Raw genomic sequence first — 528,256 nt, forward strand, 5'->3', positions numbered from 1 at the left:
ATCCTGTTGAGAGATTGGTTTTCCAACCACTCGGACTTTCTCCAGTTCTCTGTACAAACACATGTTTACATTTGTTTATATTTGTCACTACTGATCATGCCTTCAAGTAGCATAATTTTTTTTTGTTCCCTGATATGAAAAACTGCCACGAAACATCTTTTTGACTGTATGATTTACTCTTTGGATTAAATGAGGTGCAGTCAATTTTTCGTCTACGGCTTTCCGCACGAACTTTGATCAGCAACCTTGATAAATGAACATTTCTCCAGGATTCTCCTATTCTATTTGTTTTTTGTCCAAATGATGTACCTGTTAGATTCACACCATTTAATATTTCGGTTGGTAATGCGCCCTCTGGAGGTTGATTGTGGATTCAGCTTAGAATATTCCGTATTAATATAAATCTGAATTTATCATAGAACACTTATTTCCGTATTACTGAGATCGAATATCATTACCGTGGGGAAATATTTTATAATTTCTGGATTTCTTGTTATTATTTTTCTTCTGTGTGGGAAGTTTCGTTTAACAACTGGTATAGTCTGTGGTTAGGAATGAAATTGTGAAAAGGAGGTTATCGGCGATTTGACATAATTTTGGAGAGAAAGTTTTTTGGAGGAAAATTTGACTGGATTGGAGAATATATGATCTAGAATCATCCTTGTTATAGGCGATTATTTCTTCAATTTGGATAATTCTCTCTTATGTTTATGGTGTTTGGAATATTTCTGGGAAATACGTTTTATACGTGATTATGAGAATTTTCTTCCACAAGGCACATCTCTTGTATTGAAATTTACTCTGAAGATCTGAGAGGTATGATATCATTTCTATATCATGAGCTATTGTCCAAAATTTCTGTTTTATTAGGATTCGCTTCCCGCCGATTAGTTCGAATAAGTGTTGAACTTACAGGAAGAATATCAAGAAGATCATTTTCCCTCGAACAACAACTCAGAGGTATAGATTCCTTTTTATTTTGTGAACAATATCTTATAGTATTTTATTAGGGTTCTAGTGCCGGGATAACGTTGAGAATCCTAGTGCTTGGATACGTTTAGAATCCTAGTGCCTGGTTGGATTGAGAATCCTAGTGCCTGGTTGAATTGAAGAATTCTGGTGACTGGTAACAGTCTGGAATGGTATGGTTTAAGTTTAGGGTTTTTGATTTTCTGGTATATGGTGGTGAATTTCTGGTACAGTTCTGGTGGATGGTATATTCTGATAGATGGTACAGTTCGAGTACATAGTATATTGCTGGCATATGGTGTACCTCGAGTAGATGGTACATTCTACGTATAGAGATCTCACCATTAGATTTGCTGTCAACCTTCAATATTGACTTTGTATCAGGTACCCGGTGCTTGCACTGGCTTTAATGAGTATTGTATTGAGATTTAATTTTGGAAGTAACGATTTAGTGTACTGATAGTAAATCAGTCATTTGAGTAGGAGTTAACGGTTTTATTAATAATTTTCTATCCATTGATAGTTATATTGAAATATATTGAATAAAGGTTGTTTCATGCTTATTATATACTGTCGAAATTGTAAACAGTTTGCGGTGAGGTGCACTTCACTAACTGGCCATTTATTTTAACAACTATAATACTTGTGTATCCCTTCAGGATTTGTAACTGGAATTTATTATTACTTCATTCAACCAGCTATTTTATACCAGCCAGTTATTACAACCACTGTATTTGTATATTCCTTCAGGATCTGTGGTTGAGGTCAATCTTCTAGTTTAACTTGGTTATTTGTCTGGTTTATTATCTGGTGAATTTGGAGTTTGTTGAACTCTGTTTAGATTTAGTTTTGGTACCGAAGTTTTAGATTTAGCCTAAGCCGAGTATAGGCTGATATAAGGATTCTGTTTTCAGGATTAGTTTAGGCATTATAGGTTGTAGGAAGCCCTTCTGGCATTTGTTAGTGTTAGGTAGAGTTTTTGGGAAGCCCTTCTGGCTCTTGGTAAATTAGAGAATTCTTTTTCGTTATTTTTTTCTTTATTACCAACCACTGCAGAAATTTTAATTTTAAATAAACGTTTGACATTGAGTATTTGTTTTATTGCTACTCTGGTAGAGGAGTACGCAATTTGTTCTTAAGACAGGCACATCTCTACCTGACGCCCATTATTATTTTCCACTTTATTTTGAAGAACTCACTCCCGTCTTCACTGAGTGTAGTCGCGAGCCGAATTTTAGCCTTGTGACCGGCTTACTCAAGGTCGACACGTCACAATGAACCTTTTTTATAATAGCCTCCGTTAGAAACTGTGTCTTTTCGTGAACTCACAGAATTTCTGTTGCCATCCAAAAGGCGTCTACAAGTTGTAGAATCGTTAATTTTCACTCCAGATTTTTCTAAATCTTGTTGAAGGTCATAATTTTTCCCTCTGCGGTTCAGCTTAATTTTCTCAAAAGAATTGAGTCATCTTGGGAAGTCGTCTTCCGTTTTAATCCACATTTTTCTTCAATAACCAGTCTCTCCTTTTTCTTTAATAATTTTATTTACAGCTCCCAACATAACGGGAAACTATCTTCCAATATCGCTTAGTGTCATGAATGTGTACTCACCGAGTGTGACTGACCTTTCCCTTTTTTTATGTAACATCTATGATACAATAACTAAATAAAACGAATTATTCCTCTCTAAACCACAAAAACACGTCTAGCTTAGTTACAATAACGGGAAAAATGAACTAGAGTAGCAATAATTTGTTGAAGAATGGTATATGCCAAGAAAGACCTGCCAGTATTATTAAAGCAGTGTTTTCAATTTCAAATATTGAAAAATTCTCTGTGTTCATATTAATTCGCACAATACAATACCTTAATCCATGTGATTTATTTGATAACAAGCGAAAGTGAACTTTATTTATTTATTTAATTTACGTGTGTCAACACTTATGGTTATTTACCCAAAGTAGACAGCCCCCCAAAATTAGTTTCCTTAGAAGACAGGACAAGAAAGTGAAATTTAAAATGTGAAATATTTCTACATAACTTGGAAAAAAAGAACTGTAATTGTAGTGTGGCGGCTTCTCATAAAGCCTACATAGCAACAAAAATAAAAACACAGCACTCAGTGGCCTAGAGGCTAAGACTGTGTTCTCACTCACCGAGATGCAACAAGGTCCTGGGTTCGAGTCCCGGCGGCTCCCGATAATAATAAATTCCCCAAGCGTCTGTGACACGGCACACACAATTATACCAAAGTCACACTGATGAGTCCGGTGTGTGTGCCAGGGACGAAACGCATAAGTAGGTATACGTGAAATCCTACAGTAGCATATCTCAAAAAAGAGATATGGTTGTCAAGAACTTAGGCTAGGTATTTAGAATTCTACAAAAATTAAACAGGAAAATTTGAAAAATCCCGGGCACCTGAACGTCTGTAATTGATTGATTCTTCTTATTCAAGTACCTATCTGCTTCGAATGTTGACAATCATAATTATGTTGGTTGCAGCTCGAAACATTTCTTCTGAGCTTTTTCCAAACCAGGTTCTCAGGTCCGCAACCATGATATTCTTCTCCTTCCAGTTTTTCTCTTACCTACTACTTTCCCTTGAATTATATTCGGCAGTAGGGAGAATCTCTCTTTATTTCTCATAATATGCCCCAGATATGCGAGCTTTCTCCTCTCAACTATACAAACGATTTCCAGGTCTATTCTTATTCTCTCTAGCATTTCTTTATTTTTTATGTAGGCTATCCAAGGTATCCTGAGCATTCTTGTATATTGACACAATTCGAAAGCTTCCAGTAATGTTTTTTCGTGGTGACTTCTGTTAGTGTCCGAGATTCTACGCCATACAGTAATACGGAAAAAACAAAGCATATCAGTTGTCTTTTCTTCGTTTCCAGAGATAAATTGTGGTTTTTGAAGATGGCACTCGATGATAATCGACTGATACGAATGTGAAATTTTTATGGAAATGCGATAAATGCTGTATTAGCATTGACTTATTCTCAAAAATTAATACCATTTCATGCTCAGATTATTGAGAAATCCGCCTGAAAAGTTGTTTGATATGGATTATGCACTATGTATCGCAAGTTTCATACATATAGCAACCTTCAATATCATAACGTAATAATCAACATCAATTGGAGCACAATCGGCCATGTTGAACATGAAACGCAATCCATGCGGATTGTTCTGTCATAATTAATTGGATTTGACACAATTCTACAAGTTTACATAGCATACATTACACAAATAGGCTAATAAAATGGCGCAATTATTGTTGTATTGATGTATCTTTATTTATTACACCGAGTTGAATGTAACAATGCTTCAGCAGAACAAATTCGGGCTTTGAACGCATGTCGAAGCAATTTCACAGACTGTTGGATCCTACCGGTTTTGTAGTTGGCATTCCGACATTTGCATCGTTTATCGTATGATTCTTAATGCGGTTTGGATGTGGAAAGGGTTTGGTATATTCTACGTGGAATTCGATTACCTACTCGATTTGATTGTGTTTTGAACTCGCTTCAATTCCGTGGATACCTTTTTGTCTGGATGGAATTGAGGTATTTTATATGCCTTTGGCAAGTGGGTCTGGATAAACGTTTGGATTTGGGAAACTTAACTCTTTCAATACTATGAATAGTTACAATAGTCGGTTGAACTAGAGTCGAAGTTGATATAGGCTTATGACCTCAAGATTAAATTAGGTATTTTTCAGATATAAATAACACATCTTTTCGTTCAGATATAAATAACTGTTGTTCCTATCTGTGAATTGTCATGCACGGGCTGGTCAGAGAATTTTGACCAACGTTCATTTATCTCTGGTTGAGATGTTCTTTCAATCCCTGGAAGAGCAACTTTTCAGAGATCTGGGAGAATGAATAATTATATAACTTCACAAAGGTGTTATTTGTGAGTTCGGCCCGTCGCTTCTGTGGACAGGTCTTTTTAGTTGAATTTCTTTCCCCAGGGACAGGATTAGTTTTCTGGGTTAATAAAAGTCGATTAAAATTTTAAATCAAATATAATAAACCAAAAAAAAAACCGTATATATTTGACACAACTCAAAAAATTTATGATTCAAAAAAAAATGTCTCAAATATTCTATTATTCAAACAAAAGAAACAAAATAATCAAAATAGTCTACACAACTTTGAATTTGGGAGAATCGGGACTACTCAAATGAATTTATCTTCATCGAACAAGTATTGAAAAAATCATTAAAAAAAAAATAAAATTAAATAACCAAAAGATTGTTAATTTGCCCCTATCCCGCGGTGCTAGGTGAGTAAATAGGCCCTGTCTATACCTAGTTCACACGAGACGTGTAATTCCTTTTTAATAACTCCTCTCCCGATTCGCGCACTCCGAACTTATATTATTCATACCAAAAGAAATTTTAAAACTTTATCCCAAAAAGTCCCTGTTTTTCTATTTCTGGCTTAACTCAAACTTTCTTATGGTTAAAACAATTCCTTTCTCCTCAAATACTTAAAATTCCTTCAACATTCAAATCTACTAAATTTCCTTTCTATTTGACTCAACCTTTTTAAAGATTACTCTGATCTTCAAAAGAAATTCTTTCACTGTCCGGTTTCGCGACCGACGTTTGAGTTCTAAGCCCTTCTTCATTTTTCATTTACAGACCCCACCTTCAACCTTATCTCAAGCTAGATTTTTCTGCTGTCTCAGCTAGAACCATACTTCGGTTTGGCCTAACGAACTTTTTGCTGTGTCTTAGGTGACCAAAACGCATTTACTGAACTTATATGAGCCAAGATTTAGTTTATTTTTTTCTTATCCGTGAAAAATATATCGATTTCACCAACGCAGTGAGACGATAAGTAGGTGATGAAAAGCAATAATCGATAAAGAATATATCCTGCTTCCAAGATAAAATCGGTTACATTCAACGTATTTTTCATTCTGAATAATAATTTCAGTTATTATCAAATTTCAATAATTTCAATGATTTCCAAATTTCCGGTTTACTACAGAATAATAGTAGACTAATATTAACATAGTGTGTTTTAGAAAATCTCTAACTTGACATACTGTTATGGATCAATATTAGTAATTAAATCTTCAATTTCCTTTTATGAATAGATCCAATTTAAAAAAAATATCTCAAAAAACCTTTTGTGTTTATTTTTCGGTTCAAAAATAACAAATTAACAAATAAGAAACAACAGATACAACGAAACTCAACAAAGCTAATATACATAGTGTGCCAACGAAAACTCGATTCTCCGATTTCCGAAAAATGTGGAAAATCGTTCGACCTCGTCTATTACGATACAAAGGGAAACAACTTTTCTGCTCTTCGCATGGACATAACAGCAAACCCCTAACGGGGGTTAAAAATATTTAAGATTATGGGTGCTGAATTCCCATTTAAGTATTATTTTCCAATTACAGATATTGTATTGTGTCCACTTTATCTTTTCTTTTCAAAAAACAATATTTTATCAGCACAAGATATTCTGTGTTTTCCTTCTTTTTTCAAATAACAAAAGTAGCTTTACTCACAACGCAATATCTCACAAACTGATGGTCGGAATGCAGTCAAATTTTTACATGTATCGTTTGAAGGTTGGTACTAACTAAAAATCATATGGATTTAATACTCGCACCCCATCTGTGCATCAGACCGGTGACTTTTCAATTGGCCTAATACACAGAAATTTCAAGTATATTATTGCAAAAGAAATACTCAATGTTTTCGTGAGTGGATATCATTTAGAATTGAAATTTCACGTGTATATACGTGTATAATCATTCCAATTCCTTTATGTGAGTTTGGATAGCATAATCAGGGCCATAAAAAATTCAAGAAGAATATTGGAAAAGAAGTATTCAATTTTTCCATGATAACGCATCTGATGGGTTTGAGATTTTGGATCTATATAATAATAATAATATAGTTTATTCTGAGAAGAAAAATACAGTAATATACATTATTCGTATATGTGTGAGCCTATACGCGACCGAAATTTTCCTACAATAACTCAGCAATTCAACCGGCAAAACAATCAACGCAGAATTACCCCGCCTTCTCGCCCTTGTGTGAAACCAGCTTCAATCTAGTCGAATGCAACTAATTTATTTCGCCACATGTATTCATATACAAACACTTCCTAATACATCTACGGTTACAGCCCAAACCAAACTGGGAAAGCTCCCCTCCTCTGAGCTGAGTACACTCAGAACTAACCATAAGCCAAACGGCGTTCACACATAGATACACGTCACAACAGATGGAAACAAGGCAATAATAAACTAACCTCACATCAAGGGTTTGTCGTCGATGCAAGGGCCTGAGTACGACACTCGTCAGTGCAAAAACGAGCGCGAGCAGCGTGTAATACGCGAGTCAGAACCAGATGCATATAAGTTTATCCGGACGTATTATTTTGATAGGGCCAGATTACCCGACTCAAATGGAGTGGAGATTCCATCTACTTCCGTTCCGATTGTACAAGTATGTGTGTGTAGCTGCTTGAGCTCCAAGTTAGAGCATCCACTCTAAACTGGGGCAATATGTATTTGATAGAGAATTTCAGGTTCCGTTGTAGTCCCGGAATTATGTCAGCTTCAACCCTAATTAATTTCTTTGATTAATTCGCATCCTCCATGATATTACTCCAATTTATGTGAGGGACCGGTTTCAAGATCTGTGTTGTTATGCTCGCAACCTATCGAAATGTCAATGCTGAATAATAGGTTAGCTTTCAAAGATTCAATACTGAGTTTTAGTTTTTTTGATGTCGAACAGCATATTCAATGGACTCAGTACTTAATTGATGGAAATTCATATGAATTTGATAAAAAAAATTATAGTGAATTATTTCATAAGGAGGAGGAGCGGATATTTAATCGGTGAAACTTATCTGTATTAAAAAAAAAATCAACTACCGCATCTTCTCGAAGAAATAACTTTGGATACATGTGGATTAATGTGGCTGCAAAATATTGTTTGTGGTCTCCTAGGTCGCCAGATATGAATAATTCAGATTTTTTCTTCTGTGGTTCAATAAAATAGAAGCTGTGTTGATTGATATTGAAATGGAACTCTGAGAAAGAATTAATGCTGTAGTTGAATAACGGAATGACTCCGGATGCGCACGACTAATGAACCCAAACAACACACACACACACATCTTTAAAACATTTTATAGACAATATCTCATAGATTTTCAGACGATCTATAAAACATCAGAAAGTATAGAAAGCGATCATTTTTGAAAACATGTCATGTTTGTATTCTATCCAGTGGTAAGCAATTCAAACATTCAATTTAACAGTAATAACATATTAACAAAAAAATATCTAAATGGAAAACTAGAAATGAAAATCTCAAAATGAGCTCCCTTTTCATTAAAAAGTCATTTTTTTTCTCATTGTGCCAAGCCGAAAAGAAGTCATATCGAAAAATTCACTTTAAAATCTAACTTTTGGCATATAGCATGCCAAGTTAGTCTGATATAATTGTTTCGTAGAAGAAACGATCAAATTTGCTTGACGAAATTTGAAAAAAAAAATTAATTTTTTTGACCATACCATACACATCTCGGGACAACCTTTGGTCATGTAAGGTAGGCTGATCCGTCTGTAAATCTTCGATTGAAAGGAGAATAACAGAATACCATTATTTATAGCTGTGAACAATGAACAATGACTAAGGTTTAGATTTTGAAGATATTCATAAAACTTCGATATCTCGAAGACTAAGACACTTTTATTGAAATTAAATTTGGATATTCTGGTCGGGCATGACCTAAGATATCAGCCTGCGATGGGTTGACGTCGGTTTACGGAATACCCTGTATATGTTATCAGCAATGTGTATTATCCGGCATTTTATACAATGCCGAGGCAATGATGAAATATTATTCATTCTATAAATTGCCTAAGCATTCTGGAGAATACCTGACATCTAGCAGGTAATGTGATTAAAGTAACATCGCATTGAAGAGGGAATTGTTTTTTGTAATTTTTGTTAGTCTCATTAATTACCTGAAATCAAATTAAATCATGCTAATTTACCCAGAACGATTTCAAGTTATTTATAATATACGGGATTCCGTGGAATTCTGATGAAATTCCGTGGAATTCTTTGAAATTCAATGGGATTCTGTAGGATTCCGTAGAATTACATGGGATTCCTTGGAATTACGTGGGATTCCAAGGAATTTCAAGAGATTCTATAGTTCATAAATAGTACATTTTAAATAAAAAGTGAATATCAAATATTTCATCTTGAATCTGAAAACTTAATATTCAATGAAAATTTTTAAGTACAGTGGTTCCTTATTCTGCTGTAAAAATACTTAACCTCTCATGAAAATTGCTCCTACGACCGAAAATTCTAATTTCAATGTTAATAATTTTGTTGCAGAATGGATTTTCAGATATCTCTCTATTGTTCTGCTACTCCATTGGAGGAAATGAGAAAAAAAACAGGAGAAATTGATGATTTGATCATGAAATAAATTCAATTACATATTAAACATCAAGATTATGTCTGGGGTACCATATAAATTCATCTACTGCTATCTGGAATTTCCAGAAATCTATTTGAAGCTCTTATATTTACGTTTTATTATTCAACAGAATCTGTCAAGAATTGTATCTACTTATTTTCCTCGAGGGATTCTAACAAAGAAAATGTAGAACCTTGTAATTTGGGTAAATTTGATGTTCAGGTTCTGCTGAATGATCTGCATATTCCGAAAATATTTTATCACTTGGTTGTGAGGGGAAAAATCTATAATTTCGTTTTGAACTCAGCAGTCAAGTTGTGGTATTCCCACTTAATGCTATCAACTGACGCTACCTAACGAATTACTCATCACGTGATTTACTGGTATCCTGGAGCCACTCAATACTCTAAGCAGACACAATCACCGAAGTATCATTAGCCAATAGTGTTAAAATGATTTGAGATAAATAAACCGGCAAATCATTCATAAATAAGAAAAATAATAATGTTCCAACTCGGACACTTGAAATCATTGAAGAACTGGTGGTTCTCGGATTGTCAATCATTACATACATAATAAATGTATTTGTGGCCATCTACCGGAGTCCTTCAGCCTAAAAATATATTTTAGCAATTTTGTAAATTTGTATTCATATGAATTGTCCTAAACCCAATATTTGGTCCAACAGGATGAATAAATTATAATTATTTTTAACTTCTACACTACGTCAGTCTAGTAATATACATCTGAAACCAACTTTCATCACTAGAATTTCATCGCTCAAATACCGATTATGCAAGCATTTTAATTTCATGCCAAGAAGGGTTAGAAGGCAGGAAGAATGCAACCTTCCTCAGAGCCACCCTCTTAGGAATTTCGCGCTCCTGGAGTTTTAGGGGCGAGATTTCACCCTGGACCTTTTCCTATTACGACTACATGAATCTTGTTTCACGAGTCAACCCTGCCCTAATCCCTGTCGAATATGGGACCAGGGAAAGGCAGGGAGAGGAGCGTAATCCGACCTGCCCTAACAACGTCGATTCGATGACGCAAAAGACCTGGCCTGGAGGAGAGTCAGCCACTCAGCAAGGACCGTTAAACGAAATTCATAACTGAAGGGGGCTGGGGAGAGAGAGATCAGAAATGTTTTCTAAGCTTTTATGGGTATGATCGTAACAATAGGACTGAAGTACGATGCATTTTCGTATTGTATTACAGATTAAATAAGGCAATATGGAAATTTTGGAGAGGTGGTCTATTTGGTTTAACAGTGGATGGAATTTCTTGTTACTTTTTTATATACATATATATGCATTTCAATTTCATCAGCACTAGTGGAGCTAGCAATTCAATTTTTGTTTCAATGTCACAATTGATTTCCAAAATAAGAGTTTGAATGGATTCCCATAATTACATTTGACTTGTGAATGTTCGAGTCATAGAATTTTATATCAATATTATGATTTAAAATATCAAATTACTTGATTCAAAATAAACATTGAATTCAGTCTTTTGGATGACGGAGTAACAATATTTTATATCAAAATTATAATTTTAACTACTAATTTCGATTGTTGAAGAACTTTACTGGATAAATTATTAAAATCTCACCTCGTTCTATGATCGGCAGCCAATTATTGATACACATGATGTCTGTCAGGGCCGGCGTTAGGAGTGAAACTGTAAAGCGACCGTTTCAGGTGTCTCCATTTGAGGGGCGACAATTCAGCGCAGTTTGCTGGTCGCCTTTCATAATTCATCCTTGATTCTTAGAAACAAAATAAGATTGCTCTGCTCCAATGCGTTTGTCAACACTCCTTGCAATAAAAATCTTCATTCAACACCTCTCAATAACCTATCTATATATAATATACTTTGCCTGTGATGTTCTATATATAGAACCGATATTCAGATTTGGAAAATTCACTCGGAAACCTAGTATTTACCGTACAAATCTGCAAGTCGCTCTGGCTCCAAACGCTGCGAAATATTTGAAGCTTTTAGAAAATAGAATTATTCCGACAGTTCGACAGCTACCAATCGACTTCGATCTTGCCTGGTTTCAACAGGATGGCTGTCCAAGTCACAACGCACGAGGAGTCACATATTATCTCAGGACGACATTTTCTGACCGTGTCATTTTTACAAATGGCACGATCAAATGGCCTCCCAGGTCACCAGATTTATCTCCCAATGATTTTTTTCTTTGGGGATATCTGAAAAATTTGATTCATGGGCATGAAATTGACAGAGCGATAAATCTTGTTGAATTAATCCTAAGTAATCGAACTTTGTGCCCAAATAGCAACTATGCCGAATCTGTTCAGAGAGATGTGATTATCTCTTCATAATAGTTTTTCGCTACTGTTTGGCTCAACAAAGTGGATTATTTGAACATTTAATTCAAATTTGTCGATCTCTCAGTTTTCAGAATTGGTTGTTTTGTTTTTCAATTTTTTATTATGTAGAATTTATTTTATTTTCAAACCAGTTATGGCGAAAAGTAACCTGATTTACACTGAGAAAAAATTTTTTTGCATTTATTGTGGCAAATAAATTCCTCGCTTACACACAACAAAATGAGAGTATTAACATTCAAATCAAACCAATACGGCCTGTCGTCCTACACACCACGTTTGGAGTGCGAATGTTTACTGATCGCGGTTCGCGGACCGTCAAGTCAACACTCCAGAACAACACATCCCCTCTACGCCTGCCAGCGGCCGTTCGCGAAGACCAGATCTTTATTTGATATGGCATCGCACTAATGTTTCGATCCTTCCACTGTTCCATTGGAGCCAGAGCGGCTTGCAGATTTGTAAGCTAAATCCGATATTTCCGAGTAAATTTTCCAAATCTGTAAAGTCAAGTGTAAATGCTAATTATTAAACAGATATTGGGAATTCTACAACCCATAAATATCTTATACATGAAAATCAAAATACTACTCATTCAACAGTTTGTTCTGATAGTGATTGCAATTTCGTTATACACTTTCTAATACGTCGTTCTTTCTTATTTCTTAGATTTATTCACGTAATAAAGTGTTATCTTTATTTTTCAATATTCAGTGAAATAAACTGGGTTAGAAATATTTACGATTTTGTCACCTTTTATTTAAACATATTTGTTGTTTCAATTTATAGATACATTTTTTTATTTGGCCTTGATAAATTCCAAAGATATACATAAACGAAACGTTGGCTAAGTCTAAATTGTCTCATTTTCATGGGTTAACCCTGAAATTTAAAGTTCAATATTAAGTAGAAACGTTTTTTTTTGGAATTAAAAAAAACAACTGAACATACGGTCATCTACCTTTCCGAATATTTTTTAGGGGAACATATATTTCTATATTCAAAATTTCATTATATTCCATTTGATAATGCCAACACGTCACCCCGAACGTTAAATTCTTCTCAAGGATATATGTTGCTTTTTTAGCTCCAGTCTTTCTCAGCTTCTCCACGAAAAAGAATTTTAATTTGTTAGCGAGATTTGACCCGTTTCTGGTATTCCTTTTTCAGTAATGAAGCTCAAGCTGGATACAGTAAGGCAGGATAATCCGCAAAACTTTTGAATTTTTTCAATTGCTTTATCGATTTCCCCCGAAGCAAAAGAGAGATTGGGATGAAATTGCATTTTTATCCCACCATCAGCGTCCAATTTTATGTTCCGTTGATTTTTAGTCGAATCGTGGGGAAGTTTCGACTATGGTTTTTTACTTGGGAATAGAAGGGGAGACAAAATGTGGATTTGGAATATATCGAGGAATGTTCGTGTGAAGAAAAAATATATTTAAATAGGAATTAAATATAATTGAGTACATATTCAATATAAAAATAACTTGATATAACATTTGGATCTATTTAACATCGTATTGAATTATAATTCATCAAAGATATATTCATGATTCCATCTGAATTCTGTTTATAGCATAAGTGGGTTCATGACTATATTCGATGAATATTTCTGATTAAACACATTTAACTCAACGAAGAACTTCAAAAATAAACACAATACATGATTGATGCTCTTTATGTCATCTTCATTAATAACGAATGTTATCAAATAAAAATAATTTCGAATTGTACATTATAATTTTTGTAGAATCTAAAAACAAACGATTATGAGAGCTTTTTTTTATTAAATAAGTCCAGAAACTTCATACCTCGGACATATTACCTGTAATTTTGTCTTTCTGTTTTCATTGATAAATACATGTAGGATCCAGTCTATTGTTCCCTGTAAATAATTGAGATGGTCAACCGGATGCTTAGTCTCTTCAAGTGCCAAGGGCATGACAAATTCAATGAGTTTACAGGGAACGAATGGTTATTGTACATAATGCACAAAGGATGTGTTATTCTTCGGGGTGTCGAAGAAATGTGTCAGGTCGGTGGTAAAACTTAAGAGATTTATTGGGGGGTTGATAAGGTTCGAAGACAATACGGTCATGCCAGATGTGTTTCGTCTTTTTTCTGAAAGGTTCTAGTCCTTCTAGAATATTCGGTTTCCAGGAATCCGCGAAGATCTTTGGGGGCGGTACGGCAAAAGATTTCATTGGACTAGGAGATGGTAGGTACTTTCCCCGAAGGGTGTGGCCAAAACGCGGATATTCGAGACAGGGTAGATCCAATCGACAGAGAGGACAGTTAAGATTAAACCGAAGACGGGTACAGACGATACAGTTTAACTCAAATCAAAGACGAGACAAGTTCGGTCGGTCAACTTAAGACGTAAGACGAAAAGACGGTTCGCGGACTAGATTAAGACGAGTCGCGAACAAGTTAAAGACGAGACGACCGAAAACTTGAAGTACGACGAAGACGTTTCGAGTAATCAAGTAAACGAGAGTTGGAGACGAAATTCAGTACCGTATACCGTATAGTATTAAGAAACTTGTTATTAGGACGTTATTGGGATCTTCTCAATACTGAGTTTTCACTGTATAATTGTGGCTTTGTAAATAGATGTAAATAATTCAAAAGAGTTTCATTATTACTAATCCAACAAAGTCACGGAGAAAAAGACGAAAGGCCAGGTAATCGAATCATACCTCTAGACGATCGATTAACCAAGCCTACATACATTACCAATCAAAATACCTTTATATAGCTTATTAGTTAGATGACGGCTTCAATACACCCCATAGGACCTTTTCCTTGATTTTGTGGAAAAGCCTTCATACCAAACTATCTCAAATGTCTTGATTATAGCAAAAAATACAGATGTATACAATTTTCTCTCACTCAGTGACAGGTTTATCTGGAGCTGTCTTGTAGCATTGTGGATGGTTGAGTGGTGCTGGCTGGACTAAAACGGCTGATCTGGACTCATATTTATTACTATTATACTCCAGGATTTTGGAGGGAATGGATAAGTAATTTATAGGCCTATAGGATGAAACCTTTGAAGTTTTTCTCTAGTTTCGGTATCATAAAAATGTCCGCTGTTTTGAATTGCTTATGCCAATTTTCCCATCCTAATTTAATAAATAATGGATGCCGTACTTTAGATCCCTAACTCTGGAGGATTTGGGGGACTTTGTCGGTGATCAAGTAGAAATCTTGACATATTGGCCCATTATACTGCAAACCATAAGATCATCAGTCTATACAGCTGATTGAATCGGATGGATTGATTTTGCCCTGCCGAAGTAAAGAGGCTTACGTTAGGCGCTTTTCTATTTTCCATAATTCCTGTCTTCCATATTTCCTGTCTTCAATCTCTGGGGAGTGTAATAGGAATATTTGGGTTCTTAAGGGTTGTAACTTTGTTTCATATACATATAGTTTTAATATATGCACAGGATTTCAGGATGTGATAGCTCGTCCAAGCATATAAAAGAAAAAGCTTTCATTAACTTACCCTATAAAATGCACCATTTTCGAGATACAGGGTGTTGAATATGAAAAAAAATTTTTTTTTGCAAATATCGCAAATGTCGTAAGCATTTTTTAGTTTATCAGAAATTAATATTAAATTTTAAAAAAAAGTTAACAGTTCAGACCTTTTCAACATAAAATTTTTTCAAAAACGATCGACTTTAGAGCTTATGACCAAGACTACTTTTCTGTATGGAAAATAGTGACGGTTCAAATGGTAGTCTCAAAAACCTTAATTTTTCCATTAGCGAAGAAGTTGGGGAGAAAAACACCCACTTACCCTTCAAAACCCGTTTTTTTTCTAGTTATTGGTGAGAGAAATCCTAATGCCCACATTATCTGTCGTAATACAGGGTTGTTGTATCGTGTATTTAAATTGTTTGTATTTCCCGGGGTTTTCTTAGGCGCATAGGTTGTTAGTGCGCAAGTTATGTGTGGTCTGGGAGATTTCCGTCTTGATCAATTCAATTCTCGTATGAAGATAGAACGCATATGTTCAGTGATATACATTTTCATATTTCTTTCAATAAAGAATTTAAGCAGTTCCACCGCAATTTATTACTACGTACACAACAGTTGGCGACGAGGATCTACGAATCTACGGTAAATAACAACGGACAATACAGAGAATACCACCGACACGTATAAGAATCATCAATTACGTTCAAACAAGATGTCTGCTCCTACACATTCAATACATACAGTGTTTTCAATCGAAACATACGATGTTTCAAAGAAATTCGACCGTTGGTTAATGCGCTTGGAAAGTGCCTTCGAAGTTTTCCTGGTTCCTAATGAGAAAAAGGCTGCATACTTATTACATTACATGGGACCTGATGCCTACGATGTTCTCTGCGACAAAGTATCACCTGAAAATCCAAATAATATGGAATACAATGACCTAATTAAGGAAATGAAACAACATTACAATCCTGAACCATTAGAAATTGCAGAAAACTTTCGATTCTTACAAAGGAAACAGAATGAAGGGGAAAGTGTTCAACAATACTTAACTACTTTGCAACGTTTAGCTACAACCTGCAAATTTGGTGATTATCTTAAGAAAGCATTGAGAAATCAATTCGTGTTTGGCCTGAGAACACAAAATATTCAAAGTCGTTTGTTGGAAATGAAGGACCTGACTATAGAGAGGGCTCTAGAAGTAGCTATCAGTATGGAAACATCAGCAAGAGATGCGGCACAACTACACAGAAGCAATGTGGCAAGTGCAAGTGTAAACAGTGTTAACTGTGAAAAAGGCAATAATGACCGATTTTCATCTAAAAGGGCTTTTGCAAAGTCTTCATCAAATAATTCCAAAAATGTTAATTTTAAAAATTATTGTTACAGGTGCGGATCTCCCACACATTTTGCAAATAAATGCAAGCACATTACCACTATTTGCTCCAAATGCAAGGTCAAGGGTCATCTGGGAAAGGTTTGTTTCAAAAGTAAAAATACAGAAAGTACAAATCAAATTGAAGAACTATTTTCTATTGAATCCGAACATATCGATTACAGGGAAAAATTTATGGTCAAAATTAAAATTGAAGGTAAAATTTTAATTTTTGAAGTAGACAGTGGAGCTGCTGTAAGTATAATGAGTTATTCTATGTTCAAAAATTTCTTTCCTACTTTACAAATTAAAAAAACTGATTTAAAACTAGTCACTTACTGCAAGAAAGTGTTAGATGTTGTGGGCTATTCAAGGGTGGGTTGCATTTATGAAACTGAAACTCACATTTTGAATTCATACATTGTTAATACCGATCGAAAACCTATTTTAGGCCGTGAGTGGATACGTCAATTGAACATTAAATTACAAAATATTAATCAAATTTCCGTTATGAATACACCTGAAAATATTTTACAAAAATACCCAATAGTTTTGGAAAAATCAATGGGTAAAATTCTTAATATTCAAGCTCGTCTTAAATTGAAAAATAATGCAACACCTGTTTTCATCAGAGCTAGAAAGATTCCATTCGCTTTACAATCCAAAGTGGAAGAAGAATTGTTGAATTTAGAAAAGGAAGGAATTTTAGTAAAAGTCATGCGTTCTGAGTGGGCTACACCCATTGTACCGGTTGTAAAAGCTAATGGGAAAATTCGCATTTGTGGTGATTTCAAAATAACCTTGAATCCAAACCTCATTATAGATGAGTATCCTCTACCTTCCATCGAAAATTTATTTTCCACTATGGCTGGGGGAGATAAGTTCACGAAATTAGATTTACAACAGGCCTATTTACAATTAGAAGTACATCCGGATGATCAAAAATTTTTAACATTAAGTACACCTAAAGGACTTTTTCAATGTACTCGATTAATGTATGGGGTTGCTAGTGCGCCTGCTATTTGGCAACGCCTGATAGAAAATTTGCTGAAAGATATACCCGGTGTCTCAGTATTTTTAGATGACATCAAGATAACAGCCCCTGATGATAATACACATTTCGAGAGACTGGAAAAAGTTTTATGCAGACTTTCAGATCATAATATAAGAATTAATTACGAAAAATGCGAATTTATGAAAGATAAAATAGAATATTGCGGCTATGTTATAGATAGGTCGGGCATACATAAACCGAAAAAGAAAATGGATGCAATCCAAAACGCAAAAATACCTACTAATAAAACTGAAGTCAGGGCTTTTACAGGTTTAATCAATTATTACGGAAGATTTTTAGAAAATCTTAGTTCAAAATTATACCCTATATACAATTTATTAAAAGAAGGTGTAGATTTCAAATGGGACATTAAATGCCAAAGAGCATTCGATACTGTCAAGAAAGAAATTAGTTCCGATCGAGTATTGGCTCATTTCGATCCTCAGTTAACATTAATTTTGGCTACTGATGCCAGTCCCTATGCGGTTGGCGCAGTACTTTCACATGTTTATCCAGATGGTACTGAAAGACCTATTCAATTCGCTTCACAAGTTTTATCGACAGTTCACCAAAAATATTCACAAATTGATAAAGAAGCATATAGCATTATTTTTGGTGTCAAGAAATTCTTTTATTACCTTTATGGTAGACGTTTCACCCTGTATACAGATCATAAGCCTCTTATCCAAATTTTTTCACCATCAAAACATCTTCCAACTTTGTCTACCACAAGAATGCAACATTATGCATTATTTTTGCAAACATTTCAGTACGATATTAAATACAAAAATTCAAAAGAACATTCAAATGCGGACGCTATGTCCAGATTACCTACAAACTCGAAGCAAATTAATATGTACGATGAATCTGATGCATTTGAAATATATCAAATACAAAATTTACCTGTCACTTTCGAAGAATTACGAATTGAGTCTTCGAAAGAGCGCAGTTTTTCCAAATTAATAAAATCTTTACGCCTAGGTAAACAAGTATCCAAAAAGGATCGCTTCAATGTCGAACAATCTGAGTTTTCCTTACAGCAAGGCTGCTTGTTCCGTGGACAAACAGTTGTTATACCACAATCTTTACGTCCAAAAATTTTGAATGAGCTTCACTCAACACATTCTGGTATAATTAAGACGAAACAATTGGCTAGAGGTTACTGTTGGTGGCCTGGAATATCGGTCGATATTGAAAATAAAATTAAAAACTGTTCTGAATGTAATAAATTTAAAAATAATCCCGCTAAATTTCCATTTCATCCATGGGAAAAGACAAGTAAACCATTCGAAAGAGTACATGTTGACTTTGCCGGACCTTTCATGAATCGTTACTTTTTTATTTTAGTTGATTCATATACTCGTTGGCCGGAAATACATGTTGTCAAAAATATGACAGTTCATACTACAATACCTCTACTTCGAAAAATTTTCAGTACTTTTGGTCTACCAGCTGTCTTAGTTAGCGATAATGGACCCACTTTTACGTCCTTTGAATTCAAGAATTTTTTGAGAGAGAATGGAATTTTTCACAAGTTTTCACCTCCATATCATCCTGCTACAAATGGATTAGCAGAACGATATGTTCAGTCTTTCAAGGGTGTTTTAAAAACTCTGGGACAAAATGAGAGAGACATCGAATTGAATTTGTCTAAATTTCTTATTAATTACCGAAAAATGCCTCACACCATTACCGGAGTGAGTCCTTCTTATCTTATGTTTGGTAGGGATATTCGAACAAGACTTGATTTAATTTTGCCTCCAAAAAAATACGAACTAAATATTTCTAAAAATACTGATTTTAGAGTTTTCAGAGAGGGGGAAAGAGTCATGGTTAGGGAATACCTGGGGTTCGATAAATGGCAGTTTGGTACTGTGAGAAAGAAGTTGGGAAGTTTAATTTATTTAATCGAATTGGATGATTCTCGAGTTTGGAAGCGCCATGTCGATCAAATGCGTTCCATGGGTGAGGACACACCTTTGAAAATTAGCAACACACCATCTAACACATTTATTGAGCTTCCTACGATATTGCCTTCAGCGAAAAATAATGACAATGATTATGTTGCTGAAAAGCAAAATACTTTGGACGGAAATGTTGTCCAAAATAAAGAAATTAAACCAGATGGTGTACCACTAAAACCAGAAATTCCAGATGACGCTTGTACCCTAAGGAGATCTACACGATTGCGTAAAGCACCCTCACGATTGGGAATTGAAAATTGTACTTAACTCCTACAGAGGGAGGAATGTTGTATCGTGTATTTAAATTGTTTGTATTTCCCGGGGTTTTCTTAGGCGCATAGGTTGTTAGTGCGCAAGTTATGTGTGGTCTGGGAGATTTCCGTCTTGATCAATTCAATTCTCGTATGAAGATAGAACGCATATGTTCAGTGATATACATTTTCATATTTCTTTCAATAAAGAATTTAAGCAGTTCCACCGCAATTTATTACTACGTACACAACAAGGGTGAAATAAAATTCAGTTCCTTATTGAAAGAGTGATTTGAAATATTCAAGAAGAACGTGATGTCAGAAGTTGATTGTTTTCATCACGGATTCAAAATAGTAAGATATTTATATGTTTATGATATCAGGGCCGTCGCTAGCCAAACTGCCTCCCTAGGCAAAGACCCAATTTGTCGCCTCTACAGAATGCTAAAAACTAAATTCTTATGAATAAATTATGAAATATATTAATTGAATTCAGGCTTCAGATTGTTCTGCTGAATTTGAACTTCATAAAGCACTCGAATATTTCGTTTTTTTTTCTTCGATATGATCAAATAAAACAACCAGATGATGCAGATGAACCATTATTTTCAATTCGAATAAGATTAGTGAATTTGACAAAAAAAAAACATTTGTGATATTGGTTGAGATTCAAAAAAAATTTTCAATTCATTCTTCCAGTAATCTAGTTTCCTTGGAAAAAGTTGATACTGCTGCCCTCCGTTATTTGCTGTCTCTCTAGAGAGGATTCTGCGGTTCCAGGTTCTTCTGCTCAGTTTCGAATTCATAAAAAGCTTCAAGGTTATCGAGCAAAATAATCGGATGAACCATCATTTTAAATTCGAATGCGTCCACTCCCAACACTAATTAATTTGATGTAAAAATGAAAAATATCATAATATAATGGAATGCGGTACAAAATAATGAAACGTCTTATATTTCTTGAGAATTGTAATGAATTTTAAAGGGTGAAATTATATTTTGCTTTATTCTGAGCAATCAATAATATGTATTTATCCTCTAAAATCACATATTTACATGTATGAGTACAAAAAAATATACGAAAGGTATAGGATATAACCAAAATGATCATACAATCAAGTAGCACCTGAGAAGTATTCCTGAAGAAGTAAAAACACTTTGACAATAAAAAATTTTCAACTGACCTATTGAACTTGGGTATATTTTCAATTCTTTTCAATTCCAAGGCAGTGCATTATGGATTTTGATACCCATATATCTTGGTGATTTTTTTGAATATCCTGAATATTGAAGAATTGAAAACATAAATAGTCCAGGAGCCGCCCCAAGTGGCAATAAAATTCGGGAACGTTAAGCAAATCGAACGCTATCAAGTTTATTTATGATTATAATGCGGCACATTTGATTATTTTCAATTATTATTTGTCGGTATTACTTCCTGTTGCTGACCGAATTAAATCTCATTCGGTATTTTCCATTTCTACACATGAGACATTTTTTGATTGAGCTTGAAATGCGGCCCTTGAAATTTGGCGCCCTAGGCGACCGCTTACCCTGCCTACCCCCTAACGACGGCCCTTTATGATATGTTAGGATTAGAAATGACACATACATTTAGAGGCTGAAATTTTCAAATTTTTCTTTGGAATCCTTAATGAACATTTATGAATATTATCTCTGAGGTACGTAAATATTGACATAAAATAGCTTTTGATTCCTTCTGCTAGGCCCTTCTAGGTATCAGATATGAATATCAACATGATGTTAGGAACAAGGAAAGGTCAATATTAATTAGGGAATCAGATTGAGAGGGTTAAAATTATGTTGGCCGCAAAAAGCGATATTAGGTGATCAATATTATCAGAAATAAAATTTTTTTGAATAGAAAAAAATTTTTTGTTATATCATAATCGAAGGATAATTCAAAGGTTGAATGTAGAAAAGGTTTCACAATTGGTAGTGCGGGAAGTGAAGTTTTAAGCGATTTGAACCTTCGATTCAGGTATATTCAGGTCTAGTTCTGCTAGATTAAGGGAATTCGGTCCAAAAATGTTATTTGATTATGCTGTTTGGGTAATTCCATAAATTGCATTGAAACTGAGTATTTTTTCAGGTCCCGTCATATAACTTTTACTCAATAATTCCCGGGTCCAACGTACAGATGATACTGCCAATGTCATACCAGATTCAAATTGAAAATAGAGATAAAACTGTTTTTCATTGAAAAAGCATTAGTTCATTAGTGTTATTCAGACTCCGCTTCCTTGACAGCAATGGTTTGAAGGTGCTCCAAAAAAACAACATTGGCCTAAATGAAGAATGGATTGTCTAGGTTGAAGCCTATTGCGAAATTAAGACGAATATTTTTACACAAAAGTTATTCAAAAGTTAAAGGAGTATAGATGTACATGCATCACTCTTAAAGGTCACTTTGTTGACTAATGAAGTAGAATCTTCAAGAAACAATGATCTGTTTTTACTGTTTAGGCCCAGGACTTATTGAGTGGAGTATGAGGTCTCTGTAGTCTCTATTCGTGACTGGTAATCCGCATTGGGAATCGAAATACCAAAAACAATTTTATTCGAATCTTTGACACCGATTCGGATCTAAAGATGCAAGCAGTATTTTTCTTATCCGAGGATTTCGTCAGGATCAAAACTTCAATGCATTATCCTTACCCATTTCTGAACTTTCAATTCTCAACACCTTCTCCTTCCTATATGTTTTCTTTGACTTATCGGTGAGAAAACAAAGGGTGTGAGTGGAAATGCGTGTTAAAAGGATATAGATCGGATCAAGTAGGCTATATTCTGCTACTTCGAAATAAAATAATAATTCCTACCATAAGAAAACGTGTAACTGTGTACATTGTAGGAGAATTCATGTGTTTTATCTGGAGGAAATATGGAGTTTACCTCCAGCAAATTCAGGGGAGCAAAAATCGAAGTTTCATTTCGTAGGATAGTGAAGAACGGATAAGCTTGTTATAAAACAAATAAATACTCTAAAGGAGTAAGGCACGCAATCAGATTGGTTTGTTTTAGAAAATTAATATTTTTTGGCAACAAATAAGTAGTAGAAAACATGTATTTTTCCCTCGGAAATTCAGTGACTGATTAAAATAGCTGGGAGTTCGAGGCGCAAGCAAAATATGAGTAAAAAGGCCCTAAAAACTTACATTTTGAATAACTGTTATTAGCAGGAATTTAAAATGTGAAATCTGGGAAAGCTACTATGCAGCAAAACAATTGTGAATTTCAGAATTTCAAGGGGAAATGTAATAACTGTCATTTTATTTTTCATTCCAAATTGATTTTCAACAAGTAAAGACCGAGTAGAATAATATATAAAAAATATGAAAAATAATAATTAATTAATATTAATTAATTAATATAATATTATAGTAATATTTGCCATTCAAATAGGTATTCATATAAAAACAATATCGTTAATAAATACCTTGGACCAAGAAAATGCTCACCCTTTGAATTCACTAAATACATTTCACAATCTGCAATTTGTTTGAAGAACAAGATTGATCATGCAATTTGAATTGAGAGTAGCATCGTCTTTGTCTGTATTTATTCACTTAGGACAGAAAAGAATGCTTCATTTGCTTCCAGGATCCAGAAGTATCTGTGAAACAAAAAGCAAATTCTGTAATTATCTGCAAAATCAACCTGGGTTGAAGAAAATGCTTGATCTCATGCCGGTTTTTTGATCTGAGCTAAAGAGATCATAATTTTCGATTGGATTGTCTCATTAGTATTTTTATCATTGACCATTGAGTTCTAATGTCGTCCACATTGTCAGTTGTTTTTTCCTGCACTTTCAGTGCAATGGTCACTGGATAGGCTTTTGAGGCCCTCTGATCTTCGGATCCTAAGCGTGCTCGCTTGCTACGCCTATGAGGTAATCCGCCACTGATGAAATGAGTGTGTAGTATTAGCGGTCAGCTGATTGGACGGAAATAGTAGGTTGACACGCGAAACCCACAAGCCAAACAAAGGATTTCGCTTACTTTCTGTAGAAATGTATATTATACATCATTTTATCCCAACAAATTTCGAACATAAACTACACGTACTTTTTCGAAAATCTACCTCCATTTCAGGGGCAATAAAGTGGGAGTGATGTTCATAACTCACAAATGATCTAGAAAGTTTTAAATGTAATATTAATAACAATTCTCTTGATTTAATCCGTTGATACAAAGTGTTCGTAACAGGAAATAGACAGATACATTGTTTGGAGTTAACGCATCCTGCAAAGTTGAAAATTTCGTATTGAATTTGGTTTCATTATGTTTGATAATATAAATCGAGAATGCTTCAATGAAAAAGTTCCGTCCCTTGCTGTCAAGAATTTCCTGCTCTAGATGTGCAGAATGAATTAATTTTGGAGGTACAGAAATTAAATTATATTGGTACGCAATATTAATATCCTCTTCAACTTTTGTGTATATATCTTCATAGAAGAGATAGGAAAATGTCATTCACACATCTCTTGGATGTTTGGAATATTCAGTTGTCCGGTCTTCGTTGTCTGTCTGACCCTGTTTCCGAATTCCTGATCAAATTATGTCCGGTCATTGATACATGCTATTATAAGGGGGAATATCACCACGTAATTGCTCGGTTCAAAACAAAATGAGGGATATTTCTTGGGAGTTTTTTTTTACTTTTTACATAATTTCTATGAACTATAATCTATATTGTAGTATTTAATTGTTTTGATTTGCGACTGAAGAAAAAATATTTTGTAATTTTTCGTGTTTCGCAAAAGAAATTTTAATTAAATTTGCACTGAAAACTACGGAGCTCAAATATCCGATAACTCTCTTTTTGAATGAATTACATATACACAAAAAAATTCCATATAAATCCGAAAAAAGATTTTCATCGAATTTTTTCCTTCAATATCCCAAATATACGATACATTCTGTCCACCATTCTGCACTTATTTTCTAAAGTTTAGTAAGGGTCGATATGTATTTTTGCAATTATGGGGAAAACAACATTTTATATGCCAATAACTTAGGAACAATTAAAAAAAAACTAAGGATTCCCATTAACAAACAAAATCGGTCATTGACCTTAAGAGGGAACACCATCACGTGGTTGCTCAGTTCAAAACAAAATAAGAGATATTTCTTCTTATAAATCACCGATTTTTCTAGGGTTTTCACATTATTTCCATAAACAATAATCTTCATGGAAGAAAGTGAATATTTTCAATTGGCGAATGAAAACACAAAAATACTGGTGACTTTTCGTTTATGGCAAAAAAGGGATGTTGTTTTTTTGCACAAAGCACTTATATATTTTTAAAATATTCGCGAGAATAATCATAACAGAATAGGTAAAATTATAATTTCGTGAAAGTCAACATACAGTGCTGCCCTCTACTCATTTGCTTCGCAAAAAGAAAGAAATGAAGTGAATATAGAACTTCGTACACCGTACAAAGCTTGGTCATCGGAGTAGTGCCAGAGATAAAATGAATGAGTACCAGAGTTCGACATTTACTCGAATAACGTGTCGGTAATTCTTCTTAACCTTCAAAATTTTAAAATTAGCACTTTTCGTTGAGAATTATTATGAATACGGAGTTCAACCAAAGAGAAATGACCTCGAATCATTCGGTTATTCAAACACAGCCATTTCGAAAACTTACGGGGTTCAGAATCCGAAAAATATAGACATTTGGCAGCCCGTTGTACCTCTCAAAAAGTCCTAACGTTCTCGGTCTCTAAGATATTCATGTGGCGGCTTCTCATAAAGCTCCACATAGCAACAATAAACACCGCACACTGTGGCCTAGAGGTTAAGATTGTAGAATCACTCACCGAGATGCGACAAGGTGCCGGGTTCGAGCCCCGGCGGTTCCCGATAATAATAAAATCCCCAAGCGTCTGTGACACGGCACACACAATTATACCAAAGTCACACTGATGAGTCCGTTGTGTGTGCCAGGGACGAAACGCATAAGTAGGCATATGTGAAATCCTACATTCATTTAGTCTATTCATTGAAGAATTTATTCAAATTTTTCGGGTGCAATTTGGCCTACAAATTCAAAATTTTGAAATATTTGGGAAGAATACCACATGTAATATTTCGAATTCGAAATCAAATGAAATAAATTTTGGAAAAGGAGGAGAGCCCATACGAAATGTATAGGCGACAACATTTCGAAGGCATTACTGTCGACGAGGACGCTTTGGCAGGGGCGAATCCAAGTCATAAAGTATAAATATTCGTTAAAGCATCGGATTGAAAATTGTGAGCAATCGTAATAACTTCGTTCTGAACTTTGTTGATGCTCAAAGTTAAATTAGAAAATATTATGTCGTAAATCAGCTTCGGGTCCACTTTTTGGCAGTTACGTTCTGCCAACAGCCGTTAAACGTTCGCAGTAAAATAATGGGCGCGTTTGAGATTAACTACTGAATCTGGTGATGAACATCTGAGGGAATTGCCCCAGACGAACTTTCTGAATGTCTGGGTGGGTATAAAAGCTTCTGGATTATATGGGTCACATTTTTTGCTCGAGTTAGATGTTCTTTGAAATGTTTGAGAATAAACCTCGACTCATTACGGCGTAATGTGAGTTCTGTTGAAAGAGTTAATTAACGGACTTCGGTGTACCGACAGTACTGGTGTACGAGAGCTGCCTTTTATATTTCGGGATTTGATGACTAAACATCCAAAGCGACGTTACCATCATGAAGAAGGTATCACTTTTTTTTCAGCATAAACGTACTGAAAATATTTCAACCCTTAAACACCGTTGTCCAAAAGAGTAGCGCTTTCATCGTCTTGCGGTCTGCGAGACTTATAAAAAAATTATTAAAATATTGAAAGTATATATTTTTGTAGAGATAACTATATTCAATCGAGATTTGCCTCCAAATAAAAAGATGAACCATGCTGTTTCTCTCTATTCGATTTCAAAATTGTTGAATAAAAATGTTCATAATAATTATAAAAAAATATACAATATGTATTGATTGTTCAATTTCAGTTATTTCTATCAGGATCTCCAAATATAATCCAATTAACTGGATGCATTCATTAAACAACAAAATATTAAGTATTGTCAAACATAGCAATATCAAGAATAACAATAACGAAAATTCATATCAACCTTATAAAAATCGAAAATTGCAAGCAGTGAATTTCTCAAATATTATGCCTGAAGTTTTCACAAGTCTCCTTTTGACAAAATTTGCAGAAATATAATGGCTTTCTTTCAATTCTGCGTGAGTTAATTTAACATGTTTTTCTTTCTAATTTCTCTTACCAACATTTTCTCCACAACTCTCATCTACCCAAAAATTTGATAACTTTGTTCTTCTTCTCCTTGAAGTGGGATACTTTCAAGGTCTGGATCTCCAAACCGTACATTTTTGGATGTGGATCGTATTTCAGTCATTATAAAAGTTTATATTATGCAAATTATTATCTCCAGAGTCCAAATAAGGACTTTATGAGGTCCGTAACCACTTAGAGAACCGAATGATCCGTTTCCCAATGGATCAGTGCACATAGTAGCGCTAGTCCTATAGGAAATGGACAAATGCTTCCGGAATTCCTAATTCTGATATTGTCCTTCAGATGACGAAATGAAGGGTGTTTTTTTTAGAGCTATAGAACTTTAAATTGTAATAAAACAACGATGGATTATTCGACTGACATGAATTTTATTTATCCGCAAGAGAAACTTGTGGCATTACATTTTGAATATGATTTCTGGCATATGACCGCCACGGCTGGCTCGGATGTAGTCCAATTTGGACGTCCAATTTTCGATGACTTCTTCCAACATTTGTGGCAGTATATCGGCAATAACACGGCGAATGTTGTCTTCGAAATGGTCAAGGGTTTGTGGCTTATCCGCATAGACCAATGATTTTACATAGCCCCACAGAAAGTAGTCAAGCGGTGTTAAATCACAAGATCTTGGAGGCCAATTCACAGGTCCAAAACGTGAAATTAGGCGGTCACTAAACGTGTCTTTCAATAAATCGATTGTGGCACGAGCTGTGTGACATGTTGCGCCGTCTTGTTGGAACCACAGCTCCAATTCAAGATCAAGGTTCATCATACATCGTTTAAAATCAAAGTTTATACGGAACCGAAAACTGTCGTGCTGTCACCGAGACCGCTTGTCAATTTCTAAGGCTTCGAAATAATAAACTATGCGATACTTTCGTTTGAAGCGAATAATGTCGATCATGTGGGTTGAGGGTGTTGTAGCGCTGCAGGGGATATCTTAAAAGAGGACGAAAACAGACGTCGATCGCAATTGGCCTGCTGCTGTGGTGACCACACGACGGCTTTTAAGAGTGGATTAAAATTTTCAACTATAGAAAAGAGAGTAATAAAGAAGAAGAGGAAGAGATATTGAAAGCGCGAGATTCGCGAGAGAAATGAATAACAGAGGGAGAGCGAGAGAAAGAGAAATAAACTTCTCCATACAGAAAACATCGAATACTCTATAATCTCTGATGAAGTGGTTAGCAGGAAAATTTTTAAATTCATTAAAATGTTTTTTTTCAGCAGATCGCATAACGAAGAAGTTTCTGTTATTCGAAATCAACAATACAAAATACTTCGTGACTAATTTTATTAAATTAGAATTCCGAACAAACAGGATGAATATAATATCAGGGAAACTACATCAAGTTATTGATAAATCGCAATATAAAATCATGCGATACAAAATGGCGAAGGAGCCGGAACACAAAGATCATGTTAGGACGTTCATTCCTCTGAAAGCTCAATATAATGAAATACAACTTGTGAAATTCAGTCAACTCTTTCAATAATGAGATATTATAAATTTGAAAATTTGTGATGGTGAGTTGAACTTTAAAATTTCGATAAGGGAACCCGTTCAGTTCATCGAGCAAATCATACCAATTGATTTCAGCCCTCCCATGTGTGATTGTTATGATAATTGTTTAGGAATTGATCTTGTTTATACCTCAATGAAGAAAAACATACTGAATGGTCTGAGTTAACTCAAAATTCTGTTATTATAGCTTGCTATATGTCTCCCATTAAATATTATTTTATAAATTTAATATCAAAACTAACAAAGTTTATGTGTTTCGGAAATATCAAAAACATGAGAAGCTTCGTGACTTATTCCATAAAATCTGAATCTTCAACGACCAGAACGAATATCTATCAGGTTAACAAGAACAGGTTATCGATAAATCGCAAAATAGATTAATGGGATACAAAATGGCGAAGGAACAGATATCCAAAGAACTTTTGAGAACGTTCATTCCTCTGTTAGCTCAGTATGATAGAAAAAACTTGTCAACTTCAAGCGAATATTTCAATAGTAAAATATTATAAGTTTAAAAATTTGTAACGATGAATTCAAACATTGGTCCAGATTTTGAGAAAGGAAATACGTTTAGCTCATCAAGGAAATGATACCAATTGGTCCTAGAATTTTGAAAGATCCGTACGAATATATATCAGGTAAACTACAGCAAGTTATAGATACCCAAAGCGCAAAATAAATATGAGTTGCAAAATGGCGAAGGAGCAGGTATACATAAAACACCTAAGGAAGTTCATTCCTCTGAAGCTCAGTATATTGAAATACAACTTGTCAAATTCACTCGAGTATTTCAATAGTAAGATATAGAAATGAAGAGTTTAGAAATTTGTAAGGATGAATTCAAACATTGTTTAAGATTTTGATTAAGGGAACACGTTCAGCTCATCAAGCAAATAATACTAATTGATTTCATCCTTGCCCAGTGTGATTGTTATGATAATAGTTTTGGAATTGATCTCATCAGTGCGCTGATGAAGATAAACATACTGAACGGACTCAGTTAACTATAAGTTCTCTTATAGAGCTTAATATATGCCTCCCATTATTTATTCCTTTTTTTTGCGATTCGAAAACATCGAAAACATGAAATGCTTCGTAACCTTTTTCATAAAATCTAAATCTTCAACTAACAGAATGAATATGTATCAGGTAAGCTACAACAAGTTATTGATAATTCGCAAAATGTATGCATGAGATACAAAATGGCGAAGGAGTCAGTATACAAAAACACCTAAAGATGTTCATTCCTCAGAGAGCCCAGTATAATGAAAAAGAATTGTCAACTTCACTCGAATCTTGCAATAGTAAAATATGTGTAACGATGAATTCAAACATTGTTTAAGGTTTTGATAAAGGGAACATGTTCAGCTCATCAAGCAAATGATACCAATTGATTTCAGCCCTCCCCAGTGGAATTGTTATGATAATAGTTTTGGAATTGATCTTATCAGTGCCTCGATGAAGACGAACATAGGAAACGGTCTGAGTTAACTATATGTCGAAGACAAATATTGATAATTCTGTTTCTAGTTCCAACTTAGACATCTCGACTCCTCTCTAGATGCTGTTTCGAAGTTACTAATTTTTGTTTCATTAGACATCTCTAATGAATGGGGAAAAACTGAGCATATGCATTTATATTTAATTAAAGACATGATATTTGAGTGTGATTAATATCATCATCATATTGCTTTCTGAGATTTTGAATCTTTGTGTGTTTGGGAATTTGCAGTGTTTAATGAATTGAAAAACTTTAATGATGGTTGTAACAGAAAATTCTTTATGAAAAATTTCAAGTGTTTGAAACGAAATAAACGTTTTCCGCCAATTTTTTTTGGACCTCTTCAATGTGTCTTCTCTCTGACTAAATAGTTAATAATTATAAACTTTTTCCTATTACTCGGATTGCATCACTTCATGAAAATCTAAATTTTTTATTCAGTCAGTTCATCTCGAATTTCAGAATTGTCGAAAAAACTGAGGGTGATCATCACTATCTGCTCAGAGTAAAAATATCCAAATTGCAATTACTAATTTTGACTCACATACATCGACTTGACATGAATCATAGAATTCAACATTGCCCACCAATCGTTTGTCACGGCTGACATTTATCAAAACTCAATTGAAACTTCAAAACGATTATACTAAATGTTAAATGAAAAGTGGTAAATATTAACTCTGGAATAAAAAAAAAATATATCATAAATTCAGAAATAAACATAGTTTGAAGTTAATTTCGAAATAAGATATGAAAGGATTCAATTTCATATAGCAATCCACCCAAAACCACATCCTGGTGGCGATTACAATCAAGAATCTCGGAAAAATGAAATAAATAAAGAAAACTACTACACGTACGTATATATTATATCTGTTATGCAGATGAATAAATTTTTACGTGAATTATTTCACTGAAACATACTAATCAATTCCGTTCAATTTTCAAATCTAGAATTACCTGGTAATTCTTGAATATAATGCATAAGAAGTATGCTCTTTTCCTTTCTCTATCGATTAAAAAAAGAACAAACGATCTTCCAGTCATTCAATGGTTTTTCTAAAGAATTCAAAATGATTTATTCAGAGAAACATTGACTTGAGCGGGTTTTCCGAGTAAATAAACAAACATTGTATTGAAACTTGAAAACGTCCATAATTGATGTAGACGATTAATTTCTTCATTTTTATTATCGAGGAAATAACACAAATAAATTCAACAGAAAACGCAGTATTTTTGGAAACAGAAATCAACAACTTTCATTTCAAGGTTAAGAAAGTAGAGGTTTTTCAGGAATGAAACTTATTAAGTAGGTATGATTGAGGTAGAGTTTTGTCCGTCTAATGGATATTCATCAACCAATATTCATAACTAAGATATAACGATGATATAAATTGAATATTTAATATTCCAATTCAAAAACTTGAATTGAAAATCAATCAAATGAAATAAATATAAGACATAAGAATATAATTTGACATCTTCAATTTCATCGACAGGTTACCAATGATTAGCTCTTGTGACTCTTTTAGAGCTATTATGTGGTAATTGGTTCGAATCCTGATGAGGTCCAATATTATTGAGGAATATATCCAAAACATGTGCTTGCAGACTCATGTTGTCAAAGTTCAATTCAATCAATGGTCGATCGAAATTTAATGTGAGTATTTCAAAGCAATCAAATTAAAATTGAATATGGGTATATCAAAGCAAAAGCCTAACGAGCAAATAAAACTGCATCTATCAAATTATTCGAAGAATTGCTTTTGAAATTAAACAGACAGTTCGCAAGCATCGACAAAAATATCATTCCTTTCATTGATAATTGCACGGACAATCCTGAAGATCTCCAAACATATAGTTAAAATTCATTTAACTTGCATTTTTACCTACAAATATGTAGGATCCAGTTTATTGTTCCCTGTAAATAATTGAGATGGTCAACCGGATGCTTGGAGACCTATTAGTTTCTTCAAGTGCCAAGGGCATGACAAATTCAATGAATTTACAGGGAACGAATGGTTATTGTACATAATGCACAAAGGATGTGTTATTCTTCGAGGTGTCGAAGAATGTGTCATGTCGGTTGTAAAACTTAAGAGATTTATTGGGGGGTCGATAAGGTTCGATGACAATACGGTCATGCCAGATGTGTTTCATCTTTTTCTGAGGTTCTAGTCCTTCTAGAATATTCGATTTCCAGGAATCCGCGAAGATCTTTGGGGGCGGTACGGCAAAAGATTTCGTTGGACTAGGAGATGGTACTTTCCCCTAAGGGTGTGGCCAAAACGAAAAGAAGGGATATTCGAAAGAGGGTAGTTCCAATCGGCAGAGAGCACGGTTCAGATTAAACCGAAGACGGGTACAGACAGTTCAGTTTAACTTAAGTCTAAGACGGGAGACAGAATAAGTTCGGTCGGTCAACTTAAGTCATACGACGTAAAGACGGTTCGCGGACTAGATTAAGACGAGTCGCGAACAAATCAAAGACGAGACGACCGAAAACTTGAAGTACGACGAAGACGTGATAAACGAAGACGTTTCGAGTAATTAAACTAGAGTTAAAGAAGAAATTCAGTACCGTAGTGAGAAACTTGTAATTGAGACGTAATAAGGATCTTCTCAATACTGAGTTTGTACTGTATAAGTGTGGCTTTGTAAATAGATGTAAATATTTGAAAAGACTTTAATTATTACAAATCCAACAAAGTCACGGAGAAAAAAAAGAAAGGCCAGGTAATCGAATCATACCTCTAGACGATCGATTAACCAAGCCTACAAATATGACATAAAAAGTACAATAAACATTCGTTCCGAAAAAACTAATATTTCAATGATGGACTGCGTTGATGAAATATCCAATGCGTGGAATATCGACGTAAAATCGGAAATCACTTCTAATTGTCTCAGAAAAGCTGACTTTGGTCAGTATTCTCACTGCATAAATTTGCACAGTGATGGAGTCCAAAAAAAAAAATAACTGACAAAGAAACTGCAACACTCCGAATCGGGGTATCCGGGCGGTCATGTTGAAAGATTCACATGGGTCGCTTCGAAAAAGTTTAAACTAACTCTGACAACATGAGATCAGCCATTATCTTGCTGAAATATTGGATTCTCGAGCTGGTTAAGGTAAGGGAAAATATATGGCTCCATTATTTCCAACGCAGCGCTCTCATATTACCTCGAATATAGACTAAAGGTGACCTGCTTGTATGTGCAATAGCACCCCAAACCATAACGCTAGTGTCCGGTGTACATGACTCTCAACATCGAACTGAGATTCATGTCTTTCTCCGTTCTCTGCACTACTGTAATCGTTGCCGGCGATGCTCAACCGTCAGAGGTAACACAGGATGGGGTCGATAATGCTGCAGTCCCAAAAACCTTATTCGGCGGTAAACCATTCAGAAAGTTACAGGATGGCCTTGTTCTTCTAACCATTCATCAGCAAAAGATCGAGTTTTCGCAAATAAGTCTCTAATGGCCATAAGTCTATGACGTCTCGAACTTTATTTGTAAAATAAACATCGGCTTTAGATCTCCTCGAATAGTAGGTTTTTTGTAAATTTTAAAAAACTTGCAAAAAACGACTACAATATTTAAGTAACAAAAATTGTTTACATGAAAAAACATTCACGATTTTTTTTCCAAATTCAATCATTTACTTCTTATTATCTATCTATGTTTTACCAAAAAAAAAATTAAATTCAAACAGTTCCTTCTGGATGTTGCAGTTTCTTTGTCAGTTAGTATATGAACATCATTTGTCAGGGAATTTAATATCAAAAAACAATTTATATGACCTCCCTTTCCAATTATCCTGGATTGTTTTCTCTAAATAATCGAAATATCCTGATCTTCCATGTTCAAGCTCGATACTTATCCAGAGTGGCATTTGACGGATGCAACGCCTTACTTCTGATCCCGTCAGAATGGCTTATCTCGAACGAACATAACATACCATTAATCAATTTCCTCAGCTTAGTTCATTTACTGCTACGCTTCTGCTATAAGTCCACCGTTGCTGTCTCTGTATAATTTCCAACGTATATAACATCTCGCTCCATTAACCTTGCAAACTGCGGAGCTAATACAGAAACACTTTCACAAGCCAAGACATAGTAACCCAATGTAGGATCGATAAGGGACTCACATAGGTGAGCTAGCAAGTCATAAAACTCAATCCCTTCAACATGTGAACAGACGAGTTATGCTGTTAGAGACGGAGCACACGGGAAGTTCTGAATGTTTTGAATGAATAATTCCGTTAGTGCATGTCCCGGTAGTCAGAAATTCTTTCTCTTCTTTTTCCTTTCAATCACTTGTTGCTGAATATTTTAGTAGCATTCAGTTGGAATGAAATTGTGCACTTAGATGTAAAATGATTAAATCAAGCTTCATGCGAAATTAGATGTTAAGAGGGGTCTATACCGTGTCAGGGATCAGTTCAAAAATTAGTACGCTTCATTTTACATTAGGGATCATCGGTTTATATGAGATTTCATTTATAATATCACAAGAGCATAGACAATGTTCGATTATACACCGAGTAACGAGACTCAGCTCGAGTGGTGTTTTGCGAACTACGTCGAGTGGTATTCCTTACGTTTATATAATGAATAATTTCAATAACCATAACCAAAACGCAGCCTTTTGATAATTCAAGGGCATTTCACTGAACTCGACTTGACAATTTTTTTAGCGAACGTTCAAGAATGTTACTATGGAAATGATCCCAATATGGCAGGAGGCGAAACACCGAAACGAGTATACCAGGTGGTCAAAGGTATATTCACTTATCAATACGACGTAACTATGGGAAATTTACGGATTGTATTTGTTCAGCAGAACATTTTTTATATAATCAGTTATAATATAACAAGAGAATAGACGATATTCGATTATGCACCGATTATCGAGACGAAATTCGCGAAATATCACAAGAACGCACCTCGAGTCGTGTTTCGCGAACTACATCGAGTGAAGAGGTAAGTGTAATCGAAATATACGATTAATTTCAATAACTATAACCAAAGCACTGCATTTCGATAAATCAATGACATTTCACTGAGCTTGATTTTTATTTGTTTGGTGTACGGCCAAGAATGATACTATTGAAATGATCCCAATATGGCAGGAGGTGAAACACCAAAGCGATCATACCACGTGGTCAAGGGTATACTCACTTATCAATATGCCATAACTATTGGAAATTCACGGATTCTATTGGTTCATCAAAACATTAGTTATATAATCAAAGTTATTCATTTTAAATAGTACGTCATCTCATCATAAATTTTTGTGAAAAGGAAAATCATGGTTTTTTTTTTCCTTGAAGAAAAAACATAATAATAATAATAATAATATCCTTTATTTGATCAAATATCAACAGATGTAGATCACGTCAATACATATCAATACATATGAACACTATAATGAAACAAAATCCCTTTCACTTAAAAAATCCTTAACACTATAATAACATTTACTAACCAAAAACATTTTTAATCTTTTTCTTTGAATTGCAATAGGCATGCATTTAAAATTTTGAGGAAATTTATTCCATACTGTGATTATAAAATATACAGCATTCCTTTGTATATAACTAAAATTTGTTTTTTCTCTACTGAGATAATTTTTTCCTCTGGTATTGTATTCATGACTTAACAGTAATTCTTTAAAATCATTGAAGTTGTTGCTTACATACATAACACATTCATAAATAAACAGACTGTACAATGTCAATAAGTTATTACCAATAAATATATTTCTACAGCTCTCATTGTATTTCATTTTGAAGATAGTTCTCAAGCATCTCTTCTGCATTATGAATATTCTCTCAGCCTCAACAGAATTACCCCAGAAAATTATTCCGTACCTGAGCTTGGACTGAACATAGGCATAATAAGCTGTCAGGGCCGCCTCTTCACTAATTGTATTGGTCAATATCCTCAAAGCATAGCAATATCTTGCAATACTTGTAGACAGATTTTCAATTTGTGTTTTCCAACTCAAATCCCTATCGATATATATCCCCAGGAAAGGTACTGCATCCTCTGTCTTGATCGTTTTACCATGGTATGTCAAGCTTATGGCATCTTCATTTCTTTCCCTAAAGACAAGCAATTTTGTTTTGTCGATGTTTATTACCAATTCATTCCTTTTAAACCATTCTTCAAGATTTTTCAAGTCACATTCAAGCTGATCCTTGCATTCAGTCACAGTCTTACGAGACAAAATCATTGACACATCATCAGCAAACATAACCATATCATTGGATGTTACATGAATTAAATCATTGGTATAGATTATATAGAGTAGAGGACCCAATATTGAGCCTTGTGGTACACCTCTCTCAACATGTAAGGGATCTGATATTACCTGTTTGCCATTTTTTCCTCTCTCTGTGGTTCTTTGAGTTCTTCTTGTTAAATATGATCTGAAGAGATCTAGTGCAACTCCTCTTATTCCATATTTTTCCATTTTCTCTAGTAGGATGTTATGATTCACACTGTCAAATGCTTTTGTCAAATCAAGGCAAAGAGCTGCTGTCACTTGATTTTTATTCAATGATTTTATGATGGAATTTAGTGCCTGATACATTGCATTTATTGTAGATTTTCCTTGCCTGAAACCACATTGCTGCTTAACCAAGATGTTATTTATGTCAAAAAAATGTAAGACCTTATCAAAGATTATTCTCTCGAAAATCTTGTTGATATTAGATAATATTGATATAGGGCGATAGTTATCATAGATGTTCTTATTTCCCTTCTTGTGAATTGGTTTAACCAGAGCTTCTTTGAGTGCCTGTGGATATTCACCTCCTTGCAATATTCGATTGATTATATGAGTTAAGGGTTTCACAAGTATTGATGCACAGGTTTTTAATAGGTCAACAGGTATCTCATCATATCCGACTGTTTTCTTGTTTTTTAAGCGCCTTATATAACCTAGCATTTCCTCTTCCAATACTGGCCCCAGAAAAATGCTACTATCGATTGGTCTAACAGTCTCTGTGTCCGTCTTATTGCTCATATCAGGTCTTGGAGCAGACTTCAGAAAGAAAGCGTTCATCTCGTTTAATAAATCTTCCTCTGATTTTTCTGGAAACACCTTGAATAATGATTTGTCTTTATCTCTTTCATTTTTGGTTGTTTTATTTATCAATGTCCAAGTGGCTGTGGTCTTATTCTCAGAATTTGCTATGAATGTCATTTCTGCATTTTTTTTGGATTGTCTAACTACTTGCTTCAATATATTTGAGTATTTTTTGTAGAACTCCTGTGATATTAAACCGTCCAACATTTTTTCATAAAGATCTCTTTTATGTTTACTTGACTTCTTTATTCCCAAAGTGATCCACATCCTTTTGAGTCCTTTTTTTAGGTTGCATTTTTTCAATGGAAATATTTGGTTAATTCTTGACTTCAATGTATCAAAGAAATGTTCATAGGCTCTATTTGGATTCATCTGCAACATAACGTTGTCCCAGGTGCACTCTTGAAGACTATAAAAGAAATCTTGGAGCTTTGATTTTGTGAAGAATCTTTTTTCAATGATCTCTTTCACGTTTTTTTCTATTGGTGTTAAGGTCTCCACTGTTATGTGCTGACCCATATGATCTGTTGAGGCCGATATGAGGTTTTTATTGTTTCTAAATTTGGTTGTATTTATGAATATATTGTCAATTAGAGATTTTGTTGTTTCTGTTATTCTAGTTGGCTTGAAAATTGTTTGTACGTAGTTGAAAGAAGTTAAGAGGTCTAGAAATTCCGCCTTTGAGCAGTCATCATTCAGCAGGTTAATGTTGAAGTCACCACATACTACCACATCATAGTTGGCAAAATTACAATGCACTGCATCAAGCACTTCTTCAAATGTGGTCATAAAGGTTGATAAGTTTCCCAGGCCAGTTCGGTAGATAGACATGACAACCAGCTTTCTTATTTTACTCATGATGCATGATATTTCAATCTCACATTCCACACTCATATCTTTTATGAATGGTACATCCTTAAAATCCTGAAGAGTATCCCTTACCAAAATACATGAACCCCCATGCACAGACGTCACCCTCGAGCAACATGACACAACGTGATAATGTTCTATTTTAAAAAAATGCTCTTCTTCCTTACTGAGCCAGTGCTCAGTCAAACACACAAGGTCTGGGATTTCTTCAAGTGATTCTATAAATATTTCCAGTTCAAGAATTTTATTTCTGACACATTGTATATTTTGATGTATTATATTTATGCTTCCATTCAATTTTCGTTGAGATATCGTCTTATATGGAGAAAATGGTTTAAACTAATGCCTTTTTCCCACTTACTAGGATCCATGATTGTTTCTTTCGATTCAATTGGTACATATAACTTGAAAGAGCTTTTATATGAGTCCTTCCTTGTTTTCATAGCTTCACATTTGATTTCAATTTTAAATATTTCCTTTATGTATTTTTTGAGTTCTTCTGGATTGGTATTTGGTTTCAGACCAGTTATGAATAGGCAGCTCAATTGTTTTGCAGCTAATGAATTAGTTGTTTCTATTACACCTTTTATAGGTTGCGGTCTTTGAAATCGTGGTATATTTTTTTTCCTGCGATATTCTACCTTTTTCCAATCACCGTCATGATCCATTTTCGTTTTATTCATTATATTCACCTCGCATACCTCTTCACTTGTTGCGGAATTGAATGATCTTAATCTTAATCTTCTGTTATTTATTTGTTGTTGTTGAACTCGTTTTTTGAGGTTACTTGTTTTATCTATGTTCTGTGACACCGTCTTATCCGACGTTGACATTGTGCGTGAAGTACTTTCGTTTGACAGAGGTGGTTCTATGCGTACCTGTGGAAGTTCATTTGTAACCATTGTAGGTTTCTTCATCATTCGTAGATTTCTGCAATCATCAGGTACAGTGGTGTTTGCTTGGATATGATGCTTTCCAACCGGTGCTATAGGTGGCGCACCAGTTCCCAAATTAAGTTTTGATTTCATGTCGTTTATTTTTTCTAAGAGCAAAAAATTGTTTTGATGCAGAATTAAGTTCTTGTCCTGTATTTCATGTAACAATTGCTTCAAATACAAGTTTTCCATTTCCAATTTGGAAATTTTAGCATCGCTCACCCAGGTTTCGTGATTATTCACGTCTTCCTTTTCATCAGCATTTGTCTCATCTTGTTGACAGCATATTATCACTGTATCACTTTTGTATATTATATTTTTCATCCTTTTAACACATCCTTCATGGTAAAAAGTATCACAATTCTTGCAAACCAACACTTTACATGGTCTTGAGCAACATTTGAAAAATTTTTTAGTAATCGATTCGCTACAATTCGACATTTCATCGCCATCGCATTTTCTAACGTCTACATCACTCGACGCCATCTTTATATATCAAAGTCTTCCTCACTTCATCGGCTCTTGTTCACAAAATCGATTCATATCATGATATAATTTTATGAAAAAACATTTATTTCTTCATGAATTTTCACATACATACAATTATCACTTCCTTCTTCTGCTATACAGGGTGGGTCAAATTGGACACTTTTGAATAGGAAGTCTTATTTCTCTACTAGATAAAAGAAAACTGAAGCACGTGTCGGAGGGCTTATTTTCATAAGGAACTCATTGTCGAAAACTGAAAACTCCATAGCTAACATCGTTATATAGTTACAGAATGTTTTTCGAAAGTGTTCATTTTCGAAATATTGTTGTCACTTTTTTCTGTCGGAAAATTTACATTTCTTTAAAAACATTTTTGTGGCAACTTTTTACGTTAATCGAATATTTCATGAGATATCACCACTTACTAGTCCAAAAATATAGAATATCCGTTATTTCTCTGGAGACATGTTCCAAGTCTTTAATCATTTCCAAAGGTGAAAGTCCATAAACGTTAGGTCAGGTGACCTAACCGGGCACATGTTGGGAAATTATTTTTAATAGAAATGAAACATATTCAACACAAAAAGTTACAGCAACATCTCTTTCTGTAATCATGGAAATATATGGCATATTTACGCAACCTCAAGTCGGTTTTTGCCCTTTAATAAACGAATGGGCGGCATTCCGAATCCACCCTGCAAATTTCAAGTTTCAAGGTCCTTTGATCAGGCATTGCAACGAAATGATAGATCGGTTGAGAGAAAGAGCGCTCAAAAATCATTCGAAACACCAGCAGTAATAGGTAACAACAAAACAAAGAGACACTTGGATGGATTATATCTTCAACATAAAATATAAGATATTACGTACTTCTATGGGTTGTACGTCATTTGCTCTGATTTGTGTTGCAGATATCATGGCTGACTGCTGTATTTCATATATTTATATAATTGTAAATATTATTAATTTTTATATTTCAATTGAATCACTGCCATTTTTAGAATCCTTTTAGCATAGACCATCAGTTCTTGGATTCTTCAATAACGTCATCTATCCTTTTATTAAAATGGATGTTGAATTTCTTATGTTCCCTAGAGGCACTCAAATCTGCATAAAATAATTACCGTCCTTCCATAATGACTGATATCAAAAACGAGGCCCAGCCCTAGTTGCTCCAACTATTCATTCCTCATTTTAATCTGTTAATTCCGAGTGGCTGCCCCTCGTGTTTCAAGCAATCCAAATTCCGTAAGTAGAACAACCGCCCAACCCCATCTTCCTGCCGAATAATGAAAACTAAACCTTCATTTTCGAACCTTCAATTCAGGCAATCTGGAAAGTTTTCCAGTTATAGCTGTGACGCTGGGGCATAGAGATATAGGAAGTTCCGCGAAAATTGAATTCGGGAACTTTTTTTTTTAAATAAACACAATACCAAACTCACTAAATTCAAGTTGTTCAGATGTCTTTCCGGCCCTACTCCAATTCGGGAAATATACTATTATCTAGGAGGCTAAAGTGCTAAAAGTTTCCTTTCTTTTTGCGTCTTGGAGAATCTAGCAGGCCGACCTCAGAGTCTTGTTCCTGTTGTTTTGTTGGAATGGAAACATTTGGTCTTATGAGTATACAGCTCTATTTTGGTGGTTCGGGTTTAGATTTTTCTTGTTTTGCGTATGATGATTGAAAATTAAAGGCGATAAACTGTTTTGTCAAATACTATTCAGACTTTGTTCAGGCATAGACCTGAAGATGCTCCTCGAGAAAAAACTGAAGAGAAGAATTATTTTTTCTTTTGAGAAAGAAGAACTTTTTGAAAAAAAATAATTATATATCATAGATTTTTTTCTACAGGTTTAAATGGATCTTTGACAGTAATCGATTTGAAAAATAGTAGTTATATCTGCCATTTATTGCCCTAAGCAATTTGTCATCGACCTAAGTTCCTTCAGCCTTTTGAAAGGAGATTTTTATGTAGATTCTTTTATGCACTTTCATATCTTTCATTCGTCAGGTATGTCAACTGGGTATCCTGATATGAGCCGACTAGGTAAATTGTTTGCATTTAGAGTTAGAATAACAGTTCCGAGATTAATACTGGATATTTCAATTACAACAGATCCGATGCAGGTACAATTCCAACATTCGTGTTGTTGGCGTTATGAAAATCATAGAAAATAACAAAAAAAAAATTTTTTAATGTCGAGAAATCCGACTTCAAATTGCGTGTAGATATTAATTTATAATATAGTGACTCAGTCTGCTCACAGATGGCGAAATGGGTTTTCGCGTCACACTTCTTCGGCCCCGGCAGATTAAAGAGGTGGTTGAGTTGCAGCAGGGTCACCTCTCACGATGGTGTGAGAGGGTGAGTCTTGGACAGAGATCGCTGGATAGCGATGAGTCCACCAGCAATCTCGGGACGAAACACCCCTGGGAGAGGGCGCAGCTCTTAACTAAGCTCGCGAAAGACTAGCCAAAACAATATCAAGCTTGACGTGAAACTTCATGAAGACCGTAGCATATTCTAGCAAATTTATGAAATCCTTCAAGAATGCCTATTTTTCGGAGCAAAATACGTTGATCCAGTATTCTGATTCGTGGATATGCAACGAACTTTCCTGCACTGTTTACAGTTCGGAAAAGTTAATTTTCCGGCCTAGTCCATTCAAATTTATTCCTACTGCTTTTTTATATGCACTTCGGAAAGCAGTTGAATTCACGCTTAAAACCAACTAAAATAACAGATATTAGCAGGTAGATATATGAAACAGTTATTATAATTATTTTTGTATGTATATACACTCACCGGCAAAAAAAACTCGGCCCCCTTAAATTTAGCTGAAGTTGGTTGTCCAAGAATTTTCGAAATTTTTCATCAATTTCAGTGGTTTACGCCAAATTGATGAATAATTTTTTTGATATTGAAACAAATTCCAGAAAAAATTACCAAATATTTATTTAGTAATATTTCAATACTGATCGGTAATTTACAATAGAAGAAAAACATTAGTGGCATTTCTGAATATTTCGTATGACCATCCTAAAGCGGAATAGCGGAAACCGCTGAGAAATCGAATTCTTAAGGCGAATAATGCGATCTTGAGGAATTGCGTCATATTCAGTTTGAAACGAAAACTGCCCGGACTCATGTATTCGTTGCTTTTGATTATGATAACAATAAAATTATCGAATGATCCTCTGAAGGTGAACAGTACGGGGGAAAATGAAAATACTCAAATTAACTAATATATGGGTATTCAAAATTGATATAATCACCCAAGTCACAATGTCTTCGATCAAAACCAATAACACAAACAAACTGAAGTAAATTCAATCTTTTGTCAATAACATTTCCAATACCTACCCGAATTCAGCAATTCAAAATATTACTGAGCCCTTACCAACTCAATATCGATTTTCCACAGCCGCTCGGGATGTCTATAACTTCTGAACGCACTTTAGTTATATGCTTTCAACACATGGGAGAAGTGTGCCATTATTATATTTTCAGATTATTCTCTTGGTTATTAAACATGAAACGTTTGGAAGTGAATTCATATTTTCTTGGATTCATTCGACAATAAATTCATGATGATATTTTCAGTAGCACTGGCCATTTCTGGTGGAATCCCGCAAATCTAAAAATCTTCACTATCTATTATAAATATGAAAGATGAGCAGGAATTTAACCGAAATAAGTAATGATTCTGTCATAACGATCAACGAATACATTGTCAAGAACAAGGGCGTAGATCTTTTTTTTCTTGGAAGGGGGGCGAGGAGGGGAGTAATACAAAAAAAAACTTCGTCAACTTCACATTAATGATTTTATGAAGATAAATAATTAGAAAACAATATATACGTATATACAATACAAGTAATATTTTAAAAACAACAACAAATTTTTTTTCCGTGAGAAAATGGTTAATGAATTTATGATCGTAATAAATGGAAAAAACACAAAGCATGACGTGTTATAGCCTAAAAAGTAATGACTCAAATACAATTTTTGGGAAAGGAAAATGAAATTATTTACCCGTAATATAGTTTGTCCAGGGACGTCGATAGAGGGGAGGCAGGGATGCGGTCACCTAGGGCGCTAAAATTCAAGGGCGACATTTCGAGCTTGTTCAACAAAAATCACATGTGTCGAAATTTGAAGAACCGAATGAGATTTAATTCGGTCAGCAACAAGAGAAAGGAATACCGACAAATTTAATTAACATCAAAAACCATCAGAGTTTCATGCCGCCTTATGCTTGATAATCATAAATATTTAGATGTAGCGTAATCCACTCATAGTTCTGTTGACAAGTTATCGATGCTAAAAAAACACATGCACTCATCTGAATCGTCGGCGTTCGCTTTGCTGGACGAATTTTATTGCCATTTGTGGCGGCTTCTGGATCATTTTTCCAATTCATCCGGTTATATATTCAATAATAAAAACAAAAAAATGGAATATTCAAGCGTTTCATGAAGTCGATATTGTTATTACATTATATCGTTTTTCAAATAATCTATTCGATTTAAATTTGAATAAAAAAACATCAAAATAAATTTTTTTCTTCTAAAATACTTCTTATAAGATTTTCAACACTAAATCTATGAATACAAGCACACCAATAACCATTCTTCTTCCACCTCACCCTTCCCGCTCTTTTGCTTATAGAACAAAAAACCTGCAAGGGTGCCGTAGCATTCTGAAGAGTTAGCATTTGTTAGGGCGAAAATTGGGTCTCCGTCTAGGGCGGCAGTATGGCTAGTGACGGTTCTGAGTTTTTATTTTGTGTTTTTTATAATATAATTACCAAGAATTTCCTCTTCATATTCGCAAACCTTCTGATCGCATAACAAATATCGGGTTCAATTTTCTTATGGATGTATAATGAGGCCAAACTGCAAATCTTTCCTGATCTATTGTTTATCTGAGTCAAGTTTTCAACCTCTTCAATGTTGAAAAACTCTTTTCTGAGCTCGCCACACTTTCAAGCATTACAGTGATCAAATATACATAGTCTTGTAAGATTTCACGTATACCTACTTATGCGTTTCGTCCCTGGCACACACACCGGACTCATCAGTGTGACTTTGGTATAATTGTGTGTGCCGTGTCACAGACGCTTGGGGAATTTATTATTATCGGGAGCCGCCGGGACTCGAACCCGGGACCTTGTTGCATCTCGGTGAGTGAGAACACAGTCTTAGCCTCTAGGCCACGGAGTGCTGTGTTTTATTATTGTTGCTATGTGGGCTTTATGAGAAGCCGCCACAGTCTCAACTCTTAAGTATAAAAATTTGGAATGTAACAAAAACTTGAAAAGTTGGGGTAAGTGTATATCAATGACGAATGCAAAAATTACATATGGCAAAACAAGGGGCGACAAAGCGGATAAAGAAAAATAATAAACCTCGGAAGTATACCTTCTCGTAGTGCAATGAAAGTAATCTTCTTTAAGTTCCGATACTGTTGATTGCGATTTTAGTCAAAATAGTATGTGTACCTCGTAGTGAAAACACAGCGTTTTTGTACTCGGTTTAATGCCTTAGCCAACAATTTACGTAGTCGTACATGCAAGTATTGCTCTTACTGCTGTTTAGAACCTGTGATAACCTTTTTGATTTCATCTAGAGCGAATCTCAGATTCACTCATTTCTCATCAAGGCAACAGCCGCCCGCAGCAAGCAGTTTGATATTCGCACCATTTGCATAACCACTTCAAGCTTCTAACGCTCTCGTTCCGAATCGAAGTCTCAACGGATGGTCAAATAAACAAGGTGGAAGCACAGCAGAGGCCTCATAACTATTTCAGCTGATATTTATCCACGATTAGACGCGAAGAGAGGCTGCAAGAAGATGGCGCGCCACCACGCATGCCTACGTCTGGGTTCGAACCTCGTATTCTCTCACAGTGTGCGGTAGCGCGTATAGGCGTTAACATGCCTCGCTGTCAAACCGCTGGCGAGCCCAGAAGATACGCCGGCTGTCATAAGAGCCACCCCAGTGGCAAAGCCCCTCTGCGCTGATCCTCTCAAATTCTAAAAAAAAAAAAAAATAATTAGTAGTTAAGTGTTTTAATGGGTAGGGCATGATTTCTTGGTACTTTTGAGTTTTATCGTTACTGCCCACATGGGCCATTGCTTCGGGAATAAACGGGTTTAAATTGTACATAAAGTGATTAGGGACCAAACTGTTATCGTGTTTCAAGTGTAACCATAGGATTAGGAATTTTTCTGCAACTCCTCATCAAACCATGGCGTTGGCAAATGTAACCCCTCATGCAGCCATGGCTGTTGAAGATTTACTTATGCTCTTCGATAATTCTAATACTTCTAATAGTTCCAATAACACCATTGCCATAGCTCACTATCCCAGTGGTTACGGCCTACCTCAAATAGTGGTAGCCTCAATTTTCGCCACTATTATAATGATTATAGTTGTAGTTGGTAACATGCTCGTAATTATAGCTATAACAACCGAGAAATCCCTCAAGAGTATCCAGAATTGGTTTATCGGTTCCTTAGCGGTCGCTGATTTCTTCCTGGGACTCATAATAATGCCGTTTTCGTTGGCGAATGAACTGATGGGGTACTGGATTTTCGGTACCTGGTGGTGCGATATTCATTCAGCGATGGATGTTTTGTTGAGTACGGCTTCAATTATGAACTTGTGTTTGATATCGTTGGACAGGTATTGGAGCATCACTCAGGCTGTGGAGTACCTCAAGAAGCGGACCCCTGTCAGAGCTATCGTTATGATTGCTGCTGTTTGGATTTTGTCTGCGCTGATCTGCATACCGCCACTTCTTGGATGGAAGGTTGAGAGGACGGCTGAAGAGCAGTACCCTCAGTGTCAGGTAGGAAGGGTTATATTCATACTGCCTAGAATAGGAAGGTATTAATTAAACGAGAAATGTAACTGCTATAACTCTCAATATTGGCCAAGATAAATTTATCGGTAAAGTGGATGAAGGGTCTCTGTGAAACGCCGCAGGTTATTTACAAAGCGAACAAAACTTCTGAGATGGTCGTTCATTTGACTGCGGGAATGGGAATTTCAATAATTCGAAATAGCTTATGTAAACTCTAACAATTTACTTGGACCTATCTTGAAGGAAGTCTATTGGAATTTGAATTTTGACACGATATGATCATTTATTGAATTCCATTTTCAGTCGACTGAGTAGATGAAGTCTGTATTTATTTGAGCCATATAACTCAAATATATCATGAATTATTAGATGTTTAATTTGAAAAATGCAGATCTATTGAAAGAAATGAAAACAATTTATATAAGATATTCTTAAATTTTTTTTTCAGCGTGAAATTTTTAAGATATTTCATTGGAATTAAAAAAAATCCACATTATTCCTTCACACTCCAATAAAATTATTTAGAACTTTCCTTCATATACCTTGAATCTCACATATCAGGAAAAACTGTTGTTATAATGATTTGAACGAAATACCTATTCTATATCCACACCGAGATCCGCACTCTTATTTTAAGACAATTGTACCATCATACCCTGATTTATATGGGTGAATATTACTCAATACTGAAGAAGTTATTCAAAAAATATGGTACGTATGTTTGCCGAATATCAATGCATATTAGTCAATTCATTGGACGATAGATAAATTATTTACTTTCTCCATTGAAGAGCAATAAGTCTTTGTTTTAACTTCCATGAACTCATGAAGTGAAGTTTTTTTTGGAGATTGTTGTCTAATCTTTTAGTATTGATATTGATGAGCGGTTGACAAAAGACCTCGTTAGCCGCAGTTCGGCACTTTGAGAACCAGCCCTTCATAAAATTCTTTTTCGAGATATTATCCACCCATTCGCAGTTAAGTAAACTAGAGCAAATTTTACTTCAAAGATTATTATTTCCAAAGCGAAATACCTCGACATTGAAAAAATAAAGTAATAAATTTACAAAAAAAATAATCAATATCCAACAGTGAGATTCGAACCAGGTGTCATTGAATAAAAAATTTTAATGGAAATTATAAAAATTCTTATCTCTGATACTTCAGGTTCTAATACTTTGTTTTCAGTGAATAATATTATTCACACTGTTATCACATAATACCATAATTGATATTTTCAATTGCATAATTATATGTTAAATTTTTGATTTTTGTGAAAAAATTTTTATTATTGCTTCAAAATATTATAGAATGCATTCTAAAGCTAAAAGTCTAATGCGTTATAATAACCGATTTTGTATCAAATTTCATCCCAATATCATACTTACCGAGAAAATGTTCTAGTGGCTGTGGTCCGGATTATCGTTTATTCGATATCTTTCTATTTTTTTACTCTTACTCTTCGATTTTCGGATTATGTATATTTATAAAAGTAAACTGTGGAAATTTCAAGGGGTGTACATTTTTGATCTTCGAAAGATTTCAAATCATTTTTCAATGATTCACATTATTTTTTCGTGAATGTTAACAATTAATTCCAAGATACACTCGTTAAATTCATGAAATGTTTTATTTTTGCTTGAAAATAATAAAAATGGATAGTACAAAGGTCTGAAAAAAGTCCTAAAATCAATATACGATTCAAGTACTCTTCGATATATCGAATAAATCTCTCCTGAATAACATATTGAATCAATTGTAATAATAATTGAAAACAGAAATTTTCATTATAAAATATTCACGAAAGTGAAGAATCTTAATGGAGACACAAATATACAAATGAAGATTTCCATAGTCATAGCTACCTTCGTTCAAGTAGGTTCTTCTAATTGATCATTTGAAAAGGCCCCCTAAACGGAGTTTCAATAGGAACAATTGTCCCCTTACTCAAAAACGAGCGTTATCTATTCTTATCTTTATTTTCTGGGCTACATTTTGTAGGTTCATACATTGCTTCTTGTGGAATAGATAAAAAATGGAGCTGAAAATCTGTAATGTTGTAATATAAAAAAAGTTTCATGTGCGAAATGCTGCCAATATTAAGAGAGGGAACTTTTATATTCACCAAGATAATGAGTTTCGAAAAAAAAATCATCTAATGTTATCGACTAGTAACTGTTTTCCTGACTATGAAAGACTATAAAAACTTTTTTCTGTGTTCTGTCTGTAGTTCCTACATGAAAAAAAAAATCGATATCTCTTTGATATCAGGGTCAATTTGAGAGACTTATGCAATGTTCCTGAGAAAATATTACTAAGAACTTTTCTTTTAGGTGACCATTGCATAAATAGATTTGTAAGCATTCATTGATTTATAAGCATTCATTGATTTGTGAGCATTCATTGATCTGTAAGCAATCATTGATTTGTAGGCATTCAATTTTCAGTTCTTTGGAACGGCGCGGCGCATTAACCCATCATTTAATTTGGTCAACTTTGTAGTCATAGTTCTCAGTTCTAAGAACGATTATAATAATAATATAATATAATATAATGTTTATTTACTATAAACATAAAAATATAATTTGTAGGATTTGTTTACGGAAATCAAGAAAGAGCCACTGCATGCAGGTGAAATTTTTTGAAATGTCAAAGGTTCCAAAGGGTTGAAAACTGTTGTGAAAAAAAAACGAAGAAGGAAGTCAATAAGCAGAAACGCACAAAGCGCTGCCTTTATTGCTTTTCTTTCTTCAAAACTTTGATGCCGGATCGAAAAGCTTATTATAATCTCACTTTCAATTCAATAGAATAATCTCGAAATTTATTAAATCCACCCCGATAATTTCCCCTGATCCCCTCAATTCACATCTTTCCTAATAACGAAAGAATACTACGAATCGAAAAAATATTGCTGCTCATAGGCATCTCAATTTCCTCCCCGGCGATTCCATTCAAATTTCCGTTAACTTGGAGATGCTCCAGGGGAATATTGTACGAAATATAATATTTACTTTTAATTCCGTCGAAGTATTCGTATCAACTCGTGGGCCGATCCAGCAGGCCATTCAGTTTAATTGAAAAACGATAAAATTGGAGCGATATTGGTCGCAGCGACCTGCGTCTGTTATCAGAACAGGGCGCGAAGATGAAACGGGAGATACAGACCTAATGAAAATTCCCTGCTGATGGGTGTGGCGATATGCTTCCTCTTCTGCCGCTCCTGAAAAGTCAACACTTCAAGTTATTTTTAACTATAACACTATCACCGAAAATCTATTTAAGCATGCGCAATGAACACCTTATGCTAATACCTTCATTAAATATTCGATATGGCAAACTGAATCCCCATATTTTCCCAAAATTGATCAACATCGGATGAGTAGAAAAGGAATTATAGGTATTCGAGGTATTTTACGTTTGTGCTTGAGTAAAGTATACCATAGATGCTAAAAAGCTGAAATTTCAATGAAACTCTACTACTACCTGATCCATACCAATTTTCTTCGGATTCGGAATGACAAAACATGAGATATAGGAACAGTGCTAACTAGCACAATTTTTGGATCATCATGCAGGCTTAAACTGAATGCCCATACCAAATTTTATGAAAATCGGATAATAATTTCAAAAGAAGTCTGTTAGAAAGATATGCGGACATAGACCGACATACTGACACGAAACCAAAACTGGTCGAGAAAGGACTTTAGGACATCAAAACAAACTTGTGGACCGTCGAAGCATGTTTACGAAAGTGATCATATGATGAATTTTACAGACCTTGAGATTTTGCAGGTACAAAACAACATATAAAAGAGATCTTTACTTGAGACCCTCGAAATCCACAATTTTGATAATAATGCTCGTAATCATGTTCACGTTATGACAGATTCCATCGGAATTGACCTTGTTTACCCGTTTGTCACCTATTTCATTGGAAGGACAGAGGGCAGGATCGTCGCGCAAACAGACAGCCAAGTTTAACGTGAGTTTTGTGGATAGGAATTTTATTATTGTATTGACTATTAGACATTGTAATATCAAGAGTTCATTTTCTCCAACTTTAGCATATAAGTGAAGGAGAGAAAACTCCCCTCGACGTCGGCTTTCTCACTCCTCGTTAAGAGGAACATTCAATCAATCCCAGAAATTTAAGTCCGGTCCTTGTGGTGCCCCTGGTTCTCGTTGAATTTCTGGTCCTCTTCCACGCGACCCGCCTATTCTTGAACCTGTCCGTCAACTCCTAGAAATTTTCTCACCGTCCTTCCAGTACCTTAAAGAACAGCTCGTTGCATTATATTACATATGCATGGTCACAGTCCTAGTTGCTTGATATTTCTCTTGAGATTTTTGGGTACTATTCCAGTTTTTGGGATGATAATTGGAATAGTTCTCGTTGATATAATTCCCTACTGGTGCTTCATCTGAAATTTGAGGTCCTTATATTTTGTTTTTTTCTCAACCTCCTTTTGACGCATGTTGTTATTTGGTATTGCTTCGTCGATGAGTATTACTTGTTGTTATGTTTATCGACTAGTAGTATATTGTCTGTTGTGAGCTCGGTTATTATGGACGGTTTCATCAGTCATAACTGTACGATCCCAGTACAGTTTATAGCGTTCGTTTTCCAGGATGGTCACCGGTTGGTACTTGTAGTATGGCACTTTTTCAGAATGAATTAGTTCTAATATAAGGTTGCCAATTCTCGGAGTAGTATCTTTTCCACTGCATCGTGGCGCTCTTTATATTCATTTCCTGCAAACATTCGGCATCCTCCCGTGATATGTTGATTGTCTCAATCGTGGGACACCCATAGCGGCATCGATCGTCAGTAATGGTTCGATCCTTTATAATATGCTTCCAGTAATTTCTGGTTAGATCACTTGATCTTGGATGGCTTAAAGAAAATCTTTCGTTTCTCGATACATCGCACCTGATATGAGCCAATAGTTTGACGCTTCAATGTCGACATGATCCTGGTTCACCTCGTTGAATTGTCACGTTTGCAATTTTTCTGGGATTGTCTGGTAGTTGTTATATGAAAATTGCTCCTTATGCAGTTGTGAAGGTATTGTTTCATCTGCTTCACACAGTATAGACCTCTGATGTATGTAGACCTCTGATGTACTTGCTTGATCTCTGAAGTATTCCCGTAGACCTCCTATCCGCCCAAATGCATGTTCCTTGATGTCCGTCAGACCCCTGCCTCCTTTATTTCTTGGCAGTGTAGTCCTATCAATCCTGCTTTTTACATTTTGCTTATTTACTTTTTTCATCAGCGTTCCCATTTTGCGTTGCATGAAACTAAACCGAATGAGTTAGAATTGAACATGCATATGTATTGATGGCTCTTGTCATGTTCTTGTAGTTGAGGTTTGTTTTTAAAAACTTTTTAGTTCTCCTAACGAACTCAGTAGTTAAGTCTTGCTTCATTCTTTGGTGGTTGATTCGTCGGTTCTGTTTCATTCCAAGGTATTTGTTGTAAAGATCATCCGATTTCATTGCTTTTATTTCCTGTCCATTTGCAAAAGTAATCGGTTCATTTTGAATTTTTCCTCGCACGACGCTACACTGAAAAACTTTTCACTAGTTCGACCATAATTTCTAGGCGGTATTCAAGAGTTTATTATTATTGTTTTCATTATTATTTCACTTGAAATAGTTTTTTAGGATTTACTCACTTTTCGGTAAGCCTCAATGGCTATGTTGTTCTTTCTTTCAATTGATGGTTGTTTTATACAAATCAAAGATCCCTGAAGATAGCTATCAATGAAAATTTTTTCATTGATCTTTGAATTTCATTACCCGATACCTACCACCTTCTACATCCAAATGAAAATTATCATATCAACAGATCCTCAGCTTTCAAAATTAATAGGAATAGGAAAATAACAGACATTGTGACGAAATGATAGAGCGATCGGTTCGTTCGGTGAACGAGCACTCAAAAACGTTAAAATTGAAGCGATATGTGTCGCAGCGTCCCTGGCGTCTGTTATCGGAGCGGCGCTCGAAGAGGAAATGGGAGACTCAGACCTAATGAAAAAATGTCACTTAGGAATCAATGAGTGCGATTGGAGAGCTACTTACCTTTCGACGGAGTTCTTTAAGGTGGGGAGATAAAACTATTGAGAGGACTCCTAGAACAAACAGAGGGCAAACGGCAGTTTATTGGAAAATCGACCCTTCACTTGGAAAGCTAATTTTCTCTCGCATTTTTCTTGATTATCTCATGAAGGAATATGGCGTTTAAGGGTTTTGAGTTGAGAAGTGTGGAGTGAAACCTATTGTCTTTAGTAGTGTTTGGTATTTTAGATAATTTAGTGGAAATATATTGAAACACCTATATACTTATACAGGATATTCAAAAAAGATATGCCAATATTGAAGAGAGTGATTGCCCATATCATTTTATACAAAAAAGTTTCTATAAGCATAAGTCCGCAATCGCTTCATTACCGATCTACAGCGTGTTTGAGTTTTATTGAAAAAAACAGTTAAAATTAGATTTTTCCAAAACGGCTTGAGATATCATAATGAAAATTTAGGCGTGTTAATAGCCATGGGAGACACATAGTTTGCAATACAACACGATGCTTCAGTCGTACCAGTGGCGCCCGCATTGGCCCGTCATAGGCTATTCTTCAAGAAAAAAACAGGATGCCGCTGATTTCTCTGAAAATAAAAATAAAAAAAAAACTTTAAGTTCGTCTTGCAACATGTGTCTCCCACAGCGATAAACACGCCTTAATTTTCATTATGATATCTCAAACCGTTTTGGAAAAATCTTATTTTAACTGTTTTTTTTTTTTTTACTTAAACTTAAACACGCTGTAGATCGGTAATGAAGCGTTTGCGGACCTACACTTATAGTAACTTTTTTTGTATGAAATGACCTGATAGGTAAACGTTTGATTTGGAAATACCCTGTATAATTATGTATATTAATTTACTCGAGCAAATAGCTACGTTTCATACTGAAAATATTGATATTTGTTCTTTTGTTGACAGTAATTCCATTGCTATGTACCTATGTGAAACATCTCCAAAAAAATTCTTCGGTCAATGTCGAAAAAAGCTGTCAGAATTGAAGCAATGAAAACTGTTTGCATGGGTCGCGAGAGCACATTTTTTTGGACTTCACGTCAATGTGTTTCTCTTGTCATAATCAATAGAAGCAATACTTACTCATTGCGAAATGCTAAATAGTATTTTGTGCAACAAGTGGGGGAAGTCCAACTTTTTTCACGAGTGTGGAAGTTTGTGGCACGAGCCTGAAAGGCGAATGCCGCAAACACACGAGTGAGAAAAGGACTTTCTCCATATGTTGCACACTAAACTTTTCCTACAACTGCACAAATTTAAACAGTTCAAGTAATGTACCCTTTTTCAATTCAAAATAGCCTTCGTTGACAGTATCTGATTATTTCTTGTGTTTCCATAAAAATGACTTCTCAAAAGCACAATTTCATTGGTCTACCTAGCGAGGTGTGGGCAAAGTGCCATGTGGAATAATATTTCTCACAGTATCAGCAATACTTAGTTTTGAAATAGAGTAAGCTATGAAGAATACGCTACATTCCTTAGCAGTTATAGGAAAAATTATTATTTTCTATCTGCAAGCAAACTTCTACAAGATGAAATTTTGAATCACAGTAACTCTATTTCTACTTCTTCATTATTCAAATAACAATTGTTTCGCTAGACAGTAGTTTCTTCAGATTTTTGAAGAAGCATTTGTGAAGCTATATTATTGTTATTTAAATAATAAAAAAGAAGAAATAACTCTCATTTAATTTTGAAAGGAATTAATTTCCATCAATAAAATATCGAGTCAATTCGATACGATCAAATGTGTTGTCATGAATAGGTATACTGTTTTTTTATGATTTTTTTCCCCAACTTCTCGGGTTCTGGTCATGCGGTCAAAATCTAATTTGTCATGGAGCTTCTAACTCTTATTTTTTTTTCTAAATGCAAAATCATACTGACGAAAGGGAAAACTGAATTTTTCGGGGAACGACCGCTCGAAATCCTGAACCTTCCATCTATTTTTCTATTCCAATGCAGGGTAAAAAGATATTTGCACACTTTTCAGAATCACATTTTCCTGTGATTGAACGAGCTGAAACTGAAAATCGATTAAAGCATAAAATCGCATCGATGGATATGAAAAGCCAGTAACATGATATTCCTCCCATTTATTGCTCTTCATCAGGACTTTCTGCCAGTATATATGCTGCGCTCAGAAGCTCTAACCGGGGTTATGTGCATTCCAACTGTACTGCAGATCTACTTTATGTCCATGTCGTTAAACAGTTGTAAAAAGAAATGCATTTCCAATCGGGTTCCGGTGGCATCTCTTTAATTCTCCAGATAAAAATAATGGCTATGACGGAAGCATAAAAACCAACTTCATCAACTCCTTCATTTGAATAGAGAACATGAAATTTCAATACGATCATACAACTGGAATTGGCGCTGGCAACGAGGGAAATGAAGAGTCGTTTCCAACAAGGTTATGGTAATTGAAATTTCATATCAGATCACCTTTGACTTTGCATATCGTGAACTGTTCAGGTTCAAATATGCTTTGGAATATTCCTTCCAGTACATATACACCATGAGGCATATTTTGTCATGTTGATCAGTTGCATACTCGATGCCCTATATAAAATAGTCCAGCTGAATATTGCTGTCACTGTCACTCATTCAGATATTGACCGTGCTGCATCCAGGTGCATTCGATATAAAAGATGAATCATTCACATAATGAGTGGATTTCTTAAAACAGTAAAATATTCAAAACTTTTTTTGTCAATGCTTTATATCTCTCTATGAAATAATAATAGAATGGATAATTTTCATGAGACGTATATCCTGATTCCTGATGAATAATTTTGTATGCTCATTGTTTCAGATAGAGTCTATTTTTCAAATTGAAATTGAATCGAATCAAATTTGATAACGAACTATTATGAATTATTTTAATTCAGTCATGCGAGAAGAATTCAAATCACCCTACGTGATTGATAACCTGGCCAATCTTCTTCTTCTGGTTCACTTTGCATGGTGTTTGCAATTTGATATTTTGATAACATTCGATCTAAGAGGTTGCAAATGTAACTATTGATAGATTAATAATCTCTCACAACAGTCCGCAAAAAAAACATATAAATATAGCCATACTAGAAACATAAAACCCTTGTACATCTTCGATTTTCTTAGGATCACTCCAAGAATCGGAATTATCTTGTGGAGCATCTGGATTCATTGATCTTCTAAGATCTTCCACATAATTCATTCTACTTGCTAACGCACACAGTATTGAAAAAATATTTCCTTATCAATTATAATATCTCAATACGTTATTGAATTTCGTCTTCACTCTTCAATTGTTCGAAAAACCAAAAGTGCTGTCAAATATCACGACTGCTGAGTACCGTAGTCTACCTCTAACTTTTAATTCGGTCTTAGAATTGATTCGCGACTCGTCTAATTTTCAATTCGCAACCCGTCTGATTATAAGGCTTGACCGACTCGCGACTTCGTCTCAACTCTAACTCTGATCGCTGACTGGTTACTGCCTTCTTATCTGATTCTACCATCAAGATAGAATACTGAGGAGACGCTATGAGATGTTTTCGTGCTAGAAAAAGTGACCAAGTAAGTCACGAGATGTTGTCTCCTCTCTATTCTATCTCGATGAATTCTATCATGCTTATCTGTTTTCTCCTCCATCTGGGCCACGCCACTAGCATCTCCTCATTATTGTGGCGTGAAATACTAAGAATCATCCTTGTCCAATAAAAAATATTGGACGTACCGCCCACAAGATACTTCGTGGTTTCTAGAATCGATCCGAGAGTGTCCTGCACGTGGTACTTTCATGGCAGAGTGTTACGTATCATGTTAGTTTTCGAGCGTTGTCAAACCTTAATAAATCTAGTAATATTTACAAGAGAAATTGGTTCTATTGTATATCAATTGAAGACGATCTGCCTTCGACATGATTATGTGAACTTCCCTACCATATTTTTTATCGTAAATTATTAACCAATAACTCTGAGATACCCTTCACACTTACTCTCAAGAAAGTTGTACTAATGTAGACGACCAATTTAATGGCATCCAGATTGAATCTAGAGAAGAAGATGATATTTCGAGCGCTTATTGCCTTCATAAGGAACATCAAGCTACTGAACAACAGAAAGGGGGTTTGAAATTAACAAAAAAAAAATGGGAAGTAACAGCTTTAATCTAAATTCCAAATTAAGAACTACAGATAAAATGGTAAATTCCACGATAAGTTTCCAACTCGTAAATTTCCAGAAAACAGATAAGGTTTAAGGGGTGATGAATCTCTAACATGTTACCTATATTCTGGATCATATTGAAGCGTTTTTTGGAGTTGCTTGTACACGTGATAATCATAGATCCCAAACCATCGTCTTTGCCACCAGTATAAAACTGTAATAAATCTCATACTGTGCTTTCGATAAATAGAAGTAATTTTTCCTGAACATTTCATACAAGCATAGAAAAGTGTCGATGTTGTTTTATTAGAAGAACAGTAACTATTCGTGGCGAGACTGGATATTTAACAATTTTATTAGAGCCATAAAATGTCCATTTATCCGAAAAAAAAACATGCTATTCAAGCAATAGAACGAGGGAAATGGGATGTGATTTATAATGTTGTAATAATCTAGATGAGGAGTTCTGATGATACAATCGTCCTGAAATTCGGCTTGAATATACAAATGATTAATTGACATATACAAACAAAATTTCTACGATATGAAATTTTGTCCAAATCTTGAAATTGTTAATGTACTTCTACACACAAAATTTGAATTAGGTCGGATATGTATAACTGAAACTTTTAGTTTCTATAGAGATTCCGCTTGCCTTTTCGCTTGATTCTGGCAAAGCGATCAGAAAGGAATTCTACACGACGATCCAAATGTCTATGTAAATAGGCATATACGCAGAATCTCAAGTCAATTGGACCTGGTGTCACTGAAATACAATTTTTTTTCGATAATCTGTTTTCTCTGGTTTCTGTGACGAGAATGAAAATTCTGGTGATAATGAAATTTCAGTTGAAGCTGTTGCTATTTCTTGAAAAATTTTCTGAATATATCATGACAAAAATATTTTGAACGGTCATATTTACAGATACTCTTGTAGGATAATACATATCAACGAACTGAACCAATTCAAAATCCAAACCTGGTCTGAAAATTTCAAGTTTCTTTTCTATCCGTTCGGAAGTTATCCTATTTTCCTTTGGCGGATGGCCGTTCTAATGACATCCTTAAATTTCACAAATAGTTCGTCAACAATGAGTCGAACTTTAAGGTTGAAGACCAATCACTGAAATTTTATTTGTCAGAATCATTCAATGCATTCTAAATGCAACAAAAAAAATACTCAGAAAAAACACATTAAATATTTTTCAATAGCTTATGTTTGTTAACTGGAAACTCAATATTTCATTGAGAAATCAATACGATATTACACACGGATTAGCATTTAGCAAATGAATTAAACTAGGAACTTATTTGAAGCGATTAAATGAAGTCAAGATATCACCCAAAATCAAAAGGCATAAAAAATGTAAATAAAAAGAAAATTCAAATTCTGCGTTGTTCAAATAGAATACTGCTTCTGATAAGCAACATTTTGTCTACGTGGAAGTAACACAAACAAGGATGTAAGCGAAATCTTGTTAGCAAGTATTTGAACCCTGCACAAAATTCTGTTTAACTAGGGAATAAATCAGGAAGTGAAGGTATTGAATTTGTGCGGTGTAACGTCTGACATTATTACAAAAACGTTATTGTAATTATCTTGATTGGCGAGTAAAGTTCAAAATTTCAATTAACATTCACTTTCCTTGATGAATTTCTGTCAAGTCACTTCATTGTCCGTTTTCTGCACACTCAAAGCCCGAAGAAGAACATTATAAACATGACTGAAGTTAGCAGCTTTTGAACACTCGTTCATTGCTGCGGCAATTGTGCCTTTGGAGATCCTAGAAGATATTCGATTCATTTTTGGCTTTTAATGTTTTACAGAAGATGTTCCACATGATCAACATTCATTTCAATGTAGAAGGTACATCGCCGCAAGAACGAATTACACTATTTCAAAAAGACCTTGTTGTATTAGGATCGTTTGACAGAATAGTTCAATATACGATGTTGCTACTCTTCGACGTTATTCACTGACAATGCATATACTTAACCTCTCAAATTACACCAAAAATAAAAGTGCAAAGGCTTCAAATCGAGCGATCCAGCAGGTCATGGCACTAGGATTCCTCATCTTATCCTCCTTCTGGTGAATGCTTGATCTACATTTTCCCTAACAGCAAGTGTATAAAGTGGTGGGGTTCCATCTTGTATTTACCAAATATTCATTCACTGATTCAAATTACTTATATCTTCAAAGCGACTCATTTGCGGAACCATGTTCATATGATTTTTTCCACTTATTTTGATTTCTCTAATCGGCTACCAAAATATCGAAACTTTTTTTTTGTAACACCCGGTATAAATGCAGAATATCCTACTGATTGGATCTGTAATCACGGAAATATTGATTTCTTTTTTCCAAAATTATTCTCGAATTTCCCATGGTTTTGATGTTGTGATCAGCTTGGAATGTCCCACGGAGCTTGGAATTATATTATTATATCAAGTGTTTTATAGAATTTCAACTCCGTCAGTGTTGTGTTGTTGGCCACAGAAATATTGGGTAATTTTTCGAAATATTTCCTCGAATTTCCAATGGTTGTGGTAACGCGATCATTAAAAAATTCGGGACATTGCTTGAAGCTGTCATATAACCTCTAAATGCACATTATTTTCTGGATCTAATCTGTAGATCTGAAATTAACAAGGAAATTCGAAGAATCATGTCACAGAAACCCTAGTGTGATTAGGCCCATCGACTGCTGCATTCGAGATCCTCATCATCTCCGAAAACGTCAATACTATCGGTCTTTTCGTTCGAGACAGTAGCGTATAGATATAAGTCATCATCTGTCAAAACTTGATAACATTTAAGAGGGAAAACCACCACGTGGCAGCTTAGTTCAAAACGAGATAATAGATATTTCTTTTTACAAATTACTGATGTTCACGGAGTTTCCACATAATCTTTAGGCAATAATTCACATGGAAGAAAAAAAAATTTCAATTTGCGAATGAAAAAGAAAAATTGGTAACTTTTCGTTTTTCGCCAATATTTAAGGAATGCACTTTCTACGAAGTATTTTTCTATTTTCAAAATAAAATAAAATACTAAAAATCATTACAAAAGAGATAAAACTATGATTTGGTGGAAGTCGTCGTACAGTGCTGCCCTCTACTCATTTGCTTCGAAAAAATATGAACTTATATACAACTTCGTACACCCTACAAAGTTTAATCATCGAAGGAGCGCCAAAAGGGAAATGAATGGGTATAAATGACACAAGAAAAACCACGTGATGGTAATGCCTCTAAACTCAATAAGTCCCGGGCCGACACGAAGTTGACATCACCAGCATCATACCATTTTGTTTTCTTCAGTACCAAGCTTCAAAAAATGCTTGGATCGAGATATTGAAGGTTAAGAAGAGGGTTGAGAGAGGCTTCATTGGTGGCACGTTTGCTCATCGCAGATCAAAAGCTATAACTGATCGTTGATTCTTATCGCTACTTGGAGCTGTGTTATAATCACAATTTTTTGCATCGATATGTGATAGTGGATGAAACGTTGATTTATCACTACATTCCTGATCTGTACCGATAAAGTTATTGCCTATTCAGAAAGCAAATCGGAAAGGTACCTATTAAAAAGTTAGAAGAGCGTTGGCAACCATGTTTCACTCTTGAGGGTAACTATGTAGACGAATAATGTCGAATTCCTATGAAAAAATGTGTCTTTACTGCCTACCACCAGGATTTGTTTTTGAGTGACGTTATATCATTCTCCAATCAACATTTGAAGTTGTCCCCGAGTTGTTAGGTGAACGAGCACTCGAAAACCATCTAAGATATCGAGCGGAAATACTATTTATCGAAAAAATAAAAGAACATCGGTGCAGAATATGTAGCGTTCTCTCTAGCCAATTCCAGTGGAAATGGCTCCCTTATTCGTTCTATCCATATTCTTCCTTTCAGACTGTGATAGACTGAGATAAACGACGCGAAGAAGATTGAGTTCAATATATTCCTCGCCATCCGTATGCAATACACAGCATCCAATTCATCATTCAGATTATATTTTTAGCTAACCTTAGGATCGGTACGGCAATAAATCCTCTCGCGGAATTGTATATGCCGGAAGAACCGTACAACATCGCTTCTGATTGTTATCAATGGAACAGAGTGTGACTGAGCAGCATTATCTGTATGTTTTTCTCGATCGAAAAGGGTACGAATTAAGATGATACGGATGTGGAAAGGAGAAAAAAATATGTTTTATGTTCAAAAAGTATAGATTGGTGGTTGATTTATGGGGGTATCTATAGGGGGTTGACTTCGAAGAGAAAATTGTGGTGGCAATAATTCAGCTTTTCGTTATCTTGTCCGGACCATACAGCGGTATGTGTCAGGCATTGTTTAGGTTAGGACGTGACGTTCGTTTTGAATTTTGGTGTAGGTACAGATTTTTTCATTTCTACTACAATGAACATATCTGGTAAAACTTTGTCAGAACTGTTTACAGTTAATTCAATCAAAAAGGGAAATAAAGGGTTGTTCAATAGAAATAATGAAAATTTAATTGACTATAATGGCAACACAGTTCCCTTTGTTTTGACATTTATTATATCATTTGTGGTCAGTAGGTTTCGCCATTTGACCGAGGAAAGATTCAAACTTCACGAACGTTATTTTTTTGTCCTTTATATTCAAACGAGTTGTCTCAGTATCAGATTATATCCATTCATGTAGGCTTGGTTAATCGATCGTCTAGAGGTATGATTCGATTACCTGGCCTTTCGTCTTTTTCTCCGTGACTTTGTTGGATTTGTAATAATGAAACTCTTTTGAATTATTCACATCTATTTACAAAGCCACAATTATACAGTGAAAACTCAGTATTGAGAAGATCCCAATAACGTCCTAACAACAAGTCTCTCACTACTATACGGTATACGGTACTGAATTTCGTCTTTAACTCTCGTTTAATTGATTACTCGAAACGTCTTCGTCGTACTTCAAGTTTTCGGTCGTCTCGTCTTTAACTTGTTCGCGACTCGTCCTAATCTAGTCCGCGAACCGTCTTTTCGTCTTACGTCTTAAGTTGACCGACCGAACTTGTCTCGTCTTTGACTTGAGTTAAACTGTACCGTCTGTACCCGTCTTCGGTTTAATCTTCACTGTCCCCGTCTTCGGCTTAATTTGAACTGTGCTCTCTGTCGATCGGAACTACCCTGTCTCGGTTTGACCACACCCTTAGGGGAAAGTACCTACCATCTCCTAGTCCAATGAAATCTTTTGTCGTACCGCCCCCAAAGATCTTCGCGGTTCCTGGAATCGAATATTCTAGAAGAACTAGGGCCTGAGAAAAAGCATGAAACACATGTGGCATAATCGTCTTGTTCCGAAACTTTTCCCAACCCCATAAATCCCTTAAGTTTTACAATCGACATATGACATTCTTCGACACCCCGAAGACACATCCTTTGTGCATTATGTACAATAACCATTCGTTCCCTGTAAATTCATTGAATTTGTCATGCTCTTGGCACTTGAAGAGACTAATAGGTCTCCAAACATCCTGTTGACCATCTCAATTATTTACAGGGAACAATAAACCGGATCCTACATTCATTTATAGCATTCTTTCTTACTGGTACATTATCGTACCATTTTTCAGTTTCATTTTATCAGTGTCGATTTGGTTTGAAGAACAGTCGTGGTAAGGGTATATTATAGCCCCATTGTGATATCAGTTTGTGAAAAAGATGAACCTGGCTGTATTGTCTTTTACCATTGACAACAACCATTTACTACTTATTCACCTTTTAGAACCACTTTGGCATATTTTATTCGATGCAATTTGTTGGAGAGTCATCGTTATTTTTCTCGATTCAAAAATATCCACCAGACAAGCAACTGTTTCTCCTCTACATCAACGATATGGTAAAATATACTCTTAGATCTTAAGGAGTAATTTCACCCCATAGCAATATTATTTTGTTAACTTGAGACAAATTTAACGAAACTGAAGTAGACTTACGATAACGTGGATGATTGTTGTATTCAGCAATTGTCACTTGTCACGGCAAGCCTATGTTTACCCACCGATAATATTGAGGTGGGTAATTGAAAGCGAATCATAAAAAGTCACTTCTTCGAATAGAGTATTTTTTTCAAAAGTTCTGAAATTCATGAAAATCGAGGGATTTACTTTTAAGAGGGATTACCACCACGTGGTACCTGGATCTTCTGCGATGACCAAACTTTGTACGGTGATCCAAGTTGTACATTTACTACATCTTCGTCCTTTTTTCGAAGCAAATATGTAGAGCGCAGAATTGTATGACGACACGAAATTATAGTTTCACCTTTTTCGTTTCGATTTTTGGTAGGATTTTTTTCACTAATACTCTGAGAATATATCAATGCTGCTTTGTATAGAGTACATAAAATCATCAATTTTTTTGCGAGTAACAGAAAGTTACCAAACATTTTTTTTTATTTTTCATTTGCAAATGAAAAATATTAACTTTCTTTCGTTATTGTTTAAGGTGTAAGCTCCATAAAAATCGGTAATTTGTAAAAAGATATCTCTAATGTCGTTTTGGAATGAGCAATCACGTAGTGGTGTTCCCTCTCACATTAGATTTATATTAACGATTTTTATAATTGATTGATCAATGGAAAATTTGCCTAAATACGGTTGTCATTATAAATTAAGTTTGAAGACGAATTAAAATAGTTGATAGTTATCATTGCTAACTTCATTTTTTCCTACGGCAACGGAAAAGTATTTCATTCTTGACATAGCAATATTTTTTCCTCCAGCGGAGAAAATTAGAACTTTTCGATGATCTTGTCAGTAAAAATATGATGTTGATTATGTACAGGATGTTCTGATTTGTTTTCCGACAAACTGAAATGGGTGATAGATTACATCATTTTAAGCAAAAAAGTTCCTATGAACATGGGTCCGGAAATGCTTCGTTTCCGAGATACAGGGTGTTAAAGTTGAAAAAATAATTCGCGTTTTCCTTAATATGTTTTGACTGCTTCGAAATCCTTTCATGAAATTATTCCTATTCAAATATTAAATTTAAATTCATTTTGAAAATTTCTAAGGCGAAATGCATGCGGATTTTCTATTGCCCACTAATAAGTAGAAGTGGTATGCTATGTAATTGTTGTTTTTAAGTGTTCTGAATATTCTGTTTCCTGAAATATTGCGTTGTTGGGATGCTTTACGAATATTGAGTTTTTATTTTCTTCGAAGGTCTGTAAAATCCTATTTCTCTGTAGAGGATTTCTTCTTTGTATGCTTCGTTCGGGCCTTTGGTAACCAATACCATTTTCCTGTAATTGTTGATAAGCTATCAACTTAGTTAACTATAATTATAATTAATGACATCTGAACCTAACACACTTTGAATCTGTCATTGTGTATAGCCATTTTAAATCTATTGCCGCAACAATTGTTGAATGTAAAACAATCAATCATTCGAAGATGTCATTTGTGCATTCAACAGGACGGTATACATTTCGAACACCTTCTTTAAAAATTATTATGTTATTTTGTTTTGTTCTAAATTGTTACTTTTAAGAAATATTTAATTTAAAATTATTACAAATTTGTTTCTACATATTTTAGAGATTACAAAAATATGGATTTGGCTTTAAATGCGTTTTTCTCTGAAACGATTGCCCTTAGCAACTTAAATGAGTTATACCTTTTTTAACTAGAAAAGTCAGAGGAATCGATTTTTTTTAGTTCAGAATGACGTACAGGGTAGCACAGAAAAGTTGCTACGGTTTAAAGGGGACGAAATGATTGCCAGTGGCGCCCTCTAGAAAATACAACCAAATCGACCACAAATTTGAATTTCTCACCTCAAAAAACCCTATGTACCAACTTTCATGCAATTATTTGGAATCAGTCGAAAGATATTTAAGAAAACGCGAATTATTTTTTCAACTTTAACACCCTGTATCTCGGAAACGAAGCATTTCCGGACCCATGTTCATAGGAACTTTTTTGCTTAAAATGATGTGATCTATCACCCATTTCAGTTTGTCGGAAACAAATCAGAACACCCTGTATATTAAAAAAAGTATATGAACTTACAATAACAACATCAAATTTCGACTAAATAGATCATCGAAAAGTATATAGATCATATAATCAAAAGAAACCGTGCAATATCTTATAATATTTGATGAGCTGAGATAATTTGAATCAGATTGAAGAATTTGAGAGTTATATTCTGAAACTTGAGAGGGTTTGTATTGTTCTGCACATGAAATACCAACAATCCAAAAATGAAAACATCCTTTCATTGATTGATCCCTTAATTGTTCTGAGAGAATCGAAATCTTTGAGGATCAATTGGTCTATTACAAAATTGATTATCAGTAGAATTTGCGAAGATTCTTGTTTGTCATTTATCCCCGTCTTTTCCCTTATCCAATGATATCTAGATTGAAGTTGACAGCCAACTCTGCTACAAGTCTAATCCGCATCCTGTCAGGAAGATGGAGAAGTAACGGTGCTGAAACGGGAAAAACAAAATGACGTGTCATCTTCCACGTAGCTGGTGGATACGTCGAATATCTCACGGCATGGTTTACTTCACCTAATCAATCTTGGTTCCACGGCAATTCACTAATTGGAGGTCGGCTCGCTGCTGCTGGAATTTGAAGAGAGCAATTGTCACATTAGTGGAACTAATGTCTTTTATTGAAGACATATCAACTTCATAATGAAGCATGTTAATTACGTGTATTGTTATGCCCTCAATAATTTAAATTGTTCAAATGAGCCGTCCTAATGGTTTTCTGCTGTTGATCCTTTCCTTGAAAATAGTCTTGGTAAAGGTATCATATCGTTCAAGATGGAATTTTTAACTAGAAAAACCAGAGCCATCTGTGTGCCAGGCTCGGGACTTATCCCGTGACGTGTTATTCTAATGTTCATTTACCACAAGAGACTGCTGTGTAATATTGGGTAAGTGCGGGATTTTCTGAAAAGTTATAGGTCGAGGAGAGTAAAGGAATTCAATTCAATAAATTGCTGACAGTTCGTCTATTTCATAGGCTTATGTCGATTTTTAAAAAGATTGTTTTATGGTAATAACATGGCATTTCAATTAAATGAAAGTTTCTTTTTCTTCAAAACCACTGACCTCAGAAGATCCTTCATCAAATGTGTTTTGAGATTTTTAAAAGTTTTCCTCGTGGAATGATTTTGAGTTCTTTGTAGACTTCGAATCATACTCAACGTTAACTCATAATTAATGAATAATAATGGATAAACCACCTTATATGAAGTCGAACAGTGTGGGACTCAACCTTTTTCACTAAACCTAACCTGAAACTCTTAAGTTTCCAGACAAGTTTTTGCCTAAATAGTCATAAATTGAATACTTTATGACTCTTTTCGACCAAAACTCTATCACGATTTCTGTCTTGTGTTTTTTGTGTATACTTATGTTTTTTATGAAAGTCTCTAAGTCTCTTTTTTTTGATAAATAAAATTGATTATTACTCAATTTCTGTTCTCTTGTAGTTGATCTCTAGATCTTTGATATGATAAGGATACAATCACATCTTCAAATGGGTTGTAGTCAAGTAGCCTTTTCAGATCATCATTTAAATGTTGACTCTCTCTTCGAAAACTCTTCTCGGCTTTTCTCAGGAAATATTTGATAGTGTCCCACTTTAAATGCCTTTGGATTTGTTGGTTTCTAACGAACTGCAATTCTTAAGAGTTTATTTTCTGACACTTTCATCTCATTAATATGGCTTTTGACTACGAATTACAATACATAGCATTCACACTAAACCATCCAGAAGTTAAAGGGATGAACTACCTTACATCACCCAAATTAATATATGAAAACGGTAACCGGAAATTACAAAGTTATCTATTGTCGAATAACAATTTCTATGACAAATTGTAAGAGTCTAACGCAATTTTGAATGAACTGCCAATTTTTTTGCTCGTTATATTCATTGAAAAAACCTCACATCCAGCATCAACATATGAAGGTGCATTGTCAATTTGGGAATTATCTTCAAATGAAAATATATCAGCCAAACCATCAAAAGCATAAAAATAAAATTCCACCTAAGTTCCCCTCTCCAATATCAGACGACATTCAACGTATCAACGCTTGGTCTCATCGATGAATTCCACTAACAAAAAGTCCCCCGAAAAGTTTGACACTTTTAATGGTTTTCCCCATTTTTCCTCTCATTGTTGAGATATACGAATGTTCTCCCTTCCTCGAAGATGAGCGATGCAAAAGACCAGCCTACTCCCCGGGAATATGAATGAGATTATATAACGAGATTTGAGTGAGGAATTTCAATAATGGAATATCTTCCGACGGGATGTCTTGAATTTGATAATTTCAAATGGAATTCTGAAGCCAACAACTGAATCAATAGCTTGAGGAATAACTTCATCGCGACTCTGGAATGTAATAGCAGTTACTGCTATCTTGGTTCTCAGGAGTGATGAGCAAATAGGGTGTCGTCAAACGGTTACCGACGCAACTTCAGCTATTGTTATTTATCATGGACTAGCTATCTAAATGAGATTATTTTCTACTCAGATAAGAATAGATGAAACTTTTTAGTTATTATCGATCACTATTTGTTTTATTTTTGAAGTGAAACTTGCTACTGAGGTTCACAATTTCTATTCACTTCAATACAGGGTGTTCTGCAAGCTCAATGACAAATAATAGTTGTGTTCATTTTGAACATCTTTCGCCCTTGAACCTTGTTCCGATTCGTTTTCCTGACGACTAACAAGAATTCCAAATAACAAGCGTTTCGGAAGTATTATTTTCCACACGCATTGACTTTTGGAAAGTAGTACTTTTCCAAATTCGTGCGGAAAAAAGTCCTGCTATTCACTTTCCGCACGCATATGCACGCGTAAAGTGAATAGCAAGGATTTTTGCGCACGCAATCATTAAAGAGTCGCATCAATCATATGATTTTGGCATGTCTCTATGCGGCAATCATAAAATTCAAACGTTTCTCTATGCGGCTGGGCGCACAAAAAAATGACGTCAGTCGGTATCAAGACAAAAACTCTTCGTGAAAGAGTTTCATTTACGCTAGTGGGGAAAGTCCAACTTTTCTCGCGAGTGTGGAAGTTTGTGGCACGAGCCTGAAAGGCGAGTTCCTCAAAAACACGAGTGAGAAAAGGACTTTCTCCACATGTTGCAAACTATACTTTTCCTACAACTGCACAAATTTCAATAATTCAAGTAATGGACTTGATTCAAATCAAAATGGCCTTCGTTGACAGTATGTGCTAATTTATTGCGTTTCTATAGAAACGACACAAATGCCCAATTTCATTGGTCTACCAAGCGAGGTGTTGGCAAAGTGCCGTGGGCAATACATTGTTTTGGAATTGAGTAAGCTGTGGAGAATACGCTACTTTTCATAGCAGTTGTAGAAAAAAATATTGTTCCTTACTCATGAGGAAAGTGCATTTTCCGCACTCGACAGCTCGACCGAATTCCTCTTCACGTCGTATCTTCAGTATCTTGTGGAAAAGTATCACTTTCCACACTTTTTAGGAAAATAACTATTTTTGAATTGAAAGTAAGATATCTGAAATGAAATAACAGTTAATATGACAACTATAGAATATTGTCGAAGATTAATTCCACAACTTGATACTTAGATTTATTTCGCTTGTCATGTTATCTAACAAGGCTTTTTTTCTCAAAGGACCCTATCAACAAACATCACAATGAACATGTTCGGGCACTGAAAAATTCCTATGCCAAAACAAGATGATTTCAGCAACGTTTTGATGTTGTAATCTATCTTTATAATCAAGATACAGATGTTTTATTGTTTATCTCAATTTCTTCAATTAGCTAAGATAACCATACTATATATTTCCCTGATATTTGGATCGTTTTTTCTCTGCAACAACTTCTGCATACATACATAGCAATTGACTTTATTTTTCAGGTCCGAGCTAGGAAAAATTAATGAATAAGATTGATGATATACAGGGGGTAAATATACCAAAAGTTGTAAAAATATATAGGGTGGTTCGGAATGGGTATGGGTAATTGAAGAAGTTAACAAACTCAATGAAACACTCTGTATTTTGATAATAAAAAGAGATAGACCCTTCAAATATAGGTTATTCTAAATAGCTATAAATTCTTCATGATAATGTATACAAATGAATTGAAATCCATAATATTTACTTGAGACATTTATCTTGCAAATTTCAAGTTTTATCGTTTTAATCTATCAATTATTTTCTGCATTTTCTCTGAAGTCGATTTCCCTGTGTATGTATACTATATGAAGCGAAATAGGCGGTGAATTGTTTCCATTGAATTCGATAAATATTCCATTACTACAGTTTCTCCCAGTCAAATATAATGGAGAAAATGACATACAGATTTTGAGTTGCTAGGTGTACTCGGATAATGCAATTAAGTTTTCATTATTATTTATCGGGTAGATATTATGTCGATGAAATTATATATTTCATCGATTAGCCATCGTGTTTCAGCTCACAGCTAGCGCAGCATCCTATAATAGGATCATGTTACTCAAGTTATTATGGAAATGATTTATTGTAGAAATACCTATAAAGCATCCGCGACTAAGTAAAATACAGTTGGGAGTTGCTACATAGAATGCATTGGAATTCTCGTGCAATCAGAAGTATTTTCTGTCTTTTGAGAGCTCTGACAGAATCCAACATGGATAAAGAACAAGGAATATTTATTTTTGTACCTAGGTTTTTTGGATTACAATAATGTATATGGATAATCGGAAATTTGGAAGAACCCGTTCAGTTTACCAAATCATTCGGATTATATTATAGGAATCATTTCGAATGATATCTAAAATCCGAACGTTATTCGGATTATAAAGGGTGTTTTTTTTTAGAGCTATAGAACTTTAAATAAAACAACGATCGATTATTCGATTGACATGAATTTTATATATCCGCAAGATAATCTTATGGCATTACATTTTATATTATGACTTCTGGCATATGACCGCCACAGCTGGCTCGGATGTAGTTCAATCTGGACGTCCAATTTCCGATGACTTTTTCCAACATTTGTGGCCTTATATCGGCAATAACACGGCGAATGTTGTCTTCCAAATGGTCGAAGGTTTGTGGCTTATCCGCATAGACCAATGACTTTACATAGCCCCACAGAAAGTAGTCTATCGGTGTTTAATCCCAAGATCTTGGAGGCCAATTCACAGGTCCAAAACGTGAAATAAGACGGTCACCAAACGTGTCTTTCAATAAATCGATTGTGGCACGAGCTGTGTGACATATTGCGCCGTCTTGTTGGAACCACAGCACCTGGACATCATGGTTGTTCAATTCAGGAATGAAAAAGCGAGTGAAACAGTTAGTAATCATGGCTCTATATAGGGACCAATGATTCACCAGCCCATAAAGAGCACCAAACAGTCAGTTTTTCTGGATGTAACGGTGTTTCGACATACACTTGAGGATTAGCTTCACTCCAAATGCGGCAGTTTTGTTTGTTGACGTAGCCATTCAACCAGAAGTGCCTTTCATCGCTAAACAAAATTCGCTTATGAAAATCGGGAACAACGGCAATCTCATTTTTCGACGAATCTACGCCTTACTTGATGATCGTTTGGCTTCAATTTTCGAACGAGTTGGATATTGTAAGCACGCAAACAAAGATCCTTCCGCAAAATTTTCCATAAAGTGGATGGACACAGATCCAATTCCTGTGCTCGATGGCGGATAGACTCATTCGGGTCTTCCTCAATGCTACGCTCTACAGCAGCAATAGCTTCTTCTGTACGCACCGTACGGCGTCTCTGGGGATGCGAGTTATGAATAAGGGTAAACGTGGTGCGGAAACATTCCATGGTTAATCCAATTTACTTCTCTGATGAACGATTTTGTCGACGATAAAATGGACGTAGTGCGCGATACGTATTCCGCACAGAACCATCATTTTCGAAATAAAATTGCACTATTTGCGGGCGTTTTTCAGGTGTGAGTCTATTCATGATGAATTGCCAAACCAAACTGAGAATAAATCACTTGACAGCTGTTTAATCGGTCGCCATCTTGAACAGTAATGCCAGCTTAAAGTTATATACCTCGAAAAAAAACACCCGATATAATCATTTCTACAGCGCAAACTCATCTTCTTAAGAAAAATGCTGTACTTCATATAAAAATATGCATTTCTGCCCATCAAAGACATGAATTGAATGATACAATCGGGTCTATAGTGAACACTTTCTGAACAGGTTCATCTTCGTTGTTAGAGCTTCAATTTTCCTCAGTGACATCAGCAATTATCTCATCATCTTTCTAAAACTCTGTGTCTCCATTTTCTTCGTCATCACCTAGTATCCATTATTGGTTTTCTGTTTTCTATTGGATCATAGTACGATTTACTTTGTTCACTAATTCTATTGAATCAGAATCTTGATATAGTTCTTCTCTTGATACTTTCAAAGGAATCAAATCTTGTGCATTTCATTCTTCCGTTCGGATTGCAGAGTTCAAGCTGTTCGAATTATACAAATCATTTTACCAATTGAGCCTTCGGATTATCCGGGGTTCGGATTATCCATACATTACTGTACTTGCGGTGTTTGGTGTTTGCTAATTGCTAGGCCAAAGACGTTGGTAAATGATTTACTAATGCCTGAATCATTTAACGATGTCATATATTGAGTTTCTAAAAACTCAGCTTCAATCCGATAATAAAGTAAACGTTATTTTTCTAAAATTTAAGGGAAATCCGATATTTCAAACTAATAATGAATTGCTGGGAATTCCGAAATCGGGTACGATAAGACTATAAGAAACCAAAAATTTGAGTAGGTACCAGATCAAAGTCTCTCTTCAAATTCTTTCGAACAAAAAAAATGTTCTGCAGGAAAAAATCGACTGTTCTAGAAAAAAATATCACATAGTAGATTTGCAACGGAGAATGGCACATAACGTGTTGTAAACAGTTAATTGGAGTAAACAGAAAGCACGCTCAACAACCAATACGATGGCAACTGTAAAGTAAATCGCACAACGTATAACCAATAAGATAAAAGCTTTAATAGTTGCCACGGAAACGAATAACACCCCGAGTAGTCGATAACTTTTTGACATTTCGTAATTGGGTCGCGATTTGCTTCCAGTTTTTGGATTTGCCTAAGTTTTTATGGACATGAATACGATCGTAGAATAATTATAGAACACAATTCGAGTCATAAGTCAATTACACATATCTACAGTTACGCCACTCTTCGCTTCGCGAATCTCGGCTCGTGCATAATTTTTTTTATTCGTGCGTAATATGCTTCTCACAACTCTTGTTATGTAATATACTATTTTGCCGGACTGTTTCTTTTTCAATCATCTGAGGAATCACTCATTTTTGTTTGTACCTCCAATTTAGTAGCACCCTGTATACCGAAATGGATATGTGGAAGCAGGAAAATCTTGATTTCTTTAAATTTGCAACAATCATTGATTTTTTATAATATGTCAAAATATGTATTCGCATTTTATGTCATTCGAAATAGATATTCGCTAGAAATATGCATTTCATGTGTAAATTTCAGTCCTGGATATACTCAACATCATTCATCATGAACTATGACATAGGTTAAAGATATGAGGGCGATGAAGAGCTGACGTACTCAAGCAGATTGGCTAGAAACTATTGAATAGTCTATTAGGGGGAGCCAGGTGATCACCATAATAATTGTTTCATGCCAAATGCATTATCCTTGGCTTCCGTTCATTAGATATAGTAGCTTGTTGAGTGTAGCATATGTTTTCTATGACATACCTACATACGGTTCTAATAAACAGAGATATCGAGTATAACAGTTTGATAATTAATTATTAGACTTCTGACTTCACCTCAATTATATAAGGTGCATCTAAAAAAATTTCAGATATCGTACGAAACAATATTGATCTAAATAATTGCGAATGCCACATCTCTAATATTTGCTCTATAAATATTTCGAATTCTTTCATCAGAAGCATAAACATAAATGCATGAAAGTAATTTTTGTGTCAGCAGGTATGTTTTAATATTCAGGATTCGTTCAAGAGTTTTGGGTTGTTAATAATTATTCAGTCAATTATTTCATTGAAGATCATGAACCATAGTCGTTAAATTAATAATGAAAATTTTTCCGTCGCCTTCATTCTGAAAAAAATTAAGGAATTCTCGATTTAAAACCATAATATAATATAAAGAACAAATATAATTTGTACAGGGTGATTTATTCGCTCACCGACAAGCATTGCCTTGTGAGAAGTCCTTCAACAAAAAAACGTTATGGGAACAATTTAAATTATTTAAGGAAATGGTTCAGTCATGTCTAATTTATTGATAACAAAGTAAAGTCGTGTCTGATTTATTGATAACAAAGTAAAGTCAGCAGTGTCATCGTGTCCGTGAAATATGCAGCTACTTTTTCGAATATCAAGTTTTTTTCATAACGCGTTAGCAACTATCTGTAACACCAGAATTTTCGTTTGTAGCTCAATCGATTCTGAATCCGAAGAGTATGTAAATATATTGGTTGTTTTGATTACATTTCAAGATATTCCATTCAAAATCAACCTAAGGGAATTCGAATTCTATATTCGGAAAATTTATCCATGTTGTTTATAGTTCTATGAATATTTGATTGTCAAATTTTGAATTTTTCATTGTCGATAACAATCTTAATATTTTAACTTTTCATAGAAGCTTTAAATTTTAGATTTCGTTTCAATCGAGGATGAAAACTTCAAAATTTGATAATCAAATATTCATTGAACGACAGACAACGTGGATATATTTTCCGAACATGAAATCTAAAGTTCCTCAAGTTGATTTTGAATGGAATTGCTTGAAATAAATATAAAACTACCAATATATTTACATATTCGGATTCAGAAAGGTTTGAGCATTCAGAAAATATGGAAAAATATTATGGATGAAGCATATTTGCAAGAAAAAAATTTCCGTTTTCTACAAAACCGGAATTTCAAATGAAGAAACAATTTATGAGAAATAGTTCTCATTTAAGAAAATTAAGAACAATGAATAAACTTCAACATCCCTTATCTCGGAATACGAAGCATTTGCTAACTAAACTTTTATGACAAAATTTCATTATTTTTCATGTGGAATCACCCCCTGTAGTTTGTCGCGCATATTCTCTTATACCCTGTATATAACTACATTTGTGAAAAAAATTCAGATTAGAATTTTTTTATCGAAGTTAAAATTAGTCCATAATACAGTATCGATTAACTGAAAAAATTGTTGTCTATGAGTTCTTTTTTATTTCTTTCAGTATTCACAAATGAGGCACCATTTTGTTGAAAAATTTAGCAATTTCCAAACGTTGTTATATTTTTATATGTTATAATATTATAATAATGATAACTGATCTTTATTGATAACAACTTATCAAAGGGCAATCGACCGAGGTCCTTCAGCCCATGTTATAATATATTTCTGTCAATAAATACGCCTAGTTCATTGGATGATCTATTTGAGTGTGAAGAGGTTTCATTATATTCATTCATTATATTATGTACATATAATTTCATTTCAATATAATAATGATAATTATTGAAATCATGAAAAATTTACCCAAGCAGGAATGAAGTGTAAACATTTTAGCATCTGCTGCTGGATCTTTTGAGTATTTTTATTTCTGAACTCTTGCAACCTGCGAGAAATCCATTTCATTAAGAGAGGTCTTAGGGAAATTCTTAATTACAGGGATATAGGTACGAAGTCACCTCCTACACATAATTTTCTATACCGCATTTCCGTATGTTGCAAGTTAATTGGATATAAAATTTGATGGCATGTTCTAGAAACAAACGTTTTAATAGTTGAACTCATGCTCCACTCGGAACTGCTCATTAGTTGGATATCTCAGAATATTATGAAAACTTGTAGGTACTACGTGGATAACTCAGTGCTAGATTATTATCAAAATGTTTTTATTCAATCATTGCAACAAAAAGCTGAAGAAAACTGTTTTAGTTCAGGAAAAAATGAAACAAGAAGAAGAGTTTAAGAATTATATGCTTTTAATTAGAATACTAAACCCCTTAATTTTAGATTTACAAAGTGTTGATGTTTCAAAAAATGAGAGATTCTTTCTTAATGTATATTTTCCTTGAGAGCATCAAAAGCTATTTTCGAACATTTATTTTAAATTTTTTCAACCTGAGACATTCGTAGAGAATGTGGATTATTTAAATTTGAAAAGATGTAATTCAGTTCACTCAGTTTTTTACGATTGAAAATTTTTAATGAAATATTCATTCATTGTAGGTTGGATTTTATATCTTGGTAATTTTTTTGACAGAAAACGGTTTCTATTGAAAAAAAAGGTTTAAACTGAATTTGCTTATATCCTTTCAACAAGTAAATTGAAAGAAATAATACTAAATAACATGAATAAGGATGGGAATATTATGAATTAGATGTTGAAATCCCACCCAAAAATATCAACGGAGTCGTTCCTACCTCTTTTCTTGAAATCTTTATTTTCAATCCAAGATTTATAACCGTAAGGATCAGCATCTTATTCATACCCCTGATGTATATACGTTCTGATCTGATGAGTTATTTGAGAGTGTATCAATGGATGTATGAGAGTAAATAGTTCAATATAACATAATTCGGTTCATGAAAGTATAGCAATAGTTATTTAAATATAAGAAGACATTATAGGAACAAAAAATCTTGGGAATACCCCATTTTTGAATAAGATGTTGGATACATTTTATAACATTTATAGATTAGACACCTTTTTTCTTGAATATTGTTGATTGATTTTGTTGACATTTGAAGGTCAGTCCGTGGAAATAAAAAAAACGACTATATAAAACAAAGCCGACATGTTTCGCTCCTGATCGTTCTCCACATTTTGTAGTACGAGGTGCATTCATTTAAAAATTTTACGTATTATGACTAGCCCTGATGAAGATTTCGAAAAACAATCGAAAAATTTTACTGTCGTTTCAAGACATGTTTTTTATTGCAGACGTTCAACCTGTCAACAAAATCAATCAAACCTTTTTAATTTCAGTATTTCATTGATGAGTTGTCTACACAACTGTCATGTACTTCTTATAATTTCGGATAACAATACATGGTGTTTCCTGATAATGGTACAACTAATTTTATAGAAACTATCTTTAACACAATCAAAATGAATTATATTATATGAAAGCGAAAGAGTTATCGATTTTTTTCAATCTAATTCACTGTCTTTTTCTTTTGTCAACATAAGTGTAAACGTTTCTTTTATTGCAATAAACCTTTCATTTAATTGATTCAGTCCTTACTTGGTGGAAAATCATATTGATTTGGTAAAAAATAATTGTAAACACTTACTACTTTCCACAGTTACTTTTCCACAGGGTTACTTTGCAATGTAACCCTGATGAAGCCGCTTAGACGGCGAAACAATTGTCGTGAATTATTAAAAACTGTGGAAAGTAGTAAGTGTTTACAATTATTTTTTACCAAATTTAATAAACCTTTCATCCGTATTTCATCAACTGAGAAGGTTGTTTTAAGAACTTCATTTCACGAGATGAAGTGATTAAATTCCGCCATTTCAACATTTGAGTACTCATTCAAACATTTAAGAATGAGCTTCAGGCTTCAGGTCTTCTAAGATACCCTCAATAGGATATTATATGAAGTTCAAGGCATTTTAAAATGTTTTTATCAGTTTGTAGGTCCATTCTGTCAATAAATAACGAAAATGGTAAAAAAAATAAATATCGAAACATTGAAAACAATTGATACCAACAAAATTCCAAAAGTCCAAATTCAAGGATAATAATATGTAGCATTTCGAATCCATCTCAAATCGAAAATAGAATGATTTCAATTGACTCTAATGTTCTTCTTCAAGTACCTATCCGCTTCGAATGTTGGCAATCATATTGGCAATCATAATTTTGTTGGTAGTAGCTCGAAACAATTCTGCTGAGTTTTTCCAAACCAGGTTCTCAGGTTCCGCAACTACGATATTCTTCTTCTTCTGGGTCCCCTCTTACATTTAATGTTAGGACCATCAAAAATGATAACACTTTCATTTGTCGACAATTCTAAGAAAATATAATATTGGAAATGGAGTAAGGAATGAAAGCAATTATATAAAAATGCTGGAAAAGCCTCAAACGGATCAACCTGAGAGGAATCTAAATAGAAAACTCCAATATCTCCTCAATTTGAAAATTTATATTCCTGAGAACTGAACCTAAATCCTAAATTAGAGTTATAAACGAAAATGACAGATTTCTTGAATAATTTCAAGCAAAAAGACTATTAACATGGGCCCACAAAAGTTTCGCTTTCATTATACAGGGTGTTGAAGTTTGATTCATTGAAATGTTTTCATCATAGCATTTTCCCTTCACCTTCACTCAAATCTATACGGGGGTATTTTTTTAAAACAGTGCCTGGTTCTTTCCTTCAGAACTTTTTTTGATTGACTACTGGTTGTTTAGAAAAATGTAGAATAAAAGTTTAATCAAGAACTACACTTTTTGGCTTCTTTCAGTTTTGTCGTATCTGCTGCCAATTTCGAGAAGAAAATTTCAAACCATTTTCTAGTTATCTTCAGGAAATTGCGAATTATTGTTTAAATACAGTTAGTAAGCTGTGATGAATGATTTAGATGAAGTTTCGGTTTTTAATTATCCGATCTATACCGAAGATAAATAAAAATTGAATAAACTGAAATAATCATCTCAAAAAAATAAGACCACAAGAAACATCCTGTATCACGAAAAAAAAACGTTTGCGGTCCCATATATATAGGACTCTTTTGCCTCAAACTCATCTCTCATTTTCCTTTGTACCTCCAATTCACGAACACCCTGTTTATCTTATTATTGCTTTCGAAATTATGAAATATATATAAAATATGATCTTATAAAATATTTCTCCAACTATGCTTATAAATCTCATATTCAAGAGTGGTACATAAATTACAGTGACTCTCGTGAAATATGATACGAGCATGATCATAGCTAATTTCATTATTTATAATGGAATGGAATCCTAAATGCTTCTCACTGAATGAATTATTATAACATGACAATATGGAATATATCATGTCCAAAAACATTGATATTTGTGATGCGTTGTTCTTATATTATATTAAGTATTGGACAGGCTTCGTAAGTGAATAATGGTATACATCCATTTGGATTTTATGGAACAATTCAATTACTTGGGGTTGACTCTTTGCTTGATAAATATGAAATGCGAAAAAAATTCTGAAATTGAATCCTGATGAAATAAATTGTATCGACGTTAGTTTGTCAACTTGTTATCATTCCAGAGATATTTAATTGGCAAACTCAGAATTAAATTTGGTTGAACTCCACATTAATAAATCTGAAAGTGATGAAGTCGAAAAAATATCAAAGTTCTAAGAATTTTTACAAATCTGTGGTGTATTTTTCATACTTATATAGAAAAAGAATGAAAAACAACAAGTTTAGAAAAGCAGAGTTTTACTAAATGAGTGTAGCTTTAGATTACGAGCGAGCGAATAACTCAAAAGCTATATAAGTTTGATGAAACTGTTTTTTTCACGAGGTTTGTTTATACTTTTCTTTCACATTTTGTGTTGTGTAGTGTATCCCTGTGTCGAATTCTCGTAGCTTAGTAACCTGGCACGGTTTGTTTATTTAGAATACATTATTTTAGGCAAAAGCTGCAAAGTCATCTAGTTTATGGTCTACATATTCTATGTTGAAAATTTCCTTACAAATAAATGAAAATGTGGATTAGAAATATTAGTTTATGTCCGAAATTAATTATAATAGCTTAATATTTGAATGCTAACAGAGTCCCGCTCAAGGATATACTTTTTCCGGAATTAACGAATTTTCTGTTAGTTCTGTTAGTCTGTTAGTCTGTTAGTTATGCGTAAATGTAACTTGCCTTTTTGAAACGTGACAATGACACATACAAAGCAAAGAAATCAAAAGTGTCACCATGGAAAACGTTATAATTTTGTCGAAAGAGGCTCCAGATGATAAGTTCTTGTTAATGAATGAATGAATAAAATAAGTTCTTATTAACGAAAGTTGGTACTAATATTGGGTGTTAATGGGCCATGACCGCATGCAGAATTATGCAGCTTGACTGTCAAAGATTTAGAAGGCACTGGGGAAACTTCACATGATACCAAAACCAAGAAGAAACGTATTTACCGTAGGATCAAAGTGCAACTGATATGAAATTTATAAGTATTCACAATTGAGACCCAAACAAGTAAAACACAATAGATGTTTCATTTACTATAATCACAAGCAGTCGGCATCAACATTTTTGCAAAAAATCCTCAAAAAGTTGTAGAAAGCTTAAAACTCCCAGATGCATCCAGTTACACTGGTCATTCCTAGAGGACGTCCCTGCCACCTTCCTCGCTGACAGTGGAGCTGACATTCAAACACTCAAAAGGCATTGAGGATGGTAGTCAACTTGAACATTTCAAAATGTATATCTCATCAGCAAGAACTAGTGGCCACTCAAGATCATTCAGGAATGCAGATGGAGAACCATTGCAGTATTTGGAAAAAAAAAAATAGATTTAAATAATTTTTTTTATGATGAAATTTGAAGAATTGTATTTTTGATATATACAGGGTGAGAACTATTTAGAGGGGCACTACAGGTATATAGAAAACCCTTAGAAATACGGGGTGGCTTAAATCACAAAAAAGTTACGTTATTTAAGGATTAGTGTGTTGGTGTTAACAGATCCAGAATATCTCCAATGATTCCAATTCCAATAAAAAAAGTAAGAATCGATATTTTCTTTCTTCATGTATAACTCATTAGTTTCCGGAGATAACCTCACGAAATTCAGTTTGTATAATCATTATCCAATATAGAGATTCTAATGGTGTCTTCAGAATTTTCTGTTTTCCATTCTTTCAGAGATGCGATAGTCAATTTTTTTCTAATGGACGCCATATTGTTTTTCCTTATGAGGTGATAAGAAAAAGAATTTCGAATTCTACAATGTATCACACTCCACAAAAATATCGAGTTTAGGTACGAAAATTTGAAGAGTTGTTATGTGAAATCATCACTTGACTATCGCGTCTCTGAAACAATAGAATACAGAAGAATCTGAAGACACCATAATCTTTATATTAGATAATGGCTATAAACCAAATTTCGTTATTATCCAAAAACGAATGAGTTATACAGAAAAAAGAAAATCTCGATTTTCAGTTTTTTCAAGATATCTCGGGAACCAATGGAGATATTTCGGATATGTTCACACCAACATACTAATCCCTTAATAACGCAATTTTCTTTTAGTTCAAGGCACCCTTTATTTCTAAGGGTTTTCGATAGTGCCCCTCTAAAAAGTTCTAACCCTGTATATGAATGTTTCCACTAATAGATAAAAAAAATTTGGTCAAACTATGATTTATTGACAGTGGCAGTACTATGAAGTAAAGTGACAGTTCTATGTGATAAAATGCCGCTTTCTTAAACGATTATGAATACAGTAAAATAGCACATTATCACTCAAAATAGACTCACGGCTGCAGGTATGAAGAACAGTGAGTTTATTTTGAGTGAATATGTTCTTTTTGGCTATATTCAAAATCGTTTAAGAAAGTGGCATTTCATCATATAGAACTGTCACTTTACTGCAAAGAATTGTCACTGTCAATAAATCACAGTTTGACAAAATTTGTTCATCCATTATTGAAAACATTCTTAAGAAATCACTATTGTGCATTATGCAGTGACGTAATTTTTTGACATTCGCGGTAAACGGTGTTTATCCTCCTTATCTCTGGGTATCAGGAAATTGGTTGAATAAAGTATTTGTATTTTTCTGGTATTCCTTCAACACATGCACATTTTTCAAATCGGATCCAGACCGTATTTACTCGATCCTTGTAGTAGTTAAAAGGTACGAAGGACTAATACGAACAGTGACCAAACACGGCTCTCAACTCAAGCGGCAACGGTACGGGCGATCGTTCAGGATTACGACTTCAAAGTCTCCCCATCCGTGAATTTCCTGCAGGAGATGCTCGACCCGATTTTATACTGCCCTATATACACCAATCTCCAAATGGGTTAGCTCATTTCATTTATTTGTATATCGATGAGACAGTATTTTAAGCTTCGTATGGATTAGACGGTGCACGTGGTGACGTGCAAGATAAATAGATTAGAGAGTCAAAGTATCCTTGGTAATATATGCAGCAGACCTACTATAATTACTTCTGAATTTAGTTTTGGGAGTGCAGTTTCTTGAACACGACTTTGATGAAATAATATTGCTGTAGCTTCGAAATGGTAAGAAAACAGAGATATCGAAGAAACCACTTAAATTTTTCATAGTTTTGTAAACGGAATCTACATAATATTTTATATTTACACTTTCTAATTTATTCTTACTGAAATATTGAACTTTTTTTTTGTTGATATTCTGCTTGATTGTGTTATAGTTTAATTTAAATATTATATAAAATTTCACTCAGAAAGATGCCCGCCGAACCAGTTAAAATATATTTTCTCTTAAAATTCGAAAACCGTCGACATAGTCACCTATATGTACTTACATGTACTCTATTAGTAATCTGCCTATCTTATACCTCTTTCATAGAAATATTCGCTTTCGAAATAGGCTTCAACCTTCAATAATTTCATCAGTCTAATGAAAAAGTGATTGAAATTAGGCTTTAGCCAAAACGCGACGAAGTGTATTCATATTACAAAAAATTAATTACCCTAATTTTGTATAAATATTTGATATTGTTCTTTTGATTTCTATTTCATTTTGGATAATAAAAATAATAACGAATTCAGCTTGAAACCATCCATATTTGCTTTGATATTCATATCCAATTATTTATTATGGGGTTTATTCAATCCCGTCAATAGTGTTCCAATTATCATTTGATTTGCTTATAAATAAATGATATGCAGCTATTAACATTCAAACTTTGAACGTGGCCAAGTTGATAAACACTACATCAAACAACTGTAATTACAAAAAATTCCCCTAGCTAAATCTGAATGTAATGCAATAATTCGAAAGTGGTATGAAAATTTGCATGAAAAGATGAGGATTAAAATTATAGGAGTTGATGTGAGCTTTTTCAAATATTCAGACCAAGTGGTTTAGTTCCCTTACCAATCATTTCAAATAAAAATCATGTGCTTCAATTCCTAATTTTCAGACGTATCAATTCTGGCAACGTAGCCAATATTCATTTCTATGGTTTTTTTTTAATAGAGTTGCTTATAACAAAACTGCCTTATATTCAGTGACGGCTCGTGCCCTCGAGATGTGGGTCGGCCACACACACACATAGCAGATAGCATTGTCCGAGTACAAAATTTGTAATTCACGTTTGAGTTCATCCTTATCGAAAAAGTTTTTGTAATTATCGATCAAAGATTTGAAAGGTATTTCCGGAAAATTACGAACGTATATATCAAATTTATTAAAATTCACTAGTTCCAAAAAATGAAGTGAAGAAATGTCTTTAAACCTTATTTCAATTTGAGTTATAATTAAATCCAGAATTTCACAAAAAAGCCGTTTCATTGAGGAATTATCCGTGAGCTGAATTTCGGAATCTATTTTACGTTTTCGACGTCTAGCACTCGGTGGCATTACTTCTGGGAGTTTTTCTACTTCTGAATATAAGCGAATGAAATACTCATCTTCTGTGCGAAATTTTTTCAGAGTCGATAATAAAGAAGTGATTCTGGCGTTGCAATAAGTTATATCTGATAACTTATGCTGGATTATAAAAAAAACGGGATCTGTGTATGTAAAAATCAAATTAAAAGAGTGGAGAATGAACAAAAATTCGAAATCATTCAATATTTTCTTCAGACCGGTAGCTTCACGTATTGTAATATCATCCCATTCATCCTAATTGTCGCTGATATGATCAATAACTTCAATTAATTCTTCTCTCTTATCGAATATTGTTTTTACAGCGCGAGATTTGAAATTCCAACGAGTTTCCGAGCTAGAGGGTAATTTTTTTTTTGTAAATTTCGTCTAGAATATTAGTGCGTTTACTTGATTTAGTGAAAAACGACGAAAATCCTGAAAGATTCGAAAAAAAACACGCGACACTCATTGATTTTCTTGGTCGAATCTTGTAACACTAAATTCAATTTATGTGCATAACAGTGCGTGAATAGTGCTTGAGGAGCAATTGTTTTTATTCGAGCTTGTAACCCATTAATTTCCCCCGCCATCACAGCTGCCCCGTCATATGTTTGACCTACTAATTTAGTCGCTAAATTGAAATCTTTAAAATTGTCCAACGAGGTATTGAAAATATCATTCGCGGTTCGGCCTTTACTAACATCGAAAAAACCCCAAAATCGTTCGGATATTTTACCGTCTCGAACGAAGCGGAAAATTACTGACATCTGACAAAAACATTTAACATCCGTTGTCTCGTCTATTTCCCAAGAAAAGCACGCAGAATTATTTATTTCCTCGCGAATTTTCTCCCTCGAAATCTGCGAAGGAGAACTGCGAAGCCATGTGCATGCAATTATCCCCCCTACTGAGGTACGGCAGGCCAATCTTAACGCGAGGCGCGAATTACAGAACTTTTGAAATCAGGATAACTCCGATTGAGTTTGAATGAATTGAATATCTAGAATTATTTTCTATTTCCCGATAATTTTTGGGTCGGCCCGGCCGACCCTGCCGACCCTGACGAGCCGTCACTGCTTATATTTAATTTCACATATATTTTTTATGGACAAGTTACTGGAAAATGGCGCTTTATACGAGAAGAGATGAGGAATTTTCAAAATGATATTTCTCAATGCTTTCAACCAATTTTTCATAAACGAGAAAAGAAAATTTCAAAAGAAGAAAACATTGTTAAATGTTTTCTCTGAATCATTTTATTTCGAAAACCGGATGAATATTAAAAAAAAAACATTTTTCTCAATAACTTTTCAAACCTGTGTTTGTTTATTTTTCCGATGACATATTTGGATAGCTGGTGAAAAATACTGAACCATATTGATAGGTCATTTTTTAATCTTGCTCAAGCAATTTATCCCAAAATTCAATGACCTACTTACGTGGACCACCTTGTTAAAAATTTGAATTGCTGTTATGTTTGTTATGAGGAGAAAAATGTATAATACATTTTAAGTTACCTGGAAGTATAAGAACGATATATCTTTATTCTTATCTGTGACGTTCGAACATTTACATATTCACTTGAGCGGTTGTTTACTATATTATATATACACTTGTTGTGTCTCTCGGCTAGTCCAGCACAGTCACCCACAACACGCAGAAATGATCAGTTTACGTTACAATATTGAAGCCAAGCATCGCCGAGCGAGGTAAGAACTTAGATGAGAACACCTTAGATAGGAACACCGTCTGCTGTAATTTTAAGTTAATTTCCTTCAGGAATCTTCTCCGCTATAAAAATGAAAGATGTATTTGGCAGAAATCGCTCAGTGCCGAACTGACGATTTCATCAGTGATCTCAGGATGAAACAACGCCTTGCCCTCAAAAAATCAGCTTTGGTCGAGTACATCCCGAAAACCATTGTCTTTGAAATATTCAGAATGTAAAAAATAATATATCCAGAATAATTCATATGTGCCTATTTCTTGTTATATAAAATACGTAAATTTATAAATAATTGTTTCGATCAAAGTTTCTGTTGATATCATAATAAAACCATATTTATAAGTCCAAAATAACGTTCAATATTGATATGATACCTCGAACAAATAAATGTTATTTCCTGCGACATTTTTACTGACAATGAAAGGTTGGTTACACAACCATTTCACAACGTTATATTAACGTACCTGTGCCCATTGGGTATAAAATATATTCTGAGTGTGGCGACAAACAAGCGCCCTAAACCTTTCGATTTCAGGCCAATGCCTCATCCAAATTCTCGATCAATGGCGAGGCTCTTCCTGAACTCCTATAACCAAATGGAATTCATCACGACCTTTCACCAATTTTTCGAATTCGCCGCTTGATCAGATCGAAAATAGAAATTTTTCCCGATCCTGAGCAGCGACAGTTTATACCAGTAATAAAATTTGAAATTCAGATAGCTGAGTGGTGGTTCCGAATTCTAATCGGACTTAATTTTAACATATATATGAGATAAGGGCTGGAGTCGTAGAAACCGAGGCCTGTGCGAAGGAATCACGCGGGAATTCAAGAATACCGCTCGCAACGCCAGCTGTGGAGTTAATAGGTGGAGAAAAGTAGGAGAGCAAATTATGGACGGGAACTGGAGGGGTTTCGAAATAAATTAGCGAGATTGAAGGACCTTTTTTATTCTTGCCAACTTCTGGAACAAAGGAGAACTCGAGTGAAATTTCGAGGGGATTAATTAGTCTGATTTGGCTTCGTTCCGTTATCTACATTGTAAAGTTACGAGAAGTGGGGTACCCATCAGCGATTTATGTTTCAGAAATAATTTGATCTGCGATAAGTTTCGGAATGATTGAGGATGTAGGATCTAGCAGACGCACGACTGTAGTTTTATTTTCTTTTCTTTATCGATTCTGATATAGTAGTATATTGTTTTATTTAATTTTTTTGTTCCGTTATCTACATTTTTATGTGACGAGACCAGACCCATCAGCGATTTATTATACTTTTTTGACCATTGAAAACAATCAAATACTTGGTGCTTTTGCAAAAATTCATTCTACTACATACATTCGATCTCATTTCATATCACACATATTTCTCTGGAAATCTGGAATCTTCAAAACCATACCCCGAAAAAAAATATTGAGTACGCCACTGGATTCTACGCAGAATTCTGATTAAGACGTAGTTTTTACCTCGGCATTATTTCTAATAACTTCGGAGATAAAGGAGGGGTCCGAAAAGTATCAATTTCCAAAATCACCCTGTATCTCTAGAACGGAAACAGTTATGCAAAATCTGATTAGACCAATTTGATTTTCACGAAAAAGTAGGACAGGAACGTGAAAACCGCAAGGCTCTATCTTAAATAACAAGCGATAAACCTGGCTGTCTCACCCAAAATGGGATGCACTGTACAGCAGAAATGTCTTGAACATTCTGAACATTGCAAAAATCTTGACAAATTCTGAACAGAGGCGAATTTCGAAGTAGGTACATTAGTATGCGAAAAAGGAAGGTAGAAAGTGGTTACATTTCGAACAGGCAACCTCGGAACATGCCAATCCACTGAGGCTAGCAAGTAAGGGCAATCAATTTGAGAACTTATAATAATATGTAGGAAGAGAATTATCAAGTAAACCCGGCGTACTTCAAGGGAGTTCACCTGAAATGTATTGAATAAATAATCCTGTGGTATGCCACGATACCTGCCATCAATTTTGAAACAAACGCACTTCAGAAATCCAGGTCTTCACACTACACATCCTACATCCATACTCTAGCTTTGACCTCTCAAGCGCCGTAAAAATGAAAAAAAAAGCTTCGAGACACAAATGAGTATTTGGAGTTTCTAAGTATGAAATCGAGAGTCCTCTGAGTCCCTCCGGAACAACGGCACTCACATGTGGCAAAAAGTCAGCTCTTGATCAAATAAAACTCCCAGATCTCTACATTCAGTCACTGTTCAGAACACTGCCTTCAATGTTGTACTGAAAATAAATTTTAGATTTTCCACGACCAAAGGATATCACATTGCACTTTTTTATATTTAATGAAAGCAAGTTTATTCTACACCAATCAATCAGTTTAGCAATGTCACCCTGAAGATCACAAAAATCCTAGATGGAACCAATTCGGCGAAACAACTCACAATCATCAACATACAAAAGAAACAGCAGAGCAAAAATAAATTAAAATCATTCATAAAAAACATAAATAGCCGAGGCCCCAAAGTAGAACCTTGCGGAACTCCAGATGATGCTAAGAACTCACCTGAATCCGGAACACAGAACGAACAATTTTCTATTTGCAAGATAAGATTCCAGAAAAAAGACGAAATTCGTTGTTAAGTCAAAAGAAGGCAACTGTGTCAGAATAACTTCATGGTCCAGCCTGTCAAACGCCTTGGAAAAGTCCGTATATATAACATCCACTTGAGAGGACTCATCCAAAGCAGTGCACAGATTTTGAGTCAAACATGTCAAGTTCGTTACAGTGGACCGACCTCATTTAAAAGTGTGCACCCTCAATTCAAATTTGTATGAACCTGCAGTTTGTGTTCTATAAAGTGAATATTCACAACGTTACAGGGTTTTTTTTATGGAATTATGGTATCGATAAAATTGAATGAAACATGGATGTTCTAATTGATGGTATAATTTCTATTGAAAGAAAAATATTTTCGAAAACTTAATTAGTAAAAATTTACCGCAAATGCTCTTAGTGCTCGCCACAGCGATACAATCGTTCTTCAAAATTATTTCGTACATGCTGTAGCATTTCAGGAGTAATGTTACGACATTCTGCCACAATTCGTACTCTAAAGTTGTTTGAATCTGCAACTATGGTTTTATAAATTTGTGATTTCAAGTGGCCCCAGAGAAAAAATTTAAGCGGTGTTAGATCCGGCGATCGCGCAGGCCACTCCTCTGGGCACACTTTCCCTTGAATATCCATTTTCCTGAGACAACGTAACCGTACGAGTGCAATTAATGTTTTTTCTGCAACTGATCCTGTTACCTCAAATTTATATACAAACAGAATGATAAAAGAAAGATAACCATTTTTATTAGGATGTCGTTCATTTAAATTCCTCGCAGTAGCCCTAGCACAGTCATTGTTCTCGAAATAAATTTTCAACATTTCCTTCCTCTCCTTCAATGTGTTAACTATTTTGTAATTTTTATTAAGAACTTATCTTATCGTTGGTTTTTGCTTCGTCTTCGAACAAAAGATGACCACGGTTTTATCGCTGCATGCAATATAATGCTGAGAAACTGAATAATTTGTGGTAAATTTTTACTAATACTGTTAAAAATATTTTTCTTTCAATAGAAATTATACGATCAATTAGAACATCTCTGTTTCATTTAGTTTTATCGGTACCATAATTCCATAAAAAACACAAAATGAAGGTTCATGTAAAGGAAATGAAAGGAATGCTGAACTTTCAGGAGTGGAGCGCGCCACTGTGGCCGGACCCTGTATAAGTACATTATGTGGTATCATATACAGGGTGAATCTTTGATTTGTACATATATTTCAACCAAAGATTCCAGAGGCCAAAATAATACACGTTTTTCCTATACCTACTACTTTTTCCGATTCGATTTTTATTCTACTAGGTATAGCGGGCATTTTAGATTTGACCGGACCTCGATGGAATTTTATGTTCGGAAAAGATTCAACACATCAATAAAAAACTATTTTCCGAAAATAATTCTCTTCGATTCCATTCCATTTGCGTGATATAACTAAAAATTTCATTTTTTTATGTATTTTCAACAGCCTGAATCTGAAAAAATTGTAAAGGAAAAGAGTGTTCCCTTCGACCTCATGAATCTCATGAATCTTCGGTTGCAATATATGTACAAGTCAAAGTGTCACTCTGTATTTGTATATATCATATATAGAGCTTAATTGAAGTGAAGGAATTCTTCCTCAATCAACTTATCACGAAAGAATTTATTCAACATCGAATCTGAAGTGTAAATGATGCTTACTCTAAGGACAAGTGACTACATAAGAATATAAAACATACAAAATCTCGTAGCCGAAAGATTTATTATATAAACATCATTAGTACCGAATATCATGTTTGAGTGGAATCCATCATCTGTATGATCTTTTCAAGAGGCAAGATCCGATTTATTTCATCGATATAATCTGCTTTTCTAATTTTACGATCATGAATTGAAAACCAATGGAAATGAGCTTGTTTTTAGATACAATCGAGGATACAACTGACGTAAGAACGATGTTTCTCGGTATAGTAAGGCTGGAAAAACTCAAACAAGACGTGGGTTTTTTCACTTGATTGAAACCTCATTCTATGAAATTATTTTTATCATTTGAAAATACTTCCGGAATACAAACGATCCTGTATACATTTGAAATTTTAGACGTAAATATTATGACATTTTTGTTGGATGTGTGCAATGATGTTTCAAAATATCAACTGATTCCCAGAACAATTCTCAACCTCTATATGAACGATTTCTACGATATCTTCTCAATATAAGGGTGAGTAAAAAGTATTTTAGAGATCAGTTTGAAAAAATAATTCACTTTTGGTCGTGAATATAATGAATGACATTAATAAATTCTGTATAGAAGGTCTCGAAATATTCATATAATTGGAAGTCATTTATTGAGATCACAAAATGAAAATGAAAAAAGCAGTGAACACTTGTTCACGGAAATTACAATACTACTGTTAATATACATATGTATAAAGTTTGAGCAACGGTACGTCTTGAATATCAGAGATGGAATTCTGTTAGATTCTTCTTCGCACATCGTTTTGAGGAAGTGGTACATACAGGCTGATTCACCGCGATGGTTTATTAGGAGTTCATGGATAACTGATACCGGAAATAGACTACTACTCCCTTATTTCAAATGACACACTCAATATATTATTGCTTCATTAGATGGCTTTTTTATGACCATTTCATGAATATACCATACCTTGGGTAAAAACTCAACGGTTCATGAGTTAATTGGATGTTCATGAAGAAAATGGTGGCGACGAGGACTTACATATTTCAATATTTCAGTCGATTCTGAGTATAAAAAGAGTGGGGGTTACTCAAGCAAACCCTCTATCTTGATTGTATACTTCAAGAGTTATCGAGGAATAACTTTAAATAAGGAAAAGCATTAATTACCGTATAGAATAGTCTGTGATTCCGCAAATCACAGAAATAAACTAAATTTCGATAGTTGGATAACTAAATTTTATTTTTCTATAACCTAAATAATATATACTTAGAGTAATATATATATATACAGGGTGGCCATTTGAAAAATAAACAGACGAGATTACAGACGAAATAAAGTTTTTCGATAGAAATGCTCGGACAGGTCGATTTCTGTTTCGAGGGGGACAACTTAAGATGTAGGTTACGGACGCATAGCGCTTCAACCCTTGCTGCTACAACCCCCACCCGCAATTTTTGAATAGGAAAGATGGGGTGAGTGATACCTCAATTTAAAGGTATTTTTATACTGATTTCAGCACAGTTATTGTTTTTTCATTTTATGCATTAGTTCTCGAAATATTCATGCGTTAGTTAGTTAGGAAGGAAGCCACAGTCATGGTTGTTTTGAAGCTCAAAATGTCGATTTTTCACAAAACACCACAAGTGCCATGAAAACACCACTTCATTTTCAAATACTTAGTTAAGAATATTTCGAGAACTAATGCATAAAATGAAAAAAACAATTACTGTGCTGAAATCAGTATAAAAATACCTTTCAAATGAGGTATCACTCACCCCATCTTCCCTATTCAAAATTTGGGGGTGAGGGTTGTAGTAGCAAGGGTTGAAGCGCTATGCGTCCGTAACCTACATCTTAAGTTGTCCCCCTCGAAACAGAAATCGACCTGTCCGAGCATTTCTATCGAAAAACTTTATTTCGTCGGTAATCTTGTCTGTTTCGTTTTCAAATGGCCACCCTGTATATATACCTACATCTTTGTGGTCTTCGAGGGCGCATTTGAACTCTTCAACTCTTTCTCATATCTGTCATTACTTTTCTGTTATCACTATATCTTATATCTGCTATTATCGCTCTTCGGTATTCTATTTCGAAGTAACATATTTACGGATCCTCTACTGATGCCCTTTTACGAATTTAACCGAGACATTCTCGATGTGAATCTACTCTGAAAATGTCAATTTTCTAGGTTTTTCCTATTGAGAGCTGTATTGACGCATGTCTGGTAGGCCTCGACGTTAATATAGAATCGAAATTTGAAAATCACGGACATTGGGACGAAATTACGTAGGGGATATATTCTGGGAACGAGATCATAAAAAACACGTCGTAACAGGATTTCCATACCATAACCCAACTCATGTGTTATTCCATAATTATGACTATCGATTCATTTTATCTGAAATACATTGTTCCCATGTCGCAGTGACCTGAAACTTTCCATTATCCTTTCGCTATGAAATTTAATTTGCATCGAAATCACGAATCAGCCAAACCCAATTCCTCACCTGTACAAATTGTTTCATAAACCAGGACAAACAATGGGTAATTGGTTCATTGTACCATCCGGTTGGGATAATATACAGACTTTCCACTAGCTCTATTTTTAGCTGACTAAATATGAACCACTATGCGATATTGCGTCAAAGGATTACTGCCGCTAGACGTGCAAGACAGAAAGTCGATAGATTCGCTCATCTCGTAGGAGATATTCTCCTATGAACAAACAGAATGACGCGATTAAAGCAATGATTCTTCTGTCCGGTTCTGGATATCAATATCCCTTAAGACCGAAGGATAGATCTGTCGAAGTGATGCCCGTAATTCTTTCGAATATATCATTCAATAGTTCCGGATAATGGAAGCTTTGTCCTTGGATACAATTCATGTCCTTTCAGAATAGGGCGGTAAAGTAGATCGTGCGATGCGAGAATATTTTGCGAGCTTGCTCTTTTTTGGATTTCGATTGGTCTTGAATGATTGGTTTCAACCCAGTGATGAAAAATTGAAGGCCAAAATCAATTATGTTTGTCCGACAGTCGCTCCATCATAATATGCAATATTGTTGACATTTTAGGGGTTAGTGCAAGGTCCGAATATCTCGGCTTCGTTCGCTAAATATTAGCAAACTTGCTTGAATGGATCCTCAGTTGTACCCAAACAAATAAAATTGAATTTTTTCAGTGATTGGAAAAATACACATCAGACCCAAATAAAATTTAGAAATTATTCACAAAATATTCAAACGAATGTAAATTCGAATTTTTGTAAAGATTCGTTCATTTGAAGAGCGAAAAAGATTTTTTTTTCGGAAAAAACTATATTCGGAATCTACTCCTAGCTAGAGTTGGTTATCCAAAAATTGAATCATTTGCATAATTTTCACACGGGAAAAAACAATCAGATTGTTTTAAACTGATAACATTCGGACAAAATAATATCTTTCCATATGAAACAAGTTATTTTCGATTTTCTACGTAATGACTTGGAAATGATTATGGCAACTGAGACGATAGACTAAGAATTTTTTTCTCAAAAACTAACGTTTTATCCTCATATAGAAGGTTAGGAGGTAAAACTACAAGTGACCTACAAGTCGTGCTGTTATGATACGCAATTTTATGTAGTTTTCTTCGTTGAAAGCGATTTCATCTATTGTATAATGCGCGTCAAAGTTATGGAACGAATTCATTTTCTCAGAAGAAAAATATTTGGCAACGAAATCCTGGAACAGGTCAATTTTACCAAATTTTTATGCATTTTTGAAGGATTTTTGTTGCATCCTGTGCCATCAACCCTCTAAATTTTTTTTGGAAAGTGGGCCATGTGGTACTTTCTTGGCAAGGTCTTTGTATCTTCTCTACAGGCGTGCAGAAATTTTCAAGAAGAAAATTTTTTTTTTTTCAATGACGAAATAAATTTCCAATGAAATTGAGTTGTTAATGATCTTCTGATAAACGCCCTGTACGTTTTTGGTCTAAAGCGCAAACAGTTTTATAAGGGGTACTTAGAATCTAAAATGAGAAAAGTTTTTTCGGAAAAAACTGTTTCAGTAGAAATATTCAAAAAAATGTCCTCGTCGCCACACTTTTTTTCCATAAGAATCTCATTAACTCGAGAACCGTTGAGTTTTCACTCAAGGTTACGTATATTACTGAGAATCCCATGAAAAAAGCTATTAAATGATGTATTGAAAGACTCGATATGCTTTTTGGAATAAGAGGGTGGTAGTCTGTTTTTACTATAACCGGAAGTTGTAGAAAAAATATTTTAGGTAGAAAGAGCATTGTCTCAAACCTCAATATATGCAAATTTTCATCACAAAATTATGTTTAATTTTCCATAGGCCATCGTGGTGAATCACACTGTATATATTTTTTAATATTATCCGATTTATCATCATTTTAATTTTTTTTTTTAATTTATTTTATTTTATGCCCCTGTGATTGGGTCTCGGCTTGTTGTATACCTTTTAAATGAATGAAAAAAGTTGATACCTTCGTTCAGAAAGAACAGAAATAATGAACTGAATAGTGAGAATAATATGGTTATACAGATATTCATGAACGATCTAACGCTCATATGTGATGAGTAGTTAGGTCAGAAGGTTAGGCAGAAGCGTATTATTATTCTTTTATTTCGAGAAGAGAAGATGATGTAGCAAGAAAAATTTCCTTCATGAAGAGTCGGGATAAAAAACATTTACCCAAACAAAATTCCTTTGTTGGAATATATATAGTGATGTAGATAATATTCATTATAATTGATTCGGTTAGAATTATTTTGTTTCATTTTAAAATGACCGAAATTAAATTTGGTTTAATATGCATATTGACCTCATAGTGGAATATCTCGAATAGTTTATGACTCTAATAGGTTTTGACAGTAGTACAATTGTAAAGTTAGACTAATGTATGTAATATAATATAAATGGATAACGAAGCTTGGTTACCGATGCAACGTGTCAACTGAATTGAATATTATATATAAATATTATTTACATAAACATTGTTTCAACGAGTACTTATAATGTGTGAAATTTATTGTAAATAACCATTATCGATGAATTATTTACCATAAATAGTTTTAATGACGTATTTCGAATTATAAGTAATCAAGGTAACGATATGCTCAACAAAAATGGTTTGAGTTTCGGTAATCGAGAAATCCTTTGCATTTCAGTATATGCGAGACCCCACGTATAACATTAATTCATGAAATCTCGAATGACCCTTAAATGATTGAAGTTAGAGGCATAGTAATGTTTGAAGACTTCCCATTTTTTTCGCCGTAGAATCCAAAGCAATCAATCAATCAAATTTTGTTCACAATTTTTGACATAATATTTGAAACACCCTGTGATAATATAAAAATAATAATAATAACAACATATATTCATCATCAAAGTTTACAGATACATGAATTAAACAAAAAGTACTCCCTCAAATTAAACTATCGATTCATATGAGGGACTAATGACATGAATATACATTTACTATTATATTGATAATATTTATCAAATTCAAAACATGCACGATATTCTTACATCATTCTACTTCTGCAAAGTGAATCGAGTTTGCGATAGGATATTTATAGTAAAAATAATTCACAAAATAGTTCCTTTTAAAAAAAATATTAGGACTAACGAAATTATTTGAGGAATGACTGATTGAGAATGGAATTTTTGATAATATCTAAGAAATGAAATGAAAAAAAAGGTTTTTTCACTTTAAGTAATTCACTCATTACGCACCGAAGATAATTGACTGATAAATCAGATTGAGAAATTATCTTAGGTTCAAAAGTATCGAACATGTCAGAAGTTGAAAATTAATGAACCTGTCCGAGACCAGCTAATATTCAACACGCTTAATAAGGTCCTACAGTAAATAGAGTTCCTCTCTGATATATATTCAGATTCATACTACATTTCCGAAATGTCGTTTTGTTCTTGGGATTTCAATTTGCATATAATATAATATGCATGATAATATATAATAATATATGCATATAATAGAATAATAATGAATAATTAGGAGGGAAAGATGGGAGCTTGATAATAACCTAATTTATTTAAGTGTGTACACTACCTTTCTCACTAAGTTTTTCAGTGCATATTAATTTTGATTTTTTGCTGAAATAGCTAGGTCGATTCCCTCAATTTTTGGAAGAGAAACCTTCGTATAACAGTTAAGAACAAATTCACTGTTTTCTTTTGTGGTAACTAATATGGGGCATCTAATTTTTCCGAAAAAATTGAAAGAGGCCGTTGCTTCCTAATACTTAAATAAGGAGCATAAATGCTGATAGCAACCTAACCTAACCAAACCTAATCTAATATTTAAATAAGAAGCATAAATGCTGATAGCAACAAAAATCCGAGCCGATGACGTTGCTTCTGCACGAATGCCTTTTGTTAAAAGCCTGTAACCTACATTGCATTGTGAATTTCATATAGCAGATATGAAATATGGCCATTACATCATCATTTAATTTAATTGCATCTGAAATAAAGTGATCTGCATGTTATGTAAAAAACCATGTAGTGTTATACTGAACAGTGAGAAGCCGTGGCAGAATCATTTTCCAGTTCAAACTATGCTGGAAGATTTCTCACAACTATGCTGGAAGATTTCTCACATTTATAGATTAACAATATTTTCTATGGAAACATAAAAACTATATTATGTCTTTTTTCGATGTTCCCCGAAGACTAAGAAACTCTCAAATGTAACATTTTTCAATCCAGGCTGTTTTCAAGGTTATTTGACAGTGGATCTTTTGAAATGGGTGACCCTGTATATACTGTTATCGGAGTCCATTTTGAAATATCTCAATTCGACTTAAGAGTTTTAATTTCTATTTTATGAGAGTTTATAAATATTCAGAATCGTAGAAAAAGTTCAATGTGCAACACATGCAAAAACAACTTTTCTTACTCATGTGCTTGTGGCGCTTTTTTCCTTACACATTCGTAAGGAATCACATTCGTAAATAATTGTCATTCGCACTGAAAACAGTGGAAACACGATATATTTCTGTGACTAAAGGCTGCCATTTCCTTCATTAAACGATTCCGAAGATAATGATATGACAGTTTAAAAATCAAATTGCTTTGTGAATAGCAATATTTACATAGAAAGAACCCATGTTTTTTATACCATTTCGCGATATTCCAAGTTTTCCCTCTACTGAAAGTTTGGATCCTACAGTGAATTTCATTCGGATTGTATCCAATTTGCTGTTGAACTGAGAACTTCTAACGCTTTCGAGTTTTTCCGAATCAAGGATTAAATTTGAATAATTCAGATCGCCATTCATCAAGAAATTTTTGCCATATCCCGAGTACGAATATCTAACTACATGCTTTGCTCCATTCGCAGTATATCCAAGATCATGGAAATGTTCAGCTTCATTTACCCCCTCTAGATTCTTTGCGAGAGAGAATTTCCGCAAGATTGGATGTTTATTGAATCCAAGCTGAATCAGGTTCCTTCATTAGGAATTCAGTTCAAATATAATAACTTACATTGAAATGAGAATTTATTTCGATTATTTCTGGTCTGAATTTTTCTAGAGAGATCGCTCTTTTATAATACCTTATTCGCCGAAAAAAGAGTAAATTTCATAAAATGGTTTCATACCAACCAATGAAGAAGAGGGTTAACAATAAAATAAGGAATCTCTAAACTTCCTAGATTTCGGACCAGAATATATTGTTTAACATGTAATACATTGTTTATATGGAATGAATTCATTCAATCATATTGAAGAATAACATCTTAGATCAGATGAACCAGGCGAAATTACCAAACGCTGATTAAGGATTTCCTTAATCAGCGTTTAGTGAATTTGATACTGAATTTGGGTGAATTGAGAAGAACGTGAGAATCAAATATTTTAGAAGCTTTTGCTATGTAGTGTGGAGATTCGTGAATATGGGCGACACTTCAATAGTAAGTGGATAACGGGATTCATGTGCTCTAGTACCATTTTTTTTAGTAAAATACTCTTCACTAGAATTCACCAACATGTCAGAGTACCACTCACAGTTCACTTTGATTATGACGTAGTCTCCTTAGTGTCTACTGATGCCTTTAGATGAGAGCATAACAAACTGAGGTTTCTGGGCGGTGAAGGGGCCTTAAGTAGAGTCTAGGGTATTGTCAGATGATCATTATTTTACTCATTAATACATATTGGTAGAGTTTCATCGTTATTCTGACAAATCAGAGTCGAAGGAATTCGTTGAAGGATTCCCTGGCATCAGTCAACATTCCAACTATCTCGATTGCAAGTCCTGGGTGCATCATGAGGTCATTATTCAAAATCCTAATCACTATAGTGTCTGAAATCCGATAATTGGAAGCTTATTTCCTTGAAGTATATGATGAATATTGCTCGATATATGTTTTCAAGTTTTCCGACGGTGTTAGTCTTGTTACTCATTCCAGCAGTGACAAAAGAGCCTTCTTCAATGAAAGTCGAGATGACCAAACCAAACTGATCTTCCAACTATAGAATAACAAGATACAAAACTACACTACTATTTCTCTGATCTAATTCCACTCAATATTGCATGAAAGGTGGAATCTGAGTTGTTCGATTCCCAATCGCTCTCTGAATAAACCTCCTAGGTATATTATTATTCAAACTACAGAAGTTTCAATGAACTTCTTAATTTTAAGATGAATGGTAATTCTTCTGTGAATTCCACAATGTCCCCCTCTAAACAGGACTAAATAACCCATATATTCCGCTCGAACTATCTTCTACAACCGCATCTAGAAGTTATGGCTTGAACTGCAACAAATTACCAACTTCCATCATCGAAATTTCTACGTATGTTACAATAGTAAGTAACATAAACTTCGCCGTAGCCTGTGGGTCGTAAAAAGTAAAGTAGCAGTTTCTGAGGGGATTTTCAGGTATTATATTTTCTTCTCACCTTTCTTCATGGATAATCCTTAGGAAATATTGTGGGGGTTCTCATACTGATAGAATTCATAGTTGAGGTTGTGTCCGCTGAATATTCTGTGAAAATTATGTAGGAATGAAGAGGAATGATATCACGAGAATCTTCAAGCATAGTATTGAAGTAATGTGAGATTCATTAAGGAAATATGAAGCTGAAGGGAGAACAAAAATCAAACTCTGAAGTCGGGTTCCACAAAACTACCTGGTCGAGCGATCAACTGATTTCTTCGTCATGTTTAACAGGACGATCAACATGGCGATGGGCAACTCGATTAACTCGATTTGCAATCTGAACGAGTCAGCTCGATTTACCTTTGCGTTTATTCGAGTCAACTCGGAACTCGGAAGAAACCATACGATTCGGTAAATCGTGAATCCCCGTTCGTTCCCGTTGCAACTCGAGCTGTGGCTGGCCCGAGTTGGGTTCGATCTTACGAGCTATGATTATACGACGTGAACCGAATCAAGCCATCGTGTTGTTGGGACGCCGAGTTAAACCTTCCTTCACCAAATTGAATTTAATACTGCCATTGAACCGAGTTTCAACGTTCCAACTCGTCGACTCGGATGGACCGAGTTCAACTCGGCGACTGCGGCAGTCGAATTCGACGCGATGAGCCTTCACTCGGTGCGGTGAACGCATCGAGTTATTCGAGTTGGGCCCGGATGCGGCCGACTCGAGTTAACTCGACTTTCAAACCGAGTTGGCCATCGATTCAACTCGAGTAGATCGAGTTAAGAATTATACGACTCGTCCCATCACTAGATCGACAGGTTTCACAAACCTTAACCGATCAATTGATTCCATTGATCAATTTATCAGAGACAACATTCTAAAAAACTTGCATTGAGTCAAATTTGACAGAAAGACTCACATAAAAATGTAGGTTAATGATATATTTTTGTGATTGTGTGTGTAGACATCTTCGAGTAGGATTACAGTTGTAAATTTTTAAATTGAAAAGAGATTTGTCGATTGTTGGTGTTTCTACAATACGGTATAGAAGTTGAATAATGGATTTTCCTACCAAGAAATTCTGCAGAGGAAGAAAGTATTCCTGAAGAAAAAAATGTTATCTCTGATAGAATTGTAAATGTAGATCCCTACCCACACAAACAAATAATTCCCCCCTATTGAAAATGCCGCTCAAATCAATAGTGTTGATCCCAATAATAAGCTTCTCACTTATGCCAAAAAATTGAAAATCAGAAATATTCACGTATGTATTTCGAGGCGGCATAAATAACTGAAAAATTTTAGTATGTCGATTGAAAAAGGAACTACCTGAGTTGAAAAATCTTGGAAAAAATAATTATTTGTATAATTTCTTCTCAATGCGGTGTTTCCCTTCGAAAATAATTTTTTTTCTTCAGCGCAATTTATATCAAAAACATACTTATATCATACTGATATGAAAATATCATCTGAAGCTTGATAATAATTATATGATATCCTATAAATTTATCTCTACAGAGTGAGTCGGGAGGAACAGGCCAAACTCCAGGATCATATTGCACGTGAAAATAATTCAAAAAAACTCATATGTTTCTATACGATTCTCATTTGTTTTCGAGATACCGGTTGTTGAAGTTTGAATACATTTTTGTAATAATTATACGAGTTTATCGAATCTTTATGAATAATTGCTACATATCGGGAAAATAACCATAAAAACTAATAATGGATTTATTCACCACAGCTTACTGATTAAATTTTTCATGACAATTTGGATTTTTCTGAAGATTTCGAGAGAATTGTTCAAAATCGGACAAGATTAATTTGAAAAAATAGTTCACTATCGAATCTCGGTTTTTTCAGTCTTACCAAAGCGTGTTCAATAAATCAAGGGAAGTATTGGGTTCAATCGACACAGAGAAAAATTCCCCTTAATTCACAGTATTCTCGATCTAGAAGAAGCACTGTGATATTGGGGTTAACCATAAATTTTCACAGTGTAACATCTCCAGAGCAAAAAACTCGCTGCCATTTCAGTTTGAACGGAAAACATACTTGCAGGGAGCTTACGCGGCAGAAATTAAAGATAAAAACGAACGGGTATTTATTACTGCGAATGGGATGAAGCATTTCAATATTTTTGCCGATCGAATTGTCTGAACTAGGGCAAACAATTACTTATTAGTTCGTGATATGTGAGAAACTATTTCAAGCTTTGTACAGAACATCGAGTTGATCGAGTAGCCAGACCCAGAACAATAGAAAATTCGAGCATCGAACCCAAATTCGATATTTCAGGGACACTAAACCAAGAGTTAAAATATTCTGTATAGATGTAGAATTGAGGATGATTTAGAACCTTTTGTTTAATTTTTATGTTGGTCGCATCTTCAGAGCAATAGAAAATTCAAAAAGAATATGATGAATAAGTATACTAGTATGTTGAGTAGGTTGCATTTATTAAGTTCATGTGGAATAATAATTCAATATTAGATTAATAAGTGGCAGGACAGTTCCGAGTACTAGCATATAATGAAAAAATATAACCATGAAATTTTGTGTATATCTGATTATTCTCGCACAAATTCTTTCTTCAAGATGTGGTAGATAAAATGGATTACAATAGAAATATGATTTCTTACATTTCACGTAGCCATGAATATCGTCGTTACTGTCATTTAGATAGGATGATTCAGTAAAATAGACTACAATGTTCATGATCTGTTGGTTCGTTCATGATTTTGCTTTATCATGTATATCAACAAAAATATGAGAATAAAAATAAAGTGTTTACTATAGATCTATAGATATAGATTTTTCGATTGATCTACGAAATCAACTGGAACCATTTATGAAATAAATTTGGCTCTGCGCATAGAAAAACCGAATATCAGTGTTCGAATATATTCGTCTAATGTTTTCAATATCAATCTGAGCATTTATCTCAAAAATGTATGCGACAAATGTAATTTCTTTAAGTGGTCTCTAATAACCCGAGTGGATGATGAGACTTGAAAATTTCAAATGGAAAAAAAATTCATTATTTGAATGGACAATTTAAATATAACCTCCACTCCCACTTTTGAGGCACTCGACTATTGAGTATACAGGGTGATTCACCGCGACGGCCAATTAGACGTTCATGGAAAACTAATCATAATTTTGTACTGAAAATTTGAAAGTTGGGTTTGAGGCATAGATCTTTGTCCCTAAAATATTTTCAGATGTCTACAACTTCCAGTTATACCTGAAACAGATTAATACTTCCTCATTTCAAATGACACACCCAGTATATGATTGCAGAAATAGATAACTTTTATGATAAAAATTTCTGCAATATGCCATACCTTGGGTAAAAACTCAACGGTTCATGAGTTAATGAGATTCCTTCGAAAAAAAAATGGTGGCGACAAGGGCTTATAATTTTTTGAATATTTCGGCAGAAAAAGTTTCTGTCGAAAATACCTTTCGTCATTTTCGAACCAGGAAATATGTATCATTATAAGACTGTTTGCGGTTTAAACTGAAAATGTACAGGAATTCATCAAAAGTCAAGATTTCCAATTTAGAACCTATATCTTTATCATTTCAATCAATTCTACCTATGATAAGAGGGAGGTCACTTGAAAAAACCCTCTACCTGAAATGAATACTTCGAGAGTTTTCGAGGGACAAATTTTACTTCACTGGGTATGCTATTTGAAATGAAAAAGTAGTAGCCTGTTTCCAGCAACATTTTTGAGAGAACGATCATTGTCTCGAACCTCAACATCCAAATTTTCAGCAATAAATTACGATTAGTTTTCAATGAAATTTCACTAGGCTATAGCGGTGAATCACCCTGTATAAGTAATGTAGAAACAATAATCAATTCTCAATCTCTCACTTTCGTTGATACAACATATTGAATCAATTATTTGAGCTCATACAAATTTCAAGTCAACAGCTAGATCTTTTCGTTATTTTTTCTTGTTCAATTGAATTTGACGAACTTTTTCAGACCATTCCAGGCTTAAAATTAGAAATTCCATGGAACGACTGCACTAAAATAGGAATTAACCCTTTGACAACTTCGCAAATAAAAACGTCCCTTGAAAATCTATCTCTGTAATCGGGGAGCCTTCAAAGATTACTAGATCGATACTCACTAAACAATTTTCATTTCTCTTCCTTCAGCATTGTAGGACATAATTGGACGAAAGAGATGCATTAGGGGCATTTTGCGCCGACTTCTTCCTAAAAATCATTTACTCTCCTAGTGAGCCCGGAGCCATGGGAATACAGTAGGCCGAACTCCATCTCTGAAGCAGAGAAAAAGTTGCGAAGGAATTCCGATAATTCACTTACCATCCTGGATGTTTGGCCATTCGGCCTGTATAATTCATGACGTCGTTCCGTCAATTTCGGAAATTTCAATTTCGAGTTGCGATTTGGCTAATACGGCGCCATTAGACCCAGCGGAATCGGCTATTTCCAACATTGCTGGCATTGATACTTGCTTCCATTAGAATTTGCGTATGCAGAAGTTCATTGCTTGCTGAATGTGTGAAGAAAAAAACACTGAAAATTTAACGCCATCGCTTATCGATTTTTCTATATCATGGAATTTTCCAAATGATTGGAATGTATTCTAGGAAAGCACAGGGTTATCAGGAGCGGTCTTTTAATTATGCGCCTACTGCTTTCGGACTTCTCATAACTCTATGTGTTTTTAGTTCCTCCAATTTCACTTGAACTATTTCAAAAAAATGCTTATTCTAATGTTCGTTTGATTTGATGCCACTTTTTAAACTCTAGTGGTGTAAATAATATGCTTACTGACAAAGAAACTGCTACACCCAGGAGGAGCTCTTTAAATTTAATTTTTTTTTGTAGAACATAGTTATTATAGCAAGAAGTCAATGATTGAATTTGTAAAAAAAAATCGTGAATTTTTTTCATGTGAACAATTATTGTTACTTCAATATTGTAGTCGTTTTTTAAATTTAACAACGAACCAGCTGTTCGAGGAGATCCAAAGTCAATGTTTAGTTGCTGTTGAAAAGCTTAGAGTATATGTACGCGGAATTTATCGTAAGCTGAGTGAATTTGAAAGAGGTCGAATTAATGATATACGGAAAGCGGAGTCGTCATTTCGAGAAATCGCTAACCGTACGAACAGAAATCCTACTACTGTTATGAGATGTTATCAAGAGTGGTTTGAAAATGGCCAAAATCGAAGAAGAGTAGGCACCGGACATCGAAGAGGCACAAATGAAGTTCAAGATTGCCGTCTGAGACTTATGGCCATTAGAGACCGATTTCTGACAACTCGATCTTCGGCTGATGAGTGGTTAAGAGAACAAGGCCATCCTGTAACTGTCCGAACGGTTTACCGCCCGATAAAGTCTTTTGAACTGCAGTATTATCGACCCCATCTTGTGTTGCCTCTGACAGTTGAGCATTGCCGGCAATGATTACAGTGGTGCAGAGAAAGTCAACATTGGAATGTGGAATGGTATCAGGTTGTATTTTCTGATGAATCTCGATTCTCCTTGGGTTCACATGATGGCCGAAGAAGAGTAAGACGACGTCGGGGAGAAAGACGTGAACCTTAGTTTGATGTTGAGCGTCATGTACACCGGACAGTAGGAGTTATGGTATGGGATGCACATACAAGAAGATCACCTTTAGTATTTCTTGGAGGTAACTTGACAGCGCTGCATTACCTTCAAGAAATAGTGGAGCTATATGTTCTCCCTTACCTTAACCGGTACGAGAATTCATTATTTCAGCAAGATAATGCCCGACCTCATGCTGCCAGAGTTAGTTCAAACTTTTTCGAAGTGACCCATGTGAATATTTTGCCATAGTCGCCCAGATCCGCCTATCTTTTGCCCATAGAGCATGTTTGGGACATCATGGGTAGAAGTCTTGTAAATTTATACCAGCCCACACGATGTTTGGCGGCTCTGAGACATGAAGTACAGGTAGCTTGGGAGAGTATGCTTCAAGAAGAAATAGACCATTTTATTGCGTCAATGCCAAAATGCGTTAGACAAACATAATATTAACAAATTTATTGAAAGAATTGTAAACACTTCGTTTTATGCTCCAAATTTCAATCATTTACTCCTTGCTATACCTTGTTTGTTTTACCAAAAAGAAATTAAAATTTAAACAGCTCCTTCTGTGTGTTACAATTTCTCTGTCAGTCAGTATATATATTTTCGACTGCTTTATTTTGAGTGTATTGAACCACTGAAATCGCTGCATTTGCGTTACGTTAGAACCTCAATACTCAACTCAATTTTCATTATATAACGCATTTTTTTTACCTGAGCAATAACTGGCACTGCTTCTTCTATATAGCATGAAAGTCTTTGTGAAACACTTATTTCGACCAAATACATCAAACACCAGCCGAAAATTGGTATGACATTTCGGATGCGCAATAATTTTCTTCCGAACTTGACGTAAATATCACTTCCGACTTCGGAATTAATTGGGGGAATAGATTTCATCGCTAAATCTTTAGTTTTCTCAACATGTGACAGAATTTTCTAAACGTCATCATTTAAATCATTGATAATCCTCTTTCTCTCTCCCGCATTTAGGTACTCCATGACTGTGGAATCCTTCGTTCAGGTTTGATTGAATTTATTGTAATTTTGTGGCAAATCCGTTTATTCTGCCTTATTTCCGTTTCATACAAATATCAATGATTGAATCACTAAACGATATGTATGTGAATAAGAGAAAATATCCTGTTATAATCGTATAGAAAGCTGATTCCAACACCTGTTTATTCGAAAGAACTCGTTGAAGAATATTTAAGCTTTCAATAACTTCCCAAACCATATATTGAAATTAAAAAATTATTCTATTTCTCCATTTTCATCAGGTGTTATGACTATTCCATAACACTTTTTACACATCTTTAGCTATTTTGCTGTGCTGAAAAGAATGAAAGGGTAGTTTTCAAAACTCAAATTTAATAATTTTTTTCATTTTCAGAATAGTCAGATTTTACAAGTTCAAATGAAATGAACTCTAGTGCAGTCGCACAGTGATTATGATCTATATCTTCAAATTTCTAATCCAGCATCTCCTCAAATTATTTGCCCGCAATTCCATCTAACCAAGAATTCCAATCAAATTATACGTACGTTGCCAAAATATGTCTTCGTGTACCTCCTTCTCACAGCTGCCATGATGGCTCACGTTCCGCGGGATGAAAAATTGGCCCGTGTTCCATTAAATTTTAATGTTTTATTACTGAGATTACCGCCATATCCGCTAACTAGAGATAAGGCATAGTCGGCGCCATGAATGATTCAAATTAAATTTTCATAATTCTGGTTGTCGTGTATGAATGGTCGGGGTAAGTTGTTCTGATTTATGTTTGCCCTTCCATTCATCTCGATGTTTGAGCGTTCAACGGACCAAGCAGCGGTTTCCTTTCATCTGGACCTTTTAGAGTTAGGCAGGCAAATTTTGCCGGTTGAGACGCCATATTGTATTATCTTGCCATTTGAGGCTGCTGAGGATTAAGCAAATTATAAGCAGCATCAACGTGGAAGTTTCATGGTTGCTTCATAAAAGCTATCCTGACGTTTGGATTCACTCCCCCTTTGATGAATGGAATTGTTGATAACAAACTCATGAAAGTCATTAAAATTATGCATGAATGGATCATAATTCACAATAACTATGTAGTAGGCAATTTTTCTCAAGTCTTAACTTTTTGATTGTGTATTTCATTCATTTATTCATTGCATTACTTGAATTCGTTTAAGAAACAATGTAGTTAGACTTGTTATATATCGATCGCCTAAGGTTTGATCAGATAATCTGGTCAAACGTTTTCATCTGGTTGACTTTGCGCGAGGTTGCCACTATTTAATTATGTGCGAATCTATTTACAAAGTCTCCCAATCAATAATTAACAACTTCACAACCTATTCAGGTTCTACTATACATGATAACTATAGGTACGGTTACTGGTAAGGTTTTCTCGGACAGTTGACCGTGGGTGTTGGAGTGGATGTTGGTTTGGTGAATTTGTTTTGAAAGATTGAATGTGGAGGTGTGAAAAACTTCACACTTTTTCATAAAAAGTATTTCACTATTTTTTCTTCGATATGATTGAATTTAACAACCGGATGCTGCAAATTATTTCAAATTCGAATAGATGTTACAGATATTAATGATGCGAAGATGTTCAAGATTCGTAGATTTGATGAAAAAATCATAAGTGGAATTCGTTTAAATAAAAAAAAAAATATATTCAATTCGTTCTTCCATATATCCAGATTTCCCAGAAAAAGTAGATAATGCCGTCCTTCATTATTTGCCGCCCATCTAGAGTGGGCCCTGCAGTTTCAGGTTCCTAGCTCAGTTTCGATTTTGGAAAAGAGTTGAATTTTTTTTTTTTTTTTTCGTTTAAAATTATCGAGAAAACAATCGGATGAAGCGAATGAACCATTATTCAATTCCAATGCGCCCACGCCCAATACTAGATAATTTCATATAAAAAATGAAGAATATTTTAAAATAATGGAATGTGGTATGAAATAATAAAACTTCTTATACTTACTTCTTAAGAAGGATGATTTGGAAGTGATGAAATGGAATTGTTTTCTTATATTTTGCATTCCATTCTGAGGAATCAACATTCTGATTAGAAAATTGAAAAGAAAATAATCCGAACCCCAGGTGGCAATAAAATTCGGCAACGTAAAGGGAAGGCCGACAAGCCTGATGAGTGCATATGTTTTTTTTTAGAGTCAATAACTTATAAACAGCACTATGAGGGGATCACGCCACATCTGGATATTTTTGAGTATTATGTATAATGCTGCACCTTGGATGGTTTTTGATGTTAATTAAATTTGTCGGTATTCCTTCTTGTTGTTGCTGACCGAATTAAATCTAATTTGTTACTTTGTATTGCTACACATGTAATTTTTGTTTATCAAGCTTAAAATGCCTCCTTTAATTTTGTCGCCTTAGGCGACCCTGCCTACCCCCTAGCGACGGCCCTGTCTTTACGGTATCGGGGATGGTGCCAGTAGCGTCCAGAATCAGTACAATATTTCCCAGCATTACTTTTACTCCCAACGTGTGGTTCACTGCATGTTGTTTGCCGCAGCGTTTTCTGTATCTTCCAATAAAACGATATAACATGTAACTCCATCTTTCTTGAATGGACAAAACAGGTTCCATCGTTGATACTAACCAATTTTATGGAGTTCTCAAGTGTTTTTGCAGAAAACCACTAACAAAATCTACTTTGGATATATCTGTGAGATATTACACGTCATTAATAAACTCTACTTTTTTTCTCTTTAGTGCCTAGCTGCAAAATATGCGTGTAGAAATTTTGAAAAGTAGAGTTGAGTCTCGATCGAAATCTTGTCTAATTTCTTGAAGAAAATTAGAGTATTAGAACAATCTATAGTGAATTCAGTTCTTATATTGGTCTTTTAGCACTGCCTGAATCTTGCTTGATGACGTATCCTTGTTCAAATTCATTTGCGTCCGTTTGGCCAGCTTCTCTAGAAACTTAAAATGATTCTCTGTAAACTGAAGACAGAGCTAACCCGATATTTGAGACAAGGTCATCGATTCATTAATATTTACAATGACTACATAAGAAAACCTTTGAATCCATTAATAATGGACAAACTGAAGTTCACTGAAGGCTGGTACAAACGATTGTCATTGCATAATTTATAACCAAGAACAACAATTCTAAACGTCGAAATTCTTGAATACCTTCCTCAATCATAACGTAGTTATAACAAGCAGTAACCCATCCATTAAATCCCTAGCTAATCCATAAGTAATCCCCATACAATGGGAAGATATAGTTGTATACCCCATTTTCATCTTGCTCAATATGAGGGTAATTAAGTGCTTTATTAAAATACGCACCTGCTCTGTAGGATTCGGCCTGTATTTCCACTTGATTATCAGAAAGTTTGGTGTTTCCACGAGCCAGCCTGTTTCATTATTCAAGTGAGCTTAGCATCCCCTAATGAGAGGTTATTGTGATTTGCTGTTCTAGAAAACCACGAATATCGCCCCGTCATAAATTGCTTGATTCTTAATTCATGTGGCAATACAAACGGAATGGTTTGTTGCAGAGAATGTGGAATGTAATCGGAAATATGCTCTCTCTAGTATTGTGCTGCCTCCCTTTTTCTCCTTTTGTTCGTTTACGATTTAATTTCTGTTTTATTGTTGTCTGAGTGCAATATTTGAAAGGGGTTTTCCATAATTAGAATGTAAAGCTGGATTTGTGCAGCGTTAAATTGAGAACTGTTATTATTCCCCGCTAGCAAAATGGGTATGTTTTCGCCGATGATATTTCATTGGTCCTCCTCAACATGAATATAAGAACTTTTGGATGGAGACAATCTATTTCCGGAAATTCACTAGAATGGAGTGATTAAACATGAGAGGAGCACTGTCGCAATATTGTTGACTATGAAAACGCACTTTCGCATGAATGAACGAGCGTTCAAAACTGTCGACTTCACGTTAGTGCTTTCCTCATTTTTATATTCTGCTTGAATTTTCTATAATTCTGAAGCCAATATTCACACCCAGTTTCGCATGGATCTTGAAAATGTTATTATTTACCTAAATGCACATCCAAAAGTTCAACTCGGTTCGATCTGTCGTTACGGGTACATTAGGGTTTTGTTTTTTGATATTCCTCTTGGGTTTTTTTTGGTTCTGGTGCAGTTATCTACATACAATTTGAAGGAAGCTTGAAATAGTTATTTTATATTTACAAGCAAAATCTCAAACCGATTGAATTTTTTTATACCCCATCTGAATTTCCTATGATTCCGAAGATTTTATCAGCTTCAAATATGGATTTTGAAATTGAAATTTATATAGATAACCAGAATCTCAACTACGTCGATTTTGTGGTATTTGACACCACAATTTTTTTTACCTGAGCAAGACTCGGAGTAGGTCTATTTCTCGATCTATCTAAAGCCTTTGACTGTGTAGATCACACCATTTTGCTAGGTAAAATGGAACAATGCGGTATAAGGAATAATCAACTCGAACTGATTAGAAGTTATTTGAGTGGTAGGAGGCAGAAAACAACTTTGAATATTGATGGCACTACATATGTATCTGGTGAGAGACAACTGCTGATGGGAGTGCCTCAGGGCAGTATTCTTGGACCCCTTTTATTCGTTATTTACATCAATGATTTTGCTGGTTTATTTGATTTTACACGAACTCATCTAGTAATGTATGCGGATGATACAAATATTTTGATAAAGAATGCCAATATACCTTCGTCAATCGAATCAACCAAAGAGATTCTGAATTGTGTGAGTCAATGGTTTGCACACAATAAACTAGCATTGAACATCAAGAAAACCGAATGCATAATGTTTTCTCCTAGATCTCGGGATTGCTGCACACAAAGATTACATTATAATGATGTTGAAGTAAAATTTAGCAGTGGTATCAAATTCTTGGGTGTATTGTTGGATGCACAGCTTAAATGGGAGGAACACACAGAATATGTCCTGAAGAGACTGTGCTCGGTCGATTATAGTTTAAAAGTTGTAAAAAAACAAGTAGGTGAAAATATTCTCAAAATTATATATTATGCAAATGCACAATCAATAATGTCATACGGTATTATTTGCTGGGGAAGCACTAACCTAAGATCAATTTTCGTTGTACAAAAAAGAATATTGAGGAATATGTTTGGATTAGCATATAGGGAATCTTGTAGAGGCATATTCAAGAAAAATAATATACTGACTATTTATGGTCTGTATATATTTAGATTACTTTTGTTTTTTGATAAAAACCAACATCTTTATAGTTCCTACAAGAATACAAATAACTCTAGACGACTAGTACCATATTTTTACCCTAAACATTCACTATCGCTAACTGAAAAACATCCAGAGTATGCTGCATTGAAGTTGTTCAATGCTTTACCTAGAGCTTTGCACCTAATAAGTGTACATAAAGAATTTAAAAAGCTAGTGTATAAGTTAATACTTGATTGTGAGCCTTACAATATGGAAGAATTTTTTGATTTTTGTAATAGATAAACTTTTGTTACTCGTTGCATTTTTTATGAATTTATTTTTAAGTTTTTGCAATTTGTTAGTATTTAGTTATGCCTCTTGTGTCAGTTTCTTTGATTCTTCAATAAGCTTATGTATGGAGGTTATTTTTGTATTTTGACCATTTTCGTAACTTTGTCATGTTAATGTGATAATTTGGGAAATAAAGTAGTTATTATTATTATTATTATTATTATTATTCCTCCAGAAGGTTTTCCCATTGTCCCACTACTTGTTGGACCAATGCCTTGTATTGGTAGTCTCCAACCACATAAGGGCTCCGGAAGAACATACGCCAACCTTGATGCCTTTTTTGCAAGTTCATCAGGTTTTTGATTTCCTTCAATAGCAAAATGCCCCAGTACCCATAGTAAAGTTACTTTATTGCCTCTGGCCAATTGCTTTATGACAAAACGTCACTCCCATGCCAATAGAGACCCCTAGTTATATGATTCCAAAAATAAGACGAGAGGGCCAAAGTTTAATTACTGCACTCTCCTCAAAGTTTTTGATATGACTCCACGATGAAATTTGAAATTGATGAAATTGAATCACAAACGTTCGTCGGATTTACCGTCTTGTTCTACCTCATGCAAGATTTCAAAATATACTTTTTTCGGCAACCGTCCGGGAAGTGCTCACTTCCCGGACGCTTTTTCTCTGAGAAAGTAGCATTTCCCGGCCTAGTCCGGAAAGTACGTACTTCCCGGACTAGGCCGGAAAAGAATCATAGAATCCATAGCAACCGAGATAACGGCTGACAGTTCATATGAAATCAGTTGTCAAAAATTTGCATGTTTTTTGATCGCAATCACAATAAAATATGGAAAGCAGCAGCGATCGTGTTATTTTACATGGCTGCCGAAAAAATATTGTACGCAACACGCCCGAAAATGTTTTTTTTTGGACTCACAGACTTCCAGGACTCGCTTACGCTCGTCCTGGAATTTTGTCTATTCGTCCAAAAAAAACCCTATTTTCCGGACTTGTTACGTAAATTACTATTCTATGTCTTTATTTTTAATTTAAGAATGAACGTTTTTTTCAGCCTTTGACAAGACTTTTTATATAATATTTTTATGTGAGAATTCATAAAAAATGAATGTTCATTCGGAAAGTTGAATCATGTATATATTCATTTTTCAATAATGAGTTAATATAATTTTTTTTTCAGTTCAAAAAAACCTAATAAATAAGGATTTTCCACTATGACGAACTATTTTGAATGCATAATAGGGGAAACCTTATATCAATTGGTGTCACTTAGCGTAAAATAGAGCGTACTTATTTTCGAACTGATCGCTGAAACGGTATAGACCCCTCTTAATGATGCGTTGAAAACCGGGTTTGTTAGAATCTCGAAAAAACGGGCGTAGCCTAGTAACACTAGTAAATTCGGCATAGTGGTATCAACTGGTTATGAAAATCTATTGTGGCGGCAGAAAATGGACCTGTAGATTTCAACTGAAAGGAATATTCAAAAGTAAAAGCTTTCCAAAGAAAAGAAACCGGGTTTATTACATTTCCTTCTAATAATGGGAAGAACAGTCTCCCACTACAAAAACTTCGAATCATCCTCCTTCTTTCGGGAACTTTCTTAATATTCCTGATTAATTACTGGCCCAGGCGGAACCCCGAAATGAAATATTTCCGAAATTGCACTTCAGACTGTGGATTACGTGAAATAATAGAGTGCGGGTTGAGCGGTATAAAGGTGGAAATAAAACAATCCTCCAAAATTCCTTTGTTCCTTGCCAATTTAATAATTTACAGCCCCATGTAAATTTAATTACAACTCGGGGGAAATTCTAAGAAAATACAGGGCTGGGAAGGTGCCTAATGGGAATGGCTCATTTGTTTATTTTTCCTGATTGAAATAATTGGTGTGTGCTTTAATTGAATCAAGGTTGAATGGGTTCCTACGTCCGGATGAATGAGCTGAATAGGTGATTGAGGATTTTTAATCTGTAGATTTGTGGTTGGGTCATCCCAATTATGCTTTGATTGATATGAATTGTGAACCGAGATCTTTTTCATGATGAAGAAAGTGAACATAGTTCATTCCAGGATTTCTTGCTGTGGTCTGATCAGTTTTTGACCAACTTTCGGATCACAACTGCAGTTGGCATTTTCCAACATTTCTTGTTCTATATTGTTAGTGTATTCTCAAATTCCCATTTCACATTAGATATCATCTATTGGGATAATTGCACTTTCTACATAGAGCATTGTTTCATAGACTCTGCAGAGAGCCAACTCCGAATTTCGCTGACGTATTTAGTCCTTCCGTTATCATATTTCAAAGTCTATTTGGAACAAAACTGGTAGGATGTTGGTTTTACAAAACTCGTGGATATCCCCACCCTAGAAATTAACTTACTGAACTATTTCTACTAATGGACTCGAAGAACCCACATTGGTCGAGGTTTCTACAGAACAAATTCAGTCAAATCTTTCTGTGAGAAAGTTATTCGACTTAAATTTTTTACTTACTTGTTCATACGTCTAGGCTACGCATCGGCCTATAAATACAATATTCAATTACGAAACAAACAAAACAACGGTTCCGCCATATTTCAGTGCTCCATGTGAAGTACAAGCGATAGGGTAATATAATTCTCACCGTTCAGTATTAGAGAATTTCTAAAGAGGAAGGCTGGGAAAACAAACCAGATTTGAAATGTGGATTTTCCAATGAAGTATACTGCTCCACAAGAGCTAGGGATATCATATTCAATCGTTTTGAAAAGTATGTAATCTTCGAGAAAATCGCTGTAAAATCATTTAAAACTCAATAACAACTTGAATCGATCCAATAAAAATCAGTATGACACATTTCGTCAATCTTTCGCCTTTTTTCTGAAGTTTGGTTCTTTGCATATGCTTCATGAATGTTCTTATTTTGAAATGGAGTCAGTTTATCGACGGCTTCGATTTGAAACGAGTTTTCTGGAAATGCCAAGACGTAAATGATTAACAAACGCTGAGGCTAATAGGGCTCTCGGAATGCTATAGGGTGGCCTAACTCAGGTTGTTTTAGCGGAAAGGCTCCAAGTCAGCCAAAGTGTAATATCTTGACTTTGGAATAGGTTCAGGGAGACAGGTTCCGTGTTGGAAAGACCAAGGCTTGGTGGGCGACGAAAAACAACACCTGCTCAGGATCAGTTCATCACCGTTTCGGCGAGAAGAAACCCTACATCTACGTGTAGAATGCTACGGAATACTCTTGAAAATGCAGATGAGGTCCAAGTTTCCATCGAACCCATCAGACGACGCTTGAGGGAGTTGATTCTAGGTTCTAAACGTCCATTTAGAGGAGCTCCATTAACACGTGACCATAAACCCCAAAGACTGGAATGGTCAAGGCAACATATCAATTGGAACGATCATTGGCGTAGTGTACTTTTCACTGATGAATCCAGATATGGACGATTTTCAGATTATCCAAGAATAAGGGTATGGACAATCCCAAGCATACCCCGTAATCGTCGCTATGTCGAAGAAGTCCATCCATTCCGAGGGGGTAGTATTATGGTATGGGCCGGGATATGTTTCAACAGGCGCACAGATCTACACATTTGTCCTGGGAATATGACCGCCTTACATTATAGGGAGCATGTCATTGACAATGTTGTGCAAAATATTCACGCTGCTATTGGTGAAACTTTTCAATTTGTAGTCGATAACGCTAGACCGCACCGTGCAGCCATAGTTGAGAATCCGCGCGAGGAGCATGGTATTCCACATTTGCCAATACCTCCGCACTCACCAGAGGAGCAGGATAAGCTCCAAAAAAAATTAGATAATCATCAACCTACCCCAGAATCCTTAAATGACCTGAGAGAGCTTCTGCCCCGTTTATGGAACCAAATTCCTCAAGAAATGTTCAACAACCTCGTGTGTAGTATGCAAAGAAGATGTCAAGCTGTTATTGATGCTCGTGGAGGCCATATATTTTATTGATAGTCTTAAAATGCTTGAATTCTCTGAGAATAAAATTTCGTTATTTCACTCGATTTTTCTTAACCACCTTGTATACGCTGCAGACCTACAGACTAAAATTAATTTTATTTCCTGTAACTTGAAATCATATCAATATGAATTTTCATCACAAAAATCTCATTTAAACTATATTTTTTTGCAATTAAAGTCAATATCCCTAACTCATGTGGAGCAGTTTATTTCAAGAAATGCACGACACAACTCCTAATGGGGTAAGGAGCAGTTTATTTAATGGATATAATCATGTTACATCCTGTAAATGTCAGAGTTATTCAATAAATTTATTCATTTATTATTGTTTAGTTGTCTAGACTTTGAAGATATCTATGGTTCTTGGCCGACAACTCTATGGTCTCTATTTCTAAATCGAAGAATTGCTAAAGCATACTTATAACGTAGATGACTGAAATATGAATAATATATTTGGTTATTGATGACAGTTGTAATTTTTATTCCTTTTGTTTTTGATTTCGGATATTTCAATACATTGTTCGAATATATGTTCGATACTGTTTTTTGCTGTTCATTCATGTATATGCATTGCATTCTGGGACGAAGAATCTTCAACTTTCATTTTCTTTCAAAATAGTTCAGTCGTTTACGGCAGCATTTTCATATCGAATTAAGCTAGTGTGAGAATACTATGAAGACGAGATGTCAAAGTGATTTTGTACTCAAGTTCTCATATAAAATTTTCGGGTTTCAATAAAAGTTGGTTTCTTCATCATTAAACGTAAATAAATGTTATTAGTTTTTTATTTCGATTCGTACGTATGTGTTTTGAAAAATGTTTGATCATTGTGTGTTTGTTTTGTTTTGTTTGTTTTGATATAGTTGTCAATTTTGAGATTTAATCAATTTTAATTCAGGCAGATTTTCATCTTGGTTGATCTCAGCAAATGAAAGTATCTATTAGAGAAATAATGAACTTTTCATATATAGATACGCATCAATTCACCGGATAGGTGCTTTGTGCTTGATAATGTGATATTACAGTTCCAAGATTAGTTTTTATACAATGAAGATTGTTGTTTGCTGAGGAAGCACTAAATTTTGATAAATATCAATTAACAAAACGAACACATATTGATTCTTTCGAAGCGTACATATGTATAATAACATTTTGATATTTACTTGACAACACTGATGACTTCCATATGGTACTTCTTTCGAAGATACCTAGTCGTAAATCAGGTCTTTGTTTATGGACAGCTATTGAGAGCTTATTGGATACTATCGGTGTGTGTTTGTAGACCAAGTTTCGATTGTATACATATCAAATATATTGTCTACTATCAGTTCAGTTTCTCAAAGCATGATTTCAAACTTCATTCCTTAATGATTTGACGCGGCTTTTGGCTTCGTATTCACTCAACTCTATTTAATTGAATCAAACTTGAGGAACTCTTGAGAGGTATTGAATATCCTGAGATGTAATGAAGGTATATTTCCAATGGAAGTGTACAATAATACTAGGAGGAAAATTTGAAAGAAATCTTTCTGTTCTTGGATTTTATTTTATTGTACAAATTTTCTTTATGAAAGTTCCTAGGAAAACTCTACTGCTTTTTCAATTTCAGACCAAAAAAACTAAAATGCCGCTACTTCTTGGCTTCCAGGATAGATGACAATTATTTGTAGTCAATACTAGATTCCGTAATTCACACTGATAAATACGAAATGAAGGAAAAAGACCACAGCAGCAACGCAACACATAATCATTTTGAAACCACCATCGCAGATATTCCATAGTCATAAACTCTGCGGAAAAGTGTGTCCAATGTGTACACCAGATGAAAAACACCTTCGTTTTCCCACGAGTAGGAACAGTTTGAGCGTTCTAGGAACGATAAATTCTTCCAGGTGCCATAAAATGAAGCAATTAAGTAGGGGAAATTGTGAACACCTTGCGTGTCGGCAGGAGAACCCTTCAATACGAATTTTCAACAGCCCTCCAGGAATTGTAGGGCGCTTATTTGGTGTTAATTTTTATCGGAAGGCTCCCAGGCAGCTAAGCACCGGTTAAAATAATTGGCTCCGTATTTTGGCGCCACAGGAAGTTTCAACAGGATCGCTTCCCGCAGTGTTTGTCGGCAGGTATTTGAAGAATTCGATGTTTCCTTATGAAACTCGCGAAGTTTGGTCTTTTGAGCATGCGAGTGATGAGAATGCCTGAAGAATTTATTCTTAGAATCTCGAGAAAGTTATAATATTCGCTTCATACTAGACGTTTTCTTTGTTGTTGAGGAATGAGGAATGCAGGCTGAGGGTCGTTTGTATTGATATTATGAAGTGATACCAGTAGTGCTTCTTGAGTTCTAACGGTTGATGAGGAATAGAATATCTCGTTGATAAACTCATTCATTTGATTTTGATGTCTATGGTTTATCCAGAAATGAAGTAAAATTTAAATCAGATATTTTTTTACTCCTGACAATCTTTGAGAGATATAATATGAAACCCACATAAAATTCCATATTGAGTCATTGATTACATTTGATCAATCGCATCACCTACAGAACTAGTTTTCGAGGAGAATACTGTGCAATCTATGGAGTCGGTACAAAAAAATATAAATTCAAATCAGATATCATTTGCTCCGAACAATCAACACATTAAGATATAAAGGCTGTTCCATGAGTGGTAGAAGGACATCCAGGCCTTGTTTTGTGTCTAAGACTGTTTCGGAGATACAGGTAATTCATGATAATTGGTTTGAAATTTCTGATATCTATAAATTGGAAATCAGTAGTGTTTGAATTTTATGGGTTTGTTAATACATACAACCCTTCGAAACGTTTCCTGTAGTTTCAATATTTTCAGGGCAGTAGGTACTCAGAATATTGAGTTTTTATTTGAGACTCAGAAATCTCTATTTTTCACACAATTTAGAGGAATGGCGGTATTGTCATAAAAAAATACATAAATCAGTGTACAGTTACTTTGAATGGTTCACTTCTTTCAAAAGAAAATCAAAGGAAAGCTTTCATGTTTTATGTAATTTATTGTTTGTATGTAATTGTTTTCATTTCTTTCGTGATAATAATGGATATTAACAGCTGAGATTTCGAATTTTTTAGCTTCCTGTTCAACTTCTCTTCATTTTAAATTCTTTGTCACCTACCGAGTTTTGTAACACGCTGCGTGAAATATTGATAAGCAGTATCAACTGTGAATTCTTTTGAACATAGAAATTGAATTTTAAACAAAATGCCGTAACCTTCTCGACAACGTAAACTGTGAGTCTATTTATCATTATTATTCAAATTTGACTTTTGCCAATACGCGTAGGATTTCTCCTCGCCGTCGGCTTCTCACTCCTCGCTAAGAGGAACATTCACTCAATCCCAGATATTCAAAATATCAGAAGGGTAGAGCTCGGTCGTATCCGGTCCTTGTGGTCTCCCTGGTTCTCGTCGAACTTCTGGTCCTCTTACACGTGATCCTTGGACCTGTCCTTCGCTTCCTATGAATTTTCTCACCGTCCTTGCAGTACCTAAAAGAACAGCTTTTTGCTTTATATTACATATATAGTCACTAAGTCCCAGTTGCTTGATATTCCTCTTGAGATTTTTGGGCACTATTCCAGTTGTTGAGATGATAATTGGAATAGTTGTCGTTGATATCATTCCCCACTGACGCTTTATCTGAAATTCAAGGTCCCTATATTTTGAAATTTTTTCGACCTCCTTTTGACGCAGGTTGTTGTTATTTGGTATTGCTACGTCAACGAGTAATGCTGTCTTTTGTTGTTTATCGACTGGTAATATATCTGGTCTATTGTGAGGGACTGTTTTATCAGTCAAAACTGTACGATCCCAGTACAGCTTATCGCGTTCGTTTTCCAGGATGGTCTCCGGTCGGTACTTGTAATATGGCATTTTTTCAGAATGGATAAGTTTAAATATGGTTGCCAATTCTTGGTGTAGTATCTTTCCTACTGCATCGTGTCTCTTTTTATATTCATTTCCTGCAAACATTTGACATCCACCTGTGATATGTTGCATTGTCTCATTTGTTGGACACCCATATCGGCATCGATCGTCAGTAATAGTTCGATCCTTTATGATATGCCTGCAGTAATTTCTAGTGGAGATCACTTGATCTTGGATGGCTAAAAGAAAACCTTCTGTTTCTGGGTACATTGCACCTGATGTGAGCCAATAGTTCGACACTTCAATGTCGACATGATCGTGGTTCACCTCGTTGAAATTCCTTCCATGCAGGGGCTTCTCTCTCCATCTTTCCAGTTTTTCTTGGTTTCTCTGGTGGTTGTAGGAAAATTTCAATATTCAAATTTATTATTATTATTATTATTTGTGTCACAGTAAAAATACTTATAGAAAATTGAATCTTTGAGAAAATTTGCACTTATTCAATGCTGGATAACCTGAATTCATCACTAGGCTAGGGCCAATCACCCAGTCTTCACACCTTGTATATGGACCTTACAAATAGTTCCTCTACGAGCATTGGCATGTTGAAATTTGATCCATTACCTCACTTACATTTCTAGGTCCCAAGTAAAGAGACTCTATGTCTTTGTATACACAGAAACCTCATGCATTAGCATGCTAGCTGATGGTGGTACAATCATTCGAAATATCTGTACTAGTCAGCTCTCATAAAAAAAATACTTTGAAGAAAGTAGTGAACAAATTGTGATCCCTGCAAAAAAAAGATGAAGAAGAAGATACATTGATATTGTGACAAAAGCAACATTATTTCATTTGGTCGTTAAGGTATCGAGTGAAATATTTTAGGTTGTACGTTTGGGTGTAAAACTCATAATAGTGCTAAGTATAATCGAATACCTATCTCATTAAAGAAGATGGGAACAGACACCCTTTACTCGATTTCAGTATAAGTCGATATAAATCACGTGTTGAAGAAATTTACCCACTTTGAAGGACACCTCTGTAAGTTTTCGAAACAATAAATATTCAGAACTTAGACAGTTAAGCGAATGTAAATGCTTCCAACATTCAAAGTCAATGAATCGACTCGTTTTTCATAAACTGAGGTTTGAGTGTTCAGTTGAAAGAAAATTCTTTCGTCTAATTATTCGAGTTGTTAATGAGGAATGAATAATTTCATATTAACCTTGTTTTGATGAAACATTTTATATAAAAAAAAATCAAATACAGGAAAATGACTTGGTTTTTTCTTTTGAAAATAATCTTTTCGATCATTATTACTACTCTAGACGGCCATGACACCGTGAACAGTTCGAAAGTTGAAATCAAAGAAAGATTGGTAAATCGATACTTTAGTTCATACTATATAGAACGGGAATTCGATGCAAAGAGGTTTTTCCTTATATATGATTATATAATAGATTTGCTTTTGTTCTTTTAGTTTTTTTGGAAAGAAGAAAATAACAAATATCTTTCTCGTCCACTGTATTACCTACTGGCCCATAATGATCATCATTATATACTCATATCATATCATTATTGGATATTATGTGGAATACGTATAATAAGGAATAAATGGTCTCATTTCCGAGAAATGTAATTTGATATAAACAATAACAGTGAAACATTTGTTCCATGAAATAGAACATTCTATCGATTCAAAACAAATCTCTTCCTGGCCATACCTAACATTGATAACATGATATTTTTCAATTTACCATTGACAAATTAGTGAGTCCGAAAAACGTCGTTTTTCTTCACTAGATTAATTCAAGAATAAGAGCATATTTGCTTATAGTAATTGTTTCTAAAGATACTTTCACCATGTTCATTGAAATTTTTCAATTTTTATTCAACTAATTGGATTTTATCTACGTTTCTTGCATTGGAATCTACTCTATCGTGACGTTCCTATCTTTGCTAATAGGTACTCATATCTTGATCACTATGAATGAAACAGAAAGGGTTCGGAATATGATCCAGATAATTCCAGGAAAGATTATTCATGTCTCAGAGTGTCACCTACAAAAAAACGACAAGAGCAAATAAAATATCTTGAACCCAAAACCCTTGCCAACAGAAAGCTGTTATGACAAAACCCGAAAATAATGATTCACCAGAAGGCTCCTCAGGTCCCAAATGTCGAAACTGGAGCACCCAAATTGAGTGAATCCCCCCTATTATCGACCAGCAGTCGTGAAAAATTGTTTCCGTTTTTTCCGGACGGCGACCAGGGACGCCATCTGGAACCACCAATAAATTGATAGTGGTTTTCCCCGTTTTCTCTTCCCTGAAAGAATTCCCCATTTTGTTCACACGCCTGGGCCACGCATCGGCCTATAAATACAATATTCAATTACGAAACAAACAAAACAACGGTTCCGCCATATTTCAGTGCTCCATGTGAAGTGCACGCAATAGGGTAACATCATTCTCACCCTACAGTATCAGAGAATTTCAAGAGAGAATGGTTGGGAAAACAAACCCAACTTGAAATGTGAATTTTCATATTCCTCATTTTTCTAGACTCTAAAGTTTTTTATGGTTCTTGGTTGACAATTCTATGGTCGTTATTTTCAAATCGACGACTTGCTAAAGCATGCATTGCCTTATAACGTAGATGACTGAAATACACTGATCAACAATTGCTAGGGATCACTTATGAACTTTTCTTCATTTGTATATTTTTCAAGTTATCTCGTGAATATCTGTACATTATATGTTCTCTAAGGAAAAAGTAAGATGTTTTGAGTTGATTATATCAAAGTCTTCCTCACTTCATTGGCTCTTGTTCACAAAATCGATTATTATCTGTAGTCTGTTACAGGTGGAGTGAAAAGCAATGTGGTATTTGTTATTAAATCTGTGTTTTTCTCTCGTTTAAACACATAAGGTGACAATAATTGAAGAAATGAGAACAATATCAGCTTATCAGTCATGCCGAGAAGACGTTTGGCTCCTGTGCAACTGGACCAAATCATACGGTGGATACAGGAAGGTTTGTCCCAGCGAGAAGTTTCCCTTCGGTTGAATGTTTCGCAAAGTGTCGTGAGTCGGGCTTGGAATAGGTTCATCCAAAACGACTCAGTAGCTTATGTTCATGGGGGAGGTCGGCAGCGCAGTACAACAGCTGCCCAAGATCGTCTTTTGATCCTCAATGCTAGGAGAAATCCCACTTACCCGGCGTCGCGGCTCAATAGTTCACTGAGAGTTGCAACAGAAGTTCTAATTTCGAACCAGACTGTAAGACGACGACTACATGTTCGTGGTTTGAGAGCACGTAGGAGGCTACAACATCTCCGTTTAAATAGGGAACACCGGGTTCATTGACGGCAATGGGCTGAGGAGCACCGCAATTGGACACCTGAAGATTGAAGCCGATGTTTATTTACGGATGAGTCTAGATTTCGTTTGGTCAACTCCGATGGACGTATTCTTGCTTGGAGGAAAGAGGTCGAAGGTATGCTGAACAGTTTATGGTACCCACAACAGCTTTTGGCGGAGGTTCTATATGTGTATGGGGAGGCATTTGTTTGAACCAACGCACAGAGTTGGTTGTTCTGCAGAACACCACCATGACCAGCCAGAGATATCACGATATGATTATTGAGTTTTTATTTAAAGCTTTCGGGCTTTTTATCACAGTTGGTATCTTCATCTTCTTCTTCTTCTTCTTCTTTCTCTTTTCTTAAGACTAAGTCTTGTTTCTTCCACTATTCAGCCTCCTGGGAAACAGATGTCCAGCTTTCGTGCCATCTCTTCGGAGGTCGGCCGGGGGGTCTCCGTGAATTTGGTCTTCCATCCTTTGCCCATTTTGCCCATCGATCTTCCGTCATCCTGTCGACGTGGTCTCTCCAATAACGTCGTCTCGATCTCGTGAATCGGACTACGTCCTGAATGTTCAGATCTTCCCTTATAGCGTCACTCATTATTTGGTCTCTTAAGCTCACTCCTTTGATAGTTCTCAACGTTTTCATCTCAGCTACCCTCATCATGTTTTTTGTTTTTGCTGTATCCGCTCAAGTTTCCACTGCATATGTAAGTATTGGTCTAACGACTGTTTTGTATATGCGGACTTTACTATCGGTAGATATATATTTGTTCTTCCATATGAGGTCCCTGAGGTAGCCAGAGATTCTTGAGGCTTTATTTACTTGTGTTCGTACTTCTTGTTGTAAGTTTTTGGAACTTGTGATCTCGACTCCTAAGTATGTGCATTGCATACATTGGTGAATAGGTTTGTCGTTCACAGCTAATTTACATCTTGTAGGCTCTTTTGCTATGACATATCTTCATCATTGAATGTAAATAAATATAATTGGTATTTGATTTCTATTAGTACATCATATTTGATCATAGTTCTTTTGAAATTCAATTCAATTTATTTGAGATTCCAACCACAATTACAATTCTGTTAGTTGTGTAAATTTTGGGATTCAATTAATTCAAATTCAGAAAGATTATTATCAATCCAGTTGATCTCAGCATTTAAAAGTATCTATTGAAGAAATCATCCACTTTTCATATATAGATTCGCAGCAATTCTCCGGGTAGGTGCTTTGTGCGTAATAATATGAATATAATACATTTTATAGATTAGTTTTTATTCAATGAAGATTGTTGTTTGCTAAAGACGCACTGAATTTTGGTAACTATCAAGGAATCAAACGAACAAATATGGATTTTTCAAAAGCGTACATATAAATAGTAATATTTGGATACTTACTTGACAACGCTGATGACTTCCATATGGTACTTCTTTCGGAGATACCTAGTAAATCAGGTCTTTGTTTTTGAACAGCTATTAAGAGCTTATCGGATACTCTCGGTGTGTGGTATACCAAGAACTGATTGATTCTTATCAAATATATTGTCTACTATCAATTCAGTTCTCAAAGCAGGATTTCACAATTCATTTCAGAATAATTTGACGTGGCTGTTGGCTCCGTATCCACTTAACTTTCTATAATTGAATCAAATTTGTGAATCTGTTGAAAGGTATTGAATATCCTGAGAAGTAATGAAGATACATTTCGAATGTAAGCCTACAATAATTCTAGGAGGAATTCCTGCATGTAGTTCAATAAAAAATTTGGAAAGGTATAATTGACGATTAGACCTGAAAGGTCGGCGTATTGAAAATGAGTAATAGCATACTATTTTGATGGCTAACAGACAATTGCTTAATTCCGGAAAAAGTACCTCCCCGAGCGGGACTTGAACCTGCAACCTCAGAATAATTATTCCTACCTTCTAACCAATCGAGCGATTGAACAATTGTCTGTTAGCTATCAAAATATTATGCTATAACATTTTGATTTCAGACAACAACTAACTTTTCTAATTGAAAATAAGATTCAGAAGAATTATATCCTTCCTTCCCCTCATTTTACATAAAACCTACATGAAAAAGTTAAAAACACGAATCAATCTGTACACTCAAACTTGCCTGTCTCTGAAAACTTCCAGCTTTATTCGCTCTCTTCGGCCACGCATCGATCTATAAATACAATATTCAATTATGAAACAAACAAAGCGACTGTACTGCCATATTTCAGTGCCCCGTATGAATTAAGCGCCGGCTGGGTATGCAGGGAGAGGGCCTCCCGTCTGCGATAGCGAGCGTTTCGCCATCTAAATTCGACCACAGAGGAGCTTTGATGAATTAGCCACAAAGCCATAGTTGAATTTGAGCGGGGAGCATCAGGTGTGAAACGCTGGCGAGTTCGGATGGCCCTTCGACCGCTGCAGTGATGAATGGACCTAGATGTGCGCTATGTGTGTATGTTGTTTCGATGGATTTCCACATGGCGGGCTTCTTTGGAGCTGTTGTGACGCTATTTGGGCTGTTTCTATGGTCTGACGGATGTGGATCTCCGAAACAATACTGAAAGTTTTGGATGTGGGTCTTTCGGGGTTAGATGAAGTTGTGTTTGGTTCTGAAGACATTTATTATCTTGGATGAATTATTTTCATTATTGTGTCAGTCTGTTGAATTTCTTGGTTCAAATGTATGAAATGGAGAGATATTTGTAAAATGCAAAAAATGGAAGAAGCATTGATTTCAAGTCAGGAGCTTGATTTGATGCTTAGTGTTCATTCATTTGAAGGTAGTGACCTTCAAAGCCATCCTGTATATCACACTCTGAAAAACTTGGGCAGTCTAATTTAAGAAGAAGGAAAGAAATTCCATCAGAATTATGGTAGTTCGATATCAAGGACGATGGGATATCCATATGATGTCGATTGCTATTGAAGCCTTCAGCGAAATTATCTCACTTAACTGTTAGAAGGTCATATAAAAGGAATTTGTTGAGATGATGGGTTATTTTTCAATAAATAATTGAATCCATGCGTTTCACTTGTATTTATTGAGAATGATTGAATAAATAATAATAAAACAAATATTCATCCAGTAGATATGTACATTTCACCTGGAAAAAATTCCGGACTCAATGAAACTTCTACAGGTAGTTTGGGGGTACTGTTGGATGATTTTGTCATGTTATCCAACACAAGGAGCCCGTGCTAACTTGAGGAGGGCGGAAGAACACCAAAATTTTCGGACTTTTTTCAGTTTTTTGCTTTTAACTTTTAACTCAATTAGTTTTCGAAGAAAATGTTCATTCTCGAAGTTGTAGATGATTGAATTGCTTACAATTTTGTTTTCAGAAATTTTATTCTAAACCTTATATCAAACGAGATGCAGTCAATGAAAATTAGAGAAATTTTCTCAAAATGTCAAGAATTGGCAAAAAACAAAGGTTTTGAACCTCTTACTAACAATTACCAGCCGTTCTATGGTAATTATAGTAATTACTCATCAATACCTACATATTGAAACATAGGGAGGTGGAGGGGGGAGGTAGCTTTGACTGAAAGCCTATGTTTATGTGAAGAGTAAATATTTTTAATGTTTTTGTGGCATGCTATAACCTTACTGTAAATTCTTATCTAACATGATTATTTTGAACCTCAATAATCAGATCAACTGAGTAAAATCAATGAATAATAACCAAGAAATAATAATAATGATTGTATAAAACCGAGAAAAGTCTGGAAATGTTTAAGTTCTTCGGCCCTCCTCAAGTTAGCACAGGGTCATCGTGTTGGATAACTCGACAGAGTCATCCCCGAACAATCTGTAGAAGTTTCATTAAGTTCAGATTTTTTTCCAGCAGACGCACTTTTTTGCTTTGTCTACTGGACTATAATTTCGACCGACTGTATCTCAATTGATATTAGGTTTACGAAAAAGTTTGTGAAAACAAAATTGTAGAGAATTCAAAGCTTTACAACTTCAAAAATGAACGTTTTGGTCGAAAACTATTAAGTTTAGAGGTTATGAGCAAAAAACTGAAAAAAAAATCCGGAACGTAGAGGTTCTTCGGCCCTCCTCAAGTTAGCACAGGGTCCTCGTGTTGGATAACTTGAAAGAGTCATCCCACAATAACCCCGAACAATCTATGGAAATTTCATTTAGTTCGGAATTTTTTTCCAGCAGACCCACCTTTTTATATTTGTATACTGGAATATATTCAAATCCATGTGTTTTTCTGGCAATAGAAAAAGTGATAACGGGAAAAAAAAATATTTGTTTATTCATTGAATCGCTCACAAACATCATTTCGACAGTAAGAGAGAACTAAAAATATATACATATACATATTATACCTAAAAGTATAAAACATCTAGAACTAAAAACTGGAGCACAACCTTTATGTTTTGGAGACTAGTATTCAACAAATCCATTTGGACTTCATCAAGTATTTGATTAGTTACTATCATAATTTTATGGAAAGGCAATAAACTCATCTACACTGAAAATTTTATTATCGTTCGGAATTCTAAAATGAATCTTTGGTCAAACTTATATATAATAAACTAATTCACATCCTTTCCTTTATTTGAGATGAATTAAAGATATACCACAACCTGTTGTTGTCTCTTTTCGTAAAGGAGATTTAACATCAAAATTATCCAACATTGATTTATATGAAAATAATATAATCTCATGTAAAATTTCTCATTTTTTAAATAATATGTATATATGTAAGACAAAACATACTTGGAATTCTGCAGTCAAAAATCAATGAAGAACAGTGGCCACAAATATATCTGTTGGCATGTTGTTATTTTGAGATTGACAGAACCATTCGGCAAATATTTTCCATGAAATATCATCGGTGAGAAAGGGTATGATCAAGGATTATTTGTATAAATAAAATCGTCCGTGCTATACACAGTTGACAATTCCATAGGAGATTATTGAAATGAGCAATCGATCTGTGATATCTGACCAAACCCACCACACAGATATCACATCGCTCCAGATGAAAATAAATATTTTTTCAGTAATATTCAGTTCCAATCACCGCTCTATTTTGAATAATAACATTTCCATCAACTCATTTCGAAATACAGACTGGTTCAATAAAGTTATCGTTATGTCACTCGACATGTTTATTCCAATAAATATCTTACTCATGTAGTGTTCATTTCCATACGTTAACAGATATTGTACAAATGGAAGTGTTTTTCAATATAAATTTAGTGATATGTGCGAATTCCGAAATTCAATTATTCGAAACGCATCGAATTCAATATATTTAAATCACGAAATGCATGTTGAAATCATATTGCTACTTCATGACAAAATAGTTCCAAATTAATAGAATGGGTTTATGCAGTTGGGCATTGGACTGTACATGCAAGTGTGCGTCCAATCTCAAAATAATAGGTGGGTGACGTGTTCGGTATAGTGTTCAATGCGATTATGGTTTCCTATGTAATGCAGCAAACAGTTCAAAGGGGAAATCTGGAGGATGTAGGGGGTTATTAATTAACACCATGGTTGGGTACGAACGCAATGATATTTTTGTGCTCAGCGACCATACGCAAGCAAACAGACATTTTAATGTCCTATATTTTTCAAATGTTCCGATTAATTTTTCAGTGCACAATCGGAAATAGACTCAGAATTAATTTTCGAGATGTGTAAAAATTTCTTATTTCCAACTGAAATAATCCCCCTCCTTTTTGAAGGGGTATAGGGTCAATGGAAGAGCGACTTTCCACTGACTACAAAAAAAAAATATGTTATAATATTCTTTGGAATGAATGGGGTTCGGCCCATCGCACAAGGAACAGGTCTTGTTGAATTTCATTCTTAGGGACAGGATTAGATTTCTAGGTCAATTAAAATCAATTAATTCTTTAAAATTGAATATAATAAAACAAATACCAAAATCATAAAATTCACCAAATTTTTGTTATTTGACTCAACGGCCAGAAGCTTTATGATACTTACAAATATCTCAAATGATCCAATACTCGAAACAAAAATAAACAAAATGAACAAAATTATCTATTCAACTTTGAATTTGGGAGAATCGGGACTACTCAACAATACTATCTGCAGTGAATAAATTTCTGACTCAACTCGTTCTTTCTTAGAGTCAAAACAATTCCAATTCTTGATTACATGAAGTTCCTTAAATTCTTTCACTAAGTTTCCTTTCTATTTGACTTAACCTTATTAAAAAAGGCTTAGTTGAGTGAATTGAAAGCAATTTCATGTTGAATACTAAATATTTTCACAAAAGAATTATTCCGTTCCAAAATATTAGATCATCATACTGCGTATTTTGATCTTGAAAGACAAATTTAAAAACATAAATCAAATAATTTGACAACTTTGTGTCTAATCCTTCACAATAATATATCTGTATGATATATTCAGTTTATAAAACTGAATATATCATACAGATATATTATTGTGAAGGATTAGACACAAAGTTGTCAAATTATTTGATTTATATTAAATATCCTTCATCAAGAAGACTCATTAAACTTTTAAAATTTAAAAACCACTCAATTTATGTGGCATTAATGATCCATAGATAAATTTGAATTACGTAACGAAGAAACTGCTGAATCATCTAATTATGAGATAATTCGAACCTGTCACGCTGCGTAGAATTTTTAGAATTTTTTAGAAGGTTTTATCAATTTCCGATTTATTATATCACTTTTATTATTGCAATTTTGACAAGAAACATGGAACTAAGTATTTATCATAAAATAAACGAATATTAGACACTTATCACTCGAAATTTTTTCAGTTCAGTGGAATAGTATCGCTGAAGGTTACAACATAGTTTTGATGTTCTCACAGATCTTTCCTCTTGTTTTAGGTGGACTTTGATGCTCCTTCGTAATTCTATGCTTTATGAACACTAAGGGTTTATTTCAGTCTCGTTCATTGATGTTGTGAATTGTAGATCTTTAAGAGGCACATTAAATATATAGCTCTCAAGTTTTTCTGCGCTACTCCCAAGAAATCCAACTGCCATGTACCCAAACAAATTTAATCTCGATTTGAAGCATTCACAAATTGCTTTATCAGCTCCGATTCAAAATGCTAAGATGGAAGTTTTTTTTTCGTTGATCACGTTCAGTTTTCATTGAATCAAGACATCTATGTTGATACAATGTTTTTTCATAGTTGTACCAAGAGAAAAAAATAATGTATGTAATCTATATATCCGCCTTGCAGTCCATGCATGATGTTTATAATTTTTGGATCAACACAAATTGACGAATGATGTTCGTCGTAATATGTTTTTCCAGAACTAGATACTACATCAATTTTTTAAGGTTATTCTTCATGGTAATAGAATAACTAGAAGGAACTGAATTATATTTGTTACCGTTTTGTATCTTTCATTCTGTATCAATTAAATACGATGAATATTCCAGTCAACTTAGTAGTTAACTTTGAAATCTAAGATAACCAGCTAGAAATTCCTATAGAATTGTATATTAACATCGAAAAAGTTGTATCAAAACCTACATATGGTAGAGTCAAAGGTCAAAAAAATCGGTTTTTTGGATTTTTTTCGCAAATATATCGTTTTCTATAGGCCATAGAACATAAAATTCTTCACAACTTTGTTGAGAAAGTTTTTCTTAATGTTGAATCGTTTTCTAAATGAAAGCCGGACAGCGTGTGATTATATCAGGTAAATCAAATTATAAAGGTTCAACGAGTTCACTTGATGAAGGATATTCAAGATAATATCAAAAAATTGACAACTTTGTGTCTTTTCTTCACAATGATATGTCTTCATGATATATTTGGTTTATTTTTGTCTTGGAGTATAATTCCAATTCTGAAAATGACAAAATTAATAATCAACCAAAAAAAAATTCAAAATAACTAAAACTATACAAATTGAGTAAACGGTTAACGAATTGAATAACTGAAATAACATAAAGACAGATGTACGTTTCGGAATTTTTGTATACAATTCTTCCTCATTTACTATTATATTATATTTGATTTTTTCGATCAAATAATAATTCATTCAAAAAACTTTTTTTAATCGTGTAGTTATAGAATTATTGAGGCTTTTCATCAACCTTAGAAGACTCGCTGTTTGGATATACTGTACTAATAACCACGACCTTGTCAACAACAAAAAATATAGCGCACAACTATACACTTCTTTTCAGTTTGGTAAATCTCCATGTAGTAATGAATTATTGTAAATAAAAATAATAATGAAAACGAAATCTAGCTAGTTTCAAATGAATAATTTTTACTCAATTTGAAACCACTTCAATCTACTAATTCATAGTGATGAGAAGTTCATCACGATATCTAGTTGAATAATTAAACGTCTGAGACACAAGTCAAGCGAGAATTATCGGTTTTCTACGACTTCCGCCTCCGACGTTTTCTGCGGTGGCTCGAACGCGTTGAAGCAAGGATCAATCAGGACTTCGTCTAATCCCAGTCCAAACTAAGGCAGTCTAAGGACGATCCATTGATTCCTCTCCTAATAGTCTAATATATAGAATGAAGCCTGCCGAACAGTTTGGCGCAGACGGTTTGTGATGTGGCCGATAGCCTGTCAGGGAACGATATCCCTTTCGAACGGATGCACCTGAAAAATGATGAAATGGACGTTTACATTTCACAATGATATATCTTTATGACATATTTGGTTAATTTTTGTCTTGGAATATAATTCAAATTCAAAAAATGACACAATAAATAATCAACCAAATGAAAATTAAAAATAACTATAACTGTACAAATAGAGTAAACGGTTGACAAAATGGATAACTGAATTAACATAAAGACAGACGTAAGCTGCGGAATTTTCTGCATTTAATAATACAATTTATTCTCATTTTGTTTTCATTAACAATTATCATTCCTTACATTTTTGAAAAATAATATTAAATATGATGTAATACCTTCAATAATAAATCAAAATTATTAATTGGGACTATATTCTTGCCAGTGTCTCTGGAGGGCTTTTCATCAACCTTAGAAGACTTGCTGTTTGAATATACGGTACTAATGATCACGATTTTGACAACAACAAAAAATATAGTGCACAACGATCCACTTCTTTTCAGTTTGGTAAATCACTATGTAGTAGTGCATTATTGTAAATATAAATGATAATAAAAACGAAATCTAGTTATTTTAATTGAATAAATTTTACTCAATTCGAAACCATTTCAATTTAATTCATATAGTGAGGAGAAGTTCATCAGAAATATCTAGTTGAATAATTAAACGTCTGAGACACAAGTCAAGCGAGAATTATCGGTTTTCTACGACTTCCGCCTTCGACGTTTTCTGCGGTGGCTCGAACGCGTTGAAGCAAGGATCAATCAGGACTTCGTCTAATCCCAGTCCAAACTAAGGCAGTCTAAGGACGATCCATTGATTCCCCTCCTAATAGTCTAATATATAGAATGAAGCCTGCCGAACAGTTTGGCGCAGACGGTTTGTGATGTGGCCGATAGCCTGTCAGGGAACGATATCCCTTTCGAACGGATGCACCTGAAAAATGATGAAATGGACGTTTCCATTTATTCGTACGCGGTATAAAATTGATTCGGGCCAGTAGCGCGTAAAGACTGAAGGAGAAATTAAGGTTCTTTTGATTTTGAAATTGGAATAGCGACAGCGGGCTTAGGAAGCCGATGGACGTTTCATCCGACGGTTTCCGATCGAAAAATCAATTACGGGATATATCTCTCGGATTTTCGTTCGGGCTCTTCTACGTTCATTAATGGAAGTTTTTTGTTTTGCTGAAGGTTGTTGCTGGAATGGATGAGATTGATGATCAGTGATTCGTTTCGATAATAGAAATGATTTATATTACAAATCGAATTTTAGTGCATCAGAGTTGTAACTGTTCACCTAATTGTCTTCTTTGCATTATAGTCCGGGAGCCAGTAACAGATATACATGGCCAAGTTCCTCTCCAACGGTAATTAGTAGAATGCATCAGATAATAGTAATAAAAAGCCTTGTGAACGTCAGCTACGACTCGGCTGGGGGGACAGCGGCGGCAGCCCCCCAAACATGAAGAAAAAAATATATATTCAGTCATTTCCTCCCAACTGAAAATTTGTCAAATTGTTGCTCACCCAATATCTAGACGAAAAATAACAATCAGCTGGCTATAGCAAAGTGTATTATACGTCAGCTGGTGCCTCAAACATGACAAAAAAAATTATATTTTCAATGATTTCCTCTCAAACAAAAATTTACCGGATGATAGCTTATATGCAACTATGGATAATTATACAGGGTGTTTCCTAAACATGCGGCAAAAATTCAGGGGGTTGTTCCTTGGACTATTCTAAGAATATTTTGTCCTTTGATGATTTTTGAAAAACCTATTTGTTTCGAAGATATAGGGGAAACAAAATTTCAGATAATAACATTTTATTATGAAAAATTACATGAAAATTCAACTCAACCTACAAAAACTGTTGAAAATGACCACCTCTAGCCAGCATACAAGCATCCAATCTTCTCCTCATTGACTGCCGAACCCTTTCAAAAACACCAGGATCATTTCTTATTAAGTTACACCCAGCAATGATCTGATTTCGCAAGTCTTCCACATTTTCTACTGGAGTGGTATAAACTAATGATTTTTAGTCAAAAAACTGGTCGTTTTTAGTAATTGGAATGTTGTTAAACAAATTTAAAAATAAATTGTACCTACTTAGTAAACACAGTGCGGTACGCATTTTTATTTAAACTATTATTAATTTTAAAAATATGAAAAATGTTGTTCGCCCTGTATCTTCGAAACAAAGAGGTTTTTCAAAAATCATCAAAGGACAAAACATGCTTAAAATAGTCCAAGGAACAACCCCCTGAATTTTTGCCGCATGTTTAGGAAACACCCTGTATAGTTGAAGTCTGAAGTAGATGAACTAGGATTTCTTTCAAAGAATAGAAAAAAAACAAAGGGATTGCTGTTATTTGGATAGAAGCAATAGTGACGTTTTGATGATAAAAATACATCGTTGAACCATAGTTTCATAGTTTTATAACAGAATTCGTTCTGAAATGATATCATCTGAATATTCTCTCTCACCTTTCAAACTTCTCAAACAAAATTCATCTGTATTTTCAGAATGCTCGTCCTGAGGCATTATGTACAAGCCTAAATGTAGGTCACAGAGGACCGAACACAATGTGTATACATATACATTATAAAGAAGCGAGCTGGCTAATGAATCTTGCGAATCCAGCTCGAGTTGGACAAATAAGGATTCATAGGAGGCGGTTACATTTTTCGTTCATTAGGTTTTTATTCGTTTATTATGTGTTAGGTCTTTTACGTCCAAGGAAAAATCGATGTGCTTTCTGGCTTGGATTTTCTTTGTAATTCAGATATTTCAATGGAATGAAAAGAATATTCAGATTTTATATAACTAGGGATTCACGGCTTGACCTGATATTCAAGCTAATTGGCTTGCCTTGACTTGAAATCAAATCAAGCTCATATCAAGTATTTATTTATTAAGTACTTGAATCCTATCAAGCTACTTGATTTGAGCACAGTGCAGTGTCACATCAATAAAAAAAAATCACTATAAATATTGACTAAGTATAAAATATGGAAGAATACAGTTTCTAAATATTGAGAAATCTCCAAGCACTCTTTAATTACATGATTAATTAGGCTTTTAGGTTTTACTAGTTTAACGCTGAGCTAGCAGAAGCCGCGATATCTCCGACAATTTGATAGGAAAAAATGTTTCGATAGGATAATAAATTAGCATAAAATGATGGCCAAAAATAAATCAAAAGTGGTAATGCTAGCTTCCTTATATCTTTGAATATTCCCAAGAGCGAGGCATCGCTGGAAAAGATTTACAAGATAGTATAATCAAATACGGAATTCTTTGAATATGACTGTTGGACGTACTAGATACAAGATACTTTTCGAAATTGGATCTGAAATATAAAATACGTTTCTTATGAAAACGTTTTTTTAATTTTCAGATTCAGAATTTACCAAATCGATTCATGATTATAAATATTTTGGCTTTTTCTTTACTCCTGTGATTATTTCTTCCCTTTAAACTCAGTAATTAAATATATGCGCCTATAGTTTCAAATAACAACATTATATGAATCTAAATAACAATGATTGAATTGATTGGGAATTCAGTAATACGTGAAAATTCTCTGAGAAATAGAGGTCATAAAAAAAACTTTTCTGTTATGTGAAATGAATATCTGAAATTTTGAAATACTGTGCCACTTTAATTTATCGATGAAATTCCAGTTAATTTTTTTTTCACGTAAGAGAATACCCGATATTGCAATATTTTCAACTGAAATTCACACCATCGGTCTTCAATAAGATTCCCTTCGTAGATTTGTAGTTGTTCTCAGCCGACAGCCACCAAATAAGATTTTTGATTTTATTATGTTTGCGTAAATCCTTCTAAAATCACGCATATCCTTAATGAACAATGAATTGATTTTTGCTTGATAAAAATTCCATAGAAATGCGGGAAAACTACTGTAAAAAGTCACACTGACAATTATAGGTGTAACGAGGGTGGGTTCTGGTTGATTAGAAGAAATAAAAAAAAATTGATTAAAAATTTCAAAAAAAAAAATTTTAAGATTCTGCATTTCCAAAGTGGGGGTATACGCTCCCCATGGGTCAAGTCTAGTTACGCCCCTGCTGGCGATCGCTTCAGTCATGTTGGAGCTCGGGGAACCCCCTTATTCTGTCTAAGCGCGCATGAACTTCAAGTAATATCAATTAACTCGATATCAAGTCAAGCAATAACTCAAGTCAAGCAATATCTCAAATAAAGTCGAGTCAATCTCAAGTATGTGAATTTTCACGAGCATGAGTTGCAAGTCAATTAGTTCGTTAAAAAATCGCGCTACTTGGCTTAATTTATTTATTTCAGAAATACGGGATACAAACGGGACAAGCCCATAACAGTATCCACAAAATGAAAAAATATATATTTTTAGTTAACAGCTATTACAGAATAATTATTAAACACATATATAGGTACTAAATTTCTAAGACGAAGAAAAAGCATAGTCAATCGATTCTACACAATCATCTATCGTAGTTCATTTTTAAATATTTTCAAGGAGATATCATAGAGGTTCAAGAATGGAGCATAATAATTATAGATCTTTTGACATCTGACTACAGGCGAGTTCATGCCAATATTTGTTGTTTTGAAACTTATGTTGAACAATTCTTGGCGTCTTGTTGTACGACTACAGACATTGAAATTGAGCAACGATAAGAGTTCTGTTGAATCTATGTGTGAAGAATCCCTAAATAATTTATCTTCGAAAATGCATTGAGGTGAATATTTTCATTAGAGATCAATAATTATTTCAAGTGGACAAAAAGGACAAGTGGATTCAAGATCAGAAGGCAAAGTTCAGTTATTTTATGGATTCGGTCATTACTTGGCGGAAATTCATTATGAATAAAATCAAACTTTGATGTAAAACAGAAGTTTTTTCATGGGTGACACTATAATGATAATAATCATCTTTGCCATATGAACTCCAGGCTTTGAAAAAAATTATCTGTGATTTATTTCAAAGAGATGAATTTTCGATGCAACAAGATTTTCAAACCCATAAACAAGTGAATCGAAAACGTATAAGAACTAGAAGAAGTTCCCCAATCCAAATTTGCGGTACTCTATCAAAATATTTTGGTATATTCCTAATGAAATCCTAAGTTTTTCACAAAATAAGACTTCTTGGAAAATATTCATATTGAGGATGAAATATCCATGATAATTGATTGAACATACACACAAACTTAAATTTGAACAAAAACTACATCCTTCTGTTCGAGAGACTGTAATTAGTTTTGTAGCATAGAGTGTGTGGTGCCTACCTGTTTTATGTGCCTTGTTTCCCTTACTCTTGATATTTTCATTTTATTGTTTTTATGACAATAATTTATGTTTTTATTCGTTGACGCAATCAATTCATACATTGTTTTTTATTTTGTCATTCCTTTTTACTTTTTCATTTTTTGTTTATACTCAGCTGGTCGCACGATTCTCAGACTGAGGACATCCTTTGTGTAGGTTATGTTTCCTTTGTTTTCATTTTCAACTGAGTGGTTGTTATTGCTTTCGCATCCATCGTTGTCAACATTTTCGAACACTTATGTTATGTCTTTTCGCTTTGAAGGTGGAAACAAAGTATTTTCGACGAGTAAGTGGCTGGCATGCTGAGGTTCAGGAATTGTTGTTCAACTCACTCTTTGTTTTGTATTGTTGTACTGAAAATGGCTGTTTAGCCGAAAACGTTCTACCAAATTACTGAATCAAATATTCGAAGTACAAATCATTTCTTTTATTATTATAATGATAATAGCCACCTTTGTCATATAAACTCAAGGATTGGACAAAAATTATGTGTGACTTATTTTGAAGGGAAGAATTTTCGATGCAACAAGATTTTCAAAACCACAAGTGAAACGAGAACGTATAAGAACTAAAAGAAGTTCCTCAAGTCAAATTTGCGGTACTCTATCAAATACTTCTTGACTTTTTCTACTGATATCTTCAGGTTTTCATGCTGATATCCTCGATTACGGAATATCCACCGTGAACCTTGAGACACCATTCGATAATAATCGATAACAATCGAGCAATAAATCCATCACTATCAGAACCGATGATGAACGATGAGCCTTCCTCCCCAATACTTTTCTGCTCTAAAGGCACTAACCCCCCCAAATCAATAGTCACATGTCGAGAACGCTAATCCCCCCCATGAATGATAGTCTACGTCCTGTTCTGACCTGTTCAATTCCGGGGCATTTCCGATGGCCGCCCCGCTAAATAAACAAAGACGTGTCTTACCTATTAATTATTGGGTGTCACCAATAGATCAGACCTAATTAATTAGATTTTGCGATTGATCTGGATGGTAGGGGATACGTGTTAACCTACGTCACTTGTGGACCTTCTTGGAGCACGGATGACAAGGAGGTGGTTTACAATATTGGATGTTTGTTTACCTCGTGCTGACTGCTGGTATGAGACGCTGGAACGTTATTATTGGTTGCATCAGACGTGTTTAGAAAAAAGTATATTTATCGAATTTAAGAACTGTAATTCAAAATTGATCGTTTGTGATTGGTGAAAATTGAGATGAGGGAAATAGTCTTAAGTTATAATATAAGGGACCTTATTTTTCCGAGAAAAATCAAAAAAGCACGTTGCTAAATATTTTCAAACAAGAATCATGAGTGCTGGTGACATAAAAAATACGAGTGTAAGACGAGGATTTCTGAACCTGGACGAATGCTTGAAATTTTACTTAGCATCGTGTTTTTTCGATTTTTTGCACCGGAAAATTGCTCAAATGGTATTTGACGGGACTATTTTATGAGACCATAATTACTTGCTATCAAAGGTATTATAATTTATGGTGACAACGATTCTATGATGTTGCCCCGGGTAAACTCGAAAAAGTGCTGACAGGTGCTGTCATACAGTTTTTTTATCAAGAATCCATTTGTGATTCAAAATTGAGCGTTGTGATTGGTGGAAATTGAGAAGAGGACGAGGAAATAGTTATTTATGCAACAAGTGCAAAAAGTGAATGTTTATTGCACTCGACGCGAAATTGTCCGACGAGTGCAATAAACAATTTTTGCACGAGTTGCAAACAACATTTTTCCTACGTTCATGCAAAAAGCAAAAAATGATTTATTGAGGTGCGGCACTAGGTATAGGAAAATGAAAAGTGCAACTTGAATACTTTATTATTAATATAGATTTGCATTGAAACAGGAACTAATACGTTACGAACAATTTAACCCAATCTTCATTTTTACCTTCCATGTTGAAAGTGAATGAACAATTGGTGACAGCACGTTGAAGTAGAATGACAGATGGGTGCAATAAAAACTTTATTCCGATCATAAATCTACAGGTTGATATATTTTTTGTAACAGTGTCCACTTTTTTATTTCTTCCTTTTTAGTGGAGCATTGGTAATCGAAAAAATATAAAATTTTTTCAACCTCCTACTTAACTTCTTGATTTCTTAAATTTTAGTCGTATCTGCTAAAAGTTATACCTCTCATACGAGAAAAAACGTTAGATTCTGATCGTCATCACATACACTTTATTGAATCGAAAGTTAAAAAAGTCAATATCCTGGTTAACGAACTCGTTTTCATCTTCCTCATATTTATAATTCATTCATTCTCAAAACACGGTCAATATTGTCTATTGAGATCATTTTGCAAGAAGAAACAATCAGGTAAACTCTCTATGTCTCTAAATATCGTTTGTATACGAAAATCATCTATCTCAAGGAGTAATTTGAGTGAAAAATAATATTTAAAACGACATTTGTAAAGAGTACAAATGAAAATTGTCGTGAATTTGATCCCTGAGGAATGCCCGAAGTCGCCTTGTACTAAAATGCATTCATATGCAACTTAGTAATCCCTCGCGTCTTTTCTGATTAGTCAGAAAAGACGCCAGGAAAGAACACGAGCCTAGTAGAAGTTAGTTTAGACTACATCAACCTAATTTCTTGAGTCTATTTAAATATTAATATTGTGTTAGTATAGAGACTTGATACAGTGATACGAGGTCGGACAAAGCCATGCTGATATTCGGAAATTTAATTCGTTCTTTGACTTTTCTGCAATCATTTGTTAATATATGAAGTAGATGAGATGAGTTTGTAGAATTTAGAATTTTAAGAAGAAAAACTGATAGATTTGTGCGGTGAATCTGAATTCTCATCTAACTAGAATTTAATAAATTATGGTCCTTTCTATCTGTATTTAGGGCAAAAGTCTAAGAAAGATGTATGCCTACCTTATTCAAACTTACAGTGATGAATCAATATTATTAGGATCCATCAATAATTGAAATCTGCTGATTATTTTCCGCATTGTAAAATTAATTAACCAAGGACTATAATGAAGTCTAAAATTAACGAATTAGTGAATATTATCAGAGGTCGTGTTCATCGTGTCGAAATTTGTTTGTCTTTCATTCATAATGCTTTTCATTTCGTTGAAAAACGAATAAAGCCTAATTTTTTTATCAACTTGAATTGTTTCACATATTCTCTAGAAAAATACAGTTTTGTTCGCATTTTGACAAAAAAAATACAATAAAATTTTCAATTAATTCCTGGAATTTATAATGATCAAAAACGTTATCTTCTGTACGGTTTTAATGTGAGAAAATGTCGAACATCATCAATGAAACAACAATGGAAAATATTCTGGAAGCTGAATCGATTGAATTAATATATTCTATGAAAGCAAATGAACTTTATTATTATTATTATCACGCCCCAAATTATGATTAAAAAGGTAATAAAGTTACAAAAAATATTATTCAACCTTCAACTATAATACATATATTCAATATTATGGAATACTTGAATGAAATATTTTTGTAATGGATAAATTTTGCAGTTGATGTTCTGTAGATAAATCGGATAATATGTGCAGTGCAGATATAATAAACCCTTTTTTGGGGGTATATGTGTCAATGAAAGAGCGGCTTTCCACTGACTAAAAAAAAAAAGATGTTGTTATTGTGGGGTTCGGCCTGTCGCACTAGGGACAGGTCTTTTTGTTGATTTTCTTTCTTGGATATAGGATTAGATTTTCAGGTTGATTAAAATCAATTTATTCTTTAGAATTAAATATAATAAAACAACAACCAAAATTATAATATTCACAAAGTTTGTATTATTTGACTCAACGGCCAAAAAGTTCAATACAGAAAAATATCTCAAATGATCCACTACTCAACAAAACGAAACAGAATCATTTATTGAACTTTGAATTTGGGAGAATCAGGACTAATCAACAAGACAAAAATAAAAAGACACCCAAAAGATCGTTAAACTGTTACTTGCCCTTATCCCGCGGGGCTAGGTGGATATACCTAGTTTTAATGAAATACTTTTCAACTTTTCACACGAGACGTGTAATTCTCTTTTATTCACTTCACCCCCGAATCACGCACTCAATGCTAATCTATCTTTTTAACAAACAATATTGAAACTTCATCAAAAACCCCTGTTTTCCTTCTGACCTAACTCGTCCTTTCTTAGAGTAAAACAATTTCTTCTTTCTTGAATACTTGAAGTTCCTTGAACTCACTCATTTACTAAATTTTCCTCTTCTTTATTCAACTCAACCATAAAAAAAAATGACTCTGATCTTAAAAAAAAATTGCTTTGCTCTAGTTCCGATTTCGCGACCGCCGTACAACGAGTCCCCAATCGATACTTTTTTCTTCCGTTACTAACGATTCCCTTGAAACCCCGATCGATACTGCCTTATTTTTCTAATTCATTCTCCCAATAGATCTCTCACAGAGGGGCTAAGTTGAGGGATTTAAAAGCAAACTCATGTTATTTACCAAATATTTTTCCAAAGAATTATTCCGTTCAAAAATATTAGATCATCTTAACTGCGTATTAACCTTGGAAGACAAATTTAAAAACCGTGTCAACCATTCAATTTATGTGACATTAATGATCCATCTATTTGAAGTCCGAGACAAAGAAACTGCTGAAAGATCTAATTATGAATTATCAATAATTCGAACCTCTCACACTGCGTAGAATTTGGTTCGATTTTAATTTGGAAGGTTTTACCAATTTCCGATTTATTACACAGAATGAAATGATTCGATGGAAAAATATATGATTTACATTTGTTTTTGATATTCATTTTGCATATCTAATGCAATTTTTGGAGTTTTCATGTCCCATTTCAAATTCGAAACAAGAATTCCCTCATGGTTCAAGGAATTAATGCTATTAGTGGGTTAAAATCATTTCCCAGCTTTCTTGGGTCTAATGCCTCCAGAGTAAACATGAAAGTTAGCCAGATTGGCATGTAATTTTCACGCCGTCAAAGAAATTCATTTATTCGCCCCTTTTATTATTTCCTAGCGTGCTGAATGAGAGTTAAGGTTGCGACATCAGAAAATTGTATATAGTTCCCAACTTTGATTGTCAATAAAGCTGCATTAGAGGAATTATCCGAATTGAACTCGAGAAATAATAATGAATCCGTCCTTGGTGAAAGTTAGGTGTTATTTTCTACGTGAATTGGACGATTGTCAAAATAGAGCAATCTCAACAATTGCTAATTTTGTCCTGATTCGACACCGGAAACCATTAACGACCAAAGTTTCCTTTCTCGTATTCCATTTTGGCGGAGAAATAATCATAGATTCACACAAATTCATTTAAAGTTTCGGAAGGAAATAAAATATAACACTTGAAGAAATAGAAACTTAAATCATTCGACTTCAGGAGAATTTTGCTCGTGATCTCTACTCTATGATTCTCGAAATTTGATAAGGCTAAGCTTTCAATGTAGCAATTATTTCAACGCACAACCGATTGTGCTGAAGAGAAGCTTAGTGTGTTACTTCCTTCAAATATTTTATATTTATAATTTTGTGAAAGAATTCATAGCCGAATACATATTTCTTCGGAATTGGTTGGAGAAAATAAAAGATGAAATATTTTCAATTGGCCTGCTGGATATTTGATTTGCTGTAATATTATCCAAGCTTTTATATTTGGATTTAACGCAGGATAGAACACTGAAGTCTTGCGAAACTTGAGCTCACTATAATACAGTGAGTAACTAACAGAATTTTATATGACATAGTTACTTACTTATAAGATGATTGTGATTCAGTTTAGTATCAATTTATTTATTCATTGAGAAATTGAAATTAATAATCGATGTCAGTCTGATAGAAGATATAATTTTCCAAAAAGTACATCGGATGTACTCTTTGCAACATTGAAAATTCTTGAAAAATAATGATTCAGAAATATTTCTCTTGAAATTTGAAACACTGTGGTACCCAGAATAAAGGAGATAGAACAAACATATGTTATATATTCGAAGTCAGGGGAAAAGGAGCTAGTCGATTAAAGAAAAATATACCTGGTGTTCCATTTGAAAAAATGAAGTTGCTTTCGATATGTGGCCCACTCTGTATATATTTCATTTTGTGAAATCATTCTAGAAAACAATGGTCGATTTCGTGAAACTTCTGTGAGAAACATTTTTTTGTATCTCCTTCAGTAACAATGTTGAAGGGGGGGTCAAGTTATGGTGAAAAACCCGGTACATCATCAAGCAAACGCAACAAGAATCATACTCCTAGGCGATACATAAAACAAATCTGTGAAAATAGGTCCTTGCATCTCAAATAATTCAATACTGTCCAGGATACAGTATATCTAAAGTATTGTTAGTATTGTTCCCAACAGCTACTCGAGTTGAAATATTACACCCTCCTCACACCTGACGAATCTGCTTCATAATTGTTACTTCCAAGAATTCTAACCGAGTGAATCTTGTTGTTTTTTCCCGCCGGCTTCTCGTTTACATCAAAGCCAGTGGCGAACTTGCCGCTCATACTTCATTTAACTTCTCGCACCACAGAAGCCGATAAGACCCCCTCCCCCATTTAATTCGGCCCGCTAAGCACTTTCCACTTTTCGCGAAACTATGGTGTTTGTGTGTGCCCGGGCAAATCCGATCGCAACACCCATTTGCTCGCCACCGCAAACCCGTCGGACATGCTAATGATAATTGAAGTTGCCCGGTCGATTGTCAAAAACAAAAACAAATTGGTTCGGTCAATTTATGCCCCGCGGGGCAAACAAGGACCATAAGTGGTTGTTTGGTTTCATTAGCGAAGAATATAATTTCTGACCGCTTAACGACGTTTCGGCGACTGGCGCGTCGGACGCCGTTGGTGGCTGTGTAATATGATTATGTTAACTAGCCCACCCGGTCCTTTTGTTCCTCCTGTGCTGCTGCTGCGGAATGGAGTGTATGCAGTGACCATGTCCCCGCATATATTATACGTTGGTCGGGTCCGGAGTTTTCGCAGGATCGTGTCTACGACAGGGTTTCCCGAATGTTTTGTACGAAAGTTTTGAGGGGTGTGTAACGATGATGCATTATGTTGTGGAACATTTTTCGTTGAATCAATGTTACTATTTGTGATGTACCCAGCTAAGGTAGGTTCGTTCAATCGTTATACAGTAGAAGGAATGTTTAATTAATACTCTGCAGACTCATCAAAGGGTATTTATTTCTTACGCCACACTCAACTGATCACAGATGATATCTCACATGATGTAATTCAAGAATGTGAGCATCGAATGAATGAATTACAGAATACAACTGTATAAGATTATTATTACTTCTTCATGTATCTAGCGACATGATATTTAAATACATATTTAGTATTTATATTGTATATTCACAACAACCTTGCGAGTTGATAAATACAACACGATCGACAAGGGTAAACATAGTAAATATATTTATATTTTAAGATGGTGTTTGGTTATACGGACCTTGTCGTCTCAAGTATGAAAATATACAGGTTCTTCATACTGATATATACTACATATTAATTACCTCACTGTACCATTGGGTATTGTGGTCCAAGTTAAGAACTTAGTTAAGAAAAACCCTATCAATTAAGCCAGAATTTCTATAGAACTATCAATAACGGGTGTTTTTTTTCGGGGTATATAACTTTAAGTCGACATTGCTGTTCAAGATGGCGACCGATTTAACAGTTGTCAAGTGATTTATTCTCAGTTTGGTTCGGCAATTCATCACAAATAGACTCATGCCTGAACAACGCTTGAAAATAGTGCAAAATGAGATTGGCGTTGTTCCCGATTTTCATAAGCGCACTTCTGGTTGATGTCTACGTCAACAAACGAAACTGCCGCATTTGGAGTTAAGCTAATCCTCAAGTGTATGTCGAACAATCGTTACATCCAGAAAATCAGACTGTTTGGTGCGCTTTATGGGCTGATGGAATCATTGGTCCGTACTTATTCAAAAATGATGATGGCCAGAACGTTAGAGTCAATGGTGATCGGTATAGAGCCATGATTACTAACTTTTTCATTCCTGAATTGAACAAAAATGATGTCCAGGAGCTGTGATTCCAACAAGACGGCGCAACATGTCACACAGCTCGTGCCACAATCGATTTATTGAAAGACACGTTTGGTGACCCCCTAATTTCACGTTTTGGACCTGTGAATTGGCCTCCAAGATCTTGTGATTTAACACCGCTAGACTACTTTCTGTGGGGCTATGTAAAGCCATTGGTCTTTGCGGATAAGCCACAAACCCTTGACCATTTGGAAGACAACATTCGCCGTGTTATAGCCGATATACGGCCACAAATGTTGGAAAAAGTCTTCGAAAATTGGACGTCCAGATTGGTCTACATCCGAGCCAGCTGTGGCGGTCATAGGCCAGAAATCATATTTAAAATGTAATGCCAGAAGATTATCTTGCGGATAAATAAAAAAATGTCAATCCAATAATCCATCGTTGTTTTATTGCAATTTAAAGTTCTATAGCTCTAAAAAAAATACCCTTTAGAAGTGATCCAAAGTTGAATTATTATTCTTTTGATAGGTCGTTCCATGAACAGATGAATTTTTAGAATTTTATAGAAGATAAACTCCTGAAAAAGAAAGTCTATGGGTCCAACTCAATCATATGACTAGTTTCGAGATACAGGGTGTCAGTAAGCGAATTTTATCCCTAACATGAACTATTAAATTAGACATAAGGAAGAAAATGAAAACCTTATTAGTGATACGATATTTCTATAGAACTATCAACGCCTCAACTTTAATACCTTATACTAAATCTAGTATAGTATACAGGGTGATTCACCGAGATGGTCCATTGGACGTTTATGGAAAACTAATCATAATTTTGTGCTGAAAATTTGCATGTTGAAGTTTGAGACGAATATCTTTCTCACTAAAATATTTACAGATCTCTACAACTTCCGGTCATACCGGAAACAGATGACTACTTGCTTATTTCGACTGGCACAACGTTCTACTGTCTCTACGTCTTACGTCTTACCGTTGACTGACCTTAACTAGCTCAAGTCTTAGACCGACTTGACTATCGATTTAGACTGAAACTGACTAACTCACTCCTTTTCTGGCTCTGGACTTCTTTCATCGCCCTGGGCCACAACCATAGCATCATCCCGGATCGGGGGAAACTACCAAGTAACACCCTATTCCAATAAGAATATGGAGCCATGGAATATTCTCAAATGACCAGCACGTGATACGCAGATGTCACATGCTCGTTTTTGAGCTTTTCCAACCTTCAGTATATCTTTCAAGATTTACAATCGATACATTTGATACATCGACATGTCTTCGACACTTCGAAAACTTAACAAACACCCTTCACACAATATCTACAATAGCAATTCGTTCCCTGAAAATCCATTGAAAACGTTATGCCCTCGACGCTTGAAGAAACTAATATTCTAGTGACCATGTTAGTCATTTATAGAGAATAATAATGGGATCCTACGAGTATATAAAGTGACGTAAAAAGAAATCCACTATTGTTGCATGAAAAACAAGTCTTTGATTACCATAGCTAGAATGAAACGATTAAGATCTAATATGCGCCGTTTTGTTCAATAACTTAATGTCATTTTGAAGGTAATATCTTTATGCATCTCTCATTGAGATTTACTTAAGGAGGTTCAGTTTCTCTGCGACCTAATAACCTCTCTTATAGAAGACATCGTTCATATTGGCGATAAATTGAGAAAAAAGCAAAATTGTTTGCTAGATTACCACAGATGGTAATCACTTGGTTCCAGGTCAGGACTATAAGGTGGATACATAAAAACCTCCCAACCATACTCCCGGAGTTTCTGAAGAGTTACTATCGATTTATGAGGTCTGGCGTTGTCCGGAAGGAACACAATTCCTTTAGTATTGGCCACCGCTTCAAACCTGGCTCGATTTTTTTGCGATTCAGCAGCGATTCGCAGATTGTAATTCGGCCCATGAAGTTTTTGCGTTAGCTCGTGTGGTACCCACACATCGAGATCTTATGCAAATGGTTCCAAACGGTTTTTATGCAATCTTCCTGGGTGTGCCATTTGAAATAAGTGAGTCGTAGTCTGTTTCCGGTATAACACGAAGTTCCATAAATCTGGAAATATTTCAGGGAGAAAAATCATTGTCTCAAACCCTAACATGGAAAATTTAAGCACAAAATTATGATTAGTTTTCCATAAACTTCTAATAGGCCATCGTGGTGAATCACCCTGTATAAGAAGGACAATTATTAAGCTTCTGTATATTTTACTCTTGTGCATAAGCAGAGACTGAAAGAGCTGAAATTTCTGTGGAGGTACCTAGTACTCGTTCTAAATATCTCATTATGCGGGTTACTGGATTTTGTGCTTATCCTTCGAGCAATATTTAGAAGTGACCCATCACAATGATACTATTGTCATGGGCTATCCAAATATGTTATCGGAAAAACTATCGAACCGAAGCATGGTAAGTAATTGATGAAAATCCATTTTTCCAAAAAAAAAATTTTTTGCAAATTTGACTGGTTTTCAGAATAAGACGGTCTAGGTACAATTTCTCACCAATTGTTGCATCATTTGAACTTCCTGTTTTCTAGAAAACAGGAAATATTCCCTTGAAAAATATAATTTATAATATTTTCTGAATGCCCAAACCATTCTTTATCCGAATACATAGTGGTAATTTTTTATTTATTTCAAGCAATTCTACTCAAAATCAACAAAAAAATTTAAATTCAATGTTTGGAAAATATATCCATGTTGTCTGTGGTTTAATGAATATTTGATTGTCTAATTTTGAAATTTTCATTCTTGTCTTATTTGGAAATACAGTCAAATTTGCAAAAAAAATGTTTCTTGGAGAAATGGTTTTTCCCCAATAACTTTCCATGCCTCGGTTCGAAAGTTTTTCTGATAACATACTTGGATAGCCCGTGAAAAAACTATCATTGTAATGTTGTGCACAGTTGATATTTATAAAAGTTTAATGAGTCTTCTTGATGAAGGATATTTAATATAAATCAAATAATTTGACAACTTTGTGTCTAATCCTTCACAATAATATATCTGTATGATATATTCAGTTTATTTTTGTCTTGGAATATATTCCAATTCTAAAAATGACAAATTTAATAATCAACCAAAAGAAAAATTCAAAATGACTAAAACTGTACAAATTGAGTAAACGGTTAATAAATTGAACAACTAAATTAACATAAAGACAGACGTACGTTTCGGAATTTTTGTATTTAATAATACAATTTTTCCTCATCAGTGCCTTATAGTTCAACGGAATTATTAAATTTACAAACTTACCACGTGTATATCTACCTCAACAAAATTGCAAGTAAGAAACTACAAACTAACTAAACGTATCGTTTGCTCTGGTGAGGATTCACAGAACAAGCCATTACTTAAGGTAGTCATAAAATTGTAAAAAATTGTATTATTAAATACAAAAATTCCGAAACGTACGTCTGTCTTTATGTTAATTTAGTTGTTCAATTTATTAACCGTTTACTCAATTTGTACAGTTTTAGTCATTTTGAATTTTTCTTTTGGTTGATTATTAAATTTGTCATTTTTAGAATTGGAATATATTCCAAGACAAAAATAAACTGAATATATCATACAGATATATTATTGTGAAGGATTAGACACAAAGTTGTCAAATTATTTGATTTACAGTTGATATTTTAAACAAACTTAACACTACAGTATTATAAAGTTTATTTATGTAATTTTCTGAATAAACTCTCTTATTATTATTATTATTATAATGGGTCACTTTTCAATATTGCTCCAAGAATAAGCCTCTAAATCCCAGTAACCCGATTACGTTGAAACACCCTTTACATCCTCGATAACTTCAATCTTCTAGGTCTTGAATCCATTGTGGAGCCTTGGAATAGACTTTCTCTCTAACGTGGGCCCAAGAAAAAAAAATTAAATTTAAATTTTAAAATTGTAAATTTTTAGTTCAAAAGAACTCGTTGGCCATTTGTGATCTCCTCTTCGAAAAATAAAATGGCGAGAAAACTTTTCTTGGAAGATTGCGATTGTTTCGTTGCTTGTGTGGCTCGTAGCGTCGTCTTGTTGAAAATAAATGTCATTTATATCATGAAAATTATCAATCACAGCTCGGTAATGCAATCCATTCACATCATTTATTCAGATCCAATCATTAACACTAGTGGCTACAGCAGCAACATACTCATTTGTTCTTGAGCAACCCACACGGTTTCGATTCTTCACATCACTTACTTGTTCCACCAGCTCAAACTTCACAATTATCGGCCAAAAAGGTATAGTTTCTCCATTTTAGAAATTAATTTCAACAATTTCAATTCAATTGAAGCATGTGTCTTTTCATTTTTAGTAATGGCATAGTTTTCTCCCCTAAAATGTCATAAAATTACTTAATTATTCATTAATATAATTGTAATTATCGGACTCCATTCGAAATAGATAGTAATTATTAAATTTTTTCGAAATTGATTGTGCTACCGAATTTTTGGTAGGACAACGTACACCAGTTGAACACTCCTGAAAAATAAACAATGTTGTGCCAATATTTTGTTCATCGAATTATTCCATATCCGCATGGAGAATTGCTTGAGCCACCTCCGTTTGCCCTCCACACTCAAATCCCTCTTATCAGTTCTTCGCACTCCACAGTTTGAAAACTGCTGATATAAACTGAATTCAATTCGCCCCATTCTTCGTATAAAATAGCGCGGTTCCACATTTTCCAACCGGCAGTATTTCCATTCGTTCAACGCATTAGTCCGGGTCAGACTGTTCCCTATTTGAAATTCATGTTTACTCTTATTTGTTTTCCATTTGGATTATGGATAATTTCGCCGGAACTGGAGCATAGAACGTCGCTCTAATTAATTCCATACTGTAGTTTTCACGGTATCGGAATTACTTATCAGGAGATAGCGGATATTCAAAGAGTCCCGTGGGGTTTTAGGGAAGCTAGCTACCTAATGAACAGTGCTGTTCGTAGAAACTGTTTTAAAGTAATCGGAATCTACGTTCACACCCAGATCCGGTTATTAGAAGTGATCCAAAGTTGAATTATTATTTATTGATGATAAAAAAGTAAAATAACTTATTTTCGCTTTATAAAGCGGAAATAAGTTATTTTACTTTTTAATCATCAAGATGAATTTCCGACAAGTAAAGACTGAGACAATCAAACACTTGAATTATTATTATTTTTGATAGGTCGTTCCATGATAATGATGAATTTTTCGTATATTATAGATGACCTCCTGAACAAGAAAGTCTATGCGTCCAACTCAATCATATGACTAGTTTCGAGCGAAATTTGTCCCTAACATGAACTATTAAATTGGACATAAGGAAGAAAATGAAAACCTCATTATATTTCACTCAATTCACGGGTTTCTCAATAAAAACGCCCTTTTTGTGTCCCATATTGAATCAAAGTTCTGGATCAACTCAAAATAACAATAAGTGCTCGAATTGATTCTCGGTTGAAATTTTTGTTTGTATATAGGTTGTTCTTTATTTTTAGCTGCAAACACAAATGACAGATTTCTTGGATGATTTTGAGGAAAACAGTCTCATGAACATGGGCCCGGAAACGCATGTTTTCGATATGCAGGGTGTTTCTTATAGTACTACTTTTTTGTGAAGATTGAAGAATCTTAATGAATCATTTCTACAGATCGGTAAAATAAGAGTACAAATGAGATTAACCTAATAATCTATTTCTGAGGAAAAAAAGCGGGAACTATTTACTATTCGAAAAAAAATATTAACCAGTGTATTTTCGAAATTTTGCATATCAAGTTATGAACACTATGATTTGGAATATCTATACAAAATTTCAGTAAAATATTTTGTGAAGTGCCAATGCTATGAGGAAAAAGCTTGAAAAAATATCAACCTTCAACAACTTATAAGGAGGTGTATTATGAGTGGTTGGCCATAGCCTAGTGGTGTATGAAAGTCATACTTTCAGAAAAGTAGCTTGCTGTCTATCCTAAGACTGTTCGTGATATAGGGTTATTCATGAAAATTGACCCAAATTTGTGATATCCATAACTTGGTAAGCATTAGTTCGATTTTGTTTTAATTTCATGGGTTTATTAACCTCATACCACCCTTCAAAACGTTTTATGTTATTTAAATATGTCTAGGGCAGTAAGAAGAGGAGTTTTTTCTTTACACTTTGAAATACTCCTATATATTTTTACACGTTTCAAAGAAATATCGTTATTACCATAGAAAAAACGGAATTCAGTCCAATTAATTCAATTTTTACTTTGACTGCTACACTTTTTCGAAAATAGGTGCAAAAAGAAGAATTTATGTTTTATGTAAATATGGTCCTGCTTTTATTTCTTTCGTCATAAAATTTGATATTCACATCTGAGATTTTGATGTTTATAGTTTTTTGTTCAAATTTTTTCAATCTAAAACCCTCAATATCTACTGGGTGTTGTAAAACGCTGCGTTTGCTCTTTTTTTTGTTATTTCTTTTGAAGAAGTTAAAAATGTAAGAATTGAATTCACTAAACTCAGTTATATATTTTTCGTGCATATAGAGACATTTCTTCAAAATTAAAAAAAAATATATAGATTCCGAAGTATTAAAAAAAAACTTGATGATCTACGTACTAGCCTGGAATTATTGAAATTAAATATAATGTTTTGAAGAGTTGTTCAGGATGAACTAACCCCCTTAAAATTCAAACAAAATCGACCTGCTTATTTCCAAGTTATTGATATCAGAATTTTGGTTCAATTTTCATGAATCACCCGGTATCTCCGAAACTTACAGTATTGCGATTCACAAAAAGCTACTTTTCTGAGAGGCCTATATGGCCTGCATTGACTACTGGCACTAGGCTATGGCCAACCACTCATGTTACACTCTGTATATCGAAAATAAAGCGTCTGCGGGTCCATCTTTGTAGGACTTTCTTCTATAAACAATTGGAGTTTGCTGTTCCATTTGGATTTTTTCTTGCACCTACAATTTAGGAACTGCCTGTAAATCGAATAATCAACCGAATGCTTGTGCCAATTTTCAGTAGTATCATTTTAACAGAAATCCTTTTCTATTTATTGAGGATTCGTTTTAATAAAATACGCTTGGGAAAAATCAAAATTGATTTACCACTTTTCTTGGTTCTTTTTCAATTCAACGTCAGTGACAGCAACTTTACTGTAAGTCTATTCAGATCCTCCAGAAAACCTCCCTTTCAGACAGGGTATCCATTTCCTAGACCCGTGCTACTTCCTCATAATTTAAAACCGTCAAACCACCGAACCCCTCATTAGGAATATAAAATCATCGTAAAAATGACCGAGCCAAGCAATAAAACTCCTCCGGACTTGTTTTCCTGACAGCTACTGTATAATCACGCCCAGTCCGCCGATGCCGTGGCATATTTTATCCGGATCTTCTTCGGTTTTTACAGCGTTGTGCTCTTCATAATCTCTGTAGGTCTCAGGCCATCGCCTCCAGCGCAGTAAAAGCAAAACACTTCTTTTTGCCGGAACTGCGGGGCTGCCACTTCAAGCTTTTCCGTTTGTTTGCGATTCTCTTATTTCCCGAGTCTCCAGGATTATCCACGTTAATTACAAACCAACACAACGTTTCGGGGGCGAATCACTCCGATTTTCGTGCCGTGGTATTATCCAGACGAATCTACTGTAGATTGATTAGAAATAGCGCGTCTATATGTTCTTTGTTCTTTGGACACGCCGGCGAATAGCGTTGAACTTTTGCCCTCGGAGATGGCTGAGTGCAGGTAGTTTGAGGAGCTAGGAGTTGAAATTCGAGATTTCTAATTGGGAGGTACTATTAGACGTCTTTGATGTTGTTTAGACGCTATTCTATGTGTTGAAGAACCATTTTCTGTTCCTTATTTATGTTTATGCATAGCATGCTAATTACCTTTCTTGCATTTCATGCTGTAGAAACGCCAAGACGTTTCATTGGAAGAAAACACTTTCTTATGGTTGTTTTGTATTTGGGGTCAATATTCTATGAACTCGGCGTTGAACTTCTGCTCCCAAAGGTGACTGAGTAAAGAGTAGTCACGATTTGCTTATTTGTGTATGCTATTTTTTTGTTGAAAATTTATGTTTAACTCGTCAGTTTGGTCAACCATTGAAACGCGTTTTTGGTTCATCCTACGACTTTTTATTCATATTCATAACAACAATTACCTTCTGTAGATATAAAATTCAGGTTTGTCTCCAATGATGTTATGTCACATCACATAAATATAATATACTAACGTGCCTCTATAACAACACCTGGCTCCTTCGCCATTTAGAACCGTCATTTCATTTTGATTATTAGTGTCCGAAATCATCTACCCAGATGCTTCGGGTTAGGATAATGAACCACAAGCAGCCAACAGCAGAAATTACAAAGGCTGGTCTACATTGGTGTTACGAGAGTTATGCATACAACTCCAACAGCAGCGCTTGAGGTTATACTTGATCTGCCTCCCTTACACTTACATTAAGGAAATGTAGCCTACTGGAAGCAATAAGAAATGTAGATTGATCAGAAATAGCGCGTCTATATGTTCTTTGTTCTTTGGACACGACGGCGAATAGCGTTGAACTTTTGCCCTCGGAGATGGCTGAGTGCAGGTAGTTTGAGGAGCGAGGAGTTGAAATTCGAGATTTCTAATTGGGAGGTACTATTAGACGTCTTTGATGGTGTTTAGACGCTATTCTATGCGTTGAAGAACCATTTTCTGTTCCTTGTTTATGTTTATGCATAGCATGCTAATTACCTTTCTTGCGTTTCATGCTGTAGAAACGCCAAGACGTTTTATTGGAAGAAATCACTTTCTTATGCTTGTTTTATATTTGGGGTCAATGTTCTACGAACTTGACGTTGAACTTCTGCCCTTAAAGATGAGTAGTCACTATTTGCCAATTTGAATGTGCTATTTTTATGTTGAAATTTTATTTCTTACATGTTTTTTGATTATCCTAGTACTATTTATTCATAACAACAATGTTTTTCTGTAGATATAAAAATCAGTCTGTCTCCAATGATGTTCTGCCACATCAGATTCCTCCTCTCCATAATGTACTGCCTCTATCTATAACACCTGGCTCCTTCGCCATTTAGTGCCATGACTGATGCTTCGGGCTTCGGGTTAGTATAATAAACAGTAACCACAAGCACCGGGCAGTAGAAATCACAAAGGCTGGCCTGTAATGGTGTTACGGGAGCTATGCATACAATTTCCACAACAGCGCTTCTAGTTATACTTGATCTACCTCCCTTACACTTACGTGTAAGGAAATTTAGCCTGCTGGAAGCAATAAAAATATCCCCAATGGTCTGCTTCGATTGAGGAATTGGGTTTTGCATATGAGGGAATTGAATAAATCAGACTCAAACCTTTGGCAAAACCGAGGGCAAAACCATAGGAGGTGATGCCAACTACCATCGACTTCAGAACGCTCTTTGAAACTGTCATTGATAATCGTTTCAGTAGAATAAACTTCGTATATTGTCTCTTCTTCTTCCTCTTTCAATTGTTTATAACCTATTTAATAATCTCTTTCGCCTCAGTCTGGGACTTCTTGAGAGACCGAAGCCCAGCTTTCTGACCATCTCCTTGGTGGCCTAAACAAGGGTCTTCTAGTGTGGGGTTTGTTGTCCCTAGCTATTTTCGGGAGTCTACTGTCTTCCTCTTTCGTCACGTGTTTGTTGCATTCGTAAATCGTATGGACAAAAAGTCCTCCATATTGTATACATATCGATCAAAACCAGAGAAAGGCACAGGTATTGGAATATACGGAACTAAAGGAGGATGTCTAAAACCCTTGGAAGTAAGCCCTCTATTATACAAACCAAGACACTAAATTTCTATACGTACGCTGAACAGTGCCTTGAAAGAACCTCAAAGGGGCGCATGTTTAAATCACTCTGGACAAATAAAGCCACACTAAGTACCTGAAATTCTATAGTTAGGGGGTCTCTGTTGACATGAGAGCGTCGTAGGTATCACTAAAAAGTAGGTCTACTATGGGTACCGGAGGGTGGTTTTGAATAAAATGAAAAAGGCGATTATCTTACGAAAGCATTATTGAGGTTGAAACCTGTTGACCTTGAGTCTTTCCGAGGGTTTGTAAAAGCTCAATATGAGGCAGCGGTCCAACGATGAAAGTTAGACAATAGACTAACCCTATGGGGAAACACTCTTGGTCTAGCTCAGGAAAAAAAATGTGTGGTGCTTTCACCGACTGATACCAGAAAGTTGTCGTGATATATGTTGGATAGTTATTCGAGCGCTTTCCATCATCTGAGAGGTTAATTGGTACTGACGTTACGACAAGCATTCGCCTGTCGATTTCAGGGTAGTGTTCCTGAGAAGAACTGATTGTTTGGTTCTGAAATGAACCGTTTGCGAAACTAGGTCTGTCTTGACTTTACGCAGGATCCTATTTTAGTATTCGTATTGAGGGTATCGTGGTCACAGTCCGTTCACTCTTAACACTATTTGGCGTCAAAATTGGTCAATTTAGTTCTTGAGAAAGACACTAAAAAGATCCATGTTGAAATTTTGGAACCTAGAATAAATTCTGGATCGATAAATAGATGGTAAAGTGACGCTACACATGTCTTCGAAAAATGGATGAAAACGAGTACGGAAGAAATATTGTGTTTCGATCGGAAAATTACTACATAAGCAAAATAATGGCTTGCTTAGTATCTGCCTAATCGAAAACATAGTTAAAAATTGGCACTTATGCAGAATTGTTTTATTACTATTGAATAAAGGAAAGACCAATCTCTGTATTGAAAAGATATTGTCAATTTACAGGAGCGTTGTGATATCTTTCTTTAGAGGGATAATCATCACGTGGTCACATCATCTGTCTATCAGTCAAACTTTGGTACCCATTCATTTACCCTCTGGCGCTCCTGCGCTGACCAAACTTCGAGCCAAACTTTGAACAGTTTACGTTATTCACCTTATCTTCTCCCTTTTTTCGAATAAAATAAGTAGATGGCAGCACTGTACCATGGTCGATTGTTTTTTCCACAAAATTATAGTTTTATTTCTATTCTAATGATTTTCAATAGGTTTTTTTTTCACGAATATTTTCAAAATATTTCGGTTAATTGTACATTGAACATATCATCTTTTTTTGCGAGATACAAAAAGTTACTAACGGTTTTTTTCATTCGCAAATAAGAAATATTTACTTTCTACGATGTAGATTATTTTTTAAGGAAGTTATGTGAACCCTTCATAAAAATCGGTGATATGAAAAAAGAATAATCTCTAATTTCGTTTTGAACTGAAAAGCCACGTGGTGGTGTTCCTCTTGAAGGTTGCTGAAAAAAATTAATTGGAAAAAAATGTGTTTCACTGATTCAGCCGCGACCAGAGTGAAGTGCTTTCTCAATTTAACCTAAGTAATCTATAAAAATATCAGATAAACAAGTATGAAAACAATTGTCTCCTAAAATCAGAAAATGAGATATTAGTATCAGACAAAACGAAACGAAGAAAAAGCGATTCACGATATGATTACAAGTCAGAGGTCAGGGTATTTAATTTTATTCTACAATTTCACTCAACAATCCCTTCGAATACCTACAAGAAACTCCAACTCACCCCTACTCCCCCTCCAAGGCGCAAAATCTCATTTTTTCCACGTACAAACCTGAAATTTCCTCCCTCCCAAAGTCTGAATATCCGTGTAGAGATGACGGCGAGAATTATAATTGTTGCGGTTTTCCTCTCCCGTATTATTCGAAATCGCACAAAACAAAGCTGGGCTTTATTATTCCAACCGTTTGAGTTGTAGATGGAACTGAACTCATTAGCAGAACCTCATCTTTGCCTCTGCAAGCATCAAAAATAAAAAGCACCTCCATGAAATATGAATACGTAATTAGTCGCTCGAACAGCACGGACAGTGACATGAATACGGGAAAAATATTGCACACGTGAGGGGGAAGCTGTAATTGTTGGTAACGTACGGATGGAAACGCAGGTATTTTCCGGTTTGTTAAATCCTCAGGAGTGATATAGATGTGCACGCTTCATTTGGTTGAATTGATGGAGTTGATTTAAATGTAATCGGGGATTAATCTCAGTTTTACGAATTTTACATGCAGAAGTTTACTGTTGGAATCTCTAGACAGCAATGGGTCAAGAGATTGTCCAGCGGCAATTTCATTCACCACTCGTAGAATGTTTTGAATCTACACTGTGTCCGTAAAGTATGGGACTAAACAGACCATTTTAAGAAATAATCCTGAAACACGTCGATTTCTTATTTCAATTTACCGTATTTCAAAATGATAATCTAATATATGTTGGCTTGGTTAATCGATCGTCTAGAGGTATGATTCGATTACCTGGCCTTTCGTCTTTTTCTCCGTGACTTTGTTCGGGTTTGAAATAATTAAACTCATATTTAAATATACATATATTTACAAAGCCACACTTCAGTACAAACAAAGTAGATACTGTACTGAATTTCGTCTTTAACTCGAGTAATAATTACTCGAAGCGTCTTCGAATATCACGTCTTCGTCTTTAATTCAAATTTCGGTCGTCCCGTCTTTAATTCATTCGCGACTTGTCTTTTTCCAATCCGCGAACCGTCTTTTCGTCGTACGTCTTAAGTCTTGACCGACCGAACTTACTCCTAACTTGACTTAGACGTGACTTGAACTCGCTCTCGACTCAGACTTACCCCGTCTACTCTGAATATCGACTTCCCTTCTTCCGGCTTGACCACACCCTTAGGGAAAGTACCATGCCCTAGTCCAATAAGAGTTTTGCCGTACCGCCCACAAAGCTCTTCGCGGATTCCTGGAAATCGAATTTTCTCGAAGGACTAGAACCTGATACACAGATTTGACACATCTGGTACAACCGTCTTGTTTTCGATCTTTTCTAAGATTTACAATCGAGTAATCAACCTGACATGTCTTCGCCATCTCGAAGAATTGACACTTCCTTTCTCATTTATATACAATAGCCATTCGTTCCCTGTAAATTCATTGAAACCGTCATGCCCTCGACACTTGAAGAAACTGATAGGTCTCCAAGCATACCGTTGACCATGTCAATTATTCACTGAAAACACTGACTGGATACTACATATATAGGGTGAATTACTTTCACCGTATCTTTTTCAAATGGAACAGCCCCATTTAGTCTCAATTCACTGATTACTCTGGCTGAGCTGATTACAAAAATGTATCATATGTTGATTCCAAATGGTACAGGGTGGACAAAAATACAATAGTTTTGTGTGTGCTCATAAAGTAACGCGTAACATTCTTTATTAGTTAAATGAACAATATTATCAAAAATACCTTTTGTCTAGCGGCAATTGGTTTGAATGTAACACCCTGTAGTTTGTTACATTTTAAGATTAATAAAAATGAGCTGTTTCCAAACATGTTTGGTACTTGTGGTCTAGCAGACAGAATATGAAAGAAATTATTTCTTATCAATTTAAAATAAACATTGTCGTCTATTTTTTTTGAAATGTCATTATTTGTTTACTAATTTATTGTTGTTCAATGACAGTTCAGTACTACAATATATTTAGTATTCGTGAGTGTTTTGATTATGGCTTATATTTAATTTATTATTTTTGTCCACCCTGTACCGATTGGAATCAACATGTGATACATTTTTGGAATCAGCTCAGCTAGAGTAATCGAAAAATTGAGACAAAATGGGGGTGTTTGATTTATAAAAAAAGAGACGTCATTTCTCGAAAGTAATTCACCCTGTATATTAGATTATTATTTTAAAATACGGTAAATTAAAATCAAAAATCAAAGTGTTTCAGGATTATTCCTTGAAATGGCCTGTTTAGCTAAAAATGAATTTGTTCCATTCTTTACTATAAAACAATGAATGTGTAAGATTGGTGTTATTGAGACTCATTTATCATGTCATTTGACGACAGAATAATGCCACGAATGAATTCAATACACATCAAGAAGTGATTATTGATTTCACGCATAATATTCTGATGATAGCTGAATTGCCACTTTCGATAGGTGAGAAAATTTATTTGGAGGTCTTTACCGTTTGAGCGATCAGTTCAGAAATTAGTATAGCTCTGCTTCGTTTTAAATAGGTCGTTATTGCGAAAAGTCCCAATTTAGTAATTCTTTTGGGATGGAAGAAAACGTTTTAGAAGATTTTTTTATTGAAGAATAAATACAGGGTGTTTCCAAATTAGACGTGAACCTTGAACGACGTGTTAGTATGATTTATTATATTTGATGTCATTTGAGCCATATCAAGTGATAACCAAAATTAAAAGTTTACGAAATATTTCAGTTCTTGTGATTTTCATAATTTCTCACTTTACTTCATTTTTCGTCAATTTTTCCTACGTTGGCCAAATTTGATTGGGATTTTGGATTATTTTCATGGCCAGCGAGAAGTCCTGAAGTGACACCGTTAAAATAGAGGAAGCAGCGAGAAGATTGATATATACCAATTTTCAAATCATAGTTATTCCCGTTCAACATGCAATACAGCCTAGTTTTGCTTTTTTTATACATATCATATCCTTTTCTGATGGAAATAATCCATTATTTAAATCAAACTTGCTCAACGTAGAAAAAATTAGCGCAAAATGAGAGTGAGGTGAGAATATTTTTAAAAAACACAAGAACTCAAATATCTCGGAAACTGTTGATTTTCGTTCAACAATAAATATAGCTCAATCGACAGCAAATGAGTGATATACTAACATCCACATCAAGGCTCACGTCAAATTTGGAAACTCCCTGTTTATGTATAATATAACTTTCCGAACAAACATTCATTTTTTTATGAATTTTCCAAAAAAAATATTACCCAAAAAGTATTATCGAATGCTTGTTGTTCTTCTGAAATAAAAATAAGAACGCAAACATATTTTGAATTCTCACATGTGGTAGAAAAGGACGGTAAATCAGAGTAACGTTTGAGATTGCCTCACTCGTCTTGAAAAATGGTGGGTTCTCGAAAACGTCGAGGAGAGAGAAGTAGTTGAAATTGACAGATCAAGAGTAAAACGTGGTAAAAACCGCTCTCAATAATTTAAGATAAGAAAAATACTACCAAAACGCATCTTCGGCTTGTTGTTGAGAGTTTTTATTGTGATGAGGATTGAGGAAGATATTTCATTGAAAATGGGAAATGATATCAGCTAAATGGCTGCCACCGCTTCCTTTCGTGAAATTTTCCATGACCAATTCACAGATTTGCGGATGTATCTCTCAGGTAACTTCACGAATTCCATCTTTGAGTTCTTTAATGGAGCATTGGAAACCCTATACTTCACGTGGTCCCAAAAAATGAGCTTGAAGTTGTTAAATCGCTCAATCACTGTGGCCAGTTGTGGGCTTACATCATAATTTCAAACCTTATCGTATATACAACTGGACAAACTGGATCCAATTTCTGGACAGATTCGTAATCAGCGAGTGGAATCTTTTTTTTAGAGTTCAATCTCGACTCAAAATTCGAAATAACAAAAACCCGAACAAAGTTACTTACATGCATAACTTTGAGTTAATCTCTGTACCTGTTTTCCTCGATTGAAAACAAGGTTGGATCAGAGAGGATTTCATCTTCTAAAGTCAAAATCATTTAATCCATATAAAACTCATTTTCTTTTAACCTAATAACCCGAAATCCGCAAAAACAAACGGTGCATATCTCCATAAACACGAAATAAATCAACAAAAACGCACAAAATTCGATCCTTGTATCTCAGGGCTTGGAAAAACGAAACTAAGCACAAAAAGGGCTCCATACCGTACAGGATTTAAGGCTAACTCAATTTTATTTTCCATATGCTAACCGCTACAACATGATGTTGCTGGGTAATGAATTGTGACGCAGATGGATTGAGCCCGATAAACTGGTTTTGTGCTGAAGGGTTAAATATTTCGAAATACCGGAGGGCGGTAAGATTGAACTGGCTCCCTTTTACACAGTCAGGTCTTGATTGAGCTAACACCGTTATCAATCATCATCTGGAAGGCTTTACTGGTCGTGCGATTCATTTTGATATATGTAGATCGAAAAAAATCTCCACGATAACTCATAAATAAGAGAGAGCACTAACTCGAATTCAGGACCTTTGGAGCGCTCGTTCATTAATACGTCAATTGTACTTTTTTTATAATACTGATAAAGATGACGACACGGAATTATGCATAATGCAATAGTTGTAGTATTGTTATTTCATATTTACTTGAAGAATCGTAATTCTGTGGGGCTTGTGTTTTATGGTTCTGGTTGAACTATCTACACAAAAATTTGCATGATACTTGATTTTGTCATTCTATATACAGAGTGTCTACTTTTAAAAGGGCCAAACTTCAAGAAGAGACCAAACAAGTTATTTGGAACACAAGTACATGGTTGAAATGTTGATGGTTTTTCTTCAATTTAACATTTTTCTTGATTTCACGAAATACGGTTTTTCCATGAACTTAATCTTACTTCCGTTATCTTTGAAGTCGCATCAAATTTGAAAACTCATCGGCATCAAATTTCTCAAAAGATAACAATTTTTGAGTGACAAAACATCTTATTACGAGCGTAGTAACAAGAAGAATATTTCAATTCCAATGTTTTATCAATGAAAAATTATTGTATATTGCCATGTTTTCTTTCCAGCAAAAAAAAACCTCGTGCTTTCGAATGACACAGTTTTTTCATTTCAATTATGAATCATCTATAATGATTGATTGTCGTTATCAACAATTTTTTGCCGTGTGGAAAGTGATACTTTTCCTCAAAGAACTGCAGTTGATCGGTCAAGCAGTCGAGTGCGGAAAAGGCACTTTCCACATGAGTTAGGAACAATATTTTTCCTACTAGCTCAAATGAAACACTTTCACGGAGAATTTTCATTTTGATACCGACTGCCGTTTTAAGAATAGTATATTCTAAAACAAGTTACAGAATGGGCTCCTATTCCAACACGAATGCGAAGTTAAAGCTCCTTCGTTGCTCGTTTTCGAACGCATGAGTGTTGGAATTGCATTCTGCAACGAGTATTAGACGATATTTTGTCTATTTCAGTCAAGTTTGGTGAAATATTGTCGAAATTCAATGGAAAATTCAGATTATACATCCTAGTGACATTTGTATTGTATCTTGGCAGTTGGTGTGACTGTTACGAAAATTGACAGATTACGGAATATGAATTTGAATCGTTCGTTTTGAATTTTGAAATATTTTATAATTACGCATTAACTTCGTGAATTATTTCTGCCGAAATCGATTTAACACCAACAGAATTAAGAGAAATTGCGAATAATGTCGCAAATTATTTCACTTGATCCAAATTATATCATAAAAATATAACTGAAAACGATGCTGTAATGAGTTCATTACAGTACTGTTTTTAGAACTGTAATGAACTCATTATGATACTGAAATAGAGACATTATATTATTGTGCGCTCAGCCGCAGAGAGAAACGTTTGAATTATGATTGGCGCATAGAGACATGCCAAAATTTTATGATTGATGCGACTCTTTAATATTTGCGTGCGGAAAAGTACAACTTTCCAATCGTCATTCCGTGTGGAAAGTTATACTTTCGAAACACTAGTAGTAAAAAAATATTTCGAAAATTATCTTCACAACATACCACGAGCACTATTTTGTTTCATTCAAATATCGATGTTGAACGCAAACGTCGGAATAATATAAGAGTAACCCCTATCTCAGAAGACATTCCTCCCACGATCCACCATCCAAGCGAATCACCAATATTAAATTTTTCATTCCCGAGAAATCTCCATTTCTCTTCATTGTTACACACTGTGCATCATTTCTACAACCGCCATTACCCTCTTGTTCGAAAATCCCGAACGGGGTAGTTTCCGGAAGTAACGACCAGAGGCGAGGCACAACACGGATTCGTTCCTCAACAGTCTACAGTCCAATATCCCGAAAGAGATACAATTCCAACTAACGGAGCACGGGCACAATACACTCTCCGTAGGAATTTCAATTTCAAAAAGAATTCCTTGAGCACACTATTAACCGACTTTTCATTCTGGTAGTTGCCTGAACGGGCTCAACTTTTCACGATATAATTTCCTTTAATGTCCCCGACTACGGCCGTGATCGTACAATGCCGACCGTTTTTAATCATTGCACGGCTCCGAACGTGCATTTCAAGGAGCTGAAAGCTTTCCCTGTCCGAAATTTTGGGAATATTGCCACTTAGCAAATAAACAAAGAATCCGGGTAATAAAGTTCACCGATTTGGTAGGGACGTTGAAAGTCCATTACCGAACTGCAACAGGGGTAGGGAAGTGAATATTGGAATCATGCCACCCGAGAAAAATACGGGTCGTTTTTTTTCACTGTGTCGGATTGTACGAGGGTTGCCTGAATGTTTTTTGGTTCAACGAGGTGAGAAGGGCGCGTTTTATCCATAATGTTTTCTTGTATAAGGATGGTTTAATATATATAAACACACAATCATTGAAAAATGTATTGTCCTAAGTAGGAAAATCGGGCATAATGAGTTCGGACGCTAGGTTATATTCAAAGGCTCTAAATGGCGAAGGAGCCGGGTTTTGTTATGGACGCATGATAGTGGGTACAGTACCTACATATGTAGGATCCAGTTATTGTTCCCTGTAAATAATTGAGTTGTTCAACCGGATGCTTGGAGACCTATTAGTTTTTTCAAGTGTCGAGGGCATGACACTTTCAATGAATTTACAGGGAACGAATTGTTATTGTACATAAAATGTAAAAAGGATGTGTTATTCTTCGAGGTGTCGCAGATATGCTTAGAGTTGTAAATCTTGAAGAGATTTACTGGGGGGTTGTGAGAGTTCGAAGACAGTACCAGATGTGTCACATCTGTGTATCAGGTTCTAGTCCTTCGAGAATATTCGATTTCCAGGAATCCGCGAAGATCTTTGTGGGCGGTACGGCAAAGGTCTTATTGGACTAGGGGATGATACTTTCCCTAAGGGTGTGGTCAAGCCGAAAGAAGGGAGGTCGATATTCGAGACAGGGTTGTTCAAATCGGCAGAGAGTCAGTTCAAGTGAAGTTTATGTTCGGTCTAACTCGAAGTAAGAGTAAGTTCAGTCGGTTGAAACTCAAGACGTAAGACGAAAAGACGGTTCATCTACTAGATTGAGACGAGTCGCGAACAAATCAAAGACGAGACGACCGAAACCTTGAAGTACGACAAAGACGTGATAATCGAGGACGTTTGGAGTAATTAAAACTAGAGTTAAAGACGAAATTTAGTACTGTAGTGAGAAACTTGTAATTAAGACATTATTAGGATCTTCTCAATACTGAGTTTGTCCTGTATAAGTGTGGCCTTGTAAATAGATGTCAATAATTCACAAGAGTTTAATTATTACAAATCCGACAAAGTCACGAAGAGGAAGACGAAAGGCAGGTATTCGAATCATACCTCTAGACGATCGATTAACCAAGCCTACACATATATTCAAACTTACTTGAAGGAAGCCGGAATATTTCGATTATACAAGTTTCAAGCAAATCATTCGAGGTAATGTAATTTATCACCCAACAGTATTTTCAAATTGACCTCGGTATTGAGCGAATCAACTCAGGAACCAGAATGTGTCGATTGGTTGTTTCTGTTTGCTAAAATATGCCACGTTCTGCCAGGTGTCAATTTGATTACTTTCATTGGCTGTAGCTACGCGTATCTATCAATTCTCAATTATCTATCTCATAATTCGCATAAACCACAATGCGGTCTGTAGAGGGATTAATTTCAGTTCGTTGTGTAACTGTTTTTTTCCTTTTATTTGTATGAAGTATATTTCAAAATCATTGGAAGTAGGCAGATTATTTCTAATATTCAAGGGTTTCGTAGTCGATTTTTTCTATTTCATTGCTCGAAATAGTGCTTCTGCGTGGAAATTCGATCGCTTTTATTGGTCGAAGTTGTGCTAATCTTGCACATCTCGTCAATAGTTTTGGGAGTTATTTAAAGCAGTTTAAAATAATTGGATCAGCGGGATTCTACAGTCATCGAGAAAAGTAGAAAATTCTGAAGCACATTTTAAAAAAAGGAATATATAGAATATAATGCAATCAGCTCTATTCCTCCAGTTACTTTCAATGAATGATAAGTTGAGTCCTGAAGAAAATGATCTTACATCCTAAGAACCGTCGTACTGATGAAGAAAAGATTTTCGGTATTTCTGATCAATTTTAACAATATTTTTACTAGTCTGCCGTACCTTCAGACAAAAAATTTGCAAGTTCACCTGAAACACTCTCGTGCGCTTATAATTTTATGCAACGATCATGTTATCATACTAGGTAATTTTGCTAGCCGTATATTACATCGATTTTATATATTGTGTTCTGATGAACCAATAGAATCCGTAAATTTCCCATGACCAATATCAATATGACGTGACGTCATATTGATAAGTGGATATACCCTTAACGACGTGGAATAATCGTTTTGATGTTTCGCCTCCTGCCATATTGGGATATTTTTCATTGTAACATTCTTGGAGGTTCGTCGAAAATATAAAAGTCAAGCTCAGTGAAAAGTTATTGAAATATCAAAATGCATTGCTTTGGTTATAATTATTGAAATTATTCGTTATATAATCGTAACGAATACATCCTCGAGCATAGACAATATATTTCGATTATACGAACCTCTTCACTCGATGTAGAATCGGTGTACAATCGAATATTGTCTATACTTTCGTGTTTTTATAACTGATTATACGTCGAGAATATAGAATGATTCGAATTATAACACAGAAGGAGTATTTAGTAGCATTAATGATGCGACAACAAAAGCTATATTCGTCGCGAATTATCTGAAAGAATCGACATCAAATTTCAATACAATCGCGAAAATATTATTTTGAAGAGTTTGAAAAGTGTGAGGCTATGGTTACGGCATGAGATCAAACTAACATCTGGACAAAAGTTTTATGGAGTGGTGAGTGCTGATGAAGCCTATTTCTGAAACGAAGTCGAATTTTCAAGAAAAACTATCTTTTTACTTTTATGGTCTGGATCTTATTAGGTTAAACAATGATAATATAAACCTCACCTATATCTACCTTGAATGAGTCGGTATTTTGAACCTTTTTGTCGAAAAATTTTCAACTAAGCTCATCTTATCAACATCAAAAACAACTGAGCTAGAAAAGTTTATTCGCAAGCCAAAAGTTTTGAATCATATTTTTTAAATCAATAGTTTGAAATATATTAAATTAATTTCACGGCATTCAGACAATTTTTCAATTCTGGAAAAAGTACCTTCCTGGTCGGTTGATCGGAAGATTCAGAAACCTGAATCAAGCTGAAGTCGCTATATGTCGACGACGCGAGAGGAAAAGTTAATAGAGTCGTGATGATCACTGACGTTATTATGTATATATTTATAGAGAGAATCTTCAAATTCCTCGGTGGCTTAGTGATTAGAGTATCGGACTAGTTATTCGGAGGTTGCGGGTTCGAGTCCCGCTCGGGGAGGTACTTTTTCCAGAATTGAAAAATTGTCTGAATGCCGTGAAATTGATTAATTATATCAAGACAGAGACGTTAAACCATTATTTAAGTTTGAAATATGGCGCAGTCCTGATCGGAAATATATGAAATTGAAACAAAATTCCCCACGTCGTTTCCACTATTGTTTGAAATCCTTCGCTGTTTCTTGAAGAGCGAACCTCTTCACATAGAATGGGAAGATACTGCTCCCAGTTATCCAAGAACCCCAGTATCGCACCATCGTATCAGCCTCCTTATCCTATGCGCAAATGGAAAACGGATACATTAAAATTTCAGACGCTGGTTTATTCAACTATGCGCTCTTGAATTAAGATCTGGAACCCCGAAAGATAAAAAACTGCAATTTCCCCCACAATTTATTGCTGGAACATGCCCGATCTAATTTGGAACGCTGTTTTTTTTTTGTATTACTGCTGTCTACGTTCACATTTCGTTTGCCAACTCGATCTTATTTCTTTCAGTTTTAATTGCTTTCAGCTCAGGCTATATCGCAATAAATTTTGCGATATCTTGAAACCACCAAAATGATAAAAATTCTTCGTTCGTTGCAAATAGGTATCTGGGATTCTGCGTTTCGTTTGTATTTAGGATATGGAATTGGCTCATCTTGACATGATGAATGTAGGTCGGCATTTGAATAAGAATAATTTGTGGAATTGTATGACAGTATTTGGCACCAATGCAGTTGTTCCCATTTCAATTTCTCAACAAACATGAATAATTCCTAAGACTTCAAATATTTTCTATATGTCTTGAGTTTATTCTCTAGTTCGTTTTATTTAGTAAATGCTTTTGAATTGGAAGTCACCAGAAGGGGGTATAGCTGTGACCTCTTTCCATATTATTAAAACAATAATCTCCGAATGGTTCAATGAAAGAAGGAAAGTATGGTCCCAAAATATTAGGATGTAGCAATACATAGTTATTTGAGATATTTCAAATAAGAGCGTTATTTATCGATATCAAACCAAGCAACTTAGTCTTTGCAGGCTTTAATATTGTCAAGGTAAAAGAGAGAGGTAAATACAGTTTGGCGAGTCTTTCTCGAGCCAAGTTACGAGATGCGCCCTCTCCAAGGTGTTTGCCGTTTCGTCCCGAGATGGCTGGTGAACTCTTCACTTAGGCAATCCAGCGATCTCTGCCTTAGACACACTCTTTCACACCATCGTGCCAAAGTATGTGTGACGCGAAATGCATTTCACCGTCTGCGAGCAGACAGAATCACTACACACTCCCCCACCGGTACCAACTACCTACGAGAGGAGGAGACTCGCAAGTATACTTAGGGAAAGAAAACACAAGCGAGCTGTGAAGGCATAAATGCAAGCCTCAGCGTACCATCGGCGCTTGTGTCCGATGAACATGCGCCAGAAGCCGTGACGTTGAGCGGGGCAGTGAGCCGACTCAGCACTCCAACGCTGCAGCTTTCCGCCATCACGTCGGGATCACCACTGTTGCGAGTCTTTCTCGAGCCAAGTTACGAGGTGTGCCCTCTCCCAGGGGTTTGGTGTTTCGTCCCGAGATAGCTGGTGAACTCTTCAGTTAGTTAATCCAGCAATCTCTGCATAAGATACATCCTCTCACACTATCTTGGAGAGGAGACTTTGTTGCAACGCGATGACCCCTATAAATCCGCTGAGGGCAAAGTATGTGTGGCGCGAAACCCATAGCGCCATCTGTGAACAGACAGTCACTACAACAGAACTGGAAAAAAGCTGAGGATCTCGTGTATTATTTAGCTCGGATTTATCTCCAAACTTCTACCATAAAGCCTGAAAAGTATTTGAATAGTGCTTATAATGACCTGAGCAGGTATGAGACAGTTGGGTGTAGCCGAAGCTCTCAACACCAAATCAGTGTTATTTTACTTGAGTAGCCAGATTCACGGAAATAGGAAAAGAGAGGGAGCATCATCCTGGTCGCCTCCGTAATACAACAGCAACATAATACACATATCTCCAACATACAGCACGACAAAATTGCATTGTGACGTATGACAAGCTGAGCAGATATATATGTCAAGTACATAATTTGAGTGTTTAAGGCCTTGGAGAGGTCAACCATCAAAGAAAAGAAGTCGTCTAGCTAGATTAGAAGAGGCTCAATAACACGAATATTGGAATATTGGTAATTGGTCAAAGGTCTTATTTTCTGATGAATCAAGGTTTGGACTCCAGACTCAAGAAAAGTTCACGTCTGGTGAATGTTGTAGCTAATGTTGCAGAGTGTACAAAAAGATCACAGGTAGGTACACTGGTAAAACTGTTAGGGTATGGGGTGATATTTCATTTCACGGAAGAACATATCTAGTTATTCTAGAAAAATTTCTGAATAGGGTGGTGCACTTACAACAGATTCTACAAACACTTGTTACTCCATATGCTGCTGTAATTGGAGAAGATTTTCTCTCATACATGATAATACCTGTTCGCACACTGCACTCCGAATATTCAATTTTCTAGATGACCAAGGAATACTAACTTCGTCAAGACCAGTTTAGTAATCTGATTCAAATCTGAATGAGCGTGCAAGGGATACGCTATTAAGAAGGGTTACTAATGGTCCAAATCAATTTTATAGAAGAGATGCGAATATACCACCGCCACAATTCCAGAACTAAATTTCAACTATGTCTTGGCGGTATAGTGCTTTAGAGGAGGATATACTATTTGTTGATTTACCAGAACTTCTCGTCTGCTAATGGGTTTATTCGTTTCTTCAATTTTTATTTTTATATTTAACGGATTCGATTCTTACTTGGTGGAAATTCGTTATATATGAAATGAAGACTTACAAACTAATTTCAACAAATATATTCTGGAAATAACTTCGATTTTATTTCATTTTTATTTTATCGTTTTAAGTTTTAGTTTCTAATTCAGAGGGATTTCATTTCTTCATTTTCCACACAAAATTGTAAAAATATAATAAATATAATGATAATTACATCAGAATAGAATAAGTTCCATGATAACTGATTTTAGGAACGAACGAGGAGACGAAGGACGAGGAAGTATGGTGCCCCACCCACTGATACTGACTGACTCAATTGTTATTTTTTATTGTCCAATCATTTTGTTGATGATGAATAATTCATAAAAATCAAGTGAATAATGAACCATAGTTAAAATCTGCAGTATACTTTATACTAACCTAGTTTATTAAGGGATCAACATGCTTATCTCAGATAAGAAAATTATTTCTTTGATGCTAGGATACCATCAACCAGACTGAAATTAGTAATTTACTCAATTGCTCTGTAGGGAAAATTCTCCTCGTCTAGTCCTATCCGATCTGGCGCATATACTAACCTAATTGATTATATCCAAAGCAAGCCGGTCTTCAAACGAGCGTGGTAGTTCAGTACCCCGCTAGTTTCCATCACACCCGACGACATACAATGTTTATAAATAAGGGAATATGATAATGTGGCGTCAATCTCTGGAACATGTAATAGTGTATCGTGATGGATGTTGGGTACCAGCATCCTAAGAATATTACGCCACTTCAATTTCATGAAGCTTCCCGTGTTATAAGATTTGGTCTCAGGAGAATATATTTTAGCCAGCTGTCGTTTCATTTTTTCGATTATAGATCTTTCGGTTTTCAAAATGCTATATGTATATAATTCATTTATAGTATTTGAAGGACATTATGGTAACCAAAGGAAAATTGAGGAAGGAATTTATCTGAATTTGGATGACATGATTTCAATGCCCATGTCAATGTTTTCTATCCTAACCCTCCAAGGCCTCTGTGGGTTCTTCGTGAATGAATTTATTAATAATTGATCATTCTAGGAGAAAGGGCACTGTTGAATTATACAAATGCATTTCACTTTCAGAATCTGAAGATTCATCATATAAAAACTGTGATGGAAGGAAATTTCAGATGTGAAGGGCATATTCGAAAGAAATATGAGTTCGGCTTGGCTTGATATTCAACTTCTTGATACTTGGCTTTAGCTTGACTTGAAATCAACTCAAGTGAAAGTCAAGTAATTGTTTTATTTTGAATGTTAAGTCAAGTATTTATTTGTTCAGCACTTGACTCAACTTTGAAAAACTACTACTTGACTCAAAATTGAGTTGATTTCAAGTCAAGTTTTAGCTAAATAGTTCGAATATCAAGTCAAGCAGCTTGAATATCAAGCCGAGCCATGAATCCCTACCAATGACCCTCAATAAGTATGGGTCTGTGTCTTTTTGACGCCTTCGATTATGAAGATTTTATTTGTTTATTGTGTCACTTTTCAGATACTGAAAATTCTATCGCCTAAAATTACTTATCCATTTTGGAATTATCTATATGATCAGATTCATCCCGATTAGGATTGAAAAGTTTGTATTTCGCTCACGTGGCACGATTGATTTCCATGATACGATTACTATACAGGGTGTCTCATTTAAAAGTGTCCACCCTCAATAACTCAATAAAGAATCAGAATTTGTGAAAACACTCAGGCAGGTAGATTTTTAATGACAGGGGGACATGATCTGAGATAACGAGGCTTGTTTCCACCAGTAACCCCTGAATAGGGTTGCCACCCTATCAGGAATTTGAATAGGGAAAGTGTGCAGCTTTGTAGCACAAATTTATGAATGGATTCAAATTTGTATAAATGAACTATGAAGTGAATATTCACAAAGTTACAGGGTGTTTTTTATGAAAAAAATGGTACCGATGAAACTAAAAGAAACAGAGATGTTCTAATTGATCGTATAATTTCCTACTAGCCGATGCCTAACGTGAACAGGGCCAGACCGATGCAAAACGTCAAGTCGAGCTTACCGATGCAAAACGTAAACTCGCTGCATGCAATCTAATGTCTTGCACTCTGAGCATTAGCGGTAAATTTGGGCTGATACTGTTTGTTAAAATTTTTTTTTCAAAAGTAATTTATACAATCAATTAAAAAAACATCTCTGTTTGATTTGGTTTCATCGGTACCATAATTCCATAAAAACAGCATGTAACTTTGCGAATATTCACTTTATTAGAATACAAACTGCAGGTTCACACAAATTTGAATCCATGCATATATTTGTGTTAAAAAATAGTACCCACTGTCCCTATTCAAAATCCCTCGCAAAATCCTAATGGGGTTTCAATCCTCTCCAGGGGGTTGCTAGTAGAAACAAGATTTTTATCCGCGATCATCATTTATCCCCCTTCTGTCATCAAAAATCGACCTGTCTGAGTCTTTTCACAAATTCTGATTCGTTGTTGAGTTATTGAGGGTGGACACTTTTAAATGAGACACTCTGTATAATTATCAATTATCAGGAAGACTATTGACTCATGTTACTGCTGAACATCTGAAACAAAGAATTTCAAATCCATTGCAGATCAATCTTCCTGGTTAAATTGTAATAGCAATTTACTTTGATGGACAGCCTGTCGAATTTGTGACATCTTATTTAACGTACCTTGCTACGTATTGTCAGAGTGCCATAACCTTTGTGAAAGCGTCACCTACAGGAGAAAAGAGAAATTACACCGATCCCGAAATTGCGCCTCCTGAAGTGGATCCAAAAAAATTTAATGAGTGAACACGCCAGGGGGTTAGCGATATTTATATGTATCTTAACCTAAAATTCGTCTTGACATCTACATCTTCTGTCAGTTAAAGTTCGGTTTTTATGGACGACACTCAAGGCAGACATGTTGATGATAAATTATTCGCAGCGTGAAATGAAGTGTATTAGCACTATATAGCTTGATCAGCTGGGAGGCTGCATACATTGAATGAAGCATAATGAGCCTAACCTAAACCCTATAATGACAAAATTTGAAACTTAAATGAGCGACGGATTTCACACCACCACCTGATCTGTGACGTCAGGTGACACAACTCTATTGTAAGATCCTCCTCAATGGTCTAATAATATCTTAATTTTCAGCAAAAGTGAACAAAATATCCAAAAATATGAACTGCAAGAAATATTCTTACGAAAGGAGGTATATGAAAAGTTGGTAATTTTGCAGTTTTCGTAAACCCCACGACGTTGGTTCAATCAGGACAGCAGCAAAGAAGGGTATAGCTGTTGTCGTTTTTATGAAGTGGGGTATCGAAAATTCGGGAAACAGTCAATTTTGGTAGACGTTTTCATTGTCTTTAATTTTTGTCATTTCTTCTTGGTAGATTTGCTTGGATGTGTAGGATTTCACATATGCCTACTTATGCGTTTCGTCCCTGGCACACACACCGGACTCATCAGTGTGACTTTGGTATATTTGTGTGTGCCGTATCACAGACGCTTGGGGAATTTATTATTATCGGGAGCCGCCGGGACTCGAACCCGGCACCTTGTCGTATCTCGGTGAGTGAGTCTACCTCTTAACGTCTAGGCTACCGAATGCTGTGTTTATTGTTGCTATGTGGAGCTTTATGAGAAGCCGCCACAGATGAGTGATGGTGGAGGATCCTGCGCAGCACCTTCAACAGTCGAAAAAATTCATATTATATTCTTATTCTAGAATGTTGTCAAAAAATTATTATTTTTTAAATTGTAGAAATGTTCAAAATTTACAAAATTTTATCTCAGAACGAGAATTATACAGGTATATCATTTTCCAGAGTAGGAATCGACGAGAATTTTCAGGTTAGATTTCAAATGTAAAAGAACATAAAAACAAGTGTTCGAAGGAAAATGTTAGTATATTCATATAATCCTTTCATCAGTTGAAATAATGAGGGGTGAACATCACCTCAATATCCTGACCCCTATTCACAGCTAAAAATTCCGCCCAACAATTATCCCGCTCCAAGCAATTCCCACGGATAATAACAAATTCCTTCCCCTGAAAATTCTCTTCCGTACATTCATGTACACGTATTCCCGCATACAAATTGGGCATTCACTCGAGCTACTTGTTTTGCCTCGGAAAAAGTATATCTCCCTTTCAAATGAAAATCTGAACGTACCACCCCCTCGTATCCGGAACAAATGACGGTCACACGCAGTGGCAGCCTTCGTCGTCGCCAATTTCGACCTGATGAGACGTAATATTGTACCTCCAGCAGTGGCGTATCTGGATTTTGAGAAGTAGGGAAACTGCTTGACCTCTTTTTAGGTCCATATTGCCTTGATTATTCTTTTGCGTATTTTTGTATTTTCCTACTTCCTGATGATGTTTTTTGGAATTTATTTTTGATTATAAGCAATAGATATACCACTTATGATTAAATTTTCAAGTACTATGTTACATAACGAAACTGAGTTACTTAAAACGCCAATTCCTCGATCAACTTAGTTGAGTTGTGAAATAAAAAAATTAAAAACAGACTTAAAGAATAAATTCTATTACGAAAAAGTCTATCATGGGTAATAATACTTTTCGTTATCAGTTTTCGGTATAATCTCACCAGACACATTTCAGAATTTTTTAAGTAAGCTTTTCCGAGAGCTTTTCTGTATCTGCATAGTTTTCATCATTATCTTGACGATGGGTTTTAAAGAATATCGGGTTATAACAATATGCTCTTTGTGGAATAGTCTTTGTTCTGAAATTTTTCCTTGAAAAGAAAACAAGAAAAAGGCTGTTTCGTTGCCTCTCCAAGCTGGTTCTACTGCAGTTATAACAAAAAATGTCTATAGAAGTCCCCTTCTAATACCGATTTTTTCCGGTAATGATTGTTGAAATTTTCTTTCATTACAAAGAGCGGCTCTCGCCTTCTTGAACATTGAAGATTTCAAAAGAATCAATACTGAATCTTGCCAAAAAATTTTTCTTGCATTAATTTCGCAGTAATCAATTTGTCGCATATTGAACATCCAATTTCTAAACTCTTTCTCTGCTAGTTCTTATCTGCATCTAGCTCATTGTTACATTTTATAGGGAAAGTCATAATAATATGTATGATTTCGATTTTTTTGTATTACTTGGCATATTTTCATCAATATTTTAGTTGATATCTTGGTTTGAAATCTACCGAAGCGGTTAATTTTGGCGTCTGCAACTGCAATTTTTAGTTTGACAAACTGTCCGCATCGAAGCTTACGTCATTGAAAACACCAAAATTGTAATTTGAAAACTTGATTGTGATAATACCAACTGTCTTTGGTTTGTGATAACTCAGATGAAGTGAAAATTCAGAATTGTTGAAATTGTCTAAGATTCTTGTTCTACCATAAGTTTTCTTTGATAACCTGTTTATGAGATTTACCACAACAACATATTTCAATTGATTCATATTCATGTACCTAACTATATCCTTCACCATTTTATTTTGAAATTATTATATTTGAATCATCTACTCACAACTTTGAAAACAATACCTTTACAAGTCACATTTGAAAGAGATATAATATGTAGGATCGTATCCAATAGGCGATCGGTCAAAATAACATGGAAAATGTTCGGAAGAACAACTTTAAACGACTGAAAATATAAATTTTATACCAAATTCCTACATTTCCGTACAGTGCAAGTAAGGTAATTCGGCGTAGGCTATAGTTTACAGGGATATCAAAGTGTACTCCCATTCCAGCAGACCGTTCGGGATTCGGACAAGTACGGCTGGTGTCGCTTTTTCCTGGAAGAAAAAAAGTGCTGAACAAATGAATATCAAGATTATTCTTACTTCACTCAAAATAAATTCGTTTGTTATTTTCGAATTTCCTAGGGAAGCTGTGTTTCCCTAGCTTTAATATTGCATACGCCACTGACCTTCACGCATTTATTTTCCCTCAGGACTGTGACTGAACGTTTCCCAGGCGAATATCGCCATGACGTTCGAACACTTGTAACCTTATTATTTGTACAAGGTTCAATTAAACAAATACGTGACACATGTAAGCAGGTCCCGTAGGACGGTTGAGGACGTGTCGATCTCTTCCGAGTCTTGGGGGGTGGTGCATCCCTGAGGCGATGGTGCCTAGAAATCTAATTTGTAGTTTAACTCGAGACTTTAACGATTTTATGGCTCGAACGTTTTTTTTTTTTTTTTTGTTAATTGAATTATTCGCTTCCGTTGGGAATTTGCTGCTTATTGGAGTCTCCTTTCATTAGATTTTACGATAAATTCGAAAAGGACATTGTGATAATAAATTTCTGCATATTAGTGTACAAGAATTTCTTGTACTTCATATTAATTTTAAATTGCATCAGATTGTGAATCAATACAAAAATAATAATAATGAATGTATTTGTGTCCTTCAGCCATACAAAAATATTTTTTAACTATTTACACTTCCTTCAATATCGAATCAGTATCACTTTATTATAATTTGTGAATATTCGTTTATTGCATTGATATATTTTCATGAAGATATTGGAAATATGTATACAAAACAGTGTTTTTTTATAATTTACTATTTTCATTTTTTTCGTCTCTCTCAGCCTTGACCTTGAGTCACGATCATATTTTCACTTATTATAAAGGTATAATAGCTATGATACAATTTGAAAGGCTCACTTTCTAATTTCTCTACAATCCGATGAATAGTGAATCGATGAACTGGATAATGTCGTACATGAATTATTCATTAATTTCTCCTTCAAATGGACTCTGACTTTGATACAACAATTCAACAATTTCTGAACGTTGTTTATAGGTGTACACTACCTTTCTCACTAGGTTCTTCAGAGCAGATTAATTTTGATTTTTGCTTTTTGAAAAACTCTTCGATTTTTTCCTTCAAATCGACATAACTAAGACAATCAATTTTCTCTCATCAAATAGTGTATATAGAAAACATAAAGAAATATCCTAATCTGATAGAATTATTTCATATATAAATACTGGCGACACAGGTACACACAGCAATATAATTAAAACTCCTCAGTGTTTTTTAGGACTGACAATTGAAATGATATTTTATGGTGTTGACTTTCATTTCAACCTTTTTTATATCTGCCATTATATCTGTGTCCCATCTGGTCTTTTGGCACCCAAATGATTGCCGTATTTGAAAGTTTTTAGTTATCGATATAATAATAATAATAAACTTTATTTGCAGATAATATACAAAAAAATAACCAATCAATCAAAAACAATACTTCTATATATCCTATAATTTTATCTGCAAAAAGGAGACTTACGATAGTAAGAATGTTTATATGTAAGCTCCCAAAAGTTCACCAAGAACAAATAAAAGATTCCAGCACTGAGCATATAGTTGGATACAAGTTCATATAGAACATTTCTCATTTGATCATAATTGAAGATATTGCGCACAACCATAAATCTGGAAACAATTCATTCCAATTCAGTAATGACGTCCAGTTGTGCCATCATCCTATTCGAAATAATCCTCCTCCACAAGGAAAAAAAGCTTTTATTTCAACAGCTTAAGCTCACGAGCATCCCCATTTTTTCGGAGCTTCTATTTCGTATTACAAATCCAGATATTTGGCGGGAAAGAACATAAACAAAGATAACTGGGAAGAACGAAAATGTTCATGACGTTATACCCGACATTTCCATGCATAATGCATATTCCAAATAGGTGGAGGTTTTTTGGTTGCCTCTGTTTTCTACTCTGAACCTCCATCAAAAGCGAATGTATGAACTCTGGAAATTTTGATTCCAGCGGATCTGAAGTATAAATTGGGTGCTGAGGAGTGAATTCAGGGCTAAGATGAGCATATAAATTTCTTAGTATATCCGGGGATTTTGGGCAGACATGGTTTCTACTCGGGAAATCCTTGGGAATTTTTTGTTTCGCTATACTAAGAATTCATAGAGGTATAGGAAGAAGTGAATGGAAAATTCAGCATCAAAAGAAGTTGAAGTAGTAATTGAGTTGTATTCATATTGGTTTGAAAATGAAATGTGTTTCGTGGAAAGAGTAAAGATTTGATTGAGTTAAATTTTTATCGAATTTGAGTTTCAATTTAGAAGAATACTAAAGAAAAATTTGGAAGCACTGACAGGAAGTTGGGAGCTTTTATATCCTTTCATTCTATATTTAGAACTGTATCCTAAAAAATCAACAATTTGGGCATGAATAAAACAGCACTCGGATTCTGACTTCACTTCAATGCTTTCCTATTTTTTTGTCATTGTTCGAAAATTAATATATCGAACATTTCAATCATGATTTGATTGACATGATTTCGGTGTTCAGTAAATGAGTACAAGCAGAGTGATAGATGATGTACAATAAATAATTTTTCAATAATAAATCAGACATCGCAATACCGATATGTCTAATAATCCATAAATAAATTATTTTCTACAAGGTAATTATATTTCGGAAATTGAATCCCAATGCCTGTATTCTGAACGATAAATCTAATAGGAATATAAATCAGTACGTACAGATCTCAACAAAGCAATCGGCTTTCCAATTTATGGAATCAATTAGAGCAACGTTGTTCGATCTGGAATAAATTTGAAAACTGTAACAATAGTTCACATAACAAAAGTGAGTCTAGGCCGAAAATATTCCTAGAAGGAAAGCATTTTTCACATTAATGACGGCTCTAACTATTGTAATGGTAGACGTTACCATAGGTCAATAACGACCGAGTAGTAGGCGGCTTGGAATTAGCTTATCCAGGTAGTAATTATACACATAATAACTATTAATTGTAAGGTGAAATTTGATTTCAGGGTTGATACTGAATATATTTATTGTTTTTGATAGAATTGTCATCGTATCGGGCAGTGCCCTTTTTCAAGCCTGTAAAATATATAAAACGTACTTAATAATACATCACAATGTAACTAACAACAAACGAAAAAGTATGTGAATTATGTAAATTCCTTTCTATATTCAAAGAAAAATATATATAGAAAGGAATTTACCTATATTACATACTTGTTCGTTTGTTGTTAGTTACATTGTGATGTTTTATTAAGTATGTTTTATATATTTTACAGGCTTGAAGAAGTGCACTGCCCGAAACGTTGCCAATCAAATGACAATTCTATCATAAACAATAAATATATTCAGTATCAACCCTGAAATCAAATTTCACCTCACAATGAAAAGTGAACAGGGTAAATAATTAAATCAGTACATAATAAGTATGAAGATGTATACACATTCTTATTCTTATTTACAACTTGGTTGTGTTAACTCATTATTACGAATTTAATGTTTAGGATGATTTATTTTGTCGTCGTTATACATACATATATTAGTTATTCTCTATTCAACGTAATATTCTGTGGATTCGTGACTGCATATTATGTCGAAGTTCTATTCTGTGCGTCAGTAAAAATTTTTCAGTATTAGCTGTTCAATTCATTCATTCATTGGATTGTTGCTCAACAGAAATAAACATATTTCAGGCCAGTTCAAGTACCTAGCCAATTCTCCAGAGCTTGCAAAAGGCAAGGTGTGGCACTTCTGTAATTGGTTATGTTCTGCGGACACAAAAGTTGTAAAAAATTTGGAAGAATTTTTGATGTCATTACTAGTTTAATTTGAGATTTAGAATTTCATTCATCGGCGAGAAATGTGTCAGGATTCAAGCACCTCTCATGGGATTGGAACAAAAGAAACCTCTATTGGGATTGAAAAATATCAGGAAGTACTTCCTTGAGATATAGAAATTGAAATAATACGTACGTTAAACCACTGTAGTTCCCGAAACTGAGAGAATAATAATAATAATAATAGCTGCGTAATACCTGGCGTTATTACATAAACTTCGCTGAATGGAATTGGAATACAATAGGATCGATCTTTGTAGATATATTTCAATTTTATTAAATTTGTAAAAACCTGGGTAGGAGTTTTGTTGCCAAATAAGCCAAACCACCCATAGAAATCAGTATTTAGAGTCTCAAGGGCAATTGTAACGTTACAAATGAAAATGACGTTCATTCATAGTGAAAAATATCAATACTTGAATATAAACAATATAAATATGAATAACAAGACAATACCAATATGTATTCATTGTGAACCTTCAGTATAACTAATTTGTGTGCCTTTATCGAGAAGTATATCAGATAATTCAAGTGAATACTGCTTTCATATACAATTTCGAGCTTGGTTTTTTTCTGTACCCTGAAATTGTATTTTTGGTTGCAACCCCAACATCAGAAGCAATTTACGAATCTTCAGAGTGGCTTTCATATCTCCTTGTTCGAACATATTAAATCACCCACGTCGATATTCGAAATTCATATCTCACGACGTCTAACAATAATCATTACATGTATTCCAACCTCCAAGTACCGCACCAGGAGATGTATTTGGCAGAACTTGGGGCTATCAAAAACGCATCAACATCTAGATGGCCATGTAAAATTTCAATTTTTCGATCGAAACAGCCCGATCACCCCCGCGGGATGTCTTTCATCAAATTCAGTCTTTCCAAATTCATATTTAATGGTCCCTTTCATGCCTCCCCCCACCACCACTTCGCATTCCCGGTTGACCTTGAGCCCGTCGCGGAGAATTCGCATTTCGTTCGCTTCTTCCACAATTTACATAGAAATGTTCCAGAAAGCTTTCTGCAATTTTACACATCGGATTTATCGGTCCCAGAAGGATTCGTTATCTCAGTATCTACCCGAATATATCCAGTTCTTCGGCGCGTAGATTGATACCGCTGGGTGGATGCAGAAAAGCAGGGTTATGAATTTCAAGCAGCAAGTCATTATGGTTTTCTCGTGTTATATCGTTGAAAAATTGTTGTGGTACCGCTGGATTTATATTGTTAGTCGTTTTTACGGACTGGAAAAGTGGATTGTCTTCAGTCCTAGAGTATTAATGAGGTGGGTCGAATTTGTTCTTTTTCTATGTGAATTGGAATATTTAGTCCTTGCTTTTGGATGAACATTGTGCGTGGATTTATTTATATAAACCTCGAGTCGAATGAAACCTCAAGTAACTAAATTGAAAAACAGATAAATGTGGGTAATTCATCAATAAATTCGGATTATTGTCCCACAATCCTTATTTTAATAAGAAAAAGTTTCGAGATCTTAAAGATGAGACCTTTTCTCAAGTAAAAGCTACAAGCAGTTCAAAAAATCAAGTACTAAAGATGATAATAAATTAAGGTAGACTATACTTACATACAAGCTGAAAATTGGTCAAATCAATGAAACAAATCTTGCTTCATATTATTAAACATCATAAGATGTATGCACAGGGTGGGCAAATAAGCAAGGTAAGCGGCTATCTCAGGATCCACTCACCGTAGAGGCTTGCGGTAAAAAATTTTACCACTAAAATGTCCAAGAAAACACACTGGAAATTGTTTTGAAGTTCATACCTCTACCGCTAAGGGGCGTTATAGCTATCGTCGAGTAGAAAAATGAATTTTACTAGAAAATGTTTTATATCGAGTAGATGAGAAAATATCATCACTGTAATCCTTGGAAAATTCTCTATCTTCTTGAATTGTCACTTTCGATTTTACGGCAACCAATAAGGGTAGCGGAAAGGGGGAAATCTGACTGATTGAAATGTCTGTAACTTCAGTTTGGCTCAACATTTTTCAACAAATTACATCTCGTTTGAGAGATAATATCTTGTTGATTGAGGACAAAATATACTCATGATGAATTTGTTATTGCCGCTTTCGATGGGGGGCGCTAAGTCAGAAGTTCATTGTTTTGTTCATTTTACTCCGAAATTTCAAATGTAATGATAGGATTTCCTTAACAGAAACAGAAGTTCCATCGAATTTGCATGAAAAAACCTGAAGGTTGCAAAGCGATAGTTTATAGGCGTTTCGAAGTTATGACCGAAAGAAGATATTCTTCAACTGATGCACTGAAATAACCAAATTGTATCTTTATGTTCTAATAGAAACAGAAATTTCATCAAATTTGTATAAAAGAACCAGGAGGTTGTAAAGCGATAGCTTCAGGCGTTCTGGTCGAAAGAAGATATTCTCCAACTGATGCACTGAAAAACCAAATTGTGTCTTCTTTCGGCCATAACTCCAGAACGCCTGAAGCTATCGCTTTGCGACCTTCTGGTGTTTTCATACAAATATGATGATTTCTATCAGAACCTAAGGACACAATTTGGTTTTTTCAGTGCATCAGTTGAAGAATATCCTCTTGGGGTTCTCTCGAAAAAACTGAAAATCGAGATTTTCTTTTTCCGTATAACTCATTTGTTTCTGGATATAACTTCACGAAATTCGGTTTGTACTCATTATTATTTCTTCTTATGGATGCCTACTTGATTTTCCTTATGAGGTGAAAAAAAAATCTGTTCACACCAACACATTCATCCCTAATAACGCAATTTTTTTGTAATTCAAGACTTTCTAACGGTTTTCGGCATATCGAAAACAGTGGCCCTCTAAATAGTTCTAACCCCGTATATGTATTTTGTTAGTTGCATGATGAGGTATACTACTGAGTGTTATTTATATGTTGTGGTTATAATCAATGGATAATTTTTAGTCTTGAAAAAGGAACAAATAGTTCAGGAACTTTAACAAAATCATAAGTCTTTAATCTTTCATTACCCAAATTCCTACGACAGAGTGGTAATTATATACCATTGAATTTTGATGTTAAATAATATGATGACTTGTTTTATCAATTCGACCTATTTAGTTTGTATGTAAGTATTGTCTACCTCAACTCATTTTCATTATCGTCTTTTGTACTTGACTGTTTGAATTGCTTGCAACTTTGACTAGTAAATGAGAGCATTTTAAAGGTCTCGTAACTAGTCTTTATTTAAATGGGATTGTGAGACAGAAAATAATTTTTTCTCCGAATTCAACCTTGGAGTAACTATTCAACCTCAACTATATAAACTATATAAGATCGCAGAGAAGACTATCCCCTCAAAAAAAATTACAGTCCAGTAGTCAGGTCTACGTTTCATGTATATATAAAATTATTTGACCCAATACACTCTCTTGAGCGACTCCTAATATTGATAAAAATATTCTTCTTGAATCAACGTCACTTATATTTTTGACTACCGAATTTCAATAATTATAATAATTTCGATATGTTATTAGTAGTGTTATCTATCCCATTCTTCCGAATTGAAGTATAATATGGATGTATCAGTAGTTGGTCATATTTTAATTAATCTGATAGAGAATCGAGAACAATCGATATTATTCGCTCAATTTTAAGTGAACGTGTTCAATTGGATTTTGAAATAAATTATCATTCATGTTTTGGGTATCGAAATATTCATTAAAGCTTTATATTGGATTGTAGGCAGATGCGATTATACGGAAAGCCAGCAGAGTTCATTAAACCTTCTCGTTATATTTCCGCTCATCCCAATTGATGTAGTTGATTGAATTATCTGGTAATTATGACTGTCAGAAATATTTGAAGAGATCTAGGTTCGTTATGTTGATTTTCGCTCTTTCTTTATTGTGTATATCAATGACTTCTTGATAATATGCATGTTGCAGATCACCATACTAATATTCGTACATAGATAGCCTTCGGCTTTTTACCAGGGTACCTCTATCATTGCTGAGGGTTTTGTGATGGAGGGTTGCCTTTCCTGGGCAGAGCAAATGTTGACCAGAAGTTTATTGGTCCAAGATTGTAACTCTAAAGATGTCTTCCTCAGTTGTAGGCGAAACTTTAGGTGAAAAATTAACAAACAACGACAAAAAAGCCTGAAATTATATAGATTAGATTAGATTTAATTAAGGAGGTGTCGTTTCAATGCGACTTAATGGTCTATTGATCCCCCCATCACAGCTATTTTCTCCATAACGTGATCTACAGCTCGCCTTCCAGTTCTAGAGTTCTGATGAAATCTGGGATGGCTTCAAGGAGGCTAATTTCTCACTTATATTAGTTTCGTGTCCAAGATAGGTTTTGCGTTGGCTAGCGATGATGAGGCATTCCGTCACCAAGTGATCCAGAGTTTCTTCCTCCTACCCACAGAATTCACACTCGTCATTTTCTGTTAGAACCATTCTCATGAGGTGTTTCCTAAGGCAACAATGCCCTGTGAGGAATCCAGTGAAGAGGTAAAGCATATTCTTACTTAGATCCAGATACTTTTTGGATCTCGTAGAGACAGAGTTTTGAAGAAACTTTTTGGAGTGATTCAAACCAGAGTTTTTCTCTTTCGGTTACTTCCTTTTCCTGAAATTATATTGAATTCTTTTTCGGTCGAAAATTATTATTTGCGTTTTTTATACAGCAAACTAGCATCTGTGCGATTTATTCGAATCATTTAAAGATTTCATAACTTCCTAAGCATAACTAAAAATTTTCAACTGAAAATTAACCAGTGAAAACATTTTGATGGACAAGTGTGAAGATTTCGCAACCAACAGTTTGAATAGAAATGTGCTAAATGAATGAATAAACCTAAGAGGTTCTAAATGTGCTCCTAAAGGAAAAAAAATAAAAAGAAGAAGCGAACCGATGCTAATACGTAAATGGTTCGCTCGATAAAGTACAGTCTATTTTCCCTGTAGCTAAAAATTCTTGAGTATTCTCTTGTATTTGTTGTTTTATTTCTTCATTCAGTTGATGCTGCTCAACGTGAAAACAAAACACTTTAGGCCAGTTCAAGTTATCTTGCTTTTTTCGCATAGCTTGGAAAAAGTTGATAGGCGAAACGCCTATCATTGTATGTATTCATTGTGAACCATGAAATGTGAACCTTTCAGTACAATGAATTCGATTGCTTGTATAAAAAAGTATATCACAAAATTCAAGTAAATTAACTTTCTTATGAAATAAAGTAAAACCATAATAATGAACAAGTATGATTTGAATTCTGATATTCCAGAAGAAGAATAAACACACAATTTGAATCGAAATCTGTGAAAGTATTTTTTTTGCAAATATCCCGAAACCACTGATCCTGAAAGAGGTGCTTGAAGTGCAACCGATTTAAAGAAGAAAAAAACAAAAAAGAAGAAAGAGCCGCTGCGAATACGTGAGCTATTCGCTGGATAAAATAGAATGATTTCCAGCCGATAAAACTTCAAATTACGTACTAATTTGCATGAACGCAAATATTTCTCTGTATCAAGGGCGCAGATCTTTTTTTTCTTGAGGGGGGGTAATCAAAAAAAAATTTTTTTACGACAACTTTTACTCATATCTGTAATGTAAGAAAAAGAAGTTTGATAACGAAGTTTGAACCAAATTACTCGAATTAATTTTTTTTATTAGGAATTCGGTTGTTCAAATTGGAATATCTATGGCCAATTAAAATTGAATATCTTGTGAACGAAAGATTCTATGAAAAAAAATTGAAATTCAACACCTGTATCTTAGAAACAAAGTGTTTGTTATAGTACTTTTTTCTTAAAATGATCCGAGAAATCTGTCATTTGCGTTTGTACCTCCAATTTAGGAAAACCGTGTAAATATAGTCAATTCAAAACTGATGTCTTCTCAAATAAATTGCAATTTGAATCAAGCACAATTAATTGTAGAAGACATGCCATACAATTTTTCTATGCTAATTACTCAGTTCAGTTCTTTGATAACTTTAGTATTGAAATTTTTTGAAGAGAATGATACAAAAATCCGAAAACAACGAGTAAGTGTATACCGATGACGAATGCAAATATCACAGATTGGCAAATAAGGGGCCCACAAAGCAGATAGATGAAGGAAAATGATAAACCTCGGATATAGATGTGTTCGTAGTGCAATGAAAGTACTCATCTTGAAAGCGATAATAAACTCAAAAACCATAAAAGGATCCGATTTTGTACTGCCGTCTGTGTTTCAAGGAAAAATAAAATGATTTTCGGTTCGTTTTATGTAAAAATTTTTGTTCTTCGTCTTTGCGAGAATTCCGCAATTTTATATTTTGGAAATCTTGAGGGGGGTAATTGACCTCAGTAACCCCCTTTTTCTACGCCCTTGCTCTGTATTCTCCAGTATTACCTGTTTTTTTTCGTTCAGTAGAATACTGCTCAAGATGAACAACACATTTAAGTAGGTACAGTTCAAGTGATTCAGCATATTTTGCAAAGCTTGAAAAATTTGTTAGACGAATAGGACATGCAATAAAATTGCCTCTATTGGAAAGAATATCAGATAATTCAAGTGAATAATACTTTCGGAAGCAAGAAAGTAATAACATATTAATGAACAAGTGTGAAATGAATTTCAACACTTGGGAAGAAGAGTAGACCAACAAATCTCCGTATAATTTTTTTTGCATATGTTTCGAACCACCGTTCCCAAACAAAGTACTAAACGTGTCACTAAATCAAAAAAAAAAAAAAAGAAAGGACGAAAAGATCCGCTGCCAATACGTGAATCATTCACCGGATAAAGCGGAACGGTTTCCAGCCGATAAAACTTCAAAGTACAGTCGTAACCCGAAACGTCCGATTTTTAATTCTGCCCGATGTCGATCCGTACATTTCCAGACCGACTCTATAGGAGGCAATAACTCACCCAACCTCTCAAAAATCATTTAGTGCTCGAAGCCCCGAGCTGCCAGGACGCGACTGCTCAGGAATTTTAATATCCACATTCTTCGGCTCGGCAAAGGGGTTGGCAGGACTGTTCGGGCGCTCCTTCCTCGTCAGCGTCGCTCCATCCCCGACGCGGGTTATCGCCGTTTAGCGGTTTATGACGGCGGTGAAAAACGTCATAATAGCCCGGCTGTTGTTCGTAGTCACACCTTAGAATAGTGTTACGCCGGAAAATGTCAGTAAATTATTTTGGGGGTTTTTTCGCTGCTTAGTGCCGGGGTAGGCAGGGTAGGCGGTCGCCCAGGGTGGCAAAATTCAAAGGCGGCATCTCTTCAAGCTTGATCAACAAAAATTACATGTGTAGCAATTCAAAGTACCAAATGAGACTTAAATCATTCAGCAACAATAGGAATGAATACCGACAAATTTAATTAACATCAAAAACCATCAAAGTTGCCGCATTATACATTTTACTCATAAATATCCAGATGTGGCGTGATCCCCTCATAGTGCTGTTCACGATTTATTGGCCCTAGAAAAAAACACATGCGCTCATAAGGCTGGTCGGCGTTCTCTTTACGTTCCCGAATTTTATTGCCACTTGGGGTTCTGAATTATTTTCTTTTCAATTTTTTAATCAGAATGTTGATTCCTCAGAATGGAATGCAAAATATAAGAAAACAATTCCATTTCATCACTTCCAACAGTTCCAACTGATCCTTCTTAAAAAATATAAGAAGTTTTATTATTTCATACCACATTCCATTATTTTATAATATTCTTCATTTTTATATCAAATTATCTAGTGTTGGGTGTGGGTGCAGTTCAATTGAATAATGGTTCGTCCGCATCATCCGATTGCTTTACTCTTTAATCTTGAACAAAAAAAAATAAATTTTCAAGCTTTTTCTAAAATCGAAACTGAGCTAGGAGCTGAAACTATAGGGCCCTCTCTAGAGGAGCGGCAAATTATGGAGGCAGCATTATCTACTTTTTCTGAGAAATGTGGATTACTGAAAAAACGAATTAAATATTTTTTTTTATTCGAACAAATTCCACAAATTATTTTTTTCATCGAATTCATTAATTTTAAGTATCTTGGCATCGTGATTATCTGTTACATCTATTTTTTTCTTCATTCGCATCATCCGGTTGTTTAATTCAATAATATCAAAGAAAAAAAACGAAATGTTTGAGCGTTGAAATCAATTCATATACCTATATTATCAATTATTCATTAGAATTTAGTTGAGCACGTTTATTGTTACTTACCCTAAATCATCTATTGGATCAAAATTTGAATTCATAAAAAATAATTAAACTTAAGATACATTTTTCCTTCCTAAAATACTTTTTTTGAAAAAGTGTGAAGTTTTTCACACTTCCACACTGAATCTTTAAAAACAAATTCACCAAACCAATATCCACACCAAACTAAACCACCCCCCTCCCTCGATTTTTTGCTTAGTACACAATCACAAACCTGAAAAAGTTTCAATTTGTTTTTTTGCCGGGGCGGCAGGACCCCGATTATCCAATATTAATTTTAAGCATTCCTCAGAGTAAGCTTCTGTTAGGGAGGCAAAATGGGTCTCTGCCAAGGGCGGCAGTTTGGTTAGCGAAGGCCCTCTATGCTGTTATGAGTTGGCGACGCTGCTGCTTTACAAATGAAATCGAATGGAATCGTATTATTTGTTTTCATATAGATATACAGGGTGTCCGGGAAAAAGTGGAAAATCTCTCGGATTCAGATAAAAAATAAGATGACAAGTTCCCATCATTTTCTTTCCTAGCGGCTCCCCTTATGGAGATGCGGCCTCCTAAATGACGTCACTGGAAATTCATTCTAGAGGAATAAATTTCAAACTACTCAATATAATTTAAAGAAAATTTGATATGATGAACTGTAGTAAGGACCTCTTAAAATATTGCCCTTAAATTTAAATTAGCTCTTTTAGTTTACCAGGGGCGAACTAGGTTGTACATTTTAATTCTTACATTTTCAACACAAGCATGTGTGTAGGACCTGGATGACCACGATGTTGTTCAACTACTAAACAACTACCTGTTGGCAATAGAATTTGTATATATCATATATCACAAGCGAAAACCATATGTGATTGTGGCCCTTGCCTTCACCTCGTGCAACCAAACTTCCTCATTCGTAGTCATTTTTCACATTACATACACAATATAGGTACCTACTATTTCAAAATTGCGACAAGTTTAATTGATTTTCCGTTCTTATTCCTGCTCAACCCAATGAGGGTCAAATTGGCAAATCTGACTACGTCCATGGTAACTTTGTCTATCACTTCGTGAAGGCTTAAAACATACTTACCCAGATCTGTGCTTTCTAGACTGGCCAGTTCAGGGATTTAACACAGTATGTGTTTAACGGTCGATAGGGCCATGCGCTACAAACGTTAATTACTGACCAACCAAGAAATACCGAGAGTGCCTCGTCAGTATCACAACAATTGGGAGCTCAGCAAGAAGCCACTTCAATGTTAATCATTTCAATTCACGAAATTAAAAGTTTGTACTTTTTGAGGCTCCATTTACTTCGAATATTTTATTTTATTTATTATCTACTAATAAACTATATCAATTCATAATTTTAAGTTGCCAGTTTGGCAGTCATAAATTTAATTTTTTCTTTTTCGTGGAAGACTCGTGTTTAAGGGTGAATTACCTCTATGAAATTTAAGGGTTGATGAGGGTCGGGCGGTATATCGCTCAAAATCCTCGATTTTGAACCTATCCCTTAGTAATCCGACTCATCGAAGAATACGCAATGGGAATTTGGGTCATATCTGATGCTCAAGCTCCATTATGAATATTAATGGTTGGCCGTTTTTGATTTAAATGATTCTGATGGAAATTAGACATAAGTCTAAGGGACCTGCTGAATTATTCAAGATTAAGGCGTCATCTACGTTACTGCGCTTGGATTTGGCCAATTTGCTGGTCAGCTTCCATGCCATTTTGTTGGGGAGAGATGTACGAAGACTTGTTAAGGCTTATTCGTCGTGAATCAGTAATTAAAAAAAAAGGAAAATAAAAAGTAAGTGAAATGTTTATGAATGTTTCATTTGAAATTTTTTACAGAAAAATTCATTTGCACGATTGATATTCACTTATTTATGATCCGTTTGTGAAGCACTATAATTTTGCGTCTCTCACTCTTGAGAAATATGTCTAACGCTTGTTTCAATAAGTACTGGGACTTTTTCTTGAAAATCCGTCTTTATTCGTCAACGTAGTCACCTCAAGAGTGTGTATTTCAATGCTCCTCTCACTTTCCAAAACCTCTTCCTTAGAAATATTCGCCTTCGCTTTCGAAATATGTTTCAACCCATGAAAAAACTTCTTCATTAGAGCCAAATTTCTTTCTCTCTAGCATTTTTTTGAGTCCTGCAAAAAGCCAGTAATTACTAGACATCAGATCTGTAGTTGAAGCTGGGTGGTCTAGCAGTTTGATGTATATATAATAAACTATATATGTATATGTATAAAAAATGTGGTATAGATCTAGCAGTAACAGTACAGTGACCCAGTGCGTTTAATTTGGTGTGGCAACACATTTCCCTTCAAGAAATTCTATTTACTCCGGTGGAAATTTTTTTTACAACCAATAATGTCCCATCTGGAAACTCAAATTGAATTCACAGTTCTATGGTCTCTGAAGTGATAATGAGCGCATGAATGAACAAGTGCCAAAATCCTCCTGATGACAAGTCAGTGCTAATGTCAGATTTAGTCTTATTAGTTTCGGGGTGATGGGGTAAGATCAATCCACCATCACGATAAGAAACGAAGAGAAGAGAATTGCTTTTGGAACGACCTTCTCATCGAAAAATAGAATAAACAACGTTTTGAAATGCCTTCCATCTAATAGCATCGTATACAAGACTATATTTCACGAGATGCTCAATCTTCATCTGATACGTCTTCCTCAGGATTGAAAATACTGCAGTTTCACATTATGTTTTATTTTTCACTCCTACCTCATGAAATATCCAAATCATAAAACATTTATCCACGTTCCAGGCTCAAATCTACCTGTGTGACATGGCGGTAAGGGAAACCAACGCGTTAACCAGTCAGTCACGATTGTTTGTGGCTGATATGAATTACACCAAGTCATATAGTATTAATATTCAAAAGGAAATATTAAAATAATTCATGACTCTTAAATGATGAAAGTTAGAACTTTGCGGTGAAAAGTATTATATTTAGTACATACCATTGTGGTAATGAATGTTTTCAATTACATCGGTATGTTTTGCCATGTTCCCAAGAAATATTTTTTATCTGATTGTGATTTTCTTATCTAAATTCATAGATTTGTTTTTTGAGCTGAGGGATTTTATGTTGCATCGCAATCGATTTTTCCACCTTCAAAATTTCATGTACCTAAATAGCTCCCATAGTTTCAGGAAGTATACATTAGGAATGAAAGTAAATTATTTTGTTTACTTATTCTGCTTCTGAGTATAAGTATAAATACTACATATATTTGTCTAAGAAACTAATATCTACTCCTTATAAATATTCTATGTGTTAAACTATATAATAAAATCCCTTCTCAAACAAAGAACTTGTCTTCCAATATTATTTATTTTATATTTCATATTGAATTATCTGTATTTTCTAATATAAGAAATAATACTATCTCTCAGGATGCAGAGTTTTTTATAACATACACAGTTGAACTAACTTCCTATACAGGATCTAAGTGAAAGTGATACCAGTGAGGGCCATATTGAAAGTGCGTGTTAGAGCGACGGTACCTTGGTACCTACCCTGTAGATTGGGTTCGATCATAGAGACTCATACGCGTGGTGATTGATTCTGACAATTATTGCATCAGCATGATGTGCATAGTATTATAATATATGGTCTTAATATAACATGGACTTAGTATCAAATTATGAATTGCTAACATTCATGTTTTTTCGGTCGACCTTCATATTTTTGGGTACAAGCTCTGTTATAAGTCGAAATGTAAACCTCATTGTTGGCTAAACAATTGCCGCAAGCATTAAAAGATTTGTGAAATCCGAGAAATGCCTCACAGGGTGTACGGTGGTTGGATGTATTTTTTAATCGTTATTTGGATTCTACATATTCCAATATGCAAATGTGGAAATTACAATGAGTAAAGAAGAATAATTCACCTTGAACGAATCCAAAGATTTATTATTGAAAATCGCAAACCAAAATCAATTCGATACGACGAAGAACTTAAGGGCAGGTCGTATCCTCGCGATCTTATCAATAAATCGCACAGCAACAGGGGTGTCTAAGCTCGAACATCCACCCTACGCGTGCAACGTGGTGCTCTAGCCGCCAGATCTGGGAATTCGGCGCTAATTTGAGATTAAAACCCCAGCAATCGCAGGTTTAACAGGTTGAAATATCTGTTAAATTGTTTTTAATGGGCGTCGTAACGGCGACGCTCCTACCTAGCCGCCGGATTCGATAGTTGCAGATTTAATTTGGCTGCAAACGTTTTCCAAACGGCATCCAGTTTGCAGGGCCATTCGGCAGATCAACAGTTGTTCAATTATTCATCCTTAAATTTTAATGGTGACCCTTCGGTAATGTGGATCGTTGGCCGACAAAGAGAATTAGAGATTGCAGGAATTCCTGGTTGATTGTAGTGGATCGAGTGTTATGGAAAGAAGAGTTCGTATGTTCGTTTGACAGTTAAGTACTTTAACGAGGTGGGCGAGGAAGGTCTTTTTTGGTTATAAAAATAATGGAAGTTAGTCTGACTCGTTCTATTTCCAGGGTAGGTTCAGATCCCGAATACCGCGGTTAAATTTATTAATGTCATAATCTGACTAAGATTTCGTGAATATGACTTGAATTTGATCTTTTTCATCGTTTTGAAACTACATATACCATGGGAATTGAATTCTGCCTTTTTATCGAAAATAACAATTCCAGTCATGTTGATCGCGTCTCCAGAAATAGAGAAAATTGAAAAAGAGCATCGAAAAAATAATAAAGAATACATCCGTAAACACAATTGAAGTTTATATTTCGAGTTAAGATATGAAATGACGATTTTGAGTTAGATGCCAAATTGCAATCTCATCAATTCATCAGAATCATAAGATAGTCAAATTTTAGAATCATTAAAATTCAAGTATAATTGAAATAATTCAAATATCTCAGTTGGATTCATAGATAAACATTTGGTTCTATACATAATAATAAAATTTAGATATAGTAGGTAATGTTTGTTATTTAACATTTTCCTGAGAGGAAAGATCCGATTCAGTTGAGATTTTGCGTACGTTACTAAAATAATTAATTTTAGCTTCGTGCATATTTTGATATGGAAAATGTCATCAAAACCAAAAAATACTGAGGAAAATATAGGAAGAGGTGAAAGGGAGAAGGTTTTCGAAGATGTAGAATTGGAGCCAATTGGAGATGTTGAACAGCGTTTGTTTGCTCAACTGGGTTGATTACGATATTCCAAAACGCAGAAAATCATTGGGATACCCCGTCCATGCAACCACGTCGACGGACAAAACGGTTCCAAGGTAATGCTCAGTATTTGGTGAGACCAGCTCGGCGAAGTGTATTATGAAGTTGTTAAAACCGAATGATACAATCACAGGCGATCGTTATCGAAACGTTCGATCCAAGCACTGAAAGACAATTGGATCGCTTAAAAAAATATGACCAGTTTTTTCAACGCGGGATTCGTACTCTGCCCGAAAAATGGGAGAAAGTAGTGGCCAGCGATGAACAATATTATGAATCATGAATGGATAATCAGTCTTTTACAATAAAATCTCGAATTTCGGGAGTGACGACGGAAGTAGTTATACGCCTATGTATTTTTTTTATTTTATTTTCAACAACGTTTAGAAATTATGTTTGAAGTAATCATATCTCATTTAAATTAATTTGAAGATTAATTTATAAGAGTAGTTTTTCCTTCACGATTTCGTGCCAATTGTTCCTTACATTGTTTGATCAAAGTCAGTGCTCACTTGTTAATACTGAGAGAAAGATGAGAAAAATTTATGGACGATATTATTGAGTAAATCGACTCACTACTCATCGTATTGCAGACAAATTTGAAAGAGGTACCAAGTACAACTCAGTACATGGTACTGATACCTTCGTATCGAATAAAGAATATTCACTTTAGAATTTGTCCTCAATAAAATGAATAGTGTTTCGTTTAACTGAATAATTGCGCCATTAATTATTTTTAAATTTCTTTCAGTATTCACAAATGTGCAATGAATTCGATGGAACAACTCAATAGATCTTAAACTTTATTCAAGCTTCATTCTTTCTTTGATTAAATGGCAAATCCTACTGAACAGAAATGTCAAATTAATGTTGGAAAATAATGCAAAATGATGCCATTATAACCATTTTAAAATGTACCATTCGTATCGGAAAACACTTTCTAATAAATCCAAGTACTCTGAGCAACTAGGAATCACAAAATCAACTTCCAAAACATTCACTCCACCACAAAGAAAACCCGAACTTGTTCTCCACTCATTCCATTAACTTTTTCCATCTGAAATCGAAAAGAATTGACCCAAAACCTTTATTTCATTAGCGTTGAGTTCCAGCTTACCAGACACATTTCCCAAAGAGCATCACAGATATCTAACCAATACTTTAGCACTTCCTATATTCGCTGACCTCAGTTACACTAAATTGCAATCCGACCTTAACCCAGGGATCATTCCGTCGGATTTCACCCCAATAGCGGGAAAAAATTTGAAAATATCTACGTAATACGAATCCTAACTGGTTCCATTTCATCCACATTCGTGCCATTCCGGCCGACATTACTGTGCAGCGAAGAAAGTGGATGGCATTGATGATCCCGCCAACCCCGATTTAGCATCGGATTACTCCTCGCAAAAAGCTTTTTCGTCCGGGTTATATCTTACCTGAATCACGGACAAATGAATATATATGGCGTAAGTCGAAATAATTCATTTGTGGCTGTGAAATTCATTTTCCACTTCTTTCGTTTTTGCCCTGCCCTGATCCCAGGTGAAATGGGATCGCGTCACGGAATGGGTTTTGTTTTCTCCCTAGGGCACGACCGATATTTAGGGGTTGGAGACTTTTTTTTTCAATTTGGTTTTCGCAACTGATGTCGGGGATTTGTTATCTTAGTGAATTCAACGTGTTTAATAGCTGTAGGTGTTTTATTCCACTTAATATATTTATATATTCAAAAACATTTTCTGTTTTAACTTATTTATTTTATTAATTTACAAGTATGTAGCTGTTGTTGTCTGTACACGTGCAAGTTCGAGAAGGACCTAACCTCTCTCTCCTCTCGAGGTTGTTCGATATTCTTTGGTCATAGAATATTGCCACAGAATATCTTTATCTTTTTATAATATACAACATCTTAACACTTAACCTAAATTCATTTGTGAAACTCAATTTTTTTTTATCCATCGCTGGCCACTACCTTCTCCCATCTTTCGGACAGCGTACGAATCCCGCGTTGAAAACACTGGTCTTCTTCTGAAGCGATCCTCGAATTGAACCAATTTTTTTCTTCTTCATAAAACCGAAAGTGCTGATCAGCCAGGCTGTGTGTCATTGATCGAAACAAGGATAGCCCGAAAGATAGTCTGGAGAATACGTATCAACGTATCCAAGTATGTCTTGACAACTTTCGTAACATGGGGTCGAGCATTGTCATGCCGTAAAATCACTTCATCTTCTCTCTCGTTGTATTCCGGCCGTTTGTCTTTCAATGCTCGGTTTAAACGCATTAATTACGTGCGATAACGATCGTCGGTGATTATTTCATTCGATCCACCAAATACTGAGCATGACTTTAGAACCGTGAATATTCGCTTGGACCGTCGAAAGCATGGACGGGATATCCCCATGATTTTCTGCGCTTGGGATTATTGTAATGAACCTATTTTTCGTCTCCAGTCACAATGAGCAGCAGAAATCCTTTCCGTCTTTGCCTTGCCAGCAGTTGTTCACAAGCAAACACACGCCGTTCAACATCTCTCGGTTTCAATTCGTACGGCACCCAATTCCTTTTTTTCTGAAACATTCCCATTACCTTCAGACGTTTTGTAATGGCTTCTTGCGTTACTCCCAATGATTCTGCCAATTCTTGTTGCGTTTGACACGAGTCTTGATCAAGTAATGCCTCCAATTTTACATCTTCAAAGACCTTCACTCTTCCACCGTCATACTGGTCATCGACATCAAAATCATCGTTCTTGAATCGTTGAAACCATTCTCGGCAAGTTCTATCACTAATAGCGGCCTAACTATAGGTAAGTATGAGATCATTCGATGAGCCTAGGCCGTAGACTTCTTCATATTGAAGCAGAAAATTAAAACCTTCCGCAAATGACGAGAGGTTAACTCGTAAACTGACATGTTTAATCGAGAATATTTTTATGACGCAGACGAAAATCGACTTATATTTCGATGGCATTATATTTAGTTGTTGAAGGTTCATTTTGTCAGGGCTGGAGGAAATACATCTTGTGTTCAATGTTTTCTATTTCGACTCTCCAAGGCCTTTCAGAAGATTAGATCTTGTACGAAAAACTTATCTGGAGCTTTCACTCTCAATTTCTGGGACAAGCTTAAAATATTTCAATGAAATACTCCTACGTACATCATTGCACTAATTTTGGAAAAGTGAATCAGTTTGAAAAAAAATTTAGCTTTGAAATAAACGAACAATAACACTTTACGACGTTTTGGAGTCTTAATCAGACTCCTTCACCAGACAAATTCTTGAAATATTCAGAATTTGTCAGTCGACATTTGTCAACTCACATAGAATTCTTTCAAATAGCTACGATCTCCTATGATAGGGAATAAATATCACTATTATTTACCTTTATAACTCGAATTTTCATTTGGTTCACCTTAATATCTCATTATCTCATCAAATTCAATAAAAAATTACCTGTAACACAAACTAGGCCCAAGTCGAACTCTACGTAACTCGATGAGAAATCCTGATCCCATAAATGTCCATGAAATCATGGACATTGTCGAGTCCCATAAGTGAAGTTTCGATTGCCGAAGAGCTAAAGATTCCACAAAAACCCATTTGAAATTATTTGCATACACCTGGTCTCAAGGAAAAGCTCGAATAATGGGCAATTTGAATGCAAAAAAAATAAAATTTTAAAATTCACGAAATCCTCAATTTTTTTTCGTCCATTAACGAATATAACCTCTACATCCTCAATCGGAATGTCCCTGTATATTACAATATTCTACTTCTTTCAATTCGAGAGAATTTTTTTTAGGTGGACGAAGAGAATCGAAATTTATTAATCTGTTCGTGGAACGAGTTTCAAAAGAAAAAAAACTAAGTGTACAGTAGGTACACATGTGTATAAATTCAGAGAGTGTATTCCATACAATAACTTTATTACTAGTCATAAAATATTGAATGAATATATAAAACAATATCAAACGCCTGTTGAATATCTGGTTCACAGCCGTCCCTGGTTTGTATCCGCCTCTCAGATCATATAATTCTCGGGACAGGAGGGATAAAATTAAATTTCTTTGATATATCACCCCTTTTGTTCAACAAGTACCGCGACGAATGGAGAGATAACCGGGAGAAGAATTTAAACCTGTTCGAATTCAGCACTAAAACACGCAATCGATAACACAAGAGCCCTCGTCTGTGTTTTTGCCGTCAACTCAAATTTCACAGAAAACCGAGCAGGTTTCAAAAATCGGACTGAAGTTGGTCGTATAAAAGGACGCTTATATGACTTTATAGGCTTTTGTATGGCCCGTGTTTGCAGGACGAAGGATTCGAAGTTTCTGATTCGTTCATTTTTTTGTCAATATTGATCTATAAAGTGTATAAGCTTTTAAAAATTAGTTGATTAGTTAGTGATTGATGGTTGTTGTCAGTGCATTGAGTGCTTCGAGTGGATTGTTTTTTTGTTGTTGTTTTATTATTGTATTTCTAAATTATTTTGATCGGATTCAATATTCAGTCCGAAACTTTTTTTCTCGACTATTATCATTGTTGAACTGTTTCTACCGTTACTAATTCGTAGAAAATCTTGATTGAAACAAGTTTTATAATTTATGTTTTCACTACCAAAACTACATGGTTCACTTATTGGAAATTGCATCATCTAAGCGCGCAGTTCTTCAATGTCTGATGATGCACACGATATTTCTGGTGGTGGAAACATATAAATTATAAAACTTTTTGTAATAAGGAACATTCTATTGATAGTTGCCTATTAATTATATAATAATAAAAATATACCAAATGCTACAGAACTGTCAATAATTTTTCTGAATATAACTCAACTCTCATCGTACTTGGTCTAATCAGAATTTTTTTTTTTTAATTCGACATTCGTCAACATAGTGACTTTTTAGAATGATACATTTATTATTATTATTATTAAAGAAATTACAGAGTAGAGGCAAAAGCCTATGAACTCAAAGAAAGGTGAAAAAAATAGTTGAACATACTAATATACAGACAACAGTAATAGAACCAAGAACCAGTTACAAACACAAAATTAAGAGCATAAACCATAAACCGAATGTTCAGATGCGAAACCCATTTTCAAACCAGGCGTCAAGTCTGTTCTTGAAGGTGTTTACGGAAGGTGCATTCACGACATCACCGGGGAGTCTATTCCATACACTGAACACTCTATTAGAAATGAAATATTCGCGGCACTTTGCACGAAAACTTTCACGCTTGAGTTTTAAACTGTGACCACGTAGATTGTTTGTGTTCAGTTGGTATAAATGCGAGATATCGGTACCGAACATTCCATGGAGCGCACGAAAGGTACCGGCGTGAACTTGGCAGCCACTTTTCAGCAGCCGAATTCATTCCAGCAGCCAAACGACCAGTGGCGTCGGTAGAATTTAAAACTAACGAATCGATCTGTTTTTGGAGTGCAACGCAAGAATTTGCTTTTTGAGTTTACTTGAATGACTTCAGTCAAGTTTTTATGACATTTCAATGCACAAAATAATATTATAGATGAACTTGAATTATGCTGATCAATGAAACGACGGGGTATATACAAGTATTTTCACGAATGAAATCTTGAAAAACGTTTAGCCAAGTTGATATTTGAAATACTTACTCTTCAATAGAAACGGAATAACATATCCGAAGCCCATTGATTTGCAGGCCGTCTAAGGGGTAGTTTACACTTGTGAATTTTTCGAAATTTTCAAAAATGACCCTGTTAAAAATGTTTAGCCAAGTTCATATTTGGTATTCCTACTCTTGAATAGCTAAAGAATAACATATCCGAAAGATTTTGATTTGCAGGCCGTCTAAGAGGTAGTTTACACTTGTGAATTTTTGGAAATTTTCAAAAATGACCCTGTTAAAAATGTTTAGCCAAGTTCATATTTGGTATTCCTACTTTTGAATAGCTAAAGAATAACATATCCGAAGGATTTTGATTTGCAGGCCGTCTAAGGGGTAGTTCACACTTGTGAATTTTTCGAAATTTTCAAAAATGAATCTGTCAAAAATGTTTAGCCAAGTTCATATTCAGTATTATTACTCTTAAATAGCTACAGAATAACATATCCAAAGGATTTTGATTTGCAGGCCGTCTAAGGTGTAGTTTACACTTGTGAATTTTTCGAAATTTTTGAGAATGACCCTGTCAAAAATGTTTAGCCAAGTTGATATTTGGTATTAGTACTCTTAAATAGCTAAAGAATAACATATCCGAAGGATTTTGATTTGCAGGCCGTCTAAGGGGTAGTTTACACTTGTGAATTTTTGGAAATTTTCGAAAATGACCCTGTTAAAAATGTTTAGCCAAGTTCATATTTGGTATTCCTACTTTTGAATAGCTAAAGAATAACATATCCGAAAGATTTTGATTTGCAGGCGGTCTAAGGGGTAGTTCACACTTGTGAATTTTTGGAAATTTTCAAAAATGACCCTGTTAAAAATGTTTAGCCAAGTTCATATTTAGTATTCCTACTCTTGAATAGCTAAAGAATAACATATCCGAAGGATTTTGATTTGCAGGCCGTCTAAGGGGTAGTTTACACTTGTGAATTTTTCGAAATTTTCGAAAATGAATCTGTCAAAAATGTTTAGCCTAGTTCATATTCAGTATTATTACTCTTAAATAGCTACAGAATAACATATCCAAAGGATTTTGATTTGCAGGCCCTCTAAGGTGTAGTTTACACTTGTGAATTTTTCGAAATTTTTGAGAATGACCCTGTCAAAAATGTTTAGCCAAGTTCATATTCAGTATTATTACTCTTAAACAGCTACAGAATAACATATCCAAAGGATTTTGATTTGCAGGCCGTCTAAGGGGTAGTTTACACTTGTGAATTTTTCAAAATTTTGAAGAATGACCCTGTCAAAAATGTTTAGCCAAGTTCATATTTAGTATTAGTACTCTTAAAAAGCTACAGAATAACATATCCAAAGCACATTGATTTACGGAAAAACTAGATCGTTTTTAGTCGATAGGACTGAGCTCAAGAAGGCATATGAAAAATATATTTATTCAATAAATAATCCGCAATCCGCTGTTATGAATTTTTAGCTCAACGAGACAAAGATAACTTGAAATATAGAAACGACCAACATCAATGAAATATTCGGTTCGACTATTAATTCAACTTCCTTATCATTGGTTCAAATCTCCATATTTAATATAGTCTGCAGAGATCACAAATCCCGTTCTTCATTTTTTCATTCACGGTACATCCACGTGCTATTTCATTCGTTGTCAAAATGCATTTTTGATGACACGATCGTATACACAACCTGCAAATGAAATCATCTTCGCGTCTTGGGTGTGCACAAAAAATGCAAATGAAATTGATTGGTTCACTCCTTCTCAGTATTAACCAATTCAGAGATTTCCTACATACATCTATACTAACCGGTCCAAGAAGATGTTCATTTCTGACTAATTTTTTGAAAATTTTGAAAAATTCACAAGTGTGAACTACCCCTTAGACCGCCTGCTAATCAATGTGCTTCAGATATATTATTCTGTAGCTATTTAAGAGTACTAATACTAAATATTAACTTGGCTAAACATTTTTGACAGGGTCATTCTTGAAAATTTTGAAAAATTCACAAGTGTAAACTACCCCTTAGACGGCCTGCAAATCAATGTGCTTTGGATATGTTATTCTGTAGCTATTTAAGAGTACTAATACTAAATATTAACTTGGCTAAACATTTTTGACAGGGTCATTCTTAAAAATTTTGAAAAATTCACAAGTGTAAACTACCCCTTAGACGGCCTGGAAATCAAAATCTTTTGGATATGTTATTCTGTAGCTATTTAAGAGTAATAATACTGAATATGAACTTGGCTAAACATTTTTGACAGATTCATTTTTGAAAATTTCGAAAAATTCACATGTGTGAACTACCCCTTAGACGGCCCGCAAATCGAAATCTTTCGGATATGTTATTCTTTAGCTATTCAAAAGTAGGAATACCAAATATGAACTTGGCTAAACATTTTTAACAGGGTCATTTTTGAAAATTTCCAAAAATTCACAAGTGTAAACTACCCCTTAGACGGCCTGCAAATCAAAATCCTTCGGATATGTTATTCTTTAGCTATTCAAGAGTAGGAATACCAAATATGAACTTGGCTTAACATTTTTAACAGGTTCATTTTTGAAAATTTCGAAAAATTCACAAGTGTAAACTACCCCTTAGACGGCCTGCAAATCAATGGGCTTCGGATATGTTATTCTGTTTCTATTGAAGAGTAAGTATTCCAAATATCAACTTGGCTAAACGTTTTTCAAGATTTCATTCGTGAAAATACTTGTATATACCCCGTCGTTTCATTGATCAGCATAATTCAAGTTCATCTATAATATTATTTTGTGCATTGAAATGTCATAAAAACTTGACTGAAGTCGTTCAAGTAAACTCAAAAAGCAAATTCTTGCGTTGCACCCCAAAAACAGATCGATTCGTTAGTTTTAAATTCTACCGACGCCACTGGTCGTTTGGCTGCTGGAATGAATTCGGCTGCTGAAAAGTGGCTGCCAAGTTCACGCCGGTACGAAAGGTGATGATCAAATCCCCGCGCAGCCGTCGATCTTCCAGTGAAGACAGCGCCATCCTCTCCAACCTCTCCGGATACGATGGTCTCAAGACACCATAAGGCAGACGAGTCACTCTGCGCTGAAACCCTTCCAAGAGCGTCAGATCGCCTCTGAGCCAAGGGTGCCAAACAGGACCGGCAAATTCTAAAATTGGCCTCAGGTAGGTTTTATAAATCTGGCCTACGGTAGCGACATCACATCCCTGGAAAGATCTCTGTATAATAAAAAGGAGTCTCCTTGCTTTGTTCAGCGTTTTTGTTATGTGGCTTGACCAGGAGAGATCACTGGTGATGGTCACACCCAAGTCAACATGTGCGGTACAACCCTCCACTCCAAGGCCATCAATACAATAACTGTGTCGGGGATTGTTTGCACCGAGATAGAGAACACGACACTTTGACTGATTAAGAGGTATCAGCCAACGAGATGACCAGAGGGAAACCCTATTAAGATCCTCCTGGAGTTGTCCACAGCAAGTCACAGCCCCTCCGAAAAACTTGACATCGTCCGCATAGGATGCACTTGGTGAGACAATAGAAGAAGTCAGATCACTTACATATGCTATAAACAGAAGTGGGCCAAGTACCGACCCCTGAGGCACACCGCTAAGCACCTCCCTGGGCTCCGAATACGATTGTCCGACATTCACTGAGAATGTTCTGTTGGTCAAAAATCCCCTGATCCAGTTGAGGAGTGCACCACGAATGCCAAAACTTTCCACTTTGTACAGCAAAAGAGATATTGGAACCTTATCAAAGGCCCTGGAGAAATCCAAATAAACAACATCAATAGGTATCTTTCTATTCAAGGCTGACGTCCATTTATCCAAACAAAATAATAAATTAGTGATTATGGATCGACCAGGGACAAATCCATGCTGTGAATCAGGAATTAGACTGTGATTCAAGAGGAAAGATGTTAGCTGCGCAGAAATAACTCGCTCAAGAATTTTACAAACTATTGAAGTTAAACTAATTGGCCGATAATTGTCAGGATTGTGCCTGTCACCCTTTTTAAAAATTGGTTTGACCTTGGCCTCACGCCAGGGGGAGGGTAAATCACCAGAGGCAAGAGAAAGGGAGAATATGGACGCAAGAGGCACAGATAGACTGGTAGCACACTCCGACAAAAATTTGGCACTGATATTATCGGGACCAGGTGACGATGAGATCTTAAGCGATCTAAGTTGTCTTTCAACTTCTTCATGTGTGATCACGATTTCAGGAATGGATGACTCATTACGGGGAGTTGTCAGCGGCGGCATGGGGCCTACCGGCTCAGAAATAAAGGCGAGAGAAAAGCAAGATGCAAACGACTCCGCTGTCTCAGTGGGACTGAGTAGATCACCATCCTCAGCAGATCGAATTGAAGGGGTGGACACCTTGCAGTTGAGACATTGGCGTGTGAACTTAAAAAATTTCTTTTTGTTGTTGGATGTCGTCAGGCTGTTAATGTAAGAAATTTTTGCCCTTTTAATTGACTGTGACAGAGAGTTGGACAACTGTCGATGCTGCTTAAAAATAGCTTCACTCTTGCTTCGAAGATATCGCCGCCAAAGGCTCTTTTTATACCTTATAGTTCGCAAAAGTTGATTGTTAATCCATGGTTTGAGTTTATCTTTAACTGTCTCCACGAATGTTGTGTTTTTGTCGATTGCACTACATATATAGTCAGAAAAGCTCCTCCACCGCTCATCAACACTGCCCTTGCCCAATACAGAATCCCAATCAACTGCGTCAAGAGCTCTTCTCATCTCTCCATAATCAATGACTTTGTGAGTCTCTCCCACGATATTGTTCTTTAGCGATGGAATTCTTAACTGAAGTTGAGTGCTCAAAACCAAGTGATCCGATTTTCCAAGTGGAGGACCATACCTGATATCTGATACCATGTCTGGGTCATTCGTAAATATTAAATCAGGACATGTAGGGGTCTGATTCGCCCTATAACGAGTGGGCTTTTCCACCAGCTGTTGTAGGTTGGAGTTGAACAACATATCTATGAATAGAAAGGATGGAGAATTCGCAGATGGGAGTCGCGAAACTGGCCACTCTCTAATATCACCCAGGTTGAAATCACCGACAATGAAGACATTTTTTTCACGTTCTGAAATAGTTTTAATGTGATCGCAGATAGTGGCATCATGTTCGGATGGTCTAGGGCGGTACACACATCCAGTAAATAGAGTAAAATTCCCAGAAACCATTTTTAAGAATAAGTTATCTATTCCGGGTGTTGGCAATGAATACTTGGTGATAGAGAAGATATCTGCAACACAATCATGAACGTATATACACGACCCCGCATGCCCTGGTGTTGTCAGGCTATCGCATCGAAACATAGAAAAACCAGGTATATGGAAGGCTTGGTCGGGCATCTCGGGAGACAACCAGGTTTCAGTGATGAAGATGAAGACTGGTTTACAATCCTCCACAAGAAGAAGAAGATCACCAAACTTTGCAGATAGAGAAGCTAAATTCGTATACAAAATTGTCCAATCCATGAGTTCGTCCACTAGTTTTCCGACCCAGATTCCTTGTTGATGCTGACTATCATGGGGGAGCCCCATTTACTTCGACGTAATCTAAATTTTCAATACTTTGTAGAGAAATTGTTCTTTGGTAATCACATCCTCACTAGAGCCAAACTTATTTTCTGATAGCGTTCTTTTGAGGACTGCAAAAAGCCAGCAATCATTATATTGGTCGATCTGGAGAAAGATCTAGGTACAAACAAGCAGGTGAAAACGCAATTAGTTCAATTTGACTAATGTTTTCATCGAGTTTTGACAAGGCGCATTGTCTTAGCGAAATTAAATTTTTACTTCTGAATTTGAGGATTTTTTTCTTAATCTTTGCTCTCGATCGATCCAACAACGTTATGCAATTTTTACTGTTGCTTTCACTTTCGCCAAGATAGTGAAGAAGAAGAAACGAACAATATACCATGAAGGTCCCAAAATATCGATACCATTATCTTGCCACTTGATGTTTGAGATTTTGTTCACTTTGGAAGGTTTTCCAGTCAGCAATGATGAATCCATGTTTCATCCACTGTCACAGATCGATGCGAAATGTCCGATCTATTCCGCTTGAACAGCTCCAAATTCCATTCGAAATCGTCGATGCGTTGTTTCTTTTGATCAGCTAGCTATGAGCTATTGCGGCACCCATTTCTAGCAAAGCTTTCTCAATGTTCAATAAAAAAATTTATTGCCTTGATTTTTGATACCCGATTATTTCGGAAACAATTGCCAAATTCAGGTTACCTAAGCGTGCAACATCGCCGGTCGTTCGACGATGGAGCAGTGTGAATAACGCTGCACTGTTTTACTTGCACAGCATTTTTTTTAATCAAAAACAGTGTTTTCCAGATACACAAAACCCAATATTTCGATCCAGACCCAATTCCGGAATTTTTCTAGGTATAAATTTTTGACAAGGTACGTTTTAAAGCTTGGTACTAACAAAAAAAACCTTCGCTGTGCCAAATGTGTTATAGGTTTTGAACCAATTATTATTCATTCCGAAATCAACAAATTTTAATTTCTTAAATAACAATAATTAATTCGCTACACAGTAGCTTTTTCACATTTTACATTTTGAATAGCTATTGCTTTAATTTCGATTTTCCTTCTAGTAAAGACCCAGTCAATTCAATATATATGTGACATGGATTCGGTCCTTACGTGATGGAAATTCATCAGTCAAAATGTAACTTGAAGAAGCCATCGTGTCAGAGAAACAATTATTTCAAACATGAAAATATTTAAGTTTTTTACTTGAATTGAGTAAATTTGAATTCGATTTAATTTTGATGTCTTATAAGCAGGGTGGAATGCATGACAATTGAAGTGAAAAATCTGAATGCCCATTCCTGTTCAATAAAATATCATTGTCAATTTCTCAAATTTATTTTATTAAAATTCTTCTTGTTATGATGCTCAAAATCCGATGTAATTTTGAAATCTGACAAAGAGGGTGAAATGCACAACAATTGCAGTAAAGAAACTGAATGCCTACTTCTGTTCAATAAAATATCATTGTCAATTTTTCAAGTTCATTTTATTAAATCAGAAAATATCCTATTTGATCCTTAAAACATGAACCATCCAACTTTTGAAGTACCATTGCTCCATAATTTTCAGCTGACGAGCCATCAGCATGAGCCCTTTGAGATTTCATGTTTCATTCGCTTTATTTGATCTTTCATACATAATATGTCTTCGCACTCTTAAGTGCTATCTCGACTACTCGGACCAACGTTCTAGCAATCTAAAACACAGCAGGCGTTAAATGAGTATTTCCGGAATGTTCTTCCAACCAGAATATTTTCCGGTTATCTTGGAAGTTTGTGATTTCCGGAGATGAAAGAGATTTTTTCTATTCGAGTTTTTCAACTGGCGAAGAAATGGGTGGCATCCTTATAAGATTTCCGCATAAGCAATAATCGGATAAAACGAACTCACAGCTTTCATTTTGAACTTCAAACTTGAGATTCCTTGAGAGAAAGAACCTCTAGAGAAATCTGACATATGCCTCGCCTAATTTTTTTATGTTACCCTTGTTGGTATTTAGGGTCGTGAAAAGTTCTCAAAACAACCATTTTCTCCATGTTCATTATAGCTTGGGTTCTACGAACTAAATGAAATATGCGTGTAGTTGCGTGAAATACCATTCGTTCTTGTTAACCATTCAAAAACATTATTACTTACAAGAATACTGCAAATTTTACTCTATGGTTAATTTTTTTCAGTTCCTACGTGAAATCTTGACACGCGACAAAAAAAGTATAAACTGATGAATTTAAATAAATACAAATGCAAATCCAGGAGCAAAATTCGAACCCGGTGTGCGCGGAGTTTACATTAAAAAATATTATTATTTCAGTATCATTGTCCCAATATATGTTTGGCATTTCATGAAAATGTGTTCCAAATGTTTTTAGATGAGACATTTTTGAAAGTTTTCCCTAGGTTTTTGCATAAAAAATCGATGGATAGTCTAGCTAGAAGGATTAATACGGTATATCAACCAACGTTTTTGTGTAAATAGCTATAGGATTCCAAAAAAATTTTGAGTGGCGAAGGGACGAATTTTTTTCAACTTCATTTGGGGATTCTATACATTCCAAAACTTAGCATTGAAATTTTCAGGGGAAGACAAATTTTGATTCTTTGACCGATAACAAAAGTCAATTGTCTAGAATAATGAACGGAAATGAAGAAAGCACTGACGTGAAATATGTAGTTAAAAAAAATTTAATTAGAATATCGAAAAAATTAGGAATGCACTGACGTGAAATCAGAAACTATTGAGCGTTCGTCAGTTTATACCTACCTAACATTTTATTTTTCATTTTCCGCTTCAATTTGTCAAGTCTTGACGACGTTATCCACTCTTAATTTGACACGATTCTTGAAATTGTAAGTTATATTATTAGTTTTTTACCAGTATTTTCTATGGTCCTGGAAACTCAGAGTAGGGGGCACCGAGATGGTTCCAGATTAATCAAAATATTTAAGACTTTGATTTGAAATGATTACGGATTCAATAGTTTTAATAATTTTTTTTCAAAAGTCACTTAAAACCATTTTTAGTATCCAAGTTTCTGAAAAGTTCTCTTTTAAGTCCAAAATTAATGCCGTGAAACAGTATGCGAGGAATTTTACAGTATGTATACGTTTCAATTTGGTGCTTTGAGCTTTTCTAAATAATTCAAATTGTTTTCCAAAATTCCGATATGCAGAGTGTTATTTCATGGATACTATAGTTTCTAAATTTATGTTAACCCGGTCCTGAAATTTTCTTGTGGTTATCAGGTAATTAATTCGGGTATTGTATAAGAAACATGCATGCCAAATATGAAGAAAATATAGGTACAAGTTGGTTCACGTGTTATGACCCCAGAAAGAAATAAGGAAAATTCACAAAACACCTTGTATCTCGGTAACGAAGAGAGTCAGGGCCAATAAATGTGATATTTTTAGAGGAACTTCGTTGCCCTCTATTCGCCCTTCAGGTATTTCTGTTACTCAATGAAATGTCTTCAGAAAAGTGAAAAATAACACTGCTTACCGAACAGAAAGATATTCAAATCTTCTGTAATCTGTATGAAACAGATCCCCATTATTCTTCCTGCCCATCCGAAATTCGGTCTAAATTTCCACAAAATAAAGGATTGCTCAGATACATTCCGCAACCGTCTCATTTATCTCACATCCTCCTCCACGTTCTCACACATTCCTCGAAAATAAATTTTCGCCATCCAGAATGAGTAATTGCCCTCTGTCTCCAAACTTTCATTAACAATGACGCGCTATTTCTCAATAGCGGCCATATTCACCAGGTCACAACTCCATGTGTCCCGCACAAAGAGTTGATTTATTCGGACAATTTTTCTTTCCCGTCCCTTGAATTAAATTATGTATCATTTTATTTTTTTTTTGCGATAGCCGTTCCAGAATCAGAATTAATGTGACATGGGACAGAGCGCCAGACTTGATAAGGTTGCGGGTGTGGAAGAGGCTCGTGGAGGAGAATAGGAGAATATGTCACGTTTCGGATCTAAATTCCGGGGTCCAGGCTCTCCACAAACTCCATTTACCGCAACGTTCACTCCGTTCTGGCTCATATTGTGATAGATCGAGGCATGTCCGAGAAATTCAGTGCGGTTTGGGGTGTTCGTCAAGGTTCGGTACTGAGTAGTTTCTACTTGATTAGTCGGCTGGATGAATTATCTGAAAACGGATGAAGCTTGCTCTCTTCACGATTTATGGGCGAGTGACCTTATAAGAAAAAATTGTGTGTCGAACTTCAACAATGCTATTTTACTTTTAATCCTGCCTCTTATATAACTACATATATAATATGAATATTCATTAGTTAACATTATAACTATATAACTCAGAAATCTGTTTATTCGAGTAATTGATCTTTTTGAGAGCTTGTTCCGATCAGAAATCTCTATAATTTCGACAGAATGTCTGAATTGAATAATAAGATTCGATTCACTGATGCCAAATATTTCCTCAGATTCAATTCTGTTCGTTGTGAACACGATAAATGCCGAACGATGGGAGCATTTTTTGCTTTTTTGCTAGGCAAGAACAGGGGAATTCCGAGCACCTGATAAAAATGCTTGCTATGTAAATGCAACATTCACAATTCAACTAGTGTTTTGTATCTATTTCTTATCTTAATTCTCACGAAAAAAGTTCTTTGACGAGTCGATTCAAAAAATACAAGAAAAATTTCAAATACTGTTATTTCGCGGAATTCCTCGCATGCTAGGTAATGTCGCGCATGGGAGGGAGTAATTCTGCGCAAATAAAGCTGAAAAGCTCAAAATTATAGTTGAAAAGTTTATTGTGAAAAAAAACAAATTCTTGTGCTTGCTGAATCTCAACCACTACATTAAGCATGTGCCCACTTTGAACACATTACACAACGGAACCAAATTTCCTTGTTCCGCCCGAACTCATCTCAGACCAAGACCAACCACTCCTCATCACTTTCAGCAGGATCTATACGTCAAAATCTAATTCATCTCCTTCGCATAATTGACTCTCATCGTAATTTTCAGAGTCAAAATCATAATATTCCACCTTTCTCTTCTTGGTTCCAGATTTTCTCAACTCTTCATCTCTTTTCTTTTTGTTCCTCTTTTCTTGTTATATTTTGATCGAATTTTTAGTGGCATGAAAATTTCTCGAAGTTGTTTTGCACGTGATTTAAAACTTCCTGTTGGTGTGTTTCGGAAACAAGTATTCTCCCCGCCAATGTTATTATATGATTGGCCATATCGGCTTCCTGTTGATCGTTGAAAACTAGTTTCCTTCCTAGTTTCCCCTTTGTATTGATGTTAATCCTAACTTATCACGCAAAGTCGTTTCTGGAATATTTAAAGATCGACCGACTTCCCGTATTGCTCAACTTTTCAGCACTAAATTTCTGTGGCATTCTTTGAAAGCTTAATTTTCACTGATTTTGAAAATATTCACTACGTATGGTTTATATCAATATAAATAATAGGAAATGGCCAAAAACCTTCTTTTTATTTAAGAGTCGAATTGCAGAATATTTTTTCTCTAATTCTGTGGTTATTCCGTTCATTCTTCCACGTCTTGTAGAACAAAATCGTGCGAGAATATATCAGAAACGCACAGTTTTCATGGTTATATTTTATTATTCTATGTTGGCACTCCGAACTTTCCGCTACGGCTTTATCTGTCAATTCATCAAATTGCCTTAAAGAAATCAGTTCTGCCAACCAACATTTTTCAATGCAAAAATCATTAAATTATATTTATGAAAATATTTCATTAATTTCAATGAAAATGCAATGAATTAGAGAAAATAATATATAATACTCGTACAGAAGGCTCATTCTACCACTCGTTCATTGCAAAACTCGCCACTTCGTGGCTCGTTTTTGAATTTTGAACTCGTGGAAGCATATCAATGCCTTCTGCACTTGTATTATAAATAACTATTAAAAAACCCTTGAAATAGATTAACAAATTTCGAGCGTGAGCAGACACATATGAGATTCAAAGGGGACAGCTTGATCAACAAAAATCGAATATGTAGAAATTCAAAGTACCGAATAGCTTTAATTCGGTCAGCAACAACAGGAAGAAATACAGAGAAATTTTATTGACATCAAAGGTGCCTCATAATACATTTTATACTCATCAATATACCCTCATAGTGCTGTTTACGAGGGAATGACTTAAAAAAATACATGATTGTCTGCATTCGCTTTGATAAACGTTGCCGAATTTTATGGCCATTTGGGGCGCATTCTGGATTTTTTTTTCAATTCTCCTATCGAATTTTGATTCCTCGGAATTGACTGCAAAATATACGAGAAACAATAATTCCATTTCACCATTTCCAACTTATTCTTCTTAAGAAATATAAGAAGTTTAATTATTTCATACCACATTCCATTATATTATAATATTTTTCATTTTTATATCAAATCAACTAGTCTTGAGCGTGGGCGCATTCGAATTTGAAATAATGGTGCATCCGCATAATCCGATTGTTCTACTCGTAAATATTGAAAAAAAAAATTAAGCCTTTAATAACGTCAAAACTGAGAAGAACCTGAAACCGCAGGGTAAGCTCTGGAAGGGCGATAAATAATAGAGGGCGGCATTATCTACTTTCTCAAAAAAAAAAAAATCTGTATTCCTGGAAGAATGAATCAAATATTGTTTTTCAATTTCAACGAATTTCAACAAATGATTTTTTATCAAATTCACTAATTTTAAACTTTGTTTCATCAGGATGTCTGCAACATCTATTCGAAATAAAAGTAATTGTTCATTCGGTTGTTTTATATCAAAGGAAAAAAAGGAATATTCGAGCGTTTTATGAAGTTGAAACTTGGCAGAAGAATATGAAACTTGAATTCAATTAATATATTTCATCACTTATTCATAAAAATTCGGTGGAGCACGTTTATTATTTATTACATTCCACGTTCCTATTTAAATTTGGATCCATAAAAAAAATAATTACACTTATTAGTATATTCTAACACAAGTGGCAGAATGGGCTCCTATTCCAACCCGAATGCGAAATTCGAAATTTCGAACGCAAGAGTGTTGGAATTACATTCTGCAACGAGTATTAGACGATATTTTCTCTATTTCAGTCAAGTTTTGGAAATATTGTCGAAATTCAAAGAATAATTCAGATGATATATCCTAGTGACTTTTGTATTGTATCTTGGCAGTTGGTGTGACTGTTACGAAAATTGACAGATTACGGAATTTGAATATGAATCGTACGTTTCGAATTTTGAAATAATTTACAATTACGCATTAAATTCGTGAATTATGTCGGACGAAATCGATTTAACACCACCAGAATTAAGAGAATTTGCGAAAAATATTGCTCATCATTTCATTATATCCGAGATTATATCCAAATTAAATTATTTTGACAATTTTTGACGTTTGTTGAAATTTGATAGGATTGGAAGTCAGTATAGACAACCAGAAAACGAAAAATATATCTGAAAAAGATGCTGTAATGAGTTCATTACAGCACTGTTCTTAGGACTGTAATGAACTCATTACGATACTGAAATGGAGAAAATATATTTTTTCTTTCCTATAATACCTTTCATAAAAATAGTGTGGTTTTCCACTCTAGATAGATCTATGAATATAAATTCTTCAATCCAACCAGAACTTTCAAGGAGCCGACTAGTATTTTTGCCGGGTTGGCAGAAATGCTAGAGCAGGCCCTAGATCCCGATTATCCACTATCAATTTTCAGCATTCTGCAGAGTTGGCTTCTGTTAGAGCGGCGAATTGGGTCTCTGCCTAGGGTGGTAGTTTGGATAGAGACGGCTCTGAAAGGGAATATTAAACAAGAACCTAACATATAATATAAGAGGAGTTTTTCAGCTCTCGCTCATTCATACGTCAATTGTGCCTTGAACACCACGAAACTAGATAGGTATATCCTTGAGTTATATTAGCGTAGGAATGAACGATCAGAAGATTCTGATCTCACGTCAGTATCTCTGAATTTCTTTCATTTTGGATTATTTGTCGAAAGAAAAAAAAAGAAATAATATAGAATTGTGTCAAATATGCAGTTTATGAGTATTTAAATTCCTACAGTTCATAATCAACATTTGGAAAAGTTTCTAATTCATAGTGTTCGGTCAGTCCAAAAGATATTGTTGGGTCCCATGTGAAAATAATAAATAGACAATTGATCTATATTTCCATTTTTCCGTTCTTACGACAAGAAACGTTTTAGAAATTGATTCATGTTTCCCATCTGTTGGAAATTAAGACGAAGAATTCACATAAAATCCTCATACTTCTCTCCTAGTCATAAATCTGAACCCAAAAAGACCAATTTGTTTTAGTTTCTGTACGTGAAGGAATGTAAGAGCTTTATTTGAGTCATTTGAACAAAAAAAACCATGGATCTATGAATGGTCAGGGTCACTTTAGCCGATCTATCGGAACCCCTTTCGTCACAGATACCTTAAAATATTGGTTTAAGTGGAATTTGTTTGCACATGTTGAAATTGGCTATTTACTATGTATATACTTCAGGTGCTCTATGTAATAGTTTTGTCTCTGTTAACTCTTTCCACCCACATAGGCCAATCCCTAAATCCTCCACTTTTTTCTGTAAAATATGAATAGCTAATAGAAAACCTATATTTCCTACTTCCCAAATTAAGAGACGATTTAATGTTCATTTGAAAGTATTTAAATATGTTGTACACTTATTACACTTATTATCTGTTCACTAGTTAGTGTGAGTATTTCTAGTTGAAGAGGGTAATCCCTTCAAACGTAGAAGGTCATATTGACCTTTTGTATACTTAACAGTGTATAAACTTGTAACAAGTTCTTGTTGTCAAGTTGGATAACAAAAAATAAAATCAGTTTTAGTGTTAGCCTAGACCTATCCTTCTTCACTTCTATTATCTCAGCGTAGATAAATATAGAATCGGTGTTTTTACAGAACATCGATTATATTTGGGTTGTGGCCATACCAATTGGTTACAACAGGCTTAATCCCAAAGATTAAGTTGATAAACCGCGATAAACTAATAGTGGTACGAAACAGATATTATACAAAATAATTTCAGTCAATCACAGGTGTCAGAAACGTTCATTCAGGACGAATAAAATCTAATATGCAATTTTCAGGGTCCAAAGTATCAATTTCACATTTTTAGTAGTGATATAAATAAAAGTGGGAAGTTCGAAAACAAAATTTCATCATTGTCAGCCACAGGCCATCGTGCAAAAGCTCGAGGTTCAAATGACTGAAGAAAGAAAAATATTCTGTGGCAAAAACGACGAATTTTCTGACACGAGACGTGGCGAATTCACGAACAAATGATTTAATTATGCCGAGCGATGAATCTACGGAATCGGATCTCTCACGCTTATAAATCCTCCCCATATCTATGCGTTCCAGAATGTGTTTGTTCGAGTGGTCGGAATGAAAGTTTTTCACTTTGTACGGCTTTATCCCGAGATCTTACGATGATGGAGAGACATCTTCGGAATCATTTGTTACACTCAAAGCAGGGGGTTTTGCCTCGTCTTAAATCTGAAGAGCTGTACATTAGGAAATATAATATCTGTTTTTGAAGTCGTTGACGGCACTGTTTTCGCTCAAGGACCTTGATAAGCGATGTGTCCTTGTTTTCCCTGATCCAGTTAATCATTTCCAGAGAGGAATACTCGGATCCCGCTTTCACTTTCGCCGACGTCTTAATGCTGTATATTTTACCGTTTGAAGAGGAATTCCAAAGGGAAATTAAGAACATTGAATTTTATCGTGTCTGAGAAGAATAAATGGATAATCTGAATCTCGTTGGATCATTTCAGTATTCATAATATTGCAAGTAGGTAACCACATTAGAGGTATTCTGTTATTATACCATTATATGCATTAGACTGAGAAAAAGAAATTTGAATTTCCCATATTATTTTCTGAATAATGTTTCGTTTAATTTGCAGGTAGAGAAAATGAGAAAAAACTTATTATTCACTCAATTGTGTTCAATTCCAGAAAATTACTGACTTGACTACGGTGCGATTTGAACGCTTGTCATTCATGTACGAAGATTTTACGTTGGCGCCCAAAGAATTGTATGCTTATCGAAAATCGCCATCTGTGGCGATTCTTGAGAAATTGTTCGTATGAAACTTTCTTATTTTTTGTCGTAGAATACGAATCTGCAAAAAAAAGCAAGGGTACCCATTTGAAATTCCAAGTTGACCTCCGTATCCACACAAGAAGGAATTATGGAAGAGGTTCTAGAATAAGTGAAACCATCAACCTCAATTCAAAACATTTTTTTTATGCTATTTTTGACTGATTCAACTTGAAAAAATGAGATTAAGTCATAAATTTCTGATGACTAATAAGGAATTTCCAAATGAATATTGAATCATTACACAGTATGTATGGTGTGAGAAATAAATAGAGAACATAAGTAGCTTCGTTGATTTATTCATTCGATGTATTATTAGTTCTATGAACTGATAATTTTGGCTACAGTTTTTTTTTATTCGAAATAATAATTCGTTATTGCTGAAATAAACAAAAAATGACATCCGAAGATTTTTCAGAATATTTTATTTCTATTGAAAAACCTTTTATCAATCATATACTCATGTGAATTTTATGAACTATATTGCGAGGGCATTAACAGTATGTACCCTCATTTTTATTCAGTAAATTTATTCTGATTTTCAAGAACATTAAGAGATCCGAGAAAACTCACTTCCTACAAATTTTGAAATGAAAAAATTGCCTTTTCATTTTTCCGAATTTTGGATGAATGAAAATAAACAACAGTCTCGGAGAAATGAAATATTGGCATTTCACGATATATGTAAAATAGACGAAGATGTTATTTTTATTTATTTCAATATGTTCTAGTTGAAATATGTATATTGATGATTTTTATTTTTGTTTCAGGTATGAATCGAAAAATTTATGATAGCGTAGATACCTGTAAAAAAGGTGAGTTATTATCATGGAATATAAATTTATATAATAGTTGAATATGTACCTAATGCCTCGTGTATCGAAGAAGCTGATGCAGCAGAACTTTTGTTTTTCTATTGGATGGAAATTTATTTATTTTGTGGTCACTTTTTGCCACCTCGACAGATGGTACCACACGCTGCGAAATTATGGACACAACGACTAGGCTTGGAACCTGTACCCAACCGTTCAGCGGCAAAGTCATCACGCTATGAAGGGAAAGAAGTATATGTCAGGGGTTACTGAGTTGCATTCCGAAGAAAATAATTCCAGATCATCAATTTGCATTTCGCAAAGAGCGTTCGACGATCCACCAATTGGTAGACTAACTGAAAATTAACCTTTCCACAGATACTGGTGCAATATTCTTGGATATAGAAAAGGCATTTGATAAAATGTGGCATAAAGGTTTCATATTCAAAATGAAGTTGATGAAATTTCCAACCAAGATTAATACAATCGTACCTGGCCAATAGAAAATTTAGAGTGAATATCGATAGTTCCAGGTCAACGATCAGAGAAATTGAAGCCGGAGTTCCCCAAGAATCGGTGATAAGACCGCTACTGTTCAACTTATACATGACAGACATACCAAAAATGAATAGATGCAAGATTGCCCAGTTTGCAGATGACACCGTTATTCACTATCACAATAGTATGAGGAAAACAATTACTAAACCGTTACAGATAGACCTAAACAAACTGATGGAATACTTCAAAAAATGGAGATTCAAAATGAATACATCGAGAACAGTTGCAGTCTACTTCGGAGGAACAACAGTAAATAAAGAGAAAGCAGGAAACGTCAAAATAGAAAACCAGACGATTAATGGAAAATGGAAGCAAAATTTCTGGTGTTAATACTGGATGAAAAACTGAATTTCAACAAACAGATAGAAGAAAACAGAAAAAAAGGAAGGCAATTGCACGGGAAACTGTACCCGCTGCTCAATCCAAAAAGTAAACTTTCCTCAGAAAACAAGATGAACATAATAAAAATGATGCTAATTCAGGAGTAACCTGGTATAATACGAAGTACAATAATAAAGACAAGTGGCAAAGTACACTAAATACAGTAATCAGAACAGCGGTTGGCGCCCCATGGTATAAAATCAACCAACAAATTAGAGAAGAATTGAAAATTGCAACTATTGAGGAAATAGTCAACAAAAAAAAAGGGGAGGCAATAGAGACGCTGAAAGAGCATGAGAATAAGGAATTAAAAAAGATAATTCAGATTCAAATGACAATGAGCGATAAGATGCACGGGCGTAGCCAGGGGGGGGGTTTTGGGGGTTCAAACCCCCCCCGAAATGTTGAAGATGTCAAAAAAACTTATTTTTTTCAAAATCGAAAACATTTTTTAATGGAATTTGTAAAAAGTGAATGAAATTTTCACTCTCAGTTCAATTAATTTGTAATGTGAAATTTGAATTAAATTACCTCTACGTAATCCAGTCAATTTGTGCTCACATGTGGCCCTCAAAGGAAAGTTATGGGTTAGTTTGATTTTTTCGATCGTATGTAACGGGTGTTTTTTTTCGAGGTATATAACTTTAAGTTGGCATTTCTGTTCAAGATGGCGACTGATTTAACAGCTGTCAAGTGATTTATTGTCAGTTTGGTTCGGCAATTCATCATGGATAGACGCACGCCTGAACAACGCTTGAAAATAGTGCAATTTCATTTCGAAAATAATGGTTCTGTGCGGAATACGTATCGCGCGCGCACTACGTCCATTAGCGATGAAGCGCACTTCTGGTTGAATGGCTACGTCAACAAAAAAAACTGCCGCATTTGGAGTGAAGCTAATCCTCAAGTGTATGTCGAAACACCGTTACATCCAGAAAAACTGACTGTTTGGTGCGCTTTATGGCCTGGTGGAATCATTGGTCCGTACTTCTTCAAAAACGATGATGGCCAGAACGTTACAGTCAATGGTGATCGGTATAGAGCCATGATTACTAACTTTTTCAATCCTGAATTGAACAACCATGATGTCCAGGAGCTGTGGTTCCAACAAGACGGCGCAACATGTCACACAGCTCGTGCCACAATCGATTTATTGGAAGACACGTTTGGTGAGCGCCTAATTTCAAGTTTTGGACCAATTGGCCTCCAAGATCTTGTGATTTAACACCGCTAGACTATTTTCTGTGGGGCTATGTAAAGTCATTGGTCTATGCGGATAAGCCACGAACCCTTGACCATTTGGAAGACAACATTCGCCGTGTTATTGCCGATATACGGCCACAAATGTTGGAAAATTCATCGAAAATTGGACGTCCAGATTGGACTACATCCGAGCCAGCCTTGTCGGTCATACGCCAGAAATCATATTCAAAATGTAATGCCACAAGATTATCTTGCGGATAAATAAAATTCATATCAATCGAATAATCCATCGTTGCTTTATTGCAATTTAAAGTTCTAGCTCTAAAAAAAACACCCTTTATTTTTTTGGGTTCTGAATCCGAATCTGAGGTTTAGCACCAAAATTCTGTGACGGAACATTAAAAAAATACAAAAAAAATTTAATCTTCTGACCTTTCTTCCATAAAGTTTTTCGTCCGAAAAACCTGGCTCAAACGATAGTTCAAAATTGGCGTATTATATCTATCTCTGCTAAAACTCAGTTGATGGGGTAGTTTTAATTTGTTCGATTTGTTATGTCTGTTTCTGGGGTACAGAATTCGAATCTGAAGTTTGCCACCAAAATTTCATGATAAAACATTGAAAAAAATGCAAAAAAGGTGATAACTATCATTTTTTACCGGTTTTTTGCATATTAACTTTCTACTCATAAATTTGAATCGATGTAAAGAAATAAACTAAATTTCAAAAAGTGATTTTGAAAATGCTTTTTTTCTCAAAACATACTTGAAAAATAAAACTAGTGAAAATAGACTGAATGGGTTGGCTCTTTCAGAGTTGATATACTTAAAAAGAAAAACATTAGATTTTTGTTATAATATGTAAAACCCCCCCCGAAACTGAAACCTGGCTACGCCCGTGATAAGATGAAATACCTCTTTCAAAGAACCAAAAAGAAGAAAAAAGTGAAATGGGGTAGAAGGAAATTCTTCAATTTAGGCAGAAGTAGGAAATCGGAGGAATGAAAGAGTAGGGGTAGCAAATAAAATTTCAGTCCTTATACAAAAAAAAACCTGAAAAAAAATTGCATTTAGATGATTTCATCAGTGGTCCTGAGATGATAACCATAAAAATTGATTGGGAATTCCTCACCAGCACTCAAAAGAGGAAGATATAATACGATCATGCAAAAACGCTCAAATCAAATCAAATTTATTCCAATTATTTACCCTTCATGTGAGGATGAACGCACCTTGTAACAACTTGTGTTGTGCTCTCTATCGACTCCATCCTCCTTTCGGGGTGTTCAAAGATACATCAGGAATTAAATATGACAGGACATAGATTAAACATACTTGTTTTTTTCACATGTAAGCTGAACATTCAGTCGGATAATCCTTTGAGCAAAATTTACAAACCAAAATAGAGATAGAAAGAGTAAGGGAGAATGCATGACGTACGATGAGATCTACCGATCTCAGACAATGGTCCGATAATTATCTCCGATCGGTGAAATATGCTTACCGTTCTTGATACTTATAATTATAGAATTATCAATAGTGTCTTTTGCCTGCCTGAAATCAATAATGGAATTCTGTTGATTATTCAATTCGTATCTGATACAACATCCTTGACTATAATCTCAACATTCAGCTATTCGCAGAACTGGGTGGTCAATTTCATTACTAATAATCCCAGTCGAGTTCTCGCTGTGTCAAGACTAGGAGTCAGACTTGAAGCAGTGTGTAAGCGAGACATTAGCTCCATTCGTTTGCCATATGAAGGAACCAAGAGCTTAGGGCAAGAAATTGTCGTAGTTCTATAGAGAAACATTTCGTGCGGTATCTAGCTGAATATTAATCGGCCCCGGCAAGTTTGGTAATCCATTTTCTGTTTGCTGAATACTAGCAAGTTCAGTGTTTAACGTCAGTCGGTGTAGAGTTTAGCACAACGGAAGTAAGGGTCGATTGTTTGCATTCATTCGAATGCAATCATCATTAAAATCGTATGAATTTTGGTATCGATGATTGAGTGGAGTATAAATAATTTCGAATCTTACTAAATGATTTATTATTCATTCCAGCATTCTTTCCAACGTTTCGGTGGTCTTCCCTGGGTTCTCTTCCCCGTGGGTGTGTTCTGCCTTGCTCCTTTCACCAGTCTGTTGTCCGACATTCTCTCTATGTGCTTATTCCAGTATTTTTTCCTCTGCCTCACATACTGAATTGAGGTTGTTATTTAGAGTTTCTATAAATTCTTTCCATTTTAGGTGTTCATCAAGTGTTATTCCTAAGAATTTAGTTGTTTTCTGTAGCTTATATTTCTATTCTTTGATTTTAATTTCCTTTGGTATAATCTGCTTTGAATGATGAGTTCTAAAGCACATTATGCTGGTTATCTCTGCATTAAGTTTCAATTCACGAGATTGTAACCACTCTTCACTTTTCTCGACGAAAATATTCAACGCGTTGGTCAAGAACTTTTGAAAGTTTCCATTCCAGAACAACACATTTGTATCATCAGCAAACAATACCATCAGTTGTCTCATATCAGAAGCCACTGTTGATGCGAATTTTTCAACAGCAAAAATTCCTCACTATGAACAGGAACAGTTGGTTAACATTTGGTGCCAGATCCGGACTATAAGGATACATAAGAACCTCGGTGGGTCACTATCGATGAGTATGGCCTAGCGTTATCCTGATGGAACACAAATCTTCTCCTACTGGCCGAAGCTGACCACTTCTGGGCAATTGCTTCATTCAGACGGTCAAATCAAAGACAGTACAGTCTGAGTTGACAATTGTGCCGTATAGGAGCAGTTCATAGTGAATAATTCCCTGCCAATCTCACCAAACACACAGCAAAACCTTCCTGGCTGTCAATTCTAGCTTGGCCACCTTTTCCGCCGGCTAACCTCGTTTCAGTGCCTGTTAGATCATTTATATACAATAAGGATAGAATGCATCCCAATATGCTTCCTTGTGGTATTCTCCGCTTGATGCAGTTTTCGTCTGATTTATTTTTTTTTCCCATTTTCTACTATCAATACCCTCTGTTCTCGGTGTGTTAGGTAAGACCTAAACCATTTCGATATATGTCCTCTTATTCCATATTGCTCCATTATTTCCGAAAATACTTCATGATCAACACTGTCATTTGCCTTCGAGAGATCGAAGAAGAGTCTAAAGATATTCATTTTCTCCTCCATGGTTTCCACGATTTCTTTGATGAATTGGAAAATTGCAGTATTTGTCGATTTGCCTTTGACAAATATATGCTGGTTTTCACTCAGTACATTGCACTTTCCCAAAAAATTTATTAATTCTTTCCTCATTGCTATCTCGAAAATTTTTGAAAGAGATGGCAACAAACTAATAGGCCTATAGTTTCCAAGATATCCTTTATCTCCTTTCTTAAATATTGGTTTAACTAGTGCAATCTTATGGTTTTCGGGAAATATACCATACCGAATTGAATTATTTTTTATTGAATCATTCATTATTTTTCGAAATATATGTAAGGTTCTAGTATTTCCTCAATTATATCTTTGTTGGGATCTCGTCATCTCCACTGCTGTTCTTATTTTTAAGTTTTTCTGGCTGGAGTTCTGGCTGGAGTTCTGCTGGAGTAATTGGATTGCAGTACCTACATGGATTTTTAGTAATTATTCTGTGGTTTTAGATTCTTCCTGTATTTTTTGAGCGGCATTTATGAAATATTGATTAAATTCATCTGTGAGTTTGTGAGGATTTTCAGTTGTTGGTAGTTCATTTGAGGTTTTATTTTCAATAAAATTCACAATTTTCCATACAGTTTTACTTTTATTGTCGTTGGCGATACCACATATTTCCAATAATTTTGAGTTTTAGATAATCGATTGAATATAAAAGGCTCTTCGGCTTAATATTCCGAAATATGAAAAAGTAAACAAATCAATTCTATCTTCTAAACGCTCGAATGATCCAATGCTATCCATCATATCCACTATACGTTTCTTCAATCCATGTGACTCCTTCGGGGGAAAACAGGAAATCGAGCGGAATTTATATTCTTATTTTGATTCAGAAATCGCCATTCACCCAATATATTAAGCTAATAATTCTCAGATGATTATCAGTCCCTTGTCGTCGCTAAAGGAAGAAATTTACGAATAGATAAAATCGGAATAAGGCAGCGATTTCTTCCGATATAAAGTACCGAAATTAGATCCGTGGTCCTTTTTTCCATCTCCAATAATTCAATTAATTCAGTCAATCCTCCGGGAAAGGGGAAGGATTCGAAATGTATTTGAAATCCAACAATGCGATTGTTTTGGAACGACCACATTTATATCTGTTCCCCAGGATATCTCGGAAATGGGCACGATGGAGGGAAGGAGAACGTCGATCCGAGAATATCTCAGACGTCTTAGAGGAAGGCAATAGATAAAACTTTGAGGAAGGCGACCGCTCTCATTTCGGTCACTCCGATTAGAGTAAACAACTTTCGAAAAATTGAATTGACGTCAAGTCCTCCTTTTACGCCATTCCTATCGATTAGGTTCGGATTTTCAAGGACCCAGTTTTTTTTGGTTTATTTACCGAGTTGATGAAATTGGTGTTATGCGTTTTTTCTCCAACAAATGTTTATGTTTTTCAATGCATTATATGATCTACGGAAATTTTGCAGCTTTTAATGGTACCTACATAGTGTACCTATTATAGTAAATTGTTCGGGAATGTGCTTTAACTACGAGGTGAACACAATATTTTTCCTGAAATCGCAATCGATATTATCCTAAATTAAACATGTTTTAACGAAATAACGATCTTCAGTTACAATCACTTAGGGCCAGTTGCACCATTTGCCCAAACATTGATTAAAAATTCAAACATTGATTACTCTCTGATTTCTTAGGAGAAATCAAAAATTAATCGATGTTTAAATTTTAATCAATGTTTAGGCGAATGGTGCAACTAACACTTAGCCTATGAAATCGTTCTTTAACAATCGATTCGTTTTGATGTGGTGACAAATGTCACATAATCATTACTTATATCGGTATAATATCTTCCAAAAATATTTGAAAAGGACAGTGGTGTACGCGACACCACAAGAGTGGTCAAATGTAGCTGAAAATATCATCTTGAATTTGTTGCCGAATAAATCCAAAAAAAAGTACGCCTAAAATTATTCCTGGATTATTTATTGCCGAAAAAAAAAACAACGTCCTGATTTGAAAGTGTAATGATTGCATACTTATCCCATTTTCTATGACGTTAAAAGCATTCAGATTATTAACAAACTTGTCAATGCCGAAAGCTGCACTCTATACAAAAGTTATTCCACAATATTTTCATTATTTATTTAAGTTCACGTGTCTCGACAGCTATGACCATTGACATAAGATCACATTGAGAGTAGACAATATTGCATCAATAAAGATTTGAATAATTGAGTACAGTTCATTACCTATGAGAAATCGTATGGTTGCTTCGATCTGGCTGGGTGAACTTAGTACATCATGCAGGCGCTCTTTGATACCATATCGTCGGCGTGCATCTCTATGGTATTGGCATAAAGATATTAGGTGCTTCACGGTCAGATGTACATCAGGGCATTGTTCACAAGTAGGAGGGTTTCCTGAAGACATAAAAAATCCGTGATTCAACTTTGTGTGTTCCATTTCTTCTCGACACTATTTCGTCCTGTCGCTTCATATTTAACTTTATGTGGTTATGCACCATTGGTTGGATAGCGTGCAGTTTTTGATCAGTTGCATTCCATTGAGCCTGCCAAGCATGAAGTGCTTCCAACTTGGCTTAGTTTTTCAGATCGGTGTGGAGCTGGATATCTATTACAGGAGAGTCAGAGGTTCATGAGTCTACTTGTTCGTTTCCAAGTATGCCCACATGGGATGAAATCCACGCAATAGGGATTGAGACGTTTCTATCCTCCATAATATTGTGACACTCTTCTTGAATTTATTATACCAATGGGTTATTGGGGATAATATTGGAGATGGACTGTATTGACGACAGCGAGTCTGTGAGAATTCCTACTTTGCTACCAGGTGTTATAGGCGTAAAAATTGATTTGAGAATTGCATACAGCTCGCGTGTGTATACTACAGATGGGTGGTATCTTTAATGTTTTTTGAGCACCTAGGTTATCTACAACTGAACACGCTACACTATTGTCGTCTTTAGAGGCAGCGGTATATATTTCTTGGTCGAAATTTTCATTATTGATTAATTCAATGACAAAGTTCTGATGAAATTGTTCATTTTTCATGATCAATATGACCAAATTTCAGAAAGAACATGCAGAATGTTCAATGAAATGTTTCCAGATGAATAACCACTGTTCTTTCAACGAATAAACATATTAGAAGTCATATATTATTTCGTAATTTTTACAGCATAATCATTCTCAGTAAATTATTGCATACCATTTCGTTGACTGTTTGTTAATTTCTATGAACATTCTACATGTTCTTTCTGAAATGTGATCACATTGTCCATGTAAAATAAACAATTTCATCAAAACTTCATTTGAATTGTTACCATCCATTTTAGTTCATTTCAAAGTTACCTTATATAAATATTGCACATGCAATAATGTAACTTTCATAGAAACTTGCTTCTTATTAAAAAATCTTTCAATCAAGGTATAGGAATATGATATTTAATTTAGGGGGAAATTCAATTCTTTCTCAATAATTTTCAAAATATACAGGGCATTCCATTTAAAAAAATGCACTTTTAGACTGTTTATGTGGTTCTCGGTAGCTCATCGAATTTTGAATGACCCTGTATAATAAGATGTGCATTTCGAAACACGTGCATGATGCAATCGATCTCGGCAACCTGCATCCGAAATTTCAGCTTCCTAAGATTTCTAGTGTGAAAGTTATGGATAAGCTACGTTTTGCACAAAAAAGAGAGGAAATCATTCAATTAATCCGAAACCGCTAAAAATGAATATGAGTGAGTAATACCAAAATAACCATGTTTCTACGATTAATTTAAAAATAAAGTAATATACAGGTTGTGCCACGAAATAACAAAGTATCTACTTCTTTTTGACATAAGCGGTAACACCGCAGCACTGAAAATATTGCAATTTGATAGAGCAATGATTCCTACCCAAGAAACCAACTTTTCAATGAATTGTTGCTTTCCGTTCTCCGTAAACGTCTAACGTACCATCGACCGTGATACACCCTGTATATGCGGTTGCAATCTCCCGAGAAATACGCAGCTCAGTACGCCTACTCTTGGGCAAGCAAAGAGCTACTACAAGCCAATAAGAAAAATAAATAGTTGAGGTATTTCAATTCTAATTAAAAACTTATCGAGGTCCCGAGAAGTGTTTAAGATTGTCCTCTTCAACAAAATCACTGTTATTTTCGCGGAAGGGTTCAAAGAGTATAAACGTAGAAGTTTCCAATATTAAGCGACTGCCAATTGTCCTCTCATTCTCCGCATCTCTGAACTGAATCCGTTGATTAGCACTTCAAGACTCTTCCAATTTCAAAACTTTTAACAAGGGTGTAAGTTTGAAATGAAGTAATTTTCTTATTCGTATTCATGAAAGGTGTAGTGCAGATAAATTTCTCATGCATTTTCGTCGTTCTAAGGGAATGTCTGGGTTCGTAATTTTCATGAACTTGAAGAGGGTTGAATATTCTTGTTGGAAATATGCATACTTTGTAGTGAATTGTTTGCCTTAACGTTCCCAGAGTCTATGCATAGAGTGGAGAATGGTTGTATAACGAACCTCGCTGTAAATTGCAAGATTAGTTATAATTAACTCAGAGATTTTATGAATCAGCTGTAATTCAAGTTGTTTTTGCGAAGAAAATCCGGGGCTTTATTTCTCGATAGGGTGGATTCAAGGAGGGATAAAAGTACAAGAAATTGGTAGGTCCTCCTGATGAACGTATTGAACCCTTTTTTTTTCATAAAAATTAATTATTGTTGATTTTATTTTGTGGAAAATCAACTCAAAACAACGAATAATTAAACTATATTTTATCAATTTTCACTATGTTCAACCGATTTCGGTGATTACACAATTTTCAAGTACCATACATTTTTCTGTCGATTCAGATTCCATAACCACACCTGTAAACAAAAGCATGCAATGGATGTCAACATACCATTCGTAATGATGAAATTTCATCATAAAAGTCCTGACCTATGAAATGTTTACTCTAGACTTCATATATTCTAGTCACGTAAATGCTTGAAGGCTTGGCCCTACGTTCATTTCGTTTGATTATTCAAAATTAACTTTGATGTTGGTTTTTGTAAGTAACAGGTTTCTTAATTTCGATCTACTGTACCTGCCCACCGACCGGTTCAGTTTTGATTTCAGTAAAATTTCATTAATTGTGAGGATGTTTGAATTGAAAATCCTTCATTCCTCCAATCGAAGAGTACTTCAGAATTATTGCAGCCATGCATGATTGAAAATAGGATGTTATGTTCAAAAATTTGGTTTCAAAAAATTATGTCAAATAACCTATATATTACGTATAAAATATCAAAGCTAAGTTGGACCAATGCAAATTTCACACTGTCCTATGTTCTATCATTTCTTCATACGAAAATTGAAAAAATTCATATAATTCTTGAGGAATTTCCTCATATTCATGACATAAATTTTCACCCAGTGAAATTTTGATACCAACTAAATACACACTGCTGGAAGCGTTTAAAAGTCTGAAGAAATTTCCTGACCTCGCTGTTCAATGAGATCAGAATTACCAAATTACAAAAATATGACAAGGTTATCAATTAGAGTCAATTAAATCAATTCACTTACATAAGTATGACATAATGTCATCTTAGTGAAATTTTGGCAACAATCAAAAACTTATTGTTACTGCTTGAGGCGTTCAAAAATCTGAAGAAATTTGTTGTCCTCACTGTTTAATGACATCTCTCCAGAATAACCAAATTCCCGGAAATATGACAGTTGAAATTATTTTGAAAATCAATCGTTTATATTGATTTAATTGTGAAACTTGAAAAAAATCAATAGTCTGGCAATGATGCTGTGAAACGTTCAATAATTTCATGACGTATCCGTGAAGTTAGCACCCATTTTTTCGAGAATAAAACATTCTTTTATATATTCTATTTCAACAGTTGGGGGTAAGGGATATCGACCTATAAATATTCAGTTGTTATTTCTCTCTATTCATTCAACCTAGCTTTCCGAACTAAATTTGTTCCTTCCTCGGGGTTCCTACAATAATCAGACAATATTAATCACAAAAAAAAACTCCACAATTTTACATCTTCAAATCTTACATGTGAAACAAAATTTCAATTACTGAATTTGAGTTTTTTTTATTTTCTCAATTTTACTGCATATATAGCAAAATAATTTATTTCTTTTCTGGAACTTTTAATCTCTTTATTCATATAAATCAATTTTTTAATCATACAATTTCAGCCTACTACGTACTAACAATCTGTCAGATTGACAGATTTTTTGTGTAACAAATAGTTATACTAACGAAATTCTATCGAAAGTAAAAGGAAAATATATTATTTTTAAAAAAGTGGGGGCTAACTTCGCATTTCAGGGGTTTTGCTTTTCTATTAGTGGTTAGGTTTCAAACGAAAATTTTCTGTTACAAACAGTTACTAATGATGGACTTTTGAACTGATATTAAAAAAATCAAAAAAAATCGTAAGTTAACACCCCAGCGGAATGCGATATTTTCCTACTAGAATATTTGAGGTAGAAACGAAAATTTTGGTGTTATAATAGTTACTAACGAGTTACTGATGAATACAAAAAAATTCTTCATTTTCGAAAAATGGGTGCTAACTTTGCATTTTAGGAGTTATATTTTTTCATTATAGGTTAATTTACAAACAAAATTTTTATGTTACAAACAGTAACCTACTTACGATGAACTTTCAAACTAAATTTTTTTCTTGAGAAAAATCGAAAAAAGTGTGAAATTAGCACCACAGCGAAATGCGATATTTTTCTACCAGTATCCTTAAGAGACAAACGAAAATTTTTGTGTGACAAATGGTTACTAACGAGTTACTAACGAATGCAACAAAAAATGGTTCATTTTCGGAAAAGTGGCTGCTTCACGGACACTGATATGAGGGGCAGACTATATGCTAGAAATAATCTTGCTTATAACATCATGAATTTGAGTTGATTGAACTTGAAATTATTATTGATTGTTTTAGTTTTCGAAAATAGGTTCATATTCAATATGAAATAATTAAATTTATTCTTAAATGAAAATGAATTGAATTATTTCATATTTAATCTTTTCACACGCAAAGTCTTCATCAAAATATTTCGGCAGTATGAGAGACATCGAATGAAATAAAATACTTAACTGGCCCAGATTTTCAGTAACTGATAAGGAAAGCCAAATCAAAAGAAAAAAACATCGCCAACATTCGCTAGAGGATGGCACTCAAAAAAGAAGAAGTATGGGAATAAAATAAAACTAACCGATATAACAATGGTTCAATGATTCAAAGTAACCCCACCCACGAGCAATTTCGAATAAAACAGAAACATTGTTCCATCAAATTCATCAAGACGACCTCAAAGCACCACAGCCTTGTCAGTGTCCGTGTTAAATTAATAAATGAATAAACGCCATAAACTCTCGACAAATTCAAGCTCGAATCAATTACGTCATAAAGTGGAATGTCTGAGTCTTCAAAGTTTTGCGGGCGTTACGGCCTTCACTCCGGAGAAGTTAAAGTACGAACGAGTCAATTATGACGATTTTTTTGCCCCAGTGGCTGTAGGGAGACGCCTGCTTAGAACTGTCGTGAAAATGTTTTTCTTCACTGTTTATTCTGCGCCACTCGAGAGAGGTAAATATTTCATTCTCAACATAAATAAACCCATTTCTCGAGTTACTGGAAACTTTTTTCGATCCAATTTTTTTCGAGATGGTTTGTTATGGATACCCTGCACGTTCAGAACGATTTTTCAGTGGGTTTCTCATTGAAATTCGATTAAATCTTGGTCTCGATTATGCAAAAAGCAGATGTCTGTGAAGCAACCATTGTACTATACCTAGTACTCTCATCGTCAAAAGTCTTGCAACCCCCATCAACTCTCAACTTGTTGAATGTAACATGACAATTTTTTGTGTGTTGCATCTTCACTTCTTCAAGTGCCGTCTTCATTCCGAAGTTTCGCTATCATCAAAGCTATGCTTATTCTCGATACTGCAGATCTAAACAATTGCAGTTGTTGCAATTGTACCATTCTCTCAAGTTCTTCAACCATGAGTTTCTTCTTCTTCCTATTGATCTTTAGTCCATTATCTTTCCCTGGACAAAAAGCTGCAGCAACTGATATCTATCTCCTCTCATAATATGTCCCACTATTTTATCATTTCAATGAAAACAATAAACCAGCAAAAAATGTTTTTTGTTCGGAAGAATAAAGGTGTATTCGAAGTCAATTAGCAAATAACGAGAGTATATTCCGTGGACAATGCCGGGACATCCAATTTCTCAGTTTGACTTGATGTACCTTACATCAAGAATCTTTGTCGAACCACCAGATTGCGCAACGTTTGAATATTCCAAGTTACTTCAGTAAGGCGCACAGTGGCCCTTTTCCTGGAAACCGGCAGCGTTGCCCGGAGACCGGAGCCTGGTCGACCCAGAGTTACATCTGCAAGGGAAGACCATTTTATCGAAAATTTCACTCGAAGGAATCGAACGGTATCTGTAAAAGCCCTTCGAGGTCATATTTTGAGGACCTGTAGACGGGTGGTCTCAACCAGTACCATAAGGAGACGATTGCATTCCTTAAATTCAAGGTCAAGAAGTCTCTTAAGAGTACCTCAGCTATCACCTGGACATAGAACTACCCGTCGGCAAAGGGCAGAACACCACCAAGACTGGCTTTTACCACAATGGCGCTGCCTACTTTTTCGTACGGGTCACTTTTCGGTTTACCAAATGATAATCGACGAGAAGGGGTTTGAAGATGTCCAGGCGGACTAGAACGACTCAAATTCGCCTGGGAAGTTGTGCTCTTTCAAGGCGGATCAAGGATTATGTGCTAGGGGGTATAATTTTCGGTCACCGTACCCCTCTTAAAAGCCTTGGCTTGTAATCAGAAGTGTTTCTTCCTATCCACAGGTTCGGCACTCGTCAGGTTCTGTGACCCTATTCTTAGGTCCTTTCAAAGACGGCAGTGTCATGTGAGGAGCTGTAGCATGTTGTTTCTGAGATCCAAATAATTTTTGGGTCAATCAGTATTGAGGGTCTGAAGGGGTTTTCTTGAGTGGTCCATTCCTTCCTTCCACTAGAGTATTTCTCTTTCAGTTTTCATCTTCTTTTAATACTTTTTTTTCCTTTTTTTCACACCTAAAAATGGTTAGAGGCTAATAAAACATATTCGTAATCTTTCTAGCAAGTGTATTTATTGATTTCTTTCTTTCTTTTGAATTTCGAGTTACCAGGAACCCTGCACGATAAATTAATCTCCTTTAGCACTTCCTTATTAACTTTGATTCAATTTTATGAGAGCAGAGTGCTTCAATAGCAGCTTCACTATCACGGTGACATGCAGTGTCATCTTTAATGGTTCCTTCCTAGGTTTAAAATTATATTTTCTAGAGGGACTTTCATAGAAAAAACATTATTCGTTCAACGTTCGGAAAGTTTGTTCTCGAATTTGACCTACTGCTCGAACTCAGTTAATGCTTATTCCGTAAAATTCAGTTACTTGCAGAAAATTAGAACATTCGAGAAGAATAACTCTTTCAATTTCAAACAAGATTATTTTTGATAATATATCTTCTAGTATAACTTGAACAGAAGTACATATTCTATTCATGATCGATAGTTGTCCCTTATTGTCGCCAAAGGTGATGCTGTAGCCGTCAACATGACTATTTTCCTATTCAATTCTGATTTCGATAATTTCTTCTATTATTCGGCTTATTAATTAGGAATCTTGCATTCTTGTGAAAAATATTATTTTACCTTTGAATTTTATCCTTGATTGTGTACTGACCTTTTGATTCTCACACATTCACATTTGTTCTTGTGAATGAGAATAACTATAGAAATCTGAAAGGAAGGTGAAAAAAATTTATTATTATATCCTAATTCATATATTTCCCTTTGTCATCCCGGTATCTAATTAGAATCTATGACATATACCAGCTCAGTGCTTTTATAGCAGCTTTAAGTGTCAGAATGGATTACTATGTTTCATTTCAGATAAAATAAAACAAAACTATTTCTACGACTTTTAATGATAATTCCTTGTTTCATTTTATGTATAATGAATTTCCATCAAGTAAGGACCTAACCCATCAGTATCATATGTAATATTTCGTCTTCTTTTTATGTTCGCTTCCCAATATTTGCAAGTATTTCTCCTGAAAGACATTCCAAACAAAGCATATCATTGAATATTTTTCTTTTTTGAAAGATTAACTTATGCTGTTCATATTCATATGAAAAATATTCAAAACATGATTCAATAGATGTAGCAACAAAATGGAGAATGCGCTGGGTTTAGATTTATACTAGTTTTCGAGATGTTTACATTATTTTGCAATGTACTATAAATCTATACCGCTTGAGTTTGACTCATATTGGGAGACTTCAATAAACATTCCTCTGTTATGTTACTATGTGATAAACCTCTGACTAACTGACTTGAATCTTAAAGTAGTTTAGATGACAGATAAGAAAACACAAAATTTATATTAATCATCTGAATAAACTATTTGTTAATATAGAAGAAATGCAGATACCTATTCTCCATTGTCAAGAGGAATTAATGTAAACAAGGCTATCTGTACATGACAGTAAGTTTTTTTTTCGTCCGTCTCATAAAACAAACACGAAATGCAAAAATGCCACCCTGACAGTGAACCAAATCTGTACTAATCTCTGGGTTTACCATCTCCGTCACATTCTTGCTCGAATTGTGACACCCCCATTTCATTCCAACCCTTGGAACGTACGTTAAAAACTCAGTCCACTGTATACCAAGCCGGTAAATGTAACCCTCGTTCCAGACGTAAACAAATCTCTAACACGTATAATTTGACATAAGTTCAAGCCACAAATAGCAGGCCCGTTCCTAGAAATGGCATACGACTACTGGGACTCCCTAATGCCAACTGTTTTTGTTATACGGGCCATTATGGAAGCAGATTGTTCATGAAATAAATAGGAACATATTTTTCTTCTGATGCTGTATTGTTTCCAGTAACCCAGGAAATGCTTTTGTAGGTAGTATTCGAAAGAAATTATAAATGTTCTTACATTAGCGTGTGGGCAAGTTGTACTGCTTATGACGTTTGGGATTGAATAGTTTCTTTATGGACAATATGGGGATAAGTTGCAGGTTATGGATGTCATAAATATAAGGCGCTCGAATAGGAGGAGATTTGAGTTGATTGAAAGTCTTATACGACGATGGCTGTTATAGTGAGTGAGTGTGGCATCATTTTTGAGAAAAAATTAAGAAAGCACTTTCTTGAAGGCGGGAGATTTCCAGAGTTTTTTGATTCATGAGCTAAATGTAGCCTTAAAGATCACATTTATCTACATACCATTATGTGGCCGCCAAGTGCACAATTGACGCATGAATGATTTTCCCAAAAATTCTTGACTTTCCTTTAATTTTTTCATTCTAGTTTTTTTTTCGCTGGAGTAAAATATCAAGACATCATAGAATAAACACCAATATTTATTTTTTTTTATTAAAATTTATTGTGCTTCGATTTCTCAGATCATTAGCACTACAGAACAGTACATTTCATTCACATAATAACATATTGATATTTATTGTTTTATCTTCACACTTAATTTATTATTTTATATATACCCTTAATTCATTATTTCATTTCATCCATACACCTAATTTATAATTTTATTTATACTCTAGATCTATTGATTATGCATCCACTTACTCAAGCTGCTTCTGCAACAATATCTAATTATGTACACTCAAACAATTATCCTACAACCTTATACATAGAAAATGTTTGCTTGATCGTGTTCATCATTTAATTTATGCTTTCATAAACATATACCAGTATCATCAACGTTTACTTATCTCATAATTTTCTGCAGTAATATATTCTATTCATTTTTCTTGGTCTCTTATTTTGCAAAATATGAATCTTGTAAGTCAAGAATCACTTCATTGGAAAATTGGAATCGTATTGATCATCCCCTTTCTTCACACAAACAAATCAGAAAGAATCAGCTCTCCAATTATCATGGTTCAATTGTTGTATCGGGTCACTGAATTTTGAAATTTTTGTTATTCAATATTCATCTCCAATTTCCTATTGCTCTAGTTATGCTATCCACCCGAAATTTAGGACGAATTTTGAAATGGTTATTCGTATTGAGTTTGAAATTTTTAGTTCATAATAAACTCCAAAATCTCAAGTCGATTCTGTGTTCACGGGAATATTTGTTAATCATTTTTCGATGTTTTTTGGAATTTTCTATGGTTCTGATCACGTGATAAACATGAAATTTCGCTAGAGATTTCTAACTATCATAACCAAGTGCGAATTTTGAATCTGCAGTTTCGAGAGTAACAAAATTACAAAACTTGATCGTGGCATTCGAGATCCAAACCCACCTTAAAAATATCAAGTTTCTAGGTATTTCCATTCGACAGTTATCGTGTGAAGACATACAGAATATAATTTGAGGACAGATTTTTCACTCCTGACTCAATATTCGAAAAATACAGACTTTATGAGGAGATGGTAGAGTGATTGGTTTGGAGAACGAGCGATCAAAAATAGGATATTCTTAACAAATGCATTTGGTGCATGATTGACGAACTCTCAAAAGATTTCTACTTCAGATAGATCTTTCCTCATTTTTTGAATGAATTCTCCTAATACTATCTTTCAGTTGTAAATTTGTGTAGGATCCAGTTATTGTTTCCTGTAAATAATTGGCATGGTCCACAGGATGCTTGGAGACCTAATGGTTTCTTCAAGTGCATGACATTTCCAATGAATTTACAGGGAACGAATTGCTATTGTACATAACGTAGAAGGGAAGTGTTAATTCCTCGGGGTGTCGAAGATGTGTCATGTCGGTTGTAAATCTTGAGAGATTTATTTGGAGTTGGGTACCGGATGTCACACTTGCGTATCGAGTGCTGGTCCTTCGAAAACATTCGATTTCCAGGAATCCGCGAAGAGCTTTGTGTGGGCGGAACGGCAAAACTCTTATTGGACTAGGGGTGGTACTTGGTACTTTTCCCTGATATCGGAGTGGCGCTAAGGGTGTGGTCAAGCCGGAAGAAGGGAAGTCGATATTCAGGGGAGGTCAGTAAGTTTCAGCCACTGGACAGTTCAAGTTCAAGTTCAGTCGGTCGAGACTTGAGACGTACGACGTGAAGACGATTCGCGGACTTGAACAATACGAGTCGCGAACGAGTTAAAGACGAGACCACCGAAACTTATAATAAGACGAAAACGTGACATATCTAAGACGTGTCGAATAATTAACACTCGAGTTAAAGACGAAATTCAGTACCGTATAAACTGTGTTCGTACTGTGAGTGTGGCTTTGTAAATACATGTAAATAATTAGAAGTGTTTAATTATTACTAAACTCGAACAAAGTCAAGGAGAAGAAGTGGAAAGGCCAGGTAATCGAATCATACCACTAGACGATCGATTAACCGAGCCTACATTCGGGAGAAAATAGAATAATTGCTAAGGAGAAATCGAACTTTGTGGTTCATCAAACAATGAGTCCACTACTAAAAGGTATACTTTCTGTTCGTACAAAAGATATGATCCCAAACGTCAGTTTTCTCAAACATTCCCACTCAATATATTTTCTTTTATGTAGTTTCATTTCGAATATATCATCCATCGTAATTGCCTGCTTTATCCATTACCTGATAATGGTTCTATAGACATTTTTCCAGCGAACTACTATTATCCTGGAGGAAGACTCCTCGAAGACCGACTTTAAACAGGAAATGGGGTTATTATAAGAAGTGATCCATAATACGTCGGACAGGACAACAATCCCCTGTCCTTTCATCATAAACCCGGAAAAGTCCTCTGCTATTGATCTCGCACTCGAGCAAAAGCATACCGGTTTTATTATGTAATGACCCAAATATTCGAACGAAAATTTTCTTGGGGATTCTTCCTTGGAATCGGTCAATTTCCCTCAAATATGAAGCTCCTATAAAAGCATAACATCTCGAATTCATGACAGTAAAACCTGTAAAACTTGTCATGTGTGATGAAGTATGCCCGAATAAAATATTTACGGTGAATAAAATTATTTATGGAGATTTTGGATGTCAAACGGAGCGATGTTATTTCAGATGATGAATTTTGGATGAGATGGGTTATAGAGAAATATGTCACATGGCAATTCGAGTAATAACAATTGTATGAAGTTGAAATAGAATAGTATGTCTATATCGAAAAAAAATAGACCTTAGGTTTACTGGCACAAAATAAAATTGAAACACTGAAGTCGAATTGGCATTTGTTGGTAGTATATGTGTAGGATCCAGTTATTGTTCCCTGTAAATAATTGAGATGGTCAACCGGATGCTTGGAGACCTATTAATTTCTTCGAGTGTCGAGGGCATGACAGTTTCAATGAATTTACTGGGAACGAATTCTTATTGTATATATAATGTAAAAAGGATGTGTTATTCTTCGGGGTGTCGAAGATATGTCATGGAGTTGTAAATCTTGAAGATATTTACTGGGCGGTTGGGGAAGTTCGAGAACAATACGGTGGTACCAGATGTGTCACATCTGTGTATCAGGTTCTAGTCCTTCGAGAATATTCGATTTCCAGGAATCCGCGAAGATCTTTGTGGGCGGTACGGCAGAATTCTTATTGGACTAGGGGATGGTACTTTCCCTAAGGGTGTGGGCAAGCCGAAAGAAGGGAGGTCGATATTCAAGACAGGGTAAGTTCCAATCGGCAGAGAGCACAGTACAACTTAAGCCGAATACGAGTCAAGTTCGGTCGGTCAACTTAAGACGTGAGACGAAAAGACGGTTCGCGGACTAAATTAAGACGAGTTAGAGACGAGACGACCGAAAACTTGAAGTACGACGAAGACGTGATAAACAAAGACGTTTCGAGTAATCAACAAACGAGTTAAATACGAAATTCAGTACCGTAGTGAGAAACTTGTAATTAAGACGTAATTAGGATCTTCTCAATACTGATTTTGTACTGTATAAGTGTGGCTTTGTAAATAGATGTAAATAATTGAAAAGAGTTTAATTATTACAAATCCAACAAAGTCACGGATGAAAAGACGAAAGGCCAGGTAATCGAATCATACCTCTAGATGATCGATTAACCAAGCCTACATATGTTTACTGTATTTCTGTAGTATTCAAATGCTCGATTTCATTGGTCTTTTACTATAATAATAATAATAAGTTTATTTGCAATAAAAGATGTACATTTTTCACAAAATTAATATGACGTTACAAACGTGCAAACAAATATAAACAACCCCACTAAAACCGCAGCTGTGTGTGGGGTACTCCCAATTCATATGCACTACATGAATTATCTCCGTACACTGAAAACATGTGAGAGTTTTAAACAGATTTATATCAGCATCGAGCAAATGGAAAATCAGTTATTCGAAATCAATCCATGAACTACTTCTCTGCCTATAGTGAGTAGATATCTCCTGAAAATCTTTCTGATTAAGGCTTCACTATTTATTGTACTTATATATGTTCGGTACGCTTCAGGTAAGTAATTGAATATTCTATTTCCAAGGTACGTGTAATTGCGCTGTCCAATAGCTTTTCTAGTTTTTTTGACCTGAACATCACCTGCTACTTTATGTCTAGTTCCATACTCGTGATCGATTTTTCGCAGACTATGCCTGTTCCTATAAACATTAACTATTATATCATGCACGTATAATTGCCGAATGTCAAGAACTTGACTTTCTCCGAAAACAAGGTCCGACGAATAATCATATTTCCTGTTATACATAATCTTTAGGATTCTTCTCTGTAGCACTTCCATCTTCGTCAGGTGTGTATCCAGTATACCACCCCAACTCAGTATACCATATTGTAGACGGGATTGTACAAGTGCGTAATATACAATTTTGAGATGTGTTATATCCAGAATTGATCTCAGGTACCTGAATTTGTACAACATATATCTCAAAGTCTTCGACACCTGGCAAATGTGAACGTCCCATCTTAAGTGGCTGTCTATGGTGACACCCAGATACTTTATGTTATCTGTTCTTGTTATTTCCATAGTGACACCATGGTTATTAATTGTCAGCCTGTTGTACTCTGGTAACTGGTTTTCGTAGCTTGAAAATGGTATGAAATGGGTTTTGTTGAAGTTGATTGTTAGCAATCTGTGATCAAACCAGTCTTTTATTTTGCCAATCTCCTGTTCGACAATGAGTTTCAGATCAGCCCAGCTGTCTGCACTGAATAGTATGGCCGTATCGTCGGCGAAACCAAACATTGAACCTTTGAAATGCATTCTCAGCACACCATCCATATAAATGAGAAATAACAAGGGTCCGATCACCGTGCCTTGCGGAATACCATACACCACCTCAGCTTCTGAGCTGTAAGAACCATTGATTTTCACAACTTGTGTCCTGCCTTTCAAGTAGCTTTCGAAGAGTTGATACTGTGAGGAATTATTCTGTTTGCTCGATTTCTTTTCCAATATCGTTCTTGGAAATTAATTGGTTTCCAATTAACAAACCGAATCGAACCGTGGCATTCAAGATCCGAACCTATCCTACAAATTTAATGGTTCTAGGTACTCATGTTCAAAAGTTATCATACGTATACGGACGGACTGACATATCGAATTTGGGGGCAGATTCTTTATCAGCTTGTCAAACCTCATCGTTTGAGACTTTATTGACGAAATGATAAACTATGTTTCGATCTTTTTATTTATTATCATATGGATTAATTTTTTTTCCAGAATATCGATATCGAATCGTCATATAAAAATCGGAGTGAGTGTATATATATATAGTTTTGAATGAGCTAGTCAAAATTCGATTAATACCAAGGATAGTTATGATATTCCTCTCAGGAAAGAATAAAAAAATCACGCCAGGAGAGACTAAAGCTTTTTGCTATTAGATTAGACTAAGGGCTTTGGCACAATCCACTTCTCATTGGTTAAACAATATAACAGTACCGTATCTACACTGGTCTATAGAGAAAATTGAAGGAAACAGCAACTAAACGCACTTATCTAACTGGTTTTTCTCTAGTTCCTTCTTATTTTATCACTTGATTATCATCATGGAGGTTATTATTGTAATCCTAAACCATCTAATATTTGCAGTTTCCATTACTACCAGTAACAAATTATAAGTGGCCGAATGAATTCACCAGTTTAATGGATAATAAACCAACAATATTAATTATTGATTGTAATATTTTGTATGGCGAACTATCAGAAATATCGAGCAACGGATTTGAATCAATTCATTTTCATTTTCAATTTCAGTAGAAATCAAATAAGACTGTATTTAAAGTTTGTAAATATGTTCTCAGAAAGATCAGTGAAAGTTATTCTCGTGAAATTTGGTGTAAAATTTGTTTGATATACAGCAATATTCTTCATATCTCGAAAATCTAATGAAATAAAAATAGAATATTTTTAAAAATATTTGTTCCTCGATACAATAAATGAAACAAAACTATTTAGTGTGACTATACTTGAGTAAAGCGGCCCACAGACGAGAAAGTTAGTTGCCAACCAAGTTATCAACTAGGTTGACAACCAAAAGTGGGTGCAAATAGCAGTTCCAACCATTTTGTCAACATGATTTCAGTGAAGATTCATCGAGTGAACTAGTCATTTGAGTCGTAGATAATATTAGAAAATTAAGGAAGTTCTTTTATTATGCATAATATGCGAGTTTTCATGAAAAGTATGAAAATATACATAGGAATTATTCAGTCTGATCCATATCACAAAATGATATAGAGCCATTTGAATTTTTTTTGAGACAAATGAATCGATGACCTTCTCGTTTTCAATATTTATTTGTCTTCACTATCTCTCGAGTTGTGGAGTTCTTAACATATGCTTTGAGGAGTTTAAGGTAGGATAAATGTCTCCGGAATACATATGTAACAAGTATGATTGCTAATATTTTCAGAATTTCATAAATATTTGGAAACAATTCTTGATTTATATTCTCCGAATGTTTCGATAGGTCTAATTCAACTTCCAATAAATCTCACTCTACAAACTTTTTATATAATATAATAAACTCAATAAACTAGTTTGTTTTTCACTATAAACTGATTTAATCAAAAATTATATAGGTAGATGATAAGGTAGATAAGTATATCACCGATCCCGTGAAACAGATCCATTTTCATCGAATATCAAACCGATTTCATCTCGCCGCAACCTAGTTGCCAACTTGGAATACCAACTATCAACCAGTCCACGAGTCCACAGACGAACAACTTAGTCGCCAACTTGACATGTTCGCGATTTGGTTGGCAACTAAGTTGCTCGTCTGTGGGCTCCAGAAAGCGCATCTGTAAGAGTTGAAATTGGTATGGAACATCTACATAACTACTCCCTGTGAATACCCATACAAAATTTCACAGGGAATATTTTAGTAGTTTAATCTTTTGCTATTGAAACCGACGGATTATAATTCTAATAAAGTACCACAATGTTGTAATATATTCACATCTTTAGAATATACCTTATTTCCAAAGTTATTATTTTTATTTTTATTAGATACAATTAGAATTGAGGTAATAACCCTATAAACTCAATACAATATATGAAAGCAAATAAAAAAAATTAAATTAAAGAGTTGAGACACACCTATGATAGCGATTCTTAAAGATATTAACTGATGGCGCAGTCACTACGTCAGATGGCAATCGGTTCTTCCAACTCTCAAATATTCTGTTTGATGGAAAGTTCTATCGAACAGTAGTCTTAAATTTTTCCTTGGAAAGCTTGTAAGGGTGGCCTCGTAAATGATTTTGGTTTCTCTTGAACATCAACTGTAGATCAGCATCAGCACAACCGTGGACTGCTCTGTAGGTAACAATGAGATCACCTCTTTCACGTCAGATTGTCTTTCCTAATGGATGTCATATTCAACAAAAAGTTGAGTTGTTTATTTTGTAATATTATAACTGTTTGGTTATTCAAATCGTGTAATGAAATATATTCTGTTTTATATTGCCAATGTTTGAAAGGAAATAAATATCGATAGCTTTCATCCCTATATTCAACGAGTCAAATAGTTTTAACGCCAATATGCATATATCGTTGAACAAATTAATGATCATTCTAATTCAAATAGATAATTATTTCACATATCACATCGTGGGACAATTTTCCAAACAGAGAACTGTATTGCATTGGTGATCATTGACATTAAATATTTATAGATAACTAACAATTTTCATCAATCGTTAATTTTCGATATGTGGAAATGATTTTTTAAATCCCATGAATAATGAAAATAAACGATAAAAGATTGCCAAATATGTGTATAAATCGAGTTCAGATCAGCAAACTCTCGATGAATATGCATAAGTTGATTTTTTTTAGACAAAAAATCATTAGGCTCCATTAGAGAAACATTCACAAATTGTTTGATTATACACAAGATATACCTAAAGAATATAGATGACCAAAAATGTTTTTTTTCATGAAACAAAATATTTTCATTCAATATTGAGATTCAACCCGAGTTTGTTCTGAGTTTCATATGATTGAAACTTATCGTTTTTGAGATATTTCGATTTCAATAAATTGGAGGTTTTTTGTGTAAACTTAATAGCTTCGAAATGAGTGAATTTATTCGAATGAGAATCCTTAAGTTGAGGGCTGAAGATTATAAAGAAGCAATAACAATACTTGAATCGGTATTAAACTGACAATTACACAATACACAATTATCGAACATGTCAGTTGTGACATGTTCGATAATTATACAAAAAATAACAAAGCATAAGACAAATTCAATACACAATTTTTGATCCTATGAAAGCTTATAAATATGTTGTTAAAGGATGTATTAGCACGAATTATAACAATCAATTATATTGCTTTTCAATGTTATAAGCCCCAGAAATTTTATCAAAAAATCATGATACACCTTGTATATCGTATCCTATAATTTGGAAAGAAAAATCGATGAAAATTTGTCTATTTATCCAATAAATTACTGTCTCATCCTTATACTCCGCAAAAACCCATTTAAAACTATCTGGGAACATCGCCAATTTTAAGTTCATAAATTTTTTTATCTCATAATCCCCCAATGGCTCATCCTTTCCTCTATTTCAATTTCCGGCACTTTCAAGAACTCCTCTGTGGTTTTCAATGAGCTCTCTCATTGTCCTGAATTTCACTCGTTCCTTTGAGATCTCTACAGTTATTGTCATACACAAGAATAAATGTGAACGTGTGAGAATTAGAACGTATGTATTGTCGTCATTACACGATGAAGGATGAGCTTTGAGGGTAATATTCATTATTTTGGCAATAACGCGGGGTTTATAATTAGTATGCAGAATGAAAAATCAAAATTGAAGTGTAGAAATCCATGTTGGTTAAGAAAATTAGTCAATCTAATAGATACAGCATTCTTTTTGATGATAAGTAGGGTCAATTATTGATTTTTACTGGATTATTACTGATCAATTTGTACTATAGGGAATATTAACAGGAAATGAGTTCATATCAACTTGAGAATGCTATCTTTCTGAAACTCAATTATTATTATATAACATCGAAGGTATTAACAACATATACATGTGATTCTAAATAACCCAATGAAATTAAATCTAAAGGTGTTAAATCACAAGATCTAAGGGGCCAATTCTGACCACCGAAACGAGAGAACTTGAAAATGTCTTATGCTGTAGTTGAAGTGTTTCGCGGGCTGTATGGCATGTGGCACCATCTTGTTGAAACCACATATTGGCGAACATCAATATCATCCAATTTTGGCAAAGAGAACTGTGTTATCATGCCGCGATATCGAGCATCAGTAACAATTACTAAGCTATCGCTTTGCGACCTTCTGGTTTTTTCATACAAATTTGAAGGGATTTCTGTTTCTGTCAGAACCTAAAGAAACAATTTGGTTTTTCAGTGCATTATTTGAAAAATATCTTCTTTCGGCCATAACTCCAGAACGCCTGAAACTGTAGTTTTGCGGTCTTATGGTTTTTTTATGCAAATTCGATGAAACTTCTGTTTCCGTTGAGAAAATGCTATCATTACTTTTGAAATTTCGGAGTAAAATGAAGAAAACAATGAACTTCTGACTTAGCGACCCCTATCGAAAGCAGCAAAAAAAAATTATCATGAGTATATTTTGTCCTTAATCAACAAGATATTATCTATCAGAAGGGATCTAATTTGCTCAAAAATGTTGAGCCAACCAGTTACAGACATTTTAATCAATCAGATTCCTCCCTTTCCTCCACCCTTATTTGATGTCGTAAAATTTAAAGTAACAATTCAAAAAGATAGAGAATTTTCCTAGGATTACAGTCATGATATTCTTTCTTCAACTTGGTATGAAACATTTCCTAGTAAAATTCATTTTTCTACTAGACGATAGTTTTGACGCCCCCTAGCGGTAGAGGTATGAACTTCAAAACAATTTCCAGTGTATTTTCTTGTACGCTTTAGTGGTAAAAATTTTTGCCGCAAGTCTCTACGATGAGTGGATCCTAAGATATAGCCGCTTACCTTGCTTATTTGCACACCCTGTTCAATTTATTGGACAAGTGTATTTTCTGGTTGCTCTTATTGTTATCATGGAGGCATATTGTAAAAATGAACTCTATAATATAAAAACTACAGAAATGAAGCATTTGGATCCAACATTCCTAATATTCATTTCGAACACAAAAAGTAACAAACCGAGGGAATTCATAATCACTGGCTTTAGGTACTATCATTGTGAAGAAATATTTACTTTTTAGACCGTCCAGTTTTAGGGTTGATATCTTTTTCGAAAATTTTTAAAAAGTCAACAAACAAGAGATCGGGATCAACAAATTGAAAAATATGGCTTAACAAGTTGAATATCTTATTTATATCAAAACTTTAAACCACTAAAAACTTTTTGAAAACATCAAATGTTCAACATACACAGATTCCTCACAATCCCAATAGTGCCAAGTACAATAAATTAAAGATCCAGTCGCTCCCCCACGATTGCCACCAGCAAGACTCAAGGTCCCCATCATCGAGCTGTAAACTTCACCCCAATTCGTATTCTTCTAGGGTACGAATTGACCTACATACATACATATATATCCTGGAAGAACTGTTGTTGATTTAGCACATGTCAGATCTAATGTTATTCCGCGCGTGTATTGTTTTATGTTACGTCAATTCCTCAACGTCAGGCTTCCGGAACGGAAATAAATCTGAATGATGCAATTAAGTTTAGTGTTCCGGGCCATTTATAACTCCGAAAATTCAATTTTCCCAAAAACCGTGATGCCCGCCACGCTGGCACGGACCTAACCTAGACATTGTTTCGGAGGTGTGCGTGTCGACGGTTGATTATGCTGCAGATCGTGAATTCAACAGCGTGGGATGGGATGCCATTAGGGACCATGACAGAAGACATTTTGTCTTCTATTCATCATATATTTTCGGCGCCGTCGCTAGTTCGGCTTTGCCTTCGGTTTGTTGTTATTGTGAGGTTATGAATTTTGATGGGATGATAATAATATATGAATATGTAGGGGGCGTCTCATACTAAACTCACAAGCTGAATGAGATTATCAAGAAAACTCATTGATTTATTTTTACTTATGTCGGCACTCATATACACACCGAGATATCACAAGAAAGGCGAGTGTTAATTACATTGTTAATATTCTGTATCCGTAATAATGTGTTATAATACACGATGTGGTCTACTTAGACTTTTTCAAAGCCTTTGACTCATAAAAAAACTCTTTACCAAACTTGATTATCCAGGTACCAGGTACGCTGCTGATGTGGATTAGAGCGTTTCTTAGTGGTAAAGAGTTTTGCGGTGTGTGTCTATCGGTATCTCGCGTCCGCGACTTGTCTTTAGTGGTATTCCTCAGGGGTCAGTGTTAGGACCAATTATGTTCCTATTGTACATTGCGGATTTACAACTTCTATTGGAGTCATCCTGTTCTCCGTTAGCGGATGACACCAAGCTCTACAATGATGTAAACAGTTGTTCATCTATTTAACAGTGTGATCTGGACATCGTCTTTCAGTGGTGTAGGGACTGGCTGCTTCCGCTGAACTTGGACATGTGTACTGTTCTACATATCGGAAAGAGGAACCCAATAAACCTTAACACGTTGAATGGACAAATATTAACAGCTTCCGAACACTATAATGACTTGGGTCTAACAATCTCGGACGATGTCACTAGGTCGATGCATGTTCAGAAATAACAAACAAAGCGAAGAGAGTAAATTATATTATCTTTGAAGCCTTCTATAACTGTAACCCTGAAGTGTACTGCAAAATCAACAATGTTCATTCAATCATATGTTAGACATATCTTCGAATTTACGGGATCGGTATGGTGTACTAATCTCAAGGGTGATATGGATAAACTGGAAAAGCTGCAAAAATTCGCAACCCGTCTCCCAGATGGCGTCAATCGCCCCAATCAAAATGAATGCCTTAAAATATTCGGTTTGATCGCTTTTAGAGACCAACGCGAGAGGGGAGACCTGATTGTGGCCTACAGAGCTCTACATGGTAAATTTAGCATGGATTTGTCTACCTTGTTTTCACTTTATACCAACAATCTGAGGGACAATTGCTACAAGTTGATGAAAGTAAAGTTCAAGACTAACCTGATTTCTAGTCTAATCGAGTGTTCTACTCCTGGAACCGTCTGCCTTCGGAGGTCGTTAGTGCTTCTTCTGTAAACGTCTTCAAGAATATGTACGAAAACTTCATCCGGAGAATGGATTGGGGATATGTGTGTGATGGTTTCTTACATTCAACTCTTTGTGTACTATCAACTGATTATTCAATGCGATTTTGTATATGTAGAGCTACCTATAGGCCTAGCCCCAGCCACTATCTATGAATAATAATAATAATCGCATAAACATTATTTTAAACTCCAGAGTTTAAAAAGGCGTGCGCTAATGGTTGTGGCATGAGATTATTTTTATTTATTTAGAAATTTGAGATCAAACGAACATTTGGACAAATGTTTTTATGAGGTAGTTAAAGTGAAATTGGAAGAACATCAGCTATGTATATTTCGAAGGACATTTGGAATAATAAATCACAGTGCGAAATTTGCAGTGTTTGTGAAACTTTCAAATCCCAAAACTTAAACTTGGATATTTCGGGCGTACTAAGGAAACTTCACCCGCATCAGCGAATCGACCAAGAAGGCCGAACCCCCAGAAAAACAGTTGTATATTTCAAAAATACCGAAGAAAGCCTCATTCAAACTAGGCATCGAGCGCAGCCCAAGTCCCGCAATACACATAACGGGATAAATAGCGGGCCGTTGAACGAAATGAAAAATGAATTTGGTCCGGCCATAAAATATCGTTGAAATAAGCTCCGCTAGTTCTGCCAAGAGTAACGGCGACACGATCCAGCTACGTCGGTGCGAAAATAGCTAAAATATATCCTGTAACCCGGAAGTTGGAACTACGCTCGGCGGCTGCATGCGGGGACTTTTTTCCGCGGAAGAATATTCGCAGCAGCGATTCTGTACAGATGCGAGAAGGTTTATGCTGTAGACCGCTGTGCATTATTTACAATTGATGCGAATCAAATCGGCCATATTTCTGCTACGTTGTGTCGGCTTCCAAGTAGCGTTGTTCATTTTTCTTGCGTTTCGCCATTATGAGATTTGCATTTTTATGGTGGTGCGCAAGGAATATTGATTTGAGATTTGGAAGAGGTTTTGTTTGTCATTTGGCAGATATTGTACATATGGAAACAGATAGCGTGGGGGTGGCGAATGTTTGGTTCATTAGGTTACACCGACCAATAGACATTTTGGTGCCTGGGAATTTTCGACAAAATCCGAAATGGTCACAGATTTTGTTTATCGAATCTTTTTTTTTTTTTAGATAATCTTCATTTAACAGTTTTATTCTCAACTTGTGTTTATTTCACGTTATAACAATTTTTATTGTCAGTTCAAAAAAAATTAATTTGGGGGTGTATCGGGTATCCCAAATTCGTTGTCTAGTGAAGGGATCTCGATATCCCTTTAAGTTAGAAAAAAATGAATGGCAAATTTGGGGCTCGATTTTTGAGAGAATTGATTTAGTGAAAACGGCAACCTCATGAATTCAACTGTTTTCAAGTTTTAAGAGAAAACTGGAAAATGAAGTGAAATTATTATAAGTTCTCATAATTTCTTCATCATTGGTGCTATTAACATGAAAGAAATACATCCTACAAGCATTTTTTTCAGTAGAATCAATTGGTGTAATAACTTATTTTTCATTGCCATTAGATTTTATAGTTTGATAAGAAATGTATATATTATGTTATATATTTTTCAAAAGAGAAATAATAAGCGATTTTATTTGCTATAGAAATTGTTATGGTTAACATTTGAAAAATACAAAATACAAATTTGTTTTATTACTCCAATTCTGATAGCATTAGATAATAAGTTAAAGCACCAATGGATTATACTAAAACAATGCCTGTAGGATTTTTTTGTTTCATATTAATAGCTGCAATAATGAAGGAAGTTATGAGAACTTTACATTTCATGCCATTTTCCCATTTTTTCACAGCTTGAAAACAGTTGAATTTATGAAGTTGTGGTTTTCGCCAAATTCATTCCCAGAAAAATCGAATACAAAAAAAGGGTTTCTGAGATCCCCTCAGTTTATAAACTATATTGGGACTCATTGAAGCAGATAGCGTGGGAATGGTGAATGTTTGGTTGATAAGATTACACCGACCAATAGACATTCGCGAGAAAATCTGTTTTTCTCCACTTGTTGCATAATATACTATTATTATCAGTTCTCACTAGGTTCTTCAGTGAAGTTTCATTTTGATTCTGTGAGGAAATCGTTCAGTATTATATTACAATAAAGTAAATATTATAAGACTATAAAAAGATTATGACTAACCCAAGGATTAGGTGGAGTCACTGATTTCAGGGACGTTACCACATAAGGGTAATAGTGAGTCCAAGTTTTCATTCGGGCCTTTGAATTATTAACCAGCGCATTCACCATTTTGCAAGGAGACATTGGATTACTTCAGGTTTCAAAGATTAGAATACCGTTCTCTAACAAAAAACAATGAGTTAGCTTTCTGTTCTACTTCACTCAAGCAATAAAATAAAACCAGAATGCAATAGAGACCCGACCTATAGTCTTGGTCTTGGCAGAGGGTTCTACTTCTCATTATTGATAGAATATTAAAATTCTGTTCACCAGTTCTCTACTAATTATTTCTAGTAATACATACATAATGAATTATCAGTACGGAAAACAGTTAGTCATCATTGTCATCAAAACTATATCAAATTTATTTGTTCATCTATTTATGATTTTTCAATCTTAATTTGAAGTAAGGACAAGCTGAAAGAATAATTTCAAATGGAAATCATTGAGAATTGTATTTTCCTATTTACGACAAATTTTCATCAAGATGTTTCTGCTCATCATGAATAATTCATTTTATTTTATAGCCTACTTAAAACAAAGTGAGATATCTTGTCCTATCTACTTGTTACATCCGAAGCGAAATATCCATTCCGATCTCCTCCAGAATCGCAAGGATTAATCAAACATCCTACGCAATACCAGCCAAAAAACCCCGGTCCAAATCTCCTCCAAATGAGGGTGTTTTATGTTTTTCATCAATCCCGGAACAATCATAAATCAGTGGATCAAATCCTTCCAGCTTCCCCGGCCGAGATCTGCTGATATCCCTCGTTCTAGCGGTATAATCTACGTCAGCTGCACGGGAGATTGTTTTGGTTCCTCAGGAAACAAAGAAATAAAGAGACGAGAACCGCCCTCCCACTTTTTCTCTCATTTTAATCCTTCTGGTGAGCCAGAGAAGAGAGCTTTATTTCCGGTCTCGCTGCAAGAGTAATGGCAGAGAGGGTAGATGTCGGCCTTTTCATAAGCGCGCACCAACTAGTGTGCAGTCCACAGAGGTAGGACTCGTGGAAGCACTTGGAAAATTCTTTTAAACTATCCTAAATTTTGATATGATTACACGGTGATTTAAATTCGATGTTTAATTTTGACTCCTCCGGAACTACAGCAGGCAGAGAAATATGGATACAGTATTTTTGGAGCTCTTTTTTGGAGAAACTGAAAACTGCATGTCATTATTTCCTCTTATTATGTATAAATGAATTTTTTTTTCTCTTTGAACCATCATAACTCCAATACTTTTGATGCATTATTGAATTGAAATTTGCCATAGAATCTGATGATTATCCAGAAATAAACGGTTTTCACAAGTACTTGAGTAGTAATACAGAGTCCAAATTCGGATTCACCATTGAAAAAAACATAACTTGTGGGAATCTGATCATCAGATACAATTTAAATTCAATATTATTTTTTTATTATTAAGAATGTACCAAAAATATTGAAATTATGATGATTTGATTAGGTATAATTGAGAATTCCTATTTTGTTTTATATTTCGAATAAAGAGAGAAATATCCGTATACGGTTTCCAGTTTCTATCGTTTCTCTAGAAAAACAAATACTCATAAATGTGGAATTCAAAAATCCCTTACAGCAGTAGTTGCGAAAATCCCATCATTAGATATTGATATGCTAGAAGCACCTGTACAGTGCATCCCATTTTGGGTGAGACAGCCAGGTTTCTCGCTTGTTATTTAAGATAGAGCCTTGCGGTTTTCACGTTCCTGTCCTACTTTTTCGTGAAACTCAAGTTGGTCTAATCAGATTTTGCATAACTGTTTCCGTTCAAGAGATACAGGGCAATTTTGGAAATTGATACTTTTCGGACCCCTCCTTTATCTCCGAAGTTAGTAGAAATCATGCCGAGGTAAAACTACATCTGAATCAGAATTCTGCGTAGAATCCAGTGGCGTACTCAATTTTTTTTCGGGGTATGGTTTTGAAGATTCAACACAAACCTATATTTTTTTTAATGGAACACCCTGTATATTATTACTTCGTTGGATTCGTAATTTTTTTTCCTTCAAAATGATGTATGGTACTATGTAGGTAGGATGTTCAGAAATATAAAAAAACACTAAAACATCAAATAATGATGGTTTTTTTGTTAATGGGCAATGGATTCCCCATATAAAAAAAGAATCAATAATAATAATAATAATTCATTGCGATGACAGCTAGATCAGATTGGTTTTTTCTTCCCAATGTTTGCTTGATAAAACAATGCTGCCAAATGCATAGTAGCCATAATAACAACAAGAATGTTTGTATCATCAATGACCTACTACTTTTCAAAAATCTATTGAAACTTGGGAAATTCATGACCCATTAACAAAAAAACCATCATTATTTGATGTTTTAGTGGTTTTATATATTTCTGAACATCCTACCCACATGGCTTCATACATCATTTTGAAGGAAAAAAAATTACGAATCCAACGAAGTAATAATATACAGGGTGTTTCATTCAAAAAAATATAAGTTTGTATTGAATCTTCAAAACCATACCACGAAAAAAAAAATTGAGTACGCCACTGGATTTCACGCAGAATTCTGATTCAGATGTAGTTTCCACCTCAGCATTATTTCTTCTAACTTCGGAGATAAAGGAGGGGTCCGAAAAGTATCAATTTCCAAAATCACCCTGTATCTCTTGAACGGAAACAGTTGTGCAAAATCTGATAAGACCAATTTGAGTTTCACGAAAAAGTAGGACAGGAACGTGAAAACCGCAAGGCTCTATCTTAAATAACAAGCGAGAAACCTGGCTGTCTCACCCAAAATGGGATGCACTGTACAGGGTGTATCGAATTCTTGCTTTTCAGAGTTTCTCAATTTTGAATAAAGAGCGACACTAACCAACTTCTGAATGAAACCAGAGATATCACAGATTTGCTCTAGATGTTATAGTTTCTAACCTACAAGGTAATTTCAAAATTTTACCATTTTCTGACATCGACTAGGTACCTATATCTCTATCCATTCAGTTTTTTATTTTTTTTTATAATGGGTCGCTAACTTCAAATCTATATAATGGAAACTAATATTTATTACTCCTTTCTGGTTTTTGATTTTTTTTTAGGATTCAATTGGCAATTATAGAGTCGTCAACCGTTGGTGAAAAGAAAGGATGGAAAAAAATTGTTTTGGTTGAAGAGGAAGCCCTTCAATATAAATATGTCAGCTTATTCTGTAAACGTTTACAAAAAACCAGTCACTACACCGATACGGGGAGACAGAGTTTTTGCTGAGGTTTTTGTCTCTTCTCTTGTATCATACGTTGAAATGTATGATGCCCCGTTCATATTTCCCCTGCTAATACTTTAATTAGATGCTTTATTGTTTGAAGTTTAAAATTTTTTTATTGCTCTATCTCGAAAGAATATTTATATATTGATTCAGGTTGGAAAGAAAGTGATTTCAAATATTTTTTGCTTTATTTCAATGCTTTATAAGAGGTGTTACAATCATCCAATTCAAGTCAGATTCACGCCGTTCTGTTCGATAACTTATTGTTTATGAGAATCCAACTTCTAAGATCTCCTCTCTTAGAAGCCCTTGTTCCTATTGGCAAAAAACTCATCAATTGTCACAGTCCTTCATGTAGGCTAAGTATGTACCTCCAAATGCAAGGGCCATAGGCAGGAACAGGTAGTAGTCACTTGGTACTAGGTCGGGACTATATGGTGGATGTTTAAGAACTTTCCATACGAGCTGTCCTGATGAAACTTGATTCCCTTTCTATTAACCAATGCCTTTGTTCGATCGCTAGCTTCAATCTGTCGAATTGTTCACAGTAAAGCACATAAATGATACAGTTTGACCGTAGGGGAGAAGCTCATGGTAAAGTATTTTCCGCCAATCCCACCGGTAACATCTTTCTGGTCGTCAATCCTGGTTGGGACACGGTCTAGGCTGCTTCGTTCGTTTTTAACCCCAGTATCTGTCGTAAGTGACTCATTTTTCATCTCCAATCAACATTCAGATCAAAATGGGTCGAAAAATTCATTCCATGAGGTTTTTTGCGTCAGAATGAGTGTCATTGTTATTTCGTGTAGATTCCAGTACGTATTTACTCAATTTTTGTTAGGTGGTAGGATTGTTGAGATGTTGATTTGTGATGGAAATATAGGTTCTAAAGAAGCTAATTTAGCGATAGATTAAAAAAAAAACTGAAACTGAATGGATAGCTTGCAACCACCATGAATTTCATAGATTGGACAAGTATTCACAACGTGGTCAATGGTTTCTTCTGCACCACACTCACATAGTGGGCTGTCAATAGAATGCCATTTGAAAAGCATACTATACTATTGCAACGTCCATGATCAGTACTAAGGCCCAGTTTCACCAAATGCTTTAATCTTGACTTAGCTCTTAAGTGAGGCCTTAGATCACGATTAATGTAATGTAGCGTTTCACCACACTCCAAAGCGCCATTTAATCGACCAATCGCGATTTAGCACTAATCGGCCATTTTTGGAGGATTATAACCTTTCAAGTTGAGATTAATAATTATTTATCAGTATGGAACTCTTGTCTATGTATTTATTTTTCCGGAAATTTCTAATGTTTGGGTCAATTTTATCAAAATATATGACTATATGTATAGGCTCAATATTTCCCATTTAAAATACACGTAAACTTTGTTTTTGTGTTTTATGAAATTCATTGCAAAGAATAATTTATTGATATGTTTGATTGAAATATTATTTAAGAAGCAGTTAAACTTGTTAATTAAAATAAATAAGTTAATAAAATTACTTATATAGTTTTTTTTCCAGAATGTGTGGTATTGTGAAATGGGATAATTTCTTTTTAACTTCTGCAAGTTTCCGACATTTCGAAGCACATCACTCGACATTTTCGGCAAAAATTAACTTTGTTTTTTGTTTACAAGATGACAAATGTTTTGAAATGTTATGAGTTATGAATGAATGACACCTGACACCTAGCGCCAATGGTGGTCATCACTGCTAATACGATACAGAACACTATATAACTTATTGTTCACAACGTTGCCAAATGGTTTGACTATTTAATCGCGATTCGGTTAATCGCGATCATCTTCGGACGGGTTGATGCATGGAGAAACAGAAAACACTGTTAAGCCTGCTTTAGTAACAAGCGGAGTTTAATCAATCTGGGATCAAGTGCTGTTTGGTGAAACTGGGCCTAAGTCGATTTAAAATCTACCATTTTTATAGGAAGATTGAAAGCTAGAGCATTCTCCGGAGGATCAACGTTTAGACTTTTTTTTCATTTAATGAAAAGTGGAAATGAATTGACATTATCAATTCAAATTGAATTTCATTTAGAGATGGCCTAGTCAATTGAATATTTGTGAAAACTGTAGCCCCAAAGCAATCAAAAGAATTTCCACAATCAATTCATACTAGATTTCAAATGCAAATTCAGACAGAATGTACTTTAACTTGATAATCTTAATGGAAATGCACGCAGAAGAGTTATTGCTCGTAATACCTTTGAATAAGACGTTCCCAATGTTCGAGAAATTCGTTAATATCTTGTTCCGCCTACAAGAAGGGATGTTGAGAATCATAATTAGTGTTTCATCAGACTCAACTCTCTGCTAATCTGCCGGATAGGAGATGGCAATATTATTCTCATGGCTGTAATACCGAGGGTATAAATTATCAGATTATAGTGTCTTAAAGAAGATGAGAAAACAAAATGGGGATAGGATTTTATGAATACGATCAAATTTGTATTGGAAAATTTTGAAGGGATTTGACGAGTTGAGAAGGAACCAGATCATCGTAAATATTTGTTAGCTTCTGAAAAAATTCTACCTTTCATATCACAATACACGTGAAAGGATGAAGGTCGAACTAATACCCAGTTGAGACATATTTATCCTAGTAAAAAAATTGTTCGATGTCTGAAATTAATTATAATAGCATGAGGTAGTTCTTTCGGAATCAAAAAATTGTCTATCAGTATTTTGCAGGTCAAAATAAACGCGTCGTTGCCAATATGGCTCAGTGATTTTTCTACTTTTTCATCGTAGCTCTCTGTTATATCGTTTAAAAAGAAATTTCATTTTCATGTGTTCCAATTTTGTGACTCAAAAAATTCAATTAAATTGGTAAAATTAATAAATACTGAATGAGATTTGATTTTTTTTTCTTGATTACTGTGTTGTCTGAATATTCAAGTTTGATTAAATTTATGGAGTATTAGATTCGCATGTAGAGAATCGAGAAATACCTTGCTCCTTTCAGTTTTCTCTCCTTCATATTACAAATAATCATTTATCAATTTTTTCTAGGCCAGACCTGAACAAAAATTCAGAAAAACGTACCATATATCATGAAAATATTTAGGGTAGGTCGAGAGTTATATGTTATTGAAGAAACTGACAAAAACAATAAAACACTTTGTATCTGGATTATGAAAAGAGATACCCTTCAAATAAAGGTTATTCTGACACACCTCAGTATCCTCTATCTGCCCTTAGCTTACGCCTATTCACCAATGAATCACCCTGTATCAACAACGTGGCTCTCTTTATTTCTACATGCTTAGCAAAGAATCTCTATTTGCATTATGTTTGAAGTTAGACTTTTTTCAGATCGATTATCATCAAAAATACATATTTTAGTGTTTTTTGTTCGATAATAGACCTATTGACTCATTCGAGGAAAAAATAGTTCTTTCGACCTTTCATGTTTTAAATCATATAGAATACAAATTTTTAAAATCGATGATAAATGTATTTTTCAGACAAGAAATGAAGGAATCCAACTTTGAGATATTAATTTCACACAAATTGACTATACGAAATTAGTTTATACAGGGTGTCTCATTGGGAAACGGAAATACTTCACAGGTGCATAGGTGGCACCCAGGCGGTTCTGGAGATACACCATTTATTGGGTCTTACTGTCTTCGAAGCCGAGATACAGGGTATTTTATGAATTTTGCCCGTTTCTTTCTGAGGCCATATCGAACGAACCACCTGGTATATTTTCTTCATAATTGGTAAATATGTTCCTAATTGAGAGCCGAAACGTATCATGCAATAACCGCCTTGAAAATCCAGGTCCGGGTTACAAAAAAATTATGAATCGTTTGAATCCTCGAAACAACACCCTGTACATCGGAATTTTGAAAATCTGTTTTAATATTCGGAAACACCACTAAAAACTAAACTGAGACGTATACTTCAAATTTTCGCGCAGACAGTTTTACTGCACAAATTTTCAACGTAAAAGTCTTTAAGAACTTGTTTACCTGAAAGTGGTTTGAAGTGACTTTTAACAATGAATTATCAAAAATATTGAATCCATAATTATTTCAAGATCACTTTGTAATTTATTTCTACATTGGTTATTTTTTTTATAGCTGTATACTAATCTAATCAATACTTATAGCTTGACAATAATCTCGCCACTACAACAGGCTCGATTCCGAAGAGGTTGAATGATTTCTTTTTAAGTCACTTTGGAAGATAAATCGTTGTTTAAAATTCGCGGTATTTAGATATAGGTTAGTATCGAAGGAGGATTTTAATATATATATTTTTTCAGAAAGTTTCAAATCTATTGTAATATCGACATTGGTAGTGACATTGGAGAGCCAAGCTCATATTGAACCCGAAGTTTCTACAATATTGTTTTTCCATACTAAACTTCTCATGAATATGGCAAGTTCATAATTATTTCAATAGTTTCCATGATTTAGATTTCCCTTTCCGAACAGAAACCAACTGTGTATTGCCGGATATTCGATATCATACAAAGTTTCTGAAATATGATACAATTCGGTTTGTACGTGACCAGTAATACAAATGGAAGGTTGCAGACATTAGTTTTTCGAGCAAAAATACTCGACGATATTCCCAGTGGAATATTGTATTTTAACGGCATAAATCTAGACTTAAACATATTCTCTGAATATCTATGTCAGGATCTTATGCCTACTTGAGCATCCTCGGACGTGACGTTTCAATTTATATAATAGCAGACAGTCACCTGTTAGAGTTAGAGGCTGCAATTTGATTCTTGCGGAATTAACTGGAAAATTGTTTTTCTTCTTATCACTTTGGCGAGATTTTTCGCGTATTAGGTGAATGTTTCCTAACAGAGTTCAAAAGCAAATAACTCAAACTAATGGATCAAAATGAATAACGTTATTACTTACACGTTTTGCATGAAAATTATATCGGCATGTTATGCTTTTGTCCCGCCTCCTATGGGAGGATTACTGCGTTTCATCCAAGGACTGTTTTAATCATCAGAACAGGCTCCAGTAGTCCCTGCCTTGTACACCTCACACCACCTCAGTGGAGAGAGGGGATTTTGAGAAATGAACGATCAGAAACATAATTGCTCACATCATAATATTGAGTAACGTCTCATGCACTGACCTACAAATAGTCAATACTTTGCTGTTCAATAAGGCTTTCAAATTTAGTCATATCAGATATTTCGGATATATAATTTTTATTGTGGGATACTCGAAAAATGACAATCCGATCAATTTGTAACTTAAGTTTCATATGTATACAGGGTGATTTCACCAGGATGGCCTATTAGACGTTTATGGAAAACTATCCATAATTTTTAGCTGAAAATTTTGCATATTGGGGATTGAGACAATGATCTTTTTCCCTAAAATGTTTTCATATCTCTACAACTTTCGGTTATACCGAAAACAGACTGCTACTTCCTTATTTCAAATGGCACATTCGGTATATTATTGCATTATCAGTTAGCTTTTTTTATGGCAATTTCGGCAATACGTATTACCTTGGGTAAAAACTCAACGGTTCATGAGTTATTGGGATTCTTATGAAAAAAATGCTGGAGATGAGGACTCACGCTTTTTTTGTAATATTTCAGCAGAAAAAGCTTTTTTCGAGAAAATATTTTTCTTTTTCGATTCTACAAATACGTAGTATTATAAGACTGTTTGTGGTTTGAACCAAAAATGTACAGGGTGTTCATAAGAAGATCATGAACTTGGACAACACAAATTCATCAAAACTCAAGATTTTCAAATAACAACCTATATTTTTAATTTTTTCAGTCGATTGTTCGAACAAAAATAGTGGGGGTTACTCAAGCAAACCCTTTACCTAAAATGAATACTTCAAGAGTTATCGAGGAAGAACTTTAAATGAGTAAAAACCGCTATTTATAACTTTGTGAATAACTGTCTGCGACTTCCGGAAAACACAAGAAGAAACTGTCTAGTTATCCTATACACTCTTTGTTTTGCATATAGCCCCTGCTACAGGTCCAAATATGAAATTTTGACGATGGGAAAAATGATCTCCTCAAGGCTAATGACCATAGCAGTCGATTCCTTTAAGTGAAAAAAAAAAGAAACTGAAATTCGATGTTGGGGTAACTGAATTTTACATTTCTTAAATTTTAATTAATTTTTCGTTGGTATTGTTGAAAAATCCATAAACCAGTACAATTTTCAATTACAAATAACTCATTTCAATTCTTCGTATGTCAAATTTAGTTTTGGAAACATCGAATTTTAGTTACTTTCTGTTTTTTTTTCGGTCACAGACCACTCAACAAAGTTATAAATAGCGGTTTTTCCTCATTCGAAGTTCTTCCTCGATAACTCTCAAAGTATTCATTTTAGGTAAAGGGCTTGCTCAAGTAACCCTTACTTTTTTGTACGAAGAATCGACGGAAAAAATTAAAAATATAGGTTCTAATTTGAAAATCTTGAATGTTGATGAATTTGTGTTGTCCAAGTTCATGATCTTCTTATGAACACCCCGTACATTTTTGGTTCAAACCGCAAACAGTCTTATAATACTACGTATTTGCAGAATCGAAAAAAAAAATATTCTCTCGAAAAAAGCTTTTTCTGCTGAAATATTCAAAAAAATGTGAGTCCTTATCTCCACCATTTTTTTTATAAGAATCCCAATAACTGATGAACCGTTGAGTTTTTACCAAAGATGCAAATTGCCGAAATTAGCATCAAAAAAGCTCTCTAATGATGCAATAATATACTGAGTGTGCCATTTGAAATGAGCAAGTAGCAGCCTGTTTCCTATATAACCGGAAGTTGTAGAGATCTGAAAATATTTTAGGGTGAAAGATCATTGTCTCAAATCCCAATATGCAAATTTTCAGCTCAAAATTATGATTGGTTTTCTATAAGCGTCTTATAGGCCTTCCCGGTGAATCACCCTGTATATGGAGCATGGATTCAGCAACTTATATGAATATTACTTTAAATGGAAATAAAAGATTGAGACGAGATCAGTGGTTGGATAGGTGAAGACGGGGTAAAAGCCAAACAATGTTTGGTAGATCATGTTTAGGTAAGCAGAAGCTCCTCCTCAACGGCAATATCTTTCCTAATTGTTTCATAAAATATTCAAAATACTATTTCACGATCTTGTTGAATTAAACAATCAGGAAATCTATCCAAGTTTACTCTAATGGGCCTGTCAAGTTCAGTGATTTCACATGTGTGAATTCGACAGGTCAAACGCAAAAATGGATAATCCTGAACTTTTGTTACCTTCCATTTTATAAAGAAGTATAATAAAATTCCAAGTGTTTGAATTCTTCTTATACTTATTTCTGATCTTTCCTAAATCAACTAAGTTCAGTGATGAAATAAATTGACAGACTTTTTGCCAATATTTAATCACTTCTTTTATATCTACTAATAATTCGATTAGTTAAAAGGCGAATACGCCGGTTAAAATATTTCGAAACTCTAGAATGGTATTCTGCTATGAAATATAACTTTGCCTATTCATAAATAAATCACACTATATAATTATTCCATATTTTGATTTATAATTACAATACTGCAGCAACCCATGGTGTTGCATGCATTCATTCCATCACTGGAATGAATATTACGAAATCATATGGATAAGATGAGATGAAATAAGAATGAAGTCTATCCGTGATCCAAATTGATGTAATATTTGTTGCAATTCTCAAAACATTATAATCATTCTTTATTTTTATCGTTGAAATAAACAAAAATGTATGCATCGAACGGATCCGATCTAGAATTTAAAAATATTCAAATACAAGTAATTTCAATAGTATTGTGAAGAAATATTCACTTTTTAGAACTTCCAGTATAAGTGTTAATAATTTCTTAATTGATTTTCAAGGCAAAAGATGTATAGGGGGGTTTCAAATTTGTTGTATAGGGAGATGGTCTCAGAATCCCTTTGAGCTAGGAAAACATGATTGGCACATTTTCAGGGTCAATTTTCAAGAGGATTAATTTGGTGAAAACCACAACCTTATAAGTTCAAAAGATTTCAAGCTATAAGAGAAAATTAGTAAATGGCGTGAAATTAGATTCTTTACTACTGGAGTTACAAACAAGAAACAAAAACATTTTAGGGACACTTATTTTCAGTTGAATCCATCGGTATCATCTTGTTTTTCATTGGAATTAGTTTTGCAGTATTAATTCAAACTTTTTTTTTCATATAAACTATAAAGAATTTTGTTACCTACCCAAAAGATATGAAATATGATAATATAATAAATTTGTTATCAAACTGTAGGATTTCACATATGCCTACTTATGCGTTTCGTCCCTGGCACACACACAAGACTCATCAGTGTGACTTTGGTATATTTGTGTGTGCCGTGTCACAGACGCTTGGGGAATTTATTATTATCGGGAACCGCCGGGACTCGAACCCGGCACCTTGTCGCATCTCGGTGAGTGAGTCTACACTCTTAACCTCTAGGCCACCGAGTGTTGTGTTTATTGTTGCTATGTGGAGCTTTATGAGAAGCCGCCACGAAACTATAAAAAAAGAATCATCGAAAGTTTCAGTTTCGCACGTCGAATGAACCAGTTGCCTCCATCATATTTTGTGAACATTATATGTATACTTAGGAATCCGTTTTTTTGCATGTTCTCATATTCTGTGAAACAAAATTATTACACCAATCGATTCTTAGGAAAAAAGTGCCTCTAGAATTATTTTTGTTCATGTTTATATCTCCAATGATAAAAAGGTTATGAGAACTTTTTTTAACGCCATTTTCCAATTTTCCCATATAGCTTAAAAAAAGTTGAGCTAATAAGGTTGCGATTTTCACCAAATTCTTTCAAAAATTAAGCCTAAAAATGTGCTATACATTTTTTCTAAGCTCAAAGGAATTCTGAGATCTCCTCATTACACAATCAATTTGGGATACCAGATACAAAACAAGGAATTGGGATAAACAAATTACAAATTGGGAAATATGCCAGAACCAGTTGTTGTTTTTTCTAATAATCCTGAACTATACACTGGATAGTGTTTCCGGCATATATCATTGTGTTAAATGCAGGATCTCATCACTCAAAAGACTTGATGGATGGAAATCTTTGGAAGTTGCTGAAGGATACATTGAAAATTCAATGCGAAAACGGATGAACATAGCAAATACTCTTCAATGAGTTGCTCAAGTCTTGTATGAACAAGCCCTCAACCATAAATAATAAGCATAAAAATATAACTTCATGTTTTAAAAACTCTTCTACGGTACAGTTTACAATTTCAGTAATACTCAAAATGAAATAAATAAAAGAGTGATGAAGAAATATGTTTTGATGTTTTTTAATGATTTTTGTGTATGTGTTTTGGAGTTAGTTTTTTGAATTTCAATCGTTGTTCTCCAATAAAAATAAACGTATACTTTTTATTTCACTTCGATAGTAGTGGCGAATGTTTAGTTACTCAGCTAAAGAAAAAATCCGATGTTCGTGATTCTTTAGTCTCGTCCTTGGAATGATCAACTTTCATTGGATTCAAATTATAACATTGACACAAAATGACTATATCATTGCTCGCGTTCTTCACACAACTCGCTTCGGTCTTTACGTAGAAATACTTTTCTTCACGAAATATCGTCATTTTCCTTTGATTTTTCAATTCGATTTTCGATATTACTTTCCACATGCATTGGCGTTTGGAAAGTACTACTTTTCCAAATTCGTGCGGAAAAAAGCCATGATATTCACTTTCCGAAGGCATATGCATGCGGAAAGTAAATAGCAAGGGTTTTTCCGCACGCAAATATTAAAGAGTCGCATATCATAAAATTTTGGCATGTCTCTATGCGCCAATCATAAAATTCAAACGTTTCTCTATGCGGCTGAGCGCACAAAAATATAATTTCTTAAAACGTCAGACGGTATCAAAACGAAAATTCTCCGTGAAAGTGTTTCACGTAGTAGGAAAAATATTGTTCCTAACTGATGTGGAAAATGGCTTTTCCGCACTCGACTGCTTGTCAACTGCAGTCTCTTGTGGAAAAGTATCACTTTCCACACTTGTTGAGAAAATAACTATTGTGATCTTCAATACGCCAACCGAACAAATCAGTAAGTTCTTATAGAAATGACTGAATGTAGACAATCAGTAAGCTTCCGGTATAACGAACACAGATCACAACGATACCGACACCGACAAATGAGGAGAGGCCCTCCAAAGTCTGTGCTTATAGCTCCATTGTCTGCGATGAGCTTGATGAATAGTCGCTGAAGCTATTTTCTCGAAGATAGCAAATTTCATTGTGCACGTGCATGCAACAAATGCCGACCGAACGTCCCAATTAAAGTCATAGATGTAAAGCATCCAGCACTGGATTGGATGAGAACTTGGCCACATTAATTGCTAAGATTGATTAATTCAAACTCTGTAATATATTCGACTTACCATTCACTCGAATCGCGAAACCGTATGCACCGGTCTTAATTTATTCAGTAGCTGCTCGTTATACTCCTGAAAGGAAATGACAATGGACTCGAGAAAATGATGATAAATTCGCTTCGGATTGGATTCAAAGTTTCCTTGGAAGCGAGACCGTTCTGTACGCATTTTCGAGTGCATTTCATCTGCAGGAATTGTCGTGTGATCTTAAGTAGCTTTTACCGGAATGAAGTGACAAAGGGTTTGAGGACCATCTGGAAATGGATATCTCCTCTTCGAATGGCAGAAGGATTTTCGAGATCTGCGACTTTAAATGACTGAATGAAATTATTGAGTATTAGAGGGAGTCGGCAGCTTCAAACATGAAATAGCTACCAAAATAATAGTAAGAATTGCGAAATCCCTATTTTTATTGATCAATTACATCAATATGTTTGATCAATTTTTTTGGATATGTATGAAGTAGTTAAATTCGTTTCCATCTATTTTCATTACGATAACACTCAGGTTCGTCTTTAATTTAATCCCTCTTTCATTTTTTGTGCTGTGGAGTAGTTGATTTCTCATGAATAATATGCTATTGTCAGTCGAATAATAAGGAAATAAATGTGAAAAAATGAATCATGTATTTTTCCTACCCAGAACAGCTTCCGTAACAGTTGAAATGCTATTGTCAGTCAAATTATAAGGAAATGAATGTGAAAAAATAAATCATGTATCTTTCCTACCCAGAGCAGCTTTCGTAACAGTTGAAATACATATATGGGTTGTCAGCCAATTATATGATTAAATCCTCTACCTGCTGCAAGAACCTTAGCATAATTTTTTATTATAAGCGGAGATTGTCACAGATGGATCACTATTTGAATTAGAATTTTCCGTCTGGCCGACTATAACGTATCTGCATATATCTGCATATTATGCACGAGCATAATACTAGAAAAAAACAAAATAATTATGAAAGAAAAAAAGCGGAAAAAAGGATTGGCCAACGTTGTTGTACCTATATAGCTTCAAGAATTTACTCAATTGTACCGCAGAAAATCAGAGAACTGAGAAGTGTGAACAGATTCAAAAAAGAAATTAAAACATGGCTTATAACAAAGGATCGATACATGTTCCATAGAATGATCAATTCTAGTTGAGATTTAACTGGTCAAATTTAGACGGGAATCACCTGAATGCAGAAATCACTGGCTGAAATAGGATTTTTTTATAAATTCCCAAACATGTACCTACCACCGATGAAGACGATACACACCCGATAGTGAGACAGAGAAAATACCGATGATGACAGAAAAAAATGATTATTTGAATGGAAATTGAAGAGGAATAGATAGTGAAATTGTTCATTTTGGTTTAGTTTTTAAGTGAATTTAATTTTGATTTTAAATATCTGTACACAGTTGTCATTGAATAACTCCACAGTATTTTTTAAGTTTATTTGTAGTTTTTGAACGAAACTTATTATTTAATTTAATATTTATTTAATTTAATTAATCATTCACCTGAAATTTCAATCGTAAATTATTATCCAACTGCTTGTTGAAACGATATAATATGTTCTGCACTCAAAGAGAGACGCTTGACGGAGATCTGTATAGAAGATTCTAAATGATCTTCTTTTCATTGATGCATTCCTTTAAACTATTGGGAAGTTTTTCGATAAGGGGCTGTAGCCGTAAGTGGTAGTCGAATAAATAGATCTTAGGTGGCAATAAGCTTAGTTATTTGTAAACATATCTCCATCGAAATAATATAAGTCAGTTTGTATCTGCATCATAAAGTTATTCTCGATTGAACATATCAGCTTACGAGCCAAATTCTTGTTATTTGCGGAAAGTTTTAATTTTCTGCTTCAATATGAAGAAATCTGCGGCTGACTTTCATCAAATGTTCTCAACTACTTATGGTGAGGTCGCTATTAGTAAAGGACATGCCGAGTGGAATTTCAACGCTTCAAGAACGGTGATTTTGACGTCGAAGATCAGCATGGTGGAGGAAGAGAGAAGATGCAGAATTGGAGGCATTACTTAATCAAGACTCCTGTCAAACTCAACAAGAATTGGCGCCTGAAAGCCATGGGAATGAACGGCGTTCATTCACTTGTGAATAGCTTGCAAGGCAAAGACAAAAGAGATTTCTGCATACGATAATACGGTTTCAAGGTCATGCTCAGTATTTGGTGGGACTAGCTCGGCCTAATGTATTATGAGTTGTTAAAACTGACTGAAAAAATCACAGGCCATCATTATCGAACGCAATTAATGCGTTAGAGCCAAGCATTGAGAGACAAACTGCCGCAATACAACGAGAGACATGACAAAGTGATTTTACAGCATGACAATGCTCGACCTCATGTTGCGAAAGTGGTCCAGACATACCTGGAAACGTTTAAATGGAAAGTCCTACCCCACACGCCGTGTTCTCCAGACGTTGCTTTCTTGGAATATCATCTGTTTCGACCAATGGCACACGTTCGTGATGACCAGCACTTTCGGTCTTATGAAGAAGTAAAAAATTGGATCGATTCGTGGACCGCTTCAAGAGATGACCAGTTTTTGCAACGTGGGATTCGTACGCTGCCCGAAATATGGGAGAAAGTAGTGGCCAGCGATGTACAATACTTTGAATCATAAATGTATAACCAGTTTTTCACAATAAAGCCTCAATTTTCGGAAAAAAAACGTCGAGAGCAAAGTTGTACGTCTATATAATTTCGCCATATTCAAATGATCAATAATGTGGAACATGTAAATCCGAGCTTAAATCCAACAGGTTAGCAAAAAGGTCAGAATTATATGTGAATGATTAATGTAACGGATATACGTTAATGCCGTTAACACGGATAATTCAATTCAAACTCGAACAAACAGTCATCTGTGATGATTCGTGAAGAAAGGAGGAATTGAAGGTTGAGCCATCAATCTTGTATTCGAAACATTTTTCAATAAGATGTTTCCTTTTCGAGATTTTCGTTGTTGACAATTTTTGGTTTATGACTATACTGATAAATTTTACATGCAAAAGTGCAGGAATATAACTGGGTAGAGCCGATTTTCCACTGAAATATTGATAAAATCCAGCTCATTATTTTGCTCAACGATAAGTTTTCTTCGTCCTTTTTCATGTGTTATAATGAGGAATTGAATATCGTCAGTTTCAGATGCAAAGCATAAAAAAAAATCAAAAAGTTTTTGGCTCGAACTTTTGACTTCACAATTATTGTAAGATAGAGAGATACATCCCTAACCATTAACTAAAAGAAGCTTTTAATTTCAAGATATGGATAAGGGAACTTACGAAGTAGTTAGAGCTGAAAACTCTGAAGAGGCTAAACATGAAGCATTACTCTACGAAAATCCATGTCCAACGCATAAAGAACTTTCAAATCCATTCACCTTTAGACTCAACAAGTATTTCCATCGTTTGAAAATCTCAGATTTGACTCAAGATCAACGAAATTGGTTGCTTTACCAACTTCCTCTGTGGTAACTTGAAGTTATTCTTAAATTCTGCGTCGGGCTTAACCATTCTCATTAAAACTTTTAAGAGAGGGTTTTCTGACCGAAAGAGGATTCATATTTTTCCGCGCTTTTAATTATTTTCCTGAGAAATTAACCTTGGACAAAAGCCTTATTACCTTTCTCGATAAAAAAGTTTTCTTGTGATGTTTGAATTTCGCTTTTGCCGCCATCAACTTCGAGAATATTAGTCGAAAACTTCTGAAAGCGTTTGAGACGTGGCTTTCTTTCTGCAGGTTTGGAAAACTTCGGAATTTTCGGTTTATTGCCATGATAAGTTTTCGATCCAGTTTATATCATGAACTTATAGAAATTGTTCATTTGCACACAATGGTCAGTATAAAAGAAATAAAAGTAAGACCCATCTTGTTTCACACGATATATTATCTTATTCTGAATAGAATGCAATTATTTGAATTCAGTTTAAAATTAGTTAATTTGACAGCAGTCCGACCAGTTTGTGAGATATTGCTTTGTGTGTGTAGCTACTTTTGTTATTTAAAAAAATATGAAAAAAAAATTTCGTGACCTGATAAAATATTGCTTTTTGAAGGAAAATAATACAGTTGAAGCAAAATATTGGCTTGATACACAGTTTCCAGGGTCTGCACCAGAAAAATCAACCATCATTGATTGTTATGCTAAGTTTAAACGTGGTGAAATGAGCACCGAAGACGGCGAACGCAGTGGATGCCCAAAAAAGGCTGTCACCGACGTAATAATCGAAAAAGTTCACAAAATAATTTTGAATGAACAATGCGTCACAAATCAATGGAAACAATGGCAAAATTACATGAATTGGGCTTCGAATTGCTTCTGCATCCACCGTGTTCTCAGACCTCAAAAGAATGCTCGCTGGAAAGAAATTTAGCGTCAATAAAGAGTTAATCGCCGAAATTGAGGCCTATTTTGAAGCGAAATACAAATCGTACTACGAAAATGGTATCGAAAAGTTGGAAGATCGCTATAATCGCTGTATCGCACTCGGAGGCAACTATGTTGAATAATAAAATCGAATTTTGCCAGAAAAACGTGTTCAACTATAGAATGCCGGGGCCTTTCAATTGTCCTGTTATTTTCAAAGGAATTTTGTTGAAATAAATATGATCACATATTTATGTGAATAATTATTATTCTCAAAATTCATGGATATAATGTTTTGAAAACTCCATCAAAATTAACTTCCTTTGATCACCTCTGAATATGAAAGACCTCCAGTCCACTGGGGATAATCCTCTTCAGTAGAGTCTTGTTGCCATACATAGCACCACAAAACCAGTTCTCGCAGTCCTTTATTTATAAGCGAAATGACACGAGAACAGCAGCTAGAACATGCTCGTCAGTATTCGCTCACCTCATAAATGTTGATGTTAACCATTCGAAGCCTTCTCTAGAGATTCCGAACTGTTTTAATCTAGTGGCCGGCAATCTTCCCAGTTTTATATTTCCCAGGGGCCTGTCTAGCGGTCCAGATCTGGCACTCCTAAGCCTTGTTTGGAAATGAGTCATGCAAGGAGTATCTAGATGTGAGAGCGGAATGGCTTTGTGGAATATTGAACAAAGCAATCACATTTTTGGGGTAAATGATAAAATTAGTATTCATGGCAGAGCTAGTCGGCTAACATAGGAGCTTTCGGATAAGGTTATCTGCATGCGAGGATTTTTGGATGTTCTTCATCATCTATGGGGAATTTCACTGTAGGTATCCTCAGCCACACTGACATAAGGGATAATAACAGTTTACGATTGAAATTTTTAACAGGATGTTATTTATGTTATACCAGTTTATTATTCTGATTTTATTTCTTACCAACCAACTATTATTTTTTTTTTTTTATCAATCAATCAAACTTTATTCATTCAGTTTCTACATAATTTTCTACAAAACTTGAAATAAAATAAATCAGTATACATTTCAATCCATTATAAATAGCATAAAGAGAGGGAGTTGCCTAAGACAATGTATTGTTTGCAAGTGCCCCCTCATATTGAATACATAATTTTCTTGGACATAATAAAAATACCCCTTGGGCATGATGTGAGTAGAGAAATAATTTCTATATCTATTCAATAAGTTTCAGTACTGAAATTATAGGCACATTTTAAATTTTTCAATGGGATCAACAAGGAATTGGTAATTTTCACAAGAACTAGTGAATGTTAGATTGTTTACATTAAACATGTATCAATGCTTTATTGTCTAGTTTTCAACTTTCTGTAAAAAAAAAACTAGAAGGTATGCCTGCAATATTCTTGAAGCCTCAATCTTTGGAAATATGACCCTTATATTTCCTTCAGCAAAAGATATATTCTTTCAATCATCATGAAGTTTTTGGGAAGTCATAGTTTGCCATATCGACGTAAATAGACACTTGTATAGTGTTCATACCCAGATATATTGCAATGATGCATGAATGGAATTTTTTCAATATTTTTTTTCCACTGGTTGTATAGAACGAGGGGTCTCATTTATAGGTGAAAAAAAGTATTTTTTCGGCAACCGTCCGGGAAGTGCTCACTTCCCGGACGCTTTTTCTCTGAGAAGGTAGCATTTCCCGGCCTAGTCCGGAAAGTACGTACTTCCCGGACTAGGCCAGAAAAGAATCATAGAATCCATAACAACCGAGATAACGGCTGACAGTTCATATGAAATTAGTTGTCAAAAATTTGCATGTTTTTTTATCGCAATCGTAATAAAATATGGAAAGCAGCAGCGATAGTGTTATTTTACATGGTTGCCGAAAAAATATTGTACGCAACACGCCCGAAAATGTTTTTTTTGGACTCACAGACTTCCAGGACTCGCTTACGCTCGTCCTGGAATTTTGTCTATTCGTCCAAAAAAACCCTATTTTCCGGACTTGTTACGTAAATTACTATTTTTGGACAATCCCGTTGAAGTAACGACAGGTATTTCTCTAATCAGCTTCAAATATTCGATCAACTTATGCTTATTACCGATATTAATATAATTATTCACCATTAATATATTAAGTCTTCTTTACCATTAAATAAATAACTCGGAGAAAACATTTTAGTGAGATCGGTAAAGTATCCTAGCATAATGGTTTCATAAATATATTCCACTCCACAGTATTCTGGTACTTTTTGTCATATGAGTTTCATGACCTTATCTTTTATACTGCCTTTTACGATTTTTTGATGTTTTGGGTATATGTTGTGATAATGCTGCCTACAGGCGATTTAAAAACCCTCGAGTTTGCAAGTAGTGGCCCTTGAGGCATAAACATCTTCTTGCGCCCTTGTACCATTAATTACTGTTTGGTACAACATCATATGTATACAAGGTGAGTCTTTGACTTGTAAATATATTTCATACGAAGATTCCTGAGGTCGAAGGAAACACTTTTTTTTTACCATTTTTTCCGATTCGGCTCGGTTGGGAAGATACAGGCTGTTGAAAATCCATAAAAAAAATGTCATTCTCAGTTATATCTCGCAAATGGAACAGAAAATTATTCCTGGAATATGTTTTTTTTAAGAGGTGATGAACCTTTTTCTAACATGAAATTCCATCAAAGTTCGGTCAACTTTAAAATGCCCTCAATACTCAGTGAGAAAAAAAATTCGAATCAGAGAAAATAGTGAAGGAAAAAAGTGTTTTTTTTACCCCAGGAATCTTCGGTTGAAATTTATGCACAAGTCGAAGACTCACCCTGTATATTCATACTATAATTGATCAATGTCTTCTTATCAATTATGACGTTATTTAACGACTTTGGGAAGTGCTTGAGTTCAATACTCCAAAATGGCATTCGACGTTCATTGGTTCATAGGAAGTAGGAAGTAATATGAAAAAATGTTTTTTTTTTCCTGGCAATCGCCAATGAAAAATCAGGCCCTTTTTGTATGCACATCAACTAACTGTCAATGATATATTGATGACCTGCCAAATAAAAACCGATTAGTGAGCAAATTCGATAAGTAATAATATCATGTTTGTATTCATACTCATTTCAACAATAAATCTAGCCAGATGAACGCCCATAAAAGCAAATAGTGATTGATTTGTGAATTCGATCAGAGAGGACCCCAAATCAGTGAACTCCATATAAATCCAGCTGCTGTGATGTTTGTTTCTGACAGTTAATTGTTTTTTCGAATTATAAATTGGATTCAATGGCTAAAATGTGAGCGACGTTAATTAATTATTATGCTCGAAATCCCAACACGATAATGAAAGGTTTGGATTAGTGTGAATTCCTTCAAGAGGTGATAGATATCGGTTGTTTCCATTGCAGATGGATAAAATTATAATATAGGGTGTATACTTTTAAAACGGCCTAACTTCAAGGGGAGATCATACAAGTAATTTGCAACAAAAAATTTCATATAACACATAGTCGAAATGTTGGTGGTTATTCTTCAATTTAACATTTTTTTATTTCACGTAATTTTTCACTTTCTTCCATAAAACCAATTATATCTTATTCATTTCTGCATCCTCATCGAATTTGATCATATATTCCGAAAGAGCATTAAATTTGACTTAATATATGAGAAGTCATGAGTGGCAAAATAGTTTTACTGACAAGTGTGGTGAGGTGGTGAATATAAATATTCTGAAGAGAGCGAAATGAGTAGTACCTCTTCAATCGTTTTATGAATAAAAAACTATCAGTGAGAATATATTTTCTTTGCAGTAAAAACTTCTCCATTTTGCAGGTTTTCGAACGACATATCAAGTTTTCTCCTAGCTACTCTCCTTCTGTTGTAATATCATGTCTAACGTGATGACAATGAAAAAGGCGAAAATACTCAAACTTTCCTTCGACCTATTTGAGAGCTTTTTTTGATTGGATAGTGAGATAATTCTCATGGAAATTATTAATTTCTACTAAACTTAATATTTCATATATTTGTATGGTATTTTAAAAAGATAACCAAATTTGATTATTGAATACAAAAAAAAAGAACGGAACAGATGAAAACATTAAAATAATTGTTCAAAATGTCCCCCCCTTTGTTCAATACATTTGCCACATCTTTTTCTTATTGAATCCAACACCCTTCGAAGTTTACTACGTTTTTGACGCATTTGTTCACAAAACGAGTGAATTTTTCAATAAGATCTTCTTGAGTCTGAACGCGAATTTTGTACACTTTCTCTTTTTGAGTGTTCGACGCATAAAAATCTAAAGGGGTCAGATCGGGGTTATTGGATGGCCATCTCACTGGACCGTATCTTCCGATCCACCTCATTCCAAAGTGTTGATTCATTAATTCCGCTACATTCCGACTATTATGGGCCAGGCAACTATCCATCTGAAACCAAACATTTAGTCTGGTAGCCAGGGGCATTTCGCCTAAAATGCCTGATGGTAGGTTTTCTATGATTATATTTTCGAATTCTTCAGAATTGAGACGATCTGGAAGAATTACTGGACCAAAAAGTTTGCCCCTCATCAGTCCTAACCGTACGTTTAACCTTAACGGCCTTATGTCATGTTGGAAATGGATAACAGTCTCATGTGGGTTTTCCGTTTTCCATAAATGGCTTCTTCGAGTAGCAGGTGGCAGTTGAACTTATTTGGTTTAATCATTTTATTCGGTAAAATTAACTGGAATTTAATTCATCATTTAAGAATTATTGAGTTCAATAGAAATTAGTATTTCCATGAGAATTATTTCAATATCCTATCGTAAGCATCTGCGAAATAGAGCAAAGGAAAGTTTGAATAATTTTCGTCTTTTCATTGTCATCACGTTAGCCATGATATTACAGCAGTAGGAAAGTAGATGGCACAAAATGTCGTTCGAAAGCCTGCCAAATGGAGACATTTTTACTGCAAAGAAAACATAATTATGCTGATTTATAGTTTTCATTGATAAAACGATTGGAAAGATACGATTTATTTCGCTGTCTTCAGATATTCACCACTTCACAATACTCGTCAGTAAAACTCTTTTGCCACTCATGACTTCTTATTTTGAGGCAAATTTAATGCTCTTTCGGAATATATGATCAAATTCGATGACGACGCAGAAATGAATGAGATATTATTGGTTTTATGGGAAAAAGTGATAAATTCAGTGGAATCAAAAAATGTTAGATTGAAGAACCACCAACATTTCGACCATGTGTTATATGGAATTTTTTGTTGCAAATCACTTGTATAATCTCCCCTTGAATTTATGCCGTTTCAAAAGTGTACACCCTGTATAGTATAAAGTTTTCCAATAGGAATGATACAATTTAAAATGGTTATACTAGCAATACTCCCAATTAATATTTGATGTTTCTTATGTCTTTTGTGTTCAGTGGGATCAGTCAGTCATAGTATGATAAACGCTTCAACAACTTTTAGATATTGTTCATTTATTGTTTTTTCAAAACCAGTGCCGCTTTGTGGATACTTGGTGGAAGAATTCGTAAACGAATTATTATTCAGGTAAACAACTCACTATTTGTCATATTGTAGACAAATCTGAGAAAGCATTCTCTCAAAAACATACAAGACTACCAGTACTGAGCTACCCTTAGCATGGGCGCCCGCAGGGGGAACCAGGGGGGGCCATGGCCCCCCCTGAGATTACCTAATTTTTCATCACAACACCCTCAATATTACTTTCTCAATCCAAAGGGCATGGAAAAAAGGAAAGTAATGGATTTACAACAATTTTCCGGTTTTCAATGACTATCATGGACGCCTTATCGTTTTTCAATAATTTTAATTTTGCCCCCCCTGAAAAAAATTTCTGCGGGCGCCCATGACCCTTAGTATCATTTTCAAATTTGTCTACAATACGACGAATAGTGGGTCGAGTAACTGAATAATGTCCATGAATTATTATCAAAGTTCTCTCAGTATCAACAAATTAATGGGCAGTGATTTTGATGAAACAATTTAAAAATATTCGAACGTTGTTGAAGCCTGTATGCACACATCGTCAAAAGTCTTAGCCCCCATAGGTTTCTCAAGAAATAAATAATAATCTATGTTCAGGAAATCCGATGGATATTTTCATCTATTTCAACAGCAATATATTTGATCGATAATCTTTTTTTTTACTTTTTGCTTCATTAAGGATGTGACCAAATAGGAGAAATGAGAAAAAAGCTAAATTTATCGATTTTTTATTTTTGATTAATTATAGTTAGTCCACAACTGAATCCAAATTCAATAGTCTGTATAACTACCTTTTATTTCAATCAACTGCCCAATACGCCTAAGCATCCTACGAATCAAGTTATTAGATGAAATTTTCGGGCATATCTTTCCATTCTTTCTGGAGGGCTTAAATCGATTCCTGAAAGTTGAAGTTGGGTTTTGGCATTTGGATATTGCTCTCCCATACGTGCTCAATTGAATTCATGTCTGGTGAATTTGCTGGCCACTTCATTCTCTGGATATTGTTCTCTTGAAGAATGTTTTGAACCTTTCGTGTGCTGTGTGGTGGAGCATTATCATCCTGATAAATGGAATTATCCTCAAATTCGTTGCGCAGAGGAAGGATGATTGGTTCAATGAGGATTTCTAAGTAGATGGCTCCAATCATTATTCTTTCAACGCTAATAAGGGGGGTACGGCGACCGAACATTATACTCTCCAGCATATTATTGATCCGCTTTGAAGGGGCGAAAATTGAGTCGCTCTTCAGGCAGACTCCTGGACCTCTCCAAACCCCTCCTCGTCAACAATCACTTTGGAAACCAAATCTAGACTCGTCCGAAAAAATTACGTTGCGCCATTGTGGTAAAAACTAGTCTTGGTGGTGTTCTACCCATTGCCGATGGGTAGCTCTATGTCCAGGTGATAGCCTTTAAAGGTCTTCTTGCCGTTGGAATTCAGAAATGCAACCGTCTCCTTATGGTACTGGTTGAGTCTATCCGTCTTTAAGTCCTCAAAAAATTACTTCGAAGGGCTGTTACAAATACCGTTCGATTCCTTCGAGTAAAATTTGCGATATAATGCAGATGTCTTCGGACAAATCTGCCGGTTTCTAGGAAGAGGGTCGCTATACGCTTTACTGAAGCCCGTGGAATATTCCAATGTTGCGCAATCTAGTGGTTCGACAAAGCTACTTGATGTAGGGCCGGTCAAACTGAGATATTGGATATACCGGCATTTTCCACGCAATATTCTCATTGATACAACTCTTGTTATTCTGATTATAGTAATCTTTATTCATGCTTTATTACAATTGAAAAACAATGTTTGCACTCGCCAATATAAAATATAGGGTAAATCTTCATATTTACATTTATAAATATATATACTATATACACATATAACACAATTAAATATAACAATATATTTTCAAGGAATGAATATATCAACGAACAAATCATAGACAAACTGGGCAAAAAACAGAAATTTCTCACAGGTATTGGTTTAGATCACAATTTAAAAACTCATCAATGTCGTAAAATGCACCTTTCATCAAAATATTCTTTACAGCTTTTTTGAAAATATTTAAGGACATAACTTTATAATAAAATGGAATTTTGTTATATAACTTGATGGACATATAAAACGGACCCTTTTGGGATGAAGTCATTCTACAAAAATCTTGTTTCAAAAGATTTCTACCTCTAGTACTACTCATGGGTGCTTCCAACTCTAATGTAATCATTCTTGTTTTTATGAGCGTGAAGTAATGACTCTAAAATATAGATACAAGGAAAGGTCAAGATCTTGTGCGCAGTAAATGTTGATTTACAATCTTCTCTGTATTTCAAAACAGCAATAAGTCTAACAGCCCTCCTTTGAAGAGCGAAAATGCGGTTTCTTGAGGAGCAGTTTCCCCATGCTAAAATTCCATACCGTAGCACTGATTCAACCAAAGGAAAGTAAACTATCCTCAACACTCCACCTGACAACTTATTCGACATTGACTTTAGCAAAAATATATTTCCTGACAATTTTCCAGGCAGGTGACAAACGTGAACGTCCCACCGGAGGCAAGTATCAACAAACACACCTAAAAATCTTGTGGATTCTATAAGATTCTCATCAGTCTTCTTCAAGGAAAAAATCAGCTCAACATTCTTCTCTTTGTTTGCAACCATCTCATTCGATGTAAACCATTCAAAGGCTCTATCCAGAGCGGTGGTACTCTCCTCCAGAACCGTAACCAAATCAGATGAACTTACAGAAACAGTTGTATCATCCGCAAAAAGTATGGTGAAAAACATATTTAAAAAATTTGGAAGGTCATTTATAAAAATAAGAAATAGTATAGGTCCCAAAACTGACCCTTGCGGAATACCAAATGAAATTTTCCTTTCATCGGACCACCACTCATCATTGAAAAATAGTGATTGAGTTCTATCTGATAGGTAAGAAGACATAAAAGCACAACTGTTCTCGGAGCATCCATATGCACGAAGCTTCCCGAGTAGAATAGAGGTGGAAACGCAGTCAAAGGCTTTCGCCAAGTCCAAGAACAACGAACACGACCCCTCACCCCTCTCAAAACAACTCATAGTATGATCAATGAATGCCAAAATTGCATCAGATGTACTTCTGCCTTTTCTAAATCCAAACTGCGCCCCACTAAACAAATTGTTGAATTCGAAATAGTTCACCAATTGAGAACAAAGTAATTTCTCAAAGACTTTTGATAGAATTGGCACTAGAGATACTGGCCTATAGTTTTGCAATTGTTCAACATTGCCTTTCTTAAATAAAGGGATGACTTTAGAAATTTTTAGAGAGCTAGGATATGTATTGTTGACAATGCGAATGCATAAATCAAATAGTTTTGTTAGTGGTATTACGAGACTGTTTACATTTCTCTTTATCAACACTGAGGACAATCCATAGAAATCTGTACTTGTACTATTTTTTAATGTATTTATTGCGTTTCTTACATCGTTAAATGAAACTTCAGAAAAAGAAAAGGGTTTATTACCCTTAATTGTGACCAAGCTTATAGGATCATGAACTTTATTTGCTATTCCCTCAATAGTTTTCTCTGCAATTGTTGCAAAATAATTATTGAATTCCTGAGGAGAGATAGAATGGTCGTGATCCCTCTTTGGAGTGTTTCTCATATTATTAATTAGGGTCCACATTGTACGAGAGCGATTATTAGAGTTCTTTTTAATTTTATCATTAGCTTTTATTTTAGCCTGCTTAATCCTACACCTATAAGTTTTCATCAAATTATTACGAGCAATGAGGAGATCATCAGTTTGGTAGCGTGAATACAAATCATTCAACAAGTTCAAGCAACCACGTATTTCCCGTAATTCCGAAGAAAACCACTTCACACCTCCGTCATTCTTCTTTGCCTTAATTTTCCTCAAAGGAAATGAGATTAAAAATGAGTAAGTTATTATTCTATTGAAAATGCTGAAACGTTCATCAACATTCAAACCGTCATCATTCACAAAGTCCCATGAAATATTACATAAAATATCATGAAAAGAGTTAAAACCTTTTTGAGTCAGAGGGCTTAACTTCGAATACACATGTTTTCTCCCGAACAAGAAACATTTTTTGCTGGTTTATTGTTTTCTAATTGGTAAGATAGCGAATATTCCACACTCAAAAAACTGTCATGTTACATTCAACAAGTTGTGAATTGAGAGGCAGGAGCGCAAGACTTTCGACGATGTATGATCAAAAAGCATAACCTACTGAATACAAATGGCATAAAAAACGTCAAAACAAAATACAGAGTATTGTCATTATAACCATTTCAATTTAAAATTTTTTTGTGCTTATTTCAAGAAAATATTTCACGACACACTGTGAGCTAGATATTAATAATAATTGAGGTTTTCAATATATAATATATAAAATAATATGAGCGATTTAGAAATGGATTGCTCAGATGTGTGATGCTTCTTATGATAGACAGTTCTGAAAATTTGTTGAGTGTATGTTCAATAAATGTAAAGGCCATCATCAAATCACTTACGCACAGGATACTTCATCAAACATCCTTCACATTTTCGAAAAACAAAAACACAAATGACAGTGAAAAGACTAGAAATTCAACGAGTAGTAGGGGAAATGCGGACAAAATGACATACTGTTTTGTTTTTCAATCATATATTTTTAGTTATTGCAATAATACTCCCATTTTGGTGCTAAATACTAACTTCGTTCAATTGTTTTTGAGTATTATAAGCTTAAAATTGAATCAAACCACAAAAATAAAAGATATGAGGTATTATATTGACTTCTAAAATAAAATTCATTTTGTTCGTATACTAAGGACAAAATGACATAGTAGTAATAGACATAATAACAAACAAAATATTTGAGTGCGAAGTTCGAAAATATGAACGTTTTGGTTCTCGAGAGTCGAGACAGTAGTATACGATGTATAAGCCAGTGAAAACACTGCATGCAACGCAGCCACTGCTCATCAGGTATTAAACGAAAAAAAAACGTCATTGCAATAAACGCAGGGGCAGTCATCGACATCTTCATTTTTATTGTTAATTTGAAACGGTTCAGTTTCGAATTCTTCATCGTCAACGACTTTTTTATTTTTCAACGGCCTTGTTTTTTTTTACCACAGAGTTTTTTTTATGAGTGAATAATGTTTCAGTAATTTCTTGTTTCTTCTTGTTGGGTGGAATGGTCGCAGCAGATTTAGCCTTGGTTCTGTCAAAATAAGGTGTTAACGTGCATTTGCGAGCTTCTGGCTTTCTTACGTCTTGCCACTGAGGAAGTGGTGAAAGAATTTCATTAGGATAGGATATCGTATTTTTTACAAGAAATTCACGTTATATCACGTATGGTATGTGCAAAATCAGTTCAAAACAACATGAAAATGAGCTCATTAGTTCCACGTGAAAATCAATCGACTAAATTCCATATTATTTCCAAAATATATTTTCTTGACAAAATGACATACTATGTCGCTTTGTCCATCATCATAGTATGTCATTTTGTCCGATACATACTTTTTATGATATTGAAGCATAATTTCAAAACAAAACTAATATATATCTTAAAACTTATACATATTATTACGTCATACCATTACCAACAAGACTACATTAAAAAAACAACGAATATCGTAAAGACACTTTCCAGAAGCAATTCAGAAACCAAGTGAACAAAAAAAAAAATTCAACCGACGTAAACACATTTGTAGCTATTGCACCAGTGAAACAGACAGTAGGATATCAATTTCTTCGCAGGATTGCCATCATCACTAGCAGAAACTGAATCACTGTGAAACCCCGAGCTATACGGCACCTCTTTTGAAAAAATTTAAAAGTTCATTTTGTCCGCATATATTCATTTAAATGGTCGAAACTGTCAGTGTTGATTTCAAGTGTAAATATGTGAATGAAGATTTTTTTGGGGTCTGAACAACTTCCTGGATTCACAAGCAATCATTCATCTATTAATTGTATGAATTATGAGCAACATCAATATATCATGGTGAGATAGACCGCTCGTTACCAAAAACTCATCTCAACTGTTGAGGAACAATATTACCTAAACAATAATCATTTCTCTTTCGGAGCAGTTATTCTGTCATTCATTACACCCCTTGCAATTTGTCCCAGCCTCCCTTGTTTTCAGAAACCATTCACTAAAGCAGGGTTGAAATGATTAATTTCTGTAATGAATAAAGAGCATTCAATATAAATTCTGTTGGCAGGCAGGCTGATGTATCTCTTCGCTGGAAATATCTATTTCATGAAATTCAGTTCGTATTCTAAATATATAGCTGAGTGAGAAATTGGAGCACTGCAATATTTCTACCCCAGAAAGGAAAGTATCATTTCAAGGAATTTCAAGTGAATATATTATCATTAGGTTACCGTACCTCTGGAATGAAATTACATGTAATGCATCCTGCGGTATTCTACCCAGGCGAATTATCGTTTTCGTTTATTAAACGCATTAAAATAAATTATTCCAGATCATCATTCCAATAAAAAAGAAACATGAAGCATTAATAATCTTCTGGTGTTTCACGACGAAAAAATTAAAACTCTCTGCGATATTTGACTTCCATTCCTTCCTGCTGTACAACTGATACGCCTGCTCGACAGAATTGAAAAACGCCAAGCTTTTCAGCGAAGAACTAGTAGATTTTCACCTGATGTTTCGCTTACTACAGCGGTTAGCATCTTCAGAAGTTTTCTGGTCGTGTATTGCAACTTGATACTAGATTTCTTCCATATGATTGTGATTCTCTCCAGATCGGTGTACTGTAGGGATCAGTCTATGGAGTTCCTAGTGTTCCTACCCTCTACTTCTAGGAATTGGTTTTTGTAAGATCTACTGCTGGTATCTAGACAGTGTGCACTATTGGTGTTTCTCCTCTTCTGTTGATGTTATTTGAATATTTGTATTTTGCTATGGCTTTCATATAGTGCGGACTTATCCATTTGGTTTGATCGGCAACACCATTCATGCTCTTTCACTCGCATCTTTTCTTAGTAGTAAACTTTTCCCTCGACTTTTCCATAATCACGGGATATCCTGTGTATACTATCTTGAGAAAGCGGATCGATATTACCTTTAATACTTATTAAGACTTGTTCCAGTTTTTGCTTTGGTTTGTGGGTTGTTTTTTTGTTATGTCTTTCAACAAGTTTTCCTATTTTACCAATCACTGGTATGAATGGTAAGTATGCTTTCCAATCGAAAATCATTTTTGAATTATCATTTTCTCATAGTTGACGTCATGTCCTTATTGTTTATTGTTTCATTCGAACTATAGCCATTCGATAAAAAGGTTTGTCTCAAGTGATTAAATTCTTTCTGGACGTATTTCGGCTCACATTAGGTCAGTTTTTTTTTATCTTTCTTGGTCACTCCTTTTTTGCATATCGTGTTCTGAATCCTTGGAAACACTTCGAAATATTTGCGGAAGTTTTTTCGAAATTATTTTGGGCATGTCTCTTGTATTTTGGAATGAAAAAAAATTAGAGTTTATCGCCTTAAGAAATGAATAAACCAATTCCCTGAGTTTTACCGAAAAGTTTCGAATTGTTCGAGTGGCTTTACAAGAAAGAACAGACTCATTAGCTCAGATATTTACATATATTTTGCCAATTGAAAAGTCCCCGGTCTAATGCACAGATAGCGATGCTAAGATTAAATCCATATGATTTTTAGTTAGTACCAACCTTCAAACGATACGTGTCAAAATTTGACAGCAGTCCGAACATTAGTTCGGAGATATTGCGTTGTGATTGCTTTTTGAAGTGAAAAATAAAGTTAAAGCAAAATCTTGGCTAGATGAAGAGTTTCCGGGGTCTGCACCAGGCAAATCGACCATCATTGATTGGTATGCTAAGTTAAAACGTGGTGAAATGAGCACTGAAGACGGCGAACGCAGTGGACGCCCGAAAGAGGCTGCAACCGAAGAAAAAATCAAAAAAGTTCACAAAATAATTCTGAATGACCGTCAAGTAAAGTTGATCGAGATAGCAGATATTGTGAAGATATCATCTGAACATGTACATCATATCATTCACGAATATTTGTACATGAGAAAGCTGTGTGCAAAATGGATGCCGCGCGAGCTCACAATCGATCAAAAGCAACAACTTGTTAATGATTCTGAGCAGTGTTTGAAGCTGTTTAAGTGGAATAAACCTGAATTTTTGCATCGATATGTGATAATGGATGAAACATGCCTCCATCATTTCTCTTCGGGGTCCAATCTACAGTTAGCTGAATAAACTGCACACAATGAACCGAATCCAAAGCGGGGAAAAACACAACAGTCAGCTGGCAAGGTATGTCATCAGTATTTTATATCGCTATAACCGCTCAAGGTAACTATGTTGAATAATAAAATCGAATTTTGCCAAAAAAATATGTAGACCGCGGACTTTTCAATTGGCCTATTGTGTATGTAATATTTTTCCAAGTGAAAAAAGAATGTACCATGCTAAAGGGTTTATTCAGCTACGTTTTACCATATTTGACCTATGAATTCATCATACATAATTAAAGTCTCGTGATGACTTCACAAATTTTACGCATAGACATTAAAAAAAAAATATTGTGAATGAGGAAAGCTCTTAGCTATACGACAAGCTTATTATCGAATTATTTATTCATCCTACCCAGAGCAACTGAAGTAAGTTTTCATACAAACTATCAAGGTTATTTCGTGCCAACAGTAGAAATGTGAAAAGGGATTCGACGTTAGAGTAAACACAGATGAAGAAGACAAATACAACAAAGACATTAAAGACGTCGTATTTGTCCTGCTTTCGTTTATTCCTGTCTATTTATTCATACGCCATTCAACTTTCAGCCGATTCATCACATCAGACATATCGAACTAAGAATGCTGTAGGCGCGAAACAAGTTAAATATCCGCCCATTTCACTGCTTCAGAGATTTACAAGTTTCCGGTGAATGCTCCCTTTGTCAGAAGTTTGCTCAAAACGTTTTTTCGATCCTTTATTGAAAAGAAAAGTTTTCGATGCGTCATCCTTGCTCTAGACGATTTTACGCTTCGGTAGGTTTTATGAGAGGTTTTATAGTTTTTTTTTGTTGCCTGAAATCAGCAGTAGATTGTAAATGTTTGAGGTTCATTTGAGTAATTGATTTTGGAATCTATTTCTTGATCTGGTAATTAAATTTTATTGACTAATCTTTTTCTGTGCTAGTAGTTGGTAGCTTTCCTCAAAATGCCGGACATAGGTGAGTTTCCGACAAACTTTTTCAGCGTAGTTTCCTCATTCATTTATCTTAGAAGTTCTGATAATTTATAATGAATAATATATTGAGTCTCATGAAGAGTGATGCTATTATGATGCAATTATTTGAAGATCTGTAATTATTCTCCGAGATCGATTCTTCTTATTGTTCGTGCTGGTTAAAGCATTTTTTGCAAAATTCCATCTTTTTTTGACCTATTAGATTTAAATGAAGTAATGTCTACCTTCTTCTTATCGCTCCACCTTTTCCGCGGCCTTCCTATACTTCTCCTTCCCGTTGGTGATTTATCACGTGCGAGTCTGACCATTCTCTCATGATCCATTCGGTCTATGTGTGCATTCCACTCGTGCTTTCTCCTCAGGATCCACTCATTCACCTCTTCCACCCCGCACATTTTTCTTATGTTGTCACTGCGCTCTCTGTCTAATAGCGTTTTTCCAGCTATTTTCCTCAGGACTTTCATTTCGCATGTTTCCAACAACCTCTTAGTTTTCGTTGTGTCTGGTCTGGTTTCTGCTGTGTACGTCATTATTGGTCTTATGGCAGCTTTGTAGATTCTTGCCTTTGTCTCGGTTCGCAAGTGTTTGTTATTCCATATGGTGTCGTTCAAGCATCCAGCTGTTTTCATTGCCTTATTTACCTGTTGTCTCACCTCAGACTCCACATCCCCGAAACCACAAAGCTCTATTCCCAAGTATTTGAACGTCATCTCTTGCTGTATAATTTGGTCATCGACGACGAGTTTACATCTGAGAGGATATTTAGATGTCTACCTCAATTCTTAAAAATAAAAAATTAAAACATTTTTTTGCAATATCAGTTCCAGCAAATAATAATTTCAACTATACAGGATGTGTTAGCACAAACATTTATACTAACTGTACGTTTTTGATGAATGTTTCTGAGACATTTTAATAATGAATACATCCAAATTTTATTATTTCAGTCAGTAGGTTATTAAGACTTCGAAAAAATACTTCGATGTCCCTAGCAATCAATAAACAAAAGGAAAAAGATATGAGTAATCAAGAAAGATAGAAAGTGCAAAAATAAAAACTGGTACTGTTCGATCTGAATATTGAAAACTTCACTGAAAACTAACATTTCCAACTGAAGTTGTAATATTTCGAACAGACATTGCAAAAAATGAGTACTCGTACTGTTCGTTCGAAATATTTAAAACTTTAGTTGAAAGTGTTAGTTTTCACTGAAGTTCTCAATATTTCGAACAAATAGTACAAGTGTTCATTTTTTGCACGTTCCATCTGGAGATTTCTTTGGGATGTATCAATCAAAAATCTCGAAAGAAAATATCTCATGAAAAAACGTTTCTAATGAGAAGTTGATGGCTTTGAGGAGGAAGTTCACTCCTGCTACAAACTCTTCCATTCGTTATACCCTAGGAGAGGGAGGGAGTCATCTTTCAAATGTTTTTATTGCAGTTTCATATTATACAGCAAAAAATACAATAGTTCTGAACAAACAATTCTCAATTCTACTTTTATCAATCTCAAATTCTCTGCTACCTAATTCAAATTTTTCGTCTAAATGTCCTCAGAGTATTCGTTTCCTTAATCATTCACATGAAATTTTAGTCTTAAATATCCAACTGTTCGTTGAAACGATGAAAATCGTTCTGCGGATAGACTGCTTGATGGACATTTCTTCTAGATTCTAAATAAAAAAGATAAAATTTAATTTTTTTTTGAATTTATACATTATTCTCAAATAACGGGTATTTTGTACCAGAAACAATAAGAACGAATGAGTTTCCCAATTTTAAATGAGCAATAACAGTACATGTACAGAAAACTTACAGTTCATCAGGGAAGATCAGAATTTCCTGTAAATGGTCAATGGAACGTTTTTATTAAGGTCTTCCATACGGAAAATATGAATTCAATAGCAGAACAATCTGTGACGAATCGTGAACATACAGGGTGTCCCGTAAAGACCACTTCCAACCGAGGGAGAATGTTGATCAAAGGATAACTCACCTGCTATGGCAAAATTCCCATTATAAAAGTATTACCGTTTTCGAGATATTTTGTTTTTTTGAAACTAATGAATTTTTGCCGTTTTCAATAGTTTTGCCCTTACGGTTGGTACAATTTTACATCTTTCTGGTTAATTTTTTCTGTAAAATATTGCTGAAGAACAATTTCAACGTTTCCATTAAAAACATCCTCCAAAAATTTTAAAGGGGGGCTATGAGAAATATTTTTATTGGAAATTTTGGTAGTGGATTATTTTGTTCATGAAGTTTAGCTCATCGTAGTGGAAAAAAAATGTACCGAGCTACTGCTGCACATTACTCCAATAATTTGTCTTTTTTATAGTGATTTCAAAGAGGTATAACACAAGTAATTTTTTATTCAAAAAAAAAAAGATATGGCTGTTTTTATCCAAATGGGTACGTTTCTGACAAAATCAAGTTTGTCAATTCTGTTAAGAAATCTTCGATGTTGCATTACTTAGTGAACAATGGCAATTGTTTACGTGCGAAAATATTACTCGCATAATTATTCACCCCAACGAAATTCAATTTTGCTCGCAAATTTTGGAAAACATCATGCAGATCCAGATTTTTTAATAAGATCATTTGGAGCGACGAGTCTTCCTGTACCAAGGATGGGTACATGAATCTCCACAATTTGCATAGCTGGAATATCATAAATCCACACGAGGTGGGGGAAGATAGATCACAATATCGATTCAAGATCAATTTATGGACTGGAATATTTAAGATGCAATTTTGGGCCCGATCGAACTGCCGCCATCACTGAACGCAAACAATTATTTGGAATTTTTAACCAACCAGCTGCCCATTTTATTGGAAGATATGCCCGCTGCGACGTAGTCTGTGGTTTCAACATGATGGATGTCCAGCACATTACGGACTCGAAGTTACCGCACATTTGAATAGAACTTATCCCTACCGGTGGATTGGAAGAGAAGGTGAAATTTTGTGGCCTCTTCGTTCACCTGACCTAAATCCTATGGACTTTTATTATTGGGGCTGCCTAAAAGACGAAGTATACGCAACACCTACACGTGATGAAGCCGAATTGAGAGCAATTCGGCTTCATCACGTATGGGTGTAGCGTATATTTTGTCTTTTAGGTAGCCCCAATATTAAAAGTCCAGAGGATTTAGGTCTTCATGTACCCATCCTTGGTACAGGAAGATTCGTCGCTCCAAATGATCTTATTAAAAAAATTTGGATCTGCATGATGTTTTCCAAAATTTGCCGGCAAAATTGAATTTCGTTGAGGTGAATAATTATGCGAGTAATATTTTCGCACGTAAACAATTGCCATTGTTCACTAAGTAATGCAACATCGAAGATTTCTTAACAGAATTGACAAACTTGATTTTGTCAGAAACGTACCCATTTGGATAAAAACAGCCATATCTTTTTCCTTTGAATAACAAATGACTTGTGTGATAGCTCTTTGAAATCACTATAAAATAGACAAATTATTGGTGTAATGTGCAGCAGTAGCTCGGTACATTTTTTTTCCACTACGATGAGCTAAACTTCATGAACAAAATAATCCACTACCAAAATTTCCAATAAAAATATTTCTCATAGCCCCCGTTTAAAATTTTTGGAGGATGTTTTTGATGAAAACGTTAAAATCGTTCTTCAGCAATATTTTACAGAAAAAATTAACCAGAAAGATATAAAATTGTACCAACCGTAAGGGCAAAACTATTGAAAGGGGCAAAAATTCATTATTTTCAAAAAAACAAAATATCTCGAAAACGGTAATACTTTTATAATGGGAATTTTGTCATAGCAGGTGAGTTATCCTTTGATCAACATTCTCCCTCGGTTTGACGTGGTCTTTACGGGACACCCTGTATATTGCTACAAATATTTTGCATTGTTCGCCGCAGTGAATAAATCTGCAATAAAAACATTTTCATTTGGAATTGGTGAGGTATTTCCTCTCCTACCTCCAAGGGTAATGAAAATGGAATAGGTTGTAGCATAAAAAAAATTCCATCAACTTTTTATTGAAAACACTTTTTCATGAGAAGTTTTCGATTCAAGATTTTTAATTGATTCTACTCAAAAAATCACCCGACAGTCTAATCCTCCGTGAACAAATTATTTATTGGAAATAGATCCACCACATTCCGTTATGACATTCGTATCCAGGAATATATATTGTTCATAAAAAAAATGGAATACAATAAAAGTAACATGATTCGACTGTTTGACGACAGTTCTTGTTCACATCTCTTCTTATATGTATATTTATTCACCATATGTATCAATTGATGAAAGATGTGAATCACTTCATTAATAGTTATTTATAATACAAGTGCAGAAGGCATTGATATTCTTCCACGAGTTCAAAATTCAAAAACGAGCCACGAAGTGGCGAGTTTTGGAATGAACGAGTGGTAGAATGAGCCTTCTGTACAAGTATTATACATTATTTTCTCTAATTCATTGCATTTTCGTTGAAACTAATGAAATATTTCCATAAATATAATTTAGTGATTTCTGCATTGAAAAATGTTGGTTGGCAGAACTAATTTCTTTAAGGCAAATTGATGAATTGACAGATAAAGCCGTGGCGGAAAGTACGGAGTACCAACATAGAATAATAAAATATAACCATGAAAACTGTGCGTTTCTGATATATTCTCGCACGATTTTGTTCTACAAGATGTGGAAGAATGAACGGAATAACCACAGAATTAGAGAAATACTTTTACAAACGATATCATGAAAAAATGGAGTTGCATTATTCCAATGAATCGATTGGAACCCTTTCCCTAGAACGCATATAGTATAAATAATTCCAATTACAAAACCATCAGAACAGAAGCGTCCACAAAGCACCGAAACGGAAGAAGATCGAGAAGAATTGTCACTAGAACTCACGGATCATTGGCCTTTCGAAATCGGTTGAGAAAATTAGCCTTCAATCACAATGATTAACGACCTGTCAGAAGGATCCAGTAATGACCGATATATATTACAAGTTATTTACCTCAGAGAATTATCACCCAAACTGGAAAAGTTTTTCAGGAAATTCGTTCACGAGTTCGATTCCCAGGGTATTAGTTGGTCCCTCCTACGGCAGCGTCTTGATTGAAAAAAGATATGAATATTAGAGCACAGGATGCGAGAAGAAATATTTCTCACTGTCGTTATAATAGATTATCAGACTATATACGACGATATCATTCGTATCGAGGGTCTCCAAAATATATATTTAATAAAACTACTTCATTTTTTAATGATAAATCTTGAGCGACAGCTCTTCAGCATTCCTTTTGTAACTCCCGGTTGCATCCTGGCCTTACCTCACGTACTTTTCCAGAATTTAGGATTTTTAGGGTATGAATGTAGGATCCAGTTTATTGTTCCCTGTAAATAATTGAGATGGTCAACCGGATGCTTGGAGACCTATTAGTCTCTTCAAGTGCCAAGGGCATGACAAATTCAATGAAGTTACAGGGAACGAATTGTTATTTTTCATAATGCGAAAAGGATGTGTTATTCTTCGGGGTGTCGAAGAATGTGTTATTTCGGTTGTAAAACTTAAGAGATTTATGTGGTTGGGAAAGTTTCAGAACAAGACGGTTATGCCAGATGGTTACATCTGTTTTCTCAGGTTCTAGTCCTTCTAGAATATTCGATTTCCAGGAATCCGCGAAGATCTTTGGGGGCGGTACGGCAAAAGATTTCATTGGACTAGGAGATGGTACTTTCCCCTAAGGGTGTGGCCGAAACGAAAAGAAGGGATATTCGAAACAGGGTAGTTCCAATCGGCAGAGAGAAGAAGTTAAGAAAAAACCGAAGACGGGTACAAACGGTACAGTTTAACTGAAGACGAGAAGAAGTTCGGTCGGTCAACTTAAGACGTACGACGTAAAGACGGTTCGCGGACTAGATTAAGACGAGTCGCGAACAAATCAAAGACGAGACGACCGAAACCTTGAAGTACGACGAAGACGTGATAAATGAAGACGTTTCGAGTAATTAAACGAGTTAAAGACGAAATTCAGTACCGTAGTGAGAAACTAGTAATTAAGACGTAATTAAGATCTTCTCTATACTGAGTTTGTAGTGTACAATTGTGGCTTTGTAAATAGATGTAAATAATTGAAAAGAGTTTAATTATTACAAACCCAACAAAGTCACGGAGAAAAAGACGAAAGGCCAGGTAATCGAATCATACCTCTAGACGATCGATTTACCAAGCCTACATGAATATCAAGCTAACTTGAATGTTTGGAATAATTCATTGATACTCAGATATTATCCAAGAACTTTTGTGAGAATAACAGTTTTTCATCACTATCTAGTGCTTAGTTTCTCCCACGATCAAATAAGATTACCTTTAAATAATCTTCAGCATTGTCAAGTTAAAATTGAAATTTTAGTTTTCACCATTTTTCATCAATCTTGAGAAGCTAATTATTTCGTTTCAGGTATTTTCGGAAAACGACGAGACCTGCCATTGGAAAACGCGTGACAAATAATTTTCTCTATTTCATTATTGTAATGAACTTCATTACAGTTCCAAAAACAGTGCTGTAATGAACTCATTACATCATCGTTTTCAGTTATATTTTTCGTTTTGTGGTTGTCTAACCTGACTTCCAATCCTATCAAATTTCAACAAACGTCAATAATTGTCAATTTAATATAATTTGGTTTTAGTGAAATGATGTGCAACATTATTCGCAATTTCTCTTAATTCTGGAGGTGTTAAATCGATTTCGTCAGACATAATTCACGAATTCAATGCGTAATTTTAAATTATTTCAAAATTCGAAACGTACGATTCATATTCAAATTCCGTAATCTGTCAATTTTCGTTACAGTCACACCAGCTGCCTAGATACAATACGAAAGTCATTAGGATATTCAATTTCGACAATATATCACAAAACTTGGTTGAAATAGAGAAAATATCGTCCAATACTCGTTGCAGAAGGCAATTCCAACACTCATGCGTTCGAAATTTCGAATTTCTCATTCGTGTTGGAATAGGAGCCCATTCTGCAACTTGTTTTAGAATATACTATTGAAAGTCTGAAATGTTATTTTATAATGACGGAAACGAATATGTTTGTTTCGATGTGAAATGTTTTAACCAAGAACACTAACTAATCTGAATCTACAAAAGCTATTCATTAAAATATAACCTCTTATTGACCACGCTCAGCCTGAACTGGACATTTCCCACCTCCAAATAGAAATTCTAACAGAATTGATTAGTTTCAATGGCAGTAAGTTAGAAGCATGGACTAACGAGTCAATAAGGCTCATCGCCATTTTAACGACCGCGGCCTACCCTTCGTAAATTCACATCTCAAACGACCTCTACAACAGCGACATCCTGCAAAACAATTCGTTGTAGTTAAGTCCTGGAAGAAAATAAATGGTGGACTTAAGAGCTCGCATCGCTGACCAATGTTTATTTTGGGAAGGGTAAATGCAGCATTACGTATATATATTACTCTTCGGACGAACATTACAGGTAAACCTACATTATCCTGTTTATCTTAACCAGACCTCCTAAATTTCTAGGTCGAACTGAAAAGATTTATTACAGCTGAATATGTCTACGATTGAAACTGACGAATTTATGCCCCTTGTCGAGACTCAGATTAAACTATCGGATAGGGAGGGAGAAAATGGCAAATTTATTGATGAATTATTTGCGTTGCTGATCGATAAGTTTGGTGGGAGTAACCGGACTGAAAGGTTTTCGGGATGGAAATTGCTGAGATTTGAATTAAGGGTGTATTTGTCAGTTTCAATGCAATTCTCCTTTCATTTTGAGAATTTGTTGGCATCTTTCAACACCATATTCTCTGGTATTCATTTGTCTATTATATTCTAAGAGATATACTAACTGTCGAAAAAACTGCAACACCCAGAAGAAGCTGTTTGAATTTAAAATATCATTTTGAGAAACATAGATAGTAAAACAAGGAGTACCTAAATAATTGAAATTTAGAGAGAAAAACGAAGAGTTTACAATTATTTTTAATGAATTTGTTAATAATGTGTTTGTCCACCGCGATTAATTATACACTCCCAACACGTCTCGGCATTGATGCAATAAGATGGTCTATTTCTTCTTGAGGGATACTATCCGAAGCTACCTGTATTTTATGTCTCAGAGTCCGTAGGAGCTGGGGTAAATTTGCTAACCATTTACCCTTGATGTTTCAAACATGCTCCATGGGTGAAAGTTCGGGGTATCTGGGCGGCCATGGCAAAATATTCATATGGGTCGCTTCGAAAAGTTTGAACTAACTCTGACAACATGAGGTCGGGCATTATATTGCTGAAATATTGGTTTCGGGGACCGGTCAAGGTAACGCAGAACATATGGCTCCACTATTTCTTGAAGGTAACGCAGCACTGTCATGTAACCTCGAATAAAGACTAAAGGTGACCTTCTTGCATGCGCAATAGCACCACATACCATAACGCCTACTCTCCGGTGTACATGACGCTCAACATCAAATTGATTTTCACGTCTTTCTCCCCGACGTCGTCTAACCCTTCTTCGGCCATCATGTGCACCCTAGGAGATATTCATCAGAAAAGACGACCTGATGCCATTCCACATTTCAATGTTGGCGTTCTCTGTACCACTGTTATCGTTGCCGACGAAGCTCAAACGTCACAGGTAACACAAGATGGGGTCCATAATGCTGCAGTCGTAAAGACTTTATCCGGCGGTAAACCGTTTGGATAGTTACAGGTGGCCTTGTTCTGCTAAACACCGATCAGCCAAAGATCGAGTTGTCGCAAATAGGTCTCTAATGGCCATAAGTCTTAGATGTCGGTCTTGAACTTCATTTGGGCCCCTTCGACGTCCTTCGATTTTGGGCATTATCAAACATCTTATAACAGAAGTTTGATTTTTGTTCGTACGGTTAGCAATTTCTCGAAATGACAATCGCGCCTCCCGTAGATCAATAATTCAATCTGTTTCAAATTTACTGGGCTGGTGATAATTTCCGCGTACACGTGCTCTAGGCATTTCAACAACAACTAATCATCGAATTTGGATCTCCTCGAACAGCTGGTTTGTTGTTACATTTAAAGAACTTGCAAAAAACGACCTCAATATTCAATTAACAAAAATTTTTCACATAAAAAATATATACCATCTATATGTTTCAAACCAGCTCCTGCTGGGTGTTGCAGTTTCTTCGTCAGTTAGTATAATTGTTGAACCAGAGAAGTAACAAACTGATTTAGAATCAATGGAAATTTCGCGAACTCATTTCACTTCCGAGAAATAGGATGTTGTACTGGAAAAAATAACTCGTTTTCTTGCAATAATTTGAAAAAAAATTTCGATGCAACCTAACAGCGCTGAAAGTGGACTGTAAAAGTCTCTTGCATATTAAATATTTTCAGTGGCATCGTTAGAACGCCATTGACATTTTCACAAATTTTCTGGAGAAGCTTAAATTTTTGAAACTCACTTCTGAAAAATGGTACACTTGATCTAAACCTCTAAACTTCATCATTTCCAAGAAAATAGATCTGAACAATTTGAGATTCAATTTTTCATACTTGAAAAGAAGGAGATTCTTATTGCAAAAATGAGGAAAGCACTAACGTGCAGTCAGGAGCTTTGTTCTTCAGCCATGAGAAAACAATAAGCGTTTAAAGGTGTAAAGCTCATGACTTCACGTGAGTGCTTCCATCATTTTTGTTGATATTCTGCTCCAATTTTCTATAATTCTATGGTTCTATTGGCGTTATTAACACGAAATTTCGAACGAAGCTTCAATTGTCAAAGCCAAGATGTTCAAACATCATCTGAAAACTGTGAATCACCTGAAAATTATATTTGAGGAAGAAATTGTCTAAGTAACTCTCTCCTTTCTCGAAAAGATCATGCTAAATTTTCACGAAAGACCATACGTGTTCTACCATCATTTGGATGATTCATTTCCAAATGAATGCTTGAAAAATCCGGTAAGTATATCTAACCTAACAAAATTGTAAATTTCAGTTCGAATTCTATAGGTTAATCAAAAATAAATTGGAAGGGAATTGAGATATTGTCGTGTAATCATTCATGTTTACTAACTGCCTTAGGTCACCTTCCTATCTCTAATTGCACAAACGATGAGTATTTAGGTAATTCAGGTAATTTGCTCACATAATGCTGTACTCAGTCCAACCCACGAACATGCAATTCCGAAGAAAAACATACCGCCATTATAGCGATTTCACGGAACGTTCATCAAATCCCCTTTTTTTTAATCCTGCGTAACCCCCAGAATTAACAGATTAGACCTCAGGTACCCTTGCTGCACTTAATTGTGCCACCACTATTTGCCTTCACGCTAATAAAACGTACGGTGGATGAAGCGCAATTATAACACATGAACTGGAATTGTAGCCATTCAGATATAATATATACAGTTTGTACCTATTATCTGATAACGATACTTGCATCTGGTTTTGACACGAGTTTCACATGGCGGTTATTAACGGGACTATCCAGAATATACGAACATACCATCTGATTATACCATAGACTCCGTAATATCTGCCTTTCAGTCTAGCTTGTTTGCGACAAACATAATTGTTTCGTAGGCGGATGAAGAGGGTGATGGTTTAATATAGCGAAGATACATAAACTACTGGATTGACTGTCAAGAAGAGCTTTCTGGAAAGCTTCACGGTGGCATTATTATAAGCCTACATTATGTATAAGTATCGAGGATCGATTACTTAAAAAACCTACTTGATGTGGTTGTCAAGATAGGTTTTGTAGCTAAGTTGGCAGTCAGTTTGATCTATCATTTCTATTTTAAATATTTTATTTGTTGACTTCTTAAAGCACACTATGGTGTAATCTCACCGAGACTCTCACATTGAAAAATAATTTCGTTGGTCGAATAGAAAATATATTTTTTTTTAATTTTCGTCTATAATATTTTTTGTTTCTGGATGTCATCAACTTGAAACTTTGCACAAAGTTTGAAATTCAATAACACTATCCAAAATTATAGAATTTTTAGTCACGGAGCTATTAGGTAATTCTCTCTATTCTTCTTGAAGTTTTTACGGTTATAATAACATCAACATGTTATTTCACATGGAGCTTCAAATGGTCATTTCACCATCAAATGAAAATTTTCATCCTCGGACCGTATGCTTGACAAGTATTTTTTTTGAGATACACGTTTCAGGAACGAATGGTACACGTACGAGCGGTTTTCCAAAATGCTATTCTTGACAACCGTTCGTTTCATTAAACGTACACGTTCAAAAACGTAGCTCCCAAAAGCCGACACCATGGTTAAATTTCACAGATGAGATGAAATATCATCAATTTATGTTCCGTCAATTCAAATTGAAAAAAATATTTCGAAGAGGAATTCTTCACTAATATGTCTCAGCAAATTAAAAGGAGAATTCAAAAAATTGTCTGATTGAGTTTTCAAAAAATAGCGCGGATCTTCAAAAGGGTGAATTCTCTAATCAAATTACTTACAAAGATGCGCAAAGAAAATGGGCAGAAATTGGTAACACACTTAATAGTATGCAAGGAGCATCTAGGGATTGGAAGAAAGAGAAACAAGCGGCGGGCATCCTATGGAAATCGAATTATCCAAAATCAAGTGAATATAATAGATATTTTTGAAAAATTATCTATTGGGAAACATATAGAGACTTATTTTTTTTTTTTTTCATTAAATGTTCATATTATCAGAAAAAATGTTTATGTTATGCACTTGGTTGATTTACTTGTTATTCATCAGATTGTTTTTTACATAAATTACCCATAAAGATGTGTTCATGTTAATTGAAACAAACGAAAAAGTGATAATTTGTTCAGAATTTATCACTTTCATTTTACATCAAAGGATTCATAAATCATTAAATAATTTTTTTTTTAAATTGACTGAGAATTAATTTAATTGCAATATTTTTGGTTTAGTAGATCAGGGAGCTACTCTTGGAGTTGCTCATCTGGACTCCGCTATTTTTTGTCATCTTGCATGATTATGTTTTTGTGTTTTTTTGGTTGTAATACTTTCAATTCTTGATGCAAAATAAAGACATTATTATTATTATTATACAGGGTGAGTCTTTGACTTGTACATATATTTCAACCGAAGATTCTTGAGGTCAAAAGAAACACTTTTTGCCTTTATAGTTTTTTCCGATTCGGCCCGGTTACAAAGATACAGGCTGTTGAAAATCGATAAAAAAATGTGATTTTCGGCTATATCTCGTAAATGGTTGTATAGAAGGAAATGATTTTTGAAATATAGCTTTTCCTTGATGTGATACATCTTCTCCGAACACAAGATTCCCTACACATCTTTTAGTTTCTTCATTATGAACATTACATCACATAAAAATACCAGAAATTCGAAGAACCCAACTCTTAAAAGTAATTTGAACGTTCATTGAACAATATTTGGCCAATTTGGAAAATAAAAGTACTCCTCATATTTTCTCCTACAAAGCGCCGTTTTCGAGTAACTTGATCTTAAAAAAAAAAAATTATCTGTGAAATTCGAAAAATTGGGTACTTTGGCTAAATACAACTCTGTTCTGTTGTGGAAAAAAAACCACAGAAATGAATATTTACTATGATGTCATGTCTCAGATTTTAGAATTGAAGTACTAGCCAACTTGGTTTGAAAATGAAGTTATTTGAATAAGCTCACCTCAACTCTTCTATTTGATTACAAATTACTGAGCTTTGACACAGCTCTTATAATAAGTAAATACTTCATTAAAATCAACATCCTATTTTGAAAAGTCCAGATTTCCCATAAAGCCCATGTTTAAAAAAGTTTTCACAAAATAGTCCCATTATAATGACAACAGTCAATATCCCACTAAAGACTGCTGCTATCGAACAATACTGTATTATTCGAGGGTCATTCAAACTCACATCGAAACATACCACTAAGTACATACTAGACAAATTTTCATGTGATTGAGATTAAATACTTTTATTCTTTTGCTATTCCATAAATTCATCCTAGAGCATATGATTGACATACTTCCAAGAGTGCCATAATTGTTTTAATATGAAAACAAATAGGTGAGTTGAAAGAAACAGGATATTCAACTGTGGATATTTATATTGAATACTTCTCATTTATTTTCAATGGCAAAATCAAGAAGAATCAAGTAGTAGAGTTGGCTATAATGTAGGTACATATTATAGAACAAATTTGATTACAAGTGGAGTCTAACATTTTCCATTGATTACAGAGCCATAAAACTTCATTTCCATATTTTCACACTGATGGCTCCAAAAATATTGAAGCAGATCATTATTTTTATTTTTATGAGATAGTTGGAACAAATCAAATGCTTCATTTCATAAAGGAATTACTTTCTATCAGAATGCACACTTATTTATTTTGTATCCACACAATTATTTTGGAAATTGTTTTTAAATTTCTTGAAAATATGTATGGAACTTCAATATTCTGTTGGGTTTCTTCAAATCTTCGATGATTTTCATTTTATGCAAATATCATAAGACAATAACAGTGTAAACTGTAAATGAATATTTTACATTTTAGGTTAGAAGTTAGAACATAGATAATTCGAACTGCTGTGTTTAAATTTGCAACACTCGAAATTTGAGGTTCAAACTTAAAACCACAGACTACTAGTCTGTGTTAGAACTGTCACAGATGAATATTATTTATTTGAGAATGTAAGGTTAAATTGCAATTCTACGAAATTGAAATAAACAACGATATATTATAAATGCGATATAATAAATGAATGGATATGAATTATGAATATCAGAGCTAAGCTAATATGGGTGGTAGCGAGCTCAATTCGTTATGATTATCGAAAATGAAATAGAAAATCAAGAGAAAAATATTTAATCTTTATCGTCAGTGAAATTGGAATAACTCATTTATTGTATTATAAATACTACTTTCTCAACAAATGGAATGTTAAAAGTGAGTTTATGATGGTTTTTCCAATTTAGTAGCTTATTTCCAAGTTTCAAATTGTAGATCTTATAATTGCGAAAACTTCGGTGTTCCGGTTACCAGGGGTGAATTAGCTCATTATGAAAATTTAAAATGGCTATATCTTTTTAACAGGGCCGAATCGGAAAAAATGGTAAATGAAAAAAGTGTTTCTTTTGACCTCAAGAATCTTCGGTTAAAATATATGTACAAGTCAAAGACTCACCCTGTATATTGATTAATTGTTTGATGACTGCGAATGAAATAATTCGTCTCAATCTTCGACCTGCAGTCAATTCCGGATTCATCCTTTGCATATTCACCTCCACTCGATCTCTACTATCGAGGAGGAAGTAATATATTCCCGAATCAACCTGTGATGTGCCATAGTCTTCTCGTTCCGGTGCATTGTATTTTCAATGCAAATATTATGGAGCAATACACACGCATTGACAATGTTAGTTGCTGTCTTCGAAGTACAATGAAGAACCCTATGCTTGAGTAGACAGCTTCAGAACCCCATTGCATCTTTCAGGATTCTGATTTTTTTCTGTTTTTTGTTGTGTAAATATTTTGGAGTTCCTTCTACTGATTCATTTTCCAGAGGTGTCATTATCCATGTTCTTTGAGGATATCCAGAAACATTCAAACTAATTGTTTCTCACTGAAATCATTGAATATGTCTTCGCGCTGTCTATATCTCCGCTAATCTATTTGTTCCACGTCATCCAATAGATCCATTAATAACAATTGTACTATTTCGTCTCACATTATCTCAGAAGGATAAATATGACTTATGAATATATTTCTATGGCATTCAGATTGTCAAAAAATCAGAACGAATGCCAAAAAGCGCTTGCAGTAAGCATTCGCACCGAGAACGTGTACGTTTTGAAAGTTCACGAGTCAAGAATACCAAAACGTGTGACATTCGGAAAGTATACGTATACGTTTTGCAAGATCACTTATATGAATAGAGTCAATGATTCGATCTGCTGTTTCAAAATTAAGGCGGAAAATTTGTTCGAACTATTCAGAAACCCACATCATAGTACGTGCATTGCGACGAAGATATTGTAATCAATTGTTTCCCTATTTCCATATTCATTTCCAGAAAAGTGGCAACTCGAAATGAAACAAATTCTAATTTGTTAAGGCAACCCCCAGAAACTCATAAATTGTAAACTTGAAATTGTATCGTTTATTCATGTGAACTTCGGTATTTATAGTGTTCCACTTAATTTCTTCGGTTTCAAACGAAATCTCCCCAAAGCTAACCACTTTAATCCAAGAGGGTAGGTACTGCCCATATCTTGCATCCGAACTGAACCGTGAAAGCTGATACGACATTAAACTCTCGAACTATTGAACAAATTTCATCTTAACAGAGCTTAATGGCAGCATGGAAACTTCCCACCGACTGGAAGCAACCATCCTTATATCCATAAGTTTATCGTAAACGGAGTGATGGCCATTGAGATTCCATTAAAACCCCCTGAAAGAATGGAAAACTCGAAAACTTTCATCCGAAATCCCGCTCCAAGGTTGTAAAATTCAGTTAGCAAGTTGTCTACAACAGGAAGGAGTGCAAATATATAGTATCTTCCATGTTTACCAACTTTGATCTTGATATACTCTCTCTTAGTTGGCACTTTGGAACTGTTCAGGAGTTTCTTAATAGATTATCAAGTTCTGCTATTAGACAAACAAGGTCCTACGAGTATATGTCACTCCGCGACATTTGAAATTCATATCGCTGCGCTTATTTCGATTCAGCTCCATCTCGGTATGATGGGAGTTGGCAATCTGTATAGAACCAAACGGGCGTTGTAACTGACTTGTGCTTTGGCTCATCAATCAAAGTCAATATGAGATACATGGCCCATCTTCCGGTTTCACCAACTTGATTAGTCGGCGAAAGGGTCGTTTTATCTAAGAGGTCTTCATTATTATTACGAAATCACTCTTCCACCCTTAATTTGTGCTTTATATTCTATCAAAGAAGTAACAGGAATTGATCATTTTATTTGTTAGCAACTGTTCTCTACATTCAGTTGGAGTTTGTGGGTCATCTGCTATTCAGTTTGTTCAAAGAGCTCCGTTATATCACTTCATCTAAAGCATGTTTAGCAATTTTTGGAGCTGAGAACATACCTTGAAGACGTGTCATCTGCAAATATCACCCTTGGAGACGACATAACTGGATGAGGAGATATATGAGATGTTATTGATTGATCTAATAATCTCATTTAATCTGATCTTGTCTCTTTTTATGTCGTTTATACAATTCTGTGATCCCCAACAGTGCGATAGGAGCATGAATTAACAAACGCCCAAAATGTCTGGACTCTATATCAGTGCTTTCCTAATTTTTTTTTCAAATCTTCTGTAGCGATCCACAACAAAATTTACATAGGATCGAAATTGTTATTTTATATACAGAGTGATTCTTTGACTCGTACATAACAAGAGATTCTTGAGGTTAAAAACAATACTTATCTATTTTTCATTTCAAATTTTTATAAAGAAGTATGTAAACCGTGAAAACCTGCTAACTGAGGTAGCATAAGATATATTTGGATCTTGGGAATGAGCAAGTTCATCAGAAAAACCAGCATTAATTCATTTTTTTCGTCCTATTTGGCTAACGAACAACCATTCATAACACAAAAATGAGTTTCCAACCATTCATAATACAAAAATGAGTTATTAACCATCCATAATACAAAAATGAGTTACCACAGCTTCGTTGTCGATCACTATAGATTATGTCATTCTCAATTTTCATTTTATTTTCTATAATAATAATGAATTCAACTTGCAAATACTCATATGAATTCGATATCCATCGTTATTGGTGTTTATTTCATTTTGGACGTGACAAAGTTGCAAATATCCTTTTCTATGGGTCTTATTAAGGTTTTTTGATTTCAAATTTTTCAAATTATATCTCATATTATATATTATATTTCAAACAGCGCATTATATCAGAAAATACATACCGATGAGGAATACTTGCATTTGTTCGAACTTTATTCTTCAAAATAGTAAAATATTCATTAATGAGTGTTCAACTTAGGTACTTGTAAGACTGGGGTTCTCGAATTTCTGATGCGCTCATGGAATGTGATGGCCATAATAATTTCTGGAAGATTAGGATGGAAATTTGTGTAAGGAGAAGATTCATCTCATGCATCAATGAAGAATACTCACTCTGCTTAACACTCTTGCAAATACTTGGTACTGATATGCGATATTCTGATGAGCTGACTAACTTTCATTTCATTTTTGGTGTATGTAGTTGATCATAAACACAATCATCAGTCATACCCCCTACCCCCAAGCATCATTTCATTCTTTTAAGGCTTGAATTACAGGATTTGGTATTCTATGCCTCTTCTGTTGTGATGCTTCCTGACCGTCGAATCATTTGTAACTAGGGTGATATTGAATGAATATGACTTTTTCAGGCATCAGTTTAAAAAACCTTTATATTCTTTTTATGCTCTTCTTTAGCAGTGATGCAGTAGAAGTGAAATTCCTCACATTGCAATCCTGCAATGTGATCTGATCTAGTTCCAACCCTTCTTACAGACATGTTAGAAGAAGTGGACCATGGTAGCAATTGCTACCCGCAATGAAATTTGAAGTTTTGTGTTAATTTTACCCTATTTGTGGAATTCATCATTCACTTTTCATTTATTTCTCATAAGATGCACTAATGAATCGTTAAGAGAATCCATATGTAGGACATATTAATAGGATCGCTAAATCTATAATTATAGTAAAATATTTGTAGCCATTAGTATTAGAAATACCTACTCACTGAAAAAACCTTAGCGACAGGTATTTGAAATGCCAATTACAAATTACATTTTTAAGGAGTAATTGAAATCGTAATAACAAATGAGTAGCTATTTGTATTTCAATTGCTTATTTTAATTATAACTGAGTTAAATGCTGTCAATCTTGGTTATGACTCTAATAACTACTACTGTAAATATACTACGAAAATTCCGTACAATTTTCTAAATTTCCAAATCAGTTTTTTTTTTCCAGCGCCGTCGACAGCGTGGTCATTTTGCCGCGTTCTATTTTGATTTAGTTTTCTAAACATTATTTCATGTACCTACGTCCTATATCCTGTGGTACATTCCAATTATCCTGAGGTATTTTATAATTGCATCGGTATCCTTCAGTGCCTCTTTAATATTATCCGGGATTTTTTGTTGTTCGTGTATAGGTTTGAGACGTTCGCATCTAAATAAGCGATCGGTCGTCAGGGAAGTGTTGCAGTGCTCGCAGTTCGGTGGTGTCAATCTATTGAATAAGTGTGAATGTGTTAGATGAGTGTGACCGAGTCGTAGGCGGCACAACACGGTCTGTTCCCTCCAAATCAGTGTTTCATGAAAATAATGTATGTTAAGCTTTCGAGTAACGAAAGTTATACCAAATATCATGATTTTGTAGTGTCATATCCGAATGACATCGTGGGTCCTACCTCTAAAAATGAAGAATAGAATCATTTTTCAGAAAAGGATTATTTGAATTTCCCCTATATTTTGATCATAGAATAAGGTAGTTCATTTCCGACCACTAATTTTTGAACACTGCCTAATCCATGTCATTTTCAGATCTTACCTCCTAATTTTTTGTGGTGCTTCAAATGAAACCTTACTCAATAACATAATAAGGAATAGATGACGCTGTCCCACAGAGACCAACCGCTGCAAAACGAATCCCCAAAGTTAATTAAAACCGACTGCATATCCGATATCTTCAGTAAACGGAATGAATAGGTCACGATAACGTCCCATAAATCAATGAGAATAATTATTATTAATTAGAGGAGTCGCTGCTGGTATACCCGATAAACTCGGGGAATTGGACATCGGACCTTCATGGTCCTTCACTTCGCAATTAATATCAAACGCGTCCGCGATATCAGCTTACCCGCGGACGTCACAATGAATTTCAATTTCAACGAAACTCCAACGTCCAACGTAGGAAATGATACCTATTTGTATGGGGTGGCCGTGTAACGTATGCACGCGAGTACAATCGAAATTTTGATGACACTACGATGCTTATTTAACAGGCCAATTGAAAAGTCCCCGGTCTACCATGGTGACACATATTTTTTTGGCAAAATTCGATTTTAAACAACAACATAGTTGTCTTCGAGGGCGATACAGCGATTATAGAGATCTTCTAACTTTTCGATGCCATTTTTTTAGTACGATTTGTCTTCCGCTTCAAAATAGTCTCCAGTTTCGGCGATTACTGCTTCATTGGCGCTGAATTTTTCTCCAGTCAGCATTCTTTCGAGGTCTGAGAACAGGAAAAAGTCGCTGAGGGCCAGATCTGGCAAATACGGTGGGTGCAGAAGCAATTCGAAGCCAAATTCATGCAATTTTGGCAAAATTCGATTTTAAACAACAACATAGTTGTCTTCGAGGGCGATACAGCGATTATAGCGATCTTCTAACTTTTCGATAGCATTTTTTTAGAACGATTTGTCTTCCGCTTCAAAATATTCTCCAGTTTCGGCGAGTACTTCTTCATTGGCTAAATTTTTCTCCAGTCAGCATTCTTTCGAGGTCTGAGAACAGGAAAAAGTCGTTGGGGGCCAGATCTGGCAAATACGGTGGGTGCAGAAGCAATTCGAAGAAAAATTCATGCAATTTTGTCATTGTTTTCATTGATTTGTGACACGGCGCATTGTTTTGATGAAACAGCATTTTTCTTTTACAAATGGGGCCGTTTCATGACGATTTCATCCTTTAAACGATCCAATAACGCTGTATAATAATCGCTGTTGATGATCTGGTCCTTTTGGAGGTTATCAATGAATATTTTACATTTCGAAGTCCAATTCAAGCCATTTTGCCATTGTTTTCATTGATTTGTGACACCGCGCATTGTCTTGATGAAACAGCACCTTTTTTAGAAAATAGGGCCGTTTTTTGACGATTTCATCCTTCAAACGATCGAATAACGCTATACCATAATCGCTGTTGATGGTCTGGTCCTTTTGGAGATAATCAGTGAATATTATACCTAACGCATCCCAGAATACGGATCCCATAACCTTGTCAGCTGACTGTTGAGTTTTTCCCCGCTTTGGATCGGTTCATCGTTTGCAATCCACTCATCTGATTGTCGATTGAACTCTGGAGTAAAATGATAGGGACATGTTTCATCCATTGTCATATATCGATGCAATAATTCAGGTTCATTGCAAATGCAATGAACCTTGAAGATGTTTAAATAAACATCTTCAAACACTGCTCAGAATCATTAACAAGTTGTTGCTTTTGATCAATTGTGAGCTCGCGCGGCACCCATTTCGCACACAGCTTTCTCATGTACAAATATTCGTGAATGATATGATGTACACGTTCAGATGAAATCTTCACAATATCTGCTATCTTGATCATCTTCTCTTTATGGTCATTCAAAATTATTTTGTGAACTTTTTTGTTTTTTTCGTCCACTTCGTTCGCCGTTTTCGGTGCTCATTTCACCACGTTTGAACTTAGCATACCGATCAATAATGGTTGATTTTCCTGGTGCAGACCCTGGAAACTCTTCATCAAACCAAGATTTTGCTTCAACTGTAGTTTCCCTTCAAAAAGCAATATTTTATCAGCACACGAAATTCTTTTTTTTTCTTCTTTTTTCAAATAACAAAAGTAGCTACACACACAAAGCAATATCTCACAAAATAATGGTCGGACTGCTGTCACGTATCGTTTTAAGGTTGGTACTACCTAAAAATCATATGGATTTAAAACGCGTTCTCGATCAGCTGACCCGCGGACGTCACAATGAATTTCAATTTCAACGAAACTCCAACGTCCAACGTATAGGAAATGATACCTATTTATATGGGGTGGCCGTGTAACGTATGCACGCGAGTTTAATCGAAATTTTGATGACACTACGATGCTTATTTTCCCACGCGAATTCGGGCTGGGCGCATAAAACTTAGGAGTGATTGGCCGTTGGGAGCGTTTTCAATCTGGCTGTCGCCAATACGCGGTGATTTTTTTTCTGCAGGCTTCAATCGGACCGGAGGCCAACTATATTGGTTGATATTAATATTTTGTTCGTTCGGGTGAAATGAACACGGGGAAGGCTGAGGTATTGAATTTGGTATTCAATGGGTTTTCGAATGAATTCCGATGTGGGTTTTAAAAATTGATATGGAATTGAATTGAATTTTTTTTTTTTTGAGTGAAAATATTATGTCGAAAAAGAATAACTGTTGTGAAATGTTCTAGGTTCGATTTGACGTGATGAAGTATCATATATTGACGGATGGAAAGCGAAACGCATAAGCTTCTAGACAAAATTAAGAATAGAGCCAATAAGGGGAAATGGTTAGTGGAACAATTTTTCTGTAGAATACTCATCTTTAATAGTATATTGTGCAACAAGTGGGGAAAGTCCAACTTTTCTCGCGAGTGTGGAAGTTTAAGGCACGAGCCTGAAAGGCGAGTGCTGCAAATACACGAGCGAGAAAAGGACTTTCTCCACATGTTCCACACTACACTATACTTTTCCTACAACTGCACAAATTTCAATAATTCAAGTAATGGACTTGATTATAATCAACGTGGCCTTCGTTGACAGTATGTGCTAATTTATTGCATTTCCATAGAAACGACTCAAAAGCCCAAGTTCATTGGTCTACCAAGCGAGGTGTGGTCAATGTGCCGTGAGAAATAATATTTCCCACAGTATGAGCAAAACATAGATTTGAAATTGAGTAAGCTATGAAGAATACGCTACTTTTCATAGCAGTTGTAAGAAAAAGGACTTCCTCCACATGTTGCACACTATACTTTTCCTACAACTGCACAAATGTCAATAATTCAAGCAATGAACTTGATTCAAATCAAAATGGCCTTCGTTGACAGTATGTGCTAATTTATTGCGTTTCCATAGAAATGACTCAAAAGCCCAATTTCATTGGTCTACCAAACTAGGTGTGGGCAAAGTGCCATGAGAAATAATATTTTCCACAGTATGAGTAATACACAGTTTTGAAATTGAGTAAGCTATGAAGAATACGCTACTTTTCATAGCAGTTGTAGGAAAACTCATTCAAATGGCTGATCTACAACAACTGGTTTCCTCTGAGTGTTTTGCTTAAGAAAAGTCTAGAATGTGCACGTGTAAACGGAATTTATTGCCAGCTAAGTGAACTTGAAAGAGGTCGAATTATTTGTCTACGGGAGGCGGGGTTGTCATTTCGAGAAATCGCTAACCGTACGAATGAAAATACAACTACTGTTAGATATGAGATGTTGTCAAGCGTGGTTTGATAATGTCCAAAATCGGAGAAGAGTAGGCAGCGGACTTCAAAGGAGCACGTCTAATACTTATGGCCATTAGAGACCGACTAGTGACAATTCGATCTTTGGCTGATGATTGGTTAGGAGAACAAGGCCATCCTGTAACTCTCCGAACGGTTTACCGTCGGATAAAGTCTTTTGGACTACAGCAATAGAAACCCCATCTTGTGTTACCTCTGACGATTGAGCATCGCTGGCAACGATTACAGTGAATTACGTCAATATTGGAATGTGAAATGACCGAAGAAGGGTTAGATAACTTCGGGAGAAAGACGTGAACCTCAGTTTGATGTTGAGCGTCATGTACACTGAACAGTAGGCGTTATGGTATGGAGTGCTATTGCACATGCAATCAGATCACCTTCAGTCTTTATTCGAAGTAACATGTCAGCGCTGCGTTACCTTCAAGAAACAGTGGAGCTATATATCCTCCTTGACCTTAACCTGCTCAAGAATCCAATATTTCAGCAAATAATGGCCGACCTCGTATGGGCATAGTTAGTTTAAACTTTTTCGAAACGACCCAAGTGAATCTTTTGCCATGGCTGCCCAGATCCCCCGATCTTTCGCCCATAGAGCATGTTTGGGACATCATGGATAGAAGGCTTGGAAATTAACTGCAGCCCTCACGGACTTTGGCAGCTCTCAGGCATGAAGTACAGGTGGCTTGGGATGGCATCCCTCATGAAGATATAGACCATCTTATTGCATCAATGCCGAGACGTGTTGGGGAGCGTATAGATAATCGCGGTGGACAAATACATCATTAAAAATTGTTATTTCTTCTTCTTTTCTCCATATTTCAATCATTTACTCCTCGCTATACTATCTATGTTTCACCAAAAAAAAAATTAATTTAAACAGCTCCTTCTGGGTGTTACAGTTTCTTTGTCAGTTAGTATATATGGTTTCAAGCTTATTTGCTATATTATGAATAAATTAAAAAATTCAAGCCTTGAGTTGAGTTAAACAATATCGGCAAAACCAAAATAAAATTTACATTTACATTTTTCATTTGCAAAAATGCGACAGGATACTAGTTAACAACGCTGCAGGATGTAAAGTATCGTTTGAGTGAATATGCTGAAGGCAGGATATACAAAAATATCTTAATCTGCAAGGGTAATTATTATAATGTCTTTATTTCGCTCCCAAAAATAGCAAACATTCACAATATTTTATGATAAACATAACACGATAATACCCAAAACAAAAATCGTAGAAGTAATATCAATTATTTTTCCAATGAAATAAAATCGAGAAAAACCCCTCTCAGTTCCTGTAGAAACGAAATAAACATAGAGGAAAAGGGGAAATTCCGCAAAATCCATTTCGAAAAACCGGAAGGTCACAAATTCCCTGCTTTAATAGGTCCTGTCAAATAGTTGATGATGCTGCTGTAACTACTCGTTCAATTATCGTTATCAGTTATCAGGGACTCCCTAACGAAGGAGTATAATTACTCTGATGGTCTATTCGGGATCCGGGGTAGAAAGGGTATGATAATGACAACCCATATCTCAACATTTGATCGCGAGTGTGTTCGAACGTATTTTGTTGTAACGGTCCGATAAACAGCACCGCTTTCTCTCAAAAGATCTCGCTGTGCTCTTTGATTAAGGGACACTGAACTTTGAAGACAGATTGTGCGATTGGATTGGAGGAAAGTGATGACGCAATTTCTTAGTGGAAAGGAAACGCAGGAATTGGTAAGGAAATTGATGGAGCAAGTCAACGATTGGAAGTGAATACTATTTTGGTATTTCCCGGAGTGTAACATTCTTCAGATAGACCACCAAATCAAATAAGATTGTGTGATTTGTTTCTTGCCTTTTTTCGAGTTTATATACACTGGCGAGCAGGAAAAGAGGGTAACTGTTTTTTTCAATAGACTTACATATGGACTCAATAATATTTTATTTTTCATCTTTTATTAAAAAATCAATTAAATATGGGCAAAATGCTGAAAATCTTTATAGAAGGAACAATCTTTGAGTGATTCATCACGATGAATTAATCGTTTATCTGTTGCGTTCAACATTGATCATTGAGAAGTTTGTTTTCCACTCTCTGAAAGGAAACAATTTCATAAAATGAGTTTACCAATTGAAGATTGTGTGAGCCTGCAACGATTTTGCACGCTTCAATTCATGTTACGCTACTGGAATATTCAAAAACGCGGTAATTTGTCGATTCGTCGTGGTGATTGGTCGCTGATGAAGCGCCAACGGATGCGCCTATCTAGAGAAAGAAACAGAGAGAATTTTCTGAAAGATTTTCAACAATTGTCGAGACTTCAGGAAGGATACGTACCTTGTTTTAGATTTCAGCCATTACTAATTCAATTTGAGATTTAGCATGTAATTTATCGGCGTAGGATTGGAACATCTTCCTCTTCAAGAGGTGGATAAACGTGTCACAGGATAGGGAGACATGGAAGCGGTTGAAAGATACCTATGTCCAGGAGTGGACGAATGCAGGTTGAAAAAGAAGAAGAAGAGGAAGAAGGATTGGAACAACAGAAACCTCTCTTGGGATTGAAAAATATCAAGAAGTACTTCCATAAGATATATAAGTTGGAATAGTACGTACGTTAAACGACTTTAGTTCCTGAAACTGAGAGAATGCCTGCGTAATATCTGGCGTTATTACATCAACTTCGCTGAATGGAAATTGGAGTACTATAGCTTCTTGCAAAGATCTGGTGTTTAGAAGGCTGAAAATAATCTACTGAAGAGTTTCCATTTTAAAAGCACAGTAATTCATCAAAAACTGATTTAAGTTTTATTTCAATATTATTTGTTCAGAGTGAAAAGGAACGATCTTTGGATATTTTAATTATATTGAATTTGTAAAAACCTGGGAAGGACTTTAGTTGCCAAATAAGTCAAACCACCCCTAGAAATAAGTCTTACAGTCTCATGGGCAATTATGACGTTACAAGCACTTATTGGAAATATGCTGTGCCAGAGACCTGCTGCTAGAAGAATGAATGTCAGCCTATCTACAGTCAATATACTGAATATTGACAAGGTTTCAAGGGAAAGGTAGGCTGATCAGCAGACCTTGATCTGGAAAAAATACGGTGTACATCGTTGTGGGATGACAGATTCAAGGTTTCTATAAGTCGTCGAAATCGCCATCTTTCTGTTGGTTTAAAGTACGAAATAGATTGATGGAGATTCGTCAGGTAAGCGTAAGTGAATTGACCGTGTGATAACGTCTTTCAGAATCGAATTCACGACCATACAGGCCTGCGACAGGTCCAGAACTTCTCAGAGTGAATCGAATTGTGCGTCTTAAATTTGCATGAGATCACCGGTTTGGTGAGAAGCTCATTGGGCCCAGGTACTACTTGGTGATGAATCCAGATTCACCATTTGGAGTGTTGATGGTCGTAGACGCGTTTATAGACGTACAGGAGAAAGAAACGCCGATTCCTGTATGCCATTCGGTGGAGGATCTGTTATGGTCTGAGGAGGTGTGTCTTCAGTGGTCTGCACAGAGTTGGTTTTTATAAATTGATCTTTAACAGCAGTAAGATAGTGAATATTCTTATGGAGCATGTTGTACCTTATAAACTATTTTTGGGAGAGCAGGGAATTTTATGCAAGACAATGCACGCCCATACACAGCTCCAATAGTGAAAGCGTACTTGAATGAGGTTCAACTGGCCAGCACGAAGCCCTGACTTGAATCCCATCGAACATACACTGCGCAAAAAAAATAACGCATATTATGGAAATCTCAAATTTATTCTACAACTGAAGGTGTTCTCAATGATAATTATTTTTATCAGAATTATGCATGCATATGTTATCCACTTTCAACGTTTTTCTTCAATAGAGAAGTTTATTCCCAGCAGGAATGAAAAAAGATGAGATTATCAGATTTTGAATGTATTGGCTCCATTCTGAAATCAGTTGTTCTCGATCAATTCTAGTGATCAATAGTTTTTCTTTCGTTTGATTTTCTACACTCGATCGCTACGCAACGCGAAACACGCAATTTGACCCAAGAGGAATGTGTCCAATCGGTAGTTTTGCGAGAAGAAGGGTGGACATACACAAGAATTGCAGAAAGGTTTGGAGTTTCCCATACAAGTGTGTCCAGAATGTTGCAGTGATTCAGGGAGACAGGTATGAATGTCCGAAGACCAGGACAGGGGAGACCACGGGTAACAACTGCCATTCAAGAACGTTACTTGAGAGTTGCTTCGTTGAGACAACGTTTTGCAACCGCTCGCCTCCTTCAAAATCAGCTTGATCAAACTCATGGGGTGCAAATTAGCACTCAGACAATAAGAAATCGCCTCAGAGAATATGATTTAAGGCCTCGTGTCGCGGCAAGAGGCCCAGCTCTTGCCCCAGCCCATCGAAGGGCGCGTTTGGATTTTGCGAGAGAGCATATCCATTGGGAAGAGGCTGATTGGGAAAGAGTTCTCTCCACAGATGAGTCTAGATTCTGCCTCTACCATTGTAATCGACGTTCTCTTGTATACAGACGTCCACATGAAAGATATGCTCAGTGCAATTTCCTGAATAATACTGGTTTCGGTGGAGGATCGATTATGGTATGGGGTGGAATATCTTTGACTGCTCGCACAGACCTAGTGGTCGTTTATAATGGAGCTATGAATGCTGATAGGTAGATAAGAAACATTCTTAAAGAGCATGTAGTGCCATTTTCCCCATACATTGGTGAAAATTTAATTTTTTGGACGATAATGCCAGACCCCATCGTGCGCGCATCGTTCAGGAGTACTATGAAGAGGTTGAAGTTTCTCGAATGGAATGGCCAGCAAGAAGTCCAGATCTCAATCCGATTGAGCAGGTTTGGGACAACCTCAATAGAAGGCTGAGAAGTTCAGAAAATCATCCAGCTACTCTTAATGACTTAGGAACATTTTAAGATCACTCAATTTGAGTATGAACCGTCGTTGCCGAGCTGTAATTAACGCAAGGGGTGGAAATACCGAGCATTGAATCACTTATCAGCATTCCAGTATTTTGAAAATTGTTTATTTCTCTTCTTTCACATAAGATTCGGTGAAATCCTGAATTTTTCTTCCATTTAATGTGTCTTGTTTCGTTCAAAACCTTCCCGAGAGAACATTAAAAATAAGTTATAAAGTCAATGTAGAGTTAACTTTCATTAAAATTGAGATTTTCAGAAATTGCGTTAATTTTTTTGCGCAGTGTATATGGGACCAACTGGGACGGCGAGTCAGAACTATGGTTCCCAAAAATTTACAAGAGCTCCGTGAAGTCTTTCGTCATGAATGGGAGAATATTTCACAATAGTATAAGGCTCATCACGAGCATGCGAAGACGTTTAGAAGCGTTTGCAACGCAACGACCTCTTCGAATACGTCGAGGCGCGAAAATTCTGTCATCTGTCACCAGACAGAGTCACTACACTATAACCTATATTATTCCAGCAGTTATGTAGATCTTCTAGCTGAGTAGATCTATGAATTCCCTAGTTTCAATATTTCGTTGGCATCTCAGAGATATTTTGGTAATATGAACTCTACCAAGATATAGATTCCTTGATCAATTATTTGTTCTTATAAAAATTAATGAGCCATTGTGCTGAGTAGGCACAGAATCCCTTGAGTGGAATAGACATTTTTGAATCTTTTCATTTAACAATCATTCCTAATAAACACTTTGCTATTTAGGTTTGAATTGTCATGTTTTCAGAATTTATTTCTACGGTCTACTTGTAAATCTGAGATTCTCGTTACGAAATTCCGGGATTGCAAAATCATTCGAGCCAGATTTATCTTTCCTCTACATTTTCGACAGGATATAGTGCAACCACTACGACTCGAAGTTATTGCGAACTCCGGCATGGAAAGAGCTTGTCAGATATTCAGAGCATGAGATAAATGCATCACTTCATTGCATTATAGAGTGTGAGCTCTTATTATAATGAGAGGAAGCGAGAAACAGGAAACGGGTGGATTCAAGATCCGTCTGAAGATGAGACTTCTAACTGTAATATTTTAAAGCAATTGCTTCTCGTAAAATTGTCCCTCTATTGTATATCGTTTCCAACATGAACTGGAGGAACTTTCCATTTACACTATAACGAACTAGAAATGCATTATTCATCGCGCAGAGAGGAATGTAGGCATTTCATCTTTGAATTCATGGGAGTGATTATGCACTCATTTTTATTTTTAATGTTTTATATGATTTGACGAGAAACAAGGTTTTTTAAAATAATTAATTTCTGAAAAATGAGATTGGTTATCGACATAAAATATTCCAGAAAAAGACAGATTATATTTGTTCAGTTATTTCATCCCTATGAATAGTTCTGATGCTACGATCATGATGAATCATTCGATTAATAATATGATAATTCTACATAAATTGAATTTCAATTCAGCTAAATTTTTTAGAACAGACATATTGGAAATTTGTTGAAATCATTGAGAATGAATTTTTCAGGATGGCCTTCAATGCCATCTGGTTTGTACGTAAAACTGATCCATGAGGCGTTGAAGATATTTTTTCATGATATCGGTGTGAAAAATCTTCGCGAGACGACAAAAAACCCCATTTGGTCAGTTATAGAATCTCCCTACTAAAATGAATGTTCCACCTGATACAGGCGTGCAAAGCTTAAATTTCAATTCGAATCTTTCGATGACCGCCGTCACTGAATGGAACACTGTATCTCTCATACACAATGGTTGTACGATTTAATAACAATATCAAACTAATCTACGCACATTGATGCTGGTATAGGTACAGCACTAAACTTGCGTAAAAAGTATAAACATTTTTGTGCATCTTTGATTGTGTAGAACATAGGCGTACAACTTTGCTTCCGCCGTTTGTGTCCGCAAATCGAGGCTTTATGGAAGAAACTAGTTATACATTTATATTTCAAAGTATTGTCCATCGCTGGCCACTACTTTCTCCCATATTTCGGGCAGCGTACGAATCCCACGTTGCAAAAACTGCAAAAACTCTTTCGAAGCGGTCCACGAATCGATTCAATTTTTTACTTCTTCATAAGACCGAAAGTGCTGGTCAGCCAGGCCGTGCGCAATTGATCGAAACAAGTGATTGTCCGAGAGAGCAACGTCTGGAGATATGGCGGGTGGGTTAGGTCTTCCCATTTCAACGTTTCCAAGCATGTCTTGACCACTTTCCCAACATGATTTCGAGCATCATCATGCTTTAAAATCACTTCATCATGTCTCTCGTTATATTGCGGCCGTTTTACTTTCAATGCTCGGCTCAAACGCAATAATTGAGTTCAATTACGATAGCCTCTGTTTGTTTCAGTCGGTTTTATCAACTCATAATACAATACGCCTTGCTGGTCCCATCAAATACTGAGCATGCATGACCTTGAAACCGTGAATATTCGGTTTAGCCGTCGTCGTGGAAGCATGGCCGGATATCCCCATGATTTTCTGCACTTGAGATCATCGTAATGAACCCATTTTTCGTCTTCAGTTACAATGTGATGGAGAAATCCTTTCCGTATTTGCCTTGCAAGCAGCTGTTCACAAGCAAACAACATATCTCGGCTTCAACTTGTACGGCTCCCAATTTCCTTGTTTCTGAATCATTCCCATGACTTACAGGCGTTTTTAACCAATAACTCAGCCAACTCTTGTTGCATTTGACACGAGCCTTAATCAAGTTATGCCTCTAATTCTGCATCTTCGAAAACCTTCTCTCTTTCACCGCCATGCCGGACTTCAACGTCAAAATCACCGTTCTTGAAGCGTTGAAACCACTTTTGGCACGTTCTTTCACTGTAAGCGGCCTCGATATAATTGTTTGAGAGTATTCGATAAACCGCAGCCTCAAATTTCTTCATATTGAAGCAGAAAATTAAAATCTCCTGCAAATTACGAGAATTTGGCTCGTAAGCTGACATGTTTAATCGAGAATAACTTCATGATGCAGACACAAATCGACAAATATTTCGATGGTGTTATGTTTACAGCTACCTGAGTTTATTTTTTGTGACGTCTACAATCTATTTATTTCGACTACCACTTACCGCTACAAACACCTATTGCAAAATGGCGGAACCATAATTGTACACCAATACTTGCTCGTTGGTTATGTTAAGGCAGAGGGTCAGGTCATTTTGAAAACTAATAATAGATTTCAAAATGACCTATTCCTCTGTCAAACTACTTGTAATAATATTATCACTAGTAGTTAATTGCTACACTTCAAACTTTGACGCTCATTCGTTAATGATATATTCATATCCTATTCGTTACGTAAATAACTATTATCTGTAATGTTTGTTTTCAATGGACTGAACAGTCTTAACTCCAGTAAAGAATATCAGATTCTTAAAAAAAAAACTCTTACTGAAAAACAAAAAGAGCCATCGTTTAAACCGAAAACTCTCCCCCGATCGCAATGCCTACCGCGATCTTCACAATTCGAATGGTGTACCAGCAACAATGAGAAGCAATCACCTAATATTTGAGCGGAAGCGAACATCCGAGCCCGCGCTCGGATGGTAAAGGTATTTTGTTTCAATTTGCTCAGCCTCCATGATACTTTATGTAGCCGAGTACTTAACCCAAATGAAAATTACACCGGCTAGCTCGGCTTGGTGCCGAAACTCCGACGGAATGGGACCGACTTTGTTTCACAATGAGATAATCGCTTCGGATTGCTCTCCTCCTTCGTTTCGACTCGCAATTTATGGATTCTTCAAATATTCAATTATTCTGCGCCACCACTTTCACTCCTTGGATGGAACTATTTCATTAGGGGAATCTGTTTGATCTTTTTTTCCAGAACGTGAGGCTCTCCTCGGGACAAAATGTGGAAGGGGACATAATGAAGTGGCTTCCTATTGGATTTTCATCGGTTGGTGATTCTTAAAGGGGAAGGCGGGATGAGGAAATTGCAGTCATTCGGAGGAAGTTTGTGGGAGTTCTATTCGACTGATGTTTATTTGATATCCGCGATAATATTTTGAGGTGTGAAGTTTATAATAATATTGAAATTCGACGAAGTTGGGTTAAATCCTTATATTTGCGTAGGAAATATTGTATATAAAGAGGATTTCTCTAAATCAATTTTCAACAAAGTTAAACGCCGATGTTAAATGTTTCATGGTCATGTTGAAAACAACTTTTGTCAACGTTAAGTTCATGGTTATAAAATTCTGGACATTCTTCTGTCTGGAAACTTCAAAAAGAATATAAAATCAATTCGTGACCACTATCCGATGGTGTTGAGATTTTGAGAATGCATATTATATGAACGATGCCATTTTGTACCAGTTATCCCCTTCGCCTCCTTATTCCTTAGTTTCAACTCCATTATCTCAACTCCATCTTCATCGTTATGTTCAAATTGTTCAATTTGTTTTTCCCTTGAAATTTTCAAAAAGTTAAAATCTCTGTAATTTCTGGAATTTGTTATTTTTTTCTGGAATTTGTTATTTTTTCCATGTTGTATTCTAAAATTTGTTTTTTTTTTCTGTTTGATACGAACATACGATTGATATTTCTTGTAATTGGTTGCTCTTGATTTTTTTTTGTCATATGATTTGAAGCCTAAGCAGAGTCCGGGTTACTGGAACTCTGATTAATTGAGGCCTTTTATAGTGCCATAAGTTATGTGAGACGTTGCAATAAATTGATTCATTATTATTATATAACAATCAAGCTAGCTATATGTAAAATTCCGAGCAGATCACATCATCTGAAACAGAAAATTGAAAAATAATTTTCGTATATGTTCAATATTTTCGTTGTTGATCTGATTGAAAATTGGCGTATAAAGATATAAAAAACTATTGAAGCTTCATGCAAAAGTTTCGTCTTGATAGCGTTAGCAAATTGCCTAATAAGCCCATAACAACAGATTACAGCTCGGATTCCGGCCGATTTAAGCTCCTGAAAGTATAAATAAAATGAGGCGACAGGTTTTAATAATAATAATAATAGTTGTAATAGTTGACAATAGTTTTCCATTTGAATTACTTATATCATAATTACCGAGATTATTATTGTTATATTATTATTATATTATTATTATATTATTATCATAATATGTGAATAATGAAATCCAATTTAGAGCTGATTGTATTGAACCATTTAGAATATAAATGAATTGATTTATTAGGCATATTTCGAAAACCAACCTTTATATGAAGGTGTCATAGACTCTAGATTATTAAGGTTAGATCATGATCTTAATTTTTGACGAACCGAGTTGTGTCTGAAGTAATTGAAATTGACTGCCCTATTTCACCGTTCTGAAAGTTCTATTGAATTTTGATTTGTACTACTGAAAACGAATTGAAAAGGCAATACTAAAAGAATATCAGATTCAAACAAAAATATTTTCTTAATAATGCACCTACTCGATACTAACTAGCGCACATAGGTGATTTCGATAACAAAAATCGACCATTTATTTATTCTTCTCATTCATGAAAATAAACACTGACCATATCGGAACTATTCCTCATATCATATTTCTTATGTTTCAGGTTAGTTCAACAAGAGAGTTTTTATTCTACTCAATTTCTGAGGTGAGTTTTGTTATCATATTCAAACCTTAAATAAGTTCTACTCCTTTGAGTCACCAATACAAAATATATTTTATAGTCTAAACCTTATATTAGTAAACGAAGAAAAGAACTTCCGAAAATATGAAGATACCAAAAGAAAATAAATAATTAAAGAGGATATTTTTACGAGACGATTCCAGGGATGAAGTAGAATGTCATTCAGCTCAAATGAATTTCGATTCTCAATAATGAAGGGAAAGGTTCAACGAGCGAATATTTGTGTTCACCAAAAGATCAAGGGTTCTTGAAGTTTTTTCTCCAAGTCATGAAGTTTAGGAGATGTGAGCATACAATTTTGGACACCCTGTGCATCACTCTTGAAGGGGACTATTTTACTGAATAAAGTCGATTTTCAATGAAAAAATGTGTTTCTTACGGTTTTGCCGGTGATAATTTATGGAAGAGTTACTCTCAATGTGGCAAAAAGCTATCATAAGGCAAACGATCAATATATTCTTGCTAGTAAATTACATAGTGAAACTGAGCTTAATATTTTCAGGATTTAATCCGAAAAATGTTCTCATGAGAAACTGCTATTCACTAAATCTAATCGGCAATGGCACTTCTCTAAATACTTTCCTGACCCATCAATATGTTGATACGATTGAAGTTGTCACTCCGCCTCTAAATCGTCCTTCGTATTCCAAGAAACGTACTGAATTTTTTCAACGCGGTTAAGTAGCCGTAACAGGGCGCCCTGATCTGGGTTACATTAGTAACCAGGAATTGGTTAGACACGAGTCAAACTCGACGAAAAGCACTTCTTCAAACACCATTAGAGCGTGTCATCCGCATGCATTACTGGCCTTATATCTGGCTTGGCCTGAGGTATAATGGAAGCCCTAAATAATTCAAGCGGGTTTGGGGTGAAAACTTTGAATGGATCAACTTTATGAGGAATATAAGTTCGGGTTTCCGCGTCACGATATTCTGAGAAAATGTCTAATATCTTGAGTTCAATCCTTTGTTCTTGCTTCGATAAATGTTCTTGATATTTCATCACTTTAGAGAACAGAATGAACTGATGAAGAAACTGCAACACCCAGAAGGAGCTGTTTAAATTTCAACTTTTTTCGGTAAAACATAGTTATAGTATAGCAAAGAGTGAATGATTGAAATTTGGAGGAAAAAACGAAGGATTAACAATTTTTTTTAAATAAATTTGTTTATAATGTGTTTTTCCACCGCTATTATCTATACACTCCCTAACACGTGCAATGAGATGGACTATTTCTTCTTGAGGGATACTATCCCAAGCTACCTGCACTTCATGTCTCAGAGCCGCCAAAGTCCGTAGGGGCTGGGGTAAATTTCCTTCTGCCCATGATATCCCACACATGCTCTATGAGCGAAAGATCGGAGGATCTGGGCGGCCATAGCTAAAGATTCACATGGGTCGCTTCGAAAAAGTTTAAACTAGCTCTGGCAACATGAAGTCGAGGATTATCTCGCTGAAATATTGTATTCTCGAGCCGATTAAGGTAAGGGAAAACATATGGCTCCACTATTTCTTGAAGGAACACAGCGCTCTCATATAACCTTGAAGAAAGACTAAAGCAACTTGCATATGCAATATCACTCCATACCATAAAGCCTACTGTCCGGTGTACATGCTGCTCAACATCAAACTAAGGTTCAAGTATTTCTCCCCGATGTCGTCTATCCCTCATTCGACCAAGGGAATCGAGATTCATTAGAAAAGACGACCTGTACCATTCCAAATTCCAACGTTGACGTTCTCTGCACCACTGTAATCGTTACCGGCGATGCTCAACCGTCAGAGGTAATATACTCCTACTTCCTACTCTTCTTCGATTTCGGGCATTATCAAACCACTCATGACAACATCTCATAACAGTAGTTGGATTTCTGTTCCTACAGTTAGCCATTTCTCGGAATGACAACCCCTCCTCAGATAACCTAAAAGACAAAAACGTAATGATAGATCTATGCTATTGTTGTTTGTTTTTTCTCAAAGTTAAGTACTTAATGTAATATGGTAAATTCTTTCACATGAATTATCTGAACCAACAAAATTGTACAAATCAGGCACAAAACAACTCCTCCAGGAGTTAGGTGCTATAAGTTACCATTGAAAATTTATATTGACTCTGTAAATGTTGAAATCGTTCAATAAAATGTATTCTATTCTAAATGTATTCTATTCCTCACGTAGACCAATAATTCGACTTCTTTCAAATTCACTCAACTGGCGATAAATTCCGCGTACACGTGCTCTAGGCATTTTAACAACAACTAAACATCGACTTCGGATCTCTTCGAACAGCTGGTTTGTTGTAAAATTTAAAAAACTCGCAAAAAACGACTACAATATTTAAGTAACAAAAATTGTATATGTAGGTACATGAAGAAACCCTAAAGATTTTTTTTCCAAATTCGGTAATTTACTCTTTGCTATACTCTGTTTTACCAGAAAACAAAAATAAAAATTTAAACATCTCCTTCTGGGTGTTGCAGTTACTTTGTCTATTCTATTCTGATATTTTCCATCCAACTTATAAGTCCTAGGCCTGGAGCTAGAGTTTCACGGCTTGACTTGATATTCCAGCTACTTGACTTGACTTTAATTGAAATCAAGTCAAGTTCAAGTCGAGTAGTAGTGCTTCAATTTCAAGACAAGTATTTATTTATCAAGTAGTTAATGAAGTACATTCTATCAAGACACTTGATTTTTAGCAGTCTTATTATGTGTAGTGTGCACATTAATAAAAAAGGATGAAATGAGAAGGAACCTTACAAAAACTAATTAGCTAAATTAAGCTTAGGAATGTTGTGTTTCAGCAGAAGCTTAATATGCTGGCGTTGATAAAAACCTTTGTCCATTGTAGCCAAGCTTGGAAAATCGTTTTGGTTAAGAACAGTGGAAGACCACTTTTCTTAAATATATTCAGAACTTAAGGTTAAATCAGGAATTTATCTATTTCATAACGACAAGCCATTTCATTTGCTCGATCAACAGAAGTTTTTGAAATAAACTTAGTAGAAAGATGTCTAACTCACCTTTTTATTCTTTGAATCTCAATCAACTTGAGACTGTTTAGGCTCAAAATTGAAAAATAACAAATAATTGACTACTGCTCTCCTGGCACATGTGCACAAAAATTATAATTCAAGAAGATGGTAAAATATGCATACCAACTCTATCTTTAAAATATTTCAGAAAATTTGAAATATTCCTACTTTCCATCAGTTGTGATATAGTAAGTTCACAATGAGCCTTTGATTGTATTAGTCAGTTGGGAATCAATTCCATGAGAATCACCGATTTTATTATTTTCATCAATCTAACTACGTCATTTCACGCTTTCAATGAATCGAGAAATATTTTGTGATTCAAATAAGCTATCAGAAAAAAACATGAAAAGATGTTCAAAAATGTTTTGGTATCTAGAGGAAATCGACCTCTTCAATATTAATTTTATTTCCGTTCGAAGGAAGCAGTAGTAGTGAAGGGGGTGAAATGAAACATATCTCCCTCTTCGATTCAACATTTATATTTGATACGGCACTTTGTAAATCATTCGAACTATCTGCTCCGCCAGTATAAAATTCATATAAGTCGAGAACCTATGAAACATGTGAGAATCGATTGAAAGGAAACTGATGCGAACGATGTTAGGTAAGCTCTCTTTCCAAACGTTTGATCCACACAGATTCCAGGAGAAAATATTTTATTCATTGGACACGTAACCATTGACCGCGAATGAAAGATGAAGCCTGAACAAATCCTCATACATGTTCACTACGACAGTTGCAGCTAAAGATAAGCTATTCCCTTCTAACGAGTGTTATATTTGAAGTTTTAGAGCTCTCTGTCCCCGAACATCCCAATTTCTTCCATTGTTTCATTCAAATGAATCAAAATCCTAGAGTTCCTACTCTTATGGATCACTGTTAATTAGGTTTCGGAAATATAGAGAGTGAGTCTTTGATTTTACATATATTTTAACCGAAGATTCCTGAGGTGAAAAAAACCGTTTCCCATTACCAATTTTTCCGATTCGGCTCGGTTGAAAAAATACACACAGTTTTTTCGGCCATATCTCGTCAATGGTTCTATCAAAGGAAAGGATTTCCGGAATTTAGCTTTTCCTTGATGTTTTAAACCTTCTCCGTAGACAAGATGTCATCCACATCTTCCAATTTCTTCATTATGACCAAACTCATAAATATAAGTTAAACTCTCATTAAGGAATATTTGACCATTTGTCGCCATATTTTCTCGTATAATGGTTATATTTATTCGATCTTGAAAAATTATTATCGCTGAAATTCACAAAAAATGGGGACTATAGCTGAATGAAACTTTGTACGCTGTTGAAAAAACCACAGAAATGAGTATTTGCTATTATGTCTTGTCTCAAATTTCAGAATTGAAGAAGTCGCGAACTTAGTTTGAAAATGAAATATATGAATAAGCTCCTCAAAACTCTTACAATTCAAGAGTTAGCATTCTGTTTTGAAGAATCCGGATCACTTTGGAAGCCCATATTTAAAAAAGTGTTCACAAAATAGTTTCATTATAACATGACACCAATCAAAATCTAAAGTTTGCTGCTATCGTACATTACTGTATTCTTATTCAGGTCATTCAATCTTACATTGAAACATACCATTACATCCTAAACAAATTTTTATGTGATTGAATACTATTTTTTTGCTATTCAATTATTTCATCCTAGAACATATAATTGACATACTTTCAAGAGGGCCATAATTGTTTTTACATGAATAGAATGAAGTGACTTGAGAGAAGCAGAATATTCAATTATGGATATATTGAATACTTTTTTTTTCTATGCCAGAATAAGATTAATGTAGTCCTATAATTGGCTATAATTAGGAGCTCATTTCCAAGATTAAAATGGTATACCTATGCTTGGAAAAATTTCAGTGTGCCGGTTTCCAGATGTAGCATAGTTCATTATGAAAATTTAAAATGACTATATCTTTTCATCTAAGATGAAATGCAATGGTGAAGGAAAAAAGTGTTCTTGTCGACCTCAAAAATCTTCTGTTAAAATACACTGATCAACAATTGCTAGGGATCACTTATGAACTTCTCTTCATTTGTATTTTTTTCAAGTTATCTCGTGAATATCTGTACATTATATGTTCTCTAAGGAAAAAGTAAGATGTTTTGAGTTGATTATATCAAAGTCTTCTTCACTTCATCGGCTCTTGTTCACAAAATCGATTATTATCTGTAGGCTGTTACAGGTGGAGTGAAAAGCAATGAGGTATTTGTTATTAAATCTGTTTTTTCTCTCGTTCAAACACATAAGGTGACAATAATTGAAGAAATGAGAACAATATCAGCTTATCAGTCATGCCGAGAAGACGTTTGGCTTCTGTGCAACTGGACCAAATCATACGGTGGATACAGGAAGGTTTGTCCCAGCGAGAAGTGTCCCGGCGGTTGAATGTTTCGCAAAGTGTCATGAGTCAGGCTTGGAATAGGTTCATCCAAAACGACTCTACTGAGTCGTTTTGGATGAACCTATGAAAAGACGATGTTGGGCAGCGCAGTACAACAGCTGCCCAAGATCGTCTTTTGATCCTCAATGCTAGGAGAAATCCCACTTACCCGGCGTCGCGGCTCAATAGATCACTGAGAGTTGCAACAGGAGTTCTAATTTCGAACCAGACTGTAAGACGACGACTACATGTTCGTGGTTTGAGAGCACGTAGGAGGGTACAACATCCCCGTTTGAAAAGGGAACACCGGGTTCATCGACGGAAATGGGCTGAGGAGCACCGCAATTGAACATTTGAAGATTGGAGCCGATGTTTATTTACGGATGAGTCTAGATTTCGTTTGGTCCACAACAGCTTTTAGCGGAGGTTCTATATGTGTATGGGAAGGCATTTGTTTGCACCAACGCACAGAGTTGGTTGTTCTGCAGAACATCACCATGACCAGCCAGAGATATCATGATATGATTATTGAACCCATAATTATTCCGTTTGCGGCTGCTGTGGGCGAGAATTTCATTTTAATTGACGATAATGCCCGTCCACACCGTAGTCGTCTGGTTAATGAAGCGCTAGAAACTCATGCTATTGATAGGATGGACTGGCCAGCTCGCTCTCCAGACATGAATTGCATCGAACATGTCTGGTCTGAGATGTCTAGACAATTGTCAACCTTAGAACAACCGATATATAACCTGGAGGACCTTTCTAACGCTTTACGGGATATTTGGACGAATTTGCCCCAAAATTTTATAAATCGTTTGATCGAAAGTATGCCTCGTAGGATAGAATGCTTGAGACGAGCTCGTGGGGGACCATTTAGGTACTAGCTTAACCGAAACTTCAGCCTTCTTGTGGTTTCATCATAAAATTTTTATGTTATTCAAACACAGAATTTTGAGTGTTCCTAATAAAGTCTTTTTTTCTCTCCAACTTTCCATTTTTTCATTCTTTTCTCAAGTGAACCATATTATCAACTGAAAATACTCTGATATCTGACTAAATTTATAATCTTGGAGCGAATATTTCAGAAATAAATTCAGAACAAGTAAGTGATCCCTATCAATTGTTGAGCAGTTTATATGTACGAGTAAAAGACTCACCTTGTAGAGATACTGGGTGTCCTGGAAGTAATTGTACATACGCTAAGGCTTATCAAAGGTAGAGTAGGACTAGGTAAGTGCGGATTGACTACAAAAGATTTATTTCTGCCTTTCCTAAGAAAACTACAGGGTTAGTTTTCATATTCACGCAAATAGTGAAGCCATAATCAGAACCAAACTTATCGGCGGAATTGATTGAAACTTGGGATGTTATTGACACATCCCGAGGTCAAATCATAGAGATATTGATTATTTTAATATTCCAGCACCGACTCATTATGATAATTATATGATGAATTTAATTTTGACGTCAAGTTCCAAGAAGATTTTTGAAGTAATACACAACTGATTCAAAAAAAATTTCCAAAAAAAAGTTGTGGCCACTCAACAACAATTATTTCTAAGATGATATAAGATTTGGGAGACTATTTTCGTTTCTAAAGCGAACCGCTAATTTTTTTGCGTTGAAGAAATTATAAGTTCAATTTCCACAGTACAGTGCATCCCATTTTGGGTGAGACAGACAGGTTTCTCGCTTGTTATTTAAGATAGAGCCTTGCGGTTTTCACGTTCCTGTCCTACTTTTTCGTGAAACTCAAGTTGGTCTAATCAGATTTTGCATAACTGTTTCCGTTCAAAGAATACAGGGTGATTTTGGAAATTGATAATTTTCGGACCCCTCCTTTATCTCCGAAATTATTAGAAATAATGCTGAGCTGAAAACTACGTCTGAATCAGAATTCTGCGTAGAATCCGGTGGCGTACTCAATATTTTTTTCGGGGTATGGTTTTGAAGATTCAACACAAACCTATATTTTTTTTAATGGAACACCCTATATCTCATTACTTCGTTGAATTCGTTATTTTTTTCCCTTCAAAATAATATATGATACTATGTAGGTAGGATGTTCAGAAATGTTAAAAAAACACTAAAACATCAAATAATGTTGTTTTTTTGTAAATGGGCCATGAATTTTCTATGTTTCAATAAGAGGATTATTACTTTCGATTTTTAAAAGTAGTAGGTCATTGATGACACAAACATCCTTGTTGTTATTATGGCTACTATGCATTTGGGAGCATTGTTTTATCAAGTAGGCATTGGAGGGAAAAAACCAATCTGATCTAGCTGTCATCGCTATAAATTATTGTTATTATTACTGATTCTTCTTTTCTATGGGAAATCCATTGCCCATTAACAAAAAATCATCATTATTTGATGTTTTTGTGTTTTTTTTAACATTTCTGAACATCCTACCTACATAGTATCATACATCATTTTGAAGGGAAAAAAATAACGAATTCAACGAAGTAATAATATATAGGGTGTTACATTAAAAAAAATATAGGTTTGGGTTGAATCTTCAAAACCATACCCCGAAAAAAATATTGAGTACGCCACTGGATTCTATGCAGAATTCTGATTCAGACGTAGTTTTCAGCTCAGCATTATTTCTAATAATTACGGACATAAAGGAGGGGTCCGAAAAGTATCAATTTCCAAAATCACCCTGTATCTTTTGAACGGAAACAGTTAGGCAAAATCTGATTAGACCAATTGAGTTTCACGAAAAAGTAGGACAGGAACGTGAAAACCGCAAGGCTCTATCTTAAATAATAAGCGAGAAACCTGGCAGTCTCACCCAAAATGGGATGCACTGTACAATAGTTTTTACACAATTTTCGCCCCAAACAACCAAGAGATTTTCTGAATAATCGAAAAACTTCATATCTCGTTAACCATCGACTTTTGACCCCTAGTTGATTGAACTTGATTGAAATCTAATATGACCTTTCAAAGGATCACATCAAATTACCGAACACCCTGTATAGATGAAACGTTAGAACAGTCCCATTTGATTGGTTGATTCGAATAGTCCTACTAACCCTGAACTCCGACAAGGACGTGAATGCATGTTTGCAGGTTCTACAGTATCCAAATCATCAACTAAATATTTCAGGAAAGACGTATCATTCCAGACGATAAAATTTTCCTCTGTCCAGTTCACAGGAAGTATATCTTATGCAACTGGAAAGTTTCTATTTGTACCTTTTCTGGGACCTACTCCTTGGAGAACTTCGAAGCGTGAAACTTCTGTAGGGCAACTGACGTTTCAGTTCATGCTGACGTGAAGTCCTATAAAATTTCATCCCAAGTGAGTTGTAAACAAGCTGCAAGAAGTGGGAAACTATTCAAGCTCTCAATTCAGTTCAGGCAGGCAAATATATCATCGATGTACACATTTTTTTTGTCTGGAAACTGGATAAACTGCTAACATTTGAAATATGAATCTTCAACTTTCGAGGAAATATAAAGGATCCGGTTGAACTGACTATGTTTATAAAATTCCAATTCGGATAAACCTTTTTCATTCGATGAAAGATTTATGTACGCTACTCGATTTCCTATATTAGGTATTGTGGAATATAATCCTCAGTAAAAATTGTAATACACCATACAAAAATTAGAACCAAGATGAAGTCAGAAGTTTGTAGGAGATTGTTCTACTGTTCATCTACTATCTTATATATTTCGGCTTCAGCCTGTCTTATGCTCAAATCGTTACGGTGAAGGTGTTGGTAGAATTGATTTACTGAACTTGACTTATTAGGGCGCCAGGTTTACTGAAGTAAACCAAAGATAAATCTGTCTTGAAGGTATAATAATAATAATAATAATAAAATGGTTTATTCTGTAAGCTACAGGGTATAAAGATATAGTCACAGAGGCGTGAGCCTGTACGTGACTTCTAAATAAACAAAATATAATGCAGTAGCCAGTATTCAAATAAATTCACAAATCAAGATCAAATTCTTTTAACATGTTTCAATAAAAATATAAAAATCAACAAAAACTCAATAACAAAACCAAATTTCGATGAAATAATATCAATACAGTTTAATGTAGGTTGTTCAAGGCTAAATCAAATAGAAAGTAGGACATTTACACTCAGGTAATTGATAAAATTTGGAAATGTTTTAAGTATTAGAGACAAAATTTCGAAAATCTCACGTGACAATCTGATTATGAAAATTATGATGTTCAGTTTAAATTTAAGTCATCAATTCGAAGAAATGTCTCATTAAGATAGTAATTCAAAGAGAATTGCACACCTTTTGTAAACCAAAAAATTCAAATATGAAGAAAAAATTTCTAAAGTTGATAATTAGGTAATCAAGGAATGATAAAAAGAAGAAAGTTTTTCAACAAGGACAAACTAATCCTGTCACACTGAATGTATACCCGTAGAGGTCAATTGAATAAAATAATGAAATTATGATTATTAAGTGAAAGAAAGAAAATTGGAATCAAATAAGAAAAGGAAAATATTCAATGAATGCATTCAATGAATACTCACCAGAAAAATCACACTCATCTGTTGAGCAAGTCAAAATATCTAATTCGAAATGAGTACCCGATTCCAAAAAATATATATCATACTAGTTTCCCCACATTCGATTAATTTCGTCTTCATATCAAATTATTTCGGTGCGTAAGGAATTAAAATAAGTTATCATAGGAGTATCGTCGCGTCGGCTTGAGTACATAAAACTTTGAGATCTTACATCCTCTGGCTTTGTAGGGGACGAAAAATTCAGTGTCATATTATAATATGAGGATTTTCTGCTATGTTACTTATCGCAATGTTAGGAGAATTTTTTCGATCAAAAGAATTATCAGACATAAATAAAATATGAAGAAGAAGACAAATACAAGAATGCGTGATGAAAAATATAGATATTTCCCCTGTCGATTTGCGAAATTGTTAGCGTTACACGGAAAAATAAACTATTTAACAAAACTTTTATATATTTCACCAAAATCAAATGGAAAAACTCCATTTTATCCACCCGGAATTGCTTTGTTCGATAGTTTATTTTTATATGAGCTAGATCCACGCAAATTTTCGCAGATGAACGACATATTGGAGTTCCGTGAATTTATAGTGATAGGATCCTTACAGAGTTTTTATGTTTTCGTTTCGGTCATTCATCAATAATGTCGAGATATACAGGATGTTTCATCATATACATATACGTGAATTTTAAACATTTTTTGTGTATATTTTGTGCTATTTTACAGTGTATAAATTGACGCAATCATTCAAAAATATTCACGGGAAAAAACTGATTCGAAAAGTATTCAATTGTATCTATGGTATGAGAGAAAGTATTTAAAGTGAAAAAATTCATCATTTTCATGAAACACCAAATATCTCTAAAACTGTGAGACTTTTATGAAAACGATTTTTTCACATCCGGTAGAGCACATTCTTATCTACATTCCGTTGTCATCTGACGTGGTCTTTTTGGGACACCCTGTATATATAACTTTGTTACGATTTATGGTCACATCTGAGTATTTTTGAGAGCTTAATTGAAAAAATGTGACGAACCCTGGAAACAAATTTTAAAATTGCGGAAAACTTGCAATGTTCGTAATTTTTCCTTTTTGGTTTCCACATCGAATTTCTTTTTCTGAATGAACTCAATTCTCTAAGAATTTCTATAAAAATTTATTTCATTAATAGAACAAATTTTTTTACATGGCTACAGCGAAATAAAATCCACCGGAAATTTTTGAAATATTTCACGATTGTACTCCTTTGTTGCAAATATGAAACGAATATGAAAACAGAATCGAAAAATACCATAGTCATAAATAACTAAGCAAAAGTTAACAAGTCGCCGCTTTTTCTATCTTTCTCTATACCATTTATATTGTTGTTGGAATTTCAAGGATCCAGATCTCAATAACTTAAACTGAACCCCCATATTTACAGTTATTTTATGTAATAGTTTCATTTGAAAAGTTCAGATATTCAAAATGTGAACTCTGAAAAAGCTGCTGTGCAGCAAAACTATCTTCATTCAGGTAATAAAAAAATGGAAATCAAATAATTGTCATTTGATTTCGTATAATAGTAATTTTCCGGCAAGTGAGCACTTCCCGGGCGCTTTTTCTCTGAGAAAGTACCATTTCCCGGCCTAGTCCGGAAAGTACGTACTTCCCGGACTAGGCCGGAAAAGAATCATAGAATCCATAGCAACCGAGATAACGGCTGACAGTTCATATGAAATTAGTTGCATGTTTTTTTTATCGCAATCGCAATAAAATATGGAAAGCAGCAGCGATAGTGTTATTTTACATGGTTGACTCGAGCGTAAGCGAGTCCTGGAAGTCTTTGAGTAAAAAAAAAACCATTTTCGGGCGTGTTGCGTACAATATTTTTTCGGCAACCGTGTAGATTAACACTATCGCTGCTGCTTTCCATATTTTATTGCGATTGCGATCAAAAAACATGCAAATTGTTGACAAATAATTCCATATGAACTGTAATGATCAACTGCATTTATTAAAAATATACCTACCAAGATTTTCATATTCACAATGACACAAACGACGTGATTCTTTTCCGGACTAGTCCGGGAAATACGTAGGTACTTTCCGGACTAGGCCGGGAAATACTACTTTCTCAGAGAAAAAGCGTCCAGAAAGTGAGCACTTCCCGGGCGGTTTCCGAAAAAATAAATTTTTATCGAGAAAAGAGCGAATCAATACGATATGAGTAGATTTATAGGTCTTTTAAAATTAAGCTATCGCGTGTTTAGCAGGGCGAACAGACAAATATGATCTTAACAATAAATTCTTCATAAGCTAGTCAAACTTTTTTTTTGACTCAACATATTTCAATTGTATGCGCACTGAAAAAGCACACAAGTCCAATGCAGGTGATTCCAATTCACAACAAGAGATGAACCTCCACCGAATAACTGAGTTATTGCAGAACAATGCCCCTGATTTGCATAAAACGGCTCCCTAGCTACACGGGGCATAGAGATAAGCTCCGGGATCTTTCAGGAATGGAAACTTCCATGTCAAGAATGTTGATGTAATGCGTGAATGCCTTGGCTTGAACATTCTTCGGATATGATGAAATTCATATTGCTCTATCGGGAGAGCTCCCCCGACGGTGCATTCCCTATCCACTTGAGGCACGAACTTCTTTAAAGAGAGGAATTTCGGGCTCTGATGGCCAGGAGAGTATCTGTATTGAGGTCAGAGAGGCATAACCGCTGAGGCATTGCCACGAGAGCAAGATATTAGTAATGGCCACTTCAATCGTGCTTTCGTTTGTCACATATGAAAGTTTTAAGGGGGCATTCCTCCTAGTTGGAGAACATTCTTCGCTAAGAAATTTTCTACGGAATCCAAGTTTAGTTATTTAGTATGGTCTTTGTTTCAATCAACCAAAATAACGTCATACTTGTGATATGAACAATTATTTGTCTTTATCAGTTTTCTAAAAACTTTTTGATAGAATTAGAATTTGGGGAATGATTCCGTTTTTATCTCGGTTTCGATTTATTACTTACTGTCCGCTTGGTTTCAGAAAAAAAACGATCTAGCCAAACGGCCCCATTTTCTTTGTTCGATTTCATATATGGAAATTAGATGAGGGAATGATGTGTGTGGAGAGTGTATTTTCCGATTTGTCCCGGGCATTCGATGTTATAAATTTTGAGTTTCTAGAATCAAAATAATTATATAACATAGATTTCGTGGTATTTTCTACAATGCATAATGTCAGTTTAAAGAAATCGATCTATATTTTTGTTGAGGTTCGAAATTGTTGGTCCTTGAAAAATGAAAAGTATTTGGGAATCCTCAGCGTTCGATGTTGGGACCGCTGATGTTTCTCCTCTTCATGAATGATTCACCTAATTACATATATGTTGAAATTACAGTTATATTATTCAATTAGTTCATATTTGTTGATGACACGTCAGTGGCGCTCTCAGCAAGAACTCAAGGGCGACATTTCAAGCTTGATCAACAAAAATCACATGTGTAGAAAATCAAAATACCAAATGAGATTCAATTCAATCAGTAACAACAGGGATAAATACCGACAAATTTAATTAGTATCAAAACCTTCAAAGATGCTCCATTATACAATATACTCATGAATATCCAGATGTTGCGTGATCCCCTCGTAGTGCTTTTTACAAGTTATTGACGCTAAAAAAAAAACAAATGCACTCATTAGGATTTCGGCGGGAATGCTAAATATACCATTCCATTTCATAATTTCCAACTTTTCCTTCTTAAGATAAGAATTTTTTTGATTTCAAACCACATTCCATTATATAGAAATATTTTTCATATCAAATTAACTAGAGTTGGGCGTGGGTGCATCATTCGAAATAATGGTTCATCCGCCTCATCTGATTGTTTTACTCGATAATCCCAAAGAAAAATAAAACAAAATATTCAAGCTTTTTATAATTCGATACAAAGCAGAAGAACCTGAAACCGAGAGGCACGCTCAAGAGGGACAGCAAATAATGGAGGGTGACATTTTCTTCTTGTTCCGAGAAATCTGGATTCCTAGAATAATGTAAATAATAAAAATAATGTAATGTAATGTAAATGATATAAAATATTTTTTTTCTTTTAATTTCAACGAATTTCACAAATAATTTTTTCTATCAAATTAACTAGTTTTGGGCGTGGGCGCAATCGAATTCAAAATAATAGTTCATCCGCCCTCATCATATGATTGTTTTACTTGATAATCTCAAAGAAAAAAAAATATTCAAGCTTTTTATAGAGTCAAAACTAAGGAGGCAAACCTGAAATCGCAGTGCCTGCTCTAGAGGGACGGCACATAATGGAGGGCGGCATTAGATACTTTTACCGAGAAATCTGGATTACTGGAAAAATGAATTGAATTTTTTTTCAATTTCAACGAATTTCACAAATGATTTTTTCATCAAATTTAGTTATCGTAATCATCTTCGCATCGAGCATGTCTCCAACATTTAGTCGAATCAAAAATAATGGTTCATCCGCATCATCCGTTTGTTTCATTTAATAATATCAAAGAAAAACAAAAAGTTCGAACATTTTTTTATGTCGAAACTCAGCAGAACGATCTGAACCCAGAATTCAATTCGGATATAATAATAATAAATAAGTTTATTAAACATAAATATTGATCGCAGAGGCAAGAGCCTGTACGCGATTATATGTTTATTACATTCCATTTTCATCTTTTCGATTTGAATTTGAATGAAAAATACTCTTAAAATAAATTTTTTCTTTCGTGAAATACTTTTTATAAAAAAATGTGGAGTTTTCCACACTGAATCTCTGAATAAAAATCACAAATTTTTGAAATTTTGAAAATAAATAATAGATTGTTGGTCAACTTTAATCGCTGAAAATTACCGAGGATGAAACTTAAAGATTTGGTATTTTCAAGAGCATGTTTGAGGTTCAAATTTGCTACGGTCGTTGAGAAGAAATACTGCCTATTAGTCCCCAAAATTTCCTACAATAATTCGAAAGAACCAAATTCAACTCCATTCTTATAAAAATCAGGGTGGGGAGCTTGACATTACCCCATAAAGGAAGCTGAATCACCTCGAATCCGAGAAGATATTGTGATCAATGCTGACAAGAGGAGTATTCATTCACAGCAATGTATGGTCCGGACTGAAGAAAATTCGAAGCGGATGGTGACAATTGAAACGAAACATTTCATTGTTGGTAGAATCGGATTCGCGTTACTTCTGAATAAGGATCACCCTGAATGGTATATTCAGCTCCATACATTTAAATTGAGGGTCTTGTTTATTCTTGGTTCTGACATTAATCAATTCCAATTTGAGTTGAAGGATAGTTAGAAAGGTCGTTTCTTAAATCTTTGTTCAAGCTCTTTTTCATTTTCTCAGTAGACCTTTTCATTTCTCATCGTAGCAGAAATCATACAAATATTTCTTTTACTTTCAGTATTTTTTCAATGATCCAATAATACCTATATAGCTAGCACGTGAAAGCACTGCAACAAAAGAGTGAGACTCATGATGTTTGCATGAACTGACCCGAGGTACAACACAGTTTTGATTGGTTCTGCATATTGAACTAATCAAAAGTATTTCATCATTGGTTGAAACTCTGTTCTCATGACCGGAGTCTATAACCTAATCCCTTTGATGTTGGAGCCACTATCGCCTATGGGTGCATTTGTATTATTCTGAATATCATTAAATGATTGATTTTTGTGTTGATATCATCATCAAAACCATAAACAATTCTATAGATTATCTAGAAACAGAATTATATTTCAGTAACAACAGATCCGATCACGTTGCTCGTGAATATATACTGACAATGTCAAGTTCGATACTAAATTTTATGTTGATTGCGTCACCAATCCATAGAAACCGGAATATAAAAAAATATTACTACATTTAAAATTTGTTATTTAGTTTGAAAAAAAATCCGCTCATCAGCTTCATCAACGAGAATCGAGTCGCAAACAAGGAATGTTTACTTCTTTTCTATTCATAATGCATATATGATATGAACCATCAAAATTATTTATTTTCTTGAATGAACGAATTGATTCATTGAAAATTACTTAACATCGAAATTAATAAAAATAGTTGAATTTCTTGTGAACGTAGTTAACTATTCATAAAAACGTACTCAAATCATATGATTGAGTTTAAAGCATGGAACTCCTCAATTATCTCGGAAACGGATAGCAGGATTTTCATTGATTTTGGTGTGCAAGGTGTGTTATCAGATCTTTCCTTTTTCGGAATAATAATGAATTTTGTTATTTCAAATGGATCACCCTGTATATTTTTTGACTTTTGAAATCCTTATCTGAATGCCAATCAAAGATATTCCAAAGTTATAAAACTCTTCTAGTTTTGTTTAGTTTAGTTCATTTAGCAATACAGCATCGTCAACTAAGGTCATTAGCTGAAAAAAAATCGTCTAGCTTCACTATATGCATATTAGTTCAAATTCCTTATTTTTTTACGATTCAAATGTGGATATACCTCGAACATAAAACAAACATTTCAATATTATCCAAATTGCAGCAGATAATTAAATCATAACCATCTGCATATACGAGTAGTATTTTAACTTCAGCGAAGATAATGTAAATGTAGGTAACTATAACCCCGAAATAACGACATTCAGATATAGAAAACATTACATGCCAAATATTCAGTATTTCCTAGGGATTTAAAAAGCAAAAATATACAGGATGGTCCATTTGAAATAACAAGGTTCTTTATTATTCCGTAAAAGGAAAAATCTGACCACAATGTAAATACCACCATAATCGTCCAAATCATAAGATTCTTACACACTAAATCTATATTAATCATTCAATACCTTTTTGAGCTAATTCAGGCGTTCCATACCTACTTAAAACTCAATCTGTATTACTCCATTTCCACACTGATGCTCACATAGAAGATAACTCATTTTGAATATTCAGATAATTTGTAATTTTTTTTTACAAGGTGAAAATTATTTAGAGGGGCACTACAGGAATATCAAAAACCGTTAGAGATGCAGGGTGGCTTAAATTACAAAAAAGTTGCGTTATTTAGGGTTTAGTGTGTTACTGTTAACAGATCCAAAATATCTCCAAAGGTTCTCGATATATCTCCACAAAATTCAAAATCGAGATTCTCTTTTTTTCTATTTTACTCATTGGTTTCTGGAGATAACATCACGAAGTTCAGTTTGTAGCCATTATCCATTATAGAGATTCTAATCGTGTCGTCAGATTTTTTTTTTCTATTGTTTCAGACCCGAGAATGTTACTTTGTTTCCTTGGGAACGCCATATTGGTTCTCATTATGAGGTGATAAAGAAAAAAAATACGAATTCAATAATGAATCATAGTCTTCAAAAATATCAAGTCCAGCTACGAAATTTTGAACTTCCTTCTTATTTTTTGTTTAAGTTATCTCCAGAAACAAATGAGTTATAGAGAAAAAAAGAAAATCTCGATTTTTTAGTTTTTTCGAGAAATCTCGGCAACCATTGGAGATATTTCTGATGTGTTAACTCCAACACATTAATTCCTAAAAAACCCAACTTTTTTGTAATTCAAGCAACCCTGTATTTTTAACGGTTTTCGATATCCCTGTAGTGCCCCTTTAAATGGATCTAGCCTGTATATTGTATAAGGTGGTGCAAATCCAATATCTTATTATGAAATCTTCGCAGCCACAGCAGTTTTAGAAAATTGAAATGGCACATTTCTGAGTGCCTTTTTCGATATACGGAAGACATATGAATGATATTTCAATTTTCTCGATTCTCGATGCAAGTGCTGCGAAACAAAATCATCTTTGAAGTGAAATTTTCCTTAGAATCTGTTGGTTATGCTGAGCATAGTTATTTTCCTAACACCTAACAAGTGTGGAAAGTGAGTTCGGTCAAGCTGTAGAGTGCGGAAACGGCACTTTCCACATGAGTTAGAATCAATATTTGAATTAAAATAAATTAAATGAAACCCTTTCCAGGAGAGTTTTCGTCTTGACACCGACTGACGTTATCTTCTTCTTCTTCTCGTGCCTTATCCTCATTGGACGTTGGCGATTACTATGGCCCATCTGATCTTATTTGCTGCAGCCCGAAACAAATGTTGTAAGAAATTATATTTTTGTGCGCTCAGCCGCATAGAGGAACGTTTGAAATTTTTTGATTGGCGTATAGACATGCCAAAATTTTATGATTGATGTGACTCTTTAATATTTGCGTGCGGAAAAAACCCCCGCATATGCATGCGGAAAGTAAATAGCAGGGCTTTTTTCCGCACGAATTTGGAAAAGTACTACTTTCCAAACGTCAATGCGTGTGGAAAGTGATACTGTCGGAACGCTAGTAGGAAAAATCCTCAGAAAAATCAGTTTTCGACGAGTCTTTCAAGTTATAATACAAAGTCAAAATAATATAGGTTTCCATTAAAAGCAACGGAACTTTTTATCATAACCTAAACACTTGTGAGACACTGGTGTTTTTCAAATCAATTACCTTTTTACTTGAATAAAGTTTTCGTTACTCTAAGTTAACACCAAAAATGTGGAATTATTTTAGTTCGATAGGAAATAGTGACATTCGGTTTTCCGCTTCGGTCATTTTCTCGAAAAGAGTGGATTATGTGGCATCTTCTTTAACTGCTTTAGTTAGAGAACCCATCATAACACATCGAATTCAAACCACCCTGTACTCATTACCGAAGAAGCTAATTTTTCTAAGCAAATAATATCGAATAAATAAAGTTTCTGATAATCAAATTCTGCTTTTATTATCGATGAAAAATTAAAAACCATAAAAACAAAAACCTGTAACATTTGTTGGCAATAAACTTTGGCCCAGTATCGAAACCCACAGCCATTCCAAAGCGGGCATGTCCGAGTCTGCAACCCAGCCAAGAAAAGTTGGGAACTGTTAAGATGTGATAGAGATAAACGGTGAAAATGCATGTGTGAACGGCAACGCTACGTGGCCACCCAAATCCCCTTTTTCACCCTGTGTGAGTGTGTTTTATGTTCGCCAACGATCCCTTCACGTTCCACCAGGGCTGCAAACATATTTCCCAGACTATCGACTGTTCCTATTTATTGTTGTTGGAATTTTTACGCGAACTTCCAAGATGGCTTTAGACCGGCGCTGTAAGTCTTCATTTCGTTCTTAGAGAGAATGTGTATTTCCACGGAAATAAATTAATGAATCCCCGTGGATTTGAACTGTCGTATAATTTTCCATTGTGCCTACTAAGAATGAGAAACTGAGTAACTCAAGAATTTATCTATACCTACTCGAGTTCGTCGCAAGTTTATATCGGAAACTGAGAAACTTTCTAGTCTACACGAGTTTCAAACAATAATGAATGTTAATCGTTGATTATTACAACTATATTGTGATATCCGGAGTTCCTGGAGCTTCTGCTTCCACGTGCAAAAAAACGCATTAGCTTGATATTTGATCAAATTTGAGGTCTCATATTTTTTTTTTATTTTATCCACCTAACAACGACTGAGTTCATGTTTTTTCGATAAGAACATGTTTCTAAGAGTGAAGTCAGGAAAATATGGGTGATTCACGTAATTTGCGAAGAAAGGGCTCATGAAGCATGTACCTCCTAGTAAAGAAAAAGATTATTTTGTGTATGATTTCTGCGGGTCATATATAGTATTAGTTTTGTTTTATCTTTCGAAAACTATTACATCTTAGTAAAAAAAATTGCATGTCATTTTTGTTTTACTCCATATTCCCTATATGACTATTCCGTATTACTCTCCACGTTTTTTTTTACCGAACATAGAGTAAATTTTCAACATTACACACCTGAATTCACCAAATATAATTTCATCTCGAATATATATAAACAGTACTCGCTCTGCTCGCCGAAGGGGCTCCGCCCCTTGGACCCCGTCACTATGCCGGTAGATCCTTCACTGGGTATCCCTCTAGAAAATAAAAGATTTTTTTCGGAAACCATGTATCGTTAGCTGATTTTAGACGATTCACTCGGTATCCTATGCTGATTCTAGGGTAGAATTTTATAAGACTTCTTTCCTAGAACATACCGGTTTGCCCTTGCTCACATGAAAATATTTGATGCAAATAACTTTCCATGACGACAAACCAAGGGCGGTCCTAGCCTTAAATTTTGAGGGGGTTCGCCGTTAAGGGTTTCGAGTTTTTCTATGGGACCAAATCCCAGATTACACCGATATCGAGCTCAACCTCTCAAAAATATTTATATTTAGATATGTATATGAATATTTATACAGGGTGTTTCAAGTTCGAAGGCCTATTAGACGTTTCTGGAGAACGGGGCCGATTTGAAATCTGAAAATTCAGAATATGACATTGTTCATGATGCCCTATTCAGCTAAAATATTTTAGAAGTTCTGGCACTTCCGGTTATACAAGAATTAAAAAAAAATTCTTCGAAAAAAACATTTTTTTTCATTTTGTGTCTCAGATATTATAAAGATTTCCATTCTCAATTACTCTCTGCTAAAATTATTGCGTTAGTTCTCATAGTTTTCAAAATATTAAGAAAAAACCGTAAAAAAGAGAGAATTTCCATAGTCACTATCACGTGAATTATTTTCACTGTGAATATCCTATGCGTATACTCAATTCACTTTCACAAACTAGAATGATGTTGGAATATCGTGCATATCTTGAATTTGAAAAATATCATCACAGGGTGTTTCAAATATTGTGCCAAAAATTGTGAACAAAATTTGATCATAACTTTCGATTTTCAAATCAGAACCCTATTTTTTTGTGATTTCGTTGAATTCTACGGTAAAAATAAGGGTAGTGTTCAAACATGATTATGCTCTCAAATTCAATAATTCAAGAGTTATTCCAGATTTTATGAATTTATGTTATACGTAGGGTCAATTTCATTCAATCTGTTTCTAGAGTGCGTTTCAAATATTCAATTATTTCAAAGTGACAGGTGTACTCATTATTGAATCTAGTAGATTATAATTTGATGATATGAATCCCCGTTATTCAAATAATGAAATTCTGGATCTATTCCATATCCACGGTGAATGCAACAGAATTGTTTCGAGAACTTGTCGAGCATTCAATCAGAAATATCCACATTTACCACCAATTGACGAGAAGATAATTCGGAAGGATGTTTCAAACTTTCTGTTACTCCCTTTTCATCACCACGCTGAGAGAGTAGATGAATGGATTTTACTGCATGACAATGCTCGACTCCATGTTGCGAAAGTCAAGATATACTTGAAAAAGTTGAAATGGGAATTCCTACCCCACCCGACGTATTCTCCAGACGTTGTTCCCTCGGACTATCACTTGTTTCGATCAATAGCACACAGCCTGGCTGACCAGCACTTCCTATCTTATGAAGAATTAAAAACTTGGATCGATTCGTGAATCGCTTCAAAAGATGACCAGTTTTTTCAATTCGTACGCTGCTCGAAAGATGTGAGAAAGTAAAGTGACCAGCGATGGGCAATATTTCGAATCATAAATGTATAACCAGTGTTTTACAATAAAGCCTCAAATTTCGGTGAAAAAATTTGTACGCTTATGTATTTGTTATAATATATTTATTTACTTATCACAGTTTTAGCTATTCAGGTAGAAATTAAAAAAAAATAGTAAATCTATTGTTTCATATGAAAAAAAAAGAAGACAATTGGCAAGTATAACACAACATCTAATTTGGTCTGTGAACCCTTTGAAAACCTTGTAATCACAGCGTCCTCGTCAACATCAATGTCCCTGTATATGTTCAGGAGTACTAAACTGAATCCGATGCCAATATCGAAAGAACCAGAATAACACCATATGAACTACCATTTATTCATTTCGAAAATAAACTTGCCGAATTTTCTGCTCGAATAGCTGTGCGAAAATTATGAGTTTCCATACAGTTTTATAATACGTCATAATCTCAAACAATCTATTAATATGAATTTCCACCAAGTAAAAAACCGATCCCATCAAGAAGATCTGGCATACAGGCAACGTTACAGATTATTAGACCTAATATTAGGTCAATGCATCTGACAGACGTTACGTATTAAACATGATGGCCGCCGCCATATATAAACAATCGACAAAACCATCGATTTTGACGAAAAAAAGGCATTTTTATTTCAGGGAAAGCTTGAAATGTGATTAATTAATCATTTCTAACGAGAATCAGTTAATAAAATACAAGAAAACTAGCTATTAATGTCGATAACCTCACCTTCATTAGGCCAATTTCACAATTAAAAAAAAAAACTAGCTGAATTAAGGAGTTTATGACAGCGGATTCGTGATCTAAGACCCAAAATAAGTAAGTCTGCAAAATTTCATCACTTTTGAATCATTATTAAAATTAATTCTATATAGTAAACATTGTTTTTCTTTTCAGAAGATGGATTATTCTCGTTTGGATGGATAATTTTATACAGGATATTTATTTGTCGAATATCAATTAGAAGTATCTAGAGATGTTGGACCAATTTGAGTCTGAAAATTGAGATTAAAGCTTCAAATTATTAACTAATTTGTAAAGAAATACACAATATTTGATCAACAATTATATAGGGTGTATATATATTTGAAGTAGTAATTAGACATTTTGAAATCTGAAATTCTCATTTCCTAGAAATGGCAATTTCTTTCTTCTTTAAAAAATTTGGGAAAAATGCATAAGCAAAATGTGAGAGTTATTATCAGTCAATAAAGATACTACCTGAAAAAGAAACTGCATTCAATGTTTATTTTCAGTTTTGACAAATATTGTATTTTCTTAATCATTCGATAAGATCTATGAAAAGACCTACAGTGAAATTTTTGTTTTAGGAATATTCAGTATAGCTATAATAAACTGAAAAGCAGCAGAATGAATAGATCTACCTTTCAAAAACCCATGGCTTATGTTGCCTCACAAGCAATCGTAACATTTTTGAGAAATCAGGTTATAAGAAGTCCCTCATTTCCAAGGTTCATCAATACTTTTTTCAGTTGAGCAACAAATTATTCTTCTATTCCATAATTAATTAATAAATACAATATATGATCAACAATTATATAGGGTGTATATATTTAGAATACAAGGAAGGACACCTTTTGAAATCTAAAAATTTGGTTAATAGTAGGTTATTTTTCATAATTTATAAACTAATACAATATATAATTTGCAATTATAAAGGTAGGTTGCATAGATTTTGAATACCAAATAGTGATTTCTATTTTGCTTACTCTTCTGTTGCATATTTCTTGAAGGTATATGGACAAAAATGATTCTTGTGGGTTCTGGTGAACGATCAAAGGTATACAGAATACAGTTAACAATGTCATCAGTCGAGATGTAGTTATCATAGATAAGGGATGATATAGAAATTTCACTAGATAATTCTCATTCAGTGGAGGACAGCTTGTAGCTCTGGGTTTTACTCAGAAGTAAATTGAACAGGGCAATTTATGTCCTATATAGTAAATAAAATTTTGACAGATATTAGTAGAAAAAGATCAACAATTGAGCATTGTATTTACAATCCAAAAATAACTTGCTAACTGTTGTTGCATTGTACGTGGATGATTTCTTTGTTTTAACTAATGTTTATTCTGAATGAATATATCTGATAGAAAATTTAAGTGATAATTTTATCATAAAGAATTAAGGGAACGCTAAAAAATGTTTAGGGATGAATATCCCTAGAAATTATGAAAAAGGTAGTATAGTAATTGTTTATATTCTTCAAATATGTATTGTAATAATTCAACATGTCTGATTGTAAACACATGAAAACTCCTTTGAAAACTTAATTGAAAATTGATTCAACATAAGAGAGTTGTAATGATGAACCATATAAAAAAATTAATAGGTTTATCAACGTATTTAGCAGTATTAACTAATCCTGATAAAGCACACTTTGTTAATCTCTTGATTCAATTTAATAATTATCTCATTATTGAACACAGGAAAAGTGCAAAACTCATTTCAAGATGCAAGTAAAAAAAGATCATCGTTCAATGTTTACTTCAGGACCTGTGTTCAGTATTTGAAATGACTGCCTCGGTACTAAAATTGTGACTTGATTTTTTCAAATGTTAACTTTGGATCTGAATCAATGAATAATTTAATTTTTACCAAAATGAAAAGCAATTACTAAATCAGTAGGATAGCATTTTTGAACTGGCCATATAGTACCTATTCCTATAACGATTAAAAGATTGGAAACTTTAGTGAACAAATAGGTATATACATTTTTATAAAAGTTTAATCATTCATTCATGACATGGCAAGTATTAATAAATTGTTACCTTTTAAAGTATTTTATACCTACATTGAATTGCTGGAAAATTTATACCAATTTCGAAAGTAACTGCCATGTCAAAATTCTTCATATACTGAATGATCCTTCAAATTTTATTTCTGTCGTTACATTTTGACTAGTAATTCAAGTGAAAAATTTGAACTGATTTTATATATGTATATAGTATAGCTATAAATGAACAACCTGAAAAGAGACAGAATGAATAGACTTGCCTTTCGAATACCCATGGCTTATGTTACCTCATAAGCAAATTTAATATCTAGATAGAACCTTTTTGAGAAATCAGGTTATAAGTTTGAGAGTCTCTTAATTTCCAAGGTTTCAGTTGAACGACAAATAATATTATGATAATATAACAGGGTATATATGGTTGAAATTATTCGTATGAAAGATTTCACAACGATTTGATTTCTTCATTATAAATTCAACAGCACTGCACTCAAATTCTTCAAAAACTGATAGGTCACTTATATTTTTGCACTCTTCAGTCGTAAAAGTGTATATTTTAGATATTCAAAAATCACATGAAAATTTTTGAATGTTATCTGACTAACTTCGCTCTTTTTCCAGTAATAAAGCCAATTGTGAATTATCTATAAGGAGTTTTTCTATCTGTTTAATACTGTTTGATGGTAGTACAACTTTTACTCCAATCCAAGACTGAATTGACTGGGTGATTCATGTTTATTAAAAGTTTACAATTTACGAATATCGGTATTCCTATTGATGATCAGATGAAACTTCTGTTCTCTTTTGTAGTTCCATCTTCTGTCGCAATAGATTCAAATTCTCACGAAAGAGAATGTAGTTTTATAGTTTGTGGAAAATAAACTAAAAATTCCTGAAATGAAGTAACATTCATCCAATTGAATCAATATTACGAACCTGAATTGAGGAAAATGCATTCGATGATATCAATGTTCATTTCCAAATTTTGACAAATATCTATCGAATTTTTGATTCGCCGAAGACTTTGCATTTTATCTGTCGGCATTTATTTAAATATTGAATAACAATTTTGGAAACTGCAAACTTTTTCAAGAACTTTCATAAATGGAAATGGAATATTTATTATTAACATGACACTGACAGCCAAATTGTCCACAGATACCACAGAAATATGGGACTTGAAATGTCAAAATGATCCGAAACACCCCGTATACTCGAAAACCGCGGGGAGAATCGAAGGTTTGGGATTTTTCCCGGGATCTCCAGACGATTTTGAGGGGGGTCTTATTCTTGTCATTTTTGCTCTAGATGGTCCCGTTTGGGCTGTGATTTTACGTTTAAAGTTTGACGTATATGTGCAAGCGGTTTTATATATACTTAGATTATATATTGTTTATATATATATTTCGAACTTTTCATTGACCAAATATTGTAGTCCCATACATATAAGTTTCCATGTTATTATACCACAAGCATATATGCCTATTTTTCTTTATTATTTTATGTATGCTAATAAAAAACTACATTAACAAAGTACTTTACTTAAAGAGGAATATCAAATTCGGAATGTTTATTCCGAACGGCAGATATGAAATTTTCCATTCCAAACTCTAAACAACTGCAGATGTTTGTACTGAATTCTATTCCCGAAGACGAGTGGATTTGAATGATATATCTTTATCAGAGTACATATTCTCATATTCCCTTTCCAGTCGAGCAAAAACTTTTACTTTTTGTTAGCTTTGTTGTCTAACTTGCATCAGAAAATACAAGATAATGGCATACATATTCGGAACGTTCCTTCGACGCCCAAGTGCAAACAATGGGCCAACTGCCCTCGTAACTCACCACAAGGAAATACAAAAAGTACTCGATAGCCATGCATCCCAGCCAAACTATATTTCAGTTCATGGTCACTGCACCCTTCCTAAACAGGAATATTGCCAGGACTGCGTTAGAAAGCCTCTCGTCCTATGGATATACTCACTGACTTCAGAAATGGTACTAAGAAGAAATAATACAAGCAATATGTTCTAGAAAATATCTGATCATGAATTCGCTGCGTCGATAAATGTGATTATCTGTATCTTATTGTGACACATAGTTCCAAACATCTTGTATGTACTTCATGAATTTATTATGCTGGAATATGTTAAGCATAGAAACAGATCTACCTTCAGCTCCAAACTATTGTTCAGAAATTCTATCCAACTATCACATTTCTTGAAAATTCTTCTTTATTCGGCAATATAGTTATTTTTAAGAGTGATACATGCACTCTATAGTTCCTCTAACTTTTGTATACATTTTCTGTAGAGATCCGTCTTTGCTTTCGAAATAGATTTTAACCTCGACAATTATTTCTTGATTAAAGCCAAACTTCTTTACATGTAGTATAATTTTGAGGTCTACAAAAAGCCAATAATCTCTAGGGAGAAATCAGCTGGACATTCAAGCTGTTGGAATCGCAATTCGTTCTATTTGAACATGGTTTTAACTAATTCGTGATAAAAAGCATCATAATAAGTTCATAAACATAGGACCAGCAGTCAATAGTATATTGATGTTCCGGGAATTTATTTTTTGCTGGATTCTAAGAAGCTCAAATTTCCACAGAATCACTATCAAGCCAATCCAAACATACCTACCTAATAAATTTCATGGAAATCGAACAAGCAAAACATGAGATTCGAGAATAACGAGAATGTTATATTTGTACATTGCCAACGCGTATCTTTCATACGGAAAAGCGGTCATTTCTAGGAAATCACATTCAACTGAATCTGAACATACTCAGCACATTTCATCGCAAGAGGATGATCAGAAATAGTTTTTTGCTAAATATTTCGAAGAAAAATCCTTTGGAATCATTCGTGAAACGTGAAGAATTCAACAATCGAATATCTGCCGTCGCTATCCAGAGCCTTTATAGAAAACTGTTTGCTCTTTGATTCTTTTATCTCGAGAACTCATGAATTTATGATTCAAAAAATAATGCAAATAATTTAAAAAAAAAATTTTCCAGACAACATAATCATGAAATGTAGAAATGAAGAATCCGGATCATTGTTCCCTGTAAATAATATGTTTGGAATATGTTTTAGTTAGTTTAATTGATTTTCAAGGAACCAACTTCTATTGTAACTAAATCTTGAGAGATGTTCTATTATTTCTTTAAAGTGTTGAAGGCATGTCGTTTCTATTAAATTGATTCACAATGGAACCAATTTCTGTTGTAAACCTCAAGAGATTTTTTAAGGGCTTGGAGGTTTCAAACAGTGCTTGGAGGTTTTAAACAGGACTTGGAGGTTTCTCAATACTAAGAGAGTATTTTTTCATAGTTTCATTTTATTATTATTTAAAGTGATTTATTTTTGCTTCCCATTTCAAAATAGTTGATATGTTTGGTTTTTTTATATAATATAGTTCTTCTTCTTCTTCTTCGTCTTAATTTAAGCCTAGGGCTTGTATATTCCACTTTGATCCTCGGTGGATGTAGATATCCAGGAGTCTTTCCAGCGCTTAGGGGGTCTGCCGACTGGTCTTCTGGTACCTGGGATTCCGTCTCAGGCTATCCAAGCAATTCTGCCTGCGTCCATTCTGTTGACGTGGTCGTTCCAATATCGTCGTCGTTTTCTTCCCCATTTAACTATGTCCTGAGTCTAGCATTCCTCTCGGATGGCTGTGCTCCTCTTCCTATCTCTCAGCGTGTACCCAGATATGGTTCTCAGTTTCTTCATTTCCGTCGTTCTTAGGATGGACTTTGTTCTATTGTCATCTGCTCGAGTTTCTATGCCGTACGTCATGATAGGTCGGACACAAGTTTTGTAGATCCTGGCTTTAGTTCAATAAATAAATGTGCTTTTTGCAAGGTCCCTTTCCATTGATGTGACACCACACAATGCTAAAAATCAAGTAGCTTTATAGAATTCAATTACTTGATGAATAAATACTTGCCTTGAGATTGAAAAACTACTACTTGAGTTGAGCTTATATAACCATGGTAGAATGAGACGAGAGGACAGTTAACGGAGTCAAAAGTCAACAATTGGCAATTAACGTTTAGCGGTCAGACTCAAAGTTAAGACGAAGTCAAGAGTCGGTCAAGACTTATAGTCAGATGGGTCACGAACTAAAAATTAGATGAGTCGCGAATCAAATCAAGAACGAGACGAGACAACCGAATTAAAAGTTAAAAGTAGTACGACGCAATCGATTTCTTAAAGTTAATTATCATTGTCACCTGGCTGGAAAATTGTCAGGAAATATATTTTTGCTCAAGTCAATGTCAAATAAGTTGTCAAGTGGAGTGTTGAGGATAGCTTACTTTTCTTTGGTTGAATCAGTGCTACGGTATGGAATTTTAGCATGGGGAAACTGCTCCTCTAGAAACCGAATTTTCGCTCTTCAAAGGAGGGTTGTTAGACTCATTGCTGGTTTGAAATACAAGGAAGATTGTAAATCAACATTTATTGCGCACAAGATCTTGACCTTTCCTTGTATCTATATTTTAGAATCATTACTTCAAGCTCATAAAAACAAGAATGATTACATTAGAGTTGGAAGCACCCATGAGTATAGTACTAGAGGTAGAAATCTTTTGAAACAAGATTTTTGTAGACTGACTTCATCCCAAAAGGGGCCGTTTTATATGTCCATCAAGTTATAACACAAAATTCCATCTTATTATAAAGTTACGTTCTCAAATATTTTCAAAAATGCTGTAAAGAATATTTTAATGAAAGGTGCATTTAACGACATTGAAGAGTTTTCAAATTGTGATCTAAACCAATACCTGTGAGAAATTTTTGTTTTTTACCCAGTTTGTCTCTGATGTGTTCGTTGATATATTCATTCCTTGAATTGTTATATTGTTATATTTAATGGACTAGTTTAGTGATGTTGATAATACTATATTTGACACGATAGAATTAAAATATAGAGCAAAACTGATAAATCAGTGAAAAAATTTTGAAAATCCATCAATAAATGATTGAGAAATAGATTATTTAAATTTACGTATTTTATCGCGGTACGTCTTTGGTATCCGACTCGTCTGTGACGTCACGCCACTTGCCTGTGATCGCTACACCATAAATAACGTTTAAATACTTAGCCGCGCCAACGATATCGCGCCGTTTGTAGTTGTACAGTGTAGTTTTAACTCGAGTTTTGTTTTTATGTCATCATAATGGAAGAAGGCTTCGTGAAAGGACAAAGTTATTTTTACTCAATAACTTATTTCAAACCAACTTACACCTTAGTATTTTTATTATCAGAAATATACAGCTAGTACTGATAGGTACTTACATCAAAATGATCTTCACATACATATGAAGTAGTTTTAGGTCCAATTACACACACGGCACAATAGATTGTACACCAATGAATTCGTAAGCACTCTGCGAATACCAGTCGCCTCGTGTAAGTGGCGTGACGTCACACACTAGACTATGAAATTATTCTTCCAAGCGCAACTTCAAAGTCCCATAACTTTTTCAGTTCTAGAGATATTTCAATGATTCTTCCACATTTTTGTTTCATTTTACTTAAATTTTTAGAATGAATCCTTTACAAAAAAATGAAAACTAGTCCATTGTGTTATATGTGTGTATATAGTATAGATATATTTATAAATGTTAATATTTTTCAATTGTAAAGCATGAATAAAGATTACTATTACTATTGAAATGACAAATCACTGATTGATGGTTTTTTTCAAAGCCGACTAGACATTTTAATTTTTTATGTTTCTCATAAAATTGAAATTCGTGCCAAAACTTTTTAGACGTACGTTAGTGTCAAATTTGCAGTGTTTTCCGAAGTGGAGCACTTGTTACGTCACCGAGACTATACGAGTATACATACTTGTGAGGTCGAGGGCGCCATAGAACTTTGGAAACTCCTTATAAGTGTGAAAAAGCATAAAGGATATCAACGTTCCCGCCGTAAAAATTTTCCGCCAGAACTTCCGAAAATTAGGACAATAGATTATCTAATAACGGGACACGATTTACAGTTGGCAAGTTGTTTCCGAGGCATTCGCGAAAGAAGACAATCGCCCGTAAATTACCGTTGAAGTTTTTCGGTTTCTTTCGTATTCTTTACGGGATTCAATTCGAGATATAATGCACCTGTTGTAGGGGGATTTCTGGCGAAATATGAGACCTTTTGTACCACACGTCTGTGAAATTCATAATAAACGACTCCCGGCTCCTGCAGACTGCGTCTGTTGCCCGGGTTTTCTATCCGAACGTATTTCGGTCGGTTCTTTTGCCTTTTTTGCGACGACTCATCGTCAATCTAGAAAAAGTTTATTGAAATAGCGGAACGGAATTGCAATTAACTTGTACGTTTCTGCCGGGAAGAATTCCCAGTTCTATTTGAAAGGGAAATTCTTGGTCTTGTTATAGATTTCCAGCAATTTCAAATGGATATATATTCTCCCTGCGTCGTTGGAACGAGTAATGAAGTAACCTCACAGTGCGATCATTTTTAATTTAGTTGAACTTGGTTATTTATGAGTTTTATTTTATTTGTCAATTCATTTTGTAGACTTTTTTTCGACTTCTCTTCAAATATTATCTTCGACTTTATTCACTACGTCTGTCGAGTGTATATGAAACACACACAATATTGATGGTTTTAACAAGAGATCATCCGGGATATTTTTCACTATTTACGTTTTCAAGAATTTTCAAATTTGCATTTTCAACAAATAACAATAAAAGTGCTACACAAGGATTGTTTTATTCATCAATTTATTTTGCAGACTATTCTTTCGACTTCTCTTCCAATGTTATCTTTATAGACTTTATAGACTACGTCTTCCTAAAAACACACTCAATAATTGCCGGTTTCATCAAGATATCATCCAAGATATTTTTCAAGTTTTCATGATATCCTAGAATTTTGAAATTCGCATTTTCAACAAGTGACACTAAAACAGATACCGAAATTTATTGAAATGAAAATAGTTAATTATACATTTCTGCTATTCTCAGTTAATAACCATTCACCGCGATGGCCTATTAGACGTTCATGGAAAACTAATCATAATTTTGTGCTGAAAATTTGCATGTTGGGGTTTGAGATAATGATCTTTCTCCCTAAAATATTTACAGACCTCTTCAATTTACGGTTGTACCGGAAACAGACTAATACTTCCTTATTTCAAATGGCACACCTAGTATATTATTGTATCATTAGATAGCTTTTTTGATGACAAATTCAGCAATATGACATACCTTGAGTATAAACTGAACAGTTCATGAGTTAATGGCATTCTCATGAAAAACTTGTTGTCGACACATTTATTTTGAATATTTCTGAGTAAACAATTTTTTTCGAAAAAACCTTTTTCATTTTCAATTCTGGGAATACGTAGTATTCTAATACTGCTTGCGGTTTGAACCGAAAACGTACAGGGTGTCTATCAGAAGTTCATGAAATTGGACAACTCAAATTCATAAAAACTCAAGATTTTCAAATTAGAACCTATATTTTTTATTATTTCAGTCAATTCTACGTAGAAAAAGAATCTATTTCAAAAAAAAAATACTTCAAGAGTTATCTCTTCAAACTTCAAACTTCAAACGAGGAAAAACCACAAATTCTAACTGTGTGGAGTAGTATGTGACTTCCGGAAAAAACAGAAAGAAACTAAAACTCGATAAATATGAAAATATTGGGAATATTGGACACGATTTTATTCTATGATTTAATTTGTAACACGCCGACGTTTCGAAACATTTCGTTTCTTTTTCAATCTATGATATTAAAATCATTAAGACAATTTTCAATGAATCAAAAATCTCTCACACAGCAGACAATCAACATAAACATCCTAAAATATTTGAAATTTCATGAATTGTAATTGAGTTTTTTGTTGGAATTGTTGCAAAATTCATAAACCAATAAAATTTTCAATCACGAATAATTGATTAAAATTCAAGAAATTCCGAATTTTATTCCGAAGGTATAGAAACTTCGAATTTAGTTTCTTTATGTGGGATAGGCCATCGCGGTTAATCAATCTGTGTAACAATTTTGAAGTAAATTACTTCTCCAATATTTGCATCGGGAGAAAAACTCAAACTAGATCAAATAGACACAACTACAGCAGTTTTAAATGGGCGAAATGGAAGAAGAAATTTACATGAAAATTCCGAACAATTTTGAAAAATTATTTTAGAAGAAAATAGGAAAGATGACAAAGATTTTCATTTGATCGCCCCAGAAATGTCGAAAGGTTTAAAAAAACCAAGAGGAAGAGTGTGTCATCACAATAAAGCCCTTCGCGGATTGAAACGAGCCAGAAGACATGGTTTAAAATTTCACGGAATTGTATATGTATATGATTTGATTGCGGCAACATCCAGAGGAATAAAATTTCAATTTCATAAAATAGCAAATTGTGTCAAGTTTCTTTATGGTAAATTTGGGAATTGCATTGGAATTGAATTCATACTATTTCTGTTGGGTAATTCAGTTATTTTTTTATCTGATATGTTGTTCAAAAATGTTGTAAATCGTGTAAGTTGCGCTTTGATTACGCCACGTTTGTTTCTTAACTCTAATGTTGAGTCCATCGTGAAATATGATAGAATTTGAGAATTTTTCCTGCTTGAATCCGGACCAAATATGTGGCTCGAAGGATCAAATATGGTGGGTATTTTCTCAACTTTATGTTACGATAAAAAACGATATTTGTTAACGAATAATATATTCACTTCTGATGGTTACATATATGCTTATGCTAGTGGACTGTATAATAGACTGAATGACTTGCGTTCCCGCATAGACTCGCAGGGTGTCAAGTGGTTTCAAATGAGGTTGGTTCCATATGGCCCCAAAGTTTCTAGAAAAGTCTATGAAACCCATAGGCGGAGCATGATAAGGGTTCAAACTGATTACATTAATTCTAAACAATTTCAAACGGAACTGTGACATCAACATCCAGTTGCAGGAATGTTCATTAAAATTGAATACTACATTAAAATTTTAATCCTCCATTAAACGGTGCAGGTAGCAGGTGGCAAAAGGACTCTGCCTATTGGAGGATTAAAATTTAAATTAAATTTTAATGAACGTTGCGTTTCTGCAACTGGCTCTAAAGTATGACAGCAATCAATGGTGTATTCATCATTTTAGGTATGTCAAATTGCAAAATCGCGAAAAACTCTTTGAAAGAAAACTGGAAACTGGAGAAAGAAAATCCAAATCAATTGAAAAAAATTATTCTTCCCCAAAATATAATTGAAGCGTTGATCTATTCATCAACAGCAACTCCACTAGAGATTTCTATTGCAGTCATTTATTTGATCCAATTCAATAACTGCTACAGTTTGGAATATGGGACTGCTGCAAAAGGTACCAAAAATTATCAAGTCAAATTCCTCAGTCAAATTGGAAATGAGTAAATCAAGAACAGTCGATTGCTTCGTTTTTTTTTAATTTTCTGTATACTGTTGGCTTTGGTTCAGCTTGCAACATATTTCAGACCATTATGAACAAATTTGGTTCTGTGTTTGAGTATCGGCAGATATGTAAATACTTTTCTGAACTATAATTTTTTATCCAATTGAGAAAGCTTCTGATGTGGAGATTCAGTCTGGGCATAGATTGGCCCAAACAAAACTCAGTTTCTTCAGGTTGATAATTCTTTGGAATTTCAGCTCTTTTTTTCATGTGCCGACGTTAAACTACCACAACGCGTTTTACTATGCGATGTTGATGAAATACTAAAGGAATTCGATTTGAGACATAAAATGTTCTCAAGAAATTCCAGCTTCGCTTAATTTTCAAATAAGAAAATTGATGATATGCTTTAAATAGCTTACTTTGAATTGTTTTATAAAGCTCTCGGAGATTGTCAGCTTGAAAGGAAGAATCTTTAACTTTATTTTCTATTTCAATATTATTGTGAGCATTATCTGAAATTGAACCGAAAAAAGCTCCATCAGTAGTTACGTTCCTAAGAAAGCATAAATAGAATGGAGAAAATCCTGTTACCTCGTGTCTAGCTATTCTAATAGCTTGTGCTATCTGATGTATATTTTGATCCCAAGTATTGTGATTTTCATGAATGAAAGATCTTATTGCTACTAGAACAAAAAACGTACCAATTGGAAACTGCTAACTTTTTAGGAGGAGCTTGTAAAGCCGCAACCATTTTTTGTTGAAATAACATCAACGGGCGAAATCAACCAAACCGAAGTCATCCCTAAGAAACAAATTCTCCCTCGCCTTATTCAATTCACACAACGATCCTGACTGGATCGAGAATGATGCCGCAAGAAAACACATAATTCTGTTACCAACATCGTATCAAAAAAAAAACTCGATTCCCCAAATAAAACGAAACATCATCTCCATATCATTCGCGAGAATATCACGACGTCTTTTCACTTCCAGCGTCATTCCTTGTCGTAACCGAAAGTCGACGATATGCAAATATCGTAATTCAGACGGGACAAATCCACATTTTATGTAATATCAAGTCGCAACAAAAAGATCGGTCGGTGGTGGGGAATTACTTCGTTAGCGGGCTTTGAAACGGCCAAATCTGCCGCCCCATTCCGCATAAAAAGTATTCGCATACTTCGAGAATTTGTATACAAACTTCACTGGGGGCCCTGAAGTAATTTTCAAATATGTAAATTGATATCGAATGCAGATGAGTGAAATAAAATTTTAAATTTGTATCATTGTCGACCTGGAGATTCAAGGAATTTGAGAGCAATGCCGTATATTTATTCTGGAATTAAATGTACTCCATGTTTTCATACGTAATAGTCTGAATTTCATTTGAATAATTAGTGGAAGGAATTGGTACATCGAGATCGTTCAGACAGAAAATTCAAATTCGATTACAGAGCCCATGTGTGATTAATCGTGAAAAATTATTCCTACAAAACATTCACATTTTTTTGCAGTAGAATACGAATCTGCAATAAAAAACAAGGATTCCTATTCGAAATTCCAAAATGGACCCCCATGAGGGAGAAGAGGTTTTAGCATAAGTGGACATTCCCCTCGAAACTATCAACCTTTTATTAGTAACTTTTCGCAGTAAGATGTTTGCTTTTCGATTTTCGACTGATTCAACTTGAAAAATTCACCCGGTATATAAGACAACAAATTTTCGTGAATTGAAATTTTTAGTCACCACCTGAATGCAAAATCTCAACCCGATCTCATCTTTTGTCACGCCAATTTTTTTTCAAAAATTTTCTTGAATTTTGCATGGATCTGATGATGAGATCAGTTTGAAATTGAAGTATTAAAATGTTATTTCATACCTAGTTCCAAAATCTCAACTCGGTTGGTTTTGTTAGTCATGGAAATATTGGGAAAGTTTTTTCGACATTTATCTTGAAATATCTCTGGTTCTGGTCACGCAATCTATATAAAATTTTGCATGGAGCTCAAAATTTCTGATCGAAAGAAGAGTTTTCAAATTATTAAGAAACCAAATTTCAAATCACCATATTTATGAAACTTCAAGTCAAATATTGCCTATCAATGAACTCAACATTCGAGATCCAAATTTACCCTGAAAATTTCGAGTTTCTAGGTGTTTCCTTCGATAGTTATCGTCTTTTCGGTCTGACCGGACAGAAAGAAATGAATTTGATCATAGATTCGTCATCTGTGAATTGAACCTCATCGTTTGAGACCATTCTCGATCAAAATTCTAAAATTACAGTCAACGTGACGAATTGGTAAGGGGATCTGTGAAGGTAGCAAGCGCTTAATATATTACATAACAAGAACTTACATAACTAGAAAAAGTTAAGTACGATCCGCAAAGCGAAGAGTGCGTTTTTCTAGGAGTGCGTAAAAGTCTTAAAATCCGAGTAAATGTCTTATAACCCGTACTTTTTCTACGACCGAATTCATTTCCATAGAAACTTAGGCAAATACAAAAACTGATGGCAAATCGCGACACATCAATTACGAAACGTCAAGAGTTATCGGCTCCGCGGATTGTTATTGATTTGTTTTCGTGGCAACTATTGATAGGGATCACTTACTTGTTCTAAATTTATTTCTGAAATATTCGCTCCAAGATTATAAATTTAGTCAGATATCAGAGTATTTTCAGTTGATAATACGGTTCACTTGAGAAAAGAATGAAAAAATGGAAAGTTGGAGAGAAAAAAAGACTTTATAAGGAACACTCAAAATTCTGTGTTTGAATAACATAAAAATTTTATGATGAAACCACAAGAGGGCTGAAGTTTCGGTTAAGCTAGTACCTAGTTGGTCCCCCAAGAGCTCGTCTCAAGCATTCTACCCTACGAGGCATACTTTCGATCAAACGATTTATAAAATTTTGGGGCAAATTCGTCCAAATATCCCGTAAAGCGTTAGAAAGGTCCTCAAGGTTATTGATCGGTTGTTCTACGTTGACAATTGTCTAGACATCCCAGACCAGACATGTTCGATGCAATTCATGTCTGGAGAGCGAGCTGGCCAGTCCATCCAATCAATAGCATGAGTTTCTAGCGCTTCATTAACCAGACGACTACGGTGTGGACGGGCATTATCGTCAATTAAAATGAAATTTTCGCCCACGGCAGCCGCAAACGGAACAATTATGGGTTCAATAATCATATCGTGATATCTCTGGCTGGTCATGGTGGTGTTCTGCAGAACAACCAACTCTGTGCGTTGGTTCAAACAAATGCCTCCCCATACACATATAGAACCTCCGCCAAAAGCTGTTGTGGGTACCATAAACTGTTCTGCATACCTTCGACCTATTTCCCTCCAAGCAAGAATACGTCCATCGGAGTTGACCAAACGAAATCTAGACTCATCCGTAAATAAACATCGGCTCCAATCTTCCAATGTCCAATTGCGGTGCTCCTCAGCCCATTGCCGTCGATGAACCCGGTGTTCCCTATTCAAACGGGGATGTTGTACCCTCCTACGTGCTCTCAAACCACGAACATGTAGTCGTCGTCTTACAGTCTGGTTCGAAATTAGAACTCCTGTTGCAACTCTCAGTGATCTATTGAGCCGCGACGCCGGGTAAGTGGGATTTCTCCTAGCATTGAGGATCAAAAGACGATCTTGGGCAGCTGTAGTACTGCGCTGCCGACCTCCCCCATGAACATAAGCTACTGAGTCGTTTTGGATGAACCTATTCCAAGCCCGACTTACGACACTTTGCGAAACATTCAACCGCCGGGACACTTCTCGCTGGGACAAACCTTCCTGTATCCACCGTATGATTTGGTCCAGTTGCACAGGAGCCAAACGTCTTCTCGGCATGACTGATAAGCTGATATTGTTCTCATTTCTTCAATTATTGTCACCTTATGTGTTTGAACGAGAGAAAAAAACAGATTTAATAACAAATACCACATTGCTTTTCACTCCACCTGTAACAGCCTACAGATAATAATCGATTTTGTGAACAAGAGCCGATGAAGTGAGGAAGACTTTGATATAATCAACTCAAAACATCTTACTTTTTCCTTAGAGAACATATAATGTATAGATATTCACGAGATAACTTGAAAAAAATACAAATGAAGAGAAGTTCATAAGTGATCCCTAGCAATTGTTGATCAGTGTACTTAAGGTTTTATCATTTTGGTTATTCGCCGTGCGATTTACTTTACAGATGCTACCGTATTGGTTGTTGATCATACCTGGAAAATAGAAAATTTAGGGTGAATATTTATAGTACCAGGTCGACGATCAGAGAAATTGAAGCCGGAGTTCCCAAGGATCGGTGATAGGACCACTGCTGTTCAACTCATACATGGCAGACATACTGAATATGAATAGATGCAATATTGCCTAATTTGCATATAACACCGCAATTTATTATCATAGTAGAACGAGGAAAACAATTACCAGGCAGTTACAGATAGACCTATACAAACTGATGGAATTCTTCAAGAAAAAAGAGATTCAAAGTGAATACATCGAAAACAGTTGCAATCTACTTCGGAGGATCAACAGTAAAGAAAGAGAAAGCATGAAACGTCAAAATAGAGAATGAGACGATGGAAGGAAAGTAATTCAAGACGAAAGAATGAACTTCAACAAACAGGTGAAAGAAAACAGAAAAAAGGCAAGACAATTGCACGGGAGGCTCTACCCAATGTTCAATCCAAAAAGTAAACTTTCCTCAGAAAACAAGATAAAGATAATAAAAATAGTGCTAATGCCAAGAATTACGTATGCTGAACTAACCTGGTATAGTATATTCAAAGTCACTTGGAGGAAGCTGAATATTTCCATTTTACAAGGGTTGTCCTAGTTTCCAGAAATTCCTTTGGGCCTAACAATATTTTCAAATGAACTCCGGTATTTAGCGGATCGTGGTATCCTCTTCAAAGGGACATCTATGACCAAGCGTTTTTATGGACTTGATGAAGTGACTTTGGATATACTGTACAATACAAAAGACAATAATAAAGACAATTTGCAAAGTACACCAAATGCAGTAATCAGAACCCATGGATTATAACCAAACAACAAATCAGAGAAGAATTGAAAATTGAAACTATAGAAGGAAATAGTCAACAAACAAAGAAAGAAGATATTAGAGACGCTGAAAGAGCATGAGAATAAGGAATTAAGAAAGATACTATAAATTAAAATAAGAATGACAGTAGGAGGAAAAGTCCCATTTAGACAAAAGTAGGAAATTGAAGAATAGTTATTTATAATACAAGTGCAGAAGGCATTGATATTCTTCCACGAGTTCAAAATTCAAAAACGAGCCACGAAGTGGCGAGTTTTGGAATGAACGAGTGGTAGAATGAGCCTTCTGTACGAGTATTATACATCATTTTCTCTAATTTATTGCATTTTCATTGAAATTAATGAAATATTTCCATAAATATCATTTAGTGATTTTTGCATTGAAAAATGTTGGTTGGCAGAACTGATTTCTTTAAGGCAAATTGATGAATTGACAGATAAAGCCGTGGCGGAAAGTTCGGAGTACCAACATAGAATAATAAAATATAACCATAAAAACTGTGCGTTTCTGATATATTCTCCCACGATTTTGTTCTACAAGATGTGGAAGAATGAACGGAATAACCACAGAATTGGAGAAATAAGTTTCAATGCTCAGTATTTGGAATATACTGATCAAAGATGCACAACACATAATTTAATAGTTCAATAGAGAATTGATTCGTTCCTCTCAATTCCAATGTTGCAAATTTTCCAAACGATAATTCGCATCTGTGCTCCCCGACAAGGCAACATACCCGAAGAACTAGGCCGCAACAACGTATTACAGAGATTTATCGCCGTATCGATGCAAGCGTGCGGTCATTTTTCATAAAAACAACAACACTAAGAACCTGCAACATCATTCTCCCCGACATTAATAATCGCGTCTGTTCCGGCCTGCACTTACCAAAAATGAGATTGACATCCGTCAGGTCACGCACGGCCGGTCCTGCAATAAAGCCCCTTTTACGGCCGATAAAAATGGTCCCCGAAATAAAAACAGATTCGGATTTCTAGCGGTTGCACAAAAACTGCATTAACCTAATTCGGCTGCGTTTAACGAACTATGGCTTGAATATTTGACAAATCGCAATACTGTCAGACCGTTAGTCTGAGATTAATCGTTCGAGAGAGACTAATTTTCCACGTTTCATTCGAGTGCCTCCTTCATTCGCTGATTTATCGAGGGTTTCTCAGGGATCGCGATCAAATGTTGGAGAATATATATATACGGGATTGTTTGCGAGATGGGAAGAAGTTCGGGTGGTAGTTCAGAATGTTATCCAATCGAAATATAGCAATGTTTCGTGTTTCGATCGAAGTGTCCCCATGTTACGATTGATTGACATTTCTCTTCATTGGCCTAAACATTCTTCCAAAGAATTTAATTTATTTATGATTGTTTTTGGTATTTCCCTCGAATTCACCTGAAGTAGACGGCTTTCCACTGAAAACATTAAGGAATGTTATTTTGTTTCAATTCTTTGTGTTTGTTAAGTTCGCCAGTCGAACGAGGGACATAAAACAATTTTTTTTTCGAAATAGTTATAGCAGTGGATAAAATTCATACAATCATACATAAAGCTTTTAAGAGAGAACTTAGCCTAAGAATCTCTCATACTTTCGAATGATTTTTTTTAACTAGAGTACTTCTCAAAACTTTGAACTATGACTGAACTAACTTTTTTAATTCGATTTTTAACGTTCTCCAAATTCACTTCGCCAATAAATTAGGCAAATGTTTAAAATACATTTTCGTCAAAACTACTTGCCCGATTTGAACTTTTTTTTTGAATAACACGTTATTTTCTCCCCCATTTCATAAATATCAGGTGTCGCTATTATACCCAGTTTTTTCACAAAATTTGAGACACTCTGTAGAGTGTAACAGTCACATTATCGAGTTAGAATTAAACTCACACTTTAGCCTCATCATTTTTCAACATTTTCTTTTTCGATTCAATTCATTATCTTTCTTATTACTCGAGAAACACCATTTTATATTATAACATGATTCGCCCGATTAAAATTCAGATCAGACACTATTTTAGGACCGGCACATTCGCCAATCTGTTACGTTGAACTACCTCAGCAAAATCTATCAAGTAGTTCGAACCAAGTAATGTATTCTGCCTTCAAAATTCTGTTGAATACTTTTTTCTGCTTCTCTTCCAGTTCTTTCAAATTATTTACTGGAAGAAATGCGAAACATGCAGGTGTGACTCAAAAATGATTACATTTTAATAGAACCATACCAAGTATCAACTGTTATTCGCGAGTTTTTTCACAAAGAACGCACTTCTTTTGTCCCATAGTGAATCAACGTTTCATATTGTCTCAAAATATATTGAAATATAACCAATTATATCAGAAAACAAACGAGCCAAACGACGTGAAACAACCGATAACACTAGGAGAGCAAAAGTTGCCAAACCTTGGATTTCAGCAGATAGATAGGGGAGGGTGGGGCAACTGAGACACCTCAAGGTATAATGAGGTTTAACTTCCTCAAAAATGCGAATAAACCAATGTTTGTTGATTGAGACACAACTTTGGATACTTATTCAAACTAATAGATTACTCATTACTCTTAATGGCCACCAGGTTAAGAGTAATGAGTAATCTATTAAGTATCCAAAGTTGTGTCTCAATCAACAAACATTGGTTTATTCGCATTTTTGAGGAAGTTAAACCTCATTATACCTTGAGGTGTCTCAGTTGCCCCACCCTCCCCTATCTATCTGCTGAAATCCAAGGTTTGGCAACTTTTGCTCTCCTAGTGTTATCGGTTGTTTCAATACACAAAACCCACAAAATAAACAAAATAATAATTTTAAGGTGAGAATTCTTAACTTGAAAAAACATTCAAATGTCTCACTTGCCCCATATCGTGAGGCTAGTGAGTCCCTCTACTTTTCGTTCATCGAGGCACTATATTAATACACATTATTCATTCTTCATGAAAATTGTATCAATTTGTTTCGTTATATTGTGTTTTTTTCTACATCTGATATTGTTGGTGGTTTTCCAGTAAATAATTTTTTGTCGTTAGAGTTCATTCTCTTTTCCTTCTTTCTATTCAAAGAACTTGGTCCAGCATTCTCAAAGTCCTTATGACTGCTTTGGTTCTCGCTGTTTTCGTTTTTTCTTTGAGTTGGTCTTTATAGCATGAAATTTTGAATATTTTAGTACTCGAGACTCACTTGCCCTAATGTGTCATAAGAAGTGAAAATAATGTTTTGTAAAAGTACACTTATGTTTGGCAACGTTCTAAACATCAAGTCTAATAACATGAGTTTGATGTTATATGATGTATGCTATCATATATTTAGAATTTACCTATAAATTATAAAAAATCTTTGTTTTATTCACCTGAAATATAACAAGACAAAAGTTGTATCACGATAAATCTCCATAACTACTTAAGTTTCAATATTTTTCATAAAGTTTTTCATTTACAACACATTGATTCACTCGTGAACAGTATTCATTTTTGCCGGATATATTGCCGGTCAAGGAAGATATTGCGAAAGATGCACTTGCCCCGTATGGACCACTTGTTTCACTCTCCCCTACAGAAAATAATAAATATGCGGCTTATTATAAATTCCACAATTAGGAAAATATCAAATTCCAAATATTCAAATTTGCATATTTAATCGGAAATCACTCAAATAAATATATTTATTCAATATATGTAATATACATTCATGACGATATAGTAAAATTGCGGATTTGAAAATATATCACAATCCGACAACATACTCTAACCATGTTGGGGACATGTATTCTATCTATGTTCATTTCTCTATGATAATTTCAATTATCGATACCTCGTTCTCCATAAAATTGCACCATATGGATTTTTCGATTAATGAAATGCTTTCCTTCCTTGTTGGTGTTGGAGAACACGATATCAGAAATTTTTCGATGTGAATAATGTGCGCAAAGGCGAGTAAGAGCCGGGAATTCGGTTATCTAATTTCGCAATTTCCAACTTTCAACTCCCAGATGAAAGTAACGGAAACTTGACCCCCATAAATTCTCCGAAATTACCTTACTCGAAATGAATATCGCAACCGAGCAAACAGCTTCGAAATCAGCAACACAGTAGCCATATTTATACAGTGTAATCATTTTCGGTGGGGGAGGGGGGGTTGTCGAATTTACTTCGAGCACTTACGGCGAATTAAAACACACATTGTAGAGCAATTTCTGACGGTGTAAACGAATTTTTGAGGATGGCGCGTTCGGAATTTCGTAATTCGGAAACGTTTAAGCGCGAAGTTCCGTCCCTGGCTTTGGGTTTACGACCGCAACAGTGTTGCGGCAGTGATGCTCTACTACCTGATGGAAGTTTGATAGTTCGGTGTAGCCGAATAGCACTCGAGTTTGAATCGATAATGAAAAAATGGGGATAGCATAATATTTTGTGAGGATGGATCAACTAGAACCATAAAAATATTTAATATTTCATCGACAACAGATCATACCGAGTTTAAATTACGGTTGTATATTATGCAAGGGGTTTCAAAAGAAGGCCCATATGTAAATAATCGATTCAAAATAATAAGAATGTCGAAAAAATATTTATTTATTATGACGATACACTACTTGGAAATTAATTTCTTATATTATGTAAAAAAGTTGTGATATTTATTTTCTCTATTTCAGTATCATATTGGGTTCCTTATAGTACAAGAAACTCTAATGAACACATTACAGCATTGTTTTCAGTTATATTTTTCATTTTGTGACTGTCTACACTGACTTCCGATCCTATCTAATTTCAACACACGTCATTATAATGAATATTAATCGACAAAGAAAGTGCAACGCCCAAAAGGAGCTGTTTGAATTCCAATTTTTTTTGGTTCGACATAGATAGTATAGCAAGGAGTAAATCATCGAAATTTGGAGAAGAAAAAAACGAATGATTTGCAATATTTTTAATGAATTTGATGATAATGTGTTTGTCCATCGCGATAATTTATCGACTCCCCAACGTATCGGCATTGATGCAATAAGATGGTCTATTTATACTTGAGGGATACTATCCTACGCTACCTGTACTTCATGTCTCAGAGCCGCGAAAGTCCGTGGGGACTGGGGTAAATTTCCGGAAAAATGCTACCCATGATGTCCCAAACATGATCTATGGGCGAAAGATCAGGGGATCTGGGCGGCCATGGCAAAAAAATTCAAATGGGTCGCTTCGATAAAGTTTAACTTTAATCTGACAATATAATGTCTGGCATTATCTTGCTGAAGTATTGGATTCTCGAACCGGTCAAGGTAAGGGAGAACATAGGGCTCCACTATTTCTTGAAGGTAACGCAGCGCTTTCATGTTACCTCGAATATAGACTCAAGGTGACCTACTTGCATGTGCAATAGCACCCTATACCATAACGCCTACTGTCCGGTGTACATGACGATCAACATCAAACTGAGGTTCACGTCTTTCTTCCCGATGTCGTCTAACCCTTCTACAGCCATCATGTGCACCCAAGGAACATGAAAAAACCTTCACGATTTTTTCTCAAAATACAATCATCTACTCTTTGCTATACTACCTATGGTTTACCTGAAAAAAATTAAAATTCAAACAGCTCCTTCTGGGTGTTGCAGTTTCCTTGTCAGTTAAGAAAGTTCCTTGATAATGGTCATTTCAAATTTTAGAAAAGTTATCGTTAGCACCCTAGTCCGTAACTTCAAATGTAGCATATGTCATTTTCAGCAAGCAAATTTAGTTTCAACATGAACTATCAAATTTGACATGAAGCGCGCGGAAATGAAAATTATTCGGTGATACGATATTTCACTCAATTCGCGAGTTCCTCCACAAAGGACCCACTTCTTATGTTCCAAAGTGAATCGACGTCTCATATCAACTCAAAATATATTAAGATGAAGACCTGAATATATCAGAAATTCAGAAAACAAACTTCAAGCGCTACAAACGACGTGCAACAACGGATGACGCTAGGAGAGTAATAGTTGCAAATTCTTTGATTTCAGCAGGTAGATCAAAAAAATGATAAATATTCTCCATACTATAAATTCGACAATTAGGAAAAATATCGGATTCCAAATATTCAAATTTGCGTTTTCAAGTGATAATCACTCAAATGAATATATTGTAACGATAGCTCAGTGAAATAATATGAAATTTAGAAAAATAACAAGAAAATACAAAAGCTGGAATCCTCGAGCCTACCTTTGTTGGGATGAACGCCAGAATGGGTAGTTGGTCAAATCCTGGTATCTATTTGTAGTAACTTTTCACACACTTTAAGAAAATGATTAGAGCTTAGAAAACAACTAAATTTCAATTAGAACTTTGAACTGTGTTACGCATATTAATAATAATAAGATTTATTTCCCAGAAATTAATACATATACAATCAGTTATGAAAAATCATATTTGTAGGTAATTCACAAAAAATTGCAAGAAGAAAAAAAATAATAAGCAATCCAAACCGGGATGAAATAGTGAACATTAAAAAACAGATCGCTCTCAATGTCCTAAGAGTGCCATTAACCAGAATTCACGGTAATCCTGTCAATCTCATCCGTAAAATCGAATATATACGAGTATATCAATTATCTTCGGCGGTTATGTGTCCATATGCAGGCCGAGGTATTTATTTACGAAAACAAAATGAAAAATAAAACCCGACTCGTTGCTTCAACGGTCGTAGCGGAATGAACAGAAAAATATACCGAAATTTAGAACAAAATAAAATTTAGAAAATATTGAATGTTGTAGTAACATATATTTCATTCAATATAATATACATTCATAATAATATAGTAAAATTGCGCATTTAGGAATATATCACAATCCGACAACGTAATGTAACCAGGTTGGGGATATGTAAAAATTTCGTATACTTCCCCTACCCTTGTTTATTACTCTAAGGTTTTAGCGAATCAAATTTTGGCTTCGGCCTCACACACCACACTACGGTCGTTTAGGGTTAACGTTATCATCATTTGTTAAACCTGACGAAATGATCTCCCTCTAGATTCCTGCCAGGAACCAATAAAGCACGTAACTCAGGAGACGACACGAATGGTGTGGTTCAGACACCATATATAGACAGATATTTGCACGCATCGCTTTTTTCGAATGGATATTGCGAGAATAACCCTTCGGATCGTGGATCTGCATCGGTTCCGCTACTATTCTCGAAGCTTTCCATCGCACGTCGGAGGACCAATGTCGTCACCGCAATCCGTGAAACTATTGTTTCAGCCTTACACGTTGGATACAATAGTGCGTGAAATAGCAGCGGGTCTCAGCTCCACACTGTAATATTACGTTCTATTTGTTATTGGAGTCCACAGTTATTTATCGAACGATTGTTGCCGGAATGAGCATTCGGGATGTAGATTCATACGTTCCTGGCCTGATCAAAGCAGCTTCCAATCAGATGCAGATCACGTTTAATTGTTGATGTGGGCGAGATGAACTCGAGAATACAAATATGGAAGGGTGAATAGGTATCGAGGTGGTGATTGACTGTTACACAAGAATGCAACGCCTCAGTTTGAATTTGTTAGTTACACAGGCAAACACTTGACATGGATCTTCGTCAACACAGCTAGTGTTTCAAGAACACTAATGATTGCTTCGAAATATTGTTGTGGTTCAGAAGAGAAGGTACATTGTGAGGAAATCAAATCTTTTTCCAGGGGAGCAGAGCGATAATTTTACTCGAATTTTTATAATCTTGCAGTTTTGAACCGAGTATAGTGTTAAATGATGAAGAATTCCAGGTCGACGTTAATTTTGACGTGAACAAGAAATTGTCGAAATCATTCGAAATAAAATATCCATTCAATTGAATTGAAATTCAAACAGTATGTTCAAAATTGTGGAACAAATGTTCATGTAAAACTCTGTGAGGATTTTAGCTTCGGATATTAAAATAGTTATTAATTTGTAAAAAAAGATGAATTTGTACTTTATCCATGAAAGTGCCTTTTAGCGTCGAGAGGTCAGTCGAGACGCTAATTACGCTCGAGAAAATAATGCGTTTTTATTGTCGTGTGGAATACAACATTTTTTTCATTCGAAGACTTCAAATTCAGGTGAAAAATAAAATTTCGAAGAAAATTGTAATTTCAGGCACAAAAATCGCAACTGTGATGCTCCGTTAGCATGGATATGAATTACTCTGTCAACAAACTTAACATTCTTCTTTTAGCATAAGGTTCGGTATTTTTGCGTTTTGTGTACGAAGCGAATACAAAATGTATAAAAAAAATTAACACGAGAAATATATAACCTGTCATCAGATATGTACACATTTTATTGAATAAAATATGTTGAACCATTTGATTTACCCTTGCTATTAATGTGTTACTCTATCTACCCTTGTGGTTAAAGTGATACTATATCAAAAGAGTTGCTATAACAACATTTTGACATTAGCTATAGAAAAAATACAGAAAATTTATGGAATTTCGTCATCTCCGAATCTTTGCGTTTGATTAAATTCGAATACCGTGTGTAGATATAAAAAGTTCATTGACAAATTGATTTATTCAAAACTGCACTATGTATTTTCCACACATAGAAATAGAAGCAGATATTGGAATGCCCATGTGGGAAGGATGGATGAAGAAAGAATTGCCAGAATAGTAAGGGATGGAACGGTGGAAGAACTCGTGGACGTCAATCTCCCAAGAGGCATAAATAATTGGGAAATACAAGCCACCGGTTTAAAATATGTAGAAGAAGAAGAGGAAGAAGAAAAATTTTGATGATCTGATATTCATATATTAAATTCTTTTGAGATGGAGAGAATCCTATCGAAATTTCGAGACCGAAGAGTATTGGGGGTTGGCATATATTAAGGACCAAAATATTACAAAATTTGAAAGCAACAAAAAAATACTTCATCAATTTCACTTTTCCGGATCCGTTAAACATCACCTACTAATGATTTTTCAACATAACAAGTCAGACAAGACAGGACGCAATAGGTAATCTATCAATACATTACCTGCTCAAAATCCTTCTTCACGGATTTGTTCTTCAGTTGCCGTGTAGGTTTATTGAAGAAAGATCACCTCTGCTTCACTATCTATGTCCAATTTCGACAAAAAATCACTCTTGTCCTTAGAAATCTCTTGAATATTCAAGTAAATGATATACAAACTAAATTTGCTCCTATTTTGGAAGAGTTTTTTGAACCAGCATCGATTGCTCGATTTTTCGAATCCTTAGGTGTACTAGAATCACTACAGGCCTCTAATATCGGGAAATCATCCCCCATGAATTAAAAATAATTGTTTTTCATCAAAACACATCATAAAAATATAAAGTCGAAATGATAACTATAATCTTTCAATCACAGATTATATTCAAAAAAACGAATGGCTTTGTTTTGAATTTTTCTCGGTTGTTTGAAAAGAGAAAGAAAGAAATGCCAATAAACAAAAAGATTCAAAAACAGGGTATCGAAATCATGGCAAGAGGCAAGAAAGCATTCATTTCTAATAACAAAATTTGTGTTAGCCGTGATTCTAGTTTTAATTAAAATATCATAAAAATTGTAAGCTAAGGAACTATCCGATTATTTATATTATCTTTTCCAAAAACAAATCAAGAAAATCGGTATGTCACAATGTATTGTGGTAACCTAACCATAGTAACCTAACCATAGAGTCATAACCATAGAGGAACTATACGCAATTTTATGTCCTCAACACGGTTAGATTACGTTGCCATCTCGTGTTATATTTTCAAATCCACAATTTACTATATCAATATGAATAAATATTATATTGAATGATATATATTTACCCGAATGAATCCCGGCTAAATATCCAAATTTGAATATTTGGAATACGATATTTTTCTCAATTGTCGAATTTATAATAAGCAGAGTATTTATTATTTTCTGTATATACCTGCTGAAATCCAAGGTTTCGCAACTTTTGCTACCCTAGTGTCATCGGTTGATTAACGTCGTTTGGAGCGCTTGAAGTTTTTTTTCTGAATTTCTGATATATTTAGGTATTTATTTCAATAAATTTTGAGTTAATAAGAAACGTTGATTCACTGTGGGATATAAGAAGTGCGTTCTTTGTGGAGAACCTCGCAAATTGAGTGAAATATCGCATCACCGATAAGTCATCCATTCTGCGTGCTTCATGTCAAATTCGATAGTTCCTGTTGGGAACAAAAATTGCTCTCTGAAAATGACACATGCTCCCTTTATCTATGTTTATTATTCTGAGGAAGTAACGAATTCATGAAATTTCCCTTTTGCTCATTCCATCCTCTCCAATGTAGTCTTCAAGGAACTATGAGTTTTTAAATTACATGGCCCATCAATGTTATTATTAGTCTATGTTCTATGTTTTTGTTTCTATATTCTATAGTAGACACTGAGAATTCATAAAATTCATTGAATTCTATGACCACCCGTACATCGAAAAATAAGTGTCGAGTTTAATATCGACTTAAAGGATAAGAAAAAGCCCGACGAACTTTTTGCAATCTGCCGCCGACGATAGCAGTAAATTTGGCCCGAAATTTGAAACGCATAATGCCACAAAAAGGTCCATCCTGAGCCAATATCTCATACCTAGGGAATATCCTCCAATACCACCACCCTTTGACTCGAGCCGTCCTTTTCACGGCGTCCACATCATGGCAGCCAATATTCTCACAGACTGCGCCAAGTATATATTTCCGTGATGGTGGAAGGAATCCGGTTATTATATCCGGAAGAAGAGATGAAATCGATGTCCCTGTCCTATATATTGAAATGAAAAGCTCGGGAGGATGGATCCTTTCCAGATAAATAGATCCTTTGTTCTTCCTCTCGGATCCCGTATGTTTTTTTTTCTGCCGTGAGCTCTCTTTGTTTTCGGAGTTCCGGAAGTTTATGTGTTGAAAAAGATGAACTCTGACTCCCCGGATGGGCGATGAGTCCGAATTGGTTCTAGGTCCGAGGAAGAAATAGATGGGGGGGATTCAATTTGTATTCACTTGTATTACATGGGAAACCTCCCCGTGATGTCGCTCTCTAGGAGAGTAAACTTTTTCTCGTGTTCACTCGAAAGAACAAATTGAAAATAATACATACAAGTAATTTCTTCTTCATCTTCCTTCTTGCAGTATAGGCATATTGCCTGTTTAACTTCGATTTCGCTTCGGGTCACTGGTTTGGAATATTGTCGCATCAATGCTTCTGAGATCTCCTTGTGCTTCTTCGTCTTACTGGCGATTTGTCTCTTGTTATTCTAACGATTTTTTTACAAATGCTTGTTTATTTTATCTTTCTGTTGAACGCACATTCATTGATATCCTCCTCATTGCTCATATTCTCACTCCTCTCTTTGTCCATTACGGTGTTTTTACGGCTAAATTTTCAATTGTTGTCTTGATATTGATGATGGACTATATGTTAGATAGTTCTTTGGGCTGTTTCCATCATCTGTGCGGTTGGTTGTTTCCGATGTTTCGGCAAGCATTCGCCTGCCGTCTTCAGGGTCCTGAGAAGGACCGATTGGATGGTTCTCAGAAGAACCGTTTGCCAAACTTGGTCTGTCTGGACTTGTATAGTTCATCCAAAGTCACATGAACTAGTCCATAACAACGCTTAGTCAGATGTCCCTTTGAAGTGGATACTGTGATCCGCTAAATAACAGGATTTATTTTAAAGTATTTTAAGGCAATAATTTATCTGGCTCCAAAGGAATTTCTGGAAACTTGGGCAACCCTTGCATAATCGAAATATTCAGGCTTCAAGTGACTTTGGATATATCGGGTTTTCCAATAAGGACTTGACAACTTTTTTCAAAATAAAATGCAAACCATTTGAGATATTTCAAAAACTTTATTATAGGGTTGAAGTACAATCAAAACATTTATGAATGGAACTCGACTTCGTTCATATGACCACCAATGGTACGTTTGCAGCAGTCGATTCGTTGGACCCAATTTTCGATGACTCGACCACACATTTCAGCCGAAACGGCTGCTATTTCGCGTTCAATATTGGTTCTGAGCTCTTCCAACGTCATCGGCTTGTTGGCATGAACCAATGACTTGAGGTGGCCCCAAAGGAAGAAGTCTAAATGCGTTAAGGTTGTAGACTACTTTGCGCTGAAACTGCAATTCCGCTAGATGGAGCTACCCGAAAATTTTTGGTAGATTTGTACCTGACACACCCATTCAATTTGAAGAACCGCCTGTTTGGTATTTATTGCCCCTAATAAAATCTCAACTCTCGATGAAGCCCAGCAAAGAGTAAATTTGTGTTTCTGTAAACTTTAGAAATTCAGTTCAGTTTAGATACAGTGGCGTATCCTAGGGGGGGATAAGGGGGATATATACCCCCCAGAAGGAATATCCATTATATGTAACAACCTTATATATCACAATCTTATTATGAGTAAGCAAAATTCTTTGGAAAACTTCTTCAAAAGAAGGAAAATTTGTTATATTTGTTTAGTTATATATTACTAAATAAGATAATTACTGTAAATATTGTGAATACAGAAATGACAATGAACCACTGTCATGGACGTATATCGAATATGGATAATAGAAAAAAATATATGATTATCTCTGAGTGTATGATTTCACAGAGAAAATCATAAAGAGTGCATAGTGAGATTTCTAGAATGAAAAATTCGAGAAGCTTTTGAGTTCTCATTTTATGCGCCTTTGGAGACCACAAAAGTGGGTATAGGAATATAAGACATGTGATTTATTAGGTTATTGTTGTCGGTTTGTTTATCTAGATGAGAATTTCTGATATTCTACTGAAATTCAAAATGATTATTTGACATTTGACACGTAAAAAAATGAGTGAAGGCAATAAGAAAAGGAACACTTGGGGTTTTTACAGATATATTCAGCTCATCTAAGTTCAATATTTAATAATTTTTTCAAATCGGATAAAAAAGGTTATTGTCAAATAAAAGTCACTTTTGATAGTTATTTGTTTTATTAGGCGGCAAAGCAGTAAATTGACTACCTCAGCTGAATTCCTAGTCACGCTACGCTCGGCCATGTATAAGTATTGATCTTTTAATTTTTTTTGTAGTGATAAATTGAAATGAAATTTCATACAAATTGCAATTGTTCGATGGTTGGTTGCTATGGAAATGTATATGTCCATAATAATTGTAGTTTGAAATTTTTTTTTTCCATTAATCATTTCTGATGATGCCTAAGCATGAAAGTACTTACTTTGCTGCGTAGGCAGGAAAAGTAATACTTTACTGATTGATATGTGTCTGCAAAATTGAAATTTGTTGTCAATCGGAGAAAAAATATTTTATAAGTGTATTTAAATTTCAAGAACTTTTTTTGGTAAGCGAGGGAAAGCCCTACGCGTTGAAGCATAAGTTCAAGATTCTGGCTCGCGAACTTGCATTCCTCTTGGAATTCTCCCATCTATTATCTCCGGGAGAATACAATTTTCATAGAATTCTCTCAATTTTGGTACCATAATATTCTTCCAGATATTCTCATCTCTTTTAATGGTTTCTACGTGAAAATCGTTGTCGCAGTATAGAATAAAATCACAATATTCTCTTCTGCATATGTTCAATTGGCCCTGAATCTGGAAATAGTAGTTGTGATTCTTCTTCAACCTGTAAAAATTATTTTCAATGTGACGTATCATAATTATAATGCAACATTATAATCCATGAAATGTTTCTTACCTTAATCCATCCTGATGAACAGTATAGCATTTCGATTTTTTGTTTTCACTAAGCTTACCCTTTACAGATTGAAGGCATTTGACCTCTATCAGACCATCATGCTTGATCAGTCCATCAGGCGAGGCACCTAAGAATGGGAAATCGGGATCTATTATGAAGCCACAGCGTGTTACTTCAACATTTTTTGTGGCTTCATATATTTCAATAGCCCGATTCTCATTAACTCTGCCATATAAAACTCCCGGAGTGTTTATTGGTTTTTTGTAGAGGAGGCATTTCACCAAATTATGGCAGGGTGTTGTCCTTCTTCTTTTCACCACTGCTCCGAAATTCGATGATGTGAGGTAATCCTGTCGATATTCCCTCCACAATACATTATCGTGTTGTCCTCTTGTTTTCATCTCTATTTCTTGTATGGATGAATCCCCTGAAATTCTGTCCCGTAGGTTCTGAAGGAAAATTATTTTCTTCTCCTCTATTTCAATTTCAGCCATGTCCGGTTGCGAAGCATTTGGTCCGTAATTGGAATCAGGACCAACACATAGTTTTCTTGATTTAGACGGAATAATCCTCTCCCTCCTCTGCTCATTATGCCGCTTCCTCTTCAAACAAAATTGTATCATATGATTGCTGCTATTCCTCTTCCATGCATTCAGATGCCAGGAAGGACCATCAGCATGGGAAAGTGCAGCACTATAGGCACGGCAGGTGTATGAAATTGATCGGCCAAAGTTGACTCTCTTTCCTCCCGTACATTTTGCTACAAGAGCCATATACCTAAAAGGGTGAATGAGTGTTTTATATGATAAGAAAAATGATAGAAGATTGCTTCAATTATTCATAAATTTACAGACCTTTCTGCTTGGTTTGTGGTTTCATTGTATGCCAATCTATCCGCCTTATTTTTCATAGGCTCTAAGATTTTCAAAATCTCTTGAAAAAAGAGCGGACTCATTATCTTAGTACAATCTTCTTCCCCGTCGTTTTTCCTTTTGCAATATGTGTCCCTGAAAATATGAAATTATGAATCTGATAATTTCGAGTATATTTGAAGGACAATTCACCTGCAGTTCTCGTGGTTTCCAAATATATGATAAGGAGCGTTTCCCAAATCCCTGCGTAACATCACCACATCATTTTTATTATTTTTCACAATAATTCTCACTGATTTAACCAATCTTTCCACATTAGTTATGTTTTTAATTTTTTTTGTTAACATTTTTCGATTGAAAATCTCAAATGCTGTATTTTTAGCTAATTTGTGGAGCTTATCGCTCACACATCTAGTCATATGATTGGCACACTCAATTTTTATCACTTGCCGACCGTACGGGACCTTTTCAACAACCCTTGAATATACACTTGAATCTCCATCACCTGAATAAATAAATATAACAAAATAACATCAAAGGTACATATATACATTGTAGTAATCGATAATTATGTATTTGGGTTTTTTACCTATCAAATATTTATATAGAAGTCCATGCTGTTCGATACTCTTGCAAAAGCCATCTGTTATTATATCTTGCTCCATGCTTGTTGAAGGACCACTGAAATTGAGTGCACAATCATGTGACTTTGGGGCTAAATTATGTTTTTTATAATAAAAGCATGAGGAACAAGTTTTATTTCTCACTCCTACAAATAAAAGTTTTTTTGTTTCAGCACCAATTATGACTCCCTGAAAAGTTATTGATTAGTACGCATAAATATTAACAATATTATATAATGGCAATGAAGTCAGATATTATTTTTATTCCACACTTAAATACTTACAACTCCTGAAGGAGCATTGTATCCATGCCCGTAACTTCTTTTACTCCATCCTCCATCTACAATTACAGTTATGAAGGGCGTTCCGTCGGCATTCACATTGCCTTTTTCCAATGCTAATTTCTTCTCCTCTTCTCCCGCTTTCTGCATATTCTCAAAAAGTTTTTCTTCCCAAATCTAAAACATCAATAACATACTCAATATTTTTTTATAAAAAAAAATTAACATATTTTATTATAAATGTTCCTCATTATGGGAGTCAAGATCAATAAATTAATTATTTGAAAATCAAAAATTTTGCTAATTGTGTAGCTTATACAATTTACAAGTCCTACCTTTTTTATTCCAGCAGTAGTCTGACTATACGTTTTTTGCGTCATGAACGGAATGTCCATAATGGCGAATAATTCCTCACATTGATATTTACCAATTCCTATTGACATATTGCCCCATACAACAGCTTTCGTTATTTCATTTTCCCCATTATTTGGATCAGTGCTCAATACAGTGGCTTCTTCACAATTATCATAAAAAAATGCAGTCTTGAAGTCAATCCAAATCTTGTTTCTTTTACGAAAGTCATCTTTCCCATCGTACATTTGTCTCCATGCTTACAAATTTTCTCATATTCACTGAGAACGTGACCTAAGTTTACAATGCGGCGACCGTTCAACAAATGTTTTATTGACTTATAAGACTGGTCAACCTCTATTTCTAATCGCACGATTTTGCGATGAAATTGATCATCTTGGCGCATCTTTTCCAGAGCCCAATCGAAGAACGTTCGTCGCTTCAAATGGTCCATCGGCTTCAATTCTTGAGTCAGCTGAACTTATATGGGTGTAAACCAAGATCCTTATGCAAAATTCGCCATAATGTGGTCTGGGCGATGCCCAACTCGTTGTCTCACTGGCACGTCGACATCACTCAACGAATATGTAGACTCAAATTTTTGCACTAAAAGTGTTACTGCCTGTCTACTAGGGCGAGAATAACGACCGAAAATCGGGGTAAATGCTCTTGAAGTAGCGGTCACCGACTCCGAATTTCTGTAGTAAATTTTTAAAATAAGCAGACGTTGCGTTGTTCGTTCGTGTACTTTACCATGATGAAAATGTTAAGTTTAATGAATAAATTGGCAGTAACAGTTCGATGATTAGTGAAAAAGTGCGTTTACAAATTGCATTCAAAGTTGTCAAGTCCCTATTGGAAAACCAGATACTATACGCACCATACTTTTTTCGAGTTCGTATGAGGGTATCGGGGTTTGAACTTCGGTCGTATCGGTTGCAATCCCTTTACTCTCATCACTAGTCTACAGAAGCAGGTAAAACAAAAGCATGGATAAATTTTTATTTATATTTTCACTTTCGTTGTTTGTTAAGTTTTTTTCTGTCGTCGCTGTTTTAGGACAGATTTCAGCTTTATACGTCATTATTGGTCCCACTGCAATCTTATACGCCCGGACGCTACAATAGCAAGAGTTTATTTTTTCATTTTATCATATGTTATCAAGGCATGCCTTTATTCTTGCAGCTTTTAAACCTTGATTTCTTACTATTATTTCAACATTATCATAGCCAGAAATTTTTTGCCGATATAATTATATTCCATTTCTTGTGGTATGATCTGATCGTCCACTATATACAAATTTGCATCGAATGGGTATCTTAGAGGTAGCCATATATTGACGTCCACAACGCAGTACCTCGTAACTCACATTTTCGGGGATTTCCGCTTTTATATTCAGCATTCGTGGAATAGGTGTCTAAATCTATTGGAGTTGAATAGAACCAAAATGGAACCAACCGTTCCATTTACTACTTATTTCGGTTCCATTCAACTCCAATATAATTTGACATCTATTTTACAAGTGCTAAACGTAAAATCTAAATTCCCCGAAAATGTGAGTTACTACATTGTGGCCGTCGATATATAGCTATTTCTTAGATACCTGTCGATATTTTGTCTTAGAAGTTAATAATTGGTTCTTTAAGCTGTTATGTTGAACTGAAATAAAAGTCTCTACAGATCATCTTCATTTTATGCAATTAGAACTGCATCATCAGCATAACACAATATTTTGATATCCTTGTCTTACATATTGTATCATTTCTATTTACTCATTTGTTTTTTTATGTTGTCCATTAAAGAAGAGCAGACTTAAAGAGAAAATGCCTTGGCGAATAAAGTTGTTCACACTTATTGGTTCAGAGTGTTCCTCATTCTTTGGCTTTAAAGTTGTTCGAAAAGTATATGTTATCGATAGTTTTTATCATTTTGAGATGTATTTATCTGTCGTGAAGTAAGTGTCTTCGAGTTGTATTATGAACGCTTTTTGAGGTGAATAAAGCATATCAATGCTGGTCTATTATATTATTATATTACTGAAATTAATTTCGATTTTCCACAGCCGACCGGGATGTCAATAATTCCCGAATGGACTATTCGTTCCTACATCAAGTAATACCGAAGGAAACGAAATTCTTTGTTCTAAATCTTGTGGGATAACCACCATATATATACATATGTCGGTTAGCTCTATTAAACAAAAGGTAACTTTTTATTAGACATAGACTAATAAGAGCCTATAAATAAAGCAGTTTTTGTCCGTTCTATAATATCATTACAATTAGATTCGTGATAAGAATACCAGAGTTTTTTCATTTCCTTTGTGGGCTCTGGAATTATTTTTATGGTCATTTAGAAAGGAAACTATAGTAGAAAGAGAAAGGGCAAGAATTTATACATCGTAGTATAAATACATTCCATAGAAGAATACGGTTATCGTATAAATTGTGTAGATTTCATTCAACGTTTGAATTGTGATGATTTTCATTATATTTATTTTTCAGTATGCTCTCTGATGTCTGCTTTGATGTGCATCTCTGCTTCTATTAATGTTCATTAATTTTGGTGATACCAAGTGTTGATATTATCAGAGCGATGTATCATTTATTCATATAAAAACGAATATTCCTTCAATATTTGTGTACTGAAATTCAAAAATTTTCAGAAGATTATTCTTACAATTGAAAATTATTCGAAGCTAAATTTTGGAATAACTCCTCGGGAGCAATCGTTCATCAGACAAATCGCTCTATATTTTCGTCACAATAACTGTATTTTTCAAATTTTGGCCCATAAAGAGTATCCCTTTAAGTGATTGACATAATAAAGTCGGTACAAAAAGAGCAAGAAATTTGAAACATTCAGGTAAATTCGTTGATGGCAAAATCCCAGTAGGGGTTCCGAAAATTGAGCCGTTCAAAATTTCGTTTTCCTTCATATTCGATAGAATTGAAATTCATCTTTCGTATGAAGAATGACAATTTTATGCCTTTTACAAAATTTCATGTTGATCGTGTGACCAGAACTATACATATAAATCAAGGAGCGCTATATTAGTGTGACATCACGCCGCCATTTTAGTTATCCTAGGTCAGTGTTCTGAATCCAAACAAATAAATTGTCATTCAAATTAGTATTGTGTCCTCAAAGAAGTTGGATTTTAGTATTAATTGATAGACAGAAGGAAGGAGATTAATACCAGTTTGTTTAAATCGTATATCATTCACCAGATTTTGTAAAAAGCCTGGTTTATTAGTTTGAAAATAACCTCAAAATAAATTTTATTTTTAGCTATGTCAGATAAACATATTTTTTAAAATGGTGTTCTTTCTCATTTTCTACTCTGGTATGATTTCTTACCTCTTGGTAAGAAATCATAGCAGAGTAGAAATGTATCTAATATGGTTTTCGAGAACTATTTGAAACCAGCATTATTTGACTTGTCCTATACTGTACTGTCGTAATGGATCAATGAAGTTTATCTATTTATTGAAAGGCAAAGTGAATGCTTGAATGGAGAACAAAACTAACTGTGTAGAGGTTAAGATAAAAATTGAATTGTATCGTTTATAATCGTTTAATTATTATCTTTTCACATGAATTTTAGGTTGAATTAGATACAGACAATGAATCTATTTTTGCGGTAACATGTACCTGTCCCAGGGGTTTGGCAGTTTGTCACCATATGACTGCCTTATGCATTTATGCCCATCATATTATAAGTGTGACTGACAAAGAATGTAGTTGGGCTACTCCAAGTACATCAGCTGTGGTAGATGTAGTAACTATTATTCCCTTAAACTAAGAAGTTTAATAATACCCATTACCGAAGACATTCCTGAAAGAAATATTGAAAATTTCATTCAAAAATTGGGAACAAGTAATACATGTTACTTACCCAACTTCTGAAGAACTACAAATATAGGATTTTTTCTCCTTTTCAGAACTAGAAAAACTCAAATTTTTGGCTTGTGAGTGCTTGAAAAACTTTGATCCTTTTTCTTTTTTGACATCAAGAAAATGTTAACTACAAAAGTATGCACCAGAGCCAGGCTCATCAACCCTCCTGTTTCAGAATCAATGAATGAGTATTACTATTGCTATTTTTATGATTAATAAAATAAAACGGTTGCTAATGAATAATTATCGAATAATTTCAAAATTGCATATTCACCTTATAAGTTGGATCCATTTATTTCGTATCTTAGTATCCTTAGGAAACCTGAAAAATTTACAGATCTCTCTCTCTCATTGTGATGAGTGCAAACTGGAGTTCAACACATCACCATCTTCGTTTGAATAAAGATATCTTAAAAAGAAATATTTTTATCGTTGCAATTTCCATGCTGGGTTCTAAATTTTCAACTTAATTACTGTCCATATTACAGGGTGTTTCCTTGGGAAACGAAAATACTTCACAGGTGCATAGGTAGCACCAAGGCGGTTCTGTAGATACCCCATTTATTGGGTTTTACTGTCTTCGTAGCCGAGATACAGGGTGTTTTATGCATTTTGCCCGTTTCTTTCTGAGGCCATATTAAACGAACCACCCGGTATATTTTCTTCATATTTGACAAATATGTTCCTAATTGAGAGCCCAAACGTTCCAAAGCCCAAAATTCATAAAACACCCTGTATCTCGGCTACGAAGACAGTAAAACCCAATAAATGGGGTATCTACAGAACCGCCTTGGTGCCACCTATGCACCTGTGAAGTATTTCTGTTTCCCAATGAAACACCCTGTATAGCAATAGAAATTGATTATCATCATAGTTTAGATACAACAAAAGTGTTGGTTTTAGAAATATTTTATTTTTTCTCCAGTATTAAGGTATTTCAGGTTATGTTCAAACTAATTAACAAGGCTTTTTACAAAATCTGATAATTATATATAGGATTCAAACTTGTATTAATCTTGTTCCTTCTGTCTATCAATTAAAATTAAAACTAAAATCGTTTCTTTAAATAATCATATTTATGAAAATAAGCCAACTTCTTTGAAGACACCGTACTAATTTAAATGACAATTTATTTATTTGGATTCAGAACACTGACCTATGTCAACTAAAATGGCGGCGTGGCTTCATCACTAAAAGAGCGTAGTTCGAAAAAAAAATTACCCGATATTTTTGAATTTGAGTGATATTTTCCCGATCGCCTTATAGAATAATTTATTAAGTTCGAAGTAATCATCTCATTAAAATTAATTTGAAGATAAATTGATGAGAGTTGATTCTCCTCCACCACTTCGTGCCAACAACACATATTTCCCCAGTCTCTGATTGATAACTTTTTCGAAAATCTTTGCAACGTTTGTAAATTATTGATATTGGTCTGTAATTCACCATTTTAGTCTTATCTCCGCTTTTGAATAGGGGCTTTATTATTGCTTCTTTGAGACTTCTAGGCCATTCTCCCATCGAGATAGTGTGATTAATAAGGTAAGCAAGTGGTGTTCACAGATATGACAAGAGATACATTTTAAGGTTTCTGCCCTCAGCCCGTCTAATCCAGGTGTTTTATTATTTTTTATTGTTTTTATAATTGCCTCTACTTCATGTTTACTCGTTGGTTCCATGAACATTGTATTTTGATTAATATGTCGTAGTGGATGCGTCGAGGGTTTTGTTATTTTGTTACCGAGATTTCTTCCTACATTTCCATAATATTTGTTGAATTCATTGCTCATAATGGCGGCATCTGTTACTACCGTATTATCTTCTAGTTTTATCTCGTTAATTATAGTTCTTTTCCTTTCGTTATTACTTATTTCATTTATTACATTCCATAGTTGTTTTGAATTACCTTCACATTGTACAACTTTGTTACTGTAGTACTGTTTTTTCGCGATTCTGAGTAGGACTCTTAGCTTATTTCTGTAGCTGACAAATCTGGATTTTAAAACTTCATTTTGCTGATCTCTTTGTGAAAGTGCATAGAGCCTTTCTTTTTCTCTTATACTTTTTATCAATGCTCTGGAAATCCACATCTGTCTTTTTTTTCTTTATGACGATTTTTTCTGTTATAGTACTCTCTTCTATTGCTTCATTCAGTTACTGCACAAAAAAATTAACTCCTACACTCACGTTTTGGGCTTCATATATATGTGCTCAGCACATGTTTTTAAGTTTTTCACATAATTTTGCTTTATCTGTATATTTTTTGAATATATCAATAGGATCAGGTATTTCTGAGGATTTTTTCTTGAAGGGTATTTTCAGAATTATTGGAAAATGATCAGTTATGCAAGTTCTAAGAACTATCGGCAGGCATTCTCCAATACTGTGTTTCGTTTTCAGGAACATATGGTCTATGCAGGATTTTGAATTGTTACATATTCTTGTATATGAGTTAATCATAGATGTGAAATCAAACTGACTCATTGGGTCAAGGTATTCGTTGGTTATTTCATTGTCGAGTTTTATATTTATGTTAATGTCTCCAACAAAAAGGTTATAGTCAAAATTTCCTGTTCCATATATGTCCATATAGTTCCTAAGGCCATACAGGAAATTTATTTTTGACGTTGAGGGTGGTCTGTATGAAGATGTACCTAATGAAGAATGATTTTTTGTTCGTATATATTTCTGTTGGTATTATCTTGCATTCATCTATGTTTATAACTTTATACCTATGGTTGAGTGAATTCCGAACATAAACAACCAATCCATCATTTTGATTTATGGAGCTGTAATTATAAAATACATCAAAACCATCCAAACCATACAACGCAATGTTCCCAATATTCCATGTTTCCGATAGTAGTAGTATATGATACACTCGAATTTCGTGCTAAATTGTTCAAGAAATACTTTCAACTCATCAAAATTTTTAGCTATGCTTCTAATGTTCATATGGATCACATTCATAAATTCAAATTTATGTGTATTAATGGAATCTAGCTCTCCATAGAATATTTCCTTGGTATTTATTGGTATATAGTTTATATCTCTGAGGTATTGATCCATTTTTGAATGCGATATAATAGCAATATAATTAGTTTAAATCAAGTACAGATAACAAGAAAAACAACTATAATGAGAATACTATTTCCCGATTTCACTGCGTGTTTTCATTTTCGGTTTTCCACCTACCTCTTTCAATGTTCTTTCTGTTGGAGTGTTCGTTTTTTGCTGTTTGTTTTGACAGCTTGTTGAGATTTTATAGTTTGTTTTGGAAGTTCTCTAATCGTTGTTGCTATTGGCGTACCTGGGGCACTTTGTGGTTTTTCTGTGATATTGTTTCCAGTTTCTTCTTGATTTTCTCCTCCGCTGTGTATATTTTACCATTCACGTGGTTTCCTCTTATATATCATATCAAATATTTTCCTTGTTTCCCTTAGCTAGGTTTAGATGTTTCTTTAAAATGTTGTTCTCGTGTCTTAGTTTGATTGTTAGGTCACTAGCAATGAAGATCCTGGTGCCTCTCAATTTTCTTGCGTTTTTGAATATTTGCTGTTAATGTTTCATTCTTCATCCAGTTTGTGGATTGAAAGTTGAAAATTTAGGGTGGGCATTCGTAAATGGTGAAAAAACTGCAATTTTAGAAATAATTCTACCGATAAATACATGATTTCTCGAACTACGGAATTTCTTTCATAAGAAAATGTTCATTGATCGTATGACGGTGCCAAGCAGAGGTTTAGAATTTCTATAATGAATTGATTCTTTGTGGTTACGAAAACGAAGAAAAATCATGATATCAACGTACAGGGTGATTCAATATTCAAGAAAATAGAAAAGGTCTGAAATTTTCCTAGTCCGAATCTGATTTATTGGATTTCAAAAATGTTGAAGGAAGGCGACAGGAAACAGTGACAAAACTTCAAAATTTGAAGGTATTCGGTGGGTAAGTTGAAGAGTTATTGAATTAAAATAAATTCACTCATAAGGGAATGTTTATTGTTCACCCTGTATGACCGTGCCAAGCTGAGATTTAGAATTTTTATTGTGATTCAATTTTTTGTGTATGCAAAAACGAAAAGAAATCATAATGTTCACGTACAGGGTGATCCAATATTCATGAAGATAGGAATGATCTGAAATTTTCCTTGTCCGGATCTGATTAACTTCATTTCAGTAATATTGAAGGCAGGGGACAGTAAGGGGTGACAAAACTTCAAAATTTGAAATTATTCGGTCGATTAGTCAAAGAGTTATTGAACTGTGAAATTTCATACGATGAACATCACCCTGTATATTCCAAACGAAGGCACTTAGGCGATTGAAACCTTTTGATACGAGTCCTCTATGATGTCCTTAATTTACGGTATTCGTTTGTCGCATTCTTCCCGGGACACCCTGTATAGAAGTCCATCTCTATGCAAACTCTATGAAATGATTAACCCGTAACTAGAAATACCAAATAACTTTTAATATTTTTTGTTGAAATTTCTCTTTAAATCTTCAACTATGCGATTCAGTTGCATCACAGTATTGTATTCGTTTTTGAAATCAAACTGAAAATTATTGTTTGAAGAATTTTTGTTGTGAAACCTACTCTTGTGGTTATTATTATTTCACAAATTTACTGAGCACAAGCACTAACGATATCGACCGATTTATTATGGCAATTTTCTAAGAAGTAATCCAATATTGAAGTTTTATTATTGCGTTAACGATTTCTATGAAGACTTTCCGAAAACTCCTTTTGATTTTGTCTATTCTTGGAAATTTACAGCTTTCCAATGACTCAATCATATTTGAAATTTTGCGAGGATTTGAAAATTTCATTTGAGTTTCGGAATCACTAGCATTTTTTTCTTGTAGATAAAATTTCAAACTTTCAAGATTATTTGTTGTCGGTCTATTTTTGTTATTATTATTATGTTATTGCTCGTTATGTTTTTCCGATACGTTTGATGTTCAGCTTCATTATATGTACTAGATTGTTTATTGACTTCAATAATCGTTTTCGCCGAACGGTTTTTTGAATGACTTTATCATTTTCATTACCTCCTGTATCATGAGTTTTCAGCGTTTTTTTGTCAACAATGTATATATTTAAAAATTTCACTTCTATTCATATATTTCATTTATTTATTTCTATCTAATATTGATTCTTTTAATATTTTGCTAATATTTACGTTAAAAACTTCTTCGCTTAATCGATTCTAAATCTAATTGAGGTAGGTATCTTGTCCCTATAATGGAATTATATGATATGATTATAGATACCAAAATTCAGATTGATAGTTAATTCACACAGACATTCATTTTAATCGAAATCAGGTTTGACATCATATTCCTCAAAAAACGAGAATATCGTAAAAATTCGTTCATTAAACATTATTCAAGATAAAATTAAGAAATATTAAAAGTCAGTGAAATTGAATAATACAATATAAAAACCACAAGGCATAATTTTTTTGTAACAAAAACACAGTTAAATTCTGACTTCTATCAATTTTTATATTTCAGAAACTCCAAGGATTTTCTTCCCTATATTTATCGGGGATTATCTATCATTTCTTCATCCAATGGACGATCTATGGTAACTAACGAATATTATGATCCCGAAAGGATCACCAATAGATCCCAGATAGATGTTCAATCCCTTATACAGGGTGTTTCCTAAACATGCGGCAAAAATTCAGGGGGTTGTTCCTTGGACTATTTTAAGCATGTTTTGTCCTTGGATGATTTTTGAAAAACCTCTTTGTTTCGAAGATACAGGGCGAACAACATTTTTCATATTTTTAAAATTAATAATAGTTTAAATAAAAATGCGTACCGCACTGTGTTTACTAAGTAGGTACAATTTATTTTTAAATTTGTTTAACAACATTCCAATTACTAAAAACGGCCAGTTTTTTGACTAAAAATTGATAAGTGCAGATGGTAAAGGAATACAGATTAAACACGGTTTTCATTTGAATTCGTTTTGTGATGTATTAGCAATTTTTAGTCAAAAAACTGGCCGTTTTTAGTAATTGGAATGTTGTTAAACAAATTCAAAAATAAATTGTACCTACTTAGTAAACACAGTGCGGTACGCATTTTTATTTAAACTATTATTAATTTTAAAAATATGAAAAATGTTGTTCGCCCTGTATCTTCGAAACAAATAGGTTTTTCAAAAATCATCAAAGGACAAAATATTCTTAGAATAGTCCAAGGAACAACCCCCTGAATTTTTGCCGCATGTTTAGGAAACACCCTGTATATTTCTTCGACTTTGACATCTGCCTGCGCCAGAACGGACAATTCCCATTTGAAAGGAGTCTCTTGAAAATACAATGTCATTTCCTTATCCAATGGACGAGCTGTTGTTGATAACGAATTTCATCCCTTTAGGATCACCAATAGATCCCAGATAGATGTTCAATCCCCTATATATTACTTGGAGTTTGACATGGCTGCGGCAAAACGGGCAATTCTCATTTGCGAGGATCCACATGGAAATGCAACCGTTGGGAAAGGTGTGACGGCAGTTTGTAATGAAAGTTAATTTTTGCAATGACTCTAAACAAATGGCACATTCTCCCTCCACTATACTGGATCCTATTTCTTCTTTGAACTGTGGGCATCTCGATCCCATTCCAAACAGGCATCTCTTATGAAAATAGTGGAGACATCTGCCAAGGAATCGACCTCCTGTTATATTTTATATATATTTGCTTCGCATACACTGCAACGTACTAATTGAAATCTATTTATTCTGAAAGGAAAAAAAAATTCAAACATATATAATTGGTTCATTTTGAAAGCAAAAAGTATTTTCCTCAGTCCATCTTGCGGGAATAATTGAAATCAATTAATAAATATGCAGAAATATATTTCATCAATATGAGTAACAAAATGAATAAAAGACAGGTGGCGATCGGTGTCCATGGCTCTCTCAATTCTTATCTGATCGGTAGTCGATAAGAAAGATTCCAGATTTTTCATATCGTATTTCGTTGTTGACCTGAAAACGATTTGTCAATTAGAAATTTAAAATTACCGTTTTGAAACAGAAATTATTGTCGTTTCGTTCAGTAACACTCAGATTCTGTCCAAATTCATAAGAACCCTTTTTATATTAAAAGGTAAGTCTCGTAAGACTAATATATTTTTTGTTACATGTGTGAATTGTAATTTTTAGGGTTCCTACCGGAGATTTAGGAATTATCGATCTACAACAATAAAGTTTCGATTACGAAATCTACGTCAGGACTTGATTTTACTTACCTGATTGCATCAATCATAATATATGTACCTGTAGAATTCCTGGAACTGCTGCTGCCGCCATTTTGTTTCGTTCGTTCTTCTAACATCAAGGCCAGTATTAAACAAAACTGTGATAACTTTTAACTGCGAATTCCTGAACATCAAGGAAAAGTTTGGTGTACTTATTCCAAAACTGCGTGTGTGATTTACCTATGTGCCTTCTTGTAGAAATTACTAACCCTATATGGGCATTATACTATTTTTTGCCAGAATATCAACATTTCATTAATTCATTGTCACCTAAATAATGAACCACACATAACTGCTTGTTTCTTGATTTTCAAACAGTTTAATAATCTTAGTTAATTTGAGCTAAATCAAGTGGCGCCCATTTTTCATAGTTAAAATATTGTAGTGTCTCAAAAATTATAAACCCACGACCTAAATGCTCTCTGGCGAACAGCTGCTGTTCGCATTGATGTAACCTAGTGAAAATTACGTGACATGAATCTGGCGCCCGAGCGATATTTGAATTTTTGAGTTTTTCATTGTTATCTTAAATAATCATTGGAAATTTTCGAATATTATTTCATATTGTAGTTATTGATTAACACCCATTTATTTTTCATTGTTGATAGTTGTAATGCACCAAACTATTCGATAATTTTTTTTACATGTGATGATTGATTATTTCAATATTGCCAATTTTTTATGCTAACTGTTGCTTGTGTTATCAGTTTCCTGGTTTGAATTCTTATTTCCGAAAATGAACAGTGAAATTAAGTCTATTCATTTGTCGTATGTTTCCAATTTTGAAATAATTTACAATTACGCATTAAATTCGTGAATTATGTCTGACAAAATCGATTTAACACCACCAGAATTAAGAGAAATTGCGAATAATGTAAAATCATTTCACTATAGCCAAATTTTAGAACTGTAATGAACCCATTACGATACTGAAATAGAGAAACATTTTTGATGATCTAACTATTAAGGAATATATCAAAAATAAATCTGCTGTAAAAGAAGTGAATAAATGACCTTCAAATAATTGCTTTATCAATACAAAAATATGAATTTCTCTTAGTGTATTAATCAATTTCAACCTCAATTTCATATCATTCGGACCGTCAATTATCACACTTCCTCTCAGAGCCATATCCAGGTACTATTGCGGCTGTGGCAATTATTAGACAGCGCCCCCCATTTTCGAAGATTTTTTTTCATCCATTATATTTTCTTATAGTATTTATTTCTTCATAGTTCGAGTCATATATTTTCGTTAAAGTTTTAAAATAATACACAATATTATATAGGGTGTATATGACGAGTAGCGAAAAAATTCAGGGAGCAATTCCTTGTCAAAAATAGAGTGGGTCTTTCATATAAAATTTTTTTTTTGAGGCTTCCCCCATTCAATTACAGCCTCCTAAATATGGTGCCCGAAAAGTAGTTTTCAATTTGTGAAAAGTTTATAATTTTTTTTTTGTTACAATTATTTTATATTCGTACTGATAAAAATATCGTTTTGACATGGGCCTTTTGAAAGAAATTTGAGTACTTGTGATTTTGTAAAATTTTTAATAAATCAGCAACATTTTTTGAGTCATTCCTCATGAGGATAAATCGTACATAATTGGGGAAGCGGAATTAAGCAAGACAAAATGATACGCCAAATATTTGAAAAATATATCTCTGAGAACACATGGTAATAAAACGTGAAAACTCGGAATCTACGACATTCGATATTGACAAGAAATCAAAACTATACAAAACTCAGTCGATCATGAAGTTATATTGTTATATTACTCCTAGTATTACGGTGAGACGTATATAAAATTATGATCATTTTTATCGATTATTAAAACAACATTACCTTTATTTTCACTAGAATTATTTTCATTCCTTATTAAGTCATTACAATAGATGGCCCCAACAATTTCTAACTCTCACAGTGACTTGATAAAACACAGTGGCGAATCATCTTTGATTGGCTGCCGGTTTTTCGGCAGAAAATAGCGGCTTTTTGTTTACATCTTGCGTTTATCTGATTTTTTTACCTACCCTTCTAAACAATCTAATTTTCATAAGAAATTAATGTTTATCCGATATAAAAAAGCTCTTGTGCCTTTTTTCGATTGATTATAAACTGGAAGCTTCTTTGAAGAAAAAAGAGTAAGAGGTTATTCACTTGTTGGAAACTAGCAAAGCGCGCATTTTTGGAATAGTAGCAATTTCAATTTTCAGTTTCAGCTGTTTGTGATCATTCACTGTTTATTATATACTAGAAGACTTCAATTTGTTTTTTTTATTGTAAGTTTTATCTGGATATTCCATCACGCCCTTACAACGATCGACCAGTAAATATCAAGAAGAAAATGTTATTTTATTCAATTTTCAGGCTTTAGCCTTTTCATCACAATTTTCATTCAAAATTTACGTTTAAGCTCCGTCCTATTCGCCATTTTTAGGCTAAATTTGAATATATTGTCGTCACTGTATTTTATCAAGACACTGTAGTATGATTTACTTTCCAACAGAGTTTTCGGCGAAGGAGGAACATGTAGGCGTGTTCGAAATGATTTGGTCTAGATTATCTGAATTCTAGTTTGGTGAGAGTGTGTGAGAAAAGAGAAAAGTTTACTTTCCTTTCTAATTGGAAGCTTACTGTTTGTTGTTGCGTTTTGCAAAGACCCTATAAAACCTTATCTCAATGAATATTTGCTTATTTTTGGGAGACTGGGTCGGATATTTCCGGCCTTTTCACTGACTGAAGATTTCCAAATTAATCCTTTAATGAATGAAACACATATGTGCTTTCTTTGTTTCATTTACAAATTATACACATAAATGTATTTGTCTGTTTATTGCTTTCAACTCCTTCGACCATAGAGTAATAAGCATAGATAGAGGAAGTATACGCAATTTTTACGTGTCTCTAACATGGTTAGATTACTTTGTCGGATTGTGATATATTTTCAAATCCGCAATTTCACTATATCATTTTGAATGTATATTATATTGAATGAAAATTATTTATTTGAGTGATTCCCGATTAAATGTGCAAATTTGAATATTGAGACTCCGATATTATACCTAATTGTCGAATTTATAATGAGGTATTTTCTGTATCAACCTGCTGAAATCCAACGATTGGCACTTTTTGCTCTCCTAGGTCATTGTTTGTTTCCTGTCGTTTGGCGCGCTGGGAGTAAGTTTTCTGAATTTCTGATATATTTAAGTATTTATTTCAATATATTTTGAGTTAATATGACACTTTGATTCACTAAGGGTCATAAGAAGTGCGTTCTTTGTGGTGAAACTCGCAAATTGAGTGAAATATCGTATCACTGATATGTTTTCATTTCCTCGGGCTTCATGTCAAATCTGATAGATCATTTTGTGGACAGAATTTGCTTACTGAAAATGACATAGCTATGCTCCGTCTGTCTAAGTTTAATACTCTGTGCCTACGACAAAAAGGTACTCAACTAGTGGGTTGAAATTGAAGTTACGTAAGTGGCGTATTTACCCTTACTTTCGCTGACTCTTGCTAATAGGTACCTCACAATAAATCTAATTACCATCAGTGTCCCTTAATAACAAGTAAATCGTTTTTGAATCATACCGATGGTATGGGCCTTTTAGGCGTTTAAACAGCATTCTTGAGTTATTGTTACTAACAGGAATATACTATATCTTAAAAAACAAACTTGTCATCACTGTGAACGATCAATACATAATTTTTAAGAAGAACATGTAACGTTCTAAGATCTCCACATTATTTATCATAGGATAAATACAGGCTCATTCACCGCGATGGCCTATTAGGAGTTTATGGAAAACTAATCATAATTTTGTGCTGAAAATTTGCATGTTGGGGTTTGAGACAATGTCCTTTTTCCCTAAAATATTTTCAGATCTCTACAGCTTCAGAATATATCGGAAACACTACTTTCTTATTTCGAGAGGCGCATCCGGTATATAACTCATCCTTAGATAGCTTTTTTGATGAAAATTTCAGCTTTATGCCATACCTTGGGTAAAAACTCAACGGTTAATGGGATTCTAATGGAAAAAATTATGGCGACTAAGACTCATTTTCTCTTTAATATTCCTGCAGAAAAAGTTTTTTTCCGAAAAAACCTTTATCATTTCCTATTTTGTAGATACGTAATATTATAAACCTGTTCGTACGAAAAATGTACAGGGTATTCATCAGAAGATCGTGAAGTTGGACGACTCAAGATTTTCAAATTAAAATCTATATTGTTTATTAATTCAGTCGATTCTACATATAAAAAGAGTGGGGGTAATTCTAGCAAACCCCATACCTAAAATGAATTCTTCAAGAGTTATCGAGGAAGAACTTTAAATAAGGAGAAAACCGCAAGTTCTAACTGTGTAGAATAGTCTGTGACTTCCGGAAAACACAGAAAAAACTGAAATTCGATGTTTCTATAACTAAATTTGACATTTTAAGAATTGCAATGAATTTTTTGTAATTGAAAATTGTATTGGTGTAGGGATTTCTCAACGAGAAATTAGTTATAATTCATGAAATGTAATATTTAGTTATCGAATCATCGAATTTTAGTTTCTATCGGTGTTTTCCGGATGTCACAGACTACTCCACACAGTTAGTCCTCCACTATTTTGTACGCAAAATCGACCGAAATAATAAAAATATATAAATATACCATTTCGAATACATAAGTTAATCATAGCAAATTAAAAAATATTATAAAATTGTTTACTTTCAGCTGGCCTGAAGATGGAATAGGAATGTGCCGAAATCGATAGCCTAAGATTAATAAATAATAGTAGGTATATTATAGTGTGTTTTCCTGTGATTGATACTTTTATAAAAATATAGGTTCTGATTTGAAAATCTTCTGTTTTGATGAATTTGAGTTGTATAGTTTATCCAAAGTCACTTGAACTAGTCCATAAAAACGCTCGACCATAGATGTCCCTTTAAAGTGAATACCGCGATCAGCTAAATACCAGGTTTTATTTGAAAGTATTTTTAGGCTATAAATTCACTGGCCCCAAAGAAATTTCTGGAAACTTGGACAACCTTGTATAATCGAAATATTCATCTTCCTCCAAGTGACTTTGAATATACTATACAAGTTCATGACATTTTTATGAACACTCTGTACATTTTTGATCCAAACTGCAGAACCGAAAAGGAAAAAGGTTTTTTCGGCAACCGTCCGGGAAGTGCACACTTCCCGGAGAAAGTAGCATTTCCCGGCCTAGTCTGGAAAGTACGTACTTCCCGGACTAGGCCGGAAAAGAATCACGTCGTTTGTGTCATTGTGAATATGAAAATCTTGATAGGTATATTTTTAATAAATGCAGTTGATCATTACCATTTGGCACGAGACAGAGAGGAATTCCAGTTGATGGTCGCCAACCACCGTTGAGGAGACGGCACTTAAAGAAGATCATTACCATAGCAACCGAGAAAACGACCGACAATTCATATGAAATTAACTGTCAACAATTTGCATGTTTTTTGATCGCAATCGAAAAAACATATTGAGAGTAGCAGCGATAGTGTTATTCTACACAGTTGCCGGAAACATATTGTACGCAACACTCCCGAAAATGGTTTTTTTGGACCCACAGACTTCCAAGACTCGCTTACGCTCGTCCTGGAATTTTGTCTATTCGTCCAAAAAAACTCTATTTTCCGGACTTGTTACGTAAATTAATATTTCCGAAAAAAAAATTTCTGCAGGAGTATTCTCTAAATTGTGAGTCACTGTCGCCACCAGATTTTTTATAAGAATCCCATTACTCATGAACCGTTGAGTTTTTGCCCAAGGTATGGCATATTGCTGAAATTGTTATAAAAAAAACTATGTAATGATGCAATAATATACTGGGTATGCCATTCGAAATAAGGAAATTGTAGTGTGTTTCCAGTATAACCGGAAGTTCATTGTCCCAAAACCAAACATGCAAAATTTCAGCACAAAATTATGATTAGTTTTCCTTAAACGTCGGCCATTGCAGTGAATCACTCTGTATAAGAAATTCAATGCAAAAAATTCAGATCAATAATTGAAAAAAATTAGAATTTGATCGAATTCAGGTGTCACAATATTTTCTTCAAAAAAAAGGGGAAATCTTGAAAAAAATTTTATTCAACAAATTCAAGAATGAAAATCCATGAATATATAAAAATGACGGTATCATATTATAACAAAATGATATAAAATGAAAAAAAAATATTAAAAAATAACGCAGACGTTCCAATAATTTTCTCAACACTATTATCAAGGATTAATGGATCATCTACGAAGACGATAATTTCGATTTAATCGCTCTTCATCGTACACAGGTGCTCCTGCTCCTATTCTTCGGAATTAGAAATAATTTCGAACGAAATTGCGGATGAAAATATCAGAAAAACCAGTATGTGAGGAAGAGCTGTCCGTTTCCTCCGCTATATCATTCACTTCGACAAGGCTGCGGCAATAAGGACATTTACCGCTTGTACTGGCCCATTTATGGATACAATCATTGTGAAATGCGTGTCGGCACTTCGTGATGAAAATTTGTTTTTCCAACGGCTCTAAACAAATGCCACACTCTCCTTCCACTAAATTATCTTTCATTTCTTGCTTGCACTCAGGGCATGTTGCCTCTTTGCTTAGGCATTTTTTATGGGAATGTGTAAACATTTTCCAACAAATAAATCTTCGTTTATGACTTGTGCACAAACATTACATGGTTTCAAATGCGTATTCATTCTGTTAAAAACAACCAGCGGATCATCTACGAAGACCAGCATTGCGATTTAATCGCTCATCATCTTACAGAGGTGCTCCTATTCTTTGGAATCGGAAATAATTTCGAACGAAATTGCGGATGAAAATATCAGAAAAACCAGTATGTGAGGAAGAACTGTCTGTTTCCCCCTCGGTTTCCCCCGCTATATCATTCACATCTACCAGGCTGCGGCAATAAGGACAGTTACCGCTTGTACTAGCCCATTTATAGATAAAAACATTGTGAAATGCGTGTCGGCACTTCGTGATGAAAATTTGTTTTTCTAGGGGCTCTAAGCAAATGCCACACTCTCCTTCCACTAAATTAGCACCTATTTCTTGCTTGCATTCAGGACATGTTGTCTCTTTGCTAAGGCATTTTTTATGGCAAAAATGTAAACATTTTCCAACAAATAAATCTTCGTTTATGACTTGTGCACAAACATTACATGGTTTCAAATGCGTATTCATTCTGAAAAAAAAAAGCGGATCATCTACGAAGACGTGCATTGCGATTTAATCGCTCATCATCCTACAGAGGTGCTCCTATTCTTTGGAATCAAAACTAATTGCGAACGAAATTGCGGATGAAAATATCAGAAAAACCAGTATGTGAGGAAGAGCTGTCCGTTTGCCCCTCGGTTTCCCCCGCTATATTTTTCACTTCGACCAGGCTGCGGCAATAAGGACATTTACCGCTTGTGTTGGCCCATTTATGAATGCAATCATTTTGGAATGCATGTCGGCACTTCGTGATGAAAATAAGTTTTTCTAACGGCTCTAAGGAAATGCCACACTCTCCTTCCACTAAATTAGCACCTATTTCTTGCTTGCATTCAGGACATGTTGTCTCTTTCCTTAGGCATTTTTTATGGGAAATGTGTAAACATTTTCCAACAAATAAATCTTCGTTTATGACTTGTGCACAAACATTACATGGTTTCAAATGCGTATTCATTCTGTTAAAAACAACCAGCAGATCATCTACGAAGACCAGCATTGCGATTTAATAGCCCATCATCTTACAGAGGTGCTCCTATTCTTTGGAATCGGAAATAATTTCGAACGAAATTGCGGATGAAAATATCAGAAAAACCAGTATGTGAGGAAGAGCTGTCCGTTTCTCCCTCGGTTTCCCCCGCTATATCATTCACATCTACCAGGCTGCGGCAATAAGGACAGTTACCGCTTGTACTGGCCCATTTATAGATACAAACATTGTGAAATGCGTGTCGGCACTTCGTGATGAAAATTTGTTTTTCTAGGGGCTCTAAGCAAATGCCACACTCTCCTTCCACTAAATAAGCACCTATTTCTTGCTTGCATTCAGGACATGTTGTCTCTTTGCTTAGGCATTTTTTATGGCAAAAATGTAAACATTTTCCAACAAATAAATCTTCGTTTATGACTTGTGCACAAACATTACATGGTTTCAAATGCGTATTCATTCTGTTAAAAACAACCAGCGGATCATCTACGAAGACGTGCATTGCGATTTAATCGCTCATCATCCTACAGAGGTGCTCCTATTCTTTGGAATCAAAAATAATTGCGAACGAAATTGCGGATGAAAATATCAGAAAAACCAGTATGTGAGGAAGAGCTGTCCGTTTGCCCCTCGGTTTCCCCCGCTATATTTTTCACTTCGACCAGGCTGCGGCAATAAGGACATTTACCGCTTGTGTTGGCCCATTTATGAATGCAATCATTTTGGAATGCGTGTCGGCACTTCGTGATGAAAATTTGTTTTTCTAACGGCTCTAAGCAAATGCCACACTCTCCTTCCACTAAATTAGCACCTATTTCTTGCTTGCATTCAGGACATGTTGTCTCTTTGCTTAGGTATTTTTTATGGGAAATGTGTAAACATTTTCCAACAAATAAATCTTCGTTTATGACTTGTGCACAAACATTACATGGTTTCAAATGCGTATTCATTCTGTTTAAAACAACCAGCGGATCATCTACGAAGACCAGCATTGCGATTTAATCGCTCATCATCTTACAGAGGTGCTCCTATTCTTTGGAATCGGAAATAATTTCGAACGAAATTGCGGATGAAAATATCAGAAAAACCATTATGTGAGGAAGAGCTGTCCGTTTCTCCCTCGGTTTCCCCCGCTATATCATTCACATCTACCAGGCTGCGGCAATAAGGACAGTTACCGCTTGTACTGGCCCATTTATAGATACAAACATTGTGAAATGCGTGTCGGCACTTCGTGATGAAAATTTGTTTTTCTAGGGGCTCTAAGCAAATGCCACACTCTCCTTCCACTAAATTAGTACCTATTTCTTGCTTGCATTCAGGACCTGTTGTCTCTTTGCTTAGGCATTTGTTATGGCAAAAATGTAAACATTTTCCAAAAAATAAATCTTCGTTTATGACTTGTGCACAAACATTACATGGTTTCAAATGCGTATTCATTCTGTTTAAAACAACCAGCGGATCATCTACGAAGACCAGCATTGCGATTTAATCGCTCATCATCTTACAGAGGTGCTCCCATTCTTTGGAATCGGAAATAATTTCGAACGAAATTGCGGATGAAAATATCAGAAAAACCATTATGTGAAGAAGAGCTGTCCGTTTCTCCCTCGGTTTCCCCCGCTATATGATTCACATCTACCAGGCTGCGGCAATAAGGACAGTTACCGCTTGTACTGGCCCATTTATAGATACAAACATTGTGAAATGCGTGTCGGCACTTCGTGATGAAAATTTGTTTTTCTAGGGGCTCTAAGCAAATGCCACACTCTCCTTCCACTAAATTAGCACCTATTTCTTGCTTGCATTCAGGACCTGTTGTCTCTTTGCTTAGGCATTTGTTATGGCAAAAATGTAAACATTTTCCAACAAATAAATCTTCGTTTATGACTTGTGCACAAACATTACATGGTTTCAAATGCGTATTCATCGTGAAAAAAAAACAAGCGGATCATCTACGAAGACGTGCATTGCAATTTAATCGCTCATCATCCTACAGAGGTGCTCCTATTCTTTGGAATCGGAAATAATTTCGAACGAAATTGCGGATGAAAATATCAGAAAAACCAGTATGTGAGGAAGAGCTGTCCGTTTCTCCCTCGGTTTCCCCCGCTATATCATTCACATCTACCAGGCTGCGGCAATAAGGACAGTTACCGCTTGTACTGGCCCATTTATAGATACAAACATTGTGAAATGCGTGTCGGCACTTCGTGATGAAAATTTGTTTTTCTAGGGGCTCTAAGCAAATGGCACACTCTCCTTCCACTAAATAAGCACCTATTTCTTGCTTGCATTCAGGACATGTTTTCTCTTTGCTTAGGCATTTTTTATGGGAAATGTGTAAACATTTTCCAACAAATAAATCTTCGTTTATGACTTGTGCACAAACATTACATGGTTTCAAATGCGTATTCATTCTGTTAAAAACTACCAGCGGATCATCTACGAAGACCAGCTTGGCGATTTAATCGCTCATCATCCTACAGAGGTGCTCCTATTCTTTGGAATCAAAAATAATTGCGAACGAAATTGCGGATGAAAATATCAGAAAAACCAGTATGTGAGGAAGAGCTGTCCGTTTCTCCCTCGGTTTCCCCCGCTATATCATTCACATCTACCAGGCTGCGGCAATAAGGACAGTTACCGCTTGTACTGGCCCATTTATAGATACAAACATTGTGAAATGCATGTCGGCACTTCGTGATGAAAATAAGTTTTTCTAACGGCTCTAAGCAAATGCCACACTCTCCTTCCACTAAATTAGCACCTATTTCTTGCTTGCATTCAGGACATGTTGTCTCTTTGCTTAGGCATTTTTTATGGCAAAAATGTAAACATTTTCCAACAAATAAATCTTCGTTTATGACTTGTGCACAAACATTACATGGTTTCAAATGCGTATTCATTCTGTTAAAAACAACCAGCGGATCATCTACGAAGACCAGCATTGCGATTTAATCGCTCATCATCTTACAGAGGTGCTCCTATTCTTCGGAATCGGAAATAATTTCGAACGAAATTGCGGATGAAAATATCAGAAAAACCAGTATGTGAGGAAGAGCTGTCCGTTTCTCCCTCGGTTTCCCCCGCTATATCATTCACATCTACCAGGCTGCGGCAATAAGGACAGTTACCGCTTGTACTGGCCCATTTATAGATACAAACATTGTGAAATGCGTGTCGGCACTTCGTGATGAAAATTTGTTTTTCTAGGGGCTCTAAGCAAATGCCACACTCTCCTTCCACTAAATTAGCACCTATTTCTTGCTTGCATTCAGGACATGTTGTCTCTTTGCTTAGGCATTTTTTATGGGAAATGTGTAAACATTTTCCAACAAATAAATCTTCGTTTATGACTTGTGCACAAACATTACATGGTTTCAAATGCGTATTCATTCTGTTAAAAACAACCAGCGGATCATCTACGAAGACCAGCATTGCGATTTAATCGCTCATCATCCTACAGAGGTGCTCCTATTCTTTGGAATCAAAAATAATTGCGAACGAAATTGCGGATGAAAATATCAGAAAAACCAGTATGTGAGGAAGAGCTGTCCGTTTGCCCCTCGGTTTCCCCTGCTATATTTTTCACTTCGACCAGGCTGCGGCAATAAGGACATTTACCGCTTGTGTTGGCCCATTTATGAATGCAATCATTTTGGAAAGCATGTCGGCACTTCGTGATGAAAATAAGTTTTTCTAACGGCTCTAAGCAAATGCCACGCTCTCCTTCCACTAAATTAGCACCTATTTCTTGCTTGCATTCAGGACATGTTTTCTCTTTGCTTAGGCATTTTTTATGGGAAATGTGTAAACATTTTCCAACAAATAAATCTTCGTTTATGACTTGTGCACAAACATTACATGGTTTCAAATGCGTATTCATTCTGTTAAAAACAACCAGCAGATCATCTACGAAGACCAGCATTGCGATTTAATAGCTCATCATCTTACAGAGGTGCTCCTATTCTTTGGAATCGGAAATAATTTCGAACGAAATTGCGGATGAAAATATCAGAAAAACCAGTATGTGAGGAAGAGCTGTCCGTTTCTCCCTCAGTTTCCCCCGCTATATCATTTACATCTACCAGGCTGCGGCAATAAGGACAGTTACCGCTTGTACTGGCCCATTTATAGATACAAACATTGTGAAATGCGTGTCGGCACTTCGTGATGAAAATTTGTTTTTCTAGGGGCTCTAAGCAAATGCCACACTCTCCTTCCACTAAATTAGCACCTATTTCTTGCTTGCATTCAGGACATGTTGTCTCTTTGCTTAGGCATTTTTTATGGCAAAAATGTAAACATTTTCCAACAAATAAATCTTCGTTTATGACTTGTGCACAAACATTACATGGTTTCAAATGCGTATTCATTCTGAAAAAAAAAAGCGGATCATCTACGAAGACGTGCATTGCGATTTAATCGCTCATCATCCTACAGAGGTGCTCCTATTCTTTGGAATCAAAAATAATTGCGAACGAAATTGCGGATGAAAATATCAGAAAAACCAGTATGTGAGGAAGAGCTGTCCGTTTGCCCCTCGGTTTCCCCCGCTATATTTTTCACTTCGACCAGGCTGCGGCAATAAGGACATTTACCGCTTGTGTTGGTCCATTTATGAATGCAATCATTTTGGAATGCATGTCGGCACTTCGTGATGAAAATAAGTTTTTCTAACGGCTCTAAGGAAATGCCACACTCTCCTTCCACTAAATTAGCACCTATTTCTTGCTTGCATTCAGGACATGTTGTCTCTTTCCTTAGGCATTTTTTATGGGAAATGTGTAAACATTTTCCAACAAATAAATCTTCGTTTATGACTTGTGCACAAACATTACATGGTTTCAAATGCGTATTCATTCTGTTAAAAACAACCAGCGGATCATCTACGAAGACCAGCATTGCGATTTAATCGCTCATCATCTTACAGAGGTGCTCCTATTCTTTGGAATCGGAAATAATTTCGAACGAAATTGCGGATGAAAATATCAGAAAAACCAGTATGTGAGGAAGAGCTGTCCGTTTCTCCCTCGGTTTCCCCCGCTATATCATTCACATCTACCAGGCTGCGGCAATAAGGACAGTTACCGCTTGTACTAGCCCATTTATAGATAAAAACATTGTGAAATGCGTGTCGGCACTTCGTGATGAAAATTTGTTTTTCTAGGGGCTCTAAGCAAATGCCACACTCTCCTTCCACTAAATTAGCACCTATTTCTTGCTTGCATTCAGGACATGTTGTCTCTTTGCTAAGGCATTTTTTATGGCAAAAATGTAAACATTTTCCAACAAATAAATCTTCGTTTATGACTTGTGCACAAACATTACATGGTTTCAAATGCGTATTCATTCTGAAAAAAAACAAGCGGATCATCTACGATGACGTGCATTGCGATTTAATCGCTCATCATCTTACAGAGGTGCTCCTATTCTTTGGAATCGGAAATAATTTCGAACGAAATTGCAGATGAAAATATCAGAAAAACCAGTATGTGAGGAAGAACTGTCTGTTTCCCCCTCGGTTTCCCCCGCTATATCTTTCACTTCGACCAGGCTGCGGCAATAAGGACATTTACCGCTTGTACTAGCCCATTTATGAATGCAATCATTGTGGAATGCATGGCGGCATTTTTTATGGAAAATGTGTAAACATTTTCCAACAAAAAAAAATTCGTTCATCACTTGTGCACAAACGTTACACGGTTTCAAATGCGTATTCATTCTAAAATAAAAAAATTGTTCAATTTATTGTTGAAAACAAATATTGACAGGGTTTCGAAATCAAGGACGTAGATCTTTTTTTTCTTGGCGGAGGGTAATCAAAAAAATAAGTTATAAAATAAATATTTACGAATAAGTTAACTCATATCTGTAATGTGTGAAAAAGAAGTTCGATAACGAAGTTCAATTCAATTCAATTCAATTCAATTTATTCACCATAAAATGTTACAAACAATTAACACCACATACACTCGTACAACGAGTCTTCATCTTCAACCTAACCATACAAAAAAAAAAAAAAAAAAAAAAAAAAAACAAATCAAACGAGTGTATCATCGGTAAAATGACCCACACTAGAAATGAAAGAAATCATGTCTGTGTCGTGAATCATTCACCACATAATATAATACAGATGCATAAATCTGAATGGAGCAGATGAGGAGCCCGGAAACCGCCCCAGACAGCCAGGCGAAAAAGCGCCCCGCCATTAGACTACACGTAAAAGATCAGTAGTAGGAAGTTTGAGAAAGACCTTCTTTAATTGAATTCTATGGTTTCATGATATCTAAAAATGTATTATAGTTCTTTTGGATGTATTTTTTGGTTTGTATACTAAACTGTCGTTTATTATTAATCAATGATTTTATATTAATAGGAAGTTTGTCGTAAAACTTAGGTGCAAAGTATGTTACTATTCGTTGAGTGTGTGACTTAATGTACAGATGGGTTCGCAATAAAACTGATCTGGTGGTGTGGTGCGCAGGTATCTTTGGTAAAAGATGCTGTATCTTAGGGAGGTAATTTATGCAAGCATGAATATATAGAGCCTTAAGTGGCAGCACCTCAGCTATCTTATACAATCTGTCAGTTGGAAATGTTCGGTTTTTCTTATGTATTATTTTCAGTATGAATTTTTGAGTGATCAAGATGTTTTGTAAAGAATTATTGAACCCTCCTCCCCAAATAACTAAACAATATCTCAGAATTGACTCTACTAATGACATATAGACCATCTTTAATAGTTTTTTATCGAGAATATCTCTAAGTTGATATAGTCTATAGACTAAATATCTCATTTTTTTATTGATATAGTTACAATGAACATTCCATCTCAGATGTTTGTCTAAGATAATAACCAAATATTTAATGTTATCGACATTTTGTATAGGTTCGCATGAACAGTTAGAATTAGAACAATCTTCGCCATGAATTTTCAAGATTGTGTTTTGTGGTCTGTCAACAGCCGAGATTGAGAAAGTAATATATTTAGTTTTTAGGATATTTATACTAAGGAGGTTGTAGTTGAGCCAGCTATACAAATTTCTAATACCATCTTCTGCCTTTCCAAACACTTCTTGCCAAGTGGATCCTGCGAATGTCAGAACAGTATCATCAGCGTAAGCAATTATTTTACCATTTGTTAAAATCGATCCAATATCGTTAATGTAGATAAGAAAGAGTGTAGGCCCAAGTACAGTACCCTGTGGGATACCTATTGTGGAGTTTCTAACCTGACTATAAGTATTTTCAATTTTGACTCGTTGTGTCCTATTCGATAAATAATTTTTAAAAAGTAGATTTGCACTTCCCCTTATACCCATATATTCCATTTTTTCTAATAATTTGTCATGAGGAACAGTATCGAAAGCCTTAGCTAAGTCGATAAAAACTGACAGATTTTTTTTATTTGCGTTCAAGTTGGTGTTTATCTCATTCGTTAGGTTAAATATAGCGTCCTCCGTGCTTAAATTTGGTCTAAATCCATATTGATTTTTATAAATTGTATTATTCGTTTCTAGAAAGTTCATAACACGGTTTTTCAAACATTTTTCGAATATCTTGGCAAAATTATTGATAAGCGCAATGGGCCTATAGTTTTGTAGAATTTGTTTATCGCCGGTCTTGTGAACAGGTACAATGCTAGATGATTTCCAGTCCTGAGGAATTTCATTTTTCTCAAATATAAGATTAATCATATATTTGAGCGGGTCTATTAAATAGGTATGTATCTATATATTTTATGAGCTTAACGTCAATTCCGTCATCCCCAGGCGATGAATCATTCTTCAAAGTAGATATTAATTCGATAAGTTCTTGTGAGTTTACTGGTGTAAGGAAAAGCGTCTTCTGATTAGTTATGTTATTTTTGTATGTTTTTTTAGTTTTCTTAATTTCATTCTGCATTTCAACACCTATAGTGGAAAAGTAATTATTGAAAGAGTCGGCAATGTCAGTTGAATGGGTCAAAATTTCATTTTTTTCGTTGATAATGCATTCAGTTTTGCTTTGTGATTTTGTTACATTGACCGCCTCATTCATTATTTGCCAAATTTTCTTAGAGTCATTTTTTGCTAATTTAATTTTGTTAGAGTAATAATTATTTTTAGTAAGTCTTAGTAATTTATTAAGAAAATTTCTGTAATTTATATATTGAAGTTTCATTTCGTTTGAGTAATTTTTATTTAAGTCTAATTTCATCCTATCTCTCTTACGAATACTGTTTATTAATCCAGGAGTAATCCATGGTTTTAGTTTTTTATTTTTATTATTTAAACGTGTTATTCTTCTACAAGAGCTCAAATGATTCATTAAAGTGAACTTGAATATCTGATAACATTCCTCAACATTATTTCTTTCATATACTTTTAGCCAATTTTCTTCCTTCAGCAAAGTTAATAATTTTTTGACATCGGTTTTCACAAATTCTTTTGTTTTCATTTCATTTTTTATTTTTCCCTTAAAATCGAGTTCCAAGCCTACAGGATAATGATCTGTCATTGAGCATTTAAAAATAACAGGATTAAGACTAAAATTTTTTTTAATATTCATCTGCGTTCTGACAAATATATGATCAATTAAGGTTGATGTAGTTTCTGTCACTCTAGTAGGCTTGTTTATATAAGAAATAAAACCACACGATCCCAAAATATTCATATAGAGACTTGACATTTTATCGTTTCCATTCAAAATATCAATGTTTATGTCTCCTACAATTATCTCAACACTATTCCTCTTTAGTTCACTTAAATATTTTTCCATTTCTTCCATGAATACACCCAAATTAGTTGAAGGAGGTCTGTAAATAGCTGTTATCCCAAGAGCAAGTTCATTTATTATAATTTCTACACGAACAGGAGTTGTTTGATTCAATTGTGTATAGTTAACTCTTGGATTCAAATTCTTTCGAACATAAACTATTGTTCCATCATTCTTATTGAATACAGAATTATTATAATATATTTCATAGCCATTTATTGAAAATAGTTCAATGTTAGTAAGGTTGAAAGTTTCTGAGAGTACAATTATATCTATTTTTTCTAAATTTATTTTGTCCAGACAAACTAATAATTCATTGAAATTTTTTTGAATGCTTCTTATGTTGAAATGTATTATACCTAGACGCGACATACCCCCAACGAAGTTTAAACCAAATCACTCAATTTTTTTTTATTACCAATTCGATTGTTCTCATCTTATACTGGGTGTTAGAGTTACAGGAGAAAATGAGATTCTTTGGCCCGCAAACGCTTTGTTTTCGAGATACAGGGTGTTTCTAGTGTGTCATACTTGTAAGTGATGCTCATTATCAGTGCATCAAATATTTATTAATCATCGCTACAGAGTGGGTACATAAGTTACAAATCTTATAACTAATTAATTCATTACAGTTTACTAACTGGATGTTTATAATAATTTGGATTTTCCTGAGGATTACTAGAGAGCTGTTTGAAATTATGTTATCAAAATCGACAGATACGGCAAACTATAAGAAACCAAGTGTAGTGCTGGATCACAGATTCTTTTTACACATATCACATGCACAACATTCTGATAATCTACCTGTTTGGATAATATTCAGAAAATTTAATATATTTTCGTGTGAGCTATAAGAAGCTTCGTTGTTTTTAATCATTTATCCGATCACAGTGCTGAAAAAATTTCATTTGAATTCAAAATCGATGATTTCAGTTCGGTCAGTCGAATGCGTACATTTCCTGAATACGCTCGTCAAGAATTTCTACAGGAATTGAAAGATCAAGACTGGTCGAATGTATATACGGTGGAAAAAACAGATGTCAACAAACAATGGCAAATTTTCTCAAACGATTTCATTGATATATTTAATAAACATTTTCCATTCAAAAAGATTTCATTAAAAAATCAGAGAAAGAAGGAATATTTTACGATAATCCTGTAATCATTCAAATGAAACATAACTTAGACTTACTATTCACGCTGAGTAACTATCAACTATCAACTATAAATGTGCATTTAAATCAGAGAAAAAAAAAATTGGATCATACACTTATTGATCTTAGAAAAGCATACTACAAAAATGAAATTATATCATCTGATAATAAAACTGAAGCCATGTGGAAAATTTGCAATAAAATCCGAGGTAAAACCGGGTTTCAAAATTCAACACAACCAACTTCAAAATCACCAGAAGAAACAGCGGACTCCTACAATGAATTCTTGGTTCAAATGATCCCAAACATGATGGCAAATCTCAATAATTTAGAATTTGTTTGCAATATTGAGGCTAATACATCCTTTTATTTGAAGTCCTTTACTGTAGAGGAAATTGTAGACATATTCAGTAAATTGAAAAACAAATCAAGTTCTGATATTGATGAGATTCCAGTTAAAATAGTAAAATCAAGTGTTGATGCTATTTCTTCTGTGCTGTGTCATATTGTCAATAATTCCCTGAGGTTTGGTGTCTTCCCAGATCAGCTCAAATTATCGGAAATAATTCCAATATTCAAAGCTGGAGATCCAGAAGACTGAAAAAATTATAGACCTATAAGTCTGCAGAACAGTTTTTCTAAGATATTTGAGTTAGCAATGGTAAATAGACTTTTGACTTATTTCAATAGTCGTGAACTATTTCATTCTTCACAGCATGGCTATTTGAGGGGTCGGTCAACTGCTATTTTTCAATTCACAAATAATATTTTGAAATTTTTAGAAGAAGGTAAGCTGGTCTCAGGATTGTTCGTGGATCATTCGAAAGCATTCGATTGTCTGAACAGAGATTATTTGATGGAAAAACTTAAAGAATATGGAATTGTAGGAAACGCATTGAAATGGCTCGCTTCCTATTTGTATGATCGTTTGCAGTGTGTAAAGGTAACCATAGATGGCCAAACATCTCTCTCAACTTAGCTCAAGAACGAATTTGGTGTTCCACAGGGTAGCATCCTAGGGGTGTTTGTGTTTTTAATAATGGTTAACGACATGTGTTATATAGCAGATTCTATCGAAGATGCAAAGTCAACCAATTTTGTGGATGATACTAATGTTTTAATAGCAGAAGGTAATATAAATGAACTCCAGATGAAATGTGAGGATATATATGACAAGATTCAAGAGTGGCTAATAAGAAACAATTTCATTTTGAATAGGGATAAAACGGATGTGAGCAAATAAATTGAGAGATGACCAGCTGATGGTGAAATTGGGTGAAGATATAGTTAAATAATCGAAGTTTACCAAATTTCTGGGTGTTGTCATAGATGAATTTCTACAGTGGACAGTGCATTTAGAGGAGCTTTTGAAAAAATTAAATAAAGTATGTTATGCCATGAGAATAATGAACAAATATATTGACAATGATACAAAGAGGACACTATACTATGCAAACTATGAATCTCTCATGAGATATGGTATAATCTTTTGGTGAGTGAACTCAGCGGTAAAATCTATTTTTATTAACCAGAAAAGACTCCTTAGATTACTCCTGAATGTGAGCTATAGGGAATCATGCAGAGGAAGATTTAGACAGCAAGGTTTTTTGACGGTTTACGGCTTGTACTTACATGAATGCCTAATGTATTTATATAAAAATAAAATCGAATATCTAACAAATAATACAAATGAGACTTATAATACGAGAACAGCAGATATTAACCCTTAATTACTACACAAAAATTTTGTAACATAAGTACTACGGAGGGTCAATTTGACCGGATTTCTAGATAGATATTAACAAAAGAAAACAAATGATATTTTTACATTTTATTCGGGAATAATAATTTTCAAACATTAATTTTTAACTCAAGTATTTTATTTGGCATTTTTGCATAAGGGGCAAACATTTATGGCACATTCTTTGCAAATCGGTTTTTTACACATCGAACAGAAGATGTTTGTTTTTCGATCTTTTTTCGATGGACAAATGGCACATCTCTTTCTTTTCGAAGTTCCTACCCGAGGCTGAGGCTCTAGTGGATGGGAAAACTCAAAATCAAATATGTCCGCTGCTAAATTTCGAAGTTTGAATGATATCTTAGGGTTAGATATCCTGGTTACTACATGTGGTCTACACAACTCCTTGGCTAATGTTTTCAGGAAGTCTATTCTCGTTAGTTCATTTCCGGTGGGTGAAAGCTGATAAAGAACTCTGGCATTCACTCCAGAAACATTCAAAATCATGTGAAATATTGCCATTGGCCATCTGCGAGTTCTTCTTGATGTACTGAAGTTTGCGCATTTTTGATCTAATGCGTCTACGCCAGCCTTCGTCCTGTTGTAAAATAATATAATATCCGGCTTCTTGCTTTTTTCATCAACTTTATCATCTGAGTGCATGGAGGATAAAAAAATCACAGATTTGTTTTTCTTCGGAACATGAGCAACAATCGTCAAATCAGAAGTGAACCCAAATAGGGAGCTTCCAATTTCCTTTCCTCTGGACGGTAGAAATTCTGGTGGAATGAAAGCTTTATTTTTCCTCAAAGTACCTACTAACGTCAACTTCTCTTTTTTCAGGGCATTTGCAAGTTCTAATGAGGTGTACCAATTATCGGTAGTTATATTTCTATTGGACCCTTTCACAGGTTCAATCAACCTCATAACCACTTGTGTTGGAAGGGATAGTTTCTCTCCTTTCTCCAAACAAGCCTTACTTGGTGTCTGTTTTCCACAATATATTTCCGAGTTCACCATGTAATGGGTTTTTGCATCTGCTAAAACCTGTATCTTGATCCCATATTTAGCAGGCTTACTTGGCATGAACATTCGGAATCCACAGCGACCTCTGAATGGAACTAGCATTTCATCTATCGTCAAATGTAGAAAAGGAGAATAACAACTCTTTGAATTTTGGACGAATTGATTAAATAACTCAAATATTGCGGCCAACTTGTTTTACTTCAGTCTTTCCTCCCTTGTACTATCATCATCGAATCGAATACAGGAGAGCAAGAAAGAAAACCTTGCAAGTGATATAGTGCACCTGAATATGTCTTTGCTTGTTCCATCATTGGCCCATAGAGATCTGAGATCCTCATGTCCTGATTTAAAAATGCCTGTTAAATAGAGCAGACCAATGAAAGCCTCTCTTTCTTCTTGGTCTGTATTATGAATGAAGAAAGCAGAGAACTGCGATCGGCAATTTCTCCTTCTTTTGAACATTTTATATTTCAGTTGCATATTCTGTATTTTGGAGTTTGTATGTTTTGTGATTTTCTTGAGCATTGCGTCCGAAAAAATTAGTTTCCAGGCTTGCAAAACTGTTGAGAGTGGATTTTTTTTGCGTCTCCCTTCAAGCCAGGCAGTATTGTACAAATATTTTTCTTTTGGGTTTTACCTCTTGTTGGTGCATTTTTCGACCATTTCGTTTTGTCTTTGCCAAAAAAAGCTTGACGATTATATTCGTCAACTTCTTTAGTCTTTCTCTCTGCACCTTCAGATTCTTGTTCATTATCATGCCATTCAAGTTCGCTATCACTGTCATGTTCGCTTATTTCTTCATGATCACTCTCCCCAGGTTCACTCCTATCTCCTTCATCTAGAATAGCTTCAGTAGCAGCTACTCTGTCTTGCACTTCGAAAATATTTTCATCTTCCTCTGAATTTTCTGTGGAATTACAATCCTCCCAGAACTGTTCATCTTCAACAATTTGTAGGATTTCAGCTTCAGTGAGTGGCCTATTCATACTGTAGAAAAAAAAACAAAATCAACGAATTGATATTGATATAAATTTGGAATGATTCAATCATCCAATTGAATATAAAACGTACCTCATATTCCATATAACACTACCGTTCAAACTACGCACGGGTCAATTTGACCCAAATACAGCAATATCATCAAACACGGGAACGCACACAGCTCGACTAACAGGTCAGAACAGAGATTATGTAGGGCTAGGAGAATACTAGAAGAATCACCCCACTACTCACACGCGAAATTAAGAATTTCGGCTCGTCTTATGTCGTGTGGATCAAAATGACCCGTCCGTAGTGACTAAGGGTTAACTTTCTATATCATCGGTTATCTCTTTCAGAAAAAAATCCATCTTATATGAGTATCAAAATCTTCAATAAATTACCCTTTAATCTCCAGGTCATTGATAATTACAAGCAGTTCAAAACTAAAACCACGAAATTGTTAATAGAACTAGAGCCATATTGTTCGGAAGATTATTTTGGTGCAGCTTGATTGTATTTATTTATATTGTATTCTTTTAGGACACTGTTTCATTTTATGTTTTTCTTTTGTGAGAAATATTATTTGAAATAAAGTTACTTATCTATCTATCTATCTATTCACTTGTTGTAAACTTGCAAAGCGCGCATTTTTTGAATAGTAGCAATTTCAATTGTCAGTTTCAGCTGTTTGTGATCATTCACTGCTTATTATATACTAGAAACCTGTTTTTTTTAGTGTATGTTTCATCTGGATATTCCATCACGCCCTCACAAAGATTGACCAGTAAGTATCAAGAAAAAAATTATATTTTATTGAATTTTTAGGCTATAGCCTTTTTATCACAATTTTAATTCAAAATTTACGTTTGAGTTCCGTCCCATTCGCTATTTTTAGGCTAAATTTAAATATATTGTCGTCACTGTATTCTATTCAATTTTTGGCTATAGCCTATTTATCACAAATTTCATTCAAAATTTACGTTTAAGCTCCGTCCCATTCGACATTTTTAGGCTTAATTTGAATGTATTGTCGTCACTGTATTTTATCAAGACACTGTAGTATTACTTACTTCCCAACATAGTTTTCGGCGAAGGAGGAATATGTAGGCGTGTTCGAAATGATTTGGTCTAGATTATCTGAATTCTAATTTGTAGAGAGTGAGTGAGAAAGAAGACTTGTACTTTACTTTCCCTTTCTAATTGGACGTTTATTGTTTGTTTTTGCGTTTTGCAAAGACCCTATAAAACCTCATCTCAATGAATATTTGCTTATTTTTGAGAGACTGGGTCGGATATTTCTGGCCTCTCCACGGACTTGAATTTCCCAAATTAATCCTTTAATGAATGAAGCACATATGTGCTTTCTTTGTTTCATTTACAAATTATACAAATAAATGTATTTGTCTGGTTATTGCTTTCAACTCCTTCGACCATAGAGTAATAAACATAGATAGAGGAAGTATACGCAATTTTTACATGTCTTGAACATGGTTAGATTACTTTGTCGGATTGTGATATATTTTCAAATCCGCAATTTCACTATATCATTTTGAATGTACAGTCCATTCAGGAATTATTGACATCCCGGGTGGCTTTGGAAAATCGAAATTAAGTTGGTACTGGCTCATTCAGTAACATTTTGAATTGCAGATTTCGGGTTGGCATTGGAAATGTCATTGACAGGAGGTTAGATTTCAGTTTGTGTTATTGGTTTTGATCGAAGAAATTTTGAAAGTTGTATCAATTTCAAACACACATTGATTAGTTTATTTGAGTATTTCTCACAGTACTGTTTGAAAAAAGAAGAAGGCAAGTCATTACAACCTGGATTATTATTGGAAGAAAACCTGTGCAATACGATTTCACCTTCAAATAATCATTGAATGATTTGATTGTTACCAAAAGCCGAGCCAAAAGCAACCAATATATCAGCCTGGATAAAATTTGACCAAAAAGCATCTGAATTTTAATCAATCAAAGACAACATTACATAAACTTAATTGGTTACAATTTCAAAACAGTTAATAAAAGGAAAATTCTTATTGATAAACAGAAAAATATAATAAGTTGAGTACGATTTTATGGTGAATACAGAGAATATTTGCAACAAAATGTGAAATTCATTTATCTGGAGGAAACTTGGTTATTTATTCAACAGTGGACTCTAGAAAGAAAACAAAATGTTTTTCAAGTATATTCAAGGGTAAAAATAGGAGCACTATTTTGAATGCTGGATATTTGGATTTTTACCTGGATGTTTTGTTTCGACAGTGGTGATCATGAGGATTATATAAATCTATGAAGAGAGAATTATTTTATAATTGGATTGCTAAACAAAGTCTTGGCATTGCATCTATAATTTATTTATATTCTATATTGAAATTAAGTATTGTTATATCTGTTTTTTGTTCTTCAATGAGTAATCCAAAAATCTAAAATTCCAATTGCTTTATAGAATTTTTACTGAGTATTTAATCGACAAATATATTCAGAAGAGTAACTTCAAGAATTTCTTCACCTCTTACCCACTTGAAGATAATAATAGAATGCAATAAAATTTTGAAATTCACAAATTAAAAATAATTTCATGCAAAAATGCTTTTAGTGAGTGAGTTAAAGCTGTTATGGCCAAAATAACTTATGTAATTTAATAGAAACTAGTATAAAAGCATTTCGATAAAAAACAGAAAACTTGAGTACAAATAGTACCTATATTTTTCATACAAGTTTAATCAATCATTCATGTCATGAACAGTTTCAATAAATAGTGACTTTAGAAAGTAATTTACACATCGGCTGATAAATTGGTTCCAATTTTGAAAGTTACAGTACAACTGTGATGTCAAAATTTTTCATATACTAAATGGATTCTTTGAATTTTATTTCTGTCTTATTATGATATGGCTCTTCCATTCACTAAGCTACACTATTTAAATTTGTCAACCAGTTTTTTCTGTTTTCTTCACCAGTTTTGACACCACAGTTAAAATGATCCATAAGAGTTATTTGATAAGAATTTTGCAAGCAGGTTGGTATCCAGTGTCCATCAGTAATGCAACAATTTTTGAAGAGCCTTTGGCTAAAAGGAATATGCATATTTTAATGATCTTCAATGGGATCTTTCATGGGCGACTCTTAAATGAATAGATATCTCTTCATTGGATTTCCTTGAAATGAGATAGCATTTCACTATATTTTTACGTTATATAATCTGAAGTTCAATTAATGAAATCATGACTGTATGCGTCCTTTCGTAATAATCGTAATTTCGAAAATTCAGGATCTTTCGGATACAAAAATAATGAAAATAATTTAAACTGGTTATTTCTATGATGAACCATAGCAATTTTTAGTGATATTTTTGTAACTAGAAATAATGCCGCGACTAGACGTTCACGGCCTGCTTCGATGTCAATAATTCCTGAATGGACTGTATATTATATTGAATGAAAATTATTTATTTGAGTGATGCCCGATTAAATTTGCAAATTTTAATATTGGGACTCCGATATCATACCTAATTGTCGAATTTATAATGAGGTATTTTCTGTATCTACTTGCTGAAATCCAACGATTGGCACTTTTTGCTCTACTAGGTCATCGTTTGTTTCTTGTCGTTTGGCGCGCTTGAAGTAAGTTTTCTGAATTTCTGATATATTTAAGTATTTATTTCAATAAATTTTGAGTTAATATGAAACTTTGATTCACTAAAGGACATAAGAGGTGCGTTCTTTGTGGAGAAACTCGCGAATTGAGTGAAATATCGTATCACTGATATGTTTTCATTTCCTCGGGCTTCATGTCAAATCTGATAGATCATGTTGTGGACAGAATTTGCTTACTGAAAATGACATAGATATGCTCCGTCTGTCTAAGTTTAATACTCTGAGCCTACGACAAAAAGGTGCCCAACTTATGGGTTCAAATTGAAGGTACGTAAATGCCGTATCTAACCTTACTTTCGCTGACTCATGTTAATAGGTACCTCACATTGAATCTAATTACCATCGGTGTCCCTCAATAACAAGTAAATCGTTTTTGAATCATACTGATGGTATTGGCCCTTGTAGGCTTTTAAACAGCATTCTTGAGTTATTCTTACTAACACAAATATACTATATCTTACAAAACAAACTTGTCATCACTGTAAACGATCAATACATAATTTATGATGAGATTTTTCGTAGAACATGTAACGTTCTAAGATCTCCACATTATTTATCATAAGATAAATACAGGGTCATTCACCGCGATGGTCTATTAGGAGTTCATGGAAAACTAATCATAATTTTGTGCTGAAAATGTGCTTGTTGGGGTTTGAGACAATGTCCTTTTTCCCTTAAATATTTTCAGATCTCTACAACTTCAGAATATATCGGAAACACTACTTTCCTCTTTCGAGAGGCGCATCCGGTATATAACTCATCCTTAGATAGCTTTTCTGATGAAAATTTCAGCTATATGCCATACCTAAGGTAAAAACTTAACGGTTAATGGAATTCTATTGAAGAAAATTATGGCGACTAGGACTCACATTCTCTTTAATATTTCTGCAGGAGAAAATTTTCGTCGAAAAAACCTTAATCATTTTCTATTTTGCTACGTAATATTATAAACCTGTTCCCGGTTTGGAAGAAAAATGTACAGGGTATTTTTTAGAAGATCATGAAGTTGGACAACTCAAATTTATCAAAATTCAAGATTTTCAACTTAAAATCTATATTTTTTATTAATTCAGTCGATTCTACGTAAAGAAAAAGTGGAAGTAATTCCAGCAAACCCCATACCTAAAATGAATACTTCAAGAGTTATCGAGGAAGAACTTCAAATAAGAAGAAAACCGTAAGTTCTAACTGTGTAGAATAGTCTGTGACTTTTAGAAAACACAGACAAAAACTGATATTCGATAACTAAATTTTATATTTTAAGAATTGTAATGAATTTTTTGTGATAGAAAATTTTATTTATTTTCTCAACGAAAAATCGGTTATAATTCATGAAATGTAATATTTAGTTATCGAACCATCGAATTTTAGATTCTATCGGTGTTTTCCGGATGTCACAGACTACTCCACACTCTTAGTCCATCACTATTTTAGTACGCAAAATCGACCTAAATAATAAAAATATAGGTTCTAATTTGAAAATCTTGTGTTTTGATGAATTTGAGTTGTATAGTTTATCCAAAGTCACTTGAACTAGTGCATAAAAACGCTTGATCATTGATGTCCCTTTGAAGTGGATACCGCGATCTGCTAAGTACCAGAGTTTATTTGAAAGTATCTAGGCAATAAATTCACTGGCCCCAAAGAAATTTCTGGAAACTTGGACAAACCTTGTATAATCGAAATATTCATCTTTCTCCAAGTGACTCTGAATATACAAGTTCATGATATTTTTATAAACACATTGTACATTTTTGATCCAAACTGCAAACAATCTTATAATACTATGTATATGCAGAACCGAAAATGAAAAAGGTTTCTCCAAAAAAAAATTTCTGCAGCAATATTCAGAAAATTGTGAATCTGTCGCAACCATTTTTTCATAAGAATCCTATTACTCATGAACCGTTTAGTTTTTGTCCGAGGTATGGCATATTGCTGAAATTATCATCAAGAAAGCTATGTAATGATGCAATAATATACTGGGTATGCCATTTGAAATAAGGGAATTGTAGTATGTTTCCAGTATAACCGGAAGTTCATTGTCCCAAAACCAAACATGCAAAATTTCAGCACAAAATTATGATTAGTTTTCCTTAAACGTCGGCCATTGCAGCGAATCACTCTGTATGAGAAATTCAATGCAAAAAATTCAGATATATAATTAAAAAAAAATTAGAATTTGATCGAATTCAGGTGTCACAATATTTTCTTCAAAAAAAGGACAAATCTTGAAAAAATTTTTATTCAACAAATTCAAGAATGAAAATCCATTAATATAAAAATGGCAGTATAATATTATAATAAAATGATATAAAATTACATAATATAAAATGATATAAAATTACATAATATAAAATAACGCAGACGATCCAATAATGTTCTCGACACTATAACTCGCACTATTATCAAAGATTAATGGATCATCTACGAAGACGATAATTTCGATTTAATCGCTTTTCATCGTACAGAGGTGCTGCTGCTTCTATTCTTCGGAATTGGAAATAATTTCGAACGAAATTGCGGATGAAAATATCAGAATAACCAGTATGTGAGGAAGAGCTGTCCGTTTCACTCGCTATTCCATACTATTTCTTAGAAGGAGCAGCTTTTACGCCCTGTTGAGCTTTCATAACTTTCACAACATTTTTTTGTTCTTCCAGAAGGAAGGCTCTGACGATCTTTTCCTTTACGCACTTGTGGCACAAAACACCACCATAAGCCCTATATCTTTCACTTCGACCAGGCTGCGGCAATAAGGACATTTACCGCTTGTATTGGCCCATTTATGAATGCAATCATTGTGAAAAGCGTGTTTTCACTTCGTGATGAAAATAAGTTTTTCCAACGGCTCTAAACAAATGCCACACTCTCCTTCCACTTAATTAGCTCCCATTTCTTGCTTGCACTCAGGGCATTAGGCCGCTTTGCATAGGCTTTTTTCATGAAAAACGTGTAAACATTTTCCAACAAATAAATCTTCGTTTATGACTTGTGCACAATTATTACACGATTCCAAATGCTAATTCATTCTGAAAAACAGAAACAGCGGATCATCTACGAAGACGAGCATTGCGATTTAATCGCTCATCTTCGTACAGAGATGCTCCTGCTCCTGTTCTTTGGAATCGGAAATAATTCCGAACAAAATTGCGGATAAAAGTATCCGAAAATTCTGTATGCGAGGAAGAGCTGTCCGTTTCTCCCTCGGTTTCCCCCGCTATATCTTTCACATCCACCAGGCAGCGGCAATAGGGACAGTTACCGCTTGTACTGGCCCATTTATAGATACAAACATTGTGAAATGCGTGGCGGCACTTCGTGATGAAAATTTCTTTTTCTAGGGGCTCCAAGCAAATGCCACACTCTCCTTCCACCAAATTAGCTCCAATTTCTAAATTGCATTCCGGGCATGTCGCTTTGCTTAGGCATTTTTTATGGAAAATGTGCAAACATTTTCCAACAAAAAAATCATCGTTCATCACTTGTGCACAAACACCACACGGTTTCAAATGCGTATTCATTCTGAAAAAAAAAAAATTGTTTAATTTATTGTTGAAAAGAAATATTGACAGTGTTTCGATATCAAGGGCGAAATCAAGTGTGAAAAAGAAGTTCGATAACGAAGTTTGAACCAAATCTCTCAAATTTTTTTTCATTACCAATTCGATTGTTCTTATACTGGGTGTTAGAGTTACGGAGGAAAATGAGATTCTTTGGCCCGCAAACGCTTTGTTTTCGAGATACAGGATGTTTCTAGTGTGTCGTACTTTTAAGTGATGCATATTATCAGTGCATCAAATATTTATTAATCATCGCTTCATTACAGTTTACTAACTGGATGTTTATAATAATTTGGATTTTCCTGAGGATTACTAGAGAGCTGTTTGAAATTATGTTATCAAAATCGACAGATACGACAAAACTATAAGAAACCAAGTGTAGTACTGGATCAGAGATTTTTTTCACACTTTTCATAACTGCCAGCAGTTCACCAAAAAATAGTTCTGGAGGAAAAAGCAGGCTACCCTCCAAAAAAAATATCACCTTGTAGATTTGCATCCAAAATTAGGAAATCACATGACGAAAACTTCAAATCGGAAAATATCTATGCCAATTCAATTTGAATATCTTGTAAAGGGAAAGTGCTATTACAGAAAAAATTGAACTTTAACTCCTGCATTTCAAAAACAAAATGTTTGGGGACTCATGTTATAGGACCTTTTTTTTAAATGATCCGAGAAATCTGTCATTTTCATTTGTACCTCCAATTCAGGAACACCGTGTAGAAATACTCAATTCAGTACTGATGTCTTCACAAATAAATTGCAATTTGAATGAAAAACAATAAAAGGTACAACACATCCCAGACAATTTTCACAAGCGAATTACTCAGTTCAGTATTTTGATAACTAGAGTATTGAAATTTTGTGACGAGAACGATACAAAAACCGAAAACAACAGTTAAGTATATAACAATGACGAATGCTGAAATCACAGATGGCAAATAAGAGGCCGAGAAAGCAGATAGATGAAGGAAATAATAAACCTAGGACATAGACGCGCTCGCAGTACCATAAAAGTAGGTACTCATCTTGAATGCGATAATAAACTCATAAACCGTAAAAGGGTCCTGTTATTCACTGCCGTGTGGATTTCAATGAAAGTAAAATGATTATTGGTTCTTTCATTTGAAAATTTTCGTTATTCGTCTTTGCGAGAATGCTGTAACTTTATATCTTGGAAATCTTGGGGAGGTAATTACTTCCAGTACCCCCCATTTCTACGCCCTTGTTCGAAATCGAGCAACAAAATCTATTCGACGTTATAGACAAAAAATGAGTTGTTATTCAATAAATCAAAGAAAAATGATTTGGTGTTGAATCGGCAATCAGTTTGAAAGTATTTGCATCTTGATTCCAGAATAGCAGCCGAACTACCATTTCGTCTGAATGTCAAAGTATGACTAGAATTATACAGGGTGAATCGGGAGTAACGGCACAAACTCCAGGAGCGTATTGTACACGTGAAAATAATTAAAAAGAACTCATATGTTCTTATACGATCAAATCACATTACATGTCAAATTGGCAGAAATAAAAAAACTGAAATTTAAATTGAAGAAATAATTTCAATGTTGAATTTGATTGAATAATTGACGTTGACTTTTAATTCTTCAATTTTCAGGTATAATTTATAATTCATAAAATTGTGTTATTACATTGTATTCTCCATGATAAAATAAAATGAACTTCAATTTGGCAATATACAAATGAGAATCGTATACGAACATATGAGTTTTTTTCATGTGTACAATTTTCACGTGTACAATACGCTTCTGGATTTTATCCTGTTCCTCCCGAGTCACCCTGTAGATTGAAAAAAAAATATCTGACGAATAAGCAGCCATATATTCAAGTTTCAGAATGTCGCTATAAAAATACCTCTATTCCAAGGAGAATCGTGAATAACTAATTTCTAATAGACACTAATAAAATTGACGAAGTTGTACACAGCAATTATATATAAATACATATTGCTTTAAAAATTATTATTTTCTAGAACAAAAATATTAAGTCAACCCATAAGTATAATATAATGATAGTTATATTAATGACCTATTACTGGTGACGACAAGAATTTGAATATACAATTCATTTACCTGATTTTTCTCGGTACTTAACGAAACGAACAAGGATCTAGACACAACACTGCTTACTGCTAACTGAAATCTCATTTCATATTGAGGTACCATCGAAATTCTTGTTGAGCACAGAATAGATAACATATTTCTTTTTCTTCCTGAGTTATTCAACAGCAAGAAAATCTAGACACAACACTGCTTAATACTAACTGAGGTACAAATGAAATTCTTGTTTAACACAGAATAGATGATATTTTTTTTTCTTCCTGTTTTATTCAATTAATAAAAAATCGGAAAATGGGGTGAAATGAAAAGATCTCATAAATCCTTCATAAATAAATTCTTATTAATATTAATAAATTTTTTTGTGGGTAATTTTTGGAAATTTACTTTATATCAGGACCACGGTATTATGGTGACGTCACTGCATAATAGAGTCACCACCATAGACAAACTAACAATTTTATCTATGGTCACCACGTGCTAACGGTCTGTCAAAATGAACTGATATCTGCTGATAATAATAATAAATAATAACAATAATAATAATAATATTGACTGTCGAGTCAGTTTGATTCAAGGTCTATAGATATATCTATAGACCTTGGGTTTGATTATATCATGTGACGTTCTAACCCATATAGATAAACTAGTTCTAGATAAGCTTAGTTTGTCTACACTGTGTCTGTAAAGTATGGAACAAATTCATTTTCAGATGAACAGACCATTTTAAGTAATAATCCTGAAACACGATTTTTGATTTTAATTTACCGTATTTCAAAATAATAATCTAATATACAGTATTTCAAAATAATAATCTAATATACAGGGTGAATTACTTTCGAGTAATGACGTCACCGTCATTTTTTTTAAATGGAACACCCCCATTTTGATTCCAAAAATGTATTACATGTTGATTCTAATTGGTACAAGGTGGACAAAAACACAATAGTTTTGTGTGTGCTTATAAAGTAACGCGTAACATTTTTTATTAGTTAAATTAACAATATTATCAAAAATAATTATTTTCTAGCGGTAATTGGTTTCAATGTAACACCCTGTAGTTTGTTACATTTTTAGATTAATAAAAATAAGCTGTTTTCAATCATGTTTGGTACTTGTGGTCTAGCAAGACAGAGTATGAAAGAAATTACTCATCAATTTATAAAAAACATGGTCGTCTAGTTTTTTGCGAATTGTCATTATTTGTTCAGTAATTCATTTCTGTTCAAAGACAGTTTAGTACTACAATATTGTTGGTATTCGTGAATGTTTTAATTATTGCGTAGATTTAATTTATTATTTTTGTCCACACTATACCAATTGGAATCAACATGTGATACATTTTTGGAATCAACTCAGTAATCGGAAAATTAAGACAAAATGGGGGTGTTCCATTTAAAAAAAATTACGGCGACGTCATTACTCGGAAGTAATTTACCCTGTATATTAGATTATTATTTTGAAATACGGTAAATGAAAATAAAAAAATCAAAGTGTTTCAGGATTGTTTCTTAAAATAGTCTGTTTAGCTAAAAATGAATTTGTCCCATACTTTACGGATACGGTGTATATTATGTAATATATTTTTGAGCAATTTTATTCGTTATATTTATTATTTGTTTATTTAATTTACGTGTTTCAACACTTATGGTCATAGACACGAGGGAGTAGGGACAGTTACAATCACATTATCATATTATATGTAATATCACATGCACAACATTCTGATAATCTACCTATTTGGATAATATTCAGAAAATTTAATATATTATCGTGTGAGCTATAAGAAGCTTCGTTGTTTTTAATCATATATCCGATCTCAGTGCTCAAAAAATTTCATTTGAATTCAAAATCGATGATTTCAGTTCGGTCAGTCGAATGCGTACATTTCCTGAATACGCTCGTCAAGAATTTCTACAGGAATTGAAAGATCAAGACTGGTCGAATGTATATACGGTGGAATAAACGGATGTCAACAAACAATGGCAAATTTTCTCAAACGATTTTATTAATATATTTAATAAACATTTTCCATTCAAAAAGATTTCATTGAAAAATCAGAGAAAGAAGGAATTTTTTACGATAATCCTGTAATCATTCAAATGAAACATAACTTAGACTTATTATTCACGCTGAGTAACTATCAAGAAAATTATAAATGTGCATTTAAATCAGAGAAAAAAAAATATGATCAGACACTTCTTGATCTTAGAAGAGCATACTACAAAAATTAAATTATATCATCTGATAATAAAACTAAAGCCATGTGGTGAAAATTTCAGCTATATGCCATACCTAAGGTAAAAACTTAACGGTTAATGGAATTCTATTGAAGAAAATTATGGCGACTAGGACTCACATTCTCTTTAATATTTCTGCAGGAGAAAATTTTCGTCGAAAAAACCTTAATCATTTTCTATTCTGCTACGTTATATTATAAACCTGCTCCCGGTTTGGAAGAAAAATGTACAGGGTATTTTTTAGAAGATCATGAAGTTGGACAACTCAAATTTATCAAAATTCAAGATTTTCAACTTAAAATCTATATTTTTTATTAATTCAGTCGATTCTACGTAAAGAAAAAGTGGAAGTAATTCCAGCAAACCCCATACCTAAAATGAATACTTCAAGAGTTATCGAGGAAAAACTTCAAATAAGAAGAAAACCGTAAGTTCTAACTGTGTAGAATAGTCTGTGACTTTTGGAAAACACAGACAAAAACTGATATTCGATAACTAAATTTTATATTTTGAGAATTGTAATGAATTTTTTGTGATAGAAAATTTTATTTATTTTCTCAACGAAAAATCGGTTATAATTCATGAAATGTAATATTTAGTTATCGAACCATCGAATTTTAGATTCTATCGGTGTTTTCCGGATGTCACAGACTACTCCACACTCTTAGTCCATCACTATTTTAGTACGCAAAATCGACCTAAATAATAAAAATATAGGTTCTAATTTGAAAATCTTGTGTTTTGATGAATTTGAGTTGTATAGTTTATCCAAAGTCACTTGAACTAGAGTATTGAAATTTTGTGACGAGAACGATACAAAAACCGAAAACAACAGTTAAGTATATAACAATGACGAATGCTGAAATCACAGATGGCAAATAAGAGGCCGAGAAAGCAGATAGATGAAGGAAATAATAAACCTAGGACATAGACGCGCTCGCAGTACCATAAAAGTAGGTACTCATCTTGAATGCGATAATAAACTCATAAACCGTAAAAGGGTCCTGTTATTCACTGCCGTGTGGATTTCAATGAAAGTAAAATGATTATTGGTTCTTTCATTTGAAAATTTTCGTTATTCGTCTTTGCGAGAATGCTGTAACTTTATATCTTGGAAATCTTGGGGAGGTAATTACTTCCAGTACCCCCCATTTCTACGCCCTTGTTCGAAATCGAGCAACAAAATCTATTCGACGTTATAGACAAAAAATGAGTTGTTATTCAATAAATCAAAGAAAAATGATTTGGTGTTGAATCGGCAATCAGTTTGAAAGTATTTGCATCTTGATTCCAGAATAGCAGCCGAACTACCATTTCGTCTGAATGTCAAAGTATGACTAGAATTATACAGGGTGAATCGGGAGTAACGGCACAAACTCCAGGAGCGTATTGTACACGTGAAAATAATTAAAAAGAACTCATATGTTCTTATACGATCAAATCACATTACATGTCAAATTGGCAGAAATAAAAAAACTGAAATTTAAATTGAAGAAATAATTTCAATGTTGAATTTGATTGAATAATTGACGTTGACTTTTAATTCTTCAATTTTCAGGTATAATTTATAATTCATAAAATTGTGTTATTACATTGTATTCTCCATGATAAAATAAAATGAACTTCAATTTGGCAATATACAAATGAGAATCGTATACGAACATATGAGTTTTTTTCATGTGTACAATTTTCACGTGTACAATACGCTTCTGGATTTTATCCTGTTCCTCCCGAGTCACCCTGTAGATTGAAAAAAAAATATCTGACGAATAAGCAGCCATATATTCAAGTTTCAGAATGTCGCTATAAAAATACCTCTATTCCAAGGAGAATCGTGAATAACTAATTTCTAATAGACACTAATAAAATTGACGAAGTTGTACACAGCAATTATATATAAATACATATTGCTTTAAAAATTATTATTTTCTAGAACAAAAATATTAAGTCAACCCATAAGTATAATATAATGATAGTTATATTAATGACCTATTACTGGTGACGACAAGAATTTGAATATACAATTCATTTACCTGATTTTTCTCGGTACTTAACGAAACGAACAAGGATCTAGACACAACACTGCTTACTGCTAACTGAAATCTCATTTCATATTGAGGTACCATCGAAATTCTTGTTGAGCACAGAATAGATAACATATTTCTTTTTCTTCCTGAGTTATTCAACAGCAAGAAAATCTAGACACAACACTGCTTAATACTAACTGAGGTACAAATGAAATTCTTGTTTAACACAGAATAGATGATATTTTTTTTTCTTCCTGTTTTATTCAATTAATAAAAAATCGGAAAATGGGGTGAAATGAAAAGATCTCATAAATCCTTCATAAATAAATTCTTATTAATATTAATAAATTTTTTTGTGGGTAATTTTTGGAAATTTACTTTATATCAGGACCACGGTATTATGGTGACGTCACTGCATAATAGAGTCACCACCATAGACAAACTAACAATTTTATCTATGGTCACCACGTGCTAACGGTCTGTCAAAATGAACTGATATCTGCTGATAATAATAATAAATAATAACAATAATAATAATAATATTGACTGTCGAGTCAGTTTGATTCAAGGTCTATAGATATATCTATAGACCTTGGGTTTGATTATATCATGTGACGTTCTAACCCATATAGATAAACTAGTTCTAGATAAGCTTAGTTTGTCTACACTGTGTCTGTAAAGTATGGAACAAATTCATTTTCAGATGAACAGACCATTTTAAGTAATAATCCTGAAACACGATTTTTGATTTTAATTTACCGTATTTCAAAATAATAATCTAATATACAGTATTTCAAAATAATAATCTAATATACAGGGTGAATTACTTTCGAGTAATGACGTCACCGTCATTTTTTTTAAATGGAACACCCCCATTTTGATTCCAAAAATGTATTACATGTTGATTCTAATTGGTACAAGGTGGACAAAAACACAATAGTTTTGTGTGTGCTTATAAAGTAACGCGTAACATTTTTTATTAGTTAAATTAACAATATTATCAAAAATAATTATTTTCTAGCGGTAATTGGTTTCAATGTAACACCCTGTAGTTTGTTACATTTTTAGATTAATAAAAATAAGCTGTTTTCAATCATGTTTGGTACTTGTGGTCTAGCAAGACAGAGTATGAAAGAAATTACTCATCAATTTATAAAAAACATGGTCGTCTAGTTTTTTGCGAATTGTCATTATTTGTTCAGTAATTCATTTCTGTTCAAAGACAGTTTAGTACTACAATATTGTTGGTATTCGTGAATGTTTTAATTATTGCGTAGATTTAATTTATTATTTTTGTCCACACTATACCAATTGGAATCAACATGTGATACATTTTTGGAATCAACTCAGTAATCGGAAAATTAAGACAAAATGGGGGTGTTCCATTTAAAAAAAATTACGGCGACGTCATTACTCGGAAGTAATTTACCCTGTATATTAGATTATTATTTTGAAATACGGTAAATGAAAATAAAAAAATCAAAGTGTTTCAGGATTGTTTCTTAAAATAGTCTGTTTAGCTAAAAATGAATTTGTCCCATACTTTACGGATACGGTGTATATTATGTAATATATTTTTGAGCAATTTTATTCGTTATATTTATTATTTGTTTATTTAATTTACGTGTTTCAACACTTATGGTCATAGACACGAGGGAGTAGGGACAGTTACAATCACATTATCATATTATATGTAATATCACATGCACAACATTCTGATAATCTACCTATTTGGATAATATTCAGAAAATTTAATATATTATCGTGTGAGCTATAAGAAGCTTCGTTGTTTTTAATCATATATCCGATCTCAGTGCTCAAAAAATTTCATTTGAATTCAAAATCGATGATTTCAGTTCGGTCAGTCGAATGCGTACATTTCCTGAATACGCTCGTCAAGAATTTCTACAGGAATTGAAAGATCAAGACTGGTCGAATGTATATACGGTGGAATAAACGGATGTCAACAAACAATGGCAAATTTTCTCAAACGATTTTATTAATATATTTAATAAACATTTTCCATTCAAAAAGATTTCATTGAAAAATCAGAGAAAGAAGGAATTTTTTACGATAATCCTGTAATCATTCAAATGAAACATAACTTAGACTTATTATTCACGCTGAGTAACTATCAAGAAAATTATAAATGTGCATTTAAATCAGAGAAAAAAAAATATGATCAGACACTTCTTGATCTTAGAAGAGCATACTACAAAAATTAAATTATATCATCTGATAATAAAACTAAAGCCATGTGGTGAAAATTTCAGCTATATGCCATACCTAAGGTAAAAACTTAACGGTTAATGGAATTCTATTGAAGAAAATTATGGCGACTAGGACTCACATTCTCTTTAATATTTCTGCAGGAGAAAATTTTCGTCGAAAAAACCTTAATCATTTTCTATTCTGCTACGTTATATTATAAACCTGCTCCCGGTTTGGAAGAAAAATGTACAGGGTATTTTTTAGAAGATCATGAAGTTGGACAACTCAAATTTATCAAAATTCAAGATTTTCAACTTAAAATCTATATTTTTTATTAATTCAGTCGATTCTACGTAAAGAAAAAGTGGAAGTAATTCCAGCAAACCCCATACCTAAAATGAATACTTCAAGAGTTATCGAGGAAAAACTTCAAATAAGAAGAAAACCGTAAGTTCTAACTGTGTAGAATAGTCTGTGACTTTTGGAAAACACAGACAAAAACTGATATTCGATAACTAAATTTTATATTTTGAGAATTGTAATGAATTTTTTGTGATAGAAAATTTTATTTATTTTCTCAACGAAAAATCGGTTATAATTCATGAAATGTAATATTTAGTTATCGAACCATCGAATTTTAGATTCTATCGGTGTTTTCCGGATGTCACAGACTACTCCACACTCTTAGTCCATCACTATTTTAGTACGCAAAATCGACCTAAATAATAAAAATATAGGTTCTAATTTGAAAATCTTGTGTTTTGATGAATTTGAGTTGTATAGTTTATCCAAAGTCACTTGAACTAGTGCATAAAAACGCTTGATCATTGATGTCCCTTTGAAGTGGATACCGCGATCTGCTAAGTACCAGAGTTTATTTGAAAGTATCTAGGCAATAAATTCACTGGCCCCAAAGAAATTTCTGGAAACTTGGACAAACCTTGTATAATCGAAATATTCATCTTTCTCCAAGTGACTCTGAATATACAAGTTCATGATATTTTTATAAACACCCTGTACATTTTTGATCCAAACTGCAAACAATCTTATAATACTATGTATATGCAGAACCGAAAATGAAAAAGGTTTCTCCAAAAAAAAATTTCTGCAGCAATATTCAGAAAATTGTGAATCTGTCGCAACCATTTTTTCATAAGAATCCTATTACTCATGAACCGTTTAGTTTTTGTCCGAGGTATGGCATATTGCTGAAATTATCATCAAAAAAGCTATGTAATGATGCAATAATATACTGGGTATGCCATTTGAAATAAGGGAATTGTAGTATGTTTCCAGTATAACCGGAAGTTCATTGTCCCAAAACCAAACATGCAAAATTTCAGCACAAAATTATGATTAGTTTTCCTTAAACGTCGGCCATTGCAGCGAATCACTCTGTATGAGAAATTCAATGCAAAAAATTCAGATATATAATTAAAAAAAAATTAGAATTTGATCGAATTCAGGTGTCACAATATTTTCTTCAAAAAAAAGACAAATCTTGAAAAAATTTTTATTCAACAAATTCAAGAATGAAAATCCATTAATATAAAAATGGCAGTATAATATTATAATAAAATGATATAAAATTACATAATATAAAATGATATAAAATTACATAATATAAAATAACGCAGACGATCCAATAATGTTCTCGACACTATTACTCGCACTATTATCAAAGATTAATGGATCATCTACGAAGACGATAATTTCGATTTAATCGCTTTTCATCGTACAGAGGTGCTGCTGCTTCTATTCTTCGGAATTGGAAATAATTTCGAACGAAATTGCGGATGAAAATATCAGAATAACCAGTATGTGAGGAAGAGCTGTCCGTTTCACTCGCTATTCCATACTATTTCTTAGAAGGAGCAGCTTTTACACCCTGTTGAGCTTTCATAACTTTCACAACATTTTTTTGTTCTTCCAGAAGGAAGGCTCTGACGATCTTTTCCTTTACGCACTTGTGGCACAAAACACCACCATAAGCCCTATATCTTTCACTTCGACCAGGCTGCGGCAATAAGGACATTTACCGCTTGTATTGGCCCATTTATGAATGCAATCATTGTGAAAAGCATGTTTTCACTTCGTGATGAAAATAAGTTTTTCCAACGGCTCTAAACAAATGCCACACTCTCCTTCCACTAAATTAGCTCCCATTTCTTGCTTGTACTCAGGGCATGAGGCCGCTTTGCTTAGGCTTTTTTCATGAAAAAGGTGTAAACATTTTTCAACAAATAAATCTTCGTTTATGACTTGTGCACAATTATTACACGATTCCAAATGCGTATTCATTATGTGAAAAACATCCAGCGGATCATCTACGAAGACGAGCATTGCGATTTAATCGCTCATCTTCGTACAGAGATGCTCCTGCTCCTGTTCTTTGAAATCGGAAATAATTCCGAACGAAATTTCGGATGAAAGTATCCGAAAACTCTGTATTTGAGGAAGAGCTGTCTTGTTTATTAGAATATCTACAAAGAGTTCTGAATTGAATATTTGTACAGTAAACAATTTAATAATGTATGTACAACATTAATAATAATTATAAATCAATTAGAATTGACAGAATTCCTTTTCCTTTTCAACTGTTTCGTATTTTTGAGTCTCTTCATATGATCTTCCTCTTCTTTTGTTAGCATTCTCTTCAATTCTGCTAATGCTTCTTTGTATGTATTTCCCAATGACTCCAGGTCATCAGTAGGCAGTTTAACCTGAAATAAAATAATTGCTTAAATTCTTTATATTACTGATTTTCTAAAGAACACCACCGGTGAAAATGAAAAAAAAAGTAATACATTAAAAAAATGCCTCTTGATTCATAGTACATGTATGACTAATTTCATTAAAATATCTGAAGTGGTATCGTAGATCACCCTCATAAATATTGACATCCAATTAGGAAACACCCTGTATATATACATATATACAAAATCAGCATAGCTGACAATGACAAATACAGACTGGAATCAAAATTCATATTATCGCAGAAATCAGGCAGCTAACAAAGCAAAAACTTCTGACTCAAGGTTGGAGTATTGAAAAAATTTAACTCACCTCTTCGATGTTGGTTTTTCCGGCATGTTCAAGTAACGACTTGAAATGGCCAACCTGTGTGGTATGCAGTAATGTTACTGCAGTCCCTAGGCAACCTGCTCTGGCAGTTCTTCCAGCTCTATGGATATATGTTTTCAAGTGCTTTGGTGCTGAATATGAAAATACATACTGGAATCAAAATTCATATTATCGCAGAAATCAGGCAGCTAACAAAGCAAAAACTTCTGACTCAAGGTTGGAGTATTGAAAAAATTTAACTCACCTCTTCGATGTTGGTTTTTCCGGCATGTTCAAGTAACGACTTGAAATGGCCAACCTGTGTGGTATGCAGTAATGTTACTGCAGTCCCTAGGCAACCTGCTCTGGCAGTTCTTCCAGCTCTATGGATATATGTTTTCAAGTGCTTTGGTGCTGACAATGACAAATACAGACTGGAATCAAAATTCATATTATCGCAGAAATCAGGCAGCTAACAAAGCAAAAACTTCTGACTCAAGGTTGGAGTATTGAAAAAATTTAACTCACCTCTTCGATGTTGGTTTTTCCGGCATGTTCAAGTAACGACTTGAAATGGCCAACCTGTGTGGTAGGCAGTAATGTTACTGCAGTCCCTAGGCAACCTGCTCTGGCAGTTCTTCCAGCTCTATGGATATATGTTTTCAAGTGCTTTGGTGCTGACAATGACAAATACAGACTGGAATCAAAATTCATATTATCGCAGAAATCAGGCAGCTAACAAAGCAAAAACTTCTGACTCAAGGTTGGAGTATTGAAAAAATTTAACTCACCTCTTCGATGTTGGTTTTTCCGGCATGTTCAAGTAACGACTTGAAATGGCCAACCTGTGTGGTATGCAGTAATGTTACTGCAGTCCCTAGGCAACCTGCTCTGGCAGTTCTTCCAGCTCTATGGATATATGTTTTCAAGTGCTTTGGTGCTGACAATGACAAATACAGACTGGAATCAAAATTCATATTATCGCAGAAATCAGGCTCCTAACAAAGCAAAAATTTCTGACTCAAGGTTGGAGTATTGAAAAAATTTAACTCACCTCTTCGATGTTGGTTTTTCCGGCATGTTCAAGTAACGACTTGAAATGGCCAACCTGTGTGGTATGCAGTAATGTTACTGCAGTCCCTAGGCAACCTGCTCTGGCAGTTCTTCCAGCTCTATGGATATATGTTTTCAAGTGCTTTGGTGCTGACAATGACAAATACAGACTGGAATCAAAATTCATATTATCGCAGAAATCAGGCAGCTAACAAAGCAAAAACTTCTGACTCAAGGTTGGAGTATTGAAAAAATTTAACTCACCTCTTCGATGTTGGTTTTTCCGGCATGTTCAAGTAACGACTTGAAATGGCCAACCTGTGTGGTATGCAGTAATGTTACTGCAGTCCCTAGGCAACCTGCTCTGGCAGTTCTTCCAGCTCTATGGATATATGTTTTCAAGTGCTTTGGTGCTGACAATGACAAATACAGACTGGAATCAAAATTCATATTATCGCAGAAATCAGGCAGCTAACAAAGCAAAAACTTCTGACTCAAGGTTGGAGTATTGAAAAAATTTAACTCACCTCTTCGATGTTGGTTTTTCCGGCATGTTCAAGTAACGACTTGAAATGGCCAACCTGTGTGGTATGCAGTAATGTTACTGCAGTCCCTAGGCAACCTGCTCTGGCAGTTCTTCCAGCTCTATGGATATATGTTTTCAAGTGCTTTGGTGCTGACAATGACAAATACATACTGGAATCAAAATTCATATTATCGCAGAAATCAGGCAGCTAACAAAGCAAAAACTTCTGACTCAAGGTTGGAGTATTGAAAAAATTTAACTCACCTCTTCGATGTTGGTTTTTCCGGCATGTTCAAGTAACGACTTGAAATGGCCAACCTGTGTGGTATGCAGTAATGTTACTGCAGTCCCTAGGCAACCTGCTCTGGCAGTTCTTCCAGCTCTATGGATATATGTTTTCAAGTGCTTTGGTGCTGACAATGACAAATACAGACTGGAATCAAAATTCATATTATCGCAGAAATCAGGCAGCTAACAAAGCAAAAACTTCTGACTCAAGGTTGGAGTATTGAAAAAATTTAACTCACCTCTTCGATGTTGGTTTTTCCGGCATGTTCAAGTAACGACTTGAAATGGCCAACCTGTGTGGTATGCAGTAATGTTACTGCAGTCCCTAGGCAACCTGCTCTGGCAGTTCTTCCAGCTCTATGGATATATGTTTTCAAGTGCTTTGGTGCTGACAATGACAAATACAGACTGGAATCAAAATTCATATTATCGCAGAAATCAGGCAGCTAACAAAGCAAAAACTTCTGACTCAAGGTTGGAGTATTGAAAAAATTTAACTCACCTCTTCGATGTTGGTTTTTCCGGCATGTTCAAGTAACGACTTGAAATGGCCAACCTGTGTGGTATGCAGTAATGTTACTGCAGTCCCTAGGCAACCTGCTCTGGCAGTTCTTCCAGCTCTATGGATATATGTTTTCAAGTGCTTTGGTGCTGAATATGAAAATACATACTCAATTCCTGGCAAGTCTATACCTCTCGCTAATGAGTCTGTACATATTATTCTGAAATAATTCGAATATTAATGGATATATTGGCCCATTCATGAATGCAATCATTGTGAAAAGCGTATTTTCACTTCGTGATGAAAATAAGTTTTTCCAACGTACAGAGATGCTCCTGCTCCTGTTCTTTGGAAATGGAAATAATTCCGAACAAAATTGCGGATGAAAGTATCCGAAAAATCTGTATGTGAGGAAGAGCTGTCCGTTTCTCCCTCGGTTTCCCCCGCTATATCTTTCACTTCCACCAGGCTGCGGCAATAGGGACAGTTACCGCTTGTACTGGCCCATTTAAGAATACAGTCATAGTGGAATGCGTGTCGGCACTTCGTGATAAGAACTTCTTTTTCTAGGGGCTCCAAGCAAATGCCACACTCTCCTTCCACCAAATTAGCTCCCATTTCTATTTTGCATTCCGGGCATGTTGACTCGTTGCTAAGGCATTTTTTATGGAAAATGTGCAAACATTTTCCAACAAAAAAATTTTCGTTCGTCACTTGTGCACAAACACCACACGGTTTCAAATGCGTATTCATTCTGAAAAGAAAAAAATTGTTTAATTTATTGTTGAAAACAAATGTTGACAGGGTTTCGAAATCAAGGGCGAAATTAAATGTGAAAAAGAAGTTCGATAACGAAGTTTGAACTAAATCACTCAATTTTTTTTTCATCACCAATTCGATTGTTCTTATACTGGGTGTTAGAGTTACGGAGTAAAATGAGATTCTTTGGCCCGCAAACGCTTTGTTTTCGAGATACAGGGTGTTTCTAGTGTGTCGTACTTTTAAGTGATGCATATTATCAGTGCATCAAATATTTATTAATCATCGCTAAAGAGTGGGTAAATAAGTAACAAATCTTATAACTAATTATTTCATGACAGTTTACTAACTGGATGTTTATAATAATTTGGATTTTCCTGAGGATTACTAGACAGCTGTTTGAAATTATGTTATCAAAATCGACAGATACGACAAAACTATAAGAAACCAAGTGTAGTACTGGATCAGAGATTTTTTTCACACTTTTCATAACTGCCAGCAGTTCACCAAAAAATAGTTCTGGAGGAAAGAAGCAGGCTACCCTCCAAAAAAAATATCACCTTGTAGATTTGCATCCAAAATTAGGAAATCAAATGACGAAAACTTCAAATCGGAAAATATCTATGCCAATTCAATTTGAATATCTTGTAAAGGGAAAGTGCTATTACAGAAAAAATTGAACTTTAACACCTGTATTTCGAAAACAAAATTTTTGGGGACTCATGTTATAGGACCTTTTTTTTTAAAAGATCCGAGAAATCTGTCATTTTCATTTGTACCTCTAATTCAGGAACACCGTGTAGATATACTCAATTCAGAACTGATGTCTTCACAAATAAATTTCAATTTGAATGAAAGACAATAAAAGTTACAACACATCCCAGACAATTTTTACAAGCGAATTACTCAGTTCAGTTTCTTGATAACAACAGTATTGAAATTTTGTGACGAGAACGATTCAAAAAACCGAAAACAACAGTTAAGTATATAGCAATGACGAATGCAGAAATCACAGATGGCAAATAAGAGGCCGAGAAAGCGGATAGATGAAGGAAATAATAAACCTAGGACATAGACGAGCTCGCAGTGCCATAAAAGTAGGTACTCCTCTTGAATGCGATAATAAACTCATAAAACGTAAAAGGGTCCTGTTATTCACTGCCGTGTGGATTTTAATGAAAGCAAAATGATTATTGGTTCATTTTATTTGAAAATTTTCGTTATTCGTCTTTGCGAGAATGCTGTAACGCCTGTAACTTTATATTTTGGAAATCTTGGGGAGGTAATTACTCCCAGTACCCCCCTATTTCTACGCCCTTGTTCGAAATCGAGCAACAAAATCTATTCGACGTAATAGACAAAAAATGAGTTGTTATTCAATAAATCAAAGAAAAATGATTTGGTGTTGAATCGGCAATCAGTTTGAAAGTATTTGCATCTTGATTCCAGAATAGCAGCCGAGCTACCATTTCGTCTGAATGTCAAAGTATGACTAGAATAACACAGGGTGAGTCAGGAGTAACGGCCCAAACTCCAGGAGCGTATTGTACACGTGAAAATAATTAAAAAAAAACTCATATGATCTTATACGATCAAATCACATTACATGTCAAATTGGCAGAAATAAAAAAACTGAATTTTAAATTGAAGAAATAATTACAATGTTGAATTTGATTGAATAATTAACGTTGACTTTTAATTCCTTAATTTTCAGGTATGATTATAATCCATAAAATTGTGTTATTACATTGTATTCTCCATGATAAAATAAAATGAACTTCAATTTGGCAATATACAAATGAGAATCGTATACGAACATATGAGTTTTTTTTCATGTGTACAATTTTCACGTGTACAATACGCTTCTGGATTTTATCATGTTCCTCCCGAGTCACCCTGTAGATTGAAAAAAAAATATCTGACGAATAAGGAGCCATATATTCAAGTTTCAGAATGTCGCTATAAAAATACTTCTATTCCAAGGAGAATCGTGATTAACTAATTTCTAATAGACACTAATGAAATTAACGAAGTTGTACACAGCAAATATATATAAATACATATTTCTTTAAAAATTATTTTTTTCTAGAACAAAAATATTAAGTCAACCCATAAGTATAATATAATGATAGTTATATTAATGACCTATTACTGGTGACGACAAGAATTTGAATAAACAATTCATTTACCTGATTTTTCTCGGTACTTAACGAAACGAACAAAGATCTAGACACAACACTGCTGACTGCTAACTGAAATCTCATTTTATATTGAGGTACCATCGAAATTCTTGTTGAGCACAGAATAGATAACATATTTCTTTTTCTTCCTGAGTTATTCAACAGCAAGAAAATCTAGACACAACACTGCTTAATACTAACTGAGGTACAATTGAAATTCTTGTTTAACACAGAATAGATGATATTTTTTTTTTCCTGTTTTATTCAATTAATAAAAAATCGGAAAATGGGGTGAAATGATAAGATCTCATAAATCCTTCATTACTAAATTCTTATTAATATTAATACATTTTTTTGTGGGTAATTTTTGGAAATTTACTTTATATCAGGACCACGGTATTATGGTGACGTCACTGCATAATAGAGTCACCACCATAGACAAACTAACTATTTTATCTATGGTCACCACGTGCTAACGGTCTGTCAAAATGAACTGATATCTGCTGATAATAATAATAAATAATAACAATTATAATAATAATATTGACTGTCGTGTCGGTTTGATTCAAGGTTTATAGATAGATCTATAGACCTTGGGTTTGATTATATCATCTGACGTTCTAACCCATATAGATAAACTAGTTCTAGATAAGCTTAGTTTGTCTACACTGTGTCTGTAAAGTATGGAACAAATTCATTTTCAGATGAACAGACTATTTTAAGTAATAATCCTGAAACACGATTTTTGATTTTAATTTACCGTATTTCAAAATAATAATCTAATATACAGGGTGAATTACTTTCGAGTAATGACGTCACCGTCATTTTTTTTTTAATGGAAAACCCCCATTTTGTTTCGAAAAATGTATCACATGTTGATTCTAATTGGTACAAGGTGGACAAAAACACAATAGTTTTGTGTGTGCTTATAAAGTAACGCGTAACATTTTTTAGTAGTTAAATAAACAATATTATCAAAAATAATTATTTTCTAGCGGCAATTGGTTTCAATGTAACACCCTATAGTTTGTTACATTTTTAGATTAATAAAAATAAGCTGCTTTCAATCATGTTTGGTTTCAAGTGTTTCAGGATTGTTTCTTAAAATAGTATGTTTAGCTAAAAATGAATTTGTCCCATACTTTACGGATACGATGTATATTATGTTATATATTTTTGAGCAATTTTATTCGTTATATTTATTATTTGCTTATTTAATTTACGTGTCTCAACACTTATTGTCATTGACACGAGGGAGTAGGGACTGTTACAATCACTTTATCATATTATATGTAATATCACATGCACAACATTCTGATAATCTACCTATTTGGATAATATTCAGAAAATTTAATATATTATCGTGTGAGCTATAAGAAGCTTCGTTGTTTTTAATCATATATCCGATCACAGTGCTCAAAAAATTTCATTTGTATTCAAAATCGATGATTTCAGTTCGGTCAGTCGAATGCGTACATTTCCTGAATAAGCTCGTCAAGAATTTCTACAGGAATTGAATGATCAAGACTGGTCGAATGTATATACGGTGGAAAAAACAGATGTCAACAAACAATGGCAAATTTTCTCAAACGATTTTATCAATATATTTAATAAACATTTTCCATTCAAAAAGATTTCATTAAAAAATCAGAGAAAGAAGGAATTTTTTACGATAATCCTGTAATCATTCAAATGAAACATAACTTAGACTTATTATTCACGCTGAGTAACTATCAAGAAAATTATAAATGTGCATTTAAATCAGAGAAAAAAAAATGTGATCAGACACTTATTGATCTTAGAAAAGTATACTACAAAAATGAAATTATATCATCTGATAATAAAACTAAAGCCATGTGGTAAATTTGCAATAAAATCGAAGGTAAAACCAGGTTTCAAAATTCAACATATCCAACTTCAAAATCACAAGAAAAAACAGCGGATTACTACAATGAATTCTTCGTTCAAATGATCCCAAACATGATGGCAAATCTCAATAATTTAGAATTTGTTTGCAATATTGAGGCTAATACATCCTTTTATTTGAAGCCCTTTACTGTAGAGGAAATTGTAGACATATTCACTAAATTGAAAAACAAATCAAGTTCTGGTATTGCTGAGATTCCAGTTAAAATAGTAAAATCAAGTGTTGATGCTATTTCTTCTGTGTTGTGCCATATCGTCAATAATTCCCTGAGGTTTGGTGTCTTCCCAGATCAGTTCAAATTATCGGTAATAATTCCAATATTCAAAGCTGGAGATCCAGAAGACTGGAAAAGTTATAGACCTATAAGTCTGCTGAACAGTTTTCCTAAGATATTTGAGTTAGCAATGGTAAATAGACTTTCGACTTATTTCAATAGTCGTGAACTATTTCATTCTTCACAGCATGGATATTTGAGGGGTCGGTCAACGCAAACTGCTATTTTTTAATTCACAAATGATATTTTGAAATTTTAAGAAGAAGGTAAGCTGGTCTCAGGATTGTTCGTGGATCTTTCGAAAGCATTCGATTGTCTGAACAGAGATTATTTGATGGAAAAACTTAAAAAATATGGAATTGTAGGAAACGCATTGAAATGGCTCGCTTCCTATTTGTATGATCGTTTGCAGTGTGTAAAGGTAACCATAGATGGCCAAACATCTCTCTCAACTTGGCTAAAAAACGAATTTGGTGTTCCACAGGGTAGCATCCTAGGGGTGTTTGTGTTTTTAATAATGGTTAACGACATGTGTTATATAGCAGATTCTATCGAAGATGCTAAGTCAACCAATTTTGTGGATGATACTAATGTTTTAATAGCAGAAGGTAATATAAATGAACTGCAGATGAAATGTGAGGATATATATGACAAGATTCAAGAGTGGCTAATAAGAAACAATTTCATTTTGAATAGGGATAAAACGGATGTGAGCAAACAAATTGAGAGATGACCAGCTGATGGTGAAATTGGGTGAAGATATAGTTAAATCATCGAAGTTTACCAAATTTCTGGGTGTTGTCATAGATGAATTTCTACAGTGGACAGTGCATATAGAGGAGCTTTTGAAAAAATTAAATAAAGTATGTTATGCCATGAGAATAATGAACAAATATATTGACAATGATACAACGAGGACACTATACTATGCAAACTATGAATCTCTCATGGAGATATTTTGGGGAGTGAACTGAGCGGTAAAGTCTATTTTTGTTAACCAGAAAAGACTTCTTAGATTACTCCTGAATGTGAGCTATAGGGAATCATGCAGAGGAAAATTTAGACAGCAAGTTTTTTTGACGGTTTACGGCTTGTACTTACATGAATGCCTTATGTATTTATGAAAAAATAAAATTGAATTTCTAACAAATAATACAAATGAGACTTATAATACGAGAACAGCAGATATTAACTTTCCATATCATCGGCTATCTCTTTCTAAAAAAATTCCATCTTATATGAGTATCAAAATCTTCAATAATTTACTCTATAATCTCCAGGTCATTGATAATTACAAGCAGTTCAAAACTAAAACCAAGAAATTGTTAATAGAACTAAAGCCATATTGTTCGGAAGATTATTTTGGTGCAGCTTGATTGTATTTATATATTGTATTGTTTTAGGACACTGTTTCATTTTATGTTTTTCTTTTTTGAGAAATATTATTTGAAATAAAGTTACTTATCTATCTATCTATCTATTCACTTGTTGTAAACTTGCAAAGCGCGCATTTTTTGAATAGTAGCAATTTCAATTGTCAGTTTCAGCTGTTTGTAATCATTCACTGTTTATTATATACTAGAAACCTTCAATTTGTTTTTTTTAGTGTATGTTTCAACTGGATATTCCATCACGCCCTTACAACGATTGACCAGTAAGTATCAAGAAAAAAAATGGTATTTTATTCAATTTTTAGGCTATAGCCTTTTTATCACAATTTTCATTCAAAATTTACGTTTGAGTTCCGTCCCATTCTCCATTTTTAGGCTAAATTTAAATATATTGTCGTCACTGTATTTTATTCAATTTTTAGGCCTTTTTATCACAATTTTCATTCAAAATTTACGTTTAATCTCCGTCCCATTCGACATTTTTAGGCTGAATTTGAATGTATTGTCGTCACTGTATTTTATCAAGACACTGTAGTATTATTTACTTCCCAACATAGTTTTCGGCGAAGGAGGAATATGTAGGCGTGTTCGAAATGATTTGGTCTAGATTATCTGAATTCTAATTTGTTGAGAGTGTCCATAAAAAAGCTTGATCATTGATGTCCCTTTGAAGTGGATACCGCGATCTGCTAAATACCAGGGTTTACTTGAAAGTATATAGGCAATAAATTCACTGGCCCCAAAGAAATTTCTGGAAACTTGGACAAACCTTGTATAATCGAAATATTCATCTTCCTCCAAGTGACTCTGAATATACAAGTTCATGATATTTTTATAAACACCCTGTACATTTTTGTTCCAAACTGCAAAAAGTCTTATAATATTGTGTATTCGCAGAACCGAAAATGAAAAAGGTTTTTCCAAAAAAAAAAAATTTCTGCAGCAATATTCAGAAAATTGTGAGTCTGTCGCCACCATTTTTTTATAAGAATCCTATTACTCATGAACCGTTTAGTTTTTGCCGAAGGTATGGCATATTGCTGAAATTGTCATCAAAAAAGCTATGTAATGATGCAATAATATACTAGGTATGCCATTTGAAATAAGGAAATTGTATTATGTTTCCAGTATAACCGGAAGTTCATTGTCCCAAAACCAAACATGCAAAATTTCAGCACAAATTATGATTAGTGTTCCTTAAACGTCGGCCAATGCAGCGAATCACTCTGTATGAGAAATTCAATGCAAAAAATTCAGATAGATAATTAAAAAAAAATAGATATGAAGAGACAGGATAAAATAGTGGCGAGAAGACTTAGAATGGGACACACAAAGCTAACCCACGGCTTTCTTATGTCTTCAGGAGATGCTCCTAACTGTGAACACTGCCCCGACGAACGTCTGTCTGTGAAACACCTAATAACTTTATGCCCATACTATGGAGATGCACGCCGACGATATGGTATCAAAGAGCACCTGCATGATGTACTAAGTTCACCCACCCAGATCGAAGCAACCATACGATTTCTCAAAGATAATGAACTGTATTCTATTATTTAAATCTTTTTTGATGTATTATTGACTACTTTCAATGTGATCTTGTGTCAATGACCATAGCTGTCGAGACACGTTAATTTAAATAATAAATAAATAAATAAATCTTGAAAAAATTTCTATTCAACAAATTCAAGAATGAAAATTCATGAATATAAAAATGGCAGTATAATATTTCAATAAAATGATATAAAATTACATAATATGAAATGATATAAAATTACATAATATAAAATGATATAAAATTACATAATATAAATGATATAAAATTACATAATATAAAATAACGCAGACGATCCAATAATTTTCTCGACACCATTACTTTTTTTGTTCTTCCAGGAAGGAAAGCTCTGACGATCTTTTCCATTACGCTTTTGTGGCACAACACACCACCATAAGCCCTATATCTTTCACTTCGACCAGGCTGCAGCAATAAGGACATTTACCGCTTGTATTGGCCCATTTATGAATGCAATCATTGTGAAAAGCGTATTTTCACTTCGTGATGAAAATAAGTTTTTCCAACGTACAGAGATGCTCCTGCTCCTGTTCTTTGGAAATGGAAATAATTCCGAACAAAATTGCGGATGAAAGTATCCGAAAAATCTGTATGTGAGGAAGAGCTGTCCGTTTCTCCCTCGGTTTCCCCCGCTATATCACTCACATCTACCAGGCTGCGGCAATAAGGACAGTTACCGCCTGTACTGGCCCATTTATGGATACAAGCATTGTGAAATGCGTGTCGGCACTTCGTGATAAAAATTTGTTTCTCCAGGGGCTCCAAGCAAATGCCACAATCCCCTTCCACTAACTTAGCTCCCATTTCTAACTTGCATTCCGGGCATGTCGCTTTGCTTAGGCATTTTTTATGGAAAATGTGCAAACATTTTCCAACAAAAAAATCTTAGCTCATCACTTGTGCACAAACACCACAAGTGTGAAAAAAAAGTTCGATAACGAAGTTTGAACCAAATCACTCAATTTTTTTTTATTACCAATTCGATTGTTCTTATACTGGGTGTTAGAGTTACGGAGGAAAATGGGATTCTTTGGCTCGCAAACGCTTTGTTTTCGAGATACAGGGTGTTTCTAGTGTGTCGTACTTTTAAGGGATGCTTATTATTAGTTCATCAAATATTTATTAATCATCGCTAAAGAGTGGGTAAATAAGTAACAAATCTTATAACTAATTAATTCATTACAGTTTACTAACTGGATGTTTATAATAATTTGGATTTTCCTGAGGATTACTAGAGAGCTGTTTGAAATTATGTTATCAAAATCGACAGATACGACAAAACTATAAGAAACCAAGTGTAGTACTGGATCAGAGATTTTTTTTGCACTTTTCTAAACTACTAGCGGTTCACCAAAAATTAGTTCTGGAGGAAAGAAGCAGGCTACCCTCCAAAAAAACTATCACCTTGTAGATTTGCATCCAAAATTAGGAAATCACATGACGAAAACTTCAAATTGGAAAATATCTATGCCAATTCAATTTGAATATCTTGTGAAGGAAAAGTGCTATTACAAAAAAAATTGAACTTTAACACCTGTATTTCAAAAACAAAATGTTTGGGGACTCATGTTATAGGACCTTTTTTTTAAATGATCCGAGAAATCTGTCATTTTCATTTGTACCTCCAATTCAGGAACACCGTGTAAGACAATAAAAGGTACCTACAACACATCCCAGACAATTTTTACAAGCGAATAACTCAGTTCAGTTTTTTGATAACTACAGTATTGAAATTTTGTGACGAGAACGATACAAAAAACCGAAAACAACAGTTAAGTATATAACAATGACGAATGCAGAAATCACAGATGGCAAATAAGAGGCCGAGAAAGCGGATAGATGAAGGAAATAATAAACCTAGGACATAGACGAGCTCGCAGTGCCATAAAAGTAGGTACTCCTCTTGAATGCGATAATAAACTCATAAACCGTAAAAGGGTCCTGTTATTCACTGCCGTGTGGATTTCAATGAAAGCAAAATGATTATTGGTTCATTTTATTTGAAAATTTTCGTTATTCGTCTTTACCGTATTTCAAAATAATAATCTAATATACAGGGTGAATTACTTTCGAGTAATGACGTCACCGTCTTTTTTTTTAAATGGAACACCCCCATTTTGATTCCAAAAATGTATCACATGTTGATTCTAATTGGTACAAGGTGGACAAAAATACAATAGTTTTGTGTGTGCTCATAAAGTAACGCGTAACATTTTTTATTAGTTAAATTAACAATATTATCAAAAATAATTATTGTCTAGCGGCAATTGGTTTCAATGTAACACCCTGTAGTTTGTTACATTTTAAGATTAATAAAAATGAGCTGTTTTCAAACATGTTTGGTACTTGTGGTCTAGCAGACAGAATATGAAAGAAATTACTTATCAATTTATAAAAAACATGGTCGTCTAGTTTTTTGTGAATTGTCATTATTTGTTTAGTAATTCATTTTTGTTCAATGACAGTTTAGTACTACAATATTTTTGGTATTCGTGAATATTTTAGTTATTGCGTAGATTTAATTTATTATTTTGTCCACACTGTACCAATTGGAATCAACATGTGATACATTTTTGAAATCAACTCAATAATCGGAAAATTAAGACAAAATGGGGGTGTTCCATTTAAAAAAAATTACGGCGACGTCATTACTCGGAAGTAATTTATCCTGTATATTAGATTATTATTTTGAAATACGGTAAATGAAAATAAAAAATCAAAGTGTTTCAGGATTGTTTCTTAAAATAGTCTGTTTAGCTAAAAATGAATTTGTTCCATACTTTACGGATTCGCTATATATTATGTTATATATTTTTGAGCAATTTTATTCGTTATAGATATTTATTATTTATTTATTTAATTTACGTGTCTCAACACTTATGGTCATTGACACGAGGGAGTAGGGACTGTTACAATCACTTTATCATATTATATGTAATATCACATGCACAACATTCTGATAATCTACCTATTTGGATAATATTCAGAAAATTTAATATATTATCGTGTGAGCTATAAGAAGCTTCGTTGTTTTTAGTCATATATCCATTAGCATTCGTTTTAGAAATGTTCATGTTTTACTTTTAGAAAATAAAAATTTTGTATTATAACTTCAAAACTACGTGCCTGTAGAATGTTTTTTTAATTTGCATGTTTATAGCACCACCAATAAAGAAGTATTTAGGCAGCAATATGTAAATGTTTTGATAATTTGTATTTGAAAATAATTAATTGAAATGTCGAATGATATCTGAGCCATTTTATTTCTAGATAAGATCAACGACAACAATGACATAACTTGAGAAATAATGAACCATAGTGTGGGATTTGCAGTTTTTTTCCTACCGTTTTTGATTGGCATATTATTAGAAGTATCGTAGCACAACAACGAACGATCTATGACAACATAACTCAAGCCGTGAATACTTTCATGTACATGTACATTTCACCATAGATATTGCAGATATTCCACTGATGTAATGCTGCTAATAAATCACTGACAGTTATAGGATTCGATTCGTGCAGCTGATGGGACATGTTGAATTTGATGTTTTCTAGTTGTCGGCTCAAATTCGTGGTACTGCATTCGAACTGCAACAATACGTAGTCACAGATGGAATAGTTCTATCAATCTTTATCGTCCGCTCTGTCATTCCTGGATGAAACCATCATCTCTATGACATATACGGTACGGGAGTCGCCATATTTTCAGTTTCAAGTTTAATAATATATTATTCTACAACCGTGCGCTTTCAACCCTGTTCATGCACGCATTTTGAGTCCCAAAGAGTCAATTTCCCGCACGCAAATTAATATTAAAGATCAAATTTAATCAAAGAAAATAAATAAAAACACTCGACAATACTTATTTTTATTTATTTTCTTTTATTAATATTGAAAGAATGTTTAACCAAGGGATATGCGAGGAATTCATTTCGAGCAAATTTAATTCATGGCTCTATACACCGAATGTCCAATTAACGCCAATGATGATATAACTATGCAGGGCCGCCGCCAGGACCGGCAAACTGGACATTTTGCCGGGGCGCCAAATTTTAGGGGCGCAGTCAGTTACTAAAACAAGACATAATTTTTTACACAAAACTGTTTTCGTAGTAGAAATTCCACTTTTTGTAGTAAAATAATAACATACCAATAGCCAATTTTTTTTAATCGAAAATGCACCTTCGAACTATATCGTCTTTTTACCATAGACTTATAGAGCGTCGTACTTTTGAACAATGCAGGGCGGCTTTTTGATGAAATCGACAAAAAGTCCTCTGATAAATTTGACAAGATGAGTTTAACTTAAAAACTTCGATTTCATATGAAATTGAAAAAATGCCTGAGGGGAATTACAGAGGCTCCTTCAACGAAATTCAGAGAAATAAGACAAAACAGGGCGGCGAAATTTTAATTTGCCGGGGCGCTAAAATGTCTGGCGGCGGCCCTGTCACTATGGTAAAGATATGCAGAACTAAATCTGTCATTCATGTGTGAAAAATTAATCAATTCAAATTTGATCTGTGAATCAGTGTTTTTGCTATTATATCAAAGTTCCTTAGTTTGTTGTTGAGTTATGTTGACTAGGACGAAGGACAGTCGATAATAATCGTTAGTTTCGAAAACATAGTTGTGAATTTGTACTAAAAAAATACATTTTTGATAATCGTATTTCGCTACAATAATACAGTATTTTATAACAAAAATTAATGATGACAAGTGGGGTATTTTGAAATCAGAATTATGAGTATTATATGAAAATTGGGCATTCTCATTCAAAAGACAGGGTGGTATCGTGTTTCACCACTTTCGGACAAGCCTATAGAGCCCAAAATAATTTAAGCCCATACGCTGAGTACAGTCGATTATATCAAAATTTGAATCATCCCCTAGCCAAAAATTTTCAAAACTCATTGACCAATCGAGCACTATTAACTTAACTAGAATTGAAATATATAATCTTTCTTGAATTTTTTTCAGTTTTCTTGTTCTCGGATCAGTTTTTAGAATACCAATACAAAAGTTCGAATAAAACTGCAAAATGATCACTATTTTGTTCATTAGACTTATTCTCATCAATATTTTAAATGTGAACCGCCTCCACATTTTCGAATTGAAAGAAAGTGGATATGTTGTGCAATTTTTGAATTCAAGAACTATAATCACAGAATATGTCAAATATGTGAAAAATATTCTACCATAACTTTTTTCTTCAAATTAGAACCCTATTTTTTTATGATTGCACTGGAATATATGCTGCTAAATAATTATAATGTTTTAAGGTAGGTACCTTATTTTTCTGACTGCGTTAGATTCTACATCAAAACATAAACAGACAATTGTCAAAATTCAATACTTCATTATATCAAAGAAGAAAAAAAACTTTTGAAATTATTATCATTCCTTGTATGTATTACTGAAAATACTCAGGTCACAAAAATATTTTGGGTTAGTTGATAGTATCGAATGCTATCATAATCCCAATGATCACAACTCTGTCAGGCCCAGTTCTCCATAAAAGTTCAAAAGGCACTTAGAAATCCCTGTATATATATTATCAATTTATATTATAATATAATGATTTCGAAATCAAGAACAAATAAAATATGTTTTGTACCTCCTCATCATGGAACTTGTGTATATAAATATACATATCTTTAAATCGGTAACATCTATTCTCAAACAATGTTCTTCGTTTTATATATTTGTAGAAATTGGCAACGAAAAACAGGAAAAACATTCGACAATAAAGGCAAAACCAACTTCTATTAAGCTATCATCGTGCGTAGAAGAGGTTTCTAAAAGTGGGTATAAGGCACTATTTTAAATGTTTTGATTTTGAACACATGAAAAACCCAACAAGGATACCTTTTTGAATCTAGTTTTATAAAAGTTTCTCTAAAGAAATGAAATATTGAACAGTTCAATCATCGAAGTTATTGATTTCCTTTTTTATTGATTTTTTTCAATCATCAATTTGATTCCAACTATAGATAAAATTATTTTATAAATTAATGACATTAAAATTATCATGTAATATTGAATAATAAAAAATAAAAAACATTTTAGATTAAGGTAAATCATATTTGCGCTACACATACAATAATTAAAATAACATTGCTTTAGCCAATGAGAAGAAATATGAAAAATAATTTATTCTACTATGATTAAAAAGTGAAAGACTTCATTTCCGCTGATATTTATTGATTATACATATCAATTGTGTCGTCAAATTAGATTTCGACTTCTTCAGGTGAGTATGGTAATCATCTACTTTTACATTACCGATCTGCCTGAATACGAACTTTTTACTTTTGAATCATATCAAGATGAATTTCCGTCAAGTAGAGACCACAATAAAAAAAAAACTTTTGTCTTTCGAAATTACTAGTGGTTCTAAAAATACCATCGACCCAAATATAAATAAATGCCATGACTTTGCAATAACACATAAGGAACAAACACTTCTTACCTAAATTTTGTTATAATGACTAACGAAAAAATAAAAATATTGAAGAAATCATTTGAATTTAAGAAAATTAGGCAATCATCGAAGAATTTAATAATTTTACTTATTAAAGATTTTTTCAACAATCAATGTGAAAAATAACAGATAAAATTGAATTATAACATTACACATTGATAATACAATTATCGTGTAATATTCAACAAGTGAAAAATGATCAAGTGAGGTGTATACATTTGCGTGATATTTAACATTAAATTCTTATATTGAATTGCTTACTAATAAAAAAAAAAGATATTCACCCATTTGTTAGGTTATCGAACGAACACTGGGGTGCTAAGAATCAATTTCTTTGTTTTCTCATTCTATACTACAAATTTCCCAACATTGCAATCGATTTTTATGGAATTAACATGTGATTTTAGGACCTGTATGAATCTTAGAACATTTGGGACATATGAAATGTAAAAGAAAAAACAAATCGATATACGCTTGTTATAATCTTTGATTTTTAACAGTCTTTCTTTATATTAGGGTTTTGTTTTTAAGGGATATTAGACTGTACAGGACGGAAAAAAAACTAGATCTCTTTTTTTGTCATTCAACCAAGCTTTCGAATAGTGATTCTATTCTTCCTTAGGGTTCACTTAAATGGAAAAAACAAACAATTAATACAATCACTCCATACACAAGTATACATTTTACATTTTTCAAATTTCTTAATAAATACTTTTACAAAGTGAGATCTCTTCTTTTATCTATTGATTCTACTATTCCTCTTTCTGATTCTATTTTTTCGTCCTGTACAGTCTAATATCCCTTAAAAACAAAACCCTAATACGCTTGTTATATATATTATCCGTTTTTCTCACAGTGATCAAATGAAGAAATTATGAATAAATATTCAGTAAAATAAACAACAATTCTTTTGCGGGAAATTTGTTGGGAATTTACTTTATATCAGGACATTCAGGACCTATGTCTGAAAGAGTATATAATTGGAAATTAATCCTTCATCGTCATCATGACCACATTCATTAGAGAACAAAAGGAGGGACAAAGTTCATTGATGGTCATACAATTTCCAGAATATATTCCACATATGTAAGAAGAAAAAAAACCATCGTACAAGAAAAAATAGCTCACAAATAAAACAATAGAGCTATACATATAAGGAATTAGAGAAGTGTGTTTTATGAACGGAATTATTACAAGAAAAAGTAAAATCCCACATGGTGGGAAACAAGAATATATTCTCAAATGAAATTGATAAATAATAGAAAAAAACGTTAGGTATAAAAATAAAATATGATTCACCTAATTAATGCTGACCAATTGTAAATTATAGAAATATGATTAAAAAAAAATTATGAAATAGTGTAACTGAAGTAAAATTGAAATCACATATATACATTAAAATGAACGAATACCAACTAGGCATGCATAGTGTCTAAAGATACAATGGAATGATAACATAGATGAACAGAAGAAAATCTCCACAAAACTCACACCGAATAAAGCCATTATGAGTGCAATTAACGGATGTTGAATTTGCACTGTGCATGAAGTTAATTATCTCACATAAGAAATAATTCCTCATTTTCTCCATTGAAAATATTTGGATCGATATTTATTAAATAAATATCACTTAATATTCGTTTAACAAATATATTGCTATTTTTATTTAAAATCACTGTTTTTAGTTTTGCACGCTTGTATCATTCTGAAAGCATTTGTATGGATGGTTAAGCACAAATATTCAGATATTTTATTTTTCCGTCAACAAGTAAATTTGAACTATTGCCTGAACTGAATTCTTTAGCAAGAATTCAGAAGGAAAAGCAGATTTCTGATAGCTGAAGGCTTCAACAAAATCAACACTAGTAGCCTCCTCTTAGATATGCTCATGACAGAAATAAAACAAAAGCTTAGAGAATATTTGACTTTCTTATTTCATTGGAAGAAGAATAATCTTAAAATACAATTTTGTATTATTTCATGTACGACAAGATGCCGAATTCAATATAGGGACAGATAAATATATAGAATTTTCTGATACCGCTACTTCCTTATGTCTACGCACAATTTCGTTCATCCGCATTTTCCCCCTGTATTTTCGGCTTTCCTGATTTATATCGCTGCTAGATTTGGAGAGCGGAATAAATGGAATTTTGAGATACATAAATGTGTTTTAGATTGCGTTACGTGTGATTTCTTCTCGTCGACGCTGTTCGTCTCTTGTTCTTTTTCACCGAAAAGTATATGTATACAAAAAGAGCAAAGCAAGTGCTTGTAGTGGGAAATCACTGGCTGTTCCCGTGATTTATTTTTTTATGATGCAAAATTGATATGCATTCGTTCTGTCGATCTGCTATCAACCGTATCATACGAGAAAGAGTTAGACACTAATACCAAATTTAATCAATGGAAAATAAGGAAAACACCCAGGAGCTTTTGAAGGATCGATCATTAATTAAAAATCATATAACTGTAAATAGGGATCGAAAATCAATTTGAAGACCACATAATTATAAATAGACGTATGTGGTCTCCAAGGGTGCAATTGGTGCAGGAATGAACAATTTTCAAAAAGCTCCCGAATCCACGTCAGAGCTGTACCAATTCTTCTTTGATATTTTTCTTAGATTTTCTATGGCTCTGATGAGGTTACCTATACCCGGAATTTCACACGAAGCTTGAAATGGTTATTCCACATACAGGTTGTTCCACCATTTACGCTCTATTAGCGTTAAGCGCTGCAATTTTATTTTTTTGACACTTGTCAGTAGGCTCCATTAGAGCTACATTCCCAAATTGTTTGGAAATACACGATTAGTATGAAAAAAGTGTAATTGACCGAACATATGTTTTTTCTTCTGATTACTTTCTAATTTTTACATTATGTGTAATAAATGTACCCAAGCTTGTTCGAAGTTTTATATGCTCCAAAGTCACTTTTATCAATCTAGTTTTGAGATATTTCGATTTTTCATATATTAAACGGTCATTCGAAAGACCTGTCTACTTCGAATCAATTAATTAATTTGAATGAGATTTTGAAAGTGAATACTAAAATAATAGTTATAAGTACTGACTACTGACTTTTTGATAATCATTGAGAACTCTACTGTGTTTTCAAAATGAGACAATTCAGGATGACTCATTCAAATGTTAATATCGGGCTTATTTCCAAATGATACCATGTACTTCATTTCATTATTAAGTAGCAAAATTTATTATCTTCGAAAAATCCTCTTCCAGATGAACAAATTAAATATAGATTTGAATAATTATTTACATACACATGAAAGACAGACGTGATTCTGCATATCAGCATATAGCAGGGGTTTTTTCCGAACTGTGAGGGAAAGAGACTCTAACCTAACCTAACCTAACCTAACAAGTGTGGAAAGAGATACTTTTCAGCAAGAGACTGCAAGTGCGGAAAAGGCACTTTGTAAGGAACTTTTTTTTTCTACTAGCGTAAATGAAACACTTTCACGGAGAGTTTTCGTCTCGATACCGACTGACGTTATAAGAAATTATATATTTTTGTGCGCTCATCCGCATAGAGAAACGTTTGAATTTTATGATTGGCGCATAGAGACATGCCAAAATTTTATGATTGATGCGACTCTTCAATATTTGCGTGCAGAATAAACTCTTGCTATTCACTTCCCGCATGCATATGCGTGTGGAAAGTGAATAGCAGGGCTTTTCCGCACAAATTTGGAATTTTCAAACGTCAATGCGTGTAGAAAGTAATACTTTAGAAACGCTAGTAGGAAAAAGTTATTTTCCTAACAAGTGTGGAAAGTGATACTTTTGCGTAAGAGACTGCAGGTGATCGAACGTCGCGAAGCGAAGTTCGTTCAAGCTATATTAGGAAATAGTTATTTTCATAACAAGTGTGGAAAGTGGTACTTTACCGCACGAAACTGCCGTTGACCGAGCGACGCGGAGTTGAGTGCAGGAAAGACATTTTCCGCAAGAGTTAGGAACAATATTTTTCTACAAGTACTTGAAATAAATTGAAACTGAAAAAATGGATTAATTATCCATATACACATGAATAAGAGACTTAATTCTGCATGTCGTTATTATATCTAGTAATGTCGTCCTTGACGTTAATTGGAAAAATGACAGAATTTAATTCATTCATTAATACTCGCGTGAGTGAAAATCCCCTGCTATTTCTTTCCCGCACGCATATCAGTACGTAAAAATAACAGGGGTTTTTCCCTCACTGTGTGGGAAAATGACTTTTTCTGACTTGAAATGTGTGTGGGAAAAGAGTTGAAAGCGCACGTTTATAGAAAAATATTTTTAAATGGTAGAATATAGTTCATATAATGCTTCTCCAGGCCACCTGAATATGGAATATTATTACAATTAATGATAATAATATTTATTTACTATTTCAATTTTGAATACACAATAGTCTTTTAGCTAATGATAAACAATATAGAATCCCCACAAAAGGAATTTTTTGCTTTAAAGAAAAATTCCTCATAGTATATCTAGGTACTTCGAATATAACATTTTGCGGTCACGAACAAGTTCGGGAAATATGGCATTTTCAGACTACCAACGACTTTAACGAGCTTATTTCTAAAGTTCCATTATCATTTTCTATCACCGACACTCCGCTTTATGCTGGTTCGCCACTATGCATTATTAAAATGGTTCAAATTCACCGGCATAATACGTATAAATACGTATAAACATCCAGGATAGACAGCATCTCCTTTTATTTATAGTCTGAATAATTGCATGTGCAAAAATCCAGTTGGGACAGAAATATGCCATTAAAATTATATCCTTTGAAATTTCCATCATGGTACCGAATAATTAAAATAATAAGTTGAGTGTACACATCTGAAAATATATAACGACTTATCTCCACCATAAAGGGACGTTGATTATAAAATAAAACCACTTACAAAAATTGAAATAGCTAGTAGGTAAACATCTCGGTAAACATTCATTTAATTACTGAAAACAATTTCAACATCCCAAGTTCTAAATGACAGAAAAGGATTAAATGTCTCTCTTTTTATCGGACAAACGTTTGTCTATATGGCTTGAATGTTTAATGAGAAAATTCACATATTTCGAAACAAACATGTAATGCAGCTAGTGTGTTCTAGTACCATAATTTGAAAAAGGAATCTAGTTCAAGTTGAAAAATTAGAAGTTATCCAATCTTGAATGAAAATGGAGCAATATAAAATGTAAGACTATAAATTCAATAAACATTTTGGCATCATAAATTTATCGAGACTAATTTTTTCAATATCCTAAATGCAATTCAAGAATAGTTTTGGTTGAATATAATTCTGTATACTAGGTGATTCTGGAGGATACCCTTAGATTTGAAGAGAAGTTTAGACTAGTCAAGACAGTTTCGAACCAATGTTAGATATATGATTGAGGCCTCAATTGAGAATATACATCGTGATTCGGCTGATACGGCCTATTCTATTTCAATTAATGATTTTGGTATGGCTCATTAAATTTTGATGAAATTTTTAGTGTAGTAAAATATGAATCAGTACATTCAGTTCTTCTTCGGAATCAGCCTGTATAGTAATATGTCTTGATATGGGAGATATGTTGTTCCTCCGAAATAGATTGCAACGGTTATCGTTGTATTCAATTTGAATTTCCATTTCTTGAAGTATTCCATCAGTTTATCTAGGTCTATCTGTGAATGCCTAGAAATTGATTTCCGCGTTCTACCGTGAAAGTTAATATCGGTATCATCTGCAAACTGGGCTATCTTGCATCTATTCATTTTCGGTATGTCCGCTATATGTATAAATTCAACAACAAGGGTCCTATTACCGATCCTTGGGGAACTCCGTCTTCAATTTCTTCAATCGTCCACCTGGAACTATCGATGTTTACCCTAAATTTCCTATTTTCCAGGTACGATTTTATTAATCTCGTAAATTTGGTTGGTAATTTCATCATCTTGATTTCACATTTTATCATATGTTTTTCTATGTTCAGAAATATTGCACCAGTGTCTGTAGAGAGGTTCAATCGCTACTTAATGTTTTCCATGAGTCGTACCAGTTGGTGAATCGTCGAATGCTCTTTGCGAAACTCAAAATGAGGATCTGGATATATTTTCTTTTCTTCTGCGAAATCTGTTAATCTTCTGTTAAATAATTTCTCCATCACTTTACACTCATTGCCGATAAATAGGCTTATGGGTCGAAATTTCGTTTGTTTTCTTTCGTCCTTTCCTTTTTCCTTAATCAAGGTTGTATCCGCCGTTTTCCGCCAGTAAGGTTCAAATTGCTTGATTTTGTATTTCGTCTTTTCCGGGTGCTTTTCCATTTTCCAATGTTCGCATAAGTTTTTCAATTTCTCCTTTAGTAACTTCTTTAGTATCTTCTTCAATTTCATTGTCTGTTGAATTTCCATGTATTTTCACTGATTGAGTTGAATGGATTTTGCAAACATTTCTGACTTTTCTTCATTTGTAACAGCCACTTGATATCCATTCTTCAGCTTTGGTATCTTCGCTCTCGTGTTTCTTCCAGGTAATGCTGACGTCATTGGTCAGTGATTGTGCTTCTAAGAACATGAGCTTTCTGACAGCCATTTTAAACTTCCCAATATCAAGGTCAACAATTTTAGTCGGGTGTCAGTTGAAAATTTTTACTCTCACATGTGAGGGTGACTTCTCATACATGGACAGCCTGTGTCTCTCCAACAAGAGTCTGTTTTTATTTTTCGTCACCTATGAATTCCAAAAGGAATTTACTTTCATTAATGATACATTAATTTCACATATCGTCGGCTAAGAGTGTAAATCTGCTATGTCCATAATGAACAATTTTACAGGAGACCAAAAAAACCGTACAGTAATATGAATATGAATAAACTCTCTTATTATTATTATTATAACACTTACTGTACGGTTTTTTTGGTCTCCTGTAAAATTGTTCATTATGGACATAGCAGATTTAAACTCTTAGCCGACGATATAGTAAAAGTCTGTAAATATATGCAAGGAAATGAGAGAATATGTTATCTTTTGAAAAATGGTCTAAACGGATCAGTTTGTTTGAGATTAAATATTAAGCGAATGATGCGCTTCTGTCCTACGAATACCCTATGCGCGTCAATACTTTTGCCCGACATTATCGTTAAATAACTCATATGACTGTAAATCAATGCAGAGTACATTGACATGAGTTAATTTCTCTTTGATGTCCATTTCATTGTGTTGATGGCAAAGAAATCAGAATTAATTTTCAAGCACACATCATTGACGTGGTGTGTAAATAATCTGTACCACCTCTAGAATACTGAGTGTCTGAATATGAACTTGAAATGAGTTCGAAATATGCGGTTATATTATGTGATCTACAAATTTTTAATATTATATTTTTGGTGGTAGAAACATAAAAAGTTTGAAACTTGTTTTTTTTCTTCAATTTTGTTTGGGACAGTCTTCAGAACTGACCATTCGAAATCCTATCCTGAATTATCGACCAAATCCGAAATAACCAAATTATATTCTGATCCAGAAGGGATTTATAAAAGGGGAACATTTCTATGCGATCTGAAGTTTTGTTCTTCATTTATTCAAGGCGAAATTTATAGCCCCATATAAATCTGTTATATACTACTGAAACTTCTACATAGCTCTTGACGTAGAATACAGAGCTATTCGTCATGTTTTATCAAAGAACTTATGACATAAAATACCGCTCAGTAAGCACCAGCAACAATCGATAAATAACAAGCAATAAAAGCCTGAAACTAACACGTTTCCACTCGGTCGGCCTGGAGTACGAAATCTTGTTTCAGGAGAGGAGTGTGCCATTGTTTATTCACTGAAACACCTTTTTTTGCAGATCCGCTTTGAAATATGAATTTTTGTACCTATGAGCCTGACTCATGATGAGTTGCTGAAATATGCACCTCCTCTATTCCTTTTCCAAGATAACTGAAACGAATTTCTCTTGATCAATATTTAATACTTGATACGTTTTCGTACCCTTCTTGTATTGAAGTGAGATACCTACATGCAGAATAAATTATTTGAAATATAACATTCACAATTCACAATTTAACTATAATTGAAGTGCATCCGATTTCCTGAGCACTTTTCACTCAGTAACTTTTAATGATTAATTGATGTTGATTCTAATGATTTCTCTGGATAATTGGTCCTTATCATTTTGCAATTCCCTATCGCGACCAATATTGAAGATTTTACATGATGGATTTTTTTTCAGCTGAGCGAGGAATTGGGGTACGTCCTATATTCTGCTCTTGGTTCATTCTACATCCCCTCCTGCATAATGGTCTTCGTTTACATAAGGATTTATTATGCAGCCAAAGCGAGAGCGAGACGTGGTATAAGGAAACCCCCAAGGAGGCAACCTCAAGATGCTGTTACAAGTTTCACGAATGCACCGGGAGACTCGAAGAATGGAAGGTAAGATTTCGAAATAATTTTCTAATATGTAAATATTACTTTTTTGATGATACACTTCGACTTATACTGCGTCAATATCGTTCCGATCATATACTTATTATCCCATTTGATACCTCTACGGTTGTGACCTCATTAATGTGGATGTAATGATTTTTACAGACTTCTTTGATTCGAAAACAATAAGTTTTTATGGCATGGTTGAAGTTGCAACGATTTTGCACGCTTCAGTTCATGTTGCGCTGCTGGAGTTTTCAAAGACGCGGTGATTTGTCGATTAATCGTATGCTATTGGTCGCTGGTGAAGCGCCAACGGATGCGCGTATCTGGATGAAGAAGCGGAGAGAATTTTCTGAAAGATTTTAATAATGGTCGAGACTTCAGGAAGGATACGTGCCTTGTTTTAGATAACTAGTTCAATTTGAGTTTCAAAATTTGATTTATCAGCGAGAATTGTGTGGGGATTCTCGGTAAGTCTTGACATGAATATTTGCATTCAACAAGTAGTAGTCTCACCGGAGCGAATTGCTTGATTTAGAGACAGTGGTTTTTTTTTGGAGTCGTCCATCTTGTGGAGGCGTATTTCAGGTTTGGTAGAATTCTTTTTGTATCGGATGATTTCAGCAAGGCTCCTTCTCAGGTTTATTTTATGATGAATGTAATGGTTTCTTGGTTGGAAATCCAAGAAGGAGTTGTAAATTCAGGTTGACATATTCTAGTATCGTTGTTCATTCTACCAAAGCACCTCCCGTTGGATTGGAACAACAGAAAGTAGAAACCTCTATTGAAAAATATCAAGAAGTTCTTCCTTGAGATACAGAATTTGTAATACTTTAAACCACTTTAGTTCCTGAAACTGAGAGAATACCCGCGTAATAACTGGCGTTCTCACATCAACTTCGCTAATGGGTATTGGAGTACTATAGCTTTCTGATAAGATCTGATGTTCAGAAGGCTGAAAATAACTTACAGAAGAGGTTCCATCCTAATAGCCGAGTAATTCATTAAAAACCGATTTAAGTTAGGTTTTTATTTCAATATTATTTGTATTTGATTGATTTTTGTAGACTTTGATTTTATTAAATTCATTAAAACATGTTTATAAACCTATATCAATGAGTAGGTAGAAGAACGACTCGAGTGAATGTGAAGAAATCTCGAAAAATTGAATATAAATAACAATATTTTAGGAAACTGAATGTATGCTCATATTTCAGGAGATATTACCATAATCAATCACAACTGATATTGATATCTCACATAATATCTGAAAATGAATGAACCGCTCAATTTTTTGGAAATCACTGAAAAAATTGATATTTTTGGTTTGAGTATTCGAAAAAGTTTCTTCACAATGGTCATTTGAAATTTCAGAAGAGTAATTTTTAGCACCCTATATAATATAAACGGTTCAATTCAAAGCGGTGATGGAATGACAACATCTAATCAGCATAATGAACTCTGCAACATATAAAAAATCCAAGCAAATTCTCCGAAAGCCAATTTGTCTTCGCTGCGGTGAGTATCTCTCTATTCAACTACTATTGAATGAGCAGAAGCTTCTGGTCTGGTGGGTGTTCTTCATGGAATTTTCGATGTATCATTTGTACCCAATCGTACCTTATCTTTCGCTTCTCATTGCTGATGTGATAGTTGCCTGAATTCATTGGACGAAATTGGCATATTTCTCAGATGGAATATTCCCCAAAAGATTTATTTAAGCTGCTTCAATGAATGTATTTCTAATGCAGTTCAGAGCGATCTCTATCCCATACAATCTTTTTTCCATTACCTTTGAAGTCCCCAGTAAAATGTCCAGAGATTCTCTATGCGATCTAGAGGTATCAATACTCGATTCTATACAAAGAGATTCCATGAATGAGGAGAAACGCTGTACGAAGTATTTATGCTTCACAGTAGAATACATCGAAACCTTTCATGTTGGAGTATAGCTACGTGAATCAATTTAATTACCATGATATTATATCTATTCCCTTATGCTACAATAATCGGTCTCGCATCACTTCGAGAACCTCGAATTTACAGCAATTATAATGTCGTAACATTACATTTGACTTCACGCCTAATTCTATCAAGGGTGTTCTAAATATCAGTAAATAAAAACTCTTTCTCAAGATTTCTCAATTCGTTAAAACTTGCAAAAGGACCACCCTTCTCCTTTATAAAAATAGTACTAAGCTTACTACTAACAGATAACCTATTGCAATTCTACATAACATTAAGTTACAAATGCTCTTCCCACGTTTTTCAGTCACATTGGTAGTCGCGAAGAGAGATTATTGGTCTCCTCCAGATGGAAGTATAAAAAATTTCCAATTCAAAGTTGTCTCAGTAACAAATCACACTTGATGGATTTCTGAAGATCTCTTACTCGCGATGAACAAATGATCCATCAGTTCAAGTTTTAGCGGAAAGAATAATCGGAAAGTTCCAAACCCAACAGAAAAGCATTATTAAAATGTCCAAATATATAAGTACATCTGAATAATTATATTTAGAACTCCTCGTGTGTCAAAGTCAAAATTTCTTCAGAGAAAGTCACATCAATATAACTATGAACCTAGAAGGAATTTGTGTTCTAGGTTTTCATCGATATGAGGAAATATATCGAACTTGGGCCAAGTGGGAACTAATTGATATGGATCCGAGCAATTACGAACTTCAAAACTATTGCTAATTATTTATTTTAGTTAACGTGTCTCGACAGCTATGGCCATGGACACAAGATCACACTGAGAATAGGCAATATTATATCAATATAGATTTAAATAATTGACTACAATTCATAATCTTTGAGAAATCGTATAGTTGTTTCGATCTGGGTGGGTGAACTTAGTACATCATACAGGCGCTCGTTGATACCATATCGTCGTGCATCTCCATAGCATGGGCATAAAGATATTAGGTTCTGAACTTTGAAATTAATTTAATTCTGGGTGAGGTTTATAACAAAATATTTCGCGTGACAACTCACAGATAGGTAGTTCATCACAAATCTTGCTAATGAATCCTAAAAAAAGTTCCTAATGAATCCAAAGATTTCAAAAGGAATATTACAATCTCAGACAGGCCCGGTCAGGCCAGGTCGGCAGGTCGGCGATCGCCGAGGGCCCCGGCCCAAGGGGGCCCCCAGCCGAACCAAACTAAACTAAACAAATTTTTGAAAATATGTTTTTCTGACAATTTTATTTCATTTAAACGTTTTAAAATGAACAACGAATAGACATTATGGGCAAGGTTCTGTATTGATATTTTTGTCAAAATCTTTTATTTGAACAAATTGATAAAAACTTCGATAAAACGCAATATAATTTTGAAAGGCTTCCACGATAGCATTATTCATAACGTTATGGTAGACTCTACCCAAGATACAGGGAGCACTTATATACCAATTGGCTATTTTCGTACGATATGTCATTCGATGAAAAGATTATGAAAGGCTTCTAGAAATTACTGTAGTTGAAGACTCGAGTGGTCCTGCATTGTAAAAACGTGTAACTCCAGACGTGTAACCAAGTACGGAATTCTGGAATCAAATATCGTTTTATGTTCATTCGACGGAAAAAATAACATGAAGGAGTATTATAACGGTTTACAGGCTCACCTTATTCTTAAAAAGCTAAATGAAAATATGACGTATCTATCACGTCTTGAACCTAGTAGCTGATTCAGCAGTAAAGTTACTAGAGACAGAAAACTTGTTTGGATTGGTGGAAGAATCTGCAGTTTTTCTGAGTTCATTTTACAAGCGAATGGCAGTATGGTAGAAAGAAACAAAAAACAACATACAAACTTTATAGACTGCAAAAGTCTCTAAGGCTCTATTTTCAATAATTGATGAAAGTGTGTTGAAGAAGTGTCAAAGATAAATAATTGACGTCAGTAAACCGTATTAAAAAAAAACATGATGGTCAGTTTGATTGTAATTCCAGACATATGGCCAGAAATTTGGCAAATCAATGATCAAAAATTAGGAAGTCATGTATTTCATTCGTTTTACATTTGGTTCTTGTTATAACTCCTGGTTCAAAATATTTGCAAACTAAAACATTGAACTACGCTGTTGCTTGGAATTCATTTCAATCACCACTCAAACTAATTAATGAAAAAAGAAATGATAAACATTTTGAAGTTGTATACACGAAAATAAAACAGTATGCGCCAAGAGTCTGCTATTAATTGTGAATCGGAAGATAAAAATATTGATGTGGAAATAAAATTGGATTTCACGGAAAGAAGAATTTCAAAGAAAAAACGGATGTCTGGGAAAAATCAAAAGTTGATTCTCCTAAAATCTCAACAAAAATAATTACAAGTCAGTATTTTTCGATGTGTTAGAACCAGCATTGAAGAAAGTTTTTGTCCAAATGGAGAAATTTTAGAGGACCTGTCTTGGTTACACCCAAGAAAGTTCAATGAAATAAGCATGAAGATATTTCAACTGTAGTCCCCTCTTGTATTTCAAACCCGCAAAGTTTGAAGAAGTTGATTATTAACATAAATAATTTGCAATCATTTCAAAAGTTTCATGAAAATCGAAAATACTCAAGATGAACAAATCCCAGGCGAAATATTAAACAAAGCAGAAGGAAATTTTGATTACTGTCAAATTGATTCAGAACCTAAATCAGAAGAAGCAACTTTTCGTGGTCTACGTAATGACATTAAAGCAATTGTCAAGTGTTCGTCATGCGTATTTTCAGTTCTTTTTGATTTCTCTGGATCGGGCTTATGGCTTATTCATTCACTTGTATGTATCTTATAAATACGATATTTTGTATACAGGTTACCTGTGAAAGAGTGTTTTTTGAGTTAAAAATAATCAAGAATCGTCTTAGGTCTAGTTCAAGCCAAAACCTTATTTCTATCCTAGTTTTTATGAATATGGAAAGAGATTTATTTTCTGACTTGGACAAAGATGACATAATTAATGTCATGGGCAGGAGTTGTGAAGAACTTACCGAAGACTGAAAGGAAAGTTAGTAAAATCATTAATTACTCAACTAGCACTGTGCTAAGATTTTTTTTTTGTATTCATATTGTTAACAACAGTATTAATTTTGACCTACTTTATATAATGATTTATTTTATACTTTTATTTCATTATTATTTTAGGCCCTATTTTACTTTTTAGTATCAATATACCTAGTTGTTACCTTAAAGTTCAGTTTATAATTGTACATTTTTTTTGTCTTGTGTTTTTCATTTTTATGTTCGTAGTTACGTCATTGGTCTCTCATTGACCTCTCATTCTACTTCAATTATAACCACTTTCAAGGAGTACTGAATGCATAATCTTGTTCTCTCAATTAGAGATTCAATAATAAATCAATCTAAATTTGCTGCTGGAGGCAGAATACTTTGAGATTCATTCAAACCTCAACAACCATAATTTTAAATAATTCAAGAGCACGTTTTGGCTGCCGTGATAGGTTCTTGTTTTATTTCCTGAAGGGGGGCCCCAAATCAGCATCTAGCTGAGGGCCCCCAGTGGAGTCAGACCGGGCCTGATCTCAGAATAAAAGTTTTTTCCAAGAGAAAGTTTCCAATAAAAAAGAAATGGCACCATTGAATTGTACTTTCATATCCAAATTGTCGAATCGACGTCATCCCAACTGAGAATTCGTTGACCGATGTGAAATTTTTGTAACTCAAGTCTACGAAACCGGTCAGTGGCGCAACCTAGGTGCAAGACAATTCAAAGGCATGAACAGTGAGATTCTTGAATAATTCAAATTATACAAAATACAAACACGCTGTGTTGATAAGGGTAGAGGTCTATTGGGGACAAATCCAGGATATGAGGTGGCCAGTTCATTTCTATGGTAACAGATCAGACCAACTTGAAATTTTCCATCTGAATATACAATCAAGATGTGTACAAAATTTTATGTTTTTCACGTCACTAGAATCATAATTGATAAACTTTTCCAATAGTTCCAATAACTATCTGACTAAGGAGAAAAAGGGAAAAAATTGAAATTTTAAGTAGAATCAAGCTTTTTCGTGTACGATACCATTAATGAAGTATATTGAAGTACGTTCTTCATTTAATATACAGAGTTTACACTTTTGACCAAATTTCAACTTTGTCAACATATCCATCAGACAGTCTTCCTGATAAGTCCGCTAATGATTCAGAGGAATGGGGTAAATTCATGGCAAACTGATCGATGAGGAGTTAATTATAGGGATCCTCTTGGAAGTGAGGAACACCTCGTTTCTGGAAGGGAAATAGCTAAGTGCATCCGAGTTGTTTTGAACTAAGTTTGGAATTTATTGGAGTTCACTAATGTTCAGTTGGGGATTAGGTAATTGCAAGAAGAATTAACGTTGAGGAAACAGATTTTGGTTTTCAGTCATGGCTGTGTCCCATTTCCGTACTCGTTACTTGATTTAGTGTCTTCACTCATTAATTCTTTCCGACAGATAGTCAATGAACTGGTTTGAGAGGAACAGTTGAGATCGCTTTCCCAATGAACCTAATTAAGACATTTTCCATGACCAATTCGAACATTTGCAACTTCACAAATTTCATGTTTAGAAACTTGAATTAATTTTGAAGCTTTGGCATATAGAGGATTATCTTTCACTAGGTTTCAAAGTAAAAAGTATTAATGTGTTAGTTGACTCACAAGATCTTGATGGCCAATTGTGATCATTTCTTCTAGAAATAACCCGGCCAGAATACTTTTCTTGCAAAATTGCGGTGGTTTTGTTACTTGTGTGATAATTAACATCATAATAATAATAATAATAATAATAATAATAATAATTCACCAACAATATATAAAATCATCACATCATGTATAGCATCTCGTATCTACAAACATTGCGAGACAAATAACATAATGACAGCACAGCAGAAAGGATGTTCCAAGAATGCACTAGGATCGAAGGAACTGCTGATCATAGATTCCATCATATGTAACCAAGCCTTCAAAAAACACAGAAATCTTTTTATGACATATTTTGACTATAAGAAGGCCTTCGACTCTATTCCACATGGGTGGCTGACAAAAATTTTGGAAATATACAAGATCGATCCAATCACAATAAACTTTCTGAAGTATGCAATGTACAACTGGAGAACGAATATCGAACTCTCTACGGCGAACATAACTACTAAAGAGATTCCAATAAAAAGGGGAATTTTCCAAGGAGATTCATTGAGTCCCTTATGGTTCTGCTTGGCGCTGAACCCCCTTTCTAAACAACTGAATGCTACTGAAAAAGGTTTCAATGTCAAAGGAAATAGAAATACCATTGCACTCAATCATTTGCTATACATGGATGACCTAAAACTTATAACAGGCAACAAAAACCACTTGCAAATTATGGTCAAACTAGTGGAAAATTTTTCGAAAGACGTGGGGATGAAATTCGGATTGGACAAGTGTCGTACGATTAGCGTAGTGCGTGGAAAAATCCAAGATGAACCGATAGCTCTCTCCAATGGACAGGAGATAGAAGCAATGAAATCGGACGATCTTTATAAATACTTAGGAATGAAACAAAACCGACGAATAAACCATCAAAGAATGAAGGAAGACTTAACAACTGAGTTCATTAGGAGAATCAACAAAATTTTAAAAACAAACCTCAACAGCAAGAACATGACGAGAGCCATCAACACATATGCATGTTCAATTCTCACATACTCTTTCGGTATCATTCCATGGAGCAAAACAGATATGGAAAACCTGCAACGCAAAATGAGAACCTTGATGACGAAAGCACACAAGCACCATCCGAAAAGTAGCATTGAGAGGACGACACTGCCGAGGAATAAAGGAGGCAGAGGTCTGCTAGACATCATGGAACTTGCCCATGGTCAAATTGAATGCCTACGAACATACTTCAAAGACAAATCAGGCACGTCAGAGATCTACAAAGTACTGTGTGAAGCAGACGAATCAACACCTTTGCAACTGCACAAGGAGCAATTGTCATACAACCACCAGACAATCCAAGAAAAAATGCAAAGATGGAGAGAAAAGCCCCTACATGGACGACATTTCAACGAGGTGAACCGGGATCATGTCGACATTGAAGCGTCGAACTATTGGCTCACATCAGGTGCGATGTATCCAGAAACGGAAGGATTTCTTTTAGCCATCCAAGATCAAGTGATCTCAATAAGAAATTACTGCAAGCATATCATAAAGGATCGAACTATTACTGACGATCGATGCCGTTATGGGTGTCCAACGAATGAGACAATCCAACATATCACGGGAGGATGTCAAATGTTTGCAGGAAATGAATATAAAGAGAGACACGATGCAGTAGGAAAGATACTACACCAAGAAATGGCAACTAAATTAACACTAATTCATTCTGAAAAAGTGCCATACTACAAATACCGACCGGAAACCATCCTGGAAAACGAACGCTATAAACTGTACTGGGATCGTACAGTTTTGACTGATAAAACAGTCCCTCACAACAGGCCAGATATATTGCTAGTTGATAAACATCAAAAGGCAGCAATACTCATCGACGTAGCAATACCCAATAACAACAACATGCGTCAAAAAGAGGTCGAAAAAATTTCAAAATATAGGGACCTCGAATTTCAGATAAAGCGCCAGTGGGGAATGATATCAACGAGAACTATTCCAATTATCATCTCAACAACAGGAATAGTACCCAAAAATCTCAAGAGAAATATCAAGCAACTAGGACTTAGTGAGTATATATATAATATAATGCAAAAAGCTGTTCTTTTAGGTACTGCAAGGACGGTGAGAAAATTCCTAGGAAGCGAAGGACAGGTCCAAGGATCGCGTGTAAGAGGACCAGAAGTTCGACGAGAACCAGGGGGACCACAAGGACCGGACACGACCGAGCTCTGCCCTTCTGATATTTTAAATATCTGGGATTGAGTGAATGTTCCTCTTAGCGAGGAGTGAGAAGCCGACGGCGAGGAGAAATCCTACGCGTATAGGCAAAAGTCGGGGATAATAATAAATGGGTAGCGGTAGGAAATCCCTAGCGATTCACCTATCAGGAGAGTTGAATCGACTCCTGCCCACCACAGATTCCAGGAGCTCCCTGACCCGGGAAGCTGTAACCTGTCGAAGGGTCCCTGTCCAGGGTAACGGACGAAGCCGTGTGGAAAGCAGCTCAAGAATTCTCCCACCGTAGCTCTGCGGATCGTAAAAAGCGATCAAAGGCCGTCTCCCCCACGACACGGAGGAACCCATGAATGATGGTGAATTTAAGGAATCGAAATATAGAGCCGCTGCCTGAGGTTCGTCAGGGCGTGTCTGGAGCCGGCGCTGGACATGACAGTATGCGGGACGTCGGTGACAGAGTGCTAAGGAGACGGGCGTCTGTCGATCAAAATGCTACGCCTCCACAATCTCAACATTCTAGGAGAAGAATAACACGAGTTTCTCCGACTGCTGGAGGTGCTGTGCAGGATCCCCAACCAGCACTCACCCAAGCAGGTCTACCAAGAAGACGCATGAAATGGACAAGTTCGATAAATGAAACGATCATGCGCATATACTATGAAGTAACTAATATGGAAGAGGATAAAATAGGCTACCGGCAAAAGCTGTTTGCAGAATTCCACAGAAAATATCCCGAACTTCAAGTTTCTGAACAAAGAGTAGCCGACCAATACCGGGTCATATTGAGAAATAAACTTGTACCCGATGAGAGACTTAACACAATAAAAAATGAAGTCCAACTGAGGCTACAGAATAGGAACCCCACTAACAACGAAGTGACAATTGAAGAAAACTACGATTGTGCTGAAAACCAACACAACATCAATGCACAAATTAATACTGAGGAACAAAACAGCGGAGATTTGGCACTAGCAAGAGATGAGCAATGGCGGAATATACAAACTGCGACTATGGAAAACCGAGAAGAAAGTCGAAGAGATCTATTAGAGCAATTATCTGTTACAATGAATAGATATTTTATAGAATTCGAGGGTACTGATCCTCTTAAACGACCAATTCTTCCTAGACTGAAGACATCGAAAAAACTCTCACATATTCTGCACATAATGAACAAAGAGATAATTCCACCGTTTTTTTCGAATGACCAAAACCTAGAGTCATTGCATCTTATTACCTACTGTGCAGCCTCTACAATATCAGCAGTGCTCGGTGTGAAGCCAAAACCTAGAAGTGAGCAACCAGCACAGAAAAAACAGCATAACAAACCACATTGGCAAAATAGGCTAGAAGCAAAAGTACATAGCCTCCGACAAGATATAGGACGGTTAACACAATTTGAAAAAGGTTCTCCGTCGAGAAAACTACAGAAAATAGTGAATGCAATTATGGATCGCCATAGGCGACATACAAACTACGACGCCAACAATGAAAGTGCTCAAGAAACTCTAGATACACTCAAACAAAAATTAAGTGTATACTCTGAACGACTGAGAAGATACAATGAGAGCTATAAACGAAAACATGACAATATGATTTTTGAAAACTCCGAAAAGAACTTTTATAGAATGCTTAATGAACAAACGTCAACTAAATTAGTGAGTCCTCCAAGCGCCGAAGATATGGAGAGTTTTTGGACCGATCAACTGTCAATACCAACTCCTTTTAACTCCAAAGCGCATTGGATAAGAAGAGAGGAGAAATCATGTGAGACCATAGAAAATATGCCACATAGTGTAATAACGTCTGAAGAACTACAGGAAATATTGAAGAACACTCACAATTGGAAATCTCCAGGCCCAGATGGAATTCACAACTTCTGGTTGAAGAAGTTTTGGTGTTTGCACGGCAGGCTAGTCGAATACATAAATAACATAATACATAATCCAACAGAAATGCCAACATTTTTAACAACAGGTATCACTTACCTAATACCGAAGGATTTTCAAAACACTATGGATCCATCAAAATATAGACCTATAACATGCCTACCAACAATATACAAAATCATCACATCATGTTTAGCATCTCGTATCTACAAACATTGCGAGAAAAATAAAATAATAACAACACAGCAGAAAGGATGTTCCAAGAATGCACAAGGATCGAAGGAACAGCTGGTAATAGATTCCATCATATGCAACCAAGCCTTCAAGAAACATAGAAACCTTTTCATGACTTATTTTGATTATAAGAAGGCTTTCGACTCACTTCCACATGGCTGGCTGAAGAAAATTTTGGAGATATACAAGATTGATCCAATTATAACCAATTTTCTAAAGCTTGCAATGGACAATTGGAAAACGAACATCGAGCTTTCCACGGCAAACATAAAAACCAAACTGATTCCAATTAAGAGGGGAATTTTCCAAGGTGACTCCATGAGCCCTTTATGGTTCTGCTTGGCGCTGAACCCACTCTCTAAACAGCTAAACGCTACTGAAAAGGGTTTCAACATTAAAGGAAATAATAATACTACCACCCTCAATCATTTGCTGTACATGGATGATTTGAAACTGATAACAGGCAATAAGAACCACCTAGAAATTATGGTCAAACTAGTGGAACATTTTTCGAAAGATGTAGGTATGGAATTCGGTTTGGACAAATGTCGTACTCTCAGCGTAGTGAGAGGAAGAATACAAGATGAACCGATCACTCTCGCAAATGGACAGCAAATAGAAGCAATGAAGTTGGATGATCTTTATAAATATCTTGGAATGAAACAGAATCGACGAATCAACCACCAAAGAACGAAGCAAGACTTAACGACTGAGTTCATTAGGAGAACCAAAAAAATCTTAAAAACAAACCTCAACAGCAGGAACATGACGAGAGCCATCAACACATATGCATGTTCAATTCTAACATACTCATTCGGTATAGTTCCATAGAGCAAAACAGACATCGAAAACTTGCAACGTAAAATGAGAACGTTGATGACAAAAGCAAACAAGCACCATCCGAAAAGCAGCATTGAGAGGACTACACTGCCGAGAAATAAAGGAGGCAGGGGTCTTACGGACATCATGGAACTTGCTAGTGGGCAGATAGAAAGCCTACGGGAATACTTCAGAGATCAAGCAAGTACATCAGAGTTCTACAAAATACTGTGTGAAGCAGACGAATCAACACCTTTACAACTTCACAAGGAGCAATTTTCATACAACCACCAGACAAACCAAGAAAAATTGGATAGATGGAGAGAGAAGCCCCTGCATGGAAGACATTTCAACGAGGTGAACCAGGATCATGTCGACATTGAAGCGTCGAACTATTGGCTCACATCAGGTGCAATGTACCCAGAAACAGAGGGTTTTCTTTTAGCCATCCAAGATCAAGTGATCTCAACTAGAAATTACTGCAGGCATATCATAAAGGATCGAACTATTACCGACGATCGATGCCGATATGGGTGTCCAACAAATGAGACAATACAACATATCACGGGTGGATGTCAGATGTTTGCAGGAAATGAATATAAAGAGAGACACGATGCAGTAGGAAAGATATTACACCAAGAAATGGCAACTAAATTAACACTAATTCAATCTGAAAAAGTACCATACTACAAGTACCGACCGGAGACCATCCTGGAAAACGAACGCTATAAACTGTACTGGGATCGTACAGTTTTGACTGATAAAACAGTCCCTCACAACAGGCCAGATATATTGCTAGTTGATAAACATCAAAAGGCAGCTATACTCATCGACGTAGCAATACCTAATAACAACAACTTGCGTCAAAGAGGTCGAAAAAATTTCAAAATATAGGGACCTCGAATTTCAGATAAAGCGCCAGTGGGGAATGATATCAACGAGAACTATTCCAATTATCATCTCAACAACAGGAATAGTACCCAAAAATCTGAAGAGAAATATCAAGCAACTAGGGCTTAGTGAGTATATATGTAATGTAATGCAAAAAGCTGTTCTTTTAGGTACTGCAAGGACGGTGAGAAAATTCCTAGGAAGCGAAGGACAGGTCCAAGGATCGCGTGTAAGAGGACCAGAAGTTCGACGACAACCAGGGGGACCACAAGGACCGGACACGACCGAGCTCTGCCCTTCTGATATTTTAAATATCTGGGATTGAGTGAATGTTCCTCTTAGCGAGGAGTGAGAAGCCGACGGCGAGGATAAATCCTACGCGTATAGGCAAAAGTCGGATAATAATAATGTTTATTTCATGATTAGTCTACATTCAAAACAAAATACAGTCATTTTACAATGTAGGAAAATATTGAAAGAAAAAAAAGGAAATCGTGACATGAAACAAACAGAAATCAAATTTTCTCGAAGGTGAGCTCCCGGAGGATTAAACCTTGTGTGAGAATCAAAAAAAAAAAGTACAAGTTTAAAAGTCTTGACGTAATTTCCACGAATTCTCAACAGACGGCAGATTAAAGGTGCTACACGAGTAGACTGACGACTCCAGGACTACTGATTCGGTATGTTATAGGTGTTCTTTATGTCGATTATACTGGCTATGAAGTGTCTTGACTGACTCAGGATCCAACTTTTTATTTTCTTCTTAAATGCAGTCATTATACTAGGAATCTTCAAAACTTGAGGGATACCATTATAAACTCGAGGCGCAAGGAACAGGTGTGATCTCTGACCCTTCGTCCCACATGAGGTAGGCAATAATATGAGCTGTCCTCTATTTCTGGTGTCATGACCATGCTCATTGAAACTTGCAGACATAATGTTCTTCCTCTGGTGAACCGCAAGCGCCAGGAAAAACAACTGCCTCCACATCAATATCTTCAAATTCCTGCCATATCATTAATCAAAGCTCGATAGCAAAACTCATTAAACGTAACTTCATCAGCACCGTTTTCGAATAAATAAGGTCCAATCCGATCACTCGTCCAATATCCCCCGCACACGGCTTGGTTTCTTCACATCACTTACGTCCTAACAGCTCAAATATTTTCACTAGTTTCATAATTTGCCGACCGTGAAGGTGATTCACGACTTTCTTTTTTGCAGAATTTTAATAATTTCTATGCTTGTTGAAGCATGTCTACTCTCAGTTTTAGTAAATGCATAGTTTTCACTTATCAAATGTCAAAGATTGACAGCTGTAGAATTGACTCCTGCGCAGTTAGCGGGCTATTTAAACTGAAATAATTAATCAGATAACCTTTTATAATTTTATTAGCACAAAACCTGTATATTCTGAAATTTTTATATTTTGGGGAATATGACCATTCTTCACCACCTCTACCGTGGTTATAATGGGTTAAAGAATTCATTCATTCATTCCATTCAAAGTACCATACTTTGGGCAGTGTAAACCCCCACTGTGGACCAAAATATGAGTTGGGCTCAGCAGTAATGCTATGTACCCAAAATCAAGTAATGTAATATAAAATAATTCAATCGATAATAGTAATGTGGAATGATTCCTGGGGTCACGGAGTCTAGGATTAACCTATATCATCCCACAGTGGCAAACATAGTTTATAACAACCATCTTCCACATTTATAACGATTTGCTATGTTATAACATCGATTCAGCACACAATCTCACAAACTACAACAATATTTTTAACAGTTACACAAAAATTTTTGAGCTCCAAAATGTGACGGAAGGAAAAGTAGTCATCTCCCTGTAACAACCATTTTGGAACTGGGGTTAAAGAATACTTTTCACCAATGAGTTTTAAATGACACTTATTGATATTTTAGTACACAAATAGGATAAAATATGTGAATAGAAGGTTTCTTGATATAGTTAAGAGCTTGGTATCCTCGTGTCCGAAATCTAAATCTTTTATTTGAAATGATCACCAATAAATCTCTTTCCCTCAAGAAATATACCATCTACTAATCCTTAGCGAACCCCCAAATTTTGAGTTACTTCGAAATTCAGGCCAGGAAGAATGTTGATGGCTCCTAGACTGTTGAAGAGAAAATGCAAAGTTTATGCTATGGATTGGGAAGAAAATATCCAAGATGAAAGTTTTTTGGTGGTTTTTGTGACTAATTTTCGGATTTTGTGCTGGGAATGGTCTCCTGCAACGATAAGCTTCGATTCATGAAACCGTCCGAGCGGCCGACCGTCTGTAAAGGTGATAACTCTCGAAAGAAAATACCTTGAATATTGGATATTCTCAGGGTATGTTTTGATCACGAATATCACGGTTATGTTGATTGATCGTTAAAATCCGAGTTTATGTAAATGTGGTTTTTCGTATGAAAAGAAGAGACACTTTATTTTTATAACGTTCACTTGTACATCCAAAGTTCTTATAATTCAAATATATTTCTAAGTTTCTTGATCATATTTCATTCAAGATGTCTCAGAACCTGAAAAAAAATAAGAATATTAATAAAAGAATTAAATTTCAATTTAATGAATTCGACAAAATTATTGAACTGGTATATTGGAAATCATTTAGAAATCAAGTACCTATATAATATTTAATGATCCAACATATTCCTTTTTCAATTGTTAAGATTGAAAGCATCTTAGTAGTAGTAGTAGTAACTGATATTTATTGTTAAACAAAAGGCCACCGACCTAGGGTCCTTCAGCCTTTTAATTTACATTTTTTTTTTTTTATTATATTGCAATATTTTTTAGGTGAATTTTTATGAAATAGCTTCTAATCAATTGAATTATATTCATATACAATCTCAAAAATGTAATAGTAGCCAAAATTCCTCATAAAATTGTGAATAGTAGATAAGAATTTTTTAACGAAAGATTAATCAGAATTTTCAACGTAATAGATGTCTCAGACATATCAAAATGCATATAATTCATTAGAACATGTCATAATTTAAGAATATGTAGTAGATCTCAGAAGTTATAGATAAGAATTTTGAACATTAGGCAAACAAATTAGAATATTTGAAAAAACTTTTTGTGAAGAAAATTCAGACAATATAGAATTTAACATGAGTGCTGTCGAAGATGGAGAAAATAGAAAGAAATTGTCTAGAGAAAGATCGAAGGATCAAAACTAACCTCATGAAAGATAATTGCAAAAGCATCAAAATCAAAAAAATTGAAAATTGAAGACTCTAAATAAGAGAGATTCACAGTCTGCTGAATGCTTTCGCAAATTTTCTTAAAGATATTTCTTTCTTATTATCATTCATTCTTATTATTTCAATTGAAAAGGCCAAAAATATTGAAACCAAAAATATCCAATTGACATTGCTTATATAAGTATTCTAAAGTCTAACTTACATATTCATCAATCAGTTTATAAATAATAGTTTCCGTCCTTATTTGGCGGAAATTTATTAAAAATAAAATAAAACAAAATAATTGCCACTGAATTATTCAATTGCTAGCAACAATTGTTTAGACACACTGTGGCTTCATCTGGCTACAATTCTGACTGATAAGAGTACAGTATGTACAGAGCTTTTCGGAAACTCATACAGGAACAAAAATTCCACATTGTCAGAAAAATATTTGATTGGATATTATAAGTTATATTGGACAATTTGCCACCTGGGATTCCCAAACTATCGGAAGGAATTCAATAAAGAGCAAAATTTTACATATGATTGTTCGCTCAACAGAATATTTTGGGAATTATACCTGTTCTAAGAGTATTAATCTTATGCTTTTATTTTCTAACTGAGGAAGCTGTTATTAAAAGGTATGATCCCATTCTTTCAAGTGATTTGCATAGGTTGAAAACTAACCATTAGTTGTGAAGCTCTTTTTGTGTTCGTTTATCATTTTCTTGAAAGATCTTCCTGAAGCCACAGTATGGCGAAATAATTGTTGCTAACAATAGGGATGTTGCGTCATATAATAAAATCAAATTAATTCAGGTTTTCCACATTAGAGCCCGTTTTTGAAAAACTAAAATAGCATTTCCATTATCTTTTTCTCGGATTTAATTTAATAAAATTGATTTAAGTTGTGTTAATTCTTATCGAATAGTACGTGACTGCGAACGCCAATCAGGGCAATTTGGCGTCATAGCACTGAAACGTTTAGAACATAGACAAACTAATATTATCTAGAACTAGTGTATCTATAGTTTAGAACGGCAGATGACATAATCCAACCGACTCGACTGTCAATATCAGCTGATATTAGTTCAGTTTGACAGACCGTTAGCAGGTGGTGATCATAGATAAACTTGTTAGTTTGTCCATGGTGGTGACTCTTTTATGCAGTGACGTCACCATAATACCATGACAGAATGGAGCGTTTCAGCGGGAGTTTCGAAAACATTTTATTTACGAATTTTTCATTGGTACTTTCTATATTTTTCCATGAAAATATTTTTTTTCATGTTTATATAGGGCTCAACTACAAATTAAAAGCAATTTCAAAATATAGGCAACATCTCTATTTCATAAACTTAATATATTTAGAAATCTAATTTTAAGCACAAAAATTATTCTTTACAAATTAAATCAATAAAACTCAACTCAACTCTATTGAATAATTCAGTGGAAATTATTTGGTTTTATTTCATTTAATCAAATTTAGATATCCGAAGCTATTCAAGAAGCATGAAACAAATCGAAAATTCAATTCACATAGGATGAGGAAACGAATAGGAAACACCGTCAGATCACAAAGGAATTATTTCCTTATTTTGTTTCAGCACGAGGGAAACTCCAGCCGCTGGTTCTGTCGACAGGAATAGCAACACCTCCCCCAGAGATGGCGAAAGGCAAATTGCCACAATAGAGTCCCATCCACGACCGATACCTATACCTACCGTAACTTGTGATTTAGCTTCCGACATCTCTACCAGCGATCAGGGGGATCTCGGCAATAACGAAGCAATAGACATCCAAAAGGATACATTGAAGGTTGGTTCTTTTCTTTCAATTTCACGCCTGTTTTGCCTCAAGGGAGGAATTATATACTTATTCCTTGGGAATCGGCAAAAAAGTTCGCAAGTTTGAAAACGATGTGCTGATAACAATCTTTTTTTTGTTTGACTGGACCAAATAATATGAAGATGTTTTCTGCTCTATTTTCACTATTATTAGTGCAGATATCCATTTTCCCCTGTCACACTACAATACAGGGTTTCAACTATTTAGAGGGACACTAAAGGGATATCGAAAACCGTTAGAGATACAGGGTGACTTTAATCACAAAAAAGTTGAGTTATTTAGGGATTAGTGTGTTGGGGTTAAGAGCAGTGCCGTCGCTAGAGGGTAGGCAGGGTAGGCGGTCGCCTAGGGCGTCAAAATTCCAGGGAGGCATTTCAAGCTTGATCTACAAAAATCACACGTGTAGAAATTCAAAGTACCAAATGAGATTTAATTCAGTCAGCAACAGCAGTAAGGAATTCCGACATATTTAATTAACATCCAAAAAACCATCAAAGGTGCCGCATTATACTCATAAATATCCAGATATGGCGTGATCCCCTCAAAGTGCTGTTTACGAGTTATTGACGCTAAAAAAAGTCTTGTCGGCATTCGTTTGAAGTTGCCGAATTTTATTGCCACTTGGGGTTCTGGATTATTTCCTTTTCAACTCCATAATCAGAATATTGATTCCTCAGAATGAAATGCAAAATATAAGAAATTCCATTTCATCACTTTCAATTGATCCTTTTCAAGAAATACAAGAAGTTTCATTATTTCATACCACATTCCATTATTTTTCAATATTCTTCATTTTTTATATCAAATCAATTAGTTCATGGCATGGGCGCATTCGAATTAAATAATGGTTCATCCGCATCATCCGATTGTTTTACTCGATAATCTTAAACAAAAGAAAACACACAAATTTTCAAGCTTTTTCTGAAATCGAAACTGAGTTAGGAAACTGAATCTGCAGCAGGGCCCACTCTAGAGGGGCGGCAAATAATGGAGGGCGGCATTATCTACTTCTTCTGGGAAATGTGGATTACTGGAAGAACGAACTAAATTCTTTTTTTTTTGATTTGAACGAATTTCGTTAATGATTTTTTGTATCAAATTTACTAATTTCAAACATCTTCGCATCGTGACTATCTATGACATCTATTCGAATTTAAAATAATTGTTCATTCGCATCATCCGGTTGTTTAATTCAATCATATCAAAGAAAAAAACCGATATGTTCGAGCGTTATATATAGTCAAAGATCAGCAGAAGGATCTGAAACCTGAATTAAATCCATATATTTATAAGAATTCAGTTGACCACGTTTATTGTTTATTACATGCCACTTATCCTGAATCATCTATTGGATTAAAATTTGAATCCATAAAAAAATAATTACACTTAAAATACATTTTTTCTCTCCTGAAATACTTTTTATGAAAAAGTGTGTAGTTTTTCACACTCCCACACTGAATCTTTGAAAACAAATTCACCAAACCAACATAAAGTTTGAATATTCCTCTAAATTATAGGGTTCAATACCAACAAGAAAATTAAATATCTGTCTCTTAAAAACTTTTAAACAATCCATAATTCTCATTTGCACAGGCAGCTTATTGAAAAATTTAAAACTTGCATAATATGGCCCTTTTTGATATCTACTTAACCCATGTATAGGCAGTGAATACAAATTGACATTCGTACTGTACGGATGACTTGATGCAGATGTTGAAAATTTTTGTTTATACTTAAACATAAAAACTAGACACTCGTATATATAAATAGCATATACTGTTAATAAACAATTACTTCTAAAAATTCCTCTACACGATTCCCTCGAATTTATGTTGTAAATTATATGCAAAACCTGCTTCTGAACTACAAATATCCTATCTACATCGTGATTTCTTCCACCATCCCAAAACAATATACCGAGTCTAATTTTTCTAACAAAAGGCAATGATAACGAAAAAATAAATAATAAAATGAATGAAAACAACGTACAAATCATAACCACATGAGCATATCCCGAAAACTCAAAACTATTGCCAAAAAAAAAAACCAAATAGGAAACTTTCCTGACCTATATTTATAGAATCAAGTCGAATCTATCAGCAAAAACTTCGAGAACAAAATCTTCATCAACTTCGGCCAAACTTTCATCAAGCGATGAATTCACTGTAACTCTCGCTCCAAAACATGAAGAAAGGTCGGCCCATTGTTTATTGTGGGAACTCTAAGTTTAACGAAAAACTTCAAGGCGTGATTGGAAAAGTTTATGGGAGGAACAACATAGGGACGATCGGCTCCAATGAAACATCCTGTCATTTTCAGTTCTAATTTGTACGAGGTAATTCTGGAAGTTTGGAGAAATTCTGCGAATCATATACCGAAAATTATTTTCTGGCATTGCAAACACGTGTTCTGCTTCGATGCGATAAAAGTCGATACAAATTGACCTTACTCTTCAGTTTTGGAAGTTGTAATGCCAATTCGATAGATCTACTTCACACACAGTTAGCTACGGAAGGTCTTATTATTTCAACACTGAGTTCACAATTTGATGTAAATATGGCAAATATATTCGGACGTATTGCTCTTTATTGATATCGTTCTTTTTCCATGATACGGGTCACAATATTGGTTGTGTTCTATTCTATTTTCCTGAGCGCTCGTTCCTCGAACACAGCGTAATATACACAGTGTTTTCTAAAATATTCGAGGCAATTCTGAAGAACAGAATCATGAAATATGTCGAAAAGGAAGATTTTATGATTACACATCAGCATGGATTCACTAGGGGAAGGTCTACTACGACAGCTCTGGCGAATGTTGTGAAGTACTTGCTTGAGGCTTTGGAGAGTGGCGAGGACGCGGAGTTGTGTTGTTGTGACCTCAGTAAGGCGTTTGATTGTGTGGATAGATCATTGCTGCTGCAGAAGCTCGATCATTATGGCTTGAGAGGACGAATATACAATATACTACAATCCTACTTGACAGATCGATGGCAGACAGTTCAGTGGAACGGCGAGAAATCAGGACTACAGGAGAATAAACATGGTGTACCACAGGGATCCATCTTGGGACCTGTGCTTTTTGTCCTTTATATGAATGATCTGCCTGTGAACAGAAAATGCTGGTAACATGTGTTTGTTTGCTGATGACACTACAATCATGAATAAAAATCGTGACATGGATGAGTTGGTGCGGATGAGTGAGGAATCATTGAAGGATGCGGAGCATTGGTTTGGAGCAAATCGTTTGGCTCTCAATTTAAATAAGACCCAAAGATTGGTGGTCAGCAATAAATCGGCTTGCAGAGATCCAACTAGAGCAGTGAAGCTATTGGGCTTTATCATTGAGCCAAATTTGTTGTCGTGGAGAAGCCATGTTGCGGAGGTGTGCAGGCGGCTGTCGGCGTCGATCTTCTCTATCAGAAGAATCAGATATATTGTGGATGAGGCCGCTGCATTGTTGGTTTACCATTCAGGTTTCCACAGCATTTCCACCTATGGCATCCTCATATGGGGTGGATCTCCAGAGGCTCGTAAAGTTTTTCTTAAACAAAAAGGAGCGATGCGGGTTCTGGCTGGCCTACCTAAAACAGAAAGCTGTAGAGGATTATTCCGGAGATATGGCATACTAACCATACCATCGTGCTACATTCTTGCCTGTTTGTGCTTCATCCATGATATTAGGAGGGAATATGCCCGGCAGTCTGATTTTCACGAACCCAATACCCGCAGAAAAGATAACATAAGGCAGCCGAAAATTCGAACCGCGGCAGTGCAAAGGTGTTTCGTGTCTAACGGCATCAATCTGTACAACGCATTACCACTAAGCATTCGAGGGTTTCATTCGGCCAAATATTCTACCAGGAGATTGTTGATGCAGGGCGAGTTTTATAGTGTGAGGGAGTTTTTTGATGGTGTGGCTGATCTGCAAAGTTTGTGATGGTTGTTTCGTTTTGTATATGTACTTATTTGTATGCATTTTTTTTTATTTCTTATATTTAATATTTAATTGACAGTCCATGTAAATTTTTGATGGAAAATAAATGACTATAATATATGTAATTCTGTCAAGATGTTTGTAGCATTTTGATCCGAAGAATGATCTCAATCGAAACGGTCGAGTCAACGATGATGAATTTTGTCTGTTCGTCTGTCTATAAACACGATGTTAGCTCTTGAACTGAGTAATCTAGAAACTGCAGGTTCGAACCTCCAAGCTCCAGTTCTTTGCTGAGCATAAGCAAGTATAGGTTCCGTAAATATAGCTGTTTTGAAATTTGTTTTTCTGTTAGTTTTAAAACTGAATATTTGAACTGAAAAAACGGATCAAAAATCATTTATCAGGAAACATCTGTGAAAACTTCATTGGGATTTTCTCAACATGTTTTGATGTTTTTCCTGAATAATAATAATTATGGAGTCTCAGACGTCGATCTTGAACTTTTGTGCCCCTTCGACGTCCGGTGCCCACTCTTCTTCGATTTTGGGCATTATCAAACCACGCTTGACAACATCTCATAACAGTTCAAGATCGACGTCTAAGACTCGTGGTCATTAGAGACCGATCTTTGGCTGATTAGTGGTTAGGAGACCAAGGCCATCCTGTAACTGCCTGAACGGTTTACCGCCGAATAAGGTCTTTTGGACTCTAGCATTATCGACCCATCTTGTGTTACCTATGAGGGTTGGGCGGATTCTCCTTGGGTGCACATATTGACCGAAGAAGGGTTAGACGACGTTGAGGAGAAAGACATGAACCTCAATTTGATGTTGAGCGTTGCCAGTAGGCTTTATAGTATGGGCTGCTATTACACATGCAAGTAGGTCACTATTTGTCTTTATTCAAGGAAGCATGACAGCGCTGCGTTACCTTCGAAAAATATTGTCCCTCACCTTAACTTGCTCGAGAATCCAATATTTCAGCAAGATAATGTCCGACCTGATGTTGCCAGAGTTAGCTTAAATTTTTCCGAAGCGACCCATGTGAATCTTTTGCCATGGTCGCCCAGATCCCCCGATCTTTCGCCCATAGAGCATGTTTGAGACATCATAGTTAGAAGGCTTGAATATTTACCCCAGACCCCACGGACTTTGGCGGCTCTGAGACATGAAGTACAGGTAGCTTGGGATACTATCCCTCGAGAAGAAATAGACTATCTTATTGCATCAATGCCGAGACGTGCTGGGAAGTGTATAGATAATCGCGGTGGACAAACATATTATTAACAAATGTTTCAAAAAAAATTGTAAACCCTTCGTTTCTTTCTCCAAATTTCATTTACTCCTTGCTATACTATCTATGTTTTACCAAAAAAAAATTTTAATTTAAACAGCTCCTTCTGAGTGTTGCAGCTTCTTTGTCAGTTAGTATATTACCAGCATCAATACCCAGATAACATATCAAGTAAACAAGAATTGAGGTCATCGACTTTATATGAATCAATCTTTTGAATATTTTGAAAGTAAATACTCCTTTACACTTTTTTTTAAATCCTTTCTCTTGTCAGTTCTCTCATACTCATTGGGCATTTCATTATAGATATTCAGTCCCCAGAAGTCCAAGCCCTATTGGCAAAAACTGCATCTATAGCGTAGAATGATCATATTTTGTTCCCTATTTCTTATACCAAATGAACATTTTTTGGAAATTTCTCCAAGTTGTTGTAAAAATATTTGAAACAATTTAATAAATAGCAGTAATTGTAAGTATTTTAAGCTAACCAAGTCCTTCAGTGCGACTCCCTGTTTATTTCAAATTCAAGATTTTTCTCACTGCTCTTCTGGCACAGACATAAGCCTTTCACCTAATATATGGACGTTCCCTACAGGAAATTTTCATATGAAGCAACAGAGTGAAAGTTGATATACTATGTTGTTAACGCTGTCACCCAAGTGGAAACTTTTGTATCTACTGCTTTCATGTACACTGCTCAACAATTGATAGGGATCAATTACTTGTTCTGAATTTATTTCTGAATATTCGCTCCAAGATTATAAATTTAGTCAGATATCAGAGTATTTCCAGTTGATAATATGGTTCACTTGAGAAAAGAATGAAAAAATGGAAAGTTGGAGAGAAAAAAAGACTTTATTAGGAACATTCAAAATTCTGTGTTTGAATAACATAAAAATTTTATGATGAAACCACAAGAAGGCTGAAGTTTCGGTTGAGCTAGTACCTAGTTGGTCCCCCACGAGCTCGTCTCAAGCATTCTACCCTTCGAGGCATACTTTCGATCAAACGATTCATAAAATTTTGGGGCATATTCGTCCAAATATCCCGTAAAGCGTTAGAAAGGTCCTCCAGGTTATTGATCGGTTGTTCTATGGTTGACAATTGTCTAGACATCTCAGATCAGACATGTTCGATGCAATTCATGTCTGGAGAGCGAGCTGGCCAGTCCATCCTATCAATAGCATGATTTTCTAGCGCTTCATTAATCAGACGACTACGGTGTGGACGGGCATTATCGTCAATTAAAATGAAATTCTCGCCCACGGCAGCCGCAAACGGAACAATTATGGGTTCAATAATCATATCGTGATATCTCTGGCTGGTCATGGTGGTGTTCTGCAGAACAACCAACTCTGTGCGTTGGTTCAAACAAATGCCTCCCCATACACATATAGAACCTCCGCCAAAAGCTGTTGTGGGTACCATAAACTGTTCTGCATACCTTCGACCTCTTTCCCTCCAAGCAAGAATACGTCCATCGGAGTTGACCAAACGAAATCTAGACTCATCCGTAAATAAACATCGGCTCCAATCTTCAAGTGTCCAATTGCGGTGCTCCTCAGCCCATTGCCGTCGATGAACCCGGTGTTCCCTATTCAAACGGGGATGTTGTACCCTCCTACGTGCTCTCAAACCACGAACATGTAGTCGTCGTCTTACAGTCTGGTTCGAAATTAGAACTCCTGTTGCAACTCTCAGTGATCTATTGAGCCGTGACGCCGGGTAAGTGGGATTTCTCCTAGCATTGAGGATCAAAAGACAATCTTGGGCATCTGTTGTACTGCGCTGCCGACCTCCCCCATGAACATAAGCTACTGAGTCGTTTTGGATGAACCTATTCCAAGCCCGACCCACGACAATTTGCGAAACATTCAACCGCCGCGCCGGGACACTTCTCGCTGGGACAAACCCTCCTGTATCCACCGTATGATTTGTTCCAGTTGCACAGGAGCCAAACGTCTCCTCGGCATGACTGATAAGCTAATATTGTTCTCATTTCTTCAATTATTGTCACCTTATGTGTTTGAACGAGAGAGAAAAAAAAAGATTTAATAACAAATACCACATTGCTTTTCACTCCACCTGTAACAGCCTACAGATAATAATCGATTTTGTGAACAAGAGCCGATGAAGTGAGGAAGACTTTGATATAATCAACTCAAAACATCTTACTTTTTCCTTAGAGAACATATAATGTACAGATATTCACGAGATAACTCGAAAAAAATACAAATGAAGAGAAGTTCATAAGTGATCCCTAGCAATTGTTGATCAGTGTATTTAGATGGCTATGCTAATAAATCTTTCGAATGTTTTAAACGTAAATCATTTGCTTTAATAGAAAACACTTACTCTTTTCAGGTGTTCCCAAGTGCCCAAGTTGTTCGTACTTCCTTGTCGCAGTGCCAACTGAGCGGATCCACCCTCTCCGTCAACGGCGAACTCCAACAGCAAGCAGCAGTCATCGCGCGAACCCGCCAACACTCCATGGGCATAGACACAGACATGGTGAGTGAGTTCGACCCTAGCAGTTCGGATTCGGGTGTTGTCGCGAGGTGTACGGTAGTGAAACCCTTGAAACTAAGACTGTGCAAGCCGATATTCGGCAGAAGAACCCCAAAAAACCGCCGGTCCGAGGGTAAAAAACTCAAGAACCACAGCGAGGAGGTGATCGTGGAACAGGTGGTGCCCAAAGTGCAAAAACCGCGTGACCCCGAACGGGAGAAACGGAGGTTGGCCAGAAAGAAGGAGAAGAGAGCCACTCTCATATTGGGACTCATCATGGGCTCCTTCATCGCGTGCTGGCTGCCCTTCTTCATCATGTACATATTGAGGTTAGCTTACGACATACCGAACATAGCGTTCCTCACCGCTTTTTGGTTGGGCTACATGAACTCAGCGCTGAATCCAGTCATCTACACCATCTTCAACAAGGATTTCCGAAGGGCGTTTCGAAGGATTCTGTTTAAGTGATGTTTAGCTTACGTGTGCTGCTATGAGTGCGTCAGCCGTAGGATACGGACTGCGCAGTACCGCAGCGCACCGAGCATGTTGTACAGGCGTTAGTTTTGTAAGACAATCTTGATATCATCTTGTCATTGGTACTGCTCTTAAAAAACTCGATGGACAGAGGTGAAATAGCATGAACTGATCGAATCACCTTTATTGAATAGAAAAGTGACCTAATTAGATTATTTTTAACTTAACTTCATCAAAAAGTTTTACTTTTTAAATTTGTACTTCAACATTTCTTAAAGAGGCTGTGGATGCTGGACTTATTATAAAAACTTAAAGTTTCTGTGTGCAATATCGCCAATAGGACCATGTGGAAATTGCCCCAAAAAATTCAGATTAGCATGTCTTAAGCACATGACAAGTGTATAAAATTGTAACCCAATTACGTTATGACTATTACCTTCTTTAAATGACTATCCATGAAAAATATTGGCGTCCATCATCTCAAATTTAACTTTATGCAATGCAATATGGAACCGATTTGTTGAACTACGTTTTTAAGTTCTTCAGTCAGGATATGTCTTTTGTTTGGCTGATTTCCCCTTTGTTGTTGCTGCATATTCATATAAAACCTGAAATTTATATAAATTTCTTATACAACTTTCGAGATATGTTATATAAATAGGCAGACACTTTCTATATTAGAAACCTCGCACCAGACATCTTCCAAATATGAAATATTTCAGGTGTACCCACGTAATAATAAGACTGCTATATATTTGTCACTTTGATAACTACCAAATCATTTTTGTGTTTGATTTCAGTTCATTCTTGCATTTACCATATACATATTTCATTCGAATTGACAAATGTAAGTAGGCTCAAATTATTTTCTTACAAACTTTTGAGAGTTTAGTAGAAAATATTGCCCTCGAAAATGATAGAGCAATACTCAATTTTGATGATTTTGTGTAATTTATTGATTTCAGTCATGTAATAATGTCTGTCTGCAGGGTGGTTTTCACTTTAAGAAGTGTCTGTCAATAATTGATATAACATCTTTTAATCCAAGTAATAGTTCAGATTTTATATTCATGACTTAAAAAGTTCCACATTTTATTCACTTTCATTACCAATTATTATCTAACCAAATCACGATTATCTCCATTTAGCGACATTGCGTACAGAAACTTTCAGCTTTCATACTATGTTGTAAGTTAATCGTCCATGAACTCATAGACCATTATTATATAATATTGTACAACGGTATCATTGTGATGTTCACCTTATCCACAGAGTTTTTCAACAGTCTGGATCTATTTCACTGTAAATACTCACAGAAGATTCCTATTAAATCACATTCGATTCGACATAATCGAATCACTCAGATATATAAATTAGTTAGTTGAATTAGATCGTTGAAATATTTGAATCATAGGTTAGAGTCCTTGAATAATTTATTTTCGAAAACTATAGTGAAATACTTAGTGTGGCATAGAGGAGGAGGCATATCTTATTTAATTAATTAAAAACGTGTTACATATTGTAAAAATATTCTTATGCACCAGATATGTTCAAAATTCTTCATCTTTTTTAAATTTTTTTGATTCGATAACAAATAAGTTTTATGAGAAAACTTATGTACAATAATTCAGTGACCAATTATCAATTTCCTCTCTTCTATTGTGAATGCTGCCTTCCTGAATAAATTGTAAATATTGAGAAGATTCATACGTTAATCGATTTCTTCATAGGAATTTTAGCAGAAAGAGAATTTTTTTTTTGGATATAGGACATATCCTATTTTAGGTGTTATTTATGTCAGCTCATTATATGATATATACGATTGTCACAAATCTGATTTCTCGTGTTTATAAGATGGTGAAAATAGCGAACTTAAAATAATAGATCAATATACAGGTGGTCCAGCTTGAGAAGTGGAAAATTCAGGATGAAAAAATATGAATTTGCTCAATTTGATTATCCGAGAGATGATTGGTTACCGAAGAACTCAGGAGCCTTCAAGTTTGACTAGAAAAAAATGGAATTTATTGATTTTTCTCAAACCGGTGGAAATATTCGAATGAAATTTTTTTGAACTTCATTTCCAACATGATAGGAAGTTCTTATTAAAACTGTTTTTTCGGCAACCGTCCGGGAAGTGAGCACTTCCCGGACTTTTTTCTCTGAGAAAGTAGCATTTCCCGGCCTAGTCCGGAAAGTACGTACTTCCAGGACTAGGCCGGAAAAGAATCATAGAATCCATATCAACCGAGATAACGGCTGACAGTTCATATGAAATTAGTTGTCAAAAATTTGCATGTGTTTTGATCGCAATCGCAATAAAATATGGAAAGCAGCAGCGAAAGTGTCATTTTACATGGTTGCCGAAAAAATATTGTACGCAACACGCCCGAAAATGGTTTTTTGGACTCACAGACTTCCAGGACTCGCTTACGCTCGTCCTGGAATTTTGTCTATTCATCCAAAAAAACCTTATTTTCCGGACTTGTTACGTAAATTACTATTTTGTCCCACCAGTGGCGTCCGTATTAGCATGCGAATGAATATTTTTCAGGAGAAAAATGTTGCGCAGCTGGTTTTATTGAAAACAAATATCAATTTCGGATTCCTCATTCAATTTTTTTTCCAACAAAGCACTATTCTTGAGTAAATAGGGAAAATCCAAAATGATCATTTACCATGTCGTACTCAATGTCATATCCTCCTAGTCAGCGCATTCAACATCACGGATAATCATTATTATTTTCTCGAGTTCGATCTTGGGGATTGAAAATATGGAACATTAAAAAAATTATTTATAACCCTCAACTGAACATATACGAACAATTAATTTTGAAATAACTCGAAGATTCTTGTGTGTCCAAACATGAATGTTATGGTAGTTAGTAATCATCTGTTTAGAGAATTTTATGAGAAGTCAGGTTGCTCTTCTGTTCATTTTAAGAGCCATTAACAAAACCACATTCGACTTTCTTCATCCCTAGGTGCTGTAGATACATGATATGCGGGTTTGTGGTCATCTTTCAGTGTCTTGGACCCTCGAATTTTTATGAAAACTACAAAGATTACGATTTTGATGATTATTATGGGATGTCTTATCTTATCCCCGTCATTTCCATTTAGGTCAGAGCTACGAACATTTCGATGTGTTCTAATGAATACACAAGAATCCGGAATTCCTCTAGGAGAACGTCTTCGATATTCACGAACTGACGAATCCACAAATCTGCATTTCTGACACAAAATTCATACAAATAATGAATATTTGTGTATTCTTCGTTTGAAATAATGAAAACAATTATTTCAAATGAGAAAAAAACACTAATAACAATAACAATCAAGAAAATAACTTTGTCATACAACTTTTAATTAATCTGACAAATGGGTTTCTTGTTGGCACTGCTGAATTGTTTGACATTTAGAGGTTCTTTCCATCATTTTGTTTCAAATATCTATACTAAAATGCCTCAAATGATATGCGAAATTATTTTGAAAATGTTGAGAAACAAATGAGATATTTTTCTTGATAATCGAATGAATTCAAAATAGATATTCATTTGAAAGGAAAGCAGTGGCGTAACAATTTTTTCATGACCAAAAGCTGTCACATGCTAGAGCGAACGACACTAGTCACTAGTGGGATAAAAAATAGTTCCCAACATGAAACTTGCCAACCTGCTGAAAATGCTCGCCAAGAAAATGCCATTCGAATATGTCCAGCAAAAATTAATGAATTTAATTTCTCTTATCAAACTTGAACCCAGTAATTTGTGAACGAAGTATTTCTACGATATACTTAGTTCATTGAGTAAATTTATATTATTTTTCGATTTCCTATCATATCCTGTAGTTTTCGCATTTCAAACTATAACACCCTGTTTATCTTTAGATAGGTAATATGATTAGAAAAATAATTTTGGGTCACCTATATTTAAAAAAAAAAAAGAAATGTATGAGAGTTGACGAATAAATTGAAAACTTTCTTCTCCGTGTTAGGCACTATCTATCTGTTCATTGTATCAGATTTTCGGATATAATTTTGTCCAAGAAAAACAACCCAAACTTTCCTTTCGTGTAGAGTGGGTATAAATCTCGAAATTAACGAAAATAAAAATGAAATACCGTCACTTCTCCTCCTTAAGAAATTGTTTTTCTCCCCATTTCGTACCGAAAAATTACTCTCATATATAGAGAAGAGTCATAATAAATTATTTTTCAGCATTTCCTTCTCCTTTTCAAGTGAGTCAGCTACGTGATATGAATTATTCAGTGCGATAAAAATTCTATTCACGTTGGTCTCTCGAGAATTTGTAATATATTCATCATAATCCAGATCTTGATAAATACTGTCATCGTCTACTTATTCAACTTGAAGTTTTATTGAATCGATTCCAAGAAATTTCGGAAATATAAGGAAATTCAATAGCAATTATTGCATCTAATCGTTTGAAGGAAAATATACAAGTGAATTTTCACGTACAAGGAATTCTTTAATTGTTCGCCAAAATTAATGATGTGAAGGTATAGTGATAAAAATAAATATAATTCGCGATATAATATTATTTCTGAAAATGCATCTTGGACAAACATTATCTTTTAATTCAGTACAAATTTTCCATTACTTTTCGAGACATACATCACAATTGTACAGAATGGTATGATCACGTTATTTTAGTTTTATGATTTATGAGTCTCAAAAAAATTTCATAATGAATATGTGAAGAGCCAAGACCTGTTTTTACGCACTACTAGTTTTTGTCGTACCAATAAATTGTTAAATAGCTATATTTCATTCAAATAGAGCATCTTATAGTTGCTCAAATTTAAAATTTTGAAAATTGTTTCTTATGAATTATACCACCCAAATAATGCATCCTTGGAAACAATCCAACAAACTACTATCATTGTCTAAACCTTCAGTGAGTATATATTTTCAATTATTTGATACGACTCTTATTAAATTTCGATCAATCAAAAGACTTTTATGAAATTTACTAATACTTATGAATAATATGTATAAATAAAATAAATAGAAAAATCAAATTTAATCTACTAGGTGAAATATAACACGAGAAATCAGACTTATCATCGATGTTTGTTTTTTATTGTAATAATTGACATGGAGCAATGACTACCACTGTGATATAATAACGCTTTCATTCTGAAGTTTAATATATAAGTAATTTTATCTGAATAATATAATATATACCAATATTGTGTGTTTTAAAGTAAATAAATCTTCAATGTTTACTACTGTACATATTAGAGAGATTTTAAATTTTTTGTATAAAAACGTTAGATATTTCTAAGATTGGCTGTTGGAGAATGATCAAGAAGCGTTGATATGTAAAAGTAAAATAAGTCGAAATTCAGATTTCAATTCGAAATTCTCACTGGTACCCAATTTGTCAAGAGTTTATATCTATTAATTTGAAATTGTAGATTTATATTGGAATTTTTCTATTCCTCAGAAGGATATTCACGATAAATAGTCGATTATCATGAAAAAAATTGTTTTCAGGTTCATCACCTTGCTGATAATTTTTCTTTTAGAGTTGGAGTATATGGATTATTCATTTTATTTTTCACCTAATATGGATTTGGCTGAACCAAAGACGTCTGATTAGTTCAACTGATCAAGATGTCTTCATACAATCACAAAAACTTTCGGTAAATTTCATTAAATCAAAATGCGATTATCTAAGTTTTGAATGGGATACAAGTATAGTATACTAAATATCATAAAAATAGGATGAAAGTAAATTGAAGTTGTTACGAAGATTCACGGACCAAGGCATAGATTGAAAGACATGAAACCATATTCGTAGTTGTTCAAAAAAAATTACGCAGCTTGCTTTATCTTCCGTAAAATGCAGAAGAAAATTTATTTTCTAAAAACCTTAGCATCATGTAGTTCAAAAGTTTAGACCTTCAAATAATATATTCTTATGGTTTTCATTCGTAATGAAACTAAGAATAACATTGAAAAATTGGTATGCTATTCATATATAATATAATAACATATAATATAATAACATATAATATAATAATATTATAATTCTTATGGTTTTCATTCGTAATGAAACTAAGAATAACATTGAAAAATTGGTATGCTATTCATATATAATATAATAACATATAATATAATAACATATAATATAATAATATTATATGTTATTATATTATATATGAATAGCATACCAATTTTTCAATGTTATTCTTAGTTTCATTACGAATGAAAACCATAAGAATTATAATATTATTATATTATATGTTATTATATTATATGTTATTATATTATATATGAATAGCATACCAATTTTTCAATGTTATTCTTAGTTTCATTACGAATGAAAACCATAAGAATATATTATTTGAAGGTCTAAACTTTTGAACTACATGATGCTAAGGTTTTTAGAAAATAAATTTTCTTCTGCATTTTACGGAAGATAAAGCAAGCTGCGTAATTTTTTTTGAACAACTACGAATATGGTTTCATGTCTTTCAATCTATGCCTTGGTCCGTGAATCTTCGTAACAACTTCAATTTACTTTCATCCTATGTTTATGATATTTAGTATACTATACTTGTATCCCATTCAAAACTTAGATAATCGCATTTTAATTTAATGAAATTTACCGAAAGTTTTTGTGATTGTATGAAGACATCTTGATCAGTTGAACTAATCAGACGTCTTTGGTTCAGCCAAATCCATATTAGGTGAAAAATAAAATGAATAGATTTTACAGAATCATTTCAAAAATAAGGATAATTGGATATTGTTGCAGCTATTGGAAAATATTTCACTCTATTTGAGTTAATCAGTGTTCTCAATTTTTCTACGGTTTTTTCAAATTCATTCTTCGGTATCTTCCTAGAGGTGAAGCGATTCAATGCAATTTCCGTAAACATTGAAATTCAAGTCAAACAGTTAAAACACCTGCTGAAATACCTATTGAAGATATATGCCTTGTTAGTAGGCATCTCAAAAATATCTTGGGCCACTTTTCCTACCTAAAGAGAATATTTCCTTGAAATTTTTGGGTTTTTTAGTTCAAAAGTAAAGACCTTTAGAACAGGTTTTTAGGACTTCAAAAAGAACCAATTTGAATATTACGATGTTGTATAAGTGGGTGATTGAAGAATAATAAAATTAATTTTTAACGATTATCGACAAACTTAGAAGATTTTACTGAATATCATCCTTTTTAAATAAACTGTAATTATAAGAGACTCAAGAAAGCAATAAAATAACAGTGAAAATGATTAATTTTTTTAAAAGTATATGATTACAAAATATTTTGACAAATAATTTAAAAATATTAAAGAACGAAAACAATTTTTTCTGTTAGTAGAAATCAATTGAAATTTGAATGGAAGATGGTAGATTTTGAAATAACTAAAATTGTGTTCAACACCTAGTACTTAGTAAAAGTTTTATTGTCGAAATAATTTCGAAGAATCTGAACTGGTTGTCCTCCAACAGTCAGCGAGGTAACTAACCAACCAATTTTATATCTTATGAGAGAATCAGAAAAGGTGCGTACGACAGAGAAATTTGCTAGTTATTAGAGATTAGACACCAATGTATCAATAACCCCTGAAGACCGCTAGTTGTCCTAACCAACCCTTCATCCCCACGTTGGATCAAACTTAAGAAAAAAAAAATTAAAAATGTTAAACAGACGATAAAGCTGCCTCATTGCGCAAAAACGTTTTCAGGGGATGTCTTCCAAGAGCGGCGGGGCCCATGTTTTCCCGTTTAACTCTTGCAACGAAACTATGGTGCTATTGTCTGCTAGCCGGTCCGCTGTCCCGATGCCCCCCATACCCCCCAAAATCGGGGGGGCGGACCCCACGCGGCCCCGCGTTTGGGGGGGACTGATGCCTGAGCCCGCATTCGTCCCCCCAAAACAGCTCCCATCTTGTTACATCTTTAGGCTAATTTATTGTTACGATTACAAAAATAACAATTGAAACTATTACTGTCCCATATTTATGTGTGTACGTTTCCATAACTAATAATGAAGTTATATTAACTATTAAGATGATATGAATAATTAAACGATATGAATTTATTTGGTGTTTTATTTTTTCGTCTTGGAGAAAAGGTGATGAGGAAATTCTAAGTTTCCTGAATGAAGTTGACGTAACACTTCACTAATAAGCCTCTCGTCAAACATTTAAGTAGTTCGCCCATGAGCGGTTCTCTTCCTTGATGAAAAAAAGACATCACAGGACAGTTTTGAAATAACGCTCAATAAGTACCTGACCTAACAAGTAAAAACACATGATACATATGCTCCAAGGCTCTCTAAACTTTTCAATACCTTTTCTGTAGAAAGATTGTTCTTTATTTTCTAAATAAGCTTCAACCTTAAACCTCGACAATCACTCCTTTTTAAAGCAAAACAATTTTTTTCGAGCATTCTTTTGAGGTCTGCGAAAAGCCAGTAGTCACTATAAGGAGCATATCTAGAGAATAAGCTGGGTGATCAAGCAGATGGAAGTGCAATTCTGACAATTTGACCAAGGTTTTCATCGATTTGTTTCCCATATCCTTTGAATTTACTGACACTCCTTATTAAGATTTATTTTCATCTGTAGGAGTGTCAGATGTTGTATTCAAACGAGATTCGCCTGCATCCGTTCTCCTTCTTTTGAAGAAGTTCTCCAAAGAAGCTTGCTCACTCATAATAAGATTTCGAATAGTTTTGAAATCATGCCACACACATCAGGAGTTCAACACATAATATAATAGAGAGAATAATAAAAAAACTTTCCATCAACCACATCAAACTAATCAACAGAATTAGAATACTAAACCTACTGATCAATCTTTGTGAGAGAAAATGTTATCGACAAAGATATTCTTTGCGGCAATGGGATTATTAGAAATATTATTTATTCTTTTTAGGTTCCCAAAAAATTAGAGAAATTGCTATAGCCGGTAGTAGACTTCCACAAAATAAATATCGAAAGGCTCAGTTGCGTACCCAAACATAAGTCTCGGGAGAGTTATAAACGAAAAAATCTGGTTATTTATTTCCAATGTCGATTGAATTGACAGACACTTTATAAGATTGATTTTTACCTGTCTAAGTGCTAAAATCTTGAAGATTCGCCTGCATCAATTTTCTTTTGATTTTGATCAGTTTAAGATGATGCAACACATATTGAGAGTTAAACAAGGAATTAAAAATAGAGAATAAAGAAAATAGTGAATTAAATAGAGAATATTCACGTAATCCACCTCAAAATAATCAACAGAATATAGTAAACCTACTACTTTGTGAATGAAAATGTTAAACGCAGTGACTTATGGAATCCAAAGTGCCGACAAAGAGATTCTTTGCGACAAAGGGATAATTGCATATTCTTCCTGGGGGGAGGGATATTTTCTCCTTATTCCCCCTTTGGGTACGCCATTGGTTTATTGCGATTTCAGATTGAATAGGAGGCGTACCTCGTAATAAAATGATATTTTCCCACTAGCGTTTCGAAAGTATTACTTTTCACACGCATTGACGTTTGGAAAGTAGTACTTTTCCAAATTCGTGCGGAAAAAAGCCCTGCTATTCATTCTACGATTCTCCGTACGCATATGCATGCGGAAAATGATTAGGAAGGGGTTTTCCGCACGCAAATATTAAAGAGTCGCATCAATCATAAAATGTTGACATGTCTCTATGCGCCAATCATGAAATTCCAACTTTTCTCTATGCGGCTGAGCGCACAAAAATATAATTTCTTATAACGTCAGTCGGTGTCAAGACAAAAAACTCTCCATGAAAGTGTTTCATTTACGCTAGTAGGAAGAATATTGTCCCTAACTCATGTGAAAAGTGCCTTTTCCGCACTCGACAGCTTGACCGAACTCCGCTCCGCGTCTTTCGGTTTCTTGCGGAAAAGTATCACTTTCCACACTTGTTAGGAAAATAATTATTTCAATCTCCAACGTTCGTTAGTGTCAGCACTGGTCTCGGAAAACGATTTACATTCAGCCTCGCATTCAGCCGTCAGTAGACAGGATGGCATGAAGTCCATTTTTGGTGATTTATGATTTTTTGGCTTAGTAGATTAGTTTCCTTGTTTTCTACCTCCCTACTATGGATAGATTCGATCTACGAAGTATGATTATCCTAAAACTATTTTAAATGTATTCAAAAGTAGAATGGAATAGGCCGTAAAGTCAAGACGTCATTGTTTAGGGAAGCAACAACGCCGTAACTATTACATTAGAAGCTGAAACACCGCAAAGTTGAGGAAAAATCAGCCTTACGGTTTTCCAACTAATTATTCACAACGATTCCACAAGGACAGGCAGAGCGTTGTTGTCAATATTTCAAAACTTATGACTTTATGGTCCTTTTTTCTAATGATGCTTATGCTTATATCCGCCGCGGATACGTGTTGCATAGTCCATTCAATGAGGCCAATTTTTCACTACTTTTTCCAAGAAAACTGTCAATGGAGGCATGAATATTGGCTTCCAATGCTCAAAGAGTTGCTGATTTGTCTGCATAAACCATACCTAATATAGCCACATCAAAAGTAATCGAAAGGCGTTAAGTCTCACGAACTAGGGGTCCAGTTTTAACAGAAATACTTCTCGAAATAAAGTTGACACCAAATTGTTTTTCAACAAGCTCGGAATTTTTTCCAGCAGACCCCACTTTTTTGCTTTGACTACTGGACTATAAATTTGATCGACTATATCTCAATTGATATTAGGTTAACGAAAAAATTTGTAGAGAATTTAATGATCTACAACTTTGAAAATGAGCGTTTTGGTCAATCACTACTCAGTTTAGAGATTATGAGCGAAAAACTGAAAAAAGTCCGGAAATGTTAAGGTTCCTCGGCCGCCCTCAAGTTAGCACAGGGACCTCGTATTGGATAAATTGACAGAGTCATCCCACAACACCCCCGAACAACCTGTAGAAGTTTCATTAAGTTCGGATTTTTTTCCTGCAGTCCCACGTTTTTTGTATTTGTATAATTGTATACTAGACAAATTGAGAAGTTATGAAAAAAGGATTCATGATAAACATTCAACAATCAAATCAGGATTTTGCACGCCCATGCGTACTAGCTGCTATCGGCTAGCTCAATTGTGATTGGCGACACTAAACTTTCATCTCACTTGTATTCAGGATCGAGCACAAATGTTTACTTTCAGTTCCTTCTATCTATATTCTAAATTCTCAACTGTCAAACAATAGAAAATTTTCAATTTTGAAGGAGAAATTTTCACACAACTAGAAGGCCTAAGTATGGGTAATTGCCTTTCCCCTTTCTTCGCTGAACTGTTTATGTCATACTTTGAGAAGAAATTGATTTTCATAGCGAACAATCCTTTCAGGGACAAAATTCTTTTTTGGCAGAGAGGAAGAACTGAAAGCGTTCCATGAATGGATCAATAAACTCCATATGAATATCAACTTTTCGTTAGAGATCGAGTCAGAACAAAAAATCAACTTCCTAGATCTTACAGTTAAGAGACACCTAGATAGATTAATTTTTGGCATATACAGGAAACCCTCTCAAACATCCACAAAAATTCATAAAACTTCATGCCATTACATGGGTCATAAAATGGCTGCTTTTAACACATATATTAATAGACTACTCAATGTTCCTCTGAGTAAAGATGATTATAGTAAAGAAGTTAACACCCTGAAGTACTTAGCAGAGGAGAATGGTTACCACCCGAATGTCATCGATAAACTAATTAAGGAGATAAGAAGAAAACAAAACACGGAAAGATCTAACTTGTCGACTTCGGAAGCGGGTACTACTCCGAATAATAAATACTGTTGCATTCCTTTCTATGGCAGCATTTCACATAAGATTGCCAACATAATCCGACAGATTGAGAACTCCAAAGTGTCTTTTGAATCAGATAACATCTTGGGTCAGTTTATAATAAAGAATAAGTTCCCTATCGATAACCTAGAGAAACCTGGCGTCTACAGATTGGAGTGCGGCGAACCAGGCTGCAATGTAGTCTATGTGGGAAGAAGTGGTAGATCCATTCGAACGAGAATAAAAGAACATCTAACTAGCGCCAGAAACCCAAACAACCATAAGTCTATCCTCGGTGTTCACGTATAAGGGAAGAAGAACATAATTTTGATATGGAAGATAACACCAAACTTATTCATCCTATGGAACCTTAAAATCGTAAGTTTCAGTAAGCAATTAACCAAACTGTAGAATTATGTTATCCACCTTTTTTCACCTTTTCTTTAAGTTTTTCGCTCAACTTCATATATTGTACCTAAGAGTATAATCTTTTTCAGAATCTTTGGTTTGATAATGGCGAATATGCCGAAACATGTAACCGGATGATTTAATATACAAGTTGTTTTCCAACAACAGAAGTGTTTTTTAGACTTTTTCCTTCAATTTTATACTCAACACTTCATAATGGGATTTTATGAGATTATATCAAACAATAGACAATACCCCTCGAAATTTTTCATCATCATTTTCAACAGACTTTATACAGGTGTTCCTAAATTGGAGCTACATCCTCCTTGGATCATTTTAAGAAAAAGTCCTATAAACATGAGCCCGCAAACGCGTTATTGCTTTTACTTCTAAATACACAATAAACTTTTTGTTTTCCCCCAGGAGCTCATAAAACATAGAATACTTACACTACTCTATTAGCAACAAAACGATCCGTGAAATAACGAAAACCGCAAAAAGAAACAATTACAACATAGTATATTCAATTCGACCAAACAATAACATTCCGATCGGAATGAAAGCAACACAATCCTGATTATTGTTTCCACAACTCGTATCGGAAAACATTCTCCTCTTTTTTATATCGCATCATATCCATTAAAACGTCCGAAGGTATTTCCTTTATCGAAAAAACACTTTCGACTTCCCAAACCAATTTCGCTCTCGGTCCCGGCAGTTATCAGTAAACTACGTGTGTGCTTGCGTCTACCACTAACTCGGAAACTTCGTAAACGTTGCTCCTTTTGCCGGTAGAGATGTGACGAAAGAAACCTAACAGGTATTTTTCAACTTTTTCGAACCACCCACCGTTTGAAAGAAGATGGAAAGTAGTATGCAATTTAATTCATCATTATTATTATTATTCATTGGAGAACCTACTCATCTGGAAAATTGGTCAATTTTGAATGCGATCGACACAATTTTTTTTTCTACAAGTGTGCGCTTTCAATTCTTTTTTCACACGCATTTTGAGTGTCAAAGAGTCACTTTTCCACACAGTGCGGGAAAAACCCCAGCTATTTCGTTTCCGCACGCAGGAGATTTTTCCGCATGCAATTATTACAGAATTAATTAAATTCTGTCATGCCTCTATTCACCAAATTATGGTAAAGACATGCAGAATTACTTCTGTCAATCATGTGAATGTAAAAAATTAACTCGATGATTAACCAAATCTCTTGAGTTTCAATTTATTTCAAGCGCTTGTAGATAATACTATATTGTGCAACAAGTGCAGAAAGTTCAACTTTTCTCACCAGTGTGGAAACTTCCGAGTGAGATTAAAGACTTTCTCCACATGTTGCACACTATACTTTTCGTTCAACTGTCCAAATAAAGTAAGCGGCTATATCTCAGGATCCACTCATCGTAGAGTCTTGCGGTAAAAATCACCAAAGTGTACAAGAGAACACACTGGAAATTATTTTGAAGTTCATACCTCTACCGCCAGGGGGCGTAATAGCTACTGTCGAGTAGAAAAATGAATTTTACTCGAAAATGTTTCATATGAAGTTGAAGAAAAAATATCATCACTGTAATCCTTGAAAAATTCTCTATCTTTTTGAATTTTCACTTTCGATTTTACGACCTACCCTTATTTGGGTAGGTGAAAGGGTGAAATCTGACTGATTGAAACGCCTGTAACTTTGGCTCAACATTTTTGAGCAAATTAGATATTTGTCAAGTTTGTTTTTGGTGTTGATAAGGGTTATAGATTGATTCATTTTGCTTTGATACCTATTTCCTTTATATGTTATTTGAATTTCACTTTTTTGTCTAAGGTTATGTCTAGAAATTCGACCTCGTATCTATATTCTAGTGATTTTTTATTTTTCTATTTTAATAGTATTCTTTTATCTATCTCTAATGATGATCCGATTCTTGGAATGAGACTTTCAAAAATACTCTTGTCGGAAATTTCGAAATTTTAATTCGCAGAAGCTTCAACCAGTTGTCATCAAAGGTACCCTAAAACTGTCAAAATCGAATAGTACCTGTCAAAAATTTCAATTTTGTTAATTTCTTGTGATAGATAACCCTAAGTTCGAACGAAGTGACCAAATATTTTCTTTGGAATTTTGTGATGAGTAAAGATATAGGAGAATGTAATAAAATCCGATAAGTTAAATTTCGTTTGAATGACCATAAATGTTCCTTCAAGCCAAACCTTCTGATAATTTTTATGGATTCTCGCAAGAGAAAAGTTACTACAATAGTACAATGAGCAACTTCTACCTGACGAAATGGTGTATTCCTCGAAAACTCAACCCTAATTGAAATAAAATTGCAAATTATTTTCTTATGAATGAGCAAAGATAACCATTTCTAAGGTTCGTACCTATGTCTGACGTGTTAGTAACAAGTACTTCGTTCCATGATTGGTCTTATTATTGATTTGTATATGCTGACTTTGAGTTCTTTATTAAGTTTGCTTTTGTTGTTGATAAGAGGGTAAAGGATTCTTCTTGCTTTGACGCCTATTTCCTCTATATGTTAGTTGAATTTCAGTTTTTTGTCGAGGGTTATGCCTAGGCATTTGACCTCGTATCTACATTCCAGTGATTTTTTTATTTTTGTATACAAACAAAATAGTTTGGCCTTTCTCTTCGTTCATTTCAATTCTCCATTTTTTTTTAACCAGCTTTCTAGTTCATCCAAGTGTTCTTGCCGGCTCTTTGTAGCGCTTTTGACTTTTATCTTCCTGAAAATTCAATTAACTATATCCAACATAGTTTTATATTGTTTGCTGTGATATTGTGCTATAAGATGTGAAGATTTCAATAAATTAACCAACTAAATCTGACTGAATACCCTATTAATCTGAATGAAATGACAGTTATTTCATCTCCAGTTTTAATTAGTCAATATAACAATTGTTCCGCTACACAGTAACTTCTTCAGTTAATTCAAATTTTTGAATCACTAAATTTTTTTATGTGGAAAGTGTAAGTGTAGCAAAACAATTATCATATGGAATAATTGAAAGTGGTATCAGAATAACTGTCATTTGATTCCTATTAAAATGAATTTCCATCAAGTGAAGACCGGATCAAAGCAATACCTATTAATCTATTTGAATCAACCCTATGACTTTTTTCTATTTTCAAATAATAATAATACTAATAATAATAATAAAGGTCTTCATTCAATTAATTTCATGAAAAACAATAACAAAACCCTTATGTTGCAAGGTTAAACTCGACCGCTCCATGATATAACAACAGTGTAAGCATGTATGCAGGAACGGTGTTATGAATATAATTATTATTGATTTATAAAGGCTGCTTTGCCTCAAATACTCTTTTTCCTTAATTATCCAAATAAACATTTTTTACATTGTTTCTTTCACTCGCACCCCAAAGCCGAAGGTCGGTCGTTCGAACCCCGAGCCAGAAATTTTTTTTCTGGTACGGGGCATACATGTGGCTAGCCGAAATTAAATTCTGTTGATTATAGATAATACATACACTCCGTGACCGTAAAGTAAGGAACAAATTCATTTTTAGCTAAATAGACCATTTTAAGAAATACTCCTGAATTTTAATTTACCGTATTTTAAAATAATAATCTAATATACAGGGTGAATTACTTTCGAGTAATGACGTCACCGTCATTTTTTTTTAAATGGAACACCCCCATTTTGATTCCAAAAATGTATCAAATGTTGATTCTAATTGGTACAATGTAAACAAAAATACAATAGTTTTGTGTGTGCTTATAAAGTAACGCGTAACATTTTTTATTAGTTAAATTAACAATATTATCAAAAATACTTATTGTTTAGCGGCAATTGGTTCGAGTGTAACACCCTGTAGTTTGTTACATTTTTAGATTAATAAAAATGTATAAAAATAAGAAATAATTTCTTTCATATTCTGTCTTCTAGACCACAAGTACCAAACAAGTTTTGTAAACAGAGCGTTACATTCAAACCAATTGCCGCTAGACGATAAATATTTTTGATAATATTGTTAATTTAACTAATGAAGAATGTTACGCGTTATATACTTCATGATGCACAAACAAAACAATTGTATTTTTGTGCATCCTGTACCAATTGGAATCAATATGTGATACATTTTTGGAATCAGCTCAGCTAGAGTAATCGGAAAATTGAGACAAAATGGGGGTCTACCATTCAAAAAAATTACGGTGACGTCATTGCTCGAAAGTAATTCACGATGTATATTAGATTATTATTTCAAAATACGGTAAATCAAAATCAAAAATCGACGTGTTACAGGATTATTTCTTATAGGTCTGTTTAGCTTAAAATGAATTTGTTTCATACTTTTCGGACACAGTGTATATACATGGTAATATCGGTAATTCATATATGTGAAATTTCAGGTTCACAGGATTCCAAGTACCGAAGTGATGAATTTTAAATTGGAGCCTAAGCCTATATTCCGTACAAAAAAAAAGTAAATCAATCAATTACTTGAAATGCTCTAGAGACAGAAATAGGAAGTTTATCATAAATAATCAAGAGGCTACGGCAAACCAAAAAAAGTAATAATATAAAAGATGTTCTACTGAAATATTGAATTTGTTTGTACCTTTTATTATAAGATATTAATTAAGCGGCCGACACTTCCGCGCTTAAAAGATATTTCAAATCTATAGAGTAGTGATTTCTACCCAAGAAATCAAATTTTCAAAGGTAATACCACGAGTGCTTCAAATTTTATCGATAATTCTTTCTTTTCCATGGAAATTTCTTGATTTGGCTAAAATATGAAGACAAATGATTTTATCTCAATTCGGTTTGTTTTAATGTTGTTTCCTCTAATAAAGGAGTGTGAGTGACATCCTACTGTCTGTTTCACTGGTGCAATAGCTACAAATGTGTTTACGTCGTATCGGTTGAATTTTTTTTGTTCACTTGGTTTCCGAATTGCTTCTGGAGAGTGTCATTACGATATTCGTTTTTTTTAAATGTATTCTTGTTGGTAATGTTATGACGTAATAATATGTAGAAGTTTTAAGATGGACATTATTAGTTTTGTTTCGAAATTATGCTTCAATAAAATAATATCATAATAATATAATAATATCATAAAAAGTATGTATCGGACAAAATGACATACTATCCTGATGGACAAAACGACATAGTCATGTCATATGTCATTTTGTCCGATACATGTCAAGAAAATAAATTTTTGGGAATAATATGGAATTTTGTTTATTGATTTCCACGTGGAACTAATGAGTTCATTTTCATGGTGTTTTGAACTCATTTTGCACGTACCATACGTGATAAAACGTGAAATTCGGGTATGTGTCTTGTAAAAAATTCCAAATGAAATTCTTTCACCACTTCTTCAGTGACAAGGCATAAGAAAGCCAGAAGCTCGCAAATGCACGTTAACGCCTTATTTTGACAAAACCAAGGCTTAATCTGCTGCTATTTCAACTAAGAAAAAGAAACACGAAATTACTGAAACATTATTTCAATGAAAACAAAAAACAAGGCCGTTGAAAAATGAAAAAGTCGTTGACGATGAAGCATTCGACACTGAACCGTTTCAAATTAACAATAAAAATGGATATGTCGATGACTTTCCCTGCATTTATTGCAATTAAGTTTTTTTTCGTTTCATACCTGGTGAGCAGTGGCTGCGTTGCACGCAGTGTTTTCACTGGGCTTATACGTCGTATGCTACTGTCTCGAGAACCAAAACCTTCATATTTTCGAACTTTGCATTCAAATATTATGTTTGTCAGTATGTCTAATTCTAGTAAGTACCTATGTCATTTTGTCCTTAGTATACGGACAAAATGGATTTTGATAGAAGTCAAAATAATTCCTCATACCTTTCATTTTTGTAGTTTAATTCAATTTCCAGCTTATAAGACTTAAAAAAAATTAACCAAAGTTAGTATTGAGCACCAAAATGGGAGTATTATTGCAATAACTAAAAATATATGATTGAAAAACAAAACAGTATGTCATTTTGTACGCATTTCCACCAGTATTTTCCGAACTTTCAATGTAAGCATTGCTCTCCTTAAATCAGAACCGAAAAGGACGAACCCATCAAAACGAACTAGTCGGGAGAACAGATCGAAACAGGAACTCTCCGAATCATCTTTCACAACTCTGACTCGCCACTTCCGAGTAGTTCACGACATAGCACATGTAATGTCATCTATCCCCCGCAGGAAGTTTGATGGATCGATTTTGGGTTTTTGGTACCTTGGTGGACCTCCGTTCTCGGTAGAAGTGGAACACGTCCGACCCATCCTGTCTGTGCGGAAGGGTCAGGACGTCAGGTCCGGCGACTTATGTTCGGGAATCTATCATTACGGGAATTGGGGACGGCCCAAATCCTGAATATTCGATAATATCCCTGGAACTGCAGCTACAGCGGCTTGTGTCAAGGTTGGAATTAATGGCGGAATATCCAACATTGGGATTGAGGTTTGGATTCGATGGATCGTAATTTTCGGAACATCCGAAATATCGGTTTATACAGGGTGTTTCAACGAAAATTTGACTCCAATGTAAAATTGAAATTTTTGAAGAACCTCGCGATATTTTATGTTTTTAGGGGGTCAAATTTTAAAATTATATTCATACCCTCCATTCTTTTTCAATGGCTTGGAAATTCGAGAGATACATTATATGAAAGGGCATTGGTACCTCTAATATCTGTCTAATTTTTTTTCAAATGTTTCAGTTATGTATAGGGATTCATCAAGCCAAGTAGCTTGACATATTAACCAACTACTCGACTTGAAAATCAAGCTCGTGATAAATTACATACATGAGCTTGGCTTGACTTTTGGATATTTATTGCTAGACTTGATATCAAGCTACTTGATATTACTTGAGCTGGATATGCACGCGTCGCACGGCATATATTTCTGCAATATCGTGCACGCTTTGACTGGATAAGGGGATTCCTCGAGCGCCGAGAGAATTAAGCATTCGCGAGTGTGACTTTATTAGTAGTTTTCTCACATTTCTATGAAATCTATCGGTAGATTTTGGTAGTTTCAGAAATCTAAAAGTTGGAGCCACATTGAAAATAAATGTTTGAAAAACCATTGAAATCAAGAAAAGAATTATCGACTTTCTAACAAGATCAAATGTGACCATTGACCATTGAAATCAATTAACGTTTTTATTCGATATAAAAAAAACTCGGAAAGAGAGAATATTAGAAAGAAGAAAAATATATAGAATTTATTCAAAAAATATTACAAACTTACATTTGGGTAATTTTATAAAAAACTAAAAAGAATGGAATTTTTTCTCAGGAAATAACAAAACGAATTTCGCCGAAGCGGCAAATATTGAAATTTAATGTCCATGTGGAAAGTTCATTAGAATATCAAAATTAAGTTTTCATTTCAACCCTTTCAATCATTTATTTAACAAAGCATTACAGAACAGAAGGCAATACTTAATAGTCAAGTTTACATGTTGAAATCACAGTGATAAAAAATAATATCAATAATAAATAGTCAATTTTACATATTAAAATTTCTGTCATACAAAATGAAATGATATTGGATATCACCTTTTCCACAATTCTTCTCGAATTTTCTATGGTTCTTATGTGTTCAGCTCGAAATTCTGCAAAGAGCTTGAAATTTGTATCTCACCAAACATTCAAAATCTCTACTGTGTCGGTTTAGTGGTGTTGCAAATTTTTTTTTATCATTTTTGAATTTTATATTGTTCTGGTCGTGCGATCAAAATGGAATTTTGCTCGAGGCTACTAATTTTCATTTTACATCAAAATGCAAATTCTCATTTCGTTCGAATATACTATTTTGAAATTCACTGGACTATAAATTATCGAACACAAATATATTTATAGGACTCCTAGTCAAACTAACTACTAAACCGCGAACTCAAGGGCATTTGAGATCCGAATAAACTCTGAAAATTTCAAGTTTATTGATTCTTCCATTCGAATATGATAATGCATACTGCCGGACGAATGTACAGTACAGAATCACAAGTGAGAACGCATTGGTCATCATTGAGTCAAACGTTATCGTTTAAGACCAATCTCAGCTCAAAATCCGACCAAAATACAAATATTTTGGCGAAAATAGAACTCACTTTTCAAAGACTTTCCGATGGCCTTGTTCCCTGACTTACGTAAAAACATTGGATAGAGAATACAATTTTATGCTTTTAGTCTAGTTTAGTCAAAACATACTAGTCCGCCATAATTCGCAATTGCATAATTGCAATATAATAGTTTACTACCAATTTAAATGGAATTGATCGATGAAAGTTCTTAATAAAAATCTCAAATGAATGAATAAGAAGGAAACAGTTCTCGCATTATTGGCTATTAATAGCTCTGAATTCTAAGGGAATAATACCTATCATTATTGTATCGGAGGAATAATTCACTATCATTATTGTATCGGGGGAATAATCCACTATTTTCATTTATAACTTATTCACTCAAACTGAAACAATGATCTACATTCTAAAAGATATCAAGGTTACAAAACTTGTGATATTATTCAACCTCGATACAAATAAAATCATATATTCCCTCAAGAATTTATCATTATGATTATATTTTTTTTACATCCAGATTACTATCTGAACGCTCCTGCATTATTTCTGAGTATCACAAAAATTGATTCGATAATTCTACGATGAATTGCAACTTTCATCTTCGACCCAGCAGATTGACAAAGATGTGATACGATCAGCCAAATAAATTCTCTCTTGTCATAACCTGTCACACATAGCGACACACAAAAAGGGGAAGTATTTCCAGTTTCCATTTCCCCTTTGCGCCTGCATTTTATTCCCGGATATTATTATAGAGAATGATGGAAATAGCGAGATTTGATTTAGACGACAAAGGAGTTATGAGATTCTATTAGGCAAGTTCCAAACGTCACTTAGTAGGAATACGTCGAGCATAAAAAGCGGACAATTTAACTCTCATTTTTTGCTCTTTTTTTTCAGATCACGTAGTTCTTGTTAGCACTCATCTAGTTCTGAGAATATTTCGCAAATAATTCGAAATATATTCTGTCAAGTAATTACCGGGAATTAGATTTTTAAAAGAGAGTGCTTGAAAGGATTGTCGATTTTTTTTGTCACTAATATACAGCTTTTGGGAGTCGTCTGTATTTCACTTCACATTGAGATCTTGTTCCCCGAACAAAACGTTATTTCTTTTCGTCACGACATTTTGTATTTTTTGAATTTTGAGCCGAGAATGATATCAAAATTTGTCTGCGAAAATGAAGTGTTTTCCTATAAGATATTTAATCTTGGATAGTCCACTATCTGGAGAGCTGGTACTTTTGAAGCTGTCATATTTTGATATTTCAGAAAAAAAAACCAACTTATTATGATAAGGTACTAAAAATGAAACGGATACACGCTTCAAAAACACATAGGAATCGTTAAAATTCGCTACAAAAATGGTGTACATTTTGCAGTCACATTTCTCAAAACTAAAGCAATTTTGGTTCTTTTGAGGCAGTGATACTTGGTAGACAAATTTTAGTTGTTTGGAAAAGTCTGTTGATCTGTTCTGTTGATGTATTTTTCTCAGAAACTGTGAATAATTGCAAAAATTTTCAAGACACCTTATTTGTTATGAATGGATTAGTCTATCCAAAATTAATTTACTTATAGTAAATAAAGAAAAAAGTTATTTCGAAACAAGTTTGGAGGGAGGTTCCAATTGGAATCATAGAGGAGCACCACAAACATTTTTTTCGAATGCCTTCTCGCTCGCATGAAATGTCAGCCCAACTTCATTTCAAATTTTTTTGGTTATCAAGAGAAAAATAATGTCTAAACGATATTTTGATGAGAACTGGTACAAAGACCTATAAAATGAATGTAACAAACAAAAATCAATTATTAACTTTCCACAAATTAAAAACTTCTTTCCGGGCGCCATCTTTAAGGGCCGTAACTAAGCGGGAGGGAGCTTAAAAAAAAATTATTTAAAAGACCTACCCTATTATTTGAAAAGGAATCTCCCTCTTATATTTGCACAACTAATCATAAACACCCTGCAAATGTACTTATTTTTATTGAAACCATTGAAATTCATATAGGTACATATAAAGAGATAACTCCAGAAGTTTTAAAAAACCGATCGTTATAAAATTGTATCAAAGAAAACGAAGCCGCACTTCACTCAATAATAGATGGTACCGTTTGTAGAAGAAATACCGACAAGTTTGATGAAGCGCAAAAAACTCGTAAAAATAGGGGTAATAACATATGACGACGTTCGACCGTAATATTTATGATCTGAATGGCACCTTTGATCATGTGGACGCTCAACAGATATTTTCATGACTAACTTAGGGCACGTTATATTTATATCATTTTTCTCTTCAATTGAAGTTTTGTTGATCTTGAGATTATTTTAGGCTTAGTACTGAAATTCTATGGAAGGCTTGCAATATTTTAAATGTTTTCAGATTTCTCGGCATCACTCGTTGCGAGTCGTATATATACATGAAAACCGAGTTATTATTATTTCGCCTGGAGCTCCAATATTTTTTCTTTCGGTATTTTTGGGCGCTCCTGTGGGCCTTGCGCCCGTGGCAAGTGCCACCTTTGCCACGCCCTAGATACGGCACTGGTACTCCCTCTATCTATGTTTATTACTCTATGGTCGCTGCCAATGAATTCGTGAACTTATCGAGGACATCTAGCCCTAGCCTCAAATATGCGGAGAGGTCATGGAAAATTTCATGAAAGGGGTAAGATGATGGTCATTCCCATCGTTTCCATCGTTAATGGGTTAATGGCATACCTTGATATTCGCAATAAAATAAACATGCATTTATTTCTTTGAAAATGTACTTTTTTTCATATCATATTGCAAAACTCAATACATATATGGAATAGTTATTTGTGCAACCAGTTGGGAAAAGCATAATTTTTCGTAATGAGCATATTTCTGCGCAACGAGCAAAGCGAGGAAAATTAAGGTTCCCAACGTGTTTCACACAATATTTTTTCTAATTATGAATAGTATGAGACTATTTGAATTGAAACTAAAAGAATCAAAACGTCTCTACAAGCGTCCTTCGTCTAGTGATTTCGGAGATATTTATTTTTCACTTCGTTGGTATTGGAAGTATCGTCAATGTGATATTTCATAATTTCGATAGTGTTTGTCTATGATTTTGATCGTCAAAAAAGTGGAAAACAATAATTGTTTTTCTTTTCGCAAATAGTTCCTTGATTTTTTTTTGAAGTAGAAGAATATATGTACCGAGCGACATTGAAGAAGCGGCTCAGTCGGCGTGATCTACAATAATTCTTAAGAAGTCGAAAAGCAAATATGATTTGTCATATGCCAAATTCAGTTTATGGTGTGAACACAAAAGAAAAATGTTTGTTAACGTATATTCAAAAAAAAAAAAGAGATCATGAATTCTACCCTGTGGAGCTTATGTATATTCGATGTTAAAAACCAAATCGTGCTTGAAGAGAAATATTTACTTCGAGAAGTATACAAATTCACTGGCGTTTTTGAAACGACATACTGAATGTTACCAGCCTAAAAAGTCAAAAGTTTAAGTAAAGAGAACATTTCACATTTTCTGCAGGAAGCTTCCGATGAGCAACAATTAATGAATTAGGTAGCATTGATCGTTTTATTGAGAACAACAAAAAATCGAATAATATAATCAGTGGTGAATACCAAAATAATGACAACTGCATAGATGAGGCTTCACCTCTTCGGCCTGAGGTCAACCGAACTTCAGCACGTGATGGAATTAAATAGGATCTGTAGATAAATCAAATGAATATCCCGAAACTCGAATTGAATTGATGTCGCAGGAAAGGATATAAATCGAATCTAGCTACCCTATTTTCATTACCCTGTTTGAATAAACGTTCAGTCGGGCTAACGAACACAACTTTCCGTTGAATACTCAGGTGTTTAGTATGGTATTTGTTCTATTTTAATGAGTTTGTAGAATACACGCATCGTGGATTTGTAATTCGGGAAGGTTTGTTCGGTATGTCTGAGTTGCTATATATTTCATACTATTTGAAAGGTTTAGAATCGCCAGATACTGGATTACTTCGGAGGGACAACACCAAATAAGGTCCGTACTATGTAGCTCCAATATAATGAGGCAAATTTTATGAACATTCTATTGGAAATTCAGATAGGGTCCTGTGCTTTTTTTTACACCACCTCAGATCGAATTCGGTACAAAAAAACACTTTCTCCAAAACGTGAATTTCAAACATTTTTCCAGAATCCCTGTATAATATTTCATGCTATTTTTCACTGCATAAATTGAAGCAATCATTCAAGAATATTGACGGAAAAACTGATTCAAAAAGTATTTAATTCTACCTATGGCATGAGAGAAAGTATTTTAGGTGAAAAAATCCAACATTTTCACAAAACATCAAATATCTCGAAAATTGTGAGACTATCATATGAGCGATTTTTTCACATCAGTTAGAGCACATTCTGATCTACATTCAGTTTTGGTTTGACGTGGTCTTTTTGGGACACCCTGTACACCCTGTAGTATTTTTCACGAAATGAATAAAATCTCAAAATAAATGAGCAATATTTATATATGAAGTCTCTCATCAAAACAATGAAGTCAAAAAACCGAATATCTTTGATTTTGCACCATTTGCCTAAACATTGATTAATTTCTGATTTCTCTTAAGTAATCAATGTTTAAATTTTTAATCAATGTTCAGTCAAATGTTGCAACTGGCCATATAAACCATTAAAATCATTGAAAAAATCATTTTAGAATTTTTAATATTTCAAACAGACATGAACATACCTATAGCGAAATATTTGAAACAGTATTTTTTAGAAACGCCATGTAACTTTAGAACGAATTAAGATACCTATGATCTGCTTCCTGATATCTGACTATTTCGACAAAAGAAATTGGTGATCTTTGAAGATTTTTGATCTTAGTCTTATAGTTCACGAGATGCTTTCAGGAAGCATTGAATTTGGGGCACCCTGTTCAAACAGTTGAAAAATCACATTTAATAATAATATCCTTATTAGGCGAAAGTTTAGCTGAAGTTATTCTTACACTTTCACCTTTAAAAAAAAACATATACATATACTTCCGAATTCTGAAAATGAAAACGTGCTATTTATTCAACATTCAAAGAGAAAATCTACTAATACAATATTATAAGCGAACAATATACTCTACCGGGTTGCCTAACTTATGCAACATTGTGGTTAGTGTGATCTTGAAAATATACAGATGATTGTCTGAGTCCAACATAAGCAACTTTTATGCCAGAGGTTGGAGCCAGTACGTCATGGTGGTTGGAAGAGTACGTCTATAACTCAATGATATAAAGGGGACAAAATATCTTAAAAAAAATGAGGTTTCAAGAATACTTGCAGACATACCTTCTGAACCTGCTTCCCTAAACAAAGATCTGTCGAATTTAGGAAAATGAATGCACATAGAAAAAAAGTTCTATAGTCACTGATGAGGAATTCAAGGTCAAATTTAATTCAGTCAGTTCGAGCTGTTCGGTAATATGATAATTTTCGAAAGAAAACTTATATAAAGGTTATTGGATCGCTTTTCATTCAGATAGAAATTTACAGAAAGTACATAAAGTACCACAGTTAAATTCATTTTTTGTCAAAAACTTGTGTGGTTCTGTAAATGTGACTTTTACAAATAATGTTTTTTATTTGTTGGTATTTTCGCAACTACGAATTTGATTGAAGTAAAATTTTTGATGTACTTCAGGCAACAGTCCTAACGATCATTACAGACCGAGAAAATTCAATAATATCTATAAATTAACAACTAATTACCCATTATTTCTGTGGCAATATATCAGATCAAGTTGAGGTTTTGCGTACAGATATGAAATTATGAAATTATAATTTCAAACTTCGTGCAAAATTTCGTGTTGATCACTTCATCAAAACCATAGAACATTCAAGTAAAATATCGAAAGCTAGGTTGAAAAAACCAAGGAATAGGGTTCTATAGTCTGAAGTAAGCACAATACGACCTGAATGAATGAATGAACGATCGCCTGAAAGCTCTTGACGCCAAGTCATTGCTTTTCTCGAATTTTTCGTCAAAACATGTTGTGTGCACATTTCCCCGAAACAAAGAAGAATGAAATTTTAGTTGGGAATTGATAAATTTCTGTGGATGTTGGAGTGTCCCCTAAATTCGTGCTGAACTCATTATTTTGGTCGAAAATACCGTATAGGTGAAAACGTGGCGCATTACCGTCCACGGAACGATGACTTCACCTGGTTTTTTCATTCCTCATTCAGTATAATTACTGACAAAATTGAAATAATGAACACATAATTTTTCTTGATATTTCCACTTATTTTTTAGTAATTTGAAGTATATTATTTACGTACAGCGTGTTGAAAAAGAAACACAAAAGACTCATAATTCTTGTACTAATAATTATCAAGGAAAATCATACTACTCGTCGATTTTTTTTGCCGTAATCAAGTTACGTTATGCATTTTTTAATTTGATATTTCTCACCTTCTACTTCCTACTCAGTACAACTTTTTTTTCAAATGTATGAATTGAGATATCAAATAGAAGGTCAATGGAAAATATATTCAGCGGTGTCACTAAATGAAAAATTGGTTATGCCATTTTTTTATTGATACATTAGGAACAAATTAACAATTTGTTATTGGAGAGTAACAAGGCCATAATTCTTGAACAAATAATTATTGATATTGATCATCCTACACGTTGGTTTCTTTCTTCAAAATCGAGTACCTAAATCCATGCATTTTTGAAGTTGTAGGTTCATACTCCGTGGGGGTTTTGGAGTATAAATTTTCAACTTCAAAAATGCATGGCAAATGCAATTGATTTTGAAAATAGAAATGAACGGGAGGAAGGATTTTTCTCAATAATTATTTGATCAAAAATTATGGCATGATTGCAGTCCTTACAAATTTTCGATTTTTTCTGCAATTCACAGCAAAAATATTGATTTTGCAGACACATATCAATCAGCAAAGTATTACTTTTCCTGCCAAGGCAGCAAAGTAACAACTTTCCTGCCTAGGCAGCAAAGTGATTATTCTCAATGCGAATAAAAAATTCGACATTTTTTGACAATAAATATTTTCGGCCACCTTCCTTATTTCTGGAGGGGAAAGTAAATGTTAAATTAAAATACATAGCATAACTATTGAAAATAAAATTCGACGAGTGCGAGGATTTTCCTTCTTCTTACAAATATTATGTGCTTGTTGCGTTACTTTTTTGGCACGTCTATATCATCGATATTCAAAGATTCCTTTTATAAAATAATCTTCGAAAAATGAGGTAAATTTCTTCCTATATTCTTTTGGAATTTTCTCTTATTTTGGAGACCAGATCGTATAAAATTAGGGACGAAGCTTGAAATTATCATCAAACATCTTAATGTTAGCTCTCAGATCGGATGTGCAATTTCGAAATAAGCATAAAACAAAATTTCGAACAGCTCTATTAACGGAACCCCTATTCGAATTGTGTACATCAACGTATTCAATTGATGTATTATTCGAGATCTGAACCTAGCCTGATAATTGGAACAAGATCTTTCGTTCAGAACTTTATCGTAATTACGGCTAGACGGACATTCTTGAAAATGACCATAAATTCGACATGAAAAAATGAGTCTTACCTTATCGCTTCAGATGCGCAATAATTTTGGCGGATGCGCTATACTGAATATACTAATATGGTGTCAATATGAACGATGTGGATTTCTAATTACAAATGATTGCTGAATTGGAAAGTTTCGGAATTTTTAGCCTTGTTTTAGTCCTTTTTATTGATACTGAAATCAGCCTTTTTAGAGGTCTCTAGGTCTTATATTGTATCTCCAACTAAATCACAGCTAAAAAATCAGGAATTTTCGAATTCTGTCGGAAAATCAGACCGTGGAATACTTCAACGTAGGTAATACATGATTAATTTTTTTTTTATGATATGACATGGAGAATCATGTTCGCCTATTTTTCGTTATTGGTGCATAATTGTCGCGCAAAAACGAAAATCACATAAGAAACTTGAATTAATTTTTCGTCATTCAGCAAATTTTGAAGAGGAATTATTTTTTGTTTTATTAGTGGCCAATATTTTCACACTTCTCCTTTGATTTTCTGTTTCGAGAAAAAATAGTTAAATATCAGTTTTGAACAAATCAATCAAGTAACTTCGTTATTTAATTGCTGTAGTATCCGTCCAACATCCAAAGTTTTTTTTGTAATAACATCTGAAATCAATAACAATTGGACATAATGCGTCCAAAATGGCCACTAAAAGAATTTCCCGTGATAATTCCTTCTTTTGACATCTGGGACAAAAATACCTCTTCAATATTGATTACATGCTCTAGGTACCTTTCCTATTCTATTCCAATTTTTCCACATTGTCTTTGTTGCTTCTTCATATTCGGTCGCGTCTTTCTTTTTCATATTAACCGCCCAATTTTTTAGTATCAACGTCAATTCTTCCAAGCTCCTATGTTCAATTCATATTCTCGTTCGCAGCAAAAATCCATGAATATTCCCCAAATAATTTGTGACTCTATGTTGTATTTCTGTTTGTTGTACTTTTAGCATAGAAACGCATTGCCAAAACGTAACGTTTTGAAATTTATTTGAAATGAAGTTGTCAAACTCGATCCTGTTGTCATAGTGATTAATTATTGCACTGGATGCAATTATCAGTATAATGTTGACATGATTGGGTGAAATTGTTTCATATGACACAAAATGTCAAAATATGATTGGTTGTTAGAGCTGTCAAAAAAATTTCCATACAATATGTAAATGAATGCGACAATCTTGAAAAGCCCCTCAGGCACTGTTGAATTTTTTTTTATTGAACAAAATTTCCCCACTTTCAGGTATTTTTTTCATTCAGATGAATAAATCAATTTTTGTAAAAACTGGAGTTTAATTTCCTAGAATACCTCATTTTCGTGGTTTGAAGCCTATTTGTTCGAAACAATCTGGCACCCCACAAATACTTTTTTTTTCTCCACTGAAAACCTGAGCTGTAATGTCGAAAATCCATTTGTGTATTCATTCGAACACGTAACAAAATCATTCCCGGCTTAAAATTCGAAAACTACAGATATTGTAACGAAATGTAAAGAAACGCTCATTTCAATAAGAACTGAACCAATTCCAACTCCCCATCACCTCAAATCACCAGGGCGACGTTAAAACAGCGATTTCAATCCGACGTAGATAATGTAACTTCTTGTCTTTTTGAGACCTTTCAAAAACTAGGGTGTAAAACATCCCCAACGACCACTCCGATCGAACTGGGTTCCAGAGAAAAGTGAATAACAAAACTACCGAATCAATGTATCCCCATTGTGAGCTGCCTTTCGATCCAAAGCGATTTATTCGCAGTCGAGTCAAAACGTTATCCGTTTTTCAGCAGTTGTAACCGTCTCCTAGACCGTTGAAAATCGCATCACGAAGAAATTATCAATTCATTCGATTCGCTAAGGCGGCCAAGGGATTGTGACGTTTTCGAAAGGAGTTTTTTAGGTGGCAATATAATTTTATATCGACGTTCAAACGTAATTTGATGTTTTTCTTTATTACTTTACTTCTATAGCTATATAATAAAAGGATGGTGGTCGTAGCATCAGAAGTAGGGCCAAGTTGGCTCATTGTGAGCTGTCGCAAAAGTTTAGAATGGTTACATTGTTGAACGGCAATAGAGGTAGGTTTCAGACGTATTACGTATGTTGGTTTTGTTAGAATTTCGAATATTTCGGATGATAAAACAAACTTAATCAATTTTATGAAAGGATGAGATGATGAAGATTCTTCATTACCTGATTGACTGAATAATCTTCCCAAATTTCTCTCAGTATTTACAAATGAGCACTGAATTTGATAAAACGAATCAACAGTTTCTCAACGTTATTATAGTTTGTGACTTTCAATTATTAAATAATTGTTATTTGAATAATCAACAAAAATATAGAAAATTGAAAGTAACTTTCAATAATTTTGTCTTGAATCATAATTATACTCCCAAATATCTTGGAGTCAAACTTGATTCTTCTTTGAATTTCCAGGTCCATTTGAAAAATTTACGTTTGAAATTGTTATTATTATTATTGTTACTGTTGTTCTGGTTGGTTCAATAGTGCTCATGTTCATAAAATTGAAGCACAGCTTAACGTTTCTATGATTATTATCAGTGGAACTATTAGACCTACACCTTCACATTAGTTACCAGTGCTATCACATATACTTCCGCCTCATATTCGTAGACAGGTCCCAATCAAGAAATCTTGGGAAAAATTTCATTTCTACCCAAACTTATTCCCAATTGTATCTTACCTCCCAGTTACTAGAACTGCCAGATTAAAGTCACGCAAACCTTTATGGATTAATACTTTCCTTCAATCTAATGTAAGTGACAAGAAAATTTGGAGTTCTGAATGGAGTTCTTGTAATGTCTTCAACAAAAGTCTAATCGTTGATTCTTCAGAGAAAGTTCTAGTTTCAATCTTCCAAGGAAAATTTGATGTATTTTAAATCGACTTAGGACTGGTCATGTTCGTTGCAATATTACGCTCTTCAAATGGCATTATATTTTAAGCCCACTATAGGAGTGTGGTGCAGAAGATACCATTGACCACTTGGTGAATACTTGTCCAATTTATAAGTTTCCAAGCTATCCATTCAGTTATAGTTATATATTGAAATATATACCTTAATATATCAGGAATTCAACAAAATTCAAGCGCGCCAAACGACCTGAAACAACCGATGACATTAGGAGAGCAAAAGTTGCCAAACCTTATATTCTGCTCATTATGAATTCGACAAGTAGGAAAAATATCGGATTCCAGCAAATATTCAAATTTGCATATTTAATTGAGAATCATATAAATATATTTCATTCAATATAGTACACATTCATAACGATATAGTAAAATTGAATATCACAATCCGACAATGTAATATAACCATGTTGGGGACATTTAAGAATGACGTAAACTCCCTCTTTCTATGTTTATTACTCTTTGTATTCACTAGATTGAGCTTTTTGATCATGGAAAGATACACGCTCCGACTGCTTTTGAAAATTTTTTAACTTTGTTCTCAAATTCAGTGCGCATTTGTGAATAATGAGAGAAATTTAAGATGGACAGTTCATTGACTATTCATCGTATTGTAGACAAATTTGAATGGAGTATGGAGTATGGCTCAGTACTCTAATTTATCATCAGTAAGGCGATAGTGAGTCAATCAACTAAATTATAAGTTTGTGATTGAATGTCATAATATTCTGAATACAAAAATAACATAATAGTATATTACTTAACAAGAGCTGAAAGAAGCATATTACGCATGACTAAAAAAAATTACGCACGACCTGCGAAGCGGCGGGTACGTAATTCTAGGATAGTGTCTTACAACTCATGTTGTGTACTATACTTTTTTTACGATCACAATCATTTCCATAAAAACTTAGGCGAATCCAAAAACTGTTGGAAAATCGCGAGACAATTACGAAATATCAAAATATTATAGGCTAGGCGGGCTGTTATTAATTCGTGTCCATGGCAACTACTAAAAGTTTCAACTTAATACATACCTATTCGCCGTGCGATTTACTTTACTGATGCTACCGCATTGGCTTTTGATCGTGCTTTCTGTTTACGGTGAAGAAAAATCGCACAGTTTTACGTTGAACACAGCTTGAAATAGAAAGTTAGATAGTTGGCAAGATGTACAAATTTCGTCACTTGTAGGGGTAGTAAGAAATATAAATGAAATATACACAGTATTGCCATTAAAACAATTTTGAACTGTATCATTACTATTGGAAAACCTTAAAATGTTGTAGCATTCTTCTACAAAATTTCATAAATATCATCCATGAATATTCCAAAGGTTCGTGAAATCTCATCTTCGCCAAACAACCTGTAGCTTCCATTCATATTTTTCAGTTTGTCACCAGCGCCGAGGAACATATTTCCAAGAATAACCGAAGCAAAGGTTCGTGAAATTTCATCTTGGCGAAACAACCTGTAGCTTCCATTCATATTTTTCAGTTTGTCACCAGCGCCGAGGAACATATTTCCAAGAATAACCGAAGCATTCTCACTGCATGTGAGTGATATTATTTGCCATTCAGATTAAATGAAGTGGCAGTTATTATTGATGCAAATGCGGTTAGAATATTCGGGACTGCCTGAGCAGCTGGCTCTTGAAATTTCCATAAACAACGCGTGACACATTGGCAAACACTGACGCGCAACTTCCATATTCATTTATTATATTCCTCATTAAGTTTCCATCGAATTTTCTCGGTTCAGAAGTGGAAACGTAATTACGAAAGTTGCCCAAACTGTGTGGCAAAATGTTGATTCCATTCGGTTCGTTCCGCGGAGGCAACAATTAAAATTCATGCAGCGTTGCTCGGTTATTCTAAGAAAATTCTTTCGACATTCAGTGTCGATCATTTCCTGCTTAATGGTAACGTTACTTTTTACAGCTTCGCATCGGAGTAGATTCTCGACTCGAACGGCTATTCATTTCTCGGAATATGAAAGTGAAAAGGGAAATATTGCACTTGCGAAGAGAGGCTCTTTCAGCGTTGCTCGTACGGATGTTACGGTTCTAAATGACGTGGCGAGTGGGGCCATAACGAATATGAAAAATCGATATTTTCACCAATGAATATCATTTGCAAAATGCATTTTTCAAACTCGATGGTCGATTATATGTTTCTGGAGAGTAGATTATCCTGGATATTTGAATATATTCCTCACAGCTGCATTGCCGGTTGTATATAATAATAATTATAATACTAATAGGACTTAATTGATTCAAATTCTTCACAAATAAACAGAAATTCAAAACAATCCCAGGGCGAAGTTCAGATGGCATTCGATGATGACTCTGTTCTGCCACTCAAACCCTGATTTAATAACTGAAACATAAAATTGATACATCCAAAAAAAAAAAATATTATGCAAATAGCCTTATATTATGGAAGAAAAAAGCAAGCGAAATTGACTAAAACATGAACAATTCAAAAAGCCATCGATGATAACATAATAATCATGATTATAATTGAATGCAAAAAAAAACAAAATTGCTGTATGGTCATTATACAGTTTACTGACCCTCAAAAAGACACTGCCAAAGTTTCCTTTTGAGTTAATATTTGGTAAGATAACGATATAAATGTATTATAATATTTGTAGATGGAATAGCTGAAAGATCTTTCTAAAATGGCCAAAGGATGAGGAGGAGGTGATATGAGTCCCTTATTCCTAGTGTTTAAAGTATGCACGTCAGTTCTAAATCTAATTTTCCTGTACATATATGGAGGCTGTTTGTTTCTTATAATGTTATGGTACAAAACCAAAGCTGCAAACTTGAATCTGTTCCTCATATTTAGCCACTTCGCTTCCCTCAACTTGTGACTTATTCTGTCATATTTCCTCAAACCATAAAAGTAGGATAAATTTTCAGAAAGGATACCCTATACATTTATTATATTGTTCGGCTTCGTTATTGCTATAATATATTCCCTGTATGAGATAATTCCTTATATTCATCTCAATTCCTCTAGTTTTTGATTGAATCGATATCCATTGTCTTTGGCATACATGGGTTTCAATTAAATTGAATGTGGCTACGTGAAAAACTGATAGTCTGAACAATGACCAGTCTATTTGACGTATTTAAGGAAATTGGTGGTCCATTACAAAACATCCTTTCAATTCCACGATTTCCCGGAAATGGAAAAGTGTTGAAAGGTAAAAAGTGCATTTTTGTAAATGTAACAGCCTGTATCCGAAATATGAATAGAAGATTTGAAATGTTGACATTGTGCAATTTCGAATATTCTAATATTTTCATTAAATACCCAATTAGTACAATCTCTTATTATTTGAGATTATTAAAGAGATGTAAATCTGCTGGAATGGTAAAAACAGCTTACTTTTAAAATCTCCAGAGTGTGCTCCTATACGGAAAACTTCTGTGGGGAAATTCTTCTCTAACTAAGAAGGTTTTTAGCAAAAAAAAGCATTGCGTGTTATATTACTATTATATGAAGTGGAAAGCAGAGATTCGTGCAAATCTTTTTTTTGTACAGCATTGTATACTTACCTTTTCATCATTATTCATACGAGAATGTCACATCATATATCAAAATAAAAGCCATATGCAGAGAAATGAGACTTACCACTTATTCAACACCAGGCGCAGAACGATCTCCCCAAACCTGTGCACAGAAAGAGTAACACACAGAACATCTCTAGCTAATGGAGCACAAACATTTTCAACAAGTTACAAGTAGAACTGAAGGATTTACCAGAAAAAATAAAGAGAACACATGAGATTTTAATTGAGGATGCTTTTCATTCCTTGGAAGAATTCTTTTGTTATAGTTTTGAATGAAATTCATAATAACATTTGTATCCAATGTTGGACATACCATGATGGTAAATATATTATTATTGTATACTGCGCATTCGCCATTTTGCGACAAAGATGATTTTCATTCCGAAATATCGTTATGAACAAAAACGGTCACAATAAATGCACCAATAATTCTGAGTAGGAATAATTGTGCCAATGATGGACGAACTCCGAAACATAATTCTAGGTAAATTAATAAGTTTATATCATCTGTAAAGAAGTCATAGGGTTGTGCAATATTCCAATAATGACGTTTTTTCCCCAAATACGTCATAAATGAATCAACAGAAATATATATTCTTGATCTATATTCTACATATATAGATACAGAAAACATTTCACTCAGGACAAATAGAAATATTTTGTGTTGCACACATTCATTCACTAGAAGATCTGAATCACACAAAATTAATAGATAAAATCTATTTCCTGTGTATTTTCAACAAGGAATTTCAGTCTCCACTCATCTCATTTTCCCTTTTTTCAAACACATCATCGCCCATATTTATATTCCTTCCACTCCCCCTGAAATCAATAAAAAACGAATATCATTAACTATCGAAAATAAACCTCCTTCAGACTCATCAGAATAAAAAAATCACAGAGAGAATCCGACCAAAATCATTGAAAAGAATTGCACAGCTCTCTTGTGAATAATTAATCAATGAAAATTGATTGCTTCTTTGAAAGCCTCCTAGAGAATCATCAAACGGAAGGGCGACTTCAGTTAATTAACTCAATTCTATTAGGTGGCTTGATTGATTTGTGGCGTATCGGGTATTGATTAATAGGCATCTCGCGGTTCAATAATTTGGTGCAGGAGAACCTTCCAGACCATGCAGTCTATCGCAACAATTAATTACTTACGGACCCTTATCACGATATATTCACCGAATGAGGTCTTAAAAGAAAGATGCGCTGCTTTAAGTCAATGCAGACACTCGTAGTTTCAACATAGATTGAGCTTTATTGTTTTAAAGAGTGGAAACTCGACCGCATATTCATTACCCTAGTGGTTTTGGACTTTATTTATGGGAATAGAAACGCATTCATCAGTGGGGGATTTACCGACAGGCTGAGTAGGTTGAAGCCTAGGGCAGCAAATTTCAAAAGGTGGCAGATAATTATTGATGATTTTGCGAATTTGAAGTCTGGCAAAAATGTATTGTAATCCTTTTAAAATTCAACTTAAACTTCAATACTAATAGATAATTAAGAAAGGAAATTCTTGTTTTTTTAACTGTGAGTGTGATAAAAAATATTTAGCCACTTTCGCCAAATGTATATTTTTTGTGTAAGCTTTATTTAAATTATGTGAATATTGTAAAGTTTCAAGACATATGCCTCACCTAACTTTAAATGACATGATTGAGATATTCTTTGCTTAAAATCATGTTTTTTGATTATTCTTTGCTGTGAAACTAATCAAGGATCTGACACGATGTCTTAGTTTTCACTAACCATCTGAGAAATGTTGATGCAATGAGGATTGTGGAGCACAAATCATAAAGTTAGAATTTTATTGATAGAAAATGTAATTGATATGGTTGAACAAAATTCAGAGGCGGCAAAAGTTGAATTGCCTACAAGCGGCAAGAGTTGAATAGCCTACATGCGGCAAATCTGAAAGTCCTGCATTGTACCTATTTTAGGCAAGTTTTTCTCGAGCCAAATTACGTGGAAAAAAGTCAGGAAGAAAAACTCAAAAGTTCAGTTCACTGGCAATGAAATAACGATTTCAAGATTCTTGCTGAATTCAGAGTTTGTGATTTTATTCATTCTCATTAGAGGAACTATAAAACAAGAAAACGTTTTTATTGTCCACGTAATTATCACGTACAAAAACAACTCAATCATGGACAATAAACAGTAGCACAATTCCTTGAAAGTCTTACACTTTATCTACTCTTCTGCTAGTAGCGCTAGTGGATTTCCATATATCTTTGAATAAAGAAGATAGATAGAATCATCGAAGTAAAAGACTTTTCTTTTTATATTTTCTATTTTCTTTTTGGTGGCATTCAGTGACTAAGCCGGAACAATCTCTTCTCTTCTTCATGGAATTTTCTTCTTCTACCTCTGATTTATAAGAACTATTTCTAATGATTTGCGACCTCATAGAAACTCTATATCCAGGATTAGAGTTGCACAAGTTTGACTTGAATGTTTGAAATTGACTGGAGTTTGACTTTAAATTAAGTCACTGAAGTCAATCTTTCTGACAAATGATTCGAGTTAAATAGTAGATTTACCTTGAATGGGAAAAATATTTATGTTAAATATAGAAAGTAGGTACAAAAAATACCTACATTGATCAAAAACAAAAAAATACATTATTTCAATCTCTTTTTCAATCAACTCCAACTTGTCACCACAGAATTCTTCGTGAAAAGTAAACTTCATACTTCAGTACTTCTTACAAATTGAGTGAATGCAGTGAACAAGAAATCTGGCACTAGAGCCCCATGCTAATAAAAATTATAAGTATTTGAAAACCAACCGCATATTTTGAACTTTAGGAATAAAGGAGTTTTTTTTTGACAATCCAACGTTTTATGTTGTTTCTACCACAAATACTACTTGATCCAGAAGGTTTAGCTTCCTGCAAAAATTCTATTTCATACAATTTTTTGTAGCTCTCCATCAAATGTCGTTAAAGAACCAATATTGACATTTTATACCGTTGTTCTTTATTTTTACATAATTTGCACCAATTTTCATTGTTTTGGAATAACCTCCGCCAACATCAATATAATCGGTATATTTATTTTTCTTGTTGTCTACAGTTTTTTTTCTCATTGTTTTTGGAGGGGGGTGTCCTCAAAATCAGACTCAATTTGTTCAGGTACGTATTGCGAGCTCTATGAGCTGAAAAAATTTCAGGTTCAGACATTTCGAGTTCAGGCGCACCAAACGAAACAAGCCAAGCGTATCCTTCTAAATATGAACAATAATTTGCGGAGTAGCAGAATTCAGGTTCATATATGTTGCGAAATATAATATTCAAACTTCAAACTCCTTGAAAAAGTTTGATTCGAAGCAAACCTAAAGATACAGAAATCAAGTCAAACTTTTCTACATTGAAAGTTTGATTTTCAAGTCAAGTTTGTGAGTAAAATCAAACTAGTTCGACTTGAATGCATCTTTATCCACGACGTTTTTATTTCATTCAAAGAAGATGTGTGAGATAAGATACTGTCTAATTCCAGAATTTTGGTTTGACTTATTTGATACGGTATTCATAATTGGAAAGTAGTGGTCATCATTTTCATCTTCCCTGTTTGAAATAATATCTGCATTTGTTAAGCCTAATAACTGATCAGAATATGAAAATATCAACATTGGAATTTTATATTTTTTTTAGTCTTCACGGAAAAGAAGCTTCCAGTCGACCATCATATAGTTATCGAAGTTTCAATCAAATCTGATTTAAGAGGTAAGATAAAATACACGAACGACAATTTCGAAAGTTCATATCGCCCAACAATACGCGAATTTATCACTCAACCTCGCAGAATACAAGGTGGCCATTTGAAAACGAAACAGACGAGATTACAGACGAAATAAAGTTTTTCGATAGAAATGCTCGGACAGGTCGATTTCTGTTTCGAGGGGGACAACTTAAGATGTAGGTTACGGACGCATAGCGCTTCAACCCTTGCTGCTACAACCCCCACCCCCAATTTCTTAATAGGGAAGATGGGGTGAGTGATACCTCAATTTGAAGGTATTTTTATACTGATTTCAGCACAGTAATTGTTTTTTCATTTTATGCATTAGTTCTTGAAATATTCATGCGTTAGCTAGTTAGGAAGGAAGCCACAGTCATGGTTGTTTTGAAGCTCAAAATGTCGATTTTTCACAAAACACTACAAGTGCCATGAAAACACTTCATTTTCAAATACTTAGTTGAGAATATTTCGAGAACTAATGCATAAAATGAAAAAACAATTACTGTGCTGAAATCAGTATAAAAGTACCTTTCAAATGAGGTATCACTCACCCCATCTTCCCTATTCAAAAATTGGGGGTGGGGGTTGTAGCAGCAAGGGTTGAAGCGCTATGCGTCCGTAACCTACATCTTAAGTTGTCCCCCTCGAAACAGAAATCGACCTGTCCGAGCATTTCTATCGAAAAACTTTATTTCGTCTGTAATCTCGTCTGTTTCGTTTTCAAATGGCCACCCTGTATATTTTCTAGTCTTCACGGAACAGAAGCTTCCAGTCGACCATCCTGCAGTTATCGAAGTTTCAATCAAATCTGATTTAAGAGGTAAGATAAAATGCACGAACGACAATTTTGAAAGTTCATATCAGCCAACAATACGCGAATTTATCACTCAACCACGCAGAATATATTACGATAAGCAAATAGACTTCTTTCTCCGAAGAGCATAAATACATCGTTCCTATCTGCCCCATTGTTCTGTTTTACGGAGTCCATGAACGAAAAGATGAATATGCTGGCATTACAGTCTGATATAAAACCCACGTACTCGTGTAACATCCCCAGTGTAAATAAAATCTTTGTACAAAGGGGGCTCGTGATACATTTCTTCTATAGTTCGAAACCACAAGAGATCGCTACGCTGTGTTGTCTGAGCCCAAGAGATGACTAACAGATTTCGTGATGCCTTTGTATGGAACCCTCTTAATATTTACTCGTTTGCCAAGATTCCCGAAGTTATTTGGACGATGGAGGATGGCGAGGCATCGCAAATCTTTTGAATGGCTGATATTTGCAGCTCTAGTGGGAGTGTTTCCGCAGCTTTCAAGTTTATGTTTCATTTTCGTATTGTGATTTAATTGTTCAATGTTTCACCATTGTTCCTGATGTAGTTTAGGAAAAGGGAAGAATGAATGGAGGTACATGACGGAATAGATTTCTCTCAATTTCCATTTTGTATTTCTTGAAGCAGAATGAAATTCAACAGTGAATTTAACACCATTCAACAGTATTACTTTCATTGTGATTTAGTAATATCCTTGGATTTTTGTATCCATCAGTTAATAGCATGTGGTCTCATATTCTTTCTTTCACATTTAGATCTGCAATTTCTAAGATAACAATCGACAACCTTCAAGTCGTGTATCTAGAAAAAAAGAGACTAGTTAAGAAAAGTGAAAACTTTACTTAGATTTCAATTGATCTCAATATTGGTTGTCTTCAATTGATCAAATACCATTGATTACAATGAATCATTGCATTCAGTAAGTAGCAGGATGATATACACTACACTCTAATGGGTGTTTATGAAAGCTTGAGAACTGTAAATAATGTTGGATTGATTTTCTTCATTATTGAAATCTAATATATAATTTCATGATTTTTATTTTTCAAATATAATTTTCGCCGTGGCTACGAGTTACATAGTCCTTTCGATCAGTCCAATTTTTCACTAATTTTTCCAATGAATCTAGCCGTATTGATGGCTTGATTATTGCTTTCCAATGGTTCAGGTGCAACCCAAAATAGGGAAAACCCGGGCAACACGAATATGTTATGGAAAAGGATCAAAAATTTGTGATCCTTTTTCACCCTTCTGGGTAAAACCTATCCGTGTTAAATTTATCCAAGATCCGATTGCAGAATTATTGTGGTGATTCATACATTTAAATATTTTTTATGTGCAATTTCTATACACTTTTCACTCAGTCTATTCATCAAGTTGATTCATTCTATTTTTTTTTGAAACACGACATTAGGCTTCTTCTTCTACAAACTATGTATTTCACAAGAAGGAGCACATAATGAAGTACCTATAATTGAACATACTTAAATGCTTTGAAAAATTATGATTCTGTTGATATAAAAACTGTCAATACTAAGTTTACATTTGATCTCTTCTATATAAAATATGTATCATACATAATGAAGTTTATTGGATATTATAACTATCATTCATTTTAATTCGGAGTCAAGAGTGCTGTGGAAAAATTAGAGTTTTTTTCTGTGATTACAAGTAGCGCTTAGCTTGTACCATATAGTTCGCAAATTCGAAGTAGGTAAACAAAAAATTAGTAATATGGTACAACCTAAGCGCTACTTGTAATCAGAGAAAATCCACTTTAATTTCTCCACAGCACTCTTGACCAAAAATTTAAATGAACGCTCGTTACTTTCCAATATTCTTTTTGTATTTTCAATGGTCAATTTTATATTATTATGATGTGATGAGCTCGAAATTCTGAAATTGTTATTTCATATAAATAACCTCAATCTCTACTGTGTGGGTTTTGTGGTGGGTATTGCTGTTTTGTTTTAATTGAAAATATGAAATATTGAACGAGGCTACAAATTTTAATTCCACACATACCATTGCAAATTTTCGTTTCTCTTGGATATAAACCTCTGAAATTCACATGAATACAAATTTTCGAACGGTCATATTTACAGAACTCCTAGTCAAACTAAACCAAACTAAAATTTTAAGTTTATTGGTTCTTCCGTTCGAATGTGATTTTGCATAATACTTACCAGACTAACATACAGATTTAGACCGAATTTGTCATCATGGAGTGAAATCTTATCGTTTGAGACCACACTGACAAAAAAAAAAGTTGGAATGTCACTGAACGTACCATACCTAAGCGCCAGGTCCGGCAATTAATCAATTATTAGTGAGTGGCATGATACATTAACCCGAAATCTCTTTTGCGGATTCTTAGAAATGAATGGAACCATTACGAGTGAGTTCTCTATAATCATCTTTAATTAACACAAACACCCATTTTGAAACTCTAAGCTATACTTATGAGATTGAGTATCGAGATCCTGTCTTTCGAAAAAATTGTTAACACGGTTAAGGTATAGAATTATATGGAAAAACCATTGATAACATAAAAAGGAATTGTTTTGCTCATTTTCTCCGACTACTTGAACTCGATATTTTTATTAACATAGTAAAGTTATAATAAAGTTAATATATTAACAAGTTAACTTCTTCCGATGAGATTCAGAAAACATTTGCCTTCTGAAGAGATTTTAAGTGGTACATCTTATAAAACAAAGAAAGCTTAAAAATAAGCACAATAGGGATGTTGCGTCATATAATAAAATTAAATGAATTTAGTTTTTCCACATTGAAGGCCGTTTTCAAAACACTAAAATAATATTTTCATTATCTTATTTCTCGAATTCAATTTAATAGAATTGATTTAAATTGTGTTAATTCTTATCGACTAGCACGTGACTGGAAACGCAAATCAGGACAATTTGACGTCATAGCAGTAAAACGTTTAGAACATAGACAATCTAATCCAATCTAGAACTAGTTTATCTATGGAGAACGTCAGATGATATAATAAAACCGTCTTGATAAACTAGTTAGTTTGTCTATGGTGGTGACTCTATTATGCAGTGACGTTACTATGGTAAATAAAAAATTCCCGCTGAAACGCTCCATTCTGTCATGGTATTATGATACCATGACAGAATGGAGCGTTTCAGCGGGAATTTTGCAAACTTTTTTATTTACCTATGTAATTTTTATTGGTACTTTCCATATTTTTCGATGAAAATATTCTTTTTTTTGTTCATATAGGGCTTATCTACAAATTAAAAGCAATTTCAAAATATAGGCAACATCCGTATTTCAAAACATAATGATATTAAGAAATTTAATTTTAATCAGAAAAATTATTTTTCACAAATGAAATCCATAAAACTCAACTCAATATTAAAAAGTCAACAGGTACCTTTTCAACTCATCCGAACAAAATGGATCAGCTAAAACATGACTAAAATTTAATTTCCCAGACACGAAAATTATATTTAATTTCCACACGTGAATCCCCATCTCATGTTACAACGATACAAGAATATGTTTCTGTATTCAAATGGAGGAGGATAATTCCCAATTCATGAATATGCATTCTCACCCAAATGAGGCAAACTCAATGAAAAAGCTGAATAACCCATATACGACCAGAGAAAAGTGCTTTCCGCCTGCTGTACATGTTCCAGTCGATAAAGAGGTCGTTCTAATTTATGTTTTCATATTTTTTTTTATTCGTACAATGCGCCATTGACGGATTCAGATTGCTTTAATCTGAAAGTGGATGCTTGTTCCACTTTAATATTGCCATAAAAAAATATGTGTATCTCCGTCAAACAAAGGGAAAATTCATGAATTTTGTGTTTAATTCCGAATACAGGTAGGTATGGTAAAAGTTACCCCATAATTTTTCATTCGTAAGGTATGACGAAATGAAATTATTATTTTCTTATATTTGAGAGCATGACAAGTGATATTAGTCATAAAATTGCAGAAATTTGAGAAATACGAAGAATTCGTAAGATGAAAATGTAAAAGGAATGAAAATCAATTCAAATTTTTGAGGAATAGGACCATTCTTCTTGGATAGGGGTCCCTTTTCACTTGATTAGCTTCAAGAAATTGCAGAAATTGAGAAAACTCGCCCGCAAATGCTAGAAAGTAATCTTTAACAAAGACCTGCTCTTTGTCACAGTTCGATGTCAGCCATGGTCAAATTGAACGAATTGCGCTCCTCCCTGCTTAGCCACCCAGCTTTTTCTCCAGATCTGACTACCATTGGCTTTTTGCATACCTCAAAGGAATGCTCCAGGGAAATAAATGCTGTTCTAATGAAGAAGTGATTGCCCAGATTGAAGATTATTTCGAAAGCAAAGACGCATCTCTTTACAGAAAAAGTATTGAAAAGTTAGAGCTGCGTTGGACTACATAATATGCTCGTATATATGTCACTCTTGAAGGTGACACGTTCTTGGATTTAAAGAGAGAAAATTAATGATTGATATATTCGAGTGTGGCCTGTTTGTCTGCATACGTTTGAATATTGTGTAACGAAAGAAACTGGTCGTATCAATATTTTTGTAATAATATGTTAAAAAAAAAGACGAACTATTGTGTTTTATACAAAATAGAACGAATACTGTATTTGATGTAAAATAGAGCAGCATCAGACGTTAAAGATCAACTGCTAGAAAGACATTTGACTCTTCAAAGCATTGGAATATGCTTCTGAATGGTCACGACTACTTACTGAAAATTATACTTGAAATCTGTGCAACCTGTTCAATGGGCTATGTGTATGCTTTTCTTTTTGTTGTAAAATGTCGCCCCGCAGCCAGTGGCGTACCCAGACTAAAGCCTTGGGGGGAAAATGAAAAAAGGTCCTTTGAATTTACAGATACTTCTTGAAATTGATTTTCAATTCTAGTAGTTTGGAGCTTTCACATCAGAATCACAATAATTTTTACCCAATTGTTCATTTTCATCATCTATTTGTATTTAAAGCCGGTTTGTAAATAATTATTATGCCGACGACAGTCGGATCAGATCAAGCCCTTTGATATAACCGCTGATTGAAGAAATTGTTGATTCAATTTTTAGAACGTTAAATTATTGAGTGTTGTGACTTATAGAAGATATTCTTTCTGGGGTTGTTATATCCCTCTCATCCCCCCTTGGGTATGCCACTGCTTCCAGCAGCTTATCGAACCAAAGAATACTGCAAGAACTCTATTGAATTCAAATTAATGGTGGATGCGAAAACTGAATTAAATCTCAAACAAAATTTTCATATTGAAATCATATCGATAACTCATAGAAATAAACCTTCAACATTTTCGCTTATTGGGGGTCAACTTTCAATCTATAGTTAATATACACGGTGAGTCTTTGACTGGTACAAAGTGTTTGCGGCATTCGCCTTTCAGGCTCGTGCCACAAACTTCTACGTTCGTGAGAAAAATTGAACTCTCCCCACTTATTGCGCAAAATACTATTTCCTTTACCATTTTTTTTCCGATTTGGCTGTGTTGAAAAGTGTTGAAAATCCATAAAAAATGTTATATCTCCCAAATGGAATGGAATCGAAGGTAATGATTTTCGGAATATAGTTTTTTATTGATGTGAATGATGGAATCTTTATTTATTTATTCATTCAGACTAAGACTTTTTCAAATATAAAATTCTATCAAAGTCCGGTCAACTCCAAAATGCCCGCTATACTGAGTGCGAAAAAAAATTGAATCGCAAAAATCAGGACCTCTAGAAAAAATTGTTTCTTTTGACCTCAGGAATCTTCGGTTGAAATATATGTACAAGTCAAAGACTCGCCCTGTATATTCGAAGCTTTTATTTTTCCATAGGTACCTACTTCTTACAAGTTTCCTGTTGAAGAAAAAGCATGAATTCAACAATTTGTTGTTGTTGAAAAGCACTGCATAGAACACCACTTCGGACAATTCACATCGAATACTTACCAAAAGTGATGTGGTGCTTAATTGGGAGAAGTAAAATAAAAATTTGATATCTTCTGGTGTGAATATTTTGCGATTGAAAATATTGTGAGTTGTTGGTTTATAATCTTAGCAGTATACTTTATAATTTTGTGATTCTATGTAGTCGATATTTGGACAAAGGAGTTTTTCGAAATTTCATGATTTGATTGATTGCCTTTAAAATTCATGGATCGTGTCCAAGAGTTAGAACGATCAATTTGGTATAACATCTGGTTTGTGTATCTAATTTCAAATGAATAATTATTGAAGTTTCGAAGAAATCCACTATAAAGACGCATGTTTTCATTCGATTTTGATATTATAAATATTTCAAAAGGTTGATTGAGAAAATATTATGGGAAATGATACTTTTTCCTCTAAACATTCTAATGATTTATTACGGGGAATAATGAACCAATTCGCCATCCAGTTCAGCAGTCCCATGAATTTCCGAATACATATTTCTAGTCAGTAATAATAGTGTCATTGCCATAAGGCACAAACCTACAGCTTGGCTGTTTCCGCCCAATTTTCAATGTCAAATAATTTCTATCCGAGGTCCTTGATGTGTTTTAAATACTTCAGCAAACGATCTGCTGCTATGGGAACTTACCCGAAATATAATATTTGCCATTTGTTATGTCGAAACTTTCTTATTCAGGCATGCTACAAATTTAGAGTTTAATATGAGTTGATCGAAATGTTAGGAATGGATTTTGAACTTCGAAGGGTTGGATTTATAAAATCTGCTTAGAGCCTGCTGCTATTTAATAAGAAACGAATGTGTCGAAACTTTGTGTATCGTAGAAAATGGGTTTGGAACTGGATTCATAAGAAAAGTATAGTAAATAGTTAATTGAAAAACAAAATATTTATAATTTGTAATCTCAAGTCTCAACACCATTCAGCATGCAATTTATTCATATGAGGCCGGAATTTACCCCTTTTCTTCGTCAGCGACAGTCGATAGTATTGATGAACTTTTCATTTGTCAGTAGTTAAACATCAGCTTTCTATGCCAAACTTGAGTGATGATTTTCAGTTATTTTTTTTAGAGATACTAACATTCATTGAAAACTTAATTAGAGCCAAAAGCAGACAAATTGATTAAATTCTATTATTCACAAATTTTCATGATTTGTAGCACTGCCTCATCAATGATCACGATGATTATGATTTTCTATGGTAAATTAATAATGTCGAATGGCTAGATCAGTCAAATAGATCTTTTGACTAACACTTTACCCAATACGTTCCGGATCTAATCAGTAAAAACACACTTTTTCTTAAAAATACGATTTTATTGGTAACATAGTCATCTTCAAGATTGATGTACTTGATCGCTCCTTTAACTTTTCAATACCTTCTTTATACAAAGATTCGTATTAGCTTCCCAAATAAGCTTCAACCTCAGCAATCACTTCTTAATTGGAGCCAAATTTAATAACCCTAAGCATTCTTTTAAGATCTTCAAAGAACCAGAGTAATCACTGGGGGCTAGACTCAGAGAATAGGCTAGTTGGTCAAGCTGTTGAAAAGGTATTTTATTCAATTTGACTATGATTTTCATCGATTTATGATGAGGAGTATTGTCTTTTGTAATTTTTATTATCATTACAAAATAGATAAGAGTGGAGGCATACAAGCCTTCAACTCTTGGGAAAAAATACAGAAAAATTTACACAACATCAATACCCTAAAATAACGAGAATGGAAAATGGAATTGAAGTGCATCCAACAGATTTTTGAAAGAATTCGCAATTGGGGCGCCAACTATCCAGCATAGAAGTAAATTCCACCTATCAAACACCCTGTGGCAGAAGAAATGTTGTCTTCGAGATATTCAATAGTTTTCGTGGTACCATTTCAGCTGGTAGCCACGTAGATTGTTAGTATCGAGGGCAAACAAGTTGCTCATTTCTCAACCGAACAGAATGTGTCAAAATCAAATCGCCTCGTTCACGGCGTTCACCAGAAGAGCGAAGTTCAAACAGTAGCTATATTTCGCTATAGCTCGGGCGAATCGCACCATACGACAGATGCATTTTTTGTGAAAGCATAGAGAATCCTCATGGACGAACTACCTTGTGAAAGGTCGAATAGTGTGAGACTCTTACTCACTGAACCTAACCTGCTATTTAGAATACTCGAGTCTTAGATTCTCTTATCCCGGTCTGAGTGGAATAAATGTTTCATAACGCTGAACCTACTCGAGCCTCTCCCGATCACCCTCGAGTGTCACCTTCCATACAGAAAACTTCAAATTGGGCCGCACATAAGTGGTATACAGAGTGCAGTACTCACAGAACACCTAGGAAAGGCCCTTCTCATTAAGTACACCATTTTCTTCGCTTTTGACAGAACATCCTCGACATGAGCTAACCAACATAGGTCAGATGACATGATCACTCCTAAAACCCTATGTTGTTCGGCAGATTGAAGTGAAACACCATCAATGTTGTATTTTCTCTACGGTTTATTCCTGTCCAAATGTAGATCCTTGCACTTATGAATATTCAAGAGGACAAGCCATTCATGACACCATTCACAGATACGATTTCTATCACTCTGGATTGTGAAGGAGGAGAAAAATTTGGAATCATCTTCATAAGCAGAACATTCAGTGAAAAGCAGTTGTGGTTTTGAAGAAGTTCTTTCAATAACGTTGTGTTATATTCACATTCTCATATTGAGGATTTTACTATTGTCAATGAAAAATTTATCACATATCACAAAAGATTGCCAGCTGATTTTTAGATTTTGGTCACTTCGGACGGCTTCCGCTGGCTGATTTCCACTCTTTTGATGCTCTCTCTAACTCAAGCGTGTATTGATGATTCCCAATTTCATCCAATGGTACATATCGACGCGAAAAATCCTGTTTATTTCACGTAAACATATCCAAACAGCATTTGAAACCGACGATGCGTTGTTGCTTTTGATCACCCATTTCGATTTATCATGGACAAATGTTCCACAAAATAGTGAATATACTACTATCGGATATTCTCAACCCCACCGCTATCTCAGGCAACTTCTAGTTACGATCGCTCAGACCCATTTTCTGGACTTTTTCGATGTTTTCGGAAACAACTGCCGAATTCGGGGGATCAGAACGTTCACCAGTTATTAAGTGGTTGTCAGACCACATGTATAGCCAGCGCACCCAATTTTACCATTGTTACCATTGGAGCAGAGTCGGAATATCACTCATCAAGTCATTGTTTGCTTACACAGTATCTCCATAAAAAGAAACTGTGATTTATCATTACACAAATCTTGTTTTTTATCCTTTTTTCAAATATAGGTATGTATCGTTACTTCACCTTCATTATCTCGATCCAAATTTAATTCAATGTTCCAAAATTTCGACCAACATCTTTTGAAAATTAATACTAAAATGAAAAAAATAGTGTACACAGGCGGTTTCATCTATAAGCCCGGACCTGGACTTATTGAATTACGTGGTATGTCATATAACAGACTATATTGTATATCCACCAATAAATCAGATTTTACTGGTAAGTATACGCATTATTATTATTATTGAAAGTTTAGGCAGTGCTTATAAACTCAAAAAAATCAAATACAATCAAAAAAGATATGTTAGAAAAACAAAAAGTATTCGAAGTGTAAAATAAATACACCAAATTAAACCAAGAAATCTACCACATCCCATCATTCACTACATGTTGAATCCAATTGAATCATGATCAGTCCAATTCATAAAATAATGAAATGAATTAAGAGAAGGAAATTACTATTAATATCTAACTTATGACCGTGGTCATAGACTCACCGTGAACTCGATGTCTTTCCCGGTAACATTATCGGTAACAATACTTATTACGGTGTAATTATCAATTCATTTAATATCATAATTGTTGAAATTACTCAAACGATCAAAAAAACAAGAAGACGTAAATCCCGAAAAATATTATTAGGTAAATTGTTTTGTCGACTATATCCCACAACCGGATTTCGGAGGTAGAACATTTTGAACCTCGTGATTTCAATTATTAACGAAATTGAATTATCAGATCATGATTACTACTTCGGCGCTTTTTTATCAATGAAATATATTTTTGGTCTCGTATTTCATTTTCAAAAAGATTTATTTTTTGAAAAAAATTGACGTTTCATCTAAAAAACAACTATCATGTAAAAAATCAACCATTTTATTGCAGCTTTCTGTGAATATGACAAACATAAACGCACAACTTGACCCCATATTCATTCAATTTCTATCAAAATTGCATTAATTCTTCAAAATGGCACATGCTAAGTTGTTTTCAATTACATTAATTAAATATTCTATCAATAATACACTGGAAAATGCAATTTAAAAAAAATGAATCATGTGAGTGTTCGCTGAAATTACCGAAGAAACAGTATTATTATACTTGAAAATATACAGGATGGCCACTTTTTCAATGGGATTGTATTGGTAACTTTTTAACCATAAGAGTTAGAAGGTCGGTCAAATGGAGAAAAAGTTGCATGCATAGAAGCATTATCAAGCAGTTCAAACAAATCGAGATTATCAGGGCCGGTTATTGAGATATCATAAGAAAAGTGAATTCGGTCATTTTGATTTTTCTTTTTTTCCCACTTCATTTCAAATATTATCAAAAAATGTTACAGGAATTTTTTATTCGACAGTAAATTGTTCTCAATTTGACGTAATCAGATTTCGTATCCAACGTTTCGTGCTCTCTGGGCCACCCTCAACCTCATTTTTTTCAATACGGACCTGTATATTTTATGAAACTTTTCGAACTAACTTTTAACGCTGAATTCAACGATATATCATACAATGTCATTCAAAGTTGATTTTCAAATGATTTTGACCCTTATCCAATTTTCTTTGGGTCGAATCTTTAGTGAATGCAATTTATCAAAAACTGCTGTTAATAAAATAGTCAAGAGACGCGAATACAATGATTTTAAATTTGAATACCAAGCCTTGCAAAACTTATATCGTAATGATATCAAAATAAAGTTCGATTTTGTAATTTGTTTCAACGGAACAAATGACAAATCCAACAATAGTGATTTCTCGCGAGATTGAGAATGTATTGGAAGGTATTCAAGAAGACAAAATAAGCAAATGTATAAGAAGTATGGGTTCCGGAACCGTTAAGTGCATTTTACAAAATGTTGGACATTTCGAACACTTACTTCATTCATATTCATTTACTTTCGAATAATCATTCGATTTTTCTTTCATTAAATGATAATTCGTTTAATTATTATGAATTGAAATATGTAAATAATTATTACTTGTTTCTTGATTTGATTCTGATATGTTCCATTTAGTTCAAGATGAGTAAGTTGATTTTCTCATCGAAATGTATTGCATGTTGTTAATTAAACTAAAGGTACCTGAATGTAATACAGATCCGACCCAAAGAAATTTCGATAAGGGTCAAAATCATCTGAAAATCAACTTTGAATGACATTGTATGATATATCATTGAATTCAGTGTTAAAAGTTATTTCGAAAAGTGTCATTAAATATACAGGTCCGTATTGAAAAAAATGAGGTTGAGGGTGGCCCAGAGAGTACGAAACGTTGGATACAAAATCTGATTACGTCAAATTGAGAACAATTTACTGTCGAATAAAAAATTCCTGTAACATTTTCTGATAATATTTGAAATAAAGTGGGAAAAAAGAAAAATCAAAATGACAGAATTCACTTTTCTAATGATATCTCAATAACCGGCCCTGATAATCTCGATTTGTTTGAACTGCTTGATAATGCTTCTATGCATGCAACTTTTTCTCCATTTGACCAACCTTCTAACTCTTACGGTTTAAAAGTTACCAATACAATCCCATTGAAAAAGTGGCCACCCTGTGTTCCAAACGTGTTCCGGTTCTTGTGTGATACTAGGAATATTATTGTATACGAAAAATATTTTATATTACTTGCAATAAACACTTCTTTTTTGCTTTTGTTGCCATAATAAATGCGATAAAAAAGTGCACTAAGTGCTGAGTTTCCTCACGTAATTATACAGTTAGACGAAAGATGCGAAGCCGAGTTTATACGAAATTTAATTAGGAAAATGGCACTTTGAATACGTGTTTCCTTCAAGAACTATGCTAAAAACAGAAATGGAAAATTATGATTTTCTTTAGATAATTCTTTCATAATGACTTGATCCCATAAAACATAGGTACCGATATGTATATAACAGCAGTCAAAGAGGAAAATGAAAAGAAAAAATTAATACGAATACTAAAACTAGGTAATAAATAAGTTTTTATCAGCTAGATATTCACTAATGGTATCATAGCTTCTCCTGATTAATTCACATTTTACCAACTTCTTGAACTTTATTACAGACAAAAGTTTAATAGAAATAGGTGAATGGTTGTAAAAAATAATGGCCTGGTAAATGGGATAACATTCAAATTATTTAGTTGAATGAGCAGTAGTTTACAGAGTATGTAATAATATTTCTGGTAGAATAGTGATGAAAACATGATAATTTGACCATTAACTGACATGTTCCTTTACATTTTAACGCGACATTCTGGAGCCTAATATCGTAGATGCGCTCTCTCTTGAGGGTTTTCAGTGTATCGTCCCGAGATCACTGGTAGAGTTCAGTTAGGCAATCAACCGATCTCTGTCTAAGACACCCTTTCATACCATCTTGGAGAGGTGACTCTGCTGCAACGCGGCGGCTTACTTAAACCTGCCATGGACTAATTAAAGTGAGGCGCCACACCCTCGAGCAGATCTATACATATATATCTGAGAAGGGTTAGAAGATTATATCCCTCAAAAAAAAGGTTTACATGAATCACAGGAAAAGGAACTACCTAGTGCAGATCATATTCGTTTATTTTCTCAACTAAATGAATTGATGAATAGTTGATTTCAATTATAATCTGTCAGATTTCTTTGTCGGAAGATGAATCGATACACATCAATTATCTCTCGATGATTTTCTACCATTGGTATGATAGACATCAGAAAAACCTTTTTCTGATGTCTTCTTGGTGAAATCGTCAACAGATGCCAAAATAGCAATCCATTTTATAATAAAATTATTGCTAGCCCCTAAGAAGTCGGTATATTCATTAAAATTTTGTTAGTATATTTGGTGACTTCTGATAGAGTAATCGAAATCTTGAAAATAGTATAAAATAAGAAACGTCCTTTGAAATCATTTTCATTTTCAATTGAAGAATTCCGAACCAGATACGGATCTGTAAAAATATCCAAAGTTTATTCGAGATGACGGACAAATACATTAACAACACCTATTGAAATATTTATCGAAGACATGACAAAGATACACATCAACCTAATGAATTGTAATTTCCCGTGCAAACACCATTAATAATGCCGAAATAGTGTCCATCAAAATGTTAAGTGATTTCGTGAATAATTCATATTCGACACTATGATAATTAGTGATGATTGATTTTTCCGTACACTGTGACAGGATTATTCGAGGAATCCAGTTTGGGCGAAGACATGTGAAAGCCAGCTGGAAGGATTATTTGTTTATTTTGTAATTTATTAATGTATAATCGGATACTTAATCATGATGGAAATTTTGGGTCCCTGAAGAAACAAATCATGAAAATAGCCATGTGTCATCAGAGCTATTACGGGGAAATTCATTGCTGAGTGCTTTGCTATTCGAGTTTTCCAACAAATATTTATTTAGCAGGATGAAATGAGAAAATTTTTTATTGATTCTTGATCGATCGTTGCCCGAACAGTTTTCCTCAAGCATTTTATAGCGAGAATACTCTCAATTAATAGGGTTCAACTCGCTGATTTTCGAAAAAAGTTGGGTCGGGTTTGAAAAGATCAGTCATTCAATAATTTGTCGTAATGGCTCATAAATTGGAGCATAGAAAGAGTGTTTATAATTTAATTGGTCAGATGCCTAAATCTCAAATAGTTGAACCTTTTGAGAATCATAATTTTTCGTAAAGAAATTTTTTTGACTGCAGTATATAGGTATTTGAGTGAGATGTATCCTGCCTAAATCTTCCGATAATTTGACCTAGAATATGAAGTGGACATATATCGAATCAGTAAATCGAAAGTGCCAAGAATAAAATTGGGAGATATTGAGAAAATTTTTACGGCTTCACGGTGTTGCCAGAAATACAGTTTACACACAGCTCAAGAGAAAATGTGTAGATTATCCTGAAATAAAAAAAATCCAAAATATACACCGAATCAGTTGGCTCGAATACTGAGATATTGTCGTGTTTCAAAGCCCAAGGCGATAAACTTCACTTCACATTGAGTTATTCCCAAATTGAAGGAAATTATGGAGATTGGAGTTAACCGATAATAAAGAAAATTTTCCAAACTGTGGAAAACTCATGCAAAAAGCCTAATTGGCTGATAAAGTTTCAATTTGTTAAAAAAATCAAATGAAAAAATATCAAACGGTTCCATCATTAAAGCCATCCAAATTTTTCCTTCGGTACTCAAACATAAATGAAAAAAAACTGGTTTGGGTATGAGGATCAAAATTTTGAAATTGGGTTATAGAAATATTCCAGATTAGGGCTGGGACTTTTTCGCCTTTTTGTATTCGAATATTCATCCATAAATTTATTCGATTATTCGTATAATTCATTCAAACAAATATTCATGCTTGATTATTCATGGGTAGTCATGAATATTCAACTATTCGTTGATTATTCAGTGATTATTCAATGATTATTCAGTGATTATTCAATGATTATTCAGTGATTATTCAATGATTATTCAGTGATTATTCAGTGATTATTCAATGATTATTCAGTGATTATTCAATGAATATTCAGTGATTAAACTCATGTTTTAATAAACCAATAAAATCCGAGCGTTTTGTTGAGTGAATATACCCTTTGCGACGTGGTATAATCGTTTTGGTGTTTTGCCTCTCGCCATATACGCTCTATTAGTGTGATGTCACACACCTCCGCACAATACAAAATACAATAGATCCTTGAATAGACGCAGTGAAACCTTCGCTGGGACAATACAATCTACATAGACCCTTTACAGGTCTAGAGGTACAAAAAGAATGATCGAGCTGATTCTGAGAACATTAAATTCTTCAAGAATACACTTCGTGATCAATTATACGGAATTTTAAAAAACTTTGTTTTCTGATTCAGTTTTGTTATGCCCGCCACTCACGAAGCGTTTCTTCAAGCGTAACTTCCATTCATAACTTCATAAATATCCAACTACTCACTGAATAGAAAACTATTCACTGAATAATCAGTGAATACTCAACTATTCACTGATTATTCATGAATAGAAAAGTAGTCATTGATTAGTCAACTATTGAGTGAATACTCGACTATTCACTGATTATTCATGAATAGAAAAGTAGTCATTGATTATTCAACTATTCATTGAATACTCGACTATTCACTGATTATTCATGAATAGAAAAGTAGTCATTGATTATTCAACTATTCAGTGAATATTCATGATTATTCGAATAATGCAAAATGCAATTATTCGAATAATTATTCAATGATTATTCGAATATTCAAATCATTCATCCATGATTCCCAGCCCTATTCCAGATGCTAATACAAAGTTATCACAAACAAACAATTCCACAGTAATTTCAATGAATTTCTGTTGGGAGACGAACTCTCAACCTGGATTTTGAGGTATTACCTGTGGAATGTAAATTTGAACTAATCCAACGATATTAATGGCTTTGAAAAAGGAACCTTTCCATATTTTTTGATTCTGGTTTTATATTCATATAAAGGCTTATTTGCACAGCGATAATACTTTCACGATAGTGTGATAGTGATAATGACCATTTCAGCAACTGTCACCATGTAAACTACACGAAAATTACTATCACCGTGAAAATGAGCCTTCAAGTACAAAAGAGGGTAATCGTGGAACATTTCAACAGTTTCGGGTGAAATTTTTTCAACGCAGCTGGATTTTTTTGGTCGATGACCAATTTATTTGGCAGAAATTCTTATAATTCTTAGAAAATTGCCCATTGTACGCAATTTTTTTCAGGATTAAGCATTCAAAATATTCTAATGTGACCAGAAATCGTAACTTTAAAGGTTAGATATAAATGACCACATTCAATAGAATATTGCTCAAAAATGACGAAATACCCTGTATCTCGCACATCTTTCAAAAACGAGGTATATGTCATAAGGCAAAAATTATTCTTCCGTTGTCATCTGCACGACTATAAATGTTTGTCCAGTTTACGATGAAACACCCTGTATAATGTAGACTGTTAAGCAGCAAGCTAGCAAATATCAAGACGGTGGATTCTTAGTAAAATTCGGAAAATTAATGTTCGAACAGTCGAAGGTTTGATGTGCCCATTAGAAGATAGCGTATTGTTGAAGACTATGGACATCAACTGCTAATTAAAAATGAAAATTTTGTTGATGATGAAACTTTCAAATAAACCTGTTGGGAAAATTTTCCATAATACCATGTTTGTTGGAAGAAATTTGTGCCAAAATGTTTGAGGCATACGTTACTTACAAAGTATATTCGGAAATCAAATGAAGAAGGTGATTTCATTCTACTTTGCAATATCAGTCGAACAAAAAAGAATACTTTTGCGTGTTCGAACAATTACATTTTCATAAATTCCACTTGTAGCCGTCATTCTCATTTTCAGGATAATAAATTTCGACCACTTTAATTTGCGTGTTTCAGTTCTGGTATATTCGGAATATTTTGAACCGTGTTGATAAAATTGAATACTGGGATATTTACCCGTGGATGGCGCGTGTTGAAAATTAAGAATAACTTTCCAAGTATCCTGAGAGAGCTTTCTATATTTAGATGAAAATAAGTTGGACAATAATTCCGATTCATTAGCAGACCTGAATCGTTTTCAGGTTATTTCTATGGTTTTTAAATGCAGTTAGGCTGTTAAATTTCCTATAAATATGAAGAAGAAATTGTCCTACGCTGTGTCCTACGTGAGCGAATTATTGCGAGCGATTAGAGCGACGCGACCAAACGCGATATATCAAACCTTGGAATATAATAGCGCTGTCCTACGTGCAGTCGTATCGGTCGTAAAACTGTTTCGCGCTCTGTCGGCGATCAAATTATTTGATATTTCCAAGTGGAATTCGCGCGAACTTCAGTAGTTCTTGATGATGACCGCTCTACAATGAATGATTTAAACGAAGTTTTAATACTGGCTGTTAGAAATTCCAGTATACTCTGGGACAAGACTGATAAAAGATATCATAATCGACTGTTGGTGGATAGAGAATGGAGTAGAATTGCCGATGAACTGGGGGAAACAAGTAAGATTGACGAATTAAATACATTATAGTTAATGAATCATTTATTGGATCTATGGTCAAACAAATATTAGTTTCATGGAAATAAATAATTTATTTGAAATCCCACCAATAACCATCATTCATTATTACACTTCATTTATTTACGCATAACTTATATTAATGATGCTGAAGAAATATCCATTTGAAGGAAATAAATATAGTTGAGGTTAATATATCAATGAGTAATAATAAATAAATCTTATTTATATGTAATATGTATCCATGCAGATTGAAAAAAATATTTCAATTCAGTAAAGGTTAACGTGTTTCTTAGATTTTTTTGACTGTTTCTATATAGTCAAATGTTCACTATATAGTCAAATGTTGTAGGAAGCAATCTACGATAACTGTGGAATAAATTTAGAGAAGTCCTTAATTGTTTATATAAGTGGTGAAACTTGCCAAAATTCATTCGTTCCAAAAAAATTTTATTTGTTGGATTTCTCTATCTTCCCATTTTTCTGCGTCTTACAATTAGCATTTTCAAAGCCACATTTTCACATATGAATAATTTACGTTTTCTTGACCACCTCATTATAACTGTTTCTCTACAAGCGTATGACAACGGACTGATCTTCCGCAATGCACAATCCCAACCCTACTATATTTATGTCGCGTCGTGTCGCGTTTGTAGATTTCAACGTAGGACAAAAAAAGTCGCGCTGCTCACATCGCTCGCGTAGTACATAAAATTGGCGTCGCTCGCGTCGTAACATTAGTCGCTCACGTAGGACATAGGGTTATTGAATTAATTCTCATCATATAGTCATATAGTTCTTGGGATATTCTCAGTGATCATCGAATTTGGGACACCCTGTACAATTTCCTTTATTGTACAATGACAAAATAACAATAACTAAACGCCAACTTGTCTCTTACCTTTACTTTGTATGAAATTTTCTTGTATACAATTTTTGACAACTTTTGTAATAACGGTCACCCCATATATCTCAAAAAATGGCCATTGCAAAACCAAAACAGTTTTGGTTTTGCAATGACCATTTTTTGATAACGATTGAGTCAAACGTTTGACGTTACGTTGTGTTGAGAGGACGTGTTCTGATAGTGCTCCTTCATTTTGAGTTTCATTTGTTTGTGCTTTTGAAAATAATTTTTTTCTACACCTGCACCGAGGTAACAGCTCTCTTTGAGCTGGTTTTATGTTTTTTTTTTTTTTCGACTTTTGTCTATTTTTCTTGCTGATATTGCAGTTCGGTTTTCTTTGTTTATGTTTATGTCTGTTTTTCCTCAAGTGTCAACTGTTGCGAACCGGTTGGATTGCTAACGTTTGCGGCAACTGGTGATCACGTTGACGTCTGTGGGGGTTCCATTCGGCTGATTCGGCAGCTTTGATCTTATTTTTTTATAGAAATTATCCTTTATTTCACTTATTCCTACTACCGTGGCCCTCCCATTTCTGTGTAAGTCTTTCTTACGGGTCCAAGAAAGTGAATAGTATTTTATTGTTTCCATTCCATTACTTTTAGGCCGCTAAATCTCAACGTCGTCCACCTCTTTAATGTTTCTCCGGCGCACCAAATTTCTTGCTCCTTGCACGGACGCAAGGCGATTACATCCTAAAGTTCTTCACACACGTCAGGTTTCTCATCGTATTGAATAAATTAATAAACGTACCATACAAACAACCATGGCAACTTTGGATGAATTTTACAGCGAACTAAATAAATTGACTAAAAATAAGTTAATCGAAATAATTTTTCATAGGGGATTACCCGATGGTGTGACTATTTGTGAAAAGGTAAAAAACCATATTGTGGATTCGACAGGAGATGGTTCTCTTGATGCAACCGGGAAAATCCCTCATCCTATCCTCGAAAATAACATTCATTATGTTAAACTAAAAAGTGATATGGAAGTAGTAAAAGTAAAGTTGGAATCCGCGAATCAACATGTGAGTAGTTTACAGGAAATAATCATCCATCAAAAGAGTATTATTGAACTTCAGAAATCAATAATGGATGTGAATAAAAATGATAAGGCAATAAATTTGAACGCCCTTGCCAATAATCCAAAAATTTCATCAAGTAAGAATTCTAAATCTATGAATGTCGATATTGTTAATATTTCATCAAGTAAGACCTCTAAGCCCGCAGATGTTGGTCGCCAAAAGGAGGAACTGGCACGCACATCATCCGAGTCGCAGGGAGAGGGAAATACCCATAGGAAACACATTATAAAAGGTACCGAATCAACATCAACATTTGAGGGTGCCAAAAGGATGGCATGGATCTACGTTGGAAGAGCAAGCCTCGAAACAACGGAAGATACAGTTCTCAAACATCTTGAAAATAAATTTCCTAATAAAAGATTTTCTGTCGAGAAATTACCGCAGAAAGAAACTGCGAAAAGTCGAGCATTTAAGGTTGGCGCCAATATGGAGATGATTGAACAATTATATAGGGGCGAAAATTGGCCGAGGGATACTACTGTCAGGCGTTTTCGGTTTTTTCGGCCACAAGGGAGAACAGATTAATGAAAGTAGCAAAACACAAGGTAAAATTTCAAAATTTATTATCGCAAATTTGAATGTACAGTCTATAAATAATAAAATTGACATGTTTTCTGCATATCTAAGCGAGAGAAATGTCAGTGTTTGCTGTGTAACGGAACATTGGGCTTCTGACGATATTCTTCAGCGAATAAACTTACCAAACTACATTGTTGCAGAGAGTTTTTCTAGAGAGGCAGGTAAATATGGTGGAGTTGCCATTATCCTAAAAGAAAAAATTCAATTTGAGAAAATACCGTCACTAAAATTGCTTTCTAAGGAGGGCCATGCAGAAGTGTCTGGAGTTCGAGTGACTGACAGGAATTTGATCGTTATTGGAATTTATAGGCCGCCAAGAGGAAATTTCGAATGTTTCCTCTCTATACTCAACGAGAGCTTAAACCAGGTACAGAGTACAGATCATAGTCCTGTTTGTGTTTTGGGAGACTTCAATGTAGATTTCCTCAAGGAGAGTAAAGATAGAAGGGAACTAATAGAGTTACTTCGTTCATATGGTCTCAGTGTTGTTTTTGATGAGCCAAGTCGAGTTACATCTAGTTCACGCACATGTATTGATAATATTGTCACCAATTTCGAAGATTCAACTTACCGTTTTGAAGTTACTGAGCCATATCTCTCTGACCATATGGCTCAGGAGATTGTGCTGGATCACGTGGAACCTGAAAGGGTAGAAAGAGTTGTAGTGAAACATGTAATATCTGATGAGAATGTTGAAAAATTCTGTGAATGCCTGAGTAACATTGTCTGGGGAAATCTGAAAAACGAAGATGCTGAAAAATACTATGAAAACTTTCATGACGAATTTCAGCGCAATTTTGATATGTGTTTTCCCAAAGTTACCATCCAAAGTGGCCACAGTCCTAGTCGTCCCCGTACCAAATCAGACCTTGACGGTCTCAAGAGGGCAGTTGATGCCGCCCAGACGATACATCAAGTGAAAAAAGATAAACCTTCTTACGAACTACTGTCTATTCTCAAACAGGCCCTTCGTAACAGCTATGGGAACGCCAAAAAGATTAGGAGTGCTAGGTTTGTAGAGGCTGCAGAGAATAAATCGAAGGCAATCTGGGAGCTTATTAGACGGAATACCGGTAAATCTAGGCAGAATGTTGAAAATAAGAGTTCTTTGACCAGTGATGAAATGAATGACTTTTTTGCGGGGGTTGGTGAAACAGTTTCTGCCCAATGTGCATCTTCAGAGGAGGAGGCAAGGCGATTACTCAAATTTCATAGAGTGAGTTCGCCAACATATAAATCCTTGTTTTTGAGACCTGTATCGCTGGAGGAGTTGACGAGAATCGTTTTGAATTTCAAGAATAAACAGTCTTCAGATATATATGGGATGAACGTTAAAATATTGAAGAGGGTATTTCCCATTGTTTCATCCACTCTTTGCGAGATTTTTAATATGTGTATTGTTCAGGGTGTATTTCCTCGAAGATTGAAGGTGGCCAGGGTAGTCCCAATTTACAAAAAAGAAAACATGAATGACTGTAACAATTATCGGCCGATCTCCATTTTACCGGCCATGTCGAAGATATTGGAGGAGGTATTGAAGAGTCGATTGCTTGCGTTTCTTGACAAACAGGGGGCAATCAGTGATTCACAACATGGATTTAGACCTGGAAGATCTACTGCTACAGCATTGATTGAGCTTGTGGTGGGAATTTCGGAGGCTCTGGATGGAAAACAAATATCTGAAGTGATGGCCTTGGATCTCAGCAAGGCCTTCGATTGTGTTGTGCGAGAGATATTGTTGGTGAAATTGGAATACTATGGAGTGAGAGGGATGGCTCTTGGAATGTTCAATTCTTATCTGACAGACAGGAGTCAAATTGTTACATGGAAAAATGGTATTTCAGATGAGAGAAGTGTTAATATGGGTGTACCACAAGGCTCCATTCTGGGGCCTCTTCTTTTCGTGATATACATTAACGACTTACCAGCGAATGTTTCCTCTGGTGCTATTTCTCTATACGCCGACGATACCAGCATTTTAAATTTCGCACCAAACCGTGATGTCTTGAGGGAGCAGTCGGAAGCGTCTTTGCGATCGGCGGAGAACTGGTTTGACGTCAATGGACTGAGAGTGAACATGGCAAAGACACAAAAGCTGAAGTTTGTATTGGGTGACAACGAAGCGGGATCTTTGAATCTGTTGGGGATAACTTTTCAGGATAACCTAAGCTGGAATGGCCACATAACAACTTTGACCGGTAAATTATCAACAGCTCTGTTTACTGTTAGACGTATGAAGGAGATCAGCACAGGAAGCATCTGCAAGACAACTTACTATGCCAATTTTCATTCAATTGCGACTTACGGCATTATATTATGGGGACATAGTCCTGGACTGAGTAGAATTCTTCTGAAACAGAAGGAAGCTCTTAGAATTTTATGTGGCATATCTAAGATAACAAGTTGTCGAGAATATTTTAAGAGAGAAAGAATACTTACCGTAACGTCTGTATATATATTGGAGTGTCTGAAATACGTCCATGGCAATAGAGAAAAATTCTTGAGAAATGGCGATTGTCACCCATACAACACACGAAAGAGGAATGATTTGGTGGTAGAATATCATCGACTGAAAACAACGCAAGTCGCAGTTAATTTCTG

The 528,256-nt window shown here is 34.6% G+C and overlaps 4 protein-coding genes and 1 long non-coding RNA gene across 15 annotated transcripts; 3 read left to right on the forward strand and 2 right to left on the reverse strand.

Moving 5' to 3' along the window:
* Positions 1-15,772: 15,772 nt before the first annotated feature.
* LOC123680597 lies at positions 15,773-17,098 on the forward strand. Its single transcript, XM_045618579.1, has 2 exons — positions 15,773-16,713; positions 16,782-17,098. Exons 1-2 carry the CDS (start codon positions 16,028-16,030, stop codon positions 16,807-16,809), a joined length of 714 nt encoding a protein of 237 aa, XP_045474535.1. The 5' UTR covers positions 15,773-16,027; the 3' UTR covers positions 16,810-17,098.
* Positions 17,099-31,824: 14,726 nt separating this feature from the next.
* Positions 31,825-468,976, forward strand: LOC123681211 (alpha-2C adrenergic receptor). 2 transcript variants are annotated; one of them, XM_045619462.1, is made up of 5 exons: positions 31,825-31,983; positions 46,413-46,578; positions 440,591-440,793; positions 458,326-458,536; positions 466,163-468,975. In XM_045619462.1, exons 1-5 carry the CDS (start codon positions 31,964-31,966, stop codon positions 466,772-466,774), a joined length of 1,212 nt encoding a protein of 403 aa, XP_045475418.1. In that variant the 5' UTR covers positions 31,825-31,963; the 3' UTR covers positions 466,775-468,975. The 2 variants fall into 2 exon arrangements, with proteins under 2 accessions (XP_045475418.1, XP_045475417.1); XM_045619461.1 differs by lacking the exon at positions 31,825-31,983 and having other exon boundaries at positions 45,667-46,578; positions 466,163-468,976.
* On the reverse strand, positions 360,918-364,133 carry LOC123681212. Its single transcript, XM_045619463.1, has 6 exons — positions 363,927-364,133; positions 363,595-363,768; positions 363,277-363,499; positions 362,880-363,192; positions 362,670-362,822; positions 360,918-361,743 (listed from the first exon to the last, which is right to left on the reverse strand). The coding sequence occupies exons 1-6, from the start codon at positions 364,032-364,034 to the stop codon at positions 361,497-361,499; spliced, it is 1,218 nt and encodes a 405-aa protein (XP_045475419.1). The 5' UTR covers positions 364,035-364,133; the 3' UTR covers positions 360,918-361,496.
* Positions 413,873-432,707, reverse strand: LOC123681213 (ATP-dependent RNA helicase rok1-like). Of its 10 annotated transcripts, none has more exons than XR_006747659.1 (7): positions 418,082-419,231; positions 417,757-417,976; positions 417,494-417,662; positions 416,442-417,399; positions 416,179-416,347; positions 415,391-416,084; positions 413,881-415,047 (listed from the first exon to the last, which is right to left on the reverse strand). XR_006747659.1 is itself a non-coding variant. In XM_045619467.1 (4 exons), exons 2-4 carry the CDS (start codon positions 418,507-418,509, stop codon positions 414,886-414,888), a joined length of 810 nt encoding a protein of 269 aa, XP_045475423.1. In that variant the 5' UTR covers position 418,510; positions 432,632-432,707; the 3' UTR covers positions 413,873-414,885. The 10 variants fall into 10 exon arrangements, 3 of the variants coding, with proteins under 3 accessions (XP_045475423.1, XP_045475421.1, XP_045475422.1); XR_006747660.1 differs by having other exon boundaries at positions 416,442-416,873; positions 416,968-417,662; XR_006747658.1 differs by having other exon boundaries at positions 416,442-416,610; positions 416,705-417,662.
* LOC123681214 lies at positions 453,962-454,384 on the forward strand. The gene is made up of 2 exons (XR_006747664.1): positions 453,962-454,140; positions 454,194-454,384. It is a non-coding gene; the product is annotated as an uncharacterized LOC123681214 (long non-coding RNA).
* Positions 468,977-528,256: the final 59,280 nt, after the last annotated feature.

This window comes from Harmonia axyridis, chromosome 5 (genome assembly GCF_914767665.1).
Source record: "Harmonia axyridis chromosome 5, icHarAxyr1.1, whole genome shotgun sequence".
In the NCBI taxonomy this organism is placed as follows: Eukaryota; Metazoa; Arthropoda; class Insecta; order Coleoptera; family Coccinellidae; genus Harmonia; species Harmonia axyridis.

Excerpts from the sequence above, each read along its gene's own strand:
- LOC123681212 (XM_045619463.1), bottom strand. The coding sequence starts at position 364,034 with ATGTCAATAGGAATTGGTAAATATCAATGTGAGGAATTATTCGCCATT. Across the intron at positions 362,823-362,879 it reads GGAAACCACGAGAACTGCAG|GGACACATATTGCAAAAGGA; the intron begins GTGAATTGTCCT and ends TCATATTTTCAG. Across the intron at positions 361,744-362,669 it reads ACCACAAACCAAGCAGAAAG|GTTGAAGAAGAATCACAACT; the intron begins GTCTGTAAATTT and ends TAATTTTTACAG.
- LOC123680597 (XM_045618579.1), top strand. The coding sequence starts at position 16,028 with ATGTCTGCTCCTACACATTCAATACATACAGTGTTTTCAATCGAAACA. Across the intron at positions 16,714-16,781 it reads TATTGTTACAGGTGCGGATC|ATCTGGGAAAGGTTTGTTTC; the intron begins TCCCACACATTT and ends AGGTCAAGGGTC.
- LOC123681211 (XM_045619461.1), top strand. The coding sequence starts at position 45,976 with ATGGCGTTGGCAAATGTAACCCCTCATGCAGCCATGGCTGTTGAAGAT. Across the intron at positions 46,579-440,590 it reads AGCAGTACCCTCAGTGTCAG|CTGAGCGAGGAATTGGGGTA; the intron begins GTAGGAAGGGTT and ends ATTTTTTTTCAG. Across the intron at positions 440,794-458,325 it reads GGAGACTCGAAGAATGGAAG|CACGAGGGAAACTCCAGCCG; the intron begins GTAAGATTTCGA and ends ATTTTGTTTCAG.
- LOC123681213 (XM_045619465.1), bottom strand. The coding sequence starts at position 418,770 with ATGCATCACTTAAAAGTACGACACACTAGAAACACCCTGTATCTCGAA. Across the intron at positions 417,977-418,081 it reads ACAGGAGCAGGAGCATCTCT|AATAATATGTACAGACTCAT; the intron begins GTACGTTGGAAA and ends GAATTATTTCAG. Across the intron at positions 415,048-417,756 it reads GAAAAACCAACATCGAAGAG|GTTAAACTGCCTACTGATGA; the intron begins GTGAGTTAAATT and ends ATTTTATTTCAG.